We start from the raw sequence: 550,018 nt of genomic DNA on the forward strand, positions 1-550,018 counted from the left end.
ATAGTCAATAAAGCAGAAATAGATGTTTTTCTGGAACTCTCTTGCTTTTTCCATGATCCAGCGGATGTTGGCAATTTGATCTCTAGTTCCTCTGCCTTTTCTAAAACCAGCTTGAACATCTGGGAGTTCACGGTTCACATATTGCTGAAGCCTGGCTTGGAGAATTTTGAGCATTACTTTACTAGCATGTGAGATGAGTGCAATTGTGCGGTAGTTTGAGCATTCTTTGGCATTGCCTTTCTTTGGGATTGGAATGAAAACTGACCTTTTCCAGTCCTGTGGCCACCCATCATTACATTTTTGCTTACTTTCCCTTCATTTATCAAGCCTCTCTTAACCTCTTTTCCTTCCTCATTATTTTCCTCCAGAAGATTAGTTATTCAAAAGACCCGTATGTTTTAGGGTAGCCTACACTGAAGGAATTTACCATTTTCAGTTATTTAAAATGAAAAAAAAAAAAACTTATTAATATGAAAATATCATGATGTTTTAAACAGCCATTGCTGTTTAAAATCTGATAAAAGCCTCCCAGTCTAAAGTCAGTGCAGTCTGTGAAACCTATTGAATATAACCAATCAACCAAAAATTATTTTGAGAAGGTTGAAGTAGCAGCATATACCAATATAAGCCAAATTGAAAAACTGGGCTAACTAGAGGAATTTTCAACCTAATATCTCATACAGAAACTGGTATGTGGGTATTTTTCCTCCTTTATTTCCTGTCATGTCACTGCATCCCAAAGTCAAGGCGAAAGTCTTAATCCTTCACTTCAACCATGTAAACAGCAGCATAAACTGCATTTCACTCTATACCATATCTAGCTCCTACTTTTTTTAAGAGAAATTTTATACAGAAGAAATGTGATTACTCTTGTGAATAGTTGGTTTTCAGAATTCAAGTTAATTATTTGCTGTAAAATACATTGTTTCATTTTTTATCATCTTCTTAATAGGTGGTTTTCCAAGACCAATTCATATAAGTAGTATTATTTATTACTCTAAAACATTTTGTTTTGTTGCCTAGAGTAAAAGATGTTTTTGTGTGTCTTGATTCTATTATTTTTGTCTTATGATTATCCTTTAATTCCATCCTAACCCACTTTAGCAAGATTTATTATATGATAAAGAGTAATGATGAAGAGCAGCTTTTGCAAACAAAATAAACCATTTTCTAAGTCTCTCAAATTATTATCTGAAGCAAGACAGGGATCAATTAAATAAAAAGCAAATATCCTATTATTCAAGGATCTCTTTCTGGGTTATGTGATTCTTTCTTTCTTTGAGTTTTATTGAGGTATAATTGACATATAGCACTGCATAAGTTTAAAGTGAACAGTAAGATAATTCACCTTACACCCATCATGAAATGATTACCACAAAAATTTTACTGAAAATCTATCATCTCATATAGATACAAAATTAAAAAAATATTTTTCCTTATGATAGGAACTCTTAGAATTGACTTCCTAACAACTTTAAAATATAATATACAACAAGGTTAATTATATTTATCATTTGTACATTATATCCCTAGTAATTACTTATCTTAGAACTGAATGTTTGTCAGACATTTTGACTACCTTCATCTGATTTCCCCTCCTCCCATCCCCTGCCTCTGGTAACTACTAATCTGTTCATTTTAAAATGAGTTTATTTGTTTTTGAAGTATAATTGACCTACAGTACTGCCTCTTGAGAAATCTGTATGCAGGTCAGGAAGCAACAGAACTGGATATGGAACAACAGACTGGTTCCAAATAGGGAAAGGAGTATGTCAAGGCTGTATATCATCACCCTGCATATTTAACTTATATGCAGAGTACATCATGAGAAATGCTGGGCAGGATGAAGCACAAGCTGGAATCAAGATTACCAGGAGAAACATCAATAACCTCAGATATGCAGATGATACCACCCTTACGGCAGAAAGTGAAGAAGAACTAAAGAGTCTCTTGATGAAAGTAAAAGAGGAGAGTGAAAAAGTTGGCTTAAAGCTCAACATCCAGACAACTAAGATCATGGCATCTGGTCCCATCACTTCATGGCAAATAGATGGGGAAACACTGGAAACCGTGACAGAATCTTTTGAGGGGGGGCTCCAAAATCACTGCAGATGGTGATTCCACCCATGAAATTAAAAGACACTCCTTGGAAGAAAAGTTGTGACCAACCTAGACAGCATATTAAAAAGTAGAGACATTACTTTGCCAACAAAGGTTTATCTAGTCAAAGCTATGGTTTTTACAGTAGTCATGTATGGATATGAGAGTTGGATTATAAAGAAAGCTGAGTGCTGAAGAATTGATGCTTTTGAACTGTGGTGTTGGAGAAGACCCTTGAGAGTCCCTTGGACTGCAAGGAGATCCAACCAGTTCATCCTAAAGGAAATCAGTCCTGACTATTCATTGGAAGGACTGATGCTGAGGCTGAAACTCCAATACTTTGGCCACCTAATGCGAAGAACTGACTTATTTGAAAAGACCCTGATGCTGGGAAAGATTGAGGGCAGGAGGAGAAGGGGATGACAGAGGATGAGATGGTTAGATGGCATCACTGACTCAATAATCAGTGCAATTTTGTTGTTGACCATCTGGTGATGTCCATATGTAGAGTCTTCTCTTGTCTTGTTGGAAGAGGATGTTTGCTATGACCAGTGCATTCTCTTGGCAAAATTCAATTAGTCTTTGCCCTGCTTCATTCTGTACTCCAAGGCCAAATTTGCCTCTTACTCCAGGTGTTTCTTGACTTCCTACTTTTGCATTTCAGTCCCCTATAATGAAAAAGACATATTTTTGGGGTGTTAGTTCTAGAAGGTCTTGTAGGTCTTCATAAAACCATTTAACTTTAGCTTCTTTAGCATTACTGGTCAGGACATAGACTTGGATTACTGTGATACTGAATGGTTTGCCTTGGAAATGAACAGAGATCATTCTGTCATTTTTGAATTTGCATCCAAGTACTGCATTTTGGACTCTCTTGTTGACTATGATGGCTACTCTATTTCTTCCAAAGGATTCTTCCCCACAGTAGTAGATATAATGGTCATCTGAGTTAATTTCACCCATTTCATATTGTAGCAAATATCAATATTTCATTCTTCTTTATGGCTGAGTAATATTCCACTGTATATATACACCAAGTCTCCTTTATCCATTCATCTACAATGAGCACTTAGGTTGCTTCCTTATCTTGGTTACTGTCAATAATGCTGCAATGAACATAGGGGTACACATATCTTTTTGAATTAGAGTTTTTGCTTTCTTCAGAAAAATGCCTAGGAGTTAAATTACTAGATGATATGGTAGTTTTATCTTTAATTTTTTGAAGAATTTCCACCCTGTTTTTCCATAGTGACTGCATTAATTTACATTTCCACTAACAGTGCTCAGGTGTTCCCTTTTCTCCTCCTCTTTGCCAACCCTTGTTATTTGTTGCCTTTTTGATACTAGCCATTCTGATAGGTGCGACACTGTGGTTTCGATTTGCATTTCTCTGAAAATTAGTGATGTTGAGCATCTTTTCATGTGCCTGTTGGCCACCTGTATGTCCTCTTTGGAAAAATGTATTTTCAGGTTCTCTGCCTTTTTTTTTTTTTAATGATATTTATTTATTTGGCTGTACTGGGTCTTCATTGCAGCACAGGCTCTTCTCTAGTTGCAGAGAGCAGGGGCTGCTCTTCATTGCTGTGTCCAGGCTTTGCATTGTGGTAGTTTCTTGTTACTGAGCTCGGGTCTAGGCGCTCTGACTTCAGTAGTTGTGCTTTCTGGCTCTAGAGCACAGGCTCTAATGTTGTGATGCCCAGGCTTATTTGCTCCCTGATTTGTGGGATCTTCCCGACCCAGGCATCAGACTCATGTCTCCTGCATTGGCAGGCAGATTCTTTACACTGAGCCATCAAGGAAGCCCCTCTCCCCATTTTTAATTTTTTTTAAATGTTGACTTGTATGAGTTCTCTATATATTTTGGATATTAACCCATTATCAGACATATCATTTGCAAATATCTTTTCCCATACAGTAGGTGGCGTTTTCATTTTCTCCCTAGTTTCCTTATCTGTGCAAAAGCTTTCGGTCTGATGCAATTTTTCTCATTTATTTGTTTTTGCTTTTGTTTCCTTTACCTGAGGAGATACAGCCCCCAAAGTATTCTAGGGTCAGTGTCAAAGTAAATACTCTCAATGTTTTCTTCTAGGAGTTTTACAGTTTAATTTATATTAAGTCTTTAATTCATTTTTAGTTTATTTTTTAATATAGTGTGAGAAAGTTGGGTTATTTGATTTTTTTAGTGTTTTTCCTTCCAGTTATGCAGGTTCAATTTTATTTCATTTATAAGTAAAATGAAGTCCTTTTCCTTTTAGCGGAAAAAAGTTCATCTCCTTTTAGTGGAAAAAAAGGCTTAAACCTAAAGTCTGTTGAAAAATACTTTTTTTATACTATTCAATTTGATTTTCTTGTCATTCTAAGGGGAGTTATTACCACTGTCCCTCATCTTACAGATGAGGAAACCGAGTCTGAGTCATTGAACAATTTTCTCAGAATAACTCTGCTGTTAAGTGGCAAAGGCAGAACTGCCTGGGTCCAGATCCCAAGCATTTAACTTGAATTTAGGCATACCATAAGGTTCAAATTTATCCTTTTTGTTGTTTATGTCTATCCTTAAATTTAAATATATATATATATTGATGGGATAAGATGATTACATCTGAAATTTATTGTGAGATTTAAAAAATATATATTCAATTTGGCCATACTGTCCTCTAGTAAGAAACACAGAAAATCATTAAGATGGGCATTGAATTCAGGTTTATTTGATTGAAACATGTTATATGAGTGACATAAAGAAGTGATGGTTTTTCACGAAGGTATCTGTTGATTGCCAATGAGTCAGCTATTCCTTCATACTTGTAGCTTTTTATGTAATTATAATGAACACTTCAGTGGAAAATGAGGTCTATCTAGAAATAATTGAGGTCCAGATGATAAAACCCTAGTTTAATGTCTCAGTCATTTCCATTTCCTCTAGATTTTGCTGGGATTAAAAAAATTCACTGTTATAACTTCTACTTTCATGATATGGTCTCCAGATGGCTGACTAAAATTTATTCCATCACCTTAAGGTTATTCAAGTTTCCTACAAAGCAGAACTGGAGGTGGGGGCAAGCATGCAAGCACCTAAAATAGCTTGTTTGAGGATATGAATACTGATGTGTATCAGAATCTATGGTAGGATTGTACTTTTAAAAAGAAGAATATGGATGTTAACAAAAGGTAGACAATAATTAAGATCCTTTGGATGTGTTCTGGGATAATTTTCTTCCTTTTTCATCAAAATTTGCATCTAGGAAAGCCACGATTCCTAGTTTAGATGCCTAAGGAGTTCAGATTGGGATATCTTAGCTTCAGCAGAAAAAAAAAGTTATAATATCTCCAAGGACATTTAACTTTCAGCTAAGGTAAAACATATCTTTGAAAGGATGAACTTGTGTGTGTGTGTGTGTGTGTGTGTGTGTGTGTGTGTGTGTGTGTGTGCGGCCTTGTCACACCACACATGGGATCTTAGTTCCCCAGCCAGTGGTTGAATACATGCCCCTGCAGTAGAAGTGCAGTCTTAACCACTGAACCACCAGGAAAATCCCAAGATGTACGTTTTAAAAGTCAGCAATACATACATTTTGAAAAAAATAAATAAATAAAGGTATTTCCTGTAAAATCTGTTTGCCTCCTTTGATTGAACACTCATGGGTGTGCTGAGAAAAGTGTTAAATTTACCTGAGCAATGTCATATTTAATAGCCAAATCATAGGCTTATATGAGTAACAAAAGGTAGATACTGAGTTTATGTTTTTATGAAAAATGTTGTTAAAAATGCAAAACTACTAAAGTTTATTACAGTGATTGAGAAATTCCAGATGGTTCTAAAGACAGAGTTCATGGTCACCCTCCTACTGGTACATAATGTGATAATACTCAAATGCCTTATCTTGCTTAAAAATATTTAATTAGTAAATGACTTTGTCTTGCCTTCTGTGCATAAGTCATATGCTCCTTAGCTAGCCATTTATTTCTTTGTGTCCTAAAGATGACTACTGCCACCCCTCCCCCCCCAATTTGGCCAGATGGATGATTATTTCAACTTTTTTTCCTCCTCCCTTCCCATTTCCTACCCACACACTGCCTCCATTACACTCTGTACCTTACTCAGTCCTCTGTCCAAAGAGCTTTGGAAATTGCTCTTTCCACATATATCTTCCCTTTTCACCATTAAGTCATATGCTTCCTTTCTTTAAAATTTAACTCTCTTTTTACAGAAACATATGATTCTCTTCCATTCCTAGTTGCTTCATTCAAGCAAGCTTTTAGCTGTTTACTAACTTGGATTTGTTTACATGTTGCCTTGAAATAAGCACTGTCAGTCTTTTTCGTGTGTTTGTGTTGTATCTCCAAAAGGGGATTATAGACTCTTTAAGAGAATGTCTTCTAAAAATTCAACCTACTCCAAGCACCTAGAACAGTGTTCACTTTGTGAAAAGGTGCTAAAACTTCCTTTGACTATCAAAGTCTATAGTATTGATAGTCATGGTAAATTTTAAAATAAAGACAGATGTGATATAAACTTTAAATTCACAGTACACTTCAACAATAACTCCCACGAGTATCTACGAGTAGTTAGAGCATTGAAAATACATAAATGGGGTGAGGGAAGGCCATGAGAGGTCTCTAGATAGTCTAAGATCAAAAGGTGAAGAGTGTTGGTTTGTTTTCAATCCATCTGTGGGTCGCTGATTAGATTCAGCACGCTGGCCAGCTCCCCCGTGCGCTGGCTTTATTGGCTTAAGTGAAAGGAGCCGGGGGAAGGAAGGCACCATCTGCTGCTTTGAATTAATAGATAACGGAGAAGCAGGAAGGAAGACAGTGCGACAGAGTCAACGCATTCGATGTTGCTGCACTCAGTTATTACAGTTTCCTTGTCTGATTTTGGGGTCCCCAACCCTCCACCCAGATACTCCAGCGAGACAGAATGAAGGAAGGGCTGAGCAACAAGAAACCCTTCTATTTCCATGGTAGGCTTACCTCAGCATAAAGTATTACCAGTTCTTGGAACTGAAGAATGCAGAGTAGGCAGGGGCGGGGGTTCTACTTAAAAGAGTTGAGCTGCAAGGTGGATACATCAATCCGCTCAAAATCTTTTCTTTACAGTTGGGTGTATGTAAAGTAAACTGCTGGCATTGGAGCCTACACAGGTGGGACAAACAGGGTGGTTGGTGAGGAAAACGTGAGGAAAGCTGGTTATAGGGAATAGCCTTTCTTTTGTGTATAACATCTCGCCGACTTCTTCTCGGTGAGATCTCTGAACTTAGTGTGTCCAACAGCTGACAAAAAGTCTGCTTTTGTCAACTATCCGCTGGCAAAATGTCATCACTGATTGATGTATTTCCTCCTCTCCCAAGAACTTTTTGTTCGCGGGACGGGAAGAGAGGTTGAAACCAAGAGGGCTGGGCATTAAGGAGGAAATTAGCCACAACGGGGTGGGAGTGAGGAGGACGGGAAAGCACTGGGATCACTACGGAAGCTCTGAGACTTTGGGGACGCTCCGCGCTCTTCCGGCTCCAGCCCGCTGCAGCCGCCCTTTATGCTGCGGACACGGGAGAGTTAAGCCAATAAACACGTAAGCGCCGCTCCCTCCCCAATCGGCAAGATGCCTCTTCGGCTTTAGGCTGCATCGACAGCTTGCAACACTCGGCATCTTTTCTGGAGGCGCCTCCTTCAGCGGCTGCAGATGGCACCCTGCTGTGGGCTCGGGGCTCGCAATTGACTCCCTCCTTTGCCCACTTTGGGTCCACGGACGCACCTCTCCCCTTCCCTCCTCCCCTCGTGCTCGTGGGTCAAAGCCCAGCTCTCGAGCGCCGGGCGGAGGAAGCAGTCTCCGCGGCTGAGGCTGAGCAGCAGCGCGCTTGCTCCCTGATTTGGGGAGAAGCGGCCATCCGGGAGAGCCGACCCCCAGCTGCCTCCAGCGCCCCTCACCTTTTGCACCCCAAGCCAGGGGCTCCAAGGACCCCCCCTCCCCAGGCGCCAACATGCTGGACCCTTCATCCAGCGAAGAGGAATCGGATGAGATCGTGGAGGAGGAGAGCGGCAAGGAGGTGCTCGGCTCGGCCGCGTCCGGCGCGCGCCTGTCTCCCAGCCGCACCAGCGAGGGCTCGGGCGGCGGCGCCGGGCTAGGGGGCGGCGGCGGGGCCGGCGCCGGGGCCGGGATGGGCGCCGGCGGCGGCGGGGGCAGCGGCGCGAGCAGCGGCGGCGGGGCCGGGGGGCTGCAGCCTAGCAGCCGCGCCGGTGGCGGCCGACCCTCCAGCCCTAGCCCGTCGGTGGTGAGCGAGAAGGAGAAGGAAGAGTTGGAGCGGCTGCAGAAGGAAGAGGAGGAGAGGAAGAAGAGGCTGCAGCTCTATGTGTTCGTGATGCGCTGCATCGCCTACCCCTTCAACGCCAAGCAACCCACCGACATGGCTCGCCGGCAGCAGAAGGTAGGTGCGCCTGGGAGGCCCAGAGAGTAGCGCCGGGACGTTGCCAGGCGGGCGGGGCGAACAATGGGAGCTGGCGGCGCAGCTGGCGAGGAGGAGCTGGAGGAGGAGGAGGAGACCGCGCCCCGGGGAAGGGGTTACAAGGCCCCCCTCTCCGCGGCCAGGCCTCGCCTAGCCCAGAGCGCACCAGGAGCTGCCCAGAACCAGCAAGGGTCCTGGAGGACAGCACCCTGTGCCTGGGCCTCCCTGCTGGGGAGCGAGGCGGGCAAGTTCTGCTGTGTAGCCCGGGAGGTTCAGAGAGTGACTTGCAGCCGGCGGCGCCCAGAGAGGCCTGGCTCGCTAGCCGGGCTCCCAGCACTCTCGAGCGGCCGGCGGCTGCGCTCAACTCCCGGCCCGCCCTCCTGGGCGTGCGCAGGGCGAGCAGGGGCGCCCGGTAGGTGGGGGCTCCGGTACGGAGCAAGTGGAGCGCCTCCGAGCCGCGCTCAGGCTAACCCTGGCAGAGAACCACCGCAGGGGCAGGCGGGAGAAAGCGAGCCCGGAAGGCGAAGCTTCCCGTGACACTACGAAGGGCATCCTCCTCCCTCCACCGGGTCAGATGATCACAGATTAGGGTCGACTTGGGGGTCCTCTGGGCACCGCTTCACTTTGGGTGGGCTTCCTTCCAATGTCCCTTGCCCTTGCTCACTCACCCCAGAGCAGGGGCAGGTATACTTGCTCCTTCTCCCGGGGTCAGCCCCTCTGCCTTCCTCCCTCTGACCCCCTTCTTTTCCCAAGGTGACTTCGCCGCCACCTTCTGGCTCTCCTAGGCCCTCCAAGCCCTGCCACTACTAGCTTAATAAAGTGCAGCTGGAAAAAGCCTTGCAATTATAAGCATCAAAAAGCTTTTTGTGTCTGAGGTTGGGGTAAGGCTAAGACGGTTCCGGACTGCCTTTGATGCTGTTCTCCAGCCAGAGAAAGGGATTAGTTAATGCAGGTCGAGGGCGGTGGACCAGAAGAGGGTACTCAGCTGGAGTGAGTTGGGAAGCAAGTTAGCATCTCATTCTGTCTTTTAGATGAGTCTGCCACAGCTGAAGTAACAGAGAAGTCCGTGAAGCCCCCAGAGGGGCGGTGTGAGGGGCGATTAACGCCAGCTCTAACCCCCTCAGAGGTTACTGAGACTAGTTTCTTAAAATAGAGAATTTCTGGGTTGTTGCCATTTAAGACTGATTTATATGTTGCCCGGAGTAGAGTGTTAGGTTTTCCTATATTTATCCAGCCTTATCTTGAGTTAGCACAGATTTCTCTGTTTGTATTGCATGTATGTGTACACAAACCACCCAGAAGTGATGATTTATTTTGGCTATCACAAGCTTGGTTATCAGTTTTATTAAAGATAAAATTGATTTCCTGGTTGAGAAAGAACAGGTGGGCTGCACACTCCTTCCGTAATCCCCATCCTCCCCCACCCCCCCCCATCAGTGGTTCCTTGCTTTTTCCATGTGTATTTTGAACTATCCTAGAGCAAAAGTATTTTCAGAACGTAAAAGTTTTTGGATAGTCTTTTAAGGTTGAGGCTTGGGTTCACAGGGCCTGGTATTTCAAGCTTCAGGTTGAAATTATTTCGGTAATTGTGTCTTTATAGCAGGGGAAATTCCATTTCCAAAATCTCTCTCATTAATAATGGCACCCACTAAAGAAGTCCTGTTCCTTTGTCAATGAAAAGCTGTTGTCACTTAAAGAAAAGTTAAGAAGCAAACTTCCCTTTATCAGTCAAAAGGCTCTCTAGCTCTGTCCTTCAAATACAGGTTGAAATCCAGCACCAGAATGGGAAAAGAAATTTATTCTCATAAAGACCCAGGTCTTCTAAACAGAAGCTTCAGCCACCTGAGAAAGAGCATCAGGAGGCTGGTTTTTCTGATCTGATATGGTATGTTTTACCCAGATCCATTCAAAGCTGTGGTTGAGGGACAAGCAAGGTGTGTTTTTACACATGACCTTAATATCAGAGGGACTCCAGGACAGACTGATAACACTGGTATTTGGTCAAACTATTTTTAGTTGTTGCAGCAGACTAAATACATATCCCGGCAAAGCTGCCTCCAGGCTGTCTATATTGGTACGCTGAATCTCTCTCTCTTTATTACAAAAACAAAAAAACAAGCTTTCCCCAATACTATATCTTTGTGTTTGGTGCCTTTTTGGGGAAAAAAAAAAAAGTGTTCTGCTATTTTTCTCTAAGTAGAAAGCTTGAACTTTGATTTTTTTTTTTTTTTCCCAAGGAGCCGTCATTGAAAGTAAAAGTTTGCATAATCATGGAGGCCAAACTTAAAGCCAAGAAATAAGATGGAATTAGTCTTGGAGAAATAAAAACTAGGTGTAAGGTAAACAGGAGTTTGTAGAAAAGAAATGGATGAACTAAAAAAAGAGGAAAAGTGATATAGAGAAAGTGAATAGAGTGATAAGGGCTGGGGCAGAGAGAACTGCTTATGAAAAGCAATTGCTAAATTGGGGAAAAGGAAAGATCATATTGTAAAATCATTGTGCTGTATACCTTAAAGTTACACAGTGTTGTATGTCAATTATATCTCAATAAAGTTCAGGTGGAGGAAGACCATATTATACAGAGTTTAATAAACTTTAGGAAACCAACTAGTTTACTTGATAAGAGTAACATTGGCTACTGTGTTTTAAGTACTTGCCAAGTGCAGGGCACTTACTTCAAGTCATTTTTTAAAAGTGGACTTCTTTTAAGGAGAGTCTTAGATTTAATGAAAAGTTGAGACAGTTTTCCTCTGTAATTATCTTATAGTAGTATGGGTACTTGTTGTACAAATAAAGAACCAACAGCTATGCCTTGTTTACTAAAATCTGTCATTTATTTAAATGTCCTTCGTTTTACCTAACTACCCATTTCCATTCCTAGATCATTTTATGTTCTTCTCATAATTAACAATGTAGGAATTATGAAGAGAACAAAATGATCTAAGAACAGAAATAGGAAGTTAGGTAGAAATGAACGACATTTAAATACACTATAGATTTTAGTTAGCAGCAGTGTAAGGATTACCATCCCCAAAGAAAACTCAGTGAGATTTTCTAATTTGCCTAAAGCACTATGTAGACAGATGAGAGTGGGAATTTAGGCATGGGGTTCTGATTTCAAATCCTATCTTTTTAATATTCAACACTGGCCAGAAGTATTCTAAATGAGAAATAGAAGGCTAGGAGAAGGAAATGGCAACCCACTCCAGTGTTCTTGCCTGGAGAATCCCAGGGATGGGGAAGCCTGGTGGGCTGCCGTCTATGGGGTCGCACAGAGTCGGACACGACTGAAGCGACTTAGTAGCAGCAGCAGCAGCAGCATCCTGACAACAGGTCTAGTGTACTTCTTGACTCAGGATTATTTCTATTTGAGTTGAGAGAGACCTGCCCCTTCCACTTTGAACACCTATCCAAAAAAATCAACATGGGGAAAATAATCCTTGAAGTACCAATTTCATAAAGAGTATGAAGGAGAGAAAGGGCTTCCCTGGTAGCTCAGCTGGTAAAAAAGCCATATGCAGTGTAAGAGACCCTGGTTCGATCCCTGGGTTGGGAAGATCCCCTGGAGCAGGGAACGGCTACCCACTCTAGTATTCTTGCCTGGAGAATCCCATGGACAGAGGAGGCTACAGTCCATGGGATCACAAACAGTCGGGCATGGGAGTGACTTTCACTCGCTCACTCATGAAGGAGAGAGATGGCTGTTAGCTGGTAAATCTGAACAGCAGACTGTTGTCAGTCTTTCTGTATACTTTGAACTGGGAAAAAAAAATTTACTTTAGCTCAAAAGAACAATTGGGAAGGAACAGAGGGAAAAGATGCCATTGCTGGATCATTCTGATAGTTAATTACTTAGGCTTCACTTTTACTGGGAAAGAGAATGCCTAGGTTTTCAAACAGTCTTTCCAGTTAAAAGAAGGGATTTGAAACAAACTATGTGAAAATATTGTTAGCGAATAAGGTCATGTGCCTGATGTACAGTGAAGTCAAATAAACCAAACATCAGAGTTTGGAGCAGAGAAAGATTTATTGCAGGGCCAGCCAAAGAGAACCAGTGGCTCGAACTCCCCGATGACTTTGGAAAAGATTTTTATAGGCAGAATTTAGGGTGAAGGCTGCAGACTGTGTGACTTTCCTCTGATTGGTTGGTGACAAGTTAACAGGGTGGTGCTCTGGGAACCTTGCCTCAGCCTGAAGTTGCCATTCTCCCTGAGTGGCGGCTTTGAAAATGAAAGAAAGTGAAAGTGAAGCCGCTCAGTCGTGTCCGGCTCTTTGCGACCAGTGGACTGTAGCTCACCAAGCTCCTCCGTCCATGAAATTCTCCAGGCAAGAATACTGCAGTGGGTTGCCATTTCCTTCTCCAGGGGATCTTCCCGACCCAGGGATCGAACCCAGGTCTCCCACATTGCAGGCAGACGCTTTAGCCTCTGCACCACCAGGGAAGCAAAAAGCTCAAAGATAGTGTTGCCTGTGTGTGTGCTCAGTCGTGTCTGACTCTTTGAGACCCTGTGGAGTGTAGCCCACCAGGCTCCTCTGTTCACGGGACTTCCCAGGCAAGAATACTGGAGTGGGTTGCCGTTTCCTTCTCCAGGGGATTTTCCTGGATGAGGAGCCGAACCCACAGCTCCTTCACTGGCAAGCGGACTCTTTACCACTGAGCCATCCTATCGATATATTCCTTGAGGGGGAACCAGTACCTGTGACCCAAGGCTCCATTGTTTCTTGATTGCAGCTCCCTTTCTCTGCATCCCCTCCCTCTCCTGATTAGCACGGGTTTGAACCTGCTCTTTGGAACACAGAGGAGGTCCTGGAGGTTACATAAAGCCTATTTCCTACAAAAAAAAAAAAATGGGTGAACACAGAAAGGATTTATACCCAGAAACTGCACAGGGTCTTGCTAAATTTCAATATGTTATCATTTATAGGTATATTTTCCTTGTACTACTGTAAATCTAAATATAGCATGTTGGTAATGATAATTTATGACCACAACAAAAACCTAGTCATCAGGCTGTCACATTGTATGTTTTAGCAGCTGATAAATGATAATTTGAAAAACAGTTCTGAGCTTTCTTTGTCTCCTTTTTGTCAGAATGCTAGAGTGAATACCTAGAAGCTGGCATGACGGAGCTACACCATATGTTTCTAAATCATGTAGTAATGGTGATGAGTGGCTGCCTCATGTGAACCACCTACTTATAGATGTTCCTGAGGGAATGTAAAAGCAGGCACTGTAAACAATTCTGTGTAATGTGTAAATTGACATGACCTGTTTTGGTTTTTGTTTTAACTTGGCTAGGAACTATTTGTAATGCCTGGATTCCAGATGTCCAGAATGAATTATGAGTGCATATGTAGGTGTGTATACATGTGTGTCTGTGTGTATTGTGTGTGTGTGTTCAGTCATGTCCAACTCTTTGCAACCCGATGAACTGTAGCCTGCCAGGCTCTTCTGTCCTTGAAAGTTGCCAGGCAAGAACACTGGAGTGGGTTGCCATTTCCTACTACAGGAGATCTTTCTGACCCAGGGATCGAACCCATCTCTCTTACATCTCTTGCGTTGATAGGTGGATTCTTTAGCACTGCATCACCTGTGTTCACATACACACACAGGCACATCACACACACACATCATGGCATCACCAATGCAATGGACATGAACTTGGGCAAACTTCAGGAGATGGTGAGGGATAGGGAGGCCTGGCATGCAGCCATCCATGGGGTCAAAAGACTTGAACACAACTGGGCAACTAAACAACACCTGTATGTACTGGGTTGGCCAAAAGTTCTTTCAAGTTTTTCTGTACCATCTTATAGAAAACTTGAAAGGAACTTTGGGCCAACCCAGTATATGATGAGAGAAAGGGGCAGTGCCAAAGTTGTATCTTTTCTATCTGAATTCCTCATTCAAGAGGACTTGAACTTACAACACATTAGGTCTAGTCATCAAGTTACTCATTTCCATGTGATTCAGCTTATATTTTGCTCTAAAATTATGGCTCAAGTTGAGTCACTGTTAGCCAGAGAAATTCCATCTTTATTCACTAACTTCTTTGACTTTGTTGTTCAGTTATGACTCAAAAGCTCATAACTTTCATAAAATTTAAGACCAAGTGCTAGGTTACTAAATATGTCTGAGTGTGTGTGTATTTTAAATCAATAGTGGTGATTCATTCATTCAGATATGCTTTGAGGCACTTAAGTTACTCTTCAAATATCTGAAGGGTTGCATTGTTAATGCAACATACAATTTGTATTTAAAAAATTAAAATATTTTCACCTTTTGAGAAAACTAAATGACTGTTCAAACAGGATTCCTTGAGAAAGAATTATGTTTTTCTCTTCTTCAGGAAAATAATTGAATTCTTTAAATCTGCTTTTTGGCATTTCCCCCCAACCCCCAATCATCTTGGTGCAATGGGCAGGAACTGTTAGGGACTGGTACTAGAAGAGACATTTTGAAGATACAGAAAACCAAAAAAGTAATGAGAAGTTCTTGCCTCATTACACACTTGGAATAGCCTTTTGCTTCCCTAAAACTGGACTGAACAACAAAGGAAATTAAATCTTTCATTCCTGAAAAACTGTACTTTGTAAAGTGGTAAAAGTCAAGTAATTCCAAGGTCTTTTTCCTTCAAAAGCAAACTTAATACATAACCATAGGCTGTTACATTAAAATATAGCCAGTATTTGGGGCCAAGTGTTCATACAACTTAAGTTGGAATCATCAGGGGTGTTTTACTTACTTAGACCAAGTTCTAAGAAAGACCAGTTATTCATTGCACCAAATATTCTCCCAGGCTTTGTGAAGAACTGGAAGATAGTTGTGAGGTATGATTCTCGATTGGAGAGTTTCTGTTCTAGTTTGGAAGCTGTCAGATAAATTGAGAATAAGGTAGTGTTTAATTGTAAGATGCTGCTGAAGAATTGATGCTTTTGAACTGTGGTGTTGGAGAAGACTCTTGAGAGTCCCTTGGACTGCAAGGAGATCCAACCAGTCCATCCTAAAGGAGGTCAGTCCTGGGTGTTTATTGGAAAGACTGATGCTGAAGCTGAAACTCCAATACTTTGGCCACCTGATGCAAAGAGCTGACTCATTGGAAAAGACCCTGATCCTGGGAAAGATTGAGGACAGGAGGAGAAGGGGATGACGGAGGATGAGATGGTTGGATGGCATCACCGACTCAATGGACATGGGTTTGGGTGGACTCTGGGAGTTGGTGATGGACAGGAAGGCCTGGTGTACTGCGGTTCATGGGGTTGCAAAGAGTCGGACATGACTTAGTGATTGAACTGGAACTGGACTGGATTACAAATACTAAAGTAGGAGAAGGGGAGAGTGTGCACACATACAGGATCGGATATAGTAGTAGTAAAAATCTTCACGGGGGAAGTAGACTACGGTGAGTGATGGCAAAAACTCAGCCTCTGTGCACTGGTGCCAAATCGAATCTCGGAGACAGAGTTCGGGGTGAAGTAGAAAGGAATAGATTTATTGCTTTGCCAAGCAAGGGGGACACAGTGGACTTGTCCCCTTCAAAACTGCATATCCCAACCTGGAGGAATTTGAGTTTTATAGCAGTGGTTCAAGGTTGTGGTTGCTGATAAAGAACAGAGTATGTGCAGTGCGTTAATCTGGCATCAGGTTATCTCCTGACCATTTCTCTAGAATGAAGATTGTTTCATCAAGTAGTTAATATCTTCCATCTATTGTGAGGCTTGGTTTATGTAGAAGAGCTGAAAGGTATTGTTCTGTATATCCCTTGAGGCAGGCTCCTGTGCTAAGGCTACACTATTGTTTCTTGACTGGTCCTCCTTTGTATCTGCATCCCTTCCCTTCCTTGATTAGAACTGGTTGAACTTTACCCCTCGGAACTCAGGGAGGATCCTGGAGCTGAAACCCGTTTCCTACAAACAAGAAAGGGGGTGCACTTTGCATGGGACAGGGAGCTGGGCACAGAAAGCCTTCTGTGACCAGGAGCCCCATGGGATCCTGTTCAGTTTCAGTTCAGTTCAGTCGCTCAGTCGTGTCCAACTCTTTGCGACCCCATGAATCGCAGCCCTCCATCACCAACTCCCGGAGTTCACTCATATTCGCGTCCATCTAGGCAGTGACGCTATCCAGCCATCTCATCCTCTGTCGTCCCCTTCTCCTCCTGCCCCTAATCCCTCCCAGCATCAGTCTTTTCCAATGAGTCAACTCTTCTCATGAGGTTGCCAAAGTACTGGAGCTTCAGCTTTAGCATCATTCCTTCCAAAGAAATCCCAGGGTTGATCTCCTTCAGAATGGACTGGTTGGATCTCCTTGCAGTCCAAGGGACTCTCAAGAGTCTTCTCCAATACCACAGTTCAAAAGCATCAATTCTTTGGTGCTCAGCCTTCTTCACAGTCCAACTCTCACATCCGTACATGACCACAGGAAAAACCATAGCCTTGACTAGACGGACCTTAGTCGGCAAAGTAATGTCTCTGCTTTTGAATATGCTATCTAGGTTGGTCATAACTTTTCTTCCAAGGCATAAGCGTCTTTTAATTTCATGGCTGCAGTCACCATTTGCAGTGACTTTGGAGCCCCCCAAAATAAAGTCTGACATTGTTTCCACTGTTTCCCCATCTATTTGACATGAACTGATGGGGCCTGATGCCATGATCTTCATTTTCTGAATGTTGAGCTTTAAGCCAACTTTTTCACTCTCCTCTTTCTCTTTCATCAAGAGGCTTTTTAGTTCCTCTTCATTTTCTGTCATAAGGGTGGTGTCATCTGCATATCTGAGGTTATTGATATTTCTCCTGGCAATCTTGATTCCAGCTTGTGTTTCTTCCAGCCCAGCATTTCTCATGATGTACTCTGCATAGAAGTTAAATAAGCAGGATGACAATATACAGCCTTGATGTACTCCTTTTCCAAGCCCAATTCTAACTGTTGCTTCCTGGCCTGCATACAGATTTCTCAAGAGGCAGGTCAGGTGGTCTGGTATTCCCATCTCTTTCAGAATTTTCCACAGTTTATTGTGATCCACACAGTCAAAGGCTTTGGCATAGTCAATAAAGCAGAAATAGATGTTTGTCTGGAACTCTCTTACTTTTTCCATGATCCAGCGGATGTTGGCAATGGGATCTCTGGTTCCTCTGCCTTTTCTAAAACCAGCTTGAACATCTGGAAGTTCACAGTTGACATATTGCTGAAGCCTGGCTTGGAGAATTTTGAGCATGACTTTACTAGTATGTGAAATGAGTGCAATTGTGTGATAGTTTGAGCATTCTTTGACATTGCTTTTCTTCGGGATTGGAATGAAATCTGACCTTTTCCAGTCCTGTGGCCACTGCTGAGTTTTCCAAATTTGCTGGCATATTGAGTGCAGCACTTTCACAGCATCATCTTTCAGGATTGGAAACAGCTCAACTGAAATTCCATCATCTCCACTAGCTTTGTTCATAGTGAAGCTTTCTAAGGCCCACTTGACTTCACATTTCAGGATGTCTGGCTCCAGGTGAGTGATCACACCATCGTGATTATCTGGGTCATGAAGATCTTTTTTGTACAGTTCTTCTGTGTATTCTTGCCACCTCTTCTTAATATCTTCTGCTTCTGTTAGGTCCAGACCATTTCTATCCTTTATCAAGCCCATCTTTGCATGAAATGTTCCCTTGGTATCTCTAATTTTCTTGAGGAGATCTCTAGTCTTTCCCTTTCTGTTGTTTTCCTCTATTTCTTTGCACTGATGGCTGAAGAAGGCTTTCTTTTCTCTTCTTGCTATTCTTTGGAACTCTGCATTCAGATGCTTATATCTTCCCTTTTCTCCTTTGCTTTTCACTTCTCTTCTTTTCACAGCTATTTGTAAGGCCTCCCCAGACAGCCATTTTGCTTTTTTGCATTTCTTTTCCATGGGGATGGTCTTGATCCCTGTCTCCTGTACAATGTCACGAACTTCATTCCATAGTTCATCAGGCACTCTGTGTATCAGGTCTAGGCCCTTAAATCCATTTCTCACTTCCACTGTATAATCATAAGGGATTTGATTTAGGTCATACCTGAATGGTCTAGCAGTTTTCCCTACTTTCTTCAATTTAAGTCTGAATTTGGTAATAGGTCTTAAAAATTTTGCATGATTTGTGTAACCATAAGGAAAGGCAGGTATTCCAGTTAGGAGAAAAGCATGATGTAGGAGGATTGTGGCAGAGAGTCACTGTTTCTTGGATTAATCATTCCATTCTTTTGGTTCTAAATGACAGAAACCCAACTGAAGCGGCCACATCAATAGGAAAATAAGGGGACAGGAAAGGTTTATTGGTGCATATAATTTAAGAATCCAGTGCAAGGTGCAGTCATGGCTGGATCTAGCAGTTTAAATGACTTCTTTAACAATGATGAAAGCTGGTTGTTGAGAAGAAAGGTTATGTATTGAAACCTGTGTTTGAACTTAAACTCTACCACTAATAAACCACCAGTTTCAGGAAAGTCACTGTCTGTCTTTGGGATAATTTCTACTCTGCCCTTATGAAGAGGGGATAGGGAACCCTCAAATAATCTCTTGTCACCTTTGTATATAATATTTGATATATAATAGTTGATATTTCTTTTTCGGCAATGAGGGCACCCATTATCAAGACATAATTTCATTCAAATTTGTATTTGGGATGTTTTGACAGTATAAAATAAGGCATTGTCTTCAAAGAATTTGAGATGAAGTTAGAGTTCAGTTTGTGTTTTTCATGGAGGAGATTCAATCTTAAAAGATTACAAGGCTACAGACCATGCAAGAGATTCAGTTTATGGGATGAAATGGACTGAAAGTATATTTTTGAGTACAGTATATTTTTCAAAATTTTGAATTTGTTCTCAACATTTAAAACTGTCAAGATATTACATGTAAAAATTTGTATTTCTGGCTCCTCTTATAACTGGAAAATATAGCAAAGCTGACCTGAGTTTTTAACGAATCTGCAAAAAGCAACAGAAATAAGACTATCAGTCTTCACTTCACTAATGGAATGTTAATCACTTTAAATAAATTAAGTATGCTCATTCTAAGAGGAACATCATAGAAATTTGATTGGTAGGACAGCAGCAATCTGGTTCTTTCCAACACTGTCTCTGCTTGCCATTGCTGCTGTAATATTGATGGTCTGACCCTTGCCTCTGTAATGCATCCAAGAAAAAAATCTAGAATTTGGAACTCTGTTACCTGTCTCTGGCAGGTGTTTCTCCATTGGGATCAGATTTATAGTTTCTGCACAACTGGAGAGCTGACAGTCAGAATTACCTTATTATTTTTTCATTTGTCCATCCAAGCATGTGAAAGAATTACTTCTCTGTTGTTAGCAGGCAAAGAAAAGGTGATGAAGTCAGTCAGTGATTTAAAGCCTGGCCGTTGCTTTTGACATATGATGTATAGTGCAGGAAAGAGCATAGATTCTGAAAGTTGAATGCCTACGTTTGCTCTTCTGGATGTACCCCAAGCAGGCTCTGATTTGGGGCAACGTACTTAAACACCCTGTGGCTCAGTTTACTCATCAGTAAAGTAGGAATAGTAATGGTGTCTCCATCATTAAGTTCTGGTGAAAAGTAAGTGAGCTAATATAGTAAAGCTCTTAGAACAATGCCTGGCATGTGGTGAGTAGTACATAAGTGTTCCTCTTATTGCTAATTTGATCTGTACAATTTTGTGTATTTTTTTTAATCTGTGAAAAGAATGTATGTGAAGTGCTGACCATAGTATGCCTTATATTCAGTATTGCTATAATCCTCATGATCATTATCCTTATTGATATGATAAGTAGACCCAGGAATAAATGGTTACCATAACAACATTGTCTACAGAGTAGATGAGGTTGAGAGTACAATGCATCATTATTCCTTCTTGTTGTGACACTTCATTAACTCTGCAGGTCATTAGTCTCTGTTTCAAATGCCTAGTCAGTTTTTTGACCTAGTAGCTGTGTGACCTTTGGTGTATTATCCAATCTCTCTAAGTCTTAGTTCCTTCCTGTATAAAAAGGGGGGAAATAATAGTGAAGATTACAAGAAAAAAATTATGTTAACTGCTTAATAAGCCCCTTAATTCAGTTCAGTTTAGTCGCTCAGTCATGTCTGACCCTTTGCCGCCCCATGAATAGCAGCACACCAGGCCTCCCTGTCCATCACCAACTCCTGGAGTTCCTCAAACTCATGTCCATCGAGTCAGTGATGCATCCAGCCATCTCATCCTCTGTCGTCCCCTTCTCCTCCTGCCCCCAATCCCTCCCAGCATCAGAGTCTTTTCCAGTGAGTCACTCTTCACATGAGGTGGCAAAAGTACTGGAGTTTCAGCTTCAGCATCAGTCCCTCCAATGAATACCCAGGACTGATCTCCTTTAGGATAGACTGGTTGGATCTCCTTGCAGTCCAAGGGACTCTCAAGAGTCTTCTCCAACACCACAGTTCAAAAGCATCCATTCTTCGGCGCTCAGCGTTCTTCACAGTCCGACTCTCTCATCCGTACATGACCATTGGAAAAACCATAGCCTCAACTAGACAGACTTTGTTGGCAAAGTAATGTCTCTGCTTTTCAATATGCTATCTAGGTCAGTCATAACTTTTCTTCCAAGGAGTAAGTATCTTTTAATTTCATGGCTGCAGTCACCATCTGCAGTGATTTTGGAGCCCCCCAAAATAAAGTCTGACACTGTTTCCCCATCTATTTGCCAGGAAGTGATGGGACCAGATGCCATGATCTTCGTTTTCTGAATGTTGAGCTTTAAGCCAACTTTTTCACACTCTCCACTTTCACTTTCATCAAGAGGCTTTTTAGTTCCTCTTCACTTTCTGCCATAAGGGTGGGGTCATCTGGATATCTGAGGTGATTGATATTTCTCCCGGCAATCTTGGTTCCAGCTTGTGTTTCTTTCAGTCCAGCGTTTCTCATGAGGTACTCTGCATAGAAGTTAAATAAGCAGGGTGACAATATACAGCCTTGACATACTCCTTTTCCTATTTGGAATCAGTCTGTTGTTCCAAGTCCAGTTCTAACTGTTGCTTCTTGACCTGCATACAAGTTTTTCAAGAGGCAGGTCAGGTGGTCTGGTATTCCCATCTCTTTCAGAATTTTCCACAGTTTATTGTGATCCACACAGTCAAAGGCTTTGGCATAGTCAATAAAGCAGAAATAAATGTTTTTCTGGAACTTTCTTGCTTTTTCCATGATCCAGCGGATATTGGCAATTTGATCTCTGGTTCCTCTGCCTTTTCTAAAACTAGCTTGAACATCTCGAAGTTCATGGTTCATGTATTGCTAAAGCTTGGCTTGGAGAATTTTGAGCATGACTTTACTAGCGTGTGAGATGAGTGCCATTGTGCGATAGTTTAAGCCTTCTTTGGCATTGCCTTTCTTTGGGATTGGAATGAAAACTGACCTTTTCCAGTCCTGTGGCCACTGCTGAGTTTTCCAAATTTGCTGGCATATTGAGTGCAGCACTTTCACAGCATCAATTTTCAGGATTTGAAATAGCTCAACGGGAATTCCATCACCTCCACTAGCTTTGTTCATAGTGAAGCTTTCTAAAGCCCACTTGACTTCACATTTCAGGATGTCTGGCTCCAGGTGAGTGATCACACCATCGTGATTATCTTGGTCGTGAAGATCTTTTTTGTTTAGTTCTTCTGTGTATCCTTGCCACCTCTTCTTAATATCTTCTGCTTCTGTTAGGTCCAGACCATTTCTGTCCTTTATCGAGCCCATCTTTGCATGAAATGTTCCCTTGGTATCTCTAATTTTCTTGAGGAGATCTCTAGTCTTTCCCTTTCTGTTGTTTTCCTCTATTTCTTTGCACTGATGGCTGAGGAAGGCATTCTTATCTCTCCTTGCTATTCTTTGGAACTCTGCATTCAGATGCTTATATCTTCCCTTTTCTCCTTTGCTTTTTGCTTCTCTTCTCTTCACAGCTATTTGTAAGGCCTCCCCAGACAGCCATTTTGCTTTTTTGCATTTCTTTTCCATGGGGATGGTCTTGATCCCTGTCTCCTGTACAATGTCACGAACTTCATTCCATAGTTCATCAGGCACTCTGTGTATCAGGTCTAGGCCCTAAATCTATTTCTCACTTCCACTGTATAATCATAGGGGTTTGGTTTAGGTCATACCTGAATGGTCTAGTGGTTTTCCCTACTTTCTTCAATTTAAGTCTGAATTTGGCAATAAGGCCTTAATATGTGGTAAACTTTGAACAAATATTACCAGTGATAGTATTGGGTTGGCAAAAAAAGTTCTGGTTTTCCCATGTGACAGAAAGTCCCAAACAAATGTTTTGGCTCATCCAATAATAGCTTTCTTGCATTTTTGTCCACGAAATGCCCCCACACTATTTCATACTTCAGTGCCTTTGCTGAAGCTCTTTCTGCTGTTTGAACAACTTTCTACCTGTCTTCACTTGATTTGCTTTTGTTTGTCCCTTAATTAACTCAGGTATTACCTCCTTCAAGTAATCATACCCAAAGCTTTATGTTGAGTTAAGTGCTCCTATAATTCCCTAGTCTGTTTCTACTTTTCTTCCTATATATTTAAATCACCTGTTTTGTGAGTTCCTCTCACCCACTAGGAATGTCAAAGATGGGGACCACATTTTTATTCCTTTTTCATTCCCCATCTCCTAAAACAGTGCCTGGAATATATAGTAGATGCTTGTAAACATTCACTGTTGAAATTCTGCAGTGATGCTTTATTTCCTAGAAAGTTCCTAATGAGTGGACATGAATGAGTCATGTAGTTTGTCTTAATCATGGACAAACAACTTACATACTTTTACAAAATCTTATTGGAAAGCATGGAGGGTAAGCCAATTATTCCATGTTTTCAAAATAATTTATGTTGTAGAAACATACCATCAATTATCTCCCTAGTCTCGTTTCTTTATACTAACAACTGACAAATTTCTAGATCTGTTATAGAGGAAAGTTTTTTTTCAAAGACCATAATCAGTTAGGAATTTCTCTTAGTGACCGAATCTCAATTGAACTTGAATCACCATATGTGTAGTGAAAATCGCTCAGTTGTCTGATTCTTTGCAACCCCATGGACTGTAGCCTACCAGGCTTCTCTGTCCATGGGATTTTCCAAGCAAGAGTCTTGGAGTGGGTTGCCATTTCCTTCTCCAGGGGATCTTCCCAACCCAGGAATTGAACCTGGGTCTCCTGCATTGCAGACAGACTCTGAATCACCATAGGGTGTGTTTAAGTGGCCAAATCTTAAGCCAAGTTGAGAACTAACATATTGGGCATATGTCTTATTTGACTTAATTCTTTCTGAGGGGGAAAAAAAAATAATGAGTAGTCAGCAGTACTAGAGCAAGTTAGGCTGTTGAAAATATTCAATCTCAATATTGTCAGAATTACATAACAGAATCCAAGTTCTACATATTTAGATGTAAGTAAATATGCTTCTTTTCCATACTTTTATGGGATTTTGGCTCTACTTTCTCTGTCATTGTATGCTGTCCAAAGTCCTTTTTGAGTATAGTTAGCATGTAAATAAATAATGACTCTGCTTTTGCATATTGGATGAGGTAATAAGAAAATAAGATGGGTGTGAAATATCTGTAACGTAAAACTGCCTAGGTGTGGATTTTCCTGATGCTTTTCACAAAAGCAAAGGGAAGGAAAAAGTAATCAAAGGGAAAATTATCTTTGCTAAGCCATTCTTTTCATTTAAACAAGCAGAGTAAACATCTAAGAGTCTTGAAAAATAAACTTAATGATTAGGCCTCCAAGTGTTTCAAGATTCTGGCTATCCTTCTAAAATTGAGAGATACTGAATAAACTGATAATATATTGATGTCCTCTGTAGCCTATGGGAGGAAAATATCAGCCTGTGTTTTTCAGGACCATTTCATGCAGTAGGAAAGTTCTCAGATAACTTTGCAGTTAACTTCTTTTTTTAATCACTAAGTTTGGGGGGAGCATAGGCTAAGTTTCAAACCCTTTAGAGGCTATACTGCTTTCAGAAAGACAATGGGATTCTGGCAAATGCGCACAGTGCTACAAAGAAGCTGCTGTGTGACTGAAGAAAGCAAAGGGAAAACATTGAAAAATCTTGCAAATAATTATGCCTTCTGTTGCCCATGCAGAACAGCCTTTTGGTGTGGATGGTAGGCATGGAGTTGTTTAAGCAAATGAGTTAAAATATATCTTGAACATCTCCTTTGGTTATTTTTCTGACAAGTACAGCAACTGTTGTCTATAAGGCAGCGAATGTCACAACATACTGTGTTCAAAACAGCTCTTGGGGGCTCTTCCATATTCAATTTTTGTTTGTTATACATCATCAGACGGCATTGTTTTGTACCACTTCTACATACAAGAAATTCACTAAATCCTGCAGGCAAAATATGGAAAGACATTTCAGACAACCTTCCTGGTTTCTAAGAACCTATCAATCTGTTTGAGATGTTGAAGTACATCAGCAATGAACAGAGCTCATAACGTAAGGCAGTATATGGTGATCATCTGAATATTAAATATTAGTGTTTTTCACATCTCCATCCTTGACTCTCTTTATGTCTTGATTATGTCTCCCCCAAAATCCATATGCTGAAATCCTAACCTGCAGTACCTCATAGTGGGACCTTATTTGAAAATAAGGTCTTTGTAGATGTAATTAGTTAAGATGAAGTCGTTGTTGTTGTTCAGTCACTGAGTCATGTCTGACTCTCTGTGATGCCATGAACTGCAGCAGGCCAGATTTCCCTGAGTTTCCATCTCCCTCAGTTTGCTCAAACTCATGTCCATTGAGTCAGTGATACCATCCAGCCATTTTGTCCTCTGTTGCCCCCTTCTCCTCCTGCCTTCAATCTTTCCCAGCATTAGGGTCTTTCCAGTCACTCAGCTCTTCACATCAGGTGGCCAAAGAATTGGAGTTTCAGCTTCAGCATCAGTCCTTCCAATGAATGCTGCTGCTAAGTCACTTCAGTCATGTCCGACTCTGTGTGACCCCATAGACAGCACCCCACCAGGATCCCCCGTCCCGGGGGTTCTCCCAGCAAGAACACTGGAGTGGGTTGCCATTTCCTTCTCCAATGCATAAAAGTGAATAGTGAAAGTAAAGTCGCTCAGTCATGTCCGACTGTTCGCGACCCCATGGACTGCAGCCTACCAGGCTCCTCTGTCCATGGGATTTTCCAGGCCATAGTACTGAAGTGGGGTGCCATTGCCTTCTCCATTCCAATTAGGACCAATTTCCTTTAGGATGGACTGGTTGGATCTCCTTGCTGTCCAAGGGACTCTCAAGAGTCTTTTCCAGCATCACAGTTTGAAAGCATCAATTCTTCAGCACCCAGCCTTCTTTATGGTCCAGTTCTCACATCCATACATGAGTACTAGAAAAACGATAGCTTTGACTGTACAGACCTTTGTCAGCAAAGTGATGTCTCTGCTTGTTAATACACTGTCTAAGGTTTGTAATAGCTTTTCTTCCAAGGACCAAGCATCTTTTAATTTTGTGGCAGCAGTCACCGTCCACAGTGATTTTGGAGTCCAAGAAAATGAAATCTGAGTCTGTTTCTTTTTACCCATCAATTTGCCATGAAGTAATGAGACCAGATGCCATGATCTTCGCTTTTTGAATGTTGAGTTTTAAGCCAGCTTAAAACTTAAAACTTAAAGTGGACCCTAATCCATAATGACTGGTATCCTTATTGAATGGGGAAATTTGGACATAGAGGACGTACACAGTGAGAACACCATGTGAAGAGGAAAACAGAGATTGGAGTGACTCTTCTACAGGCAAGGAACACCAAGGATGGCCAGAAGCTAGGGTACAAGCATGAATTATGTTCTTCATTGAGTCCTCAGAAGACGCTGACCCTGCCAACAGCTGTAAGATGGTAAGTTTCTGTTGTTTAAGCCACCTTGCCACTGATGATCTCTACACTTCCATTCTCAAATCTGGAGCTCCAGGACACACCTCTCACCAAATGTCTAATCCATACATCGGTGTTGCTGAAGGGGTGGCCTCACACTGGCGCAGTCAGTTAAGGCTTTGTCACAGGCCCACGAGGAGGTAAGGAACTTGCGCTAGAATGTAAATCAGCTCACTGCTTTCTTCAGGAAAGTCTTGCTGCAAAAAATTGTCAGCTGCACTGAACTGATGCATGATGGAGTTGATGTATTGTTTCCAGTACTAGCACTTTAGCTTGGTGCAGGCCAATAATGAGTAGTTCACAAATGGCACAGATCTACACATTACACTTGGAAGAGCACTGACCTCCATCACATCTCCCCTAGGATTTCCTTAGACTAGTCAACAGTAGAACATCTCACCAAGACTCTTTGCAGCTCTATTTTCTCACGCAGGATAAATTAATTTTCTTAAGAGTTCTGGAGTGCAGTTCTGTTGCTGCTGTATAACCAAACTATTCAAGGCTGAAGCACAGAACTTCATCCTATTGACGTTCCAGTTAATAAACTTTTCATCTCTTCTCCTTCACCTTTATCACTGGTGCTGTGCTTTGGACCCTCATGACGATTTGCGTGGACTTTTACAATAACATTTTAACTATTCCTTCTGCTTGCTTTCTTGTCCTCATTCCGTTCAGAGTGGTCATTCTGAAGCACATCTAATCATGTCCTCTTCCTGCTTAGAATGCTTCTGCAGCTTTCCTTTGCCTATACAGGATCCAAACTCACTTGCATGGCATAACTGGATCCTCCCTTCCCATCCAGCCTCAACTCCTGCAATTCTGTGTACATCCTTGGCTTCAGCCTATATCAACAATTATTGGTAGGGGATATATGCAGAAACTAACCCCATGGCTGTAAAATGTCTCCAGTCAATAATGTGTTAAGCCCTTAACATCCCTACATTGCTGCATGCTCTTTTGTGGTACTGTGTCTTTTGTACACGCTCTTCTTCTAGCTTAAAAGGCCATTCCCACTTTGCCCATCACACTCTTAGGTAGATGATGGCATCTAGGCATTAAAAACAGGAACAGATAGTGACTATTTATTGGGTGTTTACCCTGTATACTCACTGTTCTATAAATTTATAAGGTTGTATCTCATTTATTCCTGATAAGATAGATACTATTCCTCATAACCTTACAATGAGGAAACCGAGAGGCAGAGTAGTTGAGAAACTTGTCTTGGGTCACACATTTAGTAAGAGGTAGAGCTGGGTTGGGCCCAGACGGTCTGACTCTGGTCAGAACTCTTAACCTTGTGCTATTTTAATCGTATTATGGCACTGGGCACATCTTACTTCAGTGTGTACCTGTTTCTCTCATCTGATGCTACAGAGATTTCATTTAGTATCCCCCAGTGTCTGGTAGATGTGCATACCCATAATAGATGCTCAGTAAATACGTAAAGCATGAATTTATAATTGTTGAATTCATGGGTGTTTAGAGTAGTACACCTCTACCATTTGTAGCAAGTTCACTGAGGTAATCCTGTTTATTCTTTAAAACAACCTTTTTGCATAGGAGGAGTATGTATCCTATAACCCTGTGTGGGAGTGGGAGTGGGGTCCAAAGATGTCCTACTGGTTGGACAGAACCATGGAACACCAACCTGGGCCTCCTGAATGCATCTAGGGCCCTCTCACCACAGAGTCAGTCTTAGAGTCACCCTAAGTACAAACTGGGGCAGTACAGACTTTGGACCATCAATGTGATTTTTGACTCACACTTTTAGAAAGTTTCATGGCAAATATATTAAATGTACCTCACATCCAACATCCACGCATCTTTTTTGATTATGAAATAATAAAATTTTATTTTCAGTTTTTGAAACTCTTTGTCTGTATGAGGTTAACACATGCCTATGATTTCTCATAAATCATAGTATCTTCATAGGAGCTCTGGAAAACTGAAAAAAAAAAAAGGCAACGTCACCAATTGTTTTTCATTGCAGTAGTATTTTATGAGCTCTAAATTTAACCAGTCCTGTGGCCACTGCTGGCCAATTCAGCAGTGGCCACAGGCCTGGAAAATGTCAGTTTTCATTCCAATCCCAAAGGAAGGCAGTGGCAAAGAATGCTCAAACTACTGTGCAATTGCATTCATCTCACATGCTAGCAAAGTAATGCTCAAAATTCTCCCAGCCAGGCTTCAACAGTACATGAACCATGAACTTCCAGATGTTCAAGCTCGTTTTGGAAAAGGCAGAGGAATCAGAGATCAAATTGCCAGCATCCACTGGATTACCAGAAAAACATCTATTTCTGCTTTATTGACTATGGCAAAGGCTTCGACTGTATGGATCACCACAAACTGGAAAATTCTTAAAGAGATGGGAATACCAGACCACCTGACCTGCCTCTTGAGAAACCTGTATGCAGGTCAGGAAGCAACAGTTAGAACTGGACATGGAACAACAGACTGGTTTCAAATAGGAAAAGGAGTATGTCAAGGCTGTATATTGTCACCCTGCTTATTTAACTTATATGCAGAGTACATCATGAGAAATGCTGGACTGGATGAAGCACAAGCTGGAATCAAGATTGCCAGGAGAAATATCAATCACCTCAGATATGCAGACAACACCACCCTTATGGCAGAAAGCGAAGAAGAATTAGAAAGCCTCTTGATGAAAGTGAAAGAGGAGAGTGAAAAAGTTGGCTTAAAACTCAACTTTCAGAAAACTAAGATCATGGCATTCGGTCCCATCACTTCATGGCAAATAGATGGGGAAACAGTGGAAACAGTGTCAGACTTTATTTATTTGGGCTCCAAAATCACTGCAGATGGTGACTGCAGCCATGAAATTAAAAGATGCTTACTCCTTGGAAGGGAAGTTATGACCAACCTAGGCAGCATATTAAAAAGCAGAGACATTATTTTGCCAACAAAGGTCCATCTAGTCAAGACTATGGTTTTTCCAGTAGTCATGTATGGATGTGAGAGTTGGATTATAAAGAAAGCTGAGCTCCGAAGAATTGATGCTTTTGAACTGTGGTGTTGGGGAAGACTCTTGAGACACCCTTAGACTGCAAGGAGATCCAACCAGTCCATCCTATAGGAAATCAGTCCTGAATATTCACTGAAGGACTGATGCTAAAGCTGAAACTTCACTACTTTGGCCACCTGATGGGAAGAACTGACTCATTTGAAAAGACCCTGATGTTGGGAAAGATTGAGGGCAGGAGGAGAAGGGGACGACCGAGGATGAGATGGTTGGATGGCATCATCAACTCCATGGACATGAGTTTGAGTGGACTCCAGGAGTTAGTGATGGACAGGGAGGCCTGGAGTGCTGCAGTCCAGGGGGTCTCAAAGAGTTGGACACAACTGAGTAACTGAACTGAACTGAAATTTAACCATGAATGAGGTTGACAGATATTTGGAGGTGGAAATTTAACTAAACATTTATTAATTTCCATTTTGGTTTTATGTTAAAGGCAATACATTTCCTTTGAAATCTATTATCATGTCTCCCCATATTCAAATACTAGGGGTGAAGTGGCTTTCCAGGTGGCACTAGTGGTAAAGAACTCACCTGGCAATGCAGGAGACTGAAAAGAGAACAGTTCAATCCCTAGTTCAGGAAGATCCTTTGGAGTAGAAAATGGCAACCTGCTCTAGTGTTCTTGCCTGAAAAATTCCACTGACAGAGGAACCTGGTGGGCCTCAGTCCATGGGGCTGCAAAGAAGTGGACATGACTGAGCAACTGAGAGGTTCTGGTAATAAAGAAGGATTGTATTTTCCATTTGTCATTTTCTGTGTGTATAACTCTCCTCCAAGATAGGTGACTTTGGTCCAACTTATAATTCAGGTATTGCTGGGTCACCAGGTTCTTACATCATCTAGGCTTCAGAATACTAACAGGCAGTTAATTACCAGAGAATCAGTGGGCTTCCTGGAGGAGGTTGTGCTGCGCCTGAGGAATAGGTAGCATTTGAATATGGGGAGATATGAGAACAGATATTCTAGCGGGGAGCATGAGCTAAGGCACATAAGCCTCAGCAAGCGAGAGCAGACAGTACATACAAGATGTAAGGTTGGAAGGGTAGATGGGGACCACGTGGCGGTAAACTCTGAATACCATAGTCTTTGTGTGTTATTTATTTGATAGGCAGCCTAGAGCCCATTACAGATAATGCAGACATCTGAGCAGTTGCCAAATGGAGGGTGATTGGCCTTAGGCCTGTCTTAACATGATAAATTTTCCCATAAGGCAGTTGAAAATGCAGATTGTCCAAGGAATAATGTCAGCACAAGCAGAATGTCTTATTTGCAAAAGACACGATTGCTCAAGCATTTTTCCATGACCAGGTTAGAAATAGCTTCCCATGAGCTTTGACAGTGGACCCACATCGTTTGCCAGCTTTCCTGTTTGCCTGGCAGTGGAGAAAAGAAGAGGATTTCTTTCTATTATCTACTTGCCACAGGCAGCCTAGTACTGTTGTATGTTATGTATACACAGTACTACTGTATATTATGATTCAGCGTTATAGACCTTCAGAGGAAACAGACACTGGTTGCAATTTGTACTTGTTTTATTTTATTAAGAGGCCCACTTCCCCGACCTCACCCCCACCCCACTGAAGCAGTAGTTCTAAACAATTGTCAGTCTGTTGTTGAATCCAAAGAGCTTTTTCTATTTTTCCTTCCATTTCTCAAAGCTCTCTTTTAGTCAGTATTCAATTAGGATCTGAGTCAGAAGGCTATGTTGAACTCTTTACAGGGAGGCAAAACATAGTCACCTAATCTCACCTCTGTTTATCTGTGGACAGAAGACCATCCATTTTCATTAAAGAAATAAATGTAGATATACTGCAGCATAAGTTAAATATTATGCAAAATGAATTGTCTCTTTACTGCTTCAGTTCAGTTGCTCAGTCATGTCCGACTCTTTGCGACCCCATGGACTGCAGCACACCAGGCCTCCCCGTCCATCACCAACTCCCAGAGCTTGCTCAGACTCACGTCCATCGGGTTGGTGATGCCATCCACCCATCTCATCCTCTGTCGTCCGCTTCTCCTCCTACCCTCGATCTTTCCCAGCATCAGGGTCTTTTCAAATGAGTCAGTTCTTCGTATCAGGTGGCCAAAGTATTGGAGCTTCAGCTTCAGCATCAGTCCTTCAATTAATATTCAGGACTGATTTCCTTTAAGATGAACTGGATGGCTATCCTTGCAGTCCAAGGGACTCTCAAGAGTCTTCTCCAACACCACAGTCCAAAAGCATCAATTCTTTGGCGCTCAGCTTTCTTTATAGTCCAACTCTCACATCCATGCAATACTGCTGAAAAACCTTAGCTTTGGCTAGACAGACCTTTGTCAGCAAAGTAATGTCTTTGCTTTTTAATATGCTGTCGAGGTTGGTCACAACTTTTCTTCCAAGGAGTAAGTGTCTTTTAATTTCATGGCTGCAGTCACCATCTGCAGTGATTTTGGAGCCCAAGGAAATAAAGTCTGTCACTGTTTTCCCATCTGTTTGCCATGAAGTGATGGGACTGGATGCCATGATCTTAGTTTACGTAGTTTACTGCTTATGACCTGGCAATAAATGACCGTGTTCAAAATGAATGATGGAAAAGAAAACCAATCTAACATGCTACATACTGAATACACCAAAAATTCAGGGTGATTTATGATCTAGAATATTGTCATATTTTCCACTCACAATAAGAGCTCTGTATTTCTGTTTTGTGTACTCATCCAAATGCTTTTGTATAATGATTTCTTTAATCACTATCCTCTGGCATATTCTTTGTTTCTAGCAAAATCTATTACTCAATATTATCTTTTGTCATTGAGCTATGATTTTGGAACAAAAGCAGTTCATTCCTAGGATTTACATGTGATAGCAACAGAGATATTTAGAGAATGCAGTAATTTATTTTGATTTTAATTACACCAAATTTACCTGCCTACCTAAAATGCCAGATTTCTTGAGGACAGTAGCAAAATGAGACATTTATGTTAATTTGAGTGAAAATTTACACTTGTTTCATGACCCCAAACTCATTTAAGCAAAATGTATCATTAAAGTGATGTGGAGAATCCCTCAAATTATATAGTAAATTTAATCAGTGTGATCAACCCATAGAGATAATTCAAATGAAACTTTCTGTTGTACCTTGTCAGTACGCCAAATTGTCATTTTTAGTGGGCAATATTGGTTACACACTTGTTATTTATGACCCAAAGCCAAGCAGAATTATAGGGTTTTTAGGTAATTATTTTTCCCCATTCCTAGCATCAGGAATAGATGCAGATTTGTAGATGCAAAAGCCAATTGGCACATGGTACTGTACTGGAAATGTGGTTGGCTCAGGAGTGAGAATGACCATGTGACTTAAGTTGATCCAATCAGACTAAAGTAAGGACTTACATTCCACTATGCTTGGGAGAAAAGTTTTACTCCTCTTCTTTTGATTGACATTCCAAGGAAGCATGGGCCATCTTGCTGCTGGGAGCCAAATTAGAACCATGAGAAATGGAATTATTTTCTTAATTTTTCTGTCTGATCTTTTGTTGCCAGTGTATAAAAATGCAACAGATTTCTGTGCAGTAGTTATATGTCCTGAAACTTTGCTGAACTCATTGATGAGCTCTAGTAGTTCTCTGGTAGCATCTTTAGGAATTTCTATGTTTAGTTATCATATCATCTGCAAACAGTGGCACTTTTATATTGTCTTTTTCAATTTGGATTCCTTTCATTTCTTTGACTGCTGTGGCTAAGACTTCAAAAATTATGTTGACTAGAAATGGTGAGAGTCTGTATCCTTGTCTTGTTCCTGACCTTAGAGGAAATGCTTCATGGACTTCATTATGTTGAGGTTATGTTACCTCTGTGCCCACTTTCTGGAGTTTTTAATCATAAATGGATGTTGTAGTTTATTTAAAAAAATCATTCTGCATCTACTGAGATGGTCATGTTTTTATGTTCATATGGTTTTTATTCTTCAATTTATTAATATGCTGTGTCACACTGATTGATTTGTGGGTATTGAAAAATGCTTGCATCCTTGGGGTAAATCCTACTTGATCATGGTGTATGGTCCTTTTAATGTGTTGTTGAAATCGGTTTGCTTGTATTTTGTTGAGGATTTTTGTGTCTGTGTTCATTAGTGATATTGGCCTATAATTTTCTCTTTTTGTGATATCTTTGCAGGGGGATCATGGCCTCATAAAAGAAGTTTGGAAGTATTCCTTCCCCTGCAATTTCTTGGAATAGTTTCAGAAAGATAGGTGTTAACTTTTCTCTCAGTATTTGATAGAATCCTCCTGTGAAGCCATCTAGTTCTGGACTTCTGCTTGGTGGTAGTTTTTAAATCTTACAGATTCAGTTTCAGTACTTGTAACTGAACTATTAATATTTAACTCCTGGTTCAGTCTTGGTAGACTATAGCTTTCTAAGAATGTGTGCATTTCTTCTAGATTGCCCGTTTTATTGGTGTATAGTTACTTGTGGTGGTCTGTTACGATCCTTTGTATTTCTGTGGTGTTGGTTGTAACTTCTTTTTCATTTACAATTTTATTGATTTGTGCCCTCTCCCTTCTCTGGCTCCCCCCACTCCGCCACTTTTTTTTCTTTCTTGATGAGTCTGGTGAAAGATTGGTGGGAATGTAAATTGGTACAGCCACTATGGAAAACAGTATGAAGGTTCCTTAAAATGCTAAAAATAGTTACCATATTATCCTGAAATCCCACTCCTGGACATAAATCTGGAAAAAACTGTAATTTGAAAACATATGCACCCCAGTGTTCATTGCAATACATTTACAATAACCAAGACATGGAAAGAACCAAAGCATCTGTCAACCTAAGCATCTATCAACAGATGATTGGAAGATGTTACATGTATACATAGATACACATACAGGAATCACTTTGCTGTACACCTGAAACTAACACATCGTAAATCAACTATAGATCAGTTTAAAAAAAAAGTTACAAAAAAGAAACATGAGAAGACCCATTTTAGTCTAAAGCCAAAGTTAAAAAGAGTAAAGTAATTGAGATATGGAAATAAGTTGAGTTTCTAATGATATAATAGTAATAGGCAACAACATTAGGTCAGACCTGTCTTTTATCTGAACTTCCAATAATGTAGTAAATTCTCTTATTCTGTAAGTAATTTTGAGTTATGGCCAAAACTAGTGTATCCATGCTCCATTTCTCTTCAAAACAGAAATTGCAGAACTCAAATTTTCAGCCCTTAACTCTCAAATTTATTTTGCTTCAGCCATAAGTAGAAATGAAATCCTATTTGCCATGTGAGAAGTAAAATAAGAATTATTTCCTTCTAACTCCATGTATATTTGGGCCCAAAATAAGGTTTGTTGATTAGATATAAATCATGTCTTACAACAGGGTTAACTTGTATTCTAACTAAAATTATAAAGTGAGTTCAGTGGGCTTCCCAGGTAGCTCAAATGGTAAAGAATTTGCCTGCATTGTGGGAGACCTGGGTTCAATCCCTGGGTTGGGGAGATCCCCTGGAGAAGGGAATGGCAACCCACTCAATTTTTCTTCCCTGGAAATTCCATGGACAGAGGAGCCTGGTACAGTCCATGGGTTGCAAAGAGTCAGAGACAATTGAGCTACTAACACATTCACTTTCACTTTCAGTCTGACTTAAGTTGACTAGTTTACATATTTTTCTGTAAATAAAATTAAAATGTTTATTACAGAAAAATCAAATAAGAAAATACATAAATTAGAACTAAAAGTAATCTCCTTATTCCACCACTCAAAGACATCCACTCTATACACAAAATATATTTATATTATCTACATGGAGAAATAGAGAAAGAGATCAATATTATATATATATATATATCTCGTATACAAGCAGTAATTCTATAATGTTTTGCAACTTTCTTTTTTGAAGGACAATATGTAAAGAAAACCTTTCCATGTCAGTAAATATAAAATAAGTGTTCTTCTAAATGGTTTGTAGCAATCCAGTTTATAGATGAACCATAATTTATTCAACAGGTTTTCTACTGATTTCTGTTTCTTGCTTCTATAATCATTTTTCAGTATGTTTGTATATATATCTTTCCACACTTCTCCAAATGTGTATGCCCTTAATACAAAGAGTATGTTTATTTCCAGTTTGTTACCAGCTTCCAAACCATCTATAAATATTTATACCCCCATGAGGGGGACATGAGCATGTCTGATTCCCCATATTAAAACCAGATATTATTTTTCATTCAATTTTATCAACTAGATGATTTTCAAAATTTTGTATTTGCATTTCCTCTTTACATGTTTATTGCCTGTTTGTATTTTGTCTTTTAAAATTCTCTCTTATGTACCATTCATTTTTCTATTTATTATTTGTTTTAAAAAGCTCTATTTCAATAGTCTTAACACTTTGTCATATATGTGCAGTTTATGTTTTGTCATTTGTTGTTAGACTTTTTTTTTCTGTTTCTTTGTTACGTTTTTGGCCTATTTATGTTTAGCTAAACAGAAGTTTTTTAATGTAGTGGAATCTGTCCAGTTTTCCCCTTTATGGTTTCTGGGTTTCATGAAAAGAATTACCTTTTTAACCTAAAGATTATAAAACTGTTGATACTGTGTTATTCTGCTACTGTCATGGTTTCACTTTTTGCCTTTACAATTTGACTCATCTGAAATGTATAATGCTTTAATAAATGAAATATGAAACCCACTTTGTTTTGTTTACAAAGAACTAGCCAATTGTCTCAGTATCATATATTAAATAATCTATTTGCTCACCGGTTAAATACCTCTTAAAAAAAAACACTAAATTCATAAGAATATTTGGTTTTATTTTTGTTTTATGGGTAGAAAGTCATTAATCTTTCACATCCTGTACAATCACCACTACTATCATAGCATTATGACAAATTTTAGGATATATTAACATACAGTTCCTTTTATTACACTTTTTAGAATATCCCTGTGCCTTCTGGATATTTTTCCCCCTTTGGGAAAATATTATTTACTGATTCTGTCAGTTTTAAAATAAAGGATCATTTGGATTTTAACTGAAATTCCATTGCATCTTTAGATTAATGTAGGGAACGCTGACATCTTTATGATATGGAGTAATTCTGTCTAAGAACTAAAAAACTCTCTGCATTAATTCAAATATTTTGATGTACCTCAGCTTCTTAATATATTTTTCAACATATATGCCCTAAACATTTATTGTAAAATTTATTGATAATTCAGCCCTAACATTTATTAGTTGACCACTATTAGATGACTCCTTGCATTAACCTAACCTCTCTGTTCACTCTGCAGAGCAAAGGTGCTCAAGTCTATTAGGCTGCTCTCTAATACACTTGTGCCCCTATCAACTGAGATATTTTTTCATCAAGAGTAATTGTGTTTCCCAAACCTGTTTAGGCTAGTTTCAGTAGTTATTATAATCCCATATTCAATTAGGTGTTATTTAACTTAATGAGCTATGATTCTAAAAACAAAAGATAGTCTGTTTATTTTATCTAAGTTGATTCCTCTGGGAAGTTTGAATTACATCTGAAAAATGTCATTGAATTGTAGTTGAGCAAAATTGCAGTACAATTTTGGTGGGAAAATAGTAGGTATCTAAAGGATTTTTTGGTCAGATTGCTTTGCAATTTCCTTAATGTTTATTCCTCTTTAAAGAAATAAAAAATGGAAATCATAACCCATATACTGTGCAAATTAATGAGGATGTGAAACCTACACATAAAGGCAAAATTGTAACCCTACATCAAAAAGTTAGGAAATAGTTATAAATTTTAAGCAAAATTGGGTTACCTTCTGTGTTAGGATCCTCTACTTCACCTAATTTTGAAAAAACATTAACCGATGAAATGCTATCTTGATTCCATTGGACAAGAAGAATTCCATAGTATTTTTGTGTTTTTGAAGACGTGAATAAATAAAGCATACAAATTTTAAAAATACTTATTGCTTGTCATTCTAAATAGTTTTAAGCTATTTTTTGGTTTTCTTGATAATGAATTATTTAAAATAATTTACTTCTTTTCCAGTATGTTTACTTTTTCTTCTAATTTCATTGGCTAACATTAACTTCTCTGTTTCTACTATACATGGCAAGAGACTAGTCCAGGTATACAAAATTTGAAAACTTTAAAATCAGAACAATTTTATTTTAGCTATAGTTTTCTTTGAAAATAACTGGCACTTAATGTCTAGTGAAAATTAAATCTGTACCAAGAGAAGAGAACTCAATAACCATGCTGCTATTTATGTTTGTTTTGAACAGATTCATTCTAAATTCCTCATTCTAGACTAAAATTTTTAAGATGTATTGAATGAATTTCTACATTTGATTCTTTGAAATAAAAATGTATAAAATATAAGGGACAGTCAACTTTGAAAGAGTTGAAAAAAAAAACCAACCTCGCACTCCATTTAAATTTCACTACTATTTGTCTTTTTACTGAGGGATTTATCATGTACAGAGGGCAAGTATTTTCAGGCTCAGGGTAGGAGCTTCATATTGGGAAGAAGTTAAGGAAAATGAAACACCATTGTCTTCTGACTGCAGTCTCCATCCAACAAAAAAAGATACGTGCAATCTTTTGTAAACTAGACTTTTCTCAACCTGCTCATATTTTTCACACACATCCATGAAAGTAAGCAACATATAAAATTCCTAAGAAAAGCTATTAATAGTCTTACAGGTCCCTATATTATTAGACAGTGGAGAACACCGAATGTGAAAGGCATTTCCCAGAATTCCCTTTGTCATGAATGACTCTCCTGCCTCAGAAAGGTGTGATTTCAGGCTTGAAATTACACTCTTCAAATTTAGAGACTCTGGAAATAAGATTCCCTGCACCAAAACAGACGAATGTTCCTGCCACTAGATATATTGATTGCTTGCTGTGACCTTCACAGGGCAAAACTATGAAAGAAACATGCAGAGAAACATGCTGTTTTGACAGCGAGATTAGTAATTTTATTCTATCAGTTCCAACCCATAGATTCTATCTCTCAATTCACATGATTTAAGAAGTGTTGAACTTGTGGGTTGGAGTTGTTGACAAGCGAGTCACTCTGATAGCCTTCTGAGCTGAGATTTCTGTATTTTAGTCATTCCAAATAAACCATGTAAATGCTGAAATGCATTCAGTAAAACAGCAGTAGTTTGAGCATAAAATGAAACTAAGAGAATTCAGTCTTTCCTTTTATTTCTTTGGGCACATATATTTTAGATGTCTTATCACAAAATATCACTGTGTTCTTGACCTTAGGCTCTAAATACTGAAAAACTGTGATTGAGTACAATAGAATCCATTCTGACCTGGCTTGGTAGAATTGTATTTTATTTTCTGAAGGTTCTTTTCTTTAAGTCTGCCAACAGAAAGAGGTGGTGAAAGTGGCAGTGATCATAGTGATGTTTCCCCCTGTTTGTTCTGCTATTCATTTATGAATTCAGCTCATTCTCTTTGCGCAAAATTAATATGTCAAGTTTGAGATAAGCCTTTGAGTCACTGCTTAGGTAGGTTTCCTAGGCCTTGAAGTTTATTTACATATCACTGGAGAATTGGGGGGAAAAGATGCTAGAAAAAATTGTCAGTCCAGTGTCTTTTAAACAGTTTTTAAAGTAAAAGAATTATTGAATATTGACATTTTAGTAACAAAGCTCTGACCTGAGTTATTTAAAGGTCATAGTTACTTATGCGTTCATTCTATGCACATAGACAAGTGGATGAGTAACTAGCCTGTGAAATGTTGAGTGAAAAATGCCAGAAGGAAGAGACAAAGATGTTTCATGGCCTGTGAAAGCTCCCAGAAGGAGGTGGTTTCTAACCCAAGTCTTGAACTATTACTGTCATTTCAAAAGTGGAAATTACGGCTCAGTTTAAGCAAAGTCATGAGAAGGGAGAAGTTCAGGACATTTTTAAAGAATTGAACTGCAATCATTTGGCTGGAGAATGGAATGTGCTTTAGGAAATTCATAGTGAAACGAGGGCTAACTGGGGCCAGATCATGGTGAACTTCAAAAATCAAGTCAGTAAATTTGAGCTTATTTTATATATAAGGAGAGATGAATTATTAAAGATTTTTAAATAAGGGAAAATGATGTTTTCATGAGTTTTGTTTTGTTTTTTTTTTTTGATAAGTCACTGGTGCGTGGGTAAGGAAAGATTAGAGAAAGGGAGTCAAGTTAAATAATGTGTTAACAATCTCTTGACTGGCCATTATGAATTCAGTCTGACTCTTGGCAGAAGAAAAAGAAAGCATAGATGCAAAAGTCATTTTAAAGGTAGTGCTGATGGCATTTTGTAACTGAAAGTGGTAGGGCAAGAATGGTTTGTCATATCAAAAAGCAAAGTAGTTATTGACAAAATTACCAAAGATTTCTAGGGTCGTATGAAAAGGACTCAGGATAGTAAAATAGGTTCTGATGGACAAAAGAGGGGCCAGTTGATCATTAGTATGGATAATAACTGAAATGGTTTGAAACCTATCATATTTATTTAAATCCCTAAGTTTATGATAATACTAAGGAGAGACACGCGTCTCATTGGCCATTTCTGGAGGGTGCTAGAAAACCACTATATTTGGAAATCAGTTAAAGGGAAAGCACACTGCCTATGGAGAAATCTTGCCAGAAAACTGAACTTGAATCTGATGAGTCATCTAGATCCAACTATCACAGTATAGGAAATGCAACTGAGAGAGGAACATGCCCCAAGAAAAATGCAGATGAAATCCGGAAAATGTGGGCTAGCAGACACTCCTCAGAATAAAACACCACATCTCTTCAACAACAATAAAAGTCACAGGAAAAGACAGATGATAGAAAGGGAGAGGAAGAAGAGGAAGAAAGTGGTAGGTGATAAGACATTTCAGAGACATATCAACCAATTACATCAGACACTTCAGGGAAGCAGGGCTTAAATGGAGTTTGGAAATTTAAATTCTCAAAACCCACTCTTAATAATTACAATGATAATGATAATAGCCATGAAAAGAATTATCCTATTAATGTTGATGGAATCATGCATTCTCCCTGTGTTTTGCCACAAAACTGGACAGTAGGCCAAGAGATTGAATGCTTATTCTGGGTCTTATAATTTTTATAATCTCATTTGATCTTTAAAATGACCCTATGAGATGTACAGTATTTCCTTTTTAGGGGTAGTGGATCTGAGACTAGGAGCTAAAGTAACTTGTTCCAAACCAGATTTCTGGTAAGTTGCTGATTCCTAGTGAGGTGCTGCATTTTTGACTGCCAATCTCTGAACACTTCTATATGGGAGAAATTGTTAACAATAAGTCTTGAACTATAGGGCCCAGTTTCCTCTGATAGAAACTCAAGATGCTATTTGGCAAGACCTGGATATCTGACATCAGATTGACCATTCCTTCTGAGTGGGCATTCTATCTGAGTGTGGAATAGTTGAAGCAAAGGAATGGGAACCCTTTCAACTTTATTCCACTCATAGTGATAGCATTCTTTCTCCAATGGTAATATAGGCAGCAGAATTAAAGGCCCCAGTGTGTGATGGTGAGTGTCTATGGCTATTTCCAAGCTGATCTGCCTCTTATCTCAGTAGCTTAGCTTTGGTTCCTGCTGATTTTTCCAAACCCATTCTGCCTTTTGGAAAACCCTGAGGCCTACCCAGTGTTTTCCAATAATTTCCTTTTGCTGTTCAGTTAACCAGAATTAGCTTCTCTTATTTGCATTCAGGGCTTCCCTGGTGGCTCAGATGGAAAAGAATCTGCCTGCAATGTGAGAGACCTGGGTTCAATCCCTGGGTTGGGAACATCCCCTGAAGAAGGAAATGGCAACCCACTCCAGTATTCTTGCCTGGAGAATTCCATGGACAGAGGAGCCTGGCAGGTTGCAATCCATAGGGTCACAAAAGAGTCAGACATGACTGAGTGACGTTCATTTCCATTCAAGAATCTTGATTAGCTTGACCGAGAGTTTGACTACAAGTTTGTCTGAAACTCAGCCTGTCACTTTGCCACATAATTCCGTGAGACTAACAGTCAGAGAATGGTCAGCAGTTTGTCTAGTTTATGTATTATATTAAGAATCCAATTCTTATTTGCATTCGTATGTTAAGTAATCCACCCTTGGAGATCTTTAAGTCTTTCAGTTCAGTTCAGTTGCTCAGTCGTGTCCAACTCTTTGCGACCCCATGAATCGCAGCACGCCAGGCCTCCCTGCCCATCACCAACTCCCGGAGTTCACTCAGACTCACTTCCATCGAGTCCGTGATGCCATCCAGCCATCTCATCCTTGGTCGTCCCCTTCTCCTCCTGCCCCTAATCCCTCCCAGCATCAGAGTCTTTTCCAATGAGTCAACTCCTCGCTTGAGGTGTCCAAAGTACTGGAGCTTCAGCTTTAGCATCATTCCTTCCAAAGAAATCCCAGGGGTGATCTCCTTCAGAATGGACTGGTTGGATCGCCTTGCAGTTCAACGGACTCTTAAGAGTCTTCTCCAACACCACAGTTCAAAGCATCCATTCTTCCATGCTCAGCGTTCTTCACAGTCCGACTCTCACATCCATACATGACCACAGGAAAAACCATAGCCTTGACTAGACGGACCTTAGTTGGCAAAGTAATGTCTCTGCTTTTGAATATACTATCTAGGTTGGTCATAACTTTTCTTCCAAGGAGTAAGCGTCTTTTAATTTCATGGCTGCAGTCACCATCTGCAGTGATTTTGGAGCCCAAAAAAATAAAGTCTGACACTGTTTCCACTGTTCCCCCATCTATTTCCCATGAAGTGATGGGACCAGATGCCATGGTCTTCGTTTTCTGAATGTTGAGCTCTAGGCCAACTTTTTCACTCTCCTCTTTCTCTTTCATCAAGAGGCTTTTTAGTTCCTCTTCACTTTCTGCCATAAGGGTGGTGTCATCTGCATATCTGAGGTTGTTGATATTTCTCCCAGCAATCTTGATTCCAGCTTGTGCTTCTTCCAGCCCAGCGTTTCTCATGAGGTACTCTGCACATAAGTTAAATAAGCAGGGCGGCAATATACAGCCTTGATGTACTCCTTTTCCTATTTGGAACCAGTCTGTTGTTCCATGTCCAGTTCTAACTGTTGCTTCCTGACCTGCATACAGATTTCTCAAGAGGCAGGTCAGGTGGTCTGATATTCCCATCTCCTTCAGAATTTTCCACAGCTTATTGTGATCCACACAGTCAAAGGCTTTGGCATAGTCAATAAACCAGAAATAGATGTTTTTCTGGAACTCTCTTGCTTTTTCCATGATCCAGCGGATGTTGGCAATTTGATCTCTGGTTCCTCTGCCTTTTCTAAAACCAGCTTGAACATCAGGGAGTTCACAGTTCACGTATTGCTGAAGCCTGGCTTGGAGAATTTTGAGCATTACTTGACTAGCATGTGAGATGAGTGCAATTGTGCGGTAGTGTGAGCATTCTTTGGCATTGCCTTTCTTTGGAATTGGAATGAAAACTGACCTTTTCCAGTCCTGTGGCCACTGCTGAGTTTTCCAAACTTGCTGGCATATTGAGTGCAGCACTTTGACAGCATCATCTTTCAGGATCTGAAAGAGCTCAACTGGAATTCCATCACCTCCACTAGCTTTGTTCATAGTGATGCTTTCTAAGGCCCATTTGACTTCACATTCCAAGATGTCTGGCTCTAGATTAGTGATCACATCATCATGATTATCTTTAAGTCTTTAGTCTTTAACAAATAGTTCAGAGGCCATGATAACTATGGATCCTTGTGTCTTCCTTAAATTTGTATTCACACTTAGATTGTTTCCTGTTCCCTTCCAAGCTTGGATGCTGTGTGTCCTTGGCTTTGACAGGCTTGCCCAAGGTGCTCTTCAGTTTAGGTTAGTGTAAAAGGAAAAGGCAGAAAGAATGGGGAAATTTTTTCATGAACTGAATATTTTTTTAAAAAGCTAAAATAACCCATGAACAGTGAAAGTGTTAATTGCTCAGTCATACCTTTTACTCTTTACAACCAAATGGACTGTGCCTGCTAGGCTTCTCAGTCCATGGGATTCTCCAGGCAAGAATGCTGGGGTATTGCCCAGACCCAGGGATCAAACCCAAGTGTCCCACATTGCAGACAGATTCTTTACCGTCTAAACCACTAGGGAAGCCATAGCAACAGGTAATTAATGTCAGAAAGGAAGGTATTATCCACCTGAACCCAAATCAAATTTTCCTTTCATTGCACATTCCAGCCTGCATTCTTGTTCTAAACAAGGTAGTTTTAGTCTTATTTTTTCCTTCTCTTAGGTTTTACCATGTCTAAGACTTCTCTTATTGATCAGCCCTGTGTTTTAAACTTGATGAACGAAAGACTATGCGAATGGGTGACACGCATGATTGCTAACTTTATCAGGAGAGGTCTTATTTTAACACGATGGGTCTGGCACTATTTCCCCCTTTTTTTTCCTAGACAGTGGTGGTAGAGGCTCAATGAAAGACAATTTATAAGAGCAAAACAATACCATTTGCTCTCAAATACATAAAATGTCTATGTTCAGCTCTGGATTATGCAATTTGAGTTAAGGTTTTAGATTTTATTGAATTAAGGTTTTGGGAAGAGAATACCTATAAAGCCAAAGAGAATGTCTTACTTTACAGGAAAAAAGTATTGATCTTTGTATAGTTTTAAGCTCTGGTAGAAACTTCTAATTTTCTTCTGACATCCATTCTCCTCTTTTTCCTAATAATGGGGACTTATTTTTTAGCTGGAAGACAAAATAAAGACATTTGCTACCCCTCTTATTATAGTTAGATATGGCATTGGGAATAAGTTCTGGTCATTGGTATCTGAATGACTTCCAATAAGTTTCATTTAAAAAGGGAGCCTCTCCTTCCTCCTTTTTATTCTTCCTACTGGTTAGAAAACAAACTTGATGACTGGAGCTTGGGCAGCCATATCGCACCATGGGCAGAAATTTTGTCTTGAAAATGATGGAGAAGCAAAGTGAAAGTTACGGGGGCCCAGATAAGGTTGAATCCAAGTCTCTACTGCTTTCCTCTACTGCTTTACTGAAAAAAATCCTCACGCCATAGTGGGTATTGCTTGGGTATGTCTGTGGGCCAGTACACACATACAGACCAACTGCTATCTAGTTTACCTCACTATTATTTGAGGATGTTTTATAAGTCAGTTGCATATCTCTTTGAAATACAAATGTGAAATATCATCTGTCTTTAACATAGAAAGCTCAGATACTTCTCTTTCTTGGCTGTGAGTCTTCATTATTTATGCATGTAAGGAATAATGTAAGATACAAGTTGTTCATGGGAAATAGATGGGGAAACAGTGGAAACAGTGTCAGACTTCATTTTTTTGGGCTCCAAAATCATTGCAGATGGTGACTGCAGCCATGAAATTAAAAAACGCTTACTCCTTGGAAGGAAAGTTATGACCAACCTAGACAGCATATTCAAAAGCAGAGATATTACTTTGCCAGCAAAGTCTGTCTAGTCAAGGCTATGGTTTTTCCTGTGGTCATGTATGGATGTGAGAGTTGGACTGTGAAGAAAGCTGAGCACCAAAGAATGGATGCTTTGAACTGTGGTGTTGGAGAAGACTCTTGAGAGTCCCTTGGACTGCAAGGAGATCCAACCAGTGTATCCTAAAGGAGACCAGTCCTGGGTGTTCGTTGGAAGGACTGATGCTGAGGCTGAAACTCCAGTACTTTGGTCACCTCATGCGAAGAGTTGACTCATTGGAAAAGACTCTGATGCTGGGAGGGATTGGGGGCAGGAGGAGAAGGGGACGACAGAGGATGAGATGGCTGGATGCATCACTGACTCGATGCACATGAGTTTGGGTGAACTCCGGGAGATGGTGATGGACAGGGAAGCCTGGCGTGCTGTGATTCATGGGGTCAGAAAGAGTCAGACACTACTGAGTGACTGAACTGAACTCATAGTGAGTAAATCATGTGAAATTAATTGTTTTCTCCTTAATAGTGATTATTACTAATCACTGACATGATTATTTGATTTTAGTACTTGGAAGAGTAATTCACTTTAAACTGCATCACTTCTTTCATGGAAAAGTTCTTCCTTGATAGAATTACCTGTTAATGTTTTTATAATTCAGGGAAAAATAGGAAAATAATTATCTATTGGAATATAGAAGAAAATCATCATACCAGAGCCTGATAATGTTGCTAAACTTTATGATTATAAATCATTTTTATTTTAAACATGTTTATCATGTGCTTTATAAAATACCATACCTTCCAGTAGCTAGGAAAACCATTGCAGTCAGGTTCGTTGAGTATCATTCTAAGAACCTTGGTCAAGCAGTATGGATGGTTTGCACTACACACCATCTTGTGCATCATGAAGGTGAGTGTTAAAGTTTTAAATTATCATAATTCTAAACACAGGCCATGTCTGTAGGGTAGAGTGAGATGGAGGCCATGTATCACTATTGGAAGGCACAACGTCTAGATTCTGACTCTCCACTTCTTTGTTTTTTTACCTTGTGAAAGGCACTTAACTTCCCCGAGCATCGCTTTCCTTACCTATAAAATAAGGCTAATTTCTGCCTTGGTAGAATTTTTATAAGAAATCAATTAAATTAGGTAATCTAAGCAGTGTACTTATTCTAGTGGTAGGCTCATCATCAACCTGAAATAAATAACACTTACAATTATTGTTATTGTTTATATCATGATGAAGATGATTAGATAGATAATTGAGGCAATCAAGCAGGAATTTAAACTTGTAGTTTTGTTGTAAAATTAAAAACAGTATTAGTTTGATATGTATACTGGACATATTTACTGAAAAAAATCCTCACGCCATAGTGGGTAAGAATACAGACTCTGGAACCAGACTACCTGGGTGCCAGTCTCGCCTTTACTACTTACCATATCTTTGGGCAGACTACTTGACCTTCCTGTGCCTTAGTTTCCTCATCTGAGAAAGAGGAATGATAGTACTTATCTCACTGGGTTTTTGTGAAATTTAGTTGAGATAATATTTGTAAAACTCTTAGAACAATGGCATGGCATGGGTTAGTGCTGTATTAGCGTCAGCTCTCCTTATTGCCATGTAGATAAATGAACACTGTGCCCTCTTGACCTGTGATGAATGAGGTCCATGTAAGTTCTATCTTCTCTATAAACTATCCCAGATGTCTTCGATTGTTTCAGTGAGGATTATCTGTCTTGGATGTGGGAGTAAATGATTTCTTTATGTTTGATTTTTGTCTGAGGATATAGGTTATCTAAATGGATACCTTTTAAGTACATGAATGATGGTCTTTACTTACAGGCAATAAATCAGTTTCTCAATCCTCACTTGTAAGGGGAAAGAACCATAAGCCAGAGGGAAATAATATATTGACTTATTTGGGAGACAACATTATAGTTGGCAGACATAGTTTCAAAGTGGTTTTTGAGGGAAATCCTGGTGTTACAAGAGAATGCCAGAGAACTATAGAATTTTCTATCATTTTTAAAAATTTAATTTTATAGTATAGTTAATTTACAGTGTTTGTGTTTCAGATGTACAGCTAAATGACAGTTATCATATATGCATATATATATCCATTCTTTTTCAGATTATTTTCCCAGTGCTGTACAGTAGGTCCCTGTTAATTATTTTATGCATAGTAGTGTGTATATGTTATTCCCAAATTCCTAATTCATCCCCCCCCCTTATCCACTTGTGACTTGTAGTCACAAGTTTGTTTTAGAAGTCTGTGAGTCTGTTTCTATTCTGTAAATAAGTTCATTTATATCTTTTTTTCCTTAGGTTTCACATGTAAGTGATATCATAAGATACTTTTTCTCTGTCTGACTTCCTTCACTTAGTGTGATTATGTCCAGATCCATCCATGTGGCTGGAAAAGGGATTCTTTCTTCTCTGTGGTCAAGTCATATGCCATTGTGCATATGTGTACCGCATCTTCTTATCCATCCATCCGTCGATGGACATTTTGCTTGTTTCTGTGTCTTAGCTAGTGTAACTAGTGCTCCAGTGAATGTTGGGGCATGCATCTTTTCAAATTATGGTTTCTCTCTCCATAGAGCCCTAGCACTGTGATGCCTGGATCATGTGGTAGCTCTGTTTTTAGTTTTTTAAGGAACCTCCATACTGTTCTCCATTGTTACCAATTTATATTCCCAAAAACGGTGTAGGAGGGTTCCCTTTTCTCTACACTCTCTCCCACACTTACTGTCTGTAGTCTTTTTAAGGACGACTATTCTGGCTGGTGTGAGGTGTTACCTCCTTGTAGTTTTGATTTGCAGTTCTCTAATACTTTAGCTACCTGATGTGAAGAACTGACTCATTTGAAAAGACCCAGATGCTGGGAAAGGTTGAAGGTGGGAGGAGAAGGGGACGATGCCGGGAGCCACCACGGGCGATCCCATCCATGACAAAGTCATGTGGAAGAAAACTGTTAAGCAAGGCTTCAGAACTCAAGGGGCTCCCTAGGCTTTCTCGAGCATCTACACAAAAACCATAATCTGTCTGTTTTACTATTTCATGACTTTCACCAACTCCTCTGACATTAACAGGGGGCTATTCCTGACCACCTTTCTCTGCAAAAAATCAACTTAGGGCTATAGCTAATAAGTTTCCTAGACATGAGAGAAATATTCCCAATCAAAACCCCTCTGTTAGCATTATAGCTTGCTTGGCAGGTATATCCAGACTCTTGCAGCTATGCATATGATTGTTTACATCCTCCCAACTGTGAGAGGCATGAAAAGCCTAAAACATAGAGCCTTTTAAAGAGTTAAAAGTTATTAGAGTAGTGCTAGGCATAGGATTTCATTATTGGGCCAATGCTTGTTGCTAAGTTCCCATATCTCTTATCCACTGTGCACCTGGGAGTGCATTAGTTAACATAGTTAGAAAGTAAAAAAAACAAGTGTAGCCTTGAAATTAACCACATCAGACTTTTGAGCTAATTGGTTCTTTCTTGTAACTCACTGCACCTTAGCTTTGTGAAAATGTAACTTTTTAAAATACTTTTTGAGGCTGACATAGATTAAAAATATTTTAAAAAAGCATTTCAAGGAAAAATAAGTTTTCTGGTTAAACAGCCTTTATCAAAAGAGGGTCATAAAATGTTCACAGCCCTCCAAGGCCAAAAGATAACATACACAACATTGTCTATGAAAAAAGTTTACAGAAAAAATCCTGGTTTTGATAAAGACAAAACAGATGTAATGTTTGGGCTGACTCTGTATGACTTTGCATCTTTCATTTCCATCTATGTATAAAACAAGGTATAAAAGTACCTTTTAATAATAAAGCTATTGGGCCTCGCTTGAAGAAGCTTGGTCACCCCGTGTTTTTCTTTTTTCTCTCTTACTTTCTTTTTCAGGCTGATCCCTTAGAGCATAGAGGCTCCCTGCGTTCACTTATCTGCCCAGGTTTCTAAGACCTGAAGGAAAAGATGTTCTGCGTCTTCAGTCCCTCGGGAGACCGGGAAGGCACCTGTGGCCTCCGTAAACAGGGCAAACTTCTTGTCTCAAAGTTTTATTGGCTTTCTATATAAACTAAAAAATATCAGCCTCTTTCTCTCCTCTATTTTCTTATCTACAATATTCTTTCCTTATCTCTCTCCAAATCATCCGCCGCCGCCGTTTTTCCTTCAGGTTCCCCTAGATCCTGCGGAGGCTAGACCCCGACAGGACGACAGAGGATGAGATGGTTGGATGGCATCACCGACTCAATAGACATGAGTTTGAGTAGGCTCCAGGAGTTGATGGTGGACAGGGAGGCCTGGCGTGCTGCAGTCCATGGGGTCGCAAAGAGCTGGACATGACTGAGCAACTGAACTGCATAAGTTTCTATGTGGAGCATCTTTTCATGTGCTTTCAAACAAACAAACAAAAAAGAAAAAACAGTGTGCATTAAAGGACCTCTTGAGATTGGCTTCTTGAAGGTCCTCCCTGTTTTGAATTACTTCTCTGTTACCACCCCAGGACATTGCTTGAGGGCATGTGTCTTTTCAAGCCCAGCAGGCCTTGTGGATTTGAATTGCCCACAGGCACTGGTATTCAAGTTGTTTCTATGGGAAACGTCCACAAGGCGGCAGCACTACTTCATGCCCCACTGGGGTTCCTTGGCAACCTGGGTTGTAGATTAGAGTGGAATGTGCTGGCGTCCATGTCTCATGACTTCTTCCCTCTTACCCTGCACTCCTCAGAGAAATCCCAAGTCCTTCCGGAACTACGCTGCTGAGGGTGCTGTGGTACTTAGGTGGGGCGACTCTGTGGAAGGAGGCTGCTGGTTGGAACCGCACCACCAGAAGGTTTGGAGAGCAGGTGCCATTTCAAAGCTCTTTCCGCCCAGAGGGTCCAACTTCCTTTGGGTGCGCTAAGCTTGGTTGAGCTATAGGAGGGCCTGCCTGGATCTGGAGATTGGGATCCCATCCACCGCAAACCAGGCATTTCAGGTCCAAGGGGGACTCCTTTGCTGATCCATAGTCCCCATCTTCCTCAGGGGCACCCCAGTCCAGCCTTGGGACCCAAGGCTGCTTAGGCTCCAGGGATGTAACAGTAGCCCAGGTCACTGAGGCCTGAGGGGAATGCCATTGCCATTTCTTTTCTTTGTAAAATTAATGTTTATTGTATACTGGAATACAATTGATTTACAATGTTTTGTTTGTTTCGGGTGTACAGTCGCCTTGTTCAGTTATGCATGTATCTATTCCCCTTGGGATTCTTTTTCCCTAATCACTCTGTGATTACAGACTGTTGAGTAGATTTCCCTATGCTATACAGCAAGGAAATTTTGATTATCTAGTGGCTCAGAGGTTAAAGTGTCTGCCTGCAATACGGGAGACCTGGGTTGGATCCCTGGGTCAGGAAGATCCCCTGGAGAAGGCAATGGCAACCCACTCCAGTATTCTTGCCTGGAGAATCCCATGGACGGAGGAGCCTGGTGGGCTACAGTCCACGGGGTCGCAGAGTCGGACTCCACTGAGCGACTTCACTCTCACTTTCAGTGTATATATATATACTACTATGTATATGTTAATCCCAATGTCCTTATTTATCCCTCCCTCTGCCCCACCTTTCTCCTTTGGTAGCCATAAGTTTGTTTTCTAAGTCTGTGAGTCTGTTTCTGTTTTGTAAAATGAGTCCATTGGTATCGATTTCTAGATCATATCCATAAGTAATATCACAGGGTATGTGTCCTTCTCTCCCTGACCTCCTTCACTTAGTAGGATCATCTCTAGGTTCATGCAAATGGCATTATTTCTTTCCTTTTTATGGCTGTGTCATAAATTATATAATGCACCACATCTTTATCCATTCATCTGCTGATGGACATTTTAGTTGTTTCCATGTCTTGGCTATTGTAAATAGTGCTGCAGTGAACATTGGGGTGTAAGTATCTTTTTAAATCAAGGTTTCTCTCTGGATACATGCCCAGGAGTGTGATTGCTAAATTATTTTATGGCTTTCAAGCCCAAGTGCCAACATGAGTACAGGAAATAAGGAGTTCTCCGTCTCCAAGAAGATACTTGTGAGACAAACCCATTGAGTAAATCATGTTTTTTTGTTCTGTTTTTCTGTTGCAGAAAGCCTTTTGCAAGTTGCTTTTATTTACATTGTCAAAAGATTACTAAGTGAAGTGAAGTGAAGTCGTTCAGTCATGTCTGACTCTTTGCGGCCCCATGGACTGTAGCCTACCAGGCTTCTCCATCCATGGGATTTTCCAGGCAAGAGTATTGGAGTGGGTTGCCATTTCCTTCTCTGAAAAGATTACTAAGCTACAGCTAATTGGATTATAAGCAGAAATCACTTTATAAGAGGGAAAGCCCCAAATGCACTTTCTATGGAGAACCCACAGTTCAGTTTTATTCAGAGCATATTAAAGAAAAGGAAAACATTCTTGATTATACTAGAAGAAACCCAGCCATAGGTTTGGAATCTGTACTCAAACTATACATGCAATGAGGTCAGTATTTTGCTAATGCAATGGATCAGCTATACGTGTCACTCTAAGGAATGCTGAGGAGACTCTTAGCTAGTAGCTTTCCTTTTGTTTGTTTTGGATTAAAAGGTTTTCTTTCTTCTTTTACTTATGGATTTAAGTGGTAAGGTTTCCTCTCTACTTTGTGCATGCTGATTGGTGCCTAATAATGGATTTAGATGAAACTAAGAGGAGATATTTACTGGCAGTAAGGGCTGTTAAAGAATAGAATGTGTTACAGGAAGGAATTTAGCATCTCGTTTACTGTTTGGAGATGGAAAAGGAGTAAATCAAGTTCTTTTCCATCAAAAGTCAATGGACTGTTAGATGAATGAATATAAAGCCTGTCTGGTACTTGGAGACTCCAAAATGTGTACTGCAGAACAGGATTTCAGCTGACATTCTATTGTGATTTCTTGATTTGGTCAATAGAAAAGACTGGCAGTAACCCAGAAAATTAAATATGCAAACAGGAGTCTGCCTCATTTGGGATGCAAGATTCACCAGATAGCTTAGATAATTACCAATCCTTCATTGTGATTATTGATTATTTCTTATGAGCCAGTTCTGCTGGTTAAAAGTTTATATTACAGTATAAAAACTTTTTATGAAGAGTATGTCCTCAGCTTTAATTAACCAGCCCCCAGGGACCCAAAGCTGTTTATTATTAATTATTTCCCATGTGTACATGTTGGGGGTATACACGTTCAGTCTCACACACACACAACATATACCAAAACATAGACAGTATTTTATTTTCAAGAAAGAATTCTCATAAATAGACATGTGACTAATAGGAAAACTAAGTTCTCACATGATTAGAATTATCATGGCAAACTGGCTGTCATGTTAAACCATGCATTTCGGAGCTGTAATTGTCTTCTCATTACTAAATCCTGTGGAAATCATGTTCTACACAGTCTCATCTCTTTGAATGTAATGCCATTTAATAATATTGTTAGATTTATGGGTCTTTCTGAGAAAGAGCTTGATGATTCATAGACAATTTCACTTTATACCCAAATGTCTTATGAGTTAGAGATGATGGGTGGTTATTATTCCCATTGAAGGGTATGGAACATTTAAGGCTGAAAGAGGTTAAATAAGAACTTGTGAGGCTTATGCTGCAAGCTGAAGGCAGGAGTTATGATGATAGTTAGTTTTCTGTAGTTCATGAAGTAATCGATGTGCATTGTCTAATTTAATCCTTATTAGAGACCTAGTCTGGATTCACTCCGTCTGTCCTCCTCAGTTTGCTCCAACTCGCTGTATCCCGTAGTGTCTCCCTAAACATTAGCCCCAGCTCATTCTTCTAATTTCAGATGCTGGAATCACCACATACCCAGTCATCCAAGCAGAAACCTCACTGGTTTTCTTGAATATGTCTCCTTTGCATCCAGGGTATAATCAATCACCACGTCATTTCCTGTTTATCTCCTCAGTGTTTTGTGTATTTTTCTTCCTCTCAGTGTCCCCTCAGCCACAATCACAGTTCATGGTGTGGCCTTAGTTCTTGCTACCCTCGTTTCTCTCTGTGTGTATGTACTTCAGAACCTCTTATAATTAGTCTGATTAGTCTGTGCCCTCCAGTCCTGGCCTCCCCAACACATCTTCACAGCTCTGCATACATCTTACAAGGTTCCCTTCAAGGTGAGTCTTAGCTCCTCTCCAAGGCATCCAGGCCCTCCATAGTCTAGCTTTCTTACCACTTCTTATCCCATATTTTGGACTCCAGAACCATGAATCCACTGTGGCCTCTCACACTTGCAGTGTTATTTCTCATCTCTTGGTCTTTACCGATATTTCTACTTAAAGGACCCTGACCATTTCCTCCGTCCCCCTGAAACAACATCTTTGTAAGCAAAGCTTTTCTGGACCGGTGTTGAAGGTCCTCTTTGCCCACAACGGAATTAGATCTCCCATCTGTGTCCCTGTCATCCTCTGAATGTATCTCTGCTATTGAATTGGCAGTTAATTACAATTATCTGTGTTTATGTTGTACTCATTTGCCCATCCCAGACCATGAGTTAGTTCCTCCTGGGAAGGGACATTGTATTACCTTGATATTTAGAAGGCCTGCCCAATGCCTGGAGCAAAACAGGTGTTCCACAGTATTAGAGCTGGGAGGCATCCCATTTTATTTATTGGGCATCTGATGCCCATATCTCTCAAATGACTTGCTCATTAATTATAGGGCAGGGTTTGTCCAGGACCCACAGGCAAGCAGTTCATTCTGCCTCCAGGATGATGACGATGATGATGGTGAATGAACACTGACTGTGCCCTGAGTACTTTTCTAAGTGTGTTTTAAATATTAACTCAGTTAATTATCATAATAACAGTATGGGGTAAATTTTTATTATTATTCCCAGAGAGGTTAAGTGACTGATTACAATTGCAGAGTTAGAAATTGGCAGAATCAGGATTTGAATCGGGTCTTAACTCTTTTGAAAATCTGAAGATTGCAGACTTTCTGCCCCCTAAACACTCAGCCACACACTGTTTTGCACATAGGTTTAGGAGTTTCACAGATTCCCTACAGACCATAGAAGAATCCCTTGTTTAAGAATACCAGCTAAATGACCCCAACACCGGATTTTTGCTTTACAGCACCTCAAAGTTTTAAGTCTTTAAAGTATGACACAGCTTGTATTTACTCCTTCCTGCTTCCTGACTTTGACTTTTTAATTCATCTTCTAAAAACCAAATGCTTTCTCTTTATAACAGTTTAACTGGTGTTGCTCACCTCTATGGAATCAGGAGACCCGCAGGTTTCAGAGGCATCTCCAAGACTCCTTATTCCATCACCTGTTGGTTAGTGATGCCAAGCTGGATTATGATACTGTTCACCACTACCTGGGTATATTTGTATAAGAGAATTATCATAGGGAGAATATTACAGTCTTAATTTTCCCTATTTTTCCATAGGAGATCAGCTTCTTACCTATCACATTAGCTTATCTATCCTCTGTAACTTGACTGGATGTACAGTTAAATTCAATTTGATGCTTCCTGGGAAAGTGGATAGGTGGGAGGAGAAAAGAAAATATGATAGTAATACTTATCGTACTTGCAAATATTTGATGAGACCAGACTAGGTCCAGCCATGTGCTGGCTGACAGACATGAGATTTTTGGATCCAGGCCTCACAATAACCCTGTAGAGTAAGGTCCTGGTCCTAATGTTTCAGATGAAGGAGCAGAAGCATGGAGAAGATAGGTGACTTGTGTGGTTGTAGCTGGCGAGTGGTCTGACCTCAGAGGTGGGACCCTTAACTACTGTGCTCTGGCTCAGTCTGTCACTGAAGAAGGATTAACTATGCCCAGTTGATTCAGAAGAACTCAGAAGACCTGATTTTTCCATCACCACTGTGTAGTGGCCTCAGCAATCACTTCTCCTCTTCCTTTGTTGTCTGTAAAGTGAGGGCATCTGCTCAATTGGATTAGACTGTTCTTTAAGTGTGAATTGCTTGTTATTGGATATCCCATCTCCATCCAGTTGAAAGTAGCAATTGCCTTAGGGATGCTGGGCTGTGCCATTTGAAAGCCAACAACTTGCCCTGAGCTTCAGAGATGCGGAATGCTTCCACATGTGAAACAGAATGTCCTCCTCAGTCATGTCTAGAAGAGCATCTCTTCTTGTTGTACCAAACTTCACATTGCCAAGGAGTCCTCAAAGGTGCAAAAGTGTTGAAAACATGAAGTCGTCTTTTACTTACATTCATGATAAAAAAAGTTCTCTGTGACAGAGAAGTTAGAAACTTAGAAAATACAATTAAAACAGTAAAAATGTGAGTTGCTGCTGCTGCTAAGTCACTTCAGTCGTGTCCGACTCTGTGCGACCCCATAGACGGCAGCCCACCAGGCTCCCCCGTCCCTGAGATTCTCCAGGCAAGAACACTGGAGTGGGTGGCCAGTTCCTTCTCCAATGCATGAAAGTGAAAAGTGAAAGTGAAGTCTCTCTGTCATGTCCGACTCTTCGCGACCCCATGGACTGCAGCCTACTAGGCTCCTCTGTCCATGGGATTTTCCAGGCAAGAGTACTGGAGTGGGGTGCCATTGCCTTCTCTGAAAAATGTGAGTTATCACTCATCAAAAGTTTCTTTTTTCTGTGCAGTATAAATGCACATATGGGACTTCCCTTGTAGTTCAGCGGTGAAGACTCCACCCTTCCAAGGCAGGGGGCATGCGTTCAACCCCTGGTCAGAGAACTAAGATCCCACATGCTGTGGGGCATGGCTAAAAAGTAAAATAAAATAAAATAAATGCATGTATGTATATTTCTGTAAATTGAGATAATATCATATACATGGTTAATGATCTTATTTTTCCCAGATCAATTTATTTTAGTAAGTGAAAAGTTTTATCAAAAGCAATCTTATGTAGAACTCTAACAAACATATAAAAATAGAGATGCTCTCTTTAGGGGAAGGGTATAGAACCTTACAGGGGAAGGGGAGTGAACCTAGCTCACCTCCAGCTTCTGTCTCCTTTCTGTTCCCATGAGGGATCCTGAAGCAATCCAGGGCAGAGCCCAGAACTTAGATAATGAATATCTTTTCCAGGATAAAAATAGTATTAAAAGGTACTAGTAACCTTAGTTGTTGCAACTATCACCTGTTAAAACTGTAAGAATCATTGAAAAATCTGTGCTCTCTTCTCCCAAGGCTAGAAAAGTAGCCTGGACTCTCCCTGGGACCAGAACACTGAAAGAGACCTGGAAACAAAAAGACAGTGCCTTGTTGCTTTCCTACTCTTTCCTAATTTTAGATATGGGAACATATTTAAGACTCTTCCTACCTAGAATAAGCAGTTCCTCCAAAAATGAACAAGGAGAAGTTGTTGGTTGCTGTTGTTTGAAAGAAGTGGAGGGTCTCTTCCTTCCTTCCAAGCAGGCGTGGATCCATAGCCAGCGAAAGCAGATGGCCCCTTCTGCTCTGCCCTTTAGTTTTATGACTATAAGACTGGGAGATTTTTCAGCAGTTGCAGTAGCTGGCTCCATCCATCACACCAGCCAACGCCTCGGCTTGTCTTTCCACATTTAGGTTCTATAGATACAGACTAACATAAGCTTTGTGTTTTCACATCAGAAGCTCTTGATGAGCTCTGTGAGGAGAGACAGAATGCGAAGAGTTGACTCATTGGAAAAGACTCTGATGCTGGGAGGGATTGAGGGCAGGAGGAGAAGGGGACAACAGAGGATGAGATGGCTGGATGGCATCACTGAATCGATGGACATGAGTCTGAGTGAACTCGGGGAGTTGGTGATGGACAGGGAGGCCTGGCGTGCTGCGATTCATGGGGTCGCAAAAGAATCAGACACGACTGAGCTGAACTGATCCCCTGTCTCCACTCCTTAATCCTGCTGGTAACAAGTGCACGTCAAGCTGAAATTGATGGTGCTAGATGAAAATTCTGCTCTGAAGTTTATCCTCGACAATATCCTTCAGTGAAATGAAACCACCTTCAGAGTGGTGGTTTCATCAGATGGTTTTCAAAACCACTTTCATCAGGTGGTTTTCATCAGATGTCACCACCATCAGAGAGACACCTGATGCTATCTGAAATACCAGCAGAGTTTCAGAAGAACGTCTACTTCTGCTTCATTGATTACACTAAAGCCTTTGACTGTGTAGATCACAGCAAACTAAGGAGATTCTTAAAGAGATGGGAATACCAGATCACTTTACCTGTCTCCTAAAAAACCTGTATGCGGGTCAAGAAGCAACAGTACCAGACATGGAACAACGGACTGGTTCAAAAGTCAGACAGGAGTACGTCAAGGCTGTCTATTGTCACCTTCCTTATTTAACATCTATGCAGAGTAGATCATGAGAAATGCTGGGCTGGATGAATCACGAGCTGGAATTAAGATTGCCGGGAGAAATATCAACAACCACAGGTATGCAGTTGGTACCACTCTAATGGTAGAAAGTGAAAAGAAACTAAAGAGCCTCTTGATGAGGGTGAAAAAGAAGAGTGAAAAGCTGACTTGAAACTTAATGTTGAAAAAACTGGTATCATGGCATCCAGTCCCATCACTGCATGGCAAATAGAAGGGGAAGAAGTGGAAGCAATGACAGATTTTATTTCCTTGGGCTCCAAAATCACTGCACCCGTGAAATTAAAACATACATGCTCCTTGGAAGGAAAGTTATGACCAACCTAGACAGCATATTAAAAAGCAGAGACATCATTTAGCCAACAGAGGTCCGTATAGTCAGAGCTATGTTTTTTCCAGTAGTCATGTGTGGATGTGAGAGTTGGACCATAAACAGCGCCAAAGAATTGGTGCTTCTGAACTGTGGTGTTGAAGACTCTTGAGAATCTTTTGGATAGCAAGGAGATCAAACCAGTCCATCCTAAAGGAGATCAACCCTTGAATATTCATTGGAAGGACTGATGCTGATGCTGAAGCTCCAATATTTGGTCACCAATGTGAAGTGCCAACTCATTGGAAAAAATCCTGATGATGGGAAAGATTCAAGGCAAAAGGAGAAAGGGGTGGCAGAGGATGAAGTGGTTAGATAGCATCACCAACTCAAAGTACATGAATTTGAGCAAACTCTGGGAGTTAGTGAAAGAGGAACTTGGCGTGCTGTAGTCCATGAGGTAGCAAGAGTCTGACACGACTTTAGCAACTGAAGAGCTCCAGCAGCAGAAACAAGTATAGACGCATCTTTGTCTCAAAATGCTCCCTAATATGAGTTTCTGGATTCTGTTTTACTTTGGCATATTTTATGGTGTGGCCTTGGGGAAGTCGTTTATGCTCTCTTTTCTCCTAGGAGCATAATGTCACCTCACGGATTCCCTTCCCTAAAGCTTATCATAAAGGACTTCATTAAGAGATTTCCATGAACTGGTGGCTCTTAACCCTACTTGCAAATATGGACCACTTGGGGTATTTTAAAAACTGCTAGTGCCAAGCTCCAATGATTGTAAAGTGTAGCCCAAATTTAGAAACAGTAGCCCTGACAAACCCATTCAGAATTATTCTCAATTTCCTGTGTTTGTTCTGTTTTGCTTTTTAAAACTTAACTTGAAGAGCCTCTTAATGAAAGTGAAAGAGGAGAGTGAAAAAGCTGGCTTAAAGCTAGTCATTTGACAAAGTGCCGTCTAGGCAAAGCTATGTTTTTTCCAGTAGTAGTGTATGGATGTGAGAGTTGGACCATAAAGAAAGCTGAGCATTGGAGAATTGATGCTTTTGAACTGTGGTGTTGGAGGAGACTCTTAAGAGTCCCTTGGACAGCAAGGAGATGAAAACAGTCCATCCTAAAGGAAATCAGTCCTGAATGTTCACTGGAAGCACTGATGCTGAAGCTGAAGCTCCAATATTTTGGCCATCTGATCCAAGGAACTAACTCATTAGAAAAGACCTTGATGCTGGGAAAGATTGAGGCCTAGGAGGAGAAGGGGATGACAGAGGATGAGATTGTTGGATGGCATCACAACCTTGATGGACATGAGTTTGAGCAAGCTCTGGGAGTTGGTGATGGACAGGGAAGCCTGGTGTGCTGCAGTCCATGGGGTCACAAAGAATCGGACATGACTGAGCCACTGAACTAAAATGAACTAAATCCAATGGTCTTTCTTATTTTTCTGCCCATGGCTTACCTGTTGGCAATGAACTGTTTAAGAGACTGATGATTTATCAGTCTCAGTAATTTATCTTTGCATTCCCATTGTATCTTGACCAGAGGGAATCTGGTTTTAAAAACTAGCTCTAACACTTAGCTGTGCAGTTTCAGGCAAGATGCTTAGCTCTCATGTATCTGTCTCCTTACTTGTTTCCTGTGGATGAGGATACATACCTATGCTGCACCAGTCTTGAGGCGTGATGATTCTATTCATATTAGGATAGTAGCACATAGTAAGTAGTCAGCTCAGATCAGCTGTGTTGTAAATGTTTGCTGAATTCAATCCCTTTTGTGTAGTGATTTTTCCTTTATTTTATCACTCATTCACTCAACCACAATTTTTGAGTATTTCCTACTATAGTTCTAGCTATTTAGAAGAATGTGTTCACAGAATTTGTATTCTAGAAAATCATATCTGTGACCTTTAAAATTTTTTTATGAACACCTGTGTTTTCTTATGCCTGAATTATATGGACCCTGGAGGTTAAGAGAAATTAAGTGATTTATTGACGCCCCCACAGTAATCTGGTGATGGAGCCATGCCTGCAATCCAGTTGTAAAACTTGTACCCAGTGCTCATTCCAGAGAACCTGATGCCCTCCTCAGTGACTGTGACAGTGGACCATTGTCATAGAGACAGCCACATGCAGGGGTAGACTGCGATGGTAGATTACCCAGGTGTAATAGTGACTCTGTGACTTGTGAGCTGTGTGACCTTAGAAAAGTTACTTTGCCTCTCTGATTTCCAGCTTCCTCATCTGGAAAATGAAGATAAAAATATTTACTTAGTTTTTGCAAGGATTCAGTACATATCAAGTGCTGCCTACTACATGGCATATAACACACAATAGGTGTTAGCTATTTTGATGCTTGTTAAAAATGAGTAGGCTCTATGAAAAAGCTGCCCAGGACTTTAGGGAGGCTCCCTGCCTTGCCACTCTCAAAATGGCTGGATTTTGTTATCAAGCAGTTATCCTGGTTATCATCTTTGAAATGTACATACTTGTGTACATCATCTAGGAAATGTAGTGATTTGTGCATATGAAGGAATAAATCCTTCCCCAGCAAATTGGAATTGTTCCATGGGCAGCAGTTGGTAAAGTCCCCAATTTACATGAGGCTATGTGAAGATTTATAAATCCATTTATAAAAAGACTGACTGGATAGTAGAAATATCCTATGGCATCTCTTGCCTGGGCTTGGACCAGATGCTCTCTTGTGCGTGTTTATTTTCCTAATGTAAAAATAATGTAATAAGGTTTCCACAGAACATGTGGACTCTTATCTTGGGAGAGAAATGTCCAAGTCCAGCACATCCCATCAGTCAGTATAATAGCTTTTATATCATTGAAAAGGCCATGTATTGAAGGATTTCTTAAATCATGACTGTGCAGTTACAGAACCAATTTCCTGTAGGGAGATTGTTTATGATCAACTGGAATTGTAGGGTATCTGATTAATTTGGCTTCTAGCACTCAGAATAGCCATTCTCCTTCTACCTTGTTTTCCCTGTATTTACTTTTCCAGGGAAAATGAGGGGGAGACATTTTCAGCATTTCCCTCCCTAGTGTACCAGTTTGACCAACCAGTGGGGAAAAGAATGGCTGGTAGATGATTATGATTACAGTGGGCTGGGAGAACACTTCTCATTCAAATGGGGGTGAATTTTCTCTTTCATGTTGAAGGTGATCCTGATTTGTATCATAACCTAGAGAAGTAACTTTAGTGACTTACTGTGATCTAGAGGAGAGAGAGAATGATTTTCAATGATGAACATGAGTTGGGTCATTCAACAGAATCTACTAGGTGACAGACCTTTACCTGGGTCAGGATTGTGTGAAGATGCTTATGGTCCTCTGAAAATTTCAATGCAATGTGATAGGTGCCTTCACAGAGCTAAGCACAGGATGTTATTAGAGCAAAGAAAGGATGACTTACCTAGCTGATGGTGGTAGAAGAAAAAAGGAGTAAGATTTCAGCAGACCAAACACTGCTGTTTATTGACAAGAGGTTGGCCATTGGGCAGGGATAACTCCTGAATCCAATGGAGAGTTGAAGCAGCATCTCCTCCAGCTTCTCTAGTCTTTATCTTGCATTGTTCTCAAGGTGAACTATTTTCCAGTCTTCTCTTAAAGAGGTCGCTGTCAAAAATTAATAGAGTACTCATTAATATTGAACATAAAGCCTAGAGGGCTAATACTAGCTCCATGAAGCCTTGACTTGCTCTTTATTCTTGGCCCAGAACCCAAGAACCAAGAATGTTAAGTAAATTGTAAACCCTTGGTAAATAGTCAGTGGATGGGTGGATACTGCACTTTGAACTTTATCAAAGTGTTTTCGTATCTGCTGGGGTCCAGCCCCCGCAGGATCCAGGGGAACCTGAAGAAGAAAACAGCGTCAGTGGATGAATGAATGAATGAATGAGAGAGGAATAGAGGAAAGAAAGAGGCTGATATTCCTTTGTTTACATAGAAAGCCAATAAAACCCCAAGACAAGGAGTTCGCCCCGTCCACGGAGGCCACAGGTGCCCTCCCGGTCTCCTGAGGGAGTGAAGACACAGAACGTCTTCCCGTTCAGGTCTTAGAAACCCGGGCAGATAAGTGAATGCAGGGAGCCTCTATGCTCCAAGGGATCAGCCTGAAAGAGAGTGAGAGAAAGAAAAGAAAGAAAGAGAAAAAAAAGACACAGGGTGACCAAGCTTCTTTGAGCGAGGCCCATTATTTTTATTTTCAAAAGGGTCTTTTATACCTTTACTTGTACATAGAGGGAAATGAAAGATGCAAAGTCATACAGAGTCAGCCCAAACATTACATCTGTTTTGTCTTTATCAAAACCAGGATTTTTTCTGCAAACCTTTCCCATAGACAATGTTGTGTACATTATCTTCTGGCCTTGGAGGCCTGTGGACATTTTATGACCCTCTTTTGATAAAGGCTGCTCAACCAGAAAACTTATTTTCCCTTGAAATGTTTTTTCTTTACATTTCTAATCTATGTCAGCCTCAGAAAGTATTAAACAAGTTACATTTCTCAGGGAGCAAATGTGCAGTGAGTTACAAGAAAGAACCAATTAGCTCAAAAGTCTGATGTGGTTAATTTCAAGGCTACACTTGTTTTTCTTACATTCCAACTATGTTAACTAATGCACTCCCAGGTGCACAGTGGATAAGAGATATGGGAACTTAGCAACAAGCATTGAAATGCAATCCTACACCAGCACGACTCTAATAACTTTTAACTCTTTGAAAGGCTCTATGTTTTAGGTCTCCCGTGCCTCTCACAGCTGGGAGGCTGTGAACAATCATATGCATAGCTGCAAGAGTCTGGATATACCTGCCAAGCAAGCTAGAATGTTAACAGAGGGGGTTTGAATTGAAATATTCCTCTCATGTCCAGGAGACTTATTAGCTATAGCCCTAAGTTGATTTTTTCCAGAGAAAGGTGGTCGGGGATAGCCCCCTGTTCATGTCAGAGGAGTTGGTGAAAGTCATGAAATAATAAAACAGACAGATTCTGGTTTGGGGGTAGATGCTCGAGAAGGGGGGGCCCCTTGAGGCCTGATCTCGCCTTTGCCCGTCAGGCCTCTTCCTCATGACCTTTGCCATGGGTGGGATTCCCCACGCCCCAGCACATATCATCCATTCATTTGGTATTCACAGTAACATATGACATAGGAGAACTTACAATGCTGTCTCTTTTTTTTTTTGCAGCAAAACCATAGTTTCTGAAAGTGAAAAGCCTGCACTCACTTATTATTTTATTGAAGTATAGTTGAGATAAAATACTGTGTTAATTTCTAGTGTACAGCAAAATGATGCAGTTATTGTTTTCCATTGTTTATTCTAAGATATTGAATATAGTTTCCTGTGCTATACAGTAGGACCTTGTTGTTTATCCATTCTATATATGATAGCTTGCATCTGCTAATCTTAAACTCCCAGTTCAACCTTCACCCACTCCCCCTTCTCCTTGGCAGCCGCAAGTCTTATCTCTATGTCTGTGAGTGTGTTTCTACTTTGTAAATAAGGTCATTTGTATCACATTTCAGATGCCACATATAAGTGATATCATCTGGGATTTGTCTTTCCCTTTCTGACTTTGCTTAGTATGATAATCTCTAGGTCTATCCATGTAGCTGCAAATGGTGTTATTTCATTCTTTTTGTGGCTGAATAATATTCCACTTTATTTATATACCACATCTTCTTTGCCAGTTCATCTGTCGATGGGTATTTAGATTTGTTTCCATGTCTTGCCTATTATAAATTGAAGCCTGTACACTTTTAAGTCATTAGCATCAGGCCCCTAAGTCTTGATATGCCATCTTTTTCATGAATCCTCAACCTTTCTTTCTCATGTAAGAATCCCTAGGCTATGCACTTTGACATGAAATTCAGTTGCCTACAGGAACTATACATACGAGATAAAGGATTAAATAAACTAAAGGGAATACAGTTGGGAGTGGTTGGGACTGTGATGAAAGGCAACACGTGCATATCAACTGAAGGAAACCAAAATCAAATTCCTAATAATAAAAAAATCAAGGAGGCCAAAGTAAACATGCCCATTTAATTACAGGATTGAGTTCGTAAATGGCCAATTTGTAACCTCAACAGAAAAATTGAAATATAAGATGTATTCTGTTCTAAGCAGTGTAATAAGTAGAAGAACTGATTTTAAAACTCTGTTGATGTGCATTTACATGTTAAAGTATACTTAGAGATCTAATTTGGTTCCCTGACTATAAACATATCATTAAATTAAATGGAATATTAGAAGGTTACGGATAGGAGAGATGAATCTAGATCTAATCCTTCTGTTCGATAAGGCTCTTCTGCATCCATTTGCCTTTTGGTGTAGATCCTGGTAATTTATGTAAAAAAAAAAAAAAAAAAAACTTCGCAAAGGTAGGATTCTCTCAGTGACCAACTGGCCATTTGGTCAGTTACTTGGTGATCGTCCTATCCTTCTGCCCAGTTGCTTTACCGTACTCTCCTTGACATGATGGGACCTGTGTAATGAAGACCACCCAGCCCTGCTTATGTCACTACACATTAGATGGCCTGACACTGTGAGAGCATAGAGAGAGCACTAATTGCCATCTGGAGACCAGACTTGAGCCCCTGCTCCATGGCTAGCTAAAGTGTGATCCCCCACCCTGACCTTTGCCCTATATCGGTGGCGCTCCTTGGGGCATGATATGTCCATCTCCCATAGTACCCACTTGAAAATGTGGTTGCATGGGGGGTTAGTTGTGATCATGACTAGTCAGAGCCCTTGGCATTTAATGCGTGGGAGCCCAGCATGGCTATATATCCTGCAGTGCACAAGACCATCCCATGTGATGAAGCCGTGTCCTGACTAAAACTCAGGTGTTCCCCCTTTGAGAAACAGTGACCTGGCAATTTACCCTCTGAACCTCATCTTCCTCATTTGTGAAATGTCCTACTGAGCTTATAGGATTATTATGAAGATCAAATGAGATAATATATGTGAAAGTGCTTTGTAAGCCCTAAAGCACTGTATGCATGAGAGGTATTGTAATAATTATGCTAAGTACCAAAGAGAGGCAAAGCATTTTACAATAAATTGTGAACCATACACATCTATAATCTCCCTCCCCCCCCAACCTGCTTTTTTTTAAACATGGCTTAATCTGGGCCAAAATGGAGGTTATTTTTTTTTTTTTCAGTGTGAATTAGAAAATTATTTAACTCCCCCTTAAAAATTTTTTTTTTTGTTAGAGTGTAGTTGCTTTACAATGCTGAGTTACTTTCTGGTGTATGGCAAAGTGAATTGGCCATATATATATATCCCCTCTTTTTTTAATTTCCTTCCCATTTAGGTCACCACAGAGCATTGAATAGAGTTCCCTGTGCTACAAGTAGATTCTCATTAGTTTTCTATTTTATATACAGTAGTGTGCATATGTCAATCCCAAGCTCCCAGTTCATCCCACCCTCTCTTCTTCCCTTGCTGTCAATATGTTTGTTCTCTACTTCTGTGTCTGTATCTCTGCTTTGCAAAGTAGGTTCAGCTGTGGTTCATCTATACCACAAAAAAATGGTTGTTTTAATCATTTAAAGTCTTCTGGCTCTCTCTACTCTTAAAACAAGAGAGCCCCTCTCATTTATAAGATATATTCTTGAAAGTATCAACTGTGATGGCAGAAAGCATAGCTTCCTGATTATGAAAAATCTGCAACTAGAGAAGTCTCCATGGAATACACAGGCTTCCATGGTGGCTCAGTGGTCAAGAATCTGCCTGCCAGTGCAGGAGATACAGGAGACACTGGTTTGATTCCTGGGTCGGGAAGATCCCCTGGCAGAGGAAATGGCAACCCACTCCAGTATTCTTGCCTGGGAAATCTCATGGACAGAGGAGCCTGGTGGGCTACAGTCCATGGGGTCACAAAGAGTTGGACATGATTTAGCAACTAAACAACAACAACGTAGCATACATAGCATAACTGCTCTAACTATGAGTTTAGAGTTCAAAAGCGTCCAGTTTGAGTTGTGACACCGCCCACCCCCACCCCACCAACATCTTCCCTGGCTATGGGGTCCTGGAAAATTAATTCACTTTTCTAGTCTTCAATTATCCATAAAAAAGAAATTAAAATACTTACCTTGCAGGTATTATGAGGGTTAAATGATATGTCTTTGGCATAATGAGTGTTTCTAGTAAAAACATATTCGTCTTGTCCAGCCCCCAACATTTGCTTGGAGAGTGAGTATCCTGTCTGTTTTCACACCTCACCACCAATGGAAGCATTCATCTTATTTTCAGACTTCCTGGTTGGGGGCAATTGACTGGAAGGCCGGATGTCACATGAAGCTTTCCATCAAATCCATTAACAGGCAGTCAATTGTTGTGACATTCCTGCCACCTAAACCAGCTTAGGTGTATTTTTAAATACTTCGTCTGGCAGCTTAGGAAAAAAAAAAAAGTGAACTGAATAGGCAGCAACCAACAGATTTCTTTCCAACAAAGACTCCCTCTTCACAACCTGTCCACCCCTTTCGAGGAAGGAGTAAGTTGAGAGATGATGTACCAAAATAGCAGAGAGTGGCCTTGTTACCTAGCAACCATGCCTAAGGATGGGTGCTAAATGTGCCCACTGATTACCAGATCAAGGAGACCCTCCCTCAGAGTGTGGCTTCAGTAGTGAGCAAAAGCATCTGGGTTTCAGTGACTCCCGTGAGAGAATGAGATGATGTGAGAGCCTTCCTTTCCACTGCCAGGAAGCTGTTGGGATGCTAAAGCTCAGGAAGGAATGACATTTAAAGATTTGAAGTAGCATAGCCCTAGGTTACTTTCCTTAGACCACTTCCTTTCCTTCTTGCATGACACCAGTTTTCCCCTTAGCTTTATTGAAGTCTGATTAGCAAATAAATTTGGTTGCATTACATGTTTTTTTTTACAGTGTACAATTTGATGATTTGATATATTTATATGTTATGACATGATTACCAGTCAAGTTAATTAACATACCTGTTGCCTCATAGTTATGTTTGTGTATGTTGAAAACACTTAAGATCTACTCTCAGCAAATTTCAAGGATAAAATGCAATATTATTAGTTATAGCCAGCATCTGATCTCCAGATTTTATTCATCTTCTAACAAGTTTTGACTATTTGACCAACATCTCTTTGTTTCCCCGATGCCCGCATGACACCATTTTTTAAAAAGTTTTCTTTTTGAGACAGTCGAAGATTCACATATAGTTATAAGAAATGATTCAGAGAGGTCTTATATACCCTTCACTCAGTTCCTCCTAGGGGTAAACATTTCACACAGCCATGGTACAATGTCAAAACCACAAAATTAGTACACCCCATCAGCCTTATTCAAATCTCACCAATTTTAAGGAAAATATAAACCTAGCACAAGTCCTCTTATTTGCTTATTTATTGGCTGTGCTACATAGAGCGCATGTGGATCTTAGTTCCCCAGTTAGGGATGGAACCCATGGCCCCTGCAGTGAAATGAGGAGTCTTAAATATTGGACCACTGGGGAAGTCCAACAAACCCCTCTTTTAAAAAGTCTTTCTTGATAACTCCAATCAGTGAAACAAAACTGTTCTTGGGAATGTCTCAGGAGCTCCCTGTAGAATCTGTCTGACTCTCCTCCGCTTGTTCTCTCTCTCATATTAGCTGAATCAGAGTTCTTGCGAAGAAGAGCTGTGTGTCAAGGACATGGTAAGATTTAGGAACAGGCACGGCGGCCCATGTCTCAGTTACTTATAAGCCTCCGCCTGTGTAGAGTTGGGAAGCTAAAGTCTGAATTCCTGAGATCAGAAATACGAAGATCTGGTCATCACCCTGGGCTACGCTCCTGATGCTTTAAATGTTACTCATGCCTCCTAGTTCACCTGTACGATGCCATGTCTGTTGGACTGAGGGCTGAGGGTAGAAGAGTTGTGACTGCAGGTGTAATAAGGGAAGGACCACTGCCCCTCCATGCCTGGAAAGTTGTATCCTCTCCCGGCAAGGCAAGGCAGAGCTGTTTGTGAGGTCTGAAGCTGTTTTCTATAGCCAACAGGGACTATATTGAAGGCTGCATGGAAAAGGTTTAGTGTTAGAAGCATGAATTATTAGAGTTTAAATCTTTGCCCCACTGTTGACCAGTTATGGGGCAGATCACCTTACCTCCTAAGCCTCACTGTCTTCCTTTAGGGGAAACTGGAGAGGCACATAGCAATTCATTCTTCATAAAGCAGTTAAGGGGTTTGGATGATACAAAGCAGTGCTTCCCGCATTTGAACATACACTGGAATCACCTGGAAGGCTTGTCCCAACAGATTGCTGGACCCACCACAGGTTCAGATTCCCTAGGCCTTGGGTGAGGCCTGATTATGTGCATTTCCAGCAAGTTCCCAGCTATTGCTGCTGCCCGTTTGGGGGTCACACATTGGATTCCTGTGTGATCACACTGTGCAAACCCCTAACATAAGGCATATAAAGTACCTAATAGCATTCCTGACCCTTGGCGTTTACCCAGTAGTAGCAATTTCCCCTTAGCTAATAAGGATTGAGAAAAAGAAACCGCAAATCTGAATTTTCTAACTTTCTTGAGACTGACTCCCTGGTCAGCACCTTAACAGCAATATAAAACAAAAGGCTGTGAAATTAATAAGCGGAAAAGGATACCCAGACAATTTTGCTGTTTCCCAATTGAAAAGTGATTTTCTAATGAGAACCTATTTTATAGCTCACGGAACCCCACTCAGTGTTTTGTGGTGACCCAAATGGGAAGAAAATCTAAAAAACCGGGTATATACATATATGTATAGCTGATTCACTTTGCTTTGTTCAGAAAAAAACTGACATGGTAGTGTAAAGCAACTATATTCCAATAAAAATTAATTTTAAAATACACAAATACAAAAAATAAGTGATTTTTCCCCTGAATAGCAAATTGAAAATTAGAGGTTCCATGTGGGATGTATGTGCACACGTATGTATTTGCAAGCACATATGTGCACATACTTCTTGGCTGTTGATGTACGAGCTTCACTCCCAAAACAAGATTTTCACCAGGCAGGCCCAGCTTATGTGCTTTTTTTTTTTTCCCTTCTTTTGGCATGTGTATGTGGGAGAGGATGTGGGAGACAGAAGACAGAGAAAACAAGTGTTCTTAGAAGAAACATAAAGAACCTCTCATTAGAGAAGAAAATTAAAATAATTCAGCCCCTGGGCTATTCTTTTTAAGTGCACCAAATTATATCAGTTCTTGATAGAATACACTGTAGTCTATAGGATTACCTTTTTACAAAAAAAAAATAAAGTACTAATATCTTTCACTGTGCTATGAGCAATATAAGGAAAATCACTATTAATGTTATTTTCCTTCCCACCACAGATTTTTTTTTCTTTGTAAGAAAGGGAACCCCAGGTGTGAACCTGAGGAATTATTTTAATAATTGTTTGTGCCTGGATTTTCTGCCATTACATTCAGCCCTTCATTTCTTTTTGTTAGCTTACCCTCCAGACTCTGTACAGCCTCTGACTTCCAGCACTGGAGAGAACACTGTCAGAGCCTCTGAGAGAACTCAGGATTTATCGCTGTAGTCTCAGAGTACAGATTCAAGGTGCTGTTGAATCTGACTTCCAGATTCAAGGTGCTGTTGGCCCACTACCGCCACATGTGGTATAACTGACTCCATGTTTAGCAGATTGTAACTGTTGAATATTCATGCATTAAACAGATATCAGTAGCTCTCTGTCAAATATCTGGCTAGGTTTTGACATCTATGTAGCTTTGAATGATGCATTTTTGAGGATGGTACCAACAGGTACCAAAACACCAGCTGCAAAATGTTTCAGAATCGGGAGTTTGAATGATAATGGTGATGTCAGCCTTGGATGTCAGTTTGGGTTTGGTTCTTTGTCCAAGTCCTCCTAATCTGAGATTATTTGAGGTCACTTCCCCCTTCTGCATTATGTAATGTCTGCAAAGAGAAGTCAGATGGAGAAAAAAGTGAGAGCCCTGGCAGAAAAACACAGACACTGGCCCTTAGGCTGTCACATGACTTGTAAACCTGCAACCCCCTAAGGTTCAGCAAGGATGGGATTTTGACAGCCCCACCCCCACCCCACCCCCCACCATCCCAGTCAGTTCATTCCTAGTAAAGGAAACCTGCAGGAATTGAAATCCTAATTGCTTTTCTTCAGTCAAATCATGGATGAAGCGATTAAACAGATTAAGGCTTACTTACCTCCTACAGAGAACCAGCATAAGTGTAGTCCTGCTTTCTGATAGGAATATAACTGTCAGTCAAAGGATTAAGCCTTAAAGGGGTGGAGAGAGGAGGGCCTTGTAATGTGTTCACATTTGCAAACTACAGCTGTGTGGTTTAGTCCTGGGAATACATATTGATCTTACTCCTCTTTGAAGTCTACTCTTCTGTTACCTACAGGCTTTCTGCCCCCCGATCACTTTCTTACATTAAAGAAAAAACAAAAGGATATTTTAAAAACTCACTTAAAAATAGTATTTCACTGAATCACCCAAAGACGAGCTATAATTAAAGCTAACCATTTGCATTACCCTCAGTGAGGACAAACCTCGAAAGTTTTATCAACTTAGAATGTACAAGTCTGATTATTTCATCAGAAATACGGTATTGTGTATTTGAATTTTTTTTTTTTTCCACAGCCCATTCTGGATTTTGTCCTTTGAAGGAGGTTGTTTTTGCATGTGGCAATTCAGTTAAGGACTGAGAGTAGGTTTTTCATTTTAGCAATACAGATACACCTGCTGGTTTAAATTGCATCAGCTAAGTTGAAAAGTGAAAGTGAAAGTCATGTCCGACTCTTTGCAACTATACAGTCCATGGAATTCTCTAAGTCAGAATACTGGAGAGGGTAGCCTTTCCCTTCTCCAGGGGATCTTCCCAACCCAGGGATCGAACCCAGGTCTCCCGCATTACAGATGGATTCTTTACCAGCTGAGCCACAAAGGAAGCCCCTGAATACTGGAGTGGGTAGCCTATCCCTTCTCCAGCAGATCTTTCTGACCCAGGAATGGAACCAGGGTTTCCTGCTTTGCAGGTGTGTTCTTTACCAACTGAGCTATGAGGGAAGCCCTTCAGCTGAGTTAGTACACACACAAAATGTACCTTCTATTTTCTCATTAGCTGTCATCTAGCTGTCTGCACCTATTAATTTTTTGGAAAGGTAATGGATATCCCTAGAGAAACCCAACAGAAATGGCACAGTAAATGACAGGTCATTTCTTATGTGCTAATGGAAATTAAGCATTAGCAGGTTTCTGACTATCTTCATTCAAGGTTCTGGGTTCCTTATCTCAACCTTGACATCTGGGTTTTATGCTGCAAACCCAGTTTCCCCCCACTATTTTTCTGCCTGAGAACAAAAGTCCCATCAGCCAAGTCTGTGTTCTCTATTGTTCCTTAGTCTAATAAACAAGCTAATGCATCAACTACTATATTTTGAACTTTCATCCCATCCATCCATCCATTTGTTGATTCATGGATTCAACCAGAGCCTTCCCAGGCTTAGGCTCATTATTCAAGGCACCAGCTATGAATAATAAGCGCTCATTTCCTTGACGCTTACAATCGAACTTGGAAGACAAATTTTTGAGTAATTAGACATTTGAGTATAGCTGCAAAATAGACTGGCAAGGAAGATCTGGTGGGCAGAATTACAAGAGTGACCCCAGTGACCCTCACCCTTGTGTAATTTCTTTTGCTTTGGAAACTGTGAATATAATACCAGTATTTTGATTATGTCAAATTCATTTGACAAAAGCGAAATTATTCCAGTGGGTCTAATCTAATTATATGAATCCTTTAAAAGCAAAGCATTTTCTCTGGCTCATGGACAGAAGGTGGAGTCAGAGAGATGGCATGCTTGAGAAGGATTAGATACATCATTACTGGCTTGAAGATGGGGGTGAACACATGATGAGGCATATCGGTGGCCTCTAGAGCTGAGAGCAGGTCTGGCTGACAGCCAGCAAGGAAACAGAGACATCGTTCCTACAGCTGCAAGGAACTGGATTCTGCCAAGACTTGAATGAGCTTAGAAATGAATTTTTCCCTATAGCTTCCAGATAAAACTCCAGCTCTGCAGACAGCTTAAATTCAGCCTTAGGAGACTGCTAAGGGTTGACTCCTTTCTACCATAAAAATATATTAAGATCCTAACCCCCAGTCCCTTGGGTGCTGCTGCTGCTGCTGCTGCTTCTGCTGCTTCTGCTACTAAGTCGCTACAGTCGTGTCTGACTCTGTGTGACCCCATAGATGGCAGCCCACCAGGCTCCCCCGTCCCTGGGATTCTGCAGGCAGGAACACTGGAGTTGGTTGCCATTTCCTTCTCCAATGCGTGAAAGTGATGTCTCTCAGTCGTGTCTGACTGTTTGCGACCCGATGCACTGCAGCCTACCAGGATCCTCCGTCCATGGGATTTTCCAGGCAAGAGTACTGGAGTGGGGTGCCATTGCCTTCTCTGAGTCCCTTGCTAGTTGATGTGTAAAATGTAGCAAGAGTCTCCAACACTGGTTGCCTGTCTTTTTAATCTGAGCTACTCAAATAGGTGTGTTTGACTCATCTACTTGAGTTACTTACCTGTTTGAAATGCTTACTGTAGTTTAATTTGCATTGTCCTGATGGCTGAGGATGTCGAGCATTTCTTCATGAACTTATTAGCCACTCTTGTATATTCATTTGTGAAGTGTGTGTTCAAGCCTTTTGTCTATTTGTTTCCTATTTTTACTATTTATTTTATTAAAATATAGTTGATTCACAATGTTGTGTCAATTTCTGCTGTAAAGTGGTCCAGTTTTATATGGACACACACCCCCACACACATAGATACCATTCTTTTTCATATTCTTTTACATTATGACTTATGACAGGATATCCAGTTCATCCCTCCCTCACCACCAAATCCCCATTGGCAACCACAAGCCTGATCTCTATGTCTGAGAGTCTCTTTCTGTTTTGTAGATAAGTGCATTTGTGTCATATTTTATATTCCACATATAAATGATATCACGTGGTATTTGTCTTTCTCTGTCTGACACACTGCATTTAGTATGATAATCTCTAGGTTCATCCACGTTGCTGAAAATGGCAGTATTCCATTCTTTTTTATGGCTGAGTAGTATTCCATTGTGTATATGCACCACACCTTCTTTATCCATTCATCTGTTGATGGACATTTAGGTTGTTTCCATGTGTTGGCCCCTGTGAATAGTGCTGCTATGAATAAAGTGGTGCATATATCTTTTCAAATTATAGTTTTCTCTGGATATGCCCAGGAGTGGGATTGCTGGATTATATGGCAATTCTATTTTTTTTTTTTTTTTTTTTTAGTTTTTTGAGGAAGCTCCATACTTTTTTCCATAGTGGCTGAACCAATTTCTGTTCACATCAACAGTAGGAAATCTTTTGCCTATTTAAAAGTTGGGTTGTTTGGCTTTTTATCTCTGAGCATAGGAATGCTTTCTTGTCTTAGCCTTTCTTAAGATTTTGATGCAGTGTATGGAGTCTGTGTCCCCATATGACTCTGAAATCTAGTCAAGTTTGAGGAAGATATGACTTTGCAAAGTCTTTGGCTATTTGCAATGACCATAAGTTGAGATTTTTCCCATCCAGAGGCTTGCTTGGTGATTATTTTAAATTGTCAAGAAAAACATTTGAAAAATGATTCTCAGCATGTTGTTTTCTTCTCACTGTGGACTCAGCATTGAATTTTAATGTCAAACTTGAGCTAGAAAATTCCTAGCTTGGACACAGTCACTTTAACCAAGTGTGGGTTGTACAGAAGGTATTACTATCATCATCAAAGGGCCCTTGAGTCCATTGGTAGTAGCATTCTAAAACACATCCTGTTTCTCCTCCCTCACTGGAAAATGTGGTAATGCAGACATTTGAACGTGGAAGTCTATATGCAATTTTCATCCTTTTCTAAGTAAAACTGGTTTAGAAACCATTTGAACCTTGTGTTACTGTTCCTATTATACCAATCTGTCTAGCATACAAGCTTCTTGACCCAGAATATTAGGCTTCTGCTCAATAATTCCTTAAACCTTCACAATGATTCACACAGTATCATTAAACAAGCTGCTTACTCAAGGACCTCTATTAATACGCAGAAGAAAATGTTAAACAATGAATTCCACCTAATTATTTAATAAACTCTAGATAATTTTTCCTTAAAGAAAACTCCATATTTGGAAGTTGTTTTGAGCCTTGCTTCATGGATCTAGAGAGCTAAAGTGCTAAAGAACCATAATATTCAAGAAATCAAAAGGTTTCTACAAGCTCAGTCATGTGAAAATGTGCCAGCAGATGCTTTCTCTTTTTCAGGGAACTCGACAGCCCTGGTGGTTCAGGCAGTAAAGAATCTGCCTGCAGTGTGGGAAACCTGGGTTCAATCCCTGGCTTGGGAAGATCCCCTGGAGGAGGGTATGGCAACCCACTCCAATATTCTTGCCTGGAGAATCCTCATGGATAGAGGAGCGTGGCAGGCTACACAGTTCATGGGGTCGCAAAGAGTCGGACACGACTGAGCGACTAGGCATATATATATAGTCAGCTAATATTCAGTACAAAGATGGCAAATAGAGTGCATCTCATATGAAAATGCTGATTAATATGGTTCCCTTGAAGATCACACAGAGCTCTTCCCTATTCTTCAGGCAAGTGAAAGTGAAGTCACTCAGTTGTGTCTGACTCTTTGCGACCCTGTGCACTGTAGCCTACCAAGCTCCTCCGTCCATGGGATTCTCCAGGCAAGAATACAGGAGTGGGTTGCCATTTCCTTCAGGCAAGTGAGATGCAATTGACTTGTGATAACCCCACCATCCCTGAGCAAGAAAGTACCTTTTTCAATACTGTGTACTTGACCTTTCAAGATATGAGGTTCTGAAGTTAGCCAGAGAGCAAAAGCAAACAAATTATGCAATGTCTATCAAATAGTCTGTTACCCCGGTGTTTAGAAAGGCTCCTGAGTCAACTTTTGGTTCTACATGCAAGGGAGAAGAGATATTTTAAATCCTAGGGAGGAAAGATGTTCAAACCGTCAGAGAATCTCCATGATCTTTGCTCCAGGGCCTCATCTGTCTATTTCCTGACCTTGAACATTTGATTGTTATTCTTACAAGGTCAAGGTTGAGAAAGGCCAGGAAAAGTTTAACCCAAATCTTTCACTTCATCTGCAGCTGTGGTTGGAGCATTTTGATACGGAGAAAGTGGAGGAAACCTGGGCTTTGACAAAGCTTCTGCTTCAGTTAGAAATTTTCTTGTCATTGCAGACTGTGGAGATTTGAAAGCTGGGTGTTAGTATAAGACTGAAATGAGAAAGGAGTGAAGACTACATATCAGCTCTGCTGAATTACTCCAGGAGAAACGGCATTTTTAAGACTCACCTGTGAAAAAACTACAGGCTTTCTTTTTTTAATTAATTTTTTCAAGTATGGTTGATTTACAGTGTTGTGTTAGTTTTAGGCATACAACAAAGTGATTCGGTTTTATCTATCTGTGTTTCCAGATTCTTTTCCCATATAGGTTATTACAAAATATTAAGTAGAGTTCCCTATATTATATAGTAAATTCTTGTTATCCATTTTATATATAGTACTGTTTACTTCAGTTCAATCACTCAGTCATGTCCAACTCTTTGCGACCCCATGGACTATAGTACACCAGGCCTCCCTGTTCATCACCAACTCCCAGAGTTTAATCAAACTGATGTCCATTGAGTCAGTGATGTCATCCAACCATCTCATCCTCTGGCAGCCTCTTCTTCTCCTGCCCTCAATCTTTCCAAGCATCAGGGTCTTTTCAGATGAGTCAGTTCTTTGCATCAGGTGGCCAAAGTATTGGAGTTCCAGCTTCAGCATCAGTCCTTCCAATGAATATTCAGGGATGATTTCCTTGTTATTCACAAATTCCTGATTTATCCCTCTCTCCTCACCTTGCCCTTTGGTAATCATAAGCTTGGTTTCTATGTCTGCAAGTCTGTTTCTATTTTGTAAATAAGTTCATTTTTATCATTCTTTTAAGATTCCACATATAAGTGATATCATGTATTTGTCTTTCTCTGACTTACTTCCCTTAGTATCATAATTTCTAGGTTCTTCTATGTTGCTCCAGTTCAGTTCAGTTCAGTCACTCAGTCATGTCTGACTCTTTGCGACCCCATGATTTGCAGCACACCAGGCTTCCCTGTCCATCACTATCTCCCAGAGTTCACTCAGACTCACGTCCATCGAGTCCCTGATGCCATCCAGCCATCTCATCCTCGGTCGTCCCCTTCTCCTCCTGCCCCCAATCCCTCCCAGCATCAGAGTCTTTTCCAATGAGTCAACTCTTCGCATGAGGTGGCCAAAGGACTGGAGCTTCAGCTTTAGCATCATTCCTTCCAAAGAAATCCCAGGGCTGATCTCCTTCAGAATGGACTGGTTGGATCTCCTTACAGTCCAAGGGACCCTCAAGAGTCTTCTCCAACACCACAGTTCAAAAGCATAAATTCTTCAGCACTCAGCGTTCTTCACAGTCCAACTCTCACATCCATACATGACTACTGGAAAAACCATAGCCTTGATTAGACAGACCTTAGTCGGCAAAGTAATGTCTCTGCTTTTGAATATACTATCTAGGTTGGTCATAACTTTTCTTCCAAGGAGTAAGCATCTTTTAATTTCATGGCTGCAGTCACCATCTGCAGTGATTTTGGAGCCCCCAAAAAATAAAGTCTGACACTGTTTCCACTGTTTCCCCATCTATTTCCCATGAAGTGATGGGACCAGATGCCATGGTCTTCGTTTTCTGAATGTTGAGCTTTAGGCCAACTTTTTTGCTCTCCTCTTTCACTGTCATCAAGAGGCTTTTTAGCTCCTCTTCACTTTCTACCATAAGGGTGGTGTCATCTGCATATCTGAGGTGATTGATATTTCTCCTGGCAATCTTGATTCCAGCTTGTGTTTCTTCCAGCCCAGCGTTTCTCATGATGTACTGCGCATAGAAGTTAAATAAGCAGGGTGACAATATACAGCCTTGACGTACTCCTTTTCCTATTTGGAACCAGTCTGTTGTTCCATGTCCGTTTCTACCTGTTGCTTCCTGGCCTGCATACAGATTTCTCAAGAGGCAGGTTAGGTGGTCTGGTATTCCCATCTCTTTCAGAATTTTCCACAGTTTATTGTGATCCACACACTCAAAGGCTTTGGCATAGTCAATAAAGCAGAAATAGATGTTTTTCTGGAACTCTCTTGCTTTTTCCATGATCCAGCGGATGTTGGCAATTTGATCTCTGGTTCCTCTGCCTTTTCTAAAACCAGCTTGATCATCAGGGAGTTCACGGTTCACGTATTGCTGAAGTCTGGCTTGGAGAATTTTGAGCATGACTTTACTAGCATGTGAGATGAGTGCAATTGTGCGGTAGTTTGAGCATTCTTTGGCATTGCCTTTCTTTGGGATAGGAAGGAAATCAGACCTTTTCTAGTCCTGTGGCCACTGCTGAGTTTTCCAATTTTGCTGGCATATTGAGTGCAGCACTTTCACAGCATCATCTTTCAGGATTTGAAACAGCTCAACAGGAATTCCATCACCTCCACTAGCTTTGTTCATACTGGTGCTTTCTAAGGCCCACTCAGCTTCACATTCCAAGATGTCTGGCTCTAGACCAGTGATCACATCACCATGATTATCTGGGTCGTGAAGATCTTTTTTGTCCAGTTCTTCCGTGTATTCTTGCCACCTCTTCTTAACATCTTCTGCTTCTGTTAGGTCCATACTATTTCTGTCCTTTATCGAGCCCATCTTTGCATGAAATGTTCCCTTGGTATCTCTAATTTTCTTGAAGAGATCTCTAGTCTTTCCCATTCTGTTGTTTTCCTCTATTTCTTTGCATTGATCGCTGAGGAAGGCTTTCTCATCTCTCCTTGCTATTCTTTGGAACTCTGCATTCAGATGCTTATATCTTTCCTTTTCTCCTTTGCTTTTTGCCTCTCTTCTTTTCACAGCTATTTGTAAGGCCTCCCCAGACAGCCATTTTGCATTTTTACATTTCTTTTCCATGGGGATGGTCTTGATCCCTGTCTCCTGTACAATGTCACGAACCTCATTCTATAGTTCATCAGGCACTCTATCTATCAGATCTAGGCCCTTAAATCTATTTCTCACTTTCACTGTATAATCATAAGGGATTTGATTTAGGTCATACCTGATGGTCTAGTGGTTTTCCCTACTTTCTTCAATTTGAGTCTGAATTTGGCAATAAGGAGTTCATGATCTGAGCCACAGTCAGCTCCTGGTCTTGTTTTTGTTGACTGTATAGAGCTTCTCCATGTTTGGCTGCAAAGAATATAATCAATCTGATTTCGGTGTTGACCATCTGGTGATGTCCATGTGTAGAGTCTTCTCTTGTGTTGCTGGAAGAGGGTGTTTGCTATGACCAGAGTATTTTCTTGGCAAAACTCTTTTAGTCTTTGCCCTGCTTCATTCCGCATTCCAAGGGCAAATTTGCCTGTTACTCGAGGTGTTTCTTGACTTCCTACTTTTGCATTCCAGTCCGCTATAATGAAAAGGACATCTTTTTTGGGTGTTTGTTAGTTCTAAAAGGTCTTATAGGTCTTCATAAAACCGTTCAACTTCAGCTTCTTCAGTGTTACTGGTTGGGGCATAGACTTGGATAACTGTGATATTGAATGGTTTGCCTTGGAGATGAACAGAGATCATTCTGTCGTTTTTGAGATTGCGTCCAAGTACTGCATTTCAGACTCTTTTGTTGACCATGATGGCTACTCCATTTCTGAGGGATTCCTGCCTGCAGTAGTAGATATAATGGTCATCTGAGTTAAATTCACCCATTCCAGTCCATTTTAGTTTGCTGATTCCTAGAATGTCGACGTTCACCCTTGCCATCTCTTGTTTGACCACTTCCAATTTGCCTTGATTCATGGACCTGACATTCCAGGTTCCTATGCAATATTGCTCTTTACAGCATCGGATCTTGCTTCTATCACCAGTCACATCCACAGCTGGGTATTGTTTTTGCTTTGGCTCCATCCCTTCATTCTTTCTCGAGTTATTTCTCCACTGATCTCCAGTAGCATATTGGACACCTACTGACCTGGGGAGTTCCTCTTTTGGTATCCTATCATTTTGCCTTTTCATACTGTTCATGAGGTTCTCAAGGCAAGAATACTGAAGTGGCTTGCCATTCCCTTCTCCAGTGGACCACATTCTGTCACGTTGCTCCAAATGGCATGATTTAATTATTTTTTATGCCTGAGTATTACTCCATTGTATATATGTACCACTTCTTCTTTATCTGTTCCTCTGTTGATGGACAGTTAGGTTACTTCTATGTCCTGACTTTTGTAAATAGTGCTGCAGTGAACAGTGGGGTGCATATACTTTTTTGAATTATGGTTTTCTCTGGATTTATGCCCAGGGATGGTATTGCAGGATCATATGGTAGCTCTGTTTTTAGTTAATATGATCTTTCTGAATGCACAGTTTCATACTGTTCTGCACTAAGACAGGTTTCTGCAAAGATGGTTGGGTCATCTTACCCAGCAGTGTCAGGATGTTTTCATTTAGCCATGCCTGGTTTTTATTTTATTTTTTTAACTTTCCATCAAGTAGAAATTTCTTCCTTTTTTCTTATGACTGAAGCAACTTAGCAGCAGCAGTATTTTATTTACTCTAAATGACTGTCGTAGGCTGTTTATAGATTTTTTTTCCTAAGTTCTCAGCTAAAATTTCCATATGATGCTTTGAAATGAGATCCTTTTAATGCAAGTTCCTTTTGTAGCAGGAACTAATAAAATACCCACCTTTGTAAACAAATTATTTGATGGTGGGTAAGAGTGCATAGCAGGAGACAAACTAAATCCAGAATGTATTCAGTTGCTTGGTGATGGTGTCCAAAGCCTGCATCTACAGTTTTCCCAAAGAGGCAGGAAGAGTTGAAATGGGAAAGATTTTTTGTTTTAACCATTTGATATATATATATGTATATATATATGTTTATGTACATATGCATGTGTGTGTGTGTATGGGTATATATGAAAGTGAAAATGTTTGTCACTCAGTCACATCTGACTCTTAGTGACCCATGGACTGCAGCCCACCAGTCTCCTCCATCCATGGGATTTCCCAGGCAAGAATATTAGAGCAGGTAGCCATTTCCTTCTCCAGGGGTCTTCCCAACCCAGGGATCGAACCTGAGTCTCTGCATTGCAAATTCTTTACCATCTGAGCCACCAGGGAAGCCCAAATATATATATGTATTTTATATATTTATATACATACATTATATATATATATGTTTTGGTGTATGAAATATTGTTTTCATTCTTTTGGCCTTATCCAATTGTCTTATACTAACTGAACTGAACTGAAGTGTTCATAGCAAGGCCAGGTCAGAGTGTCTATTATGCAGTTGTTAATTTAAAGCTTTATAAAAATATATCCATCTTCTGTGATCATCTCCATGAGCCCTGGATGGGTGGAAAAAATTGATCTCTCTTCCAGCTCAAATTGAAAAATGAAATGCGAAATTGACAGCAAATACTTTAACTCTTCATGATCCCCACATCATCCTGGAAAGATTAACTTCAAGGCTCAGAGAGTGTCCACAGCTGTTCTAATTCAAGTAGAAAGGTTTATGTATTGCTAATCTCTCCTTTTTTCAGTAAATTTGCAAGCCTGAAGAAGACAGAAAGCCTTAGAGATAGAGAGAGATGGAGAGAGAGAGACAGACAAAAAAAGAGAAAACAAAGGCAGGGACACAGATGGAGGGATTTTACATAAAAGCCTTATCAGTTTGTTTTATCTTAGCTTACTTAGAAACTCAAAAAGGTGGAAGCAAGAGGCAGCATAAAGTGACCAATCTTTAATAGGAACACACGAGATTGAAGTGCGTGACAACCAAGCTTCCAACTTTCTATGTGGCCCGTTATTTTTCTGTGAATAGTATTGAAGTATCAAGGACATACAGTAGATACAGTAGGTCACACAGATCTGACAGGTATAATTTATACCCAGATTATGAAAAAAGACGTTATCTGTCCCCCAGCTCTCCCCTCACCAGTCGCTGCTCCCATGGACATTCATTACTGTTCTGATTGCTAACACCATGGATTATTTTTGCCTGGTTTGAACTTTATGTGAATAGAATCATAGTGTGAAATTTCTGGTTTCTTTCACTCACTAATTTGTGGGTGTGGTTCATCCATATTGTTGCATGTAGAGCAGTGGATTCATTTTCATTCTGTGTGTAGTTCAGTAACTAGGCTGTTTTTCACCCGTTCTACTGGTAATAGACCTTTTAGCTCTTTGCAGTCTGAGACTATTTCAACCTGTGTTGCCATGATCAAGCTGGTACATGTCTTCTGGTGAATATGTGCTTACATATTTTGTCTCCTTTTGTCTTCAGAACTGTAGTCTCCTAAACATCTAAACATCAGAAATTTAAGTTTGTTTTTTTCTTTAAAAACACCTGTACACATCTTCAAGCGAAGGCCAGAACCTTCTCAGAGGGGTCTGATGAGCTCTGATAAGGGAAGGACCAAAAAGAAGATAGAAGTGAAGCAAACCTGTTGTGTGAGATTTGTATTTCTGCAGAGCCCTCAGAATTGAGTTTGCTTTTAAAATGGGAAAGTTTATTTAGTGATTCATATCATCAACTAATTGCTTTGATCTTTAAAGTAGTGAAAGCAGTTAAAGGAGTAAGAGAGTCAGTACTCCCCGTACGCAACAATTAAGTTTCATGGAGTTAGACCCTAATGATCGCACAGCCCACAAAATACACTCCAGCTTCATCTGAAACCTATTCTTGAGAAAACAAATGTATGACTGCATTTTCAGAATATGGCTTGTCAGTTTGGAAGGAATTGTAAATTTGTGAACAACCTCAGTAAGGTTTTCCCATGATGTAATTTCTTCCTGATATTTAATTCGAGATTTTGGAAACTTAGAAATCTGTGCTGTATGTGAAATACACATGGGTTTAGAGAAACAGTAAAAATAAAACTTTCTATATTGACATTTTAAGTGATAATATTATATTTTGGATTAGGTATAAGGTTAAAATTAATTTCATCTATGTCTGTGTATTTTATTGACTGCTACTAGAAAATTTAAAATTATGTATGTGGCTCATATTACGTTCACTATGGTATGTTTAAACCTTCCCATTACCTTCCAAAGACTGGTGCTTTGGCCCAGGAAAAGAAAAAAAAAAAAGCTTCGCAGGATTAGAGAAATAAGTTTTTCAGATATTCGTACTTTTCTTTAAATTTATTTTTTATTGAAGTATAGTTGAGTTATAATGTGTTAATTTCTGCTTTACAACAAAGTGACTCAGTTATACACATATATCCATTCTTTTTTATATTCTTTTCTATTACGGCTTATCCCGGGATATTGAATATAGTTCCCTGTGCTGTACAATATGACCTTGTGTTTATTAGATGTGCTTACTTTCTAATTACTTTCTTTCTACATCTACCCACAGATTCCATGTCTTACATGGGCTTAGCTCGATTGCAACTGCCTTTTATCTTATTTCATAGCTTTTATCATAAAATGATTAGAGCATTTAGTAAGTGTCAACTGTGTGCAGTTAAGAGAAATGTTTTATACAGCCATGCTTCTTGTTGAAGAGAAAAACCCCATGTGTTTTATTCATTCATTCATTCAATAAGGATTTATTGAGCTTCTATTGTATGCTGGCAGCTAGGCAAAGAATGAGGAATTTAGTGATAAACCAAGCACACTTCTGTTGCAAAAGAGCTTAGAGTCAAATAGAAGAGAGAGATAAGAAAGCAAAGTGGGTATATGGAAAGTAGAGATCTGGGGGTGTAGGGAGGCATTATGGAATATGAGGTGCTGTGAGATAACAGAAAATATATATACTGGTTTCCCTCTCCTCCAGTTCCCAGCACAGAGTTCCTAAAACTCTTGCACTTTCCTAAGTGATGAGAGTGTCATTTCTTCCACTCGACCTTGAGTGGGCTCCTACATGGCTCTTGGCAGCGGGCTGGTCACCAGTAAGACTTAACCATGATTAGAAACTTGGAATTTTTAGCCCTACCTACCATTCTCTTGAGAAGGGAAAAGGGCTAAAAATGGAGTTTAGGGTTGATTATGCCTGTGTGATGAAGCCTCCATAGAAATCCCCAAAATATTGGGTTAGAAGAGTTTTCAGGAGGGTGAACATGTGGTTGTGCAGGTACCCAGAGAAAGATGGAGGCTACACATCACACCTTACCTGACCCTTTCATCTGGATGCTCATCCATATGTTTTTATCATATCCTTTTAAGAGAAACTGACAGAACATGAGTGATTTCCTGGGTTCTGTGAGCTGTTCTAGCAAATTAACAGTGCCCAAAGTAGAGGTCATGGAAACCTCTGGTTTATAGCTGATCAGTCAGAAGCATAAGCGACAAAATGGACTTGTGATTGGAATCTGTGTTAGGGGAGTGGACTGTCCAGTGAGACTGAGCCCTTAACCTGTGGCATTTGTTGCTGTCTCCAGATAGTGTCAGAACTGAATCAAATAGTGGAGAATTGCTTGGTGTGGGGTGTTAGTCACTCAGTCATATCCAACTCTTTGTGACCCCATGAACTGTAGCCCGCCAGGCTCTTCACCCATGGAATCCTCCAGGCAAGAATACTGGAGTGGGTTTCCATTTCCTTCTCCAGGGGATCTTCCCAACCGAGGGATCAAACTCCAGTATCCTGTATTACAGGCAGATTCTTTACTGTCTGAGCCACCAGGGAAACCCCTGGTGTGGGATAACACCGCTTAATACCCACATGTGTCGGAATTGGTTATTAGAATCAAAATACCTGCTTTAGACACTTTTGACTAGTGTTCTTTCATTCCTATGCCCCCTCCCACCCACCCCTACACCCCCAGTCACATGCTTTTCAATTTCCATTAGGAAGTCAAAGGATCAGAAGGTCACCCACCCAAGAGTATTCTGGAAGGGGATTCTTATGCACACATAAATCAGTTGCTGGCAGACTCTTTGGCTAATGCTTTGGGGAGTTGTCTCAAATGGAGGGCTGTAGAACCCGCTCAATCTCTTATAATTCAGAAGAGTCCAGCATCAATTTCATAAAAGAGCATGTGTGTCTTATTTCCGATGATGGAGAGTATATATTCTGAACCACTGAATTGCTCCTGTGAGTGATTTTCATAATGCCCAAGAACTATCTAGAAAGCATGTGTGGCCTGAGGCAGCAAATGCAGTTGTTTTCTTTGCTGCCTTTAAAATGAGGTCACATGCATATCTGAAGCTAAGATTCCTGTGGCTGCATCTTAACTCTGACTCTGAATATAGAAGATGAGTATTTGTTACTCATTTGCTAGGAGGAAAGGAATCATTTCTTAAGGATGACAGTTTCTGGATTCAAACTTGAGTGTGGATGCTAATTAACTTATTAACCTTGGGCTTATTAGCTAGGCTTTCTGGGTGGGCATTGCCACCTCATAGTGAAAAGCCAACCTACAGATGAAGGGGAAAGGGCTTTAAAAAAAGGGACATTTTTGATTATACCAGTTAAAATATGCTTATTGTATAAAATATACTCATGCAGAAAAGTATATGAAAAGTAAGTTTAAAATCACCATTCCCACCACCAAATAAAAATAGGTTAATTTTTTTGTGCCTTTCTTCCAATTGTTTTTAGGTACTATTTTTTTCATCTTTGAGGTCATACTATATTTATACAAGTGCATATCCTGCCCTTTTCATTTTCATTTGACATATAAATATGTCAATATGTGTAAATATTTTTAGAATGAAGTCAGTATTATTGTGTAAAAATGTTTTCAGAATGAAAACATTTAACAATTTTGATTTCATATATAGTTTTTCATAGGGTGAACTTATGTAATATGTTGGAGGACTTTTAGGTAATTCAGAAACATTTAAGCCCTTGGGGGATATTTAAGTAAATAAAAGGCAATTTTAAAACCTTAGGGCAAAATAAATATAGTATTTTAAAAGTTTAATTCAAACTCCAACAGAGTGTATCTTTTGATGAGGTGATAAATTTGCTTAAACTGTGACACGGAGATAATGAATGTCCTCATTTGGGTGTGAAAGATACTTTCTAACAAAAATTGACTCAGTTCTGACTACTTAATAGTTGCTAGTCCTTGCTCTGTATGAAAAAAATTGTGAATTATAGTGCTTGGACAAAAACATGAGGTGGCTTACCTGTGAGAGAAGACTTCAGGAAGAGCTGGGTGAGTCATAGATGGGATTTGAAGGATGAAATAGGATTGAAATAAGTCTTCATCATGCAGGGCTTTGGACAGTCACATGACACAGCCCTTCATCTACAAACAGTTTCTTATGATTCTTTTAATACAAATAATTGTAAATCCATAGTGCCAAATGAAATGCATTTTCTCAGAGCTTGCAGTGTGGACAGTGTGTACTTCTGTGAGAGAATTAAATGCCAAGTAGCTAAGTCTGGTGATGATTATGCAACACACAAGACACTGAAGGAAGGGGTGCAGGAAAGGCTGGTTCCAAAGATTTTCATAAGATTAGCCAGTAGGAGGAGTGGGTGGGGTAAGCAGAAACTAGAGGAGAGAGTTATTAGGTCAAAATCTTAAGCGACTCTCTCAGTTAAAAATTAAAGATATTGTGAAGTGTTTGACTTGATTCATTTCAGTGTGCTTTACATCCAACTCCTTACAGAATTGACATCTCTGACACTCAATTTTTGTTGGGTCTTCCACCTCCTTGGAAGTTTGATGAAAGCTAAAAACCAAGCCCCGCACCCCCAACATGAAAAGCTATTCCCCTAGTGTGAGTTTGGCTTCCCCTTTCTAATTCCTTTGGTTTTGGAATCAGGCTCATTAGTAGTGGAGAAGAGAGTGCTGGGCTTGACTGTGCAGTCTCTCCTCCCCTATCCCAGCTCTGTGGTTGGCATGAAACACACATTGTGCTCCTGAATCCTCACAGAAGACCTGTATGGGTGACATCTCCAATTAATACCTGGTTATGGAGAATGGTTTTTTATTCTATTAAGAAATTCAGATGGAGTAACATTAAGGATTCCTAAAACTGCACATGATAAAATTTTATATTGCCTAAAAATGGATGGAAAATAACATCTTCTTGATGAAATGTAGATTTTGTAGAAGTTGACCCAGGAAAATTAGCCTTGGTAACAATGAGAAAATTCACTGTGGCAATAAAAACAAAAAACTTTGAAGTCACTGTGAAAAAAAAATCTGATAAAATAAGAAAACATTAAGTTTCAAAAGAAATGTGCTCACCTCTGTGAAGATCACTTTGATTAAAAAACATGAAAATAGAAAAACTGGAGATGATTCACATGTGCTGGATAGAAATTTGATTAGGGAATTAAATTGGCTTGATATCATCTACTGGAGAAACTATTGCCTTCATGGCAGTTCTCCAGTATTGGTTTAGATCTGATTAATGTTTATAATCAAAACATTTGTGGTTGAAATGACAAGGTCAAACTTTGGGGTCAAAATGTCTTGGTCCCTGATAGGCCCTAATAGAAAAAGCAAGAGAGTTCCAGAAAAACATCTGCTTCTGCTTTATTGACTATGCCAAAGCTTTTGGCTGTGTGGGTCACAGCAAACTGTAGAAAATTCCTCAAGAGATGGGAATACCAGACCACCTGACCTGCTTTCTGAGAAATCTGCATGTAGGTCGAGAAGAAACGGTTAGAACCAGACATGGAACAACAGACTGGTTCTAAATTGGGAAAGAAGTACATCAAGGCTGTATATTGTCACCCTGTTTATTTAAATTGTATGCAGAGTATATCAATGTGAAATGCTAGGCTGAATGAAGCACAAACTGGAATTAAGATTACCGGGAGAAATATCAATAACCTCAGATATGCAGATGGCACCACCCTTATGGCAGAAAGCGAAAAGGAACTAAAGAGCCTCTTGATGAAAGTGAAAGAGGAGAGTGAAAAAGTTGGCTTAAAACAACATTCAAAAAATAAACATCATGGCATCTGGTCCCATCACTTCATGGCAAATAGATGGGGAAACAATGGAAACAGTGAGATACTTTATTTTCCTGGGCTCCAAAATCACTGCAGATGATGACTATAGCTATGAAATTAAAAGATACTTCCTCCTTGGAAGAAAAGCTATGACCAACTTGGTGGTGGTTTAGTTGCTAAGTCGTGTCCGACTTCCTCCCCATGGACAGCAGCTGTAACCTGCAGCTCCTCTGTCCACAGGGTTCTCCAGGCAAGAATACTGGAGTGAGTTGCCATTTCCTTCTCCAGGGGATCTTCCTGACCCAGGGATCAAACCTGGGTCTCCTGCATTGCAGACAGATTATTTACCAACTGAGCCATGAGGGAAGCCCATGACCAACCTAGACAGCATATTAAAAAGCAGAGATATTACTTTGCTGACAAAAGTCCATCTAGTCAAAGCTATGGGCTTCCCTAATAGTTCAGTTGAAAGCTGAGCACCGAAGAATTGATGCTTTTGAACTGTGGTGTTGGAGAAGACTCTTGAGAGTCCCTTGGATGCTAGGAGATCAAACCAGTCAGTCCTAAAGGAAATCAGTCCTGAATATTCATTGGATGCTGAAGCTGAAGCTCCAATAGCTTTGGTCACCTGATGTGAAGAACTGACTCACTGGAAAAGACCCTGATGCTGGGAAAGGTTGAAGACAGGAGGAGAAGGGGCCCACAGAGGATGAGATGGTTGGATGGCATCACTGACTCAATGGACATGAGTTTGAGCAAGCTCCAGGAGTTGGTAATGGACAGGGAAGCCTAATGTGCTGCAATCCATGGGGTCGCAAAGAGTTAGACATGACTGAGTGACTGAACTAACTGTACAGGCCCATTTTATCCAATAATACACGGTGAATGCTACTGTCTCAAAAGTGTAAGAATTAATTGCTGTTTCAGAAACTAAACACCCATTGAAATAATTCTTAACTTTCATAGGCCTTGATTTGAAAAACTGATCACTTTTGGACTGTAGCCTTTGCTGTCTCAATTAAGACTGTAACTGTTAAGGAGGAAATAATTCTTCCAGCATCTTATTCAGGAAGAATTGCTTGCCTGAGCAAGGACAATTTCTGAATTAGTGTTATGTGAATTAGTGTCTTTTCAACTGGAAACATTTCTCTCTAAAATGTGTGTGTTCTCATGCTTTTTTTTTTTAAGTGTATTTGGTTGCAGTTGGGGTTAATATTAGTCCAATTTGACTCTACTTTGATCACTAAATTCAGTAAGAGGCTCTGCCAGTTACTGGTTATATGGCCTTAAACAAGTTACTTAATCTTCGTTTCCTTAACCATAAATGAGACCAGTAATACTCATGCCATAGGATTACAGTGAAGATTGAGAAGAAGACTCTAATGCTTTGGTTTAAAGAAGATGCTTAAATTGTAGTCTTTGCTATGCCCACTATCGTTAGTATATCACATTTTCTATGCTCACAACGTAATCACTCAAGCTCTTTGGTTTGCATGGTTTCTTCCCCAATTAGGAAGAACATTTTCCAAGACAAGGGTTAGGCTCTCTTCCTTTATTATTTTTATTCTTCCTTAACAGCCATTAGCATCCTAGCAAAAAACAGGTAGGTTATTCAGACTAGATAATTGAGGGGGGCTGAGTGAAGGGATTATTTAAAGAAGAGTGGGCAGAATCAAGGAAACCCATAAGGGCTTCCCTGGTGGCTCAGACAGTAAAGAATCCACCTTCAATGTGGGAGACCTGGGTTCAGTGCCTGGGTTGGGAAGATCCCTGGAGGAGGGCATGGCAACCCACTGCAGTATTCTTTCCTGGAGAATCCCCATGGATAGAGGAGCCTGGTGGGCTGAAGTCCATGCAGTTGCAGAGAGTCGGAAACAACTGAGCAGCTAAGCACGTAAGGGAAGAAGGAGCAAGGAGACTAGAGTGCACATAGCAGGGGATGAGAGGCAGGGGATGAGAGCCAGCCTGAAGCAGCTTCAGGTAGAGAAGTACCAAACTGCTTTCTGACCCCAAGGGAATCAGTAGAATACATTCTTCTCTCTCATCCCACCCTCTGATCTCTTGCTGGTGCTTCTCATTGGCTGAGCCCAACAGAAAGCCAGAAGATAAGGAAGCTGATTAAGACCACGTAGAAACTGACATCCATAACACAAAGCAGGGAGGAGAAAGGAGAGGAGTAGATATAAGCGGTAAACTGCTTCTCCAGGCTCCATCATTTAATATAGCTGCTTTACATACAAAAGGTGTCAATAAATGTGGAAAGAATTTACCAAGGCTAGATTTATGGCCCAGGATGTGATCTATCCTGGAAAATGTTCCATGTGCACTTGAGAAAAAGGTGAAATTCATTGTTTTGGGGGTGACATGTCCTATAGATATCAATTAGGTCTAATTGGTCCATTGTATCATTTAAAGTTTGTGTTTCCTTGCTAATTTTCTGTTTAGTTGATCAATCCATAGGTGTGAGTGGGGTATTTTGAAATCATTTTGAAGCATCTTTTCTGATCACAGTGCAGAAAGAGTAGATGTCAACTACAAGAAAAAAACTATTAAAAATACAAACATACGGAGACTAAACAACATGCTTCTGAATAACCAGCAAATCACAAAAGAAAGAAATCAAAATATGCATAGAAACAAATGAAAATGAAAACACAACAACCCAAAACCTATGGGATTCAGTAAAAGCAGTGCTAAGGGGAAGGGTCACAGCAATACAAGCTTACCTCAAGAAATGAGAAAAATCAAATAACCTAACTTTACATCTAAAGCAACTAGAAAAAGAAGAGATGAAGAACCTCAGGGTTAGTAGAAATAAATGAAAAAGAAACAAAGGAGATTATAGCAAAAATCAGCAAAACTAAAAGATGGTACTTTAAAAAGATAAATAAAATAGACAAACCATTAGCCAGACTCATCAAGAAAAAAAGGGAGAATCAAATCAACAAAATTAGAAATGAAAGTGGAGAAATCACACAGACAACACAGAAATACAAAGAATCATGAGAGACTACTATCAGCAACTGTATGACAATAAAATGGACAACTTGGAAGAAAGGGATGAATTCTTAGAAAAGTATAACCTTTCAAAACTGAACCAGGAAGAAATAGAAAATCTTAACAGACCCATCACAAGCACAGAAATTGAAACTGTAATCAAAAATCTTCCAACAAATAAAAGTCCAGGACCAGATGGCTTCATAGGTGAATTCTACCAAAAATTTAGAGAAAAGCTAACACCTATCCTACTCAAACTCTTCCAGAAAATTGCAGAGGAAGGTAAACTGCCAAACTCATTCTATGAAGCCACCACTACTCTAATAGCAAAACCAGACAAAGATGCCACAAAAAAAGAAAACTACAGGCCAATATCACTGATAAACTCATTCTATGAGGCCACCACCACCCTAATACCAAAACCAGACAAAGATGCCACAGAAAAAGAAAACTACAGGCCAATATCACTGATGAACATAGATGCAAAAATCCTCAACAAAATTCTAACAAACAGAATCCAACAACATATTAAAAAGATCATACATCATGACCAAGTGGGCTTTATCCTAGGGATGCAAGGATTCTTCAGTATTCACAAATCAATCAATAATGATACACCACATTAACAAATTGAAAGATAAAATCATATGATTATCTCAATAGATGCAGAGAAAGCCTTTGACAAAATTCAACATCCATTTATGATAAAAAACTCCTCCAGAAAGCAGGCATAGAAGGAACATACTTCAACATAATAATAGACATATATGATAAACCCACAGCAAACATTATCCTCAGTGGTGGAAAATTGAAAGCATTTCCCCTAAAGTCAGGAACAAGACAAGGGTGCCCACTCTCACCACTACTATTCAACACAGTTTTGGAAGTTTTAGCCACAGTAATCAGAGAAGAAAAATAAATAAAAGGAATCCAGATTGGAAAAGAAGAGAAACTCTCACTGTTTGCAGATGACATGATCCTCTACATAGAAAACCCTAAAGACACCACCAGAAAATTACTAGCACTAATTAATAAATATGGTAACATTGCAGATATAAAATTAACACACAGAAATCCCTTGCATTCCTCTACACTAACAATGAGAAAACAGAAATTAAGGAAGCAATTCCATTCACCATTGCAATGAAAAGAATAAAATACTTAGGAATAAATCTACCTAAAGAAAAAAAAGACATACAAATAGAAAACTATGAAGCACTGATGAAAGAAATAAAAAATGACACAAATAGATGGAGGAATATACTGTGCTCATGGATTGGAAGAATCAGTATAGTGAAAATGATTATACTACCCAGAGGAATCTACATATTCATTGCAATCCCTAACAAGCTACCGACATTATTTTTCAGAGAACTAGAACAAATAATTTCACAATTTGTATGGAAATACAAAAAACCTGGAATAGCCAAAGCAATCTTGAGAAAGAAGAATGAAACTGGAAGAATCAACCTGCCTGACTTCAGACTATACTACAAAGCTACAGTCATCAAGACAGTATGGTACTCGCACAAAGACAGAAATATAGATCAATGGAACAAACAGAAAGCCCAGAGATAAATCCACACACCTATGGACTCCTTATCTTTGATAAAGGAGGCAAGAATATACAACGGAGAAAAGACCATCTTTTTAACAAGTGGTGCTGGGAAAACTGGTCAACCACTTGTAAAAGAATGAAACTAGAACACTTTCTAACACCATACACAAAAATAAACTCAAAATGGATTAAAGATCTAAATGTAAGACCAGAAACTGTAAAACTCCTAGAGGAAAACATAGGCAAAACACTCTCTGACATAAATCACAGCAGAGTCCTCTATGACCCACCTCCCAGGGTAATGGAAATAAAAGCAAAAACAAACTAATGGGACCTACTTAAACTTAAAAGCTTTTGCACAACGAAGAAAACTATAAGCAAGGTGAAAAGACAGCCTTCAGAATGGGAGAAAATAATAGCAAACGAAGCAACAGCCAATGAATTAATCTCAAAAATATACAAGCAGCTCATGTAGCTCAATACTAGAGAAATAAATGACCCAATCAAAAAATGGGCCAAAGAACTAAACAGACATTTCTCCAAATAAGACATACAGATGGCTAACAAACACATGAAAAGATGCTCAACATCACTCACTGTCAGAGAAATGCACATCAAAACCACAATGAGGTACCATCTCACGCTGGTCAGAATGGCTGCTATCAAAGTCTATAAACAATAAATGCTAGAGAGGGTGTGGAGAAAAGGGAACCCTCTTACACTGTTGGTGGGAATGCAAACTAATACGGCCACTATGGAGAACAGTGTGGAGATTTCTTAAAAAACTGGAAATAGAACTGCCATATGACCCAGCAATCCCACTGCTGGGCATACACACTGAGGAAACCAGAATTGAAAGAGACACGTGTACCCCAATGTTCATCACAGCACTGTTTATAATAGCCAGGACATGGAAGCAACCTAGATGTCCATCAGCAGATGAATGGATAAGAAAGCTGTGGTACATATACACAATGGAATATTACCCAGCTATTAAAAAGAATGCATTTGAATCAGTTCTAATGAGGTTGATGAAAGTGGAGCCTATTATACAGAGTGAAGTAAGTCAGAAAGAAACATACCAATACAGTATATTAATGCATATATATGAAATCTAGAAAGATGGTAATGGTGACCCTATATTCGAGGCAGCAAAAGAGACAGATATAAAGAACAGACTTTTGGACTCTGGGAGAAGGCGAGGGTGGGATGATTTGAGAGAATAACATTGAAACATGTATATTATCTTATGTGAAATAGATGGCCAGTTCAGGTTTGATGCATGAGACAGGGTGCTGAGGGCTGGTGCACTGGGGCGATCCTGAGGGATGGGATGGGGAGGGAAGAGGGAGTGGGATTCAGGATGGGGGAACACATGTACACCCATGGCTGACTCATGTCAATGTATGGCAAAAACCACTACAATATTATAAAGTAATTAGCCTCCAATTAAAATAAATTAATTTTAAAAAATAAATGTGGAAAGAAAGAAAAGGAAACCTGATGGAATGTGGTTGATAAAATGTTGAAAATTCATCTTTAATGTAGCTTGAGAAAGACTTTTCCTCCTAAAACAGTGGTTGAGAGCTAAGGTTTGGAATCCCATCAACCTCAGCTTGAATTATGCCTTCCCCCCTCCTGACTGTAGGATTGAGGGAAGTTACTATAAACAAATGACTTAGCCCCACTTTCTTCCTTTGAGAAAGAAGGATGAATTTAATATCTACTCTATAAGCTGCTTTTGAGGAGTAAATGAGATGATGCATATTGTATGCCTGGCACAAAAATGGGCTGAAAGCAGGTTAGCAAGTGAATTCTCAGTTCCATGGGCAGTTTTGGCCCCTCAGACATCCCTCTGCAATGCCAAGAGATGTTTTTAGTTTCAACTGCTGAAAAGGTGCTATTGGCATCTAGTGGTAGAAGCCAAAGATCCTACTAAACCTTCTTCTTTGCCCAGGACAGCCATCCATTCCAAATATCAGTAGTCCCAGGGTTCACAAATCCTGTCTGAGAAGCTTTTCATCCCTATACATCTGTCTTTGGGCCTCTGAGTTACTTGATACTGGTTCTTAAGACCCATGCTTACTACTTTCTTGTTCCCTCTCAGTAAATTTGAGATTTCTGTCCTCCTTCCATAAAAAGATGAGGTGATAGTATATATTGGGTTGGCCAAAAAGCTTGTTTGAGTTTTTCTGTGATATCTAATGGAAAAACCCCCAAAACATTTTGGCCAACCCAATATATACTTCAACTTCAAAACTCAGTGACTTTGTCCTTCACTATGCTAAATGATTAGATGAATGAATGAATAAAAAAACAAAAACAAAGGAAAGATAGAGACATAAAGAAAATAAGGAAAACATAGAAATCACTGTGATCTGTTATAACCCAAGCTACAACTATCCAATATTAAATAACTCATGTCAGATTTACGTTGTTGACTTGTAAGGTGGTAACAATACCGAGCTATTTCCAGGGGCATTTCAAATCACCAGGGAGCAGTCTGTTGGAACATAGTGTTATTTCTGAGCTGTAATCTCTGGTGAGGCTCTTTGTTATAGGAAACAAATGCTGCAAACTTGTAAAAAATAATGAATTTGAAATAGATGAGGGGAATTAAGCATTCATTTAGAGAAGGATCGCCCTTAAACCTAGTTTGATTGTATTTTCTCTTTCCCCTTTTTTCTTCCTTGAGCTCAGTGCCATTCTATCCAGAGTTGTTGCCCCTGGCAACAGTAGACTTGTCTCGAGAAAGTCGAGGTTATTAAAGCAGGATACCCCTCCACCTTAAGATGGCTCTGGGGCTTCACTCTTTGTTTCATTTCCTCCAGTATCAAAGGAAGACCTGTCTTCCCAGCCCTCCAGTTCTTTCATTCAACTTGAGTTTTCACTCAAGTCCTTGGCTAAGATGGAACAAGCATACAACTTGTGGTGGGATGGAAGCATTACTCAAGTCAGCAAGCAAATAATAAGTACCCATTGTGACCAGGGCTGTAAAAGAAGCAGGGCCCATGACCAGAACCAAAACCAGAGCGCTTCTTCAATGGTCTGATCAAGGAAGCCCTCTTTGAGGAGATGATGTGTAAGCTGAGTGAGGAAGGAAGAGAAGGGGCTTTCCAACTGTCAGACAAGGTAAGGCCCTATATGGAAGGCCTGACATGTGCAAAGCCCACCCCGCCCCCAAGCAGGAAGGAGCTGGGTGTGTTCAGGGAATTGGTGAGTAAGCTTTCTCTGATGAGAGGCTATGGGACAAGAGCAGCTGGAGAAGGGTACAGGATGTGTGGGAAGCTTGAAATTACTCTAAAAGCAGTGGGGAAATGAAAGTATTTTAAACTGGACAGCAACTTAATGTTTGTTAACATGTAGTGTGCATTTTCTGCAGGCTGAGAGCATTTTATACGTAGATGATAACTCATTTAATACATCTAATTTGTGAGATAAGACCTATGATTATACTCATTTTGTAGAAGAGAAAACAGAAGCCCGGGAGCTTGAGAAACTGAAGATCATATAGCTATACTCGGTTTCTCCACTTCACCACTGTGGACACCTTGGGCCAGGGCTAGAGTATTGATGTAGGATGTCTAACAGTAACCCTGCCTTCTCCCCGTCAGCTGCTCGTAGTCACCTCCCTTCTTCTCCTGGTTGTGACAACAAAAAGCATGTCCAGACTTTGTCAGTTGTCCCTTGTAGTTGTTCATTTACTAAGTCTTGTCTGACTCCCAGCGACCCCATGGATTGCACGCAGCACACCGGGCTCCCCTATCTACTGGAGTTTGCTCAGATTGATGTCCACTGAGTTGATGATGATATCTAACCATCTCATCCTCTGCCCCCCTCCCCCCTTCTTCTTTTGTCTTCAGTCATTCCCAGACTCAGCATCTTTTCTAGAGTTGACTGTTCACATCAGGTGCCCAAAGTATTGGAGTTTCAGCATCAGTCCTTCCAATGAATATTCAGGGTTGATTTCCTTTAGGGTTGACTGGTTTGATCTCCTTGTAATCCAAGGGTCTCTCAAGAGTCTTCTCCAGTACCACAGTTCAAAAGCATCAGTTCTTTAGCACTCAGCCTTCTTTATGGTATAACTCTTACATGAGACAGACCAAAAAAAAAAAAAAAAACCTAAAACACCTCCAGGGCACCTCCTTCTGGGCGCCTCTCTAAGCTTCCCCTTCATTTGCTTCAAGACATCTTTCTTTCAGGTCAGCCACCTCCAAGCAATGGTTCCCTCCTTCCCCAGCTAGTGGGTACTCGATCCCCATGGGCCCACCTGCTCATAAACTATGCAGCAAGAGTAGTGATGTGGAATTGTGTGGTTTAGCTCTCCTGGACATTGAAGTAGACTTGGAAGGTGAAATAATGAGATGTGCTGGAGGAAGCCACCATTGCCTGCCTCAAAGGCCTCTCCACTGATGAAAGTTGTTCTTGCTTACCTCAGAAGCCCACTCAGCACTCCTGGGTGACCCTGGAGCAGTGCCACCACTGACTCAGAACTAGTGCCTCCCAGCAATGCTGGGAACACCTGGTGAAGACCTAGTTTGGTGGCACAGAAATGTGCATCCTTTCTCTGGGTCAGAGAATGGTAAGATACAGAAGGATGGAAAATGAAAAAGAAAAATTGAAAAAATGAGAAGTCGTGATTAGCTAGCTTCAGATTCTTGACTTGAATAGTGTTAAAATCTACCATTCAGTGTTTGTCACTCAGTCATGTCCAACTCTGATCCCATGGACTGTAACCCGCCAGGCTCCTGTCTGTCCTTGAGGATTCTCCAGGCAAGAATACTGGTTGCCATTTCCTTTTCTGAAAGTCTAACATTATGTGTTCCTTAATGCTGCTGCTGCTGCTAAGTTGCTTCAGTCGTGTCTGACTCTGTGTGACCCCATAGACGGCAGCCCACCAGGCTCCCCTGTCCTTGGGATTCTCCAGGCAAGAATACTGGAGTGGGTTACCGTTTCCTTCTCCAATGCATGAAAATGAAGTTGCTCAGTTGTGTCCGACTCTTAGTAAACCCATGGACTGCAGCCTTCCAGGTTCCTCCGTACATGGGATTTTCCAGGCAAGAGTACTGGAGTGGGGTGCCATTGCCTTCGCTGATGGGTCCTTTAATAAGTGTCTGTAAATATTTGCCTATTTATTCAATTTATTCAACATCTGGAATGTCAAAGGGATGTCTTTTTTTAAAAAATTGTTGGAGTATGGTTGATTTACAGTGTTGTGTAATCTTCACGTATACAGTGAATCTGTTATACATATACATGTTTCAGTTGAAAATATACATATACCCATTCCTCTTAGATTCTTTATCCTTATAGGCCATTACAGAGTATTGAATAGAGTTCTTAAAGGGGTGTCTTGACCCCTTTTACATTTTAAAACCATTCTCCTCACCCAAGGTATCCAACTCTACCCCCATCAAAGTAAGTCAAAGACTTGATTCATTCAATCAAAATACGTTGTGTGTCTTTTACGGACTGGGAAACAAGTCTGTCCTCACGGAGCTGAAGTTGTAGTAGAGGAGAAAGAACCCTATCAAAGAATCACATGAATAAATGTCAAATAGCTCTGACCACCACTTTGAAGAGGAAAGTGCTTGACACCTGTTAGGAGGACTAGCAGGGTTTGATGGCTGCCCTGGTGGCTCAGATAGTAAAGAATCTGCCTGTAATGCAGGAGACCCAGGTTTGACCCCTGGGTTGGGAAAATTCCCCTGGAGAATGTAATGGCTGCCCATTTCAGTATTCTAGCCTGGAGAATCCCATGGACAGAGGAGCCTGGAAGGCTACAATCCATAGGGTCATAAAGAGTCAAACTCAAATAAGTGGCTAACACTTTCACTTTTTCAGCAGAATTTGACCTAGTCTTGGAGTGAGATAGAAAACTGCTCAGTGGATGCAAAGGCTGTTCAGAGACATGATGAAGCAGCAGAAGTGAATTAAGCATTAGTTGGCAGGAATTATTTTTAATTCAGCCCTATAGCTGCCAAAAGACTCTTGCATTGACGGCATTTACTGGACAGATCATCTATTATTGTTTTATAGGCCGATACTGAAGTCGTACTCATGAAACAGTCAGTTCAATTCAGTGGCTCAGTTGTGTCCAACTTTTTGCGACCCCATGAATTGCAGCATGCCAGTCCTCCCTGTCCATCACCAACTCCTGGTTGGATCTCCTTGCAGTCCAAGGGACTCTCAAGGGTCTTCTCCAACACCACAGTTCAAAAGCATCAGTTCTTCGGTGCTCAGCTTTCTTCACAGACCAACTCTCACAGCCATACATGACCACTGGAAAAATCATAGCCTTGACTAGATGGACCTTTGTTGTCAAAGTAATGTCTCTGCTTTTGAATATGCTATCTAGGTTGGTCATACCTTTTCTTCCAAGGAGTAAGCATCTTTTAATTCCATAGCTGCAGTCACCATCTGCAGTGATTTTGGAGCTGAGAAAAATAAAGTCTGACACTGTTTCCACTGTTTCCCCATCTATTTCCCATGAAGTGGTGGGACCAGATGCCATGATCTTCATTTTCTGAATGTTGAGCTTTAAGCCAACTTTTTCACTCTCCACTTTCACCTTCATCAAGAGGCTTTTCAGCTCCTCTTCACTTTCTGCCATAAGGGTGGTGTCATCTGCATATCTGAGGTTATTGATATTTCTCCTGACAATCTTGATTCCAACTTGTGCTTCTTCCCGTCCAGCATTTCTCATGATGTACTCTGCATAGAAGTTAAATAAGCAGGGTGACAATATACAGCCTTGACGTACTCCTTTTCCTATTTGGAACCAGTCTGTTGTTCCATGTCCAGTTCTAACTGTTGCATACAGATTTCTCAAGAGGCAGGTTAGGTGGTCTGGTATTCCCATCTCTTTCAGAATTTTCCACAGTTTATTGTGATCCACACAGTCAAAGGCTTTGGCATAGTCAATAAAGCAGAAATAGCTGTTTTTCTGGAACTCTCTTGCTTTTTCAATGATCCAGTGGATGCTGGCAATTTGATCTCTGGTTCCTCTGCCTTTTCTAAAACCAGCTTGAACATCAGGGAGTTCACGGTTCACTATTGCTGAAGCCTGGCTTGGAGAATTTTGAGCATACTTTACTAGCGTGTGAGATGAGTGCAATTGTGCGGTAGTTTGAGCATTCTTTGGCATTGCCTTTCTTTGGGATTGGAATGAAAACTGACCTTTTCCAGTCCTGTGGCCACTGCTGAGTTTTCCAAATTTGCTGGCATGTTGAGTGCAGCACTTTGACAGCATCATCTTTCAGGATTTGAAATAGCTCAACTGGAATTCCATCACCTCATGAAGCACTAGCCCTTAGTTAAAACTCTATGTAAGAGTTAGGGGTATGTGTTATAATAAAATAGCACAGATTAAGGAATTTAGGGCTTACAGTCCAAGGGTATTCATAGAGAGGGATCTAGGACTTGAACCAAGGTCCATTTAATAACTCATTCAATCCTATTCTAATCCTGTCCCCTAGTCTGCACCTTAACAAAGATAGCTAGGCTACGTGTTTACCCTGAAAGGGGCGGGTAGGGGGAGAAAGCATACTAACGAAGGGCTTTTTATAAAAATAGAAAGAAAGAAAATTAAATTGGGAGCTCTAGGTGTAAAATTGTTTTATTACTAAGACATCAAAGAAGAATGTTTCATAAATGAACTTTCTGGGAGTGATGTTTTAATCTTTTTATTGCTGTTGTTCTGGTTTATTCCAAATCATTTAACTAAAATGACACAGATTAAACAGGATATTAACAAACACATTCAGCAGGATCATGGCAGCACAATATATGTACCCAATTGCCTGGATGGCTCTGGTTGAACTCTGTGTATTCAAAACAAGAAGTAAATGCATCTGTTTATATCAACCAGGAAAATGCAAATCTACAATTTGTAACTGAAATGTAATTCTGTATTTAATCAGGTTCATTCATGTCCAGTAAACACACTCGGAGTTAACTGGCATTTAAAATATTTATCCAGTTAATTATATTTCCATTTATCTACATGATTCTGAGTGAAAACAGAATAAATTAGTTGAAAAGTGTTACTCGTATCTGACTCTGCGACCCCATAGACTGTAGCCCGCCAGGGTCGTCTGTCCATGGGATTCTTCAGGCAAGAATACTGAAGTAGGTTGCCCTGCCCTCCTCCACGGGGTCTTCCTGACACAGGGATCAAACCCAGGTCTCCTGCATTGCAGGCAAATTCTTCACCATCTGAGCCACCAGGGAATATTAAACTCAAATGCATGAGTGGCTTCAGAGGAAGTGGTAAGCCTGCATCACATAAGGAGTTTCACTTTGGACAAAGACCTCAATATAAGTTTTCAACATTTTCTTCTCTCAGAAGAATGATGAGGAAGGCGATTCTCAAGAACTGTGAAGGGTCTGAGATTTTACTCTGCTTTCAAGCTAACAAGTTAACTTGCCAGAGAATCGTGGATGCTGGCAGATGACACAGAAGTATAGCAAGGACCAAGGATTTTCCAACTTATGGCATGACTTGGGGCCTCCCTTCCTGTTCATGGTGGCTTCCTGGGTTCCCCACTTCGCATGGGGCCACAGGGAGGACCCCAGGTAGATACTGTGAAGTCAGTGGATCTGTGTCATAGCTGAGGAACAGTGAGCTTAGGGAACTCTGGTTTATGTGAGTGCCGCTAGTGAACCTGCCCAGTTTTTGCCCAGTTATAATCCTGGTTGTACACAAATCTTCTCTCTGTCCTATAGAGACTGCCTATCTCTGTCTTCCCAAAATGTTTAGCATATAAACAAACTTGAAAGGATAGTCAAGAAGAAAAGCTGTCACAAGAATTTTTAGCAGTGTCATGGTGGATTATTTCCCTCCCATGATATGGTGGGGGCAGTGGTGGTAGCTTGCTTTTGTTGGCTCCCATGTCCCAGACATTGGGCCAAGCCCATAATCTCATCCAATACTCATTACAACTCTAGAGGTAAACCACTTATTATCCTTGTTTGTATATAAACGTGGGCTTCTCAGGTGGCACAGTGGTAAAGAATCCACCTCTCAATGCAGGAGATGCAAGAGACTCAAGTTCGACCCCTAGGTCAGGAAGATCTCTGTATTCTTGCCTGGAAAATCTCATGGACAGAGGAGCCTGGCAGGCTATAGTGCATAGGGTCTCAAAGAGTTGGATACGACTGGATGACTGAGCATATACATTCATACACAGTAGAGACTCGGAAATGGTTAGTGACTTTGTCTCAGAGTAACATACACAGACAGTGGCAACATCAACTCTTGAATGCAGGTCTCTTTAACTCCAGAATCTGTGAAATTATGGAATTCTGGTGTTATCTTGCTGTTTTACAAAATATACCTACATCTAAGTATTTGCCATAGAGGAAATAAGTTGCTATATAAAATCATGATTACTAGGTAGTAAATTATTGAAAACCGGTGGTTTCAGAGCAGTGGGATATTTATCCAAAGAACTTCTGTCGCACTTCTTTTTGATTCCAACATGCCCTGCATTTATTCAAGTTTTATTTTTTCCCTCTGCAGCACTAAAGCAAACAAGTTTATGAAGTAGTCTAGCTTATTCTCAAGTATGCTGATCCTGAGTGGTTATAAAATATTTATGTAGGTCATTTAAGTTGCATCAGAAATGGTTTCCAATCAGAGTGAAATCATCTCCTAGCTTAAGCAAATGATGCCAGTAAAAAAAAATAATTTGCAATTATGCCCAGCTTAGACACTCTCTCTGCTATAGGCCTTTTGCAGGGGGAAAAAAAAAGAATTTAATGTCCTTTTCACACAGCATTTTTATTCTTCTATAACTCATTCCTTCTTCTTTCTCTTTAGTTGACCAACTGTGAATTGCTGTCCTTCAGGAGCTCAAGGAAAGGAAATTTTGAGGTGTTTTTTTAAAAACCCAAGCTTCCCTTGGAGATTTTACTCTCCTGAATAAAACTCGCAATAGCTCCCCATTGCTTATAGGATAAAGTTCAAGCTTCTAGATTTTTTTTTCAACTTTTTGGTTGCACCATGTGGCTTGTGGGATCTTAGTTCCTCGATCCTGAAATGAACCCATGCCCCCTCACTGCACAGATTCTTAACCAGTGGACTGCCAGGGAAGTCCTAAGTTCAAGCTTCTTAACACATGATTCACAACCATCCGTGATCTGGGCCTTCCTTACATCGCACCATCTAATATTTAACCACTTAGAGTTTTTCCACCATCATGATTTCTGTACCTTTGTTCATGCTCTTCCCTCTATCTGGAATGCCCATTGCAGTTTTCTTTATTTGACTGTTTCCCACTTGTCTTTCAAAAACCAGCTCCTCTTTCACACCCTGTGGGAAGTCTCCCCACCCCTGCACTGGTTTTAGCTAAGATCCCATCTGAACTCCTTAATACCAGCGGTAGACAGAAGCTTCTGTTGCAATCATCTGGGCACATCTGCCCTGTGCAATAGACTGAAAGTTCCACAAGGGCCAGAATGTGTTTTATTCATCTTTGTCCATCAGTTTCTGGCATTTTCTGGCTATTCAGTATAGATTTGTTGAATGAAGACATGAATGAACATGAGCCCATGAGGAAGAACTTGAGGTGGGAAGTCAGTGAGTCAGAGAAGACTTTGAAAATACAATTGCAGGAAGGTGAGAAGACCAGTGTGGGGCATGGAGCTAATGCAGAAAAGATGACATGTATGTATTTGTTGAACCAGTGTTTACTGTTAGCATTTATGTGCTAACATAAGAGGTGGAGTGTTGGGCAAGATAAATAAGGACCTTTTTGCAGCTTACTTCTAGGGCATAAGCTTAGAGTACTGCAAAAAAAAAAAAGTGTTTTAAATAAATAAGATACAGGTGGTAGAAGGAAGGGATTTTTGACTGGATGGTTAGACCAAGTGTCTTTGAGAAAAAGATTTTGGAGATGATACCCAGAATTGGTAAGGCGGGAAACCAGTCTTTCTGCAGGCTGGAGAGTCATAGTTTCTCTTAACTGTGGAGTCTGCTCCCCGTGCGTGGGGCTGGACCAATGCCTTGTGGAGGTTTCTTGATTGGGGCAACTTTAGCCTGTGTTCTGGTGGATGGGACTGGATCTCGTCTCTCTGGAGGGCAGTGCAGTGTCCAGGAGTGAGTTTTGGGATGCCTTTGGTTTTGGTATGGGTCTGGGCAGCCTGCCTGCTAATGTACAGAGTTGTGTTCCTGTTTTGTTGGAGAACTGGCATGGGGCATCCTGCACTGGAGCTTGCTGGCTCTTGGGTGGAGCTTGGTCTCAGTGTAGGTATGGAAGCCTCTGGGTGGGCTCTCATCTATTAATGTTCCATGGGGTCGGGAGTTCTCTAATGCTCCATAGTCCTGAAGTTGAGTCTCCCGTCTCTGGGATTCAGGCTTGACCTCTTACAGTAACATCAAGACTTCTCAGGCCACACAGCACACAAGTCAAAGCTCCTCATTCCAGGAGATCAGTTGCCTTTCTGAATGTCTGGGATCCTCTGCCAGCATTCAGAAGTTGTTCTTTAGGAATTGTTCCACGTGGAGATGGTCTTTTGATGTATTAGGGGAGAAGGTGGTCTCCTCTCCCTATTCATCTGTAATCTTTGATTCTGCCCTAGAAGCCAGTCTTGTCAAGAGCTGCTGGAAGAGTATTCTAGTGCACGTAAAGGCCTTGAGGTGGGACAGATTCAAGATTTTTGAGGGAGAGAAAATCTATCATGATATAGAGGTCAGGTTGGGAATCTAGAGGGCCTGAGTTCAAAAGGAAGATGATTAGTAAAACAGGTTGGTTTGTGGGTGACTCAGAGACCAAAGACTCAGAAGCCTGCAGAGAGAATGGACCCTGTGCGGTCCATGAGACTCTGGCAATGAGACATGGGTCTGAAGGAGAGTCTCCCACAGGCTAAAGACTGGCCCCACATTCTGTAAACTGATATGTGGAAGGACAAGGGAGAAATTAGATTTGAAGAAATTCTTTACCTAAACTACTGAGACCCCAGCATTCACTGGAAAGAACTCTTGGATTCTTTACCATTTGTCCCTCCTTTGTAAACACAAGCCACAGATTTTCTAGCCCCCACAAATGTATCAGCAGGGTCCTCCCATCCCTAGGGAGGGACTGACAGTGACATAGGAGGGTTAGCAATGGTTTCTGCTCTATTTTTTATTACTATCCAGCATCAGTGGAATAAAAATAGCTCATAGCAATGCTGATTTATGTCAGACAACTCACAGCACAAAGGTTAACACATGGACTCTGAAGTTAGACTCCTTGAGTTCAAATACTGCATCTTGCACTTACCAGCTCTGTGGCTTTCGGCAGATTACCAAGTGTGTGGCTTAATTTCCTCATATGTCAAGTGGGCTTCCCAGGTGGCACTAGTGGTAAAGAACCTGCCTGCTAATGCAAGAGATATAGGAGATGCAGGTTCAAACCCTAGGTCGGGAAGATCCCCTAAAGGAAGACTCAGCAGCCCACTCTAGTATTCTTTTTTGGAGAATCCCATGGACAGAGAAGCCTGATAGGCTATGGTCCATAGATTCGCAAAGAGTCAGACATGACTGAAGTGGTTTAGCGTGCAAAATGGGTGTAAGAGGAGATAATAAGGTATGTCCTGTGGGTTTTATGAAGCATATTTAGGGAATAGAGGGAAAGTGCTTAGAATAGCTCTTCATACAAACTGATGTAAAAGCAAGCTTCCATCAGTGATTTAAGTATTATTAACTGCTCTTATCAGGTGGGTAAGGTTGCTATCCCTACTCTACATATGGGAAAACTTTAAAGGCTTTATGTCTTTTTGCCAAGGTGTGGAAACAGTGACGGACTTTATTTTCTTGAGCTCCAAAATCACTGTGGATGGTAACTGCAACCATGAAATTAAAAGACACTTGCTCCTTGGAAGAAAAGCAATGACAAACCTAGGTGGCATATTAAAAAGCAGAGACGTTACTTTGCCTACAAAGGTCCATATAGTCAGAGCTATGGTTTTTCCAGAAGTCATGTATGGATGTGAAAGCTGGACAATAAAAAAAAGGCTGAGCACCAAAGAATTGATGCCTTTGAACTGTGGTGCTGGAGGACTGATGCTGAAGCTAAAGCTCCAATACTTGAGCCACCTGATGCAAAGAGCTGACTCATTGGAAAAGACCCTGATATGCTGGAAAAAAATTGAAGACAGGAGGAGAAGAGATCAACAGAGGACAAGATCGTTGGATGGCACCATCAACTCAATGGACATGAGCTTGAGCAAGCTCTGGGAGATGGTGAAGGACAGGGAAGCCTGGTGTGCTACAGTCCATGGGGTTGCAAAGAGTCAGGCATGACTGAGTGACTGAACAATAATACAGAGCTCTTTACCGGCATAGCTGGGATTTGAACCCAGACTGATTTCAGAGCCCAAGCTCTAAATCATCACTCTTATCATACTTTTTTTATTCAGAGTTGTCATCTGGCTTGGAAATTTGCCCATTTATTTATGCTGTTATTTTGACAAATTTTGAGTGTAGGTTTTATTTGGTTTTGTGGGGCATTAAGACAAGGGGGGTGTAATTAGATAGAATTGGAATTCCTGCTCTTCAAGAGCTTATCCATGGTGTTATTTACAGCTTATAATAGTGATTCTGAGAAACAAAGTCATCAAACATACATGCGTGTATACATACCCACCTCATCCTTTGACGGTTATAGTTTTTTTCTTTCATTTTCTCCAAAAATTGGAAATCTATAAACATATGTAGTAAAATTCTCTAAGAACTATATTAACTGTCCTCAGAAAATAACCCTGTCCCTAATCCACGTGAAGCAACCAAGTTTTCTTTAGGGGGGATCACAATATGTCAGGGGACAGGACCCTGGTTATTTGGTGCAGTCATTTTTGAGCAGTGTTTTGTGTCAAAAGGTCTGTGTTCTGGTTTAACAGTCATGCTGGCAAATGAGAAAGGATGCTTAATGGGATGGTCTGCTGCATATATTAGCTCCAGCTGCTTCCATAATTCTTAATTCAGTTCATGGATAAATTTGATCAGCAGCAACACTGAAACTGATTCTGTATAATTCAGGTCTGAGCTGGCTTCTCTCCAAGAAGACTCACAGAGAAAACCAAAAGGGCCATGCTTTGTATAAATAAGTTTCTGTTTTGCCTTAAACAACAGCATTGACCCTAAAGATGGAAGAAAGCTTCCAATTAATAGACCTGTTCTAATAGGTCAAATAAAGACTGATGCCATATTCTACACCATATTAAATGTTATGCATTAAATTTCCCAGTTGTATGCATGTTGTGAACTTGGCATTCCCAACCTCTTGCAACATTGGTTTGAAAACGGAGCAAAGTAGGGACAGAACTAGTGAAGAAGAGTACTTCCAAACACTTCTCAAACAGATAACCTTTAGGCAGTTTTTGTTGTGGTTGCTTTGTTTTGTTTTGTAGTCATTTGACTATTGAAGTTTTTTAAAGGTATACGTATGTTTTTATTTTATTCACCTGTCATGTCTTTCTAGTTTACTAACTGAGCTGGTGGGTACCCAACACCCCACTGAGTACTTGGAATGTATCATCTCATTTAATCTTTGTACCTCCCTGTGTGGTTAATGTTACTGCTGTCCTCATTTTGTAGATGAAGAGACTAAGGCACAGGAAACATTTTTTAGTAAGTGGCAGAGCTGGGCTTCCAGTCCAGGTAATTGGACTCCAGAATCCATGCTCTAAGTCTTTATGCTCTACTGCCTCCCCAAAGGAGATTATCAATGATTATTTGTTCCATAATAATATGCACTGTAGTTGTGAGGACTTACCCAGGGCCTGTGACAGAGGATGCGGCCTTTAAAAATTAATACAGTGCACATTTTATCCAAATGCACTGATTATCTCATAGTGTTTTACTTTATGAAAAAATGTGTCTCTACAGAGGATCTGTCTCTTCCTACCTCCTGAATTTGGGATTAGTGACATTCCCTGAGAATGCTGTGAGTCAGCATCTTTTCAGCATGGACTATAGTTTACCTTCTCATCAGCCTCTAAGGTTTGTCTAAACCACTGGTGTTAAGCGTGTGAATCTCCTGCAGCTTCATGGCAAGAGCCTTGATAATGAAAGCAACAGGAACCATTTATTGAGGGCTTGCTCTGTGCTAGACATGAGCTCAGCACTTAATGTGCATTGTCATTTAATATTTACAGATGGTTTCCACTGAAAGGATGGGAAGCAGTCTCAGAGAAGTCAAACAGCTTGCTCAGGATAACACATTTAGAAAGCGATGTTAGGAAGACTCTCATCCCAAGCTCATGCCCATGACACTGTACTTGCCCTGCTCTGCCTAGCCCAGTGTCTGGTGCCCCGGACAGAGATCCTGGTACCTGCTGATGATGGAAAGATCCGCTGGTTATTTGATTGACTGATGAAATGGAAAGTTGAACAGTTGTCTCTAGAGGGATGCTTCTGGACTGTTACTTTGCATATGAATCACTGGAGGATCTTGTTAAAATGCAGCATCAAGTACCAGAGGTTTCAGGTAGGGAATGAGGGTCTGCATTTCTAACAAACTCCCAGATAACCCTGGGACTGCTGGTCCATAGACCACATTTTGCATTGCAAGCCTGTAGCTACTGTGTGGTTATCTAGATTTAGAATAGTTAAAATTAAATAAAATTCAGTTTCCCACGTGCACTTGTTACATCTTTCAAGTGCTCAATAGCCTTTCCTGGCTGTTATCTACCCTATTGTACAAGAAGATCGAAAACACTTCAGTCATCACAAAAAGTCCTGTCGTTCTGCATTGTTAGAGAATGTCCAGGTAGAATAGAAAAATATAATCTGCTTTAAGAGTTGCAAATACATTCATATCTCATCTTATTGGTTTGAAATAGTGTTTATTTTCTCATTAACACTTACGTTATCTTACCTATATATCAGATACCCAAATCTTTGATGGGAAATGTCAATGTTGTGCCAAGAATACTGGTAAATAAATTTTCATTTTTATGTTTAGGATCCAAGACATGTGCTTAAGGAAAAAAAAGATGCTTAAAAAAAAAAAATAGCCAGTAACAGGATTGTCACCTCTCCAAAAGCACCAGAACTAGACAGGAAACACGAAGACGCACCTGCAAAACCAGCGCTCTCTGGTCCTCTTTAGTCACAGCTGTGACTTTTCACTGTATCTATCTGCCTGTAGATAGATGTCCTGTATAAGACTCAACTTTTATGCCTTGGTTATCTAGAGGTCATGGTCATTGTCAGCAGAGCAAGGAAAATCATTTTTGCTCATTGACAATGTACTGAAAAGTCACTTTGTCCAATCCTCTCATTTTGCAAATAGGTAAACAAAGGTTCAAAAGGAGAAGCAATTTCAATTAAGTGCTAGTTAGAGCTGGTTTTAGATGCAAGGCGATATTCGCAGAACTGATGTGAATCTAATCACCTCTCCCCTCTCCCCCTGGATAATCAACCTTTAAAGGACGCAGTGATCACCAAAGAACACTTTTTATTTCCCCTTGCACTCTTATTTTGTTTTACTTCCTCTTGCCCTTTTTATTTCCTTGCACTATGCAGAAGATATACATGGCCACACTGAAATTGGAAACAAATTGTCCAGAATGGAAACAAATAAGGCTACAACATTTACAAAGTAATTTCTTTTTGTATCAGTGGTACCTACTTATTACAGGAATTTAGAAACTACAAGTAAGAAAAGAGAATAAAATTTAAATCACCCATAGCAGTTATTCAGAGGTATTACTGTGAATTTGGTGACTATATAGCCTTATTTTTCTGTGCAAGAAATTTATAAAAATATATATCATACTCCTTTGTAATATCATTAACATTTTCTCAAATTGTTTCATAAGATTCTAAATAATTTCTAGTGGCCAAAGTAATAACTTTATTGTAGGCTAACATCAAAACATATCCTTTTGACTCACAGAAGCATTTATATCACTTCTTCCTTTTATTTTGTTAAACCACCCTGTGGTTGTAGGAGTAATTGACATAAGTTTCTTTATGATAAGTTCCCCCAAAATGGTACTACTTGGTGAAATATTTTTTAAAAATTTAAGCCCTCTGTTGCAGAGTTTCAAAGTCTGCTCCAAAATGCTTGTATTCCTGGACCTAAGAGAAAATATACAAAAGTAAGCTCCCTGAAAATACGGACTCATTTTATTTCAGACTACCTGTAGAACCTCGAATAGTACTTAACAGATAGTAGGCCCTCAATAAAAATTGATTGGCCTAGAGTCTGGCACATAATGGATGTTTTATAAATGTTAATTACAGTATACTGTCTTTGAAGTTATTATTATTCTCATGGCTCACGCATTCTCGCTGCATGACAACATCTTTATAGGTTTATTTGGAATAATGTCTAAAAATAAACATAACACCTTTGAAAACTCCAACCTAATCCCTTTTGTATTCTCCTGTGTGTCATCCCCTTTGCTGACTGTCTTGGGAACACGTTCAGTGTAGCACTGGTTTCTGCCTTTTTTGTTTGCTTGGGTTTTTTTGCCAGTTTATTTGTTAAACTTCATGCTGTCACTTGATGTCGACTCATCTACTCAGACTCAAAGAATACAACTCACTGGGGGCAAATTTGCCATATTGAATTTATGAAAACCAGCAACAGAAAAATGATCGAAGTGTGCCATGTCCAACATTAGTGCTTTTTTGTATGTCTACTGGTTGGACCTGTGTCATCTTTCCTTTTTCCAGGGAATGTGGCACAATTCAAAATACTGGCTTTAGTTTAGAACTTGGGTCTGCCATCTGGGCTCAGTGATTGTACAAAGACAACATTGTAAATCAACTATACTCCAATAAAATGGAAATTTTATTAAAATGTAAAAAAGATTAAAATCAATAACAGAATAATTACCTAGCCTCCGTAAGTCTTGTTTTCCTCACTTGCAATAGCAGTGCCTATCTCTGAGTTGTCAAGAAGAGCCCCCAAGACAGTGCACAAAAAGCTCTTAGCATCAAGTCTAGATCAGAATGAATACTCCAGTATTCAGTGAGCACTGATACTAGAACCTCATTGCCGTGAGTGATTGAACTCTGAATATATGTCCAGTGTTATGAACTTGACACTGGCTTTCAAATTCTGAGATTAGTGCATTAGATTTTGCTGAGCTTGCCATTTGGGAAATCTTACAGCAGATTTTTATTGAGCCATTTTCGACTAAATGAAAGTAAGACCCAAAGTTGCCAAGCAAATGCTTCTGGCACCCCAGAGATCCAGGAAAATGTTGGAACTGGAACTCTTACCAAACCATCTCCATTCTTAATTCAAAGTGTCAGGCTGGTGGTCGTAACAAAGGTCATCACAATGCTGATGAATGAGTGCTTATTTTTGGCTGGGAAGGGTGCATTTATACATAGTATCTCATTTAATTCTTATAACAAGCACAGATGTAAGTGCTATTTATTCCCAGAAGCTGAGAGAATCTATTAATTTGTCCAGGATCACATAGCTGGGAACTATGGAGCTGTGATCAGAAACCAGTTTAACCTAGATTGAAAATCTGTGCTCTTTCCTACCACAAACTGCTCTGTAAAACCAACTGTTCAGAAGGTAGTCCCTGCTCTCAGCAGAAGTCAGTGAGGTCATTTTTTTTTTGGGTTTCTGATCATTGAAAATACTGCCAAAACACCAGGATTGAATGTGTAGCCAGACTCATCTTAGAAACTAACTTCTGTTTCCTGTTTTCAATCCTATTTAAAATCAGTGAAAAACACCCTAAGCCACTAGCCTTTCATACTGGAAATTCACAGGAATGTTTTAAGTCTTCTTGGAAACATACCTGAGTGAAATCCCGCTTTCCTTTGTAAGAAGAGATTTGTTTTGCCTGTATTCATTAGCTCTCTGGTTGAGCACACAGAGAGAAACAAGACAGCAGGTTATTCAAATAAGCCAGTCATCTGATTGAAAACACGCTAATAACCTTGTTACTGTGGGGAAGCCCTCTCTGCTGGAAAGTCTGTTTGGCAACAAGTCATGTCATTGAATCAGGAGCTAGAACAGGGACTAAAGGACATGTGTAATGGCTTTGCAGAATTAAAAAGTACAGCTGTGTGGGTCTCTCAGGTCATCCTGATAGATCTTTAAAATGCATGGATTGAAGGCATTCATTTTTTTTCTTTTTAAATATAATTGACCTGTAACACCATATTAATTCCAGATGCACAACATAGGAATTTGATATTTCTGTACATTACACAGTAATTCTGGTTACTGTCTGTCATCATACAAATTTATTATAATATTATTGGCTGTATTCCCCATGTTATACATTTCGTTCCTGTGACATACTCATTTTGTAAGTGAAAGTTTGTACTTTTTAATCTCTCTCACCTATTTCACTCATCCCTCGCATCCTCCTCCCTTCTGACAACCATCTACTTGTTTCTAAGCCTGTTTCAAATTTGTTCATTTGTTTCGATATGTTCATTAGCTTTGTTTCTCAATTCCACACGTAAGTGAAATCATATGGTATTTGTCTTTGTCTGATTTACTTCACTTAGCATAATACCCTCTAGGTCATTCCATGTTGTTGCAAATAGCAAGATTTCACTTTTTTTTATGGCTGAGTAATACTCTACTAGATAGATAGATACCATATATTCTTTATCCAGTTATCCATTAGTGGACACTTGTGTTGCTACTATATTTGGCTTTCATAAATAATGCTATAATGAACACAGGGATGCATATATCTTTTCAACTAATGTTTCTGTTTTTGTTGAAAAAATACCCAGAAGTAGAATTGCTAGATTACATGGTAGGTCTGTTTTTAATTTTTGAGGAACGTTCATACTATTTTCTATAGCACTTGTATCAATTTGCATTCCCACTAATGGTGCACAAGGAGTCCCTTTCAATTTTGTCAAAAGATTTTTACATCTATTGAGATGATCACATGATTTTTTTATTTCAGTTTGTTAATGTGATGTATCACATTGCTTGATTTGAGGATATTGAATCACCTCTGCATCCCTGGAGTAAATCCACTTGATTATGGTGTATGGCCTTTTTTAGTGTATTGTTGAACTTGCTGTGCTAATATTTTGTTGAAGACTTTTACATCTGTGTTCATCAGTGATGTTGGTCTCTAACTTTCTGTTTTTGTGTGGTGTCTTAGTCTGGTTTTGTTATCAGCTTGATGCTGGCCTTATAAAGTAAGTTTGGAAGGATTCCTTCCCCAACAGAGTTTTGAAATAGTTTGAGAAGGCTGGGTGTTAACTCTTATTTAAATGTTTGGTAGAATTCACCTGTGAACTTCTGGTCCTGCACCTTTGTGTGTTGGAATTTTTTTATTATTATTAACTCAGTTTTATTACTGGTAATTTGTCTGTTCATATTTTTTTTAGTTCTTACTGATCCAGTCTTGGGAGAGTATATGTTTCTAAGACTTTTCCATTTCTTCTAGGTCATTCATTTTATTGGTGTATAGTTATTAATAGTAATCTCTGATGATCCTTTGTATTTCTATAGTGTTGGTTGTAGCTTCTCTTTCATTTCTGATTTTCTTGCCTTGGGCCTCTGTCATTTATTTACTTATTTTGAAGAGCCTGTCTAAAGTTTTATCAATTTCATTTGTCTTTTCAAAGAAGCAAACATTTATTTCTATACTGGTCTTTATGTTTTATTTCCTTCACAAACTTTGGTTTTTGTTTGTTCTTCTTTTCCGAGTTCTTTTAGATATCAGTTCAGTTCAGTCACTAAGTCCTGTCCGACTCTTTGCGACCCCATGAACCACAGCACACCAGGCCTCCGTATCCATCACCAACTGCCAGAGTCTACCCAAACCCATGTCCATTGAGTTGGTGATGTCATCCAACCATTTCATCCTCTGTTTTCCCCTTCTCCTCCTGCCCTCAATCTTTCCCAGCATCAGGGTCTTTTCAAATGAGTCAACTCTTTGCATCAGGTGGCCAAAGTATTGGAGTTTCAACTTCAACATCAGTCCTACCAATGAACACCCAGGACTGATCTCCTTTAGGATGGACTGGTTGGATCTCCTTGCAGTCTAAGGGAGTCTCAAGAGTCTTCTCCAACACCACAGTAAAAAGCATCAATTCTTTGGCACTCAGCTTTCTTTATAGTCCAACTCTCACATCCATACATGACTATTAAAAAAACCATAGCCTTGACTAGATGGACCTTTGTTGAGAAAGTAATGTCTCTGCTTTTTAACATGCTGTCTATGTTGGTAATAACTTTCCTTCCAAGGAATAAGCATCTTTTAATTTTATGGCTGCAATCACCATCTGCAGTGATTTTAGAGCCCAGAAAAATGAAGTTAGCCACTGTTTCCACTGTTTCCCCATCTATTTGCTATGAAGCAATGGGACCAGATGCCATGATTTTCGTTTTCTGAATGTTGAGCTTTAAGCCAACTTTTTCACTCTCCTCTTTCCCTCTTTCATCAAGAGGCTCTTTAGTTCTTCTTCACTTTCTGCCATAAAGGTGGTGTCATCTGCATATCTGAGGTTATTGATATTTCTCCCGGCAGTCTTGATTCCAGCTTGTGCTTCCTCCAGCCCAGCATTTCTCATGATGTACTCTGCATATAAGTTAAATAAGCAGGGTGACAGTATACAGCCTTGACGTACTCCTTTTCCTATTTGGAACCAGTCTGTTGTTCCATGTCCAGTTCTAACTGTTGCTTCCTGACCTGCATACAGATTTCTCAAGAGGCAGGTCAGGTGGTCTGGTATTCCCATCTCTCTCAGAATTTCCCACAGTTTATTGTGATCCACACAGTCAAAGGCTTTGGCATAGTCAATAAAGCAGAAATAGATGTTTTTCTGGAACTCTCCTGCTTTTTCAACAATCCAGCAGGTGTTGGAAATTTGACGTCTGGTTCCTCTGCCTTTTCGAAAACCAGCTTGAACATCAGGAAGTTCATGGTTCACGTATTGCTGAAGCCTGGCTTGGAGAATTTTGAGCATGACTTTACTAGCATGTGAGATGAGTGCAATTGTGCAGTAGTTTGAGCCTTCTTTGTCATTGCCTTTCTTTGGGATTGGAATGAAAACTGACCTTTTCCAGTCCTGTGGCCACTGCTGAGTTTTCCAAATTTGCTGGCATGTTGAGTGCAGCACTTTCACATCATCATCTTTCAGGATTTGAAATAGCTCAACAGGAATTCAATCACCTCCAGTAGCTTTGTTCATAGTGATGCTTCCTAAGGCCTGCTTGATTTCACATTCCAGGATGTCTGGCTCTAGGTGACTGTGAGTGATCATACGATCATGATTATCTGGGTTGTGAAGATCTTTTCTGTACAGTTCTTCCATGTATTCTTGCCACCTCTTCTTAATATCTTCTGCTTCTGTTAGGTCCATCCCATTTCTGTCCTCTATTGAGCCCATCTTTGTATGAAATTTTCCCTTGGTATCTCTAATTTTCTTAAAGAGATCTCTAGTCTTTCCTGTTTTATTGTTTTCCTCTATTTCTTTGCACTGATGGCTGAGGAAGGCTTTCTTATCTCTCCTTGCTATTGTTTGGAACTCTGCATTCAGATACTTATATCTTTGCTTTTCTCCTTTGCTTTTCGCTTCTCTTCTTTTCACAGCTATTTGTAAGGCCTCCTCAGACAGCCATTTTGGTTTTTTCCATTTCTTTTTCTTGAGGTTGGTGTTATTCCTGTCTCCTGTACAATGTCACGAACCTCCGTCCATAGTTCATCAGGCACATCAGACTAGATCTATCAGATCTAGTCCCTTAAATCTATTTCTCACTTCCACTGTATAATCATAAGGGATTTGCTTTAGGTCATACCTGAATGGTCTAGTAGTTTTCCCTACTTTCTTCAATTTAAGTCTGAATTTGGCAATAAGAAGTTCATGATGTGAGCCACAGTCAGCTCCCGGTCTTGTTTTCGCTGACTGTATAGAGCTTCTCCATCTTTGTCTGCAAAGAATATAATCAATCTGTTATTCGTGTTGAGCATCTGGTGATGTCCATGTGTAGAGTCTTCTCTTGTGTTGTTGGAAGAGGGTGTTTGCTATGACCAGTGTGTTCTCTTGGCAGAACTCTGTTAGCCTTTGCCCTGTACTCCAAGGCCAAATTTGCCTGTTACTCCAGGTGTTTCTTGACTTCCTACTTTTGCATTCCAGTCCCCTATAATGAAAAGGACATTTTGGGGGGTGTTAGTTCTAGAAGGTCTTGTCAGTCTTCATAGAACCATTCAACTTCAGCTTCTTCAGCATAACTGGTCGGGGCATAGACTTGGATTACCGTGATATTGAATTGTTTGCCTTGGAAACGAACAGAGATCGTTTTGTCGTTTTAGAGATTGCATCCAAGTACTGCATTTCAGACTCTTTTTTTGACCATGATGGCTACTCCATTTCTTCTAAGGGATTCCTGCCCGCAGTAGTAGATATAATGGTTATCTGAGTTAAATTCACCCATTCGAGTCCATCTTAGTTTGCTGATTCTTAGAATGTCCATGTTCAGTCTTGCCATCTCCTGTTTGACCACTTCCAATTTGCCTTGATTCATGGACCTAACATTCCAGGTTCCTATGCAATATTGCTCTTTACAGCATTGGACTTTGCTTCTATCACCAGTCCCATCCACAACTGGGTGTTGTTTTTGCTTTGGCTCTGTCTCTTCATTCTTTCCGCAGTTATTTCTCCACTGATCTCCAGTAGCATATTGGGCACCTACCGACCTGGGGAGTTCATCTTTCAGTGTCCTATCTTTTTGCCTTTTCATGCTATTCATGAGGTTCTCAAGGCTAGAATACTGAAGTGGTTTGCCATTCCCTTCTCCAGCGGACCATATTCTGTCTGACCTCTCCACCATGACCTGTCCATCTTGGGTGGCCCCACAGGGCATGGCTTAGTTTTATTGAGTTAGACAAGGCTGTGGTCTGTGTGATCAGAGTGGCTAGTTGTCTGTGATTGTACTTTCAGTCTGTCTGCCCTCTGATGCCCTCTCTCAGCGCCTCCCATCTTACTTGGATTTCTCTTACCTTACCTTAGACGTGGGGTATCTCTTCACGGCTGCTCCAGCAAAGTGCAGCTGCTGCTCCTTACCTTGGACGTGGGGTAGTTCCTCTCAGCTGCCACCCCTGACCTTGGACCTTTAGATATAAGATTGGGTTGTTTGAGTTTTTGTTTCTGGCATGAAACATTTAAGTGAACATTGAGAAATGAATAACTTTCTAGGAGTCACCAGCTTTCTGGGTATCTCCCTAATAAAGTGCATGCTTATCTCAATTCCATCTTAACTCAGTTTATTCTCATCTGAGGAAACCCAGGGCTATAGAAACCATAAAATGCTGTCACAACAAGCAGAACCTGAGAGGAAGCTAGAGAAAGGATGCATATGGTAAAAAGTGCTATCATTGTGCCCTTGCTGATTTTTTCCAAGAGCCTCTTAGTTTTCAATCACATATTGTGGTTTGTAAACAAATTAAGGGAGGTAACTCGTAAGAAAGGTATTCTGATCTCTGCCCTTGAGTTATTTCAGAGTTGACTGTGTGTGTTACATACCATGTTATTCAAAGGAGCCTTGAGGGACACCTGACCTAGTTGAGCAGTTGTGCCTTTAAGATAAAACTGCCAAAATAAGTTATGGAACCCCTTATACAACTGTGAGATTCCCTCAAAGACACACTGAAGGTTACTTAAATTTAGAGCATAACATAGATGGTAGTGACCAGCCTGCTGTGTTGCCTGATAATGGTGATCTTGGCATGATGACCACAGGGATGGCAATGAAGAGGAGGAGGAGGAGTCTAGTAGCTATCGTTTCGTATACCTTGCACGTTCCAGGGACAAAGGAGCAATGTCATATAGTAGCTCCATTTAACCTTTACAACAATCACAATGAAGATACTAAGAGCATGCCTACTTTACAAAGAAACTCAGGCTTAGAAAAGCCAATCTGTTTTCTCAAGACCACATAGCCACTGGGCAGTGGGTCTAGAATTCAAACAGTCTGATTCCAGGATGAAGATCTTTAATCACTATATCTATGATCTGTAAACTCCTTTGAACACACACTCCATCAGTAAAACATTTGCTAATGCCCCTTTTATATTTATTTTTTATTAATACCATACTAATATACTATATACATAATAAAATAAAGTGTAATGGAGAAAGATAGACAAAAGATGAAATATAATATTTTGTTATATTTTTCAACAGTCCATAAATATTTTTGATATCACAAAAAGGTAATTATAATTGATGTTTTGGTGAAAGTTGCCTGCTTATATTCTTCAGTATTTTTGAAATTTTTGTTTAACACTTTCTGAATAAGTAGCTCAAAGGCTCAGTTCTGAGGTTTTTTTCACTAGTTGGTCAAAACTGGAAATGATGCATTAGGAAGATCCTTAGATCCAAATGGAAATTTGGCATCACTTTTTTTTTTTTTGGCTGCACACTTTTTTTTGGGGGGGGTGTTGCAAAATTATGAGAAAAATATTTGACGGATGGATAATCATCATCAACAGTGAATTAACTATGGGGAGATCAAGTTAACCATATTTCAGTTCTTCCCACCAGTTATGCAAAGATTTTTGTTGAAATCCACCTAGTGCATAGCTGTCTTTTCTTAGGTCGATCTGTTGTTCTGCAAGTGCATTTTTATATATTTTTTTAATTTGTTTAAAACTGAAACTCTAAATTCAAAACTTCTGAATGCTGATTAATCAGGCTTATAAAATTTTTTCCATTATGTTAAAGAGATTTTTAAGATACATCAAAATATGGATATGTTTTAACATCACACAATAAATGAATCATTTCTGAAAAAATTATTTGCTTCAAATTGCTCTTTCCATAACACCAGATTTGTTTTGTTTTGTTTTTAATTTTTATTTATTTATTTTTAAAATTTTACTTTACAATACTGTATTGGTTTTGCCATACATCAACTTGAATCTGCCACGGGTGTACATGAGTTCCCAATCCTGAACCCTTCTCCCACCTCCCTCCCCATACCATCCTTCTGGGTCATCCCCGTGCACCAGCCCCAAGCATCCTGTATTCTGCATCGAACCTAGACTGGTGATTCGTTTCTTACATGATATTATACATCTTTCATTGCAATTCTCCCAAATCATCCCACCCTCTCCCTCTCCCACAGAGTCCAAAAGTCTGTTCTATACATCTGTGTCTCTTTTGCTGTCTTGTATACAGGGTTATCATTACCATCTTTCTAAATTCCATATATATGTGTTAGTATACTGTATTGGTGTTTTTCTTTCTGGCTTACTTCACTCTGTATAATCGGCTCCAGTTTCATCCACCTCATTAGAACTGATTCAAATATATTCTTTTTAATGGCTGAGTAATACTCCATTGTGTTTTGTTTTTTTAAAGAGTTTTTCTCTTTAATGTCTCTTTAATGTCTAAGATGCTTGGTGTATTTGTGTCTTGCTAATTGTGATGGCTTCAAGCCATCATTAACAAACATCTCAAGATAGTCTGCATGGGACATAGTTCACTGGTAATTCACTGTTAATGATGATTATCCATCTATCAAATATTTTTCTCATAACTTTGCACTGGGGAGGGCTGACCTCTTGATAGATTTGAAGAGCTCATCTGTGTAATTCTTAATAGGCTGAGGCAGAGTAAGAAAGGAAATTTTGACTTGGCCATTTCCTTACTTATTTGTGCTGATTCTGTGTTCATTAACATAACCACCTTAGATAGGGAAGGGAGGTGGAAAGCTGATGGGTCTTTAATGGTGATACATTGAGTTCTTTTTATGGATTCTTTCACTTTGGGGAATGGCTAGAAATCTTACCATACATGAATTGGGTGAACACTGCATTTCTATAAAGAGGCTATTCCAGTTTTTTAAGTTATTCAAAATACAGTGCAAGCCTGTGAAACTTATGGTATTAGGAGATTGAGACTCAGCATTGTTATGGTGGGGAAGTTAAATTGCTCTAAAGAGCCCTGGTCACTAACATTCCCTGCTCCTGCCCCTTACACAGCTACCATCAGAGTTCAATCACTCATTTACTTTGAGAAAAACTATTTGTCAATTATGGAAATATCAAATGTTTTTAGTAAGTAGAGAGGTCAGTGTCACGAGCCCTCATGTATCCGCCCTTCAACCCATTACCTGTCACTTCACAGTCAGTTGTTTCCTCTACATTCCCCATGCCTCCTTACTGAACTATGATGATGTGAATCCCAGACATAGTATCATTACACCTGTAAATATTTTAGTATGAATCTCCAAAATATAAGGACCTGTTTTTTTAAGCATAACCCATGGTACCATTATTACACTTGATAAGTTAACAATATTCCTAATAACATCAAAATCCAACCAGTTTTCAGACTTCCTTGAGATATCACAAATGTTTTTCGTTTGTTCACTCAAATCAGATTCCAGATGAGGTCCATATATTGTAATTGATTGGTATGACTCTTCTGTTTTGTTTTTTTTTTAATCTTTAGATTTTCCTCTCTCGCTCTTTTAAAGTTAAAATAATATTTCATTGTTATTTTTGCTTGCAGACTTGTTGTTGTTGTTGTTGATTTTATCAGGTCATTTGTTTTAAACAGTTTCCCATGGTCTGGAACTTGCTGATTGCACCTCCTTTGAATTTTTTAACTTGATCATCTGCAATTCCCATAAGCTGGCGATAGGATGCAGTGGTGGACTGTCACATTAAGATCTGATTCTTTTACAGGAATCCCTCCAAGGCAGTATTTGAATTTCTATCAGTAGTCACATAAGGACTAGTTCTCTTCCTTTTGGAATCTTAATAGCCCTGGATGACAATTACCTAGGTTCATTATTTTGGGGGGTTGTGACAGGTGGTACTCTTTCTTTTTTCACATATTAGTTGGAAGAAGTCTATAAAGACAGTTTCTTTTATCAGTAGTTGTTTACTCTGAGGTACAGATCACACAAGAAAGGCCAAAAAAAAAAAAAAAGGCTTGGTAGTTTAATCTATCAAAATAAAAGATTGGTTCCTTACCATCTGTGGAAGAGAATCAGTTATGGGTCTTGTTCTGTTTTGTTTGAGTACTGTTATGATTTGAACATACTTGACATTCTGGGTAGTTATTATTTTTATTGATTCTCAAATCATCCATCTCTGGCTACTGAGAGCCTCCTCTAATTAGTTCCTGATTCCTTTTATCAAGATTCCAGAAGTCTTTGACAGCTCTCTTAATTTCTAGTAAGACAGGGGTCATCATGTACATTACATGCCTCAGAGAGGGAATTAGCAGAGGAACACTGGTCAGTTTTCATGGGAAATGGTATTCAGAGATTGCAATCTGGAAACCATTTTCTTTTAAACTTTGGTTTATCTTTCATTTTTTAATTATAAATGTGTGCGTGTTTCTCTCCTTTTCTCTTAGATAAGTAATTTCATACTATACACACATTTCTCTGCCTATTTTTTTTTCCTGTTAACAATACATACTGGAGGATATTCCATATCAGTATCTTAAACTATTCCCCGTTCCTTTCTTACAATTATACACATCTCCATTTCATGTGATACAGTAGTGTTCATAATCAGTCCTCAGTAGTGGGCATTTGCTCTTTTAAGTAATACTTTAATGAATGGCATTGCTTTTTAAAAACCTGTGGGCTTCTCTAGTGGCTCAGATAGTTAAGAATCTGCCTGCAATGCAGGTTTGATCCCTGGGTCGGGATGATCCAGTGAAGAAGGGAATGGCTACCCACTTCAGTATTCTTGCCTGGAGAATTCCATGGACAGGAGCCTGGCAGGCTGCAGTCCATGGGGTCACAGAGTCAGACATGACTGAGTGACTTTCACCTAACTTTATAATGATAACTAATGGGTTAGTGCATTGCCTGAGATCACACAACTAATAAGTGATGAGCTGGGATTCAAACCACACCTTGTTGTCTAGCTCCCAAACCTGGATTTTCATTTGTTGTTTCTTTATTATCCCAGGATAACTAAAATACTGGGCTTGGAATTCTACCAATTCATTGTGAAGGTACTGCTGCTAGAAGCTCAAAGTTTGTTGTTGTTTAATCACTAAGTCATGTCCGACTCTTTTGCAAGGCCATGGATTGTAGCCCTCCCGGCACCTCTGTCCATGGGATTTCCCAGGCAAGGATATCGGAGTGGATTGCCATTTCCTTCTCCAGACAACCTCCGCCTAGGGATCAAACCCACGTCTCCTGCATCACAAGGGGATTCTTCACTGCTGAGCTACCTGGGAAGCCCTACCTCAAAGTTTACTTGGCCTTTAATTAGTAAAAAAATTAGAGAGAAAACATTATTAGGTGATAAATAGAAAGTTTTAGAAAGGAGACAACTTTCAAGACTTGGGTCCATGGAGGGAAAAATAGAAGTTTTTGATGATGGAAAAATGTAGTGTACACCATTCCCAGTTGTGCTTGAAACAAAGTCAGCCTTTTACTGATGCGCCCCTAGATCTCAGACTGGGTCACCTTTATTCAGGGAGAGCCATACTCTTCATTGTTTGTTTTCTTTTTGGAACCACATGAACATTCTGGAAGGATGGAGGATGGTGCTGTTGGGAAAGTAACAGTCTAGAATGTACTCAAAACTCCTGGAATGCAATGATTAAGCGCTAGGGACAGTTTCTTTGGCTATTTTTCCTCCTGTCCGGGGTTACGTAGATAACTCTGTATGTCCTTCCAGAGAAAGAAAGTTGATCATCCTTCATAGCCAAATTTCACACTTGGGGACATTTTATTTCCCCATTTGGAGACTATATGGTAAATTGTAAGCAAGAATTCACCTCTTCTTTTATTGCACACTAAGTAAAACGTTGTTCATGAACTCATACCATCAATTAGGTATCATACCATCAATTAGGTATCATACCATCAATTAGGTATCATGAGGGTCAACCACTCTGGTTGACCATCCTCCTTATCCTTTCATCCTTCCAAAAGGACGAGGGTTTTTTGTTTGTTTGTTTGTTTTTTGCTTTTTAAAATTATCATTGGATCCTCGGTGCCTAGAACAGTGCTTGACATGTAGTGATGCACTATAAATAATTGGTTGAATGTGAATGAATGAATAAGTGAATGGATAGAGAGATGTATGAATTTGAGCTCCAGAAATTTGGTCGGTGTTGATGTTAAACTGTAAGGATGCCCCACTAGTCTGCATTGTGCAAAAATTGCCAAGAGGGGGAGATGTTTTTTCCCCTTCTCACCTTTGTCTGTCTCCTGCCTTTGGACATCCGGTCCTTTTTCGGTTTTTCAACAAGTTCCAGACTGATGCTTCTCGTCTTTTCCACCCATACCAAATATCTAGACTTCTTAGCAGAGCAGATGTCAGCATACTATTGGTGGAGGATTGGGGGAGACAAGGGAGGTGAGCAATATTAGGGTATGAATGGGTAGAATTTGGTATTGAAGGTTTTCTTTAGAACAAAAACAAAATGAACAAAACTCAATCAATCTGGGGACCAAAAAGAAGAAATTTCAGTGTGGTAGAGGAGGTAAAAGCCTACTCTGGTCTCTTATTCATTTCTAAAATAAGAGAGTTTCCTTCCAGAAGATGATCTCTGAGATGCAAAGACTTGGCCTCCCACAGATAGATGGTTGAAAAGGGAGGAATATTTTAATAGCTTTTTGGGAGAGATAGGGATTATCTTTGGTAATATACCAAAGTTCAGCCAGAATATTTTCTTAAAAGTTAGTTGTGATGTAAAATTGGAAACCTCATCAATGCGACTGGGGGACAGCAAAGCTTTTATGCTGTGTTTAGAACATTGCCCCTATGGGCATATGTTAAAACACAACAGGGTACAGTTTTTAGAAAGCCATAGAAAGGTGGTGGTTTCTGTTGTTTAGTCGCTAAGTTGTGTCCGACTCTTGCAATCAGACCTGCATCTCCTGCACTGTAGGCAGATTCTTCACCACTGAGCCACTTGGTAAATCTCTGGGGCGGGGTGGGGGGGGCGGATAAATTAGGAGTTGAGGATTAATATATACACACTACTATATATAAAATAGATAAAAAACAAGGACCTACTGTATAGTGGAGAGAACTCGACTTAATGTTCTGTTATAACCTATATGGGAAAAGAATCTAGAAAGGAATAGATACACTGTATATACATAACTGAACCACTCCTGAAACTAACACATTGTAAATCAACTGTGTGTGCGTATGTGTGTGCACGCATGCACACTTGGTTGTGTCCTACTCTTTTGTGACTCTACAAACTGCAGCCCACCAGGCTCCTCTGTCCGTAGAATTTTCCAGGCAAAAATATGAAGTGGGTTGCCATTCCCTACTCCAGGGACCTTTCTGACCCAGGGGTCGAACTTGCCATCTGCCCCCGACACCCACACAGCATGTCCTGGCCCCCAGGAGTAGCTTTCTCCCCACTCCTGTCTTTCGTGCCCTCCTAGCAGAATTTACCTTGCTGTTTCCAGCAGCCTTGTCCCACACTGCCCCTCCTTCTGTTTCTGCTTCAGGATTCTCAGCTCCCCATGCTGGGCATCCAGTGTGTCATTTCCCATTTATCCGAGGCCCATGAGACTGACCCAACATTATCTGCTCTTTTCTGGGTTTCTATACCCAACTTCAAAGCTGCTTGTTCTTGGAAAGGAAGAGGATTGCGTAGGAATGACTTCTCTATTTCTGAATGGAAGTGTGTCAATGCACGCATGTCCTGACATACCCTCAAAGTATTTCTTGCCTACAGATTCACTGCTCTTGTGCTTGGCAGCACCCAACTCAGTTGCTGTGGGCCGAGGAGTTTTGTCTGCTGTGAGCCCTCGGGGCAGTGAACAATTCTCAGGGAGACTGTGGTGTCTACCCTATCACAGCCCCTTCTTACTGGTTATGTGAGTAAGTAAGCACGTGTTCCCTCACCCGAGGTTACCTGTCTCCAATAGGTCCCATGCACACTAGCAGCCAGACTCATCCAGCAAAGCTAATGGAACCCTAATAAACATTAGTCCAACCTTTCCTCCTTATAAATTAGAAACGGAGTCCTGGAGAAAGAGAGAACAGGACTAACACTTACTTGGTAGCACTTAACTGCCAAGTACTGTGATAAGTCTTTATCTATTGCCTAAGTATATTTTTCAAAAAATTGAAAACATGACCACATATAAATACATAATGAGCATTTACCAAAGATTTATTTAACTATTTATTAAAAGGACCAGAAGGAAGGAAAACTAATTCAAAGTGTATTAGAGGAGAAGTGATTTATATATTCAGCCATCAAAGGGATGCTAAAATGAGTTTTCTAAGTTCTGTTCAAAATTGGTCAGTGTCAATAATTCTGCAATTTTGGAGATGATCTCTTTCTACCAGACAGAAATCATTCGCAACTTATCCATATTCTGTAAGTTAAACTCTAGCTTCACAGAATCTGAGCTCTATTCAATAGAAATAAATAAGTCAAACAAACCTATGAGAATGTGGTGATATCTGGGTAGGCTTGTTAGACATTGCTCTGCATGATTAAAAAAAAGGTGAAAAAGTCATATTGTAGCTTTATTTTCAAACTTTAGTTTGTTTTAATGAATTATCTAATATAATCTCCAAAACCTAGAGTGTACATAAGTATCCCCATGTCAGGACAAGTTAGGTAAGATGCCCACAGTCCTATAGCTCAGTGGTGACAGAGGAGGAAACATCACACTCATCTTCATTTCCTACTTTGTGCTGTTTTATTTTTATTTTATTTTTTAAATTAAATTTTTTATTAGGATATAGACTTTAGGCTTCTCAGGTGGTGCAGTGATTAAGAATATGCATGCAATGCAGGAGATGACCCTGGGTCAGAAAGGTCCCTGGAGTAGGAAATGGCAACCCATTTCAATATTTTTGCCTGGAAAATTCTATGGACAGAGGAGCCTGGTGGGCTGCAGTTTGTGGAGTCACGAAGAGTAGGACACAGCCAAGTGTGCGTGTGTGCACACACACACACACACACAGAGTTGATTTACAATGTGTTAGTTTCAGGAGTACAGCAGAGGGGTTCAGTTATGTATATACAGTGTATCTATTCCTTTCTAGATTCTTTTCCCATATAGGTTATAACAGAACATTAAGTCGAGTTCTCTCCACTATACAGTAGGTCCTTGTTTTTTATCTATTTTATATATAGTAGTGTGTATATATTAATCCTCAACTCCTAATTTATCCGCCCCCCCCACCCCGCCCCAGAGATTTACCAAGTGGCTCAGTGGTGAAGAATCTGCCTACAGTGCAGGAGATGCAGGTCTGATTGCAAGAGTCGGACACAACTTAGCGACTAAACAACAGAAACCACCACCTTTCTATGGCTTTCTAAAAACTGTACCCTGTTGTGTTTTAACATATGCCCATAGGGGCAATGTTCTAAACACAGCATAAAAGCTTTGCTGTCCCCCAGTCGCATTGATGAGGTTTCCAATTTTACATCACAACTAACTTTTAAGAAAATATTCTGGCTGAACTTTGGTATATTACCAAAGATAATCCCTATCTCTCTCAAAAAGCTATTAAAATATTCCTCCCTTTTCAACCATCTATCTGTGGGAGGCCAGATTTTCTTCACATGCTTCAACCAAAACCGCATATCACAACAGACTGACAGGTAAGAGAATCCGGCTGTCTCCTGCTAATTTTTTAAGGAGATTTTCAGTACTGTATCCTGTTGCCATTGATTTCACTGATTTTTGTTTTTGAAAAGTGAAAGTGTAAGTGGCTCAGTTGTGTCTGACTCTTTGTGACTCCATGGACTGTAGCCTTACAGGCTCTGCTGTCCATGGAATTCTCCAGGCAAGAATACTGGCGTGGATAGCCATTCTCTTTTCCAGGGGATCTTCCCAACCTGAGTCTCCCGCATGGCAGACAGATTCTTTACCACCTGAGCCACCAGGGGAAAATACAGTTATTTTCTTAAAGAGTTATTTAGATTTAACACATGGAAACTATATTGTTATTTTCCATGAATTCATAAATATTTAAAACTATCCAGTTTTAATTTCTATTACAATACACATCAACAGATGTGAATTGCATAATGAAATGTTCTCTGGAGTCTTCAATAAATTATCAAAGTATAAAGAGACTTGAAACCAAAATATTTGAGACCTGTGGCAACTAGAACATCTGTCCATGAGGCCTTGGGTCTAAGCTTCCATTTTTAATCACCTGTCAGAATGTTCGAGTTGAATGCTGCCTCAGTGCTTCCAAATTGGAAAGAATGTAATTTTTTTTTTCCTTTAAACTGTGAGTATTGCATTAAAGGGCAGGACGTTTAATCCAACTTTTAAGAGCTTTGCAGTGTGTGTACAAGTTATCTCCTCCTTCTCCTCCTGTTCTCTGCTTCTACCTATACTGTGTCCTTTACCTCCTCTCATCCCATCTTTAATCCAACCATTAATCTGATTCATTCTCTAGATTCATCTGTTCCTAATTTTTTTCTCTTTTACTAAATATTTTCTCAGAGAATTCCAGCTTAATCAGTGTTTAAATTCTCCTATGAAGGTCACTTTTCTTGGGTCATAGAATACTTTGTTCTTTCTCTTCTGCCCCAACAGTTTTTTAGGAGTAACATGGTTGGTTTGACTTTCTATTATTTAATGACTTAAAAGTTCAGAGTTAATTTTTTTACAGGTAGTAATTAATGTAAAGACATTCAGCTGCTGCCCTAAATTTAAAAAAATTGAGCAAGAACATTTATATATAGCAGATTAAAAATTTTTTCTAAAGAAGCACTTTTAAAAATGTGGTAGATGTGTACAAGACCAGAGTAGATACCTATGTTAGCTATAGCTAGTATATAAAGCCAGGGCCTGCACAGGTATTATTGTTTAAAGTTTCAGTTAAAAATGAAGCTATTTGAAATACATTTGGGACAAAATTTAAAGTAAATAGTAGTATAGTTGGTATATAGAGAGTGCATACTCATGAAAGCATTACCTGAATGGTTGAATTTGGGAAACCATGTCACAAAGAGAAAATCAGAGTTACAGCTGCATTGTAACTTCTCCCATCTTCCATAATTTTGCACCTTCAACTTCCATTTCAGAATTATTATATTTTTATGTGATGAAGCCTTTCAAATTTTTCTTCTCAAGCAAAATGCTTGAAACTCACATTAACATCTTTTTTCAGGATATGTTGTGTACATGTTCATGATGTAGAAATTGATAAGAATGATTTTTAATTTTCCTGAAAGCAAGAGTTCATTTATTGTACAAAATATTTTAGTCTAGTTGTAGAAAGAGAAGATTTTATTTATGAATAAAATTAATGAGCCAACAACATAAACTTTGATAACCTTCAAGGAAAAGAAATTAAATCAACATTGCCCTCATTGCTCTGGGTTAAACTTTTAGTTTTTAAAGCACTTGTTGATATTTTTGCCTATTTTCTATAATGAAGTAAAAATTTCTTTAAAAAAATTTACTTTTTATTTGACTACATTGGGTCTCAGCTGCGGCATGTGGCATCTTCTGTTGTGGTATGTGGGGTCCAGTTCCTCAACCAGCGGTTGAATTCTGGCCCTCTGTGCTGGGATTTTGGATCAGTGAACCACCAGGGAAGTCCCCCCAAGTTTCTTTTTTGATAAAGAAAAATCATAGCTCATGTTGTAATCTACAGTGCTGACCTTGTACTTTAGAGAAGGATTTCATGTATGTGTGTAATTGAAACTTCTCTTTACACTCAAAAACAATTTTTGTTACCTTTTCCCAGTTGTTAGAATGCTACGATATTAGACTCATTCTTTTAGTAAGCATTGCTTCTTCCCTCCTTCATGATACATTGCTCCTGTCACAGGAAGCATATTAACCAATAAGCACTTTAGGAAGCATGCTTTCTTTCATGCCTAGAGAAGCCACATGTATCCATGAGGAAAGCATTTGCCTGCAAGTAACAGAAAACACACAGTGAGTTAACCAAATAGTGATTCCTTTTCTTCTCACATACTGAGAAAGCCACAGATGGGTGTTTACAGATATTCACGCAGCTCCTCAAAAGTACCAACATCAACCTTCTTTCATGGTCACCCAATAAACTGCGCACGTCTAGACAAAATACCTTTATTCTCAGCAAAAGAGGGAGGCAGCAAGGAAGGAAAGTATTACACTCCCAGATGTACTCCTTTTTATGAGAATTTCATTCAAAAGCTTTTCCAGAAGACCCTCAGTACTTTTCTGCCTCTGTCACACGGCTACCTATGTTGCAAGGATGCTGGGAAAAGAGTAGTTGGCTTTTCAGCCTCTAAAGTGGGAGGAACAAGAAGGGGTAAATGTAATTTCAAGTGATTGAATAAACAAGAAAAAAAAAAAAAAGCATTGAAATAAGATTAAAAGACTGAAAGGGAAAAAGGAAAAACTAAATGGTAACAATAATACTTCTTCTTTTTGTTTTTTCACTGAGCCCTTACTCTGTACCATGTGCTATGCTCTCTTATATATATTTCATCTCATTCTCACAAAACCCCTACAAAGTAGATAAGATCATTTGCTACTTACAGACGGGAAAACCCAAGTTAACTGCATGCCCAAGGACTTGTATTCAGGTTGAGATCTGACCTGAGCTTACTCTGACTTCAACATTGCCTCTCCGGAGACCAGCCCTTAGAACGTGTGGTTTTCTCTACACTGTGGGTCCCATTAGATACTTCTTCAGAATGCTGCAGTAGATTACGTACTGTCTGAAATGCAGGGGAAATTTTCAGGCCTCGCTTAATGAGGTGGATTGAACCAAGAATGCTTGAATAGTTCTAGCAAACGCCACTGCAGCACTTTCCTCTGCAATAATTACCTTTCATCATTCAGGTTTTCTGCTCTTGGAACTCATTACTTCAATTCTGAATTCTGATCTGATGCACAAGAGGATTCCATACATATTGAGTGCTTTGAGATGGGCTTCTATTTTAGGAGGATTCTGTTCATAAGCAGCTCATAGAGGCCTGTTTGTCTATTTAAAGTTGTACAGTCAGCTACTCTTGGCCAATTATCTTGGTGTGTTCATACAAGGTCACCTTCAGGATGCAATCCTATGTAGGTCAGTTACTTTCATCCAGAGAGAAATTCTATCCTACAGATTGGTTCTTAGTCTGGTTATTTATGGGAGTTCCTAAGAGAGATTTTCATTCACTCATACACTCAGTGAAAGGATACTAAGGAATCAAAGATGAATATGATCTCTGACTATACTATGAGAAAAATGAGAACTAAGATTGTGCCTTGGTCAGTTTTTTTCTTCTTCCAGTTTGAACACTGTGCCTGGGATTTATTAACCACTTAGTAACCTTACATATTGATTCAATGCATATTTGATCAGAGCTCATTTTGTGCCAGGCACTAGAAGCCCAGCAGTAAGCAAGACAGATGTGATTCTCATTACCTGTGAAACAGATGCTCTTATGGGGAGATAAACAATGAAAAGTTAGTAGAATCATAAAATAGAGAAACAAGGTCCAGATGTCCATCAATAGGAGAATGGGTAAAGAACAAAGTTATACCGTGTTTTACTACTCAGCAATGAGGATGGACAAGCTATTGCTACCCCCAACCATGTGCCAGAATCTCGTAATGCTTGACTGCTCTGACATCAGGTTCAAAAATAGCCAAAATCTGTCTCTGATGATAGAAGTCAGGTCACCTTTGGAGAGGGGCAATTCGTTTGGGAAAGTACAGGAGCTTCTGGGGTCCAGGTCATCTTGAAAAGAGAATTATTTCCACAGGAAATTTCACTGTGTGAAGATGTCTCATGCTCTGTGCTTAGGGTGTATATTTTTCTACATGTAGGTTATAATTCCGTTAAATTGATCTTAGAAAAGATGTATGCTGACTGTGATAATGGTTGTGGAGGAAATGCAGGGGTCTAGGGCAACTTGATAGAGAGCAGTTTGGGGGAGCATCATGGTAGGTGGGGTGAGCTGAGAAGACCTTCCTGGCAGATACCAGTTAGGCTGAGTCCTCAGGGTGAGAAGTTGACAGCCTTGGGGAGAGGAAGGGTAAGAGCATCCCTGGCAGGGGGAATGGCAGGTGCAAAGGCTTCTGGGCAAGAAAGGTCAGGGTGCACTGAGAAGGAGAAAAGAGGTCAGTGTGGCCGGAGCAGAGTAAGTGGAGAACACAGTGGGACCAGAAGCTGGGAGTGTACAGAGGCCGCATTGTTTAGGGCCATGGACGTTTGCTCTCTGGTCCGCCCCTTGTCACTGGACTCTTCTTTTGATCTGGAGAGTGCGCTAAGATCCTTGGCTATATCATCCCACGTCCTATTCATCTCTCCAGAGAAGCCTTAAGAAGTAGGTTTTGTAATCCCCATGTTATGTTGGGTTAGCCAAAAAATCCATTCGAGTTTTATAACAGCTCACAGAAAAGCCCAAATGAACTTTTTGGCTAGTCCAACACAGGAAGAACAAAGGCCTAGGAATAATAACTTTCCCAAGGTCACCCGCTTTGGAAATGAGGGGAATCACTAGTATGTGTACTCACATCTCTCTGACTCCAAGCCCACATTTTCAACTCCTGGCTCCTAACCCCACCTCTAAGGACTGGTGCTCAGAACAGCTTCATAGTACAGTGCAGGTACACTTGGGGTTGTGACCAAAGATATGAACAAGTAGAAAATTCCACCTGGGGAAGTAGTTCACGGCCTGGATTTTGTGGACACATAATGAATTTTCCCATAGGCATGCTTTCTTGAGGGAATGGTAGGCAAAGACTCAAAGATGAGAATTAATCATCACAGCAGCTGATGTTCATTGAGCATTCATGTTGTTCCAGGTTCTGTAATGAATCTTTTACTTATCCCAGTTCACCCTGAGAACAATCCTATGAGGTCACTATTGGCCCCATTTTACAGATAAAAATCCGAGGTATGCAGAGGTTAGTTGTTTGCCTAGTGAGACACAACTAGTGAGTTGACTAATGGATGCAATGTTTGTTTGATTCATGGTGAGAAAAGAAGTGAACATGGATGGGCAGGTGTCAAGTGCAGACATAAACACATACTAGAATTCATGTCCTTAACTCTCCTGCTTGGAGCTTGGGGTATCCAGGGAAGTGGAGGATGTTTTGTGAGGCTTCATGACTTGAGTTCTACAAACTCAGTTGAAATGAATATTCCTAGAGGCCTTCTCTTTTTGGCAGGGATTTTTTTTTTTTTAGATAAACTATTCCATTTGTGCGAATTAAAAAATTTTTTACATTGGAGTATATGTAGCTGATTCACAATGTTTGGTTAGTTTCAGGTGTACAGCAAAGTGATTCAGTCACTTATATACATGTATCTATTTCAGATTTGGTTTTGAGATTTTTATAATCTGTAATCTCTCTCCTCTGAAACCCTAAACCATAATTTTATGTGTTTTTGGTATGCTTTTCCTCTCCATCTAGACTGCAGGGTCCTTGAGGGCAATCCTTTACTGCTTTTGATTCCCCAGGGCCTAGCCCTGGTGGGTGAGATGAGAAATGTTTTGTTGGTCTCAGGGCCTGGGGCAGGGCCAGGGCCAGGCAGGCAATAAGCTATCTGTAAATATTTCTTAAATAAATGAGCACTAGGCTTTTTTAACAAAAGGTAAGAGTGATAATGGATTTGGCTTGAATCAACAATCCCTGTCTTCTAGATTGTGTGCACCTCATTTTATGTTAATTATTGAAGCACTTACAGCAAAAGCACAGTTTATTGTTTTCCTTTCCATTCCTGCCCCATCACCTCACTGCATCCAACTCCCAAATCTTGCAGAGTTGGTATGGATCCAGACTTGGAAGGAATTCTGAGCAAGAAATTCTGTGAGATGCTTCAGTTGGTTCTATACTGTAAAGATTTGTGACTTAAATCAGCCTGCTTAAAAGAAGTTCATGTGATGGTGTCATCTTTATGAGCAAATCAACTGCTGCCTGATATTTCAGTGTATATAACTATAACTATGATTTTCTGTCCAACTCCACTGATAATCAATACACTCAGGTTAGAACAGTAAAGCCTAAGCAGCGTAGAAGTGAGTTATTCCATGCTCTAGGCCCATGCTGTACACTTGCTACCTGTGGTTACTCAACACTTGCAGTGGGGTTATTCTGAATTGGGATGTACTTTAGGTGTACATGGGTTTCCCTGGTGGTTGAGACTGGTAAAGAGTCCACCTGCAATGCAGGAGATCTGGGTTTGATCTCTGGGTTGGGAAGATCCCGTGGAGAAGGAAATGGCAACCCACTCCCAGTATTCTTGCCTGGAGAATTTCATTGACAGAGGAGCCGGGGGGCTACAGTCCATGGGGTCACATAGAGTCGGATACGACTGAGCAACTAAAACACACACACACACACTGAATTCAAGACATAGTATAAAAAAAGAATGTAAACTATTTTATTAATAATTTCTCTAATAGTTACAATTAATGTGATAGTATCTTGACATGTTGGGACTAATGAAGTGTACGAAAATTCATTTTACCGGCTTTTTACTTTTTGAAATGTGACCAGAAAATGAAAATTTATTAGAAAATGTAAAATTACGTTGACATTGGCCACTGGTATTCTAGAACAAAACAACTATGAATCTGATACAAATCTAACTCCTTTGTGCTGCTCAGTGGCTAAGTCATGTCTGACTCTTTTGTGACCCCATGGACTTTAACCCTCCAGGCTCTTTTGTCCATGGGATTTCCCCAGGCAAGGATACTGGAGTGGGTTGCCATTTCCTTCTACAGGGGATCTTCCCAACCAGGGGTCGAACCTGCATCTCCTGCCTTGCAAGGTATGCTCTTTACCACTGAGCCACCAGGGAAGCCCTCTATGTCTGCCTCCAAATTCACCATTCCCCAGTTCTCCCAAAGTACAAAAAGTTAGCTAAAGCACCCCAACTTTCGTGTGTATCTGTTCTGCTTCAATTCATTTCCTGATGGAATCAAAACTCATAGCAGGCTTCAGTCTCCTATAGCTTTTAGCCTTCTTTTCTACTAGCAAGACTTTCTTTGACTCAAGTGATGAAAACACTCTCAATGTATATAGAAACTCATAATTAAAAAAAAAAAAGAACTCGTATCATGTCACTGAATAGCTATAACTATCCCAAGGTAGTGAGTAATTAGGATTATTACCATTTTGCAAGTGAGAAAACTGAGGATGAGATAACATTTATTTATTTAATCATTGCCCTCTTCCAGCAATGAAATGTAAGTTTGGCCAACTCGGAAAACATGTCACTTTTCCAAGATGATGCAGTGGTTGATAGAACTGGGCCTGAAATGGTCTTTGTCTTTCTACTAGAGCAGCAGTTCTCAGACACAGCATCCGATGCTCAAGTAGGAGGTGTGACTTTGTACGAAACGTGAAAGTTACTGAGTCGTGTCAGATTCTTTGTGACCCCATGGATTGTAGCCCACCAGGCTCCTCTGTTCATGGAATTCTCCAGGCAAGAATATTGGAGTGAGTTGCCATGCCCTTCTCCAGTGGATCATCCCAACTCAAGGGATCAAACTTGATCTCCTGCGTCTCCTGCATTGCAGGTGGATTCTTTACTGTCTGAGCCACCAGAGAAACCCATGACTTTGTATAAATAACTTAAAAGAGTAAAGTTTTTAGCTGACTTTCTTTTTAGATAAATTAGAAATAATGAAAGGATGTTCAAAAATAATTTATCTTCCGTACACTTCATTCATTCATCCATTTAACATGAATACCTGACATGTATTAAGGCACTCAGTTGGCCCTGGGGAAACATCAGTGAACAAAATAGCAAGAAGAGACAGAGCATCTAACAAACTTGATCATAACTAACAAGTAGTTAGAATACATGATGTGGCCTGGAATTGCTTAGCAGGCAGATAGAGGCTAGGGTTTGGGAAGGGCTTCCTGAGACTGAAGACAGTGGAACACAGCTAGATAAGGGATGGAGAAGAGAAAATAAATAGGAATCTTTCAGGGATGCTTTCCTAAGTGGGGAAGAAAGGCAAGCTTGATAAGGTAAGAGAATCATATATAACCTACTGCTCCAATTATCTATGCCACACCCTGGAATAACAGTACAGTTTAAAAACTTTTGTCTATTTCCATGCTGCACTTAGCAGATACTTACCCCCAAGCTTTATCGAAATATGATTGAAATATAACATGCTGCTGCTGCTGCTAAGTCGCTTCAGTCGTGTCCAACTCTGTGCGACCCCATAGACGGCAGCCCACCAGGCTCCCCCGTCCCTGGGATTCTCCAGGCAAGAACAAACATATATAGGTTTAAGACGTACAGTGCGGCAATTCAGTCCATGCATATACTGCAGAATCTTATCACAAGAAGGTTAGTTGACACTTCTATCCCCTCACATAATTAGCATTTTTCTTTTGTGGTGATAGCATGTAACATTACTCTCTTTACAACTTTCAAATACTTAATAGAGTAATATAAATTGTAGCCACTATGTTATACATATTAGAATCCTAGAACTTACTCATTTTACAGCTAGAAATTTTCACTCTTTGATCCCATTTCCCCCACCCCCAGCCCCCAGTAACCACTGTTGTAGTCTCTACATCTCTCTTTGTATGAGTTCGGGTTTTTTATATTCTGCATATGTGGGAATATACAATATTTGTCTTTGTCTGTCTGACTTGTTTCATTTAGCATAGTGCCTTCAAGGTCCCTATGTGTTGTTGCAAAAGGAGGATTTTCTTTTTATGACTGAGTAATATTCCAATGTGTGTGTCTGTGTACGTATGATAATATTCCTATGTATGTATGTATTATGTATATGTATGTGCATATGTACACACACACATATATACATATCAAATTTTCTTTACTTGTTCATACATTGATGAGCAGTAGGTTGTTTCCATATTTTGGTTATTGTAAATACTACTACAATGAACATGGGAAGGCGTTATCTCTTCAAGAGAGTGACTTCCTTCCCTTCCTGGGAATGTATACCTAGAAGTGGGATTGCTAGAGCATATGGTAGTTGTATTTTTAATTTTTTCAGAAACCATAGTGGCTGTACCAATTCTAGCAACAGTTAATAGAATTCCCTTTTCTCAACACCTTTGCCAATACTTGTATCTTATCTTTTTGATAATAGCTACTCTAGCAGGTGTGCAGTGATTGCGGTTTTGATTGGCATTTCCCTCATGATTAGTAAAATAGAGCATCTTTTCATGTAGTTAGTGGCCATTTGTATGTCTGCTGTGGAAAAATGTCTATTCAAGTCCTCTGCCCATTTTTTAAATCTTTTTTGTTTTCTATTGAGGTATATGAGTTCTTTGTCTTTTGGGTATTAACCTCTTACCAGGTAGATGATTTGAAAATACTTACTCCTTATAGATTGTATTTCATTTTGCTGATTGTTTCTTTGGCTATGTCACAGCTTTTTAGTTTGATGTAGTCTCATCTGTTTATTTTTGATGTTATTCTTTGTGATTTTGGTGTGATATCCAAAAAAATCATTGCTAAGACCAATGTGAAGAAGCTTTGCCCTTTGTTTTCCTCTAGTAGTATGACAGTTCCGGGTCTTACATTTAAGTCTTTAACATATTTGAATTAATCTTTGTGAAAGTGAAAGTCATTCAGTCACGTCTCACTCTTTGCAACACCATGGGCCATAGTCCATGGAATTCTCTAGGCCAGAATACTGGAGAGCTTAGCCTTTCCCTTCTCCAGGGGATCTTCCCAACCCAGGGATAGAACCCAGGTCTTCCAAATCGCGGGCAGATTCTTTACCAGTTGAGCCACAGGGAAGCCCAAGAATACTGGAGTGGGTAGCTTATCCCTTCTCCAGCGGATCTTCCCGACCCCAGGAATTGAACTAGGATCTCCTGCACTGCAGGCGGATTCTTTACCAACTGAATTATCAGGGAAGTGTTTGTGTGTGTGTCTGTGTGTGTGAGTTGTAGAAGATAGGAGTGCAGTTTCATCCTGATGCATGTGAATATCTGGTTTTCCAACATCATTTATTGAAGAGACTGTCCTTTTCCTATTAAGTATTCTTAGCTCCCTTGCCGTATATTAGTGAGTCATATATATGTGGGTTAATTTCTGGGTTTTCAATTTTGTTCCATTAATCTATGTGTCCATTTTTATGCCAGTATCATGCTGTTTTGATTATTATATCTTTTTAAAGCAGGGTATTTCAGCCTTTTTGAGGGGCTTGTGCAATGGTGTGCCAAAAACAAGAAAACAGATCTCAAAAAAACAAAAACAGCAACAAAATCCAACTCTGATTTGTAGCATTTGCCAATTTCTGTAGAATACAGACTCCCACCTTGGCTGATATCTACCTCTGAAAATAAAAAACATAATTGAATGCAAAACTGGGAAGAAATGTATTATAGCACCCCATTATCTATCATTTCCACCATGGAAATACAATAGATGTAAGTAATCTCAAAAACACAGATAATCAAAGAATCAGAAAGCATTGAATTCTGAGTTTTTGAATTTTGTTTTTAATATAATTTAGTTCTAATTTATATTAATTTTTAGTAATGATATGTTTAACAGCTGCCTCACAGAAATTCTGCAAATACAGCAATCAGCTTCCACACGCCAGTACCCGCCAGCTCCAGCATGCCAATGGGCCTGGCATCCTCAATATAAAGTAACTGTGACCCTTGTTTAGAGAAGGTCCTCACCATTTCCTCCTTCTCTGTTTCTTACAGATCAGCAAACAACAGCTGCAGACAGTCAAGGACCGGTTTCAGGCTTTCCTCAATGGGGAAACCCAAATTGTGGCTGACGAAGCCTTTATGAATGCTGTCCAGAGTTACTACGAGGTAAGGTTCACCAGACAGAAGAATGCCAACACTGCTCAAACCTGAAGTCTGGGGTTTCTGAAATACTGGTCAGGGAGAACAGTAGCTTTGGCCTTCTACAGGGCCATCCTTCCTGAGGTCAAGGGGTCTGTGACTGATTATACTTTTAAGGAGTATAAAGGAGCATTTTGTTCAAGGGGTGAGGGAAACTGTAAATTGCTATACCAGGAAGAGTGGTGAGTGTTTTACGAACCATTTCTTGCTTAATCTTGACAACAGTGATATTCCCATTTTACTGACGAAGAGACTGAGGCTCAGAGAAGTTAGGTCAATTTTTCAAAGTCACACAGCTATTAAAATGCCTTCCTCCTTTTTTCCTTTCTTTACTCAGCTTTTAAGTAGAAAATTGTTTTAAAATGAAAACACAGGTGTCCTTGCCTCAGTCAATAAGCACATGCTTATTCCGCCCTTGAGTGCTGTGTTTCTCAGTAGATACTTTTAAAATGTTCGCTGATTGAATCAATGAAATGCTCCTTCTTGTTGCTAAGCACTTGACTCCTTCTTTCATGGAAAGAGTGGTGCAAGATTGCAATGAGATCTTGTGAAAATATTATTGATTGGTTTGCTAATTAGCCTTTAATAGTAAACAGCCTTTATCTCCTTGATGTTTGCTAGTTCCATCCACAGACTCATTTTGCATGCTCTTTTTTCCTCAATGAAATTTCTATTTGGATCTGTTTTAGAAGTCTGATTTGTTTTTATATATGTCAGATTTAGGTGTTTTTTTTTTCAGTTTACAAACTGTTAATGATTGCCGATAAGGGTCGAACTTAGTGCTTCATCTGATGTGACATACTTTTTGGTTAGATTTAAGGGAGAATGGAGATGAGATCTGTGATTATAGTGGTTGTGTGGCAGTGAATAATCTAAATATATTTAAGAAGGTTCTGTTTAGAAACTGCCAGGGCTTGAAACCAGCTATCCCCCTTTTGTCAAAATCTGGAAACCAGTTGAGACCAGGCAGACACTTATCAACAATTCTCCATGTTTAGAGTAATTCATGAGTTTGTAAATTTGCAGATTGCAGATCTTAATTAGAAAGCTCATTTGACTAATGATATAAATTACAAGAAAGCACCATTTCTATCTATTAATTAAAATTGAAAATTAATAGTCATCAACTTGCTAATGAGTCTCTGGAAATTACCATGATATCTATAGTGGTCCTGATATTTTCCTCTATAGTGGCTAGTTTATTTGAAAGGGCTTCTGTTTAGTCTGATGAGAATATAGACATAAAAAATTACTGAATATTTAATATTGAGATCTGAGTAACAGGAACTAATGTCGGGTATTAATTATTTACTGTATTCATTAGTAAAGCTTTAGAGTGTCTTGAGATTCACGTTTCTTGGGAAGCCTAATCCTCTGAAGCAAAGGTCCCTAGTCAAGGCATCAGGGTTGATATATCACTTGGGAATGCTCCAGGTTGATGACTCATCCCTTTCTCTCTCTCCTTTCATTCTTGGGCAGTGGAGAGCTAGCATCTCTTCCTCTGCCCAGTTGCAGAGTCCCATCCCTTCCTCTGGGACCCAGTTGCTTTTATGTCAGTGTTTGCTCAGGTAGACCAAGGATCAGACCCAGGACAGACACCACCTCTGGAGCTGGAGAGCAGGTTCAGTTCCACTGGAACCATTTGTGTTGAAATGGCGGGGTTTCCCATTATGAAACTGGGATGCTTTCTAATAGAAGGGGGAATGTATGCTTAAGAGGCAAAACATTCTCCTAAATTCTCAACCTCCACTCCCCTACACATATTCTCTCTCTCTCCATCCCACCATACCAACCCTGACATATCCCAGTTTACAAGTGATAATGACAATTTAAACAAACAAACAAAAACTGTTTCTCCAAAAGTTATGAGATGCTTTGTCAACCTGCTAAAGTAGTGATGAGCATTTTTTTTTTAAATAAAGGGAGTGGGAAGTCACTGTCCTTTTTCCATCTGTGCCCACCCAATATCCAGCCCAGTCTGAGCCCAGCTGCCCAGCATTCATTGCAAGCTAGTCCGGCCTGGAAGCAGAGCTGGGCCAGGATAGAAGGAGACCAAGGTTCCCTGTGGCAAAGCAGATCAAGCAGGGCAGGAGATTAATCCCTTAATCTCTTTCATGATGGCTTTGAGGGCTGGGCACCAAGGTGGATGCTCTGAGATCTAGCTCAGCAACTTCATCCTGTTTCCATGCCACAGTGCTAAGGCATCAGAGAGCCCCCCACCCCATTTCTCCAGGGCCCCCACATTTTTCTAACTCTCAGCTCTTTTAAGACAATTTGTGAAACATAAGCCCTCTCACCCTCCATTCTCATCCTCACCTCCCTCCCCATTTACCTGCTTAATTTTCATTCCTTCACAGGCTGGCCCCGACAGCAGCGAAAAGAGGCAGATGGAAAGGTCTTACAGAACCTTCCTCACTGAGACCCTGCTTGGAAGGACACACGGGGGCATCTGGTGGGGCCAGGGAGTGTAGAGCACGGTAGAAGGCATGCAGACCAGCACCATGTTAGAGCAGGACAGCTGCTGTCTGGACTGCGGCCAGTACCACTGCTATGACTGAGTTTAGTTTTGTTTCATTTTATTTTCAGCTGATCTTCTCTAACAAAGCCTCAGTTAGTTTTTGTCACACTAAATTTGAGTGGTGTATCCAACACAGTTCTTTGATTGCGAGTAACAGAAACTGACTGTGGCTTAATTAAGCCCTAATAACAACAACAACTGTTGTTTTGTTATTAAAAGAGAAAAACCATCTAGAGAAAAGATGGGATGCAGGATAGCTTAGCGTCAGGAAGCTGGGTAGCAGGATATAATGCATACCCCATCACTGGCATGAATCTACTCCAACCCCATCCCTTTCTTATGCTTCCCCTCTCTGAATCTGAACCCCAGAAGGGGAAGTCTGAATGCCCAGTGCAGGCCCCAGTTCACCACTTGGCAAAGGAAGCACACGGTCCCGTGAGTGACAGCCCCAGCGAAATAGCGTGTAGCGATAAAGGTGTTCTCGGACTGAGGTGCTGTTACAGAAGGGGATGGATGGTTGGCAGGCAAAACCTGCAGGTGTCCTCTGCACAGGGTGACATATATCATTTCATCTTTATCACTGAACTTTTTGTTATCTAAGAAAAGTAGATGTGTGTGTGATCTGGCTATTTTTCTAAAATAAAGCTATACATTTTCATAGGCAATCATAGGCAAAACCACTATGATTCCTCAGTGGCCTAGGAAAAGAGTAACCAGCCATTCTAAAGGCACTTATTCCTGCGGGAAAAACCAGGCAAGGAAGGAGGGAGCCGAGGGCCGAGTGGTTAGACTAGCAGAGGTCCCCAGCTACTGGGAGCTAATGCTTGATGATCTCAGGTGGAGCTGATGTAACAGTAACAGAAATAAAGTGCGCAATAAAGGTAATGTACTTGAATCATCCCAGAACAATTCCCCTCTCCTCGGTCTGTGGAAAAATTGTCTTCCATGAAACTGGTCCTTGGTGTCAGAAAGGTTGGGGACCGGAAGCAAGAGGATGAGTTGAGTGTCTGAAAGTGGGGGTGGATTCTGGTTTGGCTGCAAACTGGCTGTGGGACCTCAGCCACCTCTGAGCTTCAGTTTCTTCATCTGTAGTAGAATCTTCCTTGCTGTCAAGATTAAATTCCAAACACGCACACTTAGACATACAACCTCATCATAAATCTGCAACAGAACAGTGCTGGTATGAATATGAGTGGAAGAATGGTGATATAGTGCCCACCTGCTGTGTAGAAGTAAATGATAAAAGAGGATTGGGAGTTACGGAATCAATCCATTCCCTAGTGTGGGGCCTAGACACGGGGATGGAAGGTGCAAGGTCAAGGCAGGGGAAAAGGACATAGAAAAGGGCGAGGGAACTAGTTTTGCTCCTAACCTACCACCACTTACCATAGGTCATGGCCTCAGATATGTTTCTTAAATTTGCCTAAGTTCCCCTTACTTTCTGGCAAAAAATATCTTTAAGATCCAAAGATGCTTTTTATTTAAGAAATTTACATGCATCTTATCTCAGTGAAAGTAAAATTTGCCATTTTCCCACGTAGAAAGGGGTGTTTTATAGAACTGTGAAAGTCAAACATGTCAATTATAAAACTAGACAATAGGGAAAAAATGGAAATGAAATGGTTAGGAAAATACCTCTAATCCCATCATGCTAGACAACCACTATTAAATTTTGGTATATGTCTTTCCAGGTATTTTTTGATATATCTAGACTTGTAAAGATAGCTCCTTGATTTCCATGTTAAAATGGAAAATAACTAAAAAATGTTAATAACCCATTTGTTTCATTTCACAGTTGTTTTCAATCTTTCTACTTATGCAAAAGTCAAACCTGTGCTAGGTCAATCATCAGTAAAAAGTTTTATTACAGTACCTGTGATGTTCTCAATCAAAAGTTACAGTCCTGTGCCCCAACCCCACTTCACCCCTACCATTGGAAGTCTCTGATTTAGCAGCATATCATGGACATCCTTTGATGCTGATAAAAGAAGAAAAATTATCTTTTTTCATGGCTGTATAATAGTCAACTTAAAAATAACATTTAACTTTTATTACGTTCTTGGAGCAGGCAGCGTGTTCATCAGTTGACTTTCATTATCTCATTGAATTCTCTTGCCAATCCTGCACAGGAGGGTGGTTATGATTCCCATTTGAAAGATGATAAAACTGAAGCCCAGAAAGATGAAGTAAGTTGCTCAGCTGACAAAGCCAGCAGCTGGTAGAGCCAGAATTTGATTTCAGGTTGTCTGACACTAGAGCCCATGGTTACCATTATGTGTGTGCCAGTCATCAGAAACATTGTTAGTAACCTGGTTTTTGTAGGTTTTTAAAATCTTATTTACTATAGCATCTAGGTACTTTTCTTATTTATGTTGAAATGATGTGCTTTTGTAGAGCAATAGAGGATCTGCCTTGTGTTCTCAGCCTGTCTGTAGAGAAGCAGGAGCTGGGCCAGCTTTACCCCATAGCATGTACCGTCATTAAGTACTGATGCACTTCTGTGTTTCTAAAACAACCTTGAGGCTGCTTGGCTCTGGCAATGGAGGGAAGGACTGATGGATGAGGCTGAGTTGCTGAATTGACTGCCCTTCACTGTTTTGTATTTATTTGTTTATCTGCCCTCTCCCATTATGACCTGTCTGGGAGTTGGCAGAGAAGCGGGCAGGATTTATGGATGTGCCGCATAGAGCTGTGCCTGGAGTTGAAGTCTCTTGCAAGAGCCACTGAAAAATGAAACAGAAAACAAAACACAAAATACCAGATAGAGCTCCTGGAACAAATGAGTTTCAAGGGTCGTTTTAGAGACACCCAAGTACGTTGCCTGCCTGGCTTCCTTTTGGACAAGACTGAGAAGCCAAGACAGGTGATGTGCCTGGAATTAGCTTTCTGCTGCCACAGCTTCTCCGTGTGGCTGACTTGCTGCTTTTATGGCACTTGTCCGTCTCCTCCATCTTCTGCCTCCTTCCTCTATTCTCTTAACATTCCACTCATCCCCTTTTGTTCTGGGGCCTAGCGATTGTATCTTACCTGTGGACAGATGGAACCCTCCACTTTGCAGAGTCTTTTCAATTTGATCTTTCTCAGAGAAGGCTGGCTGGTTGAACCCCAGGTAATGGTGAAGGAGAGTGAGTTGATACAAGTTAAGAGATTGTCTACAGCCATCCGCTAGTAGTACAACAAATATATATTTAGTGGCTATTGTGTATAAAGGAAAGACCTGTAGAAAGCAAATAATGTGTGCAGGACCCAGGGACCACCAGTTATGGATGCTGACTGGGACCAGTGTGCTAATATCCTCATTTCTTTCCCAGAGAAGGGCATGGCAACCCACTCCAGTATTCTTGCCTGGAGAATCCCATAGACAGAGGAACCTGGTGGGCTATAGTCTATGGGGTCTCAAAGAGTTAGACACAACTGAGAGACTAACACTTCCTCATTTCTTATCCCCTATTGTCAGGTCTCATGGGAAATGTAGTGTCAGTCAATTGTTTTTAAGAGACCAGTGTATTTGTGCTTGCTGGTATCTTCTTTACCTTCTTCCCTCCATCCACATCTGCTTTGTTCCTGTTGTTCATTCACTGATTTTCCTCATTCAACATAGCACCAGCTACGTGCCAGGCACTGTCTTAGGCACTCAGAAAAAATAATAGGAACAAAGCAGATACAACTCCTGCCTTCTGAGGACTTATATAGTCTAGCTGGAGCCTCAGACATTAACTAAAGTTAGAGAGACAAAGGACAGATAGCAGCTGTGGAGGGGCCATGAGGGAAAGGAATACGGTGGTGAGAACCTGAAATGCGGTCCCATTCCAGATTTGTGGGACGCTGCTATGGACAAATGGAAGGAGAGTGTGGCTTCGTTGTTGAGTGAATGTTTTTAAGTCACCTCTAATATTCAGTAGTGCTGACAGCAAGGAATTAACTAACCCCTTTGCATTACTACCACCATCATTCACCTGTGCTCATAAGCTGTCTCTCAACTGGCCTCCTGTCTACTCTCCTGGCCTTCTTCAGGTCCATTTTCTACATTAAAGCCAGAGCATGTGAACCTGATTGTGTCATGTCTAGGTTTAAAGCCTTCAGTGGCTTCCCAGTGCCCTTCAAATGAGAATTAATGTTCTTAATAGAACCTCCCATGCCGCTAGCCATCCGGCCCCTTCTACCTGTCTTACACTGACCATTTTCACACTTCTCTCACCACAGCCACACTGACTTCTCCTTATTTCCTCAGATCCTCAGTGTGTTTACATACGTTATTCCTTCTTTCATTCTTCTCCTATCCATCTTTCACATTTCACCCTAAAGGAGTTCTCCAGGAAGCCTTTCCTGACCACATATTGAAATGTATTCCTGGTTACAAGCATGCATGAACTTGCATAATTTCCCTTGGTTAGCACTTGTCCCAGGTTGTAATGATATTTGTATGGGATGATTAGGACAATGTCACAGAGGCATGAGGGCTGGGTCAACATCTTTTTCCTCCTCATTCTAACCCTGGCACCTGGCACATGCCTTCCTCCAGTGAGTATCTAAAAAAAGGATGAATGGACTCATGAGTAAGAGTATAAACTTTACAGCATAAAAGACAAGCTCCAAGTTTTATAGTTCAACTCCCATGGTGTATAGATAAGATACTAGAGGATCAGAGAGATGAGGTAACTTACCCAAGATTACACAGAAAGTTAATGGCCGAGCTGGCCTGGGAGTATGATTTACAGGTCATGTCACAGTGTTATACTGTCTATCCAGAAACTTCCTCTTTTGCTTCAAAACTTTGATGTTCTTTGAGATCTAGACCTATAACTGAAACACATTGTGTTTGTTACATGGAGAAACTACCTGCATTAGGCATTATAGAGTTTCGGGTGAATTGCTAGCTCATTAAAGCTCTTAAAGCCTCAAGATTCATTTGTAACCTTTTTTTTTTTAATTGATTTTTAAATGAACTCTATGGTCTCAACTGAGTACCATTCCCAAGCACAGAGGAGCAGGCCGTGGCCTCCAGCCTGTGAAACAAATCCTTGGTTCTTTTTCTCCCTGAATTAGTTCATTCAATTGACAATAAATGGAGTCCAACTTTCTAACATCTCTCCTCCCCAAAGAAGGCTTTGTGATGAAGTGGAAGGCAATGAGATGCCCCTCAAGCCATCGCCTACCACAGGCATTCTCTGAAATATGACAGGGAAGTGAATATTTGTTCTGTTTCTGGAAGGTTATTTATGCACCTTCTGAACTGTGAGCAGGACAGGACATGGCTCAAAAACATGAGGTGTTTCCTCTTGGTGAATAGGAAGAAGCAGCTTCACTGCCTTGTATGACACCCCAGAACTGTGTAGCTTATATAAGCTTCCAAATGGAGTGAAAGCAAACTGTTGTTAATGGCTGCTCTATCCCAGGATCAAGGCAGCACTAGCAAAATAACCAAGGGCTGTCCCACCAGGCAGTTGAGACTCATTGGAAAGGGAGGAACCAGGGTGAAGTCAGGAGACCATGCGTTTATAGAGTTGTCCATTTTGAATTAATGAGTTAAAAGAAGACTCCTCTCTGAAGTCTTGGCTTTTCCATTTACAAAATGGATTGAGTGTAAGGCCTGCCTTCATTATTCACTCTCGAAGCAGGAGGCTCTACTCTAAAGATGGGTGAGTGATATTTGGGGGAAGAAGAAGGGCACATTTCTGGCCCACATGGAGTTTACATTTGGGGAGGGGAGACACGCATGAAATACATATTTATGTAATCCTTGTTCAATATGAATTGTGATGAGTATCACTGAGAGGATAAAATGAGATGTAAATAGTGGACTATGTACTGTGTGAAGTGCTATGACCGGACATCATACCCGCTATTTTACATATAAAAATAATCACCACCACCACAGCAATCCATATGGTATTAATGTGAACCACCCTTTCAAGTGTTTATCATATATTGACTCATTTATCCCTCATATAGTAGCACCTGTGCTGTAAAAACTACTATTGTCCCAATTATATAGATGAGAAAACTGAAGTACAAAGAGGCTAATCTGTTGAAAGAAATACGGCCACTTAGTGGCAGAGAAAGGACCCAAGCAGTCTGAGCAACCGAGTCTCTCTATATTATGCTGCCTCTCAGGATATGATTGTCTCATTTTATCCTTGCGACAATCTAGGAAATACCACTGTCATTCCCATTTTCCAGATTTGGACACAAAAGCAGAACACCTAAGAGACTCCCCTGAGTTCCCACAGCTAAGAGGTAGCATTCAGGCTGTGACCCACCCCGGTGCCTCCTGGGATGCCCTCGAAAGGGTCAACCCCGCCCCTGCCCCAGGAAACACTTCTTCCAGGGCAGCTTTCTGACGTCTGCCCCGCCCCTCCCGCACAGGTGTTCCTGAAGAGCGACCGCGTGGCACGCATGGTGCAGAGCGGCGGCTGCTCCGCCAACGACTCGCGAGAAGTCTTCAAGAAGCACATCGAGAAGCGCGTGCGCAGCCTGCCGGAGATCGACGGCCTCAGCAAGGAGACCGTGCTGAGCTCCTGGATGGCCAAGTTTGATGCCATTTACCGCGGGGAGGAGGACCCCAGGAAGCAGCAGGCCCGGATGACGGCCAGCGCCGCTTCCGAGCTGATTCTGAGCAAAGAGCAACTCTACGAGATGTTCCAGAACATTCTTGGGATCAAGAAGTTCGAGCATCAGCTCCTGTACAATGCTTGTCAGGTAAGAAGCTGTCACCCAGGCCCAGGGCTGTGAGTAAAGCAGGGCCAGGGACTTCCCTGGTGGTCCGGAGTGAAGGCTCTGCACTTCCACTGCAGGGGTCTCGGGTTGCATCCCTGGTGGGGAACTAATATCCCCCGAGCTATGCAGCACAGGAAAAAAAAAGTGGGGCCCTATGACAACTTCTGTGTTCCCTAGTCATTGTTGCCTTCGTGTGCGTATCTTGATTTTTTAAATGTATTTTTAAATTACATTTTGTAATTTTAATATATTTTAAAATTACATTTTGTAACTGCATTGATAAAAGTTGAATATGGTCCAGTCTAGAATATTTTCAGGTTTTTCTTTTGATTTTTAAAAGAAATGAAAACATTTTGTGAGCTCCTAAAAATCTCCTGGCCCCTAGATGTTGTGTGTGTTGTGTTCAGGGGGTCAGTTGGCCCCTTTGTGAAAAGTGTCGTAAGATCAAGATGATTTTTTTTTTAAGATTTTGTGCTTTTAAAATAGATGGTATTTACCAGCTGAAGGGCTTGTACCTTCCTCATTTGGTGACACATTTGGACCTAGCACCTGGTCAAGAGAAATTATTTAAACAAAACTTCCATAAAACCTGTCTTGTACCCTTATATTAGTCACACCATAAATTTCCAAGTGGATCTGAGGTGGCTCTGCTTGCGTGCGTGCTAATTTGCTTCAGTCATGTCCAACTCTGTGCGACCCTGTGGACTGTAGCCTGCCAGGCTCCTCTGTCTATGGGATTCTCCAGACAGGAATAGTGGAGTGGGTTGCTGTGCCCTCCTCCAGGCTCATCTTGGGCCCATCCAAAACGTGCGCTTATATTTTCTCTGGATGGAAGTTTGGGGGAGTGAAGTACTCTAGATCTTCATTAGCTGCAAATCTTTCCCCAGTATATTCCTTTATTCAGCAAATACTTATTGTGTGCCTACTCAGCAGACTTTGCAGAGTTTATTGAGTGTCTCTTGGGAGCATTTTTAAAAGTCACATTTCCAGCCCCAGCCCTGGATTCTGGTTCTGCATTCTCAAGGTAGGGCCCAGAAAAATGCTTTTTTAAACAAGAGCTTCCTTTCCTAGTAATCTTGCTCCCCGTTGCCTTTTAAGAACCATTATAGAATTTTAGCTGGTTTCTCTGTACAACTGTACCCCTAAAGTTGGTTAAATGAGGACACTCTAGTTCATTGACTAACAATTGTTCCTTGCTCAGAATCCAGTAAACCTTGGTAAATCTTAATATAACTCCTCACTTGAAATAACTCTGAGGCCTTTGGAGTTAACTTCCCCACACATGAGCTTCGGAGGCAGTCATAAGAATGCATGTATGCAAAGCCTGGAGTAACATGGGGCACTTTCTAAATGGTAGCAATTAAAGTTTGTTACAGTCTATTGGAATAAGCAAAAAGTCAACAGACACCATCAGAACAGTGCCATAAATATATATATTTTTTAATTTTAAAAAAATTTTATTGGCGTATAGTTGATCTACAGTGTTGTGTTAATTTGCACTATATAGGAAAGTGAGTCAGTTATACATGTATGTATATTCACTCTTTTTTAGATTCCTTGCACATATAGGTTATTTCAGAGTATTGAGTAGAGTTCCCAATGCTATACAGTACATCTTTATTAATTATCTAATTTATGTATGGTAGATTTAGTATGGTCATCTTTAAATCCATCCATGTTGCTACAAAAGGCATTATTTCGTTGTTTTTTTGTGGCTGAATAATATTCCATTGTATATAATTAAATGTTTAATGTAAGAACTACAGGATATTGAGATTTTCTTCTTCCTGCCTCCATGGCTATCTGCTAATTCAAGGCACACATCATTTACTCCGATGATCAGTGTTTACCCAACTGGTAACACTGCCTCCCTTCTTGCCCAAGAAAATGTACCCACCACACACCAATCGAAGTGATCTTTTAAAATTGTAAACTGGATCGTGCCAATTCTGCACTTAAAATCTTCCATGGCCATCCCCTCACCCCTAGAATGGCATCCCTACTCATAACTAAGGCTTAAGGCAGAGCAGGAATCAGCCTGGATCACACCACTTTCCCTGTGTGCTTTCTCACTGGCCTTCTTGCTGTTTCCCAAACATATCACATTGGCTGTGGGCCTTTGCATTTGCTCTTTCCTCAATTTAGAATACTCTTTGCCAAGACCTTTGCATGACTGGCACAGCTTAAATGTCAGCTTCTCCATGAGGTTTTCCTGGACCACTTCATCTAAAGTTCTCCCTTGCTTTACACCCTGCCAAGTCACTGTCTTTCCCATTCCCCTGTTTGATTTTTATCAAAGCATTTACCACTGTCTTCCATTTCCTATTCACCTATTTTTATGTTTACTATCTGTCTCACCCTCTCTGCCCATCCTTCAGCAGAATGTTGGCCTTATGAGGACGATAGTTCATCTCTGCCTTATTTGCAAATATTTCCAAAAAGTATTGAAAATGCTTTGTCAAATGCTTTGTCCAAGTATTTCCAGTACTTTGACACAAAACAAGTGTTCCATAAATGCCTATTGCATTAATAAATGGATGATGGCAGATTGTTCTAACTAGTTGGTAGGCTCTTATCAACCATTATAGCTCACCCTAAAATTTCTGGATGTTTTAGTAAACAGGAATCTGTTTGAAATCTCATAGTGTGTATATATATAATATTCAAAGGTATTCCTGACACCCTGCTTTCCTCTCAGCCCACTTCAGTTCAGAACCCTGCTTTCCTATCCAAAGATAGAGAATTTCTGTGATGGGTTAAAAAGTATTTGAAATTCTCAAGCCTCAATTTTAGATTAAATTTATTTGTTATTTTAAATTAACGTATTAGTACTGCATCCCATGTAGCACTTGTAGATTGGGGTAAGTAGGTAGCAAAACCATCCATCACCACCCTCTTGTCTATGACAAGAAGATGAGTTGTGATAGCTTCAAAAAGATTGACAATCACCCACTTAAGTGGTAAGTAATAATCAGAATTAGAGTTAGTCAAGTGTTCCTAAATTTGCTAGGCATAAAATGTTTCTAGGGATTAGTTTTTCTAATTTCACTGGCTAGCTTATCGTGAAGATTTTCTGCTCTTGCTTAAACATCAGCATCATTCTATCATGTATACTATCATGTAAGAATTGAATCGCCAGTCTATGTCTGACGCAGGATACAGCATGCTTGGGGCTGGTGCATGGGGATGACCCACAGAGATATTATGGGGAGGGAGGAGGGAGGGGGGTTCATGTTTGGGAACACATGTAAGAATTAAAGATTTTAAAATTTAAAAAAAAATAAAAAATAAAAAAAATTAAAAAAAAAATAAATCCTCCATGCAAAAAAAAAAAAAAAAAAAGAAATGAATCTATTGCTATGCCATTTCTTACCTTGGTTGCTTCGAACTTGTTGACTATGGTAAAGTGGCAGGACCTTGTTTTACTTGTTTCTCCTAAAAAATTAATTTATTCTACTCATTTTCAAGATTTTTCTATGTGGTGTTAAAAAATACAATGATATAAAAGAGTAATGTCTTCTCTTCTGAAATAATGGTTGTCCCCTTAGCTGAAAGAGAGTTATAAGAAATGTAAAAGGAAGTAATGTCTTGGGACTGGAATACTTAAGGCATTTAGTATTTTATTTTATACTGACACCTAGTCTGATTACTGCTTCATTGGTTCACCTCAGTAGAAATCAGGGAAAAGAGCATATACAGGTAATTCAGAAAGAAAAAAAAATAATAATTCTGAATATATGATTATAGAATTTCTAAGTTCCATGTGTTTAGTCATCTGAGTTATATAATTGTATTGACAATCAGAAGTATTTTAAAAGAAGTATTCCATTGGTAACAATAATACATTGCAAATGTTACAGAAATGGGTATTCTCATCACTTACTGGTAGAATGATTTATTGTGGTAAACTTTCTGTAGCATAATCTGTTAATTTGCAGCCAAACACCTTTATATTTGGCAAACCTTTTAACCTGGCAGCTCTGCTTCTAGAAATTTGTTTAAAGTAGATACTCAGAGATTTTATCAAGAGTTTTAAGTCCAAAGATGTTCATTGCGGCATTTTATATGACAGTGAAAAAAATAGAAACAACCTTCATTCCCAGTAGGAGGGGATTGATTAACTAGATTTTAACATTATGAGACAGTACTCTTCAGCTAGCAAAATAGTTGCTGAAAAAGAACACTTACCATGTGGGGAAATGTTCAGTAGATACTTGTGGAATAAGTGCAAAGTCAGGCTATGGACCAGTGTGAAGATATAATTCCATTTTTATGGAATAAGGACTGGATAGGCAAACAATAAAATCTAAACTATGATTATTTTTAAGGGTTATGATATCTTTAAGGTTAAGCATTATGATTGGTTTTTGTGTTTTTCACTTGTGCTTTTTGGTGTTTTCACATTTTCTACCTTAAGTTTATAGGTATTTTGTAAATAGAAACAAATAGCAAAAATCTCAACAAAGAAGGTGTCAAAAGAAGAAAATTATCTTCAGTGTTGTATTTGAGACCTCAGTCATTAATATATCACCTTCATGATTTTATACCATTTCCAAGTACTACCTGTGTGATTATTTAATATCCATAATTAAGCCAACACTTAACCCACTTTGTAAGCCTGTCTTTACCTTAGAAGTAATACATGTGAAATCACAGCTTTGATGGACTAGATTTTAAAAATACTATGCAGTAATGGGAACCATAATCATTAAAATAGATGTTCTTTATCAGTCTGCCTCTGACATAATCTTACACCACCATTGGTGTGGGCAGCATGACTCTGGTGACCAGTTCCTTTAAATACTGACATTGATGAGATAGATTCCCTCTGACACCATCCCTGAAAATAGCCCCAGACTAACCAGAACAGATTTCACCTGAAGTCTGTAGTTCTAACACCCTGCAATCAGGTTTCAGAAATTATAGATACACTCACTAGCTTTCTCATAGATTATACTCAACTCTGCAGTACTCTATCCACTCATAGGAGCAAAGACGTAGAAATGAAAATCATATACTTTTCATTTGTAAAAGTATGCTTGTTTTGTTTTATATTTTCTGATCCTTCTCCCTGTGAGAGAGAGCAGTTCATAAGTGCTTTCAATCTAGAAACATGCTTATTTCCTTGTATGCATATTGTATTTTAGGGGAAAGTATAATCTGATTTCTGGTGCAGTTTTCTGATGGTTTCTGTGATCTCTCTGTGAGGTATTGCCAGGAACTTGTTTTTATCTCAAATGAGAAAGGATGTTTAACAAAGAGTGATTGTATCAGTTACACATCAACTGTCTGTTGAAAAATGAATGTCCATCAAACCATTTTTTTTTTTAAAGCAAGGAGGCTTAATAGACGTCTCCATATTTACACACAAAATCTTTTAAAGACGGTCGTGTTTGAAGGCTCATGGCTCTGGCTCAGAGAAGAGTTTGCTCATACAGCATAATCATCGTTGTAAAATCATTGAAAATTCCTATTATGAAATCAGTGTTGTTTTTATTTTCCCAAACTCTTGAGAAGAAGCAATTACATAGCCATTTGAGTTGACATCTGTTACTCAAAAAACATAGGATAACCTCTGAGAATGGGTGTTATCATCTGAGAAATGGGACTAACACAGACCTGCTTTCTATTTTCATAAAATGCAAAGATGATGATGATGTATTTTAAAAGTTTAAAGAATGCAAAGCACCCTTTTTCCTCATTCTTTCTAGTAACCTCCACATCTGGAATTGACTTAATGCCCAGTTAGATGTACCAGATGTCTGCAACTTCCTACCCATATGCTTAACTTCATGAGTTTTCCTTAATTGTTCTATTCTGAAATGTGCGGGCATTTCTCCTTGAAAAACACTTCAGAGGTGTTTCACTTTTATGTATTTTTAAATGAAGATAAATCCTTCTTAGGGAAGCAACCCAACTAATTTCCAAGGGGATATGGATGAGTAGAAGCTAAGAAAGTTAGTTGTTTCTTCATGTTTCTGTTCTGCTCTTTGAGAACAGCGTTTCTTTCTGGTTGTGTCCTTATGATCTCACCCATAGCTCCTGGAATCGTGGGGATATGAGTCTAATCTTCTCCTCAGCCATCAATTGTGCCTCGTGGGCAGCAAGGCAACATGCATACTGCAGTTAGATGAAGATGACAGTATTCTGTTCATTTATCTTCTCTGAATTTCTAGAGATTTTTTCATATAATCCAGAAGACTTGAGAAGAAACACATAGAATATAATTTCCCAGTCTATAAACATCTTTGCATTTTCAGTATTAACATTTCATTACCTTTCCTCCAGTCCATCATTGATGTGGCTTTTGATGATGTGATCTTGTTACAGGGCTGTCTTCCTTGGACTCGATTAACACTTGGCAGCTTTTCAAATAGTTTATTAGACTCTGAGTAGAAACCTGACATTATCAGCTTTCAGCTGTGACCTGGATTACTGGATTGTATCTATACCTCATTATAGAGTCTTTCATCTCTATTTAAGTAGATATTTTTTTTCCCATAGAATCTTTCATCTCTATTTAAGTAGATTTTTTTTTCCTAATCCATAAGTCTCCAGAAGATCTGTAGTCTCAGAATTTGCTGCTTGTCCTGGCTGTATTTCTTAATCACTGTTTTTTGGCTCTCTGTCAATATTACATTTCTTTGTACATAATGGTCTTTCAATAAATACCTACTGAAGAAATGTTTTAACATCTGAGGGGATGGACACGGCAGACTAGTATGAAACACTTTTATTTAGCAGTGTACTTTCATTATTCCTAAGTTCATTCATCAATTTAACAAATGTTTTACCTGCTTGCTGCGCACTAACCACCATGTTGCAGATACTGGGATAAAGCCTAAACTTTTCTGTTTTCTCACAGACAAGCCCATATTTTACCTCCTGGCAATCTTCCTCTTTGTTCACCCCCAAAACAACTCCTAGTGACTTTTATAGTTTTTTCCTGCTCAGAGTATTATATTTGTTTTCATTGTGTTGCTGTGTAAAAATTGCCACAAATGCAATGTTTTAAGATACTACCCATGTATTATCTCAAAGTTTCTGTAGATCAGAAATCTGGCATTACTTAGCTGGGTTCTCTGAGTGCTCAAGGAATCATAGGGCTAGAATCAACTATGATTGGGCTATGTTCTTATGTCAGCACAGCTGTAGAAGTCTTCAAAGCCAGCCGTAGAGAGAGAGAACTTGTCTGGTGTTTCAAGTCTCTGATTAATCAGTACTTCACTGGCAGTCCACTGGTTAAGAGTTAGCTTTCCAGTGCTGGGGAGCGTGGGTTCCATCCCTGATTCAGGTCTGCCTCTCTGCTGAAAAATCAAAACATAAACAACAGAAGCAATACTGTAACAGATTCAGTAAAGACTTTATGAATGGTCCACGTCAAAAAAATCTTTTCAAAAGAGAGGATCTTAATCACCTTAGTCAGTCCCATCCAGGATAACCATCCTTTTCTATTAAAGTCAACTGATTAAGGATTTAAATTACATCTGCAGAATCTCTTCATTCTTGTCATATATTATCAATTAGAAGCAAGTCATAGAGTCCCCCCGGATTTTCCTACTGGCTCAGTGGTAAAGAATTGGCCTATGCCAATATCCTCCTAATACAGGAGACGCAGATTCGATCCCTGGGTCGAAAATATTCCCTGGAGGAGGAAGTGGCAACCCACAGCAGTATTCTTACCTGGGAAATCCCATGGACAGAGGAGTCTGGCAGGCTATAGTCCATAGGGTTGCAAAAGAGTTGGACACAACTTAGCAGCTAAACAGCAACAAGGACATAGAGTCCCCCACCCTCAAGGGCAAGTGAGTAGAATGTTAGTCACTGGGGATCTTCTCAGTTTCTGCCACAGTTGTTCTGCCCCCATTCCAGTGTTCTTCATAGAACTCCTTCAAGTAACCTTTTAAGAGAAATTCTGCCTTATCATTCCACCTAAAACAGGCTTCTCCATGTTTGGGGTTTGGTTTTTTTCTGTAACAGTACCTTGCTTTTTACCATCATAGAAAATCACACAATCTGAAATTACCTTGCATCAGTTCAGTTCAGTCACTCAATCATTTACGACTCTTTGCAACTCCATGGACTGCAGCACGCCGGGCCTCCCTGTCCTCCACTATCTCCTGGAGTTTACCGAGACTCATGTCCATTGAGTCGGTGATGCCATCCAACCACCTCATCCTCTGTCATCCCCTTCTCCTCCCTCCCTCAATCTCTCCCAGCATCAGGGTCTTTTCAAATAAGTCAGCTCTTCGCATCAGGTGGCCAAAGTATTGGAGTTTCAGCTTCAACATCAGTCCTTCCAATGAACAGCCAGGACTGATCTCCTTTAGGATGGACTGATTGGAAATTCTTACAGTCCAAGGGACTTTCAAAAGTCTTCTCCAACACCACAGTTCAAAAGCATGAATTCTTCATACTAGTTGCTAGTTGTTCCCTTATTTTCTGCCTCCCTCTCCTGATTCTATTATTTAAGAGCAAGGACCATGTCTTGCATTCACCACTCTAGGGCAAATACTTAAGCACAATGGTAGGCACACAACTAAATATTGACTAAATCACTAAACGGAGAGGCCAAGGCATTTATGGTCTTCAGATGCTTAAATGCCCATATTCTACAAAGGTGTGTGTTTCCTCCTTTGTTTCCCTTGAGGCAAAGTGCAGCAGTGGGACAGACATGTTAGTCTGAGACCAGAATCAAACTGCTGATTCTCCTGTTTTATTGTGTGGATTTCACATGAGAGTCACAGAATGCGGGTAGTCATAAACCTTCCCTCTGGTCACTCCCTGCCTCTCTCTCCCATCACAGGGTGGGAGGACGAAGTACAGAAATTAAATTCACTCGCTGCCTCTAACAGTCATTAGATATTTGCTGAACTGCTGGTTTTCAGTGGCTTTGCCTGCCAGATGTACTTTAATTCAGCATTCTTGGGATATGGAAAGAGATCAAGATGTATCCATCCCCATGAACATGTTCTCTGTTAGCAGGAGCAAAATTAGTGGGCATTGAAGATGTGGAGGGCACAGGGCCAGATAGCAATATTTAATTTCCCAAAGCAACAATTCTCTGATGACCCCATCAGGACTTTTCATGATGGAGTCATCAGAAAATTCTTGCTTCTCTATCAGTTCTTCCTAGAACACATGGTTAGACATTTCTGTCTAACTGTGCCTGCTGTTATGGTGAGATGGACTGCAATGGAACCTTGAAATTGAGAGGCGGTGGGTATCCTGGATCTGAGGAACAGGAAATTGGGCATTTCCTATGCAGGCTTTGAAACTGCTGAAGACATTTTACAAAGCTCTTCCCTTTGTTGCCAAAATGGAATTACAAATATACTGGGTTTATTTGAAGTCTTTTCATAAGCATTGAACCACAAAATTGTAATCAGAGGTGTTAAAGAGGTGTTCTTTCAGAAAAGGACATACAGAAAGTATTTTCTACTTTGCTACCTTTCACCAAATGAGGGAGGCTATTACAAACCAATCGAACCCAGCTATGCAAAGGGAGATATTTTACAGGTCTTCTGACATGCTTCACCAACCCAGACTCCCCATGATCATTATTTGAATTTACTTTATTCTTCTTCAATGATTCAAACCTATAGTTTGCAGAAACTTGGATAATAGAGTGTTGTTTACTGATTAAATGTTGTGGTTAGCTTTTTTGTCTTCACCCTTTATGCAGGTATACATAAAGCATTGTAGTTCTTTCCTGCCCAGCTTGTGAGTGGTTCTGTCTTTCATAATAGACTTTTATTCAGGGAACACCTCCCACCCATGTCCGACCTCCAGTTTGAACAGTAATAATACCTATCAGATATGAAGCCTTGACCACATGCCAGACACTAAGCTTAGTACTTTACATACATTATCATATTTAATCCTTATAATAAGCTTGTAAGCTAGTTATTTTTACCCACATTTTAATAAACAACCTAAAAGAGAAACAAGTTCAACAAATTTTCCAAGGTGAGTCAGTCAGTCAGAAGCAACCTGGATTTGAACTCCAGATTGTATGACTTAGCCTCCAAGTAAAATAAATAAAATTTTAAAAATTAGCTCTTTCATGTAATTGCTGAAAATAATGGTGATTTTATATCAATATAGAAGGCTCTGAAGAGTAAGTAGAAAGTTTATCAATCCTGCCTTTATTCTAGGAAGACAGATACGTGTGTATTGTACTCAGTCTTTTTGAATCTCTTTTAATATAGCCTTTTCCTTTATTCCTAAAATTTATTGGAGGAAAAGAAAGGTCAGCTGACACTCAGTTCTTTGCATTTTCCTTTTTTAAAAAAATTTTTATTGGAGTGTGATTGATTTACACTGTTGTGTTAGTTTCTGCTGTGCAGCAAAGTGAATCAGTTATACATATACATAGATGCACTCCTTTTAAGATTATTTTCCCAAATAGGTCATTACAGAATATTGAGTAGAGCTACCTGTGCTCTATAATAGGTCCTTATTAGTTATCTATTTTATATATAGATGTGTGTATATGGCAGTCCCAGTTTATCCCTGCCCCCACTGTTTTCCCTTTAGTAACCAAGTTTGTTTTCTACATCTGTTACACTGTGTATTTTCTAGTTAGAATTTTAGTGAATGCATCTTTATTCATAATAAGCTTGTAAGCTAGTTATTTTTTATTCACTGGTAACCAGTAAGGTTTATTATTGCTTCACTCATTTAGGTTCTACTGTATCAATACTAGTGTGTCCTGATTTCACTTTTAGAAACATACTTCAAACCTCACAGTGTTCAGAGGATGGTTAAGAACAGGAAATGTTGCTCTTTCTTGCCTGTCCTTTTTCTTGTGTAATCAAGCCAGTAAGAGGACTTGAAAACATGTCTTGCATAATGAGTACCTTCCTGGGTTCAGTGACCCCAGAATTAGAACAAAGTTGCTCTTGGGAGAAAAAAAAACACCCACAAAAGCATGCATGAACTTTCACCTTACCAAGGTTTTCAATGAAGAATTAAACCAGGGGTTGCTAAATGTTTTAGGGTTTGTGGACTTTGCAGCCTGTATAGCAACTACTTAATTCTGTCATTGTAGCAAAAGCTACCATAGGCATTATGCAAAGGAATGGGCATGGCTGTTTATGTTCCAGTAAAACTTTACTTATAAATCAAGCTACTGGCAGATTTGACTCCGGGGCTGTAGTTTGCCAACCCCTGAGTTGAATACTATACCACATCATAACAGAAATAATTCTTTACTTTCCACAAAGTTGCCCTTTGAATATCAGATGTTACTTTTACAGCCCCAAAGGTTTTTAACACAAAACTTGGACTGTCTATGTCCATTCTGTGAACAGTGGGACATAATGGTGGTTAACAGTGTCAGCAGTGAAGACCATCATTACATAACCCAGAAGTAAAGTCTGTGCTGTTGACTTCTTAATACACTTGCCATTTCAGTCTTTTTTTTTTAAATTTTTGATTGGTTGATTTTATAGGAGAAAAGTACATTTTAGTAAAGAAAGAAGTCAGCAGTGAATTTACCTTACCACTGTACATCTTGGCCAAGTCACTTAACCTTCCTTGAGCATCACTGTGCTTCTCTGTAGAATGGGAATAAGACAGCATGTGCTTTACTGCATTTTTTGTGGTACCGTGGTGAGACTCAGCACTTCCATTCTTTGGTACCTACCGCAGAGAACTGAGTATATTTGTCCACCAAAGGATATTGCCAAGAATATTTATAGAAGTGTCATTGCCAGTAGCCAAAGATTGGGAGCAATCCAAATATCTATCAACAATATCAAGTGATACACAAATCATAGTATAGTTATACAATGTAATATTCAAGCAGTTTAAAAATGAAGAATAACACTGGTACATTCAACAACAAAAATGAATTTCACAGACATTTATCTTGAAATTCAGTTACATTTATCTTGAAATTCAAGGTCAGGAAAAACTCATCTATGATGACACAAATCAGAATAATGATTGCATCAGCAGAGGGGGCGGGGAAACTGGATAGGTATTGATTTGAAGGTACTCAGATGCTAGGAATGTTCTATTCCAGTAATATCCAAAATGGCAGCTACTTATCTCGTTGAGTTAAATTTTAAACTCAGTTTACACTAGTCACATCTCAAGTGTTCAGTAGCCACGTATGTCTTATGGTTGTCAAAGTGAACAATGCAGACACCTCACCAAGTCCTTTTGGACAGCACTGTTTACTGTATCTTGAGTAGGATCGTGTTTTCATGGTATACATCTAAGAAAATTAACCAAGTTATGCCCTTGGAATTTACCCTTTACTGTATACATACCTCATAAAATATGCTTCAAAATAAATGTTTTACCTTGTAAAATAAGAAGGAAGTGAGCAGGAAAGAGAAAAAGAAAACAAAAAGTATAAATAAGGGCTTTTAAAATTTTGATTTTGAAACTAATATGGAACATAACCACAGGAAGAAAAAGCATAAGAGCTCTGTGCAGAAATATAAAATAAAACTTTCAAGCTAGATATTATTTCTCATTAACTTTAATTAGGCTCCTTTTAGGTTTACAGGCTTAGCAAATTATCAAACCAGAAATAAAAACCTTAGGCTCTCCTCTCAGGCAAGTTTCTTCAAATTCTGAAGCATTCATGAATGCTCTTCTGGTATCATTGCTTTTGTTACATCCCTGTGTAACTAATCTGTTTTGCTAATTAGATTCCATCATGAAGCACGATTTCAATCATTTTCTGTCCAGCACCAGCATCTTTGTTTGTGTAGAGATGTGTGAGCCCCCATCGTGCACAAATGCATTCAGAGTAATGAGTTAGATTAGAGTGGTCTGATTTCTGTTTTATGAAATTTAATTGGAAATGTAACTTCAGTCTTTGTTACAGAAATCTGATTAACCCACTACTTTATCTTACATGTGCAACAAAGAATCCCTTTCAACATGTAGTAGCTTTTAGATGATCAAGAAGCATAAAAGAAGCAGTCTGAGAATTGTAGGTCACTTGTAGGCCTCTCACACTGGATATAAACACATGTGTTTGAGCAGAGTGGAATGAATCAGAAGAGCTATGTGACCTTGGGTAACTTCTTACTTTCTCTGAGCTTCAGTTTTCCTTGCTTCCTGCCTTCCCTGGCTCTGCAAGGAAGAGTTGTTGTTTCGCTTCTGTTTGTTCCCAGCACAAGACATGGCAACCACGGAGCAGCAGAGAGCACAGTGACACTATAATTTAGTACCGCGCACCTCCTCTCCCGCTGGACTGTGAGCATCTGGGGTCCGTGATGTGTATCATTGTTTCCTTAACACGTAGGCCACTGCCTGGCCTGCGGGATATCAGGAAAAAAGGTCTTTTGAATAACTGAGTCAGTACGTGAATGAAAGAATGAAGGAGTGCTCTATTATATATTGGTTTGTAACCCATTACCCCACAAGTTACTTGGACTTGAAACAGCACACATTTATTATCTCATAACTCTGGAGGGTCAGGAATTAAGCATCGCTTAGCTAGGTCTTCTTTCCCAGGGTTCGTCACAGGCTACAGTCAAGGTATTGTCTGCAGCTACAATCCCCCCAACTAGGGCTGACTCTGCTTCCATACTCAGTCTTTTTTGTTGGGAGGATTTAGGTCCTTGTGGACTGTTGGATCCTGCCTTTCCGACATGGGAGTGGGACTTTGCAGCATGGCGGCTTGCACCAGCAAGAGAGAGTTTGCTAGGAAGACCGAGTCTGCTATCATTTTTATAAGCTAATCACCGAACTGACATGCTGTAGTTTTTGCTGTGTTTATTTGTTAGAACCAAGCTGCTTGGTGCAGTGGTCCCTTGAAGGGAAGAGATGACATGAGGTTATGAATATTGAGGTGAGGATCACTGGGGCCATGTCAGAAGTGTCCTACTGCAAGTGCCTCCTTCACAAGACTGCGAGGAAGTTCAGAAAGAGACAATGTCTGTGAAGCATACCCTTGCTGTTTGCTTTTCCTAATTATTCTTTTTCCTAGAATGAACTTCCTCACATCCTACTGATGTTTCCTATTTTAGCTTAAGTGCTGCAACCTCCAAGGGGCCTTCACTGAATATGAAAATGTGACCCTTGAGCCATTCTTTTAATCCAGCACCCATTTTTCTTTTCCTTTTTGGCACAAATTGCCATTCCTATATTTTGCTTATTGCCAGCCTCCTCCACAAGAAAGTGAGCTTCGTGAGGGCAGGAGCCCAGCCTGTTTGATCTCTCCTCACTAACCAGCACCTCACACATATTAGGCCTCAGTAACTATGTGTTGGGAAAAAAAATGTATTTTTAAATCCTTTTTTACAGCTTATTTGCTTTGTAAAATTAACACCAGTTGGAGTTGTCATCTTTCAGCTAGTTTTCAGGTACTTAGAGCTGTCCTGGGGATGGGGACTCTGTTTGCTGAGATTTGAGAGTATGCGTTCCAACAAAGCCAACCCTCCCTGGGGTGTAAGTTATTAATAAATTGCCATTGCAAATTTGGCCTACATCATTTGAAAGGTAAAAAAATATTGGGGCATGCACACAAATGATAGTGACGTTTGTGTTGGGTTTTTGTCAGCTCCCTTCCCTGCCTTCTTCACCAAGCTCATGCTTTTAAAGTAGCCGACAGCCTTGCACGCCTGTGCTACCCCTCTCAGCTCTGCCCCCTTCCCCAGCAGTAAGGTCTGCACTGTCCATGCTGTAAAAACCCCTGTTATTCATTGAGTAATAACGACATGCCAGACATTGTACTAAAAATTTTACATATGTTCTTCCCAATTCTCACCACAACTTTTACACAGGAGACAAGTGGAAATAAGTTTAAAAATTCAAGGCAACCAGACTTTCAAGCCCAAGCTAATTCCATCATCACCACCCACTCTCCTTCCCAGCACATATTAGAAGAGACTGAAGATTTGGGAGTCATTGGGAGGTCTAGGTTCTTGTCCTGGTGATACTGTCTGCTTGCCTATGTCTTTTTAAACTTCTCACATATGATCATCTCTTTGAAGGAAGCCTATTAGTATCCCAGCCCAGATATCAGACTGTTGAGAGCCTGGACCCAAATGGACATCTCAGACCTGTGCCAAATTCCCTTTCCTTTCAGACCTTTACGCTGAAATGTTTAATGAGCCAGAATATAGATTTTTCTGTCATGTAGAAAACGATGAGGCCAGCGTCTAACTCAGAGGCAACCTTAGCAGCTTGTGATGGAACAGCAGAACTTCTCTTGAGAAAGGTGACTATTTTTCTCCTGTAATGTCTGGGCTACAGACCCGGCTCAGTCTCCAGGGTACCCTTTGCAAGGATGGTTGGCAGAATTTTAAAGGCAGACTGTTGGTCGTATTGTGACTCACTGTCCCAGGTAACCATGTGTGGTGAGAAATGAACACGGTCCCTGTGGCAGGCACAGGCTTTATGGGTCTGTTCACTGATGGTAGTGGGCTGAGTGTGGGGAGCAGATTAAAGAGGGTGAGGGCAGTTCAGTGTTGGACTAGAGTATTATTGGCATTTTCAGCTGGATAATTCATCCCTGTGGAGTTTGCCCTGTGCATTGCAGTACATTTACCAGCATCCCTGGCCACTGCTTTCGAGATGCCAGTAGTTGACACACTCCTCCATTTGTGACAAACAGCATGTCCCCAGACATTTCCAAATGTCCCACGGGGGAGGGCAAAATTACCAATAGCTGAAAATCACTGGACTATCAATAGTGATGTGATATGGTCAGGCTTGGCTTAATAGGTTGTAGTAACAAATCACCCCAGCATCTCAGTGGCTAAAACAATCTATTTCTTGTTCATGCTGTATGACCATTGTGGGGTGACAGAGGGAATCTGGACTTCATGGTTACTCAGAGGTTCAGACTAATGGAATGGCCAATATTTCCCATGTCATGAGTACCAGGACAGAATACTCTGGTGAGTCTCAAACCAGCCATTAAATGCTTCATCTCAGAAGTTTCACACCATTTGCTCTCACAACCCTTGTATTATGCCCAGATTCACAAACCACAAGAAGACCAGGAAGTGTAGCCTTACCATGAGCCTAGTAAAGAGGAGCACTAATAATAGAAATATTTAGCAAGTAGCATTAACAACAATTTGAGATGCAAAGGAGGTCTTTCTCCCCTGTTAATATAGAATGAGAAAGTGTTAAAGGCCGAATATACAAGGTTACCTGGTATTTCTAGAGACAACAGCAGCAAGAATAACTGTGATGCAATAATAATAATTTGAATTGTGCTTCTTATGTGTCAGACAGTCTAATTCTCACATAAAAACCCAATAAGTGGAGTCCTTTTCATTTCTGAGACACAGAATGCTTAAGTAACTTGCCTCAAGTCACACAGCTAGTAAGTGGCAGTGGCAGGACTGAGATTTAATCCCAGATCTCTCTGACGTTAAAGACTGAACACTTAAGCCCCACTTTACAGGTCAGTTTGACTGTTGTGCAAATGGCTTTCTCTCCTTTTTGGGTTGAATGAGCAAGTTGGCTCTCCAGTAACCTGCTCAGCACCTTTGTGGTTTAAACTGGAAGCATGATGGACCTGTGATGGCGAGTATGTTCCATCCCTACATTCCCTGAGCGTTTTTCTTAAGGAATCTCGCCAATTTAGAACATTTGGAAGAGAGCCATCCAGTCACCCCATCGTGAGGTGATCATGCTCAGAGAAACAAATAGAATGATTCCAGTTACTCAGAAATGGTACTGAGCCCCACATCAGCTTCAGTGCTGAAAACTACCCCAAGTCAGGCAGTGGTCTCAGCAGTGTGGATACTTGAGGACGCTGTAACCAACCCAACTGGAATCCACCTAGTGTTTCTAGATCCTAGGTGCTAAGGCCAGAGGATTAATTTCAAAAGCTAGTACAGATAACAATGACTAACATGTATGCTTGGGGTGGTTATAAATATGCATTGTCTTATGCAGATAGGTACTCTTAATATTACCATGTTTTTGCTTTAAATAAGCTTTAATAGATTAATCGATTATGGTACTACATAGATATTTCTGAATCTTTGGTATATAATGTATATAATTTATCACCAAGAGTTTATAGAGTATATGAGTTTTGGGGAGGAAGAAATTTCCAGTATTACCATTACCAGATGTGCCCTCCCGACCTTGTAGGATTATATACGTAATCAAAAAACATTGTGTTTCAGTGGCCGTTTATAAACTGATGAGAGCCACACAAGCACAAATTGAACCAAAATTGAGCTTATGACATTTCTGAAAAGCAGCCCCTGCTCCTGAACTACAGAAAAAGAAGACCAGCGATCAGAATGTTCTCATTTTAGTTTTGCTCCAGGTACGAGTAAACTAAGTATTTGGGGAGAAGCTTTATTGTGATGTCCATTTTCTTGATCCAGTGTCCACCAGTTGAATCACAGGCTCCCTGGACTGAGATAACAACGTCTGCTTCTAAATAAACGTTGGTCTTGTCTCTCAAGGTAATGGGTATAAAGGTCTCCATGGTGTGCTCACTCAAAGGTGTGTTAGTATTATCACTTATAGAACCTTTCCCTAGTGGGAAAGTGTGTAGGAAGCCTGCATCTCTGCAGATGCCACGTAAACAGCATTCACTGGCCACTCTGCCAGGCAGCTGTGGAAAAGGACTGGAGCATCCAGGGCTGTTTTGTTGAAGAGGTACCCATTTAAAGTCTGTGACTATTGCTATGAAGACAGCTGTGAAATCAGAGAAAAACGAGATATTGAGCTCTTCAAATCAGCATTTCTCTCCAGATTGCCCACTCTCTGAATCTGTTCTTGGTGATGAGTTTTGCCTGTTCTAAACTTTCTGTAAATGAAAATTTTAAGTCTGAATCTGTCTATCTGTATGTCTCCTCTTGTGTCTGCCTTCTTTTCCTCGACTTTATATCTATGAGATGTATTTTTATTGCTGCAGGTAACTAAGAGTAGTTCATTCTCATTCATTCTGCCTGTGAATACAACAAGGTTTGATGAACTGTTGATGAATATTTGACTTTGTTCTAGTTTGGTGCTACTGTGGAAAAAACTGTTCTGAATACTCTTCATCATGGTATTTGGTGGATGTTAGAATCCATTTTTTGATACATATTTAGGAATAATAGAATTCTGAATCAGGAGGCATATAGACATACTCATCCTTCAATATCTGTGGGGTACTAGTTCCAGGATCCCCCGCAGATGCCAAAATCCCTGGATGCGCCAGTTTCATGGTTGGCCCAAGGGCCTGCAGGTTCTGTTTCTGGATGATTGAATCCACAGATGCAGAACCATGGATACAGAGGGCCAACTGGATAGATATTCAGATGTTCTTCCTCAGTAGGTATTGTCAGACCGTTTTCCAGGGTAGTTTACCAGGAAACTGCTACCAGGAATGTGAGAGAATCTGGGTGCTTCACATTTTCACCCACAAATAGGCCTTATCTGTGTCATCTTAAAGCAATGACTTTTTAAAAAAGAGTTGCCTGTTAAAATGTGAATAAATTTTGAGTAACTCTCCCACGTCCTTGCCCATACCAGATAAAACCAAAAATAGAGCAGGAACTTAACTCTCTGGTGGATGGATCTTCTGGTCTTACTGTGATATTATTTAAAAAAAAGAGAATTTTTGAGGGTGATTTGGTTGGTGGCAAAAATACAAAAGGAGCAGAAGGGTTAATTACTTTGAGCTGAATATTGTTTTTACTTTCTTTTACCAGAATTCTGTTTTATTTCTCCCTAGCCATTGATCAATACAGTTAATGGGTCGCTTGAAGATAATATACAGCCCCAGTATGACTAGAAACTGAACAATCTTGGGTCCCTGTAATTAAGGATAGAGAAAATTACCCTTCCTAATAGAGTGTATCTCATGCCATAAGATAATTCTGTGTCTTTTCTTGTGCAGGCCAGGTCAATAATCCTGCTAGCAGTAGGCAAATACTCTATCCCTTTGGTATTTGTAGCTAAGGTCCAATCTACTGGGAACCTAAGGATTGTTTTTGTTGAGGCTGAGGGGCATGACTCTTTCATTTCCTCTAGAACCAGAGTTTTATTTCAAATTTGAATACAGGAAAATCAAGAGCTTCAGTTTGCAGAAAGAGGTATAAATGCATTACTTATGCTGTGAAGCACTATGAAGGAAATTGGTGTAATTACTCTTCCAACTGAATGATTTCAAAAGCTCCTCTGTGAACCTGAAGTGGCCATTTCCTTCACTGTCCCTCTACCAGGGTGGATCTATGCCAGGCCGGAGTCACCAGCAGTAGCTGCAGACAGCTACAGTCCAGCTGCATCCTTCAATTATCTAAGGATGGAGCTTTAAAATACCCACACGGCTTCTCCCTCAGCCTGTTTCTCTCCCACTCCAGTCCTTCTGAGCCCTTTGTTGGAGCATCATCCTTCCTGAGAGATGCTAACTTCTCTTTCATATGGAGAATGGTGATAAATTCTCCTGCTAGGCATGTGTGCTCCTGTATCATGTGAGGTCCTGTAGAGCAGCTCTGCTGCTGCGGCTGAGATTCCAGCAGTCTGTGTTTGGAGCATGACACCTCCTGAGCATCAGTTTAGGAGCAGGGACTAGTGTCTCATCTTTAGCAACTAGTCCAAACTTGACCCCAAGGCCTTACATGCAGTGTAAACTGACTAACAATATTGACAAACATACCACTGCTTTCTGTATGTCAGGTGGTGTGGAAGCATTTTGCATATGCTAACTCATTTAATCATTGCCCAGCCCTAGGAGGTAGGTACTGTTTTCATCCCTGTTTCACAGTTGAGGAAACGGAGACACAGAATTGTTGAAACTTGCCCAAGGCCCTGTAGCTAGAGTTCGGGTTCAAACCCAGTGGATCTGGCTCTGCTACACTATGCTTTCCCTTTGAACATTTATGGGAGAATTTACCTGGGTTCCAGGTTATTGTTATCTCTGAGCAGGGTCTAGGCCTGCATTGTCCAAGGTACTAGCCACTAGTCTCAGGTTGCTAATTTAATTTTAACTCAGTTCAGTTCAGTCCAGTCTTTCAGTCATGTCCGACTCTTTGCGACCCCATGAATCGCAGCACGCCAGGCCTCCCTGTCCATCACCAACTCCTGGAGATCACTCAGACTCATGTCCATCGAGTCGTTGATACCAGCCAGCCATCTCATCCTCTGTCATTCCCTTCTCCTCCTGCCCCCAATCCCTCCCAGCATCAGGGTCTTTTCCAATGAGTCAACTCTTTGTGTGAGGTGGCCAAAGTATTGGAATCTCAGCTTCAGCATCAGTCCTTCCAATGAGCACCCAGGACTGATCTCCTTTAGGGTGGACTGGTTGGATCTCAAGAGTCTTCTCCAACACCACAGTTCAAAAGCATCAATTCTTCAGCACTCAGCTTTCTTCACAGTCCAACTCTCACATCCATACATGACCATTGGAAAAATCATAGCCTTGACTAGACAGACCGTTGTTGGCAAAGTAATGTCTCTGCTTTTGAATATGCTATGTAGCTTGCTCATAACTTTCCTTCCAAGGAGTAAGTGTCTTTTAATTTCATGACTGCAATCACCATCTGCAGTGATTTTGGATTAAGTTAATCAGAATTTACTAAAAATAAAAATTTAGTTCCTTGGTCATGATACCCTATTTCAAATGCTCACTAGTCACGTGGGGCTCTCAGCTATCAGTTCAGGTTAGTCACTCAGTCGTGTCTGACTCTGTGACCCCATGAACCACAGCACACCAGGCCTCCCATCCATCACCAACTCCCGGAGTCCACCCAAACCCATGTCCATCGAGTCAGTGATGCCATACAACCATCTTATCCTCTGTCGTCTCCTTCTTTTCCTGCCCTCAATCTTTCCCAGCATCAGGGTCTTTGCAAATGAGTCAGCTCTTCATCTAAGTGCAAATATGGAATGTTTCCATCATCGAGGACAGTTCTGTTAGAATTTAAATTTGGAATAAAGGAACCAAGATGGGGAAGTAAAGTTGGGGTGTTGAGGACAGGATGAGGAATTCAGATGTTGGCAGTGCATGAGAAGGGAGGAAAGGCAGACAAATGAAGCCTTCCAGCTGGCCTAGAGGACAGGCAGTCAGCCATGTAGGGTGTGTGTGTACATGCGGTTTACTGTCTCATTGCAGTGGCAATGGTCATGTATCCTGGGGCCCAGTCAGGAGCTTGCTGTGTGTCAGAAGAATGATTGAACTTCTCTATATTTCCCTTACCCTGTGTGCCCCTGAAGATAGTTGAGGGGTTGTTGCAGGTGTTCAGCTATGGGGATGTATGATGACATTTGCCTTTTAGGAAGGTGTCTCTTTGGAGGTCTCCTGGAGAGGATTCATGACAGAAATCAGTCAGGGAAATAAATTAGGATGCTATTGCCCACAGGTGGGCCTTTGAATTGGTGACAGTTATTGCCAGAATTTTCACTGATCCATCGAGAAATAAGGAAACTAAAGACTGTGTGTTGTGTTGCGTATGTGACCGTGTAGGTGAGAATTCCACTCTTCTATTTGCACTTTCTTGTGTGCGTGCTCAGTCGTGTCCAATTTTGCAACCCTATGGACTGTAGCCTACCAGGCTTCTCTGTGTATGTTATTTCCCAGATAAGAATGCCGTTTCCTTCTCCAGGGGATCTTCCAAACCCAGGGACGGAGCCCACATCTGCTGCCTTGGCAGATGGATTCTTTCTCACTGAGACACCTGGGAAGCCCTGTACTTTCTTGGTAATCCCTTGCTATTCAGAGACTACTAATTTTTCTACCTTTTTGATGTCAAAATGCCTTTTGTTTGTGAAATAACATTCATAGTACTATAGTAGATGGTAGGGATTTTTTTTTTAATGTCCTTACTTGACAAGACAGAATGTATATCTGTGCCTTTGTCTGTTTTTAAATTATGATTCCTAGTCCATGAAGTTCCCAAATCCAGGAACTACAAAGTTAGACAGTTTGACAGTGGTGCCCAGGTGAGAGTTGATGAGTTCTTAGGGAAAGGAAGAGGCACATTTCAGAGCAAATGACATAAGCCGTAGACAAGTGGATGGGGAAGAAATCAAGGAGGCAGAGAGTAAAAGAGTCTCCGAAGAGTCTGTGGTTTCTCCTTGCCTGTGAGTGGAGCTGGGGGAGGAAGAACTGATGTGAAGTCCTATGGAGAGGCCCTTACTTCTCTGGCACCCCTGTTCCATTGGAGCTCCTGGCCATACCCTGAGCACACACACATCAAGGTGAAGTGCATGCAGGGAAGCAGTGGACCAGAAAACCGCAGGCTCCCCTGGCACCAGAAAACCGCAGGCAGGGTTCCCCTGGACACAGCAGGACCCAAGTGAGGCCGCCTGACCTGTGACCCCCTCTACCTGGTCGCCCTCCTCTTCCCTGCCCTGGATGCATGGCCCTGGGAAGAAGGCTGCCTGTGGCACCTCAGTGACCCCCACCCTTCTCTGAGACAGCAGTGCCTGCTGTGCCTCTCAGACAGAGCTTGCAGAGGCTCTGTCCAGCAGCAGGCTTCTTGCATTTTAAGCAGCATATGCAAATTAAATTAGCAAGGGTTCCTCTTCATCTCCGGAGCAGCTCAGCTGCACTCCCCAATAATGCCCAAGCCAAACTGACCCAGTTTGAAATTAAAATCAAGTTTATTTTTAGAGGAATATATTTTCCCTATCCCTCAGTCTCAGTGAATGCTTTTTCTGTTTGGCCTGATAAACATACAAGTACATTATCCCCAGACCCACTGAACCCTTCTGGCAGCCACTTGACAGACAAAGGCCTAGCAGAGACGAGCTGATGTATATTCAGATGGCAGAGGTGAGCCCCTCACCCTGTGCTGCTGAAGAGGGTCTGTATACGCTGGGTCCCTTTTTCTCCACCTGTCTGTCAGTCTTAAGGTTGGTGTCAGGGTCCCTTTTTCTCCACCTGTCTGCCAGTCTTAAGGTGGGTAGCAGGGTCCTTGAGCCAGAGAAACCTTAGAGTTTAAGGTGATTAAGAGCCTGGTCACAGTTGGGTTCAGCAGAATCTACAGGCATTCATTGGAGACCTCTAATATCTCTTCGTGATAAAAATCTGTCACTCTGAATGGCCTCTTTGCAGTCAGATCGAAGAACATTTTTCATCCCAGTTGAAGGCTTTGAACGTTGTTTGGTAGCCCTTTCTCCAAGGAATTGTTCACAGACTGTGTGGTTAACATCTGGCTCTTTTCTCAAAACTGGAAGCTCCCTGAAGGCCCCAGCCTTCTCTGTCTTGCCAGCATCATCCCTGAGCTTAATCATGTTAAGGTTCTCAGCACTGAATGAAATTAGCTGCTCTCCCAGTGGTTCTCAGCTGGGGACAGTTTGAACATCTCTTCCCCCTGCCATAGATTTTTCAGTATTTGGAGGTATTTGGGGTTCAGCTAGGGGAGGGGTGATACAGGACTCGGGTAGAGGTTAAAGGTCGTGATGGTGCTAAACCTCCCCATGACAGCCCCTACCACAGAGCATTACAACAGCCCCAGATGTCGTTAGTGCTGAGGTGAAAACGTGTGCTGGATAATCCATTCACGGTTGGTTCTGCCTAAGCTGGGCAGGCCTCTCACTCATGGGTTTTAGAGTCAGGCTCCACCTCTCACAAGGATACTGAGCCTGCACAATATCCTTGACCTCTCTGAGTTTAATTTCTGCATCTTAAACTGAGAATAAAAAAAATTACTGCCTTTATAACATTTTTTGTGAGACTGATATGAGATTCTTCCTCTAAATGTATAAAACCAATCCTGACATAGTAACTTTTCAGGAAATGCTTATCGTTTTTACTGTCATTATTCTTCATGTTACTTTTTTAGGCAAGGAAGTTTGGATTCAACTCATATGTCAGTCAGGATAAGCTACATTGGGCTGCAGGAACAGATAGCCCCCAAATCTCGGTGGCTTCAAAGATGAGGGCTTGTTTTTTTCATTTTTTATGTTACATATACACTTATAGGTAGGCAAGGGAGCTCTGATCATGATGACTACTCTTTGATCCAGAAAAATCTGATGGCTCTCGCTCTAACCTAGAAAGGACTCACAGCACATGGGCTCACAATTCACTGGCCAAAACTAGTCACATAACCCCACCCAGACCCTCAAGTGATAGCAAGTTTGCTCCTGCCATGTTAGCTTAGGTAGGGGGTGATTAGATTTTGCTCAAAGGACAAATAACCAACTTAGACCTTTAGCATAACGGTGGGATGAACTTTTTTTCTTTTGGCAATGGCTGTATTTTTCAGGATGTGTATTTTCCACGAAAGTATCGCCCTTATTTACAGTTTACCCAATTATACTTAACAGAATACTTGCTGAAGGTGGGCACTGTGCTAGGCACCTGGTATATAATGATAAACACACAAAATCCTTGTATCCGTGTACTGTACAGACCTTTGGGGGAGACCAAGATTCAAGATCTTGTCAGTGAGTTTGTAGTATTAAATTGAGATAAAAACTCCATGCTGGGAAAGATTGAAGGCAAAAGGAGAAGGGGACAATAGAAGATGAGATGGTTAAATAGCACCACTGACTCAATGGACATGGATTTGCGCAAACTCTGGGAGATGATGGAGGAGCGAGAAGCCTGGTGTGCTACTATGCATGGGGTTGCAGAGTTAAATATGACTGAACGAGAGCGACAACAACAACAAAAATAAAGAAAAGAAACGGGTCTCTGTGGGGGTATCTGATGTAGATTAGGAGGTTGGGGTAGCTAGTCTTAACTGATCTTTGAGTTTGATATGTAAAGGATAAGTAACATTCACTAAGTGAATAGAGGGTGAGTGAGAAAAGAGTAGAACGGGGGGGGGGGGGGGGTGGGGGGGGGAACAGTATATGCAAAGGCCTTGTGCCAGGAGAGGAACTAAAACTGCGAGGGATTGAAAGCAGGTGTGTAGAAGAGAGAAGGGCAGAAGCGTGGTGGCTGGTGGGGCTGGAGGGGCAGGCGGGCCAGGCCAAAGTCTGGTTAGGATCTGCTTCTTTTATCTCCACGAGCCTTTGAAGCACTTAATTCAAGGAGTTGGCATAAGAACCCAGAGACAACACTCCCATGACCTCTGAACTTACCAAAAATCCTTGTTTTTGGAAGGGCCCTGATTCCTTTCCCTCACCAGCAATAGTCTGAAATCACACATCACCTAAACGTGCAGCATTTTAAGGCAAATACTCTGAGCCTCTCTCTGCAAACCAGAATCCTGGAGCCTCTCTCTGTAAACTGAAGCTACCTTCTATATAGCTGAAGTGTCCCTTTCTTTGTTTGTACTTCTCACACTTGGGGATGCCTCCCACAGACTCTGGGAAGGAAATGACATAGCGTCAGAGCAGTGCAACTGCCTGCAGAGAGCAGCGAATTCCTAATGCGTCTGACAATAGGCTGTTCCTCTGGAGATGTGGGTTGCACTCAGTCTGCCAGAGGGGGAGGGTTGTTGTGTGCTCCTTAGCCGTAGAGGATTAGCATTGCCAGATCTCCTGCCAAAACTATTATTACTCGCTGAGCCCACCCAGTCTCACATCTATATCTTTACATAGATGTGAAGAATAGAGCAACAGTTACTCAGCTTGGAAGCATCCAGGATTCTCAAGCTAGCATTCTAGGAATTTCACCTGGCCAAGCTCATGGGTAGAGGAGAGAGAGAGTGCCTGGCTGTTGCCCTTCAAACTTGCACAGAAGAACAGCAGGCTCTGTGGTCATTTCCTTTTGAGTTGAAAGATACAGTTTAGAAACGCTATAAGGGTAGAGATTGTGTAACCCTTGCACCCTCAGAGAAAAGTTCTTAGTTTATAGAGGGCCATCAGACATTTAAATGGATGGGTTTTTTAAAAAAAATGCATTAATGTTTTTTTTCATGAGCATGGCCATCATTTGTTGAGAAACTGCAATGGGCCAGATGCTGGGCTAGAGCTGGGACTGACAGATGTGAACAGGTCAGATGTATTTTTAGTTCTGTGGTGCTTTCATTCTGGTGAAAGAAGATGGACAATAAACATGTAAATAATTAAGTGAAATAATTGCAGATGGTGGTAAGTGTTATGAATAAGATGAAAGAAGACTATGGGATGGAGTGTCAGGGAGGGGAGGAGCGGTTTTGTTAGCTGGAGTGGCTAGGAGAAGAAGTCACTCTGAGAGGTGACATTTGGCCCAAGAACTCAATCACGAGAGTGATTCAGCCGTGAGCTGTGTAGAAACAAGTCCCCAGGTGAAGGGAGTGGCAATGAGAAAATGAGTATAGGGTGTTGTAGGAGCACAGAAAACAGAGAGGCAGCTGGCAGGAAATGACATCAGAGAGATGGGCAAGACCCAGGCCTTGTGGGGTCTAGTAGTCTGTGGTCATGAGTTTGGATTGTATTTTATCTGCAACAGGATACCATTGGTGAATTTTAAGCAGAGCTGTGAGAAGATTTCATTTATACCTTGAGAACACTCTGGCTGTTTTGTGGAAACTAAGTCAGAGGATGAGCAAACATGGACATAGGGAGACCAGGAGGGACCCTGAGCCACAGTGAAGTGAGCAGTGAGGGTGGTTGGGAGACACTGAGAAGCCGTTAGATTCAGCAGGAAGTACAGATACAGGGCCAGAAAGAATTACGCCTAGACCTAGTATGGGGTGTGAGGGAAAAGAGGATGATCTCTGAGTTTCCAAATATGAGCAATGGGATGGATGTAGGTGTTACTGTTAGAGGTGAGAAAAGAATAAGTTTGGGGGTAGATGAAACCAGAGTTCCTCTTCTGTGCAAGTTAACTTTGATACTTCCTTTAGGTGTCTAAGTGGGCATGTTCAGGAGGCATGCACATATGTATGGAGATACAGTTGAGGTATTCAGTTGTGTAATCAATACCAAACACCACAAAACTAATGTGCATCATTACCAGAACATCTGACATTTCTCTTTTCTTTCATTCAACAAATTGTATGTTTACCTTGACAACATGTGAGATTTTATATTGAGCTCTAGCAGATCCCGTCTGATTTTGGTTTGTGATGGACAAGTAATACAGCCCTTCATTGATTGTTTTGTCTGTCTAGTCTTCATTGTAATGGGTATATCAAAAAAGAGGGGAATGAATGGCAGATACCAAAGTGCAGACTTTCTGTGGCCATTTATGGAAGAATGAATTTGCCCTGCCATTGAGAAATTCTGAAACAACCTAAGATTGAAGGGCCAGCTTGGATGCCTACCCTGTGCACTTCACCGGTCTTTTAATTATCTTTGCCTGCTTGGAGTTGTCCTGATGAGCCAGAATCTAAATTTGTGCCACCAAGAGATTAGAAAAATAGGATCATTTGGTCCCTGAACACTAGATTTTCAGACTCTGTGAGGCTTTGACTCTGTCCAAAATACCCAGTAATTCAGTCAAACACCAATCAAGCTACATGATAGAAGTTAGTCAAGCAAGCAAGTGATGACCAGTATACTCTTCAGCTAATTATACTGATAACCCGTTAAGTCTGATGTAAAAGATTAAGATCCTGACATCTTCCTGCCCCAGTTCTGTCATTGGTAAAGGTTTGGATTTGAGATAGACACATGGTAGAAAATAGCAGTAAAGTCTTCTTGTTTGGGTGACAGTATCTAATATAATGACATCTAATGTAATGCCACCTTCAGAAAATGGCAAAGTGCTGTGATCTGTCAGACTATGTAGCAGGCAAATGATACAGAATGTTCCAAGTTTGCATAAAGATCTGGCTTACATTTTAAAAGCTATCATTCAGAGACCTGGATCCTAAGCTCTCTGGATTTTTCCAGAAATTATCCTACAGATTTAGATTTGATTCACAATAGTATAAATTCTAATGTTGTGTTGTTTTGTGCTTTGTGCTATGTTGTTTTCTCATTTATAAACAAGAAATACATGTGAATTTGCATAGTCTGATAGTATTCTAAATGCTACACTGAATTTTAAGTTACTTAGCAAATGTCTCAATATTTCATTTTAAAAGATCATATCTATCTTCAGGTAACATTTGTATTTAATGTTCATGTGTTAGTATGAGGCACAGATTCTTAACATTTCATAATAAGAAAACTGTTTTTTGGTGGGCTGCAGTCTATGGGATTGCACAGAGTCAGACACGACTGAAGTGACTTAGCAGCAGCAGCAGCAGCAGCATAGGTATGCAGAGAAGGCAGTGGCACCCCACTCCAGTACTCTTGCCTGGAAAACCCCATGGACGGAGGAGCCTGGAAGGCTGCAGTCCATGGGGTCGCTGAGGGTCGGACATGACTGAGCGACTGCATTTTCACTTTTCACTTTCATGCGTTGGAGAAGGAAATGGCAACCTACTCCAGTGTTCTTGCCTGGAGAATCCCCGGGACGGGGGAGCCTGGTGGGCTGCCATCTATGGGGTCGCACAGAGTCGGACACGACTGAAGTGACTTAGCAGCAGCATAGGTATGATGTCTTTTGTGACTTAAATGAATGTAATGTAATACTTAATTCCCATATTTATCAAATTCCTTTTATTTACACTCTTCTAAGGAGGAAAAAAAAAGCTCACCAAAATATCAGAAGCACAATATGCATTCAGTGAATGTTGAATGAATAAAAACCTCAAAAATTCTGTATATTACTAATAATTGTAATAGTTCAAGTTAACACTCAGTTTTTATAATATCTCAGGCTCCAGGCTATCTCTTTAGAGATTGTCAATTTAATATTCACACAAAATGATATAAGATTTGTTTTACCATTATCTTGATTTTAGGTGAGAAAATTGAGATATAAAGTTAAAGGTAACTTGTCGAAGGCCCAACAGCTGAATAGAAAGGACATTCAGAGCCTAATAAATATTGCAGGCATTGGATAAACCAAAAAAAAAAAAAAAATTCATGACACAAATCTATCATACATGCAAAGCATTATATGTAATATATAAAGAATAATAAACACCTACACCTGACTTAAGAAATGCATCTTACCCCTTTCGTTTAATTTTTTACTGTGGAAAATCTCTGACATGTGCTAAAGTAAGAATAATATAAGGAGCTCCCATGAAGCTGTCATGCAACTTTTATCACGTGGCACACATGAATTATGGTCATCTTTGTTTCATCTCTTCCACCTTGTCCTCTGCTGCTGCTGCTAAGTCGCTTCAGTCGTGTCCGACTCTGCGCGACCCCAGAGATGGCAGCCCACCAGGCTCCCCCCGTCCCTGGGATTCTCCAGGCAAGAACGCTGTTAGATTATTGAGATTATTCTTATTATGTGCTCAGTCACTAAGTTGGTTCCAACACTTTGCGACCTCATGGATTGTAGCCCGCTAGTCTCCTCTGTCCGTGGGATTTTCCAGGCAAGAACACTGGAGTGGGTTGCCATTTATACCCTCAGATATAATGAGGTGTAAGGTCTACTGAAAGTCAGACTTGCCATCTTGGGCCTGGTTGGTTCTAAATATGTCATGTTCTCAAAGTCTGTGTCATGCTTTTAAAGGTTGTACCCTGCCTCCTCTCCTCCCGTCTCATGGGTAGTATAGGGTAGCAAAGCTGAGCAAAATGGGCAATTAGTTAGACCTGATGTTAAGCTGCTTAACACTCTAGGTGGGCTTCCCTGGTGGCTCAGATGATAAAGAATCGGTAATGCAGGAGTCCCTGGGTCGGGAAGATCTCCTGGAGAAGGGAATGGCTAACCACTCCAGTATTCTTGCCTGGAGAATCCCATGGACAGAGGAGCCAGGCAGGCTACAGTCCATGGGGTCACAAAGAGTCAGACATGACTGAACCAATCACAGATGCAATTCATTCCTTATGAGTAGGATTTTTAAATTCAACTACTATACTTTGTACAAGTTAACAGAAACTTACAGAGTTTCTTTGCTTGCTAGCTTTTCCTCTGTAGCAACTAACTGTGACCTTGAGTACATATCAGTGTCGAAGAGCTTTTTGGTATAGAACAGGATTTGATAGTCCCCAGCTTCTTAATTTACTAGTCGAATAGCCTCAGATACCCCATCTATACAATGATGATACACAAACACTCTGCTTGATTTAACCAAAGGTGAAGTTACTGGAAGTAAATGTAGAATACAGAGAATCAAAGAAATAGCCATAAACTAGGTTCAGAAGAGGCAGAAAGCCAGGCGACTTAAAGGATCTAAGTAGTAGGACCTACTAAAAAGTCCCCACAGGTCACAACCCTTGAGGAGGATCTGCTCCAACAGAGAGATTAGACTGTAAGACCCTGGAGAATAGTACTGGTCAGGGTTGGGTCACAGTATCCTTCCTTGACAAGACTCTTTAATTGTCAGGTTCCACCATGACCAAACAGTGAAGAAGAGATAGTTCCCCCCACCTCCGCCTCCAAGAAGATTGTCTTTTACCAGGAGAAAGAGGATCAGTGTGTATAGGGAAAAAACAAGGAAGCAAATGCCCATCACATTACCTTGTAAAGTTTTAATGAGGATTAAAGAAGATAAAACATATAAAATTCACAGTGTCTGGCATTGATATAAGCTCAGTCAGTGGTGACCAGTGTTATTTCTACACTTTAAAAGAGAAAATGTGCGACAGTTCAGCCGTGATGCAAGACTACAGGATTATTAGCAATTCTTTCACTAGGAGAGGTCCTGACGTTGTAACTCTAGAACTCTCAATACTGGCCTGGCTTAATGTTGGCTCATTTACATCCATTAACTTTACGACCTTGAGCCTTAACCTTTCTGGCCAATTCCTCCTCCCGGTATGAAACGCTGGTGAATAATCGGGAATCATGTCAGAAAACTGCTATAGGGCACAATTTCTGCTCATTTGTCAGGGAGATAGACTCAGGGAGATAGAGAGGGCCAAACATATACAGTAAAGTCAAAGGAAAGAATTGAGGCAAGTTTGTAAAACCATAGTTTACGTATTTTGTAAAGTATCTTTTATTTATCACCCTACCTTTAATTCCAGAAGGATTTTTGACTTCATATTTTATATAAATAGCAATGATTCAGCTCTTAACTAGTTAAGGATGCAGATTGGTAAAATGAAATTCAGAGGTGAGCAACAAGTCTTCCATTTTGATTTATCATCTAAGAAATGTCTGTAATAACCCAAATGGTAAAATGAGCAAAGGGCACAATCACTGAATACATACAATATACAATAAGCATATCAAAAAGGTTTCAGTATTGCTCATAAGCAAAGAAACGCATATTCAATAGCAGTGTCTGAATTTTCATCCAAAATATTGGCAGCAGTGAAACAGGAAAACTAGCAGTGCCTAATGTTACCAAGGACGTGGTGGAGCTGCCACTCTCGCGTCTTGCTTTTAGGAATATGAATTGGCACAGCCTTTCTAAGGACAAAAAAGATGTATCTGTCATTAAGTGTTATTTGATCCAATAATTCCACTTCTAGTAATAAACCGTACAGAGCATTCACATATGGGAGAAATAATTATATACATGAATATACATTGTTTTTAATAGCTAAAATGAGAAACAACCAAAATGCCATCAACGGAATAATCGTTTAAAGTTTTGACTTAATCATACAATCAAAAGTGTTTACATTTGTTAAAGAATAAAGTGTATCTTCTGAAATAGAAAGATGTTTGAAATACATTTTAAAGTTTCATAAAATGATAATGTCATCCCATTTTGTCACTATACATTTTTAGATATTTTAGGAGGATTGAAAAGCTGCAGCTCAGGAATATGCGGGGGATTTTTTTTTTCCACTTGGAAATACGCATCCACTATGGGGTTAGTGAGGTCACAAGACTGAATCCCTTGGTTTTAGACTTTAAGTTATAATAAGAAAATAATAGGTATGAATAGAATATAGCTCTTAGACTCTAAAGCAATACTATGAATAAATAATACAGTCAGTCAATAAATAGCAAATGACTGGATGGCATCATCAACTCAAAGGACATGAGTGAGCAAACTCTGGGAGATAGTGAAGGACAGGGAAGCCTGGCGTGCCTCAGTCCATGGGGTCACAAAGAATCAGACATGACTGAGTAACTGAACAACAACAAATACTTTGCAGAGCTGGTGTAAACCAAGAGAACAATCAGGTTATTCCAAGCTCCCAGGGTGACATGATAGTGGAGGACAGGGAAGCCTGGCGTGCTGCAGGCCATGGGGTTGTGAAGTATTGGACACAACTTAGTGACTGAACAACAGGGAGGACTGACATGGAAAAAGACCTGGAATTCAGTCTCTCTGACCAGCTGTATGACCCTGGACAGTCACTTCATCCCTCCTTGTCTCAGCTCCCTTGCAGGTAGTGTGACCAAGCTGGCCCAGCTGGTCACCTGAAGTTTATGGCTTCTCATCTAGACAATCACAAGACAGCAAGAATTTGAAACTGGCTCACTCAGGGGATTTAGCAAGACTCAATAACGGAGACCATAAATTCCATTCAAGAGATCCATGAACTCAGTAGGGGGGAAAAAAGTTACATGTTTGTTTTTACTAGTCTTTACCTGAAACTTAGCAGGTAGTTCAGTTATAAATGTAGGCAACCAACTATAATGATGTTAACATCTGCTTGCATATTATCTTCATAGTTGCTGCAGATGCCTTGAAATACTGTTTATACTCATCACTCCATCAAAATTACCGTGGATATTAGATTTGTTGCTAGACCTTGTTATTTAATGAGTAATTAAATAAGCACATTTATTAAAAATGATATTTCAAATTGTTTTGATTCTGTATGTCAACATAATTAGTTCTCTTGGTAATCCTGCATATCTTATTGTATGAACTTTAAAACATAAGGTAAGAAGGGGTCTGTAGAACTTACCAGTCTGTGCCAAGGTGTTTGTGCTGCAGAAGAAAATAAAAACCTCCGCCTTGTTTCTTGTTTGCCTTTCTGCTACAGCTAAAACCAGAGCCTGGCTTCCTGGTAGGAGCACAAACCTCAGTAAAGGAGCGATTCATGGGGGGTCCTGATAGCATGAAGGAATAGGCACAGAGGAAGTAAGTCAGGAGTTGAAAGAAGCGATAAGCATGAGTAGGCAGCAATGATATGCTTGGGCTAGACAGAAAGTATTTCATTTTTTATTTGCTCTGATAATTAAGATTCATCCTATTATTTCCTCTTCTCTATCATCTCATAAAGAAATTGCCCAAAGACAAGCTCGCAAAAGGGATGGTAAAGGATAGATGGAAAGTCCAGTGGTCTAGAATTTAGATGAGTGATTCTCAAACCATGCTGTATGTAGATTTTTGGAATCTGTCAAAGAAAGTGAGTAAGAGTAAGGTGTGTTACTGACTAGAAGAGGCATGAAGAAGCTTTCTGGGTGGATGACAGTATTCCATGTCTTGATGTGGTGGTTAAATGGTTTTTATCTATACATAAAATATCATTGAGCTATACATTTAATATTTGTGCATTTATGTTCCATATGTCTTACAAATAGCTGTTCACAGGCCCCACCACTGAAAGTCTTAATAATTCAGTTGATCTCAAGAGTAGAAGAATACAGGAATTGGTATTTAAATTGGAGTATAATTGCTTTACAATATTGTGTTAGTTTCCACTGTACAGCAAGGTGAATCAGTGAGTTTTTCTTTTTTAATTATTTCTTTTATTATTATTTTGCTTACTGAAGGATAGTTGACTTACAGTGTTATGTTAGTTTTGGATATATAGCAAAGTGATTCATTTATAAATACATATGTATCTTTTTTTCAGATTTATTTTAAATATTTATTTTAAAATAGTATAGTTTCCTGTGCTATACAGTAGGGACTTTCCAGGTGGCTCAGTAGTAAAGAATCTTCCTGCCAATGCAAGAGACACAGGTTCATTTCTTCGGTTGGGAAGATCCCCGGAGGAGGTAATCACAACCCACTCTAGTATTCCTGCCTAGGATATCCCATGGACAGAGGACCCTCATGGGCTACAGTCCATGGGGTCTCAAAGAGTGAACGTGACTGAGTATACACACTCAGCCTGTTATCTATTTTACATATAGTAGTGTGTATATGTTAAGCCCACACTCCTAAGTTACCCTTTCCCCCTCCCTAACTTCCCCTTTTGGAGACTCTCTTTTCTAAGTCTGTGAGTCTATTGTTTTATACATTAATTCATTTTTATCAGGTTTTAGATCACACCTATAGGTGACCCCAGTGATTTGTTTTCTCTCTCTGACTTACCAGACTTAGTGTGATCCTCTCCTGGTCTCTCTGTGTCGCTGCAAATGGCATGACTTCATTTTGTTTTCTGGCTGAGAGATAGTCCATTGAATATATGTGGCACATTTCCTTTCTCCATTCATTTGTTGATGGACATTCTGGTTGCTTCCATGTCTTGGCTGTTGTAAATAGTGCTGCAGTGAATACAGAGTTGCATGTATCTTTTTGAATTATGATTTTCTCTGGAAATAGGTATTTCTTAAAAAACTTCCCCTGTCCCCACTCAGTTGATTCTAATGTGCAACTAAGATTGAGAACCACCTAGAAGCTTCACAGAAGGTAATCGTTCAGTCATTAAGTCTAGGCATATTGGAGAGCTAATAAGGAGTGAGGCTATGGAGAAAGAGAGTCTCTCTTCTTGAGGGTTTTTATGAAGTGAAATAAGGTAATAGCTAGCAGTACTGACAATCAGCATGGAAACTTTGAGTTTTCCAGTTTTAGTGGTCTTTCTCAGAATTATTGGGGAGCATGTTGAAAATAAAGTTCCCAGGCTGCCCCCCAAAGATTCTAATGCAGTCTGATCTGGGACCTGAGGAATGTGTTTAAGGAACAATGAATAACATGAGGTTTGGCACATAGGAAAACAAATAGTTACTGAGTACTTGAGTTACTGGGCCAAGTGCCTCATATACAGTATCTCCTTTAATCATAAGCAACAACCCTTTGATGGTATTAAATAAAACCCAGTTCTACAAATAAGGAAACTGTAGTTTGGAGCAAACAATCTGTCCAGGGTCCGAGGGTAAAGAAGTTAATGAGTGGGGATTCCAACACATCTCTCATAATGACTTCAAGTCTGAAAAAAAATGTAGTTTTGTTTTCCCCTTCCTGGAGGGACCATTATTACTGGGATAGAGGAGGAGGGAGTGACCTGATTTGTCAGACCACTGCTTGGACACACCCCTCTGTTTGAGCAGGAGCTGGAGATTCTCTCATTAAAGCCAGTATCAGCTGTAAGATGCTGGATCACAGAAGCGGGAAGCTCTAAGCTGGGTCTTGCAAGTACCTTCAGACGCCTCACAGTGAAAGGGAGGTGTGCTGGCACTGGAGCTTCTTTCCGCACAGCCCACGGGGCTTTCTTCAGCAGCTGAGCCCTGGCAGAGGGAGGTTGTTAGCTCATTGTTCTGTCTGCACTGGCTTTCTGCTCTGTTCCCACGCCCTCAAAGTTGAAAAGCACTTACTACACCCTGCCCCTACCTTTATCCTGTGCGGTTGCTATGGATCCCACAGCCACTCCGATTTCTGTTTCATCATTGATCCAACCCTGGAGGCAATGATAGCAGGGGCACCAGGGACTCAACTGGGTTTCTCCTCATGGCATCCAATTAGGCAGGGAAGGTAGTTGAATTTTCTTACAGTGGGGGATTCTGCATACCCTAACTCAGATTTTGGCTCTTTTCAATGCTTTTGTCTTCTCCATAGAGAACTTTCTCATGAAAAGGAAGCAGTCCATAAGGGAGAGGGCTCTGAGGCCAGGGTGGCTGGGTTTAAATCACCACTTATAGTGTTCTTGTGCAAGTTACCTGACCGCCAAGTCCTTCACTTTCCTCATCTGTGAAATGGAGATAAGAATAACATCCACCACATTAGATCATGAAGATTAAGATTTTATATACACAGTACTCATCATATATATATATATATATATACCCCCACACACGTACACACTACATAATATATACACTGGCAATATATATGCATGTACAACAATACACACAAATATTTTTCTTATTGTTATTGCTACTACTGTTTATTATTTACTGACTATGTTTTCCTTTCTCTCCCTACCTCAGTGCTTTCTCTCTGCTCCAATCCTGTCCAATACAGATACAATGCAGGCTATATACATTTAAAAATTTTAATAGTTATGTTAAAAGTAAAAATAAGCAAGTAAAATTTATTTTCATAGTATTTTAAATTTTATTTAATGCAGCCCAACATTATTTTTTCATCAGTATAATAAATATAAAAAATATTAAGAAGGTATTTGTATATGGTTTTAAATTAAGTCTTTGAAATCTGGGATGTACTTTGCAATTACAGCACAACTCCAGTTGGACTAGTCTTATTTCAATGCTCAGTAGCCACATGGGGTTAGATGTTAATGCATTTGACAGCATAGTTAGCCATCACTCTGCTTTATGGAAAATTACCAATCCAGTGTTTCTCCTTCAAGGCCCTTTGTCAGCTTTTAATTTTTCCTTTCATCCAGGAAGTGTTTATTAAGTGCCTTCTACCTGTTAGACACTGTGTTGATTCTCATGGATGCAAAGTGACATAATTTCCTGTTATGGAATAAGCTGTATCCCCCAAAAACTCACATTGAAAGTATTAACCCTCCATGAATGTGACCTTATTTGAAGATAGAAGCTCTACAGAGGCAGTCCAGTTTAAGTGAAATCACTAGGCTGGTCCCTAATGCAATATGACTGATGTCCTTACAATAAGGGAAAATTTGGACAGACATATAGGGAGAACGGCTTGTGAAGGCAGACATTCTGTTGAAAGCAGAATAGATTGGAGGGGAGCCAGCCAGGCCCCGTCTTAAGCCTCACTGATGGGAAATCAGGAGCAACTGAGGGAAGAAGAGTGAACTAGAGGAGGTGGGTATTTGTGGGCAAAGGAGAATTCCTTAGTGCCTAGCTGCCTGTAATGATAAGGATGCTGTCTTACAGGGGAGAGAGGACCTGAACCCTAGGCAGCCTCATCCAGCCACTGTTACTTTTCCAGATTTAGAACATGTGACACAAATAATGAAAGAATCCCACAAAATCTATCATCAGGTTAATGAGAGGAACACAGCCCAGGAGGCAGATTTTATTTATCCCCGCCCCCCGCCATAGAGCACTCTTCTGTCTTACAGGAATATTACAATAAGTTATTTGTAATAGCAATCTGAAATCACAGACATCATCAAAGTGCAGATATGCTGGACTTGGTTAATTTATATGGGGTTTTTCTGTTCTCTTGAAGCTTCTACTTTGCTGAAGCCTTTAGTAGTTATTTCCCTCTATTGGGCTTTCCAGAAGTGGTGCAGTGAAAAAAGGAAAGGAATATTTCCAAGCTGCAGTTTGTATATTGATTAAAATGATGTCAATCTACAGAGTTCCTGTAAATTCTGTTTTTTTTTAAAAATCATGTACTGTTTGATACTGGATCCTCCTGTGCCTTCTGAAATTTGGTGGCACCATTTTAGAATTTCAAGAGTGCTATGTCTGGCTGATATCAGCTTTGTACTACAGGAGGAAACCATCCTTAGTAACCCCCAGCTTTCATCATTGATGATAACTTGAACTTCCATGTAATAAATCCATCATCATTAGCACTAAGTCCAAATTCAGAGCAGACTGATGAAAGAAAGCCTGCCTTATGAAAGGAAGACCAAATGAGGAATCTTAGGTAGAGGTAAAAAAGTGAAGAAAGACAGCAGTAGTTGAAATAAATAGAACCCCAGTGAATATTAGCTAATTTCTTTAGGTATCATTAAAGCATGTGTGAGTCAAATGGAAAGAAGAATGAGTCAAATCAAAGTGAAATGTACACTCAGATGATTGTATCACAGACAGACATCTCCACATCTATGATTTACTTGGAGTGATTGGCAGAGCAGAGTCAGAGAGCATGAAAGAAATGTTCTCTGAAAGTAACGAACACAGTTACCCTCTGTCACTCAGGCCGAGAGAAGCATCCCTATACAAGGAGGCCATGGTGTCCTAACATCTTACTTTATTTTCTGCAACATACATATAATGATCTGAAATTGTTTTCTTTCATTTTCCCGTTTATTGCCTTTCTTTCCCCACTAGAACATTATCTCCAAGTAAGTACAGACTTACTTGATCCTCAGTGTCACCAGTACCTAAAATGTTGCCTAACATGGCATAAGTATCTGATAAATGGATAAAATGAATGAATGAAGTCAGAGTTACGCCTTAGAGCATTATGACCAGGTGCCGCTTAGCTAAAACGTCTCCTGTTGCCACAAATGCAGTTGTGGACACCCAATTCTAAATGAGAGGACTTGCAAAGGGAAGTGCTTTGCTGTAAGAACAGGTCAACTGGATTGCACATTGTGTTATACACAGCACTGGCTCATTGAGGGGCGTCTTTCCTCATCTTTCAAATTTTCACCTTTGGGGCAACTCAGGGAAAATGCGACCTAGTGCTTCATCTCAGTGTGATTTGCCTGCTTTTCGTCTTGGGAATCTCCCATTTTGTGACCTTGCCAGTCTCCTGTAGCTGTGCTGTGTCACCCCAGGAGCCGCTAGTGCAGATCTGTCTTAGAGCTCCGTAATTCATTCTGACTCCCTCCCTGGGGTCTGTCACTTCAAAGATTTCTCTCTTCAACTTGTCATTAATCCTTCTGAAGAAAAATAAAAAACTGGTGTCAGAATACAATTTCAGTTGCCTGGTGGAACGGGCCAAATGTCAGCAGTCTTTGAGGACTGTAGAAGGATGTTCCCAAGGGCTTTCTCACATCCGCACAACCGTCTCCAGCGATGGGCTCTAATGCCCATTCCCCGTGTTGGAAGTCAAAAATGTCAGTCATTTCCCTTAAGCGAACTACAGAACTCTCCTCCATGCCCACTGAGAGGTCCCTTCCTGCATTAAGTGACTCGTGGTAGAAAAGTGTTTGGAGTCCCTTGAGTAGTTTAATACATTTTCAGAATTCATAAAGTAGAGTCACTCAGTTGGAGGTGTGAACTTTCTCAGCCAAGTTCTATAGATTTACCAAAAAGTTGAACCAGGATGTTCACATATGTATTCATTTAAAGAACAAGCAATCTTCATACCTTGTAAATAATTCTTCTGTCAGAAATCTCACAAGCTTTTCACATGTTTGTTACATAAATGGGGCTTACCTCTACAGAAAGGTTTGTGTGAGCAGAATGCTGACATAGAGTGACTGAGAGCATGTGCTCTGGGGCCAGGACGTCTCAGCTCACGTTCTACTTACTGGCTAAGTCACTCTGGTCCAGTGATTCCCTTCCCTGTGCCTCAGTTTCTTCACCTGTGAAATGGACCTAAGGGTGGTACTTACTGCATGGATTCATTTTGAGAATTAAATGAGAAAATTCATTTAAAGTGCTCCAAATATACATTAACTAAAAGCATCTAAACATTTAACTCCTCAGTTGCACTAATCATATTTTAAGTGTTCCCTAGTTATGTGTAACTACCAGCTACCATCTTGACCAATGAAGATAAAACATTTCCATCATCATAGAAATTTCCTTTGGGCAGAGATTGCCAGATACAGACTAAAAATCATCCCAGTAACTCCTGCATTTCTTTCACTTCCGTCCAGTCAGTCACCATATACTCCCAAGTCTGTATTTTTCATGTGTGTTCACTTCTCTCTGGCTTTATCACTACCAATCTGTTTATTTCATATTTTTAAATTGTAGTTGATTTGCAGTGTTTTGTTAATTATTGCTGTACAGTAGAGTGGTTCAGTGATAATACATAATGGAAAAAATATTTAAATAGAATATTGAATATAGTTATGACATTGAGTATAGTTCCCTCTGCTATACAGTAGAACCTTGTTGTTCATCCATAATATATATACTAATTTGGACCCGCTAACCCCAGCCTCCCACTCCCTCTTTCCCCCACCCCCCTCTGCCTTGGCAGCCAGCAGTCTGTTCTCTGTGTGATTCTGTTTCAGGGATAGGCTCATTTGTGCCATGTCTTAATTCTACTTATCAGTGGTATCATACGGTATTTGTCTCTCTTTTGACTTATTTCACTTAGTATGATAGTCTCTAATTACATCCATATTGCTGCAAGCAGCCATTTATTTCTAGATGATATAGCTCAGCTGGTCTCTGCACGTCCTTTCCTCCTCTGTGTCATCCCTGGGAGCGTCCCCAAGCTGAGCCCCAGCTGCACTTCCTTCTGTCTGGCTCAGCCCATACACTCTTAACTGGTCACTTGGACCTTGATCTTCATGGATCCTTAAAGGCAGGGACCATGTTTTATTTATTTTGTGTCTCCCAGTCTTTGGCATGTCATAGGCCTTTGAATATTTGCATGAATGAATGATTCGGTGAATAAATGAGCAAACCTCCCTCTGCTGGCGAACAAGAGGCTATATCCCATTCTTCTTTGTCATTCTGTAAGGCACCCTCTTCTGGAACTGCTTCTGCGCCCCAAGGCATTGCCTGCAGGTATGAACCTGTATATATCTTCCAGTAAAATCAGATGACAAGCAGGGCATCTCTTCTAAGCATCACTTTGCCCTCAGGCTTTTCAAAGAGACTCCCCAGCGGTCTCATGGTCCTCTGGCAGAGGCCAGGAGATAGGCTGCCATCTGTGTTCTGTTCATCCCTATACTTTTAAGTGGGACAGCTCTGGGCCCCTATACTGGGCTTTTTCACTCCTGGACCCTGCTCCCTCCAACTACCAACACTAGTAATTTTAACTTTTCCCCAGAGTAGCTGCTTTCTCTTGCCCTAGAGGAATAATGTGAACAAGACTGTAGTTTCTAGGCTCAACTAAGAGTTCCCACAATTCTAGCTGTGTAGCCTTGGGGATATTACTGAAAAATTCTTTGCTCCATTTTCCTAATTATAAACTGAGGATATTAAGGGTACAGTCCTTATAGTGTTCCAGTGAGGTTTAAGGGAGACAGAGCATGTGAAATGCGAGTACATTCCCAGGGGCATGTAAAAACTAAATAGGGATTATTGTTAGTCCTAGAATTCCCACTTTAATGATAGGAATGAGTCACAGGATTAGCTACCCAATTCCCTTCTTTAAAATGTAAAAATCATCCCTAATAAGAATGAGTCACTCAAGGACTGAGTTCTGATAATTATGTGCTGTGCTGGGCTTGATCTCTCAGTCATGTCCGATTCTTTGTGACCTCATGGACTGTAGCCCTCCAGGTTCCTCTGTCCATGGAATTCACAAGTGAAACTACTGGAGCGCATCACCATTTCCTGCTCCAAGGGACCTGCCCTACCCAGGGGTCAAACCCATTTCTTTTGTGTGTCCTGCATTGAGAGAGAGAGAGAGAATCGCAGCACATCAGGCCTCCCTGTCCATCACCAACTCCCAGAGTTCACTCAGATTCACGTCCATTGAGTCAGTGATGCCATCGAGCCATCTCATCCTCGGTCGTCCCCTTCTCCTCCTGCTCCCAATCCCTCCTAGCATCAGTCTTTTCCAGTAAGTCAACTCTTCGCATGAGGTGGCCAAAGTACTGGAGTTTCAGCTTTAGCATCATTCCTTCCAAAGAACACCCAAGGTTGATCTCCTTTAGAATGGACTGGTTGGATCTCCTTGCAGTCCAAGGGCCTCTCAAGGGTCTTCTCCAACACCATGGTTCAAAAGCATCAATTCATTGGCACTCAGCCTTCTTCACAGTCCAACTCTCACATCCATACATGACTACTGGAAAAACCATAGCCTTGACTAGACGGACATTAGTCGGCAAAGTAATGTCTCTGCTTTTAGGGAGTGGTCTAAAAAGTTTGAAAGTCATTTCTCTAAGTTGACCATATTATTTAAATTATCAGATAGGAATCCTGGATCCATAGCATGGTAGAGATGGAAGACTTGTAGAGATCACACAGACCTTTAGATTAAGAGGTTGGCAAACTTTTTCTGTAAAGGATCAGTTAGTAAATATCTTAGTCTTTGCAGGCTGTATGGTCTCTGCTGCAACTACTCAACTGTGCTTTCATAGCACCAAAGCAGCCGTAGACAAAATGTAAGTAAACAAGTTTGGTCTGGGTTCCAATAAAACTATTTTTAAAAAATAGTCCATAAGCCAGATTTGGCCCATGAGCTGTAGTTTTTCAACCCCTGACCTACACAATATTGATCAACCCTGGGTTTACAGCAAGATAATTTTTTTCTTAAGGGCCAGAGTCTAGATCACAGCTTGGTTTGGTTACATCTGAATCTCTGGGAGTGAGAATCCAGATATCAGTATTTTTTCTAAAAGCTTGTCACGTGATGTCAAAGTACAGGCAGAGTTGAAAAGAACCAATGATGCAGGAGGTGATCACCCTGCTTGAGGAAATACAGGCCCAGCAGGGTGACAAAAGGAGGCCTGACTCATATGCACATTGGGTGGCAGTGCCAGGACCCACTCATTCTCCCCATGCAGTTCTACATGAGAGTTTGAAAAAAAATGCATCAGAATTATTCACAATTAGAAGCTTAAGGAAGAGGGGCACACCTCTCAGGAGGTTGCTGGGCACTGACAGTGATGTCCCTGAGCTCAGAGACAGGGCCTTGCCAGTCTGGTACCCAGACCTCTGGGAGGAGATGCTGGTTTCTCTGAGGTTGGTTCTATAAGTAATGAAAATCTCGCACATGGGATTCAGCTGCTGCTGAGAGAAGATACTGCTGCAGCCAGGAGGAAGATGTTTTGCTGAGGTGCAACTCCCACCAAAAGAAGCAAACAGGAAGGGGCAAATCCATGCTCCTCTTCCACCCTGCAGCTTTTCCTTGGGGACCCCTGTTGTCAGAGCCTCACAGGGAGCAGCCAACAAAGCAGGAAGGAAAGGGTTGCAGACTCCTAGCCCCGACACGGTACAAATACGTATGGAGAATCTGCTCCACGCCCAGCCCAGTGCTGGGTGCTGGGGATGCACCTGATGAGAATGACAAATGCTCCCTGTCTTCATAGTGTCTAGCTTAGAACTCAGAGTCAGAAGCAGTTTAAAAAAAAATAAGTGAACAAATGAGTGCACAAAATAATCATGGTTTGTTGGAATGACTGGGAAGGAAATGAACAGATAGATGGCATAGAGAGGAATGGGTGAGAGGTAATGAGCTCTAGTTAGAGTGGACAAGAGCACGTCTCTGAGGAAGTAAATTCTCCATACAAGGAAGGATGGAGAGAAACCAGCATGGAAATTCAATTCAGTTCAGTTCAGTCACTCAGTCGTGTCCAACTCTTTGCGACCCCATGGACTGCAGCACACCAGGCTTCCCTGTCCATCACCAACTCCCAGAGCTTACTTAAACTCATGTCCATCGAGTCAGTGATGCCATCCAACCATCTCATCTTCTGTTGTCCCCTTCTCCCGCCTTCAATCTTTCCCAGCACTGGGGTCTTAAAAGGGACTAAGTATCCCTGACAGAAGGAAGAGAAGGTGTAGGGGTTTGGGGATGAGGAAAAACTTGCTGTTCAGGAAGCGGGAAAAAAACCAAAAGATCATTGCTCAACATCACTAATCATGAAAGAAATGCAAATCAAAACCACGATGAAGTATCACCTCATACCTGTCAGAATGACTGTTATCAAAAAGACAACAAATAACAAGAGTTGCTGAGGATATGAAAAGGGAACCCTCCTACACTGTTGGTGGGAATGTAAATTGATTCAGCTGCTATGGAAAACGGTATGGAGGATCCTCAGAAAATTAAAACTAGAACTACCACATGAGCCAGCAATTTTACTCCTGGGCTTTATCTGAGCAAAATGAAAACACTAATTCAAAAAGATGCATGCATCCCATTGTTCATAGCAGCGTTATTTACAGTAGTCGACATGGAAACAACCTAAGTGTTCACCAACAGAAAAATGGTTCAAGAATATGGGACATATGAACATATATACAGTGGCATAGTAGATGAACCTGCAGGGTGTTATAATAACTCTTGGTGAAATGAGCCAGACAGAGAAAGAGAAACACTATATGTTTTCACTTACATGTGGAATCCAAAAAAAATGAAGCAGATGAACAAATGAAACAGAAATAAACTCACAAATACAGAGAACAAGCTACTGGTTACCAGAGAGAAGAGCCGTGGGTGGAGGGGTGAAATAGGTGAAGGGGATTAAGAAGTACAAACCAGCCAGTTGTTAATGAAATTACAAGGATGCAATGTGTGGCACAGGAAATAACAGTCAGTATTTTATAATAACTTTGTATGGAGTGTAACCTAAAAAATATCAAATTACTAGATTGTACACCTGGAAAGTAATATAATGTTGTAAATTAGCTATATAATTCAGTGAAAATGAAGAATATAAATATATATGTATATTCTAAACCAAGAGATCAGTGAGGGGGAAGAGTGACTCAAGATGATATTATAGAGGTGACTAGAGATCACATCATCTGCCGAGAAGCCACGATTATTCTGGAAACAAGTGAGAAGAGACACTGATGGTTCAAAGTATGACCATGACATGCCTTCCTTTTTTAAAAAACAATTTATTAATTTTTATTGGTGTACAGTTGGTTTAAAATGTTAGTTTCCAATATACATCAAAATGAATTAGTTATGCCTATGCCACTCTTTTTAGGGTTCTTTTCCTGTATAGATCTTTCCTGTTGAGTAGCGTTCCCTGTGTGTGTATGAGTGACATGATTTCCTTTAGATTATTAAGATGTCAGTTCTCTGTAGATGAGGTTATAAATTCAATATCATCCTAGTAAAAATACCAACAGAGTTGGTTATTTAAAACCCTCACCTCAGCTGTGTATGGAGACTATAGTACAGGGGGTAATAATCAAAACTGGGAGATCAGGTAGAATGCTAATAAACTATCTTGGTGAGCAATGATGGTGGCTTGGAATAAGATGGTGACATGCACCCATATTCACCTTGTAATTGAAAGTTTTTACCCTTTTACCAACATCTCCTATTTCCCCACCCCTCTGTCCCCAGCAAGGATCTAATGTGTCATGTGGTAACTATAGTTGATATTACTGTAATATCCATAAATGAAATTTGCTAAGATGGCAGAACTCAAGTATTCTCAGGGGGGAAAAAAAATAGGTGTAACTGTGAGATGATGGTTGTGTTCAGTAACTTGATGGCAGGGATTTCTTCACAATGTGTACATGTATCAGATCATCCTCTTGTACACCTGAAATATTTTTGTTTGAAAAATTTTATTTGTCAATAATACTTAATTTTTTTTTTAAAGATCTCGTGGTATCTGTCAAGAATATAGTTACAGGGTCGGGCTTATGTTTGTAGTAAGACAGCAGGATGTGGGCTTATTGGTTCCAACCCTTCTCCAGATAGCTAGAACAATATATAAATGTTACCTCCTGGGCCAACAAAGAGGAGTTTCTCCTGACCCAACTCTGATCAAGTAGTAGTTGTGTGATGAGCAACATTGCAGCTCAGAGGGGAAGACTACAGAGATGAGTTAGTGATGTCTGCTATGTGCAGGAGAACACGCCATACTGTGTGTGCCAGGTATTTGCCTTCTCGGACTCAGATGGTTCCTTTTTACTGAGCAGCACTTGTACTTGGTTCAACCTAAGAATTTCCTTGGAAGTGGGGCAAAAATGTAGGGAGTGGAACTCTCTCCTCTGTGGAACTCTTTCCTCTAGTCATCCTGACCCCAAGGGTTGCGGTGAGTTCTGAGCATCCACATATTTTTTTCAAACTCTCATGCAGTTCTGCTGCACAGCAGAGTTTGAAGGCCGAGTGGAAAAAAAACATCATTGGCAGATTTCTTAAAGACACTGGGATTGAGAATTTTAAATGATGGATGCTAAGTGACAGACAGTACTTATAAAAGAAAGTCCATGAGTATCTGGACTTTTATATCCATTTCATAAGAGAAGACCCCATTGTCAAAAGAGGCATATCATCTATTCATTCACTGTCTTCACTCAGGGGCTTCCAGGAGAGGAAGTATCATTCCTGGCTCCTGTTGGAAGAATCATTTTTGAGGTGTGTTTTACTCTCTGTGCCAGGCGCATGTACTTTTAAGACACTCTGTGGCAAGGCAGATGAAATATTCTGTGTGTGTGTGCACGTGTCTCTCTGTCTCTGTCTCTCAGACTCGTGCAGTAATCCAGCCCAGCCATGAATTGAGGTTTCCAAGCTTTAGCCCTGAGGTCCGGGGCCAGCAAGGTTGGTAAGTGTGAGCAGAATTTGGTGGACGGATGTTGGCTGTCCACGATGCTGCAGCAAACAGAGAGAAAGCCTGAAAGTGAAAAGTGAAAGTGCTAGTCGCTCAGCTGTGTCTGACTCTTTGTGACCCCAAAGAGTCTGTAACGCAGGCTCCTCTGCCCATGGGATTCTGCAGACAAGAATACTGGAATGGGTAACCACTCCCTTCTCCAGGGGATCTTCCTGACCCAGGGATTGAGCCCAGGTCTCCCGCATTGCAGGCAGATTCTTTAACATGTGAGTCACCAGGGAAGCCTAAGGTGATTCTTTTTAATTTCTCCAAAGATGAGAATGGCCCCTAGAGCTGCTATATTTTGTTACCAAGTCAAGCATTAAAGTTCTCTGGGGCTCAGTTTCAATCTCCCAGTCTATAAAGTAGCCCACTATTCACTTTGGAGGAGTGTTATGAGAAACAAAATGTAAAGCTTTGTATGGCTGTCATGTTGGCAGAGAGCATGTATTCCCATGTTCTCTCCCATAGGAATATGTGAGATACGTCACTCACCTATTTAATGGGTATCTACTATGTGCTAGGTCTGCTCCAAGGATGAGCACTGTTGCCATGAAGGACAGATACTGGTCCTGCTCCCACAGGGTGATAGGAGTGTATTTTGAGGAGAATTTGTGTTGGCAGTTAATAATATTCATGGTATGGTTCCAAATACTGTTCATAGTTTATCATGCAAATCTCCAGGTCATTAATCTTGATTTCCAGCTTCATATCATCAGTAAAACTCACCAGTAGTATCTTCTTAAACAGATACATAGCAGTGAGAGTATTTGGGAACAAGCAACTGAAACTGATGCCAGCTAAGTTAAACAACAGTGATTTTTTTTTTTTTTTTCAGTGATGGTTGAGGGACAACAGTCAGACCTGGGGACTGACAGAAACAGCACTGCTCTGAGGGTAACAACAACAGATGGTACCGAATGCTGTTCTCAAGGTGCCATCGTGTGAATGACTTAATTCCAACTGAAATACATTCTCGTGCTCCTCTGCTTGAGATTAAGACTCTAGGGAGCAGGTCTGATTGACTGTCTTGGGCCTTCTGCTTATGTTTTGCCCTGGGTAGAAGAATGGGGACAGTGGGTAGGAAGATTGTACCTTGCTTGAAACTGCCATTCCTCCAGAACAAGATGGAATGACAGTTCACTGGGAGAAAAGTGCACCATTGACAGGAGAAGAGGATCCCTCTGTAGGATGAGCACACCCCAGAAGATTTCCACCCTACATGCTCTACGCTGTGTCATACAGAGGTGTGATGGTATTTTGGGAAAGTCAAGTGGTTGATGTCAAAATGGCTGATGAGTTTATAGAACAAAAGTCACACATTCATGACCAGCCCCAAACACGTCTTCTCATTTAAAAAATACCTGATGGTGTATGCCAGATTTCAGAATGTCATTGATGACAAAGGAAGGGCTGTCTACTCTCTGTGAGAACTTTCTAGTAAATGACTGAGGTGATTTATAAAACAACTCTTTCTGACCCCTTAGTTCCTGTGTTTACTTTTCACTTCCTGACTTCTGATCCTCGGAAACCCTGCTGAGTAAGCCTTTAATCTACTTAATAGATTGATTAATATGTATCATTCCTCAGCTTTCTCCTTTTCTCCTCTGAATCTGGTGTCATCCTCATGGTGCCTCTAAATTCAGTGGTCCTGACAACGCAAGTCCTTGTAGCTCAAAGTTCCATGGTCCCCGCCTCTCATCCTGCTTTGTTTTGTTGGTTTTCCTCCTTTTCTCTGCTTGCCCCCTTGTGGCTCCCTGCGGTAGACTGAGTGTGTCCCTCCAAAGTTCACACGTTGAAACTCAGTTCTCGGGGTAAGGGTATTTGGAGGCAGGGCCCTTAGGAGGTGAGTAGGTCGTGAGAGTGGAATCCTCATGAGTGGAATTTGTGCCCTTATGAAACAGACCCCTGAGATCTCTTTTGCCCCTTTTGCCACGTGAGGATTCAAGGAGTGATGGCCGTCTGTGAGACAGGAAGTAGGTCCTCACCAGACAGGGAATCTGCCAGAGACTTGAACTTGACTGTGGGAAATAAAGTTCTGTTGTTTATAAGCCTCCCAATTCTTGATAATTTTTATAGCAGTCTGAACAAATTAAGACATTCTTAAATGTAGCTCTTCCCATGGTTCTTACATGGACTTCTCCTCTTTCTGCATGCTGTCCCGCAGCCTTAAAGACCTTCCTTTCCATGCTATCAGCTGCCTTTTGCATTCAAATGATTCCCAGTTCCTCCCTGGTCTCCCTTCCTTATGCCCTAGTCTCCTCTTTCCAACTCATCTGCCCATTATCCTTACTAGCACGTATCCAAAACTAGCTCACCACTCACCTCAGCACTCCAATTCCTTCTTCTGATTTTCCAATTTCTGATCCTACCAAAATAAAAACCTCAGGAAGCTAAAATGGAAACCCCAAAATGTCATCTCCTTCGCCCCTGTATCTGTTACTGCCCAGTCGATAGCTGCTTCTTTTAGCCTGGTTTAGACCCTGTGAGCTCAAGTCTGTAGCACTGTGGTCACATGCCAGTTCTGTTCTGTCTTGGAGCACTCTTCCTTCTTTTCTGTCCGATGTAGCTTCTTATGCCCAAACTGAGGTATGATTTGGTTATGTCACCGCCTGTCCCAAAAACCTTTTAAACATCTTCCTCTGTTTAAAGCAGTGGTCATGATCTCAGATGCTGAGAGAGTGATAGAAATGAGTGAAGTGAATCTGGTACAAAAAAATTCAACTTTTTCATGACCATCAGTGGATGAACAAAACATAATACAACCATGTATGTATCTTCTTGGAGATTCTGATTCTCTATTCTAAGAAAAAACTGACAGTAAAGCCCAGCTTCTTTTTCCCTTTTGGTATGTTGTCAAACAATATGGAATGGTGGGGACTGTGGCCAGCTGGAGAATAAATGGCTCACTGAGTGGAGGCAGCTAATCACATCTTCAGCTGTAGCAGGATCATGGGCCCAGTATGGACAGATCTTCTTTTAAGAGAAACTGAAAGTCTTGATTAAAAATACATATTGCACATGACAAGCAAAGCACATCTTTACTGCAAACATAGCAAACAGGATACCTGTTTGGGACTCTAGTCTAAAGAAGAATCAGGACTCTTCCCAGCGAAAATACTTGATACTCTTTTTGATCAGTTTTGCCCTGTGGTCAAACTAGACTGCTTGTCATCTCTCTCAGCTTGCTTTGACTTTTCTACCACCATGAGCTTGGAATGGCCTCTCAGCATATATCTCCTTGCCTCCTGAAAATCTCACCCATCTTACCCATCTTAGTAGCTGCTTCTTCCTAGGAGCTTTTCCAGTTATTTAAAGAGAAGTGTATGTGCTGGGAAAGATGACCTAAGAAGCTATTAGCATATTTGCGTGAAATGATTTATCAACCAGAAGCAGAAATTAAGGCTTTGAAAGATTCAGACCAGGGGTCTTACAAATTTTGGGACCTTGACAGGAGGAAATTCTATAATGTCAAGTACACTCTTGGTTATACAAATACAGTAATACAGATAGAAATTAATATGTTGTCTTTTGTTTTATGCCCTGCAACCCCCCCTCCTGAGAAGATGGAGAATTAACTATATTTTATAAAGCAGTGATTCGGTTATTACTCAGAGAGCCCTAGGGCGCTGACATTCAAGTGAAGGTCTTGGCTCATGCCCAACCTGTATTTCTGGGCATCAGTTTTCTTCTCCTTCCATACTTTTACAGCACGTGGAGGTCATTATCTCAAGATGACATTCTATCCTTGTGGCATTCTCTCTTAATTATGTTTACATTAAGATTTTAAAGTTCATTGTGTACTGTCTCTTTAGATTCAAATTTCATGTTATAGGGAAAGTGTTTATAAGCCATCTAAGGTAGTAACACCAAAAGAATGGGACTAAAGGACTGCATTTTTTTTTCAGCTCAGGTGCAGCAGAGAAAAATTAAGTGTACTTGTTCTGCCTAGAGAAAACACTTTACTACTTGGATGAAATCTAACGTTAGCCCTTCCTTATTCAAGATGTATTTATTTTTAGGACTAGGAAGTTTTTCTACAAATGGATATCAGTAAAACTCTTGAAAGCTGTCAAGAGTAGTAACAAAGGAAGTCAACAAAAGCTAAATCATTTGTTACACTTATTCATACACTGGAAAGGTTCTCCCCAACCCCCACCCCAATCTGGAACTCATTTAGAGAAAATTGCTGACATTGTCAACTCATTTCTCCTCTGCGTCTCTTCTCACATCACCTCTCACTGCTGCCATGAACCACTTGGAGGCAGTGGGTTATAGGATCCCCACTTCCTCTGACACTAGATATTGGCCAGCTCTGTGATCCTTTGTTTGGGTTGTTCACAGAAGGGACAGTAAGATGGCATGGAACCTCTGAGCTTGGCAAGTTCTAAAATGTCAGCCCAGGAAAAGCCTTTTCAAACCTGAAAGCTTCTTTACAGGTTAGGCGATGAGAGATGACAACAGACTAGGATGGGGAGATGTTTAAGGATGGTGGGAGCAAGAATTGTAATACATCCACTGTGATTACAATACAGTTGTGATTGATATCTCCCGTTACTCACCTCTGGTCAATGCATTAGTCACAGCAAGGTTGACAGGTAGAAACAGTTATACCCACTTTAGAGATGAGGAACTGAGACCACAAATTCAGTTATCTCAGTGGTTCTCAATGGAGATAACTAATTGTGTACCATCACCCCACCCCCACCCACCCTAGGACACTAGCCAACATCTGGAGACACTTTTGGTTATCACAGGTGGGAGAGGTTTGCCCTTGGTTGCTATTGGGCAGGGGCCAGGGATGCTGCTAAACATCCTGCAGTTCACAGAACAGTCCCCACAACAAAGAATTATTCATTTGAAGATGTTAGTCATGCTGAGAGTGACAAATCTTAATGAAGTGATGGAAATTTTTGATTAAATCCTCATCTCTGTTCCCAAATGTATTCTGCTGGCCACAGTACTTTTCCACCTCAGCTCTGTAATGTGGTTGCACACCTGGCATAGTGCCTGCTCTCTGAATAGCTGTTGAATGAATGCATGATGGGATTAAATGAATGATTTACATTGGGAGTTAATCTTTACCTTTTCAGGCCTCCGTTTCCTCAACTGTATAATGAGTATGACTTATTTCAATTCCAACTACTTCACAGCACTGTTCTTGCCACCTGCTACACAGTTGTCACACAGGGGCAATAAGGTCTTTAAAAGTTCTTTACAAATCCTACAAAAAGTGGGGGGCAGCGGTTAATAAGAGTTTTTTTTATCATAGTTGTTTGTTAAGGTGGAAGCAAAAAAAAAAAATGTGGAGGGTAGGAAGTAGCAGTAATGCACAACATTGAAATTTAAGGGCAAGATTTCAAAATATACAAAAGACAATATTAGCAGAAAGGTGAAGTAGTCATGATACTCACCCCTGAAATTTGAAAATGTTCAGCACAGAATCCATCTTGGCCCGCAATGCCTAGTACCCTGGGGTCTTAAGGGCCTCCTTGTCTGATTATATACCTTCTTTCTTGTCATTTAATTAAAAACAAGAAGACATTCCTTTTGTTGGCAGCACTGAAGTGCTTTTTCTTAGAATTTCTTAACAGTGTGCCCCCCAAATGCCCCTGGCATTGGGAATGTTGATTGAAATCGTTTCTCTTTTAATCAAATGTCACTTTGCAGTATTTCCTTCCCCATTTGGGACTTTCTCACAAGTTCCCTGAGGAGGTCAGTATGAATTTACAAACCTATAAACTGATATTGAGGACAGTGAGCAGGGAATTTTAGCCATTTTAAATTGTTGACTGACATCAACCCTTTAGAAAAACAAGAGCAGATGGGAGAGATTTGCCACCCCCTTGCAGATCCCCCCTCAACCCTAATCTAGACAAACAAGACTGTTGATCCCTCTTCTCTGCCATAAACAAAGCTCCTCATGCTGTTTTAAGCTGAAAGCCTTTGGCCATAAAGGAAGTAACCCCCTCCTGATGGCAATTCCCAGGCTATAGTGACAGCTGTTGCAGCTGCGCTGCTTGGTGGCAGCCCTCAGCCATAACCATGATCACAGTTATGTTACCAAGAACTAGCATGAGGCCAGCATCTTCTGGGTGTTACTGTATGGAGAGAAGCACTGTACAAAGGGCGTGTGTAGTGATGACAAATTCTCTGATACCTGCTGGCTTAAAATACACTCCTGGCTAGTCATCCAGTGCACTCTGGGATACTCCCTAAGTGAAAGATGTTACCAAGATGCATAATGTTAAATGGTGACAAGGAAACACACACTACAATACGAATGAGTTGTATTTCACGTAAACAAGGTTGAGGAGGTGCCATCATGAAATATATTCCATAAATAGGACATTCAAAGAGGCAAACTCAAAAAGAATGAAAATGAAAAATCCTAAAGTGTATGCCATTATGAAACTGGGGGATTTTATTTGCCTCTGCTTCTCCTCAGATTAATCGCTTTTTATATAATGACTTAAAATGTTCATGAAGTCTAATGGCAAGAAAAAAAAGCTTCAGAAAATCAAGGGAAATGTCTCTCAGATTCCTAGTTAATACACGAGTTTGTTTCTCTTGCGTGTGGTACTGAAGACACCTTCCTGCCCACTGAGGTCAGCTGATCCATTGATTCCCTCCCCGACCTGACTTTCTAAAATAATTTTGAATAAGTTAGTCGTTTTATTGTTGTTTTCCTTCCACAGGAAGGCAGAAGTATTTTATGCTTTTGAAGAGTTCTATCAGGAAAAGTAAAACAGTCTTCTGTTTGCTGAAAACATGTCAGTTTCTCAGAAAATTTCCATCCACTGGCATGTGGTTAACTTACCCCCTTAGCATGGATCTTTGTTTGTAGTCATCTTCGCTGCCATTTTCTGGCAATGTGAATGAGGCACTTCACAGTCTAGACTTCAGGTTACTGACCTCTGAGCAGAAATGTTAGGAATAGATGATTTTTTAAGCCCCTTGCTTCCCTTAGAAACATTAGAATTGTTATTGCCACTTCTTTGATTTGTATGGTGTGTTTATTCTCCACCAAACGCTTCCATAGAAAGTCTGTTGACTATTGCCGTGATTTACACTCGTCTAGTCTGGATCACTTGTGTCAGGTGTGTGCGTATGTGTGTGTGTGTGTGCACATGTATGTTAGCATGTAATTACGCCCTATCAAGTTGGAAACTTGTGAGAACTGGTTAGCTTTATTCTGCTCTGAGACTGCTCATGCCTTGATAACCATCTTACATAGCATTAATTATGAAAACTGAACAAGGAAAGTAATCATAAAGGCAAAAAAGTCACAGTCACTTCTCTATTTACATATTTTTATAGCTTATTTTTAAAGAAGGGGAATTAAACAGCATGTTTATTACAAATAAGAGTCTTAAAAATCAGAAAACGACAGAGAAGAAAAGAGCCCCTAGAATGTTCTGTTTTAGTTATCTGTCACTGTGTGACAAACTACCACAAAATTCTGACTTAAAAGAGCAACTGTTGTATTACCTCTCAGGATTCTGTGGGTTGGCTGGGTTTGCAAGGGTGGTTCTTCTAGCTTTATGTGCTGTTGACTCGGATTGCAGTCGCCCATAGTGTCCACTGAGCTGGAATGAAGATGGCTTGTTTGCAGTAAGTACTGACTAACTTTACAGTACAGTTCTTTAAAGTACTGACGGGCTGTAATTCTCCTCTCATGTATGTTGGGCTTTGCAAGGTATAGCAGCTGGGCACCAAGAGACAGGAGGTAGAAGCTTCCAGTCCACTTCAGGCTTGAACTCAGAGCTTCCAGAACCTAATGGGCCACATGCTGTCTCTCCTGTGGCCTGATGGGCCATAGCCGGTGATAAAGCCAGCCACAATCCGCGGGGAGGGGAGACAGAGTCCACCTCCTGATCCCAGGAGTGACAGAAGCCCGCAAGAGGAAGGAGCTAGTCAGAGGCCATATTTGGAGGCTGTTACTGTGAACATTGTGGTGTCTATATGTCCTCTACTTCTCTTTCGTTGGGCCTGCACATGGATAGGTTTCAGTGCCAAGCATAGATTGTTTTGTAAGTGACATGCAGTTGTTTTTAGCAGCAGAATCCTTTTTTCAAATGAGATATCTCATGGGTTAAAATCTAGAGCTGCTGTGCCTAAAAGTGGTGTGGAAAGTCTGGAGCCGCACTCATGGCCTCTGTGTGGTCCCTGAGGGACCTGCACGGAGCCTTGGGACTCTGTGGATCACAAATTGAAAATCAGTGACTAAAGGACCGTGGATAAAACACTCATGACTGCCATCCTTCCCTCCAGTCTAATCTCTCCAAACTAATAGTTAAAGGGGGTGAGGAGAGAAGATGATGACAGAACACTGTAATTTGGATAACAGGGAAGAGGTAAATGACTCCACAATCCCAAAGAAACCTAATCCTAAACCAACAATATAGAAATCTGAGCACTCTAGCATTTATCTCCTTAAATAGCTCAGAAACTGCTGTCAGTGTATATCTCTGAAAGTGAGGGCTTAAGAAAAGGAACTAAAGAGAAGAATTGGTTGAAAGCCTAAGAAGCATTGGTATCCTCAGAACTCCAGCCACCTCCTCCGAGAACAGGACTGGAGCGGGTAAAGCACAGGGTCTCCAGACAGGATAAATCAGGCACAGCCGAGAAAGTCTCAATGATATGGTGAAAGGGGATGAAGTGGGCAGATGCAGATTAGATATGGAGATCCTCGGCTTTCCCCTGCCACATAGCAACCAAATACTGATAATTTGGCCTTCATTCTTCAAGCAGAAGACAGGAAGCATCTTCTCTGGGCAGTCTCTTCAACAGGGCACATCAGGATATAGTGACATTGGCGATTCCCCTCAAATCAAGTTTCCACATCATCTTAAGTACTATGAGTCAATAGCTCCCTCAAGTTCTCAGTGCTTCCAACTATATTTGTAGTTTCCCACACTCTTTAAAAAAAAATGACCCAAGCCCAAAGATTATCAGACACCTGAGAAAGGCCTCTAATAAGGAAGATGGAAACCAAAAGGAAAATCACAGAAGACTAGAAAATCAGAGAAAACATAGACCATGAGGCAGAAGAAAATGTCAGCAGACGCTAGCATCTTTAGTGGGATCACAGAAAATATTGCAACTGTGGAACAAGAATAGCGTATTACCAACAAAAAGGGAACATTTGGAGAACAAAAAAAGTAGTTTTGGAAATACAAATTTTGATAGCAGCAATTGAAGACTCAGTAGAAGGGTTGGAAGATAAATTGAGAAATTCTTTTAGAATATGAAGCAAAGACTTAAAGCGGTTTTTTTAAATAGGAAAGAAAGCCGTTAAGACAATAAGAGAATCAGTTCAGGAGGTCCATCATCAGAATGACAGCTCCAGGAACAGAGGCTGGAAGAAATGAAGGTGAGGAAGTTATCAGTAACATAATTTTGAGGAGATTTCACACAATTGAAGGAAATATGGTCCAGATTGAAAGTGCCCAGCACAAATGGATGAAAACAGATCCACACCAAAACCCTTAGGCTGGAACATCAGGATCAAAGAGGAATCTTCAAGCTTCCATGAGATGGGACAAAAATAGGATTAAGTAACAAAGAGTAAATGATTTTAAGGGTTTTTTGTTTGGGGGTGTGGTTTTTTTTGACAGCAACACTGGAAGCTAGAAGGCAAAAGAGTGAAGCTTGGTGTATTCAGTTGACTTGGCCACATCAATAGGGTTTACTCTTAACCCTATCCATTCTCCAGATGAGCTATATGAAACCCCAGTCAGTTTCTTATTCCTTCTGCCCATGTTTCCTACTCTCCCTTCCAGCTTTAAATTTTCCAGTGGTTCCCTGCTCTTGTAGGATAAAGACAAATAACCCTCCCATGACCTACAAGACCCCACACAGTCTTTCCATGACCCCATGTCAAGGCTTGACCCCTGTCTCTCTCTCCAACCTTATTTTGAACAACTCTCCCCCTCGCCCTGTACTCCCCATACTGAGTTGCTTCCACAGTCTCTCCTGCCACAGGCCCTTTACATACACAGTCACACCTCACTGTCCACAGGGGATTGGTTCTCAGAGCCTACAGATACCAGAATCCGCACTTGTTAGTCATTTCTGTAAACTGGCATAGTACAAAGATTACAGTTAGCCTGCTATATCCACACGTTTCAAATCTGCGAATTCAGCCAACAGTAACTGGATTTGTGGTTGACTGGATTCACACTTAGGAAACCTGTGGATACCAAGGGTTGACTGTACTACCCTGTCTGTAATGTGTCTCTTCATTCTTTGCCCAGTTAATCTCTGTGTATCTTTAGCTCTCAATCCAAGAGTTACTAAATAGAACTTCTTTCACTGAATCTTGTTCTCATCATTTGGAGCAGTTATCTGTTTGTAAGTTTACGTTGATGTGCATGCTCGTGTGATTAATGTTATCATCCCTCTGTAAATTATAAATGCCACGAGGGAAGGGTCAGTTAGTTCACTTAGGCTCATCAGTGTATTAACACCTAGCACATTACCTGGCACAGTCTATGTTTAGTATTTGTGGAAAGAAGCAGATGAGGAAGGAAAGAATGAGCTGCCTTTGTTATAAACTGTTTCAGAAACTTTTTTTGCCCTGACAGCCAGATCTCTTAAAATAAGAATTTTGAAATGCAGAACTAGTTTCCTGAACTCTCAGCTTCCAACTCTGAACTTTCAGCAAAGTGAGGGAGGGTGTGAAAATAGACTAATTTGGAAATCCTATGACTTGTTAGACAGTAGCAGATTTCAGAGATGATTTTTGAAGCACTAATATCTCCAGTGGAAAAAACAGTGCTTTCAGAGGAGGTATACACAGCATCTCTAGCTCTCAGGGCTTCCTCGTAATGATTCTAAATTAAGCTTCTTTAGGATTTAGACTAAGTGTGTCCATCCTGGCATTTTCTGGTCATTTAGTGATTCACTGACTTTCTAGAGATATAGATTCCCTATGTTTATTCCCTAAAGTAGAATAAACAGGGAGAAAAATAGCTCCTGTACTTATCTTTAATGTCAGAGGAAAAAAGGCTGAGTTCTTTCCTTGATTCCAGAAATACTTTTATTGTGATACCGCGGCGCAGCCACAAAGTCTGTGGACTGTGAAATAGGGTTTCAGTTATTAGAGAAGGAAGCCTCCCCCTTTCCAAATTGACTTCATTCCATGTTGCCAAAAATAGCTCACTCTTGTAACTTCTGATTATTTTGTTATTGCCTTTGAATTCATTAGTTAATAATGCAGCCCAGCAATATGTACTCTTTAATTCCTCTACAGATGCAAACATGGTGTGTCTTTTTCAATATGATACCCGCCCCCGCCGCCCCCCAAGTAAGGTTCTCTGGAAAGGAAAAAAGGCCTAAATGCCATTCTTCTGTTTTATGCACGTCCACCATCCTTTTTCCTCTGGATCTATTGCATAAGTTAGTCTGTAACAGAATTTAGAGTCAATTCTGGGAACCTTAGAGATACTATAGATGTATTGAAGCTGAGTTGGTGACTGATGAACCAGAGTGCTTCAAAACAAGATTTTGTAGGAGACTTTAAATGAGATGAATCTATGTGGGTTTGTCAGACAACAAAAACTGTGTGCACCATTTCTTTCCTTCTTCACTGGTCAGAGGTCAAGAGAGAAGCCAGATGTAGTTCCTGCCCTCCAAAATTTCTAGTCTCAAAGGAACATTAGCTATGTGTTGCACATAATAAAAATACCAAATTCTACAGTGGTAAATGCTGTGAGGGGGGCTTTGGGAGGACTCCCTACCAAAAGTTCATTTCCTTCTTTCTGTCCTTAAGAATTTATTGGACTCCTAACAGGCCAGGCTCTGTGCTGTCTCTAAGGTTATCTTGTGAGGAATGGAGAAGCACATATTGATTACAGTTACACAACCAAATGTGCAGTTGCACACTGCCCCGGGGTCCCTGACAATAAGTGTGTGGTTTTCTGAGATCCTGTGGGAAAGAAGTCTAGAAGACAGGATGTTACGCAAAGCCTGCCCTACAGAGGAAAGATGGCAGGAATCACCTTCAGGTGGAGCGCAGTAGGCGCCTTCTGGATGGGGCAGTAGTGCGTCTGAGGTGGGCTGTGCAGCCTAGGAGATCCTTGTCATGCAAAGATGTGTTTTCATGAGCTAAACCTTCTTCAGAAGCTCCCTGTCTCCCGACCACTCCTCCCTTCCTACCTCTGGGACTCCATGCCAGAGCCTCCCGTTGCTGGACTTCCTGGACCAGTATCCACCCATAATCCACAGGATTATGGCAAGATGGCTCTAGCTTGGCCATCTTTCTCTGTGTGCATTTGGTCCTTAAGAAACTCATGCATCTTTGTCGTACCAAACAGTTGTAGTAAAAATAGTCCACAGATGTATTCCACCACCTTCCTGCCTTCTTCCGCCATTCTCTTTGTGTCTTAGATCTACCTACCTAAAGTATCTAGTTAGCTGAGGGCCACATACTATGGCCATCATTCATCTTAGCTGTTTAATTAATGTGCAGAATTTTCTTAGTCACAGTGAATGATATCTATTATTAGCACCACTTTATAGGGTAGATTTATACTAATCATACCCACATTTATATTTGGTTTTCTTTTCAAAGTATCTATAATATCATATCCAAATAGCCAAGTTGCCAAAAATAACCTTAGTAATGGCTCAGTGGTAAAGAATGCACCCCCCAGTGCAAGAGACACGTGTTTGATCCCTGGGTTAGGAAGATCCCTGGAGAAGGAAATGGCAACCCACCCCAGTATTCTTGCCTGAGAAATCCCATGGACAGGACCCTGGTGGGCTATAGTCCATGGGGTCGCAAAGAGTCACACACGACTGACAACTAAACAACAGCAACAGCCTAGACACAGAGAAGCCAGCTGGCTGCAAGCCAAACATCCAACAGGAAAAATGAAATGACCCTGTTTTTACAGGTCTCCAGTATCTCCAAATTATTAAAGGAGAAGTAGCATAGTCCCCCAGGGAGCACAAAAACTAGCCACCACGATGCCCCTTGACCAGCGTCCCAGGAACCTTGATAATTCTATTTCTTTCTGATCATTCCCTCTCCTGTCCTTTCCCAGGCCTCTGCTTCCATAGGCATGGGGACGAGGTCAGTGGGGAGGGTGCTGGGAGGATGAGCAGAGGTAGCACGTCAGGCTGGATGACTCTTGATAAGCCCTGGAGGATGTGGATGTTTCCCTAAAGTTTGTCTCCAAATCCTAAATAAAAGAAACAGTCCCCTTCAACACCCCATGGCAGACATTTCCTTGGGTCATCATGTGTCTTATTTGCAGCTTTGTTTATGTAGAAATTATATGTAAAAATATGCATCTATTTATGCTTCCAGAGAACTTTAACAAGGGATGGGTAATATAAGCCTGGGCCCAGAATCTCAACTTCCCACTTAACTATGAGGCTTATCAGAGAAGAGAAACTGGCTTAAGATGTTCTTTGGTAAAATGAATTCATCAGAAGCTCTTTCTTCTGTACAAGATTAGTGTGGTTTCTCACTACAGTGGAAGAATCTCCAGAAACATAGACGTTAGAATCAAGCATCATTTTTTTCTTCCTTATGAATTGGTGATGCTGGGAAACCCAAGAAGATAGCTGAAAATGGAACTTAGTAAAGAGAGACAGCAAAATTTTTTGGTATGATTGAAAAAAAGAAGTGGGTTTTTCCACTTTTATCTTAAAGTGAGTTAGATTAAAGGGACTAAAGGATCACCTACCTGAATGTCATGGACAGAATCCCATGGACACAGGAGCCTGGCAGGCTACAGTCCATGGGGTCGCAAAGTCAGACACGACTTAGCATCTAAACTACCACCTGAATGTCACCCTCCTTACCCACATTTCCATCCAACCCTAGGTTTTCTACTTCTTGGGTTATGATTCAGTTCCAAGAGGCATCTCAGGCTTTTAAATCAAGGAGAGGTGGCTGTATGTTTGGGTCACTCTGACCTACGGGTTGGGGTCTTGGTTTGTGAGTGCTACCATCATTGTCCAGTTGACAGAAATGTTAGAGAAGATACTGTGCTTCTGGAGACCTTGCTGCAGGTTTCCCCTGGGACGAGGAAGCCTGAGTCAAGAACACGCTCAGAACACAGGTGGGCTGATGCACTTGAGCACTCTCGTTCAAGGTTCTAGTGGTTGACACACACACCACCCCCCTGCCACCGCCTCGGCCATGTCTTACACACCCCACAATGCAGCAACCTCTCACACTGGGTTCCACATACACCTGCCTGGATTAGTTCTGGAAGCCTGACACCTGTCAAACAAAGTTTTTAACCACAGTCTGAACTGCTGAAATTCCCCATTCTTCTCTCTTGCTTTCCTCAAGTTATTTCAGATCTCAGCCTGGCTGGTAGCATTGGAAAGAGTTTAACGGCTCAAGGATTAACATGCTGAAGTTAAGCCTCTATGTCAGTTCAGCCACGTTCTTTTTGCCCTCATAATCATACGTTGTCAGAGCAAACAGATTGCATGCCCGAAGTCAGCATCTACAGGAGGGTTTCTCAACCTCAGTACTACTGACATTTTGGTCTGGGTCATTCTTAGTTGTAGGAATTTCCCGTGCATTGTGTAATAGGATGTTTAGCAGCATCCCTGGCCTCTTACACCCTGGATGCCAGTAGTGCTCTCTCCTTCAATTGTGACAACCAGAAATGACACCACGCTTTACCAGTGTACGCTGGGGAACAGAATACCCTCTCCCCCAACCACCTCCACCTGGTTAAGAAGCAAATCTAAGCCATTTTCCAGGAGTTTATTAAGGAGAGAGACCTGATACTTTCATCTTAATACATGATGATAGCTAATATTATGGTTTATGCTGAGGACTGTCTCCTGAATTTCTGTAGCCTTGCTTTTCCGATAAGAAGCTGAAGGGTGCTGTGAAATTAATCACTTCAGAAAGGTTTACAGAGGGAGGTGTAGTTTTAGTCCTTGACTGTTCCCCAGTGCGGGCCAGTATAAATTGCCAGAGATTATTGACTTGGGGATTAATTATTAATGATAGAGAAGCTTATGAATTTTTCAGAATTTTTTCCTCGTTGGGCGCTGCTGTCTGACTTCCTGTCAGCAGCACAGGATCCCTTCCAGCTGTCCTACATCAAAGCCACAGGCTGTCACCCAGGGCATTATCTTGTTCCGTGCAGGCTGGCTGCATATGTTGACTCTAAATTTTTTAATCAGCCGTTTTCCAACTCAACTGCAGATGTCAAACTGTAAAGACAGAATCCATTAAGCACCGTCTGAAACCCACAGGGTCCTGTGGCACTGTGATTTGATATCTCTAAGACAGAATTTCACAATAAGAAATTAATTAGAAGCACACATTTTGCTAAAATGTCAGCAAAATGCCTGTAGGACTTAAATGGAAGTAAAACCAAATCAACAACAACAATAATAATAATCTCTGTACAGTCCTTTCAACTTCCTAAAGTATTTTCATTTATCTTTCATATGTTTAAGTATTCTTATTTTTTCTAAACCCTGTACTTTTTGATCTTTCCCTTTCTTTTTTCTTTCTGTTATTTTTTAAATGGTGCTTATTTTAGTGAAAGCAAAATCATAAACTTGTAAAAACATGTCATTTACTCCAAGTCATGAAGCTCAAATGTCTAAGCCTGTTGAGGTTTTTACTCATCTGTTTATTTCTGGCTGTGCTGAGTCTTTGTTGCTGCGCGGGCTTTTGTCTAGAGACGGGCTGTGGGGCTACTCTAGGTGCTGTGTGCAGGCTCGTGTTGCAAAGCACAGGCTCTAGGGCGCACGTGAGCTGTGGGGCGTGGGCTCAGTAGTTTGCACTTCCTGGGCTCTAGAGCACAGCCCCAGTAGTTGTGATGCCCAGGCTTAGTTACTCCATGACATGTGGGGTCCTCCCAGATCAGGGATCAAACTAGTATCTCCTGCATTGTCGGGCGGACTCTTTACCACTGAGCCACCAGGGAAGCCCCTAGGCCTTTTTTTAACTAAAAAAGATTACTGAGGTATGGTTGATTTTCAGTATTATACAAGTTTCAGGTGTATAACCCAGTGATCCAGTTTTTAGAGGTTCTACTTCATTTATAGCTGCCATGAAATATTGACTATATTCCCTGTGCTGCACGTCTCTGTTGTTTTTTTTTTTACCCAAATAAAATGACTAAGCAGCTGATCCAGTCATGTCATAGAGAATGATTTTTAAGTTTAAAAACACATAGATCAGCTTAGAATACTGAAGGTTCCCTGTTACATGGAGGATAAAATATAGGCAATCACCCAATAAGTATATATTGAAAACCTATTTGTGTTCAGGCCCTAACAGAGCTTATTCACTTGAAAATCATTTTGAGTTTCACTTCATGTTAAAACCATTTCTCAAAAATGTATTTTTCCACTCTGCTGCTTTAGAATACAGTAAACATCTTGCTGAAAAGGCGTCATTCTACAAATCAATTCTGTGTCCAGGAATGCTAACATAAAAAGAGCAGGGCATTGACCTGATACATACATTTGGTATCGCTTTTTAAAAACAAAACCCCCATTTGTGAATTTACTTTACTTGTTTTTTTTTAAAGGTGTTTAAATGAGATCCCTGACTAAATTTTTTTGCCTTTGAGACTTTTTACAGTAATTTGTGAGCTGGGGAGAAATTTGCTACAATTGCTTAAATTTTCTTTTTCCCTAAAAAGCATTCCCTTTGCTCAGAAAATTCAACTTAGATGTTTTTGCTAATGTGAAAGGGTAACTTCAGCAAGTGGACTATCTAATCTTAAAAACTGTTTCACAGAGGATTTTGTCTTGCATGTCAAGTGCAAATAAAATTTTAAGAGATTTTTGCTATGATTTGATGGCAGATGATGAAATCATCTGTCTTGATAGTGGTCTGCCCTCAAAGTACTTCTTAGCCTGGACAACTTTGAGTACATTAGAAATAAATTAGATTATGAGACCCTACGGCTGTCTTGATTCAAACCACTTCAGTGCCAGAATTGTGTATTTCAGTCAATACTGTTTTAATTTATTACTGGTTAAAATATTGCTTATTTGCAGGCTTCTCTTTCCAAGAAGAGCACTTCTTTAGTTTCCCTCCTCTAAGCCACAGCCATATTTACCTTTCACAGTGCAAATTTAATTATGTTACACAAAGTTCAGTTGCATTACTTGGAAATGATGTAGAACTGTCAGCACAGATCAGGTAAAATAGAGAATCAAGCAATTTCCAGATATTCAAGATAGACTTTAAGCACTTTAACCAGAATCTGTAGTGGCTTTTTGTGGCAGAGGCAGAAATGCTCACCAAAGATTTTGTGTGTTCTTTGACATTTTCTGGCTGCCCTTGCAGTTAGTTTAGGATCATGGGACTGGCTCCAGCAAACAGGCTATGGGTTGTGCATGCTCTTTGTTCCCTGTCACGTGAGCTTGGAAGCCACATGTTGAGATGGCAGAGTCACAAAATGGTGCTTCCATCTGCCTGGATCCCTGAGTGGCTTTGTGGAGTAGTGGCCCCCATAATCAACACTGGGCATATAGGGTGAGCAAGAAATCAACCTTTGTTGACTTCAGACAACCATGAGATATCACTGTTGATTTGTTACTGTTGAATGCATTAGGCTTTCCTGATGAATTTGCTCCCCTTTTGAGTTTACTTTTTAGTGTTTACTTACATTTTCAGTATAGCAGTGTATCACATGTGTTAGAGTGGATGATATCTCGATGCCTTTGCTCATGTTTAGCACATGATACAGACTATTGCAAGCAGAAAGCTGTCAATCAATACTGACAGTGTAATTTGTGTGGGTTTTTTGTTGTTTGTTTTCTCCCATCTGTTGGAAAATTTAGAATCTCACTCTTTTTAATACTGTCTCTTTCCTCTTGCCCACAGATGCTTCTAAAATAACTAATAAAATGTATCTACTTGGTTATGGATTTGATAGCAGAAACCAACTGTTTCTTTGACAGGTCTTAATCAAGGTGAAATACACCCTCATAAATATTTTTGGCTTTGAACAATGGTATCACCAAGGTAGACACACTCTTCAGGGCAGGCAAAGTGAGATAATGATACATGTGGGTAGACTCATGAATAGACCCAATTTCTACTAGGAACTTGTATAAAGATCAGACTGGTACTAGAAATTAAACATGTCTTCTATTTGTGACATACTGCAAAGGAGAGAGAAGCACATGCGACAATTCTCACATGCCCTGGAAGTTATGCTACTTGACCTCCATTTTAGTTGATGGACAGCTTTATGATTGAGAGCTCTGAAGGTTTTCCACTGGTTGAGATCTCTGTTAAACGTGCACACGCACACGCACACACACTCACCCACATGTACATATACATATTTACTAAATTCATAATTACAGAAGCTGGAAAACCTGATTTCATTTTGACCTTGTGAGTAACTTTCATACTGCATGATCAACATTTGAAAATGAAATTCAGTTCCTCTTAACATAGTGGACATTTTTAGCAAAAGCATTTGATTTTATTAGTGTATTTTAGATGTTAATGGATGTTTTCTGGATTTCCTATTGAGTGCATTATTTTTGTCAGTTATAAATTGCCTTTCACCATACTTCAGAGCTGCTGAGATATCAAAATGATTCAACAGCACAAAAAGGCATATTCTTTTCTATCGTATTCATGTCAGAAATCTCTTGTGGCTCATTTTAAAGTGATCATTTTTTATCAGATCAGCATTTTTTTTTTAATCAGATGAGCTGCCTGAGCAGAATTTGAGAAATTAATAAAAAATAAATTCAAAGTTAATGACAACAAACATAATAATTTACATTTGTGAAATAGTTTACTAATTGGATCGTAACCCTTCTTTTTTAGTTTTGAAAGAATCCTGGAAGTTATCCCCACTGAGTGTTGGGACAGCAAGCTGTCTGGATTACACTCTGGATTAAGACAAAACTGAATTCGTATCCCAGCCCTCCCGCTTCTTCGAGGTGTTACTTTGATCTCTCTGGGCCTCAGTTTCCTCATCTGGAAAGTGGATTTGATTATAATAGTGATAGTAATAGTCTCAAAGATTAAACACGATAATGAATAAAAATTAGAGAATATACCAGGCCATAGTATATACTCAGTATTCAATATGTTGTCTCTCATGTGGACCATAAACTCACTAAAGCTATTTCTGTTTGTGCTGCTTTCACATTCTGTGGCACAATGGTTGGCATACAGCAGGTGTTTAAGCCAATATTTTTTAAAAGGTGAGTTGAGTATTAATGCTACCAGGTTCCAACTGAGGAAACTCCCAGAGTTCGACTGGTTCACACGTGTATGACTTTCACCACTTTAGTTAGTTGTTCTGACCCTTCTCAATTTCAGTTACACATTCAAGGAGGACTTAATAAGTTAAACCATGTGAACTGAGATCTCTGTTTAGGTTATAATTTTGTTCAGTTCAGTTGCTCACTCATGGCCAACTCTTTGTGACCTCTTGGACTGCAGCACACCAGGCTTCCCTTTCTGTCACCAACTCCTATAGCTTACTCAAACTCATGTCCATTAAGTCGGTGATGCCATCCAACCATCTCATCCTCTGTTGTCCCCTTCTCCTCCTGCCTTCAATCTTTCCCAACATCAGGATCTTTTCCAAGGAGTCCATTCTTCGCATCAGGTGGCCAAAGTAGTGGAGTTACAGCTTCAGCAACAGTTCTTCCAATGAATATTCATGACTGGCTTCCTTTAGCATGGACTGATTGGATCTCCTTGCTGTCCAAGAGACTCTCAAGAGTCTTCTCCAACACCACAGTTCAAAAGCATCAACTCTTCAGTGCTCAGCGTTCTTTACAGTCCAGCTCTTACATCCATACATGACTACTGGAGAAACCTTAGCTTTGATTAAATGGACCTTTGTTGGCAAAGTAATGTTTGCTTTTTAATATGCTGTATAGGTTGGTCATAGTTTTTATTCCAAGAAACAGGTACCTTTCAATTTCATGGCAGCAGTCACCATCTACAGTGATTTTGCAGCCTAAAGAAAATAAAGTCTCTCACAGTTTCCATTGTTTCCCCATCTGTTTGCCATAAAGTAATGAGACTGGATGCCATCATCTTAATTTTCTGAATGTTGAGTTTTAAGCCAATTTTTTCAAAAACTCTCCTCTTTCATTTTCATCAAGAGGCTCTTTAGTTCTTCTTTGCATTCTTCCATAAGGGTCATGTCATCTGCATATCTGAGGTTATTGATATTTCTCCTGGTAATCTTGATTCCAGCTTGTGCTTCATCCAGCCTGGCATTTTGCATGATGTACTCTGCACATAAGTTAAATAAGCAGAGTGACAGTATACAGCCTTGATGTACTCTTTTCATGATTTGGAACCAGTCTGTTGTTCCATGTCTAGTTCTAATTGTTACTTCTTGACCTGTGTACAGATTTCTCAGGAGGCAGGTCAGGTGGTCTGGTATTCCAATCTCTTTCAGAATTTTCCAGTTTGTTGTGACCCACATAGTCAAAGGCTTTGGCATAGTCAATAAAACAGAAATAAATGTTTTTTTTCCTGAAACTTCTGCTTTTTCGATGATCCAGCAGATGTTGGCAATTTGATCTCTGGTTCCTCTGCCTTTTCTAAAACCAGCTTGAACATCTGGAAGTTCACAGTTCACATACTGTTGAAGCCTGGCTTGGAGAATTTTGAGCATTACTTTGCTAGCGTGTGAGATGAGTGCAGTTGCACGGTAGTTTGAGCATTCTTTGGCGTGGCCTTTCTTTGGGATTGGAATGAAAACTGACCTTTTCCAGTCCTGTGGCCACTGCTGAGTTTTCCATATTTGCTGGCATATTGAGTGCAGCACTTTCCCAGTATCATCATTTAGGATTTGAAATAGCTCAACTGGAATTCCATCACCTCCACTAGCTTTGTTCGTAGCAATGCTTCCTAAGACCCACTTCACTTCTCATTCCAGGAGGTCATAATTTAACCATCTATTAAATATCAAACACTACACTAAGTGTTTTCAACAACCTTGTCTCATTAATTCATCAAAACCACCCTGCCAAGTAGACGTTATTATCTCCATCTCAAAATTAATTCTGCAACTACTTCTTGCATATCTACCATGCATCAGTCAGGATATTTTGTAGTGGACCTGACAGACACAGTCCCTGTCATCAAGGCGCTTATAGTCTTGCAAAGAGCATGACCTGGAGCAAGTAATGGCACATGTGATTAGATTGGTAGAAGAGGAGGTTCAGCATGTTGTGGGGACCTTGAGGAAGTGACCTTGGCTGGGGTGAAGAAGGATCCTAAGGAAGCAACATCATGGCGACTGGGAGGTGGGTTGAGTGTCAGCCAGATGAAGATGGCAGAGGAAGGCAGCACACGCACCTTGGCTTGGGGCCATGAATAAGTATGTCATGTCTGAGAATTGGAAGCAGCCCAGAGTGGCCTGGGCCCAGAGGGCAAGATAAAGCGGTGGGAAAAAAAGGCTAGAAAGCCGTGCAGGAGCCAGATGGTAATGCTGCCTCAGCTTCGTTGTTGCTTTTCATTTCCATTTTGTATTGGGAAGTATTGGGAGTATAGTTTTTAGCAACGTTGTATTAGTGTCAAGTGTAAAGCAGACTGATTCAGTTATACATACGTGTGTATCTATTTTGCAGATTCTTTTCCCATCTTTCCCCATATTCTGTTATTACAGAATATTGACCAGCGTTGTCTATGCTATTCAGTAGGTCCTTGTTGTTTATCTATTTTAAATGTAGTCGTGTGTATATGACAATCCCAAACCCCCAATTTATCCCTCCCCAACAGTGTTTCCCCTTTGGTAACCATAAGTTTGTTTTCTGAGTCTGTGGGTCTGTTTCTGTTATGTAAATAAGTTCAGTTGTATTATTTTTTTAGATTCTGGGTATAAGCAATATTACATGATATTCATCTTTGTCTGACTTATTTCACTTAACACGATAATCTCTAGGTTCATCCATGTTGGTGCAAATGGCATTATTGTGTTTTTCATGGCTGAGTAATAGTCCATTGTATAAATGTACCACATTTTCTGTATCCATTCATCTGTCAATGGACATTTAGGTTGCTTCCATTCCTTGGATGTTGTAAACAGCACTGCAGGAACTTTAGGGTGCATCTATCCTATTGAACCATGGTTCCCTCTGGATTTATGTCCAGGAATGGGATTGCTGGATCATATGGTAGTTATATTTTCAGTTTCTTAAGGAACCTCGATACTGTTCTCCATAATGCCTGTACCAACATACATTCCCATCAACAGTGTAGGAGGGTTCTCTTTTCTTCACACTCTCTCCACCTTTTATTGTTTATAGACTTTTTGATGCTGATCATTCTGATTGGTATGAGGTGATACCTCATTGCAGTTTTGATTTGCATTTCTCTAATAACTTAGCAATGTTAAACATCTTTTCATGTGCCTCTTGGCTGTCTGTGTTTCTTCTTTGGAGAAATGTCTGTTTAAGCCAATTTTTTTTTATAGAATTTTTCTTTAATTAAGCATCATGAGCTGTTTGTAGATTTTGAAGATTAATCCTTTGTCAGTTACATCATTGAAAATCTTTTCTCCCATTCTACAAATTGTATTTTCATTTTGTTTATGGTTTCCTTAGCTGTGCTGAAGATTTTGAGTTTGATTAGGTTCTGTTTGTTTGTTTTTGTTATTTCCAATACTGTAGGAGGCTGATTGAAAAAAAAATATATTGCTGCAATTTATGTCAAGAGTGTTCTTCCTATGTTTTCCTCTGAGAGTTGATAGTATCAGGTCTTACATCTAGGTCTTTAATCCATTTTGAGTTTGTGTGTGTGTGCGGTGTTAAAGCATGTTCTAATCTCATTATTTTACATGTAAACTTTCAATTTTCCCAACCATATTTATTGAAGATGCTGTCTTTCTCCATTATATAGTTTTGCCTCCTTTGTCAAAGATTAATTGACCATAGGTGTGTGGGTTTATTACTGGGATTTCTGTCCTTTTGCATTGATCTATATTTTTGTTTTTGTCCCAGTACCATACTGTTTGTATGATTATATCTTTGTAGTATAGTCTGCTTTGATAAGGATCTCAGATTCCTGTTGCCAAGGATAATAGAGTATTACTGTAGGGGCTTAAGCATGAGAGAAATATGAGCAAATGCACATTCCAGCATGATGAGCAGAATACACTACAGGCATCCCCTCAGTGTGCAGTTCTCAGCATCAGCATCACTCAGAATGAGTACTTTCTTGATTCTCACCCCAGACTTACTGAATCAAAGCTCTCTAGAAATGAGGCCCAAAACTCTCTTTTAACAATTTCTCTGGTGGATTCTCACCATAGTTTGAGAACCACTGGCTTTTGGTAAAGACTGTTAACCTTTACTGCATGTTGGAATCATCTGAACAGGTTTAAAAAAAATGATGCCTGTCTGAGCCCCAAGTCAAATGTCTGATTTAGTTGATCTGGGTGTAGTCTGGGTATCAGGATTGTCTTTCCTGTCCCCTAGATGTTTCTCATGTATGGGCCAGGTTGGGAACTGCTTTGTCAGAGAGAATGCAGGCAAACAGGCCAGTGCTCCAGGGTGGAGACAGTGGTAACCTGCCCTAGGAAAGTGGATGAACAGATTAGATGGATTCAGGAGATACAGTAGATATGACTTCATAGTTAAGAAGGAATAAACCAACCTAGTCCCAAGCACAGAAACCAGCTGCTGCCTCTGTACGCCAAGCTTCAGTGGCCACACTCTCACTCTGAAAGACAACGCCTGCTCTCTCAGTGGCTTTGATCTCTGTGACCTCAGGATGGTCTAAGTGAACTGGAGCATCTCCCAGCCCCAGCAGTAAAGATCATTAAGATGATCCATAAAAAGCACAGCTGCGTCCTTCATGCCGGACAAAATTCATAGGCCCTGGCCCCAGAAGTACTAAATGATAGCCTGACTCTGTCCTCGCATCGTATTTGAGGCACCGCGCTAAGTGCCTTATGAGTGCCATCTTCTTTTATTCTCACTACAAACCTCTGCTGTTGGCATCGTTAGTATTAGGACTCCCACTTTGCAGATGAAGCGGCAGACACAGAGGGTATATTGTCTGCTAGTAAATGGCAGAGCAAAGTTTTGAGACCAGGTCTGACTGTTTCTAGTTCCCTGGGTCCCTGACTATTGTGCCCTACTGTCCATCCTAAAGGAGATCAGTCCTGGGTGTTCATTGGAAGGACTGATGCTGAAGCTGAAGCTCCAGTTCTCTGGCGACCTGAAGCGATGAATGGACTCATTGGAAAAGACTCTGAGGCTGGGCAGGGTTGAAGGCAGGAGGAGAAGGGGATGACAGAGGAGGAGATGGTTGGATGGCATCTCCAACTCGATGGACATGAGTTTGAGCAAGCCCAGGGAGTTGGTGACGGAGAGGGAAGCCTGGCACGCTGCAGTCCAAGGGGCCACAAAGAGTTGGACATGACTGAACAACTGAACTGAACTGAACAATTATTGAGGCAGGAAAAGAAATCCAAAACGTGTGACACAGAGAAGGTTGAAATGCTAGATAGGCCAGCACTGCCTACAACAGCAAGTTTATATGTGACCAAAGCAATCCAGGAGGGCTTCCCTGAAGAATATGGGTCTGGAACCAGCCCCCTGAATGATACATCAGATTTGACATGGTGGAAGGCAGAGGGGAGGTCATTGCAGGACTTGGGTGGGGGTAGGGGGAGGCTGGTTGAGCACTGCAGGATCATAAAGGAATGGATTGGTTTCCTTTCCAGGGTATTTTTATATATTTATTTGCTGCTCACTCAGAGAATTGCTGCATTTGGAGCTCTTGGGTTATATTTACTGCATTGCCAGAAGCCAGCAAAGACATAAAATGAGTGACTCAGATGCGGAGGATGTTCTCATTGGCTGGCAGACTCTGGGAGCTAAACCTTGCCTTTCGCAATCAAGGAGAGGTGCATCCTTCAGAATGGAGACTTTGACCTATACAAGGTCTTCTCTTGGAGAGGGAATAAGGCATGGGAAAGAAAGACACTAACTTATTTTACCTTTACCACTAATGTTGAATGTTTTTAATGAAAACAGAATATAATTGAGTGTGCACAGGATACCAAAGTCCACAAATTACCCTGAAGTGGAGCCCTCATAAAGACTCACATCAGAGACAAGGCTGCAGATTTCATCAGGTTTGCCCCCAGTAATAATAATAGAAGTAATAATAAACCTACAATGTATCAAACCTCTAGAGTGTGGAAATGTCTATTATGATTGTCATCATAGAAGTCCCCTGAGGAAATTATTTTAGAGTTCCAGGTACAGATGCTCAGAGAGGTTGAGTGCCCTGGCCTTGGTCACACAGTGAGTATGTGATGAAGATGGGGTTTGATCTTAAGGTTTTCTGGTTCTAAAAAAACAGGTTTTCTGGTGCTCTATTTTTCTCAGGGTTATACCCTCTGTGCAGGGTCAGCTGTCTCTGAAACTACCAGCAAGTGACTTCATCTTTTGAAGCTTGTTTTCCTTCATGAAAGTAGGGGAAACCTGTTCTGCCATTTGAAGTGTTAATAGAATCAGAACTTGTGTAAGGATGAAGTATACGGGCTGCAGAATGCCGAGTGCTAATAGCTGCTGAGATTTACAGAAGGTGTGTGCCAGGCACTCTGCTAAGCATCATACACACACCACCTCGTTTAACCTCTCATCAACCCTACGAAGGAGGTATTCGCATTATTATTCCCATCATAGAGTTAACAGAGTTGAGAAATTAAAAGTGAAGACTTGGAGAAATCTAATAACCTGTTCAGTGTTGCGCGGCTTTAAAGCGGAAAGGCAGCAATTGATCTTGGACAAGAGAGGTGTGACCCTCTTCCACAGCCTCCACGTCGGAGGTGGACAGAGGGGAGATGGGCTGTAAGAGACAGGAGGACAGGAGCCTGGAGGCGGCAGCCAGGCACTGAGTGTAGTAACGAAGGCCTGTACAGACCTCAGCGTGTTCTTGAGGCTTGAGCTCCGGCACCCACACCCCCTGGGTGGAAACTGACTCTGTCCTGGCTGTAACTTTCCAGACTGCAGTGCACCAGGAAGGCAGCATTGGCTGGAGCAGTTTGTCTCTGAAGGAGGATAAAAAAAACAGGCCTGTGGAGGACGGGGTTGGGTGGGGGGTGGAATGCTGGGAGGGGCCTCTGCTCTCCTCCGCAGTCACTTCTGGCAGCCTCCCTCTCAGACACAAGTCCCTGGGCACCGAGGGAGCAGCCTGGGAAGTAGAAAGGAAACAAGGGGAACAGATGGAGCTAAGCTCAGGTCAGCAGGTGGCTTGCCCTGCAGCTGCTGATAGGCGCACCTGCCTTGATCCCCGGTAGCCCAGAATTAAGGATGCTTTATCGGCGATGTGACTGGGTATAAGCCAGGCAAGTTCAGACTTCACGTATTTCAGGGAAAGTGGCCCATCGTAGGACACAGCGCTAAGCAGCAAGACAGAGCCTAGAAGTGAGCAGGTTAGGAACATAGTCCCAGCCTTATCACTGATGATGATGCTGTGACTGTGGGGGGGTTACTTTCCTTCGGGTCACAGTTCATTAACTCAGTCCTTTAGTAGGCCAGGCAGTCATCAGAGCACACTCTGTAGTTGGCACCAGGCTGGGTGCCAGGGATGCAGAGGTCAGCAAAATCACATCCCCTGCCCTCACAGGGTTTACAGTCTAGTAGGTGGACAGCACGTAATCTCATGAGTGGATGTAAAACTATAATTGCAATAAATGCTGATGAAGGGAACGTGCCCGCACCAGGAGAGTGTACGGCAGTGGGAACTCCCCGAGTCTGGTGTGATCAGAGAAGGTTTGCTGCCAAACTGAAGGACGGAGGAGGTTAGGGTTAAGTCACGGAGGAGACAAGGGTGAGTGCTGCAGGTGTGGCAGATGGTGTGTGCAGCAGCAGGAGCAAGCCAGCCCTTCCACAGGCCTGGGCGGAGGACACAGTGGAGCAGTCAGAGTGGGAATGTGGTGCCCAACAGGCCGCAGAGCTCAGCAGGCCCTCTACCCTCATCTCTACCCTGAAGTCACTGTGTCATCTCTGATCTGGGTCATGTCAGTGTAGTCCTGAGACTGAACTCAGTCCATTTGCTCTGAGGCTGAGGACTAGAGATTTGTCCAGAAAGAAGAACAATTACTCAGACAATGCATCGAGTACTCTGCCTGTTTATTTCAATTTTCTGCATATTTGAATCACAGTCCTTTCTTCGCTTGATGGTGGGTTGCTTTGTGGCAGTAACAGTGATGACTGGATGACTCCAGAGTAGGACTTGCCTCCACAAAATGATAATGTGTGAGCCCCAGAGCACTGAGGCATCCCTAGGGAAAGCTGGTACCCAAGGATGTCTCCAGGCACACTGGCAAGGCCCGTCGTCCAGGGCTGTGAGGCCACTGAGGGGGCTGCGTGCCCAGGCCCTGGCACGACATCTCCATCACCCCAGATGTCAGACGGGGTCTCCCAGATGGGTCCCTTTTCCCTGAGACATAGACTTATTTGCATAGTGTGAGTGCTTCCTCCCTGCCTCCTTCTCTTCTCCCCCCACACCAAATTCTATCCATGGGCATGAGAAAAGTGAGGCACGTGGGAGAACTGCCTAGCGAGCATGGCCCAAAATGTGTGGGGTATTCACATGTACTACCCATGTGGTCAGATAAGTTTGGGAAATATGGACCCACACAACCTTGCCTTCATGTAGGATTTCCCACTTAGGTGTCTTCTTGCTTCTCAGAAAGGGGAGAAAGGAATAGACAGAACCCTATCTCGTGGAGGGTCCCTAGGACTTGTGTTCCCCGGAGTGTAGCTTTGAGAAATGCTCCTCTAGGCTTTTCAGAGACTCCTGGAACATAATCTCTGAGGGTTTGTTATTTATCAGATGACGGGGTTGTGGACAGAGAGATCATGGCTCTGGCCTGACATCTTCCAGCTAAGTTCAAATCAAGAACAGAACACAAATACCTCTGGTCCACACCAGGGCTCCCCTGTCCCCCAGCCTGGTTTCTTTCATACATCGCAAAGGGCACGGAGGGGAGGTAACATCTGATGAGCACCCGTCCTCAAAAGAGTTCATTCTAGAAACGAGTTGCTAAGCTATATGATCTCGTATGTGCACACCATAATCATTCCACTCCATCATGCTCTAAGCACACTGAGGTGGGTATCTTATCTTCTCCCCTTTTTACAGACTAGGAAACCGAGGCTTAAAAGGGTTCAGTCACCTGTTTGATCCCTTTGAGTAAGGAAATTGCGGAGTCAAGGTTTGAACCCAAGTCAGCCTGACTTCCCTTGAAGCACAAGGTCTCATTCAGTCCTTTCAGTAGCTGTGCAAGGTGAAACATAGTCCTCCCTCTGCAATCAAAACCCACTCCAGTGTTCTTGCCTGGAGAATCCCAGGAACGGGGGAGCCTGGTGGGCTGCCGTCTATGGGGTCGCACAGAGTCGGACATGACTGAAGCGACTTAGCAGCAGCAGCAGCAGCTGCTGCAATCAAAAAACTGAGACTCAGAGAGGTTAAGAGAGATGACAGGGTCCTGCAGCCAAGGATTGGGATAGCTGGGCACAGACTCCCCCTGGGGATCCTCCCCTGTGTGGCGTTCCAGCCAGTACTAGCTAGCCCGACAGCCATGATGGGCTGAGTTCTCATGTCTACATTGACTGAAAGGGCACAGCGGTGAGTGGAGACAATCCTAGACCTCTGGATGGGCTTGAACCCCTGGCTGAGGTGATACTTGTCTGCATTAACCCTGTGCCGAGCGTAGTTCTCCATCACTTTAAAAGAAAAGCCCAGAGAAATGGTTCCTTTTGCTTGGCTGGCAAATCAAAACAACCATGCTGCCTCTGTCTGACCCCTGCTAGTAGGAAGATTATTTGGCTAATTAGGTAAAAAGCCTTCATGCACATGTACATATTTTAACCCTAATGAGCTGTCGGCAGGAAAGGTTTGCCCTTGGCCTGGTTCGCCAGCAGATCTCTCCTTTTCTTGGTGGAAAAGACCAGCAAGGTAAACAGAACCTTGTTTCCATGGAAGCTCCTTGCTGGCTTTTTCTTTTCAGCTCTTGAAAATAATTTCTTGATTTCTCTTTATTGTGGAGGGTCCTCATCCAGTGGGTCTGTGGAGCCTTTTGGTGGAGGTTGGCCCCTCTCTCACACCAGACTGTTTTCGGGAGCTTTGGTTGCATTTCTGTTTCCATCTTTCCTTCAGATCATTAACTCTCAGGCAGCAGTGTCCACCTTCTGGTCACTCCTGCTAATTAAAGTCCAACAGAGCAAAGGACTTGACCCTGGAGAAAGTAGGATACACTGAAAAGCCGAGGAAATTTGTCCAGAAATGGAAGCCCCTGTCAGTTTCCTTTTTGGGCACAGAAGATTAGACCAAGACACCCACACCCACACCTGGCAGGGACACTAGCCCATCCGGCACCTTTCATCTGAATCTTTGATGCCCCATTGTGGGCCATGTCAGAATGACAGCCAGCATGAGCTGTTCTTATAACACAGCCGGCAGCCACTATTTCCTAAGCGTTTGCTGCGTGCCAAGGAGTGGGCTAAATGCTTTATATCTGTGGTCTCGGTGAATCCCCATTACTCCTTGGGTAGACTTATTATCCTGATTATTCAGATGAGGAGGCCTGAGCACAGAGAGGTTAAGTAACTTGCCCAAGGTCACATAGCTACTAAGTGTCAGAGCCAGGATTAGGACATGCCTGTTGCTGTCATTTCTTAGGGAGGCCTCTGGCACTGCTGCAGCCTGCCCAGAAGAAATCAGTCATGATATGAAACAGAGGGTAGCTATTTTTCTTCCCCCCAGTCATGGGGTGGGGAGGGGTGGGGATTCTTTGTATTGAATTAAACAAAGTAAGAGTGAGGAGTTAATTGTCAGGGCCAAAAAGAAAACCAGAACAACTCAATAAAAAAAGAAAGTCAATGTTAAGCAGAACAAAAAGAGTTCCAGGTTGAGGCAGGGCCAACTCCATTTCACATGGCTCATGCCATTTTACCACATTCCTGTACATTACAGAGACTGTTTCCTTGTCTATAAGATGGTGATGATGAAGGTACCTTCCTCATAAAGATGTTTTGCATGGGGAATTTTCCACACTACCCTGTGGAACACTTGTTTTCACTGAAATAACTATGTCAAAGACAATATTAAATGCAGTTAAGTAGGCTTATTTACTACAGAATTTCCCTAAATATTATGTAAATATGTATTATGAATTTTCAGGAGGAAGCAATGTTTCCTGGCCGAGAATCCTTTTCCTGGGAGAATGCACGTTAAGATTTATTTCTTGGAACCCCTGAGAAAAGGGTTTAATATATGTCATACAATACCTGCTCTTGAAATAGGCATCAGTAAATGCTAATCCCTTATCTTATGTGCCCAAATTATTCAAATAATCATACCTATTCTGTCTAGATTTTGAGCTCCATAGAGTCAGGGGCTGGGTCCGTCTTGTTCCTTTCTGTATTCCAGTATTACGCATAGCAAGACATTCCATAAAAGTTTGATGAATGAATAGGTAAACCAATGAATGAATGAATGACATTTCATATAGACCTAGCCTGCTCATCATCTTCACTGCTGGCTTCCTTTGCCATTTGTAGTTGTATTTGGTGAGGCCAGTGGGAGCCCTCAGACACCTCTGAGAATTTTCATAATGGAAATAGTTGTTACATTTTTTTTCAGTTTTAACCTCTGTGAGCACCATATCTTCTGACAGAACCCGTAACTGTAGCCTCTAACCAAATAATTTTGCTTCTTCTCAGTGAAGTAGTCAGATATATATATATATATATATATATATATATAGCATACATATTTTGAACAAGACATTCATTTCTAAGTGTTCCCAGTGGATTTGCACCTGGATCTGAAGAGGACTGAAGTTTCCAAGAAACAGACTGAAAAGCACTTCATTGGAGCGTAAACCAGCCCTGAGGATACCAGGTTTCCTATGTGTGCCAGTTGTCAAGCAGTGATGGATGGCCCACTGGTCAGTGCTGTGACTGCTGATTAATTTAGAACAGGATTTCCAACTCTTGTTCTTTGGGCATTATGCAAAAAAATAAAATTTTAAGTTAAATAATAGTTGAATTGTTTCAAAATCTGACAGTTTTCCTTACTGAAGAACTCAGAAACTGTATTTCAACGCAGCATTTTCCAGGCTTATCTAACATTCTTTTGGAGCCTTTCCAAGTCCGTCCTTCTGGAGTATCTATTAAGGTGGTTGTTCTGCAGAACACCCTTTGAGAAATGCTAGATATATGGCCAAATGTTACAATCCAGTCTTCATGATCTAGGAAATAGTTCTGCTCATCAAAACTCTGGAACAGCAAAATTGTGTAAAGCAATTATCCTTCAATAAAGAAATAAATTAATTTTTTTAAAAACCTGTGGAAGAGAGAAGATAAAGCAACTAATTAATTGAATAGGGTGATAAAAAGAGCATAAAGCCAGGTAGATTATTGTTTTGTAAAACAAACCAAAGAAGGCTATTCATGGTACTTCAAAAAAAAAAATGATTGTAAATTATCCAGCTTTCTTATTTATATCATAGTAGACATAATTTTTTTTGTATAATTCTTCTGTGTATTCTTGCCACCTCTTCTTAATATCTTTTGCTTCTGTTAGGTCCATACCATTTCTGTCCTTTATTGTGCCCGTCTTTGCATGAAATGTTCCCTTGGTATTTCTGATTTTCTTAAGAGATCTCTAGTCTTTCCCATTCTATTGTTTTCCTCTATTTCTTTGCATTGATCACTTAGGAAAGCTTTCTTATCTGTCCTTGCTGCTCTTCATTCAAATGGGTATATCTTTCCTTTTCTCCTTTGCCTTTGGCTTCTCTTCTTTTCACAGCTGTTTGTAAGGCTTCCTCACACAACCATTTTGCCTTTTTGCATTTCTTTTTCTTGGGAATGGTCATGATCCCTGCTTCCTGTAGAGTCACAAACCTCTGTCCATAGTTCATCAGGCACTCTGTCTATCAGATCTAATCCCTTGACTCTATTTCTCATTTCCACTGTATAATCATAAGGAATTTGATTAAGGTCATATCTGAATGGTCTCGTGGTTTTCCCTACTTTCTTCAATTTAAGTCTGAATTTGGCAATAAGGAGTTCATGATCTGAGCCACGGTCAGCTCCCGGTCTTGTTTTTCCTGACTGTGTAGAGTTTCTCCATCTTTGGCTGCAAAGAATATAATCAATCTGATTTCAGTATTGACCATCTGGTGATGTCCATGTGTAGAGTCTTCTCTTGTGTTGTTGGAAGAGGGTGTTTGCTATGACCAGTGCGTTCTCTTGGCAAAACTCTATTAGCCTTTGCCCTGCTTTATTCTGTATTCCAAGGCCAAATTTGCCTGTTACTCCAGGTATTTCTTGACTTCCTATGCTGGATCATCAAAAAACCAAAAGAGTTCCAGAAAAACATCTACTTCTGCTTTATTGACTACACCAAAGCCTTTGACTGTGTGGATCACAACAAACTGTGGAAGATTCTTAAAGAGATGGGAATACCAGACCACCTGACCTGCCTCTTGAGAAATCTGTATGCAGGTCAGGAAGCAACAGTTAAAACTGGACATGAAACAGCAGACTGGTTCCAGATAGGGAAAGGAGTACCTCAAGGCTGTATATTGTCACCCTGCTTATTTAACTTATATGCAGAGTACATCATGAGAAATGCCAGGCTGGATGAAGCACAAGCTGAAATCAAGATTGCCGGGAGAAATATCAATAACCTCAATATGCAGATGGTATGACCCTTATGGCAGAAAGTGAAGAACTAAAGAGGCTCTAAGTTGAAAGTGAAAGAGGGGAGTATAAAACTTGGCTTAAAATTAAACGTTCAGAAAACTAAGATCATGGCATCTGGTCCCATCGCTTCATGGCAAATAGATGGGAAAACAGTGGAAACAGTGAGAGACTTTATTTGTTGGGGCTCCATAATCACTGCAGGTGGTGACTGCTGCCATGAAATTAAAAGACGCTTGCTCCTTGGAAGAAAAGTTATGACCAACCTAGACAGTATATTAAATAGCAGAGACATTACTTTGCCAACAAAGGTCTGTCTTATCAAAGCTATGTTTTTTCCAGTTATGTGTGGATGAGAGAGTTGGACTATAAAGAAAGCTGAACACCAAAGAACTGATGCTTTTGAACTGTGGTGTTGGAGAAGACTCTTGAGAGTCCCTTGGACTGCAAGGAGATCAATCCAGTCAATCCTAAAGGAAATCAGTCCTGAATATTCATTGGAAGGACTGATGCTGAAGCTGAAACTCCAATACTTTAGCCACCTGATGCAAAGAACTGACTCATTTGAAAAGACCCTGATGCTGGGAAAGATTGAGGGCAGGAGGAGAAGGGAACGACAGAGGATGAGACGGTTGGGTGGTATCACCAACTCAATGGACATGAGTTTGAGTGAACTCTGGGAGTTGGTGATGGACAGGGAAGCCTGAGGTACTACAGTCCATGAGGTCACAAAGAGTCAGACACGACTGAGTGACTGAACTGAACTGAGACATAACTTATTTTCTGTACCATTTCATAGCGTAGATGACTTTCTTTTTTATAAGTGTGGAGTTGGGTTTTCATCTTCAAATTTCTGAATAAAAAATGGCTCTTTAAAGAAAAAGATTTAGAAAACTCACAAGTTCTTAATTGACTTTTTGTTGTGAGTTAATATGTTCTGAAATGAAGAATAGAGCACATCCCTTTTGGATGTCACTGTTCTGTACTTATTAAACTCTTCTGTGAATAAAATAATATATCAATTACTGAACAAAGCAGACTCATTACAGTTTGAAGGGTAATGCTAAGCTTGCTTAGAAATGAAGAGAGAATTTTTAATTCCTAGAGCAGGGGTCCGTGACTATGGCCCACCACCTGTTGTTCATAAAATTGTATTAGAACACACCACCGCTCATTTATTTAGATGTTGTCTGTGTCTGTTTTCATGGTTCATTGGAAGAATTGAGTCACGGCAGCAGAGAGCTTATGGCCCTCAAAGCCTAGAGTATTCATTGTATGGCCTTTTGTAGAAATACTTAGAATATATTTCACAGATTTGTAGAAATATGGGAAAGGGATGCTGGAGATTATATAACCAACACCTTTATTCTATAGATGGTAAAAACTGACACCAGAGAAGTTAGGGGATTGTCTCCCCATCAGAAAAGACAAAGATAGATTTCTTTTTTTGAACCACATGTAAATTTAATATAGATGTGCCAAAAGTCAGCTGAGTGGTAACTAACCTCAGATTTCACAAACAGTTCATTGGTGACCTTCCTTTGAAGCATACTCAGTATCGTTTCTAAGGCATGCATTCAATTAGTTAGAAGGAGACATACAGCTACTTCTCCTATACTGTTTAATTTTTCATTGATTTTTACTGGAATATACTTGCTTTACGGTGTTGTGCCAGTCTCTGCTGTATAACAGTGAATCAGCTGCACGTATGCATATATCCCCTCTGATTTGGATTTCCTCACCGTGCAGGTCACCACACAGCATTGAGTAGAGTTCCCTATGCTTTACAGTTGGTTCTATTAGTTATCTATCAATATTTTATACATAGTAGTGTATATAAGGTTTCAACACCTGAGAGGCTGCTGCCATCTGGAGTACTGGTTGAGAAGGTCTCAGGGCTCAGAGAGAAAGGATGCAATAACTGACTAATGGTCCAGGGGTGGGAGAATAGCAGGATATATGCTGTGTAGGTACTTTGGATGTGAACTGTGTCTGCTCCATAAATCCCTAATGGTTATATTACCATCTCTTTCCCTGTATGTCTGCCCTGTGAACACTTTCTTCATTGGACCCCAAACAGAAGTGCTGCATCAGGCCCTCATTAGAAACACTACTGCCTAGAAGTTCATAAGTGCTTTTATCCAAGTTCATTCAGATGCCTTTCTTAGGAATAGCCTGCCTACCCCATCACACTCTGTCTAAAAGGATTTGTCTGTCCCACAATACTTAAGTTTTAGTGAAATAGGTCCATGGGAGCACAGAGTAAGAGTGTTAATTGTAAAGTCATGAGTTCCTGGGCTTTTGTTGTCACCCAAATTCAAAGTCTCCATGTTTGTGCTTTTGTGCAGCTGGACAATCCGGATGAGCAAGCAGCCCAGATCAGACGAGAGCTGGACGGCCGTCTCCAAATGGCAGACCAAATAGCCAGGGTAAGGAAACTCTGGGGACATGTGCTGGGGGACCAGACCTGAGTCCCACACAGGGAGCACACTGACTATTAAGGGCTGTGGAAAGACAAAACTGAGAATCAGAGAGGAAGAAAGATGAGGATGGTCATCCTGATGGAGTCCTCAGCCTTCCTCCTCGGGGCCACTGTCCTTGAGACAATGCATGTATTTCCTGTACTCCAATCCATACTCAGATCCAGCCTTACCTTCCTTCTGAGTCCCTACCTTATGTTTCCACCTGTCTGTTGAGCATTTCCACTTTGATAATCCCCTTCATTTTAAGTTGGATGTGTTCAAAATCTCACTCCTTACTTCTTCCTCTGACTGAGTGCACATACCTACTTTTACTCCTCTTCATGTGGCCTCTGTCTATTACTGTGGATGACACCTCCTGGTTATTGTCGATTTCTCCTTCCTTCCCACAACACTCCACACTCAGTCTGCCACTCAGCTCACTGATTCTGTCTCCCAGATGTGGGTCAGATCCCTTTTACTGCATTCCAGCACCACTGCTAGTGCTTCAGTTCAGGTCCTCATCTTCCAGGCCTGGATCTTACAGTAGCCTCCAAATGGCGATCCACTCCCTCACCATTTTCTGTCCATCCTGCACATAATTGTCATTCTAAACCTTGTATATGGACATCTCAAAACAGAGCCTCAGAATCCTTCAATAGACTACTCCACTGTCCTCAGAACAGAAGCTTGCTCCTTTAGAAGGACATTCAAGGCTCTTAATCCACAAACCGTGTCCTTCCTTACTGGCCTCACCCTCCCATTACTTTCCCACCAGGACTCCCCATTCCAGCTGCACAGAATGTCTCCCTCTAGCGCGTCCAGGCCCTTTCCAGCCCCAGTGCCTTTGTACTCATTAGTGTTTCAACCTGGAATGACCTTTCTCCTCTCTTCTACGTATCACGCCGTCCTACTCAGCCTTCAGTCCTCAGCTTAAGACCCCTTCTCTAAGAGCTTGTCCTCGCCACTTTTGTGCTTTCTTTTTTTCCATGTGTAAACCCTTATAATGACAGTTCATTGAATGGTGATTCTTCATTGGCATGACTGAGTCTCCCAGTAGGTAGGATTGCTGTAGAGTTGGGATTATCTCTTCCTCATGATGACTATGAGCCTAAGCGTTATCTGCTGTTTGTTTGTGTTGTTGTTCATAGTAGTCATGCTCGTGGTGTTTATTGAGTATTGCCTTTGTGTCAAGCATGTTAAATGCTTTACATGTACCATCTCATTCAGTCCTCCAAACAGTCCAGTAACAACATTTCAGTTATTCTTGTTTTAGAGATGGGAAAAATCTAAGCTAAACAGTTCTGTAATAGTTAAGAGACTGCACTAGACCTTTAACTCAAATATGACTAAGTATCAGGACTGGAACAGGGTGAGGTACCCACCTCAGATTCAGAATTTAAAAATTCCGGGTGGGAGGATGTGGGCATCAAAATAATATTCTAATGCAATACTTTAAAAATCATAACCAATGCAAAAATATCCATGAAGAAAAAAATATCAACGTTTTAAATAACAGTATCCTACTGGTTCCTATGGTAGCCACAGGCCTTGTTTGCATGTGAGGGTGGGGGCTGTGGGAATTGAGGATGGGGAAGATGGACACAGAGTAGAGCTTGGCATTCAGCCTTCCTCTTTATGGGAAGAAGTGTATCAGGATTTGCACACATGGAAAGGAATTCTACTGGAGGAGAAACCCCAAGAGTGATTCCAAGAAGCAGGAAAATTCCCTGTCATGCTCAACCACTTCTGTTGAAATATTTTGCATCTAGTTTTTGGACACCTTCAAAGTTTATACTCGAGTCAGTCTGGTGGCTAAAAATAGTATCCAGTTGTTTGGCTAAAGGTAGTGTAAAAGACTCTCAGTTTGAAAATCCTGCTTAATGTGGGAGTAAACATCAATAAGGCTTTAAAATGTACTTCTCTAAAGTCAGTGTCTCCTTGGCAGATTATCCAGAAAATAGAGGTCATTTCATCCAGGCCCTGCTCTTAGGCAGCTATTATATCCACAGCTAGTAAGTATTCATGCCACTTAAAATTTTATACACACTTCTAAAATGAGCTCATGGCACCTTTATTTTAGTTGTCTTGTTTACTTTGAGGCTTAACAAGATAATTTTAGAAACTCACGTAAGCTAATTTTAATTTTTAAAATATCATGGATGAACAGCTGTTAACATAGTGAGCCAAGTTGCTCATTTCTGATCAGTAGATGAGGAAATTCTCTCCCCTGGCCCACATCACTGGATACTCTGACACCAAATAGAGTCTTACTGATGACTTAGAACTCGAGTTTCTTGAACAGGGAAATATGCAACTGAAGTGAATCTGGGTCAAAATTTACAGAGAATGGAGAATAATTTCAGAGTATATTGAGGATATATTTAAACAGTCAGGAGGATTTCTGTGAGTCTGCCCACTACTATCTTCTGCTGTCCTGGACATTTACTGTCTTCTTTTGCAATATTCATTCACACCCTTGGCCTCCTTGCCATAGTTACTTGGTCCTGGAAGTGAGCTCCTCATGCAAGTGAAATCAATCACAGCTTCCAGCCTATCCTGGCCACCAGTGATTGGTCCAGAAATGGGTGCACCTAACCAGTGAAACCCCTGAGACCTATGGACCATGAACTAACAGAGCTGTGTTGTGTAGTGGTAAAAAAGATGTTTGCAGTCATGTTCAATTCTTCCATGTAGGGAAGAGAAGAGAAAAGAGTGAACCCAATATACAGAAATAAACAGAGACAGAATATACTGAGATCCTCAGGATGTTCAAAGCCCCTAGGTCTTTGTCTTGACCTGCAGCTGTAGAACTACTTTTTGTCCCGTTTAGTGGAATGCCAAGGAAAATAAATTCTCCTTCTGCTTAAACTAACCTGGCTAATACTAAGGAAGAGTGAGAACTATGTTGTCTACTAGAAATTAAATAAAGTATCAAGTTCTTAGATAAAAGCTAGTTCATGAAGAGATATTGAAACAAAGCACCCTTGCTTGTCTTCTTTCAGCATGTCCTGATTTTTCTATTTCTAGCATCACAGTGAATTTTATTGAGGGTGTGCAATTCAACCCATATGGCTGAACTTCAGCTCCTGTAAATATCATAACCAGAAATTCCTGGAAATAGATGTCATCTGCCATACGTAATTCACTCTGTTCTCTGAATTATAAGATAAGTGTCTTGATTGCAAATTAGAAGCTCCAACACAGGGAAGCTTTTTACAAGAGGGTATCAATTCTAAGAATTAGGGAATGTCTCACAGAGCCCATGGGCAAGTGATAGCCAAGATCTAGGAAGGATGTGGAATCAGGGGCCACCCAGGGGTCAAAGTTTCCCCTCTTCTCTTGAGTCTGTGTGTCCCATTCATTTTTCCTTCTTTCTCTGCAAATCATCTTTCTTTGCTTCTCAAATGAGAAACATAGCTATTCCACAGGTTTTTAGTATGGCCAGATAGGAAATGATTCAGCCAATCAACCTGTCTCTCATATATCTCTCCCTCTCTCCTCTTTCCCCTTTTTTCACTACCCCTTTCACATTCACAATCTCAAGAGTCAGGCCTCTGAATGACCCAGCTTAGTTCAAGGGCCAGCCCCTGGAGCAGTTGATCAATCCACCATGAAAGGGAGTAAGGGTCTTAATGAAACACGTGGATGCTGGTGATGCATCACTGAGGGTGAGGATTCTAACTTTAAAAGCAGGGCTGTGGGTAGAGCGGTCATTATAAATTGGGAGCTGCTTGAAGATATACACAAAATAACTATTGCTTATGTGGTGTTTACTATGTGCCCAACTCTCTCCTAATCATTTTACATCTGAGAACCTCTCTGACCCTCCAACAACTTTATGTTTATGAGAAAGGTTCTATTATTATCCCCTTTTGAGGATAATAGAGGAGGTTGGGGCATAGACGTTAGAGGCCTTGGCCAAGGTCATTCAGTGACCGGAACCTTCTCTCTTAACCATCATGCACACTACCATCCCAAAATGCCATCCCAAACACAAAGCTTCCTTTCCCCATCATCCCAATCCAAGGGTTTGACATGCCTTTCACCCAGGCCTTTACCTTTCTGTATCCTGACCTCTCTCTGCTAATCAGTCCTTTATTAAATCACACTGGCTGTGTGATTTCACATGAAGTCTTATTCAGACCTGTGGCAGACAATTCTGGGCATTGCAATAATTCTCCCCAATTCAGGCACATCAGAAAGTGAAAGTGGTGCACCAGAGTGCACCTAGCTAATAAGGAGGAAGCTGAGTGCTTTAATTCTAAGCTTCATGTTCTTTCTTTTCAATAGTCAGATGACAGGCATGAAGTTCCACCAGGACAAGACTGTCCCAGCCCCTGCCTCCCTGATGGTTGCCTCTCCTGGAGCCTGCTTTCTCTCTTCCGCAACAATTTACTGTGCATTCCCTTCAGGTCATCCGGAGGCCCAAATGAAGCAGTATCACATAGCAGGCAGAATGGGCTCCTGGAATTCTGAATCCCTTCTACTTTGATTACCTTGGAATCTGGGAAAGAGGTGGTAGGGACCTGCCTTAAACAAAAGGCAGGTGTTTGTCCTTTCTTCCTCAGAGAGAAAGGAGCCAAGTGTGAGGTGGCTTTCCTCCACCCGCAGCCCTACCGTGTAATACGTCAATTCAGTTACACCAGCATCCAACAGATCATCAGACAGACGGCTGTGTGAGCCCTCACTGTGAACATCAGACACGCTGCCTTAAAAGCTCCATGAAGGGGCCTGAATGCATTTCTAAAAATCTGGTAGGAAAGACTTCTTAATCCCTGCTCAAACATTTTCCCAAATCCTCTTGTGTTGACATTAAAGTTTCCCCAGATTTCACCCAGGAATTAAGTCTAAGTTATTTAAATTATGTGATTAGAAGTTGACATTGGAGCTTATACCGGCAGCTTGTGGCATTAGTGCTGCTGTGATATTTGCCAGTTCTTTTGGCCACATTTTGGGGTAAAATTCCAAAATTTTTGAGCTACTTATATAAGACAAATACAGCTTCTGCAGTATTAGAGGCAGAGGTCTGGGAGTGAAATACCATTGGTTTTTCAAGCTATCATTTAAATGTTGAGTTGCCATTTAAACCCTATTCTCTGCAGAGCAAAATGACTATCTCATTCTGTGGTCCCATTGCAAACATGATGATGTGCCTATGTGAGAAACAGCATCCAGATATTCTGTGATGGAAAAGTTCTGCTCCGTGCATTGCCAAAACTCAAATCAGAGTGGATCCTCTCCTTCCAGAGAACGATACCACCTCCACCTTAATGAATGTTCTTGGACCTGGCATCTATCCTAGGTAAAAAAGTAGCACAGTGTCCAAGCATATAAATTTAGTTCAATTTTTTTCCTGAAAAATGTGTGTAGGGAGCATCTCCCTGACTCTGACCTTTGACAGGTAGCTAAGAACCCAGGGGAATCTGACTTCAAAGAAAAATCTAAATACCAGGGAGGTTCATTCAAGGGAGAGTAAGTCTATGTAATTCATAAAAGCTAGGAAGTGCAATAAAGCCACTTAAGCACCACTTTGAGTAAAAGAACCAATCCAGGAAGCTGTACTAGCTGTGCCCCGAATGCTTCTAGTATCTGTGATGCTGATTTTGACCATTACTACCAAGACCTCCTTTCTCTCATTTAACACACTCACCCTTCCCCCATCACTCCCTACACTTTCACCCATCTCCCAGCATCATGCAGGCCACATTGGCTGGTGATGGTGGGGTGGCCACTGCTGTGGAGGACTTGGCTCTGGCCCATGCTCGGCTGAGCACTGTGAGCTGTACAGCGAGGTGTGTGGAGGGTGCTCACTGCTGAGAGGCCCCGAAGGATTCACCTTGGCCCTGGTGCCACTTGGGGCCAGATAATCCAGCCCTGTTGTGTGGGCCCTGGGTTTCAAACTCAGTTCTGCTGATTATGGATAAAACTTCTGTATCTCATTTTTGTCCAGAAAATGGGAATAAATAGCAGCCCCAGCCTCCCTGGGTTGTGGAAAGATTAAAGCAGGCAGAGCATATGACTTAATACCCAGTAACCTGTAAATGCCACCTAGCAGCATGATCTTTTCTGTGTTCACCACTATTACAATTGCTATTGTTGTTATTAGAGTGCTAGAGGTAGCATGGTGCCTGATATAATTTGATATGTATATCTGTGTAGGAATATATGTATATATGCATATACATATATGTGTGTGTGTAAATATACATATATATGGGCTGAGTATATGTGTATTCATAGATATGTATGTCTATGAATGCTCAGTGGTCAAAAAGTATTAATGTTTATTATCTCTTACTCTTCACAATAACTTTTTAAGGTTTGTCATTCACATTTCAGATATAAACACCATTATTCAGACAGGTGAAGAAATCTGTTCAAAGTCAGATAACTAGTGAATTGCAGGCCCAGGATTCAAGGCAAGTCTGTTTCACTGGTGTGGACTAGATAAGGCTCCTCGGTGCCCCTTTGTACCTGCACACGCTTCTCACACCATGTGTGTCACATGGTGCCTGGGCACTTCCTGGCGATCCCCCCAACCTTGGACACCTACCTCTCAGCTGAGTCTTTCATTCATAGTGATAGCCGTACTGTCTAACGGGTGCTAGGAGCCCAGGAAGGGTCTGAGAAATTGTGCTGACTTGGCATGTCTGTAGGCAAGCTCCGCATCTGGAGAGTGTCCTTGTACCAACAGCCTTCCTTCTGACCATCTACAGTGTCATTCGGTATGAGTGAAAATGAAGAGACATAAAAGCAAAGCAAATGACTGAGAGAGCTGTTAGCACTTTCAAATGCTGTTTTTCAAGATGTTCCCCAAATCCCTCAGTGTGGCCGAGCATCAGTAACTCTGGAAGGAATTGTCCTTGGGAGGCCATCCCCACTGTGGAATGTTATCATCCCAAAACCAAAATGAATGACCAGCAGAGAATTTCTGTGGGAGACTTTCTCCACCCGCATGCTGTGTCTTTCATAAAGCAATATGAATAAGCAATCCTTTTGTCAAGGCTGATTTACTTTTATGCTTGGGAATGTAGCAATTGAGATGGACGACTACATTTTCCTTATTTTGGCACAACTTCAGCTTTGAAATGTGTTTATAATGGGTGTGCTGCTGAAGACACCACTTTAGAACCTCAGCCGAGATTGACAGAATGCTATTGCGTCTCAAGGCTTAAGTACTCAGAACAGAGAAATGGCCTTGTTTTCCCTTGCAGACCTCAGTTTTATGAGCCTGTTTTTATGCTGTTGTTAGGAACTGTCCAAGTTCAGGGAGGAGTGATCACTCTGGATTTTTCCAATATTCTGCTGTAGAAAGTTTGGTGGAAGCCACCTCTGGGCCAGAGTGGTGGTGTCTTAACCACTGAGTTTTCTTCCAGAGTTTCAAGACTGTGGCAGAGTTTCAAGGCCTTTCAAATGAAAAGGCCTTCAGTGAGTCCCAAAGATGTGTGTGATGAGGGATCACAGTTGATAGTAAAGCTGATTGGCAGGAAAGAACCCACTTCCTAGTCAGGATGGCTTTTCTCTCCATCTCCATGGCAACTGCAGGGCCAGCTGCTTCTAGTACAAATTAAAGATACCACTTACCCAGCTCCTCCAATATCCCATACAGATATGAGGTTCTGGTCCAAATATAAGGAGAAAGGAGATATATGACTGTAACAGCCTTCAGGCTATTATTATGTAACCTTTGCTACTTGGCAGCCTTAACATAAATTAACTTACCTCATCCTTCTCTTCACTTGTAAGAAGCACCATGTTGAAAAAGAGATGGGGAAATATTTGCAACCGTGTTCAGCTTATATAGACCTTCTTGGATTTATGGTTGCCTGTCATATTTTTCATGGAAAATCAGCAAATACAAGTGGCCCTGTCTTAGCCACGTCAACCCAATGTCAAACTCATCCTCATCCATCACACTCAGCCCAAGGGTCACCTTCTCTGGAAAGCCACCTCTGAATCTTTCAGGAAGACTTCACTTCTCATCTACTTCCGTCATAGCGTCTACCTTGATGTTTCCAATCCGTGTTCCCTGTGATCCAGGTGGAGTTCTACCCTGAGCCACAGAGACGGGAAACACAACTCAGGTCTAAGCAATTCAACATGACCCACCACTGGCCATGGAAACTGGTTCAGGGTATGCACATCAGTCAGAGTTCTGAGAATTCTGAGATAAAGATGATCCATCTTCTGTGAGCATCACGAGGGAAGATATTCACTCTTTCTTTAGATAGGGTACTGTGGTATTGTGAAGTACAGGGCTTTAGCAACCTTTTCATGACATAAAGAGGAGCCAGACTGAGCATGAAGCCAACTCAGAGAAACTCAAACCCAGTTTTAAAGGAAAAACTTAGTTATAATGATATTATCTGACTCCTCATTCCAGCCTTGTCGGAAGCTGGTGCTACCCTAAAAGGACATTTTCAAACCAATACATTCCTTTTATTGTTTAAGTCAGTTCAAATTGGATTTTTCTGTCACTTGCAAAAAAAAAAAGACGTCAAACTGGTTTGACTTGCCCCTCACCTGCTCAGTTATGGAGCTGGACTGCAGAGGGCTGATTCTTTGAGAAAAGAATCCAGAGTGTACTCATTCAAGATATCTAGACAACTTAGAGCTGTGAAGAAACACATAGCCTGGCTAAAGCAAGTTGCCATTACAACCGAACTCTTAAGAAAGGGAAAAATAGGGGTATTTCCCAGTGGTCCAGTGGTTTAGACTCCATACTTCTGTAGACAGTGTGGATTCAATGATCCCACATTCTGCATGGGGTGGTAAAAAAAAGAAAGCAAAAATAGAGAGTGCAGTTCTGATACTGAGTTGTTTTGTCTTCTTTTCTAAGGAATTTTAATCATGTTTTTCATCACTTCATTAATTTTTCTTCCAGTTTTTCTTGAAAACAGTTAACTATTCCTCTTAGAAATAGCCACAGGCTACATTTGAAACATCTCAAATGAGCTCCTTTTGAATTATTCATGTGAGAAAATCTCTATAGATATCCAGAAATAAGGTGTCTTTCTATCTCCTCAACTTAAAAACAACTGACTGCATTTTCCTAAAAAAAGAAAAACTGTGTAATTTGAAACCAGATTTGAAAAAACATCACCCCATTTTTCATTCCATAAATCAAATATTCTGGAGATAACTTGGGGGAGGGGAGATAGAACTATAATAAAACATTTCTCTCTTACTGTATATTATGTGTTTCTTACCTGTTAGAGATGATAAATAACTAGAAGGCAGGCAGCTGTCTACTCAACTCGACTGAACAGTTTTCTAGCATGTGCCACAGTATCTGGGAAAATTTCACTAGTGGTAGATGGCATCAGAACTCAGGGCTGAAAGATGAAAATCTTTTATGTAAATCAAGTCTTTATTTACTCCATGGCTCATTCCTTTCTTTTTCTTTACAAGGAACGCAAATTTCCCAAGTTCGTATCCAAAGAAATGGAAAACATGTACATTGAGGAGCTGAAGTCATCCGTCAACCTGCTCATGGCTAATTTGGAGAGCATGCCAGTGTCCAAAGGCGGCGAGTTCAAGCTTCAGAAACTCAAACGCAGCCACAATGCTTCCATCATTGACATGGGTGAGGAGAGTGAGAACCAGCTGTCCAAATCAGACGTCGTGCTATCTTTCTCCTTGGAGGTAAAAAGCCCTAAATCCTTGAGAGCTTCCTGGCAGAGCAGGCCAGACTGGGGTGATTAGATGCATCACAATCAGCTTATTCTCCTTTTTGCTCCCCAGGAGCAGTTATTAAAATAACAGCTTGCTAGGCATGGGTCAGCTAATCAGCAAGTAAATTCCCATCTCCAGGAAACCATCCTTTTCCTTAGGAAATGCAATCTTAAGAACCACCTACTAAATTTAATGTTGAATTACTTTGCCCGTCTTAAAGCAGTTCTGAAAGATTTTGTAAATGTCTTGTACAATTTAGAAAGTTTAACATTTTGGTAACCTATGTTCAAAAAAACCAAACAATCTAGCTTCATTTCATGGTAGGTTGACAGTTTTCTCTCCAATTCCCTCTCCCATTGGCTTCTCCATAGAAAGGCCCTTGTTGCAGTGGAGCCGTGTTTAGTTTGTCTCATCACCCCAGGAAAGAACCCCCTTGGGCCAGAATTATGGCAGAAATCTCAACATGTCAGTAGTTCTCTGTCACTTTGGCTCACATGTTTGTTTATCATACATGGAATGTAAGGAGTGGATCTGATCTAATTGCTTCAGAATTATTAAAAACTGGTTCAGTGTGCACATTCCAGCACCCCCAGAATTATTGATCCAAATCTCTAGAGGAGGAGGCTATAAAATGGTGTGGCCACTTTTAAAAATAGCTTTGTGGTTTCTCAAAATGGCAAGCATAAAATTACCAGGTGATCCAACATTTCCACTCTTAGGTATCTGCCCTAGAGAGATGAAAATACATGTCTCCACAAAGACTTGCTTACAAATGTTTATAGCAGCATTATTCAGTATAGTAAAAAATGGAAACAATCTAAATGTCTATCAACAGGTGAATAAATAGACAAAAATGAGTGCTCTTCACCAATTAAAAAATAATAAGCTACTGATACATTTTTAAAAATACAGACAAACCTCCAAAACATTATGCTTAGTGAAAGAAGCCAGATGCAAGATCCACATATTATTTGATGCCATTGATATGAAATGTCCAGAAAAGGCACATATCCAGAAACTGAAAGTAGGTTAGTGTTGCCCAGGACAGGAGGTAGAAATGATCATAAGGAAACTTATTGGGAGAGAGAAAAATGTTCCAAGCAGTGATTTGTTATGATAGTTGTACAACCTAATAAATTTATTGAAATTACCATATTGTACATTTGAAATGGTGAATTATATAATATGTAAAACATAATAAAACTCAATAAAATTGTCAGGAATAAAATCTCCACACGGAGCATAGCCCTGGAACATGTGTTTTAAGGAGCTATCCAGGTACTCCTTACATACTTCAAAGTTGGAGACCCATTCATAAAATATGAAAGCTCAAACTCTGTAAGGATTTTATGATAATCCAAGATAGGAAACTAAGAGAATAGATCAAATTTCTATAGATTTAATTAAAATTTGTAAAGATTAAATTAACATTCTAGAACATCATTAAGGCTTGCTGTGAATGAACTGCCGGTAATTTGTTTTACTGTGCTCAGTTCAGATTGGGATAGTCACATTGCAGTATTTTCAACATGTATCTTGCGAGTGGAAGAGGCAGTATTCAGTTAAATATAGAGCAACTTGGTGCATGAAAAAATCACCAGTGTAATTTCACACAAACTTCCTTCTTTTTTTAAATACTGCCACCTGAGATACTGAATGCTTTTTCTTAGGTGTCTTTGAATTTGATTATTGCCAATTAAAGGTGGCAATTTATTCCCTACTGCCTCCTGTCTTTCTACTAAAAGGTGAGGGGAAAGTGGTTTATTGATTTTCATGAAGCTTTTAAGTCTGTAATTTTCTGATTCTTTATCAGTGCTCAATATTAAACAGCTGATTGTCAAAAATACCCATGTGGATGAGTCCCCAGCTGTACCCCCATGTGTACATGATTCAAACAGGTTGTAACTTGTAAGTGCAAGTATGAAATGAAATGCCCTAGGTTTCCCAAATACTTTGTAATTAGAACGCTAGATTGCTCATCATTCTAAGTCAGCAAGAGAAGGCCTTATGTATCTGTTTGTGAATGTGTTTTGGTGGACACAGGGAGGGGAGCTAAAAAGAGGCAGAGAGAGAGAGGACTGTCATCTCACCAGGGCACACTAGGTTTGAATTCGCAGGCTCTTACTAGATAAATTTTGTGTAGTTATAGAATTGCATGGCTGGAAGGGACAGAAGAGAACAGTCCCCTGAAGCAGGAGAACTGATGTCCAGGAACACAAGGGGAGTGTCCTTGGGCAGGTGGTGGTTGGGGAGAAGTGTTCTGATGAAAACCAGTAGGTATCTAGAATCCTTCACCATCATTCACTCAGTGAATCCTCACAACAACCCTTCAAGGCATTTGCAGATATGGAAACAAAGCCTTGGAGTAGTTAAGAACCTTGTAAATCATTACACAGCTAGTGAAGATGCAGGTTCAGGATTCGAACTCATATCTTTAAAACTCCAAAAATTGTGTTCTTTCCCTAGAGCCTCTCATTTTTTTCATTTGATGGTTCTTTCCACCTAGTGAAAAGATGTTCAGTTACATGCATCATCTCATTAGATCCTCACACAGTAGCCATAGAGAGAGAGAGAACCTGTACCATTATCCCCACTCTACAGATGAGGAAACTGAAGCTCAAGAGATTTAAAAGTAGAGTGACTTGATGGTCAAGATTTGCCCAGTATCTGATGAGTGGTATACTGGCTTCTGGATCTGCAGCATGAGTATCTGCATCACCAGGGAACTAGTTACAAATGAGAAGTCCTGGGCTCTACCCAAGACCTGCTTGTCAGCAGCTAAGTGGGTGAAGCCCAGCAGTGTCTGGCTTATTCTTCCAGGCAATTCTGATTTGCACTGAATTTGAGAATCCCTGGGCTATTATGCAGAAAATTGACTTGTGAATCCTGAGGCAGCGCAGGCCCTATTGTCTTAGGCTTCTTTGAATTGAGCCTGTTAAAGAAGTGTACATTTTTTGCACATCCATAATCCTTCTCTGTGTGTAATGCCATTAGCTCTTTTGGAGTACAAGTCAGTGATTTGTTAATATCCCTTGGTCTTTATCGATCTCTGATGTCATTTGTTCCTGATTTTTAAATCCGTGTCTTCTCCTCTCTTCTCTGCTCCCTTCCCTCTGATGAGTGGCAGTGTGTACCACTAAATATGAAAATAGCAGGTGATTGAATGGTGTTGGAGGGTAGGTGGGAAATGCCAGGAGCTGTAAATAATATAACTTGGTCAATCCAAACCCAGCCTTTTTCTCAGTCTAGACAGAGAGTATACAATTGTAGGCTTTTTTTTTTTCCACTCTACAGTGTTAGCCTGCACAGAATTTATTTATTTTATTTCTCTGTCTTAAAATTATTGTCGCAATTTCAAGTTCAGATTTCTAACTTTGACTTTGATTCAGGTTTTCATTTTCTGGTAGCAGAAGCTGGAGTATTTGGCGATCCATTTACCTCTAGACTGAAGTAAAGCAAGGCAACAGGGGCTGTAGCAAAGTAGCAGTTGCCACCTTTAAATGGAGCTCTCCAGTTTGCCACAGTCCCCATCACTCCCTTTTGCATCTCTAACTCTCATGCCAAATGGTACTTGTCCTTTATCTTAGCACTTGTGTTATCACTTACTTTTTGTAAAGAGGAAAGTGAATTTCTTGGTCTATGTCTCCAGCAGGTTCTGAGTTAAAAGCTAGACTCTCTATTTTTTTTTTTTTAAAGGAGAGTCTATTTCTTGTGGAAATGAAAAATCAAGATCTTATGTGTTTTTAACACAGGAAAATGTAGCCCATTCCACTTAATCTGGTTCCTGTGTGCATCTAAGTTAGGGAACCTTGTCTTTCCATCTGGGAGGCAATAAGCTACACTATGAAGAATTGCATCTTTGTGCTGGATATGTCCCAACATGGCTGGTAGACACCTGATTGAAGTTCTCAGATACCTGTTGGGGTTTTGTGTATATGGTCTTAATGTATCTATTTTCCTCTGGCTGATGCTGTCCATAGACTTTGACAGTAAACTCTGCTGTGTGCCTCTCTGTTTGCAGGTGGTGATTATGGAAGTCCAAGGCCTCAAATCCTTGGCTCCAAATCGCATTGTGTATTGCACTATGGAGGTGGAAGGAGGAGAGAAACTGCAGACCGACCAGGCCGAGGCTTCAAAACCAACGTAAGTTGTGTTTCTCCTTGGTTCACCTTCCAGGTGGTTCTTCTCATTGGCATCATTTTGGCCAACTCCCAAGTTGAAGCTTGGTTCCCCCAGAAGAGTACAGTGACATCCACCTTGTTTATTCTCCAGACAGAATGACTTGACTACATTTTCACTTAGCAGCCTTAATAAGGGTTCCATTCCTTCAGAGCAGAGAACAGAAGGAAATGTGAGATACAGTCTCCTTTCTGGAGATTTTATGCATTTACCTGACAGAGTTTAATCATCACCTGCTGGTTTCAACAGGATATGCAGGGGAGCTTGATAGAATTTTTAAAATTATATTTACTAAATAATATTTGGTTTACAGTATAAGCATTTTTTCCAAAATCTTTCTCTGTGTGCCACAGTTATGAATATACCAGCTAAGCAGTACATTACATGAGGCACATTCCATTAATTTGTTAGGTAAACACATATTTATTAAGGACTCCCTGTGTGTGTGTGCAGTGCACGGTTGCACAGTGGAGAGGAAAGTAGTCTTTGTTATAGCCCAGCAGAGCTTTCCGTTGAATAGGGGAGCAGAAAAAGAGTCTCACAAATTTATAGCTACAAATAGATATAAATACTGAGAAAGAAGGAGTGCTTTGTGAGGAGACATCAGGGGAACCTGAACCAGTGTGTAGAGACAGATTCAGAGCAGGCCTTCTTGAGAAGTTATAAGACATATAGGCTAGTATTATAAAAGCTGAGCAAAAGAGTTGGGAGTAAAAAGAGCATTCCACGCAGAGTCAGCTTGTGCAAAGGCCCTGTGGTCAGCAGAGGCCCTGTGGCATGGCAGCATTGAAAGAAGGCCAGTGGGGGTGGAGTCCAGAGAACAAGGTATGCCATAATCTGCCACAAGGCAGGAAGGGGCCACGCCATAAAGAACCTTACTAGACCACAGAGAGGACGGATAGGCATGTATGATTAGGCATGTGTTTTGAGAGGATTACCCTGGCTGCAGTGAAAAGGGCTGGAGTCACTGTAGGAGGCCACTTAGGATTCTATTGCATTGGTTCCCGGGAGCTATGATGATGAATGTATTTGGGTCAATAGACACTCAGGCTGCAAAAAATTCTTGAGAGATCACTGTTCTCTTCCCTCTCTCCCCACTTCCTCTTTCCTTTTCTATCTCAGTTAAACTAGCCTAGGATAATGAACATCCTTTTCATTGTTGTTAATTCAGAATAAAGTCATAAAAAGGATAACCTCTAACAGCAGCTCTCCTCCCTCAAAGCATTATGAGCTGTTTGGCAGAATATGAATAACATACTGAGATGTTCAAACAAAATAGTTCAAAGAAAGCACTGAATGTTTCCCTGACTAGGGAAAATCGGAGGGCATTGTGTGCCTTCAAGTGGTTCTTTGTATGAATACGCAAAGGCCTCAGATGCTCAGATCTGGGTGAAATCAACTATCGGGTGGAGGAGGAAATTGGAACCAAAGCAACTTGTCACACTCCATCCTTCCTCCCTTTTTAAAAATTTAGTTTCAGACTGAAAATGAATGTGGTTTCTTTTTTATCACCATTGATAAAAATCCCAATTTTCCCCCAGCTGTCACCATAGCCTGATCATAATCAGTGCTGTTAGGGTGTTGTATAATTTATATGTGTTTTTGAAACATGTGTCATGTGGTGGGAAGAAAAACTTCTTTGGTGTTCATGCTAACCTTTTACGAAGTTGAGCCCGATATAGTGTCATATGTAGAGAAGGAAGGAGAAGACTCTGATTATTTGAACATGCTGTTGTTTGATACCAGCTACTTAACTCAAAATGTAATTCATATCAGTTTATGGGGTTTAAAGGTTTCAGTTGCCAGGGTGAAGGATGAGCTGATTTTCATGTGCCTATGAATGCTTAAAACAGAGTTTCGGATTATAAATATTGAATGCTTTGGTCTACCTATTTGAAATGCTGATGTTTCACATATATATTTACTGACTTCCATATATGTGGATTATTATGTCCGTATTAATAAACATCTCACACTGAAGCATTTTGCTTTTCTAGCTAGAAGTCAAGTTTTTTCTTTATTACTCTTCAGTCAGTGAGTATTAGCAGAACCCCATAGAGGGCTTGTTTGTATTTTTTGTGTTTTAATACCATAAGAATGCAGCTTCCATAACTAGCATCAGGTCAAATCAGTCAGTAGTGGCTAACTAGAGTGCTGTTTTGAGAGGGTTCTGAAGCCAGATCTATAGTCAGAGGAAAGTAAAGCATGATCAATATGAAAAAAGAGGTACGAGTGCCTTGTGTTTGCCATTTCTAGAGTATCTCAAAGAGGTCTACCAAAGTTTATGTTTCTTCCCGTCTCTTCCTTTCTCCTTCCTATGTCAGTTCTCCTTATAAGCTCTGCTCAGCTGCCTTCTAAAGCCACGGTTGTTGCCCACTTCTCTCTCCCTTTTTCTTCATCATGGCTCACTGCTAACTGCTGCGCTGCCTCCAGTTTCACCCGGCAGGATGAAGAAGCCTGTGCACATTCACACAGGTGCATTTTCTTCTTCCCTCTCGTTTGGACTCACTCAGAATCCTCTTCATCATTTCTTTTCTCTGAAGCTTGTATTTCTTCTCTTTTCCTCCTTGCCTCTGCTCACAGTTTTTCCCATTACTAATCTCTAACTGTCATCTCTGCTACTTGATTTTGATTACCCCAAAAAGTACCCTGTGGAGGGTCATCTTTCATCTGCCCTAATAACTCCACTTCATCATCTGACAAATTTAGCCCTTTTCCTGCCCTGTTCATCTTCTGATTCTTGTCTCTGACTATTCTACAACCAACTGATGCCCATTCTTTATTGACACATTCTAAAACCAGGATTCCATTGAAGCCTGTTTCATTTAGTACTTATAAATTCTATCGTTGCTGCTACCAAGTATTTTACCCATTTGCTGGAACTCTAATATCTTATCATGTCCTAGCCTATAAGGAATTTGGCTTTTTCTTTTTTTTCAAGTACAGTCAGAAATTCAGGAGTATAGTACATAACCCAGTTTATCCAAGAATACATTTTTTAAAACTCTAATGTATAGAATAATCCAAAAAAAACGAAGACGGGAGAGTGGTATCATGGTCAAGTTGACTTTGGGAAATGCATTACATTTCTTTCTGAATTATTCAGTGCACATTGGCACTTTAAAGGCTTTGAAGATTTACCAAAAAAAAATAAACCTTGTTTTTTGTTGATCCATGAGTTTCCCAAATGATATTCAATTAACCCCTATTCGCATCCATTGGGAGAAGGCAATGGCACCCCACTCCACTACTCTTGCCTGGAAAATCCCATGGATGGAGGAGCCTGGAAGGCTGCAGTCCATGGGGTCGCTGAGGGTCGGACACAACTGAGCGACTTCACTTTGACTTTTCACTTTCATGCAGTGGAGAAGGAAATGGCAACCCACTCCAGTGTTCTTGCCTGGAGAATCCCAGGGACAGGGGAGCCTGGTGGGCTGCCGTCTATGGGGTCACACAGAGTCAGACACGACTGAAGTGACTTAGCAGCAGTAGCAGCATCCATTGAAAATGCTGCTCTGTATTGTTCAAACCTAGCAGTGGAGGGTTCAAGCTCTCTCACCTCCTTCATCAAGGTTGCATCTTCTGTTACAACCAGAGCTCTGCCCCGAGGTGGTCATTTTGAGTTAGGTGTCTATTATAAGAACGCTGTATTCATGAGTGAAATACATTGTGTGGTTAGAAAAAATGTGTGTGAGTGTGTATGTGTACCCCTTCTCATCTTTCACTGTATCAGTCTCTTGGCTACATGTGGGTTATTCTGAAGCAGACCATATATCCTCTCAATTCTGTTGTCCTCCTCTCCTGGGTTTTTGAAGTAGGAAGCCAAAATATACAATCAGATTTTTTCAAGAGATATGCTTACTTTAAAAAACGTTGCCTTCATTTGCAACATACCGTTTCTGCTTTGGTAGGAAACTGATGAGGGGGCTGAGGCAGGAATCACTGAAATCCCACTTTTCAATGAGCTTCTCAGGAAGGCATGGAAATGGAGAGGGAAAGACTGTGGTTTCAAGAACTCAGATATATTTGCCCACCTCCTGTGAAATAGAGCAGAGGGATTTTCTTACCATAAGGCAGTGTTTTTCTTCTTTTTTACTTTTTATTGAAATATAGTGGATTTACAATGTTGTGTTAGTTTCTGGTGTACAACAAAGTAACTAGGTTACATATTCTTTTTAATATTCCCTTCAATTCTAGCTCATTTCGAAGTACTGAGTATAGCTTCCCATGCTATACAGTAGGTCCTTGTTGGTCATCTATTTTATATATAATAATTTGTCTCTACTAGAACAAAACTCCTGATTGTTCCCTCCCCAGCCTTCCCTTCTGGTAATTGCAAGTGTGTTTTCTCAGTCTGTGAGTCTGTTTCTGTTTTGTGGATAAGCTCATCTATGTCACATTTTAGATTCCACATGTAGTGATATCATATGGGATCTATTTTCCTGTCTCTGATTTTACTTCACCGAGTGTGAACATCTCTAGGTCCATTCATGTTGCTGCAAACAGCATTATTTCATTCTTTTTTATGGCTGAGTTATATACCACTTCTTTGGCCATTCAGTTGTTAATGGACAGGTTGCTCCCATGTCTTGGCTTTTGTAAATAGTGCTGTTGTGAACACTGGGGTGCATATATCTTTTCAAGTTAGTGTTTTCTCCAGCTATATCCCCCAGAGCAGGATTGCTGAATTTTATGATAGTTCTGTTTTTAGTTTTTTAAGGAACTTCTCTACTGTTCTCTATAGTGGCTCTTACCAATTTATATTCCCACCAATAGTGAAGGAAGGTTCCCTTTTCTCCACACCCTCTCTAGCATTTGTTATTTGTAGATATTTTTTATGATGGCCATTCTGACCGGTATGAGGTGATACCATACTTTAGTTTTGATTTGCTGTTCTCTATAAATTAGTGGTGTTAATCATCTGTTCATGTGCTTTTTAGCCATCTGTATGTTTTACTAAAATGTCTATTTAGACATAGAAATGTCTGTTTAGATCTTCAAAGGCAGTGCTTCTTGAAGGGTGGCACTCTTACTCTGCTGATAACAGAGATCATGTTAGGTGTTAGGAAGACCGAGAATTGAGTAACATCAAGTCATATGATAAAGAAGTTACCCCCCCCCCCATGTATTTTTCAGTTTTTCTGATCAAGTCAAGGAGAATGCTTATATTGGTTCTGTTAAATCTTTAATCTGAGGAGGCCTTACACATAGCTGTGAAAAGAAGAGAAGCCAACAGCAAAGGAGAAAAGGAAAGATATACCCATTTGAATGCAGAGTTCCAGAGAATAGCAAGGAGAGATAAGAAAGCCTTCCTCAGCGATCACTGCAAAGAAATAGAGGAAAACAACAGAATGGGGAAGACTAGAGATCTCTTCAAGAAAATTAGAGATACCAAGGGAACATTTCATGCAAAGATGGGCTCAATAAAGGACAGAAATGGTATGGACCTGACAGAAGCAGAAGATATTAAGAAGAGGTGGCAAGAATACACACATCTGTACAAAAAAGATCTCACGACCCAGACAATCATGATGGTGTGATCACTCACCTAGAGCCAGATATCCTGGAATGTGAAGTCAAGTGGGCCTTAGGAAGCATCACTGCAAACAAAACTAGTGGAGGTGATAGAATTCCAGTTGAGCTATTTCAAATCCTAAAAGATGATGCTGTGAAAGTGCTACACTCAATGTCAGTAAATTTGGAAAACTCAGTAATGGCCACAGGACTGGAAAAGGTCAGTTTTCATTTCAATCTCAGAGAAAGGCAATGCCAAAGAATGCTCAAACTACTGCACAATTGCACTCATCTCATAAGCTAGCAAAGTAATGCTCAAAATTCTCTAAGCCAGGCTTCAGCAATATGTGAACCATGAACTTCCTGATGTTCAAGCTGGTTTTAGAAAAGGCAGAGGAACCAGAGATCAAATTGCCAACATCTGTTGGATCATCAAAAAAGCAAGAGACCATCAGAAAAACATATACTTCTGCTTTATTGACTATGCCAAAGCCTTTGACTGTGTGGATCACAATAAACTGTGGAAAATTCTGAAACACATGGGAATACCAGACCACCTGACCTACCTCTTGAGAAACCTATATGCAGGTTAGGAAGCAACAGTTAGAACTGGACATGGAACAACAGACTGGTTCCAAAACAGGAAAGGAGTATGTCAAGGCTATATATTGTCACCCTGCTTATTTAACTTCTGTGCACAGTACATCATGAGAAACGCTGGGCTGGAAGAAGCACAAGCTGAAATCAAGATTGCTGGGAGAAATATCAATAACCTCAGATATGCAGATGACACCACCCTCATGGCAGAAAGAGAAGAAGAACTAAAGAGCCTCTTGATGAAAGTGAAAGAGGAGAGTGAAAAAGTTGGCTTAAAGCTCAGCATTCAGAAAACTGAGATCATGGCATCCAGTCTCATCACTTCATGGCAAATAGATGGGAAAACAGTAAAAACAATAACAGTCTTTATTTTTTGGGGGGGGGGGCTCCAAAATCACTGCAGATCGTGATTGCAGCCATGAAATTAAAAGACGCTTACTCCTTGGAAGGAAAGTTATGACCAACATAGATAGCATATTAAAAAGCAGAGACATTACTTTACCAATAAATGTCCATCTAGTCAAGGCTATGGTTTTTCCAGTAGTCATATATGGATGTTGAGAGTTGGACTATAAAGAAAGCTGAGTGCCGAAGAACTGATGCTTTTGAACTGTGAGTGTTAGAGAAGACCCTTGGGAGTCCCTTGGACTGCAAGGAGATCCAACCAGTCCATCTTAAAGGAGATCAGTCCTGAGTGTTCATTGGAAGGACTGATGTTGAAGCTCCAATACTTTGGCCACCTGATGCAAAGAGCTGACTCATTTGAAAAGATGCTAGGAAAGATTGGGGGTGGGAGAAGGGACTGACAGAGGATGAGATGGTTGGGTAGCATCACTGACTCAGTGGACAGGAGTTTGGGTAAACTCCAGAAGTTGGTGATGGACAGGGTGGCCTGGCATGCTACAGTTCATGGGGTCTCAAGAGTCAGACTGAGCGACTGAACTGAACTGAAACCTTTAATACCCCTACCAGCCTCATACTCAGAGCCTTTGGCAGACAAGAGCCTTCCATTAGAATCTAATAGCGTGATTTAGATCTCATTTAACTAAAAATGTTTTCTGTGTACTGGGTCTTGGAATGATTTAAATGAGAATCAATTATCTTTCCTGGATGTCTCCTTTGAAGTTTATGTATAAGGGAATGATGTAGAAGGCAGACATTTACATTCTCTTAACAAGCGTACTTGGGATGCTCTCCTTACGTCCAACTAGTGCTGGGGCTATGGACATAATAACAGAAATCAGGCCTTGGCCTCATGGGTCATTCATTCTGGTAAAGGACACGAAAAACAAACTAATGAACGAAAAATATATGAGGTAATAAAGATCGTACTTTCTATTACCTTCCAATCATGGTTGGTGACATAGGTTTTTCTTTCTAAAGACTGATATTAACATTTAGATAGTGAATTAATTTAAATAAAATATATTAAGCAAATAATAACACAGGTGGTACCTAAGTATTTTTTAAAAAATCATGTAGCTATCTTGTATTGGTATGTGGAAATGGTGAAGATTGCAAAGATGATACACAAATTAATTTGCAGAAATGGTGTAAGGAAACCTGATCTATATTCCCTGAGTGCAAGATGCAGCCCCAGATGCCTGTCCTTCTCAGTGGATTCACATGGCACATGCTGCCATCTAACTATAGCGTGTGCTGAGGACTAAATACAAGAGAAATTTAAGGAATTCTGCCGAAAAGAAAGGCAGCTGGAGTTAGCAGCCCAGCATTGTGCTAGCTTCTCTGAAATTATATTCTTCTGAATTGAAGCCAAGAATGCCACTTGGTATTTTATTATTTAGCAACTTTGTTATTCCCTGACAAACCATGGGCTTCATGATATCTGGATTTTATTACTGTCAGGAATTTGAAAATACGATCAAACCTTTTCCTGACATTTTCCAAGAGAATAAGAAACTAAAATATCCCAATGATATACTGGGCTATAGCCATAGCATTTTCTAATGGCATTTTATCTGATAAGAACATATTTTTTATAAAAAAAAAAAGAACAAGAACAAAATACAGAGGCTTGCTATAACATTTTTCTTCTGTGAAATATATTATTTGTCCTAATGGTATAATTCAGAGTGGGCCAGGCTTATTATGCCCAAATTATTCTTAGAAGCACGGTTCCATTAAATTGCCCCACATTAAGTCAGTTACAAAGTCAGAAAGGAAGTCATGCCCTCGTTTGTTGTCTAATGCATCATCTTCTTAATGGTACTTCCTTCTTCAATTTAGCTAAAAATCTTTTCCTGTGTACTTGGAATGGTTTAAATGGAAACAGTGCATTTCCTGAACGACCCCTTTGAAATTTAGGTATAAGGGAATGGTGCGAAGGGTAGCACTTATATTCCCTCAACAAATGTATGGGGGATGCTCTACTTGTGGCCAGCAAGTGCTGGGGCGACTGCTGTGATTAGCACATCAAGCCCTGCCCTCATGGAGTATACAATCTAGTAAAAGGCACAAGCAGTAAACAAGTGAATAAATGAATATACATGATAAAAACAGAATGTAATTCAGTTCTGTAAGAAATGAACAGGCTACTCCAGGAAAAAGAAGCAGGGATGTAGGGTACTCAAGTGAGCAAGGCAGCCCACTCAGAGTGGGTAGTGTGTGATATAACACGTGAAGGATGAGAAGGATCCAGCCATTAGAAGATTTTAAGCCAGTGAGGGGAGGGTACAATTGGATTTCCATCTTGAAACCTGAAGCCTCTTTACGGACCAGAATAAACTCGAAACCATGGAAGTCTTGGTCAACAAATAAGACAACAAATAAGAGCTCCTACAGTATAAACTGGGAGATAATACAGACATGGCCCTCAATTTTGTAGAGCCTTGAAAAAGCTGGGTGGAAACATCCTCATGCCTGGACCACAGAGTGATCAATTCTTCAGGAGCCACTTTAAGTTTTGAGAACTGCAAAGCCACCACGTGGGAAAGGGAGTGAGGCCTCCTGAGAATCAGCTTCTTTATTATCTACCTTTCTTGAATCTTCAGCTCAAGGTCATAGTCCAGAAGACAGTTATACTGAGTGAGAACTTGATGCCATTTCTATGGATTTTCCTTTCTGAGGAAAAGGCTTAGCTTCACTCAGAGTTAATTAAATCATAAATGGTAAAGGCCAACACTGACCCAGAAATTCAGTTTTGCTAGGCTCCCTGAAGATGCCTGAGTTGTGAGGAAGCACATTTCTAATCACAGTTTGCAGTGCTCAGAGACCAGAAAGGCTGGACCAGAAGCCACAACTTGTGTTGACAGCCAGTTTGTGTTTGCTTATGAGCTGGAGGGTGAAAGGAAGCTGGCTGCTAAAGCAACAATCGACAGCACAGTAGAAATGAACAGATGCTAGAGAATAAGCTTTGGAGAAGGTGCTCTGAGTGCTGCATCTGGCTCCATCCTCAGTTAGCCACCCTCTCTCATGTAGGTCACCAGGCTTTCCAGCTTCACCACATCCTGAGAAGCGGTATCCAAGACTCCTTCTCCCTCAAGAGTGCTATAGTTTTGTTTTGATTTGTTTTTTTCTTCACCTGGCTGATCCTGAGAAGAGCCATAGTAGCAGAACTTAATGTAGAATTTTCAGGCAATAACATGAAGTTGTTTAAGATGTCTAGAGTTGATAGGAGTTCCAGAATCGGATTATTATGTGGTGACTGGCGTTTGGCAATTAGACCATGATACTCCATCCAGATGTGAGAAATTCATGAAAGTTCTGATTTCATGAAGAGTCCTACATTGGCTGGGTATGAAACAGCCAATGTATCAAAAGCTATCAAGCTTTGATAGCTCTTTAAGAACTAAGTGACAGTAGGTCCATTTCCTTTCTAGCTCAGCTCCTCGAGTACCTTGCCAGAGCTTACTTGGCAATTACATCTGATGATGATGTGATCTGAGAACTGGCTTTATTGCCCGTCACCGTCCAGTGGAAATCTAATTCAATATATGTCTCCCCAGGGCTTCCCAAGTAGTGCTAGTGGCAAAGAACTCTCCTGCCAATGCAGGAGATGCAAGAGATGTGGGTTTGATCCCTGGGTCAGGAAGATCCCCAGGAGAAGGAAGTGGCAACCCACTCCGTATTCTTGCTTGGGAAATCCTATGGACAGAGGAGCCTGGTGGACTACAGTCTATGTGGTCACAAAGAGTCGGACATGACTGAGCACAAGTTGGGTATAAAGAATGCAATTCTGTACTTCAGTCTCCCAGGAGGAGGCTTCGCCAATTGCCCAGTGTGAGAAACCACTATTATTTGGTATTTAGTGATCAGGGAGAATATAGGGTGGAATGTCATACAGTCACTTACCTGTAGTAATGAGATACAACCCCGAAACTCTAAATTCTAACAAGAAAACAAGAGTGGCTTGGTTTAGATTCATCGGTGCACAGATGCAGTCTTGTGTTATGCACAGGAGCTCAGAATGAGAAGGAAGAGTGCTGGGTTTGAATCTCAACTCTGTGACGTTGGGCAGGTCACTTCTTCATGCCTTATTTCCCAAATTCTTGAGAAAATTAAGTTAACATATATAAAACACTTAAAAACAGTGCCTGTTGCACAGTAGTCATGTTAGTTGTTGTTATCATGGCCTCATTTTTGTTTTGGAGGGAGGAGGGAGAGATGAGGAGAAAAAGTGAGCTGGGTCTGAAATAGTAATCACTAACATTGATCCAGCACTTTCTGTGACCAGGTACTATACCAAGTATTTCATAGGCAATGTCTTCTTTAATGCTCTACTGAAATTACAGTGTAGGTACTATTGTCATTCCCATCTTACTGATGAAACTGCTGAGATTCAGGAAGATTAAGTGATTTGATCAAAGTTGCACAGATAATACAGAGCTAAGCCAAGAGCCAAATGTAAAGTCTGTATTTTTAACTCTTTCTGCTACCCTGCCTTTCTGAAAGAAGTCACTCCCCAAGAGAAAGTCTTTTAATTAGCATTAACTACTCAGCAGAATGGTCTAACAGGCTCATTTCCTTTCCATAAACTCAGTTTTCTTGTGGGTTAAATCACTGTCCCTGTGTAAATGGTGATAAATGTGCTGTCTCACTGGTGTTCCACATCAGTGTAGACACTCGGCTCTGCAGCAGATTCCAGCCCATAGGGAGCCACATCGTATGGTGTTGTGTGTGCAAGTCTGCAAAGAGGCGGCCCCTGCCCTGGAGGTGCTTACAGAATCCCAGGAGAGCTGCTGCTGAGCCTCATCCTTCCTCAGAGAAATCGTTATCAATAACAATTGTTCCTACCATTTATTAAAATACAGCAGGTGGCAGGCACCGAGCCACCTGTTGCTAAATGGTACAGTCACACAGAACTGGGTGTGAATCCCAGCCTCACTGCTCACCCACTGGGTGACCTTGGGCAAGTGGATGCTCCTCACTGGGTTTCAGTTTCTTCTGATTTAAAATGGAGACAGTAATACATCCTGTTCCCATGGAACTAATGTTGAAAAGTGCTATGATTCAAGGTAAGAGCTGAGTCCAGTGGATGGCATATTGTAATCTCTTGAGAAACATTGCTAGTAGCAAAAACTCAGTATAATATCAGTGAGTCCCACATGGTAGTGTTAGGAAATAGATGCTCATTTTCCTCTCCTTACATATTAAAAAAAAAAAGCTTAGAAAAGTTAGGCAGGCTTTGCTTAAATCCTACAACTCCCAAAACCTAGGTTATAGGATTCCAAGTACGTGAAAAGCAAAGAGCCAGGTCTGCCAAAGGAGAAAGGGCTCTATTGCTAAAATGCTTTCCAGTGCATGAGAACAGATGTTCGAGCATGTATCTAATCATACAGGACCCAGTATCACCCAAAATATCACCTGGGTATTTGTCTCACCCAAAGCTGAGACAATCCTAGTTTGGACCCCAGTTGTGCCACTGACATTGTTACAGTGAGTAGGTTTACTAAATCCTTCGGAACCTCAGTTTCTTCATCTGTAAAATGAGGCTAATAATACTTATAAAGTTGTTGATGAGGTATCTATTTAATAATATATGCTAAGCATTGGCACAAATGGAAGGCTGTTATTCTTATCTTTATAATTATTGTTGCCATCACTGGAGGCAGGATGGAGAGGAAAACAGCACAGGCCATCAAAGTCAGGTGGTGTGAACTAACAAAGGTTAAGATACTTTCTCTTTCAATTAGATATCCTTTGGTAGTTTGCCTTGAAATGTATTCATTTACATTTTGAGGGAGGGCGAATTCCTGCCACACCACCATCCCTCTTCAGCTCTTTTGGCTGGTTGAATTATTAAATCAATAATTAAATCAATTAAATCAATACAATCAATATGTCTCATAAAAACAGGTCCCCCAAAGTGACCAAACTAGGCTATTTATATATCATTTATAGACAAATTATTAATTTGTGAAGATTTAACAAGGGGGTTTTTGCTTAGGGTAGGAGACTAATGAAGAAGCAAGAAAGTGTATTTTTATAGTCTTCTTAGCCTTAAACCACCAGCTCAGTGACAGGATGCTTTCTGTCCTCCTGGTGTATGGAAGATACAGCTACGTGGGAGATTTATATCCTGCTGTTGGGGCAAGAAAGAGATCAGAGTGTGTTTTTATATCATTTCCCCCTACTGACTATTCAAGTAACTCTTAACAATAATCAGTGCACTACTGTGGCATATTAGGGCAACCACACCTCTGAGCCCCAACAATATATAGATTCTTTAATCATACTTGTTAAAATCCATGTATCAAATTAGTTTTCCTGTAATGCCTTACATGTATGATGGTTAATAAATCTTGGTTGACTCAGGTCAAAGCCTTAATGTCAAATGGTGAAGGACTCTGGGCAAAGGTAAAAAGTGGGTCCGTAGAATGGACTTGGAAACCTCTTTAGAATACTCATGGCCATAACTGTCACTGTGGCAGAGATATCTCCACTCAGACGAGTTCTCAATATCTGAAAGAACAGATATGGCTGCAAATCATCCAGAAGAACAGGAAAAAAAACCCTGAAAAATAAAATCAACCCAGTTTGTGAGTTCTTCTTGACACCAAACCACTATTACTTTTCAAGTATGAACAAAGTACATACACACTACGCACATCCTGTCCAAAGAATCACCGGGTACATCACAGGGTAAAATAATTTTGGAAAATTCGGGAGTGTCTTGACTTTTAGCTAATTAAGGCAAGGTTCTGCTGTTATGGTATTCTGGCATGGGCTTCCCTGGTGGCTCAGAGATTAAAGCGTCTGACTCTAATACAGGAGACCTGGGTTCAATCCCTGGGTTGGGAAGATCCCCTGGAGAAGGAAATGGCAACCCACTCCAGTATTCTTGCCTGGAGAATCCCATGGACGGAGGAGCCTGGTGGGCTACAGTCCATGGGGTCACAAAGAGTCAGACATGACTGAGCGACTTTAACTTCTTCTAACTTCTGCTGTTATGGATTTTTCTTTTGTAAATTTGCTAGAGAGAGAGAAGGAATGCAGAGATCTTTTGTCTACTGTTGCTTCATATATCAAGCAGTGCAGTAGAGTTGCAATACCAGTGTTTGAGAGTTGTTAGGAAAGAGGAGTCCGAGGCAGGAACGTCGCTGTCTGAAACCCTAGTTCTGCTCTGCCATGCCTTGTCACCTTGCTTTTCTCCCGGTTGTGTCTGCTACCCACTCCAGCAACAGAATTAGGTGATTTTCTGCTGAGCCAAATATTTGAAACTTGAAAAATGCTTCCCTCTCTTTCTCATTCTCCTACCCTAGAGAGACCCCAAACAAGACACACCTCGAAACGAGCCTGGTCTTTGGACATGGCAGCCTCTGGAAGAGCTCATTGTGCTCTTTTGGTCATTTGTGATCAGAATTCACCCCGTGGGCCTGCTACTCGGTGATCCCTCAAGTATTTGTCGGTCAGGAGGAGAATCAGATCACAGGGAGAGGAGCACAAGATGGCATTCTCCATACTCTTTTGCTCATTTGTCTAGCCCTTTCTTCCTTTTATCTTGTTTATCTGAGTGGCTGCTATATGCTAAACCATGTGCAAGGTGCTGAGGATACAGCAGTGAACAAAGGAAGCAAAAATCCCACCATAATGGCACCCACAATCTAAGGGGACAGGCAAAAAACATCAGTGAGTAGAGATGCATCAAAGTTTGGCTTTGGCCTTACTGTGTACCTTTGCTTTAGCCTTGCCTTTGGAATGCCTGACAGTCAGATCATATCTCAAAGTCATCTCTGGCATCTTTGCACTTGAGTATGGTCAGTGATGTATATAATCATCATAGGCAATCAGTGTGATACTATCTGAAATAAAAGCAAGATATGTATCATTCTGCTTTTTGTTAATATCTGCATATTCTGAAATATAAGTGAGCATTCCAAATGTGTATTAGAATAAAAAAACTTTATATATGCTTTGTATATTGAAATTCTCTGTCAGTGATATATATATACACATACATTTATTGTCAAATGTCAACATAATAATGTACCTTTAAAACTTTATTTTATATGAAAAAATTAAGATTTTCAAAGAGTTAAATAAGTAGGTGACTATTAAAATAATATAACTGGGTACTTTAGGATGACTATCATATTCCATTTGAGCCAAGAAATCTTTGTAAAATTTAAATAATTGTCAAGGCAGAAAAATTAAGGTTAGGCTATATCATAATTCTAATCTTTCGGAAGACCCATTTACTGTTCTAGCATTCATCACATTATACAAGAAAAAGATTAAATTTACGTTAGTCAGTTGCTATCTGAAAGGAAGAAAAGCTTAATCATTTGCTTTCACTGTTAGTATTTCCCCACCGTGTCAGAATTGACCCCAAAATATTCTACCTCTTCACCAAGCTCAAGGCAAAGTAAATATCTTTTTGGCATCCATCTTTAAATGTGCCATATAACAGCACCAAGGGGATATGTTTAGCTGATAGTGCTAGGAAATTATTGTTCCTACACCGCAATAACAGAAGCTTGAATTGTTACTATTAAAACTGTAATAATAAAATTATAACTAAATTACTAGCTTTACAAATTTAAAATAATACTCTCCTGAATTGTATTCCTCTCAGAAGTACAGGATAATATTTTTAGATAAATGATTAAACCTGTTAACATCTCTTTATATTATTTTTAATTAATTTTTATGGGAGTATAGTTGATTAAAAATGTTATTAGTTTCTGTTGTACAGCAAAGTGAATCAGTTATACATATACATATATCCAGTTTTTTAGATTCTTTTCCCATATAGATCATTACAGAATAGAGTTCCCTGTGATATGCAGTGGGTTCTTATTGTTATATATAGTAGTGTGTATATGTCAATCCCAATCTTAAAATTAGCCTTCCCACCCTCTTCCCTCTTGATAACCTTAAGTTTGTTTTCTACATCTGTGACTCTATTTCTGTTTTGTAAATAAGTTCATTTGTACCCTTTTTTAAGATTTTACATATATGCATTAATATACACTATTTTTTTTCTCTTTCTGAATTCACTCAATAAGATAATCTCTAGGCCCATCCATGTTGCTGCAGATAGCATTATTTCATTCTTTTTTTATGGCTGAATGATATTCCATTGTATGTATTACCACATCTCTTTTTATCCATTCAACCATAGATGGACATTTAGGTCCCTTCCATGTCCTGGCTATTGTGAATAGTGCTGCCACAAACACTTGTTTCTCTCCAGATACATGCCCAAGAGTGAGACTGCTGGATCATATGGTAGCTCTATTTTTTTTTTTAATAATTTCACTTGATTCTTGTATTCTTAACAGCTTATTCTGTGACGTTAATACTCAACTTTGGTCAAATATTTATTTGTCACCCTCTATCCATTTGTTTTTCATGCAAAATGCAGGTTTAGGGCCCCTTGAGGTCTGCTGTAAAGAAATGATGCAGAGAGATTTGGTGGAGACTAACTAAGTTGACAGAAAGTGAAGTCACTCAGTCATGTTCGACTCTTTGCGACCCCATGGACTGTAGCCTACCAGGTTCCTCTGTCCATGGGATTTTCCAGGCAATAGTCCTGGAGTGGATTGCCATTGCCTTCTCCAGGGGATATTCCCAACCCAGGGATCGAATGCAGGTCACCTGCATTGTAGACAGACACTTTACTGTCTGAGCCACCAGTGAAGTGACAACTAAGTTGGGAAAAAGCAGCTGTTAGAATGAGGTCAGAAAGTGTCTCCAAGAGTTGACAGTTAAAACAAGAAGGAGCTGATCATACAAAGAGCTGAACAGAGAGACTGTTGGCTTCAGGGACCTTAAATGGAAACTGACCTGTTTGAGGGGCAGATAAACAGCCAGAGGGGCTGGATCAGAGCCAGGACAAAGGGAGACCAAAGCAGGTTAACAAGGATGGCTGAAGGTAGATCCCACAGGGTCTGGAGGCCAAGGTCAGAAGTTTGGATTTTAAGCGTGAAAGTTATCTGATGGTATTTATGTGTTTAAAAGATCTTTCTGGCTGCTGTGTGAGGAATTACTTCATGGGTCATCATGGAAGCAGGGACACCATTTGGTAGGCTGTTGCAGTCGTGTGGGAGATGATGGAGGCTGCTGGTACCCAGGAACAGGAGTGAAAGAGACAGGTTCAAGAAGATGTGGTACATACAGACAGTGGAGACTCAGCCATAAGAAAGAATGAAAGGATGTCATTTGTAGCAACACAACATGGATGGACCTAGTGATTACCATGCTAAGTGACAGAAGTCAGACAGAGGAAAACAAATACCATATGATATCACATGTGGAATCTAAAAAAAAGAATGCAGATGACTCTCTATATGTTAATAAAGCAGAGACAGACTTATAGAAAACACACTTATGGTTTGGGGAAAGGAACAGAGTTGGGACAAATTAGAAGTATGAGATTAACAAGTGTAAGCTACTACTCATGAAACAGATAAGCAACAAGGATTGCTCTATGGGATTTACTGTATAGTTCAGGAAATTATATCCAATATCTTGTAAAAACCTATAGTGGAACATAATTTGTAAAAACAACTGAATCACTATGCTGTACACCAGAAACTAATACAATATTGTGAACCAAGTATACTTCAATTGAAAAAAAAAAAGTACATTGGGACCTCAAATGAAGACTTTGCTCATACCCATTTTCTACTTTTTCCAAGGGGAGCGCTATGCCCTCAGACATAGTACTGTGTTGCATTCTAGCCCTTGTCATCTCTTGGTTCTCCCCGTTTGTAGGTGTTTCAGTTCAGTTCAGTCGCTCAGTCGTGTCCGACTCTCTGCGACCCCATGAATCGCAGCATGCCAGGCCTCCCTGTCCATCACCAACTCCCGGAGTTCACGCAGACTCACGTCCATCGAGTCGATGATGCCATCCAGCCATCTCATCCTCTGTCATCCCCCTCTCCTCCTGCCCCCAATCCCTCCCAGCATCAGAGTCTTTTCCAATGAGTCAACTCTTCATATGAGGTGGCCAAAGTACTGAAGTTTCAGCTTTAACATCATTCCTTCCAAAGAAATCCCAGGACTGATCTCCATTAGGATGGACTGGTTGGATCTCCTTGCAGTCCAAGGGACTCTCAAGAGTCTTCTCCAACACCACAGTTCAAAAGCATCAATTCATTGGCACTCAGCCTTCTTCACAGTCCAACTCTCACATCCATACATGACCACAGGAAAAACCATAGCCTTGACTAGATGGACCTTAGTCGGCAAAGTAATGTCTCTGCTTTTCAATATGCTACCTAGGTTGGTCATAACTTTTCTTCCAAGGAGTAAGCGTCTTTTAATTTCATGGCTGCAATCACCATCTGCAGTGATTCTGGAGCCCCAAAAAATAAAGTCTGACACTATTTCCACTGTTTCCCCATCTATTTCCCATGAAGTGATGGGACCAGATGCCATGATCTTCATTTTCTGGATGTTGAGCTTTAAGCCAACTTTTTCACTCTCCTCTTTCTCTTTCATCAAGAGGCTTTTTAGTTCCTCTTCACTTTCTGCCATAAGGGTGGTGTCATCTGCATATCTGAGGTGATTGATATTTCTCCCGGCAATCTTGATTCCAGCTTGTGTTTCTTCCAGTCCAGCGTTTCTCATGATGTACTCTGCATGTAAATTAAATAAGCAGGGTGACAATATACAGCCTTGATGTACTCCTTTTCCTATTTGGAAACAGTCTGTTGTTCCATGTCCAGTTCTAACTGTTGCTTCCTGACCTGCATACAGATTTCTCAAGAGGCAGGTGAGGTGGTCTGGTATTCCCATCTCTTTCAGAATTTTCCACAGTTTATTGTGATCCACACAGTCAAAGGCTTTGGCATAGTCAATAAAACAGAAATAGATGTTTGTCTGGAACTCTCTTGCTTTTTCCATGATCCAGTGGATGTTGGCAATTTGATCTCTGGTTCCTCTGCCTTTTCTAAAACCAGCTTGAACATTAGGGAGTTCACGGTTCACGTATTGCGGAAGCCTGGCTTGGAGAATTTTGAGCATTCCTTTACTAGCATGTGAGATGAGTGCAATTGTAGGTGTTTATTACCCCCCAAACCTTGCTTTTGCTCACATTATTTGCCAGTGTGTACATTGTGGTTCCAGTGTCTTGGTGACTGACCTTGAGTGCGTTGCAGTCAGCAGGCATCTCTTGCAGCCCCGTGGGTCCTGGATGTGCAGCTGGGACAGTCGGTTCCCTGGCTGGGCCTCTTGTTCTCTGTGAGGATCACTCCACAGCTGTGCCGCATCCGTCCCCTCTCCACCTTCGCAAAGATACACCTTTTACAGAACGCTACATGCTGACGTTAGGGTGACACTGACACCAACCAAAAACGAAAATTAAAGGCATTTGCTTCCCCCTTAAGCTTACATGCCCTGCTTGGTGTAAAAATCAGATTGCACTGTGCTTGGGGAGTATGAATGTGAAAGGATTTCAAGAAGTAACCTACAACAAGCTCAACGTCACCAAACGAGGCAGCAGCTCTCTGTCAATAATGTGAGTGTTGAGTACTTAAAGTCTTTCTTAAGAGCCATGTTTAGTTATATTTAAGTAAATGATGTTAGACTCCAACTTCACAATGGAGTCTTAGACCTAGGATTCTCCTAACAGGTGCAGCTGCTGAAAAAGTGTGGATGGAAAATACATACCTTGTACATAAACATCAGGTAATATTTTCTGTTTTGTATAAAGCACCATGCTTGTTCCTATTATTGACTTAGTTTTAAAAATCAGATTTGATGTTTCAGATCAAAAAATTCATATGTTGACAAAAATTGAGACAAATTGTAAGGATAATTTTTACGCATGATGCCAATATCTGTCAATAGTGAATATAAATGTCTTGGTGGTGTTTTTCCAGTTTGCAGTTCTGTGTCTATGAGTGTGTATACTTAACACCATAAATGTAGGCACATGATACAGACCCTTGTATGGAAATCTTTATATTCATTTATGGTTGTTTCTTTTGGAGAAATTCCTGGGATAATGGTTCATAGTTATTTCCTGTTGGTGAGTAGAGTGACCAACTCTCCCAGTTTGCCCAGGACTTGCCAGTCTTAGCACTAAATATCCTGTGTCCCGGAGCATGTTGGGATGGTTGGTCACACTATTCAAGTGAACACAGATTTTCAGCCTCCGTCACCCTGCAAGCAGGGTGCTGGGGAGAGGATATGACTGATAGTCACTTGATGAGTGTATTTATTGGGAGCTTCAGCCATCCGGATGCTGTCTTTGTCTCTGGGGCCTCAGAGAATTCCTGGCAGCTTTTAAACTTGAAAGTTGCTCAGTCTTGTCTGACTCTTTGAGACCCCATGGACTATACCATCCATGGTATTCTCCAGGCCAGAATACTGGAGTGGGTAGCCTTTCTCTTCTCCAGGGGATCTTCCTTACCCAGGAATAGAACTGGGGACTCCTGCATTGCAGGTGGATTCTTTACCAACTGAGGTATTTGGGAAGCCCCAAATTAAGATGCGATTCAGTTCTTTGTATACAAACAGCAGACAAGTCATTGTGCTCAAATGAAGGTCATTCTCTGGCCTCACTGAGCAATCTTAATTTGCTTCATTAATCTGGATACATAAAAAAAGCTCACAGTTATAATTATTATATAAACAGCAGAGTAATAGTTGACGTAACTTAGCAAGCAGGTTACATTGTGATGTTTATACATTGAGGTGAGAAGAATTAATTTCTTAGTTATATTTGTATAGGATCTTGGGTGAGTAAAGCATGGAGAGAAAACAGAGTTGCAGATTAAATTATACAGGGAGAGACAAGGCACATGAAACAGACACATCTCATTGCAGAAATTTTCCAGATCTTCTTCAATATCTAGTAATAATATGAGTCCTGTTTGGAATAGAGTTTGGGAGTTAGTTCCTTCTCCATTTTTTTTTAACTTACTGATATCCACATTGTGTGTTAAGTTCAAGTGAAAATGTGTCTGCCAGGCAAGTCATGGAACCAAGGTTAATACCACTGGTTTTAATTAAAGTAACCTAAGATCAGCTACCAACTTCATTACCTAATACCTAATTTTTTCTAGGATCTAGGAAAAAGTATTTTACACAGAAAAATACATAGTGAAAAAAAGATATATTTTCCTCTATATAAGTATATAGATAAAAAACAAAATAGTATAAACATAATTGAGATGTAGACATAGATATAATTTGAGGAAAGAATTTTTTCTTCCTTTTGAAATTTCATATCTCTTTTTAAAAATAAACTAAGAAAAAGATTTGACCCATATTCAAAATGGAACACTTAAGAAATAAGATGAGAAATGTACATAACCTTGAGACCACTCTAAATAGAGAGGCAGTTAATAGGGCTTAATTCTAAACCTAGGTTGCCAGGGTAACTAAAACCATGTTTCTTGAAATTGACATCAAGCACCTTGTTAAAAAGTGAGGATAAATCACAGAAAACTCCAGACCAGCAGTATTTGCAATGATTTTTAGACCCAAGGTGCTGATTAGAAGTACATACTTTCTCTGCATGAGGTTAAATTTAATCAAGGGACAAGTGATTAAAATTTCTTCCTAGGATTACTTATTTTAAAAAGAAAATGAGATAGTGCAGATACAAAAATATTATCAGTTCAGCCAAAACAAAAACTATGGTTTGATGCGACTCTGCTGCCTGGCTGTTCCAGATCTCTTGATCCACTTTGCATCCTGGTATATTCTGGTTGTTCTGCACTGATTCATATTCTGTTTCCTTCTTTATTCAGCAGTCATTTATATAAAGTAGGAACCAGACACTGCTTTAGCCACAGGAGTACAACAATGAACAGGACAGTCTCTGCCTTCAGAGAACCTGTATTCTAGTGGGAGGAGACATTAAGTATGTAAACAAATAAGATCACCAGGCTCCTCTGTGCATGGAGCTCAACATTCAAAAAACTGAGATTATGGCATCCAGTCCCATCACTTAATGGCAAATAGATGGAGAAACAGTGGAAACAGTGACAGACTTTATTTCCTTGGGCTCCCAAACCACTGCAGATGGTGACTGCAGCCTTGAAATTAAAAGATGCTTGCTCCTTGGAAGAAAAGTTATGACCAACCTAGACAGCATATTAAAAAGCAGAGATGTTACTTTGCTGACAAAGATCCGTCTAGTCAAAGCTATGGTTTTTCCAGTAGTCATGTGTGGATGTGAGAGTTGGACTAAAAAGAAAGCTAAGCACTGAAGAATTGATGCTTTTGAACTGTGGTGTTGGAGAAGACTCTTGAGAGTCCCTTGGACTGCAAGGAGATCCAACCAGTCCATCCTAAAGGAAATCAGTCCTGAATACTCATTGGAAGGACTGATGCTGAAGCTCCAATACTTTAGCCACCTGATGTGAAGAACTGGCTCATTTGAAAAGACCCTGATGCTGGAAAAGATTGAAGGCAGGAGGAGAAGGGGACGACAGAGGACAAGATGGTTGATGGGCATCCCTGACTCAGTGGACATGACTTGGAACAAGCTCCAGAAGTTGGTAATGGATAGGGAGGCCTACCATGCTGCAAATCATGGGGTCACAAAGAGTCGGACATGACTGAGCAACTGACCTGAATTGAAATAATGAAAACCACCAGGCTCCTCTGTCCATGGGATTCTCCAGGCAAGGATACTGGAGTGGGTAGCCATTCCCTTCTCCAGGGAATCTTCCTGACGAAGGGATTGAACCTGGATCTCCTGAATTTCAGGAAGGGAAGCAGGGAAGCCCTTTAAGACAGCAGTGAGTGCTATGAACAAATGGAAAGGGGTAATATGAGAGGAAATGCTCTATCATGGGAAGTTCCCTTTATTAATAAATTGGTCAGGGAATTTATTCCTGAGATGCTGCTCTGGGAGTTGAGAACTCAGTGTCAAGGAGTCAGCCACCTGGAGAGCAAGCAGAAGAATGTTCCAGAAAGAGCATAGAACCAGTTTAAAGCCCCTGAGGTGGGAATAGCTTATGATGGTCAAGGAAAAGAAAGAAAAGTGTTATATCTGGAATACATAAGCAAGGGGGACTGTCATGAAACAGATAGGCAACAGCCAGACCAGGTAGATAGAGCTTTGTGGGCCATTAAACGACTTTAGGTTTTAATTTAACAGCCAGAGGAAGCCATTGGAAGCTGTGAGCAAAGGATGACCACCCTGCCAGGTACCTTGTGAGTCCTATGTGTGTGATGGGTCAGGAGATAAACAGAACACTAAATACCTTTGTAACCTTCTGGTTCAAAGTTGAGTGATAACTTCCTGGGTGTTGTGTAATTACTGTGCTTCAGAAATTATGTATATAGCTCTATTATTTGCCAACATAAAGCAATGAAGTGCTAATGCATGCTACAACACTGATAAGCCTCAAAAACATTATAAGTAAAAGAAGCCAGATGCAAAGAACCCCATGTTATGTGATCCCATTTATATGATACATCCAAAAAAGCCAAATCAATAGAGATAGAAAGTAGACTAGTGCTTCCCTAGAACTGCAGGCAGAATTGCAGGCAGATCTTTTGGGGATGATTGGTTGCTATCATGTAAATTTACTGAAAATCATTGAATTTTACACTTAAAACATGAATTTTATGGTATGTAAATTAGACGTGAATAAGGCTGTTATTTAAAATTATCAGAAGAAAAGGAGTTCCATATCTGTCCTTTTTGAAAATAAAAGAGACACTAGGAAACTAGTGAGAAGCCACTAGTGGGGGGCTGTCCAAGCAAGAGATGATGGTGACTTAGACTGGAGTGACAGTGAAGAAAAACAGACATGTTTTGGAGAAAGATGCAAAAAGGCTCATGGTAAAATAAAATGTGTGCATGTGTGAAAGTAACGGGGGGAGAATCCAGAATACGGTCTCAGTTTGGGGTCTGAGTGACCACACAGTGGTGGTGCCACTTCCTGAATGACAGGAGCAGCTCATTCTGTCAGCATACCTGCTACGTCAGTATCTGTAGGCAGCCTGGTGCTGGTAATTAGGAAGTTTTGCATGCACACACACAGACACACACAGACAGACACAGACACAGACACAGACACACACAGACACACACACAGACACACACATATTTAGTCAGCTGTAGAGGATTCAGAGTTGTCCCTGTGTTAACAGCTCTCTAATTCTCTTGTGCTTTTATATGTCTTCTTTTTTTTTTTTTCTTTTTGAGTCTGGAAGAAAATGATTGCTCCCTGGCCAGTGTGCGTGGGGAATTGCATCTCATCTTCATCCCGCCGCATCAGTGTCTTGGCCCCGAGTGAGTGATGTGGCTCGGGAGACGTTCTCCCTTGTAGCAGTGCAGGCTCGTGCAGTTTTTTTCTTCTCCACAGGTGCCAGGGGCAGGGAAGGGGGTTCTTTCCACTCTGGTTATGCCCATGAGAGGCAAGTCACACAGCAGACACCTTCCTAATTGATTTCCTCCTAATTTGTGGATCTGAACAGAGGAAGAGGAATACTCCACTCCACCTACAGCAGAGCAGACCTAAATATTTAGACATTACGAGCACGAGCAATGTCACCTGCGAAACTTCCTCAGGGACAGATCAACTGATTTACGAACATGTTGCCTACCCTGGAGCTTCACAATTAGAATTTCATATGACAGTATGAGGCTGAATATATTTGAGATCTCATATAATAATGGCTTTTCACCGAGAGGGAGAATTCTGTTTCTTCCCAGTGGTTTTAAAAGCGTAAACTAAGAGTGAAATAGTTTGAAGGAGGGAGGGAGGGGACTGAATGCAAGCATAAGTGATCGCCTGTAATCAAAACTACATCACAAAGAAACTCAACAGATTAGAGCCCTCTATCTCTATAGATTGTATAAATAACAGCTTAAATGGTGAATAGAAGTCATATATTTATGTATAATTTTTTAATTCCATATCATCATATAATTTAAAAGAAAGACATCAAGTAATGGTTTGTTTTCAAGACTGTCAGATTATTCTGAGAGCATTACTCTGTTTAGTCATTTCTGTAGTTAGGGCATCAAGACGGTTGCTGTCTTTTTAAAATCCCTCAGTTTGAAATGTTCAGTTCTGTAAACAGGCCATAAAGTAGGTCTTATTTGCTTTCTAACAAATAAGGCAGAACAGCTTGCCCACAGAGATTTAAATCATAATTTACATTTAGGTTTATTTTTATAGACAGGCCATAAGCACGATTTGCAAAGCTGGATAAAACCAAGGCACTAGAAAATTAAAAAGAGAGATTTATTTTTCCCCTTAAAATTCAGCTCAGTTGTAATTTAAAACTAACTGCTTTAATTATATAGAATAATTGGATTAGGCAGAGGTTTGCATAGTTTGTCAGAATCAGAATATGACAGTTCATGTTTGCTGTTGTGTTGTGTTGAAAGCAAGATGTGCACACACGCACACAAGATGCACACACATATACACACACACAAACCAGAAAGAAAGTAGACGGTAATGTGGAAATGATTCTGAGGAATTAAGGACTTAACATTATGTAAAAATAAATCCTCATGCAGACATATTAATGAGATTTCACAGAAAAATCTCGTTTTTTCACAGAAAAAAATTCTGTATTTGACTTTAAGAAGAATTAGGACGTATATCTACTTGTAAGTCACCCTCCCTTTTTCAAATCCATCATACTTTTACCGTCCTCTTCACTGAAATACACAGTATTTAGCTTGGCTCTGTCTTTTCTAAAACTAGTCATTCCTGACCACCCTCACACCATACCTGCATACAACCAGCACTAATTATTTGTTTTATTCATATTTTTAAAAATCTACTCCTATTCTAGAACTTAGATTTAAAGGAGACCTTTTTCTGTCTGATTGTGAATAGAGAGTAGCCATAAAAATAACTTCAGTGAAAACAATACAACTTTAGTAAATTCTAGATTGAATCTGTTCCCTGCAGAAGGAGGTGCCAGTGTCAACAAACTGCCATCTCTTTCAAATAAAAGAGGAGCAAATTCAAGACATTCTTCCGCCATGCTGAGCCAGTCTTCTTGAGGAGTCGGAAGGAAGGGAAGAGGATGGCTGTCTACCATGGGCATTCGTTGCCCCCTCTTTGTGCCGCCTAATATCATTTCCAGAATACTAGGTCTGTGTTTTGAGACTCACAGTACTCAATAACTATTTGTTAAAGAGCTTAAATGTACTCTGAATTTCTGGAATGATTTTCCAAGAACATCCTGTGGTTTTCTCTGTGCTTAGTAAATCTTCCATGCCAGCTTGTGAAGTAAAGTAACTGAGAAACAATGAGTTTCAAATGTTTGAAATTAATTGATGTTACTGAAGGTGGACAGTCAAGACAAAAGAAAGAAAATGTTTTTCTCTACAACTAACTTTGTCTCTTGACTTATCTGAATAAAATATCAAATAAAAGTGTTAATTCTTGATGGGAAAACCAAGGAAAGGTCCATAGGGAAGGAAACATTTGAAATAGGCTCTTGCTTTTCTCTGAATTTTGTTTTTATATGCATGAGCATTTTTTATTATAGCCTTGAAAAAGATGAGATAACAATTACTGAAGAAGTTCCCAGGCCACAAATAAAATGAATAATTAATTCATCTGATAAATTTCCATTGAGTATCCAACTTGTAAAACACTACTAGAGGCCAAAGATGAATAAATGAAAAGCAAAGACCTTGCCCTTAGGATGCATACACACTCACAGGGAAATAAGAAATGTGTATTCAGAGTGAATATGAAGTAGAAAAGATTCCATTCCGAGGTGAACTGCAGATTCCTTCTTTTTGAGAAAACCGAAAGAGTGCTCCTAGCGGAGATGGCTTTTGAAATGGCCTTTGAGTTTGGCTGTGAAGTACCTGCAAATTCAGGAATGTGGTGGGAATGTAAAAAGGTATAAAAAAGGAGAATGAAATCTATAAATATAAATTGAGTCAAAGGCAGAAAAAGATTCTTGAAAATTAAACTCAGAGAAAGGAACCTAAAGACACGAGGACATTTGCGAGGGATAACATGAAAACCGAGCTAAGAATGCTGGTGAACTGCCATTGGTGTGACCCAGCTCTAGCTGTTGCCCCTTTCTGGGCTTCCCCATTGTAAGTTTCCGACTCTGGAATGAAGGATTCTGATTGGCTCAGACGAGGTCAAGTCCTCATCCTTGAATCAGTCAGCTGTGGCCAGGAAGGCAAATTCATACACGACAGACATGGCTACTGGAGGCCAAACCAGTCCTGGAGGAGGGGCCGGAGAGAGAGGATTACCCTCAGCTGAATATCCATGTGCACCCACCTCAGCACAATTCTGTAAAGTATTATCATCCCCACTTTACAGCTAAGAAAAGCTGAGACTCAGTACCATTAGATAACTTGCCCTGTGAAATGGGGGAGAATCTTGAAAATATAAACGAAAGACATTAGACAGAAATTTCCTGAAAGTTTTTCAGACTTTTCCTTAAAAAATAGTCTGTGAAAATTTCCAAATTCTCAGTAGAGCAGGAAGCAGGTTCATCTGAAATGGACAACTTAATCTTTCAACAAGAGATTGTTTAAGAGATTCTTTAAGAGGCTGGAGAAATTTGAGAATAGAAGTTTTCTTGAAAAAAAAAAAAAAAAGTATTACCAGCCCTGTTTTAAACGGTTCTTTGCACAGCTGTGTACTTAGCAGAGAACAAGTCATTTGCATTTTTGGATTCCTCTTTCCTAGAGACAGATGGATGATCTGATGCAGTTCTCAAACAGCTGGAGTTGGGAAGAGTATGCAAATACACTAGGATGGGGATGGGGAGACAATGAAAAAGACAGAGATTAAGGAACCAAACATTTTGTCCTCCCCAAACACAGACAGCCCCATCAGTCCTCTCACTGGCTTGTGTAACTCCTAGAAATGCCTAAAATTTCCACACCACGGGATGGAGTTGAAAGATATGGACTAGGGCTTCTCCACCTCGGCACTACGTTGATTTTTTGTTGTTCGTTTGCTAAGTCATGTCCGACTCTTTGCAACCCCAAGAACTGCAGCACTCCAGGCTTCTCTGTCCTTCACTATCTCCCAGAGTTTGCTCAAACTCATGTCCATTAAGTCAGTGATGCCATCCAATCATCTTATCCTCTGTCATCCCCTTCTCTTGCTTTCAGTCTTTCCCACCATCAGGATCTATTCTAGTGAGCTGGCTCTTCAATTCAGGTGGTCAAAGTATTGGAGCTTCAGCTTCAGCATCAGTCCTTCCAATGAATATTCAGGGTTGATTTCCTTTAGGATTGACTGGTTTGAACTCCCTGCTGACCAAGGGACTCTCAAAAGTCTTCTCCAGCACCACAGTTCAAAAGCATCAAATCTTCAGCACTCAGCTTTCTCTAGGGTCCAACACTCACATCCATATGTGACTACTGGAAAACTCTAGTTTTGACTATATGGACCTTTGTTGGCAAAATGCTATTTGGGGACAATTAATTTTTGGTTACAGGAGGTTGCCCTGTGCATTGTAGGATACATATCAGTATTCCTGAACTCTGAAAAGTTCTAAAAGGCTCTTAAAAGTTGTAAGAGGAAGAAGAGAATAAATTCTATAGATATAAGCTAAATAGATGCCAGCAGCATAGTCACGCCTGGCTGCTGCTGCTGCTGCTGCTAAGTCACTTCAGTCGTGTCTGACTCTATGCGACCCCATAGATGGCCTCCTACCAGGCTCCTCTGTCCCTGGGATTCTCCAGGCAAGAACACAGGAGTGGATTGCCATTTCCTTCTCCAGTGCATGCATACATGCTAAGTCGCTTCAGCTGTGTCCGACTCTGTGCGACCCTATGGACAGCAGCCTGCCAGGCTCCTCTGTCCACAGGATTCTCTAGGCAAGAGTATTGGAGTGGGTTGCCATTTCCTTCTCCACACAACCTGGCTGTGACAACCAAAATATGTCAGCAGACATTTGCCAAGCATCTTCTAGAAAATGGAAGGTGAAGTCCCCACCAACCAAGAACCACTGATTTAACTAATAGTCCTTTTTATCTGTAATTTACTTTGCACTGACTGAAATGGTAGTTTAAGAAAAGAATTGTTCAGCTCTGGGAAGTTACAGTTTGTGTTCATTGGCCTTGTGGGAAGTATCATCAATGAACAACTATATCAAAGAATGTGATTGTCTGATGGTTAACTCAAAAAAATGGCCAGTCCGAGCTCTAACCCTCTTCATATTATTGCCAAATAGGGACCAATGTACTGCTAGCAAGCAAGGAAGCTGGGGATTGATTGTAAATCAATTTAGGACTTTATTCTTGAGTCATATTTATTATCTTCTTACATGCCAAAAATAAGTAGAAATACATTCCAGTCTAGTCCATTTCCTGATGGCATCCAGGGATGGAACCTGATTAAATTGATTGCATCAGAGGACATGGAAGGATTGTATTTCAATATTAATTAAATACCCAGTAGTCATCAGCCACTAATAAAGACTAATCCAATGACACTTTCCATTTAAAACTCCCCCCGCCCCGCCCTGCCCTGCCCCACCCTTCGGTCTCCCTGATCCAAGTTTCAGAGTCTCTAAAGCATGAAATCACCTTGTGTCTCTGTCCGGCATGGTCAGCGCTGGACAAGTGCCATAGATGTAACCACCCCACACAGAGAAGGGAAATGGACATTTCTTGAGATATTCTGACTTCTTCTATCACTGTTACACTTTTGTATAAAGCAGAATCAAGGTTCATATTTAAAAAAAAAACAAGGTGCATTTTAAAATTACCTGTGAATGTAAACACTAGTTATACTTTCCTCTTATCTATCAGTTAACGCCAATTGTTGAAGTAATAAGATAGTTAAGAATAGAGAGGGCTTGGTGCCATTGTTGAACCTTTCTAGGTCTGCTGAAGTATTTCTGCAGCCAATGGAAATGTGCCTGGGACACAGGATAGAAAATCCACCCTGGCTGAGTGGGGAGGCATTCATGGTCTGGGATCGCCATCTAGTGGCTAAATTCTGCTATAGCTTCCTTTTCCCCTAGGCTTCAGGAATCCTTTGTATCTTTGTTGTTGTTAGGGACTTCCCTGGTAGCTTAGGTAGAGTCTGCCTGCAATGCAAGAGACCCAGGTTTGATCCCTGGGTTAGGAAGATCCCCTCGAGAAGGAAATGGCAACCCACTCCAGTATTCTTGTCTAGAAAATCTCATGGACGGAGGAGCCTGGCGGGCTACTGTCCATGGGGTCCGAAAGAGTCAGACACGACTGAGCGACTTTCACTTTTACTTGATGTTGTTTAGTTGCTGAGTCATGTCTGACTCTTCTGTGACCCCATGGACTATAGCCCTCCAGGCTCCTCTGTCCATGGGGTTTCCCAGGCTGGAATACTGGAGTGGGTAGCCATTTCCTTCTCCAGGGGAGCTACCCAACCCAGGGATTGAACCTATGCCTCCTGCATTGGCAGGTGGATTCTTTACCGCTGAGCTACCTGGGAAGCCCTATTTGTATCTTACCAGTGAACAAATGATAGGCCAGTGTATCCTTGAAGCCCAACTTAGCTCAGGGATAAGCAAAGAATTCTGTAATAAGAAGGAAATAAGATGCCTAAAAATATCAGTATACCTAATGCTTGGCCCTGTCCATTTATAAAATATGTTTGTATTACTTCCTTCAGTAAGGCTGGCTGTCTGCCTTTAAAGTCCTGACTATAAAGGACTTTATATAAAACAGGAAAGCCTACTATCACCATGTTCTGGAAAACAAATCAGACGTGCATATGCATCTAGGCCTGATTGTTTAACTGTTAGAAGAAGTTTCATGACCCAGAAAAACAAACGTTAAAGGTCTGGAACACAAGTAAAAATGCGGGTCTGTCTTGCACCCTGTGGTGTATCCACACTGCCTAGAACTCAACCTGGCGCAGAGTCCAAGTGCAGAATAGTCTTTGTTGTTGAGAGTAGAGAGGCATGCAGAAGTTGGGGACGTTTAACTCCAGCTCATCCCCGTTCCACACTGAGACTCTCTAAGACATTGGAGGGCCCACTCAGCCCTGGGCCAGGTTGCCTGGCGATACACACCAGCTCCAAACCGAAACCAACTCAGGGAAACAGTTCAAGCAACTCCGCAGGGGAGGAGTAACTGCAGCAGGAGGGAGGGGTGATCAAGGGCCAGATGATCAGGAAAGGTGCCTGGGGCCAAGTGGGATTTGCCTAAAGGAAGAATGAGGACCCATTACTGGTGGAGAAAGCAGACTCAGGAAAGTTTTCATTCTATCTTTCTTGAACTACAGGACTTTCCAGGTGGCACAGTGGTAAAGAATCTGCATGCCAGTGCAGGAGACGCAAGAGACACAGGTTCAATCCCTGGTCAGGAAGATCCTCTGGAGGAGGAATCAGCAGCCCATTTCAGTATTCTTGCCTGGAGAATTCCATGGACAGAGGAGCCTGGCGAGCTATGGTCCATGGGGTTGCAAAGAGTCACTGAGCAACTAACACACGTGCGCACACATATTTATTTTCTTTCATATCCTTTTCCATTATGGTTTATCACAGGTTATTGACTATAATTCCCTGTGCTATACAATAGGGCCTTGTTTATCTATGCTGTTATTGTTGTTTAGTCGCTAATTAGTGTCCAACCCCTGGTGATCCCATGGACTAGCCCACCAGACTCATCTGTCCATGGCATTTTCCAGGCAAGAATACTGGAGTAGGTAGCCATTTACTTCTCTAGGGGATTTTCCGACTCAGGGATCGAACCCACATCTCCTGCATTGCTGGCAGATTCCTTACCACTAAGCCACCAGGGAAGCCCCTGTTTATCTATATCATTCTATGTATAATAGTTTGCATCTGCTAACCCCAGACTCCCAGTCCATCCCACATTCCCAGGCAAGACTCCCTAGCGAGGGCACCTAGGGAGCCTGGGGGTAACGAGGTCACTGTTAGGAGAGAGGAGAGTGAGATTCAGGTCGTTGAGATGCTGCCGACCCAGCGAGCCTTTCAAACCTAGAAGCCTGCCGTCCTGCCCTGCCTGGATAGCATTCAATCTCTTGCTTTGCCGAGGGCCGCTCTTCGCACCTCTGCTGCCTGCCTGCCATCCTGTTCTCCAGGTGAAGGACCCAGGAGTGGCCCCAACCCAGTTCCATAATGGAGCATGCAACATCCACTTCCTAGAAAACTGTGACTACCCTACATCCAGAGATGTGTCTATATTTTGTATTCACATGGGAGTCACAGGAAACTCTCCAATATCTTTGGCAGAGATTAAATGACAGAAACAAAGATGCTGAACCCAGAAGGGAGGGTTAAGTTCCTCCCATCCAACCCCTTGCTGTACGGATGGAATGGCTGCTCAAAGAGAGCACTTGGAACATACACAGAGTTGCACGGGACTCTAGTGGGGCTGGAACCCAGGCCTCCAAACTCTGCATCCTGTGCTCCTTCTGACCTAGCACCCAGCATCCTGAGAGAGGCAAGGGGCATTGGGATTCCTCTTCCATGCAGGAATTCCTGCTCAGCGTCAGGAAGGCCAGGCCAGAGGTGCCAGTCCGGAGGCTGTTCAAGGCCTGCACTGCTGAGGTAGAGGGGTATTCACTTCAGCAGGCGCCGCACTTGTTGGATCCTAGTTTAACTTTCTGATAATAAGACGTGAGTATTAGCGTGGCTTTCTGAAAAGATGACTCTGAGGTCAAGCTGTCGGGGCTGGAGTCTCAGCCTCCCTGCTCACTAGTCTGGTGATCTGCAGGCAGGTTCTCTAATGGGGCTGATGTTTCCAGCCCCATTTCCTACTGTGGACACTGTAGCAGTAATGGTGCCTGCTCTGTAAAGCTGCTGCCATGATGGAATAAGACACCGGGTTTAAAGTGTTCAGCACAGTACATAGCATAGTGAGCTGCGTTGATTTATGATTATTGTTGTTGTTCAGTGGAGTGACCTTGATCTAGTTGCTTAAAGACTGAACATGTCAATGGTCTGTAAACTAGGGGGTGAAGACTGTACCTTCCGATGACAGGGGTAGCAATTCGGTGAGCTCCTTCAGACACAGTGCTTAGCACAGACCAGAAACATAGTAGGCCCTCAGTCAGAGTCTTTCATGAGTGAGCCATTCGATAGCCCTGAATGATAACAGTCCCTCAGGCTTCCCTGGCATCCTTACCCTTCCAGGAGGAAGGGACTGAGTCTGTCTTGCTAAGCGAATCTTTTTTCAATAGAGGTAAACAAAACCTAACAATATAAACAGAATCGCAGTTGCCCAAGAGTAAAAGAGCAATCGATAGCACCCAATAAATAATGAGTACCTTTTTGTACATCAGTAACAGTGTAATGCTCCATCCATACAAAACGATTTTTCTACCACCAAACATGCCCAACAAATAAATAGAGGCAACAAAAAATCCATAATCAGAACCTCAAACCAAGAGATGCATCCATAAGCAGTCTCTGTCCACAGATAATATATTGATGAGTGGTAACAGGTCACTGGGGGAAGGGCATAAAACACAGCTTAAAGAATGATATGTGAACGTCTCCTCTCATTAAGGAAGCGGTAATGCTTCCCCAAAAGCTACAAGAATAGGACACCAAGCATTTTTTTCAGAGCCTTGTAAATTCTCAGCACTCCAAAGAGGCAGAAGGAGCAGATGCTGGGGCCAGAACTCACTCCAAAGCACAGGCATTTCTGATTGCTGTCATCCCTTTGATGGTGGCAGAAGTGCTACAGAAGCTAAAGAAAGCCTCCCCTCCCCAAAGCCTTGACTTGAACAGCCCCGCTTTAGAAACATGCTATTTTGAATGCAGGCGACGCTTTTCCAGCTGGAACATGCGTGGATCCCAAAGTCCCAGAGTTCAGCAAGGAGCATCTTCCTGTTAAACCAGCTTACTGATAAAATTGGAAAGATTTTTATATTGAAACAAGAAACCCACGTAATGGGATAGAACGCACAATGCATAGGGTTTTTTTTAAATCAGTGACTTTGAAAAAGTGGTTGCAGCGTGGTGTTTCAGACATGCCCACCATTCTCCTGAGTTCAATACAGTTTATTTACCTCCACCATAAAAAGAACTGAACTGAAACACCAGATCTCTTGGGATTTCACTTACTCTTCACGTATGCAGTACCTTGGGAGGGTTAAGCCACATGTCAGCACACTTTTTTGTGAAGAGCCATATGGCAAATGCAAGCTCTGCAGTCTTTGTCACAGCTACTCAGCTCTGCCTTTTTCATGTGGAAAGAGCCACATGTGGTGTATAAAGAAATGGGCATAGATGTGTCCAGTAAAACTGTTTACAAAACCAAGCTACAGGCCCAATTTAGCCTATAACATATAGTTTGGTGATCCCTGGGTTAGACCATTCCTAGTCATCATTACCTAAGGAAGATTAAGTTACTGTACGACTAATCTAGCAGTGGAGCTCCATGAGAGCAGGGACTTTTTCCTACCTAATTTTCCAAGTGTGGAGTACAGTGCCTAGGCCTACTATATGCTATGCTATGCTAAGTCGCTTCAGTCATGTCCGACTCTTGCGACACTATGGACTGTAGCCCACCAGGCTCTTCAGTCCATGGGGATTCTCCAGGCAAGAATATTGGAGTGGGTTGCAACTTCTTCCTCCAGGCTATCTTCCCAACCTAGGGATGGCCAATAAATGAGATGAAGGAATAGATAAAGGAAGTTCTGTGTTTTCTGACTAATCTGTATTCTGTTAAGGACCTGGAGGAACAGAACACAGGGCAAGTAGATTTGATTAGGAAGAATTCTAAAGAAATGCTCAAAAAATAGAGTAGCGCCAATGCAGTCTGAAAAGCAAAAGGTCAGACTCGTGTCATGAGGCTGCAGGCACCTGAAAGGAAGAGATGATTGAACTGTGGGAAGAAGTAAATGAAGAAGCAGCAAGCAGGTCAGTTGGGGCTTTGCTTTACTTCTGTTGCAGTGGACAGAACTCTGATTCTAACTGGCTTAGACTGAGACAGGAGTCCATCGTTTCATGTAACTGAAGTGTCTAGGCCTGCAGGCATGGCTTGACCCTAACGCTCAAATGGCGTCATCAGGTGTTTCTCCTTCCTTCAGCTCTGTCCCACTGGATTGCTTTCATTCTCAGGTAACCTCTTCCCTTATGGAAGCAAATTGGTTGTTGCCAATAGTTCATGGGTTACATTCTATGCATGTAGTGAAAGTGAAAGTCACTCAGTCATGTTTGCAACCCCATGGACTATACAGTCCATTGAATTCTTGAGGCCAGAATACTGGAGTGGGTAGCCTTTCCCTTTTCCAGGGAATCTTCCCAACCCAGAGATCGAACCCAGGTCTCCCGCGTTACAGACAGATTCTTTACCAGCTGAGCCATAAGGGAAGTCCAAGGATACTGGAGTGGGTAGCCTATCCCTTCTTCAGCAGAGCTTCCTGACCCAGGAATTGAACCGGGTCTCCTGCATTGCAGACAGATTCTGCATGTAGTAACCCTAAAGGAAAAGGATCTCTCCTTTGTTTTTTAGCCAAAGTTTAGCTGACTCTTAATCAACTGAGTCAAAGATCCACACTTGATTCAGCATCCTAGCCTAGGAAATGCAGTGCCAAGAATGGCCACCTCTCAGTTCAGGAGTGGGGTCAGCTTCACTCAAACCACATGAACCAAGGCCAGGGAGAGGTGGTTGCCAAGGCAGAATTACAGTACTGTAACTAGAGGCCGGGCAAGAGTGTTGGGCAGGAAAAATAACAGACGTCCATAAACTTCACCCAGTTCACTCGTTTTCTCTGGGCCATCTCTGCCTGCGTTGTGATAGTTCATTTATCATACCAGACCTACACATTTCTGCCGTTTACCCAGAAGCCTGAGTTAGCCATCCTCTGTGACTGCCATCACTTCTCTGTGGACGTGTGTTAGCTTCTGTTATAGAGCTACTGTTGAGTAGCCTCCTTCTCCTCTGAAGGATTTTTAGTACCAATGCTTTCAACTTCCCCTCCCCAGTGTATGGCCTCTGCCCATCCATATTTTATCCGTTTAAAAAAATTAATTTTTATTAGAGTATGGCTGCTTTACAATGTTAGTTTCTGCTGTACAGCAAAATGAATCAACCACATTCCCCCTCCCTTTTGAACTTCCTTCCTGTTTAGCTCACCACAATATATTAAGTAGAGTTCCCTTTGCTATACAGTATATTCTCATTAGTTATCTACTTTATTTGCTGTTGTTTAGTCACTAAGTCATGTTCAACATTTTTGTGCTCCCCATGAACTGGAGTCCGCCAGGCTCCTCCGTCCATGGGATTTCCTAGGCAGGAATACTGGAGTGGTTGCCATTTCCTTCTCCAGGGAATCTTTCCAACCCAGGAATCGAACCCGTGTCTCCTGCATTAGCAGGTGTACTCTTTACCACTGAGCCACCAGAGAAGCCCCTAGCTATTTTATAAATAGTATCATTAGTGTATATATGTCAATTCCAATCTCCCAATTCTGCCCACCCCCCCATTCACCCTTGACATCCATATATTTGTATCTGCGTTTTACCGATTCTTAAGACCTCTGCTACTTGCATCTGCCCCCACCATGATGGACTTTTAAGTCGTTGAAAGTACATCAGTCTCACTGTCTTCTGAACCACAGTATTCATTACCTCTATTATCCATTTATTAGCTGACTGTATTCTGCCTTAGGACATTTCTTGAACTATATTAAACCATTTAGCTCCTCTGGGCAGTTTTTTAATTGTTCAGAAAATTACTTTGTTCTTCAGACAAACAAGGACAAAAACTGGGAGCCAGACATCTTTGTAGCACCTCAGAATTTAAGATTGTGATGTGCAAAGAGTAGATTACCAACTCATGTTTTCCAAGAGATTGGTCGTACATTTTTTCCCAGGGTGACAGGGTATCATAAAATTAGAAAATGTAAGGTATCTTATTCTGCAAGATTTTTTAATAGGATTAGAACATTTGAATAAAAATTATTTTTAATTTTAAAAAGTCCCTAACTTTACTCAGACAACTTTAGTAAAATGTAGACCTAACAAAATACACATGAATTACCTCATGGTAAATACCTGTGGAATTAGACACTCAAAAACAGCCCTCAGCCTTGGTGAATCCCTAGAACACCTTACCTGTAAAATAGAAGTAGTCATACCTACATCATAGGGTTGTTGCAAGGATTCATGCACATGATATCCATACAGTGTTGAGCATCGTGTCAAAGATTCATAGTTAATAAATATTGCTAACGGTATACAAAAAAATGTGACATTGCAGACAAGATGCACTGTGAAAGTGAAAGTCGCTCAGTTGTGTCCGACTCTTTATGACCCCATGGACTGTACAGTCCATGGAATTCTCCAGGCCAGAACACTGGAGTGGGTGGCCTTTCCCTTCTCCAGGGAATTGTCCCAACCTAGGGATCGAACCCAGGTCTTCTGCATTTCGGGCAGATTCTTTACCAGCTGAGCCACAAGGGAAGGCCAAGATGCACTGTAATGTGATCCATTATTACAGAATCAGCATTGGCTAAATCAGTGTCCTGATGATAATTATAGGAGACTTCGGAGTTTCGGGGGGAACTTTTGGGATGGCATTTTGCCTGTGAGAAGGCCAGGAATTTTAGAGGTCCAGGAACATAAGGTTATGGACTGAGTGTTCATGTCACCCTCCAAATTCGTATGATTTGAAGCCCTGATTCCCCACATGATAGTAATTGGTTGGAAGTAGGGCCTCTGTGAGACAATTAGGTTATAAGACTGGTGCTCTCATAAATGGAATTAGGTTGTAAAAGAGACAAAGGAGAAATGATCTCTCCTGTCATGTGAAGACATAACCAGGGAGCAGTCTCTCACCAGACACTGAACGTGTTAGTGCTAGGACTTGCCAGACTCTAGAGTGGGAGAATCCCATGGACGGAGGAGCCTGGTGGGCTGCAGTCAGTCCATGGGGTCGCTGGGAGTTGGACACGACTGAGCGACTTCGCTTTCACTTTTCACTTTCATGCTCTGGAGAGGGAACTGGCAACCCGCTCCAGTGTTCTTGCCTGGAGAATCCCAGGGATGGGGGAACCTGGTGGGCTGCCGTCTATGGGGTTTCACGGAGTTGGACACGACTGAAGTGACTTAGCAGCAGCAGCAGAGTAGCCAAACAAAATAAATGTTGTCTAAGTTACCAGTCTAGGGCATTTGTTAGAGCAGCCCAAGCTGACTAAGACAGTGACAGAGTAGAAGGAAATGTAGAATTAGACACAAGGTGTGCTGTAACATGATCCCTTATTAAAGGTGAGGCACTAGCCAAGCCAAGATGCCTGCACGTGACCATGAAATTGCCGTCTGACTCCTCATGGTAAAGTATGAATATGCCAGTCTTTTAAACCATCCTGTGGTATCACTGCGGTTGGAAGGGCTAAGTCATATATCAGTCACCCATTGTGCCTCTTAATGATTTTCTGGCATTTTTTTTCTCACTCTCTGAGCCTAACTCCACTTCTGCCACCCTGTATGAAGGGAAGAGGACGTGTCAGTGCCCTAAACATCACCAGTGTTTGTGCCTGACAGAAGAAGAACAAAGCCTGGCCAATCCAGACAGCTCTGCATTTTCACATTAGGCACATGTTGAATTTTTAATAATGCAAATAATTCATAAAAATTTATAAGCAATAATAGTGGATAATGAAATTATTATTCCTCCTCCACTTAACGTGATGAAATTAATGACCACAATTCTATAAATTTTCTTGGACGATTGATGAAGGGAATAAACCTGATTCTATTGTGCTTGTGATGAACTGCCAGAGCCTAAGCTACAGATTAGAGGGAGAGGGGGTGTTTGCAGGCAGCGGAAAAAGGCATGCAGACTTCTGTAGGGGGATGACGCTCGAACTTAATTGCAGAGCTGTGTGGTATTGATTCTGCTCCCCTCCTTCATGGGCAGGGGGTGAAGCTGTGTGACAGTGTGCACTCAAGAGGTCATGAATTGTCTTATCATTTATATAAATCTGGAAACTGTGAGGGGAGGGTTTAAACACTTAGACACTGGGAATTCTGATTTTAAGCAAAGTTACTTACCACATTTTACTCAGACAGTGTCTTCAGAAAGACAGAGAGGAAAAAAAAGGGAAGGAGAAAAAAAGGAAGGGAAAAGGAAGGGAGTAAAGAGGGGGGGATATCAAACCAGACTCACTCATTTACTCAGTGAGGATTTTCAGGATACTGGGTACCAGGGATTAACTGGAGACCAAGAGCTTAGATCCCTCCCTTTTGCCGTGATGCCCCACCTCATTCTCCCTTTACTTCACTAGAGAAGGGGGACGAAGAAGGATGTGGGCCACTTGATGGCAGACCCCTCCCCTCTGGTCTCAGCTCAAACACCATGTCTTCAGTCTGTCCCCTGATTATCCAACCTAATGTAGCCCTGCGCCCAGGATTCTCCATGTTCTGACCCTATTCTACTATCTTCACAGTGTCTTTCCTTCCCAGAAATCATCACACTTTTTATCTGGTTATTATCTGTCTGGCCCAAATGATAAAACCTTCTTTGTGAGCGTGGGGACCTTCTCTGTCTTCTTCGCTGACTCTTGCCCCAAACCTATAATAGTGCCCAGCACATATGGTGATCTGCATAGAGTGGTTGGTGAATTTGTGAATGGATGAACAAATGAACAGCAACAACAAAAACGCAATAACAAATGAGAAATATGGAAGCAAATCAGTAAGCCTGCTGTCATTCACTGGAAAACTCAGAGGGAGTAGCAAGGGCGGCTGTCCAGTCAGTTCCCTTCTGTCCCCAACTCTGTTATGGCTGCTCCCCCTCATCTTGCAAGTCCAGGGCAGAAGGCATCTGCCTGGCACCCAGTAATTCATCTCCATTGTGGACAACAGCACTTAGGTCCTGTATCTATTATTGAATTGATTTGGATTAAAGTACATGGAGTCCAAGGGCTTGGAAACCTAGGGGAACCCTGAACCTGACCCAGAAAGTCTGTCGGGGGATGGGTAGGGAAGAGGCAGGTGGAACACTCTAGGAAAGTCTTTGAAGCTGGGCAGCCAGAGGGGGAATTCCTAGTGAGCTCCTCTCCAGACTAGAGAAACTCCCCAAGTACAGCTCCAGTGTTATCACTATGCCTATTATGATTTATTCAGTGTTTTATGTGTTATAGACACTGTGTCAAATACTTTATGTGTTTTATTTCATGGAATCTCATAGCAATCTATGAATGGAAAGTCTGATGAGTTTTCAGATAAGGAAGCTGAGGCCCAAAGATTTTAAGTAGCTTTCTCTGGTTACCCAGCATAGAACAGATTTCTAGCTGGCCTAGAGTAATTGGAATAGTCTGTTGATAATGAAAGTTATTCTGAAATCAGAACTCAACAATAGCGCTATTTCAGAATCAATTCTTTATTCAACAGACATTTGTGAAGTGTAGGTTACTAGTCTTGATACAGATATGGCAGAGAACAAAGCTGACAAAAGCTACTCACCTTCACAGGGTGTGGCCTCTAGTGGGGGCAGATGAGCAATAAACAGACAAAAGGGAAATATATGTCAGATGGCAATAAGCGCTGAAGATAAAAATGAAGCAGGGAAGGAGAATAAGCAGCCTGGGGGTGTTCTTTTTCAGACATGTTGGTCAAGGAAGTCTTCACTGATAAAGTGACTTTGGGCAGAGCCTGGAAGAAACCAGGAGAGTGATTCATCCAGTGTATGGGGGGAGAAGTGTTTCAGACATAGGGAACAGCACATGCGAAGGTGCTAGGTGGAAGTGTGCCAGGATTTTCAAAGAACAGCAGAGAGACTGCTGGCTGGAGCTGAGTGAATGAAAGTGCAAGTGGCAAGATCAGGGGCGATGCAAGTCGAACTCCGGTAGGGCCATGGAGGCCGCAGTGAAGGCTTTGTCAATTATTTTGACTGAGCTGGAGAAGCACTGGAATGTTTTGAGCAGAGGAATGTTGAGAGCTGACTTGCGTTTTAAAGGATCACTATGCCGAGATACAGATATAGAGAACCAACTTATGGATACCAAGGGGGAGAGGTGGAATGAATTGGGAGATTGGGATTGACATATATACACCACTGTGCATAAAGTAAAGCACTAAAGAGAGCCTACTGTATAGCTCGGGAACTCTACTCAGTACTCTGTGGTGACTTAAATGGGAAGGAAATCTTAAAAAGAGGGGTTATGTGTATACATAGAGCTGATTCACTTAGATGTACAGTAGAAACTTAACATCATAAAGCAACTGGAGAAAATAGATCACTATGGCTTTGGAGGGCATTGGAGAATACAGGGGTTGAAGAAAAACAAGTTAGACGGCAGTGTACTAAGTCAGGGAGGAGATGACGGTGCCTTGGGCCATGGTTGGATGAGTGGAATGGTGAGATTCTGCCTGTTCTTTGAAGATGGGACCAGTAGATCTGCTGGAGTCACAGATGACTCCAAGCTTTTGGCCAGAGCAACTGGAAGGATGGGTTTACCCACTGCTGACCCGAGGAAGACTTCAGGAGAGCTGATTTGAGTTGGAATGGGTGGGATTAGGAGTTGCGTGTTGAACGTATTAAGTTCGGGGTGCCTGTGAGACTTCATTAGTGTGGTCGGTGTAGACCAGGATTTCCCAGCCTCGGCGCTGCTGACATTTTGAGCTGGATAGTTCTCTGTTGTTAACGTTTCTCTCATGCACTGCAGAATGTTTAGCAGCAGCCCTGGCCTCTACCCCCTAGATTCCAGTAGCTGAACATGCACCCACCACCTCAGGACAACCCAGAATGTCTCTAGTCATTGCCAGATGTGTCCCGGGGGCTCAAAACCATCCCCATGAGAACCACTGCTACAGACAGAGAAGAGGTCCATAGCCCGAAGCCTGGCTCTGCTGAGGTCTGGAGAGAAGATGAAAGCAGCAGCAAAGGGGAGTGAGGAGGCATGGCCCCTGAGGCAGGAGGGGAGCCAGGAGAGGACGCTCATGCGCCACTTGCTGCTTGAGTGAATCTCGGTGGTTATGTTGGTTAAAGAAAACTTGCAAACAAGTCCATCATGGTGTAGGTATAGCAAAGTTTATGGTATGTAGATGTTGGCTGTTCCTGACAACCCAGGTGTGCCAAAGGAAGGTTTAATCACGGCCTTCTTCAAGAAAACTTCCAAGTTCAACACATGAATTTCTAAAGGGTCCTTTAAACCCCTGCCACCTCCAGGAGCCCACAATTAATAACAGTGGCTAACTCTGTTCAGCCAAGCATGTGTTCACTATGCTGGTGCTTTACCTGAATGATATGATTTATTCTTTATAACAACCCTGTGAGGTAGGTATTTTGTTTATCCTACCAGATGAGGAATCAGAGGCTCCAAGACGTAGTGTATCTTGCCCATGATGACACAGCTTCTAGAAGAAGGAGCTGAGTTCAAAACCAGAGCATCTGACCATCTGAACATACATTTCTAGCCACAGCACCTTTAGATGTCCTCACTGGCTGCACCTGCATTTTCTGCACTCTGTTTTCCGATACACTGAGCCTCAGTGTGATGGAAACCTGACAAAGCAAAACAGAGCCCCTACCAAGTAGCCAGTGGAGGGCATGGAGGAGGCTCCTCAGCTGATGGGCTCCAGGTGGGCGTCACTGCAGGGCTGGTGTCCGTCTGTACACAAGGCAGAAGAGGACGCAGGAAGGAAGCACTCAGTTATGCTAGTGTGACAAAAATAGATTCTATTATAAAAAGATAAGTAACATTTGTGAAGTCTTCTGAAGCCCTGAAATTTGTTATGACCTTCATCAATCCAGGGGGCTAAAGAAGGAGGTTTTGTTATTGTCAGATCCCAGAGCCAGTGAGAAAACTTAGTCCAGAGGCAAGTGGTCGGCTCTTGCTTTGAGCATCTCAGGTACATCTGGCCGAGTTTCCTGCTTTTTGTTTATGTCTCTCATGGCACTAGGACAAGAGAGCACGTGGGCCTTGCAGGCAGGAAGAAATAATGACAGTATCTGCCTGCTTGCTTTTTCTGGGCAAATAATGTGAAGCTGATTTGTACTGGGAGGATGTGTGCAAGTCAGCATTGGGTGAAGGTTAAAGCTCATCCTGGCTCCTATCAATTGCAGGGACTTCAAATTGATTATTATTATTATTTTTAGATCATTTTTAATATTTATTTATTTGACTGCACCAGGTCCATCTAAAGATCACGTGAGATCTTTAGTTGTGGCATTCAAACTCTTGGTTGAGTCATGTGGAATCTAGTTCCCTGAATGGATATTGAACCTAGGCCTCCTGCATTGGGAGCGCGGAGTCTTAGCCAGTGGACTCACCAGGGAAGTCCCCAGATGCATTATTTCAGAGTGAAAAGCAAGTGCCAGTCATGAAATACTAGTTATATCTGGGCCTGAGACAGTCTAGCCAGCAGAGTCATCTTACGCGCTAGACTCCAGGAGGTACAGTGCCTGGGACCCAGAAGTTCCTTAAGAGGATGAGAAATTAGCTAAACCTCAAAAAGAAATATTTTAACTCCAAATTGAAGATAATTACAAAATCAAAAGTAGTATTGAATTACATGTCTCTTAAATTTGCCCTCCATAACTAGTCGATAGCAAGTCAATCCAGCTTTCATTCGGCTTTGTGTATGTTTTTGGCAAGATGGTCTGGAGGAGTCCTTTCAGTATGTTTAATATTTGTGTGGGTGGGTGTTCTGAAGTTACTGTAGCTGGGCCCTGGGAGGACCCCTGTAGTCAGTCTTCCCAGTGCTCTAAGACAACACCTCAGTCCTTACTGAAGGGCATTTGGCCAGCTGGCCTATTCAGTGTTTCTCTCTAAGACTCCTGGCATTCAGGACCACTCCTGGTGGTTCCTCACAAATGTGAAACAGAGAGAAAAAAAGAACAGATCCACCAGCCAGTCCCTGGGGGAACGAGACAAGCACGGCTCACAATGGTGTCCTCGGAGATCCCCCTCTGTGGGATGATAGGAACCCAGCCCAGGGAAGCAAAGCCAACAATAGCTCCCACAGTCCTCTCTCTCTATCAAAGGCTGCTGGGAGGTCTCACAGGAAGAGACTGGTGCTTGGAGGGCAGCCGATGCTCCCAATGGCCATCCCTGATCCCCCAGTGTGTGCCTCTGTGTGCCGGCCACAGCTCGGGTGCCTACTCAGACAGAGCTGAAAATGTTCAGAGCACTCAAGTGTCGCCGAGGTTGGCTTGCTGCTCATCGCCTTCCATGTGGGAGGCTTAATCTGGAATGCCTTTGATGTGGTTAAGTCTTCCCCTGGGAGCGCTTGACCACAGGTGGTGTGAGAGACACAGGCTGCCTGCCTTGGCCTTAGGAAGTGTCTGACCCTCCTGCTCCCTAGGGGACCTGGTCAGTGCCTGTGGCAGCCTTCACCAGCACACTCAGGCCTGAGTCCAGTTCTTACACTGTGGAGAGACAGCCTCATTTGACACTGGCAGACAGGGAGGTGGTTTTATGAGGACATATAAGCTGGGAACTATTTTTTTCAAAGCAACAAGGTTTTTAGATGGGTATTTATTGAGTGACTGCAATAGGCTTTTTAATAATATGAAAGGACTGAGATGTGTGAGGTCTCCCGTATGTGCTGTCCTAGCTGAGGGCTCCAGACCATTCTATATGACATAGAATAGAACGAGGATGATGTGATTAAGCACCAGATGAAGGCACTGTATCAGTGATCTGTTGCCATGTAACAGACTATCTCAAAACTCAGTAGCTAAAAACACAGTCATTTATTTCGTTCACTCATGTGCATATTGCTCGGGGGTTAGCCAGTTTGTACCAAGCTCAGCTGGGTGGCTCTGCTTCAGCTGTTGATCTGGTTGGCCTTGGCTCCTCTCTCTGGGTTGGGCTTGGTCCTGCTCCAGGTAGATCACTGTGGGATCCAGATTGAAAGTCCAGAGCTACCTGGAGGAAACAATACTTACCATGATGACGGAGGCTCAGGGGAATAAGCCCAACCATTCAAGCACATTTCCAGCCCCTGATTCCATCACATCTGCTAATACCCCACTGGCCCAGAAGAGTCACCTGAGCAATTTCAAAGTCAAATTTGAGTTCTCCTGGAGAAGGCAGGATAGAGTGAATCCCTTTGAATAATAGTCTAAGACACTAGCCCCCACCCCAGGGTCAAGAGAAAGCCAGAGAAGGATGATATACAGGATGGCGGTAAGAGGAAGTATTTCAGGCCCTTCCTGAGAAAATGAAGTCTTGAGAAAATGACAGTGCATTTTCAGCTCTCAGTCCTGTGCCATTGCTGCCAAAATAATCAACCAAAATTCAAGTCTCAATTTTATCATCCCCAGGCTGAGAAAACACAAAAGTCATTGCCCAGACGGTTTTGAGAACACTTGCAAGGTCAGCTCATAGCTTTATGTTTGATTCTGCTGCTGGCAGTTGGAGTGCTGTTGTGTATTTCTGAGATGGCCTAAGTAATTGTGGAGGTCTTATTGATGACTAGACTGGGAAGCATTTTCCTCACCTAATTCTAACAAGGGGATGCTAAGTGGGAAGCATTATTAACGTCCTCATTTTACAGGTAAGAAAATGGAGGCCACAGACATTCAGTCAGCTCTTTAAATTCACTCAGGTAGCCACTCAGTGGCTCAGCTGGGTGTGGAACCCAGGTTGCTAGACTCTCAGGCCTGCTTTCTTAATCCTGAACTCCACAGATAATGCTCGCTGTCAGTGCTTCTCTCATTTAATTGGGGGACAGGCAGATAGGAAGCACTATCGGTAGATAGTCATAATGTGCCTGTTTGATAGACACGAAAACTGAGCTTTGAGAGACAAACTCATTTGCCTGATATAGTTAACTGTGAAATGATAGAAATTAAGCAGTCTGACTTCAGAATTCATCCCCACTGCTCCGACTTCCTCGTTTGTAAATAAGGAGCTTGGCCACAGTGATCATCAGGGCCCCAGTCAACTCAGTCTGTTGCTGTCTCTCGTAGTTGTTTTTCATCATTTGGCTCAGGTTCTTAGTGGAACCAACTTGGAGTGCAAAGGGGTTTGCAGTGCATTTTGTGGTTCCCCTGGCCAGGTTTTCTGACAGCGTTAGTCTCCCTGACTATATACCTGTAAATCTTCTGGAAGCTGCAAGGTGTCCTAAGGCAGGTTCAAGTTCTAAAGACACAGGCCCTCCTAGTTATTATGAGAATCACAGGTTGCAACACAAATAACCAGCTCGGGTTACCAGAGCAATTACAGGAAAAAGCATAGTGTGGGGAATTAAATAAGCGTTGGTCGGCTTAGTCACAGAGAGAAGAAAGTAGATGAACACATTCTCAGCAGTCTCCTGCAAGCATCTTTTTGGTGCCTACCATGTAGTGAACAGTTCACTTTTTCTAATGGTCCGTGGGACCTTAGAATAAACAGATAGTGAAAGACAGCCAGGTGATAGAGATGCAGGAGAACTTCAGAATGGATAGATAGCCATCATTTCAAGTGACAGAAACTCACCCCCTTTCGTCATGATAGAGGATATCTTTATTCCACGCCACAAACTCCAACCCTGACACTCAAGTCATACGAGGTATTGTCATCTTCGTGATTTAGTCCTTGACATGTCCTCCCAGCCCTCCCAACCCCAGGCTCACGCCACCCTGCAGCACCAGCGCTGTATACCACCCCATCCACCCTAATCCCACACCATTCTCATACTTAACTCCAGCCTTGAGTTTCCCATTTAGATTCTCTTTTTGACCACCTATATATTTTCTTATGAGTCAGCCTCCAATAAGGAATGCAGCCTCAATTCTCATAGCTGGATAGGATCTTGACAGAGCCAGGATCTAGTAGATTTCTGGTTTCTGATCTGGAATGTAAAGAGCTTGGAAGGCATGGGTTTTGTTGTCAAAATAATAAAAAGGCTGAACAAACAGATAATCAGCAACTCTCCTTAGATCCATCAAGGAATTTAAGTCACAGGGAAAACCACTCCACCCAAATTTAGAGAGACAGACAGAGAGAATCATAGCCTACTGGAGCAAAGACTGGGAAAGGAAATTGTTCCTGGAGCCACACGGGGTTCCATTTACCCAGTACGTCACTTTCAACAAAAATGATAAGATGCAAAACACAGTTCGAAGAGACAAAGCAAGTATCAGAATGAAGCTCAGATACGGTAAAGATGTTGAAATTATTAGACTGGAGATTTAAGTCAACTACAATTAATATACTAAGGTCTCTAATAGCGCAAAAAAAAAAAAAGTAGATAACATACAAGAACAAAAGGGTAATATAAGCAGAGAGATGAAAACTCTAAGGAATCAGAAGGAAATGCTCTAAATCATATAGCCAGGCTTTTATCTTTAGGATGAAAAGATATTAGTCTCCCTGCCCTTATTATAGAGATAAGTAAATTGTCCAATGGTTTGTCCAAGGTCACATAGCTAATGAGAAAACTAGGATTGATAGGCAGATCTTTGTACTCTATCTCCTCTGGCATTCATTCACCAGGCATTTATCCAGTGTTCCTTCTTCAGTGGGCAGAGCTAAACACTGGACTGCCCAGGGATGGGCTTGGTCCCCACTCTTATAAAGTTTTTGGGAAAGAATTTTCCTGTACTTCCTCTTTCACTTTGCCAAAGAATGTAAGTCCAGGTGAACCCAACATTGTTAAATTTCTCTTTCAACTTAAATCTCATCTCCAAATGTGCATATGAATATGAATAAAGTCACAATTCATTGAATCCATTCCTTAAGGAAATGCTTATTGGACATGTACCACGTGCCAGGCACTGTGCTTGGTGTTAGGGATACACCCATCCTTAGATATCATGGATACACAGGCACGAACCCTGCCCTTGGGGGAGTTTACATTCTTGCAGGAGGAGACAGACAAGAAACCAAATAAAGAAGTACGAGTAATTAATTGCTTCTTGGTAAAGTTCTAACTGTCCACTCATCCACCCTCTTTCTGACACTTCTAACCTTTCTTTTCTGAGTGACTGGCAGTTCTTTGACTATGTTGGGGACGCCTTAGTGGGACAGATTTGAGGGGAGAAAGTTAAAGCTGAAGTTTGGACACATTGGATTTCTGATTCCTGGAGAGGAACTGTTCTGGTGGAAATGTCAGATAGGCAGATTGGAGCCTCCATCCCTCTGCCTCCTGGACAACCCAGTTTCTACAAAGCAGACACCTCATTTGTGTAGGCAAGAGGGAGTTTAGCTTTAGTCCATTAAAGGCCCCGAGTCACATCCTATCAATTAGTTTGCATGAAACACATCATGGTGGTACAATTGATTCGCTCGATGTAGAATAGCATGCCGTCTGCCTTGAAAGGCAGGCCAAAAGATTTTAATGTAGTTGTCTCCAGGCAATTAATAACTTTATCCCTCTTAGCAACAAGACCAAGGGACTTTCATTCCCTGAAATGACACTTCTCTCTTGTTAAAGCCCACAGTTAATTTTACGAACCACACCAATCTAACACCCAGCTTGCATGAGCCCTATACCTTGAATAAATGCAAATCTAGTCTCCGTGGCATGAATGATGGCCTTATGCTGAGCATTGCCATGGCAACTAATGACATCATCCCCCCCAACACCAAACTGCACAAAATCCTATTCTCCAAGGGTCCTTATTTGCCTAACATGGATGTGTTCTTGGCTTACTCACATATGCATTCATAAATATCATTCTGTTGTCAGAGGTTTGCAGTGGATGTTTACTGTCATTTTGGGAGGTATATTCCCTTTGTGGCAAATGTTGTTTTTTGTTCATGAGGAGGGTGGGGGAAATTCTAATGAAAATTACTGTGTGTATTTGATTAGCAACATTTGTTGATAACATATGGTCTGGGGAGGCTTCCGCAAATAAGAGGCTTTAAATAGTAAACAGAGATGGGACTGCGACGGAGCAGATGCTCTCTGAGCACATAGTAGAAGGTGGCTTTGCCCGTAGATTCCTCCCTTCCTCCATCTAAGCACATCCCTCTCCCCTATTCTACCCCATCCCAGATCAAAGCATTCATTTTCAAAGCAGTAATGCTGTGGAACAGGTTCAGAAAAATAACGTGCTGTGACGTTAAAAGTCATCTCCATCCTTCCTCAAATATGAATTATCTGCTACTCTTGTTTATTATTTGATATTAATAGTGATGTAGTGTGGCTGAATGACTCAGCCAGCTCAAGTGCATCTGAAAACAGCATTTGGGCACCACGTGTCTGAAACACAGTGATTCCCAATCCCCAGGTTTCCTGTACACCAAGAGCCCTAGCAAGAGCTCTGGGAAGGATTTCGAGCAGCATGTTAAAGCACCATGCGGCGAGCGCTCCTTTAAGTGCGTGTTTACAGTTTATCTTTGTGGATGTGCTCTGGTGAGCATATTCCTAATCTGCTAATGAAGGTAAAAACATTTCCATTAGGCTGAGCTGGTGATTGAACTGTGTGTGTAGGAGGGGTCAGCAAACATTTTCAGTACAGAACCAGAAAGTAAATAATTGAAGTTTGTTGACCATAAGGTCTCTGTCGTGACTACTCACCTCTGCTTTTGAAGTGCAGAAGGCTATTTGTAAATGGATGAGTGTAGCTGTGTCCTAATAAAACTTTATTGTAAGGCATTGAAATTTGAATTTCATCTAATTTTCATGTGTCCCAAAATATAACTCTTCTTTAGATTATTTTTAGCCTCTTGAAAATGTAAAAACCACTTTTAGTCCATCAGCCATACATAAGCAGGTAGTTAGCCAGACTTGGCCCATAGACTTTAGTTTACCAACCTATGGTCTGTAATCCTAACATGGAAGGCTTACTTTTTTTTGGTGCTTTCCATGTGCTGAGTATTGAGTTGAACACGGTATATGCAAATAGCTTATCTCCTACTTAACCTGCCATCCACCCTCTAGGATCAGTACTGTTCTTATCCCCAGTTACAGATGTGAAAGTCGAGGCTCCAACTCACATACAACAACTGTTGTTATTTCTGGACGTGCCATCACCCTAAGCAGAATATAACATCTATACGGTCAGCACTGACACCTCGTTCATCTTTGGATCCACAGCAGCACCTAGCAAAGTGATTTGCACGTAGTAGACATTCAGCAAGTGTTCTCTAAATACAGGAGGGCAAAGTATAGGTCTGCGTCCTAAGCAATGGAAGTCAGAGCTTCATCCAGCACCAAGGCACATATAGTTTATTCAGCTGTTCTTCTCTTTGTTCTCCACCCTCTTGCAAGAGGTATTTGATTTGGAGTGAACATACATGTCTCAGTACACATTTCTTCATATTTGGAGGTGCCACTGTGGGTGATTGCATTTGCGCAGTCTGTGCTTGTGTTGCTTCTGGTTGAAAAGACCAAAAGTAATGACAGTAGTTCATTTGGAACTCGGTGACACTTTCCAACATTATACTGTCGGCACCCACATTGCTTCCAGGCCTTGGCGTCGTGAGCTAACCACTCTTGACCTTCAAAGACCTGCTCCTTGCTCATCAGAGTGCTGTCCTTGCTGCTATGTCTTTTGGGTCCCCTCTTCATGTTCCCAGACACTGTGTTACACTTCAGAGTGTTGGTGCTCTAACTACACAGCTAATCCTCAAGGAGATAAAGCCCCCTCTCTTTGGCTTAAAGGCAATAAGGAGTTCATGATCTGAGCCACAGTCAGCTCCCGGTCTTGTTTTTGTTGACTGTATAGAGCTTCTCCATCTTTGGCTGCAAAGAATATAATCAGTCTGATTTCGGTGTTGACCATCTGGTGATGTCCGTGTGTAGAGTCTTCTCTTGTGTTGTTGGAAGAGGGTGTTTCCTATGACCAGTGCATTTTCTTGGCAAAACTCTATTAGTCTTTGCCCTGCTTCATTCCGCATTCCAAGGCCAAACTTGCCTGTTACTCCAGGTGTTTCTTGACTTCCTACTTTTGCATTCCAGTCCCCTATAATGAAAAGGACATCTTTTTTGGGTGTTAGTTCTAAAAGGTCTTATAGGTCTTCATAAAACCGTTCAACTTCAGTTTCTTCAGCGTTATTGGTTGGGGCATAGACTTGGATAACTGTGATATTGAATGGTTTGCCTTGGAGACGAACAGAGATCATTCTGTCGTTTTTGAGATGGCATCTAAGTACTGCATTTCAGACTCTTTTGTTGACCATGATAGCTACTCCATTTCTTCTGAGGGATTCCTGCCCGCAGTAGTAGATGTAATGGTCATCTGAGTTAAATTCACCCATTCCAGTCCATTTTAGTTCGCTGATTCCTAGATTGTCGACATTCACCCTTGCCATGTCTTGTTTGACCACTTCTAATTTGCCTTGATTCATGGACCTGACATTCCAGGTTCCTATGCAAAATTGCTCTTTATAGCATTGGATCTTGCTTCTATCACCAGTCACATCCACAACTGGGTATCAGACTTATTGAAGAAAGTAGGGAAAACCACTAGACCATTCAGGTATGACCTAAATCAAATCCCTTATGATTATACAGTGGAAGTGGGAAATAGATTTAAGGGACTAGATCTGATAGAATGCCTGATGAACTATGGACGGAGGTTTGTGACATTGTACAGGAGACAGGGATCAGGACCATCCCCATGGAAAAGAAATGCAAAAAAGCAAAATGGCTCTCTGGGGAGGCCTTACAAATAGCTGTGAAAAGAAGAGAGGCGAAAAGCAAAGGAGAAAAGGAAAGATATAAGCATCTGAATGCAGAGTTCCAAAGAATAGCAAGAAGAGATAAGAAAGCCTTCTTCAGCAATCAATGCAAAGAAATAGAGGAAAACAACAGAATGGGAAAGATTAGAGATCTCTTCAAGAAAATTAGAGATACCAAGGGAACATTTCATGCAAAGATGGGCTTGATAAAGGACAGAAATGGTCTGGACCTAACAGAAGCAGAAGATATTAAGAAGAGGTGGCAAGAATACACGGAAGAACTGGACAAAAAAGATCTTCATGACCCAGATAATCATGATGATGTGATCACTCATCTAGAGCCAGACATCTTGGAATGTGAAGTCAAGTGGGCCTTAGAAAGCATCACTACAAACAAAGCTAGTGGAGGTGATGGAATTCCAGTTGAGCTGTTTCAAATCCTGAAAGATGATGCTGTCAAAGTGCTGCACTCAATATGCCAGCAAGTTTGGAAAACTCAGCAGTGGCCACAGGACTGGAAAAGGTCAGTTTTCATTCCAATTCCAAAGAAAGGCAATGCCAAAGAATGCTCACACTACCGCACAATTGCACTCATCTCACATGCTAGTAGAGGAATGCTCAAAATTCTCCAAGCCAGACTTCAGCAATACGTAAACCGTGAACTCCCAGATGTTCAAGCTGGTTTTAAAAAAGGCAGAGGAACTAGAGATCAAATTGCCAACATCCACTGGATCATGGAAAAAGCAAGAGAGTTCCAGAAAAACATCTATTTCTGCTTTATTGACTATGCCAAAGCCTTTGACTGTGTGGATCACAATAAGCTGTGGAAAATTCTGAAAGAGATGGGAATACCAGACCACATAACCTGCCTCTTGAGAAATCTATATGCAGGTCAGGAAGCAACAGTTAGAACTGGACATGGGACAACAGACTGGTTCCAGATAGGAAAAGGAGTACGTCAAGGCTGTATATTGTCACCCTGCTTATTTAACTTACATGCAGAGTACATCATGAGAAACACTGGACTGGAAGAAACACAAGCTGGAATCAAGATTGCCGGCAGAAATATCAATCACCTCAGATATGCAGATGACACCATCCTTATGGCAGAAAGTGAAGAGGAACTAAAAGGCCTCTTGATGAAAGTGAAAGAGGAGAGCGAAAAAGTTGGCTTAAAGCTCAACATTCAGAAAACGAAGATCATGGCATCTGGTCCCATCACTTCATGGGAAATAGATGGGGAAACAGTAGAAACAGTGTCAGACTTTATTTTTTTGGACTCCAAAATCACTGCAGATGGTGACTGTAGCCATGAAATTAAAAGATGCCTACTCCTTGGAAGAAAAGTTATGACCAACCTAGATAGTATATTCAAAAGCAGAGACATTACTTTGCTGACTAAGGTCCGCCTAGTCAAGGCTATGGTTTTTCCTGTGGTCATGTATGGATGTGAGAGTTGGACTGTGAAGAAGGCTGAGCACCGAAGAATTGATGCGTTTGAACTGTGGTGTTGGAGAAGACTCTTGAGAGTCCCTTGGACTGCAAGGAGATCCAACCAGTCCATTCTGAAGGAGATCAGCCCTGGGATTTCTTTGGAAGGTATGATGCTAAAGCTGAAGCTCCAGTACTTTGGCCACCTCATGCAAAGAGTTGACTCATTGGAAAAGACTCTGATGCTGGGAGGGATTGGGGCAGGAGGAGAAGGGGACGACCGAGGATGAGATGGCTGGATGGCATCACTGACTCGATGGACATGAGTCTGAGTGAACTCCGGGAGATGGTGATTGACAGGGAGGCCTGGTGTGCTGCAATTCATGGGATCGCAAAGAGTCGGACACGACTGAGCAACTGAACTGAAGTGAACTGAACTTGGCTTAAAGGAGGCAGTCACACCCTTGGGTATCTCTTGTGTCTGATCTTTTCAAAAGTCCCCTGAGTCTGGTGACATGACTCTTCTGAATTTGTCGTATCTTTCCTAGTCATTAAACAAATGTTTATTGTGTGTTGGGCCTTGTGTTTGGTACAGTAGACTTTTTTTTAAAAAAAAGTCATGCTACTTGCCCCAAGATATTCATCTAGAGAGGGAGCTAGACACACAGTTGATTGTCAGTTCTAACACAGCTTAGTGAGTCATGGAGAAGTGGTCAGGCTCTATGGTTTGATGCATGGGTTTTAGGATCAGAAACTCTGAGTTTGAAGCCCAGTTCTGGGATAGCCTGAAACCCTGGCTGAGTTACTTAACCTCTCCAAGTCATAGTTTCTCCACTGATCAAGTGGCGATCATCACAGGATATGCCTTACAGAACTGTCAAAAGGATTAAATGGGATAATCCATGAAAAATGCTCAGCCCAGAACCTGGCAAAATAAGCACTCAATTGGTGACTGTTTTTAGTGCTTTTGTGAGCTGGTTGTACAGTGTGAGTACAGTAGCAGGTGTGATAAGATCTCAGAAGAGGGCCACCTCACCCACTTGACTTTATGTATCCTGTGTTCAAGGAGAGCTTAGTTAACCTTTCCAACTGCTGCTTGCCATAAATCCTATCAACTCCTGGTCTTTTCCAATCAAAGTGGAATTTTATTTCAGTCCTGTGAAACTCTGAGAAAAGGTATTCATCTTAATAGCCACAGTCAGTTCTCAACAAAGGAAAAGAAATGAGCAAAGAAGAAGGCAACCATGAGAAACAGATTCATTTATCGATGTTTGGCTCCACCAAAAAGACTTGGTTCCACCACGGATTGATTTGTCTGGAGGTTTTGTAGCACTCTGTGAAGCATATTGAGCATGTGAAATAAATTCAGAGTGGTCTCATCCTTTCTGAAACAAAACTCTGCCTTTGAGTTACAGAGGTAGTTGATGTTAATAGGATCCCGACACCAAGAAGTAAGTTGGTGGCATTTGGGAGGAAGGCAGCTTGGCGGCATGGCTAAAAGTTTGGGTGGTGGAGCCAGAATGCATTTGCTCACTGTGACCTTGGATACATTACTGTGCCCTCTGAGCCTCAGTTTCCTCATCTGTCACTAGCGGGGAGATCATTATAAGCATTTCACAGGATGGCCAAGGGCACTTAAAAAGAAAAATACACATATGACCATAGGAATGTGTGACCAGCACATAGTAAGCTCTCAAGAAATATTAGCTGTTTTTGTTATAGTCAGGTCATTACCATAGTTGGAAAAAGACAATGAACATTTCCATGACACTTTTTCCAGAGGGGAGAGGAGCAGGGAAAGTGCTGATCAGTAAATCTCCTTGGGGCACCTCCTAGTAGGAAGCATTGCCAAAAGGAGCTGGGAGTAGTTTTCACAGAGTCTTGTGACTGTGACGACCTTCCCCCCGACCACCACCATCACCCGTTCTCTGACCACACTAAACAGACTGGGTGGCCTTGGGCTCAGAGCCTGATTCATGAGCTTGTGATCCCTGTGGCTGCACAGGTCCCACACGCAGACATTTGGTATCGTCCATGCTCTTCATTTCTATCTTGAAATTCTTAATTCTTTTATCTTTGACCTTGAGTCAGTTAAGTGGGGTCTTATGGAAAAACACACATGTGTTTGAACAGAGGAAATACTCAGAGAAAGGAAAACACTGTATTTTAGTGTCTTCAGCACTTTTTCCTGCCTTTTGAACAAAAAGCCCACATTTTCATTTTCATTTTGCGTCCTGATTACACTGAGGGCTTTCTCTTTTTTCCTGCTTCACTGGGCTGAGTTGCCATTTTGAAATCTGGGGCTAAGCTGGGAGTCAGTAGCAACCAAGCAACTTGAGGTGAGCCAGGGGTCATGGTAGAAAGCCAGGGGTACAGCTGCAAGCCTGGTGGAAGGGAAAGGAAATCACTGGTCAAAGGGACAGAGTTGTCAGGACAGACTCCAGTAGCTTGAACTCCATCCAGCTGATGAGGTCTCAGAGACCTTGCCATGCCCCACGGTCTGAGTCATGTTGAATGCCTCATGAGCTGAGCAGCCTTGGGTGGCACCAGGGGTCCAGGCAGACTGGGTCGTGCCCACTGAACAGGCCAGAAAAACCCTTACACACCAGTGTCCAGGTCAGTGTCCCAGGGATCCAGTGTGAGGAATGCCCAGGGAGATCAAGACCTCTCTGTGACCATGATAGAGTACCTCATTTTAGAGCACTCTTGGTTTCCCGCAGAAATCTTCCTTATTTCCTTGACTAAGCATGATAAATGCCCAAAGAAATTCATAGCACAGTTAATCATAAATAGTAATGATCATTGCAAAATTGTTAATAGTTCTTGTTGTTGAATATAACATTAATAGCAGCAAGAGCTATAAATGGGAATTAAGAGATTTGGGTTCCAGCCCAAACTGATCACAGTTCACTGGAATAAAATGGACAAGATCTTGAAGTTCTTAGTTTTCTCATCTTTGAAACAGGCACAGTATGAACGTTTTACCTTGTGTAGTAGGAAGGGTAAAGTCCCTCTTGTTTGTTCAGCAAAGGGTCAGATACTTAATAAGAGCTTAATATATATGTGTTGAATGATTAACGCAAAAGATCAGTGAGTGTCATGGTTTCTAGAATACATCTATGTATCCTTATTTGGGGAAGGAAGGTAGTTAAAGTTTGAGGGGCTCTTACCCTGTCCCAAGCCTGCTGCCATTTACTGTTTGTAACTAGTCTCTGAAATTGTGTTATTTTATCACTAAGAAAACTGAAGCTCAGGGACATTGACTCGCCCAAGTCCTACAATTGTTAGTGACTTAACAAAATTTGAATGAAGAATGTTGGGTTCAAAACCTTACGCCTTGTCATGTTGCCTTTGCTAGGTCAGAGGCTCCCCATCTTAGGAGCTTGGGAATAGCTGCAGTAGCTAATGACCAAAATGAGGTGCTTCCATCTATACATCTAACATTTTGCTGTTGCATTTGAAACCTGTTGCTGCTTGTCCTGTCTTCATGTCCTCTGCCTTTCTCTCTGTGACTGCGGTATTTCCTCAGTGGTTCTCAAACACTTGGATCCCCGCGGAGCTGGATGTCCCCTTCTCTCCATTTCGTGCTCTCTTGCCAGCTCTCTAGGTACCTCATGTTTTTGAGTTAAGTTAGTGAGATTTAGCCTATTGTGTACAACCATGAAATTAGAAGGGTTCCATCATTTACAAATGAAGAAATACAAACAGCCAGCAAACACAGAGTAACGTAGTCAAGCCTGCTATTTACCACAGAAATGCCCCTGAAAACAAGAATGACAAAGTTGGCCAGAAGAAAAAAAGAATAGGGACATCCAGAGGAGGCAGAAAGCCTTGTGATTTGCACTTTCCTTCCTGTGGTAGGAGCGCAGCCACCACCTGCATGGAAAGCATTTTGGAAATGGATGATCACTTCCAAGTCATGAAAGTCATCATTGATGAGCACAGTTCCCACAACATTGCAGGAGCACTACCGTGTTTGCTGATGAGTGAATGAAGAAATGATCTCCCATCTAACTCCCTGATTCCCAAGGAAATACACAGAAATGAAGTTAAAAAGTAATGTCCAGCCCGATCTCAGTAACAGAGGAATGGTTAAATAAATTATTATGCATCCATAATATTACAGTCATTAAAAATAATGTTCAGTGAGTTAATCTATAATATGGAAATCAACCATTACATAGGCAAACTGAGAAACGTTTCTGTACAAAAGTATATCTATTCCTATTTCCTAATTCTGTAAAAGAATACTTTTTTGCCTAATTTATTTATTCAACAAATATTTGTTATGTTTCTCTTGTGTGCTAAGTACTGTGGTAATGCAAGATAAACAAAATACACAGTCATGCATTTACGGAGCTTACAGAATACGAGAGGATCCAGTTACTAAATAATCACCACAGTAAATCAGTCATTACAAATCTGTGATTCTTAGGATAGAAAATTAAACAGTACGCTCAAGAGAGTTTAACACTGGAACCAAATTGAGACTGGGAGTTCAAGGGACATATTCTCCGGGAAAGTTATTTAAGCTGAGCCCTGAAGAGTTAGCCAGGTGAGAGAAGCACTGCCAGCAGAGGGAGCCGTGCAGGCAACAGCCCGGAGGAAGCGTGAGGAAGAGCCCGTGACCCTCTGGTGGGTGACTGGGAGACCATACCAGGGGTCCGGATGGCCCCCAGTGCAGTGGAGCAGGTTCCATGGAAGGGTTTAGGGCAGCAGCTCACTGTAATCCACTCAGCCCTTTAAGAAGATCACACTATTTCAGGTGCAGAGTGGATGGAAGTAGATCTGTGAGAATCATGTGAATGAATGAAAAGGTCACATGTCAGGGGCACATCAGGGGCTCATGTCAACCCAGACTGGTAGATGCCAGGCAAGCCAGGGGCTCCCCTCTCGGGACATCCACTATGGTTCCCAGAGATTGGTGAATGGGGAAGGGGGTTTCCCTCATCACATCCTTCCACCTTCATTCCTCTTTAGCAGGCCTGAGTTCCAGCCATTGCTCTAGTCAACATATCTGTGAATGTCAGTGGAAATAGGACTCACTCCCTCCCCACTACTAGTGAGTTCTCATTGTAAAGTCATATGTTAGCTCCGGCCAGAGGAAGTGCCATCTCAAAATCTAGAGCAGCAGTTTCCAAGAACTAGGGATTGATTCATAGGCTACAAGGAGATGTTAACAGTTACCCTGGAGTAGTTTGTGGGGAAAGCAAGTGCATGGGACAAAGTTCTCACCAACTTGATTTCATGCTAATTCCAAGTGATTCCGTCTAGTGCTCTGTGAAGACCCCTGGCAACTTTCTGAGCATCTGTCTTGCATTTGTCTAACAAGTTAATTAACACTTTTTGTCATTCTGGCAGCTTGGGAAGGGAGGGAAGAGGGATGTGACAGCCAGTGATGATGCCTCGGGTTAACCCTGTGTTCACCCAACCCAAGAAGAAGGCAGGGCTAAGTTGAGCATTGTCACAGTGGAGGGCTCCATGATGACCTCTCTGATTCTGTCCACAGCTGGGGCACCCAGGGTGACTTCTCTACAACCCATGCACTGCCTGCTGTGAAGGTGAAGCTGTTCACGGAGAGCACGGGAGTCCTGGCCTTGGAGGACAAGGAGCTGGGACGGGTAAGTGCTCCCTGCAAAAGTGCTAAACACACTTAGAGAATACATGTAGGAAAAGATTTAGGATCTAGACTCACTTGATTATCCGCAGTGTTTTCTACCTTCGTTCCTATCTGATGGGCATATTCAACAGTCAGGAGGAATGCAGGACGATTCGTCATTATAGAGGAACAGCCCACTTGTGGCTGGATGATTAGTGCCCCGGGCCCCGCCCATTCAATACCAGCAGAGGCCAGCACCAACTGTTTTGTCAACCAAAAAATGTCCCCCACGTATCTGAAACATCTCAAAGGGTGCTACCAATCCCTGTGAGTACAACTGAGATAATAATTCTTATTGAATCATTTCTTTTATGACTAATTTCTTCTTTCACCTCCGCTACTGGCTGACTCTGCACCAAGCAGCCAGTATTTTCAGAGCTCCAGGTGACTTTGTTCCTTGCTGGCCTGCAGTGCTTCCATGACTCCATAGTGAAACCAGAGCTGTAGCGCAACACACAGTGACGCGTGTGACCTGGCCTCTCCCCAGCGCCCCAGCCGCCTCACTTTCTGTCACCCCGCCCCTCATCCAGATGCACTGGCATCACTGGCCAGATTTTAGTCCCTCAAGTACACAAAATTCTATCTCATTTCAGGAGGCTTTCTCTCTCCCTGGGACCCTCTTCCCACCACCCAACCCTCCCAGAGGTTGCTTGCTTCTCTAATAAATGCCACTGCCTCCTCAGAGAGCCCTTTGTGGACTCCCCATCCTCCTTCCTTTACCCCCTCAGTTCCTTCCCTGTTCATAGCCTCCAGAATTTATCACTGAGAGAATTTACAGAAATTTGGGCTTCTGTCTCCCCCACTGAACTGTAAAAATTCCAAAGGAGACAGAAAGCAATTTTGTCCTTTTTTAAAAAATTAGAGTGTAGTCAGTTTACAGTATTGTGTTTTGGGTGTACAGCATGGTGATTCAGTGTTTTCATAGATCGTACTCAAATTAACAATCATTATAAAATACTGGATATATTCCTTCTATTGTACAGTATAGCCTTGTGTCTTATTTATTTTATATATAGTAGTTTGTACGTCTCAATCCCCTACCCCCTTTTTGCCCCTTCCCCCATCCCTCTTCCCATTGCGAGAGAGAGACCATGAGCATGAAACTGGACCTTGTTTTGTTCACCACCCTATACCTATCCCCAGAGCCCAGCACATAGACTGTTAGTACATTTCATTTGCACTAGTTGAATGCATAATCCCTTCTGAAAGCTGTGTGACACAAACCAAGACATTTCACCTCTCCGAGCCTCTGACACATCATCTCTGTAGGATAGGGACAGAATACCTCAAGGCCTGCATACGGTATGTGCCTAAGATCACCAGGAAGAGCACATTAACCAGACTTTCTTTTCCATACTTTTTTTTTTCATTTCCTTTAACTGGTTTTCATCTATAGAACTATATAGAATCATAGTTCCAGAAAAACATCTATTTCTGCTTTATTGACTATGCCAAAGCCTTTGACTGTGTGGATCACAATAAACTGTGGAAAATTCTGAAAGAGATGGGAATACCAGACCACCTCACCTGCCTCTTGAGAAATCTTTATGCAGGTCAGGAAGCAACAGTTAGAACTGGACATGGAACAACAGACTGGTTCCAAATAGGAAAAGGAGTACGTCAAGGCTGTATATTGTCACCCTGCTTATTTAACTTCTGTGCAGAGTACATCATGAGAAATGCTGGGCTGGAAGAAACAGAAGCTGGAATCAAGATTGCCGGCAGAAATATCAACAACCTCAGATATGCAGATGACACCATCCTTATGGCAGAAAGTGAAGAGGAGCTAAAAAAGCCTCTTGACGAAAGTGAAAGAGGAGAGCGAAAAAGTTGGCCTAAAGATCAACATCCAGAAAACAAAGATCATGGCACCTGGTCCCATCACTTCATGGGAAATAGATGGGGAAACAGTGGAAACAGTGTCAGACTTTATTTTGGGGGGGCTCCAAAATCACTGCAGGTGGTGATTGCAGCCATGAAATTAAAAGACGCTTACTCCTTGGAAGAAAAGTTATGACCAACCTAGATAGCATATTCAAAAGCAGAGACATTACTTTGCCGTCTAAGGTCCGCCTAGTCAGGGCTATGGTTTTTCCAGTGGTCATGTATGGATGTGAGAGTTGGACTGTGAAGAAGGCTGAGCACCGAAGAATTGATGCGTTTGAACTGTGGTGTTGGAGAAGACTCTTGAGAGTCCCTTGGACTGCAAGGAGATCCAACCAGTCCATTCTGAAGGAGATCAGCCCTGGGATTTCTTTGGAAGGAATGATGCTAAAGCTGAAACTCCAATACTTTGGCCATCTCATGCGAAGAGTTGACACATTGGAAAAGACTCTGATGCTGGGAGGGATTGGGGGCAGGAGGAGAAGGGTACAACCGAGGATGAGATGGCTGGATGGCATCACTGACTCGATGGACATGAGTCTGAGTGAACTCCGGGAGTTGGTGATGGACAGGGAGGCCTGGCATGCTGCAGTTCATGGGATCGCAAAGAGTCGGACACGACTGAGCGACTGAACTGAACTGAACTGAGACCACAGATGGAAATAAGGCAAAAAGTAAACAAGACTAATAGCAAAAAGATCTCTCCCCACCACACACACAAAAAAGGAGGAGGATTAAAGTAAGAAGAGGTTTACCTGTTTTCTTTGTGAAATGACAAATACTCATTTCCATCCCTAGGGAAAGAGACACACAGAGTGGGGGAAGGAGCCTGTCTTTTCTTTTTCTTCAAACCTTTCTTTTTCCATGAAGACTCGAATCAGGAATCATGAGTGTCTCAGAGACCTAGGATATTAGTGTTAGCAGACTCAAGTTCAGGAGGCATCAACCCGAGCCCATTCCATGGGCCTCAGGAGCCCCTTGAAGTTGTTTACAGATGTTAGGGCAGGGAACGTAGTAATGCTTGCTAATCCAAGTAGTTGCCAGCTTCCTAAAACTGTTTCCACTCAGAAAAGTTAAAACCCGCTGGTCTAGTCAAAGCCTTTTACTTTATAGATGAGAAAACTGACTGCTGTGGAAGGCAGGGTCCTCTAGTGCGCGCCAGTGCGCACACACACAGCCGCCCACTCATTCAGGACCAAACCCAGCTGCATGTTTACCGCTGGCCAGGCCATAGCCCCTCACTGACTCTTCATCTGAACCCTAGGGAGAAGGCACAGTTACTACCCTCCTCTGTTCTTGGGCCCAGAGGAGGTAAGTGACTTGCCAGGAATGATGTCACCTCATCTCTAGGGCTGTTTTTACTACACCATTTTGTTCTTATGCAAAAATAAAACTCTGCTGTTGGGGTGAAGACCATGAGTTTGCCACAGCCCCTCACAGCCATTAATCTCTTAACAAATTATACTCTCCTCCAGTCTCATTACAGATTCCACCAGATAGCAGTTTACCCTTCCTTCCTGCCAAAGAAACTTTGCACCTTGCAGTGGAGCTGGCCTGCCTGGCCCTAGTGCTAGCGCGGTGGGTGCCCTGTGCCGGCAGCACCTCCACAGGCAGCAGCTGGGTGACAGAAGTGGCCTTTTTAACAAGGGGCAGCAGAGGATGAGATGGTTAGATAGCATCACCCACTCAGTGGACATGAATTTGAGCAAACTCTGGGAGATAGTGGAGGACAGAGGAGCCTGGTATGCTGCAGAGTGAAGCTGTGCAGTCCATGAGGTTGCAGAGTCAGACACAACTTAGCAACTGAACGACAACAAATAGCCAATTAATGGTGCTTCCCAGGTGACTCAGTGGTAGAGTATCCACCTACCAATGCAGGAGACACATGTTCAGTCCTTGAGTCAGGAAAATCCTCTGGAGAAGGAAATAGCAATGCACTCTAGTATTTTTGCCTGGGAAATCCCATGGACAGAGGAGTGTGGTGGGCTACACACATACAGTCCATGGGGTCGCAAAGAGTCAGTCACGACTTAGTAACTGAGCAGGCAGACAGCCAGTTAACAGGGTTGTGATGGGTTCAGGCGCACAGCAGAGTGACCCAGCCATCCATACACATGGAGCCGTTCTCCCCCAGACTCCCCTCCGCCTGGATGGGAGGGGAGTTTTGGGGGAGATTCCTTGGACCCCTTGAATAAGTGTTTCTATGCGTAGATTCTTCCCAAGTTTAGCAGGACACAGCCACGTTCACAGATTCTGGTGCTGTGTTCCTTCATGGAATAGTATTTCGTTGGTTCTATTTGTGTTTTTATGTTTCATTTTTATTAGTCTTGCTAACTAAAAAGTAGCTCATTCATATACTAAAAAAAAATAATCTAAATGGATATATAATGAAAATGAATGAGCCCACCCACCTAACTTTAGTTTCTTTTACCAGAGGAAAACCTTGTTTTTGGTGTGTATTCTTGCCCGGATATTCTTAGGAGGTACAAACATAGTATGTACAAACATATTTGAATATATCTCTCTCTAAAAAAGAGAAAAAGAGCATAGTTGGATATATATTGCTCTGCACTTTGCTTGAAATACCAGGATATTTGGAGATTAGTCTGTACCACCACATACTGACTTCCCTCTTGTTTTCATAGCCACATACACTATGTACATGTATTTATTTAGATTGTCTCCACTCTCTGGCTATATAAACAATGCCTCTGTGAATTACCTTAAGTTTATTTCTTTGCATGTTTGTGTGCCTAAATAGGATAAATTTCAAAAAACTACCTTGCTGAATGAAAATTGAAATTTGACAGATACTACCAAATTGTCCCCTAAAGAGTATATGTGCTCAGTCACTCAGTTGTGCCCGACTCTTCATTGCCCCACTAACTATAGCCCACCAGACTTCTCTGTCCATGGAATTTTCCAAGCAGGAACACTGGAGTGGATTGTGACTTCCTACTCCAGAGGATTTTCCCAACCCAGGTATCCAACCCGTGTCCCTTGGTCTGCTACATTGGCAGGCAGATTCTTTACTATTAATACCAACTGGGAGGCCCCGAAGAGTGTACCCCAATTTATAATTCTCAAAAGGCATGAGGAAATGTCTGTTTCCCCAACACTGCCAGTACTGTCAAACACATTCATCAAATAGGATTGCAGGCCTGCCATGTCTGGTCATTTGTGCCACGCACAGAGCAAACAGGAATGACAGGAGACAGTCCGTAACCTCAGAAAATGTAAGGGGTGGAGACAAAACACCAGAACTTACAGTGTAGTGTGGTGAGTGCTCTGCTAGAGAAAGATACCGAGGGAACACATAGCAAGGGGATATATTCTAGTCTGAGGAGCAAAAACACTGACCCAGGAGAATGCAGAGATCAGGAGAGACTTCCAGGCTAAGTGTTGGAGGGGATCAGCCAGGTAAATAAAGCCAGGTAAAGACTCAGGGTGAAGCCATCCACCAGAAGGATCTGTCTGGATGCCCAGGTAATGTAGGGAAGCTGGGGCTGGCCGGCATGCAGCTTACTGCTCAGGATGGCACGTGTTCCCACATCAGCATTACCACATCAAAGCACAGCACACATGGACTGCGGCTGAGATGACAAAGTGCTTGATTAGCAGCCTGGAATGTCTAGATGAGGTGTCTGGACTACTCAGGACTCTTGTGTGCTCGTGTGCCCCCAGAAGGACCCTAATAATTCAGCGGGGCTGACACTTACAAAGGATTTGGCAGCCTGTTGGGCACATGGAAGGGTGGGATAAAGATGGAGGAGGACTGCAGTGACCTCATCTTTCCATCCACCCTAGAGACGAGGTCTCCCCAGGGAGTGATCACATGGGGGAAGAAGCCTTTGTGGAGTGGACAGTGATGATCTGTGGCCATTTGTGTCAGTGAATGGACAGCATATTGCCAATGGGAAATGTGCCCAGGATCCATATGGTGGATGGCCTGTTAATGAGCTCTGGGTACCCAGTGCCCGTTTCAATTTTGCCAAGTAAGCAGAAGCAGAAGGAGGCCCTGGGCCTTACCTGCTGCTGTTCTGGCCCTGGTGGTGTTTCCCTTATCAGCTCCTCCCCTTCCTGTTTCCCAACACATCACCCCCTCTCCCAACTCATCACCTCTTGGGCCAGATGAGCACAGCTGATAAGGTCAGCTTCACCAAGATCAGCAGGGCCTGCTCTCTGCCTCCACAGCCTGGGGTCTCAGGATGTGGAACCTGATGGAGGTGTCCTAGAGGGACAGGCTTTATCTTGAGAGATAGTGAGAGATCTCTACAACCCAGTGGCACTGTGACTGACTTGTTTCCTTCCAGTGGCCCAAGGCATGCCACAGTTCACTAGTGCCAGGTAAGTGAACTGATAACATTTTGTGATAGAAATTTCAGCTAAATCAGCCCTCACGAAATGGGCAAATGACCAAAAAGATTACTACAGAAGAGCTATGATTTAAAGACGATACTGGTATTGCAAGTTGGGCAAAAAAAAATGTGAAAAAGGTGGAGGTGACATCAGTCCTGCTAATGAGTTCTGCCATCCATGTCATGAGGTAAAAACGATGCCAGTGTGGATGTCCATCAGAACAGTATGAAATTATCCATTAAGTCCTCTTGAACCACAGATTCACATCTGGTATCACTAACAGTGAGCCCTGCATTACCTGTACCTGGTACCTTAACATATAGCTAATAATAGTCCAGAGCCACCAGCATTAGCAAGATGTTTAAAACTAGAGTTTGAGGGTACTTCCCTAGGAGTCTGTGCTTCCATTGCAGGGGCACAGGTTCGGTACCCAGTCAGGGAACTGAGATCCTGCAAGGATGGCAATGTCAAAAAAATTAATAAAGTAAAAAATAAAAATAGAAGTTGTTTTTTTTAATCTTTAACTCATCTTTTAAAAATTTCTGTTTGTGCATGTTTTAAAATATATGTAATGCAGTATTAATATAAAGATACAGCATGTAAAATATACATGGATATATATTTTATATACATTTATATTAATTTTTATATTACTAATAATCTATTTACAGGTTTTTGGCTACTTGCTTGAAAATTTTTTACTGAAGTCTGTAATGATCCAAAAATGTTGGCAGCCTCAGTTTTGAAAAATCAGGCCTTCTTGTATTTTAATCAGGTCATTAGACCTTAAAAGGACTCAAATGTTGGAGTTATCAAGAATGTACAAATTCTGTTACATCAGAAAGACAGAACTGAGTGGATTAAAAAAAGGGTCAGGCCTAGAATCAGAAGGGGTCAAAAATCAGCAGGCAAGACACGTCAAAGTGGGCTGATTTTATTTTCCTGCCATCTCCTATTCCGCTCCAAGCTCTTGCTCCTCCGTCCCACAGGAAGCTGTGTGCTCCAACCCTCCATGTGCAGGCCAAGCCTGCATGACTGCACTGAGGCCGACACAGCCTCTGGAAGGCCGAGTGTCCAGCCCTGAGACTCTGACCGCCTCCTCCCTCGCCCTTCTGCAGACTGCAAGGGGCTGCCTTTGCTGCGCCTGCAGAAAAGAGAGCCTTTGAAAACAGACCAAACAGCATGCACCAAACCAGGGCACTCTACCATCCCAGAAGCAGGGGACCAGCTTTTGTCATGCCTGTATTTGGTTCACATTCCCTTTGGTTAGGGGTTTTTCCAAATACTTCACTCCTCTTGAATGCGTATTCCCAAGACCCCAGCTAGCTCCTTAGTGAGAACTCTTTTGGCGCATCATGAAAAAGTGGATTTACAGGAAAGTGAGTCCCCTTTTGGCTTCACTTATGGCATCTGTGACAATCAGAGCTGGGATGGAAGACCCAAGTCACTTTGTCATCTCTGAAGGACCCTGGTGACAGGCCTTTCCTCAGAGCCTATCCTTCTTCAAGCTGTGTGTGCTTCCCTCTGGGCCAGGACAGAGTTGGGTGCTGTGTGATGTCACATCCAGGTTGAAATGTGGGACTCTAAGCCTGTCCCATCAAATCATGTCCCTCCCTTCTTCCCCTGCAACCCTAAAGGGGTTTCTCCTCTCGAAACAGCAGAAGAAATCCTGAAGAATGGGAAAAGAAAGAGATGTTCTCTCTACTATAGCAGTGTGTTTCTTCCTTTTATGCAGCCATCTTCTTTGAGGAGAGTAATATGTGGAGTACAGTCTTAGTTCTGTGTTGCTTTACTCAAAAGCATGATCACAGAAATTGTGATCCCTGCCCTTTGAGAATTAGCCAGGGAGCGAGAGAAGAAAACCAATAATGCCACTTCTGTTCTCAGGCCCGGCTGCATGGCACCAGTCAGCCATGGTTGGTAGGTGGATCCTTGGATTTGAGTCTGATGTTTAGGCCTTAACTGCCTTCCTCCTGGCCGTAGGGCATGGATAAAGACCCTCGATTCTCAGCAGTAAAGTTTCTCATCTGTGAAAACATATCCATATCATGTTCCTATTTTCTGGCTAAGGTGGTTGTCTTTTTTCCCTGCAGGTTATTCTCCATCCCACCCCGAACAGCCCTAAACAGTCAGAGTGGCACAAAATGACAGTCTCCAAAAACTGCCCCGATCAAGACCTCAAAATCAAACTCGCTGTCCGAATGGACAAACCTCAGAATATGAAGCATTCTGGGTAAGTGCGCCTTCTCTGAGGGGTCATTTCTTCATTCATTTCTTTATTTTAAAAAAAAAAAGTTGATCTTTAGAGAATGACATGGAAGAAAATATAAAGAAATATATGAGAGATTATTAAAATTCCTGACTATGATATTTACTGTAGACTTCCTTAATCCTTATGATTATTGTATTTGCATTTTTACTAAACTGTCAGGATAGTTGTTTCTTTCTCCTTTTTAAAAAAAATTTCCAGTACAATTCAAAACCTTCCCAGGCCCAGGCTGGGTGATTCTGGTTTATGAGGTTTTACTGGCTTCACATACCTTTTTAAACGCATCTAGATCTTTTTGACTCTCCGGCACATGCGCTTACACCTTCATTAACAGCCTCATCCAGGATGTGTGAGCAGTTGCCTTAGGCAACCTTCAAACAATCAATTCACATTGAATCAGTTTTAGTGTTTAGCGTAGCATTTAAATTAACCACAAAGTGGAAAATTTGTCTTAAGTTTGTTAAGATTTGAGAAGAATGACCAATAAAGTAATTTCAAGTAGGATAAAAAAAATAGATAAAATGTAGTTTTATTTTATAGATCAAACCAGTGGTTTGTACAGGAAATGTTTATTGACACGTGGGTTTATATGGAGCGCCGTCACCCAAAGCTAAATTGCTTGGACCCCACAAGCTCAGAAAATGTGATCACTTAGAAAGGAGTTAGACCATTTCACTCTGATAAGGGGAATGCTTAACCAAAGAAAAGGAGTGGGTTGTTTTCCAAGGATTCTGCACATACCACAGCCAACCAGCTATCATTCTGCTTCAAGTGGTAAAACGACATGAAAATTGAAGCTTGGTTATGTGCTAAATATTTGGCAAATTCATAAACCATATAGCAGGGACTGGCCACTGGTTAGGACAGATTTAAACAGAAGCCCATGAGAGGTTCAGACGCATGTGGTCAGGATAGACAGTTCACATCCCAGCAACTGAGCAGACCACAGCAGCCTGTGATCCGAGTAAAGGGTGGCATTCTGGTCTTGGTGCTCCCAGATTCTAGGGAACAGAGAAGGCTCAGGATTTGAGGGAAAGATAGATACTTACCAGCCAGGGCAGTGGAGGGGGTCAGATCTGAGGAACTCCAGAGGAAGCAAAGGGCCCTCACAAACTAAGGACCAGGTACTGAACCTGGGCTCTGACTTAGATTTGACAAATTTCCACGGCATCGTCTGGTGGCCAGACTATTCCTAGAGTGTGAGGTGGGATTTTGGCAAAGCTTATATGCTCTGCCCTTTTACAGCCGTCCATCATGAAGGGCATCCAGCTTTGCTTCAGTTACATTAGCAACTCATGAAAATGTTTGTGACATGTTTCTGAGGTCAGCTTTTCCTCCTTATCATATTCCTGGCACTTATTCCCAAAATGGTAAATGGGATTTCTCCCTAAAATCTCTTCTTGTTCAATATAAACATCCTACTTTAAAGACAAAGGATTTGAGAATTCTGTTGGGTTCCTATGGCACCCAGAAACAGATTATGGGTCTGAAACAGACATTGTCTCATAAATACTTGGTAAATATTTGCTAAAGGAATAAGAACGTGAGTGAGCAATATGGAGGGGATAAGGGCAAAGTGCAGAGGATAAAGCAGACAAGAGAATATGAATGAATATATTTGTCCTTAAACATGCTTCAAAAAAAATTTTCTTAAAAAGATCAGTAGCTCACCCTACTTTCTAGGCCCCTTTGAAGCTCTGAACCAGGAATTTTATAAACACTCTGTTCTTTAATCCCCACTGCAGACACTTGACACACATATCCCTTTCTCATCAGACTGATTCCTGTTTCTCACACTCTCTTCATTTCTCTAACCAATCTGGGTTAAGTAATTTTTTTCTCTTGATACATTTGTAGAATTATTATTAATATGTTTTAGGCCATCTTGAGTTTATGGATGACAGAAGTCTGTAACTCACTTCTGATGGGCTCCACAGCTATTTCAGTTTACTAAGCTGCCATTTAAAAACTACCCCTGCCAGGAAATATGCCAGGAGGGCATAGAGATGCTCTGAAAAGTGAATGGTGGTTGCCTTAAAACCTGGTCTGGCCCACTGTGCCCTAAAATCAGAACAACCTTAGCTGCTCAAGGGATGATGCGAGGAAAATAAACATGTTCTCAACTATATATTTTTTTGCATTTGAACTTAAAATAGTTTATGAAGCCCTATTACATGGGGAAGGAGGATAAAAATATCAGAATAGTGTCACAGCTTAGAGAATGAGGAGGCTTCCCTGGTGGCTCAGAGGTTAAAGCATCTGCCTGCAATGCAGGAGACCTGGGTTCGATCCCTGGGTCGAGAAGATCCCCTGGAGAAGGAAATGGCAACCCACTCCAGTATTCTTGCCTGGAGAATCCCATGGAAGGAGGAGCCTGGTGGGCTACAGCCCATGGGGTTGCAAAGAGTTGGACACGACTGAGCGACTTCGCTTCACTTCATTTCACTTAGAGAATGAAAGAAAGGAATTTTTAAGAATTATAGCGGAAATTATATTGGGTTGGTGAAAAGGTCTGATTAGTGAATACATTATTCAATGAAGTTCTTGGTGAAAATTAAAAATAGGTTTTTAATTTTTACTTAAAACTGAATAAACTTTTTGGCCAACCGAATAAATTGTATCTACTTAATGTTTGTTAAAATTCTAAAGGAAACATTAGAATTATTATGATTTACTCTTTTTTTGTGTGGACTGTGTGGTTCCTGGAATGAGCCACTGGGCCATTTGAATAGCTTTCTTTATTGAGTGGGAAATTGTCAGCGAGAAAATCAACACTGGTCTTTGGCTTTAAGATATGAGTATTGGGGACGTTTGAGAATGAGCAGCTCTTCAATGACTTTCTAACTTTTCATCTTTTGTATCCATATGATGCTTTCAGGTTCTGGAATTGCATGCATTTGCATTATCTCATTTTATCCCTGAAACAGCCTCCCAAGAATTAGGTATCATTATCCCTCCATCTTAAATAGTCTTTCCTTTCACTCAGCTGCTCAGACCAAGATCCTTGGAGTCATCTCTGACATGTTTCTGTCCCCCACCCTTCATCTCACCCATCATCACCGTCCTCTTCCTTCCACCTTCAAGGTAAATCTAGAGTTTAGCCTCGCATCACCACCACTGCACCCCCTCTCTTGTTGCACTTGCCTCGAAAGCAGTTCCCTGGCTGCTGCCCTTGCTTGCTATCAGCTATCTCCCACTCTGAAGCCAGTGTAATGTTTTCAAAAAACACAAGTCAGATCCTACCACTTGAATGCTGGAAAATCTCCAGTGATTCCCCAAGCTCATTTAGAATAAAGGTCAGTGTTGTTTCCATGGCTCCAAGGCCCTGTCTGATAAAGACTCCACTGCCTGTCTGACCTTGATCATGGCTCCAGCCTTACCGGCCCCCTTGCTCTTCACCAAGGACTTCATGTGTACCCCCATCTCAGGGCCCTCGTCCCCACTGTTTCCTCTGCCTTGGAAGTCCCTTCTCTCCCACCCAGATGGATATCTTGATTTCTGCACCTCTCTGCACCTTATGAGATGCCTTTCCTGACCCACCTATCTTCTCTCTACCTTTTTCTCTCTCTCATCTTTCTTTGTTTCACCAGAGCGCTTACAGTCATCTCACATACCAGCTCTTTCTTCATTTATTATTTTGTTGTCTGTCTTCCCCACTGGACTTTGAGTTCCTTATCAGCAGAGGCATTTGTCTTCTTTGTTCAGAGAAGCTAGTACAGTGCCTGACTGCACTAAAAGTTCAATAAATTTGTTGCCATATAAATGAATATGGATGAATGAATGTCTGCTTTACAAATAGGAAAACTGAGGTTTATAGTGGTGAGCACACTTGCCCAGGGCAGAGTAAACATCAGAGCCAGGTCTAGAATTGTGTTATTTCTTTCCATTTGAAATGAAAGAAATCAACTTTATGGAAGACCTGAAACATGAATAAAATACAAAGCTTCCCATGGCTCCGCTGGGAATTCATTCAGTGAACCACAGTCCACTCAAGCAGAGGTAATTTACAGCAATTCTTCTGATTTTTGGGGGGCTGATTTTTCTAATTTAATAAAAACTATAAAACTTAAATCCAAAAAGTTCAACAAACACATGTTTAGAAACATGGAAAAAAACCCTATAGAAAAACACAGTGTAAGTATAATGTTAATAACCAGTAATAAAGAGCAAATCATAAAAGCAGCCAGAGAACAACAAAATGTTGCACACACAAGAACAAAATAGTAGAGGGGAGGAGAGGGTGAGATGCATGGAGAGAGTAAGGTGGAAACTACATTACCCTATGTAAAATAGATAGCCAATGGGAATTTGCCATATGTCTCAGGAAACCCAAACAGGGGCTCCATATCAACCTAGAGGGGTGGGATGGGGAGGGAGGTGGGAGGGAGGGAGATGGGAGGAAGGAGGGGATATATGTACACCTTCTGCGGATTCATGTTGATATTTGACAGAAAACAACAAAATTCTGTAAAGCCGTTATCCTTCAAATAAAAAATAAATAAATTTAAAAAAGAACAAAACAGTGCTTGTTAGAAACATTGCAAGTGAGGCCCTTCCCTGGTGGTCCAGTGGCTAAGACTCTATGCTCCCTATGCAAGAGGCACAGGTTTGATTCCTGGTCGGGAAACTCTAGATCCGGCATTTTTGCAACTAAGACCTAGTGCAGCCAAAATAAATAAATAAATATATTTTTCAAATGCTTAAAAAAAGCAGCATTACAAGTGGGAAGACAGAGGAGCAACACCTTTAATGTTCTCAGATCTATATACCCAATGAAAACATCTTTCAAAATGACTGACAGAATTGTCAGCCATGTTTCTTAAAATCCTCTATCCTCTTCCATCTTTTTAGCTGTGCCATTGCTCTAGACTTCTTGTTCTTGAAAACGATCACATTCCTCTTCCTGTCCCATAAGTCTTCAAGGCACCACTCATTTTCGTAGTCTCTCAATCAGTACTACCTAGAATGACCTACTTGAATATATTTGGGATTCCACTTTATTTCCCATGGGCTTATTTTCTATAATTAGATCAATTAAATCAAGTTAGCTGATAATGTTGTTTAATCATCTAAATTCTTACTGATTTTCTATAAATCATTGAAGTCTGACTATAATTGTGGCTTTATTTCTTTCTGCTTGAGAGTTCTGTCCATTTTTACAGCATATATTTTGAAGCTGTCCATCTTTGCATCATACATTTTGAAGCTCTGTTATTAGATGCATCAGCATTTAAAATGACTATGTCTTCTTGATGAATTGACCCTTTTATCACTATAAATTGATCTTTATCCCTGGTAATATTTGGCCCTGAAATTTATTTGGCATGACAGTAATAAATATAAACACTCCAGATTTTTAAAAAACTAATGTTGGCATCATAAATCCTTTTGCATCCTTTTATTTTCTTGCCTACTTGTGTCTTTAGATTTAAAGTGTATTTCTTGCAGGGATCATATAGTTAGGTCTGCCTTTTAAAATCCTACCTAAAGATCTCTGCCATTGGGCATTAAATATCCTGTTAATTGGGATATTCAGCCTATTTCTGTTTAATGTGGTTATTGATAAGGTTAAGTTTAAATTAAATTGGTATTTGTCATCTTGATGTTTGTTTTCTGTATATCCCAACTGATAGTTATTCCCTTTTTCCCTACCTTCTTTTGAATTAGTTGAATACTTTGATTCCATTTCATCTTCTTCATTGTATTGCTTTATATAAATGCCAATTTATATAAATCCCAAGTGACTAGAACGTACTCCTCTCTGAACCTCATTTTGCTCAGCATAAGATGGGGGTAATGATAATATTTATCCTAGAGGATTAAATGAGTTGATAAATGTAAAGCATGTAGGACAGGATCTGATCATGGGAAGAGCCACGGCCACAGCTACAGAAGAGCTGGTGGCGGTGGCGGTTGTCATCGTCCATGTCATTTGCTTTCGTCTATACTTTGCACCTTTTTCTCAGTGCATGCCTCTTCCTGCTGAGATGCTGCAGGAAGATGGAAGCACCTGGAGCCTTAGCACTTGGTAATCTCTTTCATTCCTCAGTGAATGAAGGGAAGCTTCCTAGTAGTAGTAATGGCTTTTGTCCTCTTGTGATTGGTCTTCTTAGGAAAAAGTCTCATGAAAAATTTCTAGCAACAGCAACAAAAAGGGATCTCTGCCTTATTATATTGTGATGGTCCAGGCACCATGGTGACACAGGAGTAGCGGGACACAGAGGAGAGCTAGTATAGCCTCCTACATGCTGAGGACTGAGGCGCACGCTGCACTTCAACCCAGGCGGCACCAGTTCTTCGTTTCTAGGCTCCTCCGTGACTTCTGGTTCCACAGTCCCCCCAGAATGAAACCTCCGCCTCCCTGGTTTCCAGGTCTGTCTTAGCCACCTTCACCCCTTTGTAAGGGGAAAGTGATTCTGGCAGATGTCGCGAGGGGGCCATGTACTCTTCTCCCTCCACTGGAGGCTCATCCCTAGGCACCCGAGGAGACACCCGAAGATACACAATCAGCATTTCCCCACGAATAGCCATTGAACACCCTCCGTGTGCTCCCCTAGGACTAAACACAGACAATACTTAATAAACAGAGCTGCGGACATTCACAGACTCTTGCTTGGAAGACTGCCCCGTGTTTTTCTTTTTACACAAATGACAACTATGTGAGCCTCACCCTGGGTGCTCCTCTGCTAGGTGGTCCCAGAGCAGAGGGATGCTGGCGCCAGGGACTCCTCCATGCTTTTGTTCAAGATTTCCTGGACCCAAAATTGAACTGAACCCAAGTGGATCTTTCTCCTCCCTTTGTAGTCCTTTATAGTTCACTCTGGATTCTCATATAGCTAAAATGCCACCAGTGAATGGCAGGGATGTCAGTGTCTCACAGGCATGGATTTTAAGAAAATGTTACAAGCAAGGATATGTTAGAAACATGATGCAGAGTTTTGCCTGGAGCCTCAAACCCAAATATGTGAACGTTGCTCTATTTCCCAGTAGATGTGTGCCAGAAGCTGAACACAGGTTGAAATAGCGAATCCAATGATAAATCCTTTACAGAGTTGGTAATTGCATATATTGGGTTGACCAAAAAGTTTGTTCAGGATTATCTGTGACAGCATATGAAAAACCCAAACAAACTTTCTGGCCAACTCAATAATTCTTTCTACTAGGACTACTGTTTTTTACTACTACTAATAATAACAACAAACATCCATAATGCCTAACATTACTGAGCACTTACTATGTGCCAGTTACTAGGTAAGTCATCTTCATCACGCCTCACAACAACCAAATGAGGTAGATGCTGTGCCATCCCCATTTGACAGCTGAGTAAACTGAGGCATGGGGTAGCTAAGCCAAAAGATGGCTAATGGCAGGCTAATTCCCACCTCAGTACTTCCACCTTGAGTTTAAGATATAACTGTTCAGCTTAGCTTAGGCTCACAGCGCTATAATATTCATATGTCTATTCCCAAATCCAGATTTCTACATATCTGGATGGCTTGAAGAGACAGCTGAAGGCCACTGCCCACACGGGTCTGTCTGTGGATTGAAGAGCTGGAGTGTGAGGTGGGAAGCAGGGGGAAAACCACCTGTACATCTACAGTGAAAGAATTCCATCTGCTCCAGGTGCATTCCATTCTGCTTAAGGAGCATGTTCCAACCTAAGAAAATACAGAGCTGGAGCTGGCTAGACAGAAACAGTACATTGTAGCCCTCCATTTTTCTCAGTTTTGACATCTTCTGTTATGTGCCAGATTAGCAATAAATTCTGAGGAAAACCTCAGATGGAAAACCCTTCTTTCAGGCAAACCAAATGATACTTTCTAAAGGAGGATTAATTTTTCTCTGATCCCACTCAGCTTTCCTATTCAGTAGCTTTTAACCACAAGTCTTCTCTGATTGGAATAGCCGTTCACGTTCTTAGTTCAATAAAAAAGCCAGTGTTTGTGATTTGCAAGAGGAAGAATAGCATGCTGCAAGGGCAGTCTAGAGCCACTGTTCCAGGTGTAAATTCTGGTGATGTCATTCACCAGCTTGAAGCCCTAGAGAAGTTACTTGAGCTTTCTGAACTTCATTTCCCTTAGCTGTAACATAGGAGTAATAACATAGTGACATACTCAGTAGTAAGTTCTTATTTGTGCCAGATATTGTTCTAAGCACTTTCTACTTCATTAGCTACTTTAATCCTTACAACAGCGCTTGAAATAGGCACTATTATTCTTATCTCCATCGTACAGAGGAGAAAACTGAGGCAGAGATGTTTAGTAACTTGCCGAAGGTCACTCAGGAACCTAGGCAATATAGCTCCAAATTCAAGCTTTTAACTCCTCCAAGTGGGTATAATCAATTCATGTAAAGTACTGGGCACAACACAGAAGAATAGTAAGACTTCACTAAGCAGTAGCTAGTATTTCTGTTATGAAGGAGAAAAACTAATGATTCCTTATGAATTATATTCTGCAACTTCAAGTGAACTCGTTTTCCTACTTGCATTCTCCTCAGTTAAAACTACACTTTATGGGACTTCCCTGGCAGTCCAGTAGTTAAGACTTTGCCTTCCGACGCAGGGGGTTTGGTTTGATTCCTGGTCAGGAACTAAGATCCCACACGCCTTGTGGCCAAAAAAGCCGAAACATGAAACAGAAGCAGTATTGTAACAGATTCAATAAAGACTTTAAAAATGATCCATGCCAAAAAAAAAAAAAAAATCTTAAAAGAACTGTAACTCTCTAGATGTAGTAGCTGTGTTTGTGTTTTTTGAATCTCTTTATACAGATTTAGGTCAAGAAGAAAGAAAAAATGGGTAGTAGCTGCTAGAAAAGTATGAGACTGTTACAGTCTTACCAGTCATTACCAAAAACGCAAGAACCTTTGCTCATTGTCTTTATTTGATCTTTCATTTCATCTGTTTCCCTGTGTACATATGTGCAAGGACAGATCTTACCACATATGGAGCTGTTAATAGCTGTTAGTAATGATATGCTTATGTATGTTTTATAATTAGACTGACATTCATTGTGCATCTACTTCTTGCCAGCTTTGTGCTCATGCTTCACAAGCATCATCTCATTTAATCCCCACAACAACCCTGCAAGAGAGAGCTGTTTCTGGCCATGCTTTTCCAGAGTACAAAGTGGTTAAGTATCTTGTCCAACACCTTGGATTAAGCAGAAAAACTGGAACTGGAAGAATATACTCTTAAGCAGTACAAACCAATAAGCCACTCTCTCCTTAGACCTGGCTGAGGCTTCCTTTTAAGGTCCATTTCTTCCATGGATACATTAATATATTTCCAGAAGGTTAAGAGCACTGTCCAAGGCAGCTAGGTGATCCACATAACCAGAGCTGCCCGTGTTGGCCTCAGAGCTGATAAATTTACCCGCCAACCAGCCTTTTCCACAGCCTCAGCCACCATCCTCTGGTCTGCACCCCTGTAACCATCTCCTCAATGATTTCCCTGCCTTCCCTCTTGCCCTTTCAATCTGCAGTGCATTAAGCACTCAGCAACTGCTGGGATCCTCTTAATTAGAAAAGAAAATGTGTCACCCCCCCTGCTTGAAACCCTCTCATAGTTGCGCATTCTTATTTCGATTGAATGTATTCCTGATCTCGTTGACCCATTACCACTGATGCTACACAACACCGTTTATGATACACAGATAAGCATATAGTTAAAGAGTTACATATTTTAATGTGTACTATGCAGTATAATATAAAATTAGTATATAAATATAAACATGATATGACAATTCCTTTCAAAATAAACTTATTCATGTTAAGTCAAGTTAAAGGAAAAAAAAGGCAAGTAAATTATATGATAGATGGATTGATTTGGAATAAATCATGGAAGTGCAGTGTGAGTGGCTGAAGTTGGGGACCCCCCTCATGTCTACAGGGGAGACTCAGTGAAAGTGTTTCCCCAGGGAAATCCATGCTAGAATGTGCAGATGGTAGGATCCATCCTGAGGCCAGAAGGAAGATGCAAATCATTCTGGTCTGTGGTTAACCATGGCCCTCAAATGTGGGCTGAGACTGAAAGAGGGGAGGTGTGAGCAGAGTGAGGAACTTTGCAGGAGGTAAAAATCAGCTACACTTGCGGCTGAGGAATATGCGTGAGGACCCAGATGACTCTGGTCTGTGGCTTGAAGGTCTGACTGCTTTGGCCACCAGCCACTCCCAGAAGCCCTTGAAATTTGTCAAACAGTGTATGTTTTCGTTAGGTGCATTCTTCATTACATTCCAAAGCGGAAATTGTGTCTGATTGCAGGTGAAGTGGGAACTTGGAAGTAGGCCAGTTGGTTTTTGATAGCAGGTAAAGCCAGTTTGGGAACTCGGGGATTTGAATGCATTTGAGTATGACCAGGTCTCTCTTCAACTGATCCAATAAAGCCTGAAAAGCACCAGCCTCACTTCCTTAATCAGTGCCAATTCAACACGTATCAGTCCACAAGGCCGGGCGTGGGGGATAATTCATAAATCAGTAACAGTCAGTTACACTGATAATAGAATCTTTGAAGTGTGCCTTTGTAATTCTTAACCTCCCTTAATTTTTTTTTTTTTTTTTTCCTGTATGAAGAATGATTTCCATCAACAGACGAGCGTTTGGGGGAGGAAGGAGAGGTGTAGGGAGGACTTGCTGTGTCAGCTTGATTCTTCCTTTCTGTATCATACCTTCATTTGCCAGCATCATAGCAGAAGCAAATAAGGGAAGTTTTTCCCGAGTAAGACTTGAGGAGAGGTGAAAGAGTTAGAGTTGTAATATTTAGCACTATTCTTTTCTCTCTTGTGCAGCAGCAGGAATTTCCCTACCTACAAGACTCTTAGCACATAAACAAATTAAGGGGCAGTATAATACTTTCCAAGGTGCTTAACCTGACAAGGAGTTTAAGTCGAGTCTGATGATGGGCCACAGTGCTTTCTATAAGTGGAAGTAAATCCTGCCTCCTGTTCCTTATCCTCAACCACACCCCCAAATCTGCTTTCTGTTTCTGAGCCCTGTGAATTTCCTTGTCCATGAGCACCCAGCAATTTAAACAGTGCACTTGCTCAAGCTTAATGCACCTCTGGTCTTTTTCTTTTCTTTAGGTATTTATGGGCCATCGGTAAGAATGTCTGGAAGAGATGGAAGAAAAGATTCTTTGTCTTAGTGCAGGTAACTCTTCAACTCTAATATCAAACTTAAGAGCCATTATTTTTAAACACTTGATAGGATTCATTAATGTTTTGAGGGTTCCCTGGTGGCTCAGACAGTAAAGATTCCACCTGTAATGTGGGAGAGCTGGGTTCAATCCCCGGGTTGGGAATATGCCCTGGAGGGAAGGCATTGCAACTCCACTCCACTCCAGTATTCTTGCCTGGAGAACCCCTGTGGACAGAGAAGCCTGGTGCGGGCTATAGTTCGTGGGGCTGCGAAGAGTCGGACATGACTGAGCAGCTAAGCACTTTAATGTTTTTCGTATAATTTACCTTAAGGGCACAAAGCTCAAGTGTTTAACTCGATGAACTTCTATTTATTATATATCCATGCAGTCACCATTCAGAGAGATACAGAACATTTCCAGTACCTAGATGCCTCTTTTCCCTACTTTTACATCACTTTAAAATTCTAAACATTAATACATGCTAATAATTTTTTAAATTCTAACAATATAGAAATATATATGAAAGGTGGTAACAGTAGACCCTCACCTCTGCCAGTGATGCAGGACCCAGGGAGAGAGCAAGCGTGTGCCTGTTCTACAAGAATCTGCTGTTTCTAAAAGCATTAAGATTGTCATTATGAGAAAAGCCAGAAGTTAGTTGGACTTTTTACATCTTTTTCTTTGTTTCATATGTTTGGTTGTGAATTACCTGTGGAAAAACATTCCAGTCTCACTGATTTCTGAGGCTTCCAGATCCCCAATAATTAAGATTACCTTTCTAAACATATCTTTCCACATAGATGTTTTTTTAAAAAAATAACCAAACTCTTCATATTTTTTATTAACTTTTTTTTTTTTTGTTTTTGTTTGTAGACACTGAGTTTTCCTTTTTGATGTCCTCTGGGCTTCTCCAGTTGGGACTGTTACTAACCATGCAGCCAGGAACACCTCTGTATATATAGATGCAGGTGTAGATACAGATATTGGTACTAATAATACACTAGAAATATATAAATGATATCACTGCTCTCTTCTGGGCTTCCTTAAGAAAAATATAATTCCAGAATAGTAATAGGTATCCTTGAAAAATCTCGCTCTTCTTTTTTTTTTTTTTTAGTTTGTTTGCTTTTTGCATCAGGATTTTTCAGTTTATAAACGCATTTGCCATTACCTCTTTTTAATTTGTAAGTTCCACCAGAGCATGTAAACTAGAATTCATTTTGTCAGAATTAATTTATTCTGTACTTTGAAACATGTCATAAAGTGAGTCAACTTGTAATTTAAATTTAAGTGACTGAAAGTGTTTCTGGGTTACTGTGTTGGCTATGGGGCCTCCCTGGTAGCTCAGCTGGTAAAGAATCGCCTGTAGTGCAGGAGACCCTGGTTCAATTCCTGATTTGGAAAGATCCCCTGGAGAGGGGAACGGCTACCCACTCTAGTATTCTGGCCTGGAGAATTCCATGGACAGAGAATCCTGGTGGACTATAGTCCTTGAGGTTGCAAAGAGCCTTGACTAGTATTTTGGGCTCTACCAATTCCAAAACCTCACAGTAAAGCAGCTGCCCCTTAGTCTAAATGGCCCTAAAAGTTCTACCAACCCTGAGCTTCTAAGGCTAGACCTTCTGTGGATCTATTCAAGCCTCTGCTGAGCCTCTCAGGCAGACTTCATCTCTCTAGCTGTAAGCAAGACATGATCTTTGCTTTCATGATTGCTCTAGGGTACAACAAAACCTCAAAATAAATTAGCCAAAGGAAAACTTTGGAATTTTTCCCCACCCTTTCAAATGAGCCACGTCTAAGCGATAGAAGACATTTAATCCTTCAGTCCATTTCCTTGAAATATCAGCTAACCAGCATTTATCCAGTACCTATTTTGATTAGGGCACATTGATAGATCATAGAGAAGAACCTGGAGACCTAGTCCCTACTTCCAAAAGAGTATCTCTTAGAGTTCCTCATAAGCAGACAGCAGAAACAGATGCAAAGCAATTATGATTTTAAAAAATGTATTTTGGAAGGCTTTTGTGGTAGTTGATACAGTTGTTGCAAAAGCTACTTCCCAGAGGAGTTCCAGAAATCCAGGCAGCAGGAACCATGGCCAGTGTCATTGCTGTGGCTGTAGGACAGAATCAGCTCTGACCATTTTCTATCCTTGCATCTCCACTCAAGGGTCGAATTTGAGACAGGGAGCTGGCTCAGTCCAGCTTGTGTCACACACCCAGCTTTTCACAGGGCAGGCCATGGCACTTTGACTCAGTGCCACTGAGCTGTCTCCAGTGCAAAATCAGGGTGCCGTTACCAGACGCAGAAGTGAATGCTGAGCAGGCACAAACAGGTGATACCGACTCTAAGGAGAGCGTGTAGGTTGAGAGAAACAGACATCAAAAGAAGTAATGCTGGATTATGGGTGATTCTCCCCTTCTGTGCCTCCCACTGGGCAGAGCAGCCCCGCTAGACTCACTTGTGAGTCTGGCCTCCTGCATAGACAGTGTGCGGCTTCAGGGTCAGTTCTGTTTCTGATTCCTCCAGCTGTCCTTCCCTCCCCTCAGCTCCAACACATACCCTGTCCTGCTCAGTGTCTGGCACGCTTACTCAGGAAGTGTTTGGTGGAAGAAAGAAGGCAAAGGAGGAGAGAGAGAGCCCAGGCAGTGCTTCAGGTGGTTCTGAGAAAGGAAAGGTCATATGGCCTGCAGAGTGGCTGGTGACACCTTCTCAGAGGAAGTGGGACAAGCAGCCTTGTCGTGTGATACAAAGTCTCGTCTCCCACAGTGGCAGCTGGTTCCTGGACACAAGACTTTCCTCTGAGAATCTTTGAAATGACAGAGTGCTTAGGAGATGTGGCTGATCTCTTACTTCGGGAGAGATTTCAGTCTTCAGGAAAAAAAAATTAATTGTGCTGCAAATGTTAATGAAGCTATGTCTATACAATATGTACTGAACCCGAAAGAAGAGAATGATTGTTGTAAGCCAGGCAACTGGAACACAGACATTTTAGGGCATTCACACCAAGCCTTCTACCAAAAGAAGATAAGAATCACCCAGTAGCTACAAACCAAGCTCTGAGCTCACTTCTGAAAATCATGAAAGGACATTGGAGGCCCACCTAAAGCTCAACATCTTTCCTACAAGGATTTTGTGAGATGTTTCATGTACATGTGATACTCATTCACTTTAAAGAGCCCTTGCGGTACATTGGGTACAGGGATCCCTCAAACTAAACCTGTTTCAATCTAAACCCAATGCTTCCCTTAACACCTTCTATGGCTTACAGAGATGATACGACAGCCTTACCATCACCAAGGTAATGGGGGAGCCAGGAGGAGAGCTCAGGTTTTGTTGACCTTTTTGTCCTGTCCACTACAACAATGTCTCAGAGCAGTTTTAGTGGCCTGCCTGGAAAATACTGCATCACTTTTGGATTCTGCTCATCTTTCCATCTCTGCTGTTTAGATAATCACACTTACAGGCACTCTATGAAAATGATAAACAAAAACTTAAGCACTCTGAAACAACCCCAGTGCCAACAGAACTGCAAGAGAGAAGTTCAAGGCCCCAATCCTGGCCCAATTCAGGGAAACCAAAAATACCCCAAGTTGCTTGAAGAGAAAGATGATGGTCCAAATGGTGCCCATTGGCACCAGGCAGCTGCATGTGGTATGGAATCCAGTCTAACAGACAGATGATTTTGAGTTTCTTTTCAGCCACTGCACCATTCCACTGACACCCAGCATGCAAAAGTAAAAACAGGAGAACCTGGACTTCCTGGTGGTCCAATGGTTAAGACTCCACGCTTCCTCCGCAGAGTCTCTGGTTCCATCCCTACTTGGGGAGCTGAGTGTGTGGTGCTGCCAAAAACAACAAAACAAACAGGAGAACCGGTCTGATCAAATCTGAGGATGGGTGAGGGAGCTGGGAAGAAGCAGATCCCCCACCCTGTCCTGTCCTCACTCCCCAGCAGCCTCAGAGGGGTCTCTGTGGACAACGTGAAGCCACCACTCAGGAAGCACAGCTACCCACGTGACTCAATGAATGTTTGTTTCCTCTCCATTCGGACGGAGTGTTTTTTTATAGAGACTTGGTGATGTATCATTTCCAACAGGATCGTGAGTTCCTTTAGATTTAATACAAGGAAAATTGTTTGGAAAGCCTAAAGAGAGAACGTATCCAATGCCAGTCTCCTCAGAGTCCATCTCCTCTCCCACCCCAGCTGTCTGTCTCTCTCTCTCACACACACACGCACATGGTCTCCTTTTTTGTCCATAATGCAGAATTTTTGCATTCTGTCTTAATGAGATTTCCTTTTAGAGCTAAGCTGCTACCTTGGGAACAAAAAAATAGCCTGTTAATGGACTTCCTACTAACCAGGGACTAAGGCCACCCTTTGAGGAGTGTTGAGCCAAAGCAGCAATTCCCGTGTATAAGGATCAAGGCTAAAATGATGGTGAGTGACTAGAGCCTGCACCACCGGCCCTGGTGGGAATGAAGCCGTTTCAGGGGGTTTCTGTGACAGAGACTTCAGTGTTGCTCCGCCGTGTTTTCCGGTTATGGACCTGGACTGCCTGGACTGCGTGTTGATTAAAACGCAGATTCGGAAGCCATGCAGAGGCCTCTGACACAGAGAAGACTCTGAGATGGAGCTCAGGAACCTGTGTCCTTGACACGCAGCCCAGGAGGTGCTGGTGCAGGGTGTCCAGAGACCACCTGTGAAGAAACACTGCTCAGAAGTCATCGTCCCTGTTAAACCAAGTCTCTCATTCCTTGTAGACTATGCTCTCTCAGAGTATATGTTCTCCAAGAAAATGAGCATCAGGGTAACTGAACTGCCGGGGCCGTGGTCAGGACCAAGCGCATTGGTTACCATTGTCAGGAACTATGACCAGACCGCTGCTAATGATGTTTAGCCCCACTCTGAGCTTCCCATCTTGGGTTGGAAGGGGAGGAGTGGACGCAGCCAACTCCTCATCCATATCAGATTAGAAAGCCTCACCTCTGTCATCTTCTTATTTTAAAATATTTTTCTTCCACACCCCCATGATTTCTTGTTAAAATCAGTTTTTAACTGGTCTTCAGTCAAATTATTTCTGAGATACTTGTCCCCTTTTAGCACCTTTATATGATTTCTCTAATAATGCTGATAATTCTATTTTACGGCCTCTCAGAGTTTGCAAGGTGTTTATCAAGCTGGTCTTCACAATGTTTCTGTGCTGTAGTGAGGACCCGTCTTACCCCCTCTACCACCCAAGTTCCACATAGGAGGAAACAGAAGCCAAGGCTGCTTAAATGACTTGCCCAGGAGCAACAGCTCATAGGCCACCAGTGTGCAGCCTCACACAGGTCTTCTGATTGCAGGTGGCTTCCATGACGCCAGACTCTCAGATGAAACTGTGCAGTCACAGCGGCCTACAGCTCTCTCACTTGCATCAGTTAGAGCCTAAGTAGTCCCAAAATAATATCTTGTATCTGATTCCCTAGAGATAATATGAAAGTGAAGTGGAAGTTGTCATCGCTCAGTCATGTCTGACTCTTTACAACCCCATGGACTTAGCCCGCCAGGGTCCTCTGTCCATGGGATTTCCCAAGCAAGAATAGTGAAGTGGATTGCCATTTCCTTATCCAGGGAATCTTCCCGACCCCGGGATCGAATCCAGGTCTCCTGCATCGCAGGCAGATTCTTTGCCATCTGAGCCACCAGGGAAGCCCTGAGAAAATATAGAAATAACATAATGTCCCTAAATTCTGACCATTCCCACTTTCTAAAAAATCTAAATCTGAATAAGCTAGCATATTGCCTGATAATGTAAAGCACCTCATAATACAGTAGTTACCACCCAGAAATCAATATTAAGTTAACCATGAAAGTGAATTGTAAGACATGGAGTATGTGAATGATTAGTCACTGAATGAATGTTCATTCTTGCCACTCAACTTCACAAGTGCCCTAAAAGACGTTTATATTTATATTCTGTAAACAACAATCATCAACCTGAATTAGCTTAAGTTTTAGAAGAATTTTATTGGTTAGTTATTAAATTACTAGTTAGCTAAAGAGTTTTTTGACATGGCTGGATCCAGAGCTTAAACAAAGTCACCAAGACTCAGTCTCTATCTGAACCATTTCTTTGCTTTTTTTCCTGTTATCTTTTTATCTATCCCTACTATTTTATCAAGAACATTTTCAAACATATAGAGAAATTGAAAGAATTTTACAGTGAAAACCTCTAAAAGCACCGATTAAATTCTTCTATTAGCATTTTACTATACTTGTTCCATTATAAATTTTTTTTAAATTACAAATCTCTTACCTATTTATGTATCATCCATTCATCCATCCACCCACTGATTTTTGAGCAGCTTCATTGCTTATAGAATCTCTTGACTGTGCTTTCCTCTAAACTGGCTTCATTCTTGAGGAGCCCTCTCCATGTAGCAAACTCTGGCAGGTCAGGGATTACAAGGCTTCACTGTTGTTCAGTTGCTAAGTTATGCCCGATGCTGTTTGACTCCATGAAGTGTAGCATGCCAGGCTTCCCTGTCCTCCACTATCTCCCAGAGTTTGCTCAAATTCACGTCCATTGTGTCATTGATGCCATCTAATCGTCTCATCCTCTACTGTCCGCTTCTCCTTTTGCCTCCTTTTACAACAGTTTGGCAAGTCCCAAACCCTTGCTGTTCCCTCACACTTGAAGATCTCTAGAAAATCTGAGGTTCCTTGCAATAATTAGAAATATTAAAAAATAAATCATTCCTTCTGTCCTCCTTTTTTTCCTAAAGTAAGTTGCCAAATTCCTTATTAAAATGGTCCTGATAAAGCAATTTCTTTGAGCCCAAAGTTTGTCTGGAACAACTTCAACAGTATTGCCAGAAGGGGGCAGCAGCGTACAGCTCTCCAAGAAGCAAGACTCTAAGTAGAAGGGAAAGTCAAAAAGCCCCACGCATGTAGTTATAGTAAATGCCTGAACCTTGAAGTAGCACCTTTGCGTTGTGATGTTTCGCTGATCTCAAATAAACTTCCCCAACCCTCTGTCTGGGCTGATCATCACATTAATGTGCTATATAATGTCCACTTTACCAGAGAGGTGACGAATATCATTGCAGAGCAATTTCAACAATATCTGTTTACTCTCAGGTATGGAGAATCAGTTGTCTCTGGGATCAGTAATGGACTGGAGTAACATGTAAATCTGGAAGGGAGGAAATCTCTTTATTGGATGATAATACTCATTTTTCTAGAATCAATCAGACTCAATTAGTGAATGCCCATTACATGGTAGATTTTGCTCATGACAAGGGGAATATAATGAAGATACATGATTCTCTAGGCATGCCTTCAAAGGACTTATAATCTGGTAGGCAAATACACTTGCTCAGCTACTTTGTAGGAGAAAGTAGTGCCAAATGTAAGGAAACTGCTTACATAAATGCATACATTGAGTATTTGCCAGGTGAATATCAAAACACAATGTAAAAAGCTCTTCACCACTCAATTTATTCTTCTGCCACAATAAGACAGGTAAAATACAGAGAAGGACTCTGAGTTACATGTATGAGAACTTAGGAGAGCTGGGATGAGGTCCCAGGCCTATATGACCCCTACGCAAAGCTTCCATTCTTAATCCTCCTTTTTAGAAGAAGATGCTTATTGCAAAGCATAATACATGTCCACTTACGAACATACTCTTAGCAGCTTTATGTTTCCCTTGAAGCCCATCGAGGCCCTGCAGTATAAGGAACAGATTCTGTAAACTATAAGCACAGTAAAGAAATCCAAGTTAGGCAGAAAGTTTTCATCAGGAACCAACAGAGGGCAGCAAGAGATAAACCAACCAATGAAACATTCTCCCTAAGACTCCTGTTATCTTACTGCTGGGACCTTCAGGCCAGGGACTGTGGGAGATATATGCAGGATTTGAGAGCTCTAATTTCTTACCATTTAAAAAAAGGACAAATCTGATCCACGGAGGAGATAAAAAAATATCCCCTGCTGGGATCAAAGTTCACTTACTAAATGTCTGTTTTAATAAAGGGAACTAAGATGAGGGATGTGGCACTCCTCCAAGACATTTGACATCCACGGATGGCAAGTATGCCCCTGAGCTTTTAGCCCGAAGCCTGAAGGATGCTTGCTCTTCCCTGGGCTCCTTGCAGACAGGCTGGATGCAGAAATGCTCAGTGTCCATGCTGAGTCTGGATGCACTGTGGCGACAGGATCCTGAAGGCCGGCCTGCAGCTGTGGAGCATGCACCCAGCACTGATGTGGGCGGAGGCTGGTGAGGGACAGGGGCTGAGGGTGGCTCTCCCGTGACTGGCGCCTAGAGATCAAGCACTCATTGCTTGTGACAGCATGTCACTCCTGCACTTGTCTGAGATGAAGGGAAGACTTTTCAAAGCAACCAAAGGCACCCCTTCCATGGGAAGGGCGAGGAAGAAATGAGATGTGTGGCTCAGTGCAGAGAATTGACCTGCAAAACATAAAATACTAAAAGAAATGGAGACGGGTGTAAATAAAAATCTAGTCCATAACTTATGACTGAAAGACCTGTGTTGAGTCTGAGAGCATGACAGCCTCAGCCAGAGCCAGGGCCAAAGTCATAGGTAGGAGCTATAAAATTGCTGCCATGCAACCAGTTTTGACCTACCCAAATGTGAATTTCATGTAGCTTAGCCCAATTAAAATATAGCAGTAATGATAATAGCTAACACTTCTCATGGAGAAGGAAATGGCAACCCACTCCAATGTTCTTGCCTGGAGAATCCCAGGGACGGGGGAGCCTGGTGGGCTGCCGTCTATGGGGTCGCACAGAGTCGGACACGACTGAAGCGACTTAGCAGCAGCAGCAGCAGCAGCAACTTTTCTCAAACACTTCCTAAGCATCAAGAAAATATTTGAAATGCATTTCAGATATGAACTCATTCAATCCACACAATAAGGCAGTGACAAGGTAGGTTCTCAGATTATATCCATCGACAGGTGAGGTATCAGGCCCAGAGAAGTCTCTTAACTTGCTCCAAGTCACACAGCCAGGAGATGGAAAAATGCAATCTGAACCCAGCTCCAGAGTGCAGGGCCTCAGGGGAAAGGACAGGCTTGAATGGGGAGGGTTTATGCAAGGAAGACGGACCCTAGGGAATCAACCTGACACGTCTCTGCTTCTCCTTTTCAGGTGAGTCAGTACACATTTGCCATGTGCAGTTACCGGGAGAAAAAAGCCGAGCCTCAGGAACTTCTCCAACTGGATGGCTACACCGTGGATTACACGGACCCCCAACCAGGTACCTGCCCACCTGCTAGGCCATGAACCCACAAAGCTCTTTCCCTTCCCTCCATGTTGGACACTGAGCCAAGTTACTAGGGCGCCACAGCCATAGCTCACCATCCCCGGGAGGTTCTGTCCTGAATGAAGAAGGGCCAATTCCAGTCCAGGGTTTGTTTTGACTCAAGGGATCCTCATAAAACCAAAATGAAACTGTAGTACGTTTTTCTTTTATGTAGCTGTGCCCACCTCAAATTTTAATTCCACTGTAGAATGTTCAATAGAAACTCCTGAAAAAGAAGTCCTACATGTACTCTCATGAGTGTGTGTGTGTGTGTGTGTGTGTGTGTGTCTTATTCACCAGTGATGCGTGGGCTTGGCAGGTGTGTGTGTGTGTGTGTGTGTGTGTGTGTTGTGTCTTATTCACCAGTGATGCATGGGATTGGCAGGTGTGTGTGTGTGTGTCTTATTCACCAGTGATGCACGGGCTTGGCAGGTATTGTGTTTCCTGTCCAGATAAACCTTCCCTGTAGGTCCACGTTTGCTGAGTACAAGTCACAGTTATCTAATAGTACTTGAAAAGAAAGTCTTCTCTAAACCATTTTTTTTCTCCTAAAAGACACCAGTCCACAGCGTAGACATCCAAACTCAGCCTTATGTAACTAAGAGAACCACACAAATGGTAGTATTTCTCAGAAGTTCTACATTGCATAAGTTCTACATCCTGCCCTCTCACACCTCTCTCCAAACCCATGTTATCTTTTTCCCAGAAAGAAAAAAAAATGAATAGAAATCTGCCTCAAGGAACCTTCAAAATGGGGGGGGGGGTGCGAAATCATTTCAGCATATTAATGAGCAACAGGCACCAACAGCCCTCTCCCAGAGAAGTTTATTTTTATGCCAAATCTGCACAAGGAAAGCATTTCCAACCATACTGCATTATTTGGCCCAAAACCTTTTTTTCTACTCCCATATTGCTCTTCCACATGCAACAAAATACACATAAAGGAAAAACAGAGTCTGAGAGAAGATGCGGCGTTAACCTGAAAAGGTGTAACTGGGAAGACCTCTGGCCCAGTTCACTTGGAAAAATTATCATCTCAGTGGGCGTCAGAATTGTCACTCCCGAGTGCTTTGGACCAGACCTGCCCCCTCAGACCTCCACGGATAATTCGCGTCCTGCCAGAGCATGATACAGAGCTGACCACGTAAAATGTGTCAGGACTTTAAAAGCTCGTCCTGGAAATCCCTCCTCATGAACAGGACCCTGGAGTCTGAGCCAGTTTCACACAACAGCTAGAGCAAAGGATGTGGCCCCTGTATTAAGAAACAAACCCTCGTGGCATTCTGCAGTAGTTTCTTCTCAAATCAGGGCATTCCCTTCAGAGAAATAGTCCCTCTTTCCCAAGACCTCCATTTTAAAGTGGGAAACTCAGGGACCAATATGAGCAGGAAAAACAGCACTATTTTGTGACACTACCTCCTTTTAAGCCAGTTCCCTTTTCCTTTCCTCTACATGAGAGCATTTGGATTTCACTGCAGTCCACCAAGTACATAGGACCAGAATTGTCATCTCATTTTGTAAAGGAAGAAGCAGCGCTGGGACTTGAGGTCTAACCCATCTCACCCTTTGGCACCTGCAGTAAAACATGGCTATGTGTGCAGCTCTAGCGAAGCTTGAGTTGTTATCTTCTCATACGGAAGCAAGCAGACCTCTCTGCAGTGGGGAGAAGGCTGTTCCATCTACATGCAAAAGGAGTAGCTGTGCACACACGTTGTAAAAGCTTCTCTTCTTTTTCTTCACATTGATCCCCTGGGGTATAATTTATAAATTCCTTTACCAAGGATGTAAATGGAAAGCAGAGTGATTATGTTCTTGAGAATAAAGCAGAGTCTTCTCTGCCTTTCTGTGTGCCAAGTCCTAGTTATTTTCAAAGCAACGTTTGATTGAAAATGGAGATTCAGATTCTCCCAATTGTCATGGGAAAAATCTAACCTAGAATTTTTTAAAGAGTGATTGTGAAAAATAATAGTTCGTGAACCCTAAACCTAACCAAGAACCAGAATCCTCCGGTTCAGATAAGCACTCTGGGGACTTCCCTGGTGTCCAGACATCAAGACTTAGCCATTCAGTGCACATTTGATCCCTGGTCAGGGAGCTAAGATGCCACATGCCTTGTAACTAAAAAAAAAACAACATAAAATCAGAAGCGATGTTGTAACAAATTCAATAAAGACTTTAAAAACGGCCCACATCGGTCACTTACTAAATAATAAATAAGCACTCTAGGAGATTCTTTTGAACGTTAAAGTTTGCAGCTGAAGATCAGGGTAATTAATACACAACTTGGCCAGTGTCCTCGGAGATTTGAGAAGTCTTCCCCTACTGCTGCCCACAAGGTGAGTGTGCACTTGAAGCCAGACCTCAGGGTCCAGCTGTCCTTCTCCTCTTCTTGGCTTTATTCTGGTTGTCAGTGGAACCAGCTGGTGGAGATGGGCCAGGTAGCCTCATAGCATAGACATCCTTGCCTTTGTGCTAGCCTTGATCGCAGCAGTCACCCAAATATAAGCACTGGCTCTAAATCACCTCTTCCGGTATAGGGTCCTTTAAAAGTTGGTTTGGGGAGTTGGTAAATGACTGTAAGTAGTTTTTACATTTAGGCTCTTCATTTTAATCTAAAGATGAAACTGCTTTCCTTTATCTTTCCCTGGGTATGGTTCAAAGAGAATGCAACAATCTCTCAGTTCCTATTAGATTAAATAAGGAAGTCTTCAAATAAGAGGATATTCATTTGGAATAATTCAGTGGCCCAATTTCAATGACTAAATTAAATCTTCGACAACTTTACTACCCTAGATAGACTATGTCCATGTGTGTGGTTGAAACAGTGATCCCCGGCCAGGGAACTGGCTAGCATTCCTTGCCTGGTCTGCCTCCATCTATTCCCAGACATCTCCTCTTGTTCCTGAAGGTCGGTCCCTGTGGGATGTTCCATGGAGAGCCCAGGCATTGTCATACATCGCATTTTGTAGATTCTGTCCCCAGGATCTGCTGCCTTGCTTAAGAATGCTGCCCGGGAGCACATGTTGGCGTTCACGTTGTCTCCTCTTCCTTGGTTTTCTTTGAGCTAGTTGCTCTGCTCTCTCCTCATTCTCATTGGTGTGTGCTTGGTCTCCCGGGCTTTCTGGAAGAGCTCTGTTGCTCCTCACTGCTGTCACTGTCCTGCTTTACATGTTTCTCTTTGCCTCACCCCATAATTAGGCTCCACTCTGTTGTCAGTAACTCATCCTCTAAGAGCAGTTGCTGCGTGCCGGGTGTGCTGGCCAGGTTCCGGAGGGTCCAGCACTGTGCTTATAATCGTCAGCTCTGGAGTCAGACAGCCGGGGTCAGAAGCCCAGCTCCAGTCCTCACAGCTCCACTTCATGTTCATGAGATAGTTAGTTAATTTCCACATTTATACAATAAGGACAATAATGTATATTCTTTACAGGCTTACCAGGTGGTGCAGTGGTAAGAATCTGCCTGCCACTGTGGGAGATGAAGGAGATGTGGGTTCAGTCTCTGGATTGGGAGGATCCCCTGGAGCGGGAAATGGCAACCCACTCCAGTATTCCCAATATGCCTGGGAAATTCCATGGGCAGAGGAGCCTGGCGGGCTATACTCCATGGGGTCGCAATAAGTCAGACACAACTGCGTGACTGAGTACATGACCACATGTACATACTTCGTGAGACTGTTGGGAGGAGTCCATAAAAATCTCAACACTTCTTAGCATCTGTGCACCTCTGCCTCTCTCCTTCCTGAGTCAGCCCCGTGAACAGACTTTCTGACAGTAGCTCCAAGAACGCAATGTCCCTATTCTGAGCTTCAGGCCCTGGCAGATGGGAGGTGGTAGGGCAGGGGAAAGGTCTCGCCCGGTGATGGCCGGCCTGGGGTTCACCTGCCCTGTCCCAGCACCGTATCCCAGGAGTCGCCATGAGACTAGGCTGCAGAAGCTCTACTGAACCCATTCTTTCCTTTCAGCTCCTTGGTACCCACTTTTCAGAGCTTAAAGCATTCCTCAAAGGTCGTCTTCTCTCTCTGCAGAATTTTCCTTCTTACCATGCTTTCCATCCATTTCATCAGGTTTTCCTAGCTTGCTCACTGTACACCATCCTATCCAAATCACACATTTTAAAGCTCTCTTTAAGAAAAGAACCAAAATATTGCTTCATAATCACAAACAAAAAATATTTTATTAAAATTGCTGTACCACTCAACTCTTCATATAAAAAGATGCTGTTTACTGTTCTATAATCCCTGGCAATTCTAAGTGCAAAATTATTAACACACACCCATTCTTATGAAGTAGACATTTGAATTAATATTGTTGGCACAATAGGTCAGTCTTAACATCACCAGAAATCTTTCCCAAGGCAAATGTCAAATAGGATGGCAATTGGGCCCTATTGGTTTAGGGATTCTAACTGCTCCACTTACTCCCCTTTTACCTTTAAAGAGGTAGGTTGAGGGTAGAGGAGTGATGAGGAAACTGGTGAAGATATAAAGCTTTGTTTATGGACAGAGAGTCTCAGTCACCCCAAAATTATGGGCTTTTGGAATATGTTGACAGACACAATGTAGCTCTGGCCTGAGCCCAGAGAGAGGCCCCTTTTGCCCACTTCTCTCTAAATTTAAACCTAGAGAACTGCTTATGGGACAAAATGGGTCTGTAGAGCATTCATTCATCCAACTTGTATTTGTTGAGCACTCGCTCTCTGCCATGCACAGTGCTGGGTACCAGGATGCAGCAGGGAACAAAAGAGACAAAAACTCCCTGCCTTTAGGAAGTAAATTATATAATTTTTTAGAGGTGGTAAGAGCCTTGGAGCAAAAGAATGAGAGAGAAGAGAGGTGAGTAAGGAGAGGTGAAGGTCAGGGAAGGCCTGAACAAGCATGTGATGTCTGAGCAAAGACATGAAAGAGGCGAGGCTGTGACTCATGAAAATAACTGAAGGAAGAGTCCTAGGCACAGGCTGTAGCACTGTGCAAAGATCCTGAGGCGAGAATGCACCTGGAGTGTTCACGGAGCAGCAGGAGGCTGCAGGGCTGCGTGAAGTGGCTGCATACATGTGCCCATAGTAAGAGAGGTGGGCGGAAGGAGTGGGGGGGGTCAGTTCACATGGGGCCTGGAAGGCCTTGGCAGAACCTAGACTTTTCTTCTAAGTGAAATGCGGAGCTACTGGTAGGTTTTGAGCAAAGGGATGGCACAACCTGACTCTTGTGCTAAACCAATTACCCTGGCTCCCATCTGGAGGGTCAAGTATAGAGAGTGAGGGTGGAGGCAGATGGATCAGATAGGAGGCTCCTGGAATAATCCAGGTGAGAGATGAATGTGGGTGAATTCAGAGTAGTAGCGCTGGAGAAGGAAGAAGAGGTCAAATTCTGTTGTAATGTCCTGAAAGTAGAGTCTTCAGAATTTCACTGGAATGGGCAGTGAGACAAAAATCAGGAGTCCAAAAGCTCCCTGAGGTTGTAGACTTGAGAGGCGGGGTCAAGAGGCGTTTCTGTTGTTGTCATTTGGCTTGTTTTTAAAAATGAGGAAAGTAATAGAATGTTTATAGATGGATACTTACCCTGCCATTAGGCAGAGTTGACGACTCTGTCCTCAGTAAAACAAAGGTGGCAGGAGACAACAGCCAGGCTCAAAATGCCTCTTGGACATCATGGTATCGCTATCCTATAGTTAGATAAACGATGCACCTCTTTTCTCCAGCCCCAGAAAAAGCATAGGGACTGCCGCTCAGAGCTTAGTCCTGCTGAGAACATTGCAGCTCAACTTAGTAGTCTTTCTTCCTTTTTAATCCAGGTTTGGAGGGTGGCCGAGCCTTCTTCAATGCAGTCAAAGAAGGAGACACCGTGATATTTGCAAGTGATGATGAGCAAGATCGCATTCTCTGGGTCCAAGCCATGTATCGGGCCACTGGGCAGTCACACAAGCCTGTGCCCCCAACCCAAGTCCAGAAACTAAACGCCAAGGGAGGGAATGTGCCTCAGCTGGACGCCCCCATCTCCCAATTTTGTAAGTAAATATGCCATTTGTTAAAACTAGTTCTGTAAAGTCAGTCTTCTAAAATTGAATTAGAAAATCTAGTTGCTTTCATATTAAGGATGCTCAAAATCATGTTTGCCTTTAAAAGAACCAAAAAGATAGTGAATTCAGAGGGGGAAAGTTGGGACAAAAATGTTAGATAAAAGTAATTTTAAAGTGCAATACTTGACAATCCCCTCCTTCAGGACTAAACAAAGAAAAGTATGTTTCAGGTGGATTTTTCTCTCTGTTTTGATGAGAGTTTAGAATTCACAGCCAAACAGGTATTTGTTTGAGTCCTTCAAATATACTAGGTTATGTATATCCTTGACTCATTTCTTCCTATTAAAAGTAACTTTAAAATAGAGCTTAATTTGAAATAAATTTTAATATGCAACTTAGAACCATTTAAAAATAAATGATGACATTATCACATGCAATAGGGGAGGGTGGGGGGACACAGGAACACACACAAGAAAATGACACAGTATCTAAAATTCCATTCTGAGCTAAAATATCAGAACCCAGAAATGAAACCATCTCCTTCAACAGTCCCAGTTCATATTCCAGTCTCTTCCCCTCTATAGGTTAGCATCAGTTTTAATTTCTTGCCCTTTCACCATGCCGTCTTGCTACCAAGATAATTTTGATCTTGGGACAATTTAGATGCACAGGGTAAGATGAAACACAGCATGCCCTTGTAGATATTTATTAAAACAAAGAAAATGGAAACATTGGAAACATAAAGCACCAAATTCATTTTAGTTACAAGCATTCACCCTAAGTAGCAATGTCTGCCATACCCTGGATACAGGTCAGTTAGGAATAGCTCAGGTACAAGTCAGTTTTCAGCAATAATCATGCTGAGTCTTGTCTTTAGCATGGCACCTCCTCATTCAGTGTAGTTCACTGAGCAACTGTCTAGGTGATGAGACATGTTGATGAGGAAGACAAGGAGATCCCTGTTCTCAGGATACCTCCAGCCCAGTGGGGAAGTCTAGACAGTAAACCAAGTGAAAAAAAAAAAAAAAAAGATAGTTTCACACACTGAGAAACACCATAAAGAATGTCATACGTTGGTGAGTGAGCGGGGAGAGGAAATATAACACAGATGATCTGAGCTTAAGCCCAAATGATGGGAAATTACCCCCACAGACATCTGTGGGAAAAGAATCACAGCAAAAGGGAAAGCAGGTGTGAAAGTCCCTCATCGGAAACCTGCTTGAACCCAGTGCTTTCACACAGTCTCTCCCCACTTGCTCTTAAAACATGGACCACATGATTCTGTCGCTGTAGCAACTAAGTAGAGGTAATTCCCTTTCGATGAATTCCACTGCCATGTCTGTTTCTATTTAACCAGACTGTGTTCTTAAATCTTGTTACACCTTTGCTGGTGGGGAAACATTCTTGTTGGATGACAAATACTACCCAACAGGTGCTCCCCGGGATTCTTGTCCTGTACTGATGGGTTTTTTCTTTTTTTTAAAGGAAGATGCTTTCCCTGTGGGACAGTGTAAATAATCACACAATCATGTGGGTTTCCACATAGAAAACCCCAAACAAATAAGAAGTCAAGGAAGGGCTCAGGGGAGGAGGGACAGCCCTTCTGGCCATGACAACCACCAAGTTTCCTACTCTTTTTTCCTGTAACATTTGTGACACTTAGAAAGAAAAGAAGCATCTCTTTGTAAATGGTTTAGTCATTAGTTGAAATAAAACATCCCCAATATTAACTTAATTATAAAAGTTCCTCTGTAATAGAGTCCCTTCTTTCACCTGGCCTAACAGGCTCCTTATAAATGAATTTTGAAACAACACATCCTATCATATCCCTCTCAGATGGAATTATCTGTGCATGAGGAAACAAAAATGCCTAATTATGATCACCATCTAAATCAACCTCATAAAACATGTATCACAGGTGATATTTGGAAAATCTCGGTTTTCTTTCCAAATAATTTCCATTTCTTCTGAAGTCATTTCTCCTTACATTCAGTGTCTCTGTTCTGTCGTCTCCCCAGATTAAGAAGTTAGTACCTGGTTCGTGATCAGCCCACTTTTTTCTCTCTAGTATAGGAAAGAGAATGGAAATTCAGAGGTAAAGTGAAATGGAGACCAGACATAGATTCTGTAAAGGCGATGACTGAAAGAGGCTGTTGAAAGGGATGCATGCTTCTTTATGGGAATACACTAGGGCTCTTGGTTTAGAGTTTCCTCTGTGGGTAGGATTCATTTAGCTATGAAATTAGAATCCAGTCAGTAGGCATCAGCTAGAAGATTTTTTTGCATGGACGCAAGGTTGATATATGTTACTATCCTAGTTGACAGAGGAAGCTTTTGTTAAATAGAGCATCCAAAGCAGAATTCTAAGAGTTAAAATTTGGGGATGAGGATAGGTAGTATCATCCCTCAAGAGCATGTGAGGCAGGCTGGGAGGTGAGTGAGAAGGTCAGGGGTGTCATGCCCCTGGGATTTATCAGTACCTGCTGCTAGAGCCACCCCCTTCTCTATTACCTCCTCGTCTCTGCCTGGGAATAGAAGGTCTCTAGAGAGTATGAGGCGTACCCCACCTACCAGGCTCTGTAAGAAGGCCACTGCTTTCAGCCATGCAGATTGTGCCCTTCAGGAGGCTCTTTTCCATAGACAAAAATATGAACGGTGCCTCGAGTTGTGCAGTGCCCACTTTGCACAACTGTATGCTTCTGACCCCACAGTCAGTGACACTCCTTACATGGAGCTTCAACCCCCTAGCATTAAACCCAGTAATCCTGTAGTTACTTTACTACCCCTGAAACAGAGCCTCAACTACTCCAGACTTTTACCTATTGCTAGTGTAGGCACTTAAGGAAAACTGTGGCCGGAGTACCAGAAAGTGAGGCTCTGTTCCCACACTTTAGAAACCAGCATCGTAATCTAGTCAGGATTTAACTCACCCAAACTTCTGTATCTGATCCCCAGTCATTTACAGTCGAGAGTATATAAAACCCACAAGAAAGATCCAAACAGGATCCAAGAATTTTGTATTCTGTGGTGTCACTGAGTAGTAGTGTGAAACAACCCAAACATCGCTGAGAGTGGGGGCTATATCATATTGAGCGGAGTCTGCCATAGAGTGAAGGTTACAGAACAGTTACTGCAAAGCTGCATTTAAACCTTTAAATTCAAACCCTCACTATTAAACAGATTAGATTTAGATTTATACTAACTAAGTCAGATTTAGTGTTTATTCATACTTAGAATCCTAACTAGTTCATCCAAATTTGCCAAAACTTGCCTTATCCTAGCAATTAAAGTCCCGTGTCCCAGAAACTGTTTGCTGCTAAGTCACTTCAGTCGTGTCCGACTCTGTGCGACCCCATAGACGGGAGCCCACCAGGCTCCCCGTCCCTGGGATTCTCCAGGCAAGAACACTGGAGTGGGTTGCCATTTCCTTCTCCAGTGCATGCAAGTGAAAAGTGAAAGTGAAGTCGCTCAGTCGTGTCCAACTCTTAGCGACCCCATGGACTGCAGCCTACCAGGCTTCTCCATCCTTGGAAGTTTCCAGGCAAGAGTACTGGAGTGGGGTGCCACTGCCTTCTCCGCAGAAGCTGTTTAGTCCTGGGCAAACTGACAAATTGGTTACCTAGTACTGCAAAGCAAGATTACAGAAAAATGAAAAACAATCACAACATAGTAAGAAATAGCAAGTGTTGGCCCTTCGCTGACACTTGCTTCTCAGTCTATACCTCAGTTTATTTTGTCACATCACAAACATTGTCAGTCACAGACTCTCTAACAAAAGGAGTAAATACAATCAAGTATTGCATTTTAAAAAGATTTCCTTCACTTCCAAAAGGTAAGGATCATTGTTAAATACTTGATTCTGTGCACATCTCATTAAATCGCTGGTTTTGAGTATTTACTCAAAGTAGCTGCCGTCCTTGCAAGTGAATGAAGAAGAACTTTTTAATGAGTTAACTTTGTAATCACTATGTTAGTATTTATATGGCAAAGGGAAGCTAACAGAAAAATGCAAGAGGCTTTTTGGATAGAGGAAAATAAACACTCCAGTCTTGTCATGTCGCTGTCTGCTCAAGGGAAATTTGAAAATGGAACATTTTACAGTTTGGGATACTTGACTGTAATCATGAGTTTATTTGGGTCTTTCTAAATTCAGTTTGACAGACTTCTGGGTGCAGATTTTATTTCTTTTGCAATTTCAGAAGTTTGATTTCAAAATGAAAAGGCACGTCTAAGAGTGGAGTGGAGTATTTGTATGAAATTGGGAAAAGTGGAAAAAAATAGATCCTGCTATTCATTAATTTCTATGTGACTCTACAATAATTTTGGGAGGGTTCCACCAAACTTTACAACTTTTTGTTCTTTTGTGGTTTTTTTGGTGTGTGTTATTGTTGATTTAATTTTCTCTCTCTCTCTTTTTTTTTTTTTTTTGGTTAAAACTTAAAAAAATTGTCAGTGCTTACCTATACAACTTTTTACAGCAAATACTTATAATTTTCCAATTTCTTAAGGCAAACGTTGCTTACTTTGGAAATGACATCCAAATGTATAATTGCGTGTTGCCACAATTTGTTATACCAAGTGGCCTCTCACTGAAACACCTGATCCCTGTCCAGTGTGTGTTAGAGGAACAGTGAAGATCAGTACCTCTGTTCTCAAGACTGGGAGGGGAGTGGGAATTTTAAGCTTTGCTGTTTGGTCAATGATTATTTGATATATCACTTGCAATGAGTCTCATATTAATGTCTGTTTCTCAACTAATAACCGTTAATCACATCATAAATCCCTAAAGTTGGATGTTTTTGAAAATTGTTCTAGTTTTGCTACCACCTGAACAGCCTTCAACAGTTAGGGGGACCTTGGTTACTGTTGGTTTGGGGTGGGGTTGGCTTTGGTTTTCTTGTTTTTTGTTTTGTTTCATTTAAGTTTTCTTGTTCAATCTTTGCTCGAACCCGAGAACTTTAGCTGCTAGGTTAGAACTCCTGTCTGCTTTCCTGAGCCTTGTTGCTAGTCTTTATGTTATTCTGGTTTGTTCCTTCTTACCCTGCTAACTTCTAGCTGGACTGAAGGGTAAGTGTTCCCCTATAGCTAGCACAGCTCAGATAATCAGACTAGATTATCTGACACCTGCAATGTGCTTCCTCCCTCTCCTCTGAAATCTTCCTCATGTCTAGACTTTGTAGTAAAACTTTTTATGTAATTTTCCTGACCTTAGGTTGGAAATGTAAGCTTCCATACTGGAACTAGGATGCATGTGATGTGTGCATAATTGCCTCCTCTCCTTGGCTTTCATATTGGCATCAAATGATCCTCTGAGTAAAGCCAACCATTAACATCTCCTATTTTTTTTAATTCCAAGAATATTAATGAACATCACAACGAAATGGCAAATAATGCCTTCGTTTCATGGAATTCACAGCTACCTGACTGCTTAATGCCTGAAAACAGATCATTTTGCACTCTGATGATGTGTTGTTGTTGTTGTTTTTCCTTTCCCATTCCAAAGGTTAGAATGGTCAGAGAACTAATGGTGTGGTAACCATGGATACCTTAACAAACAGAAAGGTGGGCTAGGAAACCCAAAGATGGTAACTGAGCAAGACTCCAAGAAACTGCAGACCACAATTAATAAAGTAAATGCATTATTTGAACATGAAAGAATTCATTCTGCCTAAATTGAGGGTGTACTCTAAAACCCAATAGAGGTTAATTTTGAAAAGAGAGATATAATACATGCAGCTACCACACACAAAAGCAAGAAATTGAGGACACAATTGAAATCATGTAATTTATTCACAGAAGCTTCAGATTCACAATCTCACAATGTCATGGAGGGTTTAGACCTCTAGTCTCAAATCTCTCTCCACTGCTCTCCCAAGAACAAAGACAACAATAACATTTTTTTACATCTTTTGTATTTGTATTCATTTTTCTAAAAATACACCTGAAAGAGAAAAAAAGAAACTTTAAAACTTAGAAAATCCTTCTCTTCACTATTTATTACTAAAACAGAGTATACAGTTCCTTTATTCATAGAGGAAAAAGTCAGTCACCAAAAATGTGGAAAACTTGACATTAGAGGGAGCTAGAAAAATTGGTCAAGAGAGCAGGCAAATATGTACTCAAGTATTCTGAACGCTCACTTAGAAGTTGTAGGTCGCATCATTTCTCCTGACCATTTAATAATAGTCCTTGACTCTTTTCGTTTCTTAATTTTGCTTTCCCCCTCCTTCCTTTTTTTTTTTTCTTTTGCATAAATGTACCCCTGGCTAGCAGACAGATTTTTTTGTTTTTTTTTTTTACCACTCCAAGCAGATACTTAATTCTTAATTTAACTTTCCTTCCTTTACATGTCTGATGAGGCATTTTTAAAAGCTTACTGGAGAATGTGAACTTGGTAAAAATTTAGGATTTTGCTATACTTAAAAAAAAATCTACAAGATGGATGAATAGATGACTGAGTGAATTTTTTTCTAGTAAAATTACGTGTATTTGCCCAACAACACATTGATATCCTAATAGACTTCCAAATAGTCATTTGCCTGATTCCTGTCTAGAGTTTTGTCTGAGGAGATTTTTTGCTATATCTTCTTGTATTGTCAACTTGCAGTTACTACATTGCAGGAATGCAACATCAGAGAATGAATTCAATATTAACTTGGATGACCCCAAACCACACTATAAATCACATTTCTTCTCTCCATAAAGTATATGACTTTTTAAAAGAATAGGGTCTCACAGTAAGGTCCAAAATTTTCCAAATACTGTGGTAGGCTCTCAATAGATCATAGTAAATGAAGGATCACCTCTTTGTTACCTGCTTCAGGCACATCTACATATTGTTCACTAATCAACTGAGTATTTTCATGACCTATAATGACTTATAGGAGACATTATTAATTAGTCAACTCCCGAAAATTTGTGTTAGCTCATGCTTCAGTGCCATAAAAATATTATCAAGTACTCTGTAAATTGTAAGTAAAGCAGGGAAAATTACAGATCACTTATTTGTATCCTGATCACTGACAAAAACCTCTGATGATTTTTATTCAAAGCATTTGCCTTATGAAGAATCACAAAAATGAACATTGATATAAATATCACATGTTTATCCCCGTGGTTGTCCTGTCAGTGATTTCTGCAAAATGCAGTGTGGCCCTTGGTAGCTTCTGAGGAAGCCTTTTGGTGTTGGCCATGCAAGTTAGCTTGACTGAGTCAAAGGGACCATGAAAGAATTAAGTTGTTTCTCAAGGGCAGCAGGCAGGGGAGGACCAGTCTTTTGCTTGCCGTGCAGAGCTCAGGCAGGGAGCAACATCCCCTGGTTATTAGTTAGTCATGGCCAAGATAAACTCTTCTAGAAAAGTCTGTAAACAGCCAGCTGCCATCAATCATTGTCATTTCTTTATTTCATGTCTTCTGATGAGGTTGACTACTGTCATTGTTCGTTATTGTCCAAGCCATACATTCACTCTTACACTGTCAAGCAGATATGACAAGCACACATTTTCCATATAAGAAAGATACAAAGTCACCTTTTAATTTGCAGTTTGAGTTCACAATGACTTTATAGTTACATTAGCTATTCTCTTGCCTCAAGCATCCATCAGGAGTAACAGCAGCCATAACTGTGCTCTAAATTTCAGTGATAAAACAGCTACCTCTAGTTTATTATAAAAGGGATTCAGTAGAGAAGAGAGCCTCTCTCGGACAGTTTATTAGCAACGTAGTCATAGTTTATTTTCAACAGCAGAATTTTTTCTCTAGCCTATAAAAAGTTCTAAAATGTAATATTACAAAATAAAAAGAGAGATTTGACCTTTTCTGTTTATTCCCTGAGCTGCTGGGATAATAAAGTCTCCATAAAATGAAAATTGAAAAACTGTATTATCCACTCCCCTCAAGAAAATTCCATTTGGTAGACCTTACTGCAAACTTACCTAAATTTTTTTTGGATCAGAAATAAGATCACACAAATATGCTTGCTATTAAGAGATCATGAAATAATACAATACGTGCTTTCCCATTGTGAGGGAGAAAATATCAAACATGAAGTAAACCCAAACATCGTGATGGGTTAAAGAACAGATAAATGATAGGATGGTCAATGAGGAACATCACTTGAAATTTAAGCAGATTAAATGAGAGTGTGAAGTCCACATAATCATATCATTCCAGGAACCATGATTTTCTCAAAAAATTTTCTCATTTTCTTAAATGCCACACCAAAATTGTTTTTCAGCAAACTTGGGGTAAAGATTTTAGTTAGTTTCCACTTGAAAGGATACCTGCCTTCCTGAAGTCTGTGCGTCTGTCAGCCTTTTCCTTTATCATGGATGCCCACTGATAGTTCCTTAAATTTATAAATGTGGTTTAGGCACCATTATTCATTTAAGTTCAGTGTGAAGTCGTTCTTCTATGCCCATGCTATAGAAGACTTCAAAATCTTTTATACAGTTAAAGCCCAGAAGTGAAACAAATAGCATTGTTTGGAAGATGTGTTGAATTATGCCCTAGCTCCAAAGCCTATGAAATTACATAGCCCATTTTCAGAACATGTAAAGCCCTTGCAAATCAAGCAAGAGTTAGCAACTATTCAGCCAAGTCTGAAAAAGGTTAAGACTGAAGTAAATTCTTAAAATTCAGTCAATCCTTGATTTCTTAAATAAGTAAAAAAAACACACACACATACTAATGAAAAAGAACATTGGTATGTGTCTCTGAAAGCAAGAGCTAATCCAAACCTCATTAGAGCTTTAAGCTTCTACTTTCCCCTCCTAATTCTGTTTTGCTCAGCCTAGTATTTAAATTCATTTGCATTCCCTTGACACATGCCAAACATTGGCAAAGGAATGGATCCCAAGGTGTCCTGAATCCAGGAATTGACTTTCTCACCCTTTTGCTCTGGGCTGTTTTCCCCATGCTAATGTCAACATTGGAGTTTTCTTTTTCTCTCATCAGCCTGTTCCAATCGTTTGTACAGGGCAAAATGGGATTGCACGGAGCATTTAGTTTTTAATGTTCAGCACTGTGGAAGAACAGACTGGGCCATTGCAAGGATGACTGGATGGTGTTGCTTGAGAAGCACCCACAAGTTCTTTGAAACAGAATTTAGAACAGCTGGACCGCTGCAGTGTTTTATTTTAAAATAGACAACATATGTAATGCATATGGTCCTAGACATGTATGGAGACACAGGCAGACAATCTGAATGGTATCCAAAGACACCTGCACCTAGAATTCTGTTTCCTTTTATAAGATTTTTTTCCCCCCTAAGAGCACATGTTCCCACTTTGGGATTTGCAAGATGCCATCTGAATCCCCATGTGTGTGACTCCTTAATAAAGTCGATGGGAAGTTTCCTGGGATGGAGGTGTCAGAGTAAGTCAGTTAATAAATACCTCTTAAGGACCTGGCTCCTCTCGGAGCTGGCAGGGAAAATAACAGATCAGGAATGTACCCTCAAGAAACATATTATCTATCAGGGAATTTAAGTGTGTTCTGACCACAGAGAAACTGGAACATCACCCAGCAAAAACACAGAGACAGAGATTAGGAATTAATTATACATGGCCAGAGGAGAAGCATAAAGCAGAGAGCTTGGGAAGGACTCTCAGCTTCCTAGAAACAATATGATTTAAGAGGCAACCTCTAACTAACATTAATGTGATCAATGTAGAGACAGCCTTGGCTCTCTGAGAATATTAGACCAACTGACTTTGAGAGCGGTGAGAAGCCTTCTCGTCCACTCACGGCTAAGGTGGGCACTTTGTATACGCCAGGTACCTAGGTGCTTTACAGATTCTTCTTACCAGATCCTGTCAACAACCACCTCTGAGGTAGACTCAGACGCCTTTCTCAACTTAACACGTGAGGAAAATGAGACTCAGAAACATTAGTCAACTTCCTCACGTCTCATATCTTCTAACAGCAGAGCTGGCCTCGCATTCGGTCTTTGTGACCCTCTAAGCCCAGCCATCTAAGCACCTGCTATCCTACCTCAGATAAATTGTTCCTGTTGAATTTAATGTGTCAACATTTCTGAAAGTCAAGAAATAGAAAATATTTGTTGACCAACTGTATTTATTTATTTCAATGAGATGTTAATAAATTATCTTAACACATATGTCTTGAGTGCCTGCTGTGTGCCAGGTTCTGTTGTAGGTGCTGGGAGCACAGCAGAGAACAAAAATTTCAAAATCCATGTTTGGATGGAGCTTCAAAATCACATCCCTTCCATGGACACCTTAAAATAGCATTCACCACCGACTGATTCTCTCCCCGCCCCCCCACCCCCGAATATAATAAACTCAGTGAAACTCTCAGAAATTTCATGGAAGCCAGCCACCCTGTTAAGCACTCTGAGTTGTTGGAACCATTGAAATAATGAGCCTAATTCTGAGTAAATGATGATTTTATGTAAGCAAAATCCAGGGGCTGCTCGGTTTACTTGCTGGAAATCCCCACTGCATTAAGCTCCATCCCACGCACATGGAAGGTGTAAAAGGGACCTTAAGAATAATTAAGTGACAGTGACACCAGAAAGGGAACTGAAAGTTTGGCTCATTTTAAACGTGAGGAAACTGAGGCTCAGACGGATCAACACCTCTGCCAGTCTCTCGCACCTCTTTAAAACCAGAGCGTCCAGACCCCCTCCCTCAGTCCCAGGCTCATTCACCATGTGAACTTACAAGAGACAAAAGGAGGAAGAAGGGAAACAGGAATTTTTATGTTGATAGGGTTACTTTCAGAAAAGGAAAACAGGTGAATTTTAAGCCTATTTTAAAGCCTGCTTTAAATTGTCAGTAAAAATGAAATTGTTCTTTCTATGAAGTCTAAGCCAAGAATTAGCGTGGTGAAGCTGTCTTATGATGATGGATGGGGAAGGCGGGAGGGTGGGTCTGTACCCGGGTCTCCACAGAGGAGCCAAGCTCTCTTTGCACATCCATTTCCTGAACTGGCAGCCAAGCAAAATAGTTCATCACCAAGTTTTCTAGAGGCTCAACAGATAAAGAGTAAGAGGCTTGAAACACAGGCTATATTTTTAACAGCCACAAAAGAGAGTCCTCTTCTCTCTAGCTGAGTGACCATTTGCATCATCATAATTGAAGAGCAATAAAATGGCAGAGCCAAGCTGGTAAGGTGAACGGCCCGACCAGTTAGTCAGCCTGCCGCCTCCTCTGGGAAATCTGAGAGCAGGAAGCTGGTGCTGGCCGAAACTCGCCTCATCTATCTGCTAGAAATTGGGAGGCACAGCGTGAGTGAGGCTTTTTATGAGGATGAAACAGGACAAGCAATTGGTGTGTACCCCACTGTTAGTTTCTCCAGGGACTGACACGATGCTAAAAGAACAGACTTGTCCTAGGTGATGGAGCGGTACCGCCTGGGTTACAGGAGTGTCATCTTGCAGGAAGACACCTAAAGTTGGAGCAGGTTCAAACCAGTTGCCTTGGGCCACGGGAAACACACACACACACACACACCCCACCCCACCCCACAGAAACAGCTAGCCTTTTCCTCAGAACCAGCTTCCTGGCCACCTCTCTTTCCACCCATCCTGAATCGATGGAGAAATACAGCTTGGAGACCACATTACCAGACAAAAGAATGCTCAAAGATTAAGCACCTAACCTCCAAATTGAAAGCACTTTCCTGAAGACAAATCTCAGGCAATTAACCCGGCAAAGAGCCAGATTCTCTAATAAAATTTCTGCCTGTGTGATAGCCCTTCCAAAATCTTGTGTCTTATCCTCCGAAAGGAGCGAATTGGCTATTAAAACACACATTCTTCAACTTGCCTTCTGGAAACGGTTGCTTTCGTGTGTCTTGGGCATAAACAACACATCCTGTTCAAACACTGACCACTTGCTGAAGATTTAAAAACCTAATAGGAAGAAGGCATACATCTGACACACCATGCATTTAGATTGGAATGATACACAAAAGTAATAATATGAGGGAAAATCATCATCTGAATATTACCCTGTAACTGTAACCCCCATTTTCAGTCAGCCCCCAAGCAGGGAAGAAAAAAAAGCTGCCTGGGATGAAGGCCACGTTTGAAAATATTATTCAAACACCTTCTCAAGTCAGAAATCCATTCTCTGCATGTCCTGACAGCATCGCTGGTCCCTGGCAGGTCCCTGTATTTGAGTAGAATGTTGCACGCAAGGAGATGAATACACTCTTGCTTGATTTAAGATTCTTTTTCCTTGCAGCATTTCAGGAGAGTGAGTAAATATGAGATGGAGCGAGCCGATTCTTTTAATTTCTAGGACCTTCATTCCCTCCTCTTCCGAGATTTGCTTGGTCTCACTCGAGTTGAATTCTCTGAGTTATTTTGCCGATTGAATATAGACTATTTTAGTTACACATATTGAGATTAATTAGTTAGCCCTTAGGAGGTTTTGCCTACAGCCTTCACCCTGTAAGGAAAAGTGTGAATACATTGAGACTATTAATTCACAATAAATGGCAGATCATAGCCCTTGCTGAGTAAATTTGTTTGTCTTTCATAAGCTTTGCTAACTGAGTAAGCACACTATCTCAGGCAGTGTCCTTTGCTATCACTAACTAAATTCCCAGTGAACTTATTCTCCAGGTTTCAGTGGAAATCTTTTGTTATTATTTTGTTTTAATTTTGGAGGATGGGGACCCAAATCTTTTGTGCAACCAAATTGGCCACGGGGATTTGAAAGGGGAGGATACTAATATTGTCACTTGGCTGAGAATCAGCATAACCCTTTTTTTCCAGATGATCCCAGTAATTGTAGAGAAATTGCTCTAGACATAACCACTGGAATGGCAGAATCTATTAAAAATTGAAAAGCTAAATAGGCTTTTATAAGCAAAGATCCGATCTGCTTTCAGTGTTTGGTGAAACACAGGCGAAGTTACGGTCGTGTGCTTAGTTTTTCAAGAACAACATAAATGCACGAGAGTTGTGATCATTTGATAAACACGTTGATGCCAATATATTTTTGCCGAAATGCAATAAACTCACCAGTAAGTGATGCAAGTTGACAATGGGAGGTAAAAAGAGTATCTTGGGGACGTTGGTGGGCGGCAACGGGAAAACAGCTAGTGTTCGTAATGCTTAGTGAATTCCTGTGTATTTGAAATGTCAAAGAAAATGCGATGTTTCTCTAAATTGTGTCTCTCTCTACATGTATAAATGAACAGACGCAGATAGAGCTCAAAAACATGGCATGGATGAATTTATCTCTTCCAACCCCTGTAACTTTGACCACGCTTCCCTCTTTGAGATGGTGCAACGCCTAACTTTGGATCACAGACTTAATGATTCCTATTCTTGCCTGGCAAGTATATTCTTTGGTCTACAGCAATTTAAATGCAATAACGTTTTGAAAGATAAAATATTTCTCTACCTTTGTGTCAGAAGCTCTTCTCCCCATTACGGAACCTCTTTAACAATTATAAATGTGTTCTTGATTTCCTGGGTTGAGATAGTTTTCCTTACCAAAGAAAGAAGACAGAGCGGGAGGAAGTTATCAGTAGAGACAGATCCAATTCCTCAGCCTCCCTATCTGAGCTTCCCCCTTTGCAGCTGCTGCATGAGAAATATTCTGAAGAGGATAATCGAGTTTGGCACCTACTTGTAGAGAACTTGTAAAAATTGCCTTGGTTTCTTAGTCTTCAAGATCCCCCTCCCACCTCACCCCAGATAATAAGACCCTGTGCTCCTGTCTCGGAAATGAATGGGTCCTTTTTGTTTATATTTTTAAAGATTAAAATGATTTGTCAATAAAGTTCACTTCCCCTTTCATAAGCTAAATGGGTTTGGGTTTGTTTGTTTGGGTGGCTTTTTTCCCTACATAGTATTCCAAGCATTTTTTATACCCTTTGAGGGAATTTTTTTATGGTGCTTAAGATGGTTAGAAGTCCAACTCTCCCACAAGAGCATGGGTATTTCTTAAAATCCTGTTTTAAGCCCAGATTTAAATCATTTAAATGCAAAGGACTGCTATTATGTCTTTATTGGATTTATGAAGATACATTTTGGGCTTTATGCTATGCAATTTAAAAGAGACTCAATTTATTTTCTTCTGCAAACCAGATATTGTTATTTTTTAAAGATAGACTGTTGATCCCACTTTATAGATGGGAAAGGTGAGGGCAAAGGATGCAATGGCTTTACACAGAGGAGAAGCCTCATCTCTCACTCCACATACTAAGATGAATATATCTGTATATTGTTAATATTAATTAACTCAGGTTGACATTTTATTGATATCAACATAAATATAATGAAAATCTGGGTTTTTTTCTTTAAATGATATGGCTTTCTCCTAAATCTGTTCCAATTTTTCTTATAAATTCCTTTTTTTGTTCTTTGTCAGAAGCCAAAATATAAAAATGACAGATAAAATAGTCCAAAAAACAGAAGCAGGATTATGTGGAATAATTTATTAATCTTTGTCTCATAAAAGATGCATTGATTATCTCAGGTTTAGAATCACATTATCAGAAGTCTGAACTTTGCCAAACTGAAAAGGAATACATCATTTTGACTTTAAAAAAAAAAAAAGGCTTACCTTGCATTGCAAGGCAGTTTTTCTCAAATATGTTTTCTGTGATTATGTAATTATTCACGTAATTATAAATTGTGTTCATGAAACTTGTAAGAATTTGCCTCTGAACTTAAATCGTTTCCTTTTATATATAATTCCTAGTCTCTTGAGGAATTTTTTTGAGACATATTATTTTCAAGACTTTTTTCAAATTGTACTTTCTTCAGTTTTCTTTTTCACTAAGACATTCATCACTGAGGAGTGAATGCCGTCTAAAGAATTAAACCAGAAATGAAATTTTGAAGCTTGCTTCCTGTTAGTCATATTCAGGCCTAAAAACTCCAAATTAATTGTGAATAGTGTAAAATAGTTTCCTTTCCCATTTTTATACCTGTATGTATTAATCATCATCCCCCAATTTCAGAAAATAAGAGCCATTAAGAGGACCCCATCTCCTGCCTCCATACATTCCATTTTCTCATTATTACAGTCTTTTTTTCCAGTCAGTTTTGGAGACCGACCAGCAGGGATACATAAATTTTTCTGTGTCTTCGACTGAGCTCCTAATTGATATTTCTTCAACTCTTTTCAAAGCAGCTATTTTGGCATCTACAAAAGACTTGGTGTCATCTGAGTCGTAGAAAATATATTTTAATCTTTCACAGCAGTGTTGTTTCTAAGATTTAGCATTTGGGGTAGCAGATGGAGTGGCAAAGAAGTTGCCTATAGGGGCAGCCCACTGCCTCGACTACTCTCCCGCCCTCTGCAGTAACTTATCATTTGAAATAGGAAAGATGCCGTCTTTCGTCGGATGCATTGCTGAGCTGCATGTTGTCAATCGAAGATTCCCCGGATCCCTAGCACAAGATTCGAGTGTTGCGGGGGCCTCCCTTGCTGCACTTCTGTGGCCTCTACCTGCCACCCAGTCACTTTCTCCTTTTGCCTTTTCTCTCCCAGGATGGAGAGGTATATTCAAAAGATGACTCAGAGAAGACCCTCAAAGTAAAATTAGGTTTATATTTAAGATCATCCTAAATTCCCAGCTTATAAAGTACCACCTCAATTTTTATTTCTGGCTTCAGAAAGGTACTCAGACTGAAAGAAGTGATTTCATTATAGGCTTGTCCCAAGAGTGACTTTGAGTGGCAAGTCGCTAGGCCTTACCGAGCATCTTTTTTCTTAAGTGCTTGTTGGAGGCAGCAGTTTCTACACCATGGCACCTCCTAATGTGCTCTGCATGAGAGAGTCCAGCCCAATTCTTTTTTAGAGCAGAGTTTTGTGTGGTCCTGCAGCACACAAATATATAATAAGAAAACAAATAACTGCCTGGGAGAATATAAAGCACTCAGCCTGGGCACAGGAAGCTCCTCTCAGTTTAGTTGAATCATATATGATTCACAACTTGAGAACTTAAAGTCATGTTGTTCTTTTTGGAAAGTTCAGTTATTATCTTCATTTTAAAATCTAAAAAATATATATATATATATTTTTTTCTTCCAAAGTGAAAGGATTTATGAAGTCCTGGCATGAATGTAGATCAATCCTAGTATTTGTTAATGCTCCAGAGTATTAAAAATACAGAAGATACGGAGAAAGACAGAGCTGGGTTTGAGTCCTGGCTATTTTGTATTCTTTGTGAGCTCTTATTTTCATTTCCTCATCTGTGAAATAAAGATAAACCTCCCCTGTCTACTTCTCAAGGTTGCCATGGGCTCAACTAAAAGCTCTTGTCAAGGGTAAAGCACTGTACCAATTTAAGGCATTAATGTTATTATTTTCTCTTATCAGTAACCAAGACTTTGCCCTAGCCCCACTCCAGTGCTCTTAGGGTTTACGGTTTGGTGTTAAAGCAGTGGGTGAGACTCTTGTTTCTGGGATCTTGCCCTCTGCTAATCCATGCTCCATCACTTACTAGCTGTGGGACACTAGGGAAATTCCATGTGCTCCCTGAGCTCAGATTTCCCATCCGTCCAACAGGGAGAGCAGCACCTCCCTCACAGGGCTCTGGTGAGGACTGAACTAACTAGCACACATGGTGTTTGACAGAGTGACTGGGGCTTAATAAGCAATCAAGAAGCGTTGGCTCTGGCTATTTTTAACCCCCTTCTCCAGTCATCCCCAACTGTAGAGCTCTCCCCCAAATAAACCCAACCTATATTTGAAAGAAGGTCTCTCCTTTATTCCCCAATCAGGGCTGGTTCAGTCCTGGCCAGGTGTTTGTACTAGACGAGTACTGCGCCCGGAACGGAGTCCGAGGATGTCACCGACATCTGTGCTACCTCAGAGACTTGCTTGAACGGGCAGAAAACGGCGCCATGATCGACCCAACCCTCCTTCACTATAGCTTCGCCTTCTGTGCATCCCACGTCCATGGGAACAGGTAGGCACGTGTCCAGGGGTATTCCTTTTAAAAAGATGTTTAATGTGCTGGCAGTGGTTTACAGCTGGTCCTGCTTTAGGGTCATCTCTAAGTCTACCCATTCCTACTTGCTCAGTAGTACAGACATGTGGGCGCACACACACACCAGCCACACAAACACAAAGAACATACACACAGGTCTGAATTTCTTCTGCTTTCATGAGTCTCAACAGAAACGTCACACAGGACTTCTAGGGTGGTCTCTGATGCACCTTCCGCATACATGGTGAGCAAAAACTAGACGTCAAGCAAAGGCAGAGTTACAGAGAAATTGATTCTTTGAGAAACAGGGATGAAATCCCATGGTAGCATTTAGTGAAAGACCACGATTCAGATGGGGTGGCAGGATGCTGGGAGAGTCTCCCTGAGGAATTGATGCTTGGGCCGAGTACTGAACTAGGAGTTGAGTGGTTCTGGGCGAAAGGAGGAGCATGTACAAATGCTCAGCAGAGGAAACTCAAGGGCTGAAGCAAGCAAGGTGATGCTGGGAGACATAGATAATCATGACATTGAGCTTAACCAGAGAGCTGGGAGGAACTTCAGAGACCATGGTGTAGTCAACCCCTTTGGTTTATAGGTTTTACAGACAAGACCAGAACATCAGTTCTTCTAACTACATACTAAGTACTTTCTTTCTTTAGACATTGCCCAGCTCCTGGAGGAAAAGATCTATGTTCTGAATAATGCAAAAAGCAGCAAATAAGAATGGTACCATTTGGCTCTCAAGACCCGGAATAAATTTCTGCACTGCCACAGCCAGTTTACTATCCCAGTGTGTGTAGCTTCACATTACTAGAAAGAGAAGCCTCTATTACCCCCACGAACCCTTACCGATAGCCAGGGAAGGCACACACAGGGAAAACTGGGTGGCTTCAGAAACCCAGCCTACAGTGAAAAACTTACTGCTCTGGGGAAATTCTTACATGAGAGAGTCCAGAATTGACAGCTTTTTCTTTTAAATCAGAACCATGTCAGTCATCTTTGCAAGCTATACAACTCTGGAATATCTGTGGGGTTGGTTCTGTGCTTTCCCTCTCTCTAGTGCTGGTAGATTTTATGAGATGCAACTTCAACGTTTAGAGCTGGGTAACAATAGCACTGTAGGTTTGAATATTTAACAGGCAACAAGATTTTCATCACCTCTCATTGTTACCAGGTTTGCTAGCCCAGCACATGACCTTTCATTTGCATAAAAGATATTCATGAAAACTCTGATACCTGGGGACTATCTCTGCATAATTCTGCTTTTTATAAATATGTACACTTTGATGACTATCTGTTACAGCCTCTTGGACCGAATTCTTTAAAGAGAGAGAGAGAAGTTGCATTATATTCTCTGGGTTGTCACACTGTATTCTACATATGTTACTGAATAAGGAAGTGTTATAAAATAATGAAGTGTTTTTGTAAACTCCCTGGTAAACATCATCATGAATTATGATACACATTGTCTGGATTTCATATTGTAAGACTGCCACTTGATTCACAGTTAGGTTTATACATCTTGTCATGGAAACAGTTTTGGATTTCTTATTTTCTTTTCAGTTCTGATTTTCCTTATGCAAGTTTGCATCTTTTTTTTTTTTTTTGCTTATTATTTTAGTTCGAATGCATTTGCTTTTGCTGTTTGATGCATCCTTCTTTTTCTTTGTTTTGTTCGTGCATGTGTGTGTGCTCTTGATTCTCCCATGGCTGGCCACACTTTGTGCATGCTCCATGCGACCACCCCCTCTCCAAAGTCAACAAATGCATGCGTACCTTGGTGGGCTGCCACCAAACACAGACCCTGAAGGGAGCAAAACTCCCTCCCCATCTGAACCAGAGGCTAAAAAAGATACCAAAAAGGAATCCAAAAAAAGAAAAAATCCCAAAACCCAGGCAAATCCAGAGCCTAAAAGGTAAGATGTTTTGTGTCTATTGGCTTGTGTTTTAGGATGTCTGTGACCTTTCCCTCTCCCCCATCTGTGCTGAATCTCAACCTTAGCAAACAGCAAGCTTTGTGTATTCCTGAATTCTCTGTTTGAAGGTGCACTTAAAAAAACCCTAGCAATGGGCAAAAATATGTATTAGGACTGAATTTGAATCGGGTATTTAGTGACTCTTAAAGCATGTTCATATTGAAAAAGACTAATTGTGCAATATGTAAACAAAAGCATGAGTCAGATTGCTTTTTTGGTGGCGTCTAGTTAGGGGCCAGGTACCTTAACAAGTCACTCATAATAAGCAACCCGTGATTTATAATTTTGAAATTATGGTTAAGGGGAAAATAAAATCAGTTGGCTTAAAATGAGTTTATACCTTTATAGTAGGGCCATCGTTTTCAGCAGACCCTCTCAGTTCTACATTTATTGCATGAAAGTAATCCATTTTCAAATAATTGTTTATAATAAAGGCACAAAGTAATGTCTGTCACCAAATTAATGACTCCTCATAGAATCATTTATATGATGAAGTCACCTTGAAAATACTTTTAAGTTCTAAAATAATGTTTATCCTCTCTTGTGTTCTGTGTCTTTTAGATGTTCTCTTTGTGAATTGGTAAAATCGCAAACCGGTGGCTTTTATTCCCTTTTAAAGTAAATGAGGTAGATGTACAGTTATATCCAGCATTATCCCTATGTCCTTCTTCACCTTCCCTATCTTGCCTCAAATTAACACTGACATTTTAAAGTTTCATGGTAAGGTTTTGAAATGGATGTTCTGACCCTGACATTGCCAAAGGACACAAAGTTCTCAGGGAGCTATGCTCTATGTTTCACTATGAATTTGCTCAGCTGAAAATTTCTAAGTCCTAAAATTCATACAGTTCACTGTAGGCAGACCAAATGAAAAGGCCAGTTTCAATTCCTAGAAAATGAAGCAGGCAGTAGATCATTGTATGCCAGTCTATTAGTGAAGGTCAAAGAAAGCCCTGATTTCATGGGAACACCCATCTTCTGAACTTGCAGTATACGCAGAGAGAAGTGGAGTGGAGTTTTCATGTTTCCCTGTGTGGGTCAGAGTGCAGGCCAGAAGTAGCTTGCAGTCAGTAAGAAAATGCAGAGTATTATAGGTGCCTGTAAAGGAGGCTTCTCTGGCTGCTGTCCAAGGTACTGGTTTTGGCATGCTCGGCACTGAAGTGGAGCAGAGAGCAAATGGCTGCACTTCCTGGAGCCTGACCTGTTTCCTGTGCCATGAAAAACTACCAGGAAAGATTGTTTGTGGTACTTTCAGGCTTATACAAATAAGGGTCTATATTTGCTATTTTTGTAAGGAAGAAAAAATCATAATCTTAAATATCTGTACTTAAGGGTGATATTCTGCAGTCTACAAAATGCTTTTAATATACTCCTGTCTCCATACATGTCACTTGCTACAACATTTTCAGGGCAGGTGCTTTTATACCCATTTTGCAGATGATGAAACTGAATGTCTGAAAATGGAGGTGGAAAACCCAGATATTCTGAGTCTAAAGTTCTTCTTTGTACCACATCAGCACTGTACATAGATTCTACTGATCTGAGTATTAAAGCCTGTTCTGCATAAATCTAAGATGATCATATCTCATTTCAGTTCCTCAGTTTTCTCATCTGCAAAATGAGCACATAGAATCATAGCATCTCTTATACTCCATCAATCTCTAAAATTATCTTCCATGGGCTGTAACAGGTTAAATAGACCATTGTTCAGTTCAGTCACTCAGTCGTGTCCGGCTCTTTGTGACCCCATGAATCACAGCACGCCAGGCCTCCCTGTCCATCACCAATGCCCAGAGTTTACCCAAACTCATGTCCATCGAGTCGGTGATGCCATCCAGCCATCTCACCCTCTGTTGTCCCCTTCTCCTCTTGCCCCCATTGTCTCCCAGCATCAGGGTCTTTTCCAGTGAGTCAACTCTTCTCATGAGGTGCCCAAAGTATTGGAGTTTCAGCATCATTCCTTCCAAAGAAATCCCAGGACTGATCTCCTTTAGGATGGACTCGTTGGATCTCCTTGCAGTCCAAAGGACTCTCAAGAGTCTTTTCCAACACCACAATTCAAAAGCATCAATTTTTTGGCGCTCAGCTTTCTTCACAGTCCAACTCTCACATCCATACATGACCACAGGAAAAACCATAGCCTTGACTAGATGGACCATTGTTGGCAAAGTAATGTCTCTGCTTTTGAATATGCTATCTAGGTTGGTCATAACTTTCCTTCCATGGAGTAAGCGTCTTTTAATTTCATGGCTGCAGTCACCATCTGCAGTGATTTTAGAGCTAGAGATCTCTTCAAGAAAATTAGAGATACCAAGGGAACATTTCATGCAAAGATGGGTCAATAAAGGACAGAAATGGTATGGACCTAACAGAAGCAGAAGATATTAAGAAGAGGTGGCAAGAATACACAGAAGAACTGTACAAAAAAGATCTTCACGACCCAGATAATCATGATGGTGTGATCACTAGTCTAGAGCCAGACATCCTGGAAGGTGAAGTCAAGTGGGCCTTAGAAAGCATCACTATGAACAAAGCTGGTGGAGGTGATGGCATTCCAGTGGAGCTATTTCAAATCCTGAAAGATGATGCTGTGAAAGTGCTGCACTCAATATGCCAGCAAATTTGGAAAACTCAGCAGTGGCCACAGGACTGGAAAAGGTCAGTTTTCATTCCAATCCCAAAGAAAGGCAATGCCAAAGAATGCTCAAACTACCGCACAGTTGCACTCATCTCACACACTAGTAAAGTAATGCTCAAAATTCTCCAAGCCAGGCTTTAGCAATACATGAATCGTGAACTTCCAGATGTTCAAACTGGTTTTAGAAAAGGCAGAGGAACCAGAGATCAAATTGCCAACATCTGCTGGATCATGGAAAAAGCAAGAGAGTTCCAGAAAAACATCTGCTTTATTGACTATGCCAAAGCCTTTGACTGTGTGGATCACAATAAACTGTGGGAAATTCTGAGAGAAATGGGAATACCAGACCACCTGACCTGCCTCCTGAAACCATTGTTAGAGTTCATAAATAAAGTGTAATTAAAATAAGGCTACTTGTCACCATTTAATGTGTTTGCTATATGCAAAGTACTATGTGAAGTGCTATTTACATATATTATCTCATTTTAACCTTAATGCATCACTGTGAGATCTGTATTATTATTACTATCATGTAACAGATGAAGAGTTTGAGGCTCAGATAAATTCATTCACTGTCTTCAGTGAGCATGGTTCACATAGCAAACATGGTTGTTCTATCTTTGGAGCTTGGATTGGTAACTTCTCTGCCTTATTACCTGCCCAGCATTAGCACTCCGTATGGTATGAGATGCAAATTTGGCCCATTGAATATGAGTTTCAACATTTCCAGGTGACCTACTATAGCAGCCATCTGAATTAATTAAAGAAATTAATTAAATAATTAATTTTAAAAATTACTTAAAAATTTCCATTTTTGCCCTGAAGATGTCCACAGTAAGTCTTGGCCCACCTGGTGATTTTGACCTTGTAGAAAAAGAGTGTATCTGGAGCTTAGGGCCACCTAGAGGAGATGTTCCTTTGAGCACCAGTTAACACTGGAAAATATTTTCCTACCTCTTTCACCAGGATGAACACTGTTTACATGTGGACAGGTTATCTATTCTTTGACTCACAGTAAGAAGGAACTGGTGACCCATGGAAACATATTGCCCTTTAACTGAATTTAACTCAATAATAGATCTCATTCCTATTGTCATCTCCCAACCAACTTTAGATTAGGTAAAAAGTAGCTTTTTGTCCATTGATTAATTTTTTTACCTATTAATAACTCAGCAGCCCCAAATACGGAGGCAGAGCCCAGCCCTGCTGCAGCTAGACATCATTAGTGATCACTCAGGTGCTGGTGACTGAGTTTATCCCATCTTCTCTGAAAGCCTGTGCTACATCTTTGTGAGAGAGTATGCCTGTTATTGTTGTTAGTCGCTAAGTTATGTCTCTCACTTTTGCAACCCCATGGACTGAAACCCTCAAGACTCCTCTGTCTGTGGAATTTCCTAGGGAAGACTACTGGACTGGTTGCCATTTCCTTCTCCAGGAGATCTTCCCGACCCAGGGATCAAACCCACATCTTCTGCTTTGGCAGGCAGATTTGTTACCACTGTGCCACCTGGGAAGCCTAACACTATGCCTACTTGAATCCAGAACACCTAATCCAGAGTAGACATACCTGGTCAATTTCACTGTTCATGATTCCAAGCAGTGGAAGATAATGGAGCCATTGACATGCCTGGAATCTTTTAGATTCTTGACTTGGGGTGATCTCTTCCCCAAGGGACACTTGGCGATGTCTGGAGACATTTTGATTGTTACTTTGTGATGCTGTTGTCATCTAGTGGGTAGAGGCCTGGGATGTTTCTAAAGATCTTACAGTGTGCAGGGCAGCGCCCTGCACACAAAACCCAGAACATCAAACTTCCAGGTGTTGGGATGAAATTTCTTCTTTTTATTTGGATTTTGGTTTCTTTTATACAGACATATTCTGTGTCTAAAGGCTTGACACTGATCTTCAGCTTGTGCAGGGGTTGTCACAGAAATCACATGGGGAGTTTGTAAAAATGGAAAGAATGAGGTCCCATCTTCAAATAATTTGGTTCAGCAAGTGTTCGATGGTGCCAGGCATCTTCCCTTTTTAATCATTTCCTGCCCAGGTATTTCTAAGGCATTTGGTCTTCAGATCCTACTTATTCAAGACCTTGGTGGTCAAACTTAGCTGCACATTGGAATCACTTTAAGAGCCTAAAAAAATGTTGATGCCTTAGCCCCACCAGCAGAGGTTCTGATTTAGTCTAGGATATGACCTAAGCATCTTGGTTTTAAACGCTTACATGTAGCAGCATTTAAGAACCATTGATTGAGGGAACATTAGTTTGAACTAGCTCTTTAAAAACTGAACCCATTTTTGCAAAGATTGAGGGGAAAGAAAAGGAAAATGTGAGTACGTTCAGCTGGTTGCTCTTGGCGATCATCAAATCCACAGATGTAAATCGCTATATCGTCTAATTTTTAAATCAGCTCCTAAGGTTGCAGTACTTAATTTTCACCATAATATTTTTAGTCTTCTTTCTAGATGACATTTAGATTAACATCACTTTGGTCACTGTCCCACAGTGACAAGGCAATCAAACAGCTCCGATGATTGCAAGTTGCGTCAGTGTTCCTTGGATCCCTTTATTATTGGGATTGGAAATTTTTCTCATTTACATTATTATTTAACATTTCTTGAATGCCAGTGCTGCTCTTCACATATGGCCTGCGGAGAAAGTACATTGTATCAGCAATTAACAAATCCATAATGCCAACCGCCCCAATCCAAAGTAGGCTGCATAGATTAATGCGTCTGTAAGCAGATGTAAGAGGGCATGAGTCCTAAAAATCTCTGAAAATGTGTCCAAGGATTCTTTTGGGAGATGCATTTGAAGCCAAGGTGCTGCTTGTGTGCAGAAACCATGTGATCCCTGTGGCTTAGTAACTGAGCACTCAGATGGAATTCACTTTCCTCCTGATACTCCTGTTTCTAAGTCAGTGAGTGACTCCACCCACCCATTTGCCCAAAACAAAACCTTGGGAGCCGTCCTTGATGTCTCCTTCCTCAGCGCATCACAGAGCTTTAGTTACTGTGCCCTGCCCATGCTTTTACAGCTCTTTCGAGTCTGCCTACTTCTCCTCACCTTCGGTACCACTGCCAGGGCTCAGGTCTCTATCTTCCCTCCCCTGGACCACAGCACTTGCTTTACTGTCCATGTCCTTGCCTCCAGTGTGGGTCCCTCACTCCCAATCCATGTCATATCATGGTTGCCTTTATTTATTGTGGGGGGAATGCCTACCTAGAAGTAAATGAGTCATTTTGCATCTGTATTTATTTTTTCCTTTTTTCTCCAGTATCTCCTTCCCTCCTTTCCTTCCTCCTTTTCTCTCTGTGTTACACGCACATACAGCCATCAGGACATTATGTCTGGTGCTTTCTATCTCTCCCTCCCCGAAAAAAAGAGAGAAAAGACGATAGCAGGGTAGTTCTGTTTTTTCCAGCCTGTGAATGCAGCAGTTTGGTAGCAGGCAGGCGTGGGTGAGGGGTGACATTCAAACTCCTGGCCCCATGTTACATGCTGACACAGGCCTTATCTCACTTATGGACAGGAGCACCTGGCTGCTTGGCCTCTCAGCTCCGAGTGGGTGGTGGTAGCCTTATATGCGGCTGCGTCATACTCTTTAAATCCTAATGAACCAGCCTCACCTAATTGGACGAAGGAGAGGAGGGAAAAACCAAAGATATTTCATGTAGAAGTCTGCATCCCAAGAAGAAATTCTCTCTAGAGCTTGTATGCTATCTTTTAACCTATGTGACTCTGTTCCTGAAGGAAATTTGCCCCATGAGAATAGCAGATTTTCCAATTCAAATATAAAATCGTATATAAAATGTGTTGGATATCTATCCCATTAGTGACTAACAAAAAATCCAAATAATGTGCATTTTCCTTCTAAAATTACACTAGTGTGTCCTCATGCTGTGCTCATTGGTACAAAATATGTTTTCAGATATCATACCCTTTTTAGGATAGGTGTGATACCCAAAAACTCTGACCACTGATATTACTGCTCTGAACCACTCAGAAATCTTTACATAGGGTCATAGGATATTCAAGGTAGAATTTAAAACCTAGGTGTGTCTTTGCTTGCCTAGAAATAAAGAAACTCATCTCTTTGCTTAGTCCTCAAAAAGAAAAATCTATGTAGTCAAAATTTTAGAAATTGGTCCTTCTCTGGAGAAAGAAATATGTACTCTCCTATAATGCATACATTTTACATCATTTTTCTAATCATCTCTGGGGCTCTTGCTTCACTCAGCACCTGGGCAGAGCCTAAGCCACTTTAATTAATGTCCTTGCGCCAATAACTTACACCTTCTGAGATTGTTCAGTAGAGAGAGACTTCTGTCACTCCCATCGTTATGAGAGAGTAAAGACACCTTCTGATATTGTTGGGTTTTAGCTCCATATTTAGAAAAGCAGTAAACAAGTCACAAAAAACCTGACTTGTGTATTTTTGCCCTGGTCTAACCTCTTTCTCAAATTGACTAAAGCCAGTCTCAAGAATCTTCACTATGCATTTGTAATGTTGTAGAAACTGGTTGCTGTTGCTTCCTAGCTTACTCTTTGTGATACAAACACTTTGATATATTTGTTTTAGCAGCGTGTCTGAGCCCCAGGGCATCCGGGCATAATTAGAAAAGGGCATGGGCTGGAGGGAGAGGAGAAGGAAAGGGTAAGGCTGGGCTTTCATAATGAAGCAGTGACTACAGGATGTGAGAGTCCTAATTACAATTTATAATTAACCTAGAGATTATACAAACCATCCAGATGAGCACGTGGGGATGCCTCCTTTTGAGATGTGCTGCTTTGGTGTTCTTAAACGTGGAGTTATTAACCACTTGAAAGAGACAAAGGAAAATATTCCACAATAGGATTAAATTCAAAAGTGTCATTTTGAAAGTTGTAACGATTAAGAATTGCTAGAAGTCAATTTTTAAAGAGAGAGAGAGAGAGAGGTTAAGAGTGTGTGTTTAGTTTGAATGTTCTATTGAGGGACCATTGCAAGGAACGGCTACTAAAATATTCTGTTCCACTCTGACCCTTTCAGCTTTCATGTTTCTGGGCTGGAACAATTTTGTAGCAAGCAGGATTTGGTTATCTTGCTTGTTTAAGGACATTTTCATGGATCCATACTGCGGTCTGCAGGCATGCATCCATTTGGAGAGAGAGAATATATCGTGTTTACGGTGCCTGCACCGGCATATGTGGACATTTGCATTTGGAGAGAAAGTATATTCCCACTTCAGCTGGAGTTTTACCCCTTGTTGATAGTGATTGGAGCTTAAAGCTGGCTGAATGCAGAGAGGTGGACCAGACATGCTTTCCCCTTTTGTTGAATTCACACATTTCGTTTCACACTGGATTCTGCACTTGATTACCAGATAGATGCAGTGTCAGAACACACCCATCAATTAATCCAATATGTTTCAAATTAATTTAGTAACCTGACCTTCTTGAAATATCTTACATTCCACATGGAGGTTTTGTGGCCCAGCTTTCAATATAGAGAACCCTGTTGGCAGAATAATTAAATGCTAGGACTCCATGTGCCCACCTGGGTGTCTAACAACAATTTAACAATCCCAAAGAGGTCAGTTCACGTTCACAAAACACAAGGTAGTTTGAATTCTTTGCCTCAGTTGTTCACACTTAATTTCAAATATCAAGATAAAGTATTTTCACATTAAAAGCCTCATGCTTAATCATATTGGATTAATCCTACAGTAGACATTAAGTAACAAGCTCTAGCTCAGAAATATTTGGGTAAAGGAAGGAGAATTTGCAGTACTAGTTCTGAAGTGTGGGCAGCTGGGTTAGGGTCATTGTAATCTGATTTAAAAAAAAAGAAACAGAAAAACACAACTCTAGATGTATTATTATTTGTGACATGGCTTAAGATGGGAGGCTGTGAGGAGAATGAAGATGACAGAACTGGTGCTAACCACTGTGACAAGAACTTGAAGAGCAGCCGACATGACATCTTTCCTATCGTGCTGCCGAAAATGTCAACTTTGTGAAGGACAGTGAGAAAACGGTTTGCCGAAAACTTGAAAGGTGGATTCCGGAGATGCTTGCTGTGTCAGATGCAATATAGTCTGTCGTGGCCCGAGAGACCCACTTCTGGCTCCACCGATGGCCTGCAGGTGGGAGAGCTTCCAGTCTTCAACAGGGCTCCAAAAATGACTGCAGTTGACCTGCATATTGTCTCAAGTTTGCGGGATCATGATATACAAGAAGTGAGTGGTTAGCCAGTGTGCAGTTAGGTGGAACCAGTGACGAGGGATCACATTTCCTTCTTGTATGTGTGTCTGTAAAGCTAGATTCAAAGGCGTCAACATTTCTACTAAAATTGAGTGCGTGGGAAAGGAAGGAATGTGTGCTTTATGCATGTACGTTCCATGTAAGGAACAAAAACTAACTCTGGATAATCTAAGCAAAAGAAAGTTTATTGGGATGATGCCAGGAACCTCAAAGAAAGGGAGGGGGAACCTGGAATCAAGCAGTGACTGAAAAGTAGGACACAGGATCAAAGCCATGGTGCCATCCTACCTGCACATGAGAATAACTTAAGGAATGAAACTGATGACGTGTAGGCCTCGGTGCCCACACTGAGTCAGAGATTGAGGGTGAGACCTCTCAAAGCTCTCTCCTGGTTCTAAGGTACAGTCACAGATTAAGAACTACGAACATGGGGAGATGGGCTGGGCAGGGCACAGCTGCTAGCATGAGCAAACCCCACCTGTTTCTTTTATCTTTGCATTGTTTCTTTGATGTAAAAGTTCCAGGGAAGAGTGTCCAGTTGGCTGAGTGTAGTTCATAGTCCAACTGAGATGTCCAGTGACCACCGAAGGGAGGAGCTGGCCTGTACGAAGGCTTCAGCATTGACAGCAGGAGAGTAGGCACCTCAGTTTATGCACAGTGCAGCCAAGGGCATTCCTAATGAAGGAGATCTAGGTGCCCTAAGGAAATGGCAGTGGACCCTAAGAAGTACAGAAACAGCAGCAGAAGATGTAAGAGGATCCAAGAGAGCAGAGGATTCAGGCTCCTAGACATGTGTCCTGAGTGAAGAAACATCTCAGCCTGGGATTTGCTAGGTAGGAGTGTAAAGATCCAGCATCAGTCCTCCTCTTCTCTCATTCTTTTTGATTCCTTAAGTGTTAGAAGTATTGAGAGCAGAACAGGATGCAGAGCCAGTTTTATGACAATTATAGAATCACCCCCAAATGTTTCCAGAACACAGAAACAAAGCATGGCTTCTGAGCGATACCAGTACAGTTCTTCTGTTTATTTTGCAACCAGAACTGCTTGGAATGGCACCTTGGAAACAGTGCAAATGCCATTTTTGGAAGGGGTTCCTAGCTTCGTTAAGTGGACTGTGTACTTCTTAGAGAAAATCTCTGGTTCCAGATTCACTCTAATCCAAGAGAAATTAGGAACCCTGAACCAAAATACCCTTTCATGTATTCGGCCACCCACCAAATATTTTCTTGCTCTCTAAGGCAGAGGTTCTTAAAGTAAGGTTCTCCAAACCAGCAGGACCAGGGAACTTGTTAGAAAGGCCAGTTCTCAGGTCCCCCGCCAGATCGTACCTCACACACCCACAGTCTGAGGTATCCCCTCAGTCTGAGGTCTCACAGGCTTTCTGTGTGATTATAAGACAGGCTTGTGTGGCTCCTGTTCTAGGGAAAGTATTTTATTGCTTCTAGGAGAACCGTGTTCCCCAGAATATTGAACAGGATTTTTCAGTTAGTAGATCCATGTTAACCTGTACAGTTAACATTGATGAATTATAAGGGTCAATGGAAAAGAAATTGATGTTTGACAGAATTTTCAAAAACTGTGAGAAATCAATGCAGCCAAGGTTATTTTTGCTTTTTAACTGATAGAGTGACAATCTGTGATCTTAGACAAATTCTATTATTCCTGCATTTCTCTCCCTTGATTTGTAAAATAACATCCCTCATTACTAGCATCATTTCAGGGCAGTTCTGGCAATTACAAATAAATGTGCATTGGATGTCTAAATCTTGATATGTTTTATCACCTGTTTTTGTTGGTGAACTCTGCACTGTGTGTCTTACAGACTCAGATTAGTTTGTTTCATTTATTTTAAAATGAAAGTGTTCACACTGGCATAGGTGATTAAGAAGCAAATTTAAGAAAAGATAACAATAATTTTTCATTGTTTACCTTTTTGAATAGGGAGATTAACAGTGCTCACAAAGTAGTCCAAGGAGACATGGAAGCTGCCATCTGATACGTTTAATAATTATAAATGTGAATCATTAAAACAAAAGGCGGAAAGCATCAGAAATATTATGTTCATAATGCCATTTATAGTGAGAATTACAAGAAAGCCAGGCACATACTAAATGTTCAGTTTTTATCATCTCAAACACAAATCTGAGAGCTGCTTCCTAATTGCCTGATTGCCTTAGAAGGCTTGTTGGGTAAGGAAGGAATGATATTCTTCACACAGAGGTTTATTTCCTAGTAATGGCCGTAGACATCTCTGGCTGCCTTTGTGAAATGGTTTTCAGGCTTTTCTAGGTGATCTATAAACTCCTCTCTGAATTGTGCCTTATATTTAATAGCATTTTTCTCTGGCTTAATTCCCCACTAAGAAACAAAATGCTTAAAAATGGCTCAATTTTTCCCAAACTGATTGTAGGTATGCACACAAAACAACTGTATAAATGTGTATTCAGTGGATTAGAAAGCTGAATTTTGCGTAAACAAAATCCAAAAGCCATAGCCAAAGGAAGTTTTAGATTATAACAGACCCATGAGATGTTACTACAGAAAGTGTCACATGTATTTTGTGGGGCCAATGAATTCATCCTGAGGTTTAACTACAGATTTGTGGGCATTTCATGCTTAAAACAAATTTTTTAAATAAATTTCATAAATTAACATTTGAGATTTTTCTGAAAATTTAAAAATAAGGGCACATGTATAGATTCAAACTGCCTACCTGTTATTTACTGTTTTGCATTTACTTAAGTTCAGGAGGGTGTGAGTAAATGCACAGTATAGGATTTTACTGTTACGGATATTTTCCACAAAATGGGGGAGAGGAAGTTTTTTCTTTTTTCAAATAGGGCATTTTTAGTACTTAAAAAGAAGGGAAGCTGACCAGTAAACCCCTAACAGGAGGTACACTGCTATCATTTGCCAAGTCTTTTGTGCAGTCAGACTGGTCTAGTATACAGGATTTTCCCAACTTCTGCTGGATCCTTGAGAAGGCCTATAAATAAGACCATTTGTTTGGTCTCAAGATGACTTGCATTTGCAAACTGAAGAATGTTCCAATAGAAGTTTCATGGTGACGCACCAATCTGCAAACTGGCTCAGCCAGTAGTCAAAACAAGTCACTACAAGATCTGGGTAGCTGAAGACTTTGAATGGGTCAGATTATCCTACGTCTAATTTGGCACAGATAAGTTTGGGCTATAAATATGCAGCATTCCTTTGTATTCTCAACTTGAATGGGCCAGAGGAAATAAGGAAAATGTGTGTGAACCTATTGGTGATTCAGAAACATGAGAATACTGGGACTAAACTGAAATTCACTTATTTATGCTGGGTCATTCTTTTTTATTAAATGAGCAGCAGTTCACTAAGATCAAAAAATAGCCTATGTGGTTTGTTCTTTTTTCTGCTTATATTGAGATATTGACATACGATATAAGTTTAAGATGTACAATGTGATGACTTGATACATGTATACATTTTAAAATGATTATTGAAATAAGGTTCATCAGCACGTACATCCCCTCATATACTTACTGTATGTGTCTGTGGGTCTCTGTGTGTGTGTTGGAAACATTTAAAATCTACTTTAACACTTTCAAGTAAGTAATACAGTACTGTTCATTATAATCACCATAGAATATATTAGATCCCCAAAACTTAATCCTCTTATAGCTTTACCCTTTGACCAACATTTCCCCATTTCACTCACTCCCCCACCCTGGCAACCACCATTCTACTCTCTCTTGCTATGAGTTCAGCTTCTTTTGATACTGCATATAAGTGATATGTGTTTATCATACACATATCACTGTATATTTTACTCTGTCTCATTTATTTCACATAGCATAATGCCCTCAATGTCCATCCGTGTGGTCACAAAAGCAGTATTTCCTTCTTTTTTGTGGCTGAATGATATTCTACTTTGTATAGGTCACATTTTCTTTATCCATTCATCTGAGTCGAGAATATTGTCAATACCCAAGTTAGGTTGTCTCCTCATCTTGGCTATTGTAAATAATGCTGCAGTTAATACAAGGTGCAGTTGTATCTTAAAGATTGTGATTTCCTTTTTTCAGATACATACCCAGAAGTGGGATTACTAGATCACATGGCAGTTTTATTTTCAATTTTTGAAAAACCTCCATACTGTTTTTCATAGTGGCTATGTCAGTTTACATTCCTACCAGCAGTGCACAGGGGTTCATTTTTCTCCACAGACTCACCAGCATTTATTTGTTGTCTTTTTGTTTTGAGAACAGCTATTCTGACAGGGGTGGGGTGATAGTTCATTATCGTTTTGATTTGCATTTCCTTGTAGATTAATGATGTTGAGCATCTTTTCATGTACCTGCTGGCTATTTATATGTCTTCTTTGGAAAAATGTCTATGTCCTCTGCCTATTTTCAATCAAATTATTTGGGGTCTTTGCCGTTTTTTTATGTGTCCCTTCTGTATTTTGAATAGTAACCCCTTATCACATAGATGGTTTGCAAATATTTCCTTTCATTGTATAGACTGTCTGTACATTTTGCTATGGAGAAGCTTTTCAGTTTGCTAAAGTGTCACTTTTTTGTCTTGTCTCTTTTGCTCTTGTTGTTTGTGCTTTTAGTGTCATATTCAAAAAAATCATTGCCCAGACCAGTATCAAGAAACTTTTCCTCTATATTTCCTTCTAGGATTTTTACAGTTTTGGGTCTTTAGTCCATTTCAAGTTCTTTGTTGTGAGTGTTCTAAGATAAGGGCTCAACTTCATTCTTTTGTATGTGAACATCCAGTTTCTCAACACCATTTATTGAAGAAATTGTCCTTTCCACATTGACTACACTTGGCTCCCTTGTCAAGTATTATTTGACCGTATGTGCGAGGGTTTATTTCTGATCCATTGGTCTATATGTGTGTTTTTATACCAGTGCCATACTGTTTTGACTACTGCAGTTTTATAGTTTGAATTCAGGAACTGAGATGCCTCTGACTTTGTTCTGCCTTCTCAGAATTGCTTTGGTTAGTTGGGGCTTCTGTGGTTCCTTACAGATTTTAGGATTTCTGTGAAAAAAATTCCACTGGAATTTTGATAGGGATTGCATAAAATATATAGATGACTTAAATAGTATAGATATGTTAACAATATTAAATCTCCCAGTCCAAATACACAAGATATTTCCATCTGTTTTCTTCAGTTTCTTTCATAAAGGTCTTATAATTTCTACACTGTGTTGTAATTTATTCTTTAGTTACTATATAAGTGGTTAAATTAATCTGAACATCTGTAATTATGGAAATTGAGTCATTTATCAGCATTGAGCTCTGGGAAAGATAGACACTTACAGGGCATCTGGTTTTTATAGGAGTTTGTGTGTGTAATTCAGGAGTCTCAAACCTAAGTGCTTGCAAGAGATTCAGGTAACATAAAGTAGAAATGTGGCCTAGAAGACCGACCTGCCACAGCCAAGGGAGAAGCTGTTTCTGCCCCTTGCCAGTTAATGCCAGTTGTTCCAAATTCTAAGAGAATTGTATTATAAAACTTTCCTAATTAAAAAAACAAATGTGGCAAGCAGTTCAAAATTTTCAGAAGCTGTGATCCAAACAGAAAAGATCTAGAAGCTGCTTTAACCTGCAAGCCACCACTTTGTGCATTTTACCATTTCACAATAAATGAGCGACAGTTCTGCAAATGTCTCCAAATGATAACCTCAGCGTACCCCATCCCCTCTAGTCACCAGCACCGAGAAGCGGGACTTCTCCTAAGGTCACATCGATCACTGTAGTTGTTCTTCTAAAATGGACAGTTTCCTCCTGCTAGAGATTTGATTTGATGGTGTCAGCATATGAGGTTCCCATCACCTCATGACATGTCTCCTTTCAGGCCTGATGGAATTGGAACTGTGACTGTTGAAGAAAAGGAACGTTTTGAAGAAATCAAGGAGAGGCTCCGAGTTCTACTGGAAAATCAGATTACACATTTTAGGTAAGGATCTGGGGTTAAAGGGCTTTTTAGGAGGATGAGCCCGGGGAGGGGCAAATTAAGGGCTTGATTTTCTAAAACCATAAATCTATCAGAGACACACTGGATATTTAAAAACATCTGAATGAGGACTTATTGTATGGCATGGAGAACTAAGCTCAATATTTTATAATAACTTGTAAGTGAAACGAATCTGAGAAGAAAATATATATATATGAAACTGAACCACTTTGCTGTGTACGTGATACTAGTACAATGTTGAAAACCAGCTATACTTAAAAAAAAACTTGAAATAACAAGTGAAAAAGCCAACCAAGACAGAGTTTGCTAATATTCAGGAGACTTAGAAATCTTAAGGTCATTTTATTTCCACTAAAAGAACAAAGCCCTCTTTGTATAAGCTGTCCTGCTCCCTACGTACCATGAGGAAGTGTCTTGCAAGGCTTATGACTGCCCGAAATAGTCACTAGAACTATCTGTATCATGAAAAAACCTCCTGGATAGGGACTCCCCTGATGGTACAGTGGTTAAGATGCAGGCTTTCACTGCTGTGGACCCGGATTCAATCCCTGATTGGGGAACTAAAATCCCACAGACCGTGTGGTGCAGCAAAAATAAATAAAATCTGTATGTGATACACATTCAAAAAAAAAAACCCTGGATAAATCCTTACTGGTTGTACACTCTATTCAAGATACATTGCCAGTAACAAAAGATCAGATAGCAATTAAAAACTACAGTCAAGGCAAGACAATTAGCAGAATCGTGATTTTGCTCAAAATGTACTCTTGTATTTCCTATCTTAATCCTCTAGGGATTTAGGTGTGTTTGAAGTTTAGCTTGTTTCAACTAAAACTATTTCTTAATGCCAGTCTCAATAATTATATATAAGGTCACAATTGAGCTAACAAAGGGTTCTCCTTCACAATAGAAATCTAAACAGAACCTTATGTCATCACTGGAAATATTCTTTTCTGTTGCAGACATTTGCAGAGTCTCTCTTTAGTCATTATTCACACATACACATATATATACATTATATACACACATATATGGTGTGAATTCAGATTAACATAACACAACGTGACAAAATAAAAAGCATTCTCTGTTCCTCAGAGAGAGTTGCCATAGGAATCGAGTTATAGCATATTTCATGCTAAAATGCAATCGATTCGGCAACCTGAACGTTTTTCTGTCTGTTTTAGGTATTGCTTTCCATTTGGTCGACCTGAAGGTGCTTTGAAAGCTACCCTCTCACTCTTGGAAAGGGTAAGAATGAAAGTAAAAGACAGATGACATGTACACAGAGACATGAACATCACTGTGATGAAATATTGCGGTTGAATGACCTAGTTTCTCATTTTCAGAAGATTTTTTTATTGTTCATCAAATATCAGAATAAATATGAGAAAACTGCCAGCCTCTCAAATAGTTAAGATATACTGATGATATGCTCCTAACCTTTCCATGAATCATGGACAGGCTTTGACAGCCCAACTGTGCACTGGAGTTTTTTATTTTTTCTCTAACCATGGTGCATGATCAATATTAAGTTGCAAAGAGGCATTCACAATTAATTTTAAACTGAATTATTTAAGTATAAATGGGTAACACATATCATTGAACCGTTTTAAGAGCCTTGTTTTTCCACCTGTAGGTCTTGATGAAAGACATTGTAACCCCAGTGCCACAGGAGGAGGTAAAAGCAGTCATCCGTAAATGTCTAGAGCAAGCTGCTTTAGTCAACTATTCTCGACTGTCAGAGTATGCCAAAATCGAAGGTAAGACCCCCTTCTGCCCCCAGTTTTTAATTTAAATTTTGGTATGCCTCCCTGGGGACATCTTTCTCTTTCCTGACAGGCACCAGAAAATAGTGGCCCATCTCTATATTTAAGCTGAAATTTGAAAACACTTGAAATGTGATAGCTTCCTCGGCTGTGGCCACATAAATGAATTCAAGAACAGGGGCTCAGGAAACAGTCTTTGTAGAAAAAGATGTTGAATATAGGATGTTATAGGACAACTAAGATCCTTCTAAGAGTTGGTGTTGGCCCTAACTTTGCTCTGTGGCTAATGTTTTTCTATGAAAGAGCTCTGTAGGATGGCTACCTTCTTTAAATAGAGGAAAACTAAACAGTTTGTTGTCCACTGTTGATTGCATTGGAAGTAAAACAAGAATTGAATAAAGCAACATCAAGATTTTGCTTAACTCTTTCTTGCCCCTTGAACATATCTTGTCTCTTGGTAGCTTTTCAAACTTGATGGCAGGTTAGTGTTCCACTGTCTCTGATGGCTCCTGGTTTGTTATAGATCTTGTTCAATCTTGTTACTCCAAACCTAGGATGGTTGTTATCACTCCCCTTTCAGGTTTTAGGGACGTGGTCACTAATGACCAAGTAATCGTCCAAAGGCACTTTGAGTCCACCCTACTTGAGAAGATATGGTTCTTTGGGACCTGTTTATTTGAAAAGGTATTAATTACTTTTCATTGTTACCCTGTTGGCTGCTATAGGGTGATTTGAAAACCACACCCAACTTGACCCGTGGTGTAAGTGTATAAATGTGGAAGTTCTGTGTGCAAAACTCAGTGTGTCCGCATTCTGGAATCCGATGTTCTCTCCCTTGTGAAACACCCAATCAATCTAGCAAATACTCATTGTCTGCCTTCAGGACATAACTGGAAAAAAAATAAAATAAAGAGAGAGACCTAATTAACTACTAAAGCCCCATCACTTACCCTGCTAAAGTTCTTGTTTCCTTAGAGAATTAGGTTGAGATCACATCAAATTCGCAGTGTTCTGTACATTCCATGTCCTCCCTCTCTCAATTTTGTCTGTCTGACAATGCAAATTGTGTACCAGTGGTAATGAATTCATTGTTATGCATCCAGGGAGAAACACTTAAGAATTGGGCACTAAAAGGATGATCAACTCTTGACTTGGTAATGAGTGACAAAAATAGAGGAACAAGTAGATTGTTAAAGGGCTATGTTAGCAAATACTGATTCCAGCATTTACCTTGCCAGGACATAATGATTGGTTGTATTTGTTAAAGTCAACTGGGGACCTAATAATTCTAGGCCAGGCCAGAGATGGGATGGGATCAAGAAACGTTCGGTTGCCATGTCCGCTGACTCATACGTAGGTCTTGGTCTAGCTATGACTAGTCTTTTGGTAAGATCTGCTCTCTTCTTTCAGATAAATATATCCAAAAACAAACTTTAAGATCTGTAAGTAAAAATGCATTCGTTTCCAAAGTAGATCAGCTGGTCTGTAATTTCCTTTTGTGCCTCAATTCTTCTTGGTTGTGTTAATTATCTTTTGCACTGTGACTTTTAGGTCTGGGGATTCTTTGGAGAAATCAGTCTTTTTTTTTCCAACTCTCTTGTCAGAGAAGTACCTCATTCCACACTACCTGCTCTCTTCCGCTTCTCTCCTTCCTTGTCCGTGATTGGCTCAGCCATTTTTTGACTTTACCTCTGCAAAAGTGGCTGTGACGCCAATTTCAAAGCATGCTGGGATTGTTAATTCAGACAACCCAACATCCTCTGGCTGCATGTATCAGGTTTTCTTTCATGAACATAGTCCACCATAGGCTGAGACATGGCAGCTTTAAAGATATTACTACCAGTCAACTTTCTTTTACAAGGTACTGATCCTACCCCCAGAAAAGAAATCTTGACATTTGAGCTTCTCTGTGACCATTAATAGCTTAGTTCCCTGAGAATGTTGGAAAGAAGTTATAGTAATATTGCCGGAGACTATGTTTATGAAGAAATACCTCAAGAGCCTTAGATACTAAAGTCTGAAATCCTTAGTATCTTGGAGCCTTCAATCAATGAAATTCTGTTTCCCTTTATTCATGATGTTTTCGGTCATTGTATTCTTGCAAATTATTCTAAAGAGACGTGTAAAATCATGGTCACAATCTCTCTCGTGACTCACGGCATGCTGAATGGTTAATCCAGTAGATCTCCAATTTTGATACTCCTTTTTTCTTTTATCCTATGTTTATCCCAAAATATTCTGTGGCTATTTTCCTTTGAGCTAATGTAACGTTTTCCTCTAACCTATGACCTTTAACCTCTTGACCTCTGACCTAAGCCTCTTGCATGCCCAAATCCTCTTTTATAGGGAAAAAGAGAGAAATGTATGAGCATCCTGTCTTCTGCTTGGCCTCCCAAGTGATGGATTTAACCATTCGTGAGTACCTACCACCTCCTCGCCATGCTGTCTTCACTCTTTCTGTTTTCATTATTTCAAGAAAATCCAGATCCAAATCAACTCACTCTCCTTGCTTCAAGTTTTTTAGCATTGGCTTGTCTGTTGATTCTGTCTGTGAAACCCAATGTGAGAAGTCCAGTCACTTTTTATCAGCCTAACACAGGTTAGACAATTAAGCCATTTGTTTGTGATAAACTCAGATTTGTCTGTAAGTTTTTCAGTTATTCTCTGTCTGTGACCTGAATGCATTTTTACTTTGCTTGTGTGTAACCCCGATTTGTAAAGTGCTTGTCACTGGTACACAATCAAAAGATAGCAGCTAGGCGGGGAGCCATGTGTTAGGTATCAGGAAAAGGATAGTTGGGGCAAAACCGTGCTTTCTTTTCCGTGTTTAAGATGTTGAACTGTTGTGGGTAGAAGATCGCACAAGTGGTCCCTTCTATGTAAAATGAGCTCTTATATGCCTCCTGTCTGTTCTCGCGCAAGCTGGGAAGCTGTTCCTTGTTCTTTCTGAAGATTTGAACTTGTCCTCGTCCTCTAAGCTCTGGCTAGAACATATGACTTAATTGTCACTTGGAGAGTTCATGTATGTTTCATAGCTTGATTTCACATTAAAACTTAATTTCACTAATTTTCTATTTGTGCAGCATTTTTCACCTCTGTGAAGGAGCCTTTTTTTGCTGGCCCCCACACTTCTGGGCGGTGGGAACTCAAGGGCAACTTTTTCTTTCCAATATCATGTATCACGCATAAGTGGGGGGCATTTTGGTTCACTTGCTCATTAATCCTGCATATGTGTTCTTGTTTCTCTCTCTCTTCTCTCCTTGTTGTGCTTTCTCTTTCAAATAGAGAATCAAAAGGACGCAGGTGAACCCATTGTATATGCATTATAAACTGTCAGGACTGTTGAGTTATATTTAGTTTTTGTTTCTGTTTTTGTTCCTTAATAGCTCCTTAACGTGTGTACTCCCAAAGACTGATGTGGAGTTGCAATGATATTAAGGAGTTAATTTGTGCTGTCTCACTATATCTCTTGCCCACGAGATGTTGACCTCTGTAGAGCAGACTTTCTGTAAAGGCATAAGCTTCGAAGGGACAGAACTATGGTTTGCTGTGGAGCTTCATTTCATCTTTGGCTTCAAGGACTCCAGTGATTTGGCCTCATGTACTTTTTTTCTTTTTAAAGTGACTGAAGCAAACTAATCTTCCTTTTTGTTTTTCATTTCTTTTTCCTGTTTTCTGCTCTATTGAGAAGTTTGTGTTCTTTGATGAATGTTTATCAGCCAAGGCAGAGAGGAATCGTCTCCGTGTTGTTCTTGTATGTACCATGTGATGGGGCAGGGTGTACACACAGGTGGCTAAAGGGGCCATTGCTAGAATTTTCATGAGAGGAAAGCCCTTAAAAGTTTTCTGGCTATGGCAGTTTTCTTCTGGTTTGGTTCCCAAACTTCTGAGTCTATTTTGAGGAAAGCTTGAAAAAATATATAGTATAGATCATGGTTTTAAGGTCTAAAGACTTCTCCAAAGATAATTATCATCTGAGTAAAGTTGAATGTGTTTCAGATCAGTTCAGAAAGCATTTTTGAGCACATGCCAAGCACTAGGCTAGTAATAAGTATTTGAAGACTCACAAACCTATGTTCAAGACATATAAGCTCTTCTCTCCCTGGAAGGGAAGGTGTTCATTTATCCATTCACTCATTCATTCATTCGACAGGTGCTTAGTGGGAGCCTGCCATGTGCCAGGTACAATGGTAAAACCAGGGACTGTGTAAACAAGAAGAAACAGCTGACACCCTCATAGAGCATATGTGTCAATGGGTAATTAAATGTAAATTACAAATTCTGTGCTCAGCAATACTAACGGGTAGAGTTGTGTGTGAGAGGGCATTGTTGGAAAGCCATAGAAATCTTGGCAGGGATGGCAAGTTTGAACTACATCTTGAAAGGTGAAATAGAATCAGTGAAAAGGAGATGGGATGGGAAAGTGGAGAGGCATCCTAGCTAAAGAGAGTAATATATGCAAATACATAAAACCATACCATTAATAAAAATAGCTAAAGCTTATTCAATGTATATTACACGCCAGTGATGACTCTTAAGTAATTTATATGTATTCATTCATTTAAACCTCAAAATCTCTTATGAGATAGCTACTACTATTATTCCCATATTAGAAATGAGCAAACTAAGATATGCAGAGGTTAAATAACATGTTCCTAGAAGCCTGAGTGCAGAGCCAGAGTCTGAGGCCAGGCAGAGGCCATACTCTGAACTACTCTGTAACTCAGTGTGGTTGTACAACAGGCTGAAAGAACAGCAGGAGTGGGCACAGTGACGGCAACAGAGGCAGCAGATGAGAGCTCTCTGTACCTTCATAATACAGAGCTCAGATGGTCTCTCGTGGTCCCTGGGTTCTTCACCTGGAATCTGTACCAATTTTTGCAGACAGTTTTCACAAGAAAAATTCCACGTCTCCCATCCAAAGGTGACAGAGAGCCAATAAGACTCTTTAAGCAAGAGGGCAGCTTGGCGATTTGCACTCCAGAAAAACCATACCAGCAGAGATAGAGAAAACAGATTGAGGAGGAGGGAGAGGTAAAAGTGGACCTGAAAGTTAAGATCACAGCAGAGTTGGGTTTGAAGCTTGGTACATCCCAGGCCCCTTCTAAGCAAAGTAGATCTCAGCTGTAATCACAACCATAATCACTTCTTTCCTGATCTTTACATCTTTTATTTTTACCCTCCCCCTACCTTTTCAGTTTCGTTAGAGTGAACAAAGTGTGAATACATGGATGGGTGTGCAAAACTAACTGTGTGGAGGTGGCCAGGCACAACTGGAGTTATCCATACAAAAATCGAGGTGCAAACAGCTGCTGAAGCCTGCAGTCAGACTGTGCTTTGCGAGGCTCCGAGACTCTACAGATGGCATTTTGGTGGACTTATGCTTTCTGTCGGGGAGCATTATTAGAAATTGCATGTTCAGTTTAATTACAGTATCTCAAAAAAAAAAAAAGAGATGTAAAAGGCTGTTACTCTATGAAAGAAAAGCTGTGACTTCCGCAAATGAATTCTATTATTTTAAATACATTTCCATTCAAACCGTCACACTTTCTGAACCAGCAAATCTCTGAGAAAGTCTACATACGTGTTGCTGGTTTGCCTCAGTTCTCAGCTAAATACTTGTATAATTTTTCCTTGAAATACAGCAAGGATTTGCAAAATAGATAGATATATAGCTAGACAGACAGACAGCGTACCCATGGGCCCAAGCACTGTGCTAAGGACTTAATAAGAAGGATCTGATTCATTTGTTACTTTAGTCCTATCAAGAAGGTTTCATTACTGCCCTTCTTAAGTTGAGGAGGCTGAGATTTGGAAAGGATAAATGACATTCTTCAGCAGGATTTGAACCCACATCATTCTAAATTCAAACACCATGCTTTTTTTTTCCTTTTATTGTGGGGGAGGGGTCTCCTTCCTCCATTCAGCCTTTCCAGCCAGCATGATAGCGTTTGGATATTACCCTTTCACTCAGTGGATAAATTCAAAATTACTTACAACTTTTATTTCAGGAAAACCACCAAAGTCAGAGCAGTCTTCTGGGCCCAGATCATTGCCAAAATCTTTCCCCTGTGAAGTCTTCCTGAGGGCAGTGAGATCCCCTGAGATTGTCAGAGAACTGAGGATTTTTCTTTTCTTCCCAAATGACAGAAACCTTCTAGAGCAAGTCAGATTTATCCAAAGGACTTTCAGGGAGATTCTGTAGTAGTGAGGTTCTGTATCTTTCCCTGTTTCCATCAAGCCTTATAGGTCTGAGTCCAGTTGAAGAAGAAAAAAAGAAACAAGCAAGCTTGTGACACTCAACAGCACGCAGTATGGAGCCACTCACCCAAGAGACCAGTGAGGGTAAATCCCATCCCAGCAAGATCCAGGCCATCCTAAATTCCTAAAACAAGGCCCATCTAACACTTCCTGTCTTAAACACTGGGGAGTAAAGGTTTATCTTTTCATCTTTCTTGTTTCAGTGATACATAAACCAGGGTTTCCAAGCCAGAATTATCCTGTAGACTAGTATCTCATCTATACTTTATGAAAAGTGAGGAGGGCAGGGAGAAACATGTTTCAAACACTCTCACCAAGGAAGATCCTGGAGGAAGAGAGGATGTGTTAAAAATATGCCATGAATCAATAAATATGAAACTGACATCTCTTCTCCCAGAACAAAAAGACATGCTGCCGATCACGATAACAACTGTCATTTATTGAGAATTTAGTATGTGCTAAGTAGATACATGCATATCTCATTTAATTTTCACAACATTCTATAAGTATTTTGTTACCATATTTCATTGAATCTAAAAGGCATCAATTATAAGATGCACCATTAATTTATGTAATCCTAAGAATAAAATAATGCTGCCAACTAAATTATGACACACCATCAAATGTAAGATGCATCCAATTTCAGAAATGTTAAAATGGGCCTCTTACACTCCATGAAATAAAAAATCACTGTTGTCTGTAGAAATGCAGAGAAATGAAACAGAGAGATGTTAAGTAACTTGCCCAGGGGCACACAGCTGGTTAGTTGTAGAGACAGAATTTGAACATGAACCTAATTCCAAGCCCACACTTTCAACTTCTATACTATGAAAGACTTGTGATTGTTAGTGATAAAATTAGAAGAGGTTTCTCAATCACTTAATCCCAAACCACCATTTGACCGATGGGGAGACCAAGGCATAGAGAAAAGAAGGCTGTTTCAAAATAAGATGGGCAAGTGAGCAGCTCTTGTCTGGGGTCCTGCATACTCTTTAGGGCCCTCCCCCCCGCCGACACTGACCCCCGCCACCACCACCAGGCTGCCATGTCTTTCAGCCAAGAGATACTGTCCCCACTCATGATCTAGTAACTGGTTTCTAGTGTGACAGTTGAGGGATTCTAGAGTCCATAACACCAGAATCCTAAATGCACAGCTCCAAGAAAACAGTCTCCCAGGACCAGCCTGAACACTCAGGATCTGTTATGTCAAAAATTTACATCACACAGTCTTGGTTCCAATTAGTTTTTAACCTATTTAAGTCTCACTTTTGTTTTCTGTGCATGCGTACTAAGTTGCTTTAGTCATGTCCAATTCTTTCGCCCCTGTGTACCATAGCCCACCAGGCTTCTCCATCTGTGGGATTCTCCAGTCAAGAATACTGGAGTGGGTTGCCATTTCCTTCACCAGGTATCTTCCCAACCCAGGAATCAAACCTGCGTCTCACTTATGCCTCCTGCATTGGCAGGCAGATTCTTTACCACTAGCGCCACCTGGGAAGCCCCTTTGTTTTCTGTAAAAGGGGCTAATAATGTTTCCTCCTCTCAAAGGGTTGTTGCAAAGATTAAAACATACATTTCCAACAGAGCTCTTAACACAGTGCCTGGTACATAATAAGCCCTCAATACTACCTATCTATAAAGACAAAGTTTTATATATATTACTATAAACATAAAATTATGTCATTATTGGTGTATTATTATTTAAAAGGAAACCCCCAAATCCAAATGTACAATATAGACATATTATTTGATTTCAGAAATGGAATAGAAAGCAGTGCTTCTCAAAATTTAATCTTTATACAAATCTCTGGGGATCTCGTTAAAACGTACATTCTGATTTGGTAGGTCTAAAACGGGGCATGGAAATCTGCATTTCTAACATACTGATGATGAAGCCGCTGAGGCAGGGGCTGTGGTTTGAATGTCAGTGGACTATAGGAAGCAGCCGATTTATCTCTTTATCATAAATTTCAAAAGAAAATGTTACAATATAGTTCCACATATGTTCAATACCCATTGAGTTCCAGGAGCTGGGTCAGGCACCAGAGAAGGGAGCTGTGAGAAAAAGCAGCCCAGGTCCCTTGCCCTCAGGCAGCTCCCAATAAACTTCTCAGGGAGAGGACAGGCGATAAAACAAGTGATTTCATCTAGAGACTGTGTTGTGGAGGGAGATGCAGGATGCTGCAGGGATGCCACACACAGGGATGTCACCTGGGCTGGGGTCCTTGATGCATGGCACCCAGGGTTGGTCCCCCAAGAACTGCCTGGGATGTTCCTCGGCCTTGCTGAAGACCTGCTCATCATCCATCCAGACGTCCCAGAGTCTGTCCTAGAGCACCCACGACCATATAAGTGAAAGTTTATTTGGGGACTGGGTGAATATTTAATAGTACTATTAAATAAGTAGCCTTATTAGAGCAAGTGTTCGAAAACAACCACCACCACCGTAAATAGCTTAAGCAAGAAAAGGTCATTTTTGGCCCGTGTAGTTAGGAAATGCATGGAGGGATTGGACTCAGAAATAAAGGCTTTTAGTGTGTCTTGATCTCTCCAGCTGCTGACAGTCTTCTTTAATGTGATTGTCATGATAGCAGGGGTTGGGGCCAAAATAGCCACAGATAGCACCAGGTTTTTATCCCAGATTCTGAGGATGAGGCAAAAAGAGGTTTCCTCTCTATGAAACTGAATACAGTTCCAGAGAACACTCTTATTGGCCAGGCTTGGGTCATGTGTTAGTCCCTGAGCCAGTCATAATACCCATGATGACGTGGGGTGTTATGGTTGCCCCATCTTGGCTCACATGGCTGCTCCTATTTAGGCTTCATTGCTTGACATTCCCACTAAAGCCGCATAGAGTAGAAGAGAGGCAGTTCTAAGCAAGGCAACTGCACATACAAGAATAGCAGATGTCCACTACTGTGTCTCTCTAGAATTAAGTTTACTGTTCTTAGGTACAACAGCTCAGTCTCGAGGACAAGCCTGACCTTGGATACAAAGATACCAAATTGGAGGGAAAAAATATATATATATGTATGTGTGTGTGTGTATATATATATCTTTGTGTGTGTGTATGTATATATATATCTTTGTGTGTGTGTGTGTGTGTGTATATATATATATATCTTAATAGCATTGTTTCTTTCTTGTGGATATATTTTAATTTGAATACAAAGATTTTTCATTATCTTAAATCACTTTTCATTGCATTAAAATACCTGAAGTTGTTTTCTGGTTTGCAAGTAGAAGTTAACAATGTTTGCTATTCAGCAATTCAGCTACATGCATTTGCTCCATAACCAGGGACTTTGGCTAAGAGATGAAAGTTGCCTGTATAGTATTTATGCATATTGCAACCACAGAATATTTGGTTTTCCAAGAAAGCACACCATTGGGCTGGATCCACTGAGGATTTCCTTCTCTGGACCAGGTACTGTACTAGTCCCCAGAAATACAGAATTCACAGGGAAAGACAAACATGTTATTAGTCAAGGACCATAAGAGCTCAAGCAGAGGTATCAACAGAAGAGTTGAGTCTTTGTTATGAAGGTATAACTCTCGGGACTGGGGGGAGGCATGGTAGGGAATCTCTTAAAGGCTTTTGAGCAAGAGTATGATAGGTTCAGATGTGTGCTGTATGAAGATCACCGTGAATGCTGTGTGAGCAGTGAACTACAAGGGAGGGAAAGAACTAAAGGCTGGTTTGGAGTCTTAAGCAACCGTTGAGGTGGAGATGACGAGACGAGAGTTGAACATCAACTCTGTCAGCAAGAGTATAGCCACATGATCTCGTACAGTGGGAGGTAAAATCAAGAGACACAGTAGAGGTGGCTTGGGCAGGCCACGCCACCCATGTCCTTATGGGGAGGAGTCAAAGATGGCTTTAATAAAAAGAGTAAACAATTCGTGACTCAGGTACTGGTCTTTAGTAACATATACTTCATATTGCCCTAAAAATGGAATCTTCTGAAAGGGAGTGATGAAGATACAGGGGATCAAGTATGCATGATGGCCTGCCCCACTGAAGAAGTTACATTGAATTATGACCCTGTTTGAAATGTGTGGTCCTTGGAGCCATTGTTTTAGATAGGCAGCGTATTCTGGGAAGCATGTTGTGGCTATCTGTTTGGCTTTCTCTTCCCACTCTAGCTTTTATCCACCCCTACCCCCAAATCCTAGTGAACTGATCCAGGATAGTTGTTTTCAGTAATTACGTAATACAAACACTGGCATCTTCAGCAAAACATAAATAGGTTGGAACTTGGTTTTAAGTGTTCTTTCAGTCAACCATATCCATTTCTCATACGATGTTTCTGGAACTGGCAATTAACTGGCTTGTTGGAGTCAGAGCTGGTCAGGTTATTTAAAGGCTATTGGAGAATCTCTCGCTCCTGGATGCCTCTCTTCCTTTGCTTAGCTGAGCCTGCAGAGGAATTCTCTTCTTTATTTTTCTGCAGTCACATTTAACTCCCTCTCTGGAAGCCAAGCAGATTTAATTGTGTAAACATGAGCAATGGTAATTGGGTAAATGAAGTTGGAAACCAAGGTATGATGTTTTTGTTTTGCTCTGTGAGGGGGAAAAAAATAGGGAGCTTGTTTTTCTATGGTGGCAAACCTCACTGTCAGAATTCTGGACAGACAGTTGGCAGGAGGGAATCCCTTTACGAATTTTCATTGAGACCCATTGAGCTGAAATATGTATCTGCTGCCTTGCTGATTATGGATCCGCCCTGGGGCATTTCATTGTTTTATAAAGTGACTTACGAAGTGGTTTACACAGGTTCTGTTATCTGAGAAAGAATAAATTAGGAGTTTCCCTAAGAATTGCACACTCAGGTAATACACATTCATTCAGAGAACCAGAAGAGGCGTTACCAGAAATGCTCCCAACTTTGTGCCCTGCTGTAGGTAGAAATGCAGATTTTAACAAGACATAAAATATAGAATTCCTTTTTATAAAGAAGAGATTAGTAATTGCCTTCCTTTATATAGCTGTCATTTAATACTGATTTTTTTAAAAAGTCTATTTGCATACAATCTTTCCCAAACAAAAGATTCAAATAAGAAGAGACTGGTGAATAGAATATTTTTTTAGTCCTTCATTTCAAACATTGAGGTGATCCCACAAAAAAAGGATGATATCAACTTTTGCTTTTAAGAGATGGTTTTGCCAGGATATTATATTTATCCTTATTTCTTGTATTTTTTATTATTGCCGCTAGAATTCCATTTCCTATAAGCCTGCAGTAAACTTCGTTTTCCCAGTTGAAAAATTCAAGCAAACCAAGAAGCAGACTTGGCAATGTAGTACGTCCCCCTCACCATACAGCTTGCTTTATAAATGAAAAGCATTCGAAAGGACCAGGTCCGAGGTTAATGAGACACTCATTAAAGAGAGAGAATGGCAGAAGCTGATAGTGCTCTGCGCCTGTGTTGAAGGAGAGGCTATTGTTATAGGATGTTTGCTGTGCTGATATTGGAAACCACATGACAGATGGGTCAAGTGCTGATTACCGTATTCTAACATTTGGAATAGCAAGTAACATATTTGATAAGCTGGCAAGTTTTTATATATGATTCAACCCACAATATAAAAGCCATGAGAATTCCAAATTGAAAATAATTAAATGAGCTGGAAACAATCAGATACCACACATTTTTTTTTCCCCGCAAAATGACAGATTTTGACATGTTGAAATTCCACAAAGGGAGCAAGAATATTCCCCAGCTCAACTGAACTAATAATGGCCCTTCATCTGCTTTTGCAAAGCAATTAATCCCTGCCTTCTCACCACGTGGGAGACAACAGTGAAGGTTTGTAGGCACCTGAAGCTTTACAGAGATCCCTCCCATGCATTATTTTCTTTGCTGTTCTTGGCAACCTCTCAAGGTATACAAAAAGAAGATGTTAATATTCTCAGTTTACAGAGGAGGAAGCTGAAGCCTGGAGAGGCTTACATAGAGGGGAGAAGGTTCCATAGGAAATTAAGTAGCCTCGTGAGGATGAGAAATCATGTCCCCCAGCTCTGTTGACATCAAGTGCTATTTCTGGTCATCTGGAAGGAGGAAGCAGCTGTTAACATTTAGGTGTGCTTTACTATACAAAAAGTCTATCTTCTTTCGGTCAGTGGTACCACCACCATCATCCATGTGTTCCCATCCGGATGACGGCATTCCGCCTCTGAGTGTCTCAGTATGGTGGTAAGAGTCTCGTCCTCGTCAGGCAGTGTCACACCTCTGTAACGCTGCAGTCACTCCAGGAAAGCAGCAGCTCTCCTTTCGTGTGTGATCATTTTTGCTTGTTTGGTTGTTCTTTTCAGAGTTTGTCATCTTACTTGTCACCTTTGTGATAGTCACTTTGTCTCTTTACTTTTTTTTTTTTTTAACCGTCTCTCCTCACCTACCCGAGCAGCTCCCCCGCCACCTCCTGGGCCTCCTCCACCCACCCAAACGCAGACCAGCATGTTATATCAGAGGCTCAAAGGCATGCCTAGGCCAAAACCAAGTACTGTAAACTTTTTCGTTTCCTTTATGCGACAGCTTTCTAGTTTAGTTTGCTTTTCTGTTCATTTCTCTGGAAATTTTCTTTAGCATACTAACCTGAGGCTCAGACTCTCAAGTTTGACACCGTAGGTTTTGAGAGACTTGAAAAGAGAGCATTATTTCCAAATGTCCACATTTTTTTTTGTCTAGCTCTGTCTGACATATGCAACATTTTCAAATCTCAGTGTCAGCACAAAATAACATTGTTGCATAACATTTTGCATGATGATTTTTTTCTATGTTATGAGCTTCAATTCTGTTGTATGAAATGTTTACTAAGTATATTGTATTTTTAGTTCCCCTTTGTCAGTGCTCCAGCTAGTACAAGATTGGGTGATAGGAGTATCGCAGTATGTTTCCAGATATTGCAGACAGCAGACATGAGCCCCCCCAAAAAAAAAATCATTTCTAAGCACAAATTTCTCCTTGATCTCTGTTGGGGGGATGGAAGAGGGGCTACAGGATTTTGCACAATATTTTCTTTAAAGACAACATCTTAAACAAGTTGATTTTAGTACCATTTTTACTAACTAGTGAGTCAACAATGCAAGTAAGAGGAAAATAAAGTCATGTCTCAGTATAGAAGCTTTATCTACAGATAATGGAATTGTAGCTAATTAATAATAAATGAAAGTCTGGCTATATGGGTCCATTGAAAGATCAAATATTCTAGATTCAAGCATACGTAACCTACTTACATGAAATGGTTGCAGGTTAAAGCAGAATTGCAAAAGATTTTATTAAACATACTGTCTGTATATATACATCAGGCATACACATATTTGCGTACAAGTGTACACACTCACAGAAAGATTGTGTGCACATGTACACTCTATGTGTATCTATTGATATATATGGTAGTCAATCTCAGAGCACTGCATATTAAAACAAATCTTCAGGTGATCCTAGCTTATGCATCTTGGATTTCTCCCATCACAAAAATCATTTACATCTTTGAAATAAAAGTACATAAGAATTTTGATGGAATGATTTCCATTACTGCATCATGTGTCATGGACATATAGAATTTCCCTAGATTCGGTAAGTGTTCCGCCCAAAAGGATAGTATTCTCTATTTTGTAAGTAAGAGATTTCAAAGATGTGCCCCAAGTGGGATTTCCTGCAGATTTGTATTAATGTGCAGGCTTGTCTGGTTAACTAGAAAATGTATGTAAGTGTGTGATGTGTGTATGTGGGTGTATGTGTCGAACAGGTAATAAGCATAGGATGAGGAATTTGCAAATTGATGTGTAAATGTGAATATCAACTAACAAAAAAGTAGCCTGTGCATATTTACTATCAAAATGCAAATACCTCACTCTACACATATTACCTCAACATATATACACAGTATGTTTGTTAGAAATGCCTGAAAGTCTACTAATGAAATTATGATAGTCCATTTGTGAAATTACAAACAGACCAGGCACCCCAGAAGCACAGGTATCAAACCTGTCACTCAGTCTTTCTCCAGGTATTATTGCCGTGGACCAGGCAGTGAGCTGTCAGCCCCTGAGCTGTGCACGTCACCTTATCTGGGTGGTGGAGACTCTCTGCCTAATCTGCAGATTTATTTCCCCCAGCTCCCACCTTCAAACCCCCACCTTCTACGCAGCCACACTTCCACCTGAACCAGGCAGAGACAACAGAGCATTCTGTTGGCCTGATTCCAGAAAGCTCATTTTCACACCAGTCATCAGGCCTTGTTAGAGTGAAACTTGCGCTACCTCAATTATCTGACCAACCGCATCCATCATTCATCCTTCCCATTGGCTGGACCACTCCTTTTGCATAGTGTTTCACAGAATTTTTCTTTGTTGCTGTTAAATCCTACATTATTAATCATCTTCCATGTTCATCACCTATATAACAAATGCACGAAAAAATAGGAAAATACTATGAGAAACTGCTTGTTTCTCTTCTTTTTAAATTAGCCACCTCCCTACCATTTTGTTTACCACTCCCCTGACAAACACACACAACCAACTACCAACAGGACACCAGCCCTTCCTGTGAAGTATTCAGTTACCTTCTCTGGCAAGTAAAACCCTGAAGTCAAAATGTATTTGCTTCAGATGAGGAGATTGAAATAACTTTCAGCAGTCCTTTTGTGCACGTGTATACCCTCCTTGTGGAATTGTGCTAAAGGATCCTAATTGCTGTTACACACTGCTGTTACACACCAGGGGCTATAGATGACTCAGGCTTCAAGATTTGAAGGGGTCTAAGCACAAACTACAAGTTCACCTGTGAGTTTAGACTGGTTGAATTCAGGCCATTTCATTGGCTTAGGAAATCTTTGTTTCAAATATTACTACGCTTTGCCCCACCCCAACAGGAAAAAAAAAATACAGTTCTTTGTAACATAATAACATTGCCAAACATTATTCATGAATTTAGCTCTATAAAGGATAAAATGAAAACCAGTTTGGAAACCAGGGATCAGTTTGTTCTTAAGTCCAGTAAAAGCCCTTTCAATACAGTAGAACCTAAAGCGCATTGTTGCCATCTCACTGATAAAATTTCACTTGTACCAACCAGTGAAACAAACCACTTCATCCAATACTCTACACCCTATGTTCTTTTAAAAATTCTATCCTGCCTTCTGTCTAATGGCCCAGGAATGCCCATTAATTCTCAGTCTCCACCCTGGACAACTTAAAACAGCCAGACCTTTAAGTCTGCTTTTTTAGAATGAACATTCCAATACCTGTTAAACATGCCGACCTTGAATGAAAAACAGTGCTGTCGTATTGTTTAGGGACAAAGCCAGGAAGTAGATGGAGCAGCAATCAAGACTAAGCTTCTGTTACATCGTCCCACCTCAGGTAGCACAAACACTGCCTAGAGAGGGATATACGATAGTCCATTTATGCTGTCTTTAAAGAACATGTGTACAAAATGTCGCTAAATTTGTAACAGGCTGTCATAGTCTTCATACAGCTTTAATAAGCAAATTGGAAGCTGGAGCACTGCTTTTTCTTAGTATGTATTATAATAATGATGGTGATAATAATAATAAAATGGCTTTCTGGTTTGCTCACTACTAATTATGTGGCATTTAACATTTGCATGAAACCTAAAAAAAAAAATTAAAAAAGGGATAATCTTTGGAATTTCTTGTCCACTAGTTCTAATGGCCACAAAATTAGCCCACCACTTTCACTGAATTTTAACACAAATTCTTGTACTACAGAAAATGTAGGCCGGTTAATCACTCCTGCCAAAAAGCTGGAAGATACAATACGTCTTGCTGAACTAGTCATTGAAGTTCTTCAGCAGAATGAAGAGCACCACGCAGAGGTAAGCGGGCGCCAGCGGGGCAGGGCCTCTGGTTCCTCAGAAGATACAGCAGGACTGATTCTACTGGCAACTTTGTGAATACAATGTCTTAACTCCCATTTTCTTTTAACTGACCTTGTAATGCAAATGAAAGTGGCAATTTTACAAGGAGGATCCTTTACAGGGTTGTTTAAAACAGCCAAAAAGTGGGTTGTGTGATGTACATTTCAGCTTGAGTTTTCAGATGTTTCTAGCAACAAGCCAAAGAGGTGAGTATATCTTTGAGATAATTATTCAAGCAGCATATGGTTATTGTCAGGAACATATGAAATGCTTTTTGGTCTTTTGTGGCTGTTTCTGTTGCTACCACTGTTGTTTTGATTTATTTTATTTGGTGTGTGGATTGAGAGCCGTCTTTTTGAATTTATCTCCGTAACTTAGTCTGCTCGCCCTAGAGTCTTCATTTGTTAATCTCAGATGACCTGGGTTGCTAAACTCAGTGACAGAAACAAATTATTCTGTGTTGTTCAACTTGTTGATTCTCCAACCTACATCTAAATAAATATAGCTTACTTTTTTTTTTAACAAGCCACTGTCAAAATTATTATTTTGATAATTATACACTGAGGGATTTAGAGGCTAATTCAATCCCAAACCTGTAAGGATTTAAACAACCCAACCCTTCCAAGAAAAGATTCCAAGATTTCATAATGATCAAACTGTTACACCACTGCTTGTTTCAAAACTGAGATTTAAAAGCATTTCTCTTAAAATCGCCTGTCTAAAAAGCCTCACTCATGCTCCCTCTTCCCCTCCAATCAGATCTACAAGGGGGAAAAGAGGGCATCAATAAAAGTAATGTCAAAGGCACCTAAAATGCTAATTCCCATGAGTAAATGAAAATCAACAGTATAGTTAGATAATACACCATAAAGACAGTCATCCCAACTAATGCCTGATTGCATATTTAAATTTCCTCCCTGTTTTTCTACTGTTCCACTCAATCTTGGCTGATCGTGGCAGGGGAAAGAGGTATGTGACCCAAATGAATGAGTCAGCCACCTGCTATCATAGTCTGTGCATGCCCTTCCAGTACCATGTCTTCTAATGGGACTTTTCCCAGTGCCCCTGCTTCCTAACACTGACCCAAGGAATGTAACAGCAATTTCCAGTGGACTGCTTGTGAAATGGGTGGCCTTCCACGCCAGGGTCAATGTGGGTGATTCTCTTGTGCGTGCATGAAGCAATTGATAATACTTAACAATGACTGCGGTTACATCCCAACACACGCCTCCTAGCTGCCTTGACTCTGTCCCCTTAGCGTGTTGTAGCTCCTCTGTCCGTCTGTACTTACCTTCATCCCAGCAGATGAGTACCGAGCCTAGTCACCAGTAGCTAGCCAGAGTGATACTAATCTTCCTCTACAGCTGTCTGTATGTGAACCATATATACAGTATTTATATATAGAGAGAGTGCCAACGAACCATGATGTCCCCCAAACCCTCACTGAAAATGGGGTGAAGACCCCTCGAGGTAGGTACAACTAACTCTGGCAACACCTAGCAAATGCACAGCCAAGAGTGAGAAGAGGGGCCACGTCAACACCCTCCAAATGCAGACACCTTCAGACAGAAAATTAAGTTGGGCTGGAGTTGTTTATTCTACTCTATCCTATGTGATGCTCTTTTCAGATGGGGACATCTGGGGTTCATTGTGATGGTAAGTATGTTCTTTCTGGGTATCTACAGAATCATCTCCAGAGGCATGGAGAGGTCTGGCCAGTCCTTTCCTGATTTGGGTGTTGAGACTTTTCCCAATATTTCGGACCAGATTTTTGAAGACATGGATACAAAGCAGATGGTTTTCTTTCAGTGAATGATTGAAGAAGGAAATGGACACATATGCTTGATTTAATCAAGTTATTTTCTGAGGCTACTGCAGTCTGAGAAAGGAGAACATTTTCCCAAATGACTCACAAGTGGTACCAAAGAGAAGCTGATATTCCAAAGAAGCCTTTTTTCCCCAGTTTTCCAAAAAGCACTTCTTCACTCAGTACTAATCACCATCTTAAACCACCTTCATAACCATCATCACAAAATATTTTAATCTTATGTGTTCAAAAGCCATTCATAAATAGGGCAGAAATTAACTCAGTTCTGTTCTCATTTACTGACTTCAGAAGTGAGAAACAAAAACTTTGGCATACTTTGGAATTCAGAGGCCCAGTTTGGTTTTTGATAAATATAGAGATTTCCGAAATCAGTCCTTTCACCCAGTCACAAAACCTCATTACTCAGTTGACCAAAAATACCCATCTATGAGCACAGAGACATTTCCCTCAGCCCTGGTGATTTTTTAAAACTGTCCAGCTGATTTCAGGGTAACGCCTGGGCAAGAGACCCTTGGCTGCAACCAAAGAAGTAAAATTTGCCCTGGTACACTGAGGATGAGAGGATGAGGTTTTGCTGCCAAAAGGATGAAGGATGAAATTTTTATCCTACTGGCCAGTACTCACTGCCATCCCAGTGAACTCTAGAAAATCAGTAAGTGCTAAACATGAATCTTAGCTGGACCTTAGCGGTCATGCTGTTTGCTGGCACCACACTAATAAAAGTGACAGATGGGATCACCTCCCCCACAGAAGTCAATGATCCTTAGAACTACTTTGAATTCCAATATAAAGTAATTAAATATTTCAGGAGAAAACACAATCCCCACCAGCAGAGAATATTGTCATGTGCACACACACAAGTAGTATATGGTAGCAGTTATCACCCGAATCTCTAAATTACAACATAATTCTGCTCTCAGAGCCTCAGTCATGCGCATATACACACACACAGGAATTATACCTTCATGTGCTGTTAACTTCACTTTCCCAACCTCTCTATGTATATGTATGTATATGTATATATGTATTGTGGTACACATAGGGGTACATATATACATGTAGTTTGTATAGAAAATATAGAGTGTGTTCAGTGTGGTTGACCATACCCCTGAAGTATACATCTTTGCCTTTAAATAATGAAAAACGCTGGGTAAGTATCTAGAAACCAAAGTACAACTCCTTCTTGTCTTTGGAAAAGATTTCTGAAGATTTTAAACACCATAGACATGTACAAAAATAGAATTCGCCTGTATGAGCAAGTTCAAAGTAAATATAGATGTCGTCGTCATTTTATTTTAAACCTTTGCCTTGCCCAGTCCAGGTTCACAGACTCTGTTCATTTGATTAAAATTAAGAAATGGCTTTTTTGGTGATTACTGCTCTCGCCTGAATCTTTTTCTCCTTCTTAATGAGTCAGGTTTGATTATGAGGTTCTGAAAGAATTACTGTGGGTATAGAAAACTAAATTTGAACTTCACTTCTCCAACAACCCCCCTATTTAATCTCTCTTCCTTCGCTAGAATACCAGGTTTCTCCACCAGATATTAATGATAATAATTCATATCACAGTAGTCATTGTTGTTCATAGGGCTGCCAATCTATATGATTATTAATATAACAACTGTAGATAATTTCTCAATAATTTATCAGATTCTAACAAGGGACTAAATTTTCTGTAGAGAGTAAAAATGGGTGCTTCTTAAGGCCTCTGGTTTGCAACTTTTCAATAAAGCTGGTAAGAACCAGGTATGAGGTTGGTCTGAGAAAATTTTTATTTTAGGCGTTTAGGATTAGTTTTTGTTTTGTTTCATTTTGTGGGGTGTTTTTTTTTCTTGTCATCCTAGAGCAAAATTGTGTCTGGGAAGGCATTTCAGTCTCCCCAGTTACTGTTTTTTGAACTCACCCTGAAGATGTCAAGTGAAACAAATAACTAAAGCATAAGTACCAGCCAATGTTTGGTATGCCTTTGTGATTAGTGCAGATATCCTCCATCAGGACTGAGGAGAATCTGCCCTCCACATAGGGTTGGGTGGCAGCAGTGGAACTTTAGCAAGTTTGAGTGTTTAGAAGGTCTCTGCGTAGAAGGCAGATGGCTAGGAGAGCTCTGGGGGAGGAGTGGAGGGTTTCTCCCTTGGCTGGATTTAGCCAGGTGGTCAGTGGAACAAGCCCCAAACCCCAGGGCTCTCATCCTCAGGTGGTAAAACTGCAGTAAAATCTCATCGATTCAGACCCATTTCCTCCTAATTTGTGACAATTCAACTTCAGATGTGGCTCTTTTAATTTCTCTTCAGTAAAATGTTTGACATGATCTCAACTTTCTCTAGAAATTCTAATGGCTTTTCTTCCAAGTTTTATCCCAGGATCTATGAAATTAAAGCTCCCATCTCTTTTACTTCAATTTATAGGTCAATTTATCTATAATTACTTGAAATTTTAAAAATACTTTTAAGTTTATCATACGCTTAGTGATAGCCAGTCAATGAATACATTGTACTTGGGCTCCCATGTATAACCTGCTTTGAAAAGCGGCTAAATGATTGTTCTTTTTTAGAAAGCCCAGTAATTGAGGTTTTTTGCTGACAGACTAGCATCTCTTCTCTTCCCTTACTCTGAATCACTGAGGTTTTACTGTAAGTTAAAATGGAAACAGCAGGTGTCTTATTTCCAGCCAAGCTGCCCTTGCAGAATGGTCCATGACTTGATTTTTTCCATTTAATTTCCAAACCAGCCACATGTTGATAAAGGAGAAGTAAGTAAATGAAATCTCATGAAAGAAGAGAGGTGGACCCCTATTCTGCCTCCTGGTGGCTGTTAGAATATCCCCAGATAACTAAGAGATCACAGAAGAGCTTGGCCATTGAACAAACTCTTTTATTTATGGAATTATTTCCATAATCATCTTTCATGTTTTGAAATGCCTTCCCATCTTCTTTTCGATGAATGCTCTGGAAAGTGTTTCCCATGTAAATACTTTATGGCACCGGGTGGGGAGGTAGGGGAATAAAAAGGGCTGGCAAATTGTTTTTGTTTTTCTGCTCTCTTTGAAATCAGCAAAAGGGGATAAAAAGGGGGCCTGTTGACACTGCCACTCATTCTGCATGCTCCCTGCCAGAAATGATTAGTCAACATGCATGCATGCCTTTGAATTGCATTCACATCTGGCCCATCTGATGTGAATGTCACCTCTGAGACCCTGCACAATGATTTCCAAGGACCCATGTGCATGAAAATGAGTTACTTCACTGATATTTTTGGTTTTCAATGTACATATGTGTCCAACCCTCAGAAAAGTAAGTCCTAATATTACTGAGGTCTCCTAGCTTAAAGCCTGATCTTTCCTATAGACAGGATGCAAAACCAGAGGCTCCCTGCTTAAAGAGATTTCAACTCAAAAGTTTTGTGACAATACAACAATGGTTTCCTTTGCCTTGGTATGAAATAGGAGTAACATTTCTAACATGTAGGGCAAACGTGAGTTGCTAAACTTGTATGAAACCACAGACAATTAAGCCCCAGATGTGTAGAGATAATAAACAATAATTACCAATTTTCAAGTTAGACCAGCAGAAAACCCATAAACACAGTGAAGAAACTCCCAAATTCTAATACTTTAGAGCAAGAACTAGTCAACAAGAGTGATAAAGAGCATGACTCAAAAGGTACTGAGTTATTGTAAATTGAACAGAAGTTCTGTGCCTGTCATTTCTACAGCTGCAGATTTCTAAAGCAGGCCTGGACTCATGAGAAACACTGCCCTGGACCACATAGAGGCGCAGCTATATCCAGAAGTGCTGTTCTCTTTACAATAAAATTACCAAACCCTGCTGGATGCACAATCAGTCTTTAACAGCCAGGGCTTGGCGTCACATCTTAGGTCGGAGACAAAAAGCTCATCACCTCTTTACCTGTTGTTTTTCTGCCACATCTCAAAGGCCTTCGCGTGGTGGTCAGACTTGATGGTGGAACATGCCGAGACGTTCCTGTCACTCTTTGCAGTGGACATGGATGCAGCATTGGAAGTGCAGCCCCCAGACACGTGGGACAGTTTCCCACTGTTTCAGTTGCTGAATGATTTTCTCCGGACTGATTGTATGTATCATCTTTGACTGTTTGTCTTTCTTAAGTAGTGTACAGATAACTGATGACTGAAATGTGTTTATCCCAGGCAGGCTACATGTTGGAAACAGCTCTTCCGAGTTTTATGATTACTTTAAAGAAAAAAAAAAACAAACGGGTTACAGCTGATAAAATTCCCTTTCTTCCAGCAAGTATCCTGTTGCAGGGAAGCCCTCTCTTCACTAGGCAGAAAAACCCAAGCTCAGTGAGAAAGGGGTGCCCATGCTCGTGTGTTTTATTTGCTCTTGAATAAGCTAATTAACTTCAGCTCTACACATTCTGAATTTTTAATCAAAAGATGCTTCCTAGATGAAAAACAATTTCAAGCTAAGTAACACCTAGGTGTTTCAGAGTGTCTTAGAGCACCACATAGCCACAAAGTAGACCGTCCTGCTCAGAATGATGAAGGAAAGAAGGGATACAGAATTCTTTTTTCCTGGTAACATAAGGGGGGAAAGGGAACAGGTACAAAGAAAACTTAAAGGAAAGTAAAAGTATCACTTTTTGCTTTTGTTGTTCTTTAAGGGGGCATTCTTTTTTTCCCTTTTCTGGAGAGTGACACAAATGAGTAAAAGGTTTTTGAATTTAATTATCCTTCCCCCCAGATTGAAGCATGATGCCGTTCATATACCATTTGCTTTGCTTCTCCTCCTTCTTCCCCTCCTCCTTCTCCTCGTCCTTGTCCTCTTCCTTCTCCTTTTTGGCTTTTTAAGAAGCAGTATTTGTAAAAGAGAAAACGGTCCTCTCTACATCAACATTGTATGCTGATAAAGCTACTGTGGATTCTTACTGAGCTTTTGCTTATCTGTTCTAGATAATTTGTGCAATGGAAAATTTCACAGACACCTGCAAGACCTGTTTGCCCCACTTGTGGTTAGATATGTGGATTTGATGGAGTCCTCAATTGCACAATCCATTCACAGGGGCTTTGAGCGGGAGTCATGGGAACCAGTCAAGTAAGGAAACCTCTTTTGATACTATCGGAGTTTGGGTGCAAATGGCTGGAGAGTCATACACAAATGGATTAATGGTGTCTTATGGTGTTCATTGTTTACGTGGACAGAGAGCAAACACCTTACTCCCAACTATCATGCTCATACCCTCCTTGTCCAAGGAGGGGAGCGGGGAAGAAGTTGAGAAATGTTTCATAAAATGAAATCTTCGTTTTATTGCACAAGATAGATAAGCAATATGGGATATAAACCTGCCTGTGATATTTGTACTGTGTGTCTTACCCTAGTGGTTTTACCCCTAGGAATTGACGTTTCCCAAAGTGGGTTCCACAGGAGTCTAAGGAGTCAGCAAACTTTTTCATGAAAGACCAGATAGTAAATATTTTGGCTTTTTAAGCTACGTGATCTGTATAAGCTCTCCACTCTACAGTAGTGCTAAAGCAGCAACAGACAATAAGTAAATGAACAAGTATAGTTGTATTCCCCTAAAACTTTATTTACAAAAACAGGAAGCTGGCCTGTGAGCCAGTTTGTCATTTCTTGGCCTAGGCTTTTGAAATGCTCCTCAAGAAAAGGACTTTGTGGCCAGATATGTTTAGGAAACACTGCATACCCCCCTCATCTACCCAACACCCTTGTCTCCTGGGTAGCCTCCGAGAAGTAGTTCAACACTCGGAGAGTACAGTAATACAGAAACTTTTTTGCCCATGCTTAATCTAGAACTTTCTGAATTACTACTTATTTTCCTAACAGGATATCTATCCTATAGAACCAAGCACAGGAAATCCCATAGGTTGTGATTTTGACAGTTGCCATAGCTGCTTGGCAGATAGATTCTATTAGAAATGGTTTGCAGATTCAGTGCCACCTCCATTCCCCAGCAAGGAAGAAGGACTGTCACTCAAGGCTGCCAGAGGGTCAGTCTCAGACCCTCCCCCCACCCCTTTTCTGGAGAAGTGAAGAACTTCTTGAGGGAGAGAATTTTCTGATAGGCTTAGAAAAGCTCCAGTAAAGCCTGATGAGAGCTTTGCTCTGTTAGATTCTCTTGTTTTTTCTGTAAGAGAACCATTTTGTTCTTTTGGTCCTTTACGTCTGTGGGATGTGGCAACCAGCATGGAGTGAAGTGGGGTGTGTACCACACCCTGTCAGGCACGCCAGAACAGATGTTCAGGAGCCTTCTCTCAACTTGGAAGCCTTTACTTGCACCCTGTCTTTCAGTAGTTTCCTGAATCAAGACTCCCCTTCTAATATTACACTGAATCAGATTCTGACTCATAAAAGAATCAATGCAAAATAGGTTTTTCAACCCATACCCCCCTCTTTCCACATCTGAGCCACATAAGAAGTCTCTTGACTTGCCCTACTGAGCAGGTTAATAGGCAGTAGCTCTTCATTTGCAAGTACCAAAATACATACATATATATATAAATATATAAATTTTTGCTTATAATTCTCAGGTTTACAACAGTTTTTTAATACAGCCCTGCTGACTTTCAACTCATGAGAATACAAACGGGACCTTTGATGATAAAGCATGAACGAGTGTATTTTTTTAAATGCTCCCTCGAATCAAGACAGTTGTCCCGTGCAGAATGGTTGTGAAAAAAGAAAAGGTTAAAATGAGTAATACTCACATTTTGAAAATAGCAGTGGTCTTGAAATAGCATTTACTTACTTGGGTTTAAATGGTGAAGGCTACTACCATCAGCACACACGGGAGGAAATGATGGGCATCCGGATGTTCCTGTTTCTTAAAGGGCCCTAGAGGCAGGGGCCTTGTTCTCCAGTTACTAGCCAGAAGGCAAGGCCTTGAACCTCCATAAGTGTCTTCTCATCTGTAAAACTAACTTTTAAAAATGTCTCTACTCATTATGTGAAATCTGTGCTGAAGCTCTGTGATTATGTCCCTGAAGTCATTTTTAACCTGTTAAATTCTTCAGAAACCTTCTGCACCATAACATATACGTGATCAGTCAGAAGTAAAAGTAGACTCAGAATTATTTTCACAATTGGAAGTCTCGGTCTGGGAATGTTCTCACAGGGTGTTTTTAAGGGGTAGAAATAAATAAAATATGAACTCTCAGATCAGTAATTTAAAGATCTGAAAATTAGCAAAGAGTTGATCATTTGTGACTAAAAACCTAAAAATAGTTTATAGGGATGTGTTTTTCCCTTAAGTAGCTTTTTTCTCTCCTAAACTGTGCTGTGGGTGGGCTCATGAATATGACTGTGGTTTATTTAATTCATACTAAATAGTACGTGGTTTTCAGAGTAGGTAGAGGTATTGGAAAATGCCAGCTAGTACATAAGCTAAATTTAAACTGTGTGAAATCACCTACATTTTATTAGCTGATTGGTAAACAGAATGTGGATACCACGGAACAGATCTGCAGAATGGCTGGCACATATAAAGGGTATAAAAGGGAATACAGAATTGAGAGCACACCTATATGATTAATCGCTCTACTTCTTACCATGTAAAAAGAAAGTGTGAGCTTCTATCTGACTTTTAGATCCTTTTTATCCCCCAAGTGAAAAATGAGCTTTTTGGAATGGTTTTCATCAGGGTACTCAAAAATAAGAAGCTGGCTTAGGTAGTTTGCTCAGTCATCTCTAATTGTGCCATGTGATCCTGCAGCACGCACGCACACACACACAGAAACAAACACCACAGCCTTTCTCTCAAACAGTTCTTATACTCAAATAGTTCTGTTCTTCTACTTTTCAAAAGTCATTGCTATAGCGCCTGATTATACATAAAATGACAGAGAAATGCATTGTAAAACTTACTTCAGGAAAAACTGGTACAATTGACTCTTGCACAGCATGGGTTTGAATGGCACAGGTCCACTAATACAGGGATTTTTTTCTGGTAGTAAATATGACAGTTCTACTCAGAGATTGGTTGAATCCACAGATATGGAACTGTGGGTACAAGGGCTAAGTATAAACGTATATGTGAATTTTTAACTGCATAGGAGTCAGTGCCTCTAAAGCCCCACATTGTTCAAGAATTAACAAAATATTTAAAATGTTAAAGCAAAACAGAACTCTGACAAGGAAATGCTACCAATGTAACAAAGTTCCTAAGAAAGGAGTATAAATATTCTTTATCCTTCAGATTTTCTTCCTTCAAAATATGGTCCTGTAAAAGAAAAGAAAGCATCATTATTTGGCTTTCATACAACTAAAGTCATTTGATAGAAAGGATGAAATGACTGGGTCCTTGTTGCTGCCTTTCTCTAGAAAGGTGAGCTTCCATCTCTGCAAGAAGAGAAAAGGAGCTGCATCTCCATGTCCATTAGACCAGATAGTGGTTGTGATTTGAATCTCCAGGCTTTGGTGGAAAATGTCATCCCGTAGCTTCTCACCACAGCTGAAGTCAGTCAACCTCTTGAGGGCAAGCCTGGCTGGAGCCCATGGCCCTCTCAGGGGTTTCCATCAGGACACATCATAGGGCTGCCACCCACAGCTGGGCAGGTTGTTCAGAACCCTTCCAGTGGCCCTGGAGTATGAGCTTCTGGTCCATGCAGATGGACCTCATTCTACCAGCTTTTAAGAGTTGGTTTGTTGCTAGTCATGTCATCCTGACCTATGTGGAAGAAAACTTAGAAAGCATCTAATCTAAAGCTTGCAGAAAGCCCTCTGCGACTCTTTCACTGACAGATCATCTCCAGTCTCACTTCCCAGCACAAGGAATCCACGCTTCACAGTTGCCCCTTTCAGGTCAGGGTGATTCTGAATTGTAGAACTAAACACTGCTTCCTGATACGTGCACACTCGAAAAACTGGGTTTCTCGTTTCTCAAAATGCACTGTCTCTCTCTCTGCCTGAGATAGACATGTGAGAAGTATTAAAATAATGTCTTTTCCCAGATTACTGAAGATGTCAATATCTTAATAAAATGTCAAACCAAAGATACCATAGCAATATGCAGGTGTCCTAGTATGAAATAGACAAATCTTAGACTAAGAGGCAGAACTCTTCAACTCTGCTAATAACTTGCTAAGTGACCTTGGGCAAATCCAGTGACCTTCTCGATCCTCAGTGTCCTCCTTTGTAAATCAAACTTTGAATATCCAAGACATTCTAGAAAATCTGATTTTCCACATTCATTCCATACACACATTTAATCAGCAGTGCCTCCCTAACCCCTCAGACAGGACCTAGGGCAGGTGTTCAGTAACCATGTATTGATTAGCTGATATTTATTCAGAAACCTTACAGGCTGAAAACTGCTTTAAGAGTACCGCAGGAGAACTATGGGGAAAATAAATTGAAAAAAAGAGATACATTCCCCTGAATGGACGTTTCAATCTGGTTGGGTCTGAGCAACATGCACACACACAGAAAGGCTTTTGTGGGGAAGGCTGGTAGTGATAGTAAACAAAAAGTTGAGAAACACCCCCTCTAAACTCTAGAAAGATACCAAAGAGTGCCCCATGGACCAAAGTAGGGATTAGACCTAAGGGTACACCAGGAGAGAAGTTTTAGTGTTCAGAGCACACAGAGAAGACAAGATGTACTATGTATATAGTATGTCTTGCTGTGTGTATCCATGCAGCAAAGAGTTCATACAATGGAAGGCTTTCTGTGTCTTAAATGTAACCCCATCCAGAAATCTAAAGCAGAAGACTTTGAGAGAAGACCCAATGATACCCTCTCTGCCCAGGAAATAAGTATGCTAGTCACTCAGTTGTGTCCAACTCTTTGTGACCCCATGGGCTCTAACCCACCAGGCTCCTCTGTCCATGGAATTCCCCAGCCAAGAATACTGGAGTGTGTTGCCATGCCCTTTTCCACGGGATCTTCCCGACCCAGGAATCGAACCCAGGCCTCCTGCATTGCAGACAGATTCTTTACCACCTGAGCCACCAGGAAAGCCCCAAAATTAATCCTAGAAGTCAGGAATGACTCTATCATCCATAGAAATGATGAGATCTTCACACATTTGTAATTTTCATCCTTTTGTGAGAGAGAGCAACTAAGAGTATTTTAATCTAGTGCTCCAGGGATGAGTCCTTTGACATGAATGGGAGCTACCCTGAAGAAGGTCCCCAAACTCATTCAGCAGTCCCCAAAATGAATGAGTCTTAATTTTTAACATGTATATGTTGTTACAATAGCAAATTTTAACATGTATCTGTTGTTATGATTGCAGTCTACACTTCTTACACTATCCAGAGATACCCAATTATGATTTTTACAGAGAAGTATGCTGGACTTGTTTCTATGCAGTTGCTAAACAACCCTCTAAAGTAATAATTTGTTATATCCATCAGCCACTGCAGGAGCCTGTAGACCTGTGCTACAGGAAAATTCCCCCTTTAACATATATATGAGTCACATATAATGCTTGAAATTGACTCTTAGATGATTAATATCCAAATGAATTATCAATAACATTAGTAATACACTATGTTATTTTGCTAAAATCAGAAATGTCAAGCATGTTTCTTCAGCCTTTTAAAACTAGATCACAAGGATATGTCACAGAATGAGAATGTTTCTATGAGTCCATTACAGCAGTCTGGCCAAATGTCATATTTTGCCAATACAATATGTTTTGATTATCTAAGTATTTTAAAATTTTTCATGTTGAAAACAAAGCTCACTTTTAATTTGTGTGCCCACCCTCCACTAATATGTTTAAATTGAGTTGCTGTTGCATATATTTGTATGTTATTCATTCCTAGCTATTTTTAATTTGCTCAGAATTGACATTTTAACTTTCCAGGCTGCCATCTCAAAAGATCTTCTAATTCCTTGATCAATATTCAGTGTGTGTATCATTTAATGATCACATTTGCTTATATAGGCTTACACATGTCTCAGTGGAAATCGCCAATGGTTTTATTGCATAGCAGTGTTTAAGAATGAGAACCACCAGGGACTGAATTCAAAGGCAGATTCCCCAGTTAAACAGAGAAACATGGAGGTCAAAGTTCCCATTTTCCTTCTACTTAATAGCTTTAGCTAAGCTCTTGATCATTCCCACGAGAGCACCCCTTCATCCCAAGCAGAGAAGTGTAATTGTCTTTCCCCAAATGTCAAGTGTTAAGGACAAACCTTTGAGACACCTGTTTCCCTTAAGGAAGAGAATGCCAGGCTGGCAATTTTGCATCCTAGGTTCCTCCATCTACCATCCAGGGCTCTATTCCCATTATGAAAGGCCAGCTCATTTCTAGAGGGAGACAGATGTCCAGATTATCTCAGGGGTCCAAAATTTCAAACCTATCAGGAGACTTGCCCCCCTCAGCAAGCCCAGAGGCAGCTCCGGCCCTTGCAAGAGCTGTGTTAGTCAAATACAGCTTGCCCGGGGCAGAGCTGCTTTGGCAAAACTTGCTCTTCTTCTGCAAGATCCAAAAAGAAAACCTCAACTTCTTTGCCAAAATGCTGTCAACTCCACTTAAACAGGAAGGCTCCTCTCAGATGCAGAGTTAGGCTGGGCTCCACTGTGCCAGTGACTTTGGCTGGATGGAACACCCTTGAAATGCCACTACAGAATCGCACGATGCCAGCTGGTTGAGCAGTATATGACACAGTCCCTCCAAAGAGATGTGGTTGATTCGCTTTGGAGTTTTCGTTTTGTTTTACTTCCTTTCTTTACTCATAAAGCCATCCATCTCTCTTTCATTACCTCAGTTGATCAATCTTTGCTTTAAAAGAAAACCTGATACAAGGTCACAGTTTTTAACTGTTTGTTACTTTTTAACTTAAATTTTGACTTTTTACAGAAAATATAAAACTTGATTAATATTCAAATGACAGTCACACAAATCAAGAAACAGAATATCCCCAGCCCCTTACAAGGCCCCGTCATGCTTTCCTCCAGTCTCTATCTCACTTTCAGAAGTAATTACTTATAACAGAAGACCACATTTTAAATCCTCTTGTGGTCAAAGAATTTACTGTAAGAGCTGAATTTGGGATTTTTTTTCCCTTTTTGAGTGTAAGCAGTTCTTCACATTAATTAGACTTAGTTTGGGAGGGGAGGTCTCCATTCTCTTTAAGTGTTCTATAAAATTATACAAACCTGATCATTCCTGTTGACACAATTCCTTTATCTTTGCCATCAACCCTGATGCCCCATTGCACATACACTGTCTTCAGAAGTAGGGGTTGGAAAGAATTCAGGTTTTGTCCACTATCATTATGTATGGGTTCAAGTGGGTGAATTTCCTGCTCCAACTTATATCTACTCTCTGACTTAAGAAATGTGCCTCCATCAAAAATAACTCATAAACAAGAGTGAAAAGATCCAAGTGTTCTACCCTTTCTATCAGTCCCAGCTACTTCACTACAGCCCTCGCCACAGCAATGCCCAGAATCCCATCAACTTACAGTTTTTTGTCTGGGACAGGTCCAGACCCTCACAAGCAGTGGCTCTGGAAACTGAAAGCCCCTCACACAGGCACTGAAATAACATGTGTAACATCATTGTATGTAGGTGTCCATGAGTGTCCACACTTTTCAGTCTCCCTGTGGTTAATTTTTTTCCCATTGATTTTTATCATTTCTCTCTGAACAACTGAGCCACACCACAGCTCCCATCCGTAAGCTGCTTTCTGAAATGTGTCGCTTAAGTTTTCACTGTTGTCTTTCTGTGGACTTAGCCAGTTTATTTACAACTGTCGTGTGCTTCTGCCACATCTGCATTGTCACTGTGATGGTATTTTTTCTTTCTGTCTGTTTCTTCCACAGGAGTTTAACCAGTAATCTACCCAATGTGAACCTACCCAATGTGAACCTTCCCAAAGTACCAAATCTACCAGTTAACATCCCTCTAGGCATCCCACAAATGCCTACTTTTTCGGCACCGTCATGGATGGCTGCTATATATGATGCTGAGTGTGTATTCAGTTCACATTAGATCTCATTTAATTTAAGTGATCTTGGCATGGATATGTATTGTTTATTTCTATACATCCTATATAACAGAGATGGAGATGGATAATTAGACATATTTTGCTGATCATACAGAGACAATATTGTTTATTTCTGGCATGCAGCGTGTTTGTAAGACGTTGGCTATATATACCGCACTAACAATTTGTCTTAACGCCCACTGAATGTTTGAGAACTGTGTTTCACTTCCTGAATTCCTTTGCAAAAGGCTTCTTCCCATGTTTTGCTTTTTTGTTGTTGTTTTTTTCCTAATCCAGGTGACATGACTTTAGAAATTAATCACCCAAAAATAGTCCAGGAAACCTCTTTGCTGGGCTGGCCAGTCATTTCTGGCTTGATCCAAATCAGAGAGAAAAGCACACCTATCTAGAAGCTGGTTTGGGTTTTTTTTTGTTTGTTTTTAATAAAAAATTCCTAGATAATGTTTAAACCATAAAGCATATTTCTGGTGTCAGCAAATGGCCGAATATAGTAACAGTATGTTCTGGGCTAAACAAAAATTTCTGAATGGATCAAGCCTTAGTAATGTAAATGTTATGTAAAGTACATTCCAAGGTCATAATACAATTTGGAGCATTGAGATCTAGGTAGCAAGAAGATCTCTGAATCTGAGAACTCAGTGCCATTAAATTGGGGATGGGCATATCATCTGTGGTTTCAGTGTAGCGAGGGCCTTTCTCTGTATTCATCCAAATGCCAGCAATTTACCGGCTTTTTCCATGGAGGTCAGGTCACCCCTTTAAAGCCAGCAGTTTGAAGGGTGGAGGTTGAGAAGTCATTTCTTCTAGCCTAGGAAATGAATCTTCTCTCCCTCTTTCCTAAGCAAGAAGAAGATCCAGCACCCCAAAATCCTCCCTCAGGAAAATTAAATTAGAACCACATGCATGATTTAATAAGTGAAAGAAGGTTTAGTGATCCTACACCCTCCTTTGATCCTTGTCTTAGACCACAGCTAATTATAGGCCAGATCAGCTTTTTCTTGAAAGAATAAATTGGCATATTTTCAAAGGGAAGTGTTATTATCAAAGGAATAAAAAATGATCTGAAACTGGCAGTGATGTTTTGAAATCTCAGAATCGCATTCATCAAGATGGCCCTCCATGTTTTTATTTCTGCAGTAATCCAGGTAGAGAACAGAACTTTAGAATGATTGCTCTACTTGGCTTCTCCAGAGCCACCTAACATTTTTTAAAAACTCGTATATTTGCTCACAAGTTCACAAAGAAATCATCTGGTCAATGTGTCTGATTTTCTTTTGAAGACAAATTAAAACCTCCAAAATTTGTATATGGGAGGAAAAAAAAAAACTTAAAAAAAACCCCATAAATCATATTCATGCTAAGATGACTATATGAAAAGTTAGATTAGGTAGTATCTGTTAAAAATTTAAAAATAAATATCTGAAAGCTTCCCTTACCTCTTTCTGTGCATGCTCTGTGACATGTTTTTGAAAAGATATGAATCAAGACATTGTAATAAAGCAGATAATGGTCTCCGTTCAATTAATTAAGGCATGAGTGGGAACACATTTTGGTAACTGCTCAGCAATCAAAATAATCTTGGTGCTATTGCCTTAACATTAACAGTTTATCTTAAAAATAAAAAGAAAATATTCTTTTCCTCATGTCAAAACTTAATAATAAGCTCTTCAAAGAAAAAGGAAAAAAAAACCCTAGAAGAATTTTTTGAAACTCTGAAACCAGATGGGTGTCAAAATGTTGTTGTAATAAATACCAATTATTGCATTCATATGTACTTAATGATTTAAAACATACAACCATGCAGTTCCAAAACGGGGTTTAGACTAGACAAAGTTGGGGTTTCTTTTTCCCAAGCCTAGGACAGGATAGGGGGAAGGCCAAACTTTGACGATGCATTCCCCCACTTTTGAACAGTGCCTGCCGCAGTATCTTGAAAGAAGATGTAGATTCTCAGTCACCCACCAGGAAATGCCTGATTCTATATCTTTTCATGATTTCAGTTTCCTCCTTTGCCACCTTTCATTTTAAGGACGTGTTTCCATGTTACCTGCTCCTCCGTGTCAGATACATCTACGTACTGACCTCAGACTGGTCTGTCCTTGAAAACGTGATCCTGTTGGTGCAGGCCGTGGGCTCCCTCCCGGCATGTTGGGAGTCTGCCCCCCGACCCCGCCCCCCCCGCAGTAGCTGTGTATGCACTTATGCACTAGCTATATTTCTCTCTCTGAAGCATTAATTCAATGCAGCTGGCATCTGTCACAATAGAAACACCCACTCTCATCTGTTTCTATAGACGATGTCAGAACAAGTGGTAATGCATGGTATGTTGGACATTTTATAAATTGCTGTGTTAGCATTAGTGGTATGCGAGGAAGGGGGTGGGGGGTGGCCACCCCTTAGAGCTCCCAATGGAACTGTTTTAAAAGAGGAAGCCAGCCAGAGAAGGTTGAGAGGGTGGGAGGTGGAGCAGTTCCCGTACACAGGCTTTCCGTCGCTGCCCCAGGTAGATGTTTCTTAAACGTCATTGTACAGAAAGGAATCGAGACCAGTTTCTCCATCTGTACAGAGGACTGGGTAAGATGGTGCAACAGTACAGGAGCTCGGGTTTTGTGCCCTAAAGCTTTGCAAATATTCCTTGTCCACTCACCTCCCCCCAACAACCCACCCTGCCCTGGGGCTGTCATGCAATGGGCTGGTCTATGAAAATTGGAATAATAACCAGACTGAGCAAGAATCTCGGATTCAAGGCATCCAGGTGTACTCGGCTTGGTTTGAGTCACCCTAATTTCTTTCCAGCTCTTCAAGGGAGAAAGTGGGTCCTCGCTCACCACTTTGTTAGCACTGTCCTTTTACAACTGAAAGTCTTGTGCAGTCTCCAAGAGGCCTCCGCTCTGGAGGGGAGCTGGGGAAATGCATGAAACCCTGAATTCTAATAACTGCATGTTGCCATGTAGTTATTATCCGTTGAGACCTACTGGTCTTCCCCTGGTTCGTGGCCTTCATCTGAATCATCACATGTGTTAATGTGGTTATTAAAAGAAGGCTGATTTTTACCATACATTGTTCGAGTGATGGGGCAACACGTCCTCAGACTTCTCACTGGTCTGGAATAATTGGCCGAACAAAGCCTGCTAAGTCATGTATGGTAAAACTCTAATCTGCCAGTGGAGATTGCCCCCACCTCCACCGCCAACACTCGTCGTTTTGTATGTGGAAACCACTGTTTGCCTTAAGCCTTCTAGTCCCCCCCGCCCTTGTTCTGTGTCAGCTTTTGCAGAACCCTTGGCCAGTGGGTGAGTCTTATTTTCTCATTTTTATCCTGCCAGTAATGGATCAGGCACTTCAGAAGATCTATTCTGGAAACTCGATGCCCTGCAGACCTTCATTCGGGACTTGCACTGGCCCGAAGAAGAGTTTGGAAAGCACCTGGAACAACGGCTGAAGCTGATGGCAAGTGACATGATCGAATCTTGTGTCAAAAGGTGAGCACAGGTGGCTAGACAGGTTCTGCACACCTTCCCTGCTGTGCACTGACTCAGGAAGGGCTGGGTGGCTGCTCTGAGTCAGCCGTCATTTGGAGTGTCTGGGAGAAGGTGACTGCTTGTCATAGTCAGCTGGAGTGGTGACCACACTACAGCTTCTGTTCACCTTACCATATCTTGCCAAACCCAACAAAAGGGGGCACAAACTAAGGGTGCCCGTGTTTTCATTCAGCTCTGTGAGGAAAGGGTCCTTCTTGTCTCTGTATCCTTAATACCCATAAGTGTCTGGCGCAAAATGTTTAGTTAATATGTATTTGTTAAATGTATGAGTGTATGTATGGGTGGGTAGCTGGCTGGAAAGAAAGAGGAGAACCTACTAATCCACTATTTTAAGCACAGGGAGCAGGCATCTCTTGCCTCTCCAGTGATGTGGACAAGACCTCCACAGCACCGTTCGTTTTGTGAGCACATACCACATGCTGACCATGAGTTATCTTGCCCAAAATCTGACTAGATAGCAACAAAGGGGCATGAGACATTAATTGTGCATTCTGGTTTCCTACACATTGCCCATTTTGTCACCATGGCATGTGGGATTGAGGCGGGGATGCTGCATTTGTCCTTTCCAGGTAGACTTTCCAGAGAAATAAGAAAATGAGGACCGGAAACAAAAACTGTTTGGGCTCCTCCTGTCTGCCAGGCCCAGTGCTGAGTTCTTGGCACGCCAAGAAGGGTGGGAGATCACATCCCTTCCCTCATGGAGTGTCTATATCTGAATATCAGAGAGAGAGAGGAGATTTGTCTGGTTTGACATCATTATCATCACCCTGTCTATCTCCAGACACACATCCAGGTTCCTTTTCCAGTCCATAACTGTTTCATTATCTTTCCTCGCTCACAAAACCCCCCAGTCTCCCAGACACCACAGACTCCTCTGGATCTCCAGATGTTCTGTAGTTGAGTTGATGGATCAGTTGTGTGTGATGGGGGCTGGGTTTGGCTGAGAGTGATCTGAATCTGGTATCTTGTATCTTGCAAGAAGAGACGAGAAGCAATAGCATCAGAACTGGAGGCCGAAAAGGCAAAAGAACAGCACAAAACCAAGTTGGGGAGCATCACAGCAGGAATTGGGAAAGGGGCTCTGTGCACCAAGGACTCTGGGCAGGTGTCTGTCTGATGGCGCTTCTAAGAGCTTAAAGTCCTAGGGACTCAGGTTTTGTGTTTTACTCTTTTCTTCCCAATCGTAGAACCAAAGACAAGCCTATTTCTCAAACCAGTGGTCAAAATCTTTCCTTAGGGTTTTGATTTCGCCCACTTCCTACATGGTCATTTTTAGGAAAAGCAAATCTTTCCCTAAAGCCATACCACCCACCAAAAAATCCTTGCAGGGCAGTCTCCCTATGCTGAGAAGTTCTCCTTTGAGCTACATCTAGATGCACAGTTCTAGCTACACACTGGCTACAGTGCACTAGAAGGAAGCCTTACTAGCTTCTGGTCTCTGCACACAATTGTACACAAAGAGTTGTTTGCCCTTTTCTGAGAAGCCAGACTTCTGAGTATGGAGTAAGAAATAGGGAGAGGTTGTAAGGAAAAGGGAAGACACAGGGATGTAAAAGGTAGATAGTGACTCTATTTCCTCCCTCACCACATGGCTTGGCTAGCAGGATCTTAGTTCCCCAACCAGGGATTGAACCTGCCACGCCCTCTGCTGTGAAAGTTCGGAGTCCTAACCACTGGACTGCCAGGGAATTCCCCTTAACATACGTCTTTATGGTTCATCCACCACCAAGACTGTGGGCTACTGAAAAGCAGGAAGTGTATCTTGTTCATTCTGAGCTCCTAACCTTCCTCAGGTCCCCTCCTCATGCCTGACACATAGCAGCTGTTAGGTAACCTTTTGTGAACAGAAGTTGGTCAGCTTCACATGTACACATAAATTTCCCGATGTCCCTTTCAATTGAGGCCCCAACAAAAGCAGATCAGAGCAAGCACAGTGGCAAATACCATCCCTAGACCCCCAGATTCAGCAGTTAAAAATTGAAGAAGTCCTTGGATGTTGTAAGACATAGAATGTACATGAGTAGAGCCTAGAACATTAGCTTTCCTCTTTGGGAAAGAATAAAAGGATCTTGTTCTAGAAGGACAAGAACATTACTACATAGGTGTAAATGTGCAGTGCCTGAAAGTCAATCAGGCATTCATTTCAAAGTTTCTCAGCAGTCGAAATCATACATTTGACGGAGCTTCTGGTCTCCTTTATGTGAGATCCACACAAAATAAGGCACCCTAACCACCCTCTGAGAGGCAGTGTAGTAACTGACCTTGGCTTTTCCATCCCATGGAGCCCTCTCAGTCATATTAATTTTGCATTCAGCTTCCTTTTTTCACAGCCGCACACTCCAAGGGCTATGAACAGCTCTCCTGTGAAAACAGAAGACGATTACTTCATTGTAAGGGAGTGATTTAGCATTTCCATTTCTCAAATTGGGGCCGGAACTGGCACACAAACCTCAGAAGATCAGCGCAGGGACCTGTCCAAGTCAGTCCGCATCAGGCCCCCTTTTCACAAAACCAGAAAGCAATGTATTTTCAACGTAGCTTAAAATGATCATCATGATTAGAAAGCTTCTTCAGTGCACCGAGTCTTTGGGAGCCAAGATACATTTATCTTTAACATGATCATATAATATATAGGAGTGTTTTAAGGGTTTTTTTTTCCTTTTAGTTCTTTTTTTTTTTTTTCTTAAGAACTGGGCTTCCAACCTTAGAAATTATACTTGGCTTCCCTGCATGCACCCAGGGTGTGTTAGCAAGCTGGCATCCTTTCCTGAGCTAACTAGCTGTGTGGTCCTCCCTATGCACTGTTAGAAAACTGCTACAAATACCTCTTAAAGTAGTGCTCTCCTGGTGGCTGCGTGATCTCCAGAACCTGACCGTGAACAATGCTCAAAAGATGCACCAGACAGAAGGAGCATCATTAAAGCCACTTACTAACCAGGTGCTTTTTTTTTAGAGACATGTCATGACATTGACCCACTTCTCTGAAACCTCTTAAAATCTTAACTGGCCCCCTTTACAATGCTGATACCAAGGATTACATCTCCGCCCTGTATTACCACCTGCTCATGTCAGACTAGGTTTTTCCTGTGAGCAGTTAGCACATTGATGGGATCATAATTTGACCTATGTCAAAATCAAGTCACTTTAAGTTTCCACCGTTGTATACTTCTTAAAATGGTAAGTATATTATGATGCTTTTACTTGTAAAAATAATATAATCTTATTGCAAAGCAATACTTTAACATTGCAAAACCCCAGAAACAGCCAAAAAAAAAAAAAAACATAGTAGAAGCACTCTCCAGGACCACTCCTCCTAATTTCAGTCTCCTCCCCAAAGGTAACCATCCTATATTTTTAGTCTTTAGAGCAATATAATAAACTTGTTGAATTTTTTTTTATGTCTCTCTTTCACGACCAGAAAGGGGGAAAAAATAATGTCATTTAAGATATTTCCCACCATGAGATTTTTTAACATTAGATACTGCTTTAGGGGGTGGGGGTTGTTGTTTTTTAATGAAGTATTTCAACGTAGTCAGGTGCAAATGTGAGCGAACTTATATATGCTATAATGCTGTAATTGAGTTTTTGTTCATTCATTCATTCTTCTGCAATTAGGGTTCTCCATAGCATGTAAACTATAGACAGAAATACGCTGAGCTACAGGTGTTCCATGTGCTGTGGAGAAAGGAAGGGTTTACGTGGCTGTCTCTGTGAATAGGCTTCCTTAGCTGGGAAAGTCATTTTTAAAAGAACACATGTGAAGTCATTGTCGATTGAAACTGATTACAGCCTTCAATTTTCTTTTTCACTGACCTCTCAGAAAATGTCTCCTCCACCTGCTGCCATCTGAATGCTGAATCGGTCTTTTCCTACTTTGTTTTAATAGAACCAGGATTGCATTTGAAGTTAAGCTGCAAAAAACCAGTCGATCAACAGATTTCCGAGTCCCACAGTCAATATGCACCATGTTTAATGTTATGGTTGATGCCAAAGCTCAATCAACAAAACTTTGCAGCATGGAAATGGGCCAAGAGGTAAAAAAAAAAAAAGATACAGATTTCATCCCCTCCTCCATTGATCATGTAGAAGAAAACTTCACAAATTCCTTCCATCTACTCTAGCCTGCTAGTTTCAGAAATACACTCTAACGTGGATCAAGCCACAGATGAATGTTTGCTGTCTGTTCGTTAAGTAAATTTCTAAGGCATGTGCTGATGACTATGCCAGTCACTTGGAAGTGATTCTCGTCTGGGCTTGGGGTGGCCATAAAGTTCCTTTCAGTCAGATCAAGCTTGATGACCTTATTTGTTGGGCTGGCATCTCCAGCAGGTGTGTTTGACAGAATGCAAGTCATTTTCACATGGGAAATGCATATCATTACCTGAGCATCTGGGCAGCAGGAGAGAGCTCTTCTTAGCATCACACAGCCTGAAGGATGTATAGTATTAGCTCACCCTGCCACCCAGTCCCCAGCCAGCAGGCTTTGAACTTCCAAGAAATCCCAGGCTTTTCATTTCCCTTAGACTGAGTGGATTGTGAATCTTCCCTGACCAAAAGTTTAGTCCTTTGCTAAGTTTCAAATCCCAAAGTGGTATTTAAAATGTAAAGGAGAAAGAAACAGCAACTTGGGCTTGATTAAAGACTATCATGATCATTTTTCTCTGATGGCCTTAAGCCAGCTAGATATTCATATACCAATTTAGAATTAATTCAGAAACATTTCTGGCAACTCTCATGTTGTTGCCAATTGGCATAAATTGCTCCTAAATCAGATCTTTCGATACCAGCCTTATATGCTCAGAATTTTTACTAAATTATATTTGCTCCTTATTCGTTATTTATTTTCTCTTTCAGCACCTTCCATTTTTAAATGTGGGTTGGTGGTATTCTCTTCCTGGCAAGACTGTCTCTAACCTTCTTGCCCCTCCAAGTCAGCTTCCTCAGCCATCCCTGTTAGCTGCTGCTCCTGATGGATTTTCTTGTAGGGTACCTTGCCCCGGGGGGCTGTGTTCTGAGCACTACGCTCAAATGCAAGGTGCCAGTGGTTCTCTTTGCTGGCTCTGTTCATTGCATGAGAACTATCTGGAGCAGTAGGTATCCAGTTTCAGTGCCTATCAGACTCATCCAGAGAGCTTTTTAAAACCCAGATTGTTGGGTCTCACCCCACTCGAGTTTCCGATAGGTCTCAGGTGTGGTCCAAGAATTTGTATTTTTGACAAATTTCCTAGTGATGCTGATGCTGCTGGCTGGTCTGGAGACCCCACTGTGAAAACCACTGGTCTGGAGGCTTAGTATCCAAAAAGAGTTATGGAGAACAGCTGAGGTGTGACAAGCCAGCCTCCTGAGAAAGGCTTAGGTTAGATGGGCATCCATACCCTGGTTCTTTTCCCCGGGCGGTGCTGCAAACTGGAGCTGATCAAGTCACTCAGCTTCTTCAAACCTCAGTCTCCTCATCTGTAAAAGGATAGTTTCATTAAGGCTGTTGTTAGCTGTCGATTCTTCAGACCTCACCAAGAAGGCCAGCATATGGAATGAATAAAATTGTTCTAGATGAAATGGAGGGGGCAGGAATTCAAGAAATAGGGGGCCCAGAGTCCAACCTACCATATTCCACTCCACCTCTGCACTTCTTCACTGCCCACCAGCCACCTACCCACCAACACTTCTCTGGGGGACTCTGAACAAGTTTATAGGCTTCACAGAGTCTACTTTAAAAACCTGTTCTTAGTGATATCTAAAGTTCATTAAAATACCTTTGAATTCAAACTCCAAAGTACCATCCCTTCTAAATGTTTCTCCCTTTGAGCTTTTTTATATTATGATATATAATTCACATACCATAAAATTCAGCCTTTTAAAGAGTACGATTCAGTCATTTTTAGTATATTCACAAAATTGTGCAGCCATCACCACAGTCAGTTGTAGGACATTTTCATCCCCCTGAAAAGAAACTCAGACCCATTAGTAGGAATTCCTCAACTCTCCCTTCCCAACACTATATAACCACCCCTCTACTTATAGTCTCCAAGGATTTGCCTATTCTGAGCTTTTCATATCACTGGCATCTCATGTGTAACCCTTGAAAATCTGGTTTCTTTCACATAGCAAAGTGTCCTCAAGATTCACCCACTGTTATTGCATGTATTCATATTTCCTTTTTATAGCTGAATAATATTCTGTTACATGAATATACCACACTTCGTTTATCACTTCGTCAGTTGATAGACATTTGAGTTGCTTCTATTTTTTAGCTACTACGAGTAATGCTTCTGCGAACATTCCTGTCCACATTTTCATGTGGACCTCTGTTTCACTTCTCTTGGATATATACCTAAGAGTGAAATTGCCGGGTCTTACGGTAACTCTGTGTTTACCTTGTAAGGAACAATCAAACTGTTGTGCAAAGTGGCTGCACCATTTTACAGTCCTGTCAGCAATGTACGAGAAATCCTATTTCTCCATAACTTAGCCAATACTACTTCTTCTTAACCATCTTTTTTGGTATCACCATTCTAGTGTGGACGACACAGAATCTCATTATAGTTTTGATTTGTGGTGATGTTGGCCATCTTTTCATGAGCATATTGACCACTTGTATGTCTTCTTTAAAGAAAAGTCTATTCGCTCAAATCTCTTGCTCCTTTTCACAGTTGGGTTGTTATCTGTTGTTTGATTATGAGAGTTCTTTATATCTTTTGGATATCAGACCATTATCATATATATGATTTACAGGTATTTTCTTACCTGCTATGGGTTGGTTTTTATTTTTTTACTTTCTTGGTAACATTGTTTAAAATAGAAAAATGTTTAAATCCATTTTATCTGTTTCTCCCCATAGCTGCTTGGCATGTCCATTTTAACTGAGTTTTACAAGGATGGCACCATTCAGGGTAGGAAAGGGTGGTGTCACTAGGGTTGGCTTTCCTTTACCCTTGGCAACTTCTACAGTCCCTCTTCAGTTTGACTCAGCTATGGCCTTGATCATAGAACTCCTGCCTACCTGGTCAGATGGCTGAACCATCTTTTCAAACAGAACTAGTCGCTCTGATCTTTTCTTTTTGAACTGGAGTTGAGAGGGTAGTGGTAGTAGGGTGAAGGAGTGGAGGGAGGTGTTGTCAGGCAGCCTACTAAGAATCTAATGAAGTGGATGAAGCCATTTTCCAGAAGAAAAAAAAAACATACTTTGATAAATTTCACTGTACGATTTCAGGGCCTTGTCAGGCCAACCTGTAGACCCTGGTTGGAGATATAGGATGAGAAATAACCAGTTTGTTTTGTCACAGTTGACCGTCTCTTATTTTTACCACTAATCTGTTCCGTGCTAGAGTAGTATGACATTGGCTTAATCTCAAAGCCTTGGTTTTCTTGAATAAATTGTCCAATGGCTTTAGTAACTAAATCATACGAATTCTACACATTAGCTACCAAACTACATGACGTTGAGCAAGTCACTTACGCTCATAATCTTGCTGTCATTTGTCAGATGAGAGATAGAGTACGCAATACACAACCTTTGAGAGGTATGTAGCTTGTCAAAATTGGGGATAAAGCTTCCTAATTTCTGTATGTAAGATTAGAAAGTTGTCTTGGATATTCCCAAATAGTAACATTTTCAAGGCTAAACAGCAGTGACTGCTTTTTTCTGGACATTATTCTATTTTATGTGGTAGAAAAAACTTCATGTATTTACCCATAAATGAGTCAACATGCTTTATTTCCTTTTTTTTTTAATGAAAACAATAACTGACACTTATAAATGTTTCACAATTTCCCAGAACTACTGCACAGACAACTGAACTAAATGATCTTTATTAAGAGCGCATCCAATACTGTATTCTAGTCTGTGATCCTTACCCTAGGCCTGTCACTTTCCCAAGCCATGCTAGAGTGACCTTCTGTGCCATTTCTCCCTGACATAACTGTATCAGAAACGCCTAAGTGAGAAATGAGGCCTCTTCTGATCTTAGAATGCCAAATGACTGAGAACAGTGAGAATGAAACCAGACATCATTGTAAATATGTACTTCCTTCACACATCTGGCTCTGTAGCAATGACCTTGGCCAGAACTTTATTGGGAAGTCTCATGCAAGTGATCTCTCAATTTTTCTCACTTTGTAGAATGGTGATATTCATCTCCAAAGTAAAACAATTGTTAAAGTGAGATTGGCCAAGGGTGGCTGGAGACATCACAATACTGGGTGGAAAGAAGTCCAATGTTTTTATGTAGCTTTCATTTTGTGGGGCTTCCCTGGTGGCTCAGACACTAAAGAATCTGCCTGTAATGCAGGAGACCTGGGTTCGACTGGGTCAGGAAGATCCCCTGGAGAAGGGAATGGCAACCCACTCAAATATTCTGGCCTGGAAAATCCCATGGATGGAGTAACCTGGCAGGCTACAGTCAGTGGACTCGCAAAGAGTTAAACACAACTGAGAGACTTCACTCTCTTTTCATTTTGTGAATATTTTGATAGTAAACTCATATCATATATCTAGTTACTTATACCTGTTTCTACCTAAATTCCAACTCCCTTAAGGTATTTTGGACTAGATATCAACCAGGTGATACAGTGTTTTCCAATTTTAAGATCACTTCCTGAATTTCATCACTGGGATAAAGTCTCATTTAAAGGCAGCTGTTGAAACATTTGTTAACCATACTTTTCCATCTTAAATATTTATTTTTTCATTAAAATTTGTCAAGCCCCAATAGAGAGGAAATTGTGTATTAAATAGTTTCTCACTTGGTCTAGTGTGTTTTCTTCTCATTTCCAAGGTCAGATGGTCTTAACAGAAAGACAACGTACACACAATCTGTTCCATGACAAGGCAAAATGTGCAGCACAGGAAGTCAAGTGGAATAATTTTCACAAAGTGATTGTGAATTCGTTGCAACTTAGCTCATCAGAAGCAAAAGTAAACTCTCCAAACTTTCCATGCCAATGAAGATCAGTGGTTCCCTTGCTGTCATCACAACCTAGTGCCCTAGAATATACCTTAGAAATATTGTTATGATTATTGTGAAAGTGGCTCAGTCATCTCTGACTCTTTGCGACCCCATGGTCTATACAGTCCATAGAATTCTTCAGGCAAGAATACTGGAGTGGGTAGCTGTTCCCTTCTCCAGGGGATATTCCCAACCCAGGGATCTAACCTAGGTCTCTCACATTGCAGGCAGGTTCTTTATCAGCTGAGCCACCAGGGAAGCCCTTTGGGTCAAACCAACCTAAGAAAACCAACAGAGAGGACTGAAAAATGCCAAAGTAGGCAGAATCCCCTTTTGTACCATATTAGGTTGCAGACTGGAATCAAGATTGCTGGGAAAAATATCAATAACCTCAGATATGCAGATGACACCACCCTTATGGCAGAAAACAAAGACGAACTAAAGAGCCTCTTGATGAAAGTGAAAGAGGAGAGTGAAACAGTTGGCTTAAAACTCAACATTCAGAAAACTAAGATCATGGCATCCGGTCTCACCACTTCATGGCAAATAGATGGGGAAACAATGGAAATATTGAGAGACTTTATTTTGAGGGGCTCCAAAATCACTGCAGATGGTGACTGCAGCCATGAAATTAAAAGATTCTTGCTGCTTGGAAGAAAAGCTGGGACCAACCTAGACAGCATATTAAAAAGCAGAGACATTACTTTGCCAACAAAGGTCCATCTAGTCAAAGCTATGGTTTTTCCAGTGGTCATGTATGGATGTGAGAGTTGGACTACAAAGAAAGCTGAGCGCCGAAGAATTGATGCTTTTGAACTGTGATGTTGGAGAAGACTCTTGAGAGTCCTGTGGACTGCAAGGAGATCCAACCAGGCCATCCTAAAGGAAATCAGTCCTGAATTCTCATTGGAAGGACTGATGCTGAAGCTGAAACTCCCAATACTTTGGCCACCTGATGCGAAGAACTGACTCATTTGAAAAGACCCTGATGCTGGGAAAGATTGAAGGCAGGAGGAGAAGGGGACAACAGAGGATGAGGTGGTTGGATGGCATCACCGACTCAATGGACATGAGTTTGAGTAGGCTCCGGGAGTTGGTGATGGACAGGGAAGCCTGGCGTGCTGCAGTCCATGGGGTCACAAAGAGTTGGACATGGCTGAGCGACTGAACTGAACTGACTGAGGTTACAGGCAGAATTGGATAGTTCCTTTGACTGCAAGAAATTTTGTGACAAGATAATCTAGTATTATCTAGTGTTGGTCACTCAGTCGTATCCAGCTCTTTGCAATGCCATGGACTGTAGCCCTCCAGACTCCTCTGTCCACTGGATTCTCCAGGCAAGAATGCTGTAGTCAGTAGCCATTCCCTTCTCCAGGGGACCTTCCCCACCCAGGGATTGAAGCTGGGTCTCCTGCATTGCAGGCAGATTCTTTACCATCTGAGCCACCAAGGAAATACTATCTAGATAGGATGGTAATTAAAAGATTCCACAATAGTATTTATATGCCTTCATGGAGCTTCTCATCTGCAGGGAGCAATTTGTCTCCTGAGAGAACAGAGTGAAGGCACATTCCTTGGTCACTATTTCTCCCGAAAAGCAAGTCAGTCAAATAAGTCTCAGAAGAATCCGGTGAAAGGAATTCATGGTTTTTGTAATTACTTGACTAGCAATGGGGGCCGCTTTGATACGTAACCCTTTGCTACGTGATTAACAGAGTAGATAACTACCCTGCCCTACAACATTTCCCAAAGTAGGTTTTATTTAATTCAGATTATAGTTTACATATAAGAGCTTCCCTGGTGGTTCAACAGTAAAGAATCCACCTGTCAGTACAGGAGACACAGGTTTGATCCCTGGGTCAGGAAGATCCCCTGGAGGAGGAAATGGCAACCCACTACAGTATTCTTGCCTGGACAATCCCATGACACAGGAGCCTGACGGGCTACAGTCCGTAAGGACAGAAAGAGCCAGACATGAGCAACTGAGCACAGCACAGCAGAGAGAAGGTATACACACATGTAAACATTGTAGTAATCAATTAGTAACTGTAGTAGTGATTCTGCCAGATAGCAGTTCTGGGTTTCTAAATCATGTTTCCGAGCATCGCTTCATGACTTTGTTTGGCCAATCTACTTTCACAAGAGGTTTAATTCTAGCCCCACTGAGGAGAGGAGGAAATAGACTGGCAGAGATGAACATGCTCAAGTTTTTCCTGTGGAAGTCAGAAGCAGAATAATCATGGCAGGTGCCTTTTTTTATAAGTAGGAAAAAAAGAAAGGTGTAGAAGCGTGGAGATCCCAATATTCACCAAGAGAGAAAGGGAGTGACAGTGATTCTCCCTGGGGAATGCCTCAGGACTGTGTTCCGCATGAAAATATTGAAGGTAGGAAGAGGCTCCCATGTCTCCATAAACTTTAGCTTGGATACCTTAGAGAATGAAAAGGTTTGAGGTTCTCTCACTTCTGAAGCCAAAATAACATTGTTAATCTTCCAATCAAGAGCCTGAATCTCCCTTTTAAAAAAGAATTATTTATTTATATTTGATTGCCCTGTATCTTCGTTGCCATGCAGGGACTTTCTCTAGTTGCAGCAGGCGGAGGCTACTGTCTCTCTAGTTGTGATGAGCAGACTTCTCTTTGCAGTGGCTTCTCTTGTTACACAGCACAGGCTCTAGGTGTGCAGGCTGAGTAGTTGGAGCTCGCAGGCTCCACAGACATTTGGGATCCTTCTGGACCAGGGATCAAACCCTGGTCCCCTGCATTGGCAGGGAGATTCTTAACCACTGGAGCAACAGGAAAGCCCAAGCCTGAATCTTTCTTAGAGTGTGGAGAGTGATTGCTGTTGGCTTTGTTTGCCATTTCAGCCAAGTGTTTCAAGAGAGAGTTCCTGTTCTCAGTGATGTTCTTTGCTTGGTTAGAAGCCCCTCATTTAATATTTCACATTATATTATTTTGCCTGCAGCTAGCTTTCCTGAGTTAAACCTCATAATTAATTGAATAAAAGTGAATCATTTATAGTAATTCTAAAGAAAATCTAGCAGAGTGAGGCAGTCACATGGGGAGGGAAAGTAAGCATGTGATTCTGGATCTTATCTCAAGACCTAAAAATGAATTTGGAGCTTCGTCAATACTCCTGAAATTCTTTTGCTCTGACATCTTTCTTTGTGCATCTAACACAGAATCCTGCAAATAGTTTTTCCATTTACCTGAAGGTTTATGCCACTTTCATGAAGCTACCAGTAGAGCCAACATGGACCATTCATGTCCTTATTTTCCTCTAATCAACTAAAATGAAAAACTAAAATGATAAAGCAATTATCCTTCAATAAATTAAAAAAAACTAAAATGAGATGACTGATGGTGATCGCTCCCTTGCTTTGTCTTCTCCTTTATGACCTTGAACAAATATTTGAATTGCAGCTATAGCTGACAAAATGGTTTCACATCTAGACCCTCAGTATGATCTTCAAAGTAGATTTTTGAGCTTGAGGGCAGGACTGGCAGGAAAGGACTTAGCCGTGGTTTTATCATCATACTAATAATGCTAAATGTCTTCATACAGAGTTTGCCTCATTCCCTACTAGTTTCCCTCCCTTATCATTGGTTCTGGGTGGTAGTAGTATTACCTGTTTGTTTTGCAGATGAGGAAACTGAGCCATGTTTTCTTAGACATCATGACTTACCAACTCTGCACTGGGACTTTATCTCAATCTTCCAATTACAATCAGAATTCACCTATGACTTTAGGTGAATTTACCTAATTCACATCCCTTTGCTCCTAATTGCCAGTTATCAGAATATCAAGCCACATTTCTATGGCTTATTATTTATGTATGTTTTCATAACTTTTTGGATGCTTTGTTTAATTTTTATTTTTCTCATGTGTCCTTTTGTCCTAATTTTTATTTGCACTGTTTCTTTTCTTTTCTGTTCCTAATTAATCATCCTTCTGAAAGTTTGCTAAAGAGTGGGTAAGTGCATTTTCCTTTCCAAATAGCAATGTTTTGCATTGTTATTTTTTATTAAGGAAATATGGAATAATTCAAATGGATACTAAAATGATCTAATAAATGTCAAGGAGCTGGCATGCAGTATCTTCTGTTGAAATCGCTTTTCCTTTTTCCCTGGCATTTACAGCAGATTTTTGTTTGTGTGGAGATTTGTTTTTGCATTACTGTTTAAGTTTTAATTGACAGTGGCAGTACGATAAATTGAAAAGCTTAGCAGTCTCAGGAGAACCTCTAAACCTGGGTCTGCTTCTCCACAAATGAAGAAACTGAGTAACTGCCACAGGAGTTCCTAGAGAGATGCTTTGCCTTTAGACTGAGTCAACCCCTGGAGTTATAACTGGGTGGCTCTCAGGCGGTAACCCAAAGGATCTGATAACTTGAGAACAGTTTGTGCAAAATCAGTCAGTCTTGGTCACATTCCCTTTGGAGTTTGTGATTCCCAAAGTAACATCACCCAGCAGTTTCCTAAAGATAATTTTCATCCTCTATATTAAATCAGTGCGGTGTCTTGCTTTATAAGACCCAGATCAACACACTGCCAGACCATTTGTTAAGCCACCCCTGCATCCTATTTGTAAATGTGTGTGTCTACACATATCAAAGCCAGCAAAAGCTTTGGGTAAGGAACGATGTGTCTGGTCATTTTTTTTTTTTTTAAGAGCTTCTGATCTTTCTTCTTCAAAGACATGGAGTCAGAATCTTACAGCTGCTTCTGGGACTATGGAAATAAAATAGGTCTGCCGGCCACATTTTATTTATAAATTGTGTTGTCTAAAAATTACCGATGGATGCAGTGCCAGCACCTCCCAAACATGCTAATGTTTGTCTTTCTGTGTTCTTTAGCATCAATACCATTCAAAAATAGACGAACTAATTGAAGAAACTGTTAAAGAAATGATAACACTCTTGGTTGCAAAGGTAACCTTCAGCTTCAGGTGAAATGTTTCATTGTGAATATTGCTTTGTTATGTCTGCGTTTCCATTAAAATGTAACACGTTAAAAAGTTGCCCTGGGTGCTTGTATTTCTCAGGAAACAAGATAGTATGTCCCCCAGCTGCAGCTCTGAAGGATTTTCTGATGATTGTGAGCCCAGTGAAGATGAATTGATCAAGTGGCATGTGTTACCCTAATAAAAATTTGTCCCCCAATGTTGCAGTAGGTTATGCAGGAAATATTTGTTTTGTTTTTCAGCCCTGACAAAGTTAGCTTTTTAAAAACAGAAAGTTAAATGGTAATAAGGAATTCTGCCATCATGAAAACCCCCTTTCCCCTCGTTTCACATGCAGTGAGAGTCATAATAAAACATAAAAGTCAGATAAAGCTATTTCAGTCACCCTCATGAATTATAGAATTTTAACTAAGTAATGCTGAATGGGAAGACATTTATATTTGCCAGTACTAAACTTCTGTTTCCCCAAAATTACTGATAAAATACAAATAAAAATAGATTGGATTAAATGTAGTGCTAATATGTAACGTAAAAACTGCTTTGCGCAGTTTTGGATTTTGAAAAGTACATTTAATATTATCGCATGCTATATGCAACTCAATAATATTTTGTCACTTTGCACTTCTGTAACACTCTATATTTGCAATCACATAATAATGAAGAGAAAGCCGAATAAGTCAAATATTTCTATGTAAAGGCAGTCTCTTCCTTTCCCCAAAGACAGGAACCAAATAATAGAACTTAAAAATGAGCAAGAGCTCATTGCTGGTCCCTGGGAGGTTGGGAAATGTTGCTCTTTATTATGAGCAATTATAGTTTGAAATAATGATTCTTTTCCCTTTTTGCTATTTTGCTAGTTCGTTACAATCCTGGAAGGAGTGCTTGCAAAATTGTCCAGATATGATGAGGGGACTTTGTTTTCTTCTTTTCTGTCATTTACCGTAAGTAAAGAGCTTCTTTCTTTCCTGATGTATGTTCTAGTTTGGGTTGGGTTTAGGAGCGAGGTGCTTTTTATGTCATTTTGGTTTAGGTTTGTATACATATGTTCATTGCGGTCAACTGCTAATGTATAATAATAACACAGGAAAATAAGCAAAACAGTTCATAACAACAAGTAATCCAAATCATTTCTATTTAATTTTGAATATATAATATGTATGTATGTATATGCATGTACACAGAGACATATATGTCTCTATTAATACATGTATGTATCCAAAGAGGGTTGCCAGTCTGTGCTCACTTTAGCTAGCTCAGGTATTTCTGGGCTCCTTTTCCTGCAAATGAGGAGAATTAATTTTAGAGATTACCAAGCAGAGATCAAAAAGTCAGATAGAGCTCCTAAGTAGGTTTTGTTTGGTCCTCACCATATCCGGTACACTTTTCTTTACTGAATTAGCTGCCCACGTTTAAGAATCAAGAGAACTCAGAGATGTCAGTATTTGGGGGTTTCTTCATAAGGCAGGCAGTCGGCAGCCTTCGGTCTGCATGTGTGCGTTGCAGCAGTCTGCTGGAGCTCAGTCGGTAGGCCCCACAGATCAGAGAGGTGTTTACCAGTTCCCTGTAGCCCCTTTGCTTGCCATTTTGCTCATTCCTGTACTGGCCTGGGCTTGGGGACACTGGAGTTTACAACTTCTGCTGCTCATGATCCAATCTGTGCACATTCGGAAAAGCTCTAATTCTGTGCCAACATGCCGCATGGACACAGAAGTGTGATAGGTCATTGGCAGAAGCCAGACTCATTCTCTGTAGGTAAGTGATCCATGGAGATGGTGGCTTAAATGGGCTACCAGTTCACCCTTCCTTCTGTGCGAGGTGGGCACCGCTGCTGCGTGCTTTCTTGCCATTTCTCACAGCAAGGTTTTTGCTGGCTGGTAGACCAGCTGTTTTCCTCTCACAACACCGTAAGAAAGGCAGTCAGTTTAGGACCTGCTATTTATGGGTCCTTCAAAACCTCTCTTCTAGGAGATGAAGAATCTCCTAGACAGGCATCGAATGCCAAGGCAGAGCCCAGCACGGGCCAGAGGAGGAGCGCATCGTCATCTGTGGAATCCAGCAGACCTGGGTTCAAATCCCATTACCTGTATTAACCAGCTGTGTGATCTAGAGTAGCTGTCTCATCCTCTGTGAGCCTGAGTTTGCTTCTGGTTTGTAGGAGGCATGCAATTGCGTCCTTTTGTTTTCACTTTATGTTTCTCTGTGTTAATTCACATCAACTACCAATGTTGTAGGCAAGTGGAGAGTAAGTAATTTCTTCTGTAATGAGCTGTCATGATGATAATAATGTGAGTGAAAGACTTGGCATAGTCATAACACATAGTAGGTTTCAGTAAATGGCAGCCTTGATTAATAAAAGATAACTAAGAAGGTGATTATGCATTACAAACTTAATACATAGTTACAAGTTCTTTGCAAATATATCCTGCTTTGGTCTTTCCCTAATACATACATTAGATTTCCTGGGAATTAAGGGAAGTGTAGACAGAAAACATTTAAAGCAATTTTTAGATTGTATGTATATACTTTATCTATGTGCCCAGCTTATTTTGATATGCAGTTCTGACTTTCCCAAGTGTAAGGATTGAACTTAGTCCTTAAAATGTGATGGCCTTGGTCTCTGGAATCTGTTCGCAAAGTTGGGATGGGAAAAGGATGATGACAGAGAACAGCAGTTTGATTCACTGAGTAGGACCACGCATGATGTGTCAAAGCCGAAAGGAACCCTGTCCAACCCATTTCTTTGATGAACCGCAAAACCAAGGCCCAGAGACAGGGAGTAATCTGTCTAAGGTCACTCAGCAGCTGGAAGAATGAGGACAGGAACTTAGGTCTTCTGCCAGCTTCTCCCCACCACCAAACAGCTTCCTGGAGAGAGTGGCATTCAGCTGGCAATTGCCTGACACTGGAAGGCAGATGGGCATGTGAGCAGGAAAGGTTCATAAAGAAGGATTCAGGGCACACGAGTGGGAAATATTAGATGATCTCTCATTCCTCCGTGAAGTCATGGAAATGGTGAAAAGAGGCAGAACTAAAGCCAGCACTTTTGGAAAACGCTGTCCTGACACCCACAAAAGAGAACCACTTTCTTTGAGTCTTCATTTTGAGCAACTGTTTTCGCTGCACTGGATTTGAACCAGTGCAAACCATAAAAGCCCCTCTGCTCTTCCTGGAGCAGAATTCAGTCCTCTAAGGACCCCACCGTAATGCCAGGGGAACATTCCTTGCTTACCAGGGGACCTGGTGAAAGGTGGTCCGGAGGTGACAGGAACATGGGGCCAGGGGGATTCTCACAGCAGGGGTAGAAGCAAAGAAGACCCAGCACATGCCAGAATGTTCGTGCTGGAATTCTCAGCCTCTCAATCTCCCCTTTGGGAAACATTTGCAGCCGCGCAGCCTGCCTCGTGAAGCTCCTGTCACCGCGGGACACTGCAGGGCTGTTGGTGGGCCCGTTACTTCCCCTCCTTAATGACACTCCTCCCACACTCTCGGCTCCCCCAAGGCCAGAAGCACCCACTTATCATTTGCAGCCTGTGTTCTCATCCCTGCCGGTGCTCCAGCGCTGGAGGAGGCAAGCTATGCAGAGAGGTGGCAGGAATGTCTCCACACGTGGATCCTGGGCTCCTGCCCGAATCTCATAGAGCCTTTGAAGACTGCCTGCGGCGCCGTGGTGTTAACCATCCCAGAGCGGGGTGGAGGTCGGAGGCCTGCGTGGAGGCAGCAGGTACTGTGTGGACCAGGCCTTGACACCAAGGACAGGGGGACCAGCCAGGAGTCCTGCGACCGCGGACAAAGGCTTAGGGATGCTGCCGACAGCCTGGCAGGGCTTCTTTCACTCGCTTCCATTTCCGATTCTGTTCCTTAAGCATTACTGTGCACTCACCGCGTCCCCGCCTCGGGGGGGCTGCCAAGTCTGAGCCGTGTGCTCTGCCCCCCAGAAAGCTGACAAGTACCGACAAATATGCCACCCTTTTCCCCCTCTTTCTCCCGCTGAGCGCCTCCTTTCCTGGGTGGGCTTGATTTCATGGTCCAAGCCAGACATTTTGGAAAACGTCTGCAGTGGCACAGAGCAGGCAGGAATATTTATTTCTCGTCTCCATCTGCATTGCTTCCTCTCTTGGAGAGGAGCTGGGGGGAGGAGGGAGGAGGAGATGTGTCTTCTCCGTGCCAGCCCGAGAGGCGCCCAGGCACACCCCTCCTCTCCTCCAGCCCCAGCAGCGGTAGCAGCCTGGGATTTAGGGAGGCAGGCGCCTTTCGAACTTTTGAAAGATCAGCCCAGTTGGAAGTCGCAATTAGCAACCATCCGCCCATTTCCCCCGACTGCAAGATGTGCTTTTGTGTGGGTTGCCTGCCTGGAAGACTCCCTGTCTTTGTGGGTAGTTTGGCGCTGTTCTTTTAGGAGGCCAAGAAGGGGGCCAAACAGGTGTCCAGGTTGTCCTCCCAGCAAGTTAGAATCTTTGCCTTGGTCCTCTCCAGGTGTTACCAAATTGTTGTTTCTAGAATCCATCTGTTGGCTCATGCATTCATTCACCTGGTGTGTGTTTACCCCAAACCTGTGTGTTGCGGATCATGTCAGTGCCAGAGACGCAGCAGTGAGTGCGGGTGGCATGTTCTCTGTCCTTTGGGAGCTTACACTGAGGATGGGAGACAAAGAAAAAGAAGAGAAAGTTATTGGGGCTGGAGCCACTGCTGTACAGACCACAAACTGGAGACAGAGAGAAGGTGGGGGGCGGGGGGGCGGTGTTCCTTCAGCTGTGATGGTCCTGGACAGTCTCTCCGAGGAGAAGATGGAGGAACCAGACTTAAAGGGACCAGACATGGGTAAAAAGGAGAGGAGATGCTTCTGGACAGAACAACAGCTGCCATGGCCACGTGGCAGGAAAGCAGGGAAGACATTTTCACAGGGTACTTTGAAAGGAGCATCAGAAGGGTTTAGGGATTGAGTAGAGGGTAGATTCAGTTGCAGGGGACAAAGCTGGGAAGCTTGAGAAGTGTGATTTATGGACAACTCAGCTAAGCCAGATGAGTCCTGAGAGTAAGGGATTTAGTGAAGAAAGACATCATAGGGTGGGGAGACTGGGGGCGGGACCCCAGCTCTGCCCCTCACCAGCAAACTGTGTGACCTGGGACACAGGACCACCCCTTGGCTTTGAATTTCTCTCAGTGTAATCTGATGATGGCTATGGTAGATGAATTTGAAAGTCCAAAATAGCTACAAGAGCTTCAGCTCCTATCCTTTAAGCACTTGCTAAGTGCCTGGCACAGGGCTAAGTGCTTTAAATATATTTTTTCTTGTCGAATCCTCTGAACAATCCTGCTGCAACAAGGCTCTCCTGCAAATGATGAAACTGAGGCTTCAGGAGGTTAAGCCCTGCAGCTTGGCCAGCCTTCTCTCTCCCTGTACACTCTGGAGCCTCCAAGGAAAAGGGAGGATGTAAGAGGCACCCACTGCCAGCAGACAGAATGATTACATCAGATTCCCTGAAGCCCCCTAAAATTTACCTAAGATTCCCCCCATCACCCACATCCATTCGAGATGGTCACAGCATAGCATGGAAACTGCTCAGGTTAGGGAGGATAAAGGGCTGTTGAGGGGCCCCAGCTCCACTGTCTGACCAGTCTCCTAGGTCTCAAATTACCCTCATTCACCGTTTTCCCCTTTTGTCAGCATTGTAATTGTTTTGCCGCTTAGATATGAAATGCGGTGGACATGCTTCTCTTCCTGCTAGAGTCTGAGGCCAGGGCTGATGTTCCTGCAGATGAAGCAGCAGCTTGGACTGCTTCAGTGCAGAGCCCCTGAGGGCAGGCCGGAGAGCACGACTGCCAGCTCGGTCAAAGGCCAGAACTGGATCTAGGGTATTCACTTCTGTCCACAGAACAGTTTGATCAGGAAGCAGTTCAAAGTGTAGCGTGGGCTGAGGTTGGTCCTGACTTATCAGTGTTACCTTTGATGGCGTTCCATTTTTCCTTTGGCTTCAGGGAACACCAGCAAGGGAGAAATGGCTTTTTACAGTGTGGGCTGGTGATGGCGGTATAGACAGAGAGGTCTTGGTTCTTCCTCAGAGGGTAACCTCATCAAATTATCAGATGCTAGGTTCATGTGATTCAAGTCATTTGGCTTCTGCACTTCAGAGTAGAGGTGCCTACCTTGGACAGAAGCACCGGCCATGGTAGTAAATACTTCCATGCTTTGAACATGACATGTGCCAGGCACAGTGCTAAGTGAATGACATGCATTTTCTCATCCAGTCCTCACAGTCACCCTATGTAATAGATATGATGATTATCCCATTTAACAGATGAGATAAGTTGAGTAATGTGCCCAGCTGAGTCTTACACAGCTGATAAAACTCCACCTTAGATCTACTGCTTAATTATCACCAGAATGTTATTCCCCGTAGAAGCTAAGAAACCCGTAAATGAAGGTAATTAGTGACTCTTCCCAGAACCATCAACTGTATGTGATCATTCTTAAGGGAAAGAGTCATCTATTTCTCACATCTCACCAGCAAAAGTATGTTATAATTTACCCACCAGCCAATTAGTTTTGCAGTAAAACCAAAGGAGTAGACACACAGCATCTCCCCACTTCCTTTATGCTTTCTGAACAGTCTTTAGTTTTATGCTGCTCCATTCAACACATGTTTATGAAGCACCTACTATGTGCTAGGCACTGGGAGCTTAGCAATGAATGAGAGGAACATTCTCTCTTATTGTATATTCCTATGAGAGAGACATTCTCAACAAGTAATTTACAAGCGTAGCGATTATTCAGCGTAGCTGATGCAATTGGACCATAGCGCAAAGGGACCCAGCCTCACCTGGGAGGCCATAGAGGAAAGGTGTTTGAGCAGAGGTCTAATAGATAAGTAAACTCTCACCTGGTAAAGAAGAAAACAAAGAATGTCCAAAGTACAAAGACTTGGGGAAGAAAAAAGTAAAAAGTGAAAGTGAAGTTGCTCAGTTGTGTCCGACTCTTTGTGACCCCATGGGCTATAGCCTACCAGGCTCTTCCATTCATGGAATCTTCCAAGCAAGAGGACTGCAGTGGGTTGCCATCTCCTTCCCCAGGGTGTCTTCCCAACCCTGGATCGAACCCGGGTTTCCTGCGTTTCTGGAAGACGCTTTACCATCTGAGCCACCAGAGAAGCCCCGAAGGTCTATTACACTCTGGAAACTGGAAGTTCATTGTGACTCAGAGTAGGGCCAGAGCCAAAGGGGGAAAATGACAGGGATGGAGTTGGATGGAGTTAAGGATCTAATCCTGAGCCTGTGGTTATGGGATTTAAGGGTTTGCATAGAGACATAATGGAAGTTGATTCAGGCGGAGAAGTTAAGAGAGGCCATAGAGAGCCCAGCTGCCTTTTACAAGCTAGTGTTGGGTTTGCAGTCCTCTCGTTTTGAAGCTTTGAGCCACTAGTGGAAGGCAAGACTTAGGTTGTCTAATGTGTTTTGTTCACATGAACCAAACAAAAACAGCTTTCCCTGAAATGCTCAAGAACTGTAAAATCCTGATCTGCTGTGTCTTCTATGGACTTCTTTCATCAGCTGCTCCCCAGTGTTTCAGAGCTTGACATCCACTTTGGGGTCTGTGACAGATAATTTTATCACCTAGTAGGACATCATCCTCATTCCAGTTCATGCCTTGTTAAAACGCACATGACAATTAACATATCTGCTGTCCAAGGCAGCCCTTCAGAAGAAATAAAGTAAGCATCCAAAGTTAACCATTTCCCTTAATATTCTTTAGTAAACAGATAAAGTATTCAGGGTGAACATGACACAGACCCAATGTTTTCTTTAGAACATGAGGTGCTGAACTACAGGGTAATAGGTCAGCTATGAAAGAAATGCCTAACAAACTTGTGCATGGCTTCAAACTGAAAATAATCGTTCTGAAATTAAAAGATAGAGATTCTGACCAGACCTCTGAGTCACATGCAGTGGGAAGCTTATCCCCAGAAAGGCAGAAGAAGAGACGTGATTGTGAAGCCCAGACTTACAGAAATGTGAGAAAGTCATTGAACATTTTGGAGTCTCACTTTCTTCATCTGTAAAGTGGTGATGCTAATGCCTACCTCAGAGACTCGAGGGAACAGTTAGGTACAAAGTGAGCATTGGCCTTGGATACCTGGCATGTTATGGGGGGGTCCCATAAATAGCCATTCTTAACCTTCCTTCAACCTTGAATATTCATTGGAAGGACTGCTGCTGAAGCTCTAATACTTTGACCACCTGATGTGAAGAGCCTACTCATTGGAAAAGACCCTGATGCTGGGAAAGACTGAGGGCAGGAGGAAAAGAGGGTGACAGGATGAGATGGTTGGATGGCATCACCAATGCAATGAACATGAGTTTGAGCAAACTCTGGGAGATAGTGATGGACAGGGAAGCCTCATGTGCTGCAGTCCATGAGGCTGCAAAGAATTAGGCACAACTTAGCAAGTAAAGAACTAAAGAGTCTCTTGATGAAAGTGAAAGAGGAGAGTGAAAAAGTTGGCTTAAAACTCAACATTCAGAAAACTAAGATCACAGCATCCAGTCCCATCACTTCATGGCAAATAGATGGGGAAATAATGGAAACAGAGAATTTATTTTAGGGGGCCCCAAAATCACTGCAGATGGTGACTGCAGCCATGAAATTAAAAGATGCTTGCTCCTTGGAAGAAAAGTTATGACCAACCTGGACAGAATATTAAAAAGCAGAGACATTACTTTGCCAACAAAGGTCCATCTAGTCAAAGCTATGGTTTTTCCAATGGTCATGTATGGGTGTGAGAGTTGGACTATAAAGAAAGCTGAGCACCGAAGAATTGATGCTTTTGAACTGTGGTGTTGGAGAAGACTCTTGAGAGTCCTATGGACTGCAAGGAGATCCAACCAGGCCATCCTAAAGGAAATCAGTCCCAAATACTCATTGGAAGGACTGATGCTGAAGCTGAAACTCCAATACTTTGGCCACCTGATACGAACTGACTCATTTGAAAAGACCCTGATGCTGGGAAAGATTGAAGGCGAGAGGAGAAGGGGACAACAGAGGATGAGATGGTTGGATGGCATCACTGACTCGATGGACATGAGTTTGAGTAGGCTCTGGGAGTTGGTGATGGACAGGGAAGCCTGGCGTGCTGCCGTCTATGGGGTTGCAAGGAGTTGGACACGACTGAGCAACTGAACTGAATGACTGAGCAAATAAGCAACAACAACCTTCCTTCATCTTAAACCTGTGGGAAGGTTGAAATGACACTAATGCTTTTAACCAGCAGTTTTCTCACTGGTTCAGTCCTTAGCATAGCATCTTTTCTCCTAAGCAACCCAAACTATTCTGTAACAGAAGCAACCAAAACTCTCTTATAAGTTCTTATAACTTCCATTTCAGCACATTTCCATATCCAGAAATTGGATTCCTCAAAGATATTTTCCATCAACTTTAGTATACTTTTAGCATTTCTCACTTTAATTCTTCAGGAACTTTTCATTCATACATGATCTCTAGAATACCTCTCTATTAATCAAAATAGTTCCGTTACCAGAGTTGAATCTTCCATTCTCCAAGCAAATGTTAAATTGAGCCAAGTTCAACATACAGCAAGCCATACTTACTTGTCAAGTTCTGCCCCTTACCATATTATAATCTTGAACAAATTAATTAACTTCTTATCTTAATTTACTGACCCATACAATAGGAATAATAATACCTAGATTATGTGGTATTTTTAGAAATAAATGAGAAAATGGTATATATCTGCAATGGGATAAGCATTCAGGGTCACAAAGAGTTGGACAGGACTGAGCGACTTCACTCAAGCATTCAATGCTTGTTTTAATACTGGTATGTTTGTGGTTGTTACTGTGGTTATATCACTGAGTCCTGAGTATTACAGTCAGTTACTTAATCAGCCACCATGTTTTAAAGGATGGCTCTATGCGAATTATTGAGCTAGAGTTGTAGACTAGGGAAGACTTTTTTAAAAAGACTTGATTCCTTTTAACTGAAAGGTACAATCTAGAGTCCATACAAAGCAAGGACCTGAGATTTTCTGGTCCATTGTTTCCAGTGATGTGCTCAGTTTCTACCTGCTGTTAAGAGCAAATTCTTTGCAGTCCTTTTCATGTTCACCTTTAGTGATGTCTTGTTGGAAGCTTGACATTGACCTAGTAAAAGTGCTTATACCACAGAAATTAGCAGATTCTACCAACCAAGGCTGCTGCTTCTGCTGCTTCTTCCCTTTCTTCCTCTTCTTCCTCCTCCTCCTCCTTCTTTTTGACAGCCTTTCCTAGTGTATCACTGAGTATTTACCAAATGTAGCGGACAGTCTACATGTTATGTGAGAAGGTGTCAGATGTGGCAAAAACTCAGTATTAAATAACACCAGTCAAGTTGTGAGGAAGTTATTTCTTTTTTAATTGTATTTCCCTCCATATCCTTCTATCAGGGAGAAAGTTTCCTTTGAGTGTTTGCCTCTCAGACTTCTCCAAATTTTCAGATCTTCATGCCCAACAAAAAGAGAGACAGAGAGAATGAGCAGCCTCAGACACAGCACCCTTAGCAGGCAACCCTGTCTACCTAGAAAGTAATAACTTCGTCATATGTATGTTGTATTTCTTTTTACGCTTACCTTCTCTTCTTGAGAGTGATCCTGAGTTTCCATTTACGGCAGTGATACCAGGTTTCTTTTTAGAATCAAGTATTTAAAAAGTGAGCCAATTTAAAGGAGAATATTAAGTAAATAAGTAAATACAATACATACAGAGGGCCCATGGGCAATAGCCCAAATCAGGAAGATGGTATTGATGCCAAAAGTTTGGGAAGTTGTGATACATTCTAGCCACCCCTTTTTGCAGTTGTTTACACTGAGACCAGAGAAGGAAAATGACTTGAACAAGTCATTTTGACATAGAACCCAGACCTCCCGTCTTATCAATGTGTTTGTTTTCCCTGATCTTTACCTGAGATGCAGTAAAGAAAAAAAATGCGGGGGAGAAAAAAAGCTTCACTCTGTAGCAGACCTAGCCTGGCTATAAGAGGTTATCTCTGGCAGCAGCACTAGAAGCACTGTATACCCTTGAGTTCAAGGTGAGGCAGCTGCAGGGATAGGGGAAGGCAGCAGGGGTGACAAGTGGTGCCCTCGTGTAGAAACATCACTGTTCAGTACAGGCTACCTTGGCTCAGCACCAGGGCCGTGTGGAAGCAAGGACACGAGTAAGACATGGCCCCTGGCCTCTTCCAGCTTACATTCAGTTGGGCTTCTTGGTGTTGAGAGATGTTTACAAGATAAAGCCCGAAAATGGCAGAAGTGGGCAAGGGCCCCCTCCTATTGTTGTTTCTTCATTTTCTGGCTGTGCTGGGTCTTCGCTGGGGCAAGCAGTCTCTGCAGTTGCTGTGTGCGAGCTCCCTGCAGTGGGTTCTGTTGTTGCAGGCACTAGGGCAGGTGGGCTCAGTGGGGGCGGCACATGGGCTTAGTTGTCCTGGGGCAGGTGGAATCTTAGTTCCCCAACCAGGGGTCGAACCTGCGTCTCCTGCATTGAAAGGCAGACTCTTCACCCCTGGACCACCAGGGAAGTCCCAATATAATCAAATCAAAACAAGCCTTTATTCCTTCATGGAGAGTTTCCAGAATTAAAGCTCTCCATTCTGCATTTCCACGTTTCCCCTAAAGTGAGAGGATGTCATGTCAATAAGTACATGGAAGAGCAGCTCAGTAGCCTTGAGAGGGCACAGACCCTGGAGTCCAGTGGACCCACGTTCACACACCTGCTCCATGACACTGCCAACTTGGGGTCCTTTAAAAGTCACTAAACCTCTCTGAGCCTCAATTTCCTCATCTCTAAAGGGTAATAACCATCACCCCTCCCAGTGTGAGGGTTAATTACCAATAAATCGCTTAGCCTCGTGCCAGGGAAATAATAAGCTTGTGACCATTGTTGAGTCTCAGCAGCATGAGAAGAAAGAGTGGTTTTGGAGGAGCCCTTGAGCCTTGTAGAAATCCTCCCTGGGAAGTAATGGTTGGGACAGAAATGAGGGAGAGTGGAAAGAAAAACAGGTCTCCTTCCATCGGGCATCTGTTCGGAAGCCCCAGGGGGGAAGAGAGATGAGAACATACACTTCCTGGACCCAGTCTCGGAGCACAGTACCCTGAGCAACAGGAGACGCGAACAATTCTCCTCGTTAATGAGGCTGCGGCGCCTAATCAGCGCATGGAACAGAATGCTTTTGCTTAATAGAGATCATTTCCCTGCCTCTTGCCCAACTCCCCAGCAGTGCCAGCAGCTCTTTGTTTGATGAAAGGTGGGGACTTAGAGTAGTGTGGTGGGATGGGCTGGAGGAGGTATTATTACCCTCATTACTATGATAATAGTTTAATCACGATCAATATTTATGAACATGCACAGAAGCCGTGCAATCAACCAGCAGCCCTGCAACTCATGTTCTTGCCTAAGGAGGCTTTCCAGGGAAGCCTGGGCTCTCTCCTACCTTCCCCCAGTCCCTCTGAAGCTCTCCAGTGGTCCTCAGAGTTTATTTCAGAATATCCATGATGGTTCCATCAGTTGTTACATATGAAGTCTTGTTGTGATGATAGGTGAATATCATCATAATATTACCTCCTTGGACTTCTCAGGTGGCGCTGATAGTAAAGAACCCGCCTGTCAATGCAGGAGACATAAGAGGCGCGGGTTTGATCCCTGAGTCAAGAAGATCCCTGGAGGAGGGCATGGCAACCGACTCCAGTATTCTTGCCTGGAGAATCCCATGGACAAAGGAGCCTGGAGGGTTACAGTCCGTAGGGCCTCAAAGAGTCGGACACAAATGAAGCAACTGAGTGCAGACCCTCTTTGCTTTTCAAAGTAGATCCGTAAGCCATGATCTGGATTTTATCCTCAAACTTAGGTAAATTGTTTTGTGAACAAAGGTGTGGCAGGGTAGGGGGCAGCATAATGCAGTAATGAATCCTTTGAAGTCAGATCCATTTTTGTTCAGATCCCAGGTTTGCCTTATGTTAGCTGTGTTCCCTGGGGAAAGCAGCTTAACCTCTCTGAGTGATAGTTCCTTCACTTGTAAAATGAGAAGACATGTTATGAAAAGAATTGGCTAGATGCTGTAAATTAGGCATCCGTATTTTTATGTACAACTTCATATCAAGTGACTTCCCCGGTAGCTCAGTCGGTAAAGAACCTGCCTGCAGTGCAGACCTGGGTTTGATCTCTGAGTGGGGAAGATCCCCTGGAGAAGGAAATGGCAAACCACTCCAGAATCCTTGCCTGGAAAATCCCATAGACAAAGGAGCCTGGTGGGCTGCAGTCCATGGGGTCGCAAAGAGTTGGGCACAACTGAGTGACTAACACTTTCCCTTTCACTCTATATCAAATGTTCTTTCTGTGTTGTCTGTGAAAAGACAATTGCTTTCCCAAAATTCATAGAGCCAGTCATTGAAAAAACAATAGTGAGAGTCTGAATTTAGAATCCAATACTCTGTCTCTCTCATCTGAAAAAAAAACTGTTTTAAGTTCCACTTACAGGCAATTTAGAGAAATTTTATTTGAAAACATTTTGATGCTTGACTCTTGTCTTTCAAATGTGAATCACATTTTGAAAGCCAGTGATTATCTTGCTGAGCAGCAGCCTTCTGATGACCTACCCATAAACAATTTTTGAGGTCACAGTTCCCACATCTGGTAAAAACAGCGCTTCTAAAATCCTGCCCTCCTAAAAAGGAAAGCAGAGGAAAATGGCCTCACACTGAGTGAGCGTCTGTGCGGCATGAGTTCGGCGCTGACATGGGCACAGCGCTTCCCAGTTGGCCAGAAACAACCTTGATCTGCCGCAAGCATTGGAAACACTTCAGCCCCTCTGGTGGCAGAGCTCTGGGAACCCGTCATGCTGTCTGCAATTCCAGATCCACTTCAGGGCTGTGTTTTGCTCCAGTGCTCAGAAAGTGTTGGAAGGGGCTTTCACTGTAATTGTCACTTGGCCCCAAGCAAGAGCCACCGAGGTTTGCTCAACTGCTCACCCGCACACACAGTCCCAGTACATCCACCCACTGGCACATTCTGTCTCCCCCAAGCCGTCAGTCCCTCGGTTGGCACTTGCAATTCATTCCTCTTCCCAAGATGCACTTAGAGCATCCAGATTATGTATTGAGGGGGGGGTTTTGCTAGGTTTTGCTGCTCAGAAACATGATTTCAGTCAAGCAAAAACCTTGAAGAAGTTACCCTGGAGAAGATACAGTCTTCCTGCAAATGCTAGAATGCTGAAAATTCTATCGCTGGTTTTATTCTTTTTGCAATAATTTCTTATGAAAGAAATATACATATTTGAAATGTGAAATAGAACAGAGACACCGTAATAATTTTTTAAAAGCAACAGTTCTCAGTCCCATCTCTTTCCACTCTCAATCCCTTATTCCTCAAGGGACCCTTTTAAACAAGTTGGCTTTTCTCTTCCTAGCTCTAAGTGCTGTTCTTAAATTGCTCTTTCTGGTTTATCGATCATAGAGATGATTTTTTCCCCTGCTATAGTAGGTAGAGCATTACTCACTTTATCCTCTCTGTTTCTCCTCCCAGCTCCCTTCTATTACAGGTGCATCTATATTACCAGCACTCCCTTGGAATCTTTATCACTTTACATAATTCCCATCCACCTTAAGTTCTTGTTTCATCCACAGGATGAGGCTCTTGACACCCATCGCTTCTTCCTTCACCTTGCTTCTTCTTCCAACTGATCTCGTGTTCTGATATGAGAATTGAATGATACACTTCTTCATTCTTATCACTGAAAAATGTAATAATCTATATGTATGAATGTCTCTTGAATCTAGACCAGAAGTGTCTGATAGAACTTTATTCAATGATGGAGCTATTCTATATCTCAACTGTCTGATACAATAGCCACCTGTACTGGAAATGTGGCTAGTTCAACTAAAAAGTTGGGGTTTTAGTTGCATTTCTTTTTCAGTTATCTAAATTTAAATAGCCACTTGTACCTATCTGATAGTGCAGGGCCAGACCAAGGTCAATATAAAGGTTTGACAACCTAGAACAACCTGATTTTCCAACAGAAATGATATTAAGAGCTGGCACATGGTTCTTACTGTGAACCAGGAGCTATTCTGAAAAGTCACTTAATAACCCATCTACTCCATGAAAAGTTCTATTATCCCCATTTTATAGATGAGGAAAGTGAGGCATAGAAAAGTGAAGTAAATTGTCTAATAAATGGTAGATCTAGAATTTGGCCCCACGTCATCTAACCCCAGAGTCTGTGCTCTCAGCTGCTTCTCCACACTGCCTCTAAGCCCTGTTAGAAATGCCCACGTCCTTTTTCACATAGTTCCAATCTGCTGATTAATGATGGACTCATGTTTCTCCCATGTTACTGGCCTAAGCGATGCTTATCATGGGGGCTTATGTGCGTGTATAGCCCATTCCATCTCTGCCACACAACAGAGAGCACAAGAACTAGAGACTGAGGACACAGAGGGGCACATGTAGGGATGCAAGGCAAATTAGCTGATCTTACTAATGGAATAGAAAGGCTGCTCGTTTAGCCTGCAGTTCCAACAGTAGTAACAGTAGCAAGTGCTGAGCACTAGCTGTGTCCTTTATTATGCCCCGTGTGTGTATCATCGTAGTTAAATCTCATGACAGCCCAGAGAGCTACAGATGACGTATCTCAAAGGTACTGGGAATATTAATGAGCTGGTTCATAAAAAGCACTGAGAACAGAGCCTGGAACAGAGTGACTAGGCAGCAAACACTGCCTGTTGTAATCTTGCTGTCTCCCTGCTGGTTCTGCCTGCTGGGCACTGCTGCATTATCTGGTACCTGTGCAAAGGGTCTTTATTTATCTCTGTTGTTTTTTCCCTTTCCCTGTTAATGTAGTTTTTCCTAGAGCCTCATTTCCAGAGCTCTTGTTAATATTAAAATATTATTAACCTTTTGTTTTCCTGCTAGAGTATTTATGAACTTTTCAAGGTGTGGGAAGTGTTCCCTGCTTCACATCCTTCCTAGCAGCTGCCTCATACACCATCTAAGAGTTGCATTTCTGTAAGAAATCCAGAGAAGACCCTGAGCTCTGTTCCCTATTATCATAGATAAGGACAGGAGGCCAACAGGCTGGACAAATAGACAGTCAAATAGTTAATGGTCATACTGAGATGAGAAATGTGCATTTCATGATTTTTCCCCACCCTCATCCCAGTGGCTTCCACTTAAGCAAGTTCTAGTCCAGAGGTCAGAAAATTTCTTCTGGAGAGAGCCAGATAGTGAATATTTTTGACTTTATAAGTTGCATACTTTGTGTCACAGTAACGCATGCTCTGCCTTGTAGCATGAAAGCAGCTATCAGCAAGATGTAAATGAATGGGTATGGCTGTGTTCCAGTAAAACTTTATCGATGAACACTGAAATGTCAATTTCTTGTCATTGTCTCATGTCAGGAAGTAAGATTCTTCTTTTGATCTTCTTTCATTTAAAAATGTGAAAACCATTCTTAGCTTGTGAACTACACAAAAACAGGCAGCAGACTAGATTAGACCCACAGGCAAGAGTTTGCCATCCTTTTTGCTAGTCTGTAAACTACAACTAAGAACTCACTTGGTACAGTCGCTCCCAGCTAACTACATGTGAGTTAGACACTAGTAACAATATTAGCTAGTATTTCTTAAGCTCTTACTGTGTACCAGTTATTACGTTATTCCAGGGAGCACTGGAAGCTTCTATCCTGGGTACAGAATAAAGAGTACCATGCTCAGCAAGTCATTCTTTCAACACTTTTTAAATTTTTTATTTTATATTGGAATATAGTTGATTGACAATTTTGTGTTCATTTCAGGTATACAACAAAGTGATTTAGTTATACATACACACATATCTACTCTTTTTCAGGTTCTTTTCCATATAGGTGATTACAGAGTGTTGAGTAGAGTCCCCTGTCTTTGTTGATTATTTTTTATTTAGCCTCTACTGTATACCAGGCACTGTAGATAGTGAGGAGAAAAGAAACAAATTCTTATTCCTCATGGAGCCTACAGTCTAGACATGAGGATAGTGATAAATGATAAAATTCAACTAATAAAGATAAAATCATTTTAGATAGTAGTGGTACAAAGTATGATACTGAGATACTGAACTGCCTCAACTCTCAAAAAAAAAAAAATGATTTCTAAGATCTTCTTGGTTAGGGAAATGGAAAAAGAGGCAAAATAACACCATGATCCTTGTCAGCAGATATTTCACAAACCAAGCATTGAAGTAGATATTGCTGGGCCCTTGAAAGAGCAGTGTGGTCAGCATTTTCTAGGCAAAGGCAGAGAAATCAGCTCAGAGCTCTTGTGAAGTCAAACAGAAACGGGTGGAGTCAGCTCGTGCAGAGAATAAATCGTTGGCTTGGTTGGTTTTTGTCTTTTTTTGTTTTTAAGGGACCACGGGGAGAAAGAGAGCTCAGGCAGTCGCTAATGCAGTGGTATCTGTTCTGAGTTCTTTTTTCTTCCATCTTTGCGTCCTACCCACCAGATTTCTGTTTGCAAAAAGGGCCTAATCCACTTTTTTTTCTTGTCTGTGCATTGATTTAATAGTATCAAACCCTGAGGTCCTCGTGGTCTGCACCTGGGTTGCTTTTTCCCCTAATGAAGCAAGAGAAGTGGTTTAAGCCCCCGCCGTGCTCCCTGTCAGAGCCACACAATGATTAACTCAGGTCCCCTTATTAGGACCAGGCAGAAGAAAATCCCTTAGTCATCAGCATTGTGAAAATCCCAGAATGGTGAGTGTTCAATGAAAAGATTACCTTTGGGCACCTGAAAAATAATGGGGGAGCTCAATAGAGTAACCATTAAGCCTGTCTACACACGCTAAGTCAGGTGGAGGGTCTAGGTAATTAGCTGGGACATTCAAAGCCAGAGAAACCGTTTTGGACCTTCTGCCCTGAGTCGGCACAGATTATTATTCAAATCCCTCAAATATTTTTCGAGGAAAAGCCATTTTAGGTTGTGTCTACATACAATGAGAAACAAGACTTAAATATGACTGGTTAATAAAAGTGGTTTGATAGATTTTTTTAAAAACTGGATTATAGACAGCTTGGGGGATGTGAGGTTCAAAGCTGTAACTTACTGCCTGTGTGGCTTTAAGCCAAATTGCTTCCTTTCTCTCAGCCTCAGTTTTGTCAGCTGTAAAATGGGACTGTTAATAGGACTCTTTTTCAGAGGTTGTTGTGAGGATTAAATATAACAAGTGCAGTCTTCCTAACTCTGCACCTGGCAAGTAGGAAGCACTCAAGAAATGTTACTTATAATTATGAGTCGTGGCGGGGGACATGACTCATTCTGGGTGTTTGGAGAGATTGTGCATTTAGACACCATCCAAGGAAGGGGCTGTGAGTCAAGCATCAGTGGCTTCCATCCCTGTCCCCTAATGCAGTGCCCAGGACCTGAGAATTGTTCTTTCCTGAAGACCTGTGAAAATATGATCAGCTGGTCTTATCACCTTCACCCTTGGTCTCTATCAACTTCTCCTAGTTTGTGTGTCTCTTTTGAACCCAGAATTGGCTCTGTCTGGTCAAGGGGTGAGGGTGGGGTGTTTATGGATACTGCTAGAGAGGAGGCAGGCATTCTTTGTCCCACCAAAGGGGATGGTGGGAAAGTAGGGCGTCTCAGGAAGTGAAGTCTGGCTGTAGTCACAGTTCTTGCCTCCCTTGGAGGGCAGTTGGTTCCCTATGGAGAAAGGATGGTATCTGGGCAAACCCCTCTCCCTCAGCCTTTTCTCCTGTGCCATAGGGCACTTAGCTTTGTCCTAGAGAGTGCTAGGGATATGTGATTGCATGTACAGAGCACCCTGACTTAGGGAATTGCCCTCCCACTCGTGCCCTGGCTCGGGCAGCCTGAGGAAGGGAGTAGAAGGGAACACTGCCTCGGTGTTCTAGAGAGGAGTCCACTGCATATGGTGTTCACGGAATTGACGGGACGTTTGACAGACTGAGAACCAGCTAAGATACCTGCTGGAAACCTGGGGAGATTCCAGCATCCTTTTTATGGTGAGAAATTGCTCATGGACTAGACACGAGCAGTGAAACTGTCTCCATGGCCACTGGGATGTGGAGCTGGTACTTGGTCTACACCAGTAATCCAACATTGGAGTAAGAAGAGGTACATGTGGTAGCTTTTACCACATCTGCAGCTCTGTTCTTCACCCTTAGCTGGATTACCTCGTCCAATCCCCTCCGTATTCCTTTGAGGAACATTATAATTGTCCCATTTGCAGAGTAGGCTCAGAAGTTAATTAACTTGGTCAAAGTCACCTGGTGTGCGCTCAGATATTTCTGACCCTTGACAATGATTCGAAATCCCTATTGAGTTGGGAGGATCTGGTGCTTCCTCTCTACTTAGCATATAGCTGGACAAAGACAGAGTCCTGTGGATACTTAAAAAAAAAAAGCACCTAAAGGTAGCACATAAAGGTTGCCATTAAGCAGGAAAGGGCTCTCTAGGGGCCACAGTTCGATCCTGGTTCTGTCAGCTTACTCACTCAGCTACATCTCAACATGTGTACTGAAAAACAAACAAACGAAGAAACAGAGCTAAAAATAGCTTTCTATCTTTTTAAAAAGTTTACTCATTTATTTGTTTTTGGCCGTGCTGGGTCTTGGCTGCACACGGGCTTTCTCCAGTTGCAGCAAGCAGGGGCTACTCTCCAGTTGCAGTGCACAGGGTTCTCCTTGCGGTGGCCTCCCTTGTTGCAGAGCATGGGCTCTAGGGCACCCAGGCCTCAGTAGTTGCAGCACACTGGCTCAGCAGTTGTGCCTCCGGGTCTCTAGAGCACAGGCTCAGTAGTTGTGCACGGGCTCAGTTGTCCCATGACATGTGAGATCCTCCTGGACCAGGGATCGAACCCATGTCCCTGCATTGCAATGTGGATTCCTAACCACTAGACCACCAGGGAAGTCCCAGCATTCTGTCTCTTAAGAAGATGAGCAACAGACAATGGGAAGCAGTCTTAGAGGTAATCTCTCGCGTGAGGAAAAGCTCACGTCCGAGCATCCTGCATACCTCATGCTTGAGCTCCTCCAGCAAAGTGTCCTCGGTCCCAGAGACAGCCAGCTCCTGGCTGGACCAAGATAGCTGTTTTCACCTTCCTTTAGAGTCCCATTGTCCCTCATCCTTCCTGATTGTATGCTCAAGAATTACCGTGACCTAGTTCAACCCTCTACATTGAAGGTCCTTGCTGAACTACATGAAGGTTTTCATTTCCTTTGCCATTAGCCCTTCCTTTTCCAGACACTTCTCCTTCACTTTTCTTGTAGAAGACACTTCCAGACCGCCCTGGGTCCTCAACATCCTCCTTCAAGTTCAGTGGCCAGAACCAAAAATGATACAGCACATCTTTCTAAATAATAATAGGACCACAACTTATTCTGTGCTGTTTTTTATTATGGGATAGGAGAAAGGTTAATAAGGTTAAGTGCAAGTCAGCAGTTATCAAGTTTTTAAAAACAGCCCGTGAACTGAGTGCTGGTGCATGTAGCAGAGGGGATGATTTTCATCCGGATACAGAGTTCACCTCATCTTCCCAATCTGATTTGAAAGGAGTAGGCTCTGACTGGTGTCCTTTTCTGGGTTCAAACTGCATGTTGGTGGGAAGAGTGGGCGTGTTGAAAGGTTGATCATTTCAGCTGTAGCAAAACTCTTACCAACTGCCAAGCACTCACTCAACAGAGCGAAGGAGGCAATTTGTAGCTGAGAAGAAGAATTTTGTCAGCAACTGCCTGCCTGACTACTGAAGCTTACCTTCCTCACACTTTCTACCGGTAGTGAGAAAGAAGATCGGGAGTTCAAAAGGAAAAGTTAGGGCTCAGGAGACCTGCATCTTAGTTGGGCATCTCTGCCTTCTGGCCCAGCTCAGGATCAAATAAATTTTTAAATTCGGTGGGTTTTAATTTTCTCAATAGTCAATAGATAGGATTAATAGCCCTCCTCCCTTTTGCAGGTTGGCTTAAAAAGAAACAATACATGAAAATGTTTTGCAAAGTGAAAAACATCATAGAAATGTTAAATGTTAATGTACATAGAGGAGACGTGAAAGGAGAGTCACCCTCTTGCTCAAACTAAATTCTAGAACAGGAATAAAGAGGTAATAGTTCAGGTTGAGAATTATTTGGCAAAATGTTAATTATGCGAAATCTAGAAAGCTTTCCTCATACTCCCCTTAACAGCCCAGGGTGGGTTCACTCTTTCACCCACCATGCTTTGCAAACACCCAGCTTTATATGCAACCCTTTGGGCTTTCAGACTGACTCCTGCAGTGACTTCTCCATCTTGTCTGCTTATCCCTTAAGCATCCTGAAGCCAGCACTGGTCACTAGCTTCTTCTTCCTTCTACAGATTTTCCCTGAGTGCCCTTTCTAAGCCAGATACCAAATGAGTCACAGGAGACAGCCATGGGCAAGACATGACATTGTGTGGGAGACAGACATTGCAGAGAAATGACTGAACTGCAGTTGCAATCAGAGCTGCAAAGAAAAAAAAATGTAGGGTTCTCAGAGAATCTGTACCAGGATACTCTGGGAATCATCTAGGGTATTGGTGGTGATTTCAGGAGATAGAATGCATTGTCCTCTCAAAAATTTACTAATCAGTGTGTATTCCACCCTTTAAAGTTTACAAAACACTTTCTTATACATTTTTTTTCACTTGATCAGGTAGGTTATCAACCCTACAAAGTACGCAGTGCTATCACCCTATTCTAGAAATTGAGTAACCTAGGCGAAGGGACTCCAGAGTGATGATCTGAAGGTCAACTATTAATATTAACAGTTCTGTCACTTACAGAACTTTTGAGTCCAAATCCTGTACTCTTTCCACTCTGCCCATTGGCTCACTAATTTCTCTTTTGTTGTTGTTGCTTAACTTTTTAAGTGTGGTAAAAGTCACATAATATAAGACCTATCATTTTAACCATATTTAATGGTACACGTCAGTAACACTAAGTACATTCACATTGTTCTACAACTGTCACCATTATCCATCTCCTAAAACTGTCACCTTCCTGAATTGAAACTCCTCATTAAACACCGAGTCCTCAGTCTCCCACCCCACCCCACCCCCAGCCCTTGGCATCTTTGAGTGTACTTTCTGACTCTGAATTTGACTATTCTAGGTATCTCGTGTAAGTGGAATCAGACCACATTTGTCTGCACCTAATGTAGATTGGAATGCATTTTTAAGGTGAACTTTATATATACCCTAAGAGTTGACATTTTAAGAAGTGGCTTTGAGCAAAGAGCAACAGGGACAAATACTCCCTTGGGTATTTTCCTGGGAGACGTGTGGGTGAATGTGGTGATTCCAGTACTGGGGTGCAGCGGGAGGGGAGGGTGCTCAAATCCTACTTGGCCTGCAGCTGAAAAATTCAAACATAAACAAAAGCAACATTGAAAACAATTTGATGAGGACTTTAAAAATGGTCCACATCAAAATAATAATGATAATAATTTTTTTTAAGGGGAGGGAGGAAAATGCAGAACTCCCACACGAGGTCCAGTGTGTCAGTAAAACTTTGCTGTGTTTCTCTTTTTCTCTCCCTCCCTCTCGCTCACTCTTTCTCTCTCCAAAGCAGTGGGTATCGCTTGCAGAAAAAAATAGCAAACAGATTTTATTGTTTTAGTACCTTTCTTGTGTTTCCTGGTCAGCTCTGTCTGCCAGCAGATTGTTTTAACTCTGATGGTGATACAGCATCGAGCTGTGAACAGCTAAACATAAACACCAGCCTCACTTCCATTCTCTCCTTTCCTCCTTAGGTGAAGGCAGCTTCCAAATACGTGGATGTGCCTGTGAGTATTTGAAAACTGTTTTTCTTGGGGGGAGGGGTTGGCTTTCATGAGAATTTTGATGGTGCTCTTTTCATTAGTTGCCACTAAATTGTATAGTCCTGACTTGGATCACCAGAAGAAAGGCAAGAATATTTCCTGGTAAAATCGTTTTGAGATGAGAAGAGGGTATGGTTTCTTTCAGCAGGAAAGAGAGATTGTATTTGAGGGTGACCCTGATTCACTTTCGTTTCCATCTCCATTGGTTTTTCTGGCATATTTCATTCTGTTATCATCCAGCTCCCCTCCCCTCCTATGTGCACACCTTGGGAGTAGGGCGTTGAGCTACAAATTTGCACAAGCATGCCAGCATTTTTTAAAAACAAATAAATTCGGAATTTGTTCATTTTGGGGTCAATTCTGCAATTGTTTTAAAGAAACCGTACAAAACTGCTTATAATTAGTCCAGACCTCATTAATGAAGAGAGCTCTCCAAGTTCACAGATAAAGCACTCAAAGTTGCCCAAAATTTACATTTAAATTGAGGTTAAGTATTACACATGAATGCTAGAGTGTGGGATTACCTGTGATAAATCAGGATACATTTATAGACCGACTTGGACCTGCCTATTAGCAAAATAAAATTGGAGAGATTTAAATATATTCCAATAAAGGGGAAAAGAAAATGATTCTATTTCTCCATTTCTAACAAAAGAGGTGTGAGTCTATTATAAAATATTAAATTTAAAGAGCTTATCTCAACAGCCACCAAGGGCCTTGTACTGAGCGTTTCTCATTCTGAACGTGGTTAAGTACCCTCCTTGTTCAAATACTTATTTGTTAAAATTTGTTTTTTTCTAAAAGGATTTATATTAACATTTAAATTCATTTCCCCAGGAAGCTCAGTGTGTAATGGTTTATTGGCTTATTTCTCAAAGGATGGCAAAATGGAAAATTGGAGGGAGTTTAGCATTAGCATATATTTTGTTTGTTTAATGAAAGAATGTACAATCAATAATTATACTTTGAATTTATATAATACTTCTCATTGGGGGACCCCCGACTCCTTCACGTAGATAGTCCTTATAATGGAGAAGAGAAAAAGCTCACCTACCTGGAGCTAGGAGAGAAGTAATTTATTTTTGCAAAAGCCCCAGAGTAGCAACTTCCAGTCCACGGGGAGCAGACTACTCAAGTTTTTGAGCCTGGTTCTCTATCCTTAAAATAGAGATAAAAACGCACATCACAGATTCACTCTGCAGATGACATGGCACATACATGGGATACTCTCTCCTGCAGCAGGAGTAGGGTGGGGTGGGGGGAGATATTTCTGCTCTGTTGCACAAGGGAGGAGGTGGGATGAATTGTTGACATCCACCCTGGCCTAGCCTGGGCTTCAGCAGTCATAGAAAGGGAGTTTATAGTCCCCAATCCAAAGATCTGGTAACTGAAGTCTGTTTTCTGTTACACCTCAAAGCAAAGGGGAGATCTCACCAATGAGATTTAAACAGATTTAAACAGGTGGGCATCCTTAAATAGGTGGGCAAGACCTAAATGTTGGAAAAAATTGATTTGGCAATTGGTTCTATCAACTGAAATTATTGGGGGCAGAGGTCAAAAAAAGTCAAGTATTGGTAATGTCACTTGGCTCAACCCACTTCCTGTGAGCCAGGCTCAGATTTATTGTCAAGATGTGGACAAAATGGATTCTATGTCGACACGAAAAGGCACAAAAATCAATTAGCCAAGCTTCCCCCGCCTAAGGAGACAGAGATAGTGATGCACTATGTCCCCAAGTGCGGTATACTTCCCACCCACAATATACAATCTTATAGGAACAAAAACTACAGCCAAGCCTTATAAACAACCTCCGTGTGTGAGGCATTGTTTGAAGCACTTTACATTTAACCTTCCCAACAATCCCCCTTTGAGGTGAGGAAACCGTGGCCCTGAGAGGTTGGCTTGCTGAGGATCCCACGGTTCATAAGAGGCACAGCTGAGCCTTAATGTTCTTAAACATTATATCATCTGCCGGATATGATTTCCTTTAGTGCATAGACAAACATCTTTTTTTGGAAAGCCGAGAAATTATTTTAATTAATATTAGAAAAATACAATCGGCATGTCAAATGTGCTCTTTCACCCTGATTTCACCCATTAGTATGCCTCGGGGACAAAGCCCAAGTTTAAAATTAAGTTCCTTAGAGTATTTTTGCAGCAAATCCCTGGTGGCTCAGACAATAATATTATAGCAAATGTTTTAATAAATAATTTTCCAGAAAACATTAGTACAGGATACACATGTACTATATGTACATTGTTCACCCAGAGTAAATAAGAGTTAACTTCTCAATAATTATTTACTTCTCGAAACAGCCCTGGGAGGGGAGTAATAGGACCATCGTGTTTCACAGTGAGGAAACTGAGGCACAGGGAGGTGCCGTGGCTGCTACGGTCACCTGACGAGTTGACGGGTGCATGAACCTTCAAGCGCTAGCGGTTTGATACAGAGAGCCACTGGCACTGGCTTCCAAGAGTCAATGGCGTGTGTTTGCTTCCAACTCTGCCGTCAGTGAGGGCACGTTGGTGGCTCAAACTCAGCCTTGGGGGGAGTATTTACACCACAAAACTGTCAAGCACTACACTTCAAGGTTGGTTGTTTTGTTTGGTTGTTTTTGTCTTGAAGAGCCAGTCTGCCAGCTCACCAGCAAATATCACCTATTAAATCAGTAGTCCCCAAACCAGAATGTGCAGAGGTGATAGTTGGCAAGGTTTTTTCGGTTTGTTTCAGTTGTTTTTGCTGTTTTAATAGAGATTCCCAGCCCCTTGCCTCCGGAGATTCTGACTCAGCCATTCTGGGGTGAAGCCTGGAGATCTCTGAGAAGCTGTCCACTAGATTCTGGTATTCTGCACAACTCTGGGATCCAGTGGCTAAATCAGTGATTCTTGACCTTTGTTCTATACTGGAAACATAGGGAGTTTTGTTTTGTTTTGTTTTGTTTTACAAGTATCACTATGAGGTTGTTCGGCAGCTTAAAGGGGAATCTCTGGGTGTGGGGTCTAGGCATTAATATCATTCAAGCTTCCCATATCCTCATTTGCAGCCAGGTTTAAGAACTCTGGGATAAAATCATCTCTTAAGTTGTTTCTAGTTCTGGTGAGTTGACCTCTGTTGCCCTGTGACGTTTTTGGCACACAGTTTGTTGGTTTAGTTTCTTGTGGGGACTAGTATTTAGTTACCGTAGACGTTTGTCTCTTAATTATCTACACTAAGAGAGAGAAGCACTATTCCAGTCATTCAAAACATTGCGTGATCCCCAAAGCACATCTCTTTGTCTTAGGTGGAATATTCAACCCTTCAGTACGGAGCAGATTTGCATTCCTAATTAGGGCTTGGAGAAGGCAATGGCACCCCACTCCAGTACTCTTGCCTGGAAAATCTCATGGGCGGAGGAGCCTGGTAGGCTGCAGTCCATGGGGTCGCTAAGAGTCGAACACGACTGAGCAACTTCACTTTCACTTTTCACTTTCATGCATTGGAGAAGGAAATGGCAACCCACTCCAGTGTTCTTGCCTGGAGAATTGCTTTAGGATGCTGGAAATTTGAATTCATTTCCCTCAAGCTCAGAAATATCCTGGGAGGAACACACCATGATTAAAATGTCCTGTTTCTTCCAAGCCACCAAGTGGCTTCTTCAAATTATGTCTTCTACACGTGGATTATAGTTAACTATATGGGGATTTATATGGTCATTATTTGTTTAATTATTTTTTAAAATCTACATCTCATGCTGTCAGTCTGTCCAAGGCACATTTAAAATAAGCAATGTAATTGTGAAATATTAAAAACCATCCTGTAAAGTTTTTCCCATTGTTACTAGATAGCCATGTGGTTTAAAGTGAAATGAAAGTCGCTCAGTTGTGTCCGACTCTTTGCGACACCATGGAATTGTCCAGGCCAGAACACTGGAGTGGATGGCCTTTCCCTTCTCCAGGGGATCTTCCCAACCCAGGGATCAAACCCAGGTCTCCCGCATCACAGGCTGATTCTTTACTAGCTGAGCCACAAGGGAAGCTTCATTTATCTAATAACATCAGTTGTTCAACCAACAATGTTTTTCATCTACAACTACAAGTTAGCTTATTGGTCAGTGAACAGTTACAAGTGTAACCATTTTGGTTGAAAACCTGCTTAGAATGCATTGCACAACCTTCTCTACCTCTTTAAATGGGAACTGACAGTACTTGCACCTTTTCCCTGTGACCAGGGATCCCCAGTGGCCATTTAGTGACCTGCTCCCCCAAGGACTTCCCAAGACGTAGCCCTTCACAGCCCCAGACCTCACTGTATGCTGAGTCTACATGTCTGATGCTCCAGTTTGGCAACCTTCTCCCACAAGCTAAGGGTATCAGGAAAGGTGATAACTTCTGTCAGCACCTCTGTTTCAAATAAGTCCCCTCATCGCCCTTCCTGGTCCACCAAAGGATGGAAAACAGGCTTGTCAGAATTGGACAAAAAGCTGGTCAAAAATGTGGGGACCAGAGGACTTGGAGAAAACACATTTTCATGCAGACTTGGTCTTTTTTTTTTTTTGGACATTGGTTTCTCTGAAGCAACTTTTTTCTTCTTGGTTCCAAAGTAGATTCCAAAGGTAGGTAAGGTCATGAAGTCATATAATCTTGTGGGGGATGTGGGGGTGAGAATCATAGTGGCTTATGTTTAAATAGCAATTTGTGGCCTTTGAGGCAGTTTAACTTTCATTATTTTAGCTGATGATCGTAACAATCCTTGAAGGTAAGTAGGGGAGCTATTATTAATCCCATTTTACAGATGGTTATAACCAAAGCCCAGAGAAGTTGAAATGACTTTCAAAAGCTCCATTGTGTGGGGGATCAAATAAAAAATCCATGTAGTGTGACTGAGTAGTTTAAATAAGGAGGTGGGACAGAGACTTACTCATTCATGATTTTGTTCATTTGGGAAATATTTAGTGAGCACATACTATGTACCATCATTCCTGTGCTGAGGATACAATTTTAAAAAATAGATAATGTCCCTGTATTCATGGAGCTTATGTGCTAAGTGATAGAAGACAAAAAGCAATTAAATATATTATACAGTGTCAGATATTGGTGAGTGCTATGAAGAAAAATAAAAGCTCAGTCAAAAACTCAGTTTTTTAACTATCTGGGTGAGCTGAACTGCACTAATATTTATTTTCAAAGTTTTAAAGCATAAATGAAAAGCCCCTTTGAGGACAGCAATTTAGTGAAAAGAGAAGGAGGGGTGAAAATAACCGTTATTGTAGATCGCTATTGTGGTTACAAATAGGTCTGCTGAATTTGGCTTTGAATCTTAGCTCTAAGATGGCTGCCTGCATCCAGGAAAAGTCAACGTCTGCCACAAGTATCACCAGGGAAGAAATGGAAACAATAATAAGTTTCTCAAGTGCCCCAGGTAGGGGTCCCCATCCCCACTGAGGATGCCCTGTGATGTGTGGCTGCCAAAGGGAGCGGAGGAGAGAGTTGCCAGCTTAGAACTGAGCTATCACTTCCATCTCATTGGAGAACCTCTATGGTTTCCTATCATAAAACTGCAACAATTATAGGACCATCACACAACCTGCTCAATCCATTCGCTGAAAATTGCTTGAAAGTGTAGCAGTTGACTACTGCCGCTTTGAGTTGTCCTCATTGTTTTTCAAATTAATACCTTGTCATTGTTTCAGCAGGTGTTAAGAAATGTTAGTAGCATCCCAGGGGCCAGGCATTGGCCCTTTGCTTGATAATTGTTTGCTTTGTATCGGAAAAAAAAAAAAAAATACAAACCTACTGTTTCCAAACCTTCCTCATTTTCACCCTGGAAATTACACAGAAGTGTTAACTAACTTCAATTTGCAGTGCCTGACAGTCATGTCTTGTAGAAAAATGATACTTTGTGATCTAAGGTAAAGTCACAGTAATGAAAACTAATCTTTTTAGTTATTAGCAAACATACATATCGACTGGAAATTTAAGGGGTTTGTGGCAGCTCTCCTAATGACCCACATTACAGTGTTTTAATAGGTTTCTTTGGAGAAAACTTTGATTGCGACATCTCAGGCAGTATGCATTGTTAGTTTAGTTTTCTTTTTCTTCCCATAAATGATTTTGTAACTACTGAATGAGACCACCTGCTTACCTTTCCAGAACATCTAATTTATTTAAAAATCTAATCCTTCCCCCTCCCCATCTTTTTGAATCCTTGGACTCTAAAGCTATACCAGGAAGAAAGACAATTGGTTGAATGTCTCCTTTGAGTAAACTAATAAGGAAATACTCACTGTATACTCAGGTTAAACTACCCCCACAATATGACTTGGGTAGGAGGCGGTATAGATTGAAAAAGAATTTTTTTACTTGTCACATGCTCAGTTTTTTAAATTGAGGGGATCAGGGAAAGCTGTCATTTTTCTAATATTATTTAAGGACAGACAGTGGAAGATAGAGTATTTTTGAGTATTTTTTGATGGAGCTTTCAATCAAAAGAAAAACCAGAGAATATCTCTCTGTTATCTGGTAAAGATTTATCCATTAGAGTATCTTTGCCAGAAAAAAAAAAAATTAATAATGGGGAAAAAAAAACAAAACACCTGTACAACCCTGCAATCTCAACCTCCCTCTTGCCAGGTTGAATTTCTAGAAAGAGCTGGAGATTTTAATATCAGTTTCAGTTCCTGGAATCTCAGTCCAGGCTGTGGATAGTGATGCCATATATGGTGGACCCTCTGGATTCGGTGTGCTCTGGACTGCTCCCGGCTCCAGAGGAGAGTTTCAAACTCCAGGGGAAGTGCTGGGGGTCCAGGCAGGGTGAAGTGGGCCGAGCATGCAGGGGTAGTCGAGAAAGAGCCACTGTCTGAGAATTCCATGTTCACGTTCTCCTGTTTCTTTGCAGAAACCTGGGATGGACGTGGCTGATGCGTACGTGACTTTCGTCCGCCACTCTCAGGATGTCCTTCGTGATAAGGTCAATGAGGAGATGTATATAGAAAGGTTATTTGATGTAAGTAAATGCCTTCTCCTCCTTGAAGGCCAAGGAGGAGACCCTCCAAAATGTGACAAAATAAAGAGACAGGAGGATAAGTCACATTTTGAGAAAATGGATTGGTCCTGATGCAAACTAAATCTTTTCCTTCCCCTCCGCCTTAGGCTCTTATCTGTCCTGTGTCTGTCCCCAACCCTCCCTGGCGTGGCCGTGTCTCAGTTCCCACCTGTGTGATACATAGCGCGGCACACAGCCTCGCACAAGCCGGCTCCTCCCTGCACGAAGCTTGTGAGGTGGCAGCTTCCTCTAACTGGCAAAGACCTTCCTGGGTCATGGTTCCCCTTCTTGCAACCCAGCCCTGCTTTAGCGAGATGCTCCCTGCTGTCTGGGAGACTGCGACTGGCCCCTCTCCTGAGGGTGGTTCACAGCTGTGGCATGCAGCTGTTGCAGGAAACGTAGCATCGTTATCACTTCAAAGACGATTGCGTTTCTGGAAGACTAGAAATCTTTAGCTAGCCCTGGGTTTTGGCAAACACTTAATGTTGTTACTTGTTCTTTTGCTGTTCTAAACCAGGGTGTCCCTTCTCCACCTCTCCCACCCCACCCACTTAAAAATTTGGAAAAAGAAGCAGGGGTATAAAGAGCAGTTACATCAGGCTGCCAGACCTGGCTTGAAGTTCAGAGAACACATTTCTGAGGGGTACTAGTTACCAAGTAAACTTACTTCCACTGTGACTACATCTGCACTCCCAAAGCAAACCGCTGAGGTCAAAAGCAAAAAATAAAAAGGAATCTGCTTCGGTCTCAAATTTTCTGTCTCTTTCAGACCAAAGCAGATGGGGCTGCCTGATTTAGGCAGATATTTTGTTTCAAGTTCCCACCGAATTTGCCAGTGTAGACCCGGCCAGAGTGCATGGAAGCCGGCGTCCTTGTCTCCGTGTGGCTCTAATTGTATGGCCTACTTCTGTCTTGTGAAGCGTGAGCTCCTCCTGTCCAGGTTTCTGTATTTTGAGTGCCAGCTCGAACATTAATGTTTTGGTCTACTATGGAATCCGTGTTTCTATATTTTTTCCGCGATTGTGTTCAGCAATTTACATCGAGTTTGTGTGTGTGTGTGTGTGTGTTTTTGTTCCATGGCTAAGTGAGCTCATTGTTGGCACCGCTTAAGAATCTGCAGCTCCTGACTTTTCTGCGCTTTGTCTTCCAGCTCATTTGCTTTCCTCGTGTGTTGAAAAGGCTCCTGTCTTTTTTTTTTTTCCTCTTTTCTAATCATCCCCTTTCTGTGTTCAGTATCGCTCTTTCCTCTGCATCACCTTTCTTCGAGAAAACCCTTCTTACTTTTTAATTCCCACCCGTCCTCTCTCAGATTAAAATGGAACTTATCTCTCATGTCAAATGTTTTATCACATTATATCAAGTGGCATGAATTAGAATCAAATAATCTTCCTGTGTACATCTTCTAGCATGGCCCACATCCACTGAGAATGCCTCATACATGCATAAAGCTCACCGGCGGGTCCTCTCCCTTCTCTGCATGCGTGCCTTTATGAAAGTACCAAGCCTGGAGTGTCTGGGGCCCAATCACCCAGCCAATAGGCATTGAAAACAGTCAGGCAGCACCCTTGGGTCTGCGTTTTGGAGTGTGGACTCTCTGCCCATCTCCGCTGAATGAAATTCCAAGCCACAAATGTTCAGGAAGCCTGTGGGGTTGTTCTTTTCAATGCCTAGGTTGCCTTTTTTTCTTTTCTTTGATCAGTATCTTCTAATTCTCAGTTTTGTGTGGCCCTCGTGTGCATGTGTGTGTGTGTTTCTGTGTGAGTGTGTGTGTGAATAACCCAGTGCTCTCCAAAACTTTCAGACACCTAGTACTGAATTTCATGTTGAATCCACAGTTTAGCCTATTATTTCATTGACAAACAACCCACTTTTTCCTCCTGATTTTTTTTTTTTTAATTAGAAGTTGTACCTGGTGGGGGAAAAAATGTTTTTAAGGTGGCTTTGTCAAAGGCAGCAAGGCAGATTGTCCTTTTCTGGGGCTTTTTTAAAGGGAAAGTACAACTGGATCTTTATTTTAAAAGTACGGTTGTAGCTTTGGCCAGCACAGATGGTAAACTGGACTTGCCCAACTGTTGAAGAACAGAGGCAAATTCAAGCCCTCTGGTCATTGGTGTGAATTAATAATGAAAAGAAACAATACACAGAGTATGTTTCTCGGAATGCAAATTATGTTTAGAGTTATTCAAAAATTCACAAGTATGTCAAATCCCTTGTGGAATTACAAACTGACCAGCATAAAATGGCATCAGTAATATTATCAAAATCCCCACAATTTAATCTCCCATTGTCCTAATTCTGTTTTTCCAAAGGAATCTTAATTGCACTTCCCTGAATATCTGAGTTTAAAACTTAACCATTACAGTCATTCACTGAACATCACTCCCACCCCTGTGGAAAAAAATTTTTCAGCAGTTTTATTTCAAGATAGTGAATTTCTGTGCCATTTACTTCCTTACTTCCCAAATAACCTGCTCCCCTAATTTACAGAATATTGGTGCTAGGCAACCTAACTGATGTCGTGCAGGAAAAGTTCTTGAATCTGTCATGATTTTAAAACATTTGTCATTCGATAAAACCCAGAGCTTCTCAAGAAGCTTCATTACCATGCAGCCCCAGTAATTTAATTCAGTACTTACTGTTTTTCTATAATCTAGCAGCAAAACATCAGATTACCAACATGTTTGATTATCTTCGGCTTCTGTTTCCTCAAGTAGGATGTTTATTTCTCTACATATATGCTCTGGAAGGCCCTCATTGTCCACTAAGCTACACAAGGGAATAGGAATATTGAGGCAAAAAGGATGTCTGTAAAACCTCTCACCCTACATTTCTTGCTACAGTGGACTTACCCTTTCAACTTCATTCTTAATGATAGTGGTCCTAGGGCGGGTTTCTAAACAATTGGCAGAAAACTATTGAGAAAAACTTGTTGATCTGAGAGATGTCTCTTCCAAATTGTTGCATTTTGATAAATGGCAAAAATGAATAATAGAACATTAGCATTTTGAATGAGGAAAATATGTATCTCCGAGATTGTTTGCTGTTTGGAGGTTGTTGATTTTGATTATTGTGTCATTCTGTTTTATAGTTCCTGCTGGCATCTGTCATTCAGAGGAGGGTTCTCAGAGTTCCTGTTGTATTTTTAACGGTGTTTCAAAGTCTCAGTTTAATTTACCTGGAAGGTCCTTTAAGTTCTTATTATTCAGGATTCTTTTCTTTTCTTTTTTTTTGCCTCTGAGTGTACCTTGTGGAAGAGTCTGGATGGCTTTAGTGTATATCTGTTCCTGAGAATGTTTAGACTAATACCCAGTCATTTAATGAGTGCATCTTCCGTTTTATCCAAGCACCGATCTCCGTGTTCTCTCTCTCTGTCTCTGTCTGAGCTGGGGTTTTTCTTTTCCTCGTCATTGTACTTCTGGCTGGAATTGGGTGTTTGTGGGAGATTATCGGCATAGCATTTGGGGCTCTATATTTAATGTTCTGCATTTTTATCTATTTTATTATGTAACTTAAGAACAGCTTTCCAAATTCATCTTTGCCAAATTTTTTTTTTAAACAGGCATTTTCTAGGTTGATTGAAGAAATACAGTCAAGCATAATGTTGTCTCACCAAGTCTTTTCAATGCAGTGAAAGTTTCCCTGTTTATTAATCACTGATTCACATAGTCCTCCTATAAAATGCTAGCAACCTTTTTAGTCATGCACCTAAAAAAAAACACTGATCAGTTCAAAATTAAGTGCTGACAGGAAAAGAATCCTTAAACTGTTTTTCTTGGTGTTTCAGATATGTACATTTTTTCATCTGCATGTTTGTTTTTTGGTTTTTTTTGTTTTTTTTTTTGCTAAAAGAATGGTGAGCCATTGTAAACCAGTTCTAATTGCTCAAAATAACAGTTTATAATATTTGGGGGGAAAGAAGCAGAGGTTTAGAGCAAGCAAATATGCTGATATGTACAATCATAGAGAATCTAAATTATATTAAAGATGCTGAATTCTGAAAAGAGAATCTGATTGCTGTCAGACTCAAGTGAGAGCTTGGCCTCTTTGAAAATTATTGCTGACTTTTAAAGAAAATATAAAACATGAAGATGAATAATCTCCATATTCCTGAAGCAGCAGCTTGAAAAGGAAAGCACAGCCCAAGAAATAACTGGAAGACAGCAATTTAAAGCTTGAGTGTCCATAAATCATGCAGATAGCTTCCCCCCACCTCTGGTGATTAATTCACCATTTCCCCTGAAACAAAAACATGCTTTTGGAAATTAGAGATCAGATCATCAAGAGAAGCACCTAAGATTTCAAGGTCTAAACAAAAATTAATTTATTTTCTTTCCTCCTTGTACTTCTTGAAGACACAGACTGAGAAGAAAATCGGGATTAAAAGAGATGTGCTTAGGGTGAATTCATCTGCTTAAACCTCACAGGCTCGGAGATGAGTGATTAAAAAGCCATCTCAAACTTGGATGGCATCCACGCTGGGGGTAATGCTGCATGCTCACTGCCTTCCCCGGGCCCCCGTGTCACCGTGAACCAGGCCTAGCAAACACTGGACTGGAGATGATACGTGGATTATATAGGTCAATTATACACTTAATCTGCCTTCTGGAGGATTAAGTATTTGCAGATTGACTCTGCATTTGGCTTCTCCGTGGCAGTTATCAGATCAGGAAAGGGCCCCCTCACCACACCGCCTCGTAAGCACTTAATCAGGCAGCACAGTCAGGTTCGGTTGGGGCTACCGCCCCGTATTCTCTGCCTTTCACGGATTTTAATTTGCTGTTCCATTATCAAATCATGTGTTTGTCCACTTTATGTGTCAGCCCAGTAATTGAGTGTGAATATGTCCCTTTAAAGGGGTAATTTGAAAACTGAAACCCCTGCCTATTAAAATATATTTGCTGTATTTATTTATATAAGATGCCACAGATAACCTGATTAAATTACAAAAGCACAACCTAAGTGAACATGTATCAATCAAAGTAGGAGCCATTCTGCTCGAGGAAGGAAGTGTACAGAAGACCAGGCAGCAAGAGAAACATTATGTTCTTAGGTGATATCTGTCAGGTGTGTGGCCAGCTATGCCTCAGAGGGAAGTTACCTCCAAAAGAACAAAAGTGGAGAGAAGCATACAAGATTCACCAATAGAATAGGTTGTAGTTCTAAGGGCTGATTAAAGAAAATCAAGGCATATGGCGTTCAAGACACAGAGACAGTGAGTTATCTCCTCTAGAAGCAAGAAGCCGGCTTGGCTGCCCCTTCATGGGAGTTCTTGGGTAGTGAGCCCAGGCCTGTCTTCTGGAGCCTTCAGAATTCACCCTTGATCCTCACAAGCTAGGTAACCATGAACAAGGTACTTAATCTCTCAGAGTTTCAGCTGATTCATCTGTGTAAGAGATGATAATAAGCAGAACCTTCCTGTGGAGTGGTTCTGAGGGTGGAGCACCGGGCACTCCTGCCAGCATCAGGCCCAGGAAGCGTTTGGAAAGTGTCAGCCACCACCACCACCATTATCACATCATCATCATCCCTGAAGTGGAAAGGCTTTTCCCAGGCATCTTTTTTTCTTGTTAAACAAAACCCCATATCCATGTGAAGGTGCTGTAAGAATCGTGCCGTCACTTGCAGGCATTAACTCCAAACTTGCTTAGAATTACAGGATGTACAGTCACCTGGTACCTTTGGTAAAACATAGTTCTGAAGCAGGTAGAAGAATGGTGATCAGGGTTGGGGCTTTGAAGTAAGCCAGACAGGAGAAGGGGTTCTGTTTTTGCCACTTCTTAGCTGTCTAACTTCGGGTTGATTAGTTTATCTCTCTAAGCCTCAGTTCTCTCACCTATGAAGAAACTGACTTCTTAACAGTTGTTTTGAGGACTGAAGAACATATTGAATATAGACTGGCATGGTTAAAAATCTAACAAGTCTTTTATCATCATCATCATCTCATAGAACTATCTGTTCATTCCATTGACTCTGAAATGACCTAGCCCTACCTCCTAAACAAAGCAACAGTATGTTGGCAAATAACTTATAATTGACCTTCTGATTGGGGAAGGGAAGGATAGGAAGGAGTGACTATACCTTTTATTATTACAGAGGAAACAAATGTACATTTCAGACATTTAGAAAATACCACTAAGCAGAAATAAGAAAATGTTACATGTCCAGCAAGCAGAGTGTTTATTCTTTGATTCTTTTTCTGTTTATGTATATGATATACTTTTAACCAAAGTAAGTGAGGAAAAATTGCTATTTTTAAGTTGATGGTCTTGATTTTCAATGTCAGTAAGTGTTCATTTAATTCACTGTCCATATTCAGAATTTCCCACTTGTCCCCAAAATATTCTTTATAGTTTGTTTGTGCAACCCAGGCTGTGATTCAGGGCCACACGTTGTTTCTGGTGGAGATGTACATTCAATTTCATTTTTACCAGTACTGGCCCTTTTTTCATGATCCTGACTTAAAGGGACTGTCGTGCCAATTGTTCTGCAGACTGGAGGAGTTTATTACTATCTAAACATAGAACTAATTTAAGGAGAAAAAAATATATATCTAGCTGAATTCAACCAAGTAGCTCTTTTGGACATAATTAGTAACTCAGCATAATTCAACCAGGGTTTTTGTTTTTTTTTTAAGCTGTTCTCTGTATGTAAGGAAAATTTCTGAAGCTAGTTTTAAAATAAAAAGCTAAACCACAAGGACTTCACAGAGGTCAAGAACAAGTTGCCCATATGAAGAGCTGTGGTGATTTTATTTCCTACACTAAGGCACAGGTATCTGAGCTGAAGAAGGAAACCTGAGGTCCCAGTTCAGTGTTTCTCATCTCACTGTAACTGCTTTGGTGCAATCTTGGGCTGGGAACTTAGACTGGCCTCCCCCACTCCCCACCTCACATCGTTTGGAAGGGTTCTTGGTTAATTCTGCTAGGATTTTCGCTGAGGTTATCAATCTGAAATTAAGCCCTTCAAATCAGTCTGAAGCTGAGCTTTTCAATACTCCTCAGATCCAGCTTTAATTGAACTATGACCTCAACCCCATCATCCTCAGTGATGAGGCTAAAGATTGTTTTCTCCAGGCTCCTAGGGTATCCTTGAGAATCTGTGTGATAATATATACTTGAACAGGAAGACAGATCCAAAATGAATCAGGAAATACAGGAAAGGAAAGATTACTGATTTTTTTTTTTCCACCTGATCGTGAATCCCAAAGTAAACTCTGGCAGTTCAGGCATGTCCTGGGCCAAGTATCGTTTCCCAAGTAGAATGTGGAAACGGAGCACAGAGTCAGAGGGAATTGAGAAGTGGAAAACCTGTCCGTCTCACCTTGATTTGTAACATTATAAGGAATATAAAATACAAACACACACACATATGATTAGGGTTTGAGTTCTTGCAGTGAACCTCAGACTCGGGACCGTTCCAAGCTGGAATTAGAAAACAGTTCACTTTCATGACTTTTATCCAGTGCTCCTTAAAGACCCAGTGTCTTCATGACTTCCCTGTTTCCCATCATGTAGATCTGCTTTTAGCAGATGTGCTATTTGCTCCAGTATTAAGGTGAAGAAGGCTTAGTTCTGCCCTTGTTGGAATATTGGCAGTTTTATTCAGATATTAAGCCCAAAGAGTAAGGCATGAATAATGGTGATCTTTGACGTGATGGAAAGTAAGCTCTACTAGAATGGGAGGGGATGGAAAGAAGAATGTTTTCATGCCTCTGTTGTGCTATGGCAGTAAATCTTATTTTCAAATACATATCCTTCACAATAACTAGTAAATGATAGCAGTTATTTTGCATTTCAAGTCTTAGGTATAGAAACACATTTCTGTTCCACAGGCTTCTTTCCATGCCTGAGGTTTCAATAGTCCTGCATGCAGAAAAGATAAGGAGGCATTAATAGATTTGGATTATTTGGATTAATTGTATCAAATGAGCTGTTACTATCCAAAAGGAAGCATTTATTTTTGGTTAGCATCATTCTTACAGATTTATATTTCAGGGCCATGTCTTCAAGTAGTTCTTTCTGATCTAGATGTTGTTTCTGAAGCCATTCACAGAAATAGATCTCGTTTACTTTCAGGCAAACTTGACATAAAACCAGTCTTCAATTTTTTCTGGAGCTTGCGCCTACCAAAGAGTTTTGCTAAGTATCTTTATCAGAACAGCTTTCTGTGTTCCAAGAGACATTTGGTGAATACAGTTAATTTGTTTTCTTTTCCAACGGAGAATGTTCCAATAGTCATTCTAAGAAGCCAAGCTGATTGCTCTGTTACATTAAGGTCACAGTATCCTTGCTAACATGACCCACACAATACTTTTGTGTCTTAGAAAAGGTTTGTTTTTTTCTTATGACAGACTTATGGCATGGAGGCAGTAAGTGACAGACTCACATGTGCACACACACACACACACACACACACACCATATATACAGGCACACACACAGTAGCCAAAGCACATTTTGTGGAACAAATATTATCACATTGAGTTTCAAGACAGGAGATGTACTAAATCCCCAAATACTTCCCTTCTTGCAGTGCTCTGTAGAGGTTACTATCATAAGATTTCACTATCTCTTGATGTCTAAGTCATAATCGCTTGCCCTAAAATTTTTTAATGAATAGATTTTAAATATCATCTAGGTTCTTATTATTCAAAGTGTGGTTCTATGGACCATCAGCATCTGTCTCCTCTGGGAGTACAGAATTGCAGCCCAACTCCAGCTGAAACAGATCTGAATCTCCATTTTAACAAGATCCTCTGTTGATTTAATGTTTGAGAAGTACCGGGTAAGATCAGTGACTCTCTTATATGCCTGTGACTCACAATAGGAAGCACATTTTATATTACAACCCAGTATGTATTTATGCATACACAACAACAAAAGTTTATGAAACAGTTTTCACCCTCTCTGAGGTGCAGTGTGATATCTTATTTTCTTTCAGAAATCTTGATGGTAACCAATGAAATGATTTCATTGTATGATTTGTAGGTTGTAAGAGGTCCTTAGAGAGCAGAGGTTCTCACTCTTGGCACTACTGACATTTCAAGCCAGATAGTTCTTGGTTGTGGGTGTGCTGGCCTGTGTATTGAAGGATGCTAAGCAGCTTCCCTGGCTTCTACCCACCAGATGCCAGGGGCAACCCCTTCTCAACTGTAATGACCCAACCTCTAGACATTCCCAGAAGTACCCTGGGAGCAGGGGGGTGGGACACCAAAATGACTCCTGTTTGAGAACCACTTATCTGGATGACCCAGAGGTTAATGCTCCACATGAACAAGGGAGCCTTACGTCTCTATGTGTCATATGTCCCTCTGCCACCACCATCGCACACATTTGAGAAGTGTGTTTAGCATCAGCAACGAAGAGTCCACTTGTCAACCCCAGAGGTGACATGGAGGCTGTGCCTGTTTTGGAAGTAGATTATATTTGGAGGGCTTTGTGCAGCGATGGGACAAGCGTGTGAGACGTCCAGGACTCCCCACCTCCCTCACCATGGCTCTCAGGAGGAGTCACTCAAAACCAGGGAAGGGATCCAGAGCAGCAAGTTAGGTCAGCAGTGCAGAGTCCCACTTTGACCTCCCTCAATTGCTTTGCTTTTTATAATTTCATCAGGACCTTGGTTAAAAAAAAATTATTTTTTTTTGCTTCTATTAGGTGGCTACAAATTATTTGTGTGTGTCCAAAAACCTGAAAAGAAGGCTCAACTTGAATACTTCATTCATCCTAAATTCCCAGTTCTGAAGAGAACAGTTAACAGCTTCCTGTTCTGTTAAACTCCTGCTGAGTTCACTAAAAATCCAGTTAATGGAGTGTAGCAATTTGCCACTAGTATGAATATTCCTGTATCAGAAGGTTTATAATGATTGCACGGCTTGCCACATTGGGTCACCTTGACTGCCTTTGGCAGAATTTTTCACCCTAACCATCCCTGGACTAATTAATGCCCATTATACCAACAAATCTCCAGGTCTTGTCCAGGATGGAATTATTATTAATTACCAGATCTTTATGCCATCCAGAATATAAAATATCCTATCATATTTTGTGTAAAAAAATTTTTTTGGCAAAGAACAAATAATATGTAAACCAAGTTAAATTCATGAGTTTTCCAGTATAATTCTCTAAGTCAGTAGGGTTCTTTTTCCCCCATTTGGCTTTTTAAAATTTTTTTCTACAATTTTTAAAGGTTACTTTCCATTTATATTTATTACAAAACATTGGTTGTTTTCTACATGTTATACAATACATCCTTGAGCCTGTTTTACACCTTTTTTAAGGAAGAGAACCATCACCTCCTTTTGTTCAAAAAGTTCATTATTTGGCCTAGGGATCCATCCTGTTAAAGAGAAGAGACCTCACCGATTTGAGGAGTACTAGACCAGTGGTTTTTTTTTTTTACCCAGAGGTGGTTTCACCTCCCAGAGACCATTCAGCAATGTCTGGAGACATTTTCAGTTGTCACAGATAGAAAGTTGCTGTTAGAATCTAGTGAGTAGAGACCGGGAAGGCTGCACTGGACAGCCCCACAACAAGGAATTATATAGCTCAAAATGTCAATAATTTAAAAATCCTTTGTCTGCAGTGATATGGGCTGTTTAACTTTAAATGTTGGTAAAAAAAACATGCAATTATCTTTGGATCATTTTCTCACCAAGGGATTCCGATTTCTGTCTCTAAAGAATACTCGACTTCAGAGATTTATCAGAAACTAGTCTCCAAAATCCTTTTGACAAGCGTCATCCAAAGACATCTTTTTAGGGTCTCAAAAATAAAAACCAAAGAATCTTTAACACCTGCCTTTCTCATCTTGAACTTAACACTTATCCATGAGTGGTTCCCATGAAACTTCAGTACTTCAATAAACCTTCAATCTTGTCAGTTAAATGAATCACCACACCTTCCTTTTACTAAAAAGTGTCCTTTCAAGTTTTTAAGGAACTAACTTATTTATGTCAAACAGACATGAAGAGCATAGGCTTTGTAGTAAGACAGCCCCAAGGTCAGTTTTTGGGTCTACGACTGCTTACCTGTTGTGTGACTTTGAGTAACCTCGATTTCCCCCTCTAAAAATAGGGATAAAAACAGTACCTACTTCTTTGGATTAGAACAACTCAGTGAGGCAATGGATAAACCATATGATGCTTGGCGCATTAAAATTGCTCCACAAATGCCCCTTCTTTTGCTGTCTCCATCAGTAGTGGTAGTACCATGAAACCCAACAGAAATTCTTGCCTAACACTACAACAAGCTTTGCAACGAAGAAAAATAATGATACATTCCTTGTCAACAGGAATTTGAAAAACCAGAGATGAAATAGAGAATATAATAGTAAGTAACAAAGAACCCAGTTGTGCTACAGGATCTCTAAAGAAAAAAATTTTTTTTCTAATTAAAGTATAGTTGATTTACAATATTATGTCAGTTTTCTGTGTCAGCAAAGTGATGGAGTTATATAAAGAGAGAATTTTCAGATTCTTTTCCATTCTGGTGTATTGTAAAATATTGAATATAATTCCCAGTGCTATAAGTAGGATTTTGTTCATCTATTTTATATATAGTAGTTTGTATCTGCTAATCCCCAAATCCTAATTTATCCCTCCCCCACTCCATTTCCACTTTGGTAACCAAAAGTTTGTTTTCTATGTCTCTGAGTCTGCTTATATTATCTAAGTCCATTTGTATCATATTTTAGATTCCACACATAAGTGATAGCATATAATACATATCTTTCTCTGACTTACTTCACTTAGTATGAGAATCTCTAGGTCCATCCAATCCATGTTATTGTATGATTTCATTCTTTTTTATGGATGAGCAATATTCGTATATATATATATACACACACATAGACACACACACACACACACACACACACACACCATATCTGTTCATCTGTCGATAGACTCTTAGGTTGCTTCCATGTCCTGGCTATTGTGAAGAATACTGCTACAAACATTGGCGTGCATGTATCTTTTCAAATCAGAGTTTCCTCCAGATATATGCCCAGAAGTGGCATTTCTGGATCATATGATAGCTCTACTTTTAGTTTTTTAAGGAACCTCCAACTGTTTTCCATAGTGGCTGTACCAGTTTACATTCCCACCAACAGTGTAGGAGGGTTCCCTTGGGAAAATCTGCTTTAAACTAGAGCAAAGTCTTGTAGGTTGGAGCCGCAGAGATAGTACCCCAGAGGAGCCAGCTTGGGCAGGTTGGGTTTGGGGGAGAGAAAGAGAGAGGATTCTGTGCTCAGACGCTATACAGGGAAACAGTATTGCTTCTTCTGGGAGCATCCCTGACTCACCACCACCGTAGCTTCATCAGCCTCGGCAGGACTTCTGTTTGGAGATGTCCTTTCAGAACTTAAGTGATAGCTTCACTCAGGTTATGATGACTCCAGTCTAGGCATCTGGATATTTGCCACGTAGGCATCAGCTGCTCCATCATCTTAAGGGCTAAATTCTTTTTACGTTAATAGGTATTGTTTTGTCATTAATATGTGCTTGTTAACCAGGGGTGTACATAAGAATTACTTACATATTTTTGTGAGCCACAGTTCTCTCATACATTTTTAGCTTTACCTAATGTCCTTTTTCTGTTCCAGGATCCTATTGATCATATCTCATTATATTCAGTTGTGTTTCATGTTAGGCTCCTCTTTGAATCACATGAAATTTTAAGGAATGTTGGTCAGATACATAGGATACCCCTCTGTTAATTATCTGATTGTTTGAATCATATTTAGACAGGGCTTTAGAATTTGGAAGTTGTATATTTATGTATATATATTTTTTAATTTAAAAAAATGTGTTCATTCCAGCCACAGATTCTGTATGCCACAGATTCTGAGTCAGTAGGTGTAAGATAAAGCTCAAGCATCTGTTTTTTTAAACAAGTCCAAGGGTTCAGCCCAATCATGAATCACTGACTTAGAGCAGTATTTTCTGCACCGTGGATCATTTTGCATTTGGAAACGATTTGGAGACGTTTTGACAGTCTCACCTCTGCGGTCGGGGGAGGGGTGCTACTAAGATCTGATGGTAGATGGTCAGCATGACCCTGCACAGGACAGTCCCCACAACAGAGAATTATCTGGCCCCAAATGTCAACACTAGTAAGGTTGATAAGTCCCGATTTAGTCAAAAACACATGTTTAGTTCTGTTATTTCTAGTAATAACCTTTCCATCTTGTGGCCAACAAAACTACTTGATAACCTTTCTATTTATATATATATATATATATATATATATACATATATAGCAAGCATACAAAGAGATAGAAGAAGGTACTATTATTTTCATTTTTAAGATAGGAACCTAAGGTCCAAAAAGAGCTTGCCCAAGACCCCCAAGTCCAGGGACCCCATCTCTTGAAACTGTGGCCTTGCCACCGCTGCCACCCTCCCCCACCACCACACTGAGAGCAGCAGTATTCTCTGTCTTACTCACCATTGCACCCATGAACTCTCAGTCACTGTGTATACACAGGTATTGAATCTCTAACCTGCCTCATGGACCTTGTCAGAGATTTTTTAAAAGGATTTTGTAATTTCCAATTCTAACTCAAAAATAGTAATTCTTTAAATGTCTCACTATGGATTTTTGCAACTGTCACCTTATTTTTTGTTGTTGCTCAGAAGCCTTGAATATATAGTATTCTGGTTAATTTAATGAGGAATGGATTGTTTGGGTCCATTTGGCTTTTCAGCTTTTCAGTTATTTTGAAGATTTATTAGAACACCGTTTCTCTTGCAGCCCCTACTTTGGATAGACTTTCTACAATGTCTTAGGTCTATTTTCTGCCTTACTGAGCATTTTAAGCCAAATCTCATTCCCTGGGTCAGCATCTTTCAGGGCTCTGGCTTTACCCTGCTTAACCCCAAGTGACGCTGTCCAGTCATGAAGGTGTAGAAAGAGTGAGTTATCCAGTATTGCTAATAACCTCCCCAACTCCAAATACAGTGCTCCTCCTGTCATACCCCATGCCTTAGGAAGATGGGGCTGAAATGTTTATCAGCCCAGAACACATTCTGAAAGCTGCTTTTGTGAGCCAGTCCCAACGAGGACTTGTGAAGGGAGGGAAGAGGATTGCTTTCTAGGTACAAACAGGGAGGAAGAGCCCCAATAATTGACAGGTTTAATAATAATGATAAAGTTTATTTAGTCTTTCTTTTAGGTATATCTCTTGACTGTTCATTGATGGTAACCACATCATCTCATTTAAAGTGTTATTTCTTGTAAGTCCTCTTCGCAGCCCTAGAAAGTAGATACCTAATGATCCCCACTTTACAGCTACTGAGGCTGATGAAAGCCAAAATTTATGGGGTACCATGGAGAAGGAAATGGCAACCCACTCCAGTATTCTTGCCTGAAGAATCCCATGGATGGAGGAGCCTGGTGGGCTACAGTCCATGGGGTCGCAGAGTCGGACACGACTAAGTGACTTCCCTCACTTGCTCATCTATGTACCAGGGTACAGTTCTAGGAACTTAATGTAATCATTTCTGTAACTGTCATAACTTTCTTTTGAGGTGGGTTTTTACAAAGAAGTTGAGTCACTGAGAGGTACACTGACTTCAGTAAATTCAGAAGCCAAGGAAGTGGTCAGTCCTGGATCAAAGTCCTTTCTTTCCAGTGCAGAGTAGACACCTAACCATGATATCTTTCAGAAAAAAAACTATAGTCTTCAAATACGCAGCCCCAAATTCCCATCCAGTGAGGGCTCTGCCTCCCACATTCATCTACCACACATGTAACAGTAACACAGTCATTATTTCCTGCTTGCTACCACAGCAGCACTCAAGACAGAAATTGCAGTTGTGACCCCCTAGTAGAAAGGAGCTTGTTAGTCACGGCTTGTCCACTAACAATGATGGGAGTTGCATAGCTAATCAGGCAGACTTGAATGAAAACTCAACCCAGCCTCTTCCTGAATGTGAGGATTTTGTCATCAAGCTGGAGTTCCACCTGTACCAGCAAATCTAGACCTAAAGGTGGGAGACGCCAGGAAGCTCTGCTGTACCCACTTCAGGGTGAAACCCCATCCTCAGCAGAGAGGGACCGCAACACAGTGGGGAAGCTTGCATGCCATATGTGCTGCAAAAGCCTCTTCTACCTGGGCTTTCAGCTTTCAGTCTATATTTCCCTCTGGCTGCTGTCTAAGATCCTTTATCCCATAAGAATAAAGTTTTGTGGTTTATTTGAGGCAAGGGGGATGATGGTAACACAATACCATTACATCCCAGACAGTTGATAAATGGTTTAGGGTAGCAGCTTAAGTTCCTTAAGCAAACCTTGACACAAGTGGTATAATTCAGCAACAATGCCCCAGAGTCTCCTACGAGGCCCCATGGACTCCTTTAACCTGCCCACATAGCTGCCCTGTCAATGGCACTAAGTTTCACAGATCAGCAGGGCTTTACAGGAGGGGGAAAGTAATCCAGAATTACAGAATAACACGGTTATACAATCCATTCGTAACACAAATGTAGTTGCAACTAAATCATTATGTGGTCATTATCCAACAATGCCCAAGATGTCAGCAATGTGAAAGTTTGCGATCGGGTTTCACCAAAGTCCTTCCTTGACTTATTTCCAGCCGAAGATTAGAATAAACAATCTGACAGGGTGATAAAAGAGGAAGGAAGAAGGGAAGGAAGAAAGGAGGGAGAGAGGGAGGAAGGAAGGAATTGTGTGTGTGTGTGTGTGTGTGTGTTGAAGCCTTAAAGAGCTTACCAGATAGATCGTCAGCTGTCAGCCAACCCTTGAAAGTAGCAAATCCCTTGGCCACTAGAAAGTCGTCTCTCCACATTGTTTCTAAAGAGTTTGTTTATTGAAAATATGTCTGCTTTGGGCATTCAGCTTCCTAAGTGAGTGCAGGCTCACGGTGGCAGCAAGGTCAGCAGTGGTACACTGTTCACTAAAGCTCACTTCTGCCTATGGTTTCTGGAAGTCACCAGCTAGTGGTGACCACTGCACGGGAGGACGTGGATGCAGACGTGCTAGGATTCTCTTAAAGGTGCCCCCCCTTGGCTTACAGAGAACTAGAGACATGAAGGCCTGATGGCCCGTGCTGGTGCACATTAGAAATAAATTTGGCCACTCAGCTTAAAGAACTCACGAATGGCAAGATGTACAAAGATAAGTGATTCTGCGTTTAGCTCAGCTTTTGTAAGCCTGGCCAGGCAAGGGGGTTTATTACAAGAAGTATGTAAATAATGCAACCTGCTTTACAAAGGAAAACAGAATGAAATTAATCCAAGACATCCGTGGCATGATACTATTTTTTGTCCTCAGCTTTTCTTTTTATAACTTGAGACACACAGCCTAACAGTCCAGTGCAAACAATATCATGCTCAAAAAAAAAAAAAAACAGACCCAGGGCATCCTTCAGTCCTTAGGATAGAACTTGGAATCCAGTCTGCAGCCTGTCACACAGTATTATTATTAAATCTATAATGTGATCACAGCCAAATCTTTGGCTTGGGCACAATCCCCCCATTCTCCCTCCTTTTAGGGGAAAAAGGGGGGAAGCATTGGGAGGGGCCAAGGAACCAAGCCAATCAAAGTTAAAATAAAGTCTCTTTCTAGCAAGACTACTGTCTATAACATGTTGTTCCTTATAGAAAGTGGGATATGGTGGCATTTGCTTGATTAACTTGCTCGACAAAAGTGACAGCTGCTGTGGGTGCCTGCGGATAAGCTGCACGGCGCAGTTCCGCCTTTGTACATCTGTCAGCAGAAAGGGAAGAATAAAGAGTGAAAAGAGACAAATTGGTCCCAAAAGACACTCCATTCAACTTAGGAGGTTTGCCCCATTCAGGCACTCGCTGTGCGCCTCAAGTACTGAGAGCTTATTCAATTTCATTCACTCTTTCGAATGAACCCACAAGTGTTTAATTTCTTATTCTGTCGCCTCAAAAAAAGGAAGGGGGGGTGGAGAAGGGGGAGGGAGCCTTGTGGACGGAAAGCATTAATGGCAAGGCAGAGGGATTCCGCCTGCACATATTAACTCATGGCTAATTTACGGTTTAACTCTATGCGCTCAGGTCCTAGACTCGTCTGAATGCTGCAGCAAGGCACCTGACGCAGCCTTCCTGTCTCCTGGCTGGTGGATCCAGAACCGTCTGTAGACACTGAGGGCGCCCAGCAGGGTCTGGTGTGTGTCCTGTGTGGGGACAGTGGTCTGAGGTCCATGCCCTTTGCAGAGATGAGGTATCAAGCTCCCCCAAAAGGAGGTTTGGGTTAGTGATCTGGCGAATGTAAAGTTTTGTTTTTTTTTTTCTTCCCTCCCAGAAAGGTAAAAAAAAAAAAAAAAAAAAAAAAGAGTCACACTGAGTGAGAAGTAGTAAGTGGGGAATATGGTTTACAGAGATTAAAAATAAAGCAAGAGGAAAGGGCGCCTTTGGGAAGCAGAGCCCAGCTGTACATGGTGAAAACACATGTTAACTTTTTAAAAAGCAGCACTTTGATTTTCTTTTCTTCATCTCTGAGCCCCAGGCATCAGAACTTACCTTCTGATCTCCTTTATATAGGGGTGATCACCATGTACCCCTAAATGTTTCCTCCTCAGAGTTTGAGAAGTCTTCACCAGCGCCCCCGCCATCTTTTCTCCTCCATTCTCATGCCACTGACTTGTCTTTGAAACCTGGCCTTCCTGAACCAGCATCCGAGTATTGTTCCATGGACAGCTTCTTGGAAATCAGTGCCATCTCTGGTCCTAAAAAGATGGTACCCTTTCCTTATGGGAAACCATTCCCCAGAAAGCCCAGGTTCCCGAGGGCTGACATTGATGTAATTTTAAAACTGCTTAGAGAACTTTGGAAAAGGGTCCTGGACCCATAGATATAGTTGTTGGCTTTGTTGTCTTAGAATCCTTGCGGCTCTGGACTCTGCCTCCTGGATGGTATATGAGAAGCACCCAATCATCTTCTGCTTGGAAACTCTGTGTGGTTGGACCAACAGCATCCCGTTTGTCTGTTTACCTGAATGTTTTCCATGGAATAACAAATTATGTGAAGGTGCAGATCATGGGTTTTGGTTGTTGTTGTTTTTAATATTGAGAGTAGTGACTAAAACAGTCTCAGGCCAGAAAAAGATCTCCCTGAAGTCAATATGAATTTTCCCACATAAGAACTTCAACTTTGACTCACAAAACTCTAAGGAGTCATGACTTTATAGATAAAGGTGAATATGTGCGAATTATGAAATTAGCCTCTTAATGTGATTAACCAACCCTGTTTTAAAAAGACATAGTTGGCATTCCACTTTATCTTTCCGTTCGGTACATGAGTTACAATCCTTATTTTAGAGTATGATTTCTATAATCATTTCTATATGGTATGCAGATTTCTTATTCAGTTGCTTACGTCAATATGCTTGTGAATTAATGCAGTTAACTCTCGATGCACTTCCCGTACCTATGAAGCAGTCGGGGGCGGGCAGATGCTGTTCGTGAACAATCTGATTTCCGCTCCTGGGATGAATCTCTCTCCTCCCTCTAAGGTCCTTGTATGCGTCCCAGAGAGCAGTTTTCAGATCAAGTATTAACCCTTCTCACGTGGATAATAGGTTAGTAGGATGTGCCACCAAAACTAGTTTCTTTTTCAACATAATTGAGCTTGAAGTGATTGAGATGACTTGAAAGTGTGAATTTGGATTGTAACTATACATTTTTCTCAAAACAGTAGGTTTCTTTGAGAGGACAGAGGCTCAAGGCATGGGGGTCCATTTTCTCAATGCACAGGGAGGCCCAGGACTAAATCCCCAACATATCCAGAGAAAAATAGGCCCTAGAAAAAGGTATTGTTAACCGGGGTGAGTTTGTTAATGTCCAAACTGCACACCTGCCCTGGGCAGCCCAGGCGGCAGACCAGGCCTGGCTAGAAGCTGATTGGGGATTAATCGCGTTTGGCTCATTATTTACGTCTCTTGGAGAAAGAAAGAGCCTGAGAAAATCCAGGTACCCGAGAGAGCTTTTTTCTTTTCCCTTAAGTATCAGGGATTGCTGAAAGTTAGGTATCAGATTCTGACATTTGCTAAAGAACTTGTCTAGTTAATAAAAGTCCAAAACACAAGTATGTTCAGATTTACAGTGATAGGTCCCATTGGTCAGCCAGAGGGTGTTAGAACAGCTGGTGTTGGGCCCATGTTCCATCTTCCATTCAGGGCTTGACCTCTAGTTACATTTTTATTCAATTACTTAGGTGTCCAGCAGTTTTAGAAATCACGTTGTATACAGGAAAGCACAGATCTAATTTTGATACCTAGATTGGATTCTTTTTTTCAGGACAGCAGGGCATTGGAGGCTAATCAAAAGAGACAGAGGAGAGAGAGATATTTTGCTATTTGAGTACCTTAAGTTCACAGGTGGAAGGATTTTGCAGGGAGTCATGCCTCACTCCTCATTTAACTTGATATTAAATAGGGCCTTGAGTTATAGGGGGAAAAAAATATATATATATATATAGGGGGAGCTTACATGCTTCAGGATCTCTGGAAACAGGAAAAATAGAATGAACGTTAAAAGCCAGCTTATTACATATGGATTATATTTCCTTTTCTCCTTCTTTCATGGAGTATGAATCCATATCAGTATGGTGCTATAGAAGTGTAAAATGGAATTTAAAAAGTAACTATTTCTTGAGGTTGTTAGGAGAATTAAATGAGTTTAACCCATATAAACAGCTTAGAATAGTGCCTGACACATAAAAAGTGCTCGCTAAATGTTTACTCTCGTTATTTTTACTACTATTATTGTTCATTATTATTAGTTATGTCATTATAGGATTTTTTTTCCATAGCGGATTCAGCGGAACATTAGTACCCTGAAAGCTATTACTAGGTGGCTCATGAAAAGTGCTTCTTTAGTCAAATACATTTGGAAAATAGGAAGCAAAGTTCAGTGGGTTTCTTTACTGCAGGACTTTTCAGCGCATTTAATGTGTTAGTGCAACCCTGTGGCTCTGAATCACCAGTAGTAGTCAGACCTAGTATACAGTATGCATGTGTGCAAACACATTCACAGGCCAGGTAAAATTGAAAAGCTTGAAAACGTTATGCTAGTATCACTTGTAATTCTTTTTAAAAGCTTGTGATGAAATTCCTCTGGGTAGTCGTTTTGTCCTGTCTGCATTTGGCCCCATGGATGGGATAAGACAGCCAACGTTCCCCATTAAGAGTCTCCCATTTTTCCCCCTCACAAGGAGGCCCAAGGGGCAACATGACTATCGTGCAGCTGGGAGGTTGCTGGTCTTTACTTGGCATTGTTCTGTGTCTTCATAGTGGTTTTTAAAGACATCCCACAGCCTCCAATACATAAACTTCAGAACCACCTTGGATTCAAAAGGTGAAAAGGCCTTACTCAAAATCTCAAAACAAGTTCTGATCTTGGACAAAGAGAGGAGTTGCCTCCCTCTGGAGCTTTCCAGTCCAAGTATATGTCACCGTTTAAATAAATAAAAAGACACAAACTCTTCGGATTAGTTCAGCTGGGCTGGGAGCCTTGAGATAAGAGGTCACTGGTGTGAGTTACTATGGTAATTGAGTAGTATCAGCACTAGTTTTGCTCTCATGAGCATTAAAGCACATAATAATAGGCAAACAACAGTGGTTAAAGCAAGCAGGTAGGATTACTATGTTCTTTTGTCAGAAGTATATAATGTCTTGTAGTCAGTTTTAAAGACTTCTCAACCCTCAAATCCACCCCACCGTCACCTGCTGAGTAATTTTGTATGCTTAATCTCCTGCCCTCAACTCCCAGATCTCTGCTAATTTGAGGCAAATGGGTATTTCTGACATTAAATAGGGCAGCCAGGAAGCTCTGACCTAGAAAACCCGCATTCTGAAGCACTGAGAAAAAAAGATATATTCTTTTACCAATTTTGTTCCGTCTCTTTTGAATGATGAGGAGGGGGGAATTAGCTTTCACTGCAATGGGAGGTTGCAGCCACCCAAGGATGGGGTTTTTGCAGAACCAGGAAAAAATAAAAGAAAGAAAAAAGAAAGAGAAACTTGCCGAGCATCCCCACTCCCAACTTCCCCCATAAAACTTGTCACTTCGCATTGCCTTCCGCTACCCCAACAATAATCACTCCGTGCCTATTGCTAATTGCAAGCACAGCTGAGGCCCAGCGGGGGGCCCTTGCACAGTCTCAGGCCTTTATACGAGGCTCAATCTGTTGTATGGCACTTGTTCACACACAAAAAAACTACCAGCAAAGGCAGAAAGAGGCAGAGTCACAGGTTTCTTGTAATCCCTCCGCCTCCCCGCTGACAGCCCAGCCCTAGAAGCATTCCTGGTTTTGTCCTCCGCTTTACAAAATCTGAAGTGACCTTAAGCTACGAGCATGTCAGCTTTTGAATGTCGAGTTGCCGGCTTCTTCAGGTGCATTAAGGAGCAAGGGGGGTGGGGGGGCTACATCTGGCTTCTGCGTGTCTGTTTGCAGCACCCCTGGGGCGAGCTGTGGCTTCCTGTAACATGTAAAATATGAGTGTGAACTCAGGGTTCATGGCAAGGAACAGGAGGTCATGCCTCCATTCAGTTCTAAGTAAAGAAGCTGGGAGTTTGCAGATGTTTTTCTGTATGTGTAATGACACCACCCCCCGCCCCAGCCAGCGAGCACCCGAGCGCCGTTTTTTGATAAAATGTGCCACAATCAGTGTGCTACTTGCAGATTTATTCATATCAATTTTTGCAATTTATATATTCAGAGACAAGATTGCTATTTCGGCAACTTTATGTTGGATGTCATACGTTTGCATCTACAGAAAGAGGGAACGAAGTATGGGGCGGGGAGGGTGGGCAGAGAAAGAAAAGAAATTAAGTCTGTTCCTCGGGCCACCAGCTGGGGTGTTGTCAAGGAGACAAAGCGTCCAACGGGAGGGTCTGTGTCCCCCTTTTGCCCAGCGGTCACTTCCTGCCCAGGCTTGGAGGTGGGAAATCTGTAGATTCTGGCCAGAAGAAGGTCCTGGAATGGCTACAGTGAGGAGGAGTCAGCTTGGGGATTTGGGAGCGAAAGTCCCCTTCCATAGATGAGGCCCAGGCCACCCAAAGAAAGGCCTTCCCATCCTCCTTCAGGGTCAAGGACTGGCCCAAGGAGGTATTTGGCATGGGCCTCCAGTGGGTCTGGTAGGGGGCACCCAACCCTTCCTGTCCACCTTGCCACCCTCTAAGATGAGAAGGGAATTAAGCCTCCTGTGAGATCTCCGCTTACAGAAATTTCTGTTTCCAGCCCAAAGCCTCATACTGTATTTTCAGCGAAGGAAGACATTGGTCGAGCAGACATGGAGATTAATCCTCCTTAGCCTGGGGAATAAATGTTCCTCAGTAGGGCAGTGTTAATTGCCGAGCTGGGTACAAAGATCATTTTGAGGCATTTAAGAAATACATGGTTTTTAGTAGTATAACTGTTCCATGTAGGAGTTATTTTTCAGCAAAGGGCAAAAGCTTTGCCTGCCTCGCATTATTAGCCTAATTCTACTTAATTGTTTCCTAAAATAAGGGCTTCCTAAACACACATTCCAAACCTTAATAAGTCTGTTGTGGGGGGTGGTGATTCTGAATGGTGGAGCTGCTGCCCTTTTGGGCAGAGGGAACCGGGGTCTCGGGGCTGAGCGCTGCTTGATCAAATCTGTACGGGGAACATCAGGGGGCGGGGAGCAGGAAGGGGACGGGGGAGTCTCCGTGAAAACATATGAGGTGATGTGTCACGCGGTGTGAAAAATGCATCCTTTCTGGCTGTTTGGACCCAATCCTCTATGAGGATTCTCAGTTCTCATCTCTGGGCTTCATTTAATTCTCTTTCACAGATTTAGAAATGTTGGCCCCGTGGCATGTTTTAAATAAACCCAATAAGTGACTGAGCAAATGCTACCAGATATGTTCTTTGTTCTGCACAGTCGCAGAGCTCGGCCTTGAGAAATCATCTCCTCCCGGCCCCCGTTCCTCATGCACATCATTTTTTGGCTTTTTGTGAAACACGACTGAGTGTTCCAGATTAGAAGATGTACATTGCTACCTGGCCGTGCTTTCTTTAGCAAAGTTTCCTTTTCAATCAGGAGAGCAATACTGCATTTCCCTTCTTTTTGTTTTGATTGTGGTAAAAACAAGCATGATGTAAAATTGATCAGGTTAACCATTTCAAATGGTACAGTTCAGTGGTGGTAAGTGCATTCACACTGTTATGCAGCCAATTTCTGGAACTCTTTTAAGTCTTGCAAAACTGAAAGTCTATAAGCCATTCAACGGTAACTCACCATTTTCCCCCTCCCCAGCCCCTGGCAACCACATTCATACACTGTTCTATGAATTTGACTACTCTAGATACCTTATGGAAGTGGAATCATAGTATTTGTCTTTTTTTTTTTCACTGACTGACTTAGCACAGTATCCTCAAGTTTTCTCCATGTTACAGCATTTGACAGGATTTCCTTCCTTTTTAAGATTAAATGCTGTTCTGCCATGTATAGATACCACCTTTTGTTTATTCATTCTTCTATCCATAGCCACTTGGGTTGCTTCTGCCTTTTGGCTCTTGCAAATAATGCTGCTTTGAACACAGGTGTGCAAATATCTCTTCAGGATCCTGCTTTCCATTTCCTTGCATCTGTGGAATTGCTGGGTCTCCCATCTTTTTATAACAGCAGGTACTCAGGTTGTGGAAATGGTGGAAGATTGGTATCCCAATGGAAGTTGAAGCTCCATTCACAGCAGAAAATTCACTTTCGTGCCTCCTTTCTGTACCTTTCTGTCTTTAGGTAAATATCTGTGAGCTGATCTTTGAGTTTTTTTCATTCAGAGTTGGAAAACTTTACGGAAATATCTTGGAAGTATTTGGGAAGCAGACCTTTTGGATGCTATCTCAGCTCCTTGCAGGTGGCCATTCACCATACTGAGATGTGGGGTTGGGCAGGGTACAAGGAGACTTGTGACCTGCTGGATTTCATATAGTTTGATTGATTCAGAACCGGCAAACTCATTTCCCATATGGCTTTGGGTGTTTTGGACAGCTTACTGAAATTGTCAGTTTATCAAACCATTAAAAAAAATATATATATATATCTTCCAAAGAGAGATCCCTGTATAACCTGTATAAATATAACCTTTGAATTAAACTCTCCTGCTTGATTTGATCCTAGAAAGAACCCTTTGGGACTCTTACTTTCCTTGTATTTTCTCCCAGGCAACTAGTAGTGATGGTATTGACTTGGTGAAAAGGCTACAGTGCATTTAGTCAAGAGTCCAAGTAGAGTCATTATTTTGAACATCCATTTGAAATGTCATTCCTGAAGACATTGCTTGTTGCACATTTCTCTATATTTCAGGTTTAGACAGGTAAAATTCGGTCTTGAATAGATAACTGCTTATTTTGATAAAAGAATATTAAGGTATCACTTAGGCCCTTTTGAAGGAAATTAAAAATAAAATTGCTCCCATATGTTAAATTCTATATATGTTCCTATAGAAGAAGCAAAAATTTTAAAAAGTATCAATTTAAGTCAAAGTTTAAAAAAAATATTTAATTTGCAGTATCTCTTCCTTATGAGAAGAAACTAAAGGCAAAAGAGTCGCTGGGTTGTCTTCATACCACATTGGGGTTCTCTTCTTAACACATTGTAGATAGCAAAGGTCTCTGGAACCATGGTTTTAGCAAGTTGCCTCTGATGTCCCCCTCAGTCTGGATTGCATCAGACTTTCAGAGGTTGCTGTCCAGAGTTTAGAACCCTGAAAAGCCACAGCATCTAGACAGCTTTGTAAAGATTTCAATGAAATGGTTTTTAGCCATCCAGAGAATTATCAGTTCAGTCACTCAGTCGTGTCCAACTCTTTGCGACCCTGTGGACTGCCGCATGCCAGGCTTCCCTGTCCATCACCAACTCCCGGAGCTTGCTCAAACTCGTGTCCATTGAGTCGGTGATGCCATCCAACCATCCCATCCTCTGTTGTTCCCTTCTCCTCCTGCCTTCAATCTTTCCCAGCATCAGGGTCTTTTCCAGTGAGTCAGTTCTTTGCATCAGGTGGCCAAAGTATTAAAGATTTAAAAAAAAAAAAAAAAAACCTTCAATTTAAAAAAGAACACTTGGGACAGCCTAGAATGTCACCCTGATTATCTATACCCTCGGATTGTGGTATCTTTGTGCTTTTATCTGGGCGTCCTGAAGCTGTGACTGGAAATACCCACTTCGAGAAGCAGTTGTTTTGGTGAATCAAATCCTGAATTACAGTGTCACTCATGTAAGGCAAAAGATTGCATCTTTCAACTACATATCATTTTTTTTAAGTACTCAGATGATACACCCTCTTAGCGAAGCATATCAGCTCCCTTTGGGGGCTCTGACAAATTCTGAAACTTATGTGCAGTCTTTTAGTGTTCATCGACTTGGCACAGATGTCTTGAACATGCCAAGCCTTTGTCAAACCTTCTCTGAATCTGGAGTAGAACACCAAATACAACCAGATCCTTAGCCGTAAGAAACCCGCGAGGCTGTGGAATTTTGGCCCAGGTCAACAAAGCTTTGGAGACTTTGGTAGGAGTGTGGAGGAAACCTTAATGAAGCTTTTCACATGCTCTTAAGTTACCCAAATTGTAAGAAAGAAATATGCATTGAAAGCTTCAAATGTAAAATATTTCATTACAGTATTTCAATACAGCCATTTAAATAGGTTGCAGGTTTCCTTTCTGCTAATAATAATCTACTTTTGTCCCAAAAAGCAGCATGAGGAACATAGTCACATGGGTGTGGTCCAAGTATTATCTTTCTCTTTGACTCTCTGCCAACATATAAAGTGTCCTTTCTTCATTAAACTGCTGAGGCAGTTTCTCTGATGTCTGGCTGTGTTGCATTGGAGAAAGGGTACTTTCCAAAGAAAAGAAAAAATCTTCCAGGTTTCACTGTGTTTCCTCACTTCAGAAATACAGGTTGCTTATCAAGAAGTTATAAATTACCTGTTTGTTCAGGTCTTATGCAAAGAATGGGAACTGCTCAGAAAGCTTTGCACAACCCTGACTAGCTGGCACTTAGGAACGTACTATTAATATTTCTTATTCATGGAATAAGGTAGGACAGCAGGGCTAGATAGTAACAGCTAACACTTAGTATATGCCTGGTGCTGTTGTAAGCATGCCACATGTATTAACTCATTTAATTCCCACAACAACCCTAAGTGGTTTTTCTGATCATCCCCATTTAGCAGATAAGAAAACTGAGGCACAGGGATGATAAGGAATTTATCAGGATTCTAACACAGGACAGGCCTGATTCAAGTCCAGTCTCTTAAGCTGTACTGCATCTCAGCCTCTTGAGGCCAGGCTTCATCTCTTGCTAGCTAGTAGACCACTCTGCTTCTCTCAGTTTCAGTTTCCTCATCTGTGAAGTGAGGCTATAGATGATGATAAAGACTCAACTGTTCAGACTTTAGCCACGAATTGCCCAGGCACTTAGCACTTTGCCTCCCTGGCATGAGTAGGGTGAACATGCCAGTTTCAAACGAAACGTATTTGGAAATGAGCCAACAGTAGAACTCAGATCATTGTAAATTTTGACTGTCATTCGTGAATAGGTTGTATAGGACAGAGTCACAGTTTTTAATCAAAGAAGGTGTATGAAGAGATGTGTTTGTGCATGGTGTGGTTATTGGTCCTTAACCAAATACCATAATTTCTGAAAGGGTACATTTTCATGTATCGGGCTAAATATTACCTTCTGTTGTAGGCATGTGCTTGGAATTTGTATGTAAATGCTTATGGTTTGCCAAAAGTGGTACACTATAGTGTGCATGTTATATACTTCTATAAAATTTTTCTTTGAAGAAAAAAGCAACACAGGAAGAACTTTTTGCACTAGACTATTTTCATTGGATTTGATATTCCACCCAAAATCATTTCCCTTTCAGCCCTTTCTGATGACACCCTATTTAACTGAACATGAAACTGAATTTCCCCAAGGCTCTCTTCCTCTCCCTGTTCACAGGCAGTGTTAAAGCTTATGATGGATACTTTTTCGGAACTGAAATTTTGGTCAGTGTCATAACTTTTGTATCTCCAACACTCTGTTAGGAAAATTAAATCCATTGTGACAGAGGCAGTTTTTCTAGTTGTATTTGTCATTGAAAACTCAAACCACCCACAGTGAGAGTTTTCTCTTAGCAGCAATTGCTGAGTTACCAACCTAAGAGAAAAGAAGAAGAAATGAGGTAGGACTACAGAGAGAAATTAAAAATACATTGATGCTAGCTAAGAAATAGCATCCCACACCCCCATCCAACTTTTCTGAATCATTTCTCTTTAAGAGTCAACAATGATTGTCTCTCATCCATTATTAGTTCTGTAAGGCTGTTGAGTTTTTTGGTTTTTTGTTTTTTTGTGGTGGGAAAACCCCTGACTCCACACACTATACCTAGCAACTTTCTAGGCTCATAGAAAGTAGAATATTTTCAATAACAGGCCAAGCTTAGACTCTGAGGGAGACAGTTCCAAAAACACTGGAACCCACCCACACACTTCTCCTTTGAGAAATTCAGAGCTGAATGACTTTGCTGAAAGGGTACCTGGCAAGTAGATCTGTTTCTATATAAACAAGCCATTGGTTTTTAAAATTATTGAGCTAAGTGTGACAACTTACATAGGTGTAGTGGTAAATAACCAGTTTGAAGCCTGCTTCACTGCTTACCAGTCATCTGAATACAGGCTACTTATTTAACTTACCTATGCCCCTTTTCCTCATCTATAAAACAGGGTTGTTAATACCATTGATACTTGTTTAAGTGTGTCATTTTGTTTTAATTTTTTATTTTTATTATTGATGTATTTACAATACATATTTATGTGTTATGTATTTATAATATGGTGTTAATTTCTGCTGTACAGCAAAGTGACTCAGTTATGCACACACACATATGCATACATTCTTTTTTTATATTATTCTTTTCCATTATGGTCTATCCCAGGACATTGAATATAGTTCCCTGTGCTATACAGTAGGACCTTGTTGCCCATCCATCCAGTATCTGATAGTTTGCATCTGTTAACCCCAAACTCTCAGTCCATCTCTCCCCTTATTGATACTCTTAAAAGTTCGGCTCTGTGGTGAAATTACATAATGCTTATAGAACGCTGTGCACATTACTTGTACATTCCAAGGACTCGATGTTCAGTGAGTAGGTAGCTATATTAATTTGGGGTACTGTGTGTTTGTGTGTGTTAGGAATCCTGTACAAAATAGCACTTTGCCAAAACTATAGACTCTAAAGTCTTAGAGAATGGTATGATGTGATAGGCAGCCATGTAAGGTAAGCAGATACGTTAGCCCTTGCGATTTAGTGAATATGGAAACATTACAGAATAGTTTTATCTCCTTTTCAGCCTCTATTCCTTATTTTCATTGCCACTCACAAATGCGATGTGGCTGGCTCTGAAAACAAATGAGTCATTAACAGTAAGGTCCCTTTGGGATGTTGAATTAACATCAAGGTGGGGGAGGGTGGAAAATTTAGACTCATCTGGGTGGCTGTGATGGTAGAGGAATGAAGGCAGCAACCTTTCTATAGTGTGGTAACACTGTATCCCACTGATGAGGGACTATCCAAATCCAGTATAACAACCCAAACATGTTGTCCAGTGAGGTGTGAATTATCTATCCCATCTCACAATCCTACGGCACTTCCAGAGGATAAAATTCCCAGATAAACAGTGAACCCAAGTATAGGGACTGGGGAGAGATGAATGAATCACTTCTCAGTTTCAAAATCTTAAGTGATCAAGGTAAATGTCTTAATATGTTTTTTAAAATTGAATGCAAGACATCCATAATGAACAAACTCATATTTGAGTTTGTAGTAATTAAAGGCAGCATCCAATCCTGCACTTTTGCAAGATCCTGCCTCACCCTAATTCTAGCTGCAGTGAAGCCCCACTTACAGAAGAGACATGTTATGTGTAAGGATTCCTCTGCATGAAGCCAGTGTAGTTAGTTGCAGGACAGAATGTGTGACCTGAGTATATCTGCATGTTGATTTTTACTAGAAATGGATCATGAAAAGTCTTCTGTATTGTGTATTATTCATAAAAGGATATCTGGTCCATTTTGGGGAGTAATAATAACAATACTGGCTAAATTTTATTGAGTGCTTACTATGTGATAGTCACTCTGCTAGGCACTTTACACAATTACCTCTTTTCACTCTCACAGTAATCCTATAAAGTAGGTACTAATATTAACCCCAAGAGGAGACTAGGGGTCAGAGAGTTAAGTAGCTTAAGAGTTGAGTTTATCCAGCTAATAAGTATCCAACCCAAGCTGAAGGTGTAATTTATCCATGTAGAGTTTGCAAAATCACTCATTACTTGTCTGAATCCTTTGAATCCAATATTTAAATCTAGGTCAATATAGTTTCAAATGTGTATAACGGCACTTAGGATGGTTTTATAGGTTTGGGTGATGCTCTAACTCAAAGCCTCTCTACAGTGGGATTGCTTTGTTGAGAGCTAGTCATGTGTCCTCTAAGACTTAAGCATATGATCCCAGAGATATTCCGAAGGGAATAATCTCTTCCACCACCGCATGGCTTTCTCTGGTCATTTGTTCTGTGTTCTTCCTTGTTTTATGGCATTTCTTGGCTTGAGAAACAGACGGAAAAAAGAGGAGAGAGGTGATGGTGATGACGACGACGACGACGGTGGTAACCGTTGTGATGCTGGTGGTAGTGTTCATTGTGGAAACAGCTAACATTTATTGAGGCCTTATTATGTGCCAAGTACTGTGATGTGAGCTTTATTAGCGTTAATTCATTTAGCCATCAGAAGGGCCTGTGAAAGAGTGACTAATTCCCTTTGAACAGGAAACTGAGTCTCTGAGAACGTAAGTAATTTGCCCAGGATCACAAACCTAGGTGAAAAGGAGGTCAGACCTATGACGTTAACAATTGTGTGGAAGAAAGGAAAAGAAAAAAGAAAATCAATGGTAAGGTTTTAGATCAGCCTTCCAAGTTCTCTTTTTTTATTTTTTTGCATTCAATTAAAAAAATATTTTTTAATTTAAGTGTGGTTGATTTACAGTATCATGTTAGTTTCAGCAGCTTAGCTACCCAAGAAGTTCCCAACTCTCCAAGGGTTTACTAGCCTTTCTTCTTTTGGCTTCTAACTGTAAAAACCTTCACAAAATTATTCCCTAGGGAATGTACTTTCATGGTGCCCAGGTAACTGGTGATTTTATTTCTCGAGGGCTTTTTTAGGATTAAATTAACCTTATGTAGGTAGTTTGCAGTTAATATACCTGAACTAAGGCAAGGCATAGTATATGTCATGCACTCGCAAGTTTTATTTCTAACGGTTTAGAGTGCATTTTACCAAAATTTTTGTGGCTATCTCTGGAAAAGGCATATCTGAACCAAAGACAAAACAAAGCAGGGAGAACTTAAAATGTTGTATTAATTTCATCTTTCAAAGAATCATAACAAATCTGCTATATTAGCATCAATCTCAAATAAAGCAAACCTGATTAATAAGCACTGTAAACTGCATGAGGAAAAGCAAGAACACCCCAGACACCCAGTAATATGCTGATGAAATGCTTTAACAACTGGCTTTCTAGAAAGGAGAAGGCCCTAGTTGGTGGCATTTGCCAATTTCCATAGGGTAAGAACTCCCACTAAAGCCTATTTCTAGCTATTAGTGTGATACCCCCCAAATGTAGAGTTGGGAAGAGATACACCGGATTAGCTCTCATGCCCAGTGCACTGTTACACCCTCCTAGGTAGCAGTCTTTAGATGATCAGCTTTTTCATGCCAGTGCCTAACCCTGAAAAACCGCCACTTACGGACTCACTAGCAGTGTGACTGCGGGCAAGTCACGTCACCTCTCTGGGCCTTGGGTGCCTCCTCTCCAAGGTGGAGATCAAAGGAGGAAGATCCCTTTCACCCCTTAACGTTTTCAAGTTCTCGAAGGCAGTGACTCCTGCTTCCTCCAACATCCAAGTGCCTGTAAGCGCCTTTCTGGAAAACCAAGTTAGCACCGCACTTCATCCAAAAGTGTCTCCAATTTCATCTCCTGAGCATAAGGTTTGGAAAGGAGTGACTTACTCCCTTTTGCCTCTTGAAATGTGTAGCCAATGGGGCATCATACATTTTTTACACTTCTTTCACGCGATGTGAGATCCAGGAGGAAAAGCATGGATGTTCCAGGGCTTTCTTGTTCTCCTGGAGTGGAAATCTGTGAGTGTGATAAGCTGACGCATCCATCTCCCTTTCAGCAGCACAGAAAGAGTATTGAGAGCCGTCTACCTTTTTCTTGTTCTTGTTTGACTATCCAAAAGCCATTTTTTACAAGAAGGGGAATTACTTATATGAAATAGCGGGTGGGGGGCGCTCGTTAGTTTTTTCTTCCCCTGAAAGGTGGCATGTCTCTCAGCAAAGAGAAAAAGGCATGTTGCACAAGGCTTGCTGGCAGCGATAGAAGCCAGCGCCGATTTGCCTGTTGTCACAGCCAAAGCGAAATGCCACCTCTGCCTAGAAGCCCGAGTGCCACATTCCTCTTTTGTGTCCCTGAGATGCACCCATCATGGGGCCCTGGTCTGGTCGAATTGGCCGGGAGGTCACCCAGGTTTCCTTTGAGGGTCATTCTCCAACCCCAGGAGGTGGGAGTGGGGGGATAGGGGGACGTTGCTCATGACTCTCAAAATAGACTATTTGAGCCCCCAGACTGCACGTCAGATAAAGCCAGTAAATGTGGGAATTTGAGACCTGGGGTAAACACAAGAGGGCCCCCCAGTTGCTGAGAGTAAAGCAGGGCTGCACCCATAACCTAGTCATGTTCCTGCCCCAGCCCCTTAACAAACCCAGAAGTGGTGACAGCAAGAGCTCCAGGATCCCAAGGCAGGAGGTGCCAAAAAAACCCAAATAATCACATCCACCACCCCCACCAAAAAACAATGTTTCAGTAAATGTTCTTACTCCCAGAGGGGAAAACCTGTCCACGCCTAAAGTAGCTTGACCAGGGCAAACCCCCTCCCAACATGGGGTGAACTGCACATCTGAAGGAAAAGAACACCCCCACCCCACCCACTCTTTTGGGGAGGGACAGAAGGTTCCCCGAAACTGAGAGTTTCGCCTCCATGATCTTTAAAAGAGCAGAAGTTGGCTGTGAGGCTGCAGTGCTGCTTCGATTGGGGTAGTGTGGTCTCTGCTTGCGGCTGGGCTCCAAGGAGAGCCACAATTGGCTCTGATGAGGAAAGAGCCTCGAAATGGGAGATTGCAGAGAGGGGCCATGGCTGCGACTGTGTCGTTTCTTGCAAGGTGAAACTTGGCAGTTCTACCTTGCAAGTAAAAACCCAAATTAATTTTTTTTTTTTTAAGAAATTAAGTCAGAAACAAGGCTTCGGAAAAACTGTGAGTGTTAGGCATAAACTGATTTTGGATGATCTTTAGGTGAGAAAGGGTGGAGTTACCATCAGAAACATGTTTTTATTTATGCTTTTCAAATCTCCACTGGTGTGCGTGTGCATGTGTGCGAATGTGCGTGTCAGTTAGCAGGAGAGTATGCAATGTTTCAATTCTTTAACCACTTTTTTTTTTTACATCTTTTCTGTGCACAGTTCATATACTTCCCTATAAATAAATATATAGGTCCATCCACACCTTTTCATTTTATTTGTAAATTGTTTGGTATAAGCAGCAACGCGTAATGAAACCTGGTGAAGTTTAAAAGATTAGATTTTTTTTTCGTACTGACACTTCATAACACTGTTCATATGTCTCCGAGTGAGATTTATGAATATATGAGCAGTGCTGCAAAATTATACCGCACCAGAGACTCTCTTCACCACAGGGGTGGCAGTCTAAAGTGACACAGCTTCAAGCATTTTTCACAGACAAGAAGCAAAATTTAACCCCCTTAAGGGGAAGTATGATTTCAACAGCTTGAAATGAGCTCATTTGTAGATGTTTTTTCCCCCCTCTCATCTTCCATAATTTTGGGGTGTTAAGATTAAAACAGACTGCACAGCCAATGTAAGGCCACATAAGCTGCCCAGAGTATAATTTGGCCGTTAAAGAGAAACCCTCCTTCATTGTTTTTATTCAGATGCCCCATTAGGGTAAATGAAAGTAAACTTTGCCCTAAATTCCTAAGGCTCTCAGCCTGATTCCCAGAACCATCCTAAGTAGACAGGGTCTGGATTTCTCAACAGGTAAGTAGCCAGTGGCATCAACTGGCTCAGTGGAGCCATCTTCCCAGACCCCTGAGACAATGGCATTAGGACAGGCACAGTGACTTACATCTCAGCTGAGTAAAATGAACCAACAGAGCAAAAGATGGTCCTTATGAAATTGATTGCATATGAGGTGTGTAGAGTGGAAGAGTTCTGTTTTCAACCCAGAGTCCAAACCGCTCTCTTTTCGGCTGACCTAGGACTCTGTGACTTTGTGTCAAATCACTGTTCGTGATCTCTGTGCTCTCAAATTCTAACCATTTTGTCTTCCTTTTGGAGCAGAGCAGGGTGCTCACACGTGGCCTGTTCCCTCTCTGCTGTTTAAATGCTCCACGATGTGTTGGCTGGAGAACTTTTGTCTCTTTTTTCAGCAATGGTACAACAGCTCCATGAACGTGATCTGTACCTGGCTGACGGACCGGATGGACTTACAGCTTCACATTTATCAGTTGAAAACTCTAATTAGGATGGTCAAGGTAAAAGAAAACATGGTGATTCTCCTTTGCAAATAGCTGGCTGAAATACATTGCATTGGCAAGCTGTAGGACTTCTCTAACACAAAGAATATTAGTTTATGTATAAAACAAGACGATTCTAGAAACAGTATCTCAGGCAAGAAAAACCGATGAAATCATTGTGGGCTGCCTGGTTAATTTATTATTCAGACATCAAAGGGAAATTTAATAAAAAGGCATTTGATACGTTATCCAGACTGGAAAAATACTTTATGTATTTGCCATGCAAATATACTGCTGGAGCCTTTGCATTAGAATTTCAGAAGCTGGCTTTGGGGTACCGCCATGCTAATCACCTCCATTATGAATTTCATTTATGGTTTAATTAAATTAAATTTTGCCACAATTAATTTAATAGAAATATTTACCTCCGGCTTCTTCTAAATATGTCCTGTGACCATTATCAGGATGCAAATCAATATTGTTCTCATAGTTAATTGAAGTAGTTTTTCTTGCAATGCGTGTATACAATCAAATGTAAAGGATCACGAAGGTGAGGTAACATACCCTGAACGTAGCTTTTTTCCCCCTGTTCTTGTGTGTGTGCCTTGGACTAATGATAATTATTTCAGCGTGAAATCTCAGTGGTTTACATGAAATAATAAGATCACAGAAGGGGGTAAATACGTTTTTGATCATTTCAGTTTCCATTTGATGCTGCACCGTAGAGGGTTTTAAAAACATTCGTATGCAAAAATCTCATTCAAAGCACAAAGTCTCTTTAAAAATATTTTAACAATAAAACAAGGCTGAATTCTATTTCTTAACAGTTTGCCAAAAGTCACCCCCTCCCGCCTGCCCCATTTCTTAGTCTCTTTCGGATTAGCACCATTTCATTCAAGGTACTCCTCTACCTCAGTGCTGACTTAAAACCAATTACTGTTCCGTTGAGTGTAATTAAGGAGAATTATTATCATATGCATTTGATCTCAAAGAGAGTCCTCCCAGGGAAGGTTACAGACAGTGTATTGCAGCTCCTAAAAAAGAAACGTATGCAGTCGGACTATGTACCCAGCCTTATTTTCATATTTTTAAATGTAAGTTCCTTAAGGCAACCTCACTAACCATTGCCTGATCCCTTGTATTCCATTTTCTGGCTATAAATACTCTTAGGGGAATTTTTTTCTATTTGACCTTTCCTGGGCAGACATGCATTTTAGTCTGTTACAGTACCTTCCCATTACTGATATTTCCAGATTTTTGTTGAGACTGTTGGAATTAGCAATATTTTATTAAGAAAAAAAATATAAGTCAGAGAGGAGGTTGCTTCTTAGCCTCTGCCAAAAACAACACAGACATGAGCCACAGGGAAAGGGACACAGAAACATCCCTGCCAAAGGAACTCCTTCACTTTTGCCAAAAGTGGGCCCGGCTTAACTACAGCCACAACACAGAGGGATGAAGCAGAACTCACCACCTCTTCGCTAAGAACGTTAACCAGGGGCCTCCTCCTCCTTCAGGCAAACTTCCAATGATAATTGGCTTTTTTCCCCTGCCTCTCCATCCACTCCGTTTATTCATCCATTCATTCGTTATCCAGCAAGCATTTGTTCATCCATCCAACCTCAGACAAATATTAGTTGAGCCCCTACTTATGTGTTACACAGTGGAGTATTTAAAAAAAAAGAAAAACAACTCTGTCATTAGACATGCGGAGTCTGGTTGAGAAACACACTGCTCTGGAATTTGAATAGAGAGGAGAATATTTGAATGGTCTCTACCTTTCTTTTCCCCATCATATTCTGGCAACCAATTCTAAGTGATTGAAAAGTACAGAACAACCAAGTAAATCGTCTGGATATCTGGTCTCCACCAGACTGGCATCTAATCAACCTCTTACCCATGCCCCCTCCAGGTGAAGACACAATTCTACTAGCTACCTAGCCTTGCAGCTTGAGCCACAGTTAGGGTGACCTTTGAATTTCTTTTAAGTAATTAGGATGTACTTTTTAAGTAGTTAGGATGAACGGATTACTTTTAAGAAAGAAAAGTGCTACAGATAATCATACTGGGACCACAGATACAACCTGGCAAAGGGAACCCATGGTCCTCCTATTTATAATCTTTTGTTATTGGACTTGATTGAGCTGAGCAGCATTCACGAGTTAACTCTGCAGTCATTACCACACGTGATTTTCAGGAGTGGTTGACGTGGTGAATGACACTAGGACTGCATCAGATGGACTCTAGAAACCAGAAATCCTAATGCAAGTGGTGTTGAAGTATGTTACTGTACCTTCCTCTGACCCCTTAGCATGCTTCCCATATCAAGAGGAGAAACAAACAGCAGAATCAGTAGCTGAAATGATATGCAGTGTGATGAGGAGAGTTGTAGTTAGAGAGGGACCTTCTGCAAAAAAACATGTCTTGCGAAGTAGACAACAGCCAGATGCTTCTGGTCATGTTCAATTAACGCAAAGGGATTCCTAGAAAAACAGTCCCTGGGATACCTCAGGAAATCCAAGAGAAATTGCCTGAAGGAACAAAGGAAAAACTGGTGGTACAGCAACACCAAACCATTGTTCTTGAAAAAGAGCCAGATTTCTTCCCTGAGACCACGAAGTTGTGAACAGAATAGATACACTTCTTTCCCAAGGAGACAAGCCATGAGTCACATGCCTGCAACATACTGATGAGGCATTAACGCTCCATCTTCCCCCTAATTGTGGCTGCCCATGATCGGTTTCATACACCAATATGCATATGTCTGTCTTGTGAATGAGACAAAGGGATACGCAGTCACAAACCTCAAAGAATACTGAAGACCAGACTGCAGCAGCAATCACAAAATACCATATCACGCAATCCATTATTTATGTGTTACAGCTATTCACACTGTCTATCATATGATACTGTACTAACCCAAGAGAAAGAACCAGACCCAAAAAAAAAAAAGGGAGAACCAAAACAATGATGGAACATTGCCCTTTATGAAACTGAATAAACAAGCTTATGTTCTTTGCTTTGTCTCATCTAATACAGTTTATCCTGTCACCATTTCTCATTTTCTGTCATTCAACAAATCTCAGTTTTCAGTACAAGTGAATTCTGAGCATGGTGGCTTCTCATGTGGCAGTGCATGCAGTGTGACACTTAGCTGAGGCCACTGTTCTCACCCCCACACTCGCCTTGAGCCCCCTCCCACCCTCCATGGAGATGAGACCTCCCTCATCACTGCATCTTTTCCCTCTTTAGAAAACCTATAGAGATTTCCGATTGCAAGGAGTCCTGGACTCGACCTTAAACAGCAAGACCTACGAAACCATCCGGAACCGGCTCACTGTGGAGGAGGCCACAGCGTCTGTGAGCGAGGGTGGGGGCCTGCAGGGGATCAGCATGAAGGACAGCGACGAGGAAGACGAAGAGGATGATTAGAATGCTCAGGCTCGGGGTCCGTTAGGACAGAGTCTTGTAATCAATGCATGTCCTTAGTCTGTTAGTTAACCCCATTAGGGAATTTTCTGTCGACTACCATGCCCATGAGATATGTACTGAGACAATTGCCATTTTAGGTATGTGGTACCAAGATTAGCAAATGACCTTTCAAATACCATTTTGGAGAATACATAGCTCAATTGCTAGGTGTACCCCTGTGTACAGCAGAGTCCAGTGATGCTTCATTAATGTGCTGTGTGTGTACGTTGACAGTAAATGGATATGAGGGCGAGTACGCCAAGTACCTTCTTTATTTCCCATATGTGGATGCCAGTTATTGAAATGAGTACAATAAATTAACTTAAGACAAATAGATCTGCTTTGTTTTTTGAAAAACAAAAGGCAAGTCTCCAACAACCAACTTGCGGTTCCTTCTCTTCCCCTGAAACTGAAAAAAATGAACCCTTGGCATCCTTGTTAACCCATACTGTCATTTATCCAAATAATTACCCAAAAAAAGGATGGCTACATACCAGTGGCTTGATCCTCCTAATTGCTGTGGCACGAGCGACCCTCTCATGACATCCAGCACAGTTCAGAGCCACTGTCTTCTATCAAAGTTTATCCTATTAAATGTTATGCTTTTATGTTTCCATAACCACGTATGTAAAAAAAAAAAGACCTGAATATTTAAATTATGACCCTAGACTATAAATGTGTTTATATTAAGATGTGGATATTTCCTTCAGTAGATTGTAACCATAGTTTAAAATTATTTTGTTCCATGTTGGTTTTTATATCTGTCATGTACATTGCATTTTGTTCTGTAACTGCATGACCCTGGGGTCCTCTGCAGAGCTCTTTCTTTCCGTGTAAAGTAGTAGATCCATCTTGCTTTTGCCTTATATAAAGCCTACAGTTATGAAAGTGCGGAAAACTGTGGCTTCTCAATAAATAACTATTCAGATGTCCCAAGTGTACTTTTGAGTCTTTTTTCCTTGCATCTCCTTTGAAAGCCGGAACTAAAACGCACAAATCAGGAAGATGTGGACAAGAGGAGGCAAGGGGTCGTTTTCACAGAGTGTTCTCGAACCTGCTGGAGTGGGTAGTTTACAAACACTTGTCTCCACAAGAAACAGTGTAAAATTCCATTAATGCAGACTCCACTAATTCAGAATCTGTGGGCATTTGGACATGTTGGGCTGATTACACTTGCATTATAGGATAAATAAGGGTTTGCTAAGCAAGAGAGTAGTGTAAACGAGAGAAATGTTTCTCCTGTATGAAGAGAAGGCCAACAAACTGTTTTTAAGCACCACTTTAACAGCAGTGTTTGCATTCAAACAAAGCGTGTGCCAATTATATATGATTCTTATATATTTGTTAAAGCATTTTACAAGATTCTGTAAGATATGGAGTACTCGTCTTGCTCCCCAGTCTTTGTCAGCCGTATAATCACCTAAGTTTAAAAGACAACCAAACATTTTGGTAGCCTTGCCTGTTTTATTTGTGTCTGCCACTAAATCAGTCTGACCTTTTCCTTGGGGCTGACAAAGGTCTTAGAGAAGCAACTGCTTTTTCATGAGGACCAGGCAAAATGCTCATCAGTTGGTCTCGACAGATCAACCCCTCTAAATATAGCACATCTCTCTCTGTTTAATTCTTAAGGTCTGCTGAAACAAATCACCAGTACTTCCTGCCCTTGGTACTGAGAATACCTCCCATTTATTGAGCAACTATTTTATACCCATAGTTGCTGTTATTGGGCAACTATTTTATTATCAAATGTACTCACCTTATACATTCTACATGTCTTAACATTCAGATTTCACAACCACCTTGGGGAGAGAGGACTGTAATTATGCTCATTCTAGACGAGAATACTGAGATAAGAAGGGATAAGGTAACTTACCCCATGGTGACACAATTCCAGGTAGAAACACTCACCTAGAGATACTAGCACACAATTGGTCAGACAGATGATGAGGATACAGGTGTAAAACATCTCTGATTGCCACTGACTCAATGGACATGAGTTTGAGCAAGCTCCAGGAATTGGTGATGGACAGGGAAGCCTGGCATGCGGCAGTCCATAGGGTCACAAAGAGTCGGATACAACTGAGCGACTGAACTGAACTGAGGATGCATCTCTCATTGCCCAACAGCACAAAGTCAGGGTGGAAGAGTTAGAATGCTGTAAGATATATTTGTATCGGTGACATTTTGAATTGCAAAACTAAAGTCTGTTTCTTCCTGTGATTAAAAACAACTAAACAATGCAGAAGAGAGCACATCACCTGTATAGAAGTTGGACGAGGAAGAAAATGCTCAGGAGCCTGGAGCAGTGAGGCAACCAACCCAAAAGGCAGAAAGAGAAGCAAGTTAGAAAAGACCTTAAAGCAAGGCTGGTGGGTTTTTCTTAAGTTTCCTCCAAAAGAAGAATTCAGCACAGCGTAGCCCTGAGGCTCCTTTTGGACACCATCCCTCCATGGGGAGACCCCAGAGGGAGGGCTGGGGGAAAGAAAATGACATCCGAAGGGCTCAGAAACCGAAAACTGACCAAGTTCACATTCAGATTATCCTGAGCTCAAAACTGGGAAGGAGACCATGTGGGAGCCTTGAGCTTTCTTTTCTATTCCTTTGGGATGCAATGTGAAGTTTGCTTCTCCTTTTTCTAAATAAAAATATGATATACCTGCAAAGGAGTATGCACATCCTAAGCATCAGCTCAGTGATTTGCGAGAGGGAGCACATTTTTTGAATCCCCACCAGCTCAAGAACTGGCACATAAGGAACACCCCCAGATAGACCCAGGCCCACGCCCCTTCCCAGTCTCTCCCCCTCCTTAAGGGTAACCACTGTCCAAAGGTTACCACTATCCTGGTTTCTAATTGCATCAGTTACATTGAAACTGATGCAGTTAGACTCACAGTACATAATCTTTTGCTCTGTGTTATACTGTTGGTGTGGCTGTGCTTCATTTCTTTTCAGTGCTCTATGAACTCCAATGTATGACTATACTACAGTGTATTTATCTATGCTAACCTCTTTTGTTTTTTTCGGTTTGGGGCTCTTATAAATCATACTGCCATGAATTTCTTTGTGCATAACTTGTGGTACAATTGCTGGATTAGAAGGTAAAGATATATTGTTCATTTTTAGGAAATACTGCCAGTTTTCCACAGAGCAAGAACAGAGTTACAGTCTTACCAGCAGAGAATCAAAGTCCCTGACAACCATAGGTATTGCCCTTGACAGTACTAAGTATTGTCACTACTTTCAATTTTCATCATTCTGGTAAGTGGTGCAGTGGTTTATAATTGTAGTTCAGTGATTACACCAATGGAATTGATTGCCTTTTAACTCATATAATAGCAGTTTGGGTAGCCTCTCATGAATTGCATGTTTAAATTTTATTCCCTTTTCTTAAAAGAGGAAAATCGTAGAGTTGTATGAAGACTGGTAGGGAAGAGGCCGTAGGAAAAAGTGCCAGATGGATGGTGAGACAGAGATATAGAGAGAAGTGTGAACCTGATGGAAAAGCATTCACTCTATTAGCAATCAAGTCTGCAGAGAGTTGAGTCCTACTATCCGGCCAGTGCTAGAAACACCCAGGCGCTCTCTCTAATCCATTCCCTCTCATTAGCCCGTGGGTCCTTTCTAAAAGGTAAGTGTGATCTTGCCCATCCTCCAATTAAAAGAATTCAGGGCTCCCTTTGCCCATAGAATGAAGCCCAAATTCATTGAGGGACATACAAGGTCATATCTGATTGGATCCTCACTCTCCCACAAGCCTCCTCTGTTAACTCTACCCCCCTCTCTCTCTAGGTTACAGCTATACCTGCCATCTTTTACTTCCTGGGCACCATGGTGCTTCCCACCTGGGCCCCTCCTCTAAGCACTTCATCTCTTCCTTCACATCCCAGCTAAGTAAATTTGACTTCCGCAGGGAAGCCCTTCCACACCCAACCCTCAGTCCAGCATCCACGTTCCTGGTATATATCCTCATGACGCTCTCTGCTCCTCTTTCATACTGTTCCTCACACTCTTCTTGGAGGGGCTATTTGCATCATTACATGTTTCATGTAGCTCTTCCCCACTGCCAGAGGATGTGATCCCTGCCAACTTCCCTGCTCTATCCTTATTGTAGTCACTCCATATATGATTACTGTTCTCTTAGAACCTTTAGTCTAGCCAGTATGATTCTTTAAAAGACTTACACTGAATACTCTAAGATTCAAACGAGGGAAAAGGAAAGGAAGGCTCCCTGGAGGAGGGGGCCTTGAAGAGCCCAAAGAAAGGACAGGAAGAGACGTGGTCCAAAGCAGAGGGAGGTGAGGGGAATGTGCCACTTGGCTGAAGCTGTTCTTTTTTTTTCCTTCCTCTGACAGATTCCCGGTGAACATAGTAAGTGCTCAACAAATACATGTTGACTTGAGACATTAATGAATATGCTTGGTGTGTTATGGGAACCTGGCTTCATGGAAAGATTTATGCAGGGGGTTAGAAGAGATTAAGATGGGAAGGGTGCATTAAGGTTTCAAGTTTCATTTAGTTTGGGTATAATGGTCTGCATAACTAGGATTTTTACTTTTTCAAAATATTTAAAGAAAAAAATTTTTAAGTTAAAAAAAATCAAATAGAGCAGAATTCTATGAAACACGAAGTTGAAGCCTCTTCCTTCCCCAACCCATTTCCCCAAAGTAGCCATTGCTAACAGATGGGCCTATATTCTTCCAAATATGTTCAAATTATATATAAGTATATTGGATATATATTTATATATATAATACATATATCCAATATCCAGTTGGATATATTTATATTTTTATATATTTATATATATATTTAGAAATATATTTTCACAAATGGGATTCAGCCTGAGCCTACTGAGGCAAATCATATTTTTCATTTATCAGTGAAGGATCATTTCCATGTCTGCACATACAGATTTTCTGTATTACTTTTAATGGTTGTGCTGTGTTTAAGGAGATTGTCTAATCAAAGAAGAAACAAGAGCAAAATAAGATAAACTAAAATTCCGGGAGGAAATCTAGGAGGAATCAAAACATAATGGTGGAAGTGAGCCATCTGTGGAAGTGACCCAAGAGACTGTCTGAAATGTGACTGAAGAATTTCTGAAACACCCCAAATTCAATCCCGGTCTAACTGCACTATACTATACTGATTTGTGTGTGTGTGTGTCTTGTCTCCTCGACAGACTGCCACCTGCTTGAGGTCAGGGACTCTACGTCTCTTTGTGTGTGCCATTCAGGTGCCTGGAATATAGTAGGCATTCAGTAAATGTTGGTTGAATTGAATGGGAGAACATCAGAGAGGCATACTGGAGTATGATCATAACTAAGAAAGTACAGACTGCATTTATTACAGTATCCTCTGTCTATAAAGAAAGAATTACAAAATAAAAAAGATGAATCTCAACAGCCTTAGGAAAACCATCCACCTCATCACTAACATGACCCAAACTTCTGGTGCACGCAAGAATAGTCATGCTGTCATAAATTTGGGGTTCTGTAAAAATTTCAGGAAATCAACCAGCCAGGGTTGTATCATTATTGTTTCAGCATAAATTTTAAGAAGTTCATTTTACTTAAATTTTAAAATCCAAAATAAGTGTTCTTTGTGGCCAGTTTCCATCAGCACATGATTAACAAATCTGAACTGAAATCACATTATGCACAATTCTGCAATTCTGGGTAAACAAATTTTTAAAAATCAATATTCATCTTTTATTCAAGGTTGTTTTTTTTTTCTTCATCTAAATACTAAAATTATCATCTGTTTCCCTTCTTATGAAACTATGCCTTTCATGTAAAGTTGTAAATCTGCCTTTGTGGTAACTAAGCAGAAACGGAGAAAAGGACTGGCGACAGTGCCGCCAGCCAGCAGAGTCCTCTCTTCTGATGACAGTACACTGAAAAGGTCAAAGAAGAGCCCTCCACCACAGTTTAATCACAGTCCCCAGCAAACAGAGGGATACACTGATCACAGTTAATACACTGACTACAAATAAGAGGACTGCAAAGGCAACAGAAAGCCAAGAGCACCCAAATAAAATTTTTCCTTATTTCCTAAGAATTGATGATGTGATGGCAAAAAGGAATCGTAAACATGGTTAAGCTGGCATATTTCCCTCTGTCCATCAGAAACAAGTTGGCTTGTTTCCTGGGTAGAGAATACAGTTGCAAAGAACAAACAAGGCTTTGCTTAAATCTCCAAGCAGGAAACATGACTGAAGATAGTACGGATTTCAGAGAAAGTGTTGGAAATTTTGGAATGCACTTAAAACCAAAGGGAATATAAAAAGACAAATACTGCCAGTATTTCATGCAAACAAAAGTACAGATTAGGTGGACGGTATGACCAGGTCTCAAACTCTGATGTCACTATATGAATGGTCCTGAACTAGGCACCTCACTGAGATTCCCCAGTCACTGCCCAGAATGGAACTTGGAGCACAATATATTCCTCCACCGTGTTCTTCTGTGCAATTACTTTCATTTTAAATAAAAACCACCCTTCAAAAAAAAAAAACCCAAACATCAAGATTATAGACTAAAAATTCCAGAGCATATGGAGAATACTGACATCGTAATGTATTTGGAAAGTTTGAACTCTTCAGAGGACGCTTTAATTAAATGACAGTCTCTGATCTCGTGATACTATAAGTTGAACCCCTATGAAGTGATTTTTGGCAGGCAGGGGAGATGTCTTTCTCTCTGGAACTCAGGATATCTCTGATAAAATAATTTTGGAGAGATTAACCTAGATTAATGATCTCCGAATCAAGGAAATGGTTTAACATTGAAATGAAGTAAAACCATCTCTGATCCACTTCTTCTCTGACTCTAAGTGAAATCAATTCTTATGTTTCATTGAGTCAAAGACAAACCTTTTTCTTTTCTTTTTTAGCATGTCTGAGATTGGAGCTCATCCCTCCACTGCGAAAACAAACATAAGCTCGCATTGCGTCTACCCCTGCCACCACGCCAGCTCTGTAACAGCACTGCTGTACACATAGTGTTAATATTGCTTTGGGAAAATGCAAGGAAAAAGAGCTATCTATCCCAGGGGAAGGCCTCCCACACAGTGAACTGAGGGCATAGGCAGAACTAGGAACTGGCTCAGGAATGGATGAGAAACAAGCACCCCTTTGCTCCCAGGATGTGAGAAGATGATCCTTGAAATGGCGAGGGGCCCCGATCCTGTTATTACAAAGGATGGGGGTTCAAGCCACTCTATGTAACGTTAAGTACAGGTGAAAGCAGGGGCTGCAGTATCTGCGGACCCCTGGGTGACAGTTACAGCACGAAGGAATAACAGGTGGAGATCAAGAGCACAAGCTCAGGTTCTGGAGTCAGGCTCACCTTGGTTCAGTTTTCAGCCAACTGGTGGGAACACCTACCCTGTGACCTCAGACAAATTACCTAATCTTTCCTAGGCATCAGTTTTCTCATCTATAAAAGAGAAATAACCAGAACAATACCCTAAGCATGACCTGTTGTTACACTGTGTTCATTAAAAGAAGGACCCCAAGGCACAGCAGCGTCAGACACCCTTCAGTGTGGCTGCTGGTTAGACCAGGGGTGTTTCCAGCGACTATGCATTTGCCCAACAGCAGCCCAAGCAAAACTGTTCCCAGGGCTCTCGTGTCTGTGCCTCACTTGACCCTTGGCTCCTGACTGAGCCTGTTTCCCCAGCCTTCAGTGGGTTCTCGGAGCTACCGCATTGGCTCCTTGTCTGTTGTCAGTTTCTGTTGCTGGTGACCAACAGCACTGAGTCGTACAGGAGGGCTTCAGAAGAATCTGGTAGCAGTGTTCACCTCTGGGAGAGGGGATGCATTTTTCATCGCGTACTGCTTTATGTTTGGTTCTTTTAACCATGTGCGTTCACTACTCTTTCAAATTAAAAATAATTTAAAGGAGTGTCATTTAAATGAATCTACTGTTTACAGTGTCCCAACAGAGCATCATCTGGACAAGAAAACTGTGGATTTGAGTACAGTAGTAGCAGCAAGTGCAGGATGGAAGGTTAAGTTTTGCTCTCTAACCTTGACTCATATCCTCTTGCAGGCGAGAGTCTGAACCTGGAGTGTTGGGGCCAGAATTCGAGAGGTCTGTGAACTTGAAGAAGAAAGAATAAAAAGAGAGAGACAGCAAACCATAGTAGCATCTGTGACTTTGTCACCAAGAGAAATCACAGATATTTTCATACCACATTACAGTTGTTGCAGTATCTCAAAATATCATTTACACTCATCAGTACTTCTAAATTTCCTTAGTTATTACACCTGCCACCAGATCTTATTTAATGCATTAAAAAGGAAGTACATATATCACTATGCCATACATTGATTTTTTAAAGATTCTGATAACTGTGTATGAATGTGGTTGGCCTGCTTTGCAATTATATCTACTTTATGCCTTTTTAAAGCATTATGCTGAGAAGAGGTCCATAGTCTTACCAGACTGTCAAAGGGGTCTACTGTTTACATACTGTACACATATAAACACTCATACACACACATACATATGCACACACAGAGAAAAGTTGAAAATTTATGCCAAAGCTCTTCATCTTTTGCCTCCCCACCCCACTCCTTGCTTTATCCATTGTTTTTCTTCCTAATTTCCTTGCCTATAAAATGGGGACTGTGTCTTTTCCTTTTTTACACAAACCATGTAAGCTGTAGAGTTTTAATTTTTTGAAAGAAATTCAAACCATCAAACTGGCAAAAACAGTTTGACAAATGATAGTCTACAATTTACTGTTCAAGGATATCAGTAGGTCATAATTTTGTGTTTCTAGACAGGATGGTTAATGGCTAAGAACCATGGGTGTAGGATCCCATGCTGGCTAGCTCTGAGTGTTGCCGCTGCCTCTCACCTAAACATGTGGCCTTGTGGAACTTCCCTGGAGGTCCAGTGGTAAAAAAGATTAGTGCTTCCACTGCAGGGGCATGGGTTCAATTCCTGATCATAGATCCTCACAGTGTGGACACATCTTCACTGTGCAGCCAAAAATAACTAACACAAAACCAAAGACATACAGCCTTAGGCTAATTACCGATACCCCCTGAGTCTCATTTACTTCATCTGAAGAGGAAGATGCCCGGTCTACTTGCTGTACAAGTTCACACTATTTATGCAATAATAACAGTAACTGGTAATAATGATTAAGCTCACAGGACCTGGCACATAGTAGGAAACCAAAGTAAGTAGTTGCCTCTGGGGAAAGAGGCCAGAGATTTAGGTGGGAGACTTGATTTTCATTGCATACATATTACATTACTTGAATGCAGTTAAGTGTTAGCAATTAAAGTCATTCAGTCTAGAAACACAAAAGGTTGATCCACCAATAAGATCCTAGGTGATCAATATTAATTTACTTACTCCTTTATGTGTCCTAAGTGAAAATTTAATCTGAGAAGAAATCGAAGGAGAATTCTTCCTACACTTGATTATGTTAAATAAGCATGTGCTCCAATTTAATTTAACAAGAGGGATAGAGACATCCTTGCTACGGCTCTTCTTTCATTCCTTAAGCAAGCCCTTATTTATAGAATGTTAAATTTCCCCTGTACCGAACTTTGTACCACCTCCACTTCCACCCCCAGGGGACCTATGGAGGTGTGGGTGGGAGAGCACTGCAGCTCTAAAGGAAATCTTTCTTCTGGAATTAAATATCTTCTCAATATCCATGGAAAAGTCTGAGAGGGCTTCCTTCTTTTCAGTGAACAGCCAGATTCCCTGGTGGCTCAGATGGTAAAAGAATCTGCCTGCAGTGCAGGAGACGCGGGTTTGATCCCTGGGTCAGGAAGATCCCCTGGAGAAGGGCATGGCAACCCACTCCAGTATTCCTGCCTGGGGAATCCCATGGACAGAAGAGCCTGGAGGGCTACAGTCTCTGGGGTTACAAAGAGTTGGACATGACTAAGCAACTAACACTTTAAAATATGAGGAGAATAAAAGCACCAGTATACACTCCAGAACCAAAAAAGATGAAAAGTCAGTTGGCTTTTGACCTAGTCATAACTCAGAATCTTGATCTGTGTGGAGCATCCTTATAGGTGGCGGTAGAGAAAAGGTCTGTGTTTTTAAAAGCAGCATGAGATCTATCCTGTCCTTAGACACTAACCACACATGGGGGAAAAAATACATGTGATATAAAATGCAGGGCTGCAAGCTGAGTTCAGGGATGTACCCGGCAGAAATGTAATGAAAGAACGTAATTCTTTCAGGCATTCGATTCATCCAACCAACCAGATGTGCTTGCTGTCCAAGCGGTGAGTGCAAGTGGCTGCAGTGAGAAAACTGAACAAGAGATGCCCCTGCCCTCCAGGAGGACACAGACCATAGGACTTAGCAAAGATTTGCTCTCAAAGGAATGTTCACGGAGTGGCAGTGAGGACAACATCTGAAGACGTGAGTTTTTAAAATTGCCAAAACTCTAGCTATTGTCAGCAAAATGTAGACTGTGAAAGAAAACTCTATAGAACAAAAACAACAACAACAAAACCTGAGTTTTCATTAAAGAAAGAAATTGCAAGGGGAAAGAAAAGGTGGAGAGAAATCTAGAAATTAAAAGAGACTGATAAGGCATAACAACCAATTGAAATGTATGGACCTTATTTGAATCATAATTTAAGCCAATGATGACTGAAAATTCTAACATTTAAAAATCAGAAATTGACATGCTGGGTATTTGATGATGTTGAGAAATTATCGTTAATATCTTAGGTGAGGGTACTGAAATTATTTATGGATGTTGAAATAGTACGTCTTAGACTTGTTTTAGAACAATGTGAGGGGGTAAGTGGATGGGGACGTAGATGAGTCATGATTGGCCACGGACTGGGCTTACTGGGACTCTGTCTGTGGAGTCATTATATTTTTATGTATTTGTTTTGTGTGTGTTGAACGCTTCTGTTAAGATTTGGTTATTTTTTAATCACCAGGAAAGGTAGAGAGGTGATGAAAATCGTGCAGTTCTCTGCCTGCAGAGAGGCTCCAGTTCAGCACGAGACTCTCCTTAGACCCTCTCTTACTTGGGTCACGTGTGCAGGACCATGCTTCTCATTTCATGTCATTTCCCTGGCCTGGGGATTCTGGTTCTTTTTCTGGGCATGGTGAGAGATTCTGAACTGGTCTAGCTGCCTTTGGGAGGGAGACAGACCACATTAGCCTCCTCAGCCCAGGATTCCACTCTCGAGGCTGGACCTTCGGCTACAGCTTGACATCCACCTGCAGGACCCAGGGGCAGGCCAGCCTGTGGGAGGGCCAGATGTTCTAGAAGCAGTAGGAAGGCGCAGCTCACTTCCTGCTGGGCGTGAGGAGGCTTCTCAGGAAATGTTCAAATCCTAAAGCAAACTGGAACCATTTGGATGCCCCAAAATATGTGACGCTGTCCCTCCTTGCTTTCTCTGGATGTGTCTCTCTCTCTGGGGACATCCTTTCCCATATTTCTTCCTCTCTTCTGTCACCCCAGTCTGTACCAACATTCCTACATTCCAAGTTCTCCATAATTTGGCACCTGAGTCTGCCCTGGACAGGAACAGATAGGCAGAAATAGCAATGCAATACCATGTGGGGACTATCGGGTTGGTCAGGGTGTTTTAGATGATAATTAATGCCCAATGTTAGTGAAGGTGCTGGGAAGGAGGCATGGCACCCCCTCTTGGAAGGGCAATCTGCCACTTGGTATCTAAAGCTTTAAAAATGTGCATATCTTTTGCCACAGTATTTCTCCTTCTGGGAATTTATCCTACAGGAATTAGCTATGCACAAAATTAATGTGTGAGAATGTTCCTGATGGAACTATTAGGGGAAAAAAAAAAATTTGTGAACAACCTACATATCCAGCGACAAAGGACTGTCTAACTCCTGTTAAAGCCAGGCAGTGGAGTACCATGGAGACGTTAAGATCATGTCTTAGTTGCATATTTAAGACCAGGGAAACATTCATACTGTATTAAATAGAAAAGCAGATTATCGAACAGTATATATCCTATGATGGTAACCATTCAAAGGCAAAGAAACAATATATACCAAAGCATTGTCTGTGATTTCTCAATTACAAGATTAGGTACAATTTTAATATAATTTTAATATGCTTCTTTGTCATTCTCTGCTTTTTCCAATATTTTTTCCACTGCTTACTTTTTAAATCAGGGGAGGAAAAACCACCTCACTTTATTTACCAAAAGAAGTAAAACAAGTACAGAGCAAAGTAAATGTTTGTGGCTGTCTTCTCCCATCTCACTACCCATCAGACTGAAGGACCATATCTACAAATAACAACACTTAGAATAATAATTATAGCAAATGCTCCCTGAAGGCTTTCCGTTGGCCACTTATGGGTGCTGAGCTCTCTCTCTGCATTTTCTCATTTAGTCCTCACCACCCTGCGACCAAATAGGTGTTCATCTCCTGCCCAAGGTGGGCAACTCAGACTTGAAGAGATGTTTAGTAACCTGCCTGTAGACCGACAGCTCTCAGACAAGCCAGGCTTCTGACCTGATCTGATTCTACAACCGTTCTCTGGTTCAAAGACACTCAGCCCTTCCAAGCCCAGAAAGGAGTTTCATGCTATGTCCTAATATCCTAAGAAATGCCATGCTCCATCCACACCAGAAAATTCTGTCTCTAGGAAAAAGCACCAGATGATAAATTATCAGAGAGGGGTCTACCTACCCATCATGGAAATGTCTCTAGAGAATTGGTATTTATGACTTCAGCCTGTGGCCTCTGTTGGAGTGAGAAGCTTTAAAATTTTTTAACTTCCCCATCAGGGAGTTCTTTGGTTATATTTTGGTTCTTTGGGTATATTTTTTACTTTTTCCCTCAAATTCTGCTCTCTTTAAGAATCTTGCACCACCTTAGCCATGCCCATTGTCTTTTCTCCATTTCTGAGCCCATAACCTGGTTTATAGAAGGTACTGATGTAAGTGTGTTAGTTGAATGAACAAATGTAGGAGGGATGATGGTGTGATCACTCATCAAGAGCCAGATATCCTGGAATGCGAAGTCAAGTGGGCCTTAGGAAGCATCATTATGAACAAAGCTAGTGGAGGTGATGGAATTCCAGTTGAGCTATTTCAAATCCTAAAAGATGATGCTGTGAAAGTGCTGCATTCAGTATGCCAGCAAATTTGGAAAACTCAGCAGTGGCCACAGGACTGGAAAAGGTCAGTTTTCATTCCAGTCCCAAAGAAAGGCAATGCCAACGAATGTTCAAACTACCACACAATTGCATTCATCTCACACACTAGCAAAGTAATGTTCAAAATTCTCCAAGCCAGGCTTCAACAATACGTGAACCATGAACTTCCAGATGTTCAAGCTGGATTTAGAAAAGGCAGAGGAACCAGAGATCAAATTACCAACATCTGCTGGATCACTGAAAAAGCAAGAGAGTTCCAGAAAAACATCTACTTCTGCTTTATTGACTATGCCAAAGCCTTTGGCTGTGTGGATCACAACAAACTGGAAAACTCTTAAAGAGATGGGAAAACCAGACCACCTGACGTGCCTCCTGAGAAATCTGTATACAGGTCAAGAAGCAACAGTTAGAACAGGAAATAGAACAACGGACTGGTTCCAAATTGGGAAAGGAGTACATCAAAGCTGTATATTGTCACCCTGTTTATTTAACTTATATGCAGAGTACATCATGCAAAATGCCGGGGTGTATTAAGCACAAGCTAGGATCAGGATTGCTAGGAGAAATATTAATAACCTCAGATATGCAGATGACACCACCCTTATGGCAGAAAGCGAAGAAGAACTAAAGAGCATATTGATGAAAGTGAAAGAGGAGAGAGAAAATGTTGGCTTAAAACTCAGCATTCAGAAAACTAAGATCATGGCATCATGTCCCATCACTTCATGGCAAATAGATGGGGAAACAATGGAAATAGTGAGAGACTTTTTTTCTGGGAGGGGGCTCCAAAATCACTGCAGATGGTGACTTCAGCCATGAAATTAAAAGATGCTTCCTCCTTGGAAGAAAAGTTATGACCAACCTGGATCATAAAAAGATATTAAAAAGTATATTAAAAAGCAGAGACATTACTTTGCCAACAAAGTTCTGTCTAGTCGAGGCTATGGTTTTTCCAGTAGTCATGTATGGGATGTGAGAGTTGGACTGTAAAGAAAGCTGAGCACTGAAGAATTGATGCTTTTGAACTGTGGTGTTGGAGAAGACTCTTGAGAGTCCCTTGGACTGCAAGGAGATCAAACCAGTCCATCCTAAAGAAAATCAGTCCTGAATATTCATTAGAAGTACTGATGCTGAAACTCCAATACTTTTGCCACCTGATGCGAAGAACTGACTCATTTGAAAAGACCCTGATGCTGGGAAAGATTGAAGGCAGGAGGAGAAAGGGACAATGGTTGGATGGCATCACTGACTCGATGGACATGAGTTTGAGCAAGCTCCAGGAGTTGGTGAGGCCTGGCATGCCGCAGTCCATGGGGTCACAAAGAGTCAGATACGACTGAGCAACTAAACTGAATTGAAGAGGCATGAGGGTATGGATTGTGTCTATCTTGGTAAGCACTATATCTCTGGCATGTAGCTTGTAAATACCCAATACAGAAAGTCTCAGATAGATGAGGCTAACTAATGAATGAATTACTTTATGTTGGGTCTTATCTACTTGCCGGAGAATTTTTATCTTTTTAGTCTGTCTAAATTATAGCTTACCTTCTTACCTTCTCTTTAATTGCTTTAGTTGTAGGTTCTTTAAGATTTCTTTAAAGTGCTGAGATCAGATTTGCAACCATTGCCCCTGATAGAATTTACCTTGGCTTTGCACAAAGGAATTGTCAAGTACTTGATTTCTGTGCCCCAAAGCTTTTTCCTGCTGAAATAAACTTCCCCACCCTCTCCTAAAGCAGAGCTGCTCCTTCTGCTAACTGGGTCACTTTGCCAGGCAGCCAAGACTTTTTTCCCCCTGGACTCCTCTGGGCCAGGAACCAGTGAGTTGAGCTCTAAGGACTTGCCAAAGCTTTCTATTAATGCTAGTCCCTACAAACATCCCATATCCCACCCTGCCACCTTCAGCCAGAACTCCATCTCCCAGCGCAACCTGCCGGATTGTGTTTCTGAAAGGTTTGAGGCAGTTCCTGGCCAAAGGTTCTTTACCTGCTTCACCTGCAGCGAAGGGTACAGGTCCAAGTTCGAAGCTACCACCCCTACGCTAAGATCTTGGGTGAGCAGAATGCTTCAAATGAGTTCCCCTGATTAAGCATTCTTGAGCCCATTGCAGGTTCCCTGGGAAGTTGGATCTAATGCCCAGGCTCCAAAGACAATTGTCTTAGAAGTCTGGAAGCTGCTTATTTTTAAGTATGAGAGCCCAATTAATTGATGTGGTTGTCTGGTGCAAAGGAAGAAATGCAAGGCAAGAGGCAGGCAAGGAGCAGTATCTTCTGGGGAAACTGGGGACGGGGAGTGAGTTAGACATAGTCAGGCCGAAAATTCACTTATTTAACAAATACAGAGATATTGGGCTTCCCTGGTGGCTCAGATGGTAAAGAACCTGCCTGCAGTGCGGGAGATCTGGGTTCAATCCCCGAGTCGGGAAGATCCCCTGGAGAAGGGAATGGCAACCCACTCCAGTATTTTTGCCTGGAGAAATCCATGGACAGAGAATCCTGGTGGGCGACAGTCCATGGGGTTGCAAAGAGTTGGACGTGACTGAGTGAATAACACTTTGACTTTAAGAGATATTATAATAGATATCTTAAAATGCAAACAGGTAAGTGTATTTAACTGATATATAGAAGTTTAACAAACATATGCAAAACATTCACATAATAAGTGTGCACAGTTCAAAAAATATTCACAAACCAAAATCCAGATCAGAAAACAAACCCTTACCAGCACCCCAGAAGCCCCCATTATGACCCCAAATTTTGCCTTCTTTGAACTTTAAGTGAAATCATGCAGTGTGTAGTTTTTTGGATCTGGCTGCTTTGGTCAATATTATGTTCATGAAACTCATGTTTAGTGTAGTAGTGGTTAGTTGATTCTTATTGATGTATATTATTTTATCTTGATTTATTTATGGGTGCCACACTTGATGGTTATTCAGGAAATTTCCAACATAGGACTATTACAAATAGTGCTGCTCTGAACATTCTAGTGCCTGTCTTTTGGTGAACTTAAGTACACGCTTCTGCTGGGTATATACTTAGGAGTGGAATTGTTGGGTTAGAAGGAATGCACATATTCAAATTTAATTGTTACTGCCAACCAATTTTCCAAGTGTTTACCCTCTACTCCAAATTTTCCCAGTTTACACTCCACCAGCCAACTCAGGCTAATTGTCTAGATGGTGTTTTTTGTGATTTTCTTGGCATGGTCCTTAGGAGAATGGGTTCTTAAAATAGTCTCTTGCCAGCTGTGTGACCTTGGACATATTATCTGTGTAATGGGCACATTGGCTATAGGTACTGACTTTATAGGACAAAACTGAGAACTGACTAGAGTGGATATTTAGCTACTCCTGTGCCTGGCATACAAAAGGCCCTCAGTAATAAGTAATCATCTACTGATGGCCACATCTACAATGCGGGAGACCTGGGTTTGATCCCTGGGTCGGGAAGATCCCCTGGAGAAGGAAATGGCAATCCACTCCAGTACTATTGCCTGGAAAATCCCATGGACAGAGGAGCCTGGTAGGCTACAGTCCATGGGGTTGCAAAGAGTCAGACACGACTGAGCGACTTCACTCACTGATGGCCACCCTAGCTGAACCCCCAAAGTGGGAGGGTCTGTATGTGAGAGGGAGACAGGGATGGAACCAGAAGGAGATGTATTCATTCTTGGTGGAGCGCTGCTTGCACTGTTACAGTTCCTATTTTGTTATCTAAGCCCAACTGCAAACTGCAGAGGTGAGCACAGAGACGGAAGTCTTCACCTAGGTGAGGAGAAGATGGGATTCGCGTGAACTAGTGAGAACGCAAGAAAACTGGGCAGGAAAGAACTTTTCCGTTCTTACACACACCTAGCAAAGCCAAACCAAACCAACCAAGCAAACAAAACAGTACCAAGAGATTCACTTGTAGAGCGATCACAGAGTTCGGGATTCCTATCCAACAGGCCATCCAACTCAGACCTACTCTGCCCGGCAGACTTCCAGAAGTTTGGGCGAACCTGGAATCAGTTCCTCTTACCCCTTTGGCCCCTCCAGTCCCTCCTTTTCACTGCCGGCTTAACTCCAGCTCTTAGCACTTAACGCTAATACCTTTGGGCAGGCTCCACCGCGGAGTTTAACTAGCTGCCAAGTTAAATAACGCGGAGGATCCTAAGCCGTCTTCCCAGGGAGTTAGAAATCCAACAGCATCCGAGCTACAGGGTCTGTTACTCCTCCAAAATGCCTTTTTATTTCATATATATATAATGCACACTTATATGTATGTACATAGTGTATAAAATATATGTAAAATATAACTGTTCTTTGTAAACTATTGTTTCCTTTGAGTTTTACCTGGAAATCATGTGGCAAGAAAAAAAGGCATTTACAAGATGACCACCTGCCCCCACTACTGCTCGGGACTAGCAAACTGAGACATGCAGGTATTGGATTCAGAGTCCTAATCAAAAGGCATTTTAAGTGAAGGGTTGTGGAGAGCAGTGAACATATATACATATACATACAATATACTTACGTGTGCATATATATGCGTGAGTGTGGTTATATGTGCATCGAAAGCCGAGGGGACAGCAAGCACACCAAACCTGCGTGTAGGGGCTGCAGATCTGCTCTCTGGGGAGAGTCCCTCTGGCCAAAGAGTGCGCACACTGCCCCGGATTTCCAGACGAGGTGGAAGTCCTCTGCAGAGATTGAGGTGGGGGTTGAGAGGGTCCTGGAAACTGTGACAGGTTCACAGCACCATCCCCCTCCCTCCTTGGCAGCAAAGCCGGCTGCCCTTGATGTACAGGCATCTCTCCTCTTCGAGGGTGAAAACCAGTCTGTGGGTGCACTGAGATTTGCAAACCAGTCCCCGGATGCGAGGGGCGCTGTGAAACAGCCGGGTGCAGTGGGCCGGGCGCTTCGCCACCCTGGCTGTGGGCGCCGCAGCATCTCCCAGGACGCGGGCAGATGCAGACGGCTCTGGCCCATCTGTCCCTGGAGGCCCGGGCCCAAGACTGTGCTCGCGCGGTACGCGTTACCGGCGACCGGGGCTCTCCGGGCCTTGCCTGGCCGGGGGATCAGGGCCTCTTTTGTCTCCCCGACGCACTAATCCAGCTCACTGCGGGCACTAAAGGCAGAGGCCCCTGGGCCTTGGACAAGCCCGCCGCTGGCAAGCCGGTTCGAATGTTTTCAATAAAATGCTTCCTAGGGGATTGAAAAAAAAAAAAAGGAGATCGCAGAAGAATTTCTCTGCAGAAGTTAATCTATTTTCAGCGATTAAACGCAGCACCGGGTAAATCCGATCCTAAATATCCCTTTAGAAAGAAGAAGGAAGAAAGGGAGACTCCTTAAACCATGAAGTTTGTTTGGTTTGGGTTTGTTTATTTGGTTGATTTGGTTTTTGTTTATTTGTTTCCAAACGAGTTTCAGAGCAGCGGTGAAAAAGAATATCAAATATGCCCAGTGGGCATTTCCCCAAACTCAGCAGCCTCCAGCCTGCAGTGGCCCCCAAGCTACTCAGCTCCCTGGAGAGAGGACACAGGATGTTATATTATGTATTGCAACCTAATAATAGGGTGAGGAAATAATTATAATCGTAATACTTAAAAAAAAAAAGCGCCTCTTGCCATCTAGCACCAGGAGACACAAGCCACCAGGGCTGGAATTGCAACACTTCTGTGGAGCAGAAATGCTTGCCTTTTCCCTCTGCCATCTCAGAAGTAATGCAAACGTGTGAGCTTTTGCTCCCGAGGTGGGTTTTCCTCTGAGGTTGTCTACACCCCAGGAAGGCGTCTAAGTAATTTATTCTAAAGTGAGGGCGATTTCTGGCATTAAGACATTTTTGAAAATAAAAGTCATCCTTACAGTGTTCGGCTTAGTGACCATAAAAAGGCCCGAGGGAGGGGGTAAAGGGAGGAAGACTCTAGCCGTGCCAGTCATATTTAATATGCTTCCCACAAGAGAAGCCTCTGCAAAATCAATAGACAGCCGCCAGCTGTGCTTAAACCTGCGATTTCAATTAAAACATTGCGCTCCGGTCCCTGGTTGAGCCTGGATCCGCAGTCAGTGGTGTGCGAGCGGCTTGGCCCCGGGCGCGGCGTCCCACAGCCGCCGATCCCCGAGGTCGCTGTCCGGGTCAGGCCCAGCGGCGTTGCGGAGCACCGGGCGCCGTGGCACCCTGCTCTGCAGCGTGGGAAGAGCACCGGCCGCGAGAGGCGTCAGGCGCAACCCTGGCAGTGTTTCCCCACCGCGGCCGAGCTGTGGAGGCCCAAACGTGGGCCAGATGGGCCGAGACGAAAGCGTCTGGCTTTCGGCGGAGGTGCCCAGGAGGAGAAGGGCCTGAAGCTGAGGCCACAGGGCCCAAGAGGACCCCACGGTGGGTCCAGGGCTGACAGGCCGAGCTCAAAGAGCTGCAGCCCGCGCCGTCCAGCAAGGCCGGCAGCCTCTGGCCTGGGTGCTCCGGGACTGCGGGCAGGCAACCTCTTGTCATCTGGCCCCTGGGGCAGAGCGGCGTGCTGAGTGAGGCCTAGTGGGCCTTGCTTGCGCCGCGGCCGCGGGCCTCCAAGTCAGGTGCCTTGTTTGGGGCTGAGGCCAAGGCACTGGCCCCTCAGAGCCACGTGTATGCTAGTCTGGATTGGGAGAGAGCCTGGGATTTCTTATCTATCTGGATAGTCACTGCTCACTCCTCTCCTAGAACCATTGCTTAAAAGGACAGGACTTGCTTAGAGTAGGAGATTTTGGAAAACAGCTGTCGTGGAGGGATCCACATCCCTGAAATAGTTGCTCTCCGGTTAGCCTTCTATTGCCCTTACTGTAGAGTTACTCCAGATTTTTTTTCCTTCACTAAAAATGTGTGGGTGGAAAAAAGTTGTCCTTATTCTTGAAGAACCCCTCCAAGAACTCCGAAAAATTGTCACATTTCCATACTGTCCGCCCCCCCCCCCCCGCCCCTTTCTAAAAAGCATTTCAGCCTGGGGGAAAAAAGATGCTGCGGTTGAGAATGAATTTAGAGGGCTGGGAGCAGCAAATCGAAATCTCAGCATTGCCTCCACCGAGTGCCACGGTTCCCCAGTCCTCTATTATTCTGCCTGAAATCATCTCGTTTACAGAAAATATTTGTTTGCACTATTAGTTGGTACTGGAGTTAATTACTCAATGTGTTAACGTGAAGTAATATGTATAAAAGTAGGATCAGTGTTTATTGTGTGGGTGAGCTGTTGAGCGGTGCTTGAATAAACTGCAATTAGGGTTAGATAGAGATTAATTAACATGTGAGTGGCAAGGTGTAAAATAGTTTCCAACCCTCCACTTCAATATAATCTGCAGGCAGGGAAGGAGAAGTTTGTGGAAGCTAATTAAATACTTTCATAAAAGCCAGTGTATTCACCCAACATTTGGAAAGAGAGGCACATTAGGGGCAACTTGTTTTTACCCAAATGTTTTCTTTCTGTGGAGGTAGCACTCCTTTGTGATGCTGGGGAGAGAGAGAGGGCTTCTGCAGCTACGAAAAGCACTAGGGATGGCAAGGCAGGTTCATGGGAAGTCTTTGGAAGCCTTTCAGCCTGATGGAGCTTTCAGACCAGCAGATCTTTCGAGCTGCTGCGGAGATCAACAATTACCCAAACTGGAAAGGGGGTTGGGGTGCAAGTGCTGATGGCTGAACAGGATCCACAGGAAAGTCGGGATAGAAATGCAGGTTATGAGACCTTCGGGTGTTATTGATACTGTTTCAATTTCAGGGTGAGTTTTTGATTTGTTTCCTGTTTGGTGGTGGAGTGGGGTAGGGGCTAGTTTATCTGTCTTGTTTTTACCTTAACATAGGGATGGGGGCATACTGAGCCTGGAATTCTGCCTCTCTGAACATCTAAATTAAATGGGGTATATGGAAATGTTCTCTTCCAAAGGAGTTAGCCTCTTTCTAGCTTTGAAATTTGGAAGTTGGGGGTGGCGGGGTTGGAATGCTGGATAACAGATTTAAGACTGCTGAATTTAGGGGTAGTTTCCAGGCTTGGCAGGGTGGAAGAATTAAACCACGGCTGTGGCCATCCAGGGCACTTTCCCCCGGAAACCTCTCTCTCTGCTCCCTCTCCTAGCGTTCCAAGTACACTTTTCCTTTTCTTTACCTGCCACATCCACACCGTGTCTGCAGTTACACGTCAGAGGGGGAGTGGGTTAGAAAAGAGAAATTCTAAAGGGGAGGAAGGAGTGGTTTGCCTGAATTTAAAACTAGACCTTTCCTGTCTCTTTACCCTGCTGGTTTTCCTGGGATGTTTTGCATGAGAGAGGCCTGGGATGGGGCACTCAAGTGAGAAGGGAGAGGGTTTTCTTCCCACCAGCACTTTCTGGAGCTCCACAAGATCTTACACCTTTGGAGAGAGAATTCACTATCAAACCCTCAGCCCTGTTTGCTCATATTATACCAACCATAATCCTCTGAAACTGTAGTTGCTGCTACAAAGCTCCTGGTCTTGCAAAAGCCGGCAGGCAAGATATAATTGTCCAGCAAACAAAACCCTCCAAAAGTTTTTTTTTTTCTTTAACCCCAGAATCTCCCTTCTCCTTTCCTAAACCTAATTCTCTCCCTCGCTCTCTTGCTGGCCGCTGTCCCCCTCCCCATTGGAACCCTCAACCTCGATCACTTTTGTTGTCGCCAAGAGCACCCGGCCTGTTGAAAGTGCTGGAGCGTCTTTGAGCAGTTTGTTGTGATACGCAGGTGGAATGGTCTGCAAACAGATGAATTCAGCCCCTCCAAACCGAGCGCGGAGTGCGCTGCTTTTGTGGCGAGGCACAAAACGCTGAATTCCTCCGAACTTACTTGGGGCCTGTCTAGAAAAGGGCCTTTTCTTCCCTCTGCGTGTACCTCTGGCCACACTAAGTCTCTGCCCGCCCCCCTTCAGTCCTCCTCCCTCTCCCCTCTGATAATCCTTCTCTTTATTTTAGAAAAACACAAAACCCGGTTCCACGCGGTGCTTTAGTGGCTAAAAGTGAAAGAGCTGCCTTGGCAGAATTCAGCTCTATGAATCACTTCGGAAAATTGGTTCGACTGAATGGCCTTAGGAGGAAAAACGTTTTAATAGGATCCAGGGGAGGTTCTGCTGTTTCAATCTGCTCCTTAAACAGGTGGAGACTGGACCGTCTCAATTATACAAACAGTAAGTACCCGTCAGCGGGGAGACCTGCCCTCGGAATCCCCCTCGCTCACAGCCCTGAACCCGCAGCGGAGTTGGGCTTTGCCTCAGAAACCCGATCACAAATCAGCGATCCCGATCAATCAAGCTCTCAAACAGCCCTCCCGCTCAGGGTGCAGCCTCCCTCAGCCGCAGGCGGAGAGCGAGTCGGAGAGGGGGACGCGCACCCTCCAGGCGCCGAAACCCCCAGGATCTGGGCTCGCGGCCTTGCTCCTACGGACGCTACGGGGTCGTCCTTTGGCTGTGGGAGCTCTCTCCCGACCTCCGACGCCAGCCAAGGCGAGCTGGTTGTTTTTGCATAAATTAATATTTCCCCATTAACAAGTTCCCCCCTCCAAACGCGGCGCCCGCGTCCCTGCGCCACATCCTAATGAGGTAATTATCATTTGCGCGTGTTCGGGGCTGGCGCCGGCTCCGTGGGTAAATGGCAGTTTATTAGCACGATGCCCAGCGCGGCTGCAGAGGGCTAAGGGATACTTCGGTGACTAGACGGACACCCAGGGGCCCTTTGAGGCGGCGCGCCCGGGACCCCGTGCCCTCTCCACGTCCCCCAAACCTATAGGCCCCCAAAGTTGTGAATCACGCACGGAACTCTGCCTGGGTTTGGGCTCCCCCCCCCTTTTTTTTCCACCGGCAAAACCATCACGATTCCTCCCCCTCCCCCTCCCGTCTCTTCCCTCCTTCCCGATTCGCGAACCGCTCGCACTTTCTCGAGGGGAGCGCGGGCGCCAGTTGCCTCCTTTTAAAGTTTGAGGGGCGGTGGCGGCGGCGGCCGGCAGGCGCGGTGGAACACAGGGGCCGCTACAGGAGCCGCGCCGCCGCCCATGTCATTCCACTTCAAGTGACTTCATGTGATGTCAGCTGAATGTAAAAGACAGTGATCTCACGCGGAGGGGAAGATGTTTGCCATCAAAATGTGACAGAGGAGACAGGCTGCATGGCTCGGACCGCATCTCCTTGGCGGTGGGGGAAAGAGGTAAATGCGAGGCGGCTCTCCCGGTCCTCTTTACCTTTGCCCCTTCACTGTCTAGCTCCCAGCACGCGTGGCGGAGGCCGGGGTCCAGGGAGCGGCTCAGGGGGGTTAATTTGAGGCTCTTTTCTTTCTTTCTTTTTCTCCCTCTCTCTTCCTCCTCTGTAAACCCTCCCCCCCTTACCCCCCTTTCAAAGTCCCGGGGCAGGGGCTGGTGGGTTCCTTTGCTCGGCGGGTTAATGGGCGGTAATTTGGTACCCTTGGGTGCACTTTGTTCTGCCCCTGTTCATTTGAATGCAAATGGGTGACCTGGACCCGACAAGGTGCTTATTAAATTGCGGTTTCCCTCCCTGCCTTTTCCGGAATGCAGACTTAGAGGAGAGAGGCTGCGCCCTGGCCCAGTCCGGTACCGGCGCGCCATGGCAAGCTCGGCTTCCCTGGAGACCATGGTGCCCCCGGCCTGCCCGCGCGCAGGAGCGTCGCCGGCCACTTCCAAGACTCTGGCCTTTTCCATCGAGCGCATCATGGCTAAGACGTCGGAGCCCCGCGCGCCCTTTGAGCCCCGGCCGGGGGCACTGGACGCGGATAGCGGCCAGGGCAAGAAATTGCTCAACCTCTGCTCGCCGCTGCCCTGTATGATCCCCCTCCAGCCCCTAGGCTACGAGGTGCCGTCCAAGACGCTGCTCAGTTACTCTGAGCTGTGGAAAAGCAGCCTCCGGGCGGGCGGCAGCGGCGGCGGCGGAGGAGGAGGTGGAGGCGGCGGTGGGGGGGCCCCGGTGTGCGGCGCCAGCGGCTTGTGCAAAACCAACTGTGGCGTGTGCTGCAAGGCCGAGCTGGGCCTGGTACCGTCGGCGCTGCCCGCGGGCAGGGTCATCAAGCCGCAGGTCATCAACCAGGCGGTGGGGCTTCCGGCCAGCGGCTCGCTCTACTACTTCAACTACCTGGACTCCGCCACGTACCCGCCGTCTGAGCTCCTTGGCGGCCACCTCTTCCCGTCCGGTCTCCTCAACACACAGACCCCCGCTGCTCTGGCTGCGCACCCCAAGCTCTTTCTGCTGGAGAACGCCAAGTTGGCCGGCCTGACCGCGGACAAGTTTGCCCATCCAGCCCCCTACGCCCATAAGGAGCGCTTGCCTGCGCCGCTGGAGCAGGTGCTGAAGGAGAACTCGGGCCTGACTGCTGAACGCGGTGGAGTCAAGGGCCACAGCAAGCTGCCCGGGGGCTCAGCAGACGGCAAGCCTAAAAACTTCACCTGCGAGGTGTGCGGAAAGGTGAGGCTCGGGGTCCTCGGAGTCTGGGAGGGGTGAGCAGCTGCTTCCTTGAGGGGCAGCCTGGACGGCCCCTTTCTCAAATTTGGGAGCTCCCTAGTAGCTGTCTACTCGAATTGAGGGCACAGTTGGGCCTCAGTTTCCTTTTCTGTAAAATGGGGATGCCTTTGTCAGCTGCCTCACAGGACTGGCACGAACAGTGGATTCGGCAGCTCTTTACAAAATAAAAAGGGCTCTGGTTTCTGAAGGGGATATTGGTTGGGGGAGGTGGTCTCTGAGCGCCAGCCCCCCCCCCCAACCCTGCCCAGGCGGACTCGGACAGACAGCCACAAGGCCCCCTTGTGTGCTTCTATAGGTGTTTAACGCTCACTATAACCTCACCCGCCACATGCCAGTCCACACCGGAGCCAGACCGTTCGTGTGCAAAGTCTGTGGCAAAGGCTTCCGCCAGGCCAGCACGCTCTGCAGACACAAAATTATCCACACCCAGGTACGTGGGCCCCGGGTGTGGCCCGACCCGTACCCAACACCCGGAACTAAGTGATGGGGATGGGGAGAGAATGACCAAGGGTTCCCCTTATAACCTCCACCAGAGGCCCCTGTCCCTTCGGTGTGCCCCTTCCAGGTGCCCCCCAAGGTGGCTTCTCCTGGCCGGGGCCTCAGCCTCATGATACGCACGCCCTTCTCCGCAGGAAAAGCCGCATAAATGCAACCAGTGCGGCAAAGCCTTCAACCGCAGCTCCACGCTCAACACACACATTCGCATCCACGCGGGCTACAAGCCCTTCGTCTGTGAATTTTGCGGCAAAGGCTTTCACCAAAAAGGTAACGCGCGGGGCGAGGCCCTCTCCTCACCTCCCCTTGGGTCTCGGCAGGTCATCGCTAGCGGGAAGGCAAAGAAGGATCTGGAGAGAGAGCAGAGAGCGCGCGAGGGCCGCGGGCTCAGGCGCAGCATTTCTTTGGAATCGGGTTGTACGGGGTTTCGGTGGAAGCTCTCCGGGTTGGATTAGTAGAGCTCGCTGGACTCAAGCTGGTTGCGCGGGGAGACTGTGAATTTGGGAGATGGGAAGAAGGAAAGGGGTAGAGGGAAAGGAAGTTGGAGAAAGACAAGGTATCGCCCTATGGCGGAAGCATCCCTTTGTAGCCGGGATTCTTTTGAAAATGGAGAAAAAAAAAATTTGAGGCGTAATCCACCTCCTGGGAACAATTTAGATTGGGGGAAACCTCTGCTGTCTCCAGCATTCCGCTTGGATTTTCCCAGGCACGTTCGGATCTCCAAGTGGTAGTTAGGGGACAACAGGGAGTAACTTTAAAAATAATAAGAAGAAAATAATAATAATAGGGGACGAAGCCCGGGTTCATGCGAATTTCTTCGAGCGAGGCGGCGGCCCGGACAAGGGCCCCATGCGTCTCTCTGGGCAGCACAAAAGTTTCCGGGCCGGCGGAGCTCAGCGGGAGGGATGCTGCGCGGGCCTCAGGCCCCGGCGGGGCTGGGACGCGGGGCGGCTACGCGGGACTCGGCCCTGCATCCTATAGTGAGAGCCCGGGGCTTGACGCGTACGAAGTTTGACAACTTCTTCACTCGGAGAGGTCGCGCCTGCCTAGCCAAGCGTCGCCTTCTTTACGCGGGCACCTGAGCCAACCCCGGGACACCCGGCCCCTCCCCGTCCCACTTTATCCCCCCCCCCTTTTGTTTTTGGTCTCCTGTAGGGAACTACAAGAATCACAAGCTGACCCACAGCGGCGAGAAGCAGTACAAATGTACCATTTGCAACAAGGCCTTCCACCAGGTCTATAACCTGACCTTCCACATGCACACCCACAACGACAAGAAGCCTTTCACGTGCGCCACTTGCGGCAAAGGGTTTTGCAGAAACTTTGACTTAAAGAAACACGTGCGCAAACTCCACGACAGCGTGGGCCCCGCCGCCCCCTCCACAAAGGACCTGACTCGGACAGTGCAGAGCTGAGAGCTCCTGCCTCACCCTCCCTTCCAGTCCTATCCAACCCCCAAACAGATCACACGTATAAACTTTCTAAAATTAAGAGAAAGGAGAGAGAGAGAGAGAGAGAAAAAAAAAAGCTATAGCAGAAAGGCTAAAATCTATTTATCGAAACCAGCATATTTTTGGAAAGCTAAACGTTTCCTCGATGACTGGCAGCAAACGCCTGGCTCCCCACCTTTGTATATTCGGGAAACTTATTTAAACCCAGCGCGCCGAAACGTATTTAATTCCAGGCCTCGGCTTCTGGCTTCTCCTACGGCGGCAGCGGGTTTTAACCCCAGCCTGTCACGTGAACGTCCCGGAAGAGCGCGGCGCCCCCAGCCATCTTTATACAGCCATGTAAATTCTCCTGTACACACGAACACGGAATATATACATATATAACTCAATAAACAGAATCCTTAGTGCGTCTTTTCTTTTACCCCCTCTCCCCTCGCCGCAAATCAGCTCAGCAACCCTAAAGAATGAAAAAGAAACAGGCGTTTTAAGCATTTCTCGGCCGCCCACATGCGACGTTTTCTGAGGGCACTGGAACCAGGGTGAGGCCAGATCGGTCCTCCTGCCACGCTAATGTGTTCAGATCCCCCCAGGAATCAAGGATGCAAAGGCCTACAACGGGCCTCACGTTGTACCAAGTTTTTATTTGCTAACTGTTCTGACCAAGGGATTCTGGGTGTTGCCATATTTGGATGAGTTTTTTAAAAAGAAGGGATTAAAAGTGGCTAGGTGTTGGAGAGCAGGTTTGGGATGCGTGTCCTAGAGCAAAGAGCCGTGCCACAGTGGGGTAAATGGCGTGGGCACTGCCGCGCCGGGCGCTTCTAGGCACACCCTCTTGTCTGGGTGATGTAAAGGGAGCCACTCTTCCACTCAATCATTCCTGGCGGCGAGAACTGGGGGCCAAGTGTCCCAGCCCATCCGGAGCTTTGAGGCTCCGCGGCCCGCGCTGTGGTCCGGGGCCGGCCTCCGGGTGCGGTGCGCCCTGCCGCGGGAGGGCGCACCCGGGCTCCCGCGGCTCGCAGCCGCCGCCGCCGCCGCCCCCAGCGTCCTGATTACCGCGCAGTTAGCCCATTTCCTGAATAGCTATCTCCGCCGCCGAGCACGCTGATGAAATGATCTCACGCTTGCTTTCTAAGTAATGACCCAAATTAAGAGAGAAAACAGAGACCCTTCAAACAGCATTACATTAATCATCTAATCATTCCCAGGAGGGGGCCGGCCGCCGCCGCCCCGTTTGATCCGAATCTGGATAATCAAGAGCTCGGATTACTGGCTTGGCGCGCCGGGCCTTCTCCTCCCGCCCCTAATATTCGCACCGCGATTCAGCCCACGTTTTCTGGAACAATGTTCCCCAGCGCCAGAAGGAAATGTGGCTCGGGGCCGGGGAGTGGGCTTCCACGCAGCCTCGCCACTGCAAAGGCTAGGGCGGCGGCGTCTGGGCGCTGATCCCACGCGGATTCCCACTGCAGGTGGAGGGTATTTGGAGGGAAAGATGGTTGACGCAAAAAGAAACTCCCAAGTAAGTCTGAAAGTGACTTGAGTGGGGAGTATCCCAGAGCCCGGTATACAGTAGGCGCTTAGCGCTGTTTGCGCCAGGGACTCTCACAATCAAAGAAGTTCACATTGCCGGAGCGCTTGCTCCACGCCACTCAAACCATATTCTTTCGAACGTTCACAACCCGCAAGCTGGGGGGTGATTATTCTCACCCTGTGGAAGGACGGACAAATTGAGGCAGAGATCAAAACTAAATGACCTGCCTAGGGTCCCAGGACTAAGTAGGGTCAGGAATCGGAGTCTAGACTTAGAAAATCCCAACTGCCTTCATTCCTCTTTGGTGGGGGAGGAGTGTCCCAGTTGGGACTCGGGAGAAGACGTTCGGCTGCTGGGTGGAAGTTCTCTCCAGGTCACAGCCAAAGGTTGGGTCCTCATCCCAACCCCCGCCCGATTAGCAGACCCATTGCGCCGGGAAGGAGAATTGTCGATTTTGTTTGCACAGAGGACAGCGACAGCTTCCTCAGGCTGTCGCGGGGGTATTTTTAGTACCTCCGATTCAGAAATAGGAACGTGTACATTAGAATTCCATTTCCTGAAAGGAGAGCGTCCTCGTTTTTTTTTTGTATTCCTCTCCCCCTCCCAAGTCTGGGAAGACGCAGCCAGGGGAGGGGGGCGAGGAAGCGAGGAGGAATTTAAATGTTAGCTCGTTCTGGCTGCATTTCGCTGAGGGGAGATTGGGACCCAGAGGGATATGCAGATTTAACTCCGAAATCTCGGTGGATGCCACAAACCCCAGGAAACCCCACATTGGGCGAGGAGGACTTGGCGGCTAAAGATACGGAAATAGCGCCTTGCTCTTCCCAGACATCTATCCCCAGGGGGCTTGTGGGCTGGTTTGAGGAGTCCGATCTTATCCCAGTTTTATCTCCCTAGGTTTTATTAGCCCCGCCTCACAGATACACACCCCTTCCCCATTTCTGGGAGCTCTTGGGTGCCCTCCAACTGTCTCAATCAAAAATCCTTTGCTTCTTGCATCTCTGGAAGGATCCTTGGCAGAGGGGCTTCTTGGAGACCAGACACTGGCCAGGACAAGCCCACCTTCTTCCTAAATAGTTCCAGAACTTTGAGCAAGGGGCAAACACCACAAAATTTAGCACAGAAGCCTCCTCTTTAGATAATTCTTAGAGAATTGGGTTTAAAAAGTTGGCCTGCATTCAGGAAAGGTGATTCGGTTCTCCTCTTTCTCCTTAAGAAGAAAAGATAAATAAAAAATAGATGGGGCAACTCCCATCCAGGGAAATAACTTTCTAACCATCAAGTGAGAGAAAGGTTCTCTGAGGAAATTCTTCTGTAATGTTTTCACAGGAGAAAGACTAAAAGGGTTGCCCATCTCATAAACTGGAGACATTTATTTCCAGGTGACGGTTCTGAAGAGGGTTGAAGAGCCCATGTTTGCAAAGGACTGCAAATGAGATAATACTAATACGTGGAACAGGAGGCATTTCTCTCTTGGACTGCTCATCTCTCTCTGCCGTCGGGGAGAGGTAAGGAATCAGAGCTCTGAGTAGAACCTGAGCAGAGTTACTTGACTACTCCAACCTCCTGGAGGTTGTTCCCTCATAACCTGATTGTTACTTAACCTTCATACCAGCGCCTGTCAACTGCTCTGCCCTGAGAAGGGTGTTATTTCACATCTGGTGGTAATTGTAGATAAACAGACTTCTTTCATATCTATAGGGCTTAGCGCTGCTTCGCTTGAAGTCCCTCCTCTTCAGTTTAAGATGTCTGCTTCCTTCAGTTGTGGGGGATTCAGAAAAGGATTTCTTCACCTGGAAAGTAGTGTGAGGAGAAAAGGAACCTTCTGGAGAAAAGGAACCTTCTATCTGTATGACTAAACACCTTTCACAGCCAGTGCAGGCTCTGACGCCAACGCTAAGCTGTTGTAAGTAACTGTCCTCACTGAAATCCTTCTAGGTTATTCCCCATGCATCGGAATTGATGGGTGAAAGGTTCTATTTTCTGTTGTTTTTTTTTTTAATTTGCCTCTTAATATTAAGCTGTTTGCATGACTTGTAGCTTGCATTATTAACACATGACTTAAACAAGGTAGTCATCAGGCACATATTAATATTCTAACTTTGATTAAATTGAAGAGGCCGCCCTTAAAAAATATTTTAAAAAAATCAAATTGCGGGGGAGGGGAATCCTGTCACAGACACAAAAAAGACTCCAATTATCTTTTCCCCTACAAGATGTTTGTTCTGTCCATGACTGCTCACACTTCAGCAATCTTGCCAGCAAGACTCAAAAAAAAAAAAAAAACCCTCCTTCTTCCAAAGCCACAGCCTTGTACATAACAGATTGTACAGTCCTATTGCCTTAGGCGAGTAAGAGGTTCCTCTCTGCAAAGAGCGACACAGAGAAGTTGCCAGCATCCAGACGCATTTTGGGGGGCACTTGTGCTCACTCTTGCCTCGGCTGCAGAAGTGTGTCTGTAAGGTCCCCATTTTGCTGTTTGGCTCACGAGAAGATAGGGAGTCGCCTGAGCCAGGCCCAAGAATCACAGCAACAAGGCATCCAGGTGTGCTGGTGGTGAATGAGCTGGGGAGTGAATAACAGTGAGGGGTGTGTGGGGGGGTGCTGCCAGAGAGAGGACTGGAGTCTTGAGAAAACGCTGGGAAATAAACAACCTCAAGGCAGCTGCGTTGCCCTTTTCCCTGCACTTCCCTCTCAAACGTCTGAGCAACCAGTTTGCTCCTAGAAACATGTTAATTGCCAACGGAGCTCATTAAGGCATGCACATGCAAAACACAGCAAGAAAGATTAATGGACAAAAGCGCAATAATGAACTGTCAACAATCGGGCCCATCTACGCGACCAGGATCACTCAAGAATGAGGCATTTAGAGGCAACAAAGGATTGTCTGGGACAGGAAGAAAAGACGACCTAGACTTTTGTTTAGTCAACACAATTGATTACAAATGAGAGATTAACAGGATAGCTTCAGATTTTTTTAAAAAGAGGCAGAAAAGAAAAGTCCAATTAAGTCCACCGAATGTTAACTACATTGCGTTCCATGCCTAGCCCCAAAGAAATTCTCATTAAACCATCCCTGGCGATCCCTTTTGGAAAGTAATTTGTCTCCCTGATGGAGCAGAGAAAGAGAATCGTGTAAAAGAAAGCGTTAGTTCTTGGCACAATGAGCTTAGGAGACACACTAGAAAGAGCCAAAGGGGGAGTTAATGAGCATCTGACAAACTGCTTGGATTCAGGCCTAGAGAACAGCGATGAAAAGATGAAATTGGCCAACAACTATTCTTTATATCAAACATAAAAAGGCCAATCTGAAATGGGGCTGCTCAAAACTGGTTGAAAGTACATAGCCCAAGAAAAGGGAGCCGCTGCCAGGCCCCTTGGTGGACACTGGACAGACAGAGGCAGAACTCAACCAGCCAAGAGCGAGGAACTAGGCAGAAAGGTGGGCTTGCCAGCACAGAGCAAACTCTACGAGCCACACACCTTTGGTGGTGCTGATCTGAAGCTCTTGGTGCCCACCACCAACCCTCTGGATGTTTCTTTCATAAGTGAAAAATGTATCAGGCTAGCCTTTGAGGACTCCCTACAAGTTCTAGTAATCTGGTTATTAGCTCCCAGCATTCTTCAAACTATACCTCCCCCTCTTCTAGAGTTAAGGCCACCCCCACCCCCTCCCACCCACTGGGATACCAGATGTCTGTAATTCACATTCAGTTCTTCTACCCTCCATCCTAGTGACCATTCAAAACTGTCACCCACCCACCCCCCACCCCACCCCCGCCCCGCCCCCAGGTGACTGGCTTCCTAATTCTGCACAGGGCACAGAAGTGGAGAGAAAGACACTCATCACCCATGGCTTTGTGGACCAGGTGATCAAGTATTTAAACTATTTCTCCTAGCTCATCTGGCCTTAAGAGACTGCGTCACTTTAATGTTTCCACTTTTTAACAAAGTAGGTCAACATATCTGTCTATTTCAGATGCATATTACATCCCAATTAAACATAAATGTCCAGACATTCCCAACAGCGGAAGTGTTTGGGGTTCTTTTACACTCAGTGTTCAGTAAAGCCAGGTAAAGAGAACCTAATGGTGTGTGATAGGGTTTTCCACTTCCAGCTAAGGAGTGTGTTAAGTGTCCAACTCTTTGCAACCCCATGGACTGTAGCCTGCCAGGCTCCTTTGTCCATGGAATTCTCCAGGCAAGAATGCTGCAGTGGGCAGCCATTTCCTTCTCCAGGGGATCTTCCCTACTCAGAAACTGAACCCAGGTCTCCCGCATTGTAGGCAGATTCTTTAGTGTCTGAGCCACCAGGGAAGCCCAACTTCCAGCTAAGGAACCCAGAACAAATCGTGCGGTTGCTTAATGCCTTATTTATTCCATATTTGACGTGGGACTGGTGCCACCTCAGATACTAGAGTGCAGCATTGAAATCTTGATTCTAGGTTTTGAGTTCTTACTCTCAAATCCTTGGTAACAGCTATCACATTTCTGAGGTCTTGGCTTGCACTTCAGGCTTTGCTCATGCTTCATGAAAAAAATATATTGGTGCCTAGAAGTAAAGAATGGGGAAGAAAAAGTATACCAATTCAAAATAAAAACAGTCATCTAGGATGAAAGACTGGTTCTGGTTTTCAAAGCACAGAGGTGTTATACAATCTAGAAAGGTAGATTTCAGGAAATAGAGGAGAAAGTGAGACGTTTCTATTGTAGATCAATCAGAATCTGATATAATTTGTTTTTTATCAGGGCTGTGAAGGCCATGTGACCTGACACATGACCTTTGTGGTTTCTCCTTCCATGTTTTTCAGTCCTAGGTCATTTTTGGAGCTCTTTTCTTCCTCAAGGAGTTTCACTGTCCTCATTTTGCCCCGCCCCCACAAAGTGGGTGGTGATGAATTGCCTTGGGAAAGATAACTTATTATTTATAAGGAGAAAATCCAGTGAGTGGTTAGGAGCCTGGGGTCTGGCATCAAAACAGCTGACTTCAAATCCTAGCTCAGATACTTCTCAGGGAAGACCACCTTGTCTCTGTTTCTTCATTTGCAAAACAGGAATAGTTTCTATCGTGCCTGAAACTAATATAATGTTCTGTGTCAATGATATCTTAAAAAGAAAAAGAAAAAATTTTTTTTTCTCACAGGGCTGTTGTGAGGCTTAAATGAGTTAACATGTATAATTAGAATAGTACCTGGCATGTACACAGGAAGAATTCCAGAAGTTAGCAGTAATTATTAGAAAACCTCAAGTAGCAAAACATGAATGCAGAGCTTTCTAAAGAAAATTTACCTGTGTTATCTTGTTGACTCTTCATTACATATTCATTAGGTAAGTTTTCTCAACCCCATTTTAAAGAGGGGCAAACCTAGTTGCTGAGAAGGTATGATTCCTGTTAGTTCTCATGACTGGAAGGCGATGGACTGGGGACTCATACTCAGATGATTCTGTCTAAATATGGGTCATGGTTTTAAAAGGAAGGTGTACAAGAACCGCATAACATTTTTGTTTAAAATGCATCTGATGGGAATATAAATTGATGTCGTCACTGTGGAGAACAGTATGGAGGTTCCTTTAAAAACTAAACATAGGGGACTTCCTTCGTGGTCCTGTGGTTAAGAACGTGCCTTGGGATAGTGCACAGGTTCGATCCCTGTTCGGAGAACTAGGATCCCACAGGGCAACTAAGCATGCGTGCCACTATGAAAGAGCCTGTGTGATGCAATGAAGATCCCATGTGCTGCAACTAAGACCAGATGGAACCAAAAAAAAAAAAAACTAAACATAGAACGACCATATGATCCAGTAATCCCACTATTGGGCACATACCCTGAAAAAACCATGATCCAAAATGATGCATGTACCCCAGTGCTCATTTCAGCACCATTTATGATAGCCAGGACGTGGAAACCTAAAAGTCCAGTAACAGAGGAATGGATAAAGAAGATGTGGCGACATACACAGTGGAATACTACTCAGCCACTCACAGGAATGGAATAGGGCTATCTGTGGAGCGGGGGATGACCCTAGAGTCCGTCATGCAGAGGGAAGTAAGTCAGAAAGAGAGCGATAAATACCGTATATTAACACATACACATGAAATCTAGAAAAATGGTACGGATGACCCTATTTCCAAGGCAGGAATCAAGATGCAGACACAGAGTGGACATGTGGACACAGAGTGGGAAGGGAGGGTAGGACGAACTGGGAGATTAGGATTGACGTGTGTACACTTCCATGTATTAATGTAAACTAGATTGCTAGTGGGAACCTGCAGTAAAGCACAGAAGCTGAGTTCATGCTCTGTGATGACCCGGATGGGTGGGATGGGGGCGTGGGTGGGAGGGAGGTTCCAGAGGGAGGGTATGTATGTCTCCACAAGGCTGATTCACTTCTTATATAGCAGAAACTAACACAACATTGTAAAGCAATTATGTTCCAATAAAAGAATTTTTTAAAAAAGGAAAAGGTACCTGAATTCCATTTACTGAGATGCTGGGTGGACAGTTCTGCTCTGTAGCCCAGGAATCTGCATTGTAACCTGAAGCAGTTGGTTCCTGACTACACTTAAGAAACGCTGATTTAGCATCTGTGTTCTTTCCACCTCACAGTGATGCTGCCTTTAAAAGATGAAACGACTGTGGCCCACTAGGCTCCTCTGTCCACTGAATTTTCCAGGCAAGAATACTGGAGTGGGTTGCCATTTCCTATTCCAGGGGATCTTCCCCACCCAGCAATCAAACCTGTGACTCCTGCATTGGCAGGTGGATTCTTTACCACTGTGCCACCTGAGAAGCCCCAATAACACCATTAGGACTTCATAAATTAATACACTTATTCATCCAACAAATATGATAAGAACGCCTCCAATGTGTCAGACACTCTGCTGGGTGCTGGAATTACAAGGAAGAGAAGAACATAGCCTCTGCCCCAGAAAAGTGTGAAAGTTAACTTGCTCAGTCGTGTCCGACTCTTTGCGACCCCGTGGACTGCAGCCCACCAGGCTTCTCAGTCCATGGGATTCTCCAGGCAAGAATACTGGAGTGGGTTGCCATTCCCTTCTCCAGGGGATCTTCCCTACCCAGGGATCCAACCCAGGTCTCCCGCATTGCAGGCAGACGCTTTAACCTCTGAGCCACCAGGGAAGCCCTTTATAATAGAGTAGGGGTGAAAATCACATACAACAAAAATCCCCATATGATACCTGGTCATGAAGATGAAATTCGCATTCAGTCCTGTCTGTGGTGGGGTGTGTAGTGGACATCTGTTACTTTTGCCTGCTGATCAACATTCTCCCCTCTGGTAACAACATCAACATTTCCTTCTGAGACACCACCTCCCCTCCACTCTCCATCAGTATGGTTCAGGTGGGGTGGAGGTGGGGGTGGGGGTGGGGGTGGGGGTGGGTCCCTCCCTCCACGGTGGGCATGTGACCCAGGTCTGAACAATCAGAGTACGGAGTCTTCCTGGCCATGGTGACTGGCTCAGGACCAGTCACATGACCCAATCAGAGCCTTCAAGTTGCCCCCTGGCGTGGGTCAAGGCAGAAGCCGTGCTCCTGAGGTTTGCGAGTGCACTCAGCCTAAGTCTGGGGACCAGTGGACACGTGTTTGTTACAGTGTTGTGGTGTATGCATGTTTGTTACAATATTCAGACTTTCCAGTACTGGAAGTATTATAGGTGGAGAGGGAGAGGAATCGAAAGCAGGCCCGGAAAGACCCTGTTGGACTCTGGTATGGTTGAAACCCGAGGCACACACGGACTTCATGGCTATTTGCTCTGAAATGGAGTCTCCCAGCTCTCACTTCTGCGACTCCTGATGGACACTGGGCAGAAAAAAGGAAAGTGTGAGATGCTTGGCTAGAGAAAGTCGTGCCTGCGTTGAGTCTTCAACAAGCAGAAGGCATTACCAACGGAGAAATGGAAGGAGAGCCATCTCATGCAGCCCACGTGAAAGCCCGCAGGTGAAAGAAGGATGGTGAGTTGATGCGTCTAGATGCGGTTGGGTGTGGCTGGGTTTAATATGAAGAGCATGACTTTGAAACTTAAGTTGTGCCTCTGAGCAGCTGTAAGACTCTGTGCTACAGTCTTGCCTTCTCTGAACCTGAGATTTCTTCTCTGCGAAGATTGGTCTTCTCTGGTCTAATATTGAGGTCGCCTGATTTAGAACTATATTCTGAAGGACTGTCCTCTTCAGAGACACTAGTATATGTGTTGCTCGAACAATCAGAGAAAGTTATCTGCATGAAATTCACCAAAAAATTATTCTTCACTCAAAATTTCACCATGCACCATTTTTGAAAATTTTCAGTAATAAACTTGAGTTTATAATATACAAGAGTTGGAAAAAAAACCTAACGGAGCAAAATGTGATAATGATAGCAGTAAGTTGTATAATGAACCTTTGATGAATTTTAAGCTCTAACAAACATCACAGCTCCAGTGATGTTAATTGTGTCACTCTCTAAAACAAATTGATATATCCCTGGTCAATAATGTTCAGATAACAAAAGACAAACCACATATCAACAATGTGGTTTAAGAGGGAGGGACTGTCGGTATTCTGATTTCCCACATGGTCCAATGGAGTGTTCTGCTGGAGTCTGAGGTGTCGTAGGGCAAAGATTGGTACCCTAGGGCCCTGTCAGCATCTGCCTGGCTGCTGAAGCCTGCCTATTTCTGAGTAAAGCAGGGAATATAGATCAAATATCATCGACTTTGTGGAGTACCCTAGACTAAGCTGCGTGACTGAGCTTCTAACGTTGAGACCCAGTTGCCTCATCTTTAAATTCTTTGCCAATAGCAATGCTGTTAGAAGGACTTAAGTGAGCTAATATGTGTAAAGTGGCTGGCGCATAGTTGACAGGCAATAAATTATAGCTTTTTACTCTGACTACTAATTGCTAATACTACAGTTGTTACCCTTCAAATTTTGAGGTCCGTGATGCAATGTTTTGTTTTTTTGTAATTTGATTGATTGGGGGCTGGGCTGGGTCTTCGTTGCTGCAGGGGCTGCTCTCTAGTTGCATTGCCCGGCCTTTCCATCGCGGTGGCTTCTGTGGAGCACAGGCACTAGGGCACGTGGGCGTCAGTAGCTGCCGCGTGCGAGCTCGGTAGTTGTGGCTCACGGGCTTACTTGCTCCTTGGCATGTGGGATTCTTTACCACTGAGCCACCTGGGAAGGCCCTGCAAGTTCTTTAGCAAAGTAAGCGCTGCAAGGGCAAGGTTGTCTGCCTTGCTCACTGCCATGTGCCCAATGCTTGGCACATAGTAGGTACACGAAAATGAGCTGGATAAGAACTTCCACTCCTCCCCGTGGGCAGGGAGGTTACCTGCTCAGTCTCCTGGGCAGCCACTGGCCCTCTCATCTTGTAACAATTCAGTCCTAAAACATTTACTGAAGGCTCGCTGTGTGCCAGCCATTGTGGTGAGGATACAGCTGTGAAAATATCAGACTTTGACTTTGTGGATCTTAACATCCTAATGGTGGGACACAGGTGATGAACAAGCCAAGAAACAGCAGACAGATTCAGATGCTAGTAACCACCAGGAAGGAAATCAAAGAGGGTAACTTGATAGAACATATATGTGGGAGAAGGCTACTTGAAATAAGTCGTCGGTACCAGTCATGATACAGTTCAAGACCCTGTTGTATCCAGGCACCAGCTAAGAGAAGCAGCAACAACTCAAGTTGGCCCCTGGAGTTAATCCACTTGGACTTAATCTCAAGGCCTCTGCTCCTCCGCAACTCCTAATTATCCATTGGTTGGTACAGCACAAACCTGCTTGGGACTTGGTGAAAGGGTTTTCCATGGTATGATACACAAAAGAAAAAGCACCCCTGGGCAATGAGTGCTTATAGGCCATTGACCCACATATCATTTTCCCACTGAATGACACAGTAATTGATCAAAGTTTAAAAAAAAAATTTATAGAAAGAGATACTGCTGCCATGTTTTTAAAGCGCGCGTTTCTCAGCCAAGTCTCCAGATGGAATCACCGAAGCAACACATCCTTGACTTAAATGTGACTGTTTAACAGTTATATTGGGTAGGCCATATTTTTCCACAAGGAGGTGGTTGCTTGTCTTAGGAACTTGAGACTCTTAACAGACTTTTGGGTGAGAGCTTTCCAGGATACCAGTCTTTTTCTCTCACTTCCTGAAGTCACAGAAGTCAGAGACCTGGCCGAAGTGTCAGGAGAGGGGAATGGCAGAGCAAATTGTTGCACAGCTCACGCTGATGAGCTCCGTGGGGTGTCCTCGCGCAGCGACTGCTGCTAATGATGCTGCATAAGCATAAGCATGGGTTGTTTTCGCCTGAGCATTCTCTGCTTTCCCTCCTGATTATCAGCCTTCTGGTTTTGCTTTGAGGGAGCTGCCGTTCTCCACTGAGCTCAGATCCCCGGCATTGTGAAGCAGTCCCACCTGGGACATGTCCACCAGCCAGGGGACAGGTGTGGAGCTTAAGTTGAATTATGCAGATACTTTATTTGGAATTCAACTCTTGAGCGGAGGGACAAGACTACAGATAACTGGACCTCATTCATTCCAAGGAGACCCGAGGGTCAGCCTGTTACATGAGTTGCCCTAATTCCTGCCCTTCCAAACCTTCTATTACAACCTCCCCCTCTGTTTTGCTAGCTCCCTCATAACCTTCCAATGAATTAATTTTCCACATAAATTGGCCAGAGTTCTCTTCTGTAGTTTATAACCAAAAATACTGACTACTACAGTAATCTCAGCCATGACCCACCTTCCCCTTGTAATCCTTAGAAACAGAACGTCTGAAGTTCAAGATTGGTTTTCCTTGTGCCTCATTTTTATAGTCTACCTAAATCCCTTCTTCTGGTTGTGAGAATCTTTCAAGTAGACATGTCCTACTTTGCGACGTGAAAGAAGTTTGGAGGAAGAAAACTCTATAACCCTATCCACACATCGTATTTATATACAGAATAAAAATGTCTTCAGAGGTGGGGCTGAGGCTGAGCCAAGGAACTTGGGGAAAAGTTAAAAATACAGCACCACCATGATGAGATTTAGGAAGATCTCTCAGGGAGGGAAACGGGGAAATGCTGATCAAAGGGTACAAACTTCCAGTTAGAAGTTTCATACGTTTTGGGGATCTGATAGACAGCACTGTAAGTATAGTTAACAATACTGCATGTTATTCTTGAAAGTTGCTAAGAGAACAAATCTTCAGTGTTCTCACCACAGAATATGAATGGTAATTATGTGACGTGATGGAGGTGTTAGCTAACGCTGTAGCGGTAATCATTTCACAATATACGTCTATCAGATCAGCATGTCATGCATTTTATAATTGATATAACGTTGCGTCAGTTTATCTCAATAGAACTTTGGGAGAAACAGTAAAATACCCCTCTTCCCCACCAAAACAATAAAGAAGAATGAGCTCTTAGGATATAATCTGGTTATTTTTTGCAGTACTCCCATGATGTAGAAATAATTTAAGTGTGGTTGACTGAAAAAGAGGACATCTCAACATAGACTTTAGGAAGATACTGACTGAGGTCAAGTGGTACCATGGAAGAAGTCTGGTTTCCCTTCCTGGGGTCTGAACCTAGAAGTCTGTGCCTTGTTTGTTGAAGGACATGGACCCTAAAACCCGGTGAACCTAAGAGGCAAGAACCATCATTTATCATTTGTCCCCTTCCAAAAGTAAATCAATCTAATGTCACTCAAAACCACTTTTTAATTAGGTAGTCAATGAAAATATTAAGTCAAGGTAACATATGGGAGGAAACTAGACGAGCTACTAGGTTACTGAGAGAAAGCGTTACTGAGCTCCCAGGGCTACTGATGGAGACATTAACTGAACTTCCTGGTAGCCGTAAAGAAGGACAGTGGGTTACATTCTGACATTCTCCAAGAGATGCCAGAAAACCGAACAGCTTCCTTGATCCAATTTGTCTTACTAGGTTTCAGGTTAGCTCTTTGGTCTTGAATATTGTGAAGTGTGCACCCAGAAACCCACATACAGGTTAACACCAGCTGGGTTGTATAGTAATAACTAGAAGGTGCTAGCCAACTTCTGTCATGTCCAGAGCTCACAGAGGAAAAAAAAAATGTGGAAAGTCAAAATTCTCTGACTTGTGGCTAATTCATGAAAATGCATGACTTTTAGATAGATTGTCCTCTTGGCCTGAATTTTCTCTCACATAAATTTCTCACATACTACATGCCTGTGCTATCATGTGCAGGGTTTCTCTGGGGAGGAGAGCAGAGTGGAGTTGGATGTCTTGAGTGAGCCAGAGTAAACGTGGGATTTAAACTGTAGGCCGGAGATTAATTTGAAGAAGATGCGGGGTCTCAATGGCTTTCTCTCAAATCTTTAAAACTGACATAAGACCACTGACGATCTACTGCAAAGGAATATTGTGTTGGAAGAAGAATGCACTGATGTTTGCAGTTGCGTCCCTCGAGGGGTGCTCCGCGGAACTCACAAGTGGAAGCTCTGTGCTTAAAGTACTCCTCACATCGCTTCTGCTTAGATCATGGGAAATCAATAGCTTCAGAAGTCAGTGTTAGGCATTCCGTCCTCTGGGAAAATAGATGCCAGAGTGCCTGCAAAAGAGAAGAGATTTTCATTTCCCCATGAGTTGTTTTTTTTTTTTTTAATGTGGCTGATTTTGTTTGTTTGAAGTTTTCCCCACATCTGATAGTTTGCACCTGCGCTTCTTGTTCTCAGCTGTAGAGTGGCCTCCTCTCCCTCACTGTTCTTGTGGCTGGCTCCTGCTCATCCTTTGGGCATAGCCTGCATCGCAAAGGTCTTTATTCGAAAGGAAGGACGTACATAATATAAACTTGATAGTAACATTGGGGTTGGGTCTGGTCTTTGTGAGGCTTATCCTTGAAAAGAGCCCTAGCTCCCCTCACTCCACCTCATTAATCCTAGGTGGGCTTGTAGTAAGGCATGGTTTACTTTTTCCTTTCTTGTTTCCCCTGAGTACGCTGGGAGGACCACAGTGTGGGGTTGTCAGTCATGTATGTCCCATGCCAAGTTCCACGCTCATCAAATCTAGATCTGAATGAAGCTAGGTACTTCCTCCTTAAAAAAAAAAAACAAAAAAACGAGTGTTGAAAAGGATATACAAAGTTCAGAAGATAACTGTTGCTGGTTCCCTCCTGTCTCTCTAATTGGGGGATAAGAACTTAAATCAGCAGCATTTATATTCTATTATGAGAACTCACGGGCTTCCCTGGTAGCTCAGATGGTAAAGAATCTGCCTGCCGATGCAGGAAATTCAGGTTCGATTCCTGGGTCGGGAAGATCCCCTGGAGAAGGGCGTGGCTGCCCACTCCAATATTCTTGTCTGGACAACCCCATGGACAGAGGAACCTGGCAGGCTATAGTTCATGGGGTTGCAAAGAGTTGGACATGGCTGAATGACTAACACACATGAGAACGAGTATTTGTTTGGCATTTACTATGCACAAGAATTTTGTGAATAGTAGTTTTTATTTCTCTCAAACCTTCCGGGCACATGCCCTTTCATTTAGGGGAAAAGGGAGTTCCCGAGGACTGCAGTGGGGCCCAGCTATTACAGGGCGAGTGCCAACGACAGGGTTCACTCCCTCTGTGCCCGTCTTGCCTTCACAGGGTCCTCTCCCCTCCTGGCGTGCCTCAATTCTGTGCCCCCTCAAAGCTCAGTTCAACATAACTTCCTGCCTCCAAGTGCCTCATTGAAAACTCTCACAGGTTTTGTCTGTAGCTCTTGTATAATGTGTGACATTTTTCTTCCTTGGATCACCAATGTCTTCTTCAGATCTCTTCCCCGGGGCTCAAGCACTTTCTGGTCTGCCTCCAGCCTGAGGCTACAATCTCACCCTCTGTCTGCTGTCCTTCATGCTTTGTGGACTAGCTGTCCTGGTGTCTTTCTGTCCTTGCAATAAGTCACACCTGTTCATATCTCGGGCCCTAGAATATGCAGTTCCCTCTGCCTGATGTTGGAAAGATCTCCTGGAGCAGGGCATGGCAAGCCCCTCCAGTATTCTTTGATGGAGAATCCCAGGGACAGAGGAGCCTGGCGGGTCCATGGGGTCGCAAAGAGTCAGACACGACTGAAGTGACTTAGCACGGACTGCCTGATGTACTCTGTTCCCCATCATTATATTTAGCTCCTCTGTCTCATTGAAGACTCACCTCCAGTATCACCTCCTTGAAGATGTCTTCCGCAACACCTAGACCCGTTCTCTAACCCCATCTAGCATTATGCAAGGATGCCAGGACCTGGATTTTGTTTTCAGAATGCTCACAAGCCACCATTTTTGTCAGCTGGTTTTTTTTGCTTGTGTTTCTGTCCTCCAATCTAAGCTCCATGAGGGCAGGGACCGTGTCTTCCATGTTGATGGCACATCCCCAGCACCCACATGTCAGGACAGCGCCTGGCTCACAATAGATGCCAGTAACTGTTTGCTGCAGAATATCAGCTCACGTCACTCTGCTTGAAGCCCTTGAATGCTTTACCATTTACCACTCAAGGGTAAAAGCCTAATTCTGACTTTCAAGGTCCCACACCCATTCCCTTAAATTGGTGTCTCAACTCGTCTGCTTGTTCCCCCTCACTCGCTCCATGGCCTGCTTGATATTGCTCACACATGCTGGGCAAGCCCCTGCCTCAGGACCTTTGCACTTTCCATGCCTTCCTCTGGAACTTTTCGCCCCATGGATTATCTCTCCCTTCAGGTCTCTAGCAAGGCCTTCTGTGCCAGTCAGTTTGAAATGTGAAACTTCCCTCCTTTCTATGCCCATAGACTCACACTCACTCCCACTTTTTCCCTCTTCCCTTTCCTTCTTTATTAGGGCAGGGATTTTTATGTATTTTCTTCATTGCTGTATTCCTTGGATCCCAGAATAGCACATAAGAGGTGTTTAGTAACTTTGGAATGAATGACTATCTTGGCCTTTTTTTTTTTTTTTTTTTTTTGTTAATCTTGGCCTTTCTTATCTGCCCCATTGTTCTTCATGGCCCTCCAGGGTTCCAGCAAACATTCACTGAATATCACATCGAAGAATGAATTAATCTGTCCCTGGATAGTAAATGTGGTCCCTTCAAATAGTGTGCCAGACATATTTGAATAAACTACAGGCTTCCCAGGTGGCGCTAGTGGTAAAAAAAAAAAAAACAACAACAACCCACCTGCCATTGCAGGAGATGTGAGAGACGTGATTCTGATCCCTGGGTTGGGAAAATTCCCCTAGAGGAGAGCATAGCACCCCATTCCAGTATTCTTGGGTGGAGAATCCCATGGACAGAGGAGGTCTGGTGGGTTACAGTCCATAGGGTTGAGAGAGTCGAACATGACAAGCAACTTGGTGCACGCGCACGCACGCGCACACACACACACACACGTCTTCAGCAAACACTTCGCAGTCTTTGAGAGAAATCATATTGCAGTAATACTGCAAAGCGGTAGCTTTCAGTTATCATTGGTGAGTCTGGCTAATCATGAATGAAATCTGCTCTCTTTGACATCTCTCCTGGCTTCCCCTCTGCGGACTCACAGTTTCTTTTCATTGAAGACCATCTCTGGGCTGAGATGCTGGCTTCTGAGGATGGAGCAGTTCTATCAATGAATGGGGGTGTATAAACTTTTGGTTTAGCTTTATTCTTCAGAAAGAACAAAAAAAAAATCAGAAATTGTTGAAGAGGGTGGATTTATGAAGCATTTTTCAACCTTATTTCTCCAAAACTAAAAGCTGCAGTTCAAGAGTGACCTTAATTAGTATGGCTTTCTAGTCCCTGCGGGTCCCAAGGTGTGGGCTGGCAGCTGCTTCTGTAGCAGCTGGGCTGTGTGGGTCATATGAACCTCGTGAAGGGAAGTTGTCTGAGTTTGTTTTTGTTCATTTGCAGAAGTAGACCTTCCGTTCAGGGTATAAACCATTTTCCTTTCGTAGAGCTCTTGGGACATGTTCCTGCCTACCTCGTTTTCTCCTAGGGTTCACTTCCGTCCTTGCGTTTGCATTTTCTTCTCCTCCAGCATTTTGAGCTGCTCGCCACCCTAGCACTAGGCAACCTCTGCTTCTTTCACCACTTTCCTCACCCCTGCCCATCCTCATTTATAAGCTTCTTGAGCAGAGGGAGAGTAGGGGTTCCAAAAGGAAAAGAAAGCTCATGGAAAACATTAATGAAAAGAGTAGGGACTTCCCTGGAGGTCCAGTGGTTAAGGCTCTGCGCTTCCGATGCAGTGGGTGCAGGTTGGATCCTTGGCTAGGGAACTAAGTTCCCACACGCTGTGGGGTATGGTCAAAAAAGGAATTTAGGAGACATAGGCGTGACAGAAGCAAGGAGCTAACCAGAAAGGATGAAAGTTGCCATGCATCAATTGTCCCGCCCACAAAATAAGTAAGAATTTTTAAAGGAATATAATTCATTCTCCTCTTTTCATTAGTCATTTGGATTGCTAATTTACATTGCTAAATGTGAGTCACATTCTAACTACCCTTCTCAGATAATGAATGAAGGAAAAAAAGTCTCATTTTAACCATTTTAAAGAAATTTAGGCAAAAATATTTGCAGAATCCTTGTCTCATGACCTTGATTTAAAAAACAAAACAATTACAAATGCTTCTGAGAGAGGCCTGTTAGAAATCCCTTCTTTAGAGTATTTTTACAAAGTATGAACATTGATGAAAAAATTGTAAGGGTTAAAAAGCCATGAATTTTTATAAAAACTCATCTTCTCTTAATAAAAAATGTCCCTTAAGCCAAATAATTTCTAAATCTTACTTCAGAATTTGCTTCTGTTCTGTAGCACTTAGACTGATCAATTTTCAGAAGTTGTAGGAGAGAAAATAAATTCTGTCTCCAAACGATGTTTATAATCTCAAATCTAAATTAAAACATGTCGATTCCACAGCAATAGTCACTATGGAAATAGAAACATATAGGCCTCGATTCTAAATCAAGAGAGTGTTTAGCTGGGTGGTATATATTTTCCATCATGTTTTTGAAAAATCTGTTACAGTGTATGCATTTTCAAAGGCTTGGGTTTGATAAGCTTCTAAGAAATTGTACATGTGTGGGTCAGATTAGATTTAAATGTGCTTTGTACACTTTGCAAATGTGGTTTATAAAGTCTTGTCCCTATTAGTGAAAATCCCTGTTGAACCATTAGACTTATTTTATGGGATTTTAAGTAATAAACATATTTGAAATCCATGGTAGCTTCTGTCACAGGCAGTTATAGCTATACAGTATCTCCATTCAAATTCGACTAAAAATCAAATGTTGCATTAATACTAACAAGTGTAGAATGGATTTTAAAGAGTTTAAATAGGATTGCCACTCACGTCTCTGTTTACACCTAATTATCAAGCTTTCTTTAGTTTTAGAAACTGTTTAAAAATATATTTGCTAGTTTAAAAAACTGTCAGCTAAAAAAAACCCCAGAAGTAATAATAGAAATAATTTATTCTAAAAGGTGTATTTTGCCAAAAAAAAAAAAAAGAAAAGATTTCAAATTTATTTAGAAGTTTTGTATGTCAAGAAAGCTTTCCCCCCTGTGTTTGGCTGAATAAATGTTCCACCTTTTCAACTTTTTCTAGTAAATACTCAAGAAATACTTCTTCAACCAGAATCTGCATGCCTACTATGTGTTGGGTGATGTTCTAACATTAAATGTCACTTAAGTAATGTAAAACAAAACATATGCTGTGATCATTTTGCTTTAAATAGCATATGCCAAGCATATAACTCCTTTACATAAAATACATAATTCCCATTTAGAAATGACATCATTCCTTTCTTTCAAGGAGCTCAAGATGTTTTTCGAGTCAAAACAGTTACCTTCACATTATCCTCCTGAACTTAATGAAAACCAAATGCTACCTACTTTTTCCTGTACCTGGCATGCCTTTCTAAAAACTAGGAAGAGTCCTTGGTGAAGACAGAGTGATACAGCACTTCTGCCCATTCCTTGCCTAGCTAATCGTTTCTCATCGGTTGCAAAATGAGGGTGGCCTAGCATCCCCTTTTCCCACAAAAAGATCTCTTGTCAAATTCAGTCATTTTCCTTCTCTCTCTCTCTCCAGCCCTTAAATTAGATCAGCATCTCTCCTTCTGGTGATACTTAACTTCAGAAGTCACCTGCTTTGATACACCACACAGTACCATGTAGTCTGGTAATTAGCTGAGCTCTTTCTCACTTGCACTGACACCTTGCAGTCATGCCTCCAGACATTTTGAGATCCGTGCTATATGAAATTCAGACGTTTGAGGTGTTGCCCCCTTGTTCCAACTTTTTTGTTGTTGTTGATCTTTTCTCCTCTCTACTCAGCCTCACCCTGTTGGCTAGAGTACTCCTAAATTTCTCAGAGACTGGTACATTAGTGTTTTTCCCATCCCAACTTACTTTCGGTGTTTCGAGTTGAAATGACCAGCTGTTCTGGAGTCACACAGATCCACTCAGTTTAAGCTCACAGTTTACTTAATAAGTAATAGATAGGAAGTTTAGTTTAAAATACTAAAAAAGCTCATGTATCATTTAAGAACTCTTACCTGCAAGTGACATGCAAGAGGCTTAAACGGTAAGGAAATTGACCATTTCACATTGTAAGAAACTCAGAAGTAGGAGCCTCAATTCTTTTTATGTGTAATTGTCTTTGACTGTTTCTCCTCTATGTGAAGTTCTCTTTGAGGCTGGTAGAAAGATGCTGCAGGGGACCCAGCCTCATGTGCAGCTCTGACAGTGTTCAAGTGAATAATCTTCTACCTCTTAGAGGAGCAGGAGAAACTTTCCCAGAAACCCCCCCCCCCCACTGGCTTACTCTCCTATATCATTGGCCAGAATTTTATCACATGTTCATTACTAAACCAATCAATGGCAGGGAGAAGGGGATTACCATAACTGGTTTAGATAAAAGGATTTATGTAACCCAGCTTCCCTAAAGTGCTTGAGGCTTGGAAAAAGGTGACATTTGAATAAAATAAAGTTGCAGTTAAGCAGGTGGAGGAAGCAGTGTTATAAATGTTTAGATATCCAGTCACATTCACAAGGTCACAGTGGCATTTTGGAACTAATGGGTAATTTCCCCCAGGCGATCAAATGGAAGGCTGAGTGTGATATATTTATCTTCAGGATCATGAGCATTTTTTTCAATCCATATCTCAATACAGTAAAAACACTGGGTGTATATAAATTTAATGTTGGAAATTCCCACATAAAAATATAAAATTCCCACATAAAAAAATTAAAAAATTGTCTTACATTTCAGCAGCATATATAATCACCGTGTTGTGTAAGTTAGCAATTATAACTAACAACAGAAATGATGCATTTGATAACCTATGTGTCCAAAGTTCAAAATATTATCAATGGAGATAATTAATTAGCTGAAATCATCTGAATACATTTTGTAATTTGTTTTCCTCTGAGTTGATTTGACATTTACATTAAACCCAGCTTTTGAAAAAAAAAAATGTTTTTGATGCTACTTGGCATATCCTTGTACTACATTATGTGTTGCTGTAGAATTTACAAGATCAACATTTAGATGTCACCAGAGAGACATGCATCCTTGTACTGTGATAGACATTATCAGGCGCTCCCAAAGTAGCAGCAGCTATTTACATTGAACTTAAATAGACAACTATGGAAATGTCAGGAAGCATTACATTTTTAGAAGTTGGAAACATTGAATAGAATTAGGCTTTTTGTTTTTGATTTGCATTCAAGTGACCAAGATGTCTCTTTTGTGATAGAATGATTCCATACGGGCAGAGCAAAGACCAGGTAGCTATAAATCTCAAATCATGTACCACAAACCTTTAGAGCATCATTAAATTAACTTAGGGGGTCACCACCACCATTCTTTTCCCCTTTTATTATTTAGTTTAAAAAACCCCCAGAAATACGAAAGAGTGTTATACATAGCTAGGGTAAGAGCAGATTCATTTCCTTTGAACTTAATTTTTTTACTATGAAAAAGTTCAAGCATATACAAAAGTAGAGAGAATAATATAATAAACCCACATATGTTCATCACCCAGATCCAACAGTTGTCAAGATTTGTGCCATACCAGTTTTATCTCTTTTTTGGCTGATTATATTTTAAAGTGAATCCCAGACATTACTTCATTTTACTCTCATATATTTCAGGATGTATATATATTTTTAAGTGTGTGCATTTTCTTACAAAACCACAATGTAATTGTTACCAAACCTAATAAAATTAAGTTAATATCATGTAATAACCAATCTCTAAAATATTCAAATATTCTAATTTCCCCAGTGAACTCTTTTTTAAAAACAATTTATTGGAGTAGAATTAATTTATAATGTTTATTAAAATAATGTTATTTAATACGTTTGAGACATCATCCATACAAAGCTTTATTTTTTAAACTTTATTTATTTTTGACCAGATCATATAGCATGCGGGAATCTTAGTTCCCCAGCCAGGGATCGAACCCCTACTCCCTGTGGTGGAAGCACAGAATCTGAACCACTGGCCCACCAGGGAAGTCTCTTATTTACAGTTTGTGTTAGTTTCAGGTATAGAGTGAATCAGTTATGCATTTACATATATCTCCTCTTTTTTAGATTCTTTTCCCATATAGGTTATTACTGAGTACTGAGTTCCCTGAGCTATACAGTAGGTCCTTGTGTGTGCTCAGTCACACCTGAATCTTTGTGGCCCAGTAGACAGTAGCCCATGAAATCTTCCAGACAGGCATAGCTGGGGGGGGAGCCACTTCCTGCTCAGGGGAATCTTCCTGACCCAGGGATTGAACCCACACCTCTTGCATCGCCTGTATTGACAGGTGGATTCTTTACCAGTTGCGCCACCTGGGAAGCCCTCAGTAGGTCCTTATTAGTTATTTGTTTTATATATACGTGTGTGTGTATATGTCAATCCCTACCTCCCGAATTACCTGCCCCACTTTCTCCCAGGTAACAGTAAGTTAGTTTTCTGCATCTGTGAGACTGTTTCTGTTTTGTGAGTTCACTTGTACCATTTTTCCCCTAGATTCCACATATAAGCAGTCATCATATTTGTCTTTCTCTGATTTACTTCACGCAGTATGACAGTGTCTAGGTCCATCCATGTTGCTGCAAAAGGCACTATTTTGTTCTGTTTGAATGTTTATAACATTCCATTTTATATAGGTACCACATCTTCTTTATCCATCCCTCTGCCAGTGGACATCTAGGTTGCTTCCATGTCTTGGCTATTGTAAATAGTGCTGCAGTGAACACTGGGATGCGTGTATCTTTTCAAGTTAGGATTTTCTCCAAAATATGCCCAAGAGTGAGATTGCTGGATCATATGGTAGCTCTGATGTTAGCTTTTAAAGTCACCTCTGTACTGTCCTCCATAATGGATGCATCAATTTACATTCCCACAAATAGAACAGGAGGGTTCCCTTTTCACCACACCCTTTCCAACCCTTATTGTTTGTATACTTTTTAAAATATATATATTTTGGACATGTGCACACTACCGCATTTATTTATTATGCGTTTGTTTTTGGCTGCTCTGGGTCTTCATTGCTTCACACAGGCTCTCTCTAGTTGAGGTGCACGGGCTTCTCATTGAGGTGGCTTCTCTTGCTGTGGAGCTTGGACTCTACGGTGCACGGGCTCCAGTAGTTGTGGCCCAGGGGCTCACTGCTTGTGGTTCAAGGGCCCTAGAGTGCTCAGGCTTCAGTAATTATGGCACATGGGCTCAGCTGCTCCAAGGCATGTGGAATCTTCCCGATCAGGGATCGAACCCATGTCCCCTAAATTGGCAGGCAGATTCTTACCCACTGTGCCACCAGGGAACTCCTGCTTGTAGATTTTTTTTTGATGATGACCATTTTGACCATTATGAGGTGATAACCTCCTTATAGTTTTGATTTGCATTCTCTTATAATTAGTGTTGATTAGATATTGAACATCATTTCATGTACTTTTTGGTTATCTGTATGTCATCTTTGGAGAAATATCTATTTAGATCTACCCATTTTTGATTAGGTTGTTTGTTTTATTGACACTGAGTTGCTCTTTATTTCTTTTGGAGGTTAATCCCTTGTCAGTTGCTTGGTTTGCAAATATGTTCTTCCATTCTGTAGGTTCTCTTCTGTTTGTTTTTGTTTTTATTTTTATGACTCGAGGAGGTGGATCCAGAAAGATCTCGCTATGATTTATGTCAGAGAGTGTGTTCTTCCTATATTTTCCTCTAAAAGTTTTATAAAGTATCCGGCCTTGCGTTTAGGTCTTTAATCCATTTCAAGTTTATTTTTGTGTGTGGTATTAGAGGGTATTCTAATTTCATTCTTTTACATGTGGCTCTCCAGTTTTCCCAGCACCACTTATCTTTTTAAAATTTATTTTTAATGGAAGAATAATTACAATATCGTGTTGGTGTCTGCCAGGCCTCAACATGGATCAGCCATAAGTACACATACGTCAGCTCCCTCCTACCTCATCCCACCCTTCTAGGTTGTCACAGAGCCCTGGTTTCAGTTCCCTGAGTCATACAACAAATTCCCACTGGCCATCTAGTTTATATGTTAGTGTACATATTTCCAGGCTACTCTCTCCATTCATCCCACGCTCTCCTTCCTACCCCTCCACGCCTGCTGTGTCCGTAAGTTTGTTCTCTATCTGCATCTCCATCCAGCTTCACTTATTGAAGAGACTGTCTTTACTCCACTGTATATTCCTGCCTCCTTTGTCATAGATTAGTTGACCATAGGCCCCGGTGAACTCTTTTTAAAAAATCTTTTTATAGGTGGTTTATTTGAAACACGAAACTTTTGTTTATGTGTCTATATATCTGTGGTAAGTCACAATGAGAGATAGCTTTCTTAATATGAGTTGTAGTCCAGAACATTCTGGAAAGTTATTCCTGAGGGTATTGACTGATGCTTGTTGGGAACTCAAGAACAAACTTCTCTTCCTGTAGACAGCCAGTTTCTGTACATGCCAAGAGGTAGCCCAAAGTTAAAATTTTAGCCGTCAATGGCTTGTGTCATTTATATGGAGCTATAGAAATGCTTTGGCTCTTCACCCACCTGGTCCTGCCATGAGGTATAAAAATTTTTCTTATATTATGTATATACAGGCTACTCATTCTAAGAGGTTATTGATTTGACTATTTGTGGAGTTTGATTAAGTAACTCAGACCAGAGAAGATGCTGCAGCCTCAGATTTGTAGTCTCATTCTCAAGCAGTGGATTTAAAGCCTTGTTTGGGACTTCTTTTTTTTAAAAAAAAAAAAAAAAAAAGCATGATTCACAGTAAGATGGCAAGGTCAAGTGTTTAGTTACATGATATATCAACTTTATAGTCTCATCATTTTTCTCCAGGTAAAGAAATTAGCAAACAGCAAAAAAATAAAACCTTTTTTTTTTCAGCTATTGTGTCCTCAAAGGCCCTTTGAAATCTTTGCATTCTGCGTTTGGGGCCACAGGATGTTTACCTACACTGTTCTGTTTGTCAAGAGGAGTTAACTGCCTTATCCACTGCTGCAGAACATTTTTGTTTTTTTTTTTTTCTTTTCTTCCTTTAAATCTCAGTCTCTACCTCTCTAGAAAAACTTTCCGTGACCTTCTTAAGTCATATTCTCCCATTATGTGCTTAAAACACCACGGGCCATTCTCTTGTAGAACTTATTTATTGTTTTTGTCGTTCAGTCACTCAGTTCTGTCTGACTCTTTGGGACCCCATGAACTGCAGCACACCAGGCTTTCCTGTCCTTCATCATCTCCCAGAGTTTGCTCAAACTCATGTGCATTGAATCGGTGATGCCATCCAACCATTTAATCCTTTGTTGTCCCCTTCTTCTCTTGCCTTCAGTCTTTCCCAGCATCAGAGTCTTTTCCAATGAGTTGGCTCTTTGCATCAGGTGGCCAAAGTCTTAGAGCTTCAGCATCTGTCCTTAAATGAATATTCAGGGTTGATTTCCTTTAGGATTGACTGGTTTGATCTCCTTGCAGTCCAAGGGACTCTCAAGAGTCTTCTGCAGCACCACAGTTCTAAAGCATCAATTCTTCGGCGCTCAGCCTGCTTTATGGTCCAACTCTGACATCCATACATGACTACTGGAAAAACCATAGCTATAACTATGCAGACCTTTGTTGGAAAGTGATGTTTCTGCTTTTTCAATACACTGTCTAGATTTGTCATAGCCTTTCTTCCAAGGAGCAAGTGAATTCTAGTTTCGTGGCTGCTGTCATGGTCCGCAGCAACTTTGGAGCACAAGAAAATCAAGTCTGTTACTGTTTCCAGTGCTTCCCCATTTATTTGCCACGAAGTGAGGGGACCGGATGCCATGATCTTCATTTTTGAATGTTGAGTTTTAACACAGCTTTTCACCTTCATCAAGAGGCTCTTCAGTTCCTCATGGTTTTTTGCCAGAAGGGTGGTGTCATTTGCATATCTGAGGTTATTGATATTTCTCCCAGCAATCTTGATTCCAGCTTGTGCTTCATCCAGTCTGGCATTTCCCATGATGTACTCTGCATTTAAGTTAAATGAGCAGGGTGACAATATGCAGCCTTGACATACTCTTTTCCCAATTTGAAGCCAGTCTGTTGTTCCATGTCCGGTTCTAATTGTTGCTTTTTGACTTGCATACAAGTTTCTTAGGAGGCAGGTAAGGTGGTCTGGTATTCCCATCTGTTTCAGAATTTTCCACAGTTTGTTGTGATCCACATAGTCAAAGGCTTTGGCATAGTCAATAAAGCAGAAGTAGATGATTTTCTGGAATTCTCTTGTTTTTTCTATGATCTAACACATGTTGGCAATTTGATCTCTGGTTCCTCTGCCTTTTCTCAATTCAGCTTGTACATCAGGAAGTTCTCGGTTCACGTTATTGTTGAAGCCTAGCTTAGAGGATTTTGAGCATTACCTTGCTAGCATGCAAAATGAATGCAATTGCATGATAGTTTGAACATTCTTTAGCATTGCCCTTCTGTGGGACTGAAATGAAAACTGACCTTTTCCAACCCTGTGGCCACTACTGAATTTTCCAAATTTGCCGGTATACTGAATGCAGCACTTTCACAGCATCATCTTTTAGGACTGGAAATAGCTCAACTGGAATTCCATCACCTCCACTAGCTTTGTTCGTAGTAATGCTTCCTAAGCCCACTTGACTTCACAGTCCAGGATGTCTGACTCTAGGTGAGTGATCACACCATCGTGGTTATCCAGGTCATGAAGGTCATGAAGACCTTTTTTGTATATTCTTGCCACCTCTTCTAATATCTTCTGCTTCTGTTAGGTCCATACTGTTTCTGTCCTTTATTGTGCCCATCTGTGCATGAAATGTTCCCTTGGTATCTCTTAATTTTCTAGAAGAGATCTCTAGTCTTTCCCATTCTGTTGTTTTCCTCTATTTATTTGCATTGATCACTGAGGGAGGCTTTCTTATCTCTCCTTGCTATTCTTTGGAACTCTGTATTCAGATGGGTATATCTTTCCTTTTCTCCTTTGCCTTTTGCTCCTCTTCTTTTCTTAGCTATTTGGAAGGCCTCCTCAGACAACCATTTTCCCTTCTTGCATCTCTTTTTCTTGTGATTGTTTTGATCACCACCTCCTGTACAGTGTTATGAACCTCCATCCGTAGTTCTTCAGGCACTCTATCAGATCTAATCCCTTGAATCTATTTGTCCCTTCCACTGTATAATCATAATGGATTTGATTTAGGTCATACCTGAATGGCCTAGTGGTTTGAATTTCAGTCTGAATTTTGCAATAAGGAGTTCATGATCTGAGCCACAGTCAGCTCCTGTTGCAGTTTTACATTCTTTGTTGCAGTAATATATCTAATACCTTTCCCTTCCTAGTCTGTAAATTCCATGAGAGTGGGGATTGTCCTTGCTCATCAGTGTAGTCTGAATACCTAATACCATTGAGCTCAACACAAGTTTGGGTGAATGATATGCTGGCTAATAGACTGAATGCTGTCACCATAAAGCAGTTAATTATGCAGGCTGAAAACATCTTTATAATTAAGCATCCTCATTTTTCTTTGAACTTCAAGTTTTTTCCTGGAATTTCAAAGAGATAGGGCAGGGTAATTTAATAGGTGCCATATTCAGCCTCTGGTTGTTTTATTTTTTTTTTTAATGACGTCCAAAAGAATATAATGCTTTTAGCAGGGCAACTTTTGTACATCATAAAAGGGGCTTATCGGCGTGATGGTTGTGCAAGGCTGCAAGAGAATGTAATGATTTCAAATACATTTTAAAAATGTATAGGGTCAGTCCTAATTATTGAGAGATTTCTCTTGGTTCTCAAAGCTACAAATTAAACTGGAGAAATGGATGAATGGTGTAGAATCACTGAATAAAGTCCACAAGACTTAGCCTGGTACACTAGCCTGTTCACTGCTTGCCCCAGGCAGCCTCCCTAGTCTCAATTACTGCCACTATTTGCCTCGATCTTACTGCTCCAGGAGTATATACCTATGTATTATTCTGTGCTTGGTTGCTCAGTCATGTCTGATCCTTTGTGACCCCACAGACTGTAGCCCACCAGGCTCCTCTGTCCATGGGGATTCTCCAGGCAAGATTACTGGAGTGGGTTGCCATGCCCTTCTCCAGAGGATCTTCCCAACCCAGGGATCGAACCCCGGTCTCCCTCATTGCATGAAGATTCTTTACTCTCTGAGCCACCAGGGAAGCCCATATATGTTCTTAAAATAATATAATGTACTTTTGGGCTTTCCTAGTGGCTCAGTGGTAAAGAATCTGCCTGCCAGTGCAGGAGATGTAAGAGACGCAGGATCAGTCCCTGGGTCAGGAAGATTCCCTACAGAAGGAAATGGCAACGCACTCCGTGGATAGAGAAGCCTGGGGGGCTGCAGTCCATGGAGTTGCAGAAGAGTCAGGCACGTCTTAGCAACTAAACAACAACAGTTCTCTCTGTAAATTACCTGTGAAATAGTAAGGTGTTACATATAAAGATGAGCTCCCCTTGAACAATTTACTTGATTTTGTGTCCTCCAACATACGAAAAACACTATATCCTTGTGAGATGTGTAGTAATCTTGTGTCTTCACTTCAGTTCAGTCGCTCAGTCGTGTCTGACTCTTTGCGACCCCATGAATCTCAGCACACCAGGCCTCCCTGTCCATCACCATCTCCCGGAGTTCACTCAAACTCACGTCCATTGAGTCTGTGATGCCATCCAGACATCTCATCCTGGGTCGTCCCCTTCTTCTCCTGCTCCCAATCCCTCCCAGCATCAGAGTCTTTTCCAATGAGTCAACTCTTCGCATGAAGTGGCCAAAGTACTGGAGCTTCAGCTTTAGCATCATTCCTTCCAAAGAAATCCCAGGGTTGATCTTCTTCAGAATGGACTGCTTGGATCTCCTTGCAGTCCAAGGGACTCTCAAGAGTCTTCTCCAACACCACAGTTCAAAAGTATCAATTCTTCGGCGCTCAGCCTTCTTCACAGTCCAACTCTCACATCCATACATGACCACAGGAAAAACCATAGCCTTGACTAGACAGACCTTAGTCGGCAAAGTAATGTCTCTGCTTTTGAATATACTATCTAGGTTGGTCATAACTTTTCTTCCAAGGAGTAAGCGTCTTTTAATTTCATGGCTGCAGTCACCATCTGCAGTGATTTTGGAGCCCCCCAAAATAAAGTCTGACACTGTTTCCACTGTTTCCCCATCTATTTGCCATGAAGTGATGGGACCAGATGCCATGATCTTCGTTTTCTGAATGTTGAGTTTTAAGCCAACTTTTTCGCTCTCCTCTTTCACTTTTATCAAGAGGCTTTTTAGCTCCTCTTCACTTTCTGCCATAAGGATGGTGTCATCTGCATATCTGAGGTTATTGATATTTCTGCCGGCAATCTTGATTCCAGCTTGTGTTTCTTCCAGTCCAGCTCTTCTCATGATGTACTCTGCATGTAAGTTAAATAAGCAGGGTGACAATATACAGCCTTGACGTACTCCTTTTCCCATTTGGAACCAGTCTGTTGTTCCATGTCCAATTCTAACTGTTGCTTCCTGACCTGCATACAGATTTCTCAAGAGGCAGGTCAGGTGGTCTGGTATTCCCATCTCTTGAAGAATTTTCCACAGTTTATTGTGATCCACACAGTCAAAGGCTTTGGCATAGTCAATAAAGCAGAAATAGATGTTTTTCTGGAACTCTCTTGCTTTTTCCATGGTCCAGCAGATGTTGGCAATTTGATCTCTGGTTCCTCTTCCTTTTCTAAAACCAGCTTGAACATTAGGGAGTTCACGGTTCACATATTGCTGAAGCCTGGCTTGGAGAATTTTGAGCATTCCTTTACTAGCATGTGAGATGAGTGCAATTGTGCAGTAGTTTGAGCATTCTTTGGCATTGCCTTTCTTAGGGACTGCAATGTAAACTGACCTTTTCCAGTCCTGTGGCCACTGCTGAGTCTTCCAAATTTGCTGGCATATTGAGTGCAGCACTTTCACAGCATCATCTTTCAGGATTGGAAACAGCTCAACTGGAATTCCATCACCTCCACTAGCTTTGTTCGTAGTGATGCTTTCTAAGGCCCACTTGGCTTCACACTCCAAGATGTCTGGCTCTAGATTAGTGATCACATCATCACGATTATCTGGGTCATGAAGCTCTTTTCTATACAGTTCTTCTGTGTATTCTTGCCACCTGTTCTTAATATCTTCTGCTTCTGTTAGGTCCATACCATTTCTGTCCTTTATCGAGCCCATCTTTGCATGAAATGTTCCCTCGGTGTTTCTAATTTTCTTGAAGAGATCTCTAGTCTTGCCCATTCTGTTGTTTTCCTCTATTTCTTTGCATTGATCTCTGAAGAAGGCTTTCTTATCTCTTCTTGCTATTCTTTGGAACTCTGCATTCAGATGTTTATATCTTTCCTTTTCTCCTCTCTTCTTTTCACAGCTATTTGCAAGGCCTCCCCAGACAGCCATTTTGCTTTTTTGCATTTCTTTTCCATGGGGATGGTCTTGATCTCTGTCTCCTGTACAATGTCACAGACCTCATTCCATAGTTCATCAGGCACTCTATCTATCAGATCTAGTCCCTTAAATCTATTTCTCACTTCCACTGTATAATCATAAGGGATTTGATTTAGGTCATACCTGAATGGTCTAGTGGTTTTCCCTACTTTCTTCAATTTGAGTCTCAATTTGGCAATAAGCAGTTCATGATCCGAGCCACAGTCAGCTCCTGGTCTTGTTTTTTTTGACTGTATAGAGCTTCTCCATCTTTGGCTGCAAAGAATATAATCAATCTGATTTCGGTGTTGACCATCTGGTGATGTCCATGTGTAGAGTCTTCTCTTGTGTTGTTGGAAGAGTGTGTTTGCTATGACCAGTGCATTTTCTTGGCAAAACTCTATTAGTCTTTGCCCTGCTTCATTCTGCATTCCAAGGCCAAATTTGCCTGTTACTCCAGGTGTTTCTTGACTTCCTACTTTTGCATTCCAGTCCCCTATAATGAAAAGGACATCTTTTTTGGGTGTTAGTTCTAAATTTTTTTTCAGTGTGCCTCTTAAATCCATTATTCAGTGTTTCATTTTTAAAATGTTAAACAATATGATATGTAGATAGGATTTGAAATTCTGTTTTTATCATTTACTATTATATTACAAGCGTGTCTCATATAATTTAGTGTCTTTACAAACATTACAAACAAATATTTTAACTTTAGATTCTTACCAGCAAGGCTTTTTTATTTTTTTTATTTGCTTATTTTTAATTGAGGGATACGGCACCCCACTCCAGTATTCCTGCCTGGAAAATCCTATGGATGGAGGAGCCTGGTGGGCTGCAGTCCATGGGGTCGCTGAGGGTCGGACATGACTGAGCAACGTCACTTTCACTTTTCACTTTCATGCATTGGAGAATGAAACGGCAGTCCACTCCAGTGTTCTTGCCTGGAGAATCCCAGGGACAGGGGAGCCTGGTAGGCTGCCGTCTATAGGGTCGTACAGAGTTGGACACGACTGAAGTGACTTAGCAGCAGCTTTACAGTATTATGCTGGTTTCTACCAAACATCAGCATGAATCAACCGTAGGTTTAACTGTCCCCTTGCACTTGAATATTCCTCCCACATCCCTCCCCATCGCACCCCTCTAGGTTGTTACTGAGCTCCGGTTTGAATTCTCTGAGTCATACAGCAAATTCCCATTGGCTATCTATTTTACATGTGGTAATATGTGTTTCCATGTTACTCTCTCTACATCCCACCCTCTCCTTCCTCCCCCACAGCTGTGTCCATAAGCCTGTTCTCTATGTCAGTGTCTCCATTGCTGGTCTGCAAATCTGTTCATCAGTTGTATGTACAGATTTTTAATAGAAATGATATAGTGAATAATGGCTGCATATTCCCTTTTCCGCTTAGAAGTGTGTCTCAGAGTGGTACGCATGTTGTTATATGTAGATCAAGCTTCTGCCTTTTAACGACTGTATAATATCCCATTATATGAGTAGATAGCATGCTTGTCTCCATTTTCCTACCGAGGATGTCCAACTTGTTCCTAACCTTTTAAATTCTACAAACCAAGCTCCAGGCAGCATTCCTGTGTATGCCTCATTGTCCAGCCGTGTCAATGTTTCTCTAGACTATAAATGGAAATATCGGATGATAGGCTGTGTGAATGTGGGGATTTTATAGATACTGCAAAGCTGCCCTGCAAATTGGCTGTACGGCCCGTCTTTACATTCATACCAGCAGCGTCCGAGAGGCTTTTTCCCCATGTTTTTTTACCACTTACTGATACCATATTGTGTTACTTGCTCCCATCTGATGAGTGAGAAATGGTGTCTTGGTGTAGCTCATGTGTCCAGGATTATTCTCAAGACTCGGAATCATTTGCTGCCTTGGGTGGCAGTTGTGTTTTTCTCTCTGCACCTTTCTTGCCTCTGGCTCTCCAGGCTGGCTGCTGCCTGTTTGCGCCCTGGTTCTCTGCTGTAGTTTCTCTGCTCTCTCTCTGTTTCTGGCTCTTTGCTGATTTTTTCCTCTGGAGTTATACTCTGCTTAAGTATAACTTGAAGCAGAAGGAAGGTATTAACTTCTTTATCTTCAAATTTATTTAAAATAATATTCCTCCAGTGCCTGCTAGGTGCCAGGCACTACAACAGAGTGGTGACAATACAAGAGCCTCTGGCACCCTGAGTTTGCATTTCAGTGGGAGAAAGGGACAACATATTAAGGGTGTGTGGCTCAATGTCATGTCCTGTGAAGATGAGGCGAACAAAGTGATGGAGGTTATGGGCATAAGGCAGGGAGAAGGTGGCCAGGAAGGCCTTTATTAAGAGGCCAGGAAGGCCTTTATTAAGAGGCGCGGTCTGAGCAAAGACCTGAATGCAGTGAGGGAAAGAAGAGCCGTCCCAGGAGATGGATAGCAAGTGTAGAAGCACTGAGCTGAAAGTGAGAGTTGGGAGGGATAATGGTGTGGCTGGAGCCCAGAGGCCAAGGGGCAGACTGCAGGAAATGATGTCACAGAGGAAGCGGGATCCGAATCATGAAGGACACTGAGGTCCACGATAAAGGTGCTTGTATTTCCAGGGTATAGAGGTTTGTGGCTGGAACGGTGTTATTTAGGCTACTCTGGTGGTGGGAAGAGGGACAAGTGTGGCAGCATGGAGAACAGTCAAGTGCGTATTGCAGCAAGTATTGCAGACGCCCAGGCAAGCGGGTCTGGGTTCATGGCATTGGAGGTCGTGAGGAAGAGTGAGATACAGGATGTATTTTGTAGGTGGAGCTGGCATGTGTGGCTGATGGTGGATGATACATGTGTATGTATGGTACGAGGGGGAAAAAGAAGAGATGAGGGTGACTCCAAGAGTGATGTGAGCTACTCAAGGATACTGATGACACTTAGAATGTACAGAAGACTTGTGAGGGGAGCAGGCTTGAGGGGACGAATCTAGAGCTCTAGGAAATATTACATTTGACATGCCTACTATGAGGTTGGTACCAATGTAACTGCAGTTTTGGACCATGAATTTTAAATCATTATAACTATGCTCAAACACATCTTCACTAATCAAAATAGGAACCATTACAGTCAACACATATTTGCCAACAAGAAATAACTTTATTACATTAGCGTAAAAATCTGTGCTTGGGGATTTGATGAACTCTTGGAAAGCATTTCCTGCACCCTGTTGGTTGTAGAAGTGTTTTTCCCTGCAAAAAATTGTCCAGATGCTTAAAGAAGTGGTAGTCAGTTGGCGAGAGGTCACGTGAATATGGCAGATGAGGCAAAACTTTGTAGCCCAATTCGTTCAACTTTTGAAGTGTCGGTGGTGTGATGATGGGTGGTCAGGCATTGTCATGGGGAAAAATTGGGCCCTTTCTGTTGCCCAGTGTCGGGGGCAGGTGTTGCCGTTTTCAATGCATCTCATCAATTTGCTGAGCATACTTTTCAGATGTAATGGTTTTTGCCAGGATTCAGAAAGCTCAGTGGATCAGACAGGCAGGCAACCACCAATCAGTGACCATGACCTTTTTTGGTGCAAGTTTGGCTTTGGGAACTGCTTTGGAGCTTCTTCTTAGTCCAACCACTGAGCTGGTCATTGATGGTTGTTGTATAAAATCCGCTTTCATCACATGACACAATTTGGTAGATAAATGGTTCATTGTTGTTACATAGAATAATAGAAGATGACACTTCAAAGCAATGATATTTTTGTTTGTTTGTTTGTTTTTATTATTATTATTTTATTACTTTTTTTTTTTGCTTTATGATATTGTATTGGTTTCGCCATACATCAACATGAATCCACCACAGTCAGCTCATGAGGCACCCACTTGTTGAGCTTTTTCACCTTACCAATTTGCTTCAAATGCTGAATAACTGTAGAATGGTCGATGTTGAATTCTTTGGCAACTTTCATGTAGTTGTAAGAGGATCAGCTTCGATGGTGGCTCTCAGGTGGTTATTGTCAACTTCCACTATGCTCCTCATCTTCAAGGGTCTCATCTCCTTTGCAAAACTTCTTCAACTACCACTGCACTGTTCGTTCATTAGCAGTTCCTGGGCCAAATGCATTGTCTCCGCTGCTTTGCAACCCATTTTGAACTCAAGAAAATTGCTAGAATTTGCTTTCTGTCTAACATCATTTCCATAGTCTAAAATAAATATAAACAGCAAGTAATAAGTCATCAGCCAAAAAAAAAAACCCATAAAGCAAGAAATGTGCATTAAATGATGTGTAACATGACCACATTTATTTAAGAATTATTGCAATTTCAAAGGCAAATTTCAACAATGCAAAAGCTGCATTTACTTTTGCAACAACTTATAGCTGTAGGTGTTGAGTTGGTATTAAACTTAAAAAAAAAATCAAAACTGGGACTATATATTTGAGAGTAGTCCCCTTAACGGGCTTTCCTGGTGGCTCAGATGGTAAAGAATCTGCCTGTGATGTAGGAGACCTGGTCTGATTCCTGGATTGGGAAGATGCTCTGTAGAAGGAAATGGCTACCCAGTCCAGTTTTCTTGCCTGAAGAATTCCATGAACAGAGGTGCCTGGTGGGCTACAGTCCATGGTATGGCAAAGAGTTGGACACGACTAAGTGACTAACACTAGCGCTAGCCTTAAGGGAGCATGCTTAATACAACAGACTGGATGTTATCACTGGAGGAATAGAGAGAAGAACAGGGTCAGAGAAAGAGCTGAGGCTGCTCCAAATCTGGAGGCAGAGACTCAGAAGGAGAAGACAGTAGACAGGATTGCCAGGGCTCTGGAAACCAGGAGAAGGAGTTCAGGAATGAGAGAGGGAATGTATCGTATGCTGTGAAAAGATTGAGGAAGATGCATGCTTAGGACACACGTTGGACTTGGTGAGACAGAGGGCAATGGTGACTTTACTTGAGAAGTCTCAGTGGAGAGAGCTGGGGAAGAGATCACTTGATGAAGTGGAGATCACCACGTTTATAAAGTTTGGGTACAGTGAAAGAGCTGTGGCCTTTGCTTCTCTGCTGTCTGAAGGCTGGAAGTGCCTTGGCCAGTTTCTGCTCTTCTACTCAGAGATGCTTAGAATGTAGCGCTGGTTTCTTCTTTCTCCCAGCTTCCATAGCTCCCACGCCTATCACCCCCCACCCCACCCCCTGCCATTCCTCAGACTGCATTGGAAGTCCCACCTTGGTCTTATCACTCTCCACTTTATCTCTGTCCAGGTGACTCCCCTAAAGACAAGAGGCTCTGGGACAGCCATGTTGTCGATCTCTTTCCATAATCTTAGGCCATTCTGGGTCTCAGTAATAATTCTTTCTTTTTTTTTTTTTTTTACCCCCCTCCCACCTCCCTCCCCATAACATCTCTCTGGGTCATCCCCATGCACCAGCCCCAAGCATGCTGTATCCTGCGTCAGACATAGACTGGCGATTCAATTCTTACATGATAGTATACATGATAGAATGCCATTCTCCCAAATCATCTCACCCTCTCCCTCTCCCTCTGAGTCCAAAAGTCCGTTATTTCTTGAGTTGAATTTCACTCCGAATTCCATTTTGAAAGGGGAGATGAGATAAAGGAGGCTTTGTTCTAGTTAGAGAAGAGTCTGAATTGGATGAGCATTGTAGGGAGTGGATGAAGAAAATATGTTCCATTAGATGAGCAGGCAGTTACAGAGTTGATATAAAAACAGCACCATACCTCCTGACATTGGTATTGCCATACCAGCTGAGTAATACAATTCAAGAACCTTGAAGTTCATGGTCAGAGCCTTTCACTAGTGAGTGACAATGATGTTAATTCCATTTTGAACTCAGACTATTTGTTAGTTTATGAGGTTGAAACATGTGCTTTGTGAAAAGTGTTTCCTTTCCACTTAATTTTAACTGGTAATTGCTTCTCTATGGTTCCTCTGGAGAACCTGTAGGTGTGGGAATGGGGATATGGGAAAGAGAAACTAACAGTTCTGAGTACACAGGTATAACAAGAGAACCCCTGATGTGACTTGACTGTCACTTAATGTCACATTTCACCATCTGCAAGTTGATGATTAATAGTAGTTGTCAGTAATGTACTTTTCCTATAAAAGATGCTGTTATCACCAAGTATTAATATTGCTTCCAATGATTACTAAGTTGTTCTGAGGAAAAACAGAGCTTTGATTTCAGTAGCCAACTTCTTTTTAGCTTGTACCATAGGAAAACCAATGCAAAATTATTTTATCTGGGTTGAGGCTTCATGCCATTTGATCTTTAATAATAATAATCTCATCAAATGTACCTTAATTAAGAGTCTGGTCAAAATGAAAGTCCTCATTTTAATATTGATGTAACATATTTATTGAACATCTGTATCTCTTAGGCATTGTACTTGGACTCAAGATTCTAAACATGAATGTGTCTAAATACAACTATGAAGATAAAACAATATTCTCCTCTGCTGTTAAAAAACTTTCACTTACCTTGTGAAGTTTTGGAAGTATGAAATGTCCATTAACTATTTAAGTTTTCCCCCAAATTCAGTAATTATTGTCTTTGTTCTTAAATATTAGAGTGGATTTTAGGAAATGTTTATAAAGCTCCTGATTCAGGGAATTGCTGTGGCTCTGAGAAATTGTCTAGTTTAATACTCTTCAGTAAAATATATTGCAAGGCCCATATGGAACTTTGAACTTTTCAGCAGTTACTTTAGAAAAAATTAAAAGAAATAAGTGAAATTAATTTTAGTAATACATTTAACCCATTGAAAGTATTTCAATATGTCATCAACACAAAAATTAACAAGATAAAAGCATTGCTTTGTTCATACTGTCTTTGAAATCTAGTGTATATTTTACACTGAGAGCACATCTGCACTTGGATATGAAATTTTCATTGGAAATACTTGATTTCTATTTAGATTTCATAAAACAGTTAAAAGTTATTACAGACATATTTAAAGATTTTTTTCTACAAATTTAAACTTAAATAGAAATTTAGCTTCTCAGGAGCATTAGCTCCACTTTAAATACTCATAGCCACGTGTGGTTAGTGGCTGTCACGTTGGACTGCACGGACACAGGACATTTCAACCATCGCAGAAAGCTCTGTTGCACCGCACAGCTCTAATTCAAACCACTGAGGAAATGGAGCGGCAGTTAGTGGCAGACTTGGGGCTAGAATGTTGTTTATAAGGAGTTTCATAGACACAAAACCACTGCCACTGTGGCTCTGTGAGTTTGGTTACTCTAGGTGTCTTACATAAGTGGAATCATACAATATGTGTCCTTTTCTGTCTGGCTTGATTCAATTAACTTCCTCAGGGTTCCTCCATGTTGTAGAATGTGTCAGAATTTCCTTCCCAAATAATATTCTATTTTATGGATAAGCCACATTTCAAAGTTAGGATATAATTGACCTGTAACATGGTATACATTTAAGATGTACATGTTGAATTGATACATTTATTTATTGTCTTGTAAGTGCCTCTGTATCTTTAGCTAACAACTAGTTCAAGTCATATAACTATTGCTTCTTTTTGTGTGTGATGAGAACATTTGAGATCTAGACTCCCACTAGTTTTGAAGTATTGAGTACTATATTACAGACTGTAATCAATATGCTGTGCATTAGATCTCCAGAACTCATTCATCTTCCACATCTTTCCAACTCCCCCAAGCCCCAGCCACCATATTTTGCTGTCTGTTTCTATGAGTTTGGCTTTTTAAAGATCCTGAATAAAAATGATATCATATAATATTTGTCTTTGTCTGTCTGACTTATCTCCCTTGGAATAACACCCTCAAGGTTCATTCATGTTGTCAATAATGACAGGATTTCCTTCCTTCTTATGACCAAATAATATTCCAGTGTATACCACATTTTCTTTTTTTAAAATTTTTATTGTATATTGGAATATAGTTGGTTAACAGTGTTATGTTAGTTTCAGATGTACAGCAAAATGAATGAGTTATACATATACATGTATTTATTCTTTTTCAGATTCTTTTCTGATTTAGGTTGTTACAAAGTATTGAGTAGAGTTGTTTGTGCTACATAGTAGGTCCCTATTGGTAACTTTTTTTTTTTTTTTTTTTTGGTATATAGGTGATTTACAATGTTTCACCAGTTTCAGGTATACAGAAAAGTGAGTCAGTTATACATATACATGTTTCTCATACCATGTTTTCTTTATGCGTTCATCTCTTAATGGGCACTTAGCTTGTTTCCTATCCTGATTATTGTGAATAATGCTGCAGTGAATAATGTAGATGTCTTTTTGATATTCTATTTTCACTTCCTTTGGCTATGTACCCGAAGTGGGATTTCTGGATCCTATGGTGATTGTATTTTTAATTTGAGGAACCTCCAAACTATTTTTCATAGGGGCTGAACCAATTTACATTCCTTCCATTGGTCTACAAGTGTTCCCTTTTCTCCATATTCTCCTTAACATTTGCTTTTGTGTGTGTGTGTGTGTTTTTTCTTGTTAGTAGCCCTTCTAACAGATACCTCATTTTTGGTTTAGATTCTCTGATGATTAGTGATGTTGAGTACTTTTTCATATACTTCTTGTCCATTTAGATACTTTCTTTGGGAAAATGTCTTAAGTTCCTCTTTTTTTTAAATAGCATTACTTATTATTGGTGGTGTTATTATTGAGTTGTGTGAATTCTGTATATATTTTGGATATTAACCACTTATTCATTATATGGTCTGAAAATATGTTCTCCCATAGTTTGCCTCATCATTTTGCTTATTATTTGTTTTTCTGTGAAGAAGATTTTTTAGTTTGACGTAGTCATGCTTGTTGGTTTGTTTTGCTTTTACAGCTTCTGCTTTTTGGTGTTGTATCCAAAAAATCATTGCCGAGACCAATGTCAAGGAGTTTTGTTTTATCAGGTCTTATGTTTAGGTCTTTAACCCATTTTGAGTTAATTTTTGTGAGTGGTGTTAAAGTCCAATTTCATTTTTTGTCATGTGGTTATATAGTTTTCTTACCATATGTGGAAAAGCCTATCCTTTCCCATGAGTGTTTGTGGCTCCTCTATGAAATATTAGCTGACTGTATGTGTGAGGGTTTACTTCTGAACTCTTATTTCTGTTTCTTTGGTCCATGTATCTGTTATTATTTTCTTTTTTTTTTTTTTACTATACTGTCTTAATTACTATAGAACTCCGAAATGCAGTACTTGGAT

The 550,018-nt window shown here is 41.5% G+C and overlaps 2 protein-coding genes across 8 annotated transcripts; both read left to right on the top strand.

The window, feature by feature from the left end:
* Positions 1-8,072: 8,072 nt before the first annotated feature.
* On the top strand, positions 8,073-484,222 carry CADPS (calcium dependent secretion activator). 7 transcript variants are annotated; one of them, XM_068982570.1, is made up of 30 exons: positions 8,073-8,516; positions 135,605-135,718; positions 144,636-144,968; positions 225,950-226,030; positions 235,475-235,708; positions 239,760-239,881; positions 297,827-297,938; positions 306,313-306,452; positions 317,571-317,637; positions 326,788-326,896; positions 332,728-332,940; positions 346,129-346,265; positions 349,670-349,857; positions 366,598-366,699; positions 367,902-367,965; positions 368,354-368,477; positions 371,769-371,786; positions 384,481-384,587; positions 389,186-389,206; positions 390,390-390,546; positions 391,388-391,529; positions 399,231-399,377; positions 402,742-402,897; positions 406,844-406,991; positions 416,756-416,830; positions 417,720-417,803; positions 439,646-439,678; positions 446,589-446,696; positions 480,304-480,408; positions 483,643-484,222. In XM_068982570.1, exons 1-30 carry the CDS (start codon positions 8,073-8,075, stop codon positions 483,820-483,822), a joined length of 4,065 nt encoding a protein of 1,354 aa, XP_068838671.1. In that variant the 3' UTR covers positions 483,823-484,222. The 7 variants fall into 7 exon arrangements, with proteins under 7 accessions (XP_068838671.1, XP_068838673.1, XP_068838676.1 ...); XM_068982572.1 differs by lacking the exons at positions 371,769-371,786; positions 389,186-389,206 and adding an exon at positions 385,590-385,598 and having other exon boundaries at positions 8,073-8,212; positions 8,321-8,516; positions 399,243-399,377; XM_068982575.1 differs by lacking the exons at positions 371,769-371,786; positions 389,186-389,206; positions 399,231-399,377 and adding an exon at positions 385,590-385,598 and having other exon boundaries at positions 8,073-8,212; positions 8,321-8,516.
* A 23,339-nt stretch (positions 484,223-507,561) lies between these two features.
* On the top strand, positions 507,562-510,380 carry FEZF2 (FEZ family zinc finger 2). Its single transcript, XM_068983074.1, has 4 exons — positions 507,562-508,413; positions 508,766-508,900; positions 509,103-509,235; positions 510,121-510,380. The coding sequence occupies exons 1-4, from the start codon at positions 507,562-507,564 to the stop codon at positions 510,378-510,380; spliced, it is 1,380 nt and encodes a 459-aa protein (XP_068839175.1).
* Positions 510,381-550,018: the final 39,638 nt, after the last annotated feature.

The sequence above is a fragment of the Capricornis sumatraensis genome, chromosome 10 (genome assembly GCF_032405125.1).
Source record: "Capricornis sumatraensis isolate serow.1 chromosome 10, serow.2, whole genome shotgun sequence".
In the NCBI taxonomy this organism is placed as follows: domain Eukaryota; kingdom Metazoa; phylum Chordata; class Mammalia; order Artiodactyla; family Bovidae; genus Capricornis; species Capricornis sumatraensis.

Excerpts from the sequence above, each read along its gene's own strand:
- CADPS (XM_068982570.1), top strand. The coding sequence starts at position 8,073 with ATGCTGGACCCTTCATCCAGCGAAGAGGAATCGGATGAGATCGTGGAG. Across the intron at positions 384,588-389,185 it reads ATGAAGAGCACCACGCAGAG|CCACATGTTGATAAAGGAGA; the intron begins GTAAGCGGGCGC and ends TTTCCAAACCAG. Across the intron at positions 446,697-480,303 it reads ATATAGAAAGGTTATTTGAT|CAATGGTACAACAGCTCCAT; the intron begins GTAAGTAAATGC and ends CTCTTTTTTCAG.
- FEZF2 (XM_068983074.1), top strand. The coding sequence starts at position 507,562 with ATGGCAAGCTCGGCTTCCCTGGAGACCATGGTGCCCCCGGCCTGCCCG. Across the intron at positions 508,414-508,765 it reads CCTGCGAGGTGTGCGGAAAG|GTGTTTAACGCTCACTATAA; the intron begins GTGAGGCTCGGG and ends GTGCTTCTATAG. Across the intron at positions 509,236-510,120 it reads CAAAGGCTTTCACCAAAAAG|GGAACTACAAGAATCACAAG; the intron begins GTAACGCGCGGG and ends GGTCTCCTGTAG.